The sequence below is a fragment of the Choloepus didactylus genome, chromosome 1 (assembly GCF_015220235.1).
Source record: "Choloepus didactylus isolate mChoDid1 chromosome 1, mChoDid1.pri, whole genome shotgun sequence".
Lineage (NCBI taxonomy): Eukaryota > Metazoa > Chordata > Mammalia > Pilosa > Megalonychidae > Choloepus > Choloepus didactylus.
In genome coordinates, this window is record NC_051307.1 from 154,519,839 (window position 1) to 155,017,582 (window position 497,744).

Genomic DNA, 497,744 nt, shown 5'->3' on the forward strand with positions numbered 1-497,744 from the left:
TAAAACCTAGTAGTTAGCTCTCTATGGACTGTAATCCCGTTTAGAAACCCTAACTTAACTCTGAAGGGAATACTGTCTCTTTTAACTCTTGCTATAATTCTTTGTATAGAAAGTAGATACTACCTATAACGTTGCCTGATTTCTCAGCATATTACTACATTTAACCCTTTGAGCCCTTGCTGCGTATAATTTCAGCTAGGCTGCTGCCCGGTCCCCCAAATTTAATCTCTAACACTGAAGCATCTTGATGTGCAGTCATTAAGATCATCTGGGTTTGTAAGCAGCAGGAGTTAATCTTCATTTGTCACATTCTCAAAGGGTTAGCAAGACTTCTAGAGCTACCTGTCTACCTGTAAAGTAGCTCTTCTTTGCCATTGAAAATCTTTGTACTTTAATCAACACCTTTTTTTTTTGCGGGGGTGGGGGGATGGGCTGCTTTCTGATGTCTTTTTTTCCATTTAGACATTTTCTGTGTGAATGTGCCTTTTCCAAACTTGCTTTAGTACATTCCTCTGCAAATAGTGATCTGCATGCTTATTCTGATGACTTCCTTTCCAGCTCTTCTGTACCACTCTCTTTTGTGATCTGTAAGTCCTGTGTTAATAAATAATTCTTTGGCAATTCTGAAAAAAAAAATTTTCTCTGCTACATTAGACTGCATGTCAATCCCTTCAGCTTATTTGAGTCCAAATAAAAATTGCTCTCACAAGTAGGTGCCAACTCTGCTGCTCTAAGGCTGTCTTTTGTCTGCACAACCTGGGTGCTCCTCCCACACCAGGCTGTGCCATTTGTAAGTCAGTTATTCCATGAATAACCAGGTTGTATTCTGTTAATTCCCCAAAGGAAGATGGCAGCACAATGATAACACAATCTATAGGGTCTGACAGTGTCGATGCTACTCGATTGGTCCATTTTTGGGAAGGGCTGGAAACATCCATTAGGAAGGGTCCCGTGGAGGAAGTGAACTATCTAGACAGATAGGTGGGAGTGGGGGTGAGGGGAGAGACCCCAGGGTTTTCCTGGACATTGAACTTGTAGAAAATCCTTAGATCACTATGATCCAGTCCCCAGCTTCACTGTGAGCAACTTGAGAAGGCAGCATCTTAGGGCCCTTGGTTTAGCAGGGTGCTTGGTGTACCCAGTACTCTTCTTTTGAAGATATAAGCTTTAAAATTTTACATGCGTAGGGAAGCCAAAACCCAAAGAGGTTATGTGACCGAGATCATAAAGAGAGTTCCTAACCGAGTCAGGATTTTCAACCAAGGCCCTTGCTGCAGTCATGACATTTATTTGTGGAGTATTTATCGGGCATTCCTCTCCTAAGGGCAAGGGGCTGTGGGGTACCAAAGAGCCTCCCTACCCTTGGAATCACTTACATTCTAGTAAGGAACATATGATAAATGATTATAAAACTAGGTAAAATACATGCTGGTTCTTAGTGATTTAAATGGGCTTGGCTTCCAGGAATCATTAGCATAGACATAAAACATACAAATGTGCTCCTCGTATAGTCTTTCCTCTCTCTGTGACGACTCCATTCTTCCAGTTGTTTAGGCTACTAGATGTTCTTAGGCTCCTTTCTTTCTCCAACATTCTGTTAATCAATCCTATTGGTTCTACTATCAAACATAACCAGAATCTGACCACTTCTCATTACATTATCATGCTCCCTGTGCTATTACCTGGGACCCGGTCACCACCATTTCTCCTGATTACTTTACTTGCCTCCTACCTGGTCTCTCTACTTCCTCCTATGCCCTTCTTGAGACTTTTCTCAATACCATAGAGATCCGAAAAAAGTTAAGTTGATCATGTTATTCCACTGCTCAAAACCCTCCAGTGGCTTCCATGTTGGAATAAAGCCAAAGCCCTTAAATGACCACTTAAGCCGTACGCAATCTGTTCCCGACCCAGTCTCCCCTTACTCATACTTCTTGGGTCATGCTAGTCTACTTGGTGTTCTTGAACACACCACACCTTCCATTCCTTCTGCCTGGGGGAATCTTTCTCTACATATCCAGGATTCCCTTCCTTACCTTATTCAGGCTTTTTTGCTCAAGTATCTCCTTCCTGGTGAGGCCCTTTCTGACCACCTAATTTTAAATTGCTGCCCAACCCTTCCGCTTCCCATGCATAGGACTCCCCATCTCCTTTCCCACTTTACTTTGCTTCATAATTGTTATGATCATTGATATATTTTACTTATTTTGTCGTCTTCCCCTCAGAATGTAAGCTCCAAGGAGGCAGTGATTCTTGCTGTATCCTTTTGCCTGCTGTTTTTTTTTTTTTTGATTTTTAAACATTTTTATTGAGAAATATAACATATATACAGAGCTGTGATAAATTTCAAAATACAGTTTAACAGGTGGTTATATCAAATATCAAAGTATAGTATGGGTTACAATTCCACAATTTCAGGTAATTCCTTCTGTTTGTTCTAATACACTAGAAACTGAAAAGAAATATCTATATGATGATTCAGTAGTCATAATCATTTAAATCCTAACTTCTTTGTTACAACTCCTCCCTCTCATTTGATCATTTTCTGTCTTCAGGGATATTTGGGCAATGACCATTACAATTTTTTCCTTCCTCTCATTTGATCATTTTCTCAGTCTTCAGGGATATTTGGGCAATGACTGTTCTTTTTCATGTTGAATAGGGGTATCAACATTAAAGGGGAGGGGAATGCAACTGTTTGATGTTCTGGGAGAGACTGATACGTCTAAGTTTCAGGGTTTATCTGCCATAAGAAGAATCTGGAGGTTTTAAATTTCTAGAATGCTATCGTTTTAATTTATATGTTCCTGATTACAATTGAGATTAAGCATCTTTTTCAGGTTTATTGACCATTCTTGTTTCCCTTTACTCTGAATGGTTTATATTCTCTATCCCTTTTTCTGTTGTATTTGTAGGTATTTATAAATTCAAGATGCTAATCATTTGTCGGTATGTGCTGCAAATATCTTCTCCAAGCTTGTTTTCAAATTTGACAATCTTTTTCTTTAGGTTCTGTTCTTTGTGTGTCTTAAGACATTCTTCCCTATTCCACTATCATAAAGATAGTTTCCTGTATTTTCTTTTAGATATGCAGTTTAAGACTGAGACTCAGAGTTTGTATTTACTTTAACCTATATTCCAGTGCTTCCCAAACTTTAAAATCAAACGTTACACATTAACACAAAAATCTCAGACTCTATACTGAGAAGTGCCTCCAGTTGAGAATCATGGTCTTGTGTGTATCTGCATTAGTCAAGATTTTGTCAAGCTTTGATTTCTGTAGTTTGCATTACAAAAATAGGTGAATATTTTGTTTTCTAAGTGTAAAATTATAATATTGACTACTATGTCTTTTCAAACTGTATGCCCTTCTCCACCTACCTCTTCCATTTTCTCAGGGAGATTCTGGTATGTTTCTCTAGGGACCATTTAATCCTCCCTGCAATGAAAATCCATCTAAAATGATGGATGCTTCTCTAACAGTGCAGGCAATGTGGTCTTCTCGGTTGGATGGGGTTGAGAAATTGTTCAATTTGGAAGACAATGTTGTCCACTTCAGGAAAAAATAATTCTTCCTTAATGAGCAAAAACATTATGTATCTAAAACTGAAATCCATTTCAAAAACAGATCACTGAAAAGCACAAGGATTTTGATAGTATGAAGAGATTTGAAATCCAAGGCAAAAAACCTCCTAAACAAATGCTAACAGGACCATAGATTAATTAAACAGGCCACAACTTCTCTGCTGGCAATATAAAATATAGGCATAAACTCATATACGGTGGCAAATGGTGTCCCCAAACTAAGAAATCAAATGGCGAAATCACTACCCAAAGAATGAATCTATTGGCCACAAAAGACCAAACCTCGGCTGAGAGATATGTATGAGGAATCAACACCAAAGGTCTCTGAACACTGGCCAGCTTATTCTGAAGTACACCATGTCTACCCAGGACAGGGCGTTCTCTGAAGCATCTGTGGAGTTCAGCAGCTTGCCATTTACTTCTAGTAGTAAAGAAACTTACACAAGTGGCTGGAACTCAGCAGTATTAACCTAGGCCTTGTTTTTTAATTCTTGTGTACATAAACCTTTACATGTCCCGTGGCTTTGCTTGGCTTCAGGTGTCTCTTGTTTTGGAATTGTGCAATTTGGATAGGGTAATCCAAATGAAGTATGGCTCCCTCTCCCTTAAATAACTAGCTTGTTTACATCATAGACTAGAAACTTAAGTCTTAGATGTTTCTTACGAGTTCTAGTCTATACATGGACTAATATGAGCGGGATTATGATGCTTCAATAAGAATAAGGTCCTTAGAGATTCAGAATCCTCTTCCTCTTTATTAACCTTAAACTCCTCCGGAGTTGCAGGACCTGTATTTCATGGAAGTTTTATTTAGGGATGCTAGGAGGGCTGCTGTAGCCGTAACAGGAGAAGGACCCTGCCTTCTCTTGCTGGGGGCACAAGTTACGCACTAATGTGATCTTTGGTGCTGTCATTTTGTTCTCCAGATAATTCATCAAAATGGCACAACATGGTCCAATTCTAACACCCAGAAGGGTGTACTGAGGATCAAGCTACAGGGTAGGCTAATCTGCAGGAGTGAATGTAGGACCTGAGTAACCAAAGGCTCTGATGTTGATTTTTTTTTTTTTTTTGGAGAAAAGTAGAAGGTGGGATTCTTCAAAAAGTCAAACATAGGTTGAAAACCTCAGCTCCAAATTGTTAACCCACATAAGAGAGGAATATACTTCTGCATATTAGACAGGAATGGCTTTAGGGAATGACGGGGAGTCTGCATGGTGCTTACACACCATAGACCTTCAGTACAAGTCCGTCGAATGAATGAATAAACAAATAAGGGCCACAGTCTGTCAAAAACTGTCCGAGTTAAGTGGAGGAGGAGAACACTGAGCCCCTTCCAGACAACTTCATTCTTCTTTGTTATTGGAGATGTCTTATTACCACTATTCCCTTACTAATGGGCAAGATATAATAATTTTAAACAGTTTTTTGAAGAAATTCCTCAATTGTTAAGAAAAAACAGACAAGGTTTTTGTAATTTATTTGAGTTATTCTCAAGCGACAGTTACAAAAGTTTTTAATTTTTATAATACTCTTGATAAGAAAATAAAATTTAAATAAAAATACATTCTCAACAATACAACATGGTTACACAAAATCACTACATTAAGTTTTGATAACTTACATTTTCAAACTGGACACTGTAAAAACCAATATTTACTAGCAACATATTAATTTCTAAGTTAGTCAGAATGGAAGCAGATAGTATCAATGTAGACTGGTAATTTAACTTTAGAAAGAGTCCTGTATTTTTCATATACTGTAAGAACGTCTAAAGGGCTTTGTAGCATTCTGTCTTTACAGGGATGTACTGTTAGAACTAATTATAGGTACTTTCACTTAAAAAAAATATTGATTTTCAAAACCTGGCATGAATGAGCCTTTCTGATAAATGAATGAAATTAGGCTTCAGAAACAGAAACAAATCCACTTCATTCGTCACCTCCTTTTGTATAATAAAATAAGTCTGATTTTGACACGTAACCATTACTTACGATATTAAAAACATATTTCTTTGGCAAATAAAAAAGTTCAATTTGATAAAATTTATTCCTGGGAGTAAAAATCTTTGCTATTGCCCATCATCTTATTAAAAGGATATTAAAAAACAAAGATAAACAACAACAAAAAAAAAAACCAGAACAAACAGCAGCAGCAAAACAAGTAATAGATTGCCACATTTTCAACTGATGGAAATAGCAAAACTAAGAACCAGAACTGGCATTTATGGCAAGAGTTTCCCTATATCATCCTTTTCTTTCCTTCTTGTGGTTTTTAGGGTTAAGTGAGCTGCCATGTATTTTTTCAAGTGAAGAAAAAGAGAAAAATCAGATCAGGTAGTAAAAATCAAAGTACCCATAAGTAACAGCAGAGGAACAAGGCCCCTGGAAAAAAGTACCTTGGTTATCATATTAGGATCCTACTAACGTAGTCTCTCATTTCAAAAGACTTTCAAAGAAAAATAATTTCACATTACTTCTTTTTAGGCTGTGCCATGCTGGTTAATTCCAGTCAAACTGGCTATTTCAACATGTCAAGTGAGGAAAGTAACTAGACTCCTGAACTCTTCCCTTCAAATCAAGAGTTATGTATACACACGGCCTAACTCCCTTTGATAATGCTGTGATCTTAAAAATCATAATTGAGGGTTAGATATTAGAAATATTAGAAGATTATTTATTTCACCTTAACAAAACAGCAGAGGACTAAAAGCCACTATAGAGCAATGAGTGGTACGTGGCAATGATCACATTTCCTTTTCAGACAGAACATATCAGAGACTATAGAAGGAAATATCAATCTGAATGAAATTTAAGAATTAGAAATTTATTATATAGTAAAATCTTTCACATTTTGTAACTCAGTAACGTTTATAGACTCTACAAGTTCATAAAATTTAAAGGACTTTTCCAAACTTATCTTTAACCAATTGATTTTTATGAGTCATTTAGAGAAATACATTGCTCAGCTGTCATCACTTACAGAAAAACTTTGTGTACCAAATTGTCTTTGAAAATAATTAGCTAATAACAATATAATTTAAAACAATTATCTACCAGTAACATAATTGCCAAAGTGTATCTTGAAAGATAGCTTATTTCAGGGAAATAAAAAAAAAGCACTACTAGCTAGACTTACATTATCAAGTCACAGTTTTAAACAAACGTGTAAATACTCCAGGATCAAAGTACCACATTTAGAAAATGTTTTGAGTTTTAAAAAAAGACAAAATAAGAGTACCATGGTTTTTAATACTGATGAAGCAAAGTGTATCCCTCTTAGCCCAAGGTGGCAACTTGCTTCAACTGCTTATTTACAGTTACGGTTTTTAGGACAGAAGTAAATTATTAGGGGGAAAAAGGATTCAAAACGGTTGCTTGCCCAAATCCCATTTGGCTAGCAGGCAATAAGGAAACAGCAATGAAATATAAACATTTTCAGGAAAGCATTGTTTTTAGACTTAAACATTGATCATTCAACTGATCATAAAGATTAGACACTACAGAGTATCTAAAGTATAATCTGGGCAGTCCAGATTATTAAAGTGCGCCGAGTGACTGTTCTTAAGTTAGATCACAACCTAACACTATGAGGAGGGCATCCTTACGGTGGCCCTTAACATGAAATAGCAGGTGAAGTCAAGTGATTTTCTCACCACCGTCTTTCACTGTTGACTCTCTTTTCTTTTTCAGAAGAGATGGCCTTAGAAGTCATGTTAATCTGAACTCTTAAATCAAGAAAATGAGTACCTGATATTGAAAACAATAAAAAAAAATTTAGTGGTCTCATTTTATTTCATCTGCCACTGCTCATCCCAAATGTAAACAAGATGCACGCAGTAGCACATATTCCCTGATTCTTCCTATCTGAGTTCTGCTTACACCTTTAAATAGGCCAAAGGTTCCAATGACTTTTGAGGATGCTCTGGCAGTTTTCTAAAGTTTCTTTCACTGTCCCTTATGTAAGTTGTAACGATTAATGGACCAAAGGAAAATTCATTTTTTTCTTTCTTTTTCTTTTTTAAAGAAGGAGGGGCTAGACGAACTAAATGGAAAGCTCTGAATTGTCATGGATTGGGATTTTCTAAAAAAAATGCAATGTTGGCAGTATAGAGCAGGCACTAATGGTAGTGAAGACAAGTCCACAACATGGAGTGTTACCAGAAGAGATGGTTTCTTGCTATGGAGGAGTTCTCCCTTTTTACAAAGCTTCTTTAGAAACTTCTTCTGGAAGATTCTTTCTATTAAAAAGAAGTTGCAGAAACATGGCTTTGGACACATAAGATATGAAGGGAATCTTGGGTTTCAAATTCTCTAGTAATACAACAATACCAAGACTCCCAAACAGTTAATTTCAATTATTAAATATTAAATACAGTGTGAACACAGGTGACCCTGAAGCCAATGTTCATTATTAAATACTATGGACAAAATATATGATGAATTAAAAAACTCCAACAAATATAGTACTTTCCAGTTCTTCTGGGTCAATTGGTCAAACTCTAAGAAGCTTTCCCAACAATTGGATTTTCCCTAGAAAACAAAAGAAAATAGTTCTAAGTAAGATTTTAAAATACAACAAATATCCATTAAGAATTTATATTTTCCCTTGATACTTTCTCATACCAAACCTTGCTTCATTATTTCAACAAGTATTTATTTACTGACTACCTATTAAATGCCAGGCACAGTTCTAGAACTAGGGACACAGTAGTGAACAAAATAGCCCTCAAGGAGCTTACATTCTAGTAAACGGAAAATAAAATAAGCAAATACATCAGAAGTTGGTATTTTTTTTTTTTTTATTAGAAAAAAATAAGGCTGGGAAGGGGTATAGTGTGTTTGTATGGGGGAGTAGTGTTACTATTTTATTAAGTATTGTCAAGCATTGGCTAGGACCTCATATGGAAATTTCCTGGGTCACCAAGAAAACTAGATTACTGTTGGAAGAGAACCAATTACAGTAACGCAGAGAAGACAGGATTATGATGCTTATGATAACTTTTGTATGGTACTAAGCCTTCTATCCAGGAAGGAGATTTTTGTATTTATTTGATTTTTATTGTTCATATGTCAATGATATAATCATTAATCCACAGAGCTGTCTAAGAATATTTAGTGTAGGGCCAGGATTCAGAGCCCTCACTAATCAGCTGTGACCTTGGACAAAGCATGAACTTTCCTGAGTCTCAGTTTCTCCAGTTGTGAAATGGGGATACAAACATGTTGGGCTGTTGTAGGGATTAATGACATAGCATGCTCACTGTGGTTGAACACTGTTATTTGCTGGCCCAAGAACCATACCCTCTCTATCCACTTCTTTGTTATCAGAACCCTGATTTTGTTCTAGTGGGCAGTCCTGTGTTTCAGGGAAAGCAGGGGAAAATTCTGGACAAGTTTCCTTTTTCTTAAGGAGGAAGCAACCTGTTCCTGTCTCTGGCTACTATTATATAAAAACATGAGGCTCTGGACTACTGTTGCCTATATGTGAACATGAAGGACAAGCCTGAGGATGACAGAAGTTATCTTGCTGAGGATGGCTGAGTGGAAGGATGGTCGCTAATGACCATGTTGAGCTGCTAAATTAACTAACCCTAGAAGTTTGAACTTGATTTGTGAGATTAAAAAAATTCCTATAGTTTAAGCTACTGCTGTTGGGTTTTCTGTTACTTGTTGCTAGAAGTGATCTAAGTGATACATATGTGAAGTACTATGCAAGTGCCCTGTGATGTACTAAGCTCCCAATACGTGTTGGCTGTTGCTACTGTTATCCACCATACTATCTCTCTATATCTGACATGGATCCAAAGAATCAACTAAAAAATATGTCTAGCACTTTCAAGCTGATTTTATATTAGTATTTATTATAAGGCACTGTAAAAGAAGGATGAAGGTCAGTAAAAAAAACAAAACCAAAAAGCTACCTAAGTACTAAGGAATGAATTACAATGGAATCCAACATGAGAAGTGGTGCAATGAAGTGATACCAGAACTATAAAAGATAGATCACCAAGAGCCTGAGTGGCCAGGAAAGTTCTTACATAAGAGGAGGTTCTGAGCTGGGTCTTGAAAGAAGAAGGTAAGCAAGAAGCAAGCAGTTCATGTGTGGGGACAGGAAAGCAGAGGCAATCCCAAAATAGGTTTTAGAATGTTTAAGGTGTCTTAAAAAAAATACTTACTTGCTCCCATATTTTGCACTACTTGATCTTTTCTTTCTATATTTTTCATGAGGCTCACCCAGCTTCTCTATGATGCTTTTTATTTGCTGAATTGTCTTAAAGGTTGTTACAGAATCCTCAATTATAAAGTTAGAATAATCATCAGGCTCTTTCTGTGGTCCTTGATAGACTGCTATAGTTCCACAAGCCTCTGCAAGTAGCAGTAAAATCTCTGATCAGACAACTAAATTCCACAAATGTAATTAGTATTATAAATAATAATTTTTCACGTATCTCTAGCTGGGAAGATTTCCTTTGGCAATGTACAGATAACCAAAATACATGAATTTTATTAATTAGGTTCAGCACATTTATGTAAAACAGTATTTTTACTTCATGAATATCTGAAAAATGCCCCCTATGGGGTTTTGTCAATTTTCACATAGGTAACATTTTGGTAAAAACATGAGTACTTTCAACTTTTTGATAAGGCAAAGCAATCCTTTAGGCATTGGTAATGGAGGAGCACTGTTATGTAAAAACAGATTAATTATATATTTACCTTCTATCTTCTGCAGCTTAAGTATACTGTGGGTAAAAAGGGAATACATTCTTTCTGTTTCTCTGTCTTCATCAATATCTATTTGGATGTCTGCAGGGACACCTCTATGAGAAAATGAAATTAAAGACAGTGGAAAATTTTTACTTTAACATGTCAAAGATTTTTGATGGTTTGAAGCTAAAAACAGAGTCATAGAATTTTACAGAAAGAGCCTCAGAAATCTAGTCTCATTTAAGAGTTAAATAAAAAAGTTTAAGGGAGGTTTGGTCATTATGTGACTAATCATGAGGGAAATTTTAACGTAAAATAATTTTCATAACCTATGCTTCATAACAAAAGCAATACATTATTGAATAAGTCTGTCGGACTACAATGGTTGTTTCACACAATTACAAAGAGAACGCTAAGCTTTTCTCCCTTGTTATCTTGCTCAGGTTGGCACATCTATCTAAACATTACCTTTTTTTTTTTAAACAACAGCTTTATTGAGATATAATTCAGATGCTGTAAAATTCAGTCTTGTACAGTGTACAATTCATTGGTTTAGCACATATAAATAATTGTGAAACCACTAATTTCAGAATATTTTCATCACCCCAAAAAGAAAATTCTGTACCCATTAGCATTCATTCACCATCTCTCTCTCGTCTCCCCAGTCCCTGACAACCACCAGTCTACTTTCTGTCTCTATGAATTTACTGATTCTGGACACTTTGTAAACTGTCATACAATATGTGACCTTTGTGTCTGGCTTCTTTTACTTAGCATATTGCTTTCAAGGTTCATTCATGTTGTAGTATGTATCAGTACTTTATTCCTTTTTCATTGTATAGAAATACCACATTTTGAAACACTGCTTTTATCAAAAAGATACTTACGCAGTACATGGCTTGCAGCCGAGAGTGCTTTCACTGGTCTCCTGACAGCAGAGCCAGTGTCCGTTCAGGTATGCAGAAGGATGATAAAAACTGAGCCTGTTTTGGTTGCATCGGCTCACCCTGCAGAGTACATCTATCCATTCATTAGCTTCTACACAATTATTTGCTTGGACATAGAGGGGTTTCTCCATATGAATTACTTGGAACATCTTCATAGGCAATTAAGATAAAAAGTTAGTGTCAGAGTCTAAAAACCAACACACAGAAAACAGAAAAAAGTACATAATAGAAATCTAGTTTATTTGGCTAAAGAACTGCTTCTAAGGTATCTTATGAATTGTTACTTTTCAAGCAAACTGGTCCCAAGGACAACAGTGAGTTCATATGGTACTAAACAGTACAATAGATTATAATTTTTAGAAGCCATACTTGTCCAGAGAAATGGACTATCATAAATAGAAATAAAAGGGAATTTCAGATGGAGGAAAAAGTATGAATAAAGGCAAAGCAGTGGGAAATCATCTTGGTTGATGATATACATAAGTGTATATGCTGAGTGGTAGCAGAAGATCAGGTTGGATAGATTGGCTATATTATTTAGAGACTTCAATGTCAAGCTGAGAAGTTTGGTAATGGACATATTAAGAAAAAGTACTTTTAATTTAATAGGCTAGGCCAGAGTACAAAGGCACTGACAGTAATGGGCGATTTTAAGACAGTGTTTTAGCCAGCAATTTATGAACTGTTCACAATTAATGGTAAATACTAAAATAACCTCTTGAAAATGTTCAATTGCTAAGTAACATATGCAGTTTAAAAAAACTTTATTTATTTATGTAACTTACATTTTTCTTGTTGAAAGAGCTCTCTTCCAGTTTTTCCACAGCAAGAATGTTTTTTACTGGAATTGTGTAAATTGCATCTTTTCCTAAGTAATAAAAGAAGGACAAAACTTAAATTTCTATCAGAAATATAAAGGTTATTTCTATAGGTTTTAAGCTCACCTTCTTGATAGTGGGAGTAGAAATAATCTACAGTAAATTTCCAAATATCTGTTTTATGGAAGAGGTGAATTTTGATTGTTTTCTATAAAGTGACTTCCTCTTTTCATTCTTTCAATATAGAATTGAAATTTTTCAAGCAAAAGTGTGGGAATAAATTTGATCTCTGTAGAAAATAAGAATGTCACAATATTTTGTGACATTAATTGGGGAGACTGAACAAATAATACACTTAGCATAGAAGCCTACTCAAAACTTGCTGAGACACAGAATTTTCTTTAATGGAGTTGTCACTATATGAACAGTAACTGACTGTGCGTAAGTGGATTTTTCTGTTTTCTTCCATCCTGATGTTTATTTAAGGGATTAACCCTCAAAACAGTGCCTTTAAATTCAAAAACTGTTCATCACTATCCCATATGAGCTGGTCAACAAATTTACTCTAAGAGATAGATGCAGAGGACAAAAGTGAGTATCTTATTCAGTAGAGTAAATCGTTGGCTTAATTTAAGAGTTTGAAATTTAGCTAAGGAAATGTGAGTTTGCTAAAAGAGCTCCATAACGTGATATTATATGATGCATTTCAACTTAATTTACCTGTGTATAGACTGTATCTCATATAGTCATAAATACTTGAAGCAAATACAACTCTGGCCTCATCTCATTTTGTAACATTGTTCTTAGAAAATCTAAGCTTTACACCTATTTTTTCCTGATCAAGCTTTGCATTAATAACACGTAGATTTAAGTGCTGGAGGTTAAGATCTTTATATTTTACATTAATCAATGGATTAATGTAAAGCCTTTTTGGCAAAGACATCTATTTGACTGACAAAGGTTTACTGTCCTGAACAGAGGTTAACATAGAATATTTGCTAAGCCTGTTTCTTGGTGTGAAATCTAAAATTTGTGAAATTCGAGTAGATGTGATATTCATTTTTAAAAAAAGTCATGTAATTCATCTTTCATACATTGAACATCTACTATAAAATAGGCTCTGTTCTAAGCACTTGGGATACAGCAATAAACAAAATAAGACTCCCTAGTGGAGTCTGCATTTAGGTCAGGAAAGACCAAGAAGAGACAAATAAATATTAGGTAACGATGAATGCTACAACAAAAATAAACTGGGGAGATACGATAGAAAGTAATTTGGAAGTTACTTTAAATTGGGTAGTTAGGGGAAACTTTTCTGAGGAAATGGCATTTAAGTTCAACAAATATAAATCATAAGAGACCATCAGCAGTCTCCTGAAAGTAGACAAGATCAAATTTATTGAAGGTGGGAAGAGCGTGAACTGAAGGAAGCCAGAACATAAGCCACACATAAGAAAAGACTTCTGCAGAAGTAGGAGTGGTTAGAGGACAGCTTAAGCCAGAGTCAGTGGACACAGACACCTTGGGAATGGGGGTGGGGTGGGTATTCAGACGTTTATCAGGATGATTAATCAGTGAGCTGCATCTGCAACAGCGGGCCAATGAGCCTCCACCACTCTGACTTGGGCTAAGCAGTGAGCAAAAAAGGTGTATGTGCACAGGCTAAAGCAGTAAGAATGTGCTGGGCTATAGAGCTGTGCAATACTACAGGCAGCTGCTGATCCCTGGGATGGAAGGAGGGTACCCAAAAGAGCAGCAACCTGCCACTCAGCAGCTTGTCCTGTACCTCCCCTCATAATCATTGGAGGTAAGCTACTGATCACTCAAGGAGCAAGTGAAAAGGGATTCTAAAACACACTGAAAAAGTCACCAGACGAGGAAAATCAGCACTCTGAAGGAGAGGCACACATGCAACAAAGAGAGTAACATATAAGGAAATCAGGGGCATAACAAATTGCCTTCTATTTCTTTTGCTCAGTATAATACTAAACAGAACCAATGAAAGTAGATAATCCCTGATTTCTTTCTAATCTTAGGTTATGATATTAGCTGCAGGCCTTTAAATATAGGCCTTTGATCAGACAGATTAAGGAAATTACCTAGACTTTATTTACCAGGAGCTTTTTTGAAAATTGAACAGGTGTTGAATTTTGTCAAACATTTCTAAATTGGATGAGATGATCACATGGTTTTCCTCCTTTATTTTGTTAATATGATGAACTATGTAGCTTGGTTTTCAAATATGAAACCAATTTTGATTTCTTGGGATAAATCCCTCTTGATCATTATGTAGTATCCTTATCACATATTGATGGATTTGATTCACTGTATGTGTTTTTCTCTTGTAAAATCCTTGTGTTTTCTTTTTCTTTGATTGATCTTGCTAGGGTTTTTGTTAAATTTTATTAAAGTGTTTACCTTTGTTATTTCCATTATTAATTTGTCTGGTATCTATTTCATTGATTCTGCTATTTTTATTTTTGCCTTCCTTCAATTTACTTTGCATTGAACTTGCTCTTTTTCTAGTTTCTTAAATTGAAAACTGATAATTGATTTATAACTTTATTTTCTTTTAAAAATACCTTTCTTATTTAGGTACATTTATATTTTACATATCAAAACATCCATCTATTTCAAGTGTAAAATTCAATGTTTTTTTTGTAATGTTACCAAGTGGTACAACCATCATAATTAATCAGCTTTGGACCACTTAAATTACTCGAATAGGACACCTTGTGCCCATTTGCAGTTGATCTTGGTTACCACCCCTAGCCTCAGGCAACTACTAATCTACTTTCTGTCTCTAGAACTTTTCCATTGCTGGACATTGCATATACATAGAATCCTAAAATATGTGGTTTCTGGGTCTGTTTTCTTTTACTTAGCATAATTCGAGGTTCATCCATGATACAGCATTTGTCAGTAGTTTGTTCCTTTTTATGGTTGATGGGATTCCTTTCTATGGTGATGCCACATTCTGTCTCCCCATTCACCAGCTGATGGATACTTAAGTTGATTCCAGTTTTTGGCTATTATGTACAATGCTACTATGAGCATTCACATCCAAGTCTTTGTGTGGGCATAAGTATCCATCTCTCTTGGAAGTGGAACAGCTGGGATGTATGGTAGTTTTACGTTTATCTCTCTGAGAAACTGCCAAACTGCTTTCCTAAGTGGCTATTTCATTTTACATTCCCACCGTCAATGTAGGAAAGTTCCTGTTTCTCCACATTCTCACCAATATTTGTTATTGTTTATCTTATTTATTATAAATATTCTAGGAGGTATGAAATATTGCACCGTGGTTTTAATTTACATTATCCTAATGATTAATGATTGAACATCTTTTCATGTGCTTATTAGTCATCCACTGATTTTCTTTGGTGAAATGTTTGTAAATGTCACATATTTATGGGTTGTTTTATTATTGAGTTGAAAGGGTTCTTGGTAAATTCTAGGTATAAATCTGTGATCAGATATGTTTTTTTTTTTTTTTAATCTTCATTTTATTGAGATATATTCACATACCACACAGTCATACAAAACAAATCGTACTTTCGATTGTTTACAGTACCATTACATAGTGGTACATTCATCACCCAAAACAATCCCTGACACCTTCATTAGCACACACACAAAAATAACAAGAATAATAATTAGAGTGAAAAAGAGCAATTGAAGTAAAAAAGAACACTGGGTACCTTTGTCTGTTTGTTTCCTTCCCCTATTTTTCTACTCATCCATCCATAAACTAGACAAAGTGGAGTGTGGTCCTTATGGCTTTCCCAATCCCATTGTCACCCCTCATAAGCTACATTTTTATACAACTGTCTTTGAGATTCATGGGTTCTGGGTTGTAGTTTGATAGTTTCAGGTATCCACCACCAGCTACCCCAATTCTTTAGAACCTAAAAAGGGTTGTCTAAAGTGTGCATAAGAGTGCCCACCAGAGTGACCTCTCGGCTCCTTTCAGAATCTCTCTGCCACTGAAGCTTATTTCATTTCCTTTCACATCCCCCTTTTGGTCAAGAAGATGTTCCCCGTCCCACGATACCAGGTCTACATTCCTCCCCGGGAGTCATATTCCACGTTGCCAGGGAGATTCACTCCCCTGGGTATCTCATTGTGGTCTTAATTTGCATCTCTCTAATAGCTAGTGAAGCTGAACATTTTTTCATGTGTTTCTTGGCCATTTGTATTTCCTCTTCAGAGAACTGTCTTTTCATATCTTTTGCCCATTTTATAATTGGGCTGTCTGTACTATTGTCATTGAGTTGTAGGATTTCTTTGTATATGCAAGATATCAGTCTTTTGTCAGATACATGGTTTCCAAAAATTTTTTCCCATTGAGTTGGCTGCCTCTTTACCTTTTTGAGAAATTCCTTTGAGGTGCAGAAACTTCTAAGCTTGGGGAGTTCCCATTTATCTATTTTCTCTTTTGTTGCTTGTGCTTTGGGTGTAAAGTCTAGGAAGTGGCCACCTAATACAAGGTCTTGAAGATGTTTTCCTACATTATCTTCTAGGAGTTTTATGGTACTTTCTTTTATATTGAGATCTTTGGTCCATTTTGAGTTAATTTTTGTGTAGGGGGTGAGGTAGGGGTCCTCTTTCATTCTTTTGATATGGATATCCAACTCTCCCAGCCCTATTTGTTGAAAAGACCATTATGACTCAGTTCAGTGACTTTGGGGGCCTTATCAAAGATCAGTCGGCCATAGATCTGAGGGTCTATCTCTGAATTCTCAATTCGATTCCATTGATCTATATGTCTATCTTTGTGCCAGTACCATGCTGTTTTGGCAACTGTGGCTTTATAATAAGCTTCAAAGTCAGGGAGTGTAAGTCCTCCCACTTCGTTTTTCTTTTTTAGAGTGTCTTTAGCAATTCGAGGCATCTTCCCTTTCCAAATAAATTTGATAACTAGCTTTTCCAAGTCTGCAAAGTAGGTTGTTGGAATTTTGATTGGGATTGCATTGAATCTGTAGATGAGTTTGGGTAGAATTGACATCTTAATGACATTTAGTCTTCCTATCCATGAACATGGAATATTTTTCCATCTTTTAAGGTCCCCTTCTATTTCTTTTAGTAGAGTTATGTAGTTTTCTTTGTATAGGTCTTTTACATCTTTGGTTAAGTTTATTCCTAGGTACTTGATTTTTTTAGTTGCTATTGAAAATGGTATCTTTTTCTTGAGTGTCTCTTCAGTTTGTTCATTTCTAGCATATAGAAACATTACTGACTTATGTGCATTAACCTTGTATCCCGCTACTTTGCTAAATTTGTTTATTAGCTCTAGTAGCTGTATCGTCGATTTCTCAGGGTTTCCTAGATATAAGATCATATCATCTGCAAACAATGACAGTTTTACTTCTTCTTTTCCAATTTGGATGCCTTTTATTTCTTTGTCTTGCTGGATTGCCCTGGCTAGCACTTCCAGCACAGTGTTGAATAACAGTGGTGACAGCGGGCATCCTTGTCTTGTTCCTGATCTTAGAGGGAAGGCTTTCAGTCTCTCACCATTGAGTACTATGCTGGCTGCGGGTTTTTCATATATGCTCTTTATCATGTTGAGGAAGTTTCCTTCAATTCCTACCTTTTGAAGTGTTTTTATCAAAAAGGGATGTTGGATTTTGTCAAATGCTTTTTCAGCATCTATTGAGATGATCAATTGATTTTTCCCTTTTGACTTGTTAATGTGTTGTAATACATTGATTGATTTTCTTATGTTGAACCATCCTTGCATGCCTGGAATAAACCCCACTTGGTCATGGTGTATGATTTTTTTAATGTGTCTTTGGATTCAATTTGCAAGTATTTTGTTGAGGATTTTTGCATCTATATTCATTAGGGAGATTGGCCGGTAGTTTTCCTTTTTTGTAGCATCTTTGCCTGGTTTTGGTATTAGGTTGATGTTAGCTTCATAAAATGAGTTAGGTAGTGTTCCACTTTTTTCAATGTTTTGAAAGAGTTTGAGTAAGATTGGTGTCAGTTCTTTCTGGAAAGTTTGGTAGAATTCCCCTGTGAAGCCATCTGGCCCTGGGCATTTATTTGTGGGAAGATTTTTGATGACTGATTGGATCTCTTTGCTTGTGATGGGTTGGTTGAGGTCTTCTATTTCTTCTCTGGTCAGTCTAGGTTGTTCATATGTTTCCAGGAAATTGTCCATTTCCTCTACATTATCCAGTTTGTTGCCATACAGTTGTTCATAGTATCCTCTTATAATTTTTTTAATTTCTTCAGGATCTGCAGTTATGTCACCTTTTTCATTCATTATTTTGTTTATATGGGTCTTCTCTCTTTTTGATTTTGTCAGTCTAGCTAGGGGCTTGTCAATCTTGTTGATCTTCTCAAAGAACCAACTTTTGGTGATATTTATCCTCTCTATTGTTTTTTTGTTCTCTATGTCATTTATTTCTGCTTTAAACCTTGTTATTTCTTTTCTTGTACTTGGTTTAGGATTGGTTTGCTGTTCATTTTCTAGCTTCTTCAGTTGATCCATTAGTTCTTTGATTTTGGCTCTTTCTTCCTTTTTAATATACGCGTTTAGTGCTATAAATTTCCCCCTTAGCACTGCTTTTGCTGCATCCCATAGGTTTTGGTATGTTGTGTTCTCATTTTCATTCGTCTCTATATATTTAGCAATTTCTCTTGCTATTTCTTCTTTAACCCACTGATTGTTTAGGAGTGTGTTGTTTAACCTCCAGGTATTTGTGAATTTTCTAAGTCTCTGATGGTTATTGACTTCTAATTGTATTCCATTGTGGTCAGAGAATGTGCTTTGAATAATTTCAATCTTTTTAAATTTATTGAGGCTTGTTTTATGTCCCAGCATATGATCTATTCTGGAGAAAGTTCCATGAGCACTAGAAAAGTATGTGTATCCTGGTGATTTGGGATGTAATGTCCTGTATATGTCTGTTAAATCTAATTCATTTATCAGATTGTTTAGGTTTTCAATTTCCTTATTGGTCTTCTGTCTGGTTGATCTATCTATAGGAGAGAGTGATGTGTTGAAGTCTCCCACAATTATTGTGGAAACATCAATTGCTTCCTTTAGTTTTGCCAGTGTTTCTCTCATGTATTTTGTGGCACCTTGATTGGGTGCATAGACATTTACGATTGTTATTTCTTCTTGCTGAATTGCCCCTTTTATTAGTACGTAGTGGCCTTCTTTGTCTCTCAAAACATCCCTGCATTTGAAGTCTATTTTATCTGAGATTAATATTGCTACACCTGCCTTCTTTTGGCTGTAGCTTGCATGAAATATTTTTTTCCATCCTTTCACTTTCAGTTTCTTTGTGTCCCTGTGTCTAAGATGAGTCTCTTGTATGCAACATATTGATGGTTCATTTTTTTTGATCCATTCTGCGAATCTATATCTTTTAATTGGGGAGTTCAATCCATTTACATTCAACGTTATAACCGTGAAGGCATTTCTTGAATCAGCCATCTTATCCTTTGGTTTATGTTTGTCATATTTTTCCCCTGTCTATTAAAATCCTTTATTGTACCCATACTGAATCTCTTTAGTACTGAAGCTTTCTCCAAGTCTCTCTGTCCTTTCTTTGTTTCTCTGTCTGTAGGGCTCCCTTTAGTATCTCCAGTAGGGCAGGTCTCTTGTTAGAAAATTCTCTCAGCATTTGTTTGTCTGTGAAAAATTTAAGCTCTCCCTCAAATTTGAAGGAGAGCTTTGCTGGATAAAGTATTCTTGGCTGGAAATTTTTCTCACTCAGAATTTTAAATATATCATGCCACTGCCTTCTCGTCTCCATGGTGGCTGCTGAGTAGTTCACCACTTAGTCTTATGCTGTTTCCTTTGTATGTGGTGAATTGCTTTTCTCTTGCTGCTTTCAGAACTTGCTCCTTCTCTTCTGTGTTTGACAGTGTGATCAGTATATGTCTTGGAGTGGGTTTATTTGGATTTATTCTATTTGGGGTTCGCTGAGCATTTATGATTTGTGTATTTATGTTGTTTAGAAGATTTGGGAAGTTTTCCCCAACAATTTCTTTGAATACTCTTCCTAGACCTTTACCCTTTTCTTCCCCTCTGGGACACCAATGAGTCTTATATTTGGACGTTTCATATTATCTATCATATCCCTGAGGTCCATTTCGATTTTTTCAATTTTTTTCCCCATTCTTTCTTTTATGCTTTCATTTTCCATTCTGTCATCTTCCAGGTCACTGATTTGTTGTTCAACTTCCTCTAGTCTTGTACTATGAGTGTCCAGAATCTTTTTAATTTGGTCAACAGTTTCTTTAATTTCCATAAGATCATCCATTTTTTTATTTAGTCTTGCAATGTCTTCTTTATGCTCTTCTAGGGTCTTCTTGATTTCCTTTGTCTCCCGTACTATGGTCTCATTGTTCATCTTTAGTTCTTTGAGTAGCTGCTCTAGGTGCTGTGTCTCTTCTGGTCTTTTGATTTGGGTGCTTGGGCTTGGGTTATCCATATCGTCTGGTTTTTTCATATGCTTTATAATTTTCTGTTGTTTTTGGCCTCGTGGCATTTGCTGAACTTGATAGGGTTCTTTTAGGATTTGTAGACCAATTGAAGTCCTTATCTCTAATTTATCAGATCTACAGCTTCGTGGAGTACACTTTCTCTAACTAACCAGCAGGTGGCGTCCACGAGCCACCTGTTCTCCACAAGCCAGTTCTCCCCTGCTTAGCCTTTTTGGTGAGTGGGGGAGTGAGTCTTGTGGGGTCCAACTGGTGTACCAAGCTTGCGTGTGTAGTTGGTGTTGCCTGCCCTGTATATGGGGCGTGTTTCTGGGCAGTCAGGGAGGGGGGGGTGGCTCTAACAATCAAATCTCCCTGGTGATCCTAGAGTTTTAAAGCTGCTGCAATAGTCTAATCCTTCAGTTCAGTCCTGCCACAGTTTATCTCTGCCACTGACCCACAAGTCCTTGGTATTGGCATATGGCTCCTGAGACTTGCAAGTGGGCCCCTCTTCCAGGCCATGCACCCCGGGTCCTCTGTTGAGGGATGACTGTGCTATGTCACAGGTGAGTGCCGTCCCCCCAGGGCAGTTCTGGGCTGCTGGGCTGTGTAGGGAGGCTCCCAGGCTGCTGAAATGATGGCTGAATGGGGCTTTGTTAATTCACACTGCTCTACCTTCCCAACTCTGGGACAATCAGCTGAGGTTGCAGGGAAGGCTAATGTCCACGCCCAGTTTTGTGGTGTGTGCCTGTTATTTGAAGCACTTCTGTCACACTGGGTTGTCTGGGGCAGTTCTGGGCTATGGGGCTGGCGATGGGCAGGAGTGTTTCCTGTCCACCAGGATGATGGCTGTGAGTGGACACCCCCTTTTTCTTGGGAAGTTGTGGTGTTTAGTGAATTTTCTCAGCCACTGGATTATTGCGTTTCGTCTCACAGCTCTCCTAGTTCTGCTCTTGACTTGACCTGCCCAAATTGCAAGTCTTTGAAGCTTTCTGTATTGGGCTTAGATTTCGCTGATCTCAGCAGTTCCACATTTTCATGAGTGTTGTATGAAGTATGCCCAAAGTCAGATTGCTCTGTGGTGTCCAGTCCACGCAGTTCCTGGCTTTCTACCTAGTTTCCTGGAGGAGTAACTGGGCTCCTGCAGGCGGGCTGGCTGAGGTGCGAAGATACACACATGAGGTGCAGCCGCCAGGGGGTTCTTAATTCCTGGAGGCCTTATAAAGAGAAAGCGATGGGAGGCACCAGAAACCGCCAGATATGTTTTGCAAATATTTTCTCCTGGACTGATCTTTACATTTTCTTAATGGTGTCATATACACCACACACACACACACACACACACACACACACACGTATGTAACTTTTTAAATTAGGGAAGTTGTAGGTTTACAAAAAATTATACAGAAAATACAGAGTTACTATATAATACCCCCCCACCCCCACAACACACAGTTTTCTCTGTTATTAACACTGCAATAGTATGGTAACTTTAACTGTACAATTAATTACAGTACATAGTTTACATTAGGCTTCACTGTTCCCTATAGTCCTATGTTGTTGTTTTTTTAATAATTCTTTTAACATATATACAATCCAAAATTTCCCCTTTTAAACACATTCAGATATATAATTTAGTGGTGTTATGTTCACAATGCTGTGCTACCATCATCACTATCCATTATCAAAATTTTTCCATTACCCCAAACAAATTCTGTACCAAATAAGCACTAACTCCCCATCCCTAACCCCATCATGGCCCCTTACAACCTGTGCTCTGGTTTTTGACTCTATAAATTTGCTTATTCTAATATTTCATATGAGAGAGATTATACAATATTTGTCCATTTGTATCTGGCGTATTTCACTCAACATGATGTCTTCAAAGTTCATTCATATTGTCACATCTATCAGATCTTCATTCCTTTTCATGGCCAAATAATATGCCACTGTAAGTATACACCACATTTTGTTTATTCATTCTGTTGATAGACACTTGGATTGCTTCCATTTTTTGCAAATGTAAATAATGCCACTTATGAATATTGGTCTGTAAATATCTGTTCGAGTTCCTTCTTTCAATTCTAGATATGTACTTAGAAGTGGGATTGCCAGGTCATAAAGTAGTTCTATACTTAACCTTCTGAGGAACAGCCAAACTATCTTCCACAGTGGCTGCACCATTTTACATTCCCACCAACAATGTAAGAGTACTCCTGTTTCTCTACATCCTCTCCAACACTCCTTTTGTTCTTTTTAATAGTAGCCATTCTAGTGGATGTGAAATGGTATGTCATTGTGGTTTTGATTTGTATGTCCCTAAGATGATGATAACCTTTTCATGAGCTTCTTGGCCATGTGAATATCTTCTGCAGAGAAATGTGTATTCAAATCTTTTGACTGGTTTTAAATGGGATTGTTTCGTCTTTTTGTTGTTGAATTTGTAGCATTTCTTTAAATATTCTGGGTATTAAACCATTATCAGATATGTGGTTTCCAAGTATTTTTTCCCATTTTGTAGGTTGTCTTCACTTTATGGATAAAGTCCTTTGATGCACAAAAGTTTTAAATTTTGAGGAAACCCATTTACCTGTTTTTTCTTTTGCTTGTACTTTTGGTGTAAAGTCTAAGATTGTGAAGACTTCGTAAGCTCAGGTCATGAAGATGCTTCCCTATGTTTACTTCTAGGCATTTTACAGTTTTGGTTCTTATATTTAGGTCTTTAAATTAATATTTTTTCCCTGTATAGTCATGTACTTATGTATTCAGCACCATCGCCACTATCTATATAAGGACATCTCCATTTCTTTCACAAAGAAGGAGGAAGAGTCAAAGAAGGCAGAGAGACAACAGAAAAAGAAAAGAGAGAGAGGGAAACAAACAAACAAAAAAACACGACAGCTAGAAAGCAACAAAAGGAAAGATAGCATTAACCTAAAGTAGAATAAAGAGTCAGACAACATTACCAATGCCAGAAGTCCCATACCCTTCCCCTATCTCCCCCCACACCCCCCGCCCCATATGCATTTAGCTTTGTGTATTGCCTTTGTTATATTAAAGGAAGCATAATACAATGTTTCCATTAATTATAGTCTCTAGTTTGCACTGATTGTATTTCCCCCCCATCCCACCCTATTTTTAACACCTTGCAATGTTGATATTCATTTGTTCTACCTCATGTAAAAACATATTTGTACCTTTTATTACAATCATTGAGCACCCTAGGTTTCCCTGAGTTATACAGTCCCAGTCTTTATCCTTCTTCTTTTGTTATGGTGTCCTACATGGTCCCAACCTTCCTCTTTCAACAATACTTACAGTCATCTTTGCTCAGTGTACTTACATTGCTGTGCTATCTCCCCAAATTGTTTTCCAAACCTCTCACTCCTGTCTTCCTTTCTGTCTGCAGTGCTTCCTTTAGTGTTTTCTGTAGAGCAGGTATCTTGTTCACAAACTCTGTCATTGTCAGTTTGTCAGAGAATATTTTAAGCTCTTCCTCATATCTGAAGGACAGTTTTGCTGGACATAGGATTCTTGGTTGGTGGTTTTTCTCTTTCAGTATCTTAAATATATCACCCCGCTTCCTTCTTGCCTCCATGGTTTCTATTGAGAAATCCACACAGTCTTTTCGAGCTTCCTTTGTATGTGATGGATCACTTTTCTCTTGCAGCTTTCAGGATTCTCTCTTTATCTTTGACGTTTGGTAATTTGATTATTAAGTGTCTTGGCATAGGCCTATTCAGATCTGTTCTGTTTGGGGTACGTTGTGCTTTGTGGATCCGTAATTTTCTGTCTTTCATAAGAGATGGGACATTTTCACTCTTTCCTCTGTTATTGCTTCTGTCCCTTTTCCTTTCTCTTCTCCCTCTAGGACACCAATGACATGTACATTCCTGCTTTTCATTTTGTCCTTAAGTTCCCAGAGACATTGCTCGTATTTTTTCGTTCTTTTCTCTAACTGTTCTTTTGTGTGTAGGCTTTTCAGGTGCCTTGTTCTCCAGTTCCTGAGTGTTTTCTTCTGCCTCTTGAGATCTGCTGTTGTATGTTTTCATTGTGTCTTTCATCTCTTGTGTTGTGCCTTTCATTTCCATAGATTCTGCCAGTTGGTTTTTTGAACTTTCAATTTCTACCTTATGTACACCCAGTGTTTTCATTATATGGTTCCTCTCTTTTGCCATATCTTCCCTAAACTTTTTGAATTGACTTAGTATTAGTTGTTTAAATTCCTGTATCTCAGTTGAAGTGTAAGTTTGTTCCTTTGACTGGGCCATAACTTCATTTTTCTTAGTGTAGGTTGTAGTTTGCTGTTATCTAGGCATGGTTCCTTGGTTACCCCAATCAGGTTTTCCCAGACTAAATCAGGCTCCAGTCCCAGAAGGAAGAACTATTCAGTATCCACTTTCCTGAGGGTGTGTCTTAGAAAATTGGTACACCCTGTGATGCCTCAGGTCACTGTGCTTTTCTGCCCAGCAGGTGGTGCCTGTCAGCCTGTAACTCCAGGCTGGTGTAAGGAGGTGTGGCCTGTGGCTGTTTTCCCCCAGCTCTGGCATCTGGTTCTGAATGGAATGCGGGTTGTAGAGCTGGGTCCCACCTCTTTCCTCTTAGGGAAGAGACCCCCTAGGGAGACATCATGAGCGTTTGAATACTCTGTGCTATCTCCACCCTTATCTGGGTCAGAGCGCTGGGATTTGAAAATGGCTGAGGCTTTCTCCACTGAGCCGAAACAGGGACAGAAAACCCCCTTCAGGGCCAGTCTGTGGTCACCCTCCAGCTCTCCAAGGTCAGTCTTCACCCAAAGCCTCTGTCTGCTTGTTGGGGATTCATAGCTTGTATCGAGCAGTCCATATTTGTTAATTAAAATCCCAGTAGTAACTCAGCTGAGCTGTATTCACTTGCTTTGAGAGTGCTGCTCTCTAGCACCATGAGGCTCTGTAGCTCGGGCGGTGGGGGAGGGGGCTCCCAGCTTGGGTCTGTAGTTTTTACTTACAGATTTTATGCTGTGATCTTGGGCATTCCTCCCAATTCAGGTTGGTGTATGATGAGTGGATGGTCACGTTTGACCCCCGCAGTTATTCTGGATTATTTACTAGTTGTTCCTGGGGGACTAACTAGCTTCCACTCCTCTCTATGCTGCCATCTTAGATGATCTCCTTTAAGTTGATTTTTGTATTTGGTGTGAGGTAGGGGTCCACCTTCATTGTTTTGCATAAGGATACCCAGTTTTCCCAGCACCATTTGCTGAAGAAACTGTTCTTCCCAACTGAATGAACTTGACTCCCATCAAAAATCATTTGGCTGTAGATATGATGATTTACTTCTAAACTCTCAATTTAATTCCTTTTGTGTCTGTCCTTGTGCCAGTAGCTATGTAAATAAGTTTTAAAGTGGGGAAGTGTAAGCCCCCAACTTTGTTCTTGTTCAAGATGTTTTTGGCTATTCAGGGCCCTTACCCTTCCATGTAAATTTGATTGGCTTTTCAGTTTCTGCAAAGAAGGCTGTTGTAGTTTTGATTGGGATCACAGTGAATCTGTAAAGCACTTTGGGTATAACTGACATCTTAGTATTTAGTTTTCCAATCCATGGACACAGAATGTCCTTCCATTTATTTAGGTCTTCTTAGATTTCTTTAACAACATTTTGTAGTTTTCCATGGATTTGTCCTTTACATACCTGATTAAATTTATTCCTAGACTTTTATTTTTTAGTTGCTATTTAAATTGATTTATTTTCTTGATTTCCTCTTTAAACTGTTCATTACTAATGTATAGAAGCACTATTGATTTTTGTGTTGATCTTGTTCCCTGACATTTTGCCAGATACCTTTAGTAGCTCTAGTAGCTTTGCTGTGGCTTTTTTCAGGATTTTCTATACACACACAAACACATTTCATATATATATCTATCTATATCATGCCACCTACAAATATAGAGAGTTTATTTCTTCCTTTCAATCTGGATGCCTTTTATTTCTTTTCCTTGCCTAACTGCCCTGGATAGAACTTCCTATACAATGTTTAAATAACAGAGGTGACAGTGGGCATCTTTGCCTTGTTCCTGATCTTAGAGGGAATGTTTTTAGTCTTTCACCATTGAGTATGATATTAGCTGTGGATGTTTCGTATGTGCCCTTTCTCATGTGGAGGAAGTTTCTGTCTATTCCTAGTTTTATAAGTGCTTTTATCAAGAAGGGAAGCTGGATTTTGCCAAATGCCTTTTCTGTATCAATTGAGATGATCATGTGGTTTTTGTCCTTTGTTCTATTAACTTTGCATATTATATTAATTGATTTTCTTATATTCAACCACCCATGCATGCCTAGGATAAATCCTACTTGATCATGGTGTATTATTATTTTAGAGTGCTGTTGGATTTGTTTTGCTAAAATTTTGTGGAGGATTTTCATAAGGGATATTGGCCTGTAATTTTCTTCTCATGTTACTATCTGGCTTTGGTTTTAGGGTGATGTTAGCTTCATAGAATGAGTTAGGGTTCCCTCCTATTCAATTTTTTGGAAGAGTTTAAGAAGAGTGGTGTTAATTCTTCTTGAAATGTTTGGTGAAATTCACAGTGAAGGTGTCTGGTCCTGAGATATTTTTTCTGTTGGGAGGTTACTGATTACTGATTCAATGTATTTACTTGTTATTGGTCTGCTGAGATCTATATTTCTTCTTGAGTCAGTGTAGGTAGTTTGTGTGTTTCTAGGAATTTGTGCGGTTCATGCAGGTTTTGTACAGTTGTTCAAAATGTCCTCTTATAATCCTCAAAATATTCCTGTATTTCCCTTGTGATTTCTTCTTTGACCCACTGTTTTTTTCAAGTGTGTTAATTTCCCCATACTTGTGAATTTTCCATTTCTCCCTGTTATTGATTTATAGCTTCATTTATTCCATTGTGGTTAGAGAACATTCATCATATGATATCAACATTTTTGGATTTATCGTGACTTTTTTGTGACATACAGTCTATCCTGGAGAATGACCCATGTGCACTAGAGAAGACTGTGTATTCTCTTATGGTTGGGCAAAGTGTCCTTCCTACCTACCTACCTATCATCTATCTATCTATCTATCTATCTATCTATCTATCTATCTATCGTCTATCATCTATCTATCTGATGTTACGTTTGGCTGGTTTATAGTATTGTTCAATTTCTCTATTGCCTTCCTGATCTTCTGTCTGATGTTCTATCCATTATTGAAAGTGGTGTATTGAAATCTCCCACTATTAATGTAGAACTATTTTCCTCTTCTAATCTATCAATATTTGCTTCATATATATTGGGGCTCTGCCATTAGGTGCATATATATTTATAATTATGTTTTCTTATTGAATTGACCACTTTGTCAGTACATAGTGACCTTCTTTTCCCTCTTAACAGTTTTTGATGTATAGTCCATTTTATCTGATACTCCAGCTCTCATTCAGTTACTATTTGTACAAAGTATTTTTTTCCATTCTTTCACTTGCAACCTATTTCTATCTTTGAATTTAAGGTTAAGTCTTTTGTAAATAGAATATGGTTGGATCATGATCTTTTATTCATTCATTCTGCCAATCCCTGCCTTTTGACTGGAGACTTCAATCCACTTACATTTAAAGTAACTACTGATAATGCAGGATTTTATTCTGCCATTTTACTATTTCATCTTTGATTCCTTCAGCTTTTTTTTTGTCCCTCAATTCCTCTGGTAGTGCTTACTTTCATATTCATTTGATTTTTGGTAGTGTACCATTCTGAGGCCCTTCTCATTTCTTTCTCTGTATGTTTCATGTATTCTCTTTGTGCTTACCATGGAGCTTAAATTTAACATCCTAAATGAGCAATAGTAACATTTTATTTGATACCTACGTAACTTCAATAATATACATATACCCCTCCACCCCCCCAACTTTTTCATTGTACTTGTTTCAAGTTATATCTTCATTCACTGCATGTCTAAAACCATAGGTTTATCATTACTATGTATTTGTGTTTTAGACCTGTAAGAAGTAAAACATTAGTTATATACCAAAAAAAAAAATACAATAAAACAATACCGGATAATAGTGTAATTATCCTCTGGTTACCTTTACCAGAGGTCTTTATTTCTTTATGCCACTGAGATATCCACCATCTAATATCTTTTCCTTTCAGTCTGAGAAACTACCTTTAGGCTTACTTGTAGGGCAGCTCTAGTGTGATGAACTCCCTCAGTTTTGTTTATCTGGGAATACCTAATCTCTTCCTCAGTTTTGATAAGACAGTCTTGCCAGAAGTAAAATTCTTAGTTGGCATTTGTTTTAGCACAGCACTTTTAAATATTCCATCCCACTGATTTCTTGCCTCCATGGTTTCTGCTGAGAAATCAGCCCTTAATCTTACTGGGATTCCCTTGTATATAACATGTTGATTCTCTCTTCCATCTTTCAGAACTCTCTTCTTTTCCTTAGCATTTGAGATTGACTACATGTCTGGGCATGGTTCTGAGTATATCCTGTTTGCAGTTTGGTGAATATCCATATTGATGTCTTTTCCTAATTTTGGGAAGTTTTTGCCATTATTTCTATGAATAGTCCTTCTTCTACTTTCTTTCCTTCTCCCTCTGGGACCCCCAATAATGCATTAACAGGTCTCTTTTGCTCTGTTCATTATTTTCATTCTTTTTTCTTTTTGTTCCTCATCCTGAATTATTTCAGTTGTTTTATCTTCAAGTTCACTGATACTTCTCCAAGCCTCCAATCTGCTGTTGAAACTCTCTACGGCATTTATTATTTCAGTTACTGTGGTCTTCAACTCCAGTATTTCTGTTTGGCTCCTTTTTCAAATTTCTACCTCTTCACCGACATTTTCATATCGCTCATTCATTGTTTTCCTGATATCCTTTAGTTCTTTCTCTGTATTTTCCTTTATCTCCTTTAGCATACTGAAGATCAGTTTTTTAAAAGTCTTTGCCCAGCATGTCCAAAGTCTGGTATTCTTCACTGATGGATTCTGGGTTTTTATCTTGTTCCTCGGATGTGCCATCCTTTTCTGTTTCTTTGTCATGTAATCTTTTGTTGCACAGTGTACATTTTAATGTTTTAAAGTGTTAGTTCTGGACTTTAGTCCCTGAGCTGTTTCTTGAGTTTGTACCCAGCCAGTGATAATGACAGAGATTTCCTTCAGTGCCAGGAGCTAATAAAAAGAAACAAACCAATGCATAAAACACTGTTCAGTCTTTGCAAACTGACCCTGTGTTGGCTGCTGCTCTCCTTCAGAGTAAGCTCTTCTATCAAGAAAATCAGCCTGAGGCATGTATGAGGTGTGGGGTTCTTTTGGTTTTCCTGAGACTTATCTTGTCCTGGGCTTGTGCTTGCTCATGACCTTAGGAATTCCCATCTATAGGAATTGAAATGCCCCTTCTATGACCTATGAAATAGAATCTCTCCCCCTCCGGGATCCTTTATTGAATGACTTAAAGAAGGTAATCCTTTGCCCCAGGCCACTCTGACTTTAATTATTCTTACACTGCTTTTGCTATGTAGAAGCTGCTTCTGCCTACAGGGCAATCTCTGGTAGTGCAAGCCAGAGATGGTTCCTGGGTTTAGTCTTTCAAGCTGCCACTGGATAGATTGGCATGGACATCTAGGCACCCGACTATATGCTTAGGTGTCATTCTGCTCTTTCTGGAACAGGGCCAGGAATCCACAATGGGAGCAAAGGCTGGCTCCACACCATGCTGGGGAGAGGGTGGGTGAGAGGCCAGTAAGGGTGCCAAAAGTTTCTTCTTTTTTAAAGCTATGTTTTCTTGATTTGGCACTTGCCCAGTTACTGCAACCCTTTAACTGTTTTTTTCAGAGTTTTGACAAAGCTGGCTCTGCTAGTTTTTGCTAGTTGTTCTAAGATTCTGTGGGGAAATGGCACCCTGGAGTGTCTTACTGCCATCTTGATTGACCAGAAGAGAGAGATCTAAATGGTGTCTTTTGAAATATAAATGTTTTGAATTTTGATGAGGTCCAATGTATCTTTTCTTCTATGGACCATGTTCATATCTAAGAAGTCTTTGAGTAACCCAAGGTCTTAAACATCTTCTTTATTTCCTAATATAAACATTTAAAGTGATTAATTTCCGTTTAAGTACTGCTGTAAGTATATCCACAGATTTTGTTACCTTTGTTGGATTTTCATTATTATTAGTTCAAAATAACTTTACTTTCCTTGTGAATTTTTCTTTAGACCATGGGTTATTTTTAAGTATGTTTTTAAATTTCCAAATTATTTGGGGTCTGTCTAGATATATTATTATTCTATTGTGACTAGTGAACATAGTCTGCACAATGTCAACCTTTTGATATTTACTAAGACTTATGGCCCAGTAATGGTCTACTTTGGTGAATATGCCATTTGCATGAAAAAAGAATATGTATTCCACAGCTGTTTGGTGTACGGTCCATAAATATAAATTGGATCAAGGTGATAGATAATATTGTTCTAAGCTTCTATACTATGATTTTTTGTCTAGTTCTGTCAATTACTAGTAGAAGAGTGTTAAGATACTCAACTATGAATGCGGATTTGTTTATTTTTCCTTTAATGCTTCTTGGTTTTTTGTCCTGTTATTAGGTATGTACACATTTAGGATTGTTGTCTCCTTCATGAATGCCCCTTTTATCATTGTGAAAAGTGACTCCCTGTATTTGGTAAAACTTGTTTTGAAGTCTGCCTTGGCTGGAATTGCTATTACTGTTTACATCATACCTTTCTGCCCACCTACTTCCAACCTATCTGTGTTTTGTAGAAAACACATAATTGGATCTTGATTTACATTTGGTCTGATTCTTAGATATAATGTTGTCCATTTACGTTTATTCTAATTATTCATATGGTGGGTTAAGCTATCACTAGAAATTTTCTATTTGTTTCCTATTTGCCCCATCTGTTTTTTTTTGTTCCTCTGTTCTTTCTTTTCTATCTTTATTTATTAAAAAAATTTTTTTTTTCTTTTTACAGGGCAAGAAGAGATGGGTTACCCATATTCCCCTCCCCCCCTTTATTTTTAGTTTTGTTGTCTAGATTAAAATATGTAGCCTTAACTCATAGGTCTATTTAGAATTATTCTCTTGTTACAGAATAAAATATAATACCGTTGCAATAATAGAACTGGATGTACTTCATCCCTTTCCTTTGTGATAACAACTGTCATATATTTCACATCTATATACATTAAAATCTCTACAATTCAGTGTTATGAATTCTGCATTAAACAGTCAACCACTTTTTAATGAAATTGAGAAGAGAGAAAAGATATTCTTACATTTATCCACATTTACCATTTCCAGTACTCTTCATTACTTCCTGTAGATCTGAATTTCCAAGTGAGGGTGTTATTTCCTTTTCAGCATGAAAATTTCGTTTACTGCTTCCTATAGTGCAGGTCTATTGGCAGCTTTCAGTTATCTGAAGGATATTTTCATGTTCAAAGGAAATTTTCACTGGAATTCAGGGTCAAGAGTTTTATAATTTTAAAGATGCTCCATTGTCCTGTTGGCTTTGGTTGTTTCTTATGAATTATCAACTGTACTGTTTTTCCTCTGTAATTTGTCTTTTGTTCCTCTGCTTTCAAGATTTTATCTTTGGAGGTGGGGCAAAATGGCAGCATAGGGAGGTGTGGAATTTAGTTAGTCTTCAAGAGCAACTTGTAAATAGTCAGGAACAATTAGTAAATAGTCTGGAACAAATTTTGGGGGACATCCATGAACAGACACACATCGTACACCAGTCTGGAATGGGTAGAATGGCTGAGATCACAGCACAGAACTGTAAGTAAAGCTCCCCAAACTGCGGCACTGGCACCCCTCCCACAGAGGCACAGCAGGTTGAGTTGGAACACTTCCCTGTGGAAAAAAGGAGCAGTCTACTAGGAGCAAGGGAAAGTAATGCAACCAAACTCCAAATGCGGTTTTAATTAACAAATCTGGACTACTGAATTCAAGCAACAAGCACAGATAAACCCAGAGCAAGGAGGAAAGGAACCCTGAGGTTTCTCTTGGCAGAGAGGAGGTGGCACTGACAGAAAAAAACAAAAAACAAACAAAAACAGATGCTTTTGGAGACAGCTGAGCTCACAATACTGGAAAATGTCTGTGTCCAAAGAAAAGGGGTGCATAGAACCAGGTACCTACTCTGGTCAACTCATGAAATTGGGGGGCTGGGAACTGGCTCTGAAAAGAGGATTTCTTTCTCTTTTCTTCCTCTCAATCTAAGTAGCTCATTATAGAAAGCTTCATGCATTTTCAATTGTCCGTGCTGACCCAGGCAAGGGTGGAGATAAGAGAGTCAGAGAGACAAAGGAAGAACTCGTGTAGGATATAATTCCCTAAAGGGCATATCTTCCCTAAGAAAAGAGGGGGCAGGACCCAGCTCAAGTGGCTGCCCTTCCTCAGAAAATTCGATCCCAGGGCCTGGGGAAAAAGAAAACTAGAAACAGCTTAAGCTTGGCTTTGGACACCCTCAGCCTCTGGCAGGGACAGGGTCTGCTGAGAACTGAAAGTACTGCACCTCGTTACATCAGTGGGGAGCTGTGGGCTGACAAGCGCCACCTGCTGGGCAGGATAGGAAAAGCACAGAGTCTGGAGGTCTCACAGGAAAGTCAACGATACTGATTACATCCTCCTCCTGAGACCTGGGCCTGTTCGCTCTGGGAAAATCTGATTAGGGTAATCAAGGAAACCAAATGCCTAGACAATAAAAAATCATGAGTCACCCTAGGAAAAATGAAGATATGGCCCAGTCAGAGGACCAAACTTACACTTCAAATGAGATACAGGAGTTGAAACAACTAATTAAAGATGTTCAAACAAATCTGAATCAAATCAAAAAGCTGAAGGAAAATGTGGCAAAAAAGATGAAGGATATAAAGAAAAGAAAACAATGGGTGAATTCGTAAGAATTCATAAGCTTAAAAAAACAAACAGCAGAACTTACAGGAATGAAAGGCACAATAGAAGAGATGAAAAACACAATGGAGACTACAACAGCAGATTTGAAGAGGCAGAAAAAAGGATTCATGAACAGAAGACAGGACATCTGAAATCCTACACACAAAACAACAGATAGGGAAAAGAATGGAAAAATATGAGCAGTGTCCCAAGGAATTGAATGACAACATGAAGCGCATGAATATATGTGTCACGGTGTCCTAGAAGGAAAAGAAGAGAAAAGGGGGCAGAAACAATAATGGAGGAAGTAATCACTGAAAATTTCCCATCTCTTATGAAAGACACAAAATTTCAGATCCAAGAAGTGCAGCATACCCCAAACAGAATAGATCTGAATAGAACTACTCCAAGACACTTACTAATCAGATTATCAAACGTCAAAGACAGACTTCTGAAAGCAGCAAGAGAAAAGTGGTCCATCACATACAAGGGAAGCTCGATAAGACTATGTATGGATTTCTCAGTAGAAACCATGGAGGCGAGAAGGCAGTGGTATGATATATATATATATATAAGATACTGAAAGAGAAAAACTGCCAATAAGAATTCTGTATCTGGCAAAACTGTCCTTAACAAATGAGGGAGAGTTTAAAGTATTTTCAGAAAGACACTGAGAGAGTTTGTGAACAAGATCCCTGCTCTACAAGAAATACTAAAGGGAGCACTACAGGCAGATAGGAAAAGACAGGAGAGAGAGGTTTGGAGAAGGGTGTAGAAATGAAGACTATCAGTAAGGGTAAAAAGAGAGAAAAAATAAAAATAAGATATGACGAATAAAATCCAAAAGACACAATGGTAGACAGTATACATTATGTTGAGTGAAATCAGCCAGAAACAAAAGGAGAAATACTGTATGGTCTCACTAGTATGAACTTACATTAATGAGCAAACCTTGAAAGTTAAAGTTGAGGATACAGGAGATAAGAGGGTAGAGATCCAGGATCTGATGCTGAAGGAATATAGAATGTAGCACAATATTGTAAGTACTCTGAACAAAGATGAGTGTGAGTACCGGTGAAAGAGGAAGGCTAGGGGCACGTATGATACCAGAAAGAAAGAGGATAAAGACTGGGACTGTATAATTGGTGAGGCCAAGAGTGGTCAATGATGGTGATTAAGTATACTAATATAAGAATGTTTTTCCATGAGGGAGGACAAATGAATGTCAACATTGCCAGGTATTGAAAACTGGATGGGATAGGGGAAAAAATACGATCAATGCAAACTAGAGTCTATAGTTAACAGTAACACTGTAATATGCTTCCATTAATTATAACAGAGAAAATATACCAAGGAATGCAAAACATGAGGCTGGATGAGCAGGAAGAGGCTGGAACATCAATAACTTGCTTGATTCCAGCACAAAACCAGGAGAACTTTTATTTGTAAAAAATTACAATATAGTTAATATAAAATCATAATCACAAACATAAAGATACATAAAAAAATCAAAGTGATCATGGCTGACAGCTGACTGAGTGCCCTATAATATTCATTTGCCACATGTTAACTTAGTTGTATTGAGGATTAGTTGCTTACCATTTCTTGTTTGCTCTTAGCTAAGCAGGCATCAAAAATTTAAGAACTTATTTGTGAAAATTTTTTAAAGCTGAGAAAATTCTATTCCTTTTGCTGTGAATCAGGAAAAGAGAACAGTATTTTAATCTACGTGGTAGAAATACTTGATTCAGAATACTAGTGTCTAGCAGGAGAACACTGTAACAGACTCAATGATTTATAGAGTCATGTTACAGAAAATCTGGGAGGCACTGCTTCAGACACCAAAGTTGCATACCAAGTGTAGCAAGAGACTAACTGGCAGTCTTGGCTATCCAGAAAATAGCAAGTAGAGAGAAGGTAAGCAAAACATTCGCCAAACAACAAAACAGAGAATGCAAAGCCAACGTATTTTATTCATAGGAGAGAGTCCCAAAGTCTTCACTCTAAGCCTTTTAATCTCATGCATAATTTACCTAACACAGCATCTGCATTCTCATTCATAGTATATTTGCAGTAAAAAATGGAGGTGGGTGATTGGGATGGAAGTGAGATGTTACATTATGGTTCACTGACCGCAGAAGAAATTTAAGATGACAGGCTGGGACCATAAACGGGATAGAGAAAAACTGTAAATAGCAAACACAGGAACACAACATACACAGCACTCCAAAGCTTTTAGCAGGGGAGTAAATAGGTGCACATACCTTTAAGCAGTCCTGAAAAATCACTAATCAGTACCATATGATAATTAGCTCTATCAATGACAGCCCCAAGTCATCTAGAAAATGTTAACTTACGTTCAATGAATTCTTTTTTTAGAAGGCAGGGAAGCATGTAATACATTTTAGAAAAATCCATCAAAATGGTTAAAATAAAAAGTATGGATGCTTAAAACTATAGGCTTTAGTAAATAATCTTGAAACTTCATTTAACAGAGCTTATTTATTTAACAGATTCCAACATGTTAAATTTCTAAAGGCCTGGAAACAACATATCTTCTATAGAATCTGTCTCTTTTATATGTAGACTAGCTTATCATTTTACAGAATTTTATTCTCAAGATTGCCAGATAAAACAGAGTTCTCTTAAACTTGAGAGTTGGGATGGACTTTGGGTCTCTGAACTCCCTGAGATTATATGCAAAATTGTGTGTCGAAAATAGGGAACAGATTCATCTATTCATGGAGAATTACTACTTTAAGTTTTATTTAGATGTACTGTTAATGTAAACATAACCAGCATATTACAACTGTTTTTTAAATCCTTGTAGACATAGGTGAGCTTATTTAATACTATTCAATGTAAGTTTTTTTTTTTTTTCCAATTTAAGTTTTAACTTCTGAAACATTCAAAATATGCTTAACTTAAAACTTGTCTGTAAGGGCAAGCACACAGCCTACTGATCTTTAGGCATTTGAACATTTATATGCCTTAACAAATTATCTGGACACCTAAAACTGCACTGCATTTAGTTACTTACGTCTTACTAATGTATTTAGACATACTAATTCTGGCTAAGCCATTCTAAGGAAGAATTGTAAAACAAAATTTTTTTATCACTCTACTCTTCAGGAATCTACACTGAAACACATTACAACTCAATTTACACATTCTTTTGAAAGTGCCCTATGTCTGATATTTGTCTTACCATTCCAAAATTTAGAGCAGAGACTCTCTTAACAGTTCTTCATTAACAGACCTGATGGATTAACTGATACTCCCATGGCACTCATGGGGTGGTGAATGCTTGTGGCTGTTGGACTATTCTCTATTATGCCTGTATTCTTCATTTGCGCTGTTTAGCTGTTTTGCTTACCAAGTCAGTTGGGTTTGTTCCCAAATCTATTTATGCCAGTTCTCTTTGTTGAATTTTTGTTTACTTAATTTAAGACAAGAGGTTTATTATTTAGGTTTATTAGTTATTTGAAAATCTGGTAAATGCTTTGAAAAGCTTTGAAAAAGGAGATGCACATCCACACAAAGCTGATTTATGTGCGGGTGAGGCAGCTGTAAAGATCAGGGTAACTGTAAGGAAAATCCAAAAAGATTCTGTACTTGGATTACTTTTCATTTATCTAAGTTCTAGCTTCACTTTAGAGAAATTATTCTGAAAACTGATACATTATGGGTATGTTTACACAAGAAAGACAAAGGGGAAATCTGATCTGTAGATCCTTATTCAAAGGAAATTCCTGGCTCCATCAAAAGACTGGTAAACAAATATACATAAAAGTTTAAGATATGCATGCATCTTTGGGTTTTGTTTGCTTCTCAATAATTCTTGCTTTAAGTGTCTTTTTTGGTTAAGTGAACATCTTTGGATCCTGATCACTTTGAATAAAAGGGATTCTATGTATATGAAACAATCTAGAAACTTAAGTTATTCTAGCCAAAACATCAGAAGCTAATGGCCTTATGTAGATAATGCTTTAACCCAAAGGAGTAAACTTAAACGGAATCTGATAAGTGCACAGGGACCGCAATCTATGGTATGACTGGGAATTTTGAATTAACATGTTCCAGCAAACCACTAAAATATTCTCATGTATTACGTATCAATTCTTACTAATTTGGCTCTGAGGGTTAAAGAAACCCCCAAGTTCTATAGGGTCTACCTGTTGCTCTTATATAACAGCAGCGATTTACCAGGGACATTTTAGAAAACAGCACACTGCAGGAACAGCATTATTAGCAATGTAAGAAATTTAATGTGTGAGAAAAATGTAATTACATGGTGTTACTTGTCAAATATTTATTACATTCTTACTGTGTATATCACTATGAGAAACTATAAACTATAATAATAGTTATAATATTAGTGAAAGGATTCACTAGATTCATATTAAGAAACAGAAAAGAAACCTTCACTGAAAACCATGAAAAAAAAACCCACAATAAAGCATAAACACAACTACCTGGTTGTTTGTGGTAGGTGAGCTCTCTGCTTGTTAAGCAGAACCACCGTTTCTTGAAATTCTTTTTTCCAATCCGAGTTCTTCCCTGAGCTCTTTTATACATCTCACTGCCAAAACAACAGATGTAAACATTTAGCTACAAAGGTTAAAATAGTTAATACAAAACAAAGTATTGCCCTTTAAAATTTTAAGTGACATGAACAGCTGTGTAAGATTTCTACAAAGTACATGAAAATGCCTTCACTATCTGTGATTCTTGAATTTATGGAACAATCTTTAATATTCAGAATTGTGCTATGCAGAATCGAAAAAAAAGGCCAAAGGAGTGAAGTTCTCCCTTCACTTCCGCTTTAACATTCTAAGACTGAATAGAGCTGTTACGTTTTCAAAGTACTCTAATACTCATAATCTCATGTATTTTCAAAACAACTCTGGGACTGTATGGACAGGGAGTCATGTCCATCTGACAAAATGTTTACCTTACAGATGAATTTTATAGCATAGTGAGGATGACTTACTTGACCAATGTTAGGCAGTTCTAGCACAGCACAAAAATCCAGACTTCCTCACTCTTGACCCATGCTCTTTGTACTTATTTAATGTCTGTACTGAAACATGACTTTAATGTCTAATTTCATTAAATTACCCTTCTTTCAGATGCACAGGTTCACTTGTACCACTGGAAACTTTAGTTTCAGTAGATGAAATTTCATCCAGGAACTAAATGAAGAAATGGGCATATATTATATTGTGAGAAGGTATATCATAAAAAATTCAGTTTATTTTAAATGCCACTGATTATACTGTAAAGTTCTTCCTTATTAAGGAACATACACAATAGCAATTGATAAAACAAAATATTTAATTGTAGATGAAGTCCCTAATTTATAAGTATTCTAAAAAGTTTATTCTCAAGTTACTTAAGATCCAGGATATATTACCCTGTAGAAATAATTCAAGTCCACAGTCCATTAACTGCAATTCTGAAATCCATAAAGCTCTGGATATAAAAGTTTTTTGTTTTTTTTTTTTGGTTTGTTTGGTTTTTGATTTGCAGTGAACTCATTTGGGGGTACAATGTGACTCAACTGATGCGAGGCTATTTATAGTCTGTATTTATCCTGCTTAGCGTGAATATTCACACATTGTGGTACAGAATCATTATGGTTTTGGTTATGTTATGTTACCCAACACCACACTCAGGTGTTACATAGTATTCTGTATATGCCAATTACCCTGTTAAACTCTGAGAAATTAAATTCTGAAACATTTCTAGTCCCAAAGATTTTAGATATAGATTATGAACATAAATTGTGGGTCAGAGATCAGCAAACTGGCCCTGTGGGCCAAATCTGACCTGCAGCTTGTTCTCGTAAGGCCCATAAGTTAGGAGTAGTTTTTACAATTTAAAGAGTTGTAAAAACAAAAACAAAGAATACGTGGCAGAGAACATATGTGGCCAGCAAAGCCTGAAATGTTTATTCTCTGGTCCTTTACGGAAAAAGAGTTTGCCAACTCCTATTACGTATAATTGACTTTGGCCCTGGTAGGTGGTATTTCATAGTTATGAATGAAGTGTAATTGGGTTCTCTGGGTTAACTTGGGAATCTAATCACAATTTATAAAACTTCCTATGGAGAAAAAGTGTTATGTAGAAAAAGAAAAGACTGAGATGGCTGAAGAAATTTAGAGTATTCATCTCTAACTATGGGAAGCCACTCAGTGAAGAGCATGAATTTGCTACACCTCGACTGTGCTTCCTGGCACGTGGCTGTCTTTTCATGGGAAAGGGATATAAGTAGTTCAAGGAACAATTCTTGTTCTTAGAGAGGAATCCTATTTTACCCCTTAAATAAACTATCCATTTGTTTAGTTCCAATGTTGAATATTAGAAACTCAGAGAAGGTCTGAATTTCCCTCTATGTTGCCCCATTTAAGGCTTAAAAAACACACATACACCTAGATTGCAATACAGATGATATTGAGGCATCAGTGCTTAATCTAAAGTAGAATCTATGGACACGGCCATTTTCTCTTAAGACTGGATGTAGACTGTCCACCAGAATCCACACTTGTGAAGTTTTCCAATGGAATGTTTACTTCTAGTTTGCAAGAAAGAAATCTTGGTAAGTGCAAAGTCAAGAACAGAGTTTCTTTTGCATTATATGTATGTGACACAGGTATAGGTCTCCAAGGGAACTGAAAGGTACTCCATCATATCTTTAGTCCTCCCACTGGGGACATCACTAATGGACTGTAACAGAGTTATTTGGAAATTTTATTTCTTAGTATTTGCCTGAAGTTACTGATTTATTTTTATTTAACTATTTATTTGATATAATTATATTTATTACTTATTATATTTATAAGGATAAATAATTATAATTTAATTATTATATACTATGAGGTAAATATAGACATATAAAGTGAGAGAAAACACAATAATTAAGACGAACTATAGGCAAGGTGACTATAGTTTCCAGGTTGCTCAGAATCATCTCAGTCTATACCTATCTGTCCTAGCATAAACATTATTAGTACCCCTTTTCACTCTTAAAATGGTCCTGGTTTGGATATTAAATTATATGGTCTCCCTGTTTATAGAACTATGCAGGCTACCCTTCCTAAACTCTGTGGGAAGAGACTAGGATTCAGAGTTACCATCTATTTTCATCTGGTGCAGTATCACAGTATGCAATGTGAAACTGGGCTTCACAAACTTTTGCAATTTCTATCACTGTACCTATCCAGGCTTAACTAGTAAAAAATAAATAAAACTAGTAATGTCAGGGCAAACCATCCTATGCCACTTTAGGAGGCTAGAACCAAATATGGGACAGGAGGAGTACAGAATGATAGTCCACAAGAATGTGAGTGGGCGTTTCAGTGCAGGGCAGGAATAGACTAACTCCTGGCACCCTTAAATCCTTTCTTCAGTGGCATTATCAACTCTACACACTCTGATTATATCAGGAAAAAAAATCAGATGATACCACAGCCTAGGTCATAAAACATGGAAAACCCCAAAACAAAAGACAGATTACAATCATGCCAACAGAAGTCTGCCTACAGTGTCCCAAGAATGTTTCAACAATGTCTTAAAAATCAAAGGGCAGCTTTTTCTTTGCCTTTTCTTTTGAAAGTTTTTCTCCTTAAAAGCCTTTCGTGGTTGTTTTAAAAAATTTGGTTGAACTTGCACTATTCTAAGTGAAAAAATTTCAAATGGCTTTAATTTTTAAAATCCTTATTTTCATTTACCAAGTCCCTGTAAGATTCTTAAAAGTACGAAAAAAAAAAAAGTCCAAACATACACTTTGACAAAATATACTCTTGATAATCAACTGCCATCTACAGAAATTGGATGAAGCCTTTAAAATTTGGTCTTGCTAATTTGGATTCACTACGTTAGAATCATGATAAATAAAGATACAATACTTCCTTCGAGCCAAATTTAGATGCACTTCAAGCTAACTTTACAAGTTTTTAGGGTTTGACAATAATGATACATTTTGTTTAAATGATTCAAGATTAAAGATTCAAGAAATTAAAGATCTTTTCAAAACATTCTCAACTTGTTGGTACAGCATTTTTGTATGTTATGGGCTTCATGTTAGGATATTAAATAATGCAGGCTTTAATAAATTTTAATTTATACTCATGCTCATCAGGTTACAACCATAAACCTGTATTATTTATAAAATCCTCAATAATTCATATATTTTTTATTAAGGCAATTAAGTGCCCACTATATGTCAGGTGCCATGTTAAGCCTTTACCCCTAGACCCATGATTTTCAACCAGAGGCAATTTTGCCCCTCAGAGAGCATTTGGCAATGTATGGAGAAATTTTTGGTCCTCTCAACTGGGGGCATGCTACTGGCATCTAATGGATAGAGGCCATGCATCTTGCTAAGCATCCTACAAATGCCAGGACAGCCTCTCACAACCAAGAATCATCTGGCCAAAAACGTCAATAGGTCTGCTGTTGAGCAACCCACCTAGACATTTGTTATTTGTAATACTCAGACACTGACAATAGTAGCTATTGCTAATACTCATTTTCTTTGCTGTAAAACCCATAGCTTTGCATGGGAGGAGAAAGAAAGAAAAAGAGAGCTTTTTTATATTTGATGGACAGTTTAAACATTTCTTTTTTAATTGAGGACTGACTTCTAGGAATAACATGAAATGTAAAGAGGCTGGGAAAAAATAATTCAATGAAAGATTTTTTTTGCATTCTGGGCATTCTAGACAGAATATTTATCTCCCCAAATGATACATGGAAAGAAATGTTTAATATTTCCAGAATAAAAAGATCATACCTTTTTAACTGCTAAAATATATCCTTCTTCTTGAAACATTTTGAAAAATTCACACATGAATGTCTCTTTGAAACTTGACTAAAAAGACAAAAAACAAAAAACCAGAATTTATATATTAAGTAAAGAACTAATAATATAGTTCTGTATTTTCAAACTGAGAATTAAGGCCTAAAAGGATTCCATAATATATTTCAAGGGTTATGGGGCTTGGAGCTGAAGACATCTTTCCACAGCTGTTAGATATTTACGGCATAGATAAATAGACTGCTCCTGCATAATCTTATTAAACTCTCTCTCCCTTTGAGATATATCAATTTAAATCAAACTATCCTCTTTAACAGGTGACTAAGATGCAACAGCTATTTGAAAGTTAGCTATAGAGTCTGTATATTTTGGGAGGGTTTATGTTTTGTTTTTAATTTGGAAGGGGGTAGGGAGAAAGGATCATAGGGTATAATCACATTTAGAAGTGTGAAAACAAAATAAAGTAAGTAAAAATGTACCTTGCTTTTGGACAGACTCCCCCAGCTTCCCAACGTTTGAATAGTTTTTGAGATGAGAGTTAATGTTCTAATTGTCTGCACATCCTAAAGAATATAAAAAAGACACAAAACTCCCATTAAGTTTTCAGGTAATATAATTTGTATAAAAAGTAGAAGAGTTAAGACCATAGTGCTCTACAACAGTTAATAAAAAATGTTAATTCAAACCACTGATACAGTTAAAATCATTAGGCATACCTCACCAGACTAAGGAAAAAGAAACTAAAAATGCTATGTATTATTGACAGTTCCTCCTATGGTAATTATATTTAACAATGTGTTACTTAGGAAGTCATAATGTAATCAATTATTATAAGTTGTTTTGTACAGTATGGCAGGTTGGATTAACTTACAAATTATATTCACTTTTAGAATGTTAATGGCATCTACTTTTTTCTACCTAATGACTTAAAATGTCAGTTTCCATATTTTCTGTGCTCAACCCATCTCTAAGCATATTCAAAAATCTTTGTGACTTCAGCAATCAAATCTTTTCTATGGAAACAAAGAACTAAATTCAGTTTAGGAAATGAACAGTTCATTGAGGATCTTACAAGAGGGTAACTAGTTGGGTCTATTCAAGGTGTTTTTCAGGCCTGACTACTTGAAAGAACTAAATGTGAATAAAATTGACTAAACAGTGTTCCCTTATTAATTCCTTGCTCCTTTTTTTTTTTTAAATTGAGGTATAATTAACATATGGTGAAATGAGCAGATCTTAAATATACAGCCTGATGAGTTTAAATCAATGCATATATTTGTGTAACTGACTCCCCTATTTTAGTATCTCCATATTGAAAATAGGCAGTGAATATAAATGGGAAGAGAAGACCAGTATGTAAGGGAATCTGGAAATGAAGCAATATCCTGGGATATGATCATCATGATATACTTACAGTAACACACCTAAATTAAGGTTATTCAGAAAATATTTTAGATGGAACATTCAAAATTCCATTGTGTGTGTATGTACGTGTGCGTGTATATATGGTCCCTACAATTCTTTGCCTCTGAAGAAACTAAAATTTTTAAAGATGTGCTGGTAAACTAAATTTGAAATGAATTTCACCAAGACTTCCCTATTTAAACCATTACTTCCTGAATTGGAAACAAGGAACAAAAGCATATTTTATACAATTTCTGCACATTACAGGTTTGTTCACATCAACACAGCCCTCACTACCATTGACAATCATGTCATTCAGCTACTGCTGATTCCCTGGTGTACTCTACATATAAGGTGTTCTACATATTTTCCCTACCACCATTTTTCATATATGACCTTGCCTTTCACAGATGCCCAGGAATTTAGTTATCTGACACCCAATACATGTAGTATATATTGTATAAATACTTATTAAATTCAACTGAAATGTTGAATTTCTCACCTCAAAACAACCTGGTGTACATTCACACATCCTATCCTCCTTTCCTTATATTAGGTTGAGCCATATGAGATTGCCACATTTGACTGTTTATGAACCACAAAAAAACTATTTCAAAGGAGGAATTGTTCTTTTTTTTCCCAATGTTAATCCCATCATTTTTTCTTTTAAAGACAACCTTTTTGTATCCTCCAGAATATTGATCTGATATTAGTAACCCCCTTCTCTCTTTAATTTCTCTCTTTCTGCTGTTTTCTTCCCCTTTGTTTAAACCATGCAGAAGTTTTCCCATTTGACCTGATCCCTCTCTAAGCTACCATCTTTCATTCATCCAACACTAGTGAGCATCTACTTGTCCTAGAAACTGTGTCCGTATTCTTGGGACACGCAAACTTTAAAAAGATCCAGCCTTTGTTCTTAAGTTATTTATAGTCCATATGGAGAGATTAGAAACAGATGATTATAAAACAGAATGAAAAATGCCATGACAGGGCTACAGAGTACTATAGACACACATAACTCAGACATAAGGGTTAGAAGAGTCTACCTTAGCCGAGTTGTGAAAGGAGATATCAATGGGAGGACAGGGGAATATGAGAAGGATGTTTTAATCCTATTTTTTGCTCGCCATGAAATTTCTCAAAAGAGTGGTATGTCAATGTTAACATACTCCCTACCCCCCCCCCCCGCCACACACACATATGCACATGTACATGCTTGACTTTGCCAATGTCTTTCAGCAGCGGGACAAGCTTACGTTTGGTATATTTCCCAGGTAAAACTGCATTCACCTACTTATTCTTTAATATTCTTCAATCTCAGTTTCTTCTCCACTACTCTACTAAAACTGGCTTCTCGAAATTCAAAGAACTTCTAAATGTAAAATCCAATGATTCATCCTTTCATCAGTTCTCTTCCTCAAGCACTCTAACTTTCAATACTGGTCTTGACAATGTCATCACTCCAAGTCACTGGGTCCATTTCCTGCTCTAAATATCAATAGTATGATAGGTCTTTACTCCTTACTTGGTACTAATCAGGTCCTAGTTGAAGATTATCTTATATATTTGTTCTACCTCCCCAATTAGACTGGAATGTTCTTTCAAGTCAGGGATAAAGTTACACTTGAAGGCAAACAATAAAATTATACAGCAGTTCTGAAGCAGTCCTTCTGGCAAAATGATAGGAAAACAGTGACCTAAACTACAAAGAGTTTGTGGTTAGAAGGATTTTATTGCAACATCTATTAGAAGAATATGTATATCCAAGTTTAACTACAAGGCAGAGCCACAAGTTCAGATATAAAATTCTGTTTATATCTAGAATGCTCCCACCTTGCTATTGCTGCCCCAGAATTCTCTGCAGCTGCAATAACATAGTCATAGACAGGACATCCCCGTGAACAAAAGGACACTGGCCCATGCTCTGCTGCAACTACTCACAGTTTGTTCTTTGGCAAGAGAAGGTTGTGTTGCTACCACTGCATCATGATTCTATTCAGTTCTCACAGTTAAGTGAGTAGCCAATGTCACACAGCTCTCAAGGGGAGGAATGGGCATTCACAGCCCACTTTAACTCCATACCTGTGTATCTCCTCTACACTATGTTATTCAATGTGCAACTTCTAAACTGAGGGCAGGGAGTTTCTTATTCATCACTGCATCTCCAGTGCTGAGCATAGGTTTCGTACATTATAGGTACTCAAATATCTGTCTGCGTAAGAGGCTATAGGAACAGAGCTAAGATCACAAACTGTGAAGACTCACTCAGAATGCTGGTTTAATCCAGTTCGAACTGAGTGAGATCAAATTGTAATTTATTAGTTGTGTGACCTTGGGGAAGTTACTGTATTTTGAGTTCATTATCTGTAAATGGGGATGATAACAGAATTTACCTTACAGGGTTACTGGAAGGATTAAATGAGTTAGAACATATAAAATATTAAGAACAAGGTTCAATACAAAGTAAGTACTAAGTGAATGTTGGTTATTATTATTTGCTATACAAATCTGCAACTAGAAGCAACTGGATAAGATTATAAAATATTTGGAACATGAAAAGTTTAAAGATTAAGCAAAAATACACTGTAAAAAAGGAAAAAGAGACAGCAAAAATAAAAAATTCAAAAATGTTAATAAACATGTTTAATTAAACAAGACTTCAGAACAAAAAGATTATATGCTTTAAACAGTATTTAAATCTCATATATTTACAGTGTTATTCCAGGTAAATAAAAAGAAAGTATGGAGATGCCAGATTATGTTCCAATAAGTTTATGTATCTTTCAGAAATGCCTCTCTTAAAATTTTTGTGAGATTTAAAAATATCTGCAAGATTAAACTATTTTAAAACAACCAGGAAAGTAGGTTCTTCTAAAAAACAAAACTAACTAAACCTGTAAATAAAAAAGGAATAAATAAATAATGCTTGTATTATGGAGATTTACATACATATTCAACAGCAGGGAGAAACTACAGTGAATTCCCTTTGTCCCCATCACCAAGCTTCAACAATTATCAACTCTTGTGCAATATTATCTTTGAACAACAAAATATAATAATAGAATTTTCAGCCTTCTCTGGTAAACTGAAACGGCCAAAAAAAATGCCCAGTAAATTTAAGTAACAGTTATAAGAAAACACAGCCAAGTGAAATTGGCTTGTTATTTTATCTTTTCTTCATTTTAATAAATAAAAATGGAATAAAACCTTGAAAAGAACAAACACTTACTGGATGATGAGGTCGCAAATGAAAAGTATGAGGTGATACTACGGCTACAGCAAAGAAACGAAGAAATACAAAGCTGCTCACTGCAGAATATTGAACATGAGGGTCATCTGCAGGAAAAAAAATGGTGAAATGTCATGCACAAAAACACATTAAAAAACAAAGATGACAAAGTAAAAAATACTGGAAAAACATGTAAACTAAATAGGAGATAAATATAATTTGTCTAGTAATGATTGAGTTGATGAAATGATAGTAATGATTATGACTAAAAGAAAAAAATCCTATGACTACAAAAAATCTAAAAGAAATAATAAGAAATAATAAAGAAAATGAAAGGCAAAGCTGCTAGATTTTCAGAAATATTTCAATTTGAAAAATACCTCTTTCCTCATCTGCAAGAAGAGACTCCTGGAATTACAATAACAAAAATAAAAGTAGTATCTAGCACTATCTAGTGGCAACAGTTTACCTCAAAGACTAGGACAGGACATTGTTTTCAGTTTTAGGACACTGTTTCAATTTGTCCCTCAAAAATCCTAGTAATATCAAAAGCTATGCAATAAAAACCATTAGCCAGAAATCCTTTCTTTAAAAAAAGCAATCAATATTCCATATAAAAATGCAGATGAACTGAAGACTACCTGTGGCTTTTATTATTTACCTAGTTTTCATCTTAGACTGGAGTCAATAACTTAACCCAACAAGCAGATGGTAGAGAAGCAGGTGGAGTAAGAAAAAGAATCTCTGGATTTGGTTTGAGTTTTAACTCCATAAGTTACTCACCAGATAACCACTGACAAGTTATTTAATCTGTAGGTCTTTAACAATACTGACTTCCTACTTACTGCCTGCCACCTCACCACGCATCCTCCCAGGAGAGTAAGAACAACAAATGAGAGAACATGAAAATATTTTATGGCAATGAAACTATCAATACTGTGGTTTGCTGAGGATATGAAGACATATTAATCTTTAAGCCAACAAAAAGAGAGTTAAGGAGATACATTTGCATCTATAAAAAATCAAAATGTTTTAAATCATTTATATAAAGAATTAAACAGTCCAAGCATATTTAAGGACAAGATCATCAGGTAGTGTAGAGGATAGTCATTAGTAGCATGTGCTGCAGAGTAGGCCAGGCCTAACTGAGACCTAGCTGGCCACACCAGGGACATGGGCAAACTACTTAACTTTTCTAAACCTCAGTTTCTTTATCTACCTAGTGGAAGTTTTACCTACCTTGTGCAGTGTCGTGAAGATGAGAATAGAAGATAAGCAAGCTAGCACTGTGCCTGTTCACTCAGTAAGTACTTAATGTGGTACTGATGATCTAACTCACTGTTTAAAAAACATAATTCCAATCAGCATTTCATCTATTCATATGTTAATGTCTCTGCTGCCCAGATTTTTGTTATCAAGACCATATTTTATATACTTATTTGATGTTAACTGTTTAGGTCTGAATTTATCTACTGTTTGACAAAAGTGTACTGAGTAAATTTAGCAGAGGAATAGGTAATTGTGCTTGTGTGTGTGTGCACACACTGACTTAAATGAATCCGATAAAACAGCGAAATCTATTCAGATGGTTACTAAAGTAACTATAGTTTCCCATAGCTGGGTAAGACTGATAATTTAAGTGCTACCTCTGCCCCACTCTCACTTTCATACACAGATCTGGAAGGAGAACTATAACAAGTTTATTTACTTATCAGAGATGTATAAAACTAGAATAATTCCAAGTACTGACAGTAGAAGACAACAATTCTTAACTTTACAAAATGTTTGTTTCCAAGCAAAGTCTTGAAACAGCTATTCTTGCAAAATTAAAGCATTACTGATATGTGTACCTCAAAATTCTATGTTTAGTGCAACAGAAATGTTTCTAATGTCTAAAGTCATTTCTGTAAGATACTCCTCACCACCAAAACCTTGGCATTCTCAATCTGTTTGAGAAAATCTAGTCATTCATATGGAACTAAAGAGTCCCACTACTTGAATGCATGCAGAATGAAAAAGCAATTGACACAGATAATGAAGGTTATTTTTGTTTATTCCATTTAACAATCTCATATGCACCTAGCATAAATGTTTACTTACATAATATGTTACAGTTCTAAATTTTTGCATTTCTTAAAAATAATGATTTTTGGATTTGCCTTTGGTATAAAGTTGCCACTGTACTGAAATAAAGAATATTTGTCTTGAGATTACAAGGAAAACAAATCAATTTGGTCCTTAAAAAAAAACTAGAACCATTTTGAAAAACTAAAGACTGTACCTTAAACACTTCACACAAATACACCATAACTAACTAGAAAAAAATCAAATATAGGAAAAGAAGGGCATGTTTTATGTTTTAGTAACGATGGAACTTACTAGGAAATCTCTGAGTAGCCATTTGCCTTAGTGAATAAAAGATATCGCACATAACAGTGGGGCAGCTCATACTTGATTTTACAATTGTACTGAATAACTTGTCAACATAGTAGCGTAGATTCTCCTGTAGGATTTAAAAAGGGTAAACATTAAAATTTTTGATTTTCACAAATCTTCGATAGACTTTATAGAAAAAAAATATGCAATGAAAATGAGATTTATTAGAAAGTCACTATCTAGTATTCCAAAGCCCTGCTTCCCTTCCCCAAACTCATTCCATTAAAGGACAATTTACCCTCTGACCTAACTTTAAAAATTAGATTTAGACTAATTAGACGTAAGAGGTGAATATATGGAATAAGAAGCAACAGAGAGTAAAATGATCTGAACGGAAGTCAGGGAAACTGTCTAATCCAATGAAAACTTGTGTCCCTAACACACTCATGGTTTTCTCACAGGCAGATAAGAGTATTAACAGATCAAGTCATGCTGCTATTTAGCCTAATCAGCTTGACTCCAAAGGAATGGTCAGAATGGAGGGTGCAACCAGATACAGCCTTAATCCACTACTGTTATTAGAGCCAAGAAAGAGAAAATTAAGAACAACAACAATAAAAAAGTAAAATCCAATGAGAAAATAACCATCTAAAAACTAGTCATGGAATAAGCTATTACTAATGGCCTTATTTAAATAATCAACATCATCACTCCCCTCCACACAGCAATAGTACAATATAAGTAGGAAACACGTACATCATTAAGACCAATTTTGTATGCAATCATAGATATAATAAGGACTTACCTTATTATTTTCTACATTATCTCCCTCTTTCAATTTAATAGGATCAATTTCACAGGATTTGGAGGATTCACATATCTGAAAACAGATTAATTTTTCAATTAATGTTTTTTTCCTAAATAACCTGGCAAAATGAAAATAACCATTATTTCTATAATACAAACTTATTATAAAAATTAAAACTATAGAAAATTTTAAAACTCCCACCCAGACATAATGTATACAATATTCCAGAAGAATTCTATCAAAACATATTTCTTAAGTATTTGGAACTCCAGCTAAAAGAAAATATCTAGCACAGAAATCCAATAAAAAAGAAATAATGATGTAGATTATAGTACAATGTGCTCTTTGAGTAAAACTCCATTGATAGAAAAGTAAATTATTTACTTCTCAAATGTTGACCTTATTCTTTCAGTAGTATACGAATGGATATATCATTCCCATCAATAGATCATTAGATGAAAGCCCAAAATTATCATTTTTGGAAGTGTATTATGTACCTCATCTAGAATAGGTTTTAATGTTACTTTCAGGTAGTGCCCTCCCACTATTTTCATCATCTCATCCAGACATCGGGTAGCCAAGGAATTTCCTCTAAAAATTGTGTTTGCATCTCTGAAATAAAAATATAAATAAGGTGAAGCCAAGTGTAATAAACAAAGGCTACAAAACTATTAACATGAGATATTTGACTTTGGCCAATATTCCATTTTAGTAGTTTTTTTTTCCACCCATTTAAAAGCTGGTAGCCATTAGGTTTTCCAAACTTATCAAAATTAGTTACCAAAAATGTATGAAAGTAAGTTAAAAAATAAAAAATAAATAAAACCAACTACGTTAGGTATTTGGGATGTTTATGAACCACGAAAGTATCATATAAGTATGTGTGTGTATATAAAATAACCGTGTTGAACTCTGGTAGAAATGAAGAGTTACCTGATTGCTTTTTATAATGTGTCGTGTGCTTATATAGGAGTGATATATAATGGATAAAGGGAAAAAAAACTGCCACCCTGATGTTTTACTTTTAAAGTGACACTGGAATCATTATAGAAAGAACAAAATTTAGTAACAATTGATTAATTATCTTTACTGTTGGCAGATTCTGTTTGATAAAGAACATCTTATTACTTGCTAAGAAATTCTTGTCAGTCTACTATGCGTAAGGCTGGTTAAATACCAAAGAACCTAGATTACAAAAACAATTTGGCAAATTAAGGTTTGATTTCAAAAACACATAATTAACATTTAATAAGATATAACTCTTACTGTGTATCCTTCAAGTCTAATTCAGCCACTGCAGTGGCAAAAGGAACAAGTTTATCATGGTGCAGCAGCAGTCGTACAAGGGGCAAAACAGCATCATTTTTATCTCGACATATTTCACCCAAAATGTAAGCAGCTGAGGCAGATATGGGCTAGAATACAGAAAGTAAGCACAAAATCAAGAAAACATGAATAAATTTGCAGTCACTAACCTGTAAAAATAATTAAAATAAGTTCATTAACTATATCTGTTGTAGAAAATAATACTTAATTTTCCAAATTTCTATTAGAGATGAAATTTGGAACACACTGATCGGAATCACAGTACTCTGGTTCAGATAAATTAAATATGTATATTTACTGCTTTGATAAGACTTGATTCTCTGAAATCTTTTCCTCATCATTTACAGAATTATTTTAGCTTTTTTGTATAAAAGTATACACAAGAGTTCTAAGTACCTTAACATCTGGTGATTTTAGCAGCAAAGTTTTCAAAGGACCATAGTACTCTGAAGGAAGTACATAGTCTTCTGTATAACATATATTTAATCGAAGAGATCCCAAGTCATCAGTTTTGGAAGGTTTATTGCCATTGTCTTTCGGTTGGAGCAAGTACCTAAAGTAAAAAAGAACACAATCAATGCCATGCAATGGTAAAGAGCAGCCAAGCCAGTAAGGTAAATAAACAACTAAGCCGTAAGAAAACCTAATCAAAAAAGTCACCCTGATCTTTAGGAAACTTCAGAGGCAGCAAGCTATTAATTTAAAGAGGCTTTATCTTTGGTTGTATGACAGACTAGAAAGCTGTAAACAGATTTTTAGCCAGGAAACAAAAAGTATAGATAATACAAAAATGAAGCTCTCAAAGGGATTACATAAATTTCATTGCTTGAAGGTTTAGAAAAAAATAATGCATTGGATTTTAAGTAAGTTTTATGTTTTATCAAAAGTAAATTTTACCAATTAAATTTAAGAAAGAAGCATTTAGTTGAAATAGATAAGATACACTACAAGAAAGCATAAGTTACCTTGTTTTAAAATAAATCCTATATGTAGAAATTTGAACTTATAAAAGTTAGTGATTGAAGAGTTATAGATTTATTATATTATTAAAGGAATAACAGTATAACTACACTGAAGATATTATTATTTGCAAAAATCAGATTTACATGAAATTTTTTCAGGTAAGTGAAAGGTAATATAATGCAAAAATAGAAGCAACTTTAAATATCCAAGAAATGAGAAATGTTTAGAAACGAGTAGGTTGTGGGACCAAAATCAGATCTCTTACAGTGTTTTTTTTTTTTAATTTAACATGGGAATTTTAAAATGCTTATAAAAGTAGAGAGTAGAATATTGAACTACCATGTATTCATCACCTGTTTTCAACAACTGGCCTTCAACTCAAGGCCAATTTTGTTTCACTATACCTCCATTCATTCTATTCATACCATCCCACTCCTGCATTATTTTGAAACAATTCCCATGATTTATAATTTCAACTATAAATAGTTCAGCAGGTCCATAGACTATAATAGACTGTAATTGGTTGACAGCTTTCTTAAGTCTCTCTTAATTTATAGATTCTCCCACCATGAAACCAGGTAGTTTGTCCTATAGAGTTTTGCAAATTTGGGAGTGTTAACTCTCTGTCTCCATGATGTCATTAACATGCTCCTCTGGCTCCTCTGTAATTCCTACATACTGGTGGTTAGATCTTGAGGATTCATCAGATTAAGATTTGATATTCTGGCAAGAATACTTCATTGATAAGGTTGTGCAGCTCCACCAGGAGGCACTAATGTCTGATTGTTTCTCTTTTTATATTAGCAGCCACTGATGATCATGGCGTAGAGCCATTAATCATCATGGATGGCAAACTGGTCATTTTATAATTCCTTCCTCACTTATTTGCTGGAATGTTTTTTATAAAGGAAATGATGTAGTTCTGACACTTAATTTTTAGATTTATTATCTATGGCCTCCTATAATAGACTAATTGTCTAAAAATAAAGGGGGGGTTAACAAAATATTTATTAGCTTTGAGAAAGATATGATAAACATAGAAAAGAGAGCCAGTGAATTAATCAGGCAAAATTATATCACTACCCCAAAAAAGAAATTCCTGTCTTTAAGAAATTCCTGTTCTATTCTCTTCTCTGATTTGACAATTAGTGATTTTTGCCCAATTAAATAACTGGGAACAAGCCTGTTAAGAAAGGTGACTCAGAAGTATCTCTAAGGAAAGTCTAGCTTGGTACTGATCACCAAGCACCCTGACAAGGGCATGTGACTTTGGTAATTTCCTAAAATATGTTCTGTAGTTTTGCAAATTCAGATAATTTTATCAGCACATCTAAGAGTAAAACTGAAATAAATTGCAATGACTAAGAACAGAGCTTGATTTATGTAAAGCAGAAGGCCCATTACTAAATTTATGCAAAGAAATACAACCATCAAGTGGTATAGGTATTTGCATTTTTGGGGGTGACTGATATATTTCATTATGAAAATGTTCATTCACAAAACTAGGGAGAATACTAATATTAGTAATAATGCCCCCAGGCATGCATTATTTGGTTTCAACAATTATCAACATTTACCATAGTATTTCATTTATATGCCCCCACTGTGACCAATACATGTTTTTTTTTTACCTGTTGGTAAATTATTTGGAAAGCCAGATTTTCAGAAGGTGCTGTGGTGAGTACAAAGGCAAAAAAAACAGAGATTTAAGTAGTCTTGAGAATCTCTAGCTGAGACAACACTCATACATTATGGGAGTCCCAGGCCCAGAGCCTTTCCTAAGGGCCTTGAAGACTATACACACAGCAGCCTGCGTGACCTATGTCAGTTAAGGTTTGACCTATTCTCTTTGTAAAATCAGGCCTCCAGCACTAAACGTAATCTATAGCTTACCTCCTCCCTGAAACTCCCTGAGATACTATTATCTATAAGATAACCTGTAATCCTGCCCTCTTCCCTGTTGACTACAGTCAATCCTTCCCTATGTCACAAGACCCCCATTCCCAAGCTTATGCTCTCAAACCCCACTGGAATGTCTTTGTCTCAAGCCCCTATAACCGGCTTGATCAGCCCCACCAAAGTGCAGAGTACCTACACACTGAGCTCTGAACTTGCTGCCATTCAGAGCAGCTCTTGACTTCATTCAGAGCAGCATGACTGACTTCCATTTCCTTGTAAGTAAGCCTTGAATAAAAGCTCATGTCTCAAACCTTGCCCAGTGCTGTCTTTAGTCCTTGAGCCACAAAAGCCCCCCTGGGCCGTGACATATATCATAATGAATATCATAATGATAATCTTGCCAAGAAAATAATAATAATGCTTCTTGACCAGAATTCCTTCCCCCCTCAACTGTGCTTGAATGGGCAGTACCAATGTCTGCCTCTTTGGGATCACTTTTTACTGTTCTAGACTAATCTTCTTTTTCCATTTTAACTAGCATTTTCCATACACAGTGGAGTAAGATTACTTGTATTATTGTGTACTCAATTACAGTCTCGTTCTGCTTCCCTGTGACAGCACCTACCCATTTTTAAAGTGTCCCCATCTTCCATATTCAGATTTACAGATCCTGTTTTGCTTTGTTTCACTGGAATTTTACTCAAATTTTACTCAGTGGGTAACTTAATTACCCTTATCTCCCAAATTCTTGGATGTTAAATAACATGTTCAAGGTCACAAAGTTAGCAACAGAGATGGGATCTGAACCAAGGCAATTTGGTTCCAGAGTCTATACTCTTTTAACTACCATCAATAGTTAACAAATATTTATTGAGATTCTATTATATTAAGTGAAAAAAAGCAAACTGCAAAGCAGGATACAGAATGTATCCACCTATGTAAAGAATACAAATTTGCCTGTAGATACAAAAAATATTTCCATAAACCCAAAGGAGTGGCTGCCTGAGAAGATGGAAACTGAGTAGCTGAGTGACAGGATAGGAGAGAGATTTTCACCTTTTGAACTATAAACCATGTATTCTACCCATTCCAAAAAAATCAAATAAAATTCTGTTATCTACAATTAAAGTAAAAATTAGCTAATATCAACAGTAACAACCAATCTTAGTATCTGACAGAAGTTGGAGAATAAAAAAACTGAGGAACTGAGTAGTTAAGAAAGAAATGGGAAAGTGACTGAATCATGGTATAATTTAAGAATAAATTGAAACAAAGTTATCAGTTTTTAGGAGAAGACTAACAGACAAAACGTAAGTGGAAAGTAGAAAGAAAAACAAATTGAGACGTTTTAACAAGCAAATTACATTATTGGTAACTATTCTCTTTCCTAATATGAAGATTAAGAATATGACTGAAATCCTGAAGGTAAATAAAGCTTTCCTTGAGTTTTCATGCAGTTACCATCAATCCCATAAGGAGATGCTACAGCATTGCAATTGGCAAAGGGTCTGTTTAATTTCTGACTTAAAAGGAAATGGCATTCACATTTTAATATTTCCTTATATCTATGGAAGTATAAACAAATTAGCAGATGTTTCTATTTAATACTGTATAAATATTTTACCATTTGTACTTTTGGAAGGTTGCTTTAAAGTGTTAATACTATTGACAAAAAAATTTATAGGAATAAAACTGATTTCTGTCTCTTATTGTTCTTACATCATGCCAACATAGTTGGCCAAAGTTTTATCAAATTTGGAGGGCATATATGGAAATAGTCTCACTTAAAATATAGGCTTTGTGGCACATTTCAGGTTCACCTTGGGAGCCCTTCATGGTACAATAAGAAGTCTCCCCCCATGTCCCCGCCACCCCGGTACTGAATAGTATGGCATATAATTTTAAACTTGATAAATTGGTCCAGAAAATTTCACTTTAAAATTTATATTTTATGGAAAGACGGCAGAGGAGGGGGCATGATGGATCCCAAAGGTTCATCAATTTTTCATAGTGACTAAATTTAAATTTTTTCCCTCTGTGGATACATTTTAGAAATTCCACAAAATAGCACTGTAAAGGCCAATAAACCTCTGATCTGCATTAGCAAGAGGTAAAAATAAAATTAAAATTTTGAGAGTCTAAAAATCAGTTTATAAAGAATAACTGCTTGAGAGCAAGAGAGCAACAGATGAATGTCTGACAGTCAAGGAGGAGAGGCAGGTTCTTTCAGGACAAATAAGACTAATGCCCACAGTAAGAAACATCTAAATACTCAGCTTCAATTCCTTTTTCAGGAAGTTGAAACAGAAATTTAACAAGTAGGCCTTAAAAGGCAAACGAGAAAGGCATGTTCTTTTATACTCAGTTGAGTCCCGAATCGAGGCTACCTATTGGAAGGGACAGGATATACATGTTTGTAAGTGCTATAGACAGAAAAAACAATAAGTGTCACATCAATTATGCTAAGGAAACTAACATCAATTTAATGTTTGAACATTAAGTTTTTTTTAAATCAGTTTAATGTCACTACTGCTGGGTCATGAAAAGATAAGATAAGATTGTAGCCATTACTGAGCCCCCCAAACTCCTGAAAAGTGTTATTAACTGAATCAGCTCAACAATATATAGACCCTAGACATGTAGAAAGAAATAACAGGGTCATCAAATAGTGTATTTCAGTGGGGTGTGGTGAAGGAAAACTCACAGGCTGGTTGACCCCATAAATGGTCCCTCAAATAAGCCCTTTGCTTTCAAATATCCACAGTTCCAATCATGACTAATAAAGCTTGTGAATTGCAGACGATGATTTGTGACCAAGCATCTTCTCATACAGGCAACTCTGAAGTGATGTTTTAAATGTTTCCCATTTTCCCCTTGGAGTTAAGATTTAGTTTAACAGAAAAATATTTCTAGGCAATTCAGTTCTTTCACCCTAGTACCACACAAGTCAAGCCACAAAACTACCAATCTGCTTCTATTTCTGCAACAGTGAATTAATAACTAAATCAAATATTAGTGACTTTTGGCTTATCCCACTGCAAATTTAAAATATGCATTTAATTGCATACACAGGGTATTACAGGGGTGACCTACTATGGAGTTTACCAGAACGTTTGTTTTCTTACCAAGCTTGATGAGAAGAGTCATTTCTTAATACATTCACAGGAACCTTAATCTCACCTAGGAAAACATCTTGCACCAGGTTTCCATTGTTCCACAAGTCAATCCTGAAAGTGAAAACTGGCTTTATTTTTTGCAAATAACGTTAAAGAACACACGCTACCCAAACAGCTTCAAATCACTTTGTATTATAGCATCAATTTTACATGCTCAAAAGTAAAGAGATGTTAGCATGTCATATACCTATCAGACTGGGAAAGCAAAATACTGTAATAGCTTTTATTTTAAAGCACAAAAAGTAACCATTTTAAAAAGTCTAAAAGAAAGCGCTTAAGTTTACTGGTTTCAAAGTGTAGGCTTTATTTTAATGTGCAGCAATAGACTAGAGTTACTTTGTTGAACTTGAGAAAAGAAACCAGCACCAAGATTACAGTGTCTCTCTCAATTATAACCAATTAATATGTAAACATGGTGATTTAGAAAAGTACATTACCTGATCATTCCAAACATGATTAATACACCCTTCAGATGAACACACTTGTTAACACCACACCTGCACATGCATTTACAAAATATTTCCCCTCCCAAAAAGCATAGATAAATTTAAGACCTAAGGTAGCACAGACTTCAAACACATGCACCTCTTGAATTATCTTATAAGACTTCTTACCTCACTGAAATTTCTGTTAGACAGCAGATATGTCAAGAAGAATAAAAAAATTATTTCTAAATTGTCTGAGATATAATTGCTTTTCTATATATTCTCTGCATCCATTATGCTATGATTCAGAAATTTAAGAAGCAACTAAATTTGGGGAAAATTATAAAAATAATATAAAAATAGGTGAATTAGGTCATATTTGTTTATAAAATAAATACACCTTGACTACTTCTGCATAGATATCGGATTTTGAAAAGATGAGTTGGATTTAAATTAGATACCAATTCTTCTAATTTTCATCAACCAACTTGCTAAAGAAAATTGTATTAAGCTTGGTTCACCTTTTTCAGTTAAATTTAGGCTTTTCTTTTGGCACAGAAAAAAGCAATTCTGTAAAAGCTCAAGGCACATACCTAATTTCTAGCTTTTCAATATCTTCCTCTTCTACCTGGAACTGGGACTTTCTGGTATAACTACTGGATCTGGTTACCTGTGAACAAAATATTTTAGTAACAATTTTTTAATATATTTTTTTCTATGAACTTAAAACATTATCATCCCCAAAATATTTAACTGTGGATGGAGGAAATGGAGGAAAATGCCTAGGTAATATTTTACCCAAAAAGTTAAATACAAAAACAGATATAGAAGTAGCAGCAAGGTGAAAATAAGATGGTATAAATAAGGAAAGAAATCTTGTCTCCATATCACTCCTTCGCATTCAACAGATGAAACACTAGGTTCTCTGGCTCATATGTAATTTGCTGGTGTCTCAAAAGGTAAAAATGTCCTATTCCAACAAAGCTGGGTGTGTTAGGAACTGTTTGAAGACTTTCCTGCTTTTCTCAAGATATTCATCCCATCTTCTCACATTTTTGCTAAAAATATCAAGGCCACTGCCAGGAACTTTCTCAACTACTGACCAGCTAAACACATACACTCCCACACAGGCCCCTCTACTTGTTGAGTTTTCTCATCCTCTTCTCTGAACAAGATGAGATGATCACCCTCTTTTCTAAGACTACCCTACCCATACATAGTATACAATAACTACGCAGTAAACAATCTATTTTAATTACAGCTTTCTTTACCAGCTTCTTCACCTCACTCAAGTCTAAGAAAAATTCTCCTCTTAAATTATGGTCTTTCTATCTCTTTCCTTTAACAGACAAATATCAAAACTGAAATCCATCCTTACGGCCTATACTTCCTCAACACCCACTCACTACAATAGTTCCTTATAATCTGGCTTCCGCACAGATCACTCTTCTATTTTACAACCACTCTTCTAAAACCCCTTAGTGATTCTTAGTTTTCACCTTCCTTGACCTCTCTGAATCATCTTTACTAACGATTATACAACAATAACTCCTTTCCCCGAAACATATTTTCTCTACAAGTTTACTGGGGCACTAACCTGGCAAACTTCTGCTTTCTTTGCTCTTTCCTCTGGCTCCTTTTCTTCTGAACCTATAAATATGGGTATTCTCCAAAGTTTATGTTATATTTTACTCAAAAAGTAACTTGGAATTGCAAAGTGCTATACAGTTTATAAAGTGCTTTCATATCCATTATCTCCTTTGTTCATCAGAATGTTGCTCTGAGGTGGCAAGGCTAGATTTATTATCCTCATGATAAAAATGAGCAAGCTGAAGTACAGAAAATAATTAACATACCAAAGCCAAATACACAATAAGTGGAAGAATTAAGTTTCTCCGCTTTCCTCCATTACTGTAAATCTCTACTCCCTTGGCTTTCTTGACAATTTGTGAGCAAATCTTGAGTCTTTATCTATAACCATCGCCACACTTAAGTTTCAGTTAAATTCTGCCTATTGAAGAATTTTACATGTCAGACCTCAAGCTCATTATGCTTATTGAATCACTTGTTTCCTTCCTCCTAACTCCCATTTTCTCACAATCGACGCCCATTCTCTTTTCTTTTATAACTAATTCACTATAACTAATTGCCCATTGTGCTTTTTCTCATCTGTCCCTTTCTGTCTATTTCCATCTTTACTCTCTTGCATCAGGCTTTTTTTTTTTTTAAACATTTAAACTACAATGGTCTCCCACTCTATTCTCTCTCCCTAAGCCACTTCGCCCACAGGTCATAGCTAATTCTTCCTAAAACACTGCTTTACTCTCACGACTCAGGGGCTCAAAAACATTCAATGGCTAAAATTTACGCACCTCAGCCTGGCACTCAAGGCTTTTCAATGGCTGGTCCTACTCTATCTTTTCTTGTCTGAATTCCCATTATTCCCTAAACAAACCTTTTAAACAAATCACTACTTGCTGTTCTGTGGAAGAAACTTGCTACGTGCCTCTCCTCAAAATGTTCCTTTTCTCTTTTCTCTCAGTTAAGAAAATCCTGTCTTTCTTCAAAGCCTGCTGTGATGACCTCAGCTAGAGCAGAGCTCACCTGACATCCCAATATCTAATTATGTTTTCCTGCTCTGTTTGTGTGCCTCTTGTTCTAGCTAGAGGATAGAGACTGAACCTTATCTATCTTTATAATCATTTATAAAGGGTTTTGCTGAATTATGTCTCAAATGGCCTAGTAGGGACCCTTGGATACAGCAAGCAGGCCTGGTCTTGACTTTCAACTTTTAAAAGCCACTTATTTGCTGCAAGGACCTGTGAGGCATGGCAGACTCCATAGCCTATCTGAAGTTTAAGGCACGTGGACTAATGGGGAGTGTGAACTTCTTTAGTCAACAGCTCTTTATATTTGCTTTCTTTGTCTTCTCCAGGTTAGATGTAATATCCATTAATAAATGCAGAACAACTGCACTAAGTCTTTAGCCAGGAAATGGAAAAGTCTCACACTGGTACATTTTCTTTTGTTTTTCTTTCTTCGTTGCCTCCACCCCCACATTTCTTCCTGCTTCACTTTTGGCATTTCCTTTAGCCTGTGTTCCTTTATTAAAGTACAGTAATCAGCCAAGATATGCCCTCACTCTCTCCCACCATGAAACAGTAAGGAAAAAATACACGCAAAAGGAGAAAAGCACAAAATATAACTTCTTTTCTCAAACCTTCCTTACATGTTAATTTCAATTGCAACATATTCCATTATTAGACCCCAATCTTCTAGAATATAGAGTTTGGTTTATTTTTTTTTTCTGTAGTTCTCCAATAGTATGAAAAAGGTTTAATAAATGCTCCAAGTAAAGAACTCCAAAGCACTATATTTGAGCAACTTCAAGGCTTCTGAAGAGTCCCATGAAAATCAGCATGTGTCCACAGAGCTAAATAGCCTAAAGTTGCAAAAATAATAATAAAGCCTTAATCATATTAGTCTCAAAGCAGTCTTGCATTTGGGCCTACAAAAACTCAATGAGTTAGACAGGACTCCTGTTATTCACTTACAAAATTATCCTTTTAGAAGTAGTGACTTGTTCAAAGTCAACTGGGACTAGAATTCAGATCTACCAGTGATATTATACTTACTTCAGTAGCGGTTGTCAGATAGCACTCTGCAAAAATGTCCTATGGCCACTGTGTGACTGGTGGAGGTGGCTGGATGGGGGGGGGGGGTGTGGACCTAGACCTACAGAACTCTGCCTTAATTTGTTTTATATATTGGGCCTCCACTGCATTACATGATGGGTCTTTTGCTACATAACTGCTAAAGTAACTCCTTATTAATGTATGCTATTAACAACAAATGTGTTGGGTCTATCTTCTCAAATGAAGAATATGGGTAAACATTTAATAGTTTTCTGGAATTAAATGTATTAATACCAAGTCTTTGATATTAGTATACTTTTATTTTTTAAATTATTATTTCCTTATCCTATTAAGACAATAGAGCTGGAACTCCAAATGAATATAAAACTTACTATTTTGTTCTAAAAAAATGACTGACTTAATAGATTATAATGTTAAATGATTAAACCATCATACTTTCTTTTTGATTTAGGATTTATAGATGTGGACTTGTCTCAACTCCTTTGTAAAATGATTACCATGGCCATGATGTGAAAAAGGAAATCAACCAGCACTCAATATGAAATAATCATTGTTAACATTTATATAAAACAAAAAGTTACCTCAAAATAAAAGATTTCATTAAACTGTGGATTGCTTGTTTTCTTCTTTACTTTTGTCTTCTTTTGGTCATTCCTGTTCCAATGTGGTAGAGTTTTACCTTGTAGAACTTAATAGTACACAATTATAAAACATGCTATTTCCAACCAGGGAGCTAACTGCTAAGATACTTAGGGAAGACTGTAGTTCTAACTAAAATAATAAATTGAGGTGTCCCTACAAGCTAAAATTAAAGAATACACAAACTTCATGTGTCCTATATATACCAAGACTATATATTATTCTCTCTATGGCTATACTAGACTGACTGCCAAGCTTTCTTCAGGAGTTTTTAATAACATATTGTATTAAATAAGCAACCTAAAATAAAAGTAAGAAGGAAGAAAATGAGATTTAGAGCACCTTCATCTATGCTGAAAATACCCAAGGAACACAAAAATCGTTTTTAACTCGCTTTACTCTGGTCTCAATGCTAGGCATTTTATGTACATACATACACAAATACATTTTTAAAGTGAATTAGTGATTTTCTAAAAAATAACAATAACTAGAGAGCTTGGGATTGGGGAAGAGGGGTTGCATGTATGTGTGTGTCTATGTGTAGAGGGAGTAGTCTGCTTTTTATTTCCTGATTCTAAACCTTCAAGTTATAGACAAATCTCAGACTAGTCAGGCCCTGAGAAAGAAACCATAATAAAATCATAAAATCCAAAATATTACAAAGTGCCAAAGGTTTCTTCGTAAATTACCATGAATCATTTAAATCAATGATATGGTGTATTTCAGCAGTTCATCTATAACTTGGAATTCTCTCTATACAAGACAGATCCCATGAATGGAAGATTCATTTCCAGACCTGAGCTGCTTTCCAGAAAAAACAGTATGGAAAAATCCCTTGTTATTCTGAATTTGCATTTATTAAACAGGATTTTACCTGTATAGAACCTCAGACGTTTCAACGTAGGAACAATGATGAATGAAAAAGGCAAGTTTGTGTTTTAAAGGACATTTTAGCTAGTACAAAACTGAGGTGGTTCCCCACAACTTAAGGATCTGGTAGCTTTGAAATGGCACCTATTTTCTTTCTGTAAAAAACAAGACTTGCTTGTTTTCAAATGTATGCATTCACCAAAGATTTTTCTTTCAAAGCATTCATTACTTTGTGTACTAAGTAACTATTTAGCATTTGCTCTTGAACCTTAGTTCTGTAATTCTTAAATCAAATTTTAGAACTTAAAAACCTAATAATAATTCAGTAAACATTACCTAGAAGGGCCCACCAGAGAAACTGTTGCATAAGGGTCACAGCTTTGTCCATTTATGAGAGGCAACCCATGGCACGCCTTGATGCTAAGGTAGAATAAAAGAGAATTAACAAATTCAAGTTAAAAAAAATATAAAACAGTATCTTTAAATACATATTAATATATTCAAAGGGTTTAAATTGTTTTACGTATGTCTGAAGCTGCCATATACCACTTATTCCAAATACATGTATGTATGCATTTATTTATTCATGCTGTGTTCCCAAATCAGTTGCCATAGGTTGGCACAATCAGTACCGAAACAGCCAGATAACATTTAACAAACTTTTGCCCCCCTAAATACCCAACCAGGTATGTTCCATGGTTTGATAATAGATCAAAACTGCTGTGGCTTCTAAAAAGTTAAAAAAAAAAAAAAAAAAAAATTTGCAAACTTTGAGTGAACTACAAACCAAGCAAGCTCTATGGCATCATATCCTCTGCTAAAGCAAGAATGAGAAACAAGGAAACTACTGTGGTTTCCACTTAAAATCTGATTCATAAATACCGGGCAAGCTTTCACGCAATTTTGTAATGTTTGATTCTGATTCCCAATAACAGCTCCCATATCATTCTGTATAGAAAATGTTTTAGACCATAAAAGTCAAGGTGTTTGCTAATCCACTCCATGAATTATAGTCATTGGCATTTACAGAGAACAGAGAATCTGACTTATGGACTTGGACCTCAAATTTTATTACTAAATATTACTGAGTTCACGAGTTTAGTTTAACATCTAAGGGTATACATTCTCTAATGCCTAGGATAAACTCATCAGTGTTGCTGAAAAGTATTCTTTGTTGAAAGATGGGGGCACAAATGTAGAACTGTTGGGCAACATCCTCATTTCTCTCCACAACCCACAGATCACATATGTGGGTGAAGTGCATACGGTGTGCTGCCGAGTAAAGAGAGAAATGATAATGTGACTCATTTCTATTAAACTGGGCATCAAAATCAAATTAACAAAATTTCTAAAACCAAAGAAAGCATGAGACAAGATAATATTTCTAGTTTTTAATGTTAGGCTCAAGTACAGTCAAATTTTCCCACTTACTTGAAATTTACACTTCTCAGGCTATGCCTAAATCTCAAAATGATACTTGATTTTTATATAGCATTTATAGTTTACTATGCACTTTCACAAAATTCATCTAATTCTTACAACTGCCTTTGAAATGAGTATCATCATGCCATTTTAAAGAAGTAAGTAAGGCTCAAAGAGGTTATGTGAGAAAGTAAAGCAAGGCTTGAAGAGGTAACACAACTTGTAAGAAGCAGGCCAAGACTTCTCTGCTTTTTTAACTCTGTTAATAAAAGTCCAACATCCATCCACATTCCCATTTGCTTGCATATATTGTATTACTCTCCTTGCAACACCAAATATGGCATATAAACTCTTATAGGAGAAATCTAAATTATAGAAACCCAATTCACCATAATTTTATGACAAGGAGAAACTGAAGAAAAATGCAATACAGTATACAAAGACTTCGATGAGCATACCCACATACCAAAACAATGATTCCCATAAAACCAAAATATGAGTCTATAAAAATCATCAGATATACTTTTAATTTTCAAATATAAGAAGGTATAAAAATTATGTTTTCTGCAAACCTGAGCAAAATTAATACAGGTCATTTTATATGCTGCATATATTCTGAAATATTAGGATACAGCTGTTCTTCTAATCTGTAAAACAACCACATTATAAACCATGGATGAGCAGAAAATAAATGCTGAAAATAACCTTAGTATACTAAATTATAAGATATTTTGCTGATTTATGAAATACAAAGCATTTGATATTAATACATCACCTACAAATTAAAAAGGAAAATGAATTTAATTCAAAATTGCTTGTATTACAGACTAATCTGAATATTTTCCTTGGATTTTTTAAAAACTAAGACACATTAACTTCTATGTTCAGCCAAGACAGAGTAATGGGGAATGGAATTACTCTCCCACCTGAAACAATGGGAAAAATGAACAAAATCAGCAGAGCAGGCCAGTGAACCCTGAGAGGGGTAATAAACAAGGTGAAACCTCCAATTGCCCCAGCTTACGGGCAGATAATCTCCCCGGAAAAGGAAATGAAGTTGTCAGTTGGGGGAGGTCCAAGTGGCAAAATTCCCAGAGCCGAGTATCAGAGGGAAGAGAGGTGCATAGAGAGGGACCTACAGAGAGCTACAAGAATCCCTCAGAAGTCTTCAGCTGAGTGCTAATAAGTGTAGAAATGTGAGGACACTATCCAAGGCTAAAGAAAGAACCATTCTATAAGATAAGATGGAATAATTCCTGAAGCCCACACATGACTGGCAATAGTTCCTTTTCCCAAAAGCCACAGTGGACAACTGCTAATTCATGGGTGCTGCCTCAGTAATGTGTAAATATAAGCCCTAGAATAAAAGCTGCTATCCTCCCACTTAACAAAAAGCTTAAAAACAAGCCACAAAAGGATCAAACTGTTTCCAAGTAATTAAACTGAGTCCTGAACAAAGTTCAAGAATATTTATAGAAATATAAAAATATCTAGCCATCCCACAATGTCTGGCATCTAATAAAGTAACTAGGAATGCAAAGAAGCAAGAAAATATGACCCATAATGAAAATAAAAGCAAATCAATAGAAAGAGAACCAGAAATGAGATAGATGATAAAATCAGTAGACAAGGGCATTAAAAAGTTATTAAAACTATATTTTATATGTTCCATAAGCACATAGAAGATAATAAAGGTGAAAATATCAAGACCTGACATGAAAAACACACTGAATGGAATTAATAAATTAAACACAGCAGAAAAAGTCTAGGAAACACTGTTGAAAATACAGAGAAAAACGGCTGAAAAAAATTGAGCATGAATTTTGGAATGACTTCAAGTGACCTAAAATACATGTACTTGGAGTATCCAAAGAAAGGGACCACAGAAAAAAGACATGAAGTAAAAAATGGATGTGAAGTTCCCAAATCTCAAAAGCAGTCAGAGAAAAAAAGAGAAGCAAAGATTAAAAATGACAGCAGACTCGTGTTGAAAACCATTGTAAGTTAGGGGACATCAGAACAGGACCTTTAAATTTTTGAAAGGAAAAATGTCACTCTAGAATTCTCTACCCAGGGATCTTTTAAAACTGTAAGTGAAATAGAAACTATTTCATATAGATAAAAGCTGAAAGTATTTATCACAAACAGAATGGTACAATAAGAAATATTAAAGGAAATCATTCAGGTAGAAGGAAAATGATACCAGATGCAAATCTGGATTGACAAAAAAAAAAAAAAAAAAAAAAAAGAAGAACACTGACAATGTCAGATAAGCTGATAAACGTAAAAGACTTTTTTCTTGTTTTAAAAATCTCCTTAAAATATATTTCACTGTTTAAAGCAAATATAATAATGTATTCCAGGTTTTCTTTGACACATGTAGAAGTAAAGTGTCTAAGAATATAGCACACACACACGAGGGGGAAGGAAATGGAAACATACTGTTGTAAGGTTCTAGTACTATATGTGAAGTGGTATAACATTACCTGAAGGTGGATTGGGATGAGTTAAGGATGCATTCTATAAATCCTAAAACAACCCCTTAAACAACAAAATAAAGAGGTATTCTAATAACTCAACAAAGGAGATAAACAGAACCATTAAAAAATTCCCCAAAAGAAGTCAGAAAAAAAGAGGAGAAAACAAACAGCAAGATAGTAGATTTACACTTAATCATATCAATAATCATATTAAATGTAAATGGTGTAAACAGTCCAATTAAAAGTAGAGATTTTCAGACTGGATAAAAGAGCAAAACCCAACTATATGTTGCAATACAAGAAACACATTTTAAACATAAAGTTACAGTGAGGTTAAAAATAAAAGGAGAAATATATACCATGCTAATACTAATCAAAAGAAAGCTGAAAAAGGCTATATTAACATCAGACAAAGTATATTTCAAAACAAAGAATATTCCAGGCATAAAGAGAATCATGCTATAATAATGAAGGGATCAGTACATCAACAGGACAGTAACACTCCTAAACGTTTATGCACCTAACATCTGAGCACCAAAATACATGAAGTGAAAACTGATAGAACTGCAGGGAGAAGCAGATACAGTCACAATTACAGTCAGATTTCAACACCCCTCTCTCAATAAATGACAGAGCAAGTAGACAGAAATCCAGTAAGAATAAAAGTTTAAACAATACTACCATCCAATCTGACTTCATTGATGCTTATAAAACAGTTCATCCACCAAAAGCATAATGCACATACTTTTCAAATGCACACAGAACATATACAAACATAAACTATACATTGGGCCAAAAAACAAGTGTCAGTAAATTTTAAAGGATTAAATCCATACCAAGTATGTTTTTGTTAACAGTGGAATCAAATAAAAAGAAATGATAAAATGCTATCTGGAAAATCCTCAAATATTTAGAAAAACAATAGCTCACTTCTAAATAACTCATGAATCAAAGAGTAAAATAAAAGAAAAATGAATGAAAATGAAAAGACAATACATCAAATTTGTGGGATGAAACTAAGGTAGTACTTAGAAGAAAACGGAAAGCACTAAACAGCTAATATTTAAAAAAAGAAGAAAGGTTTCCAATCAATGACCTCAGCTTCCATCACAAGAAATTAAGAGAAGGAAAAGCAAAGTAAACAGAAATAATAAATAGTGGAAACCAATAACACAGAAAAACAAACAAAAATATAGAAAAACCAATGAAAACAAAACCTCATTTTTTCAGGTCATTAAAATTTAGAAACCTGTAGCTAGACTGATCAGAAAAAAAAGAAGTTACAAATCATAAACATTAAGAATGAGCAAGGTGACATCCCTATAGAATCTACGGAGTTAAAAGAATTAAAGAGAAAACCACAAACATCTTCAAGCAAAGGAATTGAACAACTCAGATTAAACTGAAAAAGTCCTTGGGAGATACAAATAACCAGAGATTACTCAAGAAAAATAAGATAAGCTGAATAGCTCTACAGCTACTAAAGAAATTGAATTCAACACCTTTCCACATACATACATACATACATACATACTTCAGGGCCAGGTGGCTTCACTGATGAATTCTTGTATTAAAACATCTACAAATGGAATTATACCAAATCTATAAAAACTCTTTCAGAAAACTAAAAAGAGAACACTTCCTAATTCATTCAATGAGGTCACCATTACCCTGATTTCCAAACACAAAGTATTACAAGAAAACTACAGATTAAGAACCCTAATGAACATAGACACAAAAATCCTCAACAAAAATTTTAGCAAACTGAAGCCTACAATATATAACGATGATAGATCATGATTAAGTGGATGTTTACCCCAAGGATAAAAGATTGGTTTAAGATTCAAAAATCAGTCGGTGTAATTCATTATATTAATAGACTACAAAAGAAAAAGCATAAAATCACCTGAATATCCATTCTTGATAAAAATTCTCAGCAAAATAGGAACAAAAGGGAACTTTCTCAACCTAATAAAGAGCAGCTACCATCATACTTAATGGTAAAAGGTTGAATGTATTCCTCCAAGGATCAGGAACAAGAAAGGATATCCACTCTCACAACTTCTATTCAACATTGTAATGGAAGTTTTAGCCAGTGCAATAAGGCAAGAAACAGAGATAAAAATTATCCCGATTGGAAAGGAAAAAGTAAAACTGTCTTTATTCACAGATGACACAATTGTCTATGTAGAAACACCTATGAAAATCTACAAAAAAGTCAGAACTAATAAGTGAATGTAACAAGTTTCCAGAACACAAATCTAGGAACAATCAAAAATTGAAAAAAAAAAACAAAAAACAACCATTTAAAGTAGCATTAAAAATATAAAATACAGATAAAATTGCAAATTTTATTTTGACAAAATATGTAAAGATGTGTACACTAAAAACTGTAACACACTACTGAGAGAAATTAAAGATGTAAAAAATGGAGAAATATTTCATGATCATGTACTAGAAGATTCATCGTATTGTTAAAATGTCAATTCTCCACAAATTGACCTGTAGATGCTATGAAGTTCAAACCAAAGTCCTAGCAGATTTTTGGGGAGAATTTGACAGACTGATTCTAAAATTTATATGGAAATGCAAAGGACCTAGAAGAGCCAAAACATCATGAAAAGAGGAATAAAGTTAATGGACTTACACTACCTGATTTCAAGGATCTTTAAAAAGATAACAATAATCATGATAGTGAGGTACTATCATAATGATTGGCAAAGAGATCAATGCAAAAAAGTAGGGATTCCAGAAATAAACCAACAGACAGAAGGTCAAATGATTTTCAACAAAAATGCCCAGGCAATTCAATACAGAAAAGACAGACTTTTCAACAAATGGTGCTGGAACAACTGGATATACATATGCAAAATAAAAAAGTGAACCACAATATTTCTTCATAATATATTAAAAAATGAACTCAATAAGGATCATAGACAGCTAAAATATAAAATTTCTAGGAGAAAACTTTAGTGACCTTAGATTTGGCAATAATTTTTTAAATATAACACAAAATGAAAAACAATAAAAGAAAAAAATTTTAATTGGACTTCAACAAAATTAAAAACTAAACATTGGTAAGAAAATCAAAAGGCCGCGTAGAAGAACATATTTGCAAAGCATATATGGAATATATAATAACTCTTATTATTCAATAAAAGACCAAAAACTATTTTAAAAATAGGCAAAAGATTGGAAGAGGCACTTCACCAGGAACAATTTATGGATGGCAAAATTATCACATGAAAAGGTGCTCAATATCATTAGTTGTTAGGAAAATGTAAATTAAAACCATAATAAGATACAATTACATACCCACTAAAATGGCTGATATTAAAATGATTGACCCCACCACATTTTAACAAGGATCTGAAGCAAAGGGAACTCTTACATACACTGCTGATGAGAACTGCAAAATGATATAACCACTGTACAAAATAGTTTTGCAGCTTTTAAAGAAGCCATTCCACTCTTAGGTCTATAAGAGAAAAGAAAATACAGCCATAAAAAGATTTGAACAAGAATTTTTATAGTGAAAAACTAAAATCACCGAAATGTCCATCAACATGGGTATGGATAAAGAAATTGTTGTATGTCCATGAAAAGAAATACTACTCAGTAATAAAAAGGAATGAGCTACTGATACAGACAACAGCATGGCTGAATCTCAAAATAATTATGCTGTGTTAAAGAAGCCAGGAAAAAAAAATACTATGTACTGTATGAGTCCATTTATATAAAATTTTATAAAATGCAAAATAACCTATAATAACAGAAAGCAAACCAGCAGTTGCCTGGAAATGCAAGGGGGGGGGACAGATAGGGGCCGGCATGAGAAAATTCTGGGGGGAGATATATTTTTCATTATCTTGATTATACTGATGATTTCACACAGGTATATACATACACCATTTATCAAATTATACACTGTAAATAGGTCCCATTATTATGTCAATTATACCACAATAAAGCTACAAAAAGACAACTGTGTACTCAGAAAACCTAAACTCTAAACTTGAATTTCAACTGTTTAATCATTAAAAAAATTAGTTAAATTGTACATTTACAGAAAAATCATACAGAAAAGAGTTCCCATATATACTCCTCACACACACAGTTTTCCCTAGTATTAACACTTTGTATTAGTGTGTTACCTTCATTACAATTGACAAAACATTATTATAATTGTATTAACTGTAGTTTATAGTTTACATTAGGATTCACAGTTCGTGTTGTATAGTACCATGGTTTTTCTTCTAAAATTTTTATTCTAGTAACATTTATAAAACCCAAAATTTCCCCTTTAACCACATCAAATGTATAATTCAGTGGTGTTTAATTACATTCATAGTGTTGTGTTACCATGACCACCACACCATGCATTACCAAATTTTTTCCACACCCCCAAACAGAAACTCTTTATCAAGTAACCATTAACTCCTCTTTCACTATCCCCACCCTGGCTTCTGGTTTGACTCTATGAATTTGCTTATTCTAATTACTTCTTATCAATGACATCATACAATATTTGATCTATTCTGGCTGGATTATAACACTCAATGTCTTCAAGGTTCATCAGTGTTGTCACATCTATCAGAACTTCATTCTTTTTTAATTGCTGAATATATACCACATTTTATCTATTCATCTGTTGATGGACACGTGGGTTGCTTCTATCTTTTGTTCCATCATTGTTATGTCTTCCCACTGAATTGACTCCTAGTGACCTTCTTTGTTCCTGTAAGAGTTTTTTATTTAAAGTCCATTTTATCTGATATTAGTATAGCTATTCCAGCTGTCTTTTGGTTACTATTTGCATGGTATATATTTTTTTCCCATTCATTCACTTGTCACATACCTGAGACTTTGATTTCAAGGTGAGTCTCTTATAAACAGCATATAGGTAGATCATGCTTTTTTATCCATTCTGCCAAATTCTGCCTTTGGACTGGAGAGTTTAATCCATTTACGTTTAAAGTAACTACTGATAATACAGGACTTTCTTCTACCATTTTACTATTTGGTCTTTGATGTCTCATAGCTCTTTTTGACCCTCAATTCTTCCGTTAATGTCTACTTTCATATTTATCTGATTTTTCATAGTATACCATTTTGAGACGCTTCTCATTTCTTTATATATATCATATATTTTCTTCGTCAGTATCATGTGGCTTAAATTTAACATCCTAAATATATAACAATCATGTTTTGTTTGGTATGAACTTATCTTCAATAGCATATATATATGCTGTTCTATACTACTGCATTCCCCCATCTTTTTATTGTACTTTTTACAAATTATATTTTTATATCTTGTATCTCTAAAATCATAGATTTATCATTACTTTCTGCATATCTGCATTTTAGAACCTGTAAGAAGTAAAAAATGGAGTTATATGCAAAAAGTACAACAGTACAGTAAATTTTAACTATCCATATGGTTACTTTTATCTGAGGTCTTTATTTTTTTTATGCCACTTCTTTCCACTGTCTAGCATCTTTTCCTTTCAGTCTGAAAAATTTTCTTTAGCATTGCTTGTAGCACAGTTCAAAGTGGTGACGATCTCCCTCAGCTTTTATCTGGGAATATTTTAATCTCTTCTTCATTTTTGAGAGTCTTGCTGGATATAAAATTCTTGGTTGGCATAGGTTTTCTTTAAGTGCTTTAAACATTTTGTCCCACTCTCTTCTTGCTTCTACGGTTTTCTGATGAGAAATCAGTATTTAATCTTATTGAGACTCCCTGTATACAACATGCTGCTTTTCTGTTGCAGCTTTCAGAACTCTCCTTGTCCTTGGCATTCAACAGTTTGACTACTATTTTCTATGCATGGTTTTCTTTGAGTATATCTTGTTTGGGTTTCACTGGGCTTTTTGAATGTGCATATTCATTTCTTTCATTAAATTTGGGACGTTTTCTGCCATTATTTCTTTGACTAGTCCTTCTGCCCCTTTCTTTCTTCTCCTTCTCAGACTCCCAGATGGTCTATATTGGCACACAGGTCTCTTAGGTTCTGTTCACTTTTTTTCATTCTTTTTTCTTCCTGCTTCTTAGCTCAAAATCATTTCATTTGTCTTGTCTTTGAGTTCACTTATTCTTTCTTCAGCCAGCTCCACTCTGCTGCTGAAATCCTCTAAGAATCTTCCATTTCAGTTACTGTGGTTTGCAACTCCAGTATTTCTGTTTGGTTCCTTTTTAATAATTTATTTTTCTTTACTGAGATTCTCACAGTTTCATTGTTTTCCTGATACCCTTTATTTCTTTGTCTGTATTTTCCTTTATGTCCTTGACCATACTGAGGATCATTTTTTTTAAAGTCTCTGTCCAGTATATCTAAAGGCTGGTCTTCTTTGTTGACAGTTTCTGGTTTTTTATCTTGTTCCTCTGGATGGGCCTTCATTTCCTGTTCCTTTGTTTGTCTTGTAATCTGTTGTTGTACACTATAGATTTTAATATATTAAAGGCTTAGCTGTGGGATTAAGTCCCTGAGCTGACTGTTCCTTAAGTCTGTATCTAGCTGGTGATACGACAGAGATTTCCTTGAGTGCCAGGAGTTAACCAAAAAAAAAAAAAAATCCAACCTCAAAACACCCTTCAGAGTCTTTGCCAATTGGCTGTGTATCAGCTGGTGCTCTCCTTCAGAGTCTAGTCTTCTTATCAGGATCAGCCCTGGGCAAATGTGAAGTGCAGGATCCTCTCTGTCTTTTCGGCTCCTGTATCTTGTCCTGGGCTTGTGCTTGCTTGTGGCCTTAGGAATTCCATTTATAGGAATTCGAATGGCCCCTTTACTCCCTATGAAATAGACTTTCTTCCCTTCCTGGGTGCTTTAGTATATAACTTAAAGCAGGTAATCCTTGCCCCAGGCCGCTTTACCTTAATCATTTTCTACATTGCTTTAGGTGACCACAAGCTGCTTCTGCCTACAGGGCAAATTCTGGGAGGGCGAGCCAGAGACAAGTTTCCTGGTGTAGTCTTCAAGGCTACCACCCAATAGATAGGCAGTGCAGTATATTTATAGGGATTACTTGCTCCCTCTGGAACAGGACCAGAGACCTACATGGGAAAACAAGCTGTCTCCACATCATGCTTAGGAAGGGATGGAGGAGGGGCCAGCATGGGAGCCACAAGTGTCTCCTACTATTTGTCAAAGCTGCCTTTTCTAGATTCAGCCCTTACCCAGTTACAACCCTTTACCTCTTTTCCAGAGTTCTGAGGAACATGGCTCTGTGAGTTTTTGCTAGTTGTTCCAAGCATTTGCAGGGGAATGGCACCTTGGAGCATCGTACACTGCCATCTTGGCCAACAAGAAGCCCCTTAATACATTCTTTACAAATACAATGAACTATGACCCCGACTAGGTTCAAAACAATCTAATTAGCACAAGGATGTTGGAGATTGAATCATATCCCCCACAAAAGGCTCCCTGGTCCTTGAGTGTGAACCCATCTGTAAATAGGACCTTTGAAGATGTTATTAGTTAAGGTGTGCCCAAACTGAATGAGAATGGGCCTTAATCCAATATTGCTGAAGTCCTTATAAGCAAAGGAAACCAGACACGGAAAAAGAAACAGGCACAGGGAGTAACCAGAAGCTGGATGTCAATGGAACCCAGAAGAGAAAGAAGACACTGCCATGTACACTGCCATGTGACAGAAAAGCCAAGAACCAAGGGTTGCCAACAGCCAGCTCCAGAAAGTCACAGTCTTTGGGGTGTAAGTATCACCCTGAAGACCCCTCGTTTTGGACTTTTCCTAGTTTCAAAACTGTGATCCAATAAATTCTCATTTGTTAAGACAACACATTGTATGTAATTTCTTTTAGCAGCTAGGAAACAAAAAGAAAGGAAATAAAAGACTCTTTTTAAATAAAGCTGTGTTGTACTTAGAAGGCCCCATAGGCCCTGTATAAGTTGGCTCCTTATCTCTCCAATGTCTCCACAACAGTCCAGTTACACTGGTTCTCTGCCAGTTGCTTTAACATTCCAAGCTCTTTCCTCCCTCAGAACCTGTTGCTCTTGCTATTCCCACTGCTTGGAATGCTCTCTCCCAACCTAACTTCATGCCATTTGCATGGCTGGCTGGTTCTCATCTTTTAAGCCTGAGTTCAAATGTCACTTCTTCACTTTCTCTGATCATATAATCTAAAAATAACTTTCTTCCACCCCTTCCCGCTTATTTCCTTCATACTATTTATCAAAACTGTAAAGATATTTTAAAATAATGTTTGCTTTAGTATTTGCTACCATTAGCATAATAAGACAAATTATAAGAACAGAGACCATGGATCTTGTTCACTATTTTTTCACACTTCCATATTGTTGCTAGTACTATTTTTTTTGTTTGTTTTTTTGAAACACTACCCACCACCACCTGTATCACATTTTAATGCACCATTCTTCTTTTACCATAAGGAATATTCAGTAAGGTCATTCACTGTTTCATTCAAACTGAGTATCTAACAGGAGGACGGTAAACTAAATACTTCACTCTAGATACCTTTAGGAGTATCTTGCCCAACCCATAACCTCCTTGCCCAATAAGTGTAAATTAGATAAAAGTATTGTAACAATGTTAGGTTTCCTGGATTGGATAACAGCACTGGGGTTATTTAAGAGAATATTCTTAGTCTTAGGAAAAACAAGTATTAAAGAGCTAAAAGGTCAAAATGTATGTAACCTTCTCTCCAATGATTCAGAAAAAATTAACTATATATACATGATATGGGGGGGGGGGATGATGAAGTAAATGTGCCAAAATGGTAAAAACTGGTGAAGCTGGTTAAAGCTTACGTGAGGGTTCTCTGTATTATTCTTGCATGTTTTCTGTAAACTTGAAATTACTTCAAATTTAAAAAAATATTTTAAAAATGTTACAGTGGAAGTACAACTGAGCTGGAAGGAAAGAGAGAGGTCCTCAAGAGTGTGGGATTTTTGAAATCAAGAATTTTAAGGTGATAAAGTTTCTCATATGTAAGTAAGCTCTCATGCCATGAGACTTAATAGAAAGAAAATTTAGGGAAAGATAGGGTAGTCAAGAAGTTAGAGACCATAGTTTTGACTGGGTCATCCTTCCATGTGGAAACAGATATTAGTAAAAATGATAATGGGAATTAGGGTGGAGAAAAAAAATAACTGATTCAATAGTGAAAGTTTTCAATGAATGAGTGGAAAGGAAGAAGGTAAGTGATACAGTTATATTGCCTCAAAGAAGCTAGGGTTTCACAATTAGGAGAATAAATTTTAGTCTAGAGCAGCAATGGAGGAAATAAGGAGAATGTCTACCCTACTTCCTGACCTAAGGTATGTGGGTATGGTAGAAAAACAGCCTTTGCTTTAGAAAAGCTATAAAGGAAATAGTACCTCAGAGGATATTTACAGATCAGTTAAAGCAAAGATAGAGGAAACATTAACAAGTTAAGGATAGTGGTAGTTTGTTGATAACACAGAGGGAAGAGGCAGGGAAATGGGTTAGAACAGTTAAGATTAAAATCTGAGTGATAAAAAATGACCTGAGGATGGAAAAATTAAACAGGAATTCAAGGCAGGTGGGAATCAATACTGTAATCTTAAAGTAAGCATTTAGTTCTAATCCCCAAATCCCTAATGTTCTACTCTGTGGTATGACAGTTTCTAGAGAACCTCCGTTAGGAAGCCTTTCCTAATCTCCCCTGCCAGGCCGTTAGACACCCCTATCTGTGATCCTATAATACCCTATTGCCTATATCTGTCATTGAACTCACATTCAGTAAATATTGGCTGAAAGAATTAATACTGACTCACCATAACCTGAGTAGACTAGATGTAAAAAATAACTGGAAATCATCTTAATAGAAGAATGGCTTAGCAGAGTTTAATTTCTGAAAAAAAGTTTCTGAATTATTTAAAATAAGGAGTTGACTTAAGATTCAAAGAACACAAAACGGAGGATTATTTCTAGTTGATTCTGGTAAAAGAAATATGCTTACTGTACAACAAGCTGCTGGCACACAGTTCCATTGTCTGTTATCAGTTCATTCAGTTTTAATTCAAGGTGAACTTTACCCTATAATGACAAAAAATTATAAACTGAGTAGTCTATTTTACTGACAAAATATTAAAGGTATGTACTTTTTCAAATGGTACTCATAATATTCAGTTATCCACTGACCCCTTGCACACGACTTTGCCCACATTAAGTGCTTATTAAATGACTGATAACCAACAACATAGGTCAAAATGCTGAAAGATAAGCAGTCACATGCTCATATCAAACATGGTATTAAATCTAAGAATTTTATGCCCAGCTCAACAAATATTTATGTATTTCAATTATCATGGATTAAAAAAAAAAGACAGCACTTATATTTTAGGCAAATGTGAAATAAAATCAAATTATAAAATGCAGAATTTTTTCCAGAAAAGATAAACCAGCAATAAGGCAGAGCAGTATCATTAAAAGATAGAAAAATCACACAATTCTAATACAATAAAACTAAAACTAAGTTAAAGCCAGTAAGATTCCATTTATCAGTAATTTACTTTTATCAAACAATAAAGAGTTATGAATACCTATGTGTTAGGAGACACAATGTGAGTAGGTAGGAATCCATAGATATATAACACAAGTCACTGCTAAAAAGCTTACAATCTCATTGGGGAGACAATAAATAAAGATAACAATACATGGTCAAGAGCATTAACGGAAAGATGGAATACTAGAAATAAAGGAGTACTTTCTCAAAGAGCCACTACTAGATGGACTTTTTAAAATTCAGCAGTATAAGTTTAAAGGAATTCAAATTATCAACTTCTCAAGAAACAAAGGCTTAGGAACAATATAATTCAGAGCCTGATACTTCTACCCTCTGATGAACAACTCTAAACTGGTTATAAGCAATTCTAAACTGGTTAAGAATCAGTGCTAGATTACCTCCACCCAGATGACAAGGCAAATTTCCACAGTGCTAGTGGAGATTTTAGGGTGTGAAATCTAGAGACTTATGACATGAATGATTTCATCAGAGGTAGGCAAGTTCATTATCTAATTACCGTTCCTCTTTGAAACAACTCCTTTCAGACGTTCTTTCACAGAAACCCAATCTGAGTCAGCCCCACTATTTTATGGAGACTTATTATTGAAGAGTGAATCAGGTTCGCTAGCTATACAGCTCAGAGTTAGAGGTATGAAAAGTGAAGAACAGTAAATACTGACACATCTCAACACATAAGAAAGCTAAGTTCTAAAGCAAAAAAGGCATCAGTGGTAGTAAAGCCAGCAGTAAGTGGAGTTGGAACTATATTAAGCCAATCTTTCACTAAAAGTCTAGGCAAAAATATTTATAAAATCATTATAGATTATAAATTCATTACAGAATAGGTGTTTCATTATTCCTGTGTTTAATAGTCACAACCTTACTATTCATGAGTGACCCTGAAGGTCTATGATATGTAGTAATTTGTAATATTACTCAATTAGAATTCTGAATCAAGTTTCCTATTAGGCCAGCATGTGTCTGTCACCTGGCTAGTGAACGAGCCTAGCCAAATGCACCAGCATTTGCGTCCCAAGACTGTTTTATGGTTTAACATGTATGGTAGATACAGTATGCTAAAAAGTACTCCCCAATTGACTCTCAGGAAATGTCTATGATCTACTCTATTTCTAAAACCATAAAAACCATTAAAATAGAGTAGGAAAAAAGAATAATCATCTTATTCACAGCTAAAAATATAGTACTATATCTAGTCAACGCTAGGGAAAAAAAATATAATGGGGTTCTGCCAGGAATCATTCTCATTGAGTCAAAGCCTACCTCATATATTCATTACTCCCACTGACTATTAAACAGAGCATTCCTTTGCTATTAGTCAACAATAAACATTAATTGTACATTAACCTGGTCAAGAAAAAAGTGGAGATAGAACAGGTAGACACAAGACACATACTATTAGGGTATAACACTAAAATTAAAAGGCATTGAGTTAAATAAAGAAAATTTTAATTTCTAAACTGTAAAACACTACCTTATTGTATACTTTAACATGGAAATATACATATATTTAGTAAAGAAAAAAATTACAAAATAGGGTGCATAATAGTGTTAATTTTTAAAACACACACACTATATATGTATACACACATACACACACACACACACACACACACACACACCCCAAGAGGACCAACCACCAACACACTGACAGAAGTTAACTTTGGTTAATGGGATTTCAGATTTTCTTTTCTTTGTTTTTGCTCATCTAGATTTTTTTTTTGAAGTTTCTACTGATGTGTGTTGCTTTTTAGTAAAGAAACATGAACAAAAGTTGTTACAGCTACTTGACCTGCTTTTCAGTATCAGAAGCCCAAATCTAGATACATTTAAACAGCATTATTTAATATTCCTGACAATTTTTGCACAAAAATTCAGTTTTACTAACATCTGTCATCATTTTACAGATTTGGATTGTAGCTAAACAGTATTTTTTGGAGGAGGAAGTTATGAATCAAGCAAACCTTTAAATTCCCTAGCCTCCCTTGAGACCAGGGATGGGGGCTAGGGATATTCATATGATACAGATCTAGCCAATGAGATGTAAATAGAAGCTGCTCATGGGGTATTCTAAAAAGTTTACTGAAGAGACTCCTTAGCCTGCAGTGATCTGAGAGGCTGAGAAGTTTAATCAAACCTTTCCACAGTCTCATGGTACTGGGAAGACAAAAATTAGATTCTAGGGCTCACCAAGATAGAGGAGGGGTAGTAAACACCCAGACTTTCAGATGGGGAACCCCTGAAGGACAGCAATCAAGGAAAAAGAGTGAACTGGAAAAAATCAGCCTTTACAAAGATGGAAATCTAGCACTGAATCAGCCAAATCCCTAATGGGATTTAAGGTGCTCTATCTCCAGCCTGCCTGTCAGAAGCAGAAGTAAATCTCTGGAGGAAGAGAAAAATAGCATCTGGAGTCTCAAATTATCTCCATAATATTTCATACACAATGCCCACCATTTAATCAAAAATTACCGAGCATGCCAAAAGAAAAAATCAAATCACCAAAATCAAGAGAAAACAAAAACAGTAAGAAAAGCAGCAGATTTACATGAGACCCACATATTGGTGTTAACTGACACGTTAAAACAGCTGTTCTTTTTAAATTTTTAAATGAAGAACAAATGGCAAGTGGTGTTCGGCTTCCCCACCTCGATGGTTGCTGAATGCTCACAGACACAGGGGATTGATGGTTTGATGGGCTGAGCCCTCTACCATGGGACTTGACCTTGGCAAGACTGTGGTTGCAAAGGAGAGGCTAGGCCTGCCTATTAACTGTACCTAAGAGCCTCCTCCCGAATGCCTCTGTTGCTCAGATGTAGCCCTTTCTTTCTAGCTAAGCCAATTTGGCAGGTGAAATCACTGCCCTACCTGGCAACGTGGAATATGACTCCCAGGGAGGAATCTAGACCTGACAATGTGGGATGGAGAACATCTTCTTGACTAAAAGGGGGATGTGAAAGGAAATGAAATAAGCTTCAGTGGTGGAGAGATTCCAAAAGGAGCCGAGAGTCACTCTGGTGGGCACTCTTACACACAATATAGACAACCCTTTTTAGGTTCTAATGAATTGGAATAGCTAGAAGTAAATACCTGAAACTATTAAACTACAACCCAGAACCCATGAACCTTGAAGACAATTGTATAAAAATGTAGCTTATAAGGGGTGACAATGTGATTAGGAAAGCCGTATGGACCACATTCCCCTTCATCCAGTGTATGCATGGATGAGTAGAGAAATGGGGGGGAAAAAAAGGCACCCAGTGTTGGTTTTTTTACTTTAATTGTTCTTTTTCACTTTAATTTTTATTCTTACTATTTTTGTGTGTGTGTTAATGAAAATGTTCAAAAATTAATTTTGGTGATGAACGCACAGCTATATAATGGTACTGGGAACAAGCGAATGTACACATTGTATGAATGCATGGTATGTGAATATATCTCAATAAAAATGAATTAAAAAATATGTGATCAAAAAGATAAAAGGAACAAATGGCAAATCCAGCAGCAAACTAGAAATTATATAATGAATCAAATGAATGATTTAGAAATAAGTAATAAAATAACCAAAATGAAGACCTTAATAGATGAATTTCAACAGCAGATTAGATAAAGCTTAAAAGAAGGCTGGTGAAATGGGATAGGTCAGTAGAAAATATCCACAGTGAAGCACTGAGAAAGAGAAACAAAAGATGGAAAAGAATAGGGCAGAAAAAAAATTAGATAATGGCCTAGAATTTTCTAAAATTGATGAATGACATCAAGCTACAAATTCAAGAACCTCTAGAAACATCCTTGTAGGATAAATACAAAGAAAACCACACCTAGGCATATCAAAATAAAATTTCTGAAAATAGAAGATAAAGAGAAAATCCTAAAAGCAACTAGGAAAAAAAAAACAGTACCTATATAGAAGCAACAATAAAATTCTGACAAGGAGCTGTATCTGATGATAAATATGCAATGTGATTTGGTACACAGCTGTATTATTATTCAGTCCCCTAAGGGATGTTCAATAACAAACAGTATACTTTCATATATGTCAGAAAATGGCTGCCACTGTACCCTATACCTTTAATTAAAAACAAGCCAAATTATCGGCAGACATTATTCTATATGCATTTCACAGAACTGATTATGTTAGGTTGATTATGTGATTATATCACCTTAATTTGTATTAAGCTGCATATTTAGGAGCTTCCATTTCTCTGGTACTGTCTGAAGGTTTAATATTTTATATACTAACTTTATTCCAATTACTTTTACAAACATTTTACAAAAAATATCTGTGATTATTTCAATTTTACATTATGTTTATTTTTGGTACCATATAGCAGATACCATGTCTGCATACAATGTGGGAAACTCAGATGAATATAGTTATTTGCACAAAAAACAATGCATATACTTAAAAACCTTTCAAGTCCACTTTTTTTTTTTTTTTAAATAACAAAACACTAAAAGTTCCAACAATCATTTCCACTTAAAAGAACTCAGTGTGTTTCAACAACTGGTGAAAATATTTCTTCATATGACCAGGAAAAATACAAACTTCAGGATTTCTGACAGACTTTTTTATATATAGTAATTATACTATGTAAATCATTTTGGACACAATTGTCTCAGGTGAAAAACAAAACAAAAGTTTTATGAACATTTAGTCTTATATTAATGCCAATTATTTATGGATATATTTGTTTTTCTCCTTAGAGAATTATGTAATATGATCTAGAGTGGTGCATTCCTTTGTTATTTTAACTTCCAAATAATTTTCTTTTGTAATCAACCAGCTAAAATGAATTATGTCTTTACATTCATTATGTCATCAGGTATGTTTAAAAAAACCTGATGTATGTATTATTAGCTATAATCATTGCATTTCTTTTTAAATATGTATTTAAACAGGTAGGAAAGAGGACATATTACCAAAAATATTATAAAACAATAACTTATGGCATGATCCAGAAATTCAAGATAAGCTTGTTGGTAAGAACTTATTAACTAAGTAACTGCATCAAAAGCACATGATTGACAGTATATCTGGATTTACTGCTTGTACAAGTTGTATGAGAAAAACACCCTTAGTTAACGAGAGCACCCACTTCTCCATATAGGAGGTTTGGTTTATTCAGTCTCATGGCTCACTGTTAAAACACATTTTGTACTCAAGTTTTTTATTCTATAACTCAGAAAATTGTCACAGCCATGCTCTTTATCATAGTTCCAAAGAAAGAAAAAATATATACTTAAAAGTTTCTTGGGATCTAGGATCATCGGGGAGATTTGATTGTTAGGGCCACCCCCCCTCCCCGACTGCCCAGAAACACACCCCACATACAGGGCAGGCAACACCAACTACACACGCAAGCTTGGTACACCAATTGGGCCCCACAAGACTCACTCCCCCACTCACCAAAAAGGCTAAGCAGGGGAGAACTGGCTTGTGGAGAACAGGTGGCTCGTGGACGCCACCTGCTGGTTAGTTAGAGAAAGTGTACTCCATGAAGCTGTAGATCTGATAAATTAGAGATAAGGACTTCAATAGGTCTACAAACCCTAAAAGAACCCTATCAAGTTCAGCAAATGCCACGAGGCCAAAAACAACAGAAAATTATAAAGCATATGAAAAAACCAGACGATATGGATAACCCAAGCCCAAGCACCCAAATCAAAAGACCAGAAGAGACACAGCACCTAGAGCAGCTACTCAAAGAACTAAAGATGAACAATGAGACCATAGTACGGATATGAAGGAAATCAAGAAGACTCTAGAAGAGCATAAAGAAGACATTGCAAGACTAAATAAAAAAATGGATGCTCTTGTGGAAATTAAAGAAACTGTTGACCAAATTAAAAAGATTCTGGACACTCATAGTACAAGACTAGAGGAAGTTGAACAACGAATCAGTGACCTGGAAGATGACAGAATGGAAAATGAAAGCATAAAAGAAAGAATGGGGAAAAAAATTGAAAAAATCGAAATGGACCTCAGGGATATGATAGATAATATGAAACGTCCAAATATAAGACTCATTGGTGTCCCAGAAGGGGAAGAAAAGGGTAAAGGTCTAGGAAGAGTATTCAAAGAAATTGTTGGGGAAAACTTCCCAAATCTTCAAAACAACATAAATACACAAATCATAAATGCTCAGCGAACTCCAAATAGAATAAATCCAAATAAACCCACTCCGAGACATATACTGATCACACTGTCAAACACAGAAGAGAAGGAGCAAGTTCTGAAAGCAGCAAGAGAAAAGCAATTCACCACATACAAAGGAAACAGCATAAGACTAAGTAGTGACTACTCAGCAGCCACCATGGAGGCAAGAAGGCAGTGGCACGATATATTTAAAATTCTGAGTGAGAAAAATTTCCAGCCAAGAATACTTTATCCAGCAAAGCTCTCCTTCAAATTTGAGGGAGAGCTTAAATTTTTCACAGACAAACAAATGCTGAGAGAATTTGCTAACAAGAGACCTGCCCTACTAGAGATACTCAAGGGAGCCCTACAGACAGAGAAACAAAGACAGGACAGAGAGACTTGGAGAAAGGTTCAGTACTAAAGAGATTCGGTATGGGTACAATAAAGGATATTAATAGAGAGAGGGAAAAATATGGCAAACATAAACCAAAGGATAAGATGGCCGATTCAAGAAATGCCTTCATGGTTTTAACGTTGAATGTAAATGGATTAAACTCCCCAATTAAAAGATATAGATTCGCAGAATGGATCAAAAAAAATGAACCATCAATATGTTGCATACAAGAGACTCATCTTAGACACAGGGACACAAAGAAACTGAAAGTGAAAGGATGGAAAAAAATATTTCATGCAAGCTACAGCCAAAAGAAAGCAGGTGTAGCAATATTAATCTCAGATAAAATAGACTTCAAATGCAGGGATGTTTTGAGAGACAAAGAAGGCCACTACATACTAATAAAAGGGGCAATTCAGCAAGAAGAAATAACAATCGTAAATGTCTATGCACCCAATCAAGGTGCCACAAAATACATGAGAGAAACACTGGCAAAACTAAAGGAAGCAATTGATGTTTCCACAATAATTGTGGGAGACTTCAACACATCACTCTCTCCTATAGATAGATCAACCAGACAGAAGACCAATAAGGAAATTGAAAACCTAAACAATCTGATAAATGAATTAGATTTAACAGACATATACAGGACATTACATCCCAAATCACCAGGATACACATACTTTTCTAGTGCTCATGGAACTTTCTCCAGAATAGATCATATGCTGGGACATAAAACAAGCCTCAATAAATTTAAAAAGATTGAAATTATTCAAAGCACATTCTCTGACCACAATGGAATACAATTAGAAGTCAATAACCATCAGAGACTTAGAAAATTCACAAATACCTGGAGGTTAAACAACACACTCCTAAACAATCAGTGGGTTAAAGAAGAAATAGCAAGAGAAATTGCTAAATATATAGAGACGAATGAAAATGAGAACACAACATACCAAAACCTATGGGATGCAGCAAAAGCAGTGCTAAGGGGGAAATTTATAGCACTAAACGCGTATATTAAAAAGGAAGAAAGAGCCAAAATCAAAGAACTAATGGATCAACTGAAGAAGCTAGAAAATGAACAGCAAACCAATCCTAAACCAAGTAGAAGAAAAGAAATCACAAGGATTAAAGCAGAAATAAATGACATAGAGAACAAAAAAACAATAGAGAGGATAAATATCACCAAAAGTTGGTTCTTTGAGAAGATCAACAAGATTGACAAGCCCCTAGCTAGACTGACAAAATCAAAAAGAGAGAAGACCCATATAAACAAAATAATGAATGAAAAAGGTGACATAACTGCAGATCCTGAAGAAATTAAAAAAATTATAAGAGGATACTATGAACAACTGTATGGCAACAAACTGGATAATGTAGAGGAAATGGACAATTTCCTGGAAACATATGAACAACCTAGACTGACCAGAGAAGAAATAGAAGACCTCAACCAACCCATCACAAGCAAAGAGATCCAATCAGTCATCAAAAATCTTCCCACAAATAAATGCCCAGGGCCAGATGGCTTCACAGGGGAATTCTACCAAACTTTCCAGAAAGAACTGACACCAATCTTACTCAAACTCTTTCAAAACATTGAAAAAAGTGGAACACTACCTAACTCATTTTATGAAGCTAACATCAACCTAATACCAAAACCAGGCAAAGATGCTACAAAAAAGGAAAACTACCGGCCAATCTCCCTAATGAATATAGATGCAAAAATCCTCAACAAAATACTTGCAAATCGAATCCAAAGACACATTAAAAAAATCATACACCATGACCAAGTGGGGTTCATTCCAGGCATGCAAGGATGGTTCAACACAAGAAAAACAATCAATGTATTACAACACATTAAAAACTCGAAAGGGAAAAATCAATTGATCATCTCAATAGATGCTGAAAAAGCATTTGACAAAATCCAACATCCCTTTTTGATAAAAACACTTCAAAAGGTAGGAATTGAAGGAAACTTCCTCAACATGATAAAGAGCATATATGAAAAACCCACAGCCAGCATAGTACTCAATGGTGAGAGACTGAAAGCCTTCCCTCTAAGATCAGGAACAAAACAAGGATGCCCGCTGTCACCACTGTTATTCAACATTGTGCTGGAAGTGCTAGCCAGGGCAATCCGGCAAGACAAAGAAATAAAAGGCATCCAAATTGGAAAAGAAGAAGTAAAACTGTCATTGTTTGCAGATGATATGATCTTATATCTAGAAAACCCTGAGAAATCAACGATACACCTACTAGAGCTAATAAACAAATTTAGCAAAGCAGCGGGATACAAGATTAATGCACATAAGTCAGTAATGTTTCTGTATGCTAGAAATGAACAAACTGAAGAGACACTCAAGAAAAAGATACCATTTTCAATAGCAACTAAAAAAATCAAGTACCTAGGAATAAACTTAACCAAAGATGTAAAAGACCTATACAAAGAAAGCTACATAACTCTACTAAAAGAAATAGAAGGGGACCTTAAAAGATGGAAAAATATTCCATGTTCATGGATAGGAAGGCTAAATGTCATTAAGATGTCAATTCTACCCAAACTCATCTACAGATTCAATGCAATCCCAATCAAAATTCCAACAACCTACTTTGCAGACTTGGAAAAGCTAGTTATCAAATTTATTTGGAAAGGGAAGATGCCTCGAATTGCTAAAGACACTCTAAAAAAGAAAAACAAAGTGGGAGGACTTATACTCCCTGACTTTGAAGCTTATTATAAAGCCACAGTTGCCAAAACAGCATGGTACTGGCACAAAGATAGACATATAGATCAATGGAATCGAATTGAGAATTCAGAGATAGACCCTCAGATCTATGGCCGACTGATCTTTGATAAGGCCCCCAAAGTCACTGAACTGAGCCATAATGGTCTTTTCAACAAATGGGGCTGGGAGAGTTGGATATCCATATCCAAAAGAATGAAAGAGGACCCCTACCTCACCCCCTACACAAAAATTAACTCAAAATGGACCAAAGATCTCAATATAAAAGAAAGTACCATAAAACTCCTAGAAGATAATGTAGGAAAACATCTTCAAGACCTTGTATTAGGTGGCCACTTCCTAGACTTTACACCCAAAGCACAAGCAACAAAAGAGAAAATAGATAAATGGGAACTCCTCAAGCTTAGAAGTTTCTGCACCTCAAAGGAATTTCTCAAAAAGGTAAAGAGGCAGCCAACTCAATGGGAAAAAATGTTTGGAAACCATGTATCTGACAAAAGACTGATATCTTGCATATACAAAGAAATCCTACAACTCAATGACAATAGTACAGACAGCCCAATTATAAAATGGGCAAAAGATATGAAAAGACAGTTCTCTGAAGAGGAAATACAAATGGCCAAGAAACACATGAAAAAATGTTCAGCTTCACTAGGTATTAGAGAGATGCAAATTTAAACCACAATGAGATACCATCTAACACCGGTTAGAATGGCTGCCATTAAACAAACCGGAAACTACAAATGCTGGAGGGGATGTGGAGAAATTGGAACTCTTATTCATTGTTGGTGGGACTGTATAATGGTTCAGCCACTCTGGAAGTCAGTCTGGCAGTTCCTTAGAAAACTAGATATAGAGCTACCATTCGATCCAGCGATTGCACTTCTCGGTATATACCCGGAAGATCGGAAAGCAGTGACAGGAACAGATATCTGCACGCCAATGTTCATAACAGCATTATTCACAATTGCCAAGAGATGGAAACAACCCAAATGTCCTTCAACAGATGAGTGGATAAATAAAATGTGGTATATACACACGATGGAATACTACGCGGCAGTAAGAAGGAACGATCTCGTGAAACATATGACAACATGGATGAACCTTGAAGACATAATGCTGAGCGAAATAAGCCAGGCACAAAAAGAGAAATATTATATGCTACCACTAATGTGAACTTTGAAAAATGTAAAACAAATGGTTTATAATGTAGAATGTAGGGGAACTAGCAGTAGAGAGCAATTAAGGAAGGGGGAACAAGAATCCAAGAAGAACAGATAAGCTATTTAACGTTCTGGGGATGCCCAGAAATGACTATGGTCTGTTAATTTCTGATGGATATAGTAGGAACAAGTTCACAGAAATGTTGCTATATTGTGTAACTTTCTTGGGGTAAAGTAGGAACATGTTGGAAGTTAAGCAGTTATCTTACGTTAGTTGTCTTTTTCTTACTGCCTTGTTATGGTCTCTTTGAAATGTTCTTTTATTGTATGTTTGTTTTCTTTTTAACTTTTTTTTTCATACAGTTGATTTAAAAAAGAAGGGAAAGTTAAAAAAAAAAAAAAAGAAAAACAAGGAAAAAAAAAAAGATGTAGTGCCCCCTTGAGGAGCCTGTGGAGAATGCAGGGGTATTCGCCTACCCCACCTCCATGGTTGCTAACATGACCACAGACATAGGGGACTGGTGGTTTGATGGGTTGAGCCCTCTACCATAAGTTTTACCCTTGGGAAGACGGTTGCTGCAAAGGAGAGGCTAGGCCTCCCTATATTTGTGCCTAAGAGTCTCCTCCTGAATGCCTCTTTGTTGCTCAGATGTGGCCCTCTCTCTCTGGCTAAGCCAACTTGAAAGGTGAAATCACTGCCCTCCCCCCTACGTGGGATCAGACACCCAGGGGAGTGAATCTCCCTGGCAACGTGGAATATGACTCCCGGGGAGGAATGTAGACCCGGCATCGTGGGACGGAGAACATCTTCTTGACCAAAAGGGGGATGTGAAAGGAAATGAAATAAGGTTCACTGGCAGAGAGATTCCAAAAGGAGCCGAGAGATCACTCTGGTGGGCACTCTTATGCACACTTTAGACAACCCTTTTTAGGTTCTAAAGAATTGGGGTAGCTGGTGGTGGATACCTGAAACTATCAAACTACAACCCAGAACCCATGAATCTCGAAGACAGTTGTATAAAAATGTAGCTTATGAGGGGTGACAATGGGATTGGGAAAGCCATAAGGACCAAACTCCACTTTGTCTAGTTTATGGATGGATGTGTAGAAAAGTAGGGGAAGGAAACAAACAGACAAAGGTACCCAGTGTTCTTTTTTACTTCAATTGCTCTTTTTCACTCTAATTATTATTCTTGTTATTTTTGTGTGTGTGCTAATGAAGGTGTCAGGGATTGATTTAGGTGATGAATGTACAACTATGTAATGGTACTGTAAACAATCGAAAGTACAATTTGTTTTGTATGACTGCATGGTATGTGAATATATCTCAATAAAATGATGATTTAAAAAAAAAAAAAAAAAAAAGTTTCTTGGGAGTTGCAAGACCAAACAGCTAATAAAATGGACGCAGATCACTAAGGCCAAAGGAGGATTTATAGGAGAGTACTCGGCACTATCCATATTAATTTCATCAAGAATGGCACAAGATACGGAGAAATACCAAGTGAAACAGAATGATAGCCAGTGCTAGAACCAGAACAGAAGCAAAGAAAGAATAAGCTTAAAATCTAAGGAGTGGTCAACAGTATCACAAGCTACTAAAAGGTTTGTGAGCTAATATGAATAGGCTCAGATGTTCCCTAAGCGTTCTTTCTAATCTCTGTTGAAGCCTTTTTAAGGAATGACAGTACAAAATAACGAAAGGTAGAAAGCACTGTGGTGAGCAGCTTTAGAACCAGATAGATCTCTGTTGCAATCATGGCTTCACTACTTAGTTCTTGAATTGAGACAAATTATTTAACCTCTGTGAATATCCTTTTCCTTATTTGTAAAACGGAAGCAATACTACCTATTTCCTAACACTGTTCTGAAGATTAAATGAGATAATTACATTAAGCACTTAGTGCGGGGCTTGGTATATACTATTATAGTTACTAAGTTTAATCTTCCTGCTGAACTCAATCTGTCTCATAGCTTTCTCCTATCATTACACAAACTGGTCTTATTTTCCACAATATTTTTATAAAATTTTATAAAATGTATGCAGGTGAACAAACGTATTTTCAAAGTAGGGTTTTATGAATCATGAGGTGGCATGGGATGCTTTTCTACCTTTCCTTTTCTAGACTCATGAAGTTAGTTAGTATTCCTTGATTAGTTCTGGAGCCAGATAAAACATTCTTGATGGTACAATATTAACATGAAAAGTGTTACACGTACCCCTCACCCTTAAGTACTCTTCCTCCCCAAATTTATTTTAAACAGCAGATAGATCTTACTAATCAAGTATTGTTTAAGATAAAAGCGCTGTAAAAGTTAATAACCCATAGAGAAGAAAAGAACCTACAGCAAGTAAAAAATAATATTATAACAGGTAAATGCTGCTTCTGCAATTTTCAGGTTTTCAGAGATGAGTTTTTTATATACCATCAAATACAATCCTGTGACCAAGTACTAATCTCTAATATCATCTCCAAAAATAATAAAGAGTATTCTATATGTATTTCTACTTTTTGAGATTGGGAGCCCTTAAATCCTTTGTAAATTTACACTGGTCATCAGAAAAAAGGACTTAGTAAACTAAATCTTACACTAATCCTCAAATTGTATTTTAGACCTAATTTTCAAAGTCTTTTCTTATCTTGCCTTTTGTTAAAATAATTAAAAAGAAAAACTGGTAGTTTAATCTAAAATTTTTATATCTGCCTTCTGGTAAAGGCATTTTAAGGAAATGGCCAAGAGACAGAGCAGTGGTAATCTGATTATATTTTACATTAGGGTAGAATTAACAGCTTTCAAAGCTCTCTTAAAGATATTTCCCTTAATTCTCACAACGATATGAGTCAACATGGCAATTTTTATTACCACTTAATAGAAATGACACTGAAGGGCATAAAAATAACCACATAAGAAAATTAGGACCTAAATTTTCTGACTTCTAGTCTAAATCTCTTTCCACTTTATCACACTGCCTCTCATATGATCATTTACAGTACTGTGTAATTGGGATCTGAATAACAGTTATAGTCCAATGGAAAGAAAAGAATGCTAAAAGGTAAAACAGGAAAAATTTCAGTTGTATTTTATATTTGAGAAAAAGGGGTTTCAGTACACAAATATTTAATTTTTTGAGAATTTAATCAAAGAGAATGTTTGAGAGATTGGGAGGAAATGGAGACCCAGGCACTTTATATGCAAATTATCTATGACTATGTGTGTAGCACTTTTTTCTAGTCTTAAACTTCTGTTTGAGTCACAGTTGCAAATTATAACTTCTTTTACAGGGGAAGAATCCTGATTGTAGCTATGCCCTTGGGACACGGTTTCACAATGCTTACCATGTTTTCTAAATAAACAGGGTTACAAGAAAAAGATTCCCTTTAGATAGAAATGACAATTTCTAAAATGGAGCAACTCAGACTTTCTAGAAATAGAGAGTTCAGCTACATGGGTAAACATACTTCTTTACTCACATAGACAAGTTTGACAAGAGGAAAGAAGAGCCCTAAAAAGAGCAACGATATGCTTTCAAATAAAGAGAGATATGAGTAATAGCAAGGTGTGGACATGGGAATGAAGTCTCAGCAATGGTGGGCCCAGGTATGGTTTGAATGAGTAACATTTTCCCAAGTGTAGTTCATTAGAGCATCCTAATTGGAATGGATGAAACAGACTTCTAGGGATTTTCCTCAAAGTCAAAGTTAATAAAATGTATTTTTTCCCTTCAAACATTTTCTCCTCTAAAAAAAAATAATAATTTTCTATTGTGGCTCAAGCAGAAGAAGCAAAGAAGGGAAAAAATGAACCCCCCAACTCCCCAACATAACCTCCCCCAAACTCACACACGCACACACCAATATGAATTATTCTTGAATTCATACAGCAAAGCCATTTCCTTCCAGCATTATATTACAAAAGATCTATAATATCTGATGCCAGAATTAAAAATAAGGTATAATAAAGCTCTATCTACACGAACTAGTATAATCAGTCCGTTTTCCATTCATTTTCTGTGTATGACAACTTCTTGCATTATGTAAGTCAGTATTTACCTGAACCTCTGAATTGGAGTCAACAGGCTGTAGTGAAAACCAAGTTTCTTTACCACTATGGATACACAAGTCTTCTTTTTTGATGGCTACTTTTCCTGTAGAAAATAAGTAAAACAATGTGAAAAAAAGCATATTTTGTTTAATACTAAGACTCTTTTGCAGTTAAAGAGAATATTTTGTAGAAAATATTTAAAAATAATTTGTACCTAGGATATTCTTTAAATTGTCTCTTTAAAAGCATTTTCTATATTGTAAAAAATGAAAACTGCCTCATTTCCCCTTGCCCCTTGGCAGACCCTTCTCTGGGTCATTTTGAATCAGGGGATTAGGCAAAAACTTAGTTGTATTTACATGCAACTGCATTTTTAAGTACTTACTTAGATTCATGTTTTCACTCGATACAGTCAGTGTAAAAAGCAATGTACAACGGTAGTGCAAACTAATCCTCCCAACTCTTTAACACTATGAATAAACCATATGCCCTGATAAATTGTGAGCAGGCATATTTCCATTTAATAAGTGTTTATAAGTTTCAATTAAGAGAAAAGTAAAAACAATATCCTATGTCATTAACAACTTGAAAATTTACTGGAAAATTATGGGAGATTAAAATAATTTTATTAATACAATTTCATCTATTTCAAAACAATATGCACACTGATTAGTTACGCTGCTTCAACACATATAAAATTCAAGGCGATTCCCTTAAGAGTTTCTACCTCTCAGAAAGGTACAGTACAATGAACAAAGTAGTGTGAGAGGAAGAAACAAAAAAGTTCTTATCATGATGAAGTATTTGCCGTGCTGGCACAAAGCATTTCCTTCCTCAATTCAAGTTTTAAAGAAGTAGACACAGTTTTGTACTCATCTGACAATTTACTCCAAGATTCTACACAAAAGCTTCAATGAAAGATATATTCTAAAGTTAGTACAGTTCACTGCCTTTTATTTTATCAAATAAAAATTTTTGTTTTAAGTACCCTAATGATACTTCATATTTCTTATGACATATCTTGATCTTTGAGTTCAGTGTGTGAAAATTTTCAGAAAACTATAAAGAAAATTTTCAGTCAAGACATGTCAAATTTTGTGTATCAATTGGAAAGGAAAGGCATGACGGGAAAACAAACACAGAAAAGTTATATTTAAAATTTTATTTTGGATAGATAGTGGTGATGGTCATACAACTCTTTGAATATATCCAAAACTACTGTATTATAGATTTTAAAAGATGAATTTTATGGTATGTGAATTACATTTCAATAATGCTGCTTTTTTTACAATGCAGTTTTATTGAGATGTATTCACGTATCATACAATCATTCATGGTGTACAATCAACTGTTCACAGTACCATCATACACCCCAATCTATTTTTCTGAACATTTTCCTTATATACCAGAAAAACCAAAAATAAGAATAAAAAATAAAAGTAAAAAAGAACGCCCAAATCATCCCCCACTTCCACCCTATTTTTCATTTAGTTTTTGTCCCCATTTTTCTACTCATCCATCCATACACTGGATAAAGGGAGTGTGATCCACAAGGCTTTCACAATCACACTGTCACCCCTTGTGAGCTACACTGTTATACAATCATCTTCAAGAGTCCAGGCAATTGGGTTTCAGTTTGATAGTTTCAGGTATTTACTTCTAACTATTCCAGTACATTAAAACCTAAAAAGGGTTATCTATATAACGCATAAGAGTGCCCACCCAAGTGACCTCTCAACTCCATTTGAAATCTCTCAGCCACTGAAACTTTATTTTGTTTAATTTCACATCCCCCTTTTGGTCAAGAAGATGTTCTCAATCCCACGATGTTGGGTCCAGATTCATCCTTGGGAGTCGTATCTGCATTGCCAGGGAGATTTACATCCCTGGGAGTCAGGTCTCATGCAGGGGAGGGCAGTGAGTTCACCTGTGGAGTTGGGTTAGCTGGAGAGAGGGCCACATCTTAGCAACAAAGAGGTACTCAGGGGGAGACTCTTAGGCACAATTATAAGCAGGTTTACCCTCTCCTTTGCAGTAACAAGCTCTGTAAGGGCAAGCCCCAAGATAGAGGGCTTGGTACCAAACTGCCAGTCCTCAATGTTTGTGAGGACATCAGCAATAATCCAGGTGAGGAAGTCCAACACTTCCACATCACCCCACCCCACTCTGGTTCCTCGGGGGGGCCCTGCATATATATTTTTATTCTCTGCCCAAGTTACTTTGGGATGTGCCACTATTTCACACTAACCTGAAACCTATCAGGTCTCACTTCCTATTCAAAGTTTCATGTAATTATGGTATTTGAACAAAGTGTATGTGTTAAATTGTGTAGGAAATACAGGTCCTGAACCAAATAAACATCTCTTCCCTTGGTCTCACATGGAAGGTAAAGTTTTAAAACACGGTATCATCCTTTACCCTTTGTCCTGATTTGCCCTAGTCCTAACTAGATCTGCTTCATTCACATCTCTAATTGAAGTCTGGACTCTTTTTCAGCTTGTCTAACAGTTGCTATATTCGCTAATACTGACATTCGTATCTGCCAACCTCTAGCTCTGAGCATAATGCTGCTTTTTAAAATTTAATAAGAAATTTTTTATAAGCTTATCTTCCCACTCGACTTAGAACTCAAACTATAAAGACTACCTATATGTGTAATTTTAAAGAAAATATTAAAATACACAGCTATATTTTTATTATAGAGTAACAACTATATTAATATGCAATCCACAGGAGAACTAAAAATTCATCAACTATATCTATTAACACTTGATTGTAGAAAATGTAAAATTTTAAGATGACTAAATTGGTCCTCACAAAAAGCATGAACGTTTACATCTGTTATCTTAAATGAAACTTAATGTGAAGACCATTATCTTCATGTGAATATACAGCATTTATAATTCATTCAAATCTTGTAGGAAATGGCACTAAGGAAATTATATATTCAAGCTATTTTTTGGCTAAATTCAAGATAAAAATGGTGGGAAAACAAATTCTTACAATACAAAATATACAGATTAAAAATTAAGTACAGAACTCAGGCACTGACTAGAACACCCAAATATTCTTTATACTGCTGAAGGAGTTTAGGTTAAGAGCCAAATCATACAAATCTCTAGACATACTTTACTATGGATTGTATCAGATCCCTGCAAAAGCAACATACTAGGAATGACTTGGGATATCAAATTATGACACAGCTAGGTAGTGACAGAGTAATCATTAGAATTCAGGTCTCCTACATCATAGTGAGGTCCTCTTAATTCTGTATCATTCTGAACCCAGGGGAAAGACAAAAAGTTGCCAAAGTAACTAAAATAGGCATAGTTGAGCTCTGGGAGACCCAGCTTCCCCTGAAAACAAAGATAACCAGAAAATACACATTAGTACATACTTAATTTCAATATTATCAGAATCCTTATTGGAAACTAAAATGCATAATTAAAGTTTTCTCTTTCTCTTTTTAAAAGAAGACACTACACATTAGGACAATATGTCATACAGTAGGACTTTTCAAAGCCTGTATTTCACAATTCCTATCTTTTTGTAGCATGGATCCTAGGTTTCAAGTTTTAAAAGTTAAGCCATATATCCAGTTTTTGCAGTAACTGTTCCTGACATATAAAGATGCCTAATATGAAAAAAATATGTTCCCTACTGATAATAGTTAATAGTACTGGGAAGTCGTCTGAGATAGGTTCAGTGGTCAAAAGTAATTTAGATCACCTTCCCCCTGATGTGGGACAGGACCCCCAGATGAGTGAGTCTCCCTGGCAATGTGGGACAGGGAGTTTGGAAATGAGCCTGACCCCCTGGCACCGAGGGGTTGATAATGCCTTTTTGACCAAAGGAGGAGTGAGAGGGGAAGACAACAAAATAATGTTTCAGTAGCTAAGAGATTTCAAATAGAGCTGACAGGCTGTTCCAGGCATTACTCTATACAAGTTTCAGCTAGATATCCCAAATGGCCACAGTATGATATGCCCAAGTCAACAGTAGTCCCCAAAACCCTAAAGAATACCTGGGTCCCAATCTGACACTCTTTAAAAGTTTCACTCACTAAATTTATTCTTCAGAAACTTAAATCCTCCAGAGAGCTCCTATGCCAGCTAAGTCCCAAAACCCAGAGGCAGCCTCTTCAAGAAGATCAACCAGTTGTGTCCCTTTTCCCATAATGTCGACATCCCTTTTCAACATGAACAAGTTAGAGTGGTCACTGCCTAGACATCCCTGAAGATTGGGAAAGTGATTAAACTAGAGGAAGGGATAGCAACAGACAAGATAGAATTTAACAAAGGATTCTGAATACTGAATCTCTAGATAATTTTATTTTTCTTAGCTGCTAGGGCATTAGAATAGCTAGAAGGAAAGAAACGAAATGAAGGAACTGTAACCTGTAACATTCTTTGAAATTTGCTATATAGCTACTTGTTAAATTGCAATTTGAAAATTATCACCTTTTTGTATATGTTTTATTTCACAATAAGGAAATAACTGAAACTATGGTACTGTAACCTATAACATTCTTGGAAATTTCCTATATAACTACTAGTTACATCGTACTTTATCATCTTTTTGCATGTATTTTATATTTCACAATAAGGAAATAACTGAAACTCTGGAACTATAACCCATAATGTTCTTTGAAATTTGCACTCTACTTGTTAAATTGTACTTGGAAAGTTACCACTTCTATGTAAATATGTTATATTCCAAAATTTAAAAAAAAAAGTAATTTAGCAGTATCTGTAAGGCTATAATTTAAAATTTTTTTACAAAAAGAAAAATACTCATCTATCACTTATATAGTTAAAAAGGAAAAAAAAAGTTCTTAAAGCTATACTCAGCCAGTATACATTTTCAGATCTTTTTAAGCATCAAAGATGGTTTTCTCAACTCTAGCTCAAATTTTATTCCTAGAAAATGCTATGGCACTGTTTTATCTACAACTAAGCAACTCAATTTTCAATAGCTCAAAATTAAAAAAAAAAAAATTATGCATTAAAGACAAAAGAAAATACATTAGCCTACAAAAATGTTAAAAATTTGTAAGTGAAAACATCCAGAACATTTTCCAAGCTTACAACCTTAAATTAAAAGGTATGTACTATGCTCACTTCAATGATTTGGTTAAAAGGTATGTACTATGCTCACTTCAATGATTTCCATTTATGAAAGGAAGAAATTTCCCACTAGAAGTAGAAATTTTATTCCTTATTAAGAATAAACTTTTAAAAAAGAATTCTTCACACCAACAGTTATGGCTTTCTGACATCCCTCCATAAAGATGTGGTTTGTATTTTAAATGACTTTACTTAAAATAAAATTGATTTTTACTTTAAAAACAAAAATAAAACACAAAAGCAACTTTTAGAAATCATAAATATAAATCTCACGTAAAGGCCTTTTCAAGTAATACTATACGTAAACTATAATATGTGTAAAGGGACAAAAAAATTACTAAGCTCTTTCTTAAGAAGTCATGACCCAAATTATACACTTTCTCAAGGGTTACTAGTAATCACCAACAGCCTCCAACCAGTACTTATCCTCTCTAGTTTTTCACATTATAAGATCTCCTTGCCTTCTGTGATATTAATCTTTCCTATCTCTCTTCTTACCTTCCTGATACGTCTTATCAATCTCCTTCACTGAAGCCTCCTTTGTGTAACCCTTCTTATTTCCTCCCAGGGTAATTTCACTCATTCTAGCAGTGGCTTCAAATATTACTTAATGCTAATGGCTCTCAAATCCACGTCATTTCTCTAAGCTTCAGATCTGTACTTCCAACTGTCAACCAACATCTTCACCAAGATGCTCCCCAGATAATACAAGTTTAACTTGTTTTTAACCAAAGTCATCCCTTCTCCCTTCCATTCCCCACTCAAAACTGAACGTTCCTTCTGAGATCCTTACCTTAGTTAATGACAGCCATAGAAACAAGACCATTTTAAGTCTTCCTTTACCTTTACCTGCTTGGTCCTTAAGTCCTGTTTGATGCTACTTTTGAAGTACATTCCCACATCTGCATTTCCACTGCCACTGCCCTATTCATCTCACTTGATAACAGCCTCCTTGTTGGCCTCTCTGCCTCTAACTTCTCCCTATTCTACATTAACAATTTCCTATTGCCTGCCAACAGTAGTTTCCAAAGTAGAAACTCAATTACCTAACAGATTACATATTTAAAGTGTGTATACATATAAATATATCATATACCATATATTCATATATGGTTATATATAATTTTTAAAAGGTTCCTTATTCTTCAAAGGCTCAAAAACACTTTCTACAAGAAAAAGTCCAAATTCCTTAGCATGGCTTTTAAGGGCCATCACAACTCAACTTTTCCCTAATTTACACTCTCAGCTTCACATTCTAATACCCTCTTCCTAAGTAACTTATTACTCCAGCAGATACACCAACAGATTCCACAAAAAAAAGATTTACTCTTACTCCTCTGCTTCTGCCAATCCTTATTACCTTGAAACTGTTCTTTCTTTCCCTTATGTCAGTAGTCTTCATTAATCCTCCACCAAACAAAATAAACTGTTCTCACTTCTGTTGCTTCCCTAGTACTCTGTTCATACCTCCAGCACAGATGATAATATAAAATATTAGTATTAGGGTACATGAATGCCTCTCTGATAGCCTGGGAGCTACCTGAGTCTTAATCATCTTAATAGTCCCATCCTTTTCCTTTGTATGCCACCCAGAAGTTTTGGGTAAATGTTTAATTAAATTGAGAATGGGGCCTCAGGAATGATCTACAATTAATGGTTTGATAGAAAATAGAAAAGTCTGCATATAAATAAAGAAGGAAAAGTCAGAAGGAGAAAGACATCTAGGAAAATACAATGCCATGAAACTGTCTTTTCCTTTGGCTTTCAACAAGTTGAATAGGCAGTCAAAGGGCAAAATGTAATGCTGAGGTAGATGAGGACAAAAATTAAGAAAATGCTTTCTGTGACAGAGAAAAAGTATTATATATGTGGCTGACAAAAAGTAATGTATTTAACAAATAGGAACCCTAGGAATAAGTGATAAAACTCTAACCAGAAGAAAACCGAGCAAAAAACAAACCATACAATTCATAAAAGAAAAAATATAAATGGCCAATAAACATAGGAAAAAGTCCTCAAATTTACTGACAAAGAAACACAAATTAAAATAATATTATTTTTCACCTATCGAACTGGCAATTTTCTTTCAATGATAATATCCAAGAATGGCCAGAGAGAGGAGAAATGGTTATGCCCGTGTCATGACTGGGGAAATGTAAATTAGTACAATATTTCTGGAAGCCAATGTGAAAATATATGGAGGAAATGTTAAAAATATTTGATCTAGTATTTCTACTTCTAGGAATTTAAACTAAGAAAAATAGACACAAAATTTCATGAAGAAGGATATTCACAGCTACACCATTCAAAACTGCAAAGATCTAGAAAAAGAAATGTTCACCAACAAAGGAGTGGTTAAAATAATTCATTATTATACAAAGATTCCACAACAAAATTTTTGAAAAAGATGTAATCACACAGGAAAAGAATCATTAGATGATATTAAGTGAAAAAGGGAAAAAATTTGAATAAATAGTACAATGTGATAGCATAAATGCACAGAATAAAGAATGGGAAGAAGTATAATAAATTATTAACTGTAGTTATCCCTGTACAGAGTCACTACTGGTCACTCATAACTTGGAATATTTTTATTAAAAGTTAATTTGCTTCCAAGTTATTTTGGCAAATTTCAAAGAAGAATATTTGGCAGAAAAATATGGAAGCCAGGTAACAGAGATTTAAAAAGAAACAAGTAGTAAGGAGAGGAAGGATACAGACCATTTGTTAAGAAGTTCAATAGCACAAGCAAAGATACATTAAATGGTAGCTAAGAGGACAAAGTAAAATAAAACAATAACTTAAATTGTAGGAGACTTGAGCATTTCAAGTCACAAAGGAGAGACAGAGATGATGAAATTTGGGACACTAAATTTACTCTGCTGTTATTAAAATACAAAGATACTGGTGTAATGACCATGAATATGACACGTATGTAGGTCAGTTAGTTTCATTCTAGAATCCATGCTCACACCTCAATCTCAGACAATTAAGAAATACATTTATTGGTTACCAAGACAGCGAGGGAGAAAAGTATATCTAGATTAAAGCAAATTATTACTTCCATCAGAAAACCTTCCAAAACAGATGATCTTGGAGGATCAAAGTGTGACTGCTGTACAAAAACATTATTTGAATCATTCAACAAAAACTTACTGAACACTCTGTGAGGCATAGTCCCTGCCCTCCTAAATAGCATATTCAACTAGATATTAAACAACAAACTGATGAAAAAGTGTAATGAGAACAATGGAAAAGGAACACCAGGTACTATGAAAACATAACGCCTGGTGACTTGGGGATCAGCAAAGGCCTCCCTGGGGAAGTGTCAGCTAAGCCGGCTATAAAAATTAAAAATCAAATTGACAAATGAACATCAAGTCTAGAGAAATGATTAGAACTGGTGAGCACTTATTTTCCTGTAGTTTTCTATACTTCATATATAGAGAAAGAATGAATATAAACACCAATCTTGTGATTAAAGATAATTATGAATAGTACATACCTATACGAAGGTCTCTTTGTAAAACATTCTTGTCATAAACATAGAAAGACAAATACTGGAAAGTTCTTGGAATCTCAAAGTAAAATTCTTCACTGAAAAATGGGCTAGACAGAAGTGGGAAAAAAACTGATTAAATTCAACCATGTTCTCAAATAATACCACTTTCAGCAAAATTTATTAAATTAAATCTATTATTCAGTAAAATCAAACTAAATTGCTATAGAAGAAAGCTTCAAAAGCTTCAAAATAATTCTTAATGCTGAGTTTCAAATAAATCCTGAACAAACCAAGATGAACGCTGAGAGAACTCCAATTCTCAGGATTACATCTCAACAAACAACTCTTCAGGAGGCCTGTGGACAAAAGACCTGGTAATTGCCTGAGGTGATGGTCACCTAAAGTGAACAAATGCAAGCTGAGGATAGTGTTATTCACACATCATTGTCTTAGAAATACACAAAGCTACATCTATCACAGTAATATACAGCACCTAAAATGGGTAATGTTATGCAAAATGCTACTTTAAAATATATATATATTTTTACAAATAGATTTTAACAGCATGTTTACTTTCTGTATAACAAAGAAACTTTGTAAATAAAATCTTAACATTTAAAAAATACAGGCATACCTCGGTTTATTGTGCTTTGCTTTATTGTTCTTTTTACAAATTGAAGGTCTGTGGCAACCCTGCATTAAGCAAGTCTATCGTTGCCATTTTTCCAACAGCCATGTGCTCATTTTGTGAATCTGTGTCACATTTTAATTAGGGTATGTACACTGTATTTTTTTAAATATAATGCTAGTGCACACTTAATAGATTACAGTATAGACTAAACATAACTTTTATATGCACTGGGAAACCAAAAAATTTGTGTGACTCACTTTATTATGATATTTGCTTATTGTGGTGGTCTGGAACTGAACCAGAATATCTCTGAGGTATGCCTGCATGTATGTATGTATATATAAAAAAAACAAAACAGGTTATTTAAAAAAAAAAAACAAAAACTTTGGGAATTGGTTTATTTTCACTAATTCAGTTATAGTCATTTTTTTAATTAAATTCAGTTTTATTGAAATATATTCACAAACTATACAATTATCCGTGGTGTACAATGAACTGTTCACAGTATGATCATATAGTGTGCATTCATCACCACAATCTATTTCTGAACCTTTTTCTTACATGAGAAAGAATCAGAATAAGAATAAAAGTAAAAAAGAACACCCAAATCATCCTCCTCATCCCACCCTATTTTTCATTTAGTTTTTGTCCCCATTTTTCTACTAATCCATCTATACACTAGATAAAGGGAGTGTGATCTACAAGGTTTTCACAATCACCGTCACCCCTTGTAATCTACATTGTTATACAGTCGTCTACAGGAGTCCAGACTATTAGACTGGAGTTTGATAGTTTCAGGTATTTACTTCTAGCTATTCCAATACATTAAAGCCTAAGAGGTGTTATCTCTTAGATAAGAGAGAATGTCCACCAGAGTGACCTCTTGACTCCATTTGAAATCTCTCAGCCACTGAAACTTCATTTTGTTTCATTTTGCATCCCCTTTTCGGTCAAGAAGATATTCTCAATCCCACAATGCCGGGTCCAGATTCATCCCCAGGTATCATATCCTGCATTGCCAGGGAGATTTACACCCCTGGGAGTCAGGTCCCATGTACAGGGGAGGGCAGTGAGTTCACCTGCCGAGGTGGCTCAGTTAGAGAGAGGGCCACATCTGAGCAACAAAGAGGTACTCAGGGGGAGACTCTTAGGCACACTTATATGCAAGTTTAGCCTCTCCTTTGCAGTAACAAGCTTCATAAGGGCAAGTCCCATGATAGAGGGCTCGGCACATCAAACCACCAATCCTAACGTTTGTGACAACATCAGCATCAGTCCAGGTGAGGAAGTCCAACACTTTCAAACTTTTCCCCAGCTCCTCAGGGGGCCCTGTAAATAAATTCTTATTCTCTGCCCAAATTACTTTGAGATGTGTCACTATTTCACTCCAACCTATACAAACCTGCCATATCTCACTTCCTATTCAAAGTGCCATGTAACTGTGGTGTCATTTGAACAAACCGACTGTAGAGTTATACTGTTTAGAAAATATAGATCCTGCACGAGATAGACATCTCTTCCCCAAAACAGGTTATTTTTAAATAAACTTTATTGAGGTATAAATCACATACAGTAAAATTCAGTTTAAAGTATAGAGGTTAAGTCTCCATGTGTCCCTCTCAGTCACCCCCACTCATACCTGCCACAAGCAACCAGTAATCTGATTTCTATCACTATAGATCTGTTCTAGAATGTCATATAAATGAAATCATATGGTATGTATTCTTGCATTCAGCTTCTTTGACTCAGCTTAATGTCTGTGATATTTTTCCATATTGTATATAGTACTAGTTCATTCCTTATAATGGCTGTGTAGTATTTCATTGTATGAAAATTACACAATCTATTCTCTTACTCATGTCATTTGAGTTGTTTCCAGTTTGAGAATATAAAAAATAAAGCTGTTACAATCATTTTTATACAAGGGTTTTTCCAGACATACGCTTTAATTTCTCTTGGGTAAGCAACTAAGAGTGGAATTGCTGAGTTAAATGGGTAGGGGAAAGTTTAAACTGTCGAACTGTTTTCCAAATTGGTGATTCCATTTTATAACTTCAGCCAATTCTTGGTACTGACAGTCTTTTCAATTTTAGCCATTCCAAGTGAATGTGATATGATAAATTTATTTATATGTGTAACTTCCACCCCAATCAAGATACAGAACATTTCTATCTCTCCAGAAAGTTCTCTCGTGTCCTTCTGCAGTTACACCCATCAGAGCTGCCACAGGCAACCACTGATCTAATTTCCATCACTATATATTATATTTTAGACTCTAAAGTGATACAAAATAGTTTTAAATTTCATTTCTCCGATCATTAATGATGCTGAATATCGTTTCATGTGTTTCTTGGCCATTATAATAACTTGGATCTCCGGATCTTCTGTCATCCTATTTTAAATGGATTGTCTGTCTTATTGAGTTACAAGGGTTTGCTTTCTTATAAATTTGGAATAAAAGTCTTGTAGAATACTTTACCTTAGTCTGTAGCTTGCCTTTTCATTTTCTTTTGAAGAGCAGAAGGTTCTAATTTTGTTGAAACAGAATTTATCTACTTTCTTCTTTTATGATTAGTGCTTTTTGCATACTAAGAAATCTTTGCCAATTCCCAAGTTAAGATTTTCTCCTAAAGATAGCTTATTTTTAGAAATTCATTTTAAGAATGCTTTTGATCAGATTTAAATTCTTCTATGAAGACATGAATCTGTGAAATTCTAGGGAATATCTTTTGTCAAGAATATCCCTTTCCTGAGAATGTTAAAAGAACAAAAAGATACTTTTAAAATGTCACCATGAAGTAAATGTGACTTTTAAAATGTCACCAGGAAGTACAGTATCTTCAGGATGCCACGACTAAAAGAGAAACGGAAATGCAGAGTAAAATAAATACTCTTACAGAAGTCATTTCCGATCTTGTCCAGAAAATAGTTGTCTTAGTTTCCAAACTGCTAAAACAAATTCTATAACATGGGATGGTTTAAACAACAGGAGTTTATTGGCTCACAGTTCTGAGGCTAGGAGAAGTCCAAAATCAAGGCACCAGCAAGGCAATGCTTTCCCCCCAAAGACTGTGTAGTTCTGTGGCTGGTTGCAGTGATCTTTGGTCCTTGGCTTTTCTGTCATATGGCAATGTCTTCTCTTTTTCCTCTGGGTTCCACTGACTTGTGGATTCTTCCCATGAGTTTCTTTCTGCGGCTAACTCTATAAGGCCTCCAGTAATAGGATTAAGACCCATCTTGATTCAACTGGCCACAGCTTAACTAAAAGTAACCTTATCCAAAGGTCCTATTTAAAATGGGTTCACTTCCACAGGAATGGATTAAGAATACATTTTTCTGGAGTACACAATTGAATATGCTACCACAGTTGACTCAGCTTTTTATTTGTTAGTACAGTGCCTGATCAAACTTTGTCAATATATTTCTTACTGCAAATGGAACCAAAATTAAACTTTTTAAAAGTTGACCTATCAAAGTAACCAGAGTCTTCTAACCAATTAGTCTCAACATAGAAACTGATGTAAAAACAACTATTAGGCAAAGGCATGACATGTTTTGGTATTTTCTCCTTTGCATCATTTTATAAACAATTATAAAATGGAGAAATTCCTTTATGTATTGCTCATTCACATTCAAATATTACTTTAAAAATACATTCTACAGCCAAATAAGAATTATTCATTAAGTTATCTGTATCACTGTATCCTCACAAGCTCAACAACCTAATCCCCACATCTGAGAGCCTACATCTTTAAACTTAATTAATTGAGCCTTACAAGGAAGCCTTTTCAACAGGGTTGGTAAACAGCCATGAGAACACTCTATTGATACCACTGACCTGTGAGTATGCATACTACCAGGAATCATGAGGAGAGTCCTGGTGTAGAGAAGAGGCACCAGGTGTGAGCAATGTTGCTGTTAATCAGTTTGTTTACACACTACTTACTTCCTAAAAGGATATGAGGTAGATGTTTAGGAGCTATAAATACCAGAGTGACTCCTATTCCTCCGTAATAAAAAGTCTATCTCCAGCCTATATTTAAAAACTATAACATCCAGAACACATAAAAGATCTAAATGGTATCTAGTGAATTTTGCTTAACAGCTTATCACAATATCCACAAGCACTGGGGAAACTGAAATGAAAGCAAAGGGAACAGGAGTATATACTACAGATTTTTTTGCTCTGTCCCACAAGGAAAAATGCTAGAGGATATACAGAATCTAAGAAGCACCTCATCTAACTATATTGCAATTATCTAAAGCAACCACTGCTAGCATTAAAATATCTCCCAATTTGCTATGCATCTAGAAAAATAATTTAAGACAGACAAAAAAACTGGTTTCATCATATTCCCTAACACAAATTCCAGAAAGTCAAAGGTTAAAAATACAAAGTAGGTTAATTTTAGTTACTTATCTACAAGGCTACAAATCGTAAACCACCACAAGTATTCAATTTATGGACAGTCACTAGTTAGTTCTGTATCTCACTGATTATTGTATGATATGGAATCAGTGCACATTAAGTAACAAATTGAAATTTAAATAGCTTCAGGTCCAATCTCAGTTTTGTATCTAAATTCCTTTATTAAATGCACAAATTATTCAGCCTTTCTAAGTCTCAGTTTCATCATTTGTAATATATAAGTAACACCAGAATTCTAATACTATAGGTACAGGGGATTTGTAACTGTGCTGGTTGTCTATACTATGTCCCCCAGAAAAAGCCATATTCTTCAATGCAATCTTGTGGGGGCAGATGTACTAGACTTGATTAGACTGTAATTCTTTGATTGAGTGTTTCCATGGAGATGCGACCCACCCAACTGTAGGTGATAACTCTGATTAGATAATTTCCATGGAGGTGTGGCCCTGCCCATTCAGCGTTGAGCCTTGATTAGTTTACTAGAGCACTATATAAGTTCAGACAGAAGCAGCAAGCTGGTTACAGTCAAGAAGGACACTTTGAAGAATGCAGAGAAGCTGAGAGAGTAGCTGCAGATGAGACACAGTTTGAAGATGGCCGTTGAAAGCAGACTTTTGCTCCAGAGAAGCTAAGAGAGGACAAACACCCCAAGAGCAACTAAGAGTGACAGTTTTGAAGAGCTGCAGCCTAGAGAGGAACATCCTGGGAGAAAACCATTTTGAATCCAGAACTCAGGAGCAGATGCCAGCCACGTGCCTTCCCAGCTAATAGAGGTTTTCTGGATGCCATTGTCCATCCTCCAGTGAATGTACCTGATTGCTGATGCGTTACCTTAGACACTTTATGGCCTTATGACCAAATAAGGCTGTGTAACCAAATAAAGCCATTTTTATAACAGCCAATCCATTTCTGGTGTTTTGTGAAAAGGCAACATTAGCAAACCAGAACAGTAACTAAGGATTTAATGTGCATTAACTCTTTGGGTTACTAAGGTATTTTCAGTTGTGAACAATGCGTTTCCTATGAACAGCTCAATAGACATTTAAAATGGTTTAAGTACTGAAAATAAAGACATAAAATAGAAACTTTAGAGAACAAAAGGCAAGTGTAAAGAAAAACAGATAAGAAAAAGAACATCAAAAACAGACACCCAGTGGCCTGAAATACAATTTACATAGGTCATCTCTTTCCAAAAAGTTTCTGTTTCCTTGCTTTGCCTTTTTAATCCCTAAACAAGACTGTATCCCTCCAACCTAGCTATGCACCAGAATTACAGACACTGGTACAGGGCTGATGTGGGCAATTAAAATTTTACAAATCAGAATTTAGTATGATACTCTCAAAGTGCTATTACACCTTCAAAAGATGAGAAATTAACCTAAGAGTTTATTCCCTGATAATGCAGTGGTAGGTTAAGTGACTTGTATGAACTTTAAGAAGTAATTTATTCTTTAGAAAAAATAAAAATAATGACATACTTTGGGGAAAGTTCAAGAGAATGGAAAAACAATTAGCCTGGAGAACAGACTGAGGTATATGACAGTTGACTTGAAAGAACTACGAACAATGAAGAGAAAGATACATTTTGGGTCAATCAAAACCCACATGAAAAGGAAGCACTGCATCTCTCTTGTTTTCATGGCTGCATGAATAAAGAGCACCCAGCAAGTTCCTGGCACACAGTAGGTTCTCATTATAATAAACATTAATCAACTGAATGTAAGAAGTTCTTAAGAAATCACAATAGTTCAAAGACTAAACAATCTGCTTAGGAAGCTGTGAACTACTAAAGATGCCAAATGACAACCTGTCTAAGACATTGTTAGAAAGAACCAAGCAGAAGGTAATTAGTCCAGCTCAGCGAACACTGACATTCCTTCAAACTCTGAGATTCTGTGATTCTAAAAATAAACTCAAAATGTAAAAGAAAAGTGAAGGTTTCAGATGAAGAAAGTCTCCTTGATGATTACAATCCAGAAAACATAAAATTTATCAATCAATATATGATATATGCATACACATAAGATAATTTACTGATTTTTTTACCAACCTTAAAGATTTTTCAACAACTTGGGTACGATAAACTTCTTCCTGGTCCAAATTTATGGTGCAGAAACAATCTCTCATTTTGTTGGGTCCGAGATATGGCAATAAATTTTTTGCTTCACCTGTTGGCACAAAAATTGAAATCAGTGTTAAATACCACCAGCTACTTCATGTAAACCTTACAGAGGGTGAATTTAATCCAAATGAAAATATTAAGTGTGGCACACAAAAAATAAGTGATTAGAGAAAGAAGATCATCTGTTTGATCTCTTAAAGGAATCTGGAAAGACTGAAGGGAAGAGCTGCCTGTAAAAGGGCATGTGGAGTCACGTTTCATCATTGTATCCTCACTCTGATGAAAGGGCAAGACACCTACTTGTACTCTCCATCCCATTCGCCAACACCACCACAAAACTTTACTCCTGCAATAAATCCCTCTTCTCTGAATCATCAATTTTTCCTCTGTAATGGACTGTTCTCATCCGCATATAAACAAGCCTTGGTATTTTCCAATTTAAAAAAAGCAAACAAAAAGAAAAGACACTCACTTGACTCCACCTCCCCACACCTGGTATCACTCTATTTCTGTTCTTCCTTTCACAGCAAAACTTTTCAAAAGAATCATCTCTAGTTACTCCCTCTACTTTCTCACCATCCATATACTGTTCGACCCTCTTCAATCAGCTTCTGACTCCACCATGCAACTGAAATCACTCTAACCAAGGTTAAGAGGCTAGAGAGAGCCAATGGTCATTTCTCTGTCTTTATTGTACCTGATCTCGTAGCACCATTTAACACAGGTGAACACTGACATATCTCCTTACAATGCTCTCTTCTCTTGGCTTCCACAACACAACATTTCTGGTTTCCCTCCTAAATCACTGGCCCTCTGCTGACTTCTCCCTCTCCTCACCTCTAAATGTCTGAATGCCTAAGAGCTCGGTTCTTGAGCACCTTCTCTTCTTCCCCTGTGCAATTTCCTGCAGTATATAGTGTTCATGCTATGCCTCCCAGATCTGCATCTCCAGGCCTGGCCTGTTCTCAACACTACATGTGAAAATTCCACTGCATCCTTGGATATCTCGTAGGCATCTCAAATTTAACAACTCCCCACAAACTGATTTCCTCCCCAAATGCATCCCCTCCCCAAGATGTTCAATAAATGGTACCATCATCTTCCTCTCTTTCTCTCACCATCCTCCTATACTCCAAACCCAATCTGGCATCCAATCCATCAGCAAGTCCAGCAGACCACAAAAGTAAATCTCAAATCCAACCACTTCTCTTCACCTTCCCTGCTATCACCCAAGTCCAAGCCACTGTCATATCTCCTTGGACAATCATGACAGTTTCCAAACTGATGTACTTGCTCCCACTCTTATCCCTCTGTTCTCTATAAAGCATAGCAGTCTTCAGGTCAGTTACTCCCCTGCTCCAACACTATCCCATTTCACTTAGAATAAAATCCCATTTCCATACCATTATCTACATGGCCCTACTGAAGTGGCCCCTGACTACCTCTGACTTCTTCTTACTTCCTCACAGTGTTCACCTTCTTTCCATTCATCAAACATGCCAAACTTGTTCAAGCTTTAGGGCCTCTGCCTGGAATGTTCTATCTCTAGATCTTCCCATGGATGGCTCTTTCTTATCAGTCCAGTATCAGCATGAACAGCACTTCCTCTAAGAAACCCTCCTTGACTACCATATCTCAAGGAGATAATTCCACTATCACATTCTATTTGTTTTGTTTTCTTGATAGAATTTATCACTATCTGAAACTCTGTTAATTATTTACTTTAGTGTTTATTTTCTGGTTTCTCCATTCTAGAGACACAAGATATTGCTGATCTCCAAGATCTAAAATAGTGACTGTCATATAGTAGGCACTCAAGAATTATTTGCTAAATGAATTAACATTAAACAACTCAAGAAGTCTAGTTTTGAAGTACTTGTGAGATACTGGGCCAAAAGAATGGTAACTGTGTGTGTTCAGTCACCAGTGTACTAAATTAGGAAAGCAAGGTAAATGGCATAAGGGAAACACCACTGGCCTAAGAATAGTGAAAACCATGTTCCTGTCTTACCTCTGCTACTAAGTAGCTACATGACTTCAGACAAATCACTTAAGCATAGCTTTCCCAATGAAGGTTTGGACTACATAAACTCAAGCCTTTCTGCTTATCACCCAAGGCCAAGTCAGTCCATCAGAAATTTAAGAAACCTATGAAACACCCAGTAAATATGTAATTTTTAAAAATTAAAATAAGAAAAGCATCCATTGGAATGGTACCAGTATCTTACTCCTGGTTAAATTTCCCTTTGATAGATTAGGAAAAAAAAAAAAAACAAGTTACCACTTAAACAAAATAAACAAATTTAAATTCATCTCAAGTCAGTCAAGAACTCTAACCCTTTACATGACTCCCAAATTGCCTAGTATGGATTGGTCCTTACTAATAGATCAGTTTTCATACAGGAAAAACAATACGTAACAATGTGTATCTGTCCATTCTCCTATTCGTCAAATGACTAGGTGCCCCTCCTCTTATTTAAAGCTCTTCATCGACCTGTGCTCTTTCTACCCCCTTCCTTCTCCCTCCCTCCAGAATGCTGTCCAGCAATTCTATTTTCTTCATTTTCAACCTCCCTTTCTTTGACACATCATCTCTGCATAATACAGAGGAGGTTTTACCAAATGTTCAACCAGGATACCATATAGAGCCTGGAATGTAAAAGAATTTGGAATTAGATCATAATAAACATGCTCCATATCTAACAGGAAAAAAAATTTTTTTTTTGGCACTCACAATCCAGATTCATTGTCACACTGCACTTGATCAGGTTTTTTCACATTTAACATACCAAGGTCTTTACAATACAGCTTGCAAAAATTCTTTAGGACAGACTCTCCAACATGGAAGTTAGACCATACAAGTCAGCTGTGACTACCAGTATCAAAAGAAGTGAAGTACCTGATCAAACTTAAGAAAGAGTAGGCGGTCCTTTAGAATTCTAGGATTTATGAATTAGATATTTACAATAATAAATCCAATTAGTTTTATTTATTTTCTAACTTGAAGTCCAACTTTCTTTAACTTTTTATTTTGAAATAATTTCAAACTTACAGGACAACTGAAATGAAAAAAATGTTTTCCAAAAGCATATGCAACCAGAGAATTAAGATCCAGTTGTCTCCCCTTCCCAAGTTGAAATATTCAACCTTTCACCTTTTGAGTGTGCTATGCTATTCAACTCACTATCTGATGGAACAAAGTAGTTTTCAGCAAGAAACTGCTTCATGATTTCTGAGTCTATGTTTGATCTACTTAACCACATCTAGCTCACAGATCTACCAAACTCCGTTGACAAGTAATATGAGATAGGATTTTCTAATTTCTCAGAAATAAAGGGTAAGAAAAGAAAGTAATCAGGATTAGGTTACAGAATTAACTCTAGCTAGTTTAAGCAGAAAGAGATTTAATAAAGGATATTAAGTGGCTTACAGAATTTTGAGGAAGACTGAAGAAACTGACAAGAAGTTAAACTTTCAGAAATGGCATTCTCACATTTCAGAAATGACATTCTTGGTAGCTGAGATACCAAGAGAGTTAACACCTCTTTTAGGATCAGAAAGGCACTGGCATAGCTATACTAATATCAGACAAAATTGACTTTAAGCCAAAAGATGTTACAACAGACAATGAGGGACACTGCATATTAATAAAAGGGGCATTTCACCAAGAAGAAATAACCATCATAAAATTTTATGCACATAACCATGGGGCCACAAAATGCAGGAGGCAAACACTGGGAAAAACTGAGGGAAAGAACAGACAACTCTACAATAACAGTTGGAGACTTCAATACACTACTCTTGTCAATTGATAGAACATCTAGACAGAGGTTGAATAAGGGAACGAAAATTACAGACCAATTTCTCTAATGAATATACATGCAAAAATCCTCAAAAAATATTTGCATATCAAATCCAACAGCACATTAGAAGACTTATATACCACGACCAATAGGGTTTTATCCCCAGGTATGCAAGGGTGGTTCAACACAAGAAAATCAATTAATGTAGTACACCACGTTAATCAAAGGGAAAAAACACACAACATGATCTCTCAATTGATGCAGAAAAGGCATTTGACAAAAGCTGTCATCCTTTCCTGATAAAAACACTTCCAAATATAGGAATAGAAGGAAACTTCAACATGTTAAAGGGCATATATGAAAAACTCACAGCTAACATTGTACCCAATGGTGAAAGACTGAAAGCTTTCCCTCTAAGATCAGGAACAAGTTAAGGATGCCCGGTATCACCATTGTTATTCAACATCGTGCTAGAAGTTGTAGCTAGAGCCAACAGGCAAGAGAAGGAAACAAAAGGCACCCCATTGGAAGGGAAGAAGTAAAACTTCCACTATTTACATGATCCTATATAGAGAAAATGCTGAAAAATCCACAACTAAGCTACTAGAATAGGAAAGTGACAGGATACAAGATCGACATGCAAAAACTGGTAGTGTTTCTACAAACTAGTAATGAGCAATCTGAGGAGGAGATCAAGAAAAAAAATTCCATTTACAATAGCAACTAAAAGAATCAAATATTTAGGAGTAAATTTAAAGAAGGATGTAAAGGACCTGTACACAAAAAACTACCAAACATTGCTAAAATAAATCAAAGAAGACCTAAGTAAATGGAAGGATATTCCTTGTTCATGGGTTGGAAGACTAAATATTTTTAAGATGTCAATTCCATCCAAATTGATTTACAGATTTAATGCCATCCCCATCAAAATTCCAAGAGCCTAACTTTGCAGAAATGAAAACACTAATTATCAAATTTATTTGGACAAATAGACAAAAACATCTTGAAAAAGAAATTGGAGGACTCACACATCCTGACTTTAAAGTATACTACAAAGCTACAGTGGTCAAAACAGCATGATACTGACAAAAAGACAGAAATATTGACCAATGGAATCAAACTGAGAGTTCAGAAATAGACCCTCACATCTATGGTCAATTAATTTTTGACAAGGCTGCCAAGTCCCTAAACTGGACAGAACAGTCTTGTCAATAAATAGTGCTGTGAGAACTGGATGTGCATATGCAAAAGAATAAAACAGGACCCCTATTTCACACCTTATACAAAAATTGATTCAAAATGGATCAAATACCTAAATGTAAGAGCCAGGACCATAAAACCCTAGAAGAAAATGTAAGGACGCATCTTCAAGATCTTGTGGAAGGCAACAGTTTCTTAGACTTTACACCCAAAGCACAAGCAATGAGAGAAAAAATAGATAAATGGGACCTCCTAAAAATTAAAAACATATGTGTTTCAAAGGACTCTCAAGAAAGTGAAAAGGCAGCCTACTCAATGGAAGAAAACATTTGGAAACCACATATCCAATAAGGGGTTAATGTCCAGAATATATAAAGAAATCCTACAATTCAACAATAAAAAGATAAACAACCCAATTAAAAACTGGGCAAAAAGACATGAATAGATATTTTTCCAAAGAGGAAATACAAATGGCCAAAAAGCACATGAATAGACACTCAACATCAGTAGTTATTAGGGAAATGCAAATCAAAACCACAATGAGATTATCATTTCACACCTACTAGAATGGCCACTATTAAAAAAAAAGGATGTGAAGAAATAGAAACACTCATTCATTGTTGGTGGGCATGTAAAATGGTACAGGTGCTGTGGAAGGCAGTTTGGTGGTTCCTTAGGCAGTTAGGTATAAAACTGCCGTATGACCCGGCAATCCCACTACTTGGTACACACCCAGAACTGAAAGCAGAGATGAGAAAAGATATTTGCACCCCATTGTTCACTGCAGCATTATTCACAATTACTAAAAGATGGAAGCAAGCCAAGTGTCCATCAACACATGAATGAATGAACCAAATGTGGTATATACATACAATGGAATATTATTCAGCTGTAAGAAGGAATCAAGTCCTGATGCATGTGACAATATGGATGAACCCTGAAGACATTATCTTGAGTGAAATAAGCGAGACACAAAAGGACAAATATTATATGATCTCACTAATATGAATTAATTATAAGCAAATTCATAGAGTTAATATCTAGAATGTAGGTTACCAGGAGATAGAATGAGGGTAGAGAATGAGGAGCTGATGCTTAATTTGTGCAGAATTTTTAATAAGGTTGATTGTAAATGTTTGGACAGGGATAGTGGTGATGGTAGCACATTACTGTTAGTGTGATTAACAGCACTCAATTATGGGTGTGAATGCGGTAGAAAGAGGAAGTTGAAGGTTGTGTATATCACTAGAAGGAAAGTTACAGGATAAAACATGGGACTTTATAACACAGTGAACCCTACTGTGGACGATGACTGTAGTTAACAGTACAAATATAAGAATATTCTTTCATGAATTAGAACAAATGTACATCATTATTGCAAGGTGTTAATAATAGGGTGGTATATGAGGAAAAACACACCTAATGCAATTATGGACTATAGCTAACAATAATATTTTAATATTCCATCATCAATTGTGACAAAGGTACCACACCAATACTAAGTGTCAATAATAGGGGAATATATGGGGTATTGGATTTTTCTTTTAAGAATAATGCAAATGTTCTAAAATTGATTGTGGTGATGAATGCACAACTCTATGATTATACTGAGCCAAAGATTGTACACTTTGGATGAATTTCATGGGGTGTGAATATATCTTAGTAAAACTACTCATAAAAATAAAAAATATATAAAATAGTCTCTGGCATTGACAAGTTTACAGCAAAATTAAAACACTGCTGTGCCACCTAGTCATACATAAATAAGACAATCCTATAAAATTTTAACATATTAGGAGGACTTTCAAATTTTCTTATCAAGTTTAATTTCACTTTCTGTGATAAATAAAAGGTGCACATAATTCTGAAAACATTTACAGTACTAGTATAGTATAGCAAGTTAAATAAACGCATTTTGGAAACAGGTATCTGAGTTTCACTTGTCCTTAGCTGCAACCTCCTACATAAAAAGAGGTAACGATAATGCCTCGGGGTTGTTGTAAGCATTAATTCAGGTAATGTAAAGCATTTAGCACAATGTCTAGAACAAAGTACTCAGTAAACAGTAACAATTAGTACTCTTCCATGGCTAGAAATTCCTAACAATTAGCATCTATATACAACTTCCTTCACCCAAGCATTAGCCCTAAACAAAGATAATCTCTAATTTAAAATTGGATACACTGGAGGAGTTCATTTACTTTTTTTAAAAATGAGGCTTTTATTACAGAATACTACATTTCTATTACAGGAAAAACGCCTGGAATTCTAGACCTCAGGCTCCACAAATACAAAATAAGATTAGAGGACACAAATTGGGAGTTGGCTGGACAGAGATTTATTTTGTTTGGCCAGCACAGTATTTAAAAAAAAAAAAAAAAAAAAAAAAAGAATCTGTGGCCAACATCTAGAAACATGGAAAGCAAACAATAAATAAATCCAGATTTTTGGTTTCTCATTAACAATCAAAGATCTGGCAACACAGTTCTGAGTAGAAACTGTAGACAGGCATACCTCTATTAAATCACAACAGTCCCTAACTGGCTTACTTCACTATGCCTGGTTTCTGTAGATATTTGAGTCTGCAGCCCCTTAACTAGCTAATCTTCTAGGTTCCCCTTAGCTCTAAAATTTTTAGACAGTACTTAAAATGAAGAAGGCTCAGGGTAACAGTGATTTCTAATGTTTTTATATATTGCTATTTACTACCAGTTTAATCTGATGTACACTACAAGAGCTGGAAACACATGTAAATATGAACACATATTTAAATTTGTATTAAATAAAATTATATTAAATAAAATTATTCATCAAGAAAACTATGAAAATTACTGGGTATCACTTCTGCTTATGCTACAGCCAACAGTTAACTGAGTACAGTGTGCCAGGCAGTATACCAACTCATTTAATCTTTTCACAACTACAATGTATGACTGGAAAATCTACCATTCCAAATTTATATAAGAGGAACCAGAGAAGTTAAGTGATTACTAGAAAGTACCAGAAAACCATGTTTTCAATATATTAAATTATCCTTCCATTTATAAACCATATCTGTATACTTAATAAATATTTTGTATAGCATAAATTAAATCTTAGGACAAGATAAAGAGTTTCTCTTGTTCATTAATCTATAACAGTCGTTCTCAGTAGAAAAAGAAGAGGTGCCTCAGTCACACATGACCTTCCAAAGAGTCTGATATTCACCCCCTTCAGAGTTATGTCAGATGCCCGAGGTGTATGGCTCGCAGAAAAAAGAGTTAACAATTACTGAAGAGGAAAAAAAAGTTTCATAGATTCTCTTTTCTTCCTGAAACTTGAAAATACCACTGGAAAATTATACATTTGTAATATTATTCAGGCAGAGAGTTAAGAAATGGAACCAAGAGGCATATGGTGATTGCTGGTATATCTACTAGAAAGCATAAATTAGCATGATCAGATAGTCGGATTTTCAAGCAATTTCTCTCTCACTCCCAGTAAATGATAAATTATCATAAAAAAATATAATCTGAGATTCTATAATCTCACTCAGCTGGTAATCTTTAAAAAAATCAACACATTAAATAATTCCTATCAGAAATCTAGTTTTGCCTAAGAACAAGGCACTATGATAATAATCTGGGACCGGGAGGTTAAGGAAACAGGGACTAAGTAAGTTCCACTAACACTGCACTCCTACTCCACCATGAAATTAAGGTATTCTGCAATCACCAAGGTACCTAAAACAAGGTAGTACCCTTGAGTAAGCAATTGTGTGGGCACAGGACTCCAGGAATCCAGCATATTTAAGTGGTCAGCCTAGAATAAGTGAGCAAAGAACTATATTGCTATCACATTAATCACCTCTGACTGCAACTCAGTCTAAAATAAGAAGTTAGGAAATTACTGTACATGAAAAGGCAAGTTTCGCAAGGTATTGCCAGGAAGCATCCATGGGTTACAGAGATACGTCACCAAGCTGTGGGCAGAATCTTCCTGTGGTTTGCCTCACCCATTTCCGGTTTCAGTTTTGAATGTGTACTGGTCCCTAAGCTCCTTCCAACCCCTTTCTCAAGTCACAAACCAAACTCTGAAACACATATGGTAGGAATCTCTCCTGGGCTAGGCCAAGGGTTCCCACAAGCTATATGAAGCTTAGCAAGGCTCTTAAACTGACCATGAGAGCCTGGTGTGAGAAGCAAAGAAAAATTCCAGAGCCAGGTGTCTGAAAAACTTGGGCCAACATGGACTGGCCATAAAAGGGATATCGTTGCTATTTCTGGTAATGCAGAGCCAAAGTGGGACTGCTTTTCAAAAAAAAAAGTGACACCTAGATACAAAGGAGTCTCGGTCACCCACATGTGCATGTGTGTGTATGTGTGTGTGTGCATTTAAGAAGAAACACAAGCACAAATACACATGAGCAGAATCAAGTAGACAGAAAAGGAATATTTTGTGATCCCCAAAAACATACTAAAGGTAAATTTTTATAGCAACACTGTAATTTTATTGAATAGCCATTATATTAAGACCATGACCAATTTAGGGGTAATTGTCAACTGCTTTGCAATAGTAATGTATTCATTAATTCCTTCCAATAAGCCATTTGACAGGCAACTTGTTAGAGAAAAGGATGTAGACTTTGATAACATAAAGAACTTCTGGAAACCTGGCTAACCCCCTTAAAACTCTGCACAAATAACCTGTCTGCTGCTGCTTCTGTAAAATAGGAATAAGAACAATCTTCTTCATGAAGTTGTAGTAAATGAAATAATTTGCTAAGTTTCCTAACACGGCACCTGGAAAAGAATAATAATAAACATTAGTTCACTTCCTCCATCAACCAAGAAAGTTTTATGTAAAATAAAACTGTCCAAATTCAAAAATACAAGGTTCTGCACCACTCACACAAATATTACAATATTTGTAGATCAAAATTATTCAGAATCTTCTTACCACATTCCTCTGAAACAAAGCATTTATTATTTTTAAGTCAACTTTTCAAAAATAAATGATAATTGCTGAACCAGGCAAAGTACATGGGGGTTTACTGTATTACTTTTGCAAATTTTAAGTTTGAAATTACATCAAAATAAAAAGTTACCCAAAAACTTGACAGAAAAATGACTTTATGTCTACGTACACTCAGAATGTTACTAAACCTAACATTTGGCTACTCTTATTTTAGTAGATAGGATTGTATCCAAAAGTAGAACAAGATAGACACTCACAGCTTAAAACTAACCTTGCATCAAATTCATTTATACAATAGTCATTTTTGCTATCGTAACTAATACAAAAAAATATATTTCCTGTTAAAAAAAAAATAACCATTACATATTAGACTAATTCTCTTCGTCCACAATTGAAGTAACCACAAATATCAACTCTAACAACTTACTTTTTTACTCAACAATATGTCTTGGAATTCTTCCCTTTCTCAATACAGACCTTACTATTTTTAGCTGCTACGGAAAGTGTGTGTGAACATATTATTGAGCCATTGCCCTACTCATGGACATTTAAGTTGTCTTTAATTATCTTGTTTTACCAACAAGATAAAATTAAACATCTTTGTATTTGTCCTCTTCCGCAATTGTACAAGTGTTTTTGTTGAGCAGGTATACACATTTAAGTTTGCAATAGATACTACCAAAATGCTCTCCAACACTGCTTTACCAATTTAAACTCACATCAGCAGTGAGGAAAAGCACCTGTTTCCCCAAACCTTCCCCAAATAGTAAAATTGTCAAACTTTTCTTTTTTCACAAACTGATGACTTTTTATCTGTTTCCCTAATTTGTGCTCAACCTCACAAATTCATGTTTACTGGCCATCTGTGATTCCTTTTCTGTTAATGTCTATTTCATATTTTCTAGTTTTCTAATGGACTTTTTTTAATTTGTATGAATTCTTTATATATTCACAACTTTAATAAATAGAGACAGCATAGCATATAGTAGGTAAGAGTAACAGGATGGACTCCAGAGCTAGACTACAGTTAGTCTGCCTCAGTTTCGTCTGTAAAATGGGAATAATAACTGTACTTATCTCATAGAATTACTGTAAGGATTAAATTAATTATATATTAAAATGGTTTAAAGCTGCCTGGCACCAACTCAGCAAATGAACTCACTGCCCACCCCCCCTATGTGGGACCTGACTCCCAGGGGTGTAATCTCCTGGCAATGCAGGATATGACTCCCAAGGATGAATCTGGACCCGGCATCATGGGAATGAGAACATCTTCTTGACCAAAAGGGGGATGCGAAATTTAACAAATGAAAGTTTCAGTGGCTGAGAGATTTCAAATGGAGTTGAGAGGTCACTCTGGTGGGCATTCTTATGCACTATATACATAACCGTTTTTAGGTTTTAATGTATTGGAAAAGCTAGAAGTAAATACCTGCAACTATCAAACTGCAACCCAGTTGCCTCGACTCTTGAAGACAATTGTGTAACTATGTAGCTTACAAGGGGTGACAGTGTGATTGTGAAAACCTTGTGGATCGCACTCCCTTTATCCAGTGTATGGATGGATGAGTAGAAAAATGGGGACAAAAACTAAATGAAAAATAGGGTGGGATGGGGGGGATGATTTGGGTGTTCGTTTTTACTTTTATTTTTTATTCTTATTTTTATTGTTTCTGGTATAAGGAAAATGTTCAAAAAGTAGATTGGGGTGATGAATACACAACTATATGATGGCACTGTGATCAGTTGATTGTACATCACGAATGACTGTATGGTATGTGAATATACCTCAATAAAACTGAATTTTTAAAAAATGCCTGGCACAGAGTAAGTGTTATGTAAGTGTTTGCTTTGTCTCCAGGACAGGTTGCAAATATTTTCTCCCAACTACTGATGGTCTTTTAACTCTTGTTTGTAAGTCTTTACTTACCTTTCCTCATAAACAGTTCTTTTTCCACTTCTATTCTACCATCACGCATTACATCAGTAGATGAAACCAAAAACTGATTGCTCTCACTGGGTCTCACAATCAATTTCTCCTCAAGAACAAACATAGGCATCAGCCAAAACATCTAATTTTTTTAAATCTTCCCACTAAAAAAAAAAACAGCTAACTTCCTTACTATATAAAGCATTCCCACACACACACACACAAAACAAAAAAACTGATAACCCAGAAGAAAAAAGGATAAATTATCAAATCAAATTCACACCAAAAAAAAAAAACAAATAAAAATGGCTCTGAAAAATATGAAGACATCCTCCAGTTCATTTAAGAGAAGTGCAAATTAAAACTACAAATTGAATGTTCCATTTCATCTAATAGACTGATAAAGATCAAGGAGTTTTGAGTGATGTGATCAACATGGCGACGTAAATTTAGCTACTGAAAATCTCTCCCAGAAAATCCATGAAATAAAAAGGACAATTCTGAATTGTTCACAATTTTGGGAGAAGATATAGACTGGAGAAGGTCCCTACAAATGCCAAATTGAAAACAGAGAAAAATATCAGAAATGGAAATGTTCTCATATAGATTGTGGTGGTGAATGCATAACTATTTGATTATACTGGGAGCCACTGATATTCACCTAGGACAGATCGTATGGTGTGTGAATAAAACTGTTCAAAAAATAAACAGAAAGATACAAGCCCAAGAGAAGATGTGGAGAAAGAGATATGGCCATTCACTGTTGGTAGGTGTGCTGGTTTGGATGTATTATGTCCCCCAAAACGCCATTATCTTTGATGCAGTATTGTATGGGCAGGAAACATATTGGTGTTGATTGGGTTGCAGGCTTTTGATTGGATGTTTCCAAGGAGACGTGATCACTAAACTGTGGGTGAGATCTTTCATTGGATAACTTCCATGCAGGTGTGGCCCCACCCATTCAGCATGTGCCTTGATGAGTTTTCTGGAGCACTATATAAGTTCAGACAGAAGGAACAAGCTTACTACAGCCAAGAGGGATACTTTGAAGAATCCACAGAAACTGAGAGAGCAGCTGCAGATGAGAGGCAGTTTGAAGACGGCCGTTGAAAGCAGACTCTTGTTCCGGAGAAGCTAAGAGAGGACAAACACCCCAAGAGCAACTAAGAGTGACATTTTTGAGGAACTGCAGCCTAGAGAGGAACGTCCTGGGAGAAAGCCATTTTGAAACCAGAACTTTGGAGCAGATGCCCGCCAGGTGCCTTCCCAGCTAACAGAGATTTTCCAGACACCATTAGCCATCCTCCAGTGAAGGTACCCTTTGTTGATGGACACTTTATGGCCTTAAGACTGTAACTTTGTAACCATATAAACCCCCTTTTATAAAAGCCAATTCATTTCTGGTGTTATGCATTCTGGCAGCATTAGCAAACTAGAACAGTAGGGAAGCAGAATGGTGCAGCACCTCTGGAGAACAGTGTGGTGGTTCCACAGGAGGCTGGGTGTAAGGCTGCCACATGATCCTGCAACCCTGTTAACATGGTGTATACTTGGAAGAACCGAAAGCAGGGACACGAACAGACATCTGCACACTGACATTTATGGCAGGACTATTCACAATTTCTAACAGCTGGAGGTGGCCTAAGGTCACATCAATGAATGAACGGAGGGCCAACTGTGGTGTATACATACCATGGAATATTGAGCAGCTGCAAGAAGTACTGAAGTCATGATGCATGCAACTAGGTGAATAAATCTTGAGGACATTATGTTGAGTGAAATAACTAACGAAGAGACAAATACTGTAAGGTCTCACTAACACAAATTAACTATAATGAGCAAATGCTGAGAATTGAATTCAAGAGCATAGGTTATCCAGGGATAGAAAGTGCACAGAGATTGGGCAACTGATGATTTAGGAGAACAGAATGTTCAATAAGGCTTACTATAAAGGTACCCAGATTGTAAGCTCTTACAGCAGTCACATCTATTCCTGAGTTTTAACTGTTATTTCTAAATTCTGAGATGCTGTGCTCCTTCCTGGTAGTTCCCTGTAAATATGGGTATCTGTGTGACACCTGAGACTCAGAGTCAAAGAGTTCTGCAGCTATGTAAGTCAGCATTACTCCATATAGAACTATTAAAGAAAGTGAAAAAGAGATCAGACTACAATTACAGATATGAATGAAACGGACTTGGTTAGGACTAAGGTAAATCAGAATACAGAGTAAAGGAAGATATTAACTGTATTTTAAAATTCCAACTTCTGTGTGAGACCAAAAGAAAAGAGATTTATTTGGTACAAAATTTATATTTTTGTAGCACACTATCTACTTCAACCTGTCTGGTCAGTTTATTTAAACAACATAATTACATGGAACCCAGAATAGGGAATGAGTTCTTGTTATTCTTTACAGGCTAATGTAATACCCCAATATATCCCAGAATATTCTGAGCAGAAAATAAAAGAGTATTTGCAAAGTCCCCTTGAGGGACCGGGGGAAAATGTGGAACCATTAAACTTCCCCACCTTATGAAACACCAATGGCGAAGTAAGCCTACTTATAACTATGCCTAAAAGTAACCCCCAGAAAACCTCTTTTGTTGCTCAGCTGTGGCCTCTCTCTCTAAGCCAACTCTGCAAATTAACTCACTACCCTCCCCCCTATGTGGGACACAACTCCTAGGGGTGTAAGTCTCCCTGGCAATGTGGAACATGACTCCCAGGGACAAGCCTGGTCCTGGTATCATGGGATTGAGAATGCCTTCTTGACCAAAAAGGGGGAAAAGAAATACAACAAAATAAAAGTTTCAGTGGCTAAGAGATTTCAAATAGAGTCGATAAGTCATTCAAGAAGTTACTCTTATGTATTATATAGATACTCCTTTTTAGTTTCTGGTATACTAGAATAGCTAGAAGGAAATACTGGAAACTAATGAATTGTAATGCAGTAGCCTCGATTCTTGATGATGACTATATAACTATATAGCTTTTATTGCGTGACTGTGTGATTGTGAAAACCTTGTGACTGACACTCCCTGGATCCAGTGTATGGGCAGACAATTAATAAAATAAAGACAAAAAATATATAAATAATAGGGGGTGTAAGGGGTAAGGGAGGAAGTTTGGGATATTCCTTTTTATTTTTATTCTTTTTTTTTTTTTAAAGTTAAAAATTCCCTAATTTTTTATTCCTGGTACCATTACCACAATTTACAGGGCAATATACCTGATGTATGAAAAGAAAAAGAAAAAGGAAAAGCTACAACAGATAAAAGACCTCAGGAATGTACATCTGATTGACACACTGCATTAATCAATAGCTGCACTTTTTGCAAACTGTGACTATGACAGTCTGAACAAGAAGGGTTTCTTGTTTAAGCTGCAGTAACTTTTCTGACTATGGATCATCATTCCTTCTGTGGCAGATTTTTACAGTTCCTCTAATGCGTCTGGGACAACTGTCTCAAAGTAACCTGCAGCTTTCCTGACAACTCCTCGCTCTTTCTCCTGCTAAGAACTGTAGCCATTTTCCGTTGAGTTTTTAGAACCTTCTGCTACCATATCCATCACTTCTACCACTAGATCCATAACCACCACCATAGGGACTGCCCAAGCTTCTTCCACCAAAACTGCCTCCTTTCATGGGTCCATAATTTGATTGCTATTGTCCACTATAATTTCCAAAATCATTTTAGTTCCCACCACCACCATAGTTACTACTGCCAAAATTTCCTCCTTCATTGTAACCATCATATCCTCCACCACCACCACATCCACCACCTTGGTTCCCATATCCTGGTCCACCACCACCATAGCCCCCTCTACAACTATAACCAGGACCACCGCCATAGTTGCCACCATCACCTCCAAATCCATTATAACCACCATTACCTCCTCCCTAACTACCTCTGCTGCCCCCTCCACCACCATAGCCTCCTCTTCCACCAAAGTTTCCACCACGGCCAAAGTTCCCTCCACAGCCCATAAAGTTGCCACATCCATCTCCACGACCTCTCTGTGATCCAGCAGACTGCATCTCTTGTTTAGAAAGGGCCTTTTTCACTTCACAATTATGCCCATTAATAATGTGGCATTTCTAAACAACAATTTTATCAACTGTATCATGATCGTCAAAAGTTACAAAAGCAAATCCTCTCTTTTTTCCACTCTGCCTGTCTTCCATAACTTCTATGGTTTCAATCTTGCCATACTTTTCAAAGTAGTCTCTCAAATTATATTCTTCTGTATGTTCTTTAATACTACCAACAAAAATTTTCTTCACTGTTAGATGGGCACCAGGCTTTACAGAATCCTCTCTAGAAACAGCTCTCTTTGATTCCACTACATGCCCATCAACCTTGTGTGGTAGCACACATTGCTGCATCCACCTCTTCAACACAAGGGTAAGTCACAAAACCAAAGCCTCTGGAACATTTTGTTTGGGGGTCTCTCAACACCACACAATCTGTGAGTGTGCCCCATTTCTCAACATGTTCTCTTAAATTTTCATCCATAGTTCCAAGGCTCAAACGACCAATAAACAGTTTTCTCAACTGTTGTGGTTCCTTTGGATCATGGCCTTCCTCCTCCTGGCGGCGGCAGCAGCGGCCGCCAGAGTCGGGCTAGGGGCAACAGGGCAGTGGTTTTATCTCCATTTTGAGGCTGGACTCACCTCCTCCAACTCGGGTTCAATCTATTTTTATTCTTTTTATTATTTGGGGGGGGTGGTGAAAATGTTCAAATGTTCTAAAATTAATTGAGGTGATGAATACACAACTCTATGACACTATGAGCCACTAACTGTATACTTTGGATGGATTATATGGTATGAGAAATCTCAATAACACTGCATTTAAAAAAGAAGTTTTACAATACGTGGGATGTGGGTGTGAAGAAACAAGTATTCATGTACTGCTGGTGAGAGCATAAACTGGTACAGTTTCTATGAGGGCAATTTGCATTGTTTTTCCAAAATAAAAATGTACATCCCTTTCATTCATCAATTTAACATGTATTTAACATATATCCTACAGATAAAAATGCACTAACATTAAAAATGACATACATACATACTGCAGCAATTTTGTAATAGCAAAGACTGGAAACAACCTAAATGTCCATCAGTAGGGGAATGTTTTAAATAAACTGTGGCATATCCAGATGATGAAATGTAAGTAGCTGTCAAAAAAAAAAAAAAAATGAATGAGGCAGTGCTCTCAAATATATGGATATGAGAAATCTTCAAACTATATTGTTAAGTGAAAAAAGGAAGATATAGAAGAATAAATGTATTTTGCCATAGACTTTATGTCTGTAGGAGAGATATATTAATACATTTCTATTTGTAAATGTGTAAATAATCTCTGGAAGATTACACAAGAAACTAGTCATGCTTGCCTCTAGAAAGAGAACTACATGAATAGGAGATAGGGAAAGGAAGAAAACTTATTTTCAACGTATTCTCTTTTGGACCTTTTGAATTTTGTGCGGGGTTATCTGTTAATATCTAATCAAATGAATAAATGAATCTTAAAAACATAAGCAAACAAATGAAAACCTCCCTGTGATCACACCTAACTTTCTATCGCTTTCTTTAAACTATGCATAGCAGGATGCTACCACGCAGGTATAATTTGTGGCTAGATTGTTCAACTGGAAAAAGCAAAGGTTTACCATCCTAGCTGCCCAATATCACCACAGCACCACCTCTGGAACTTTTTAAACTTACAGATTGTCCCAAGAAAATATTTACTCAGTAGGCGTTGCGTAGAGCCTGGGCTTCAACATTTTTTTAGGTACACAAGTGATGCTAATGGGCAATCAGGACTGAAAACAGCTTAGTTAGAGCATGACACAAATAAGTAAACATCCAGATTCAATCTCTACCTAGGTCCATCAGTAGGGGAATGTTAAATAAACTGTGGCATATCCAGATGATGAAATATAAGTAGCTGTCAAAAAAAAAAAAAAAAAAAAAGAATGAGGCAGCGCTTTCAAATATATGGATATGAAAAATCTTCAAGCTAATCCCTAACCACTTCACAAAGTTCTTAAGAAGGAACAGATGAGAATGTTAGATTGCTCAATGAAAATCTATTACCACTTCTGTACAGATCACTTGATAGACAGTGTGATCTTCATATATTACATGTACTACATGTGTAACACTCATAGCAATGAATTAATCCCATGTAGTATTCTAGAAAGAACCTTGTTAGCACTGGACTAGTATCCAAGGGGCCATTTATGGCATGACATTTGGTGTCTGAGTCAATTTCTTCATTTGTAAAATTAGGGGACAGAACAAGATTATGTCCTCTTCCTTCCAACTCTAAACGTCTTTAATTCTCTAACAATACATGTGTCTGAAAGCAACTATTGCTTTTAAGGACCAAATAGTAAAGACCTTTTTTGTCCCATTCACAGCTTAGGCCCAATTCACAACTGGTGGACTAGTGACCCAGCAGACACTCAAAATATGCATTTATGTACTACTAAATAAATTAATGGTCACAGGAAAAAAAAAACAAAAAAACAAATATTTTTAGGATTCAAAAATCTTACCTAATAAATCTTAGATAATATTTTCAGAAGTGGATCTTATGCAGCATAGGTATACTAATACATTTAAGCGCTAAAATAAAAGCATCTGATACACTGTCTTAAAGCATATGGTTCAAGTTAAAAAGCATTAACGCAAAGACTTAGTGCTAAAAGGAACGTTGAAGACCAAATCCGAGGAAATAAGGGCTCAGGAAGGTTGAAGAATTCACCCAATGTTGTCCTATTGTTAATGGCATTGTTAGAACCATGTCCAAAGCAACAAATTTGTCAATTGTAGTTCATTGTTGTTTCTGTGCACACTGGTAAAACCTTATGTCTTTTTAACCAGGGATTTGTGATGACTTAAGTGACACACAAAACTAAAACAAAAGTTTCTTAATTTACATAAAAAAGCTTTGATTTCCATTAATCTATGGCTATACAACAAATCTTTGTTAGCAGCTTCCAAAAGAGCACAGAACTTCATTAGCAGATAGAACATGTAATCTAATATTATTGCCGAATAATTCTGTAAAGTACACTTAACAAAGAAATAGTATTAGCATCTACAATTAAAGAACAAAATGATATGGTTTTATTCCAACCACATTAGAGCCACAGTCACTTAATGTCTATTGAAAGAGTTCTAAGTTAAAACACACACACACAAACTCAATGAACTCAGTAAGGTTTACCTCTTGTCTTCTTTAGAGCAAATGATTAGCAGACTGCTTCATGAAATTCTACAAAGAACCCTTTTCTCTAGTTTCTATCCATCTGAAACATGGATTCTTCCTCCATCTTAAATCACTCATCATCTCATTTCAAATTTCTGATAATATTGGACTCTTAGCATGAATAAACCCTTTTTAATCACTCCCTCTCAACTCTGAGTGGTCAATGAAATGTTTTGATTTATACTTTATTACCAAAAATTCAAATTTGCCATCCCAAATAAAAAAATGGTATAATTATAAGATTTGCTTTTCCAGGCTCCAGGACCAATTAGTAATAATATTCATGGAACACAGTCAGGTAACAATATTCAAAAACCCTAATAATAAGCCATCAGAGCATTTATAAAAATTTAGTCCTTTTCCTTATGAGGCAATTTTGGCATCAGTTCAAACTCAAGGGGCTCCTAGCTCAGTAGGTGCTATGATTTTGAAACAGACGAATTTCCAGACACACACCCATGTAGTTTTCTTTTACTAATACTACCATCTTCTTGTTTGTTTAGCTGTATCATTTACAAAACACTTTCATATCTAGTCATACTTGAAATCATCCTCAGGATAACATTGTGAGGTAGGGCATTTTCTAAAGGCCTTCTCTGTTCTAGACATTGTGCTGGTTCTGGGACAGTTAAAAAAAAAATAAACAAGAACCTTGGTAGAGCTCACAGTCTAATGGGGGAAATAAACAAATGATTTCTATGAAATGTACTATAATAGGAAAATGGACAAGGAATTGTGATTCCCCAGCAGCAGGAAGTCTTAACCAGCACGTTCTGGCCACAGAAGGCTTTGGGCAGCAGATAACTTGAAGCAGGCTTTTGTAGGATGAGTAAGAGTCCCTGACACAAATACAGGGTGGGAGAAAGGAGAAAAACACTCCCAAGCAGAGGGAACAACATGTACAAAATGGCTAGTAATGAAGCATTATTCCCATTTTAAAGATGAGGAAGATAAGCTCAAAGGTAAGTGAGCTGTCTAAAGTAATATGACTATAATTAACAATGTATGAAGTAGAATACAGGTCTTCTGATTTTAATCAGTTTTGTAATCAGGAAATGCCCATACATGTCGGACAAGAAAATCAGATTAAGATTAGTTTTTATCTCCTTCTCTACACCTTCTTAAGACTTTGGAATCTGACCCATATTCTGGGTGAAGTGAAGGGGAAGGGGAACTTATTTAATCCTTATAGTAATCCTATGAAATGGGTGCTTTTACTCTCCCCATTTTACACATGAAAATACAGAAGCACACCGAGATTAAAAGAAGTTGTAAACTGGTGGAAAGTCAAACCTAGATGACTTACCTGACCAGGCCTCTCAAGCACTTAACCATACCCCATAAATCTTCCCTACTTGGTCAAACAGCCTAGGTCATCCTTGGTCTGAAGACATCAAGGAGACCAAGTGAGTTCTGGGACATATCATGGTCCCACAGATCTTACATTTCAAAATTCACACAAATCCTTAGATTGACCCTATATCAATCTTGTCTCCCATGAGTAGGTAAATCCATGGATAAAGTGCCATGGGCCCTCTGCTCCAGCAACATTTTTACAATTTGGTTTAACTGGACAACAAGGGCAAACTTAACAAAATGCAGTAACCAAAAAGGTGGTCACAAAACAACAGCATGAAGCCTGAAGGAATGTGAAGGAGAAGAGACTAGCCCCCATCTGTCACTTGTGTGTGGGCTGTGTGGTTGTTTTTTGTTTTGTTTTGTTTTGTTTGGGGGGGATATGCAAATATGCTTCAGGTGCACCAACATACCAGCTACTCACTGCACTGGAGTTCAAACCAAAGGATGGAGTCTAGAGTACGCCTCCAATTTCCTTAATCAGGGTCCATCTGACAACCCCAGGGGATCCTACACCCAAACCTGTCTCTTGAATACATTTAAGGAAGCAGACTAAGCAGACTACTTGGAACTGCCATGGTTTCCTGGGGTACTAAAATGACCTCATGGAATTAAGGATCAGCATATAAGACAAAATACTGTCAGCAATACTGGATTTCCTAATTCACTTGGCTGTTTGAAACTGGACACAAAATGTTATTTTCAATCTGTCAACCTGATATTTCATCTTGTGAAGTATGTGGGAAAATAAAATTAACACAGGAATGAAAACCCTAAAGAAGGTTACGAGCTATTATCTCTAAACTTTAGATATATATAAATCAATCCATCTTCACTTTTTGTTAAAATAAATTTGTAATTAAAGGGTCCTAGCCATGTCCAGAATAAAGGTTTCCTTCCAGGCTCACTTTCAGCCCTACGGACCTCAAATTTTCCAGATAAGGGACTTTTTATCAGCAGTTTGAAATCGGCCAGCACATCTCCAGGAGCTATCTGAGGTTTCTCAGTGGGAGAGGAGGAAAGCTGATATGGGTACCTCAACTCCCAAGCTGCTTAATAACCACCATCGTCGCATTTCTGTGACTTTAGCACCTGCTAATGACCCTTCCAGCCCCTCAACCCCCAGCCTGCAAAACCCACATGTCAGTTTCAGGGAAACAGAAAACTGCATCTCTTCACAAGGTTCTGAAGGTCAACCATCTCTGGGTTACGCAGCTAAAAGGAGGACAAAGAAATAGAGGGAGCAGGGGGAAGAACCTGAATATAAGTATCCTAATACACTTTTTTCTTTGAAGCATACACTTCATGACGTGAACAATAAACTGAGTAATTCAAAAAGCAAGGAGCTGATAGGGATAACAAATGTAATACTTTCAGTAAGATTACAGCAACAATATTTCCAGCAACTGGATGATCAATCTCTAAATCTGGTTGGTGAAGATGCTCTAAATCATGGAAACGAATTATTTGTTTGTTTCTTTACTTACAGAACCAAGTTTCACTCACAGTGATAACTCCTTATAAAACTGATCTCCTCAAGCAGGAGAAAGTGTGGAATACTTAAGTTCTCCTGGGAAATGCCCAACCCTAACCCTCAATTCCAAGATCTGTGTATACGTAGTTACCTGCTCCAATGGACAATACCTAGCATCAAGTGACACTAAAATGTAAAGTGGTGAAAATCTGAAAAATCAGATCAAAGGGAGAATTCTGACCCATATCTGGTTTTCTCAAATATTAGTATTGCAAACATGCAAATATTAAACAGGAGATTTAATCTGAATTCTGAGATGACTTTCGACCCTAGAAGGTAATTTCAATGTTGGGAACTTAGATTCAGGCAGACAAGAATCTATTATTTTTGGTACCATTTTCCAAGTTTTAAGAACTGTACTCTCTTAAGAGCCCAGGACCACTCCTGGGAATAAAAAGAAGAGAGAATTTGAAATGTTTGTTTCTGGGGTTTAATAAAATCCCAAATACTTCAAAGGGGAAGCAACCTGAACAGAAGAAAGTGGGAGAATCCAAGCTCGATAAATAATCACTATTAAAAGAAAGGAAAATTTAACATCCAGCATAAGAAAGAGGGCTATTAGTCATTTTAATGTGATATGATTTTCTTTATACAAAGTGAAAAGAATCCATCATTACTATGGGTTATTTACATGAAACACTGAGCAAGTTTACAATTTGAAGATAAAGAAAATAAAGCTAATTTTCGGCAAAAGGAAAAAGTTTTACTGATATATCTTACAAATAAGGAAAAAAAGTATTTCCTCTGAATCAACTTCTGTGGGGGGAGGGGAGCAATCTGACGCCAAAGGGTCAATTTTAAATGTCCAAATGACTGAACTTAAAAGGTCTGTCTATAGCAATGCTTCTGAGCAAAATTATGTATTAAGTCAACTAGTGTGGCTCACTCTCAAAAGTAACAATTAAATGCATGAGAAGGAAAAGAATTAAGTGGGTTAAGTGCGGGTTGGATGACTGTTTTGAGACCTGCTCACAGGAAGCCACTACATCCTGCCTGAAGTCCCTGTCAGTCACGCCGTCTCTCAATTCAAGTCCTCGCCGCAGCGAGGTGGGGCGGGTACAGGTGTCCGGCCCTGAGCTCCTCCCGGCGCGTTCACTCGTGCACACCCCGTGCGGCAGACACTAGTCCCAAGGCGGCCTGTTTCCTCCAGCTCCGGGCGCCTTTTTCAACCTCCCACTGCCTCATGAGTCCAGGAAACAGAGCGCCCCCTCCCCTCCGGCCAGCCCCACTTCCCCGCCCTCCTCCTCCTCCTCCAGCCGCGCTCGCCTTAATTACCACGGGGCTCCCACCTCGGGGCCGCTTCCCGGCGTCCGCAGCCGCCGGGAGGCCTGCGTCGGAGGACGGCCGGAAGCTCCCCGCGCCCCCGACCCGCGCCCCAGGCTCCGCCGCCCCCGCGTACAGGCCGCGCCCCACCGCCGAGCACCTCAGGCCGGCAGAGTCCTAGGCGCTTCCCCGGCAAATCTCCTGTCCTCCACTCCTCCCGAGACGGGCAGCCCCAGCCCACGCCGCCCAGTCGAGGCGACACCTCCCTCAACACACCCCCCTTCCTGCCTCACGCGTGCCCGGCCCTCCCTGCGCGCCTCGCCCAGCGCCTGCCCAGACCCTGGCCCCCGCCCAGGCCCCCTCTCGGGCCGGCTATCCCCGCGCGGCTTGGGGCGGCCACCCTGGCGCGCCCGCCGCCCCCTCAGCCCCGCAGCCGCCGCCACCGGACAGTCCCCTCAGCCCAGCCCCTGCTTACAGATCTTGCCCCGCAGGCTCTGCAGCACTCGGACCTCGCGACTGTCCTCGTCCCCAGTCTCGGGCTCTGCCGTCGCAGCCGCTGCCGGAGCCTCGGAAGAAGCCGCCGCAGCAGCAGGCGCCGCCGCCGCCATGGTGCCGCCCGGCTCGTGCCGCAGCCCCGCCGCCTGCGTAGCCCGGCGAGGCGGAGCCCAGCGGCGGCCTAGGCCTGGGCGAGCCGCGAGCCTGGCCCCGCCCCCTGGCCTCAGCCGGGCCTGCCCCGCCCCGCGCGTCCCTGCCCCCGTCCCCACCCGGGTCTCCGCTTTCGCCATCCGCGCCTCCCCCAAACCTGGACGGCCTGGGCGGCTACCTGAGCTCAAACCTTTCCTCCCCTTTGCCACGTAATAGCCCAGGCGCTTGCCAAATGTGACCCCAAGTCGTGGCTCTGAGCAGCCTTGAAAATCGACAGGAAGAAAACGCTGGCCCTCCAGAGATCACCAAATCCTACTGGAAATTGGGCTTCCCCACGAAGCCGACCTCCACATCTAATGCACAAGGAAATTCGGACTCTTCCCAATAGGAGGACCTCCTTGCGGAATAAAAATAGAATGGAATTTGTTAATTGGGTGGACCTTAGAACTACCTTATTCAAAAGGAGGGCAGTGGTGCTTTAAGAAATCCCCCAATAGTATCCATGCTCCCCTAAAGCCATACAACACACAAACACGGACAAACCCTTACTCTTAAGTAAGAACATTGTATTTGCTCTGCAAAAGCTGATTCAAGAAAAGGACCATAACCCCCAATTCCAATATGAGGGGGGGCTGAGACCCTCCCATAGAGAAATTCTGAAGCCTTTACCACTACTTGCATGTATTTTAGAAACAAAAGCAAATAAGGGTTTTTCTCGCTCGTAAGTGGGCTTGTTAAAAAGTTGATTGACACTAGAAAATTTGTAAATCTTCACCTAGATGTTAGCTTTATTTCAAGAGAACTTTTTACAATGAATAAACTGCATGAATAATACCTTGGTATGTGATGAGGAATATGATTTCCTGGTCTTGAGGTTTCTAACTGCGCTACCCTAAGAAGGAAGAAACTGTGACTTAATAGGGCAGGGTAGTTCCTTTCCAGGGCAACAATAGAAATCAGTTAGTTAACAAATATTTTTTGAGGGTCAGACATAGTGACAGCCTCAGAGACGACAAGGGTCAAAAAGAAGAGAACCCCAGCCTCCTAGCAACTCAGTCTGATGGGAGGCACACACAAAGACAGAAGCACTGGAAAATAAGACCTAAAATGGGAAAAACAGGGTACAAGGACACCAAGAGGGGCCCTAACCCAGGCTTGGGGAGTCATGGAAGGCCTTCTTGGCAAAATGCACTTGAGAGGTGATTTGAAAATAAGGGGAGGAGAAGCAGAAGTATCAAAGAGCAGAAACCTTCATGCAAGGTCTGGACAACCAAGAGGATGGCCTGAGTTTAGTATGTGTCTGGCATTAAGTCACAGATGCTTCCAGTTTTGCATGTGTTGGAGGGACCCCCATCTTATCCCCCTATATGATTTTTACACCTGTTGGAGAAAGTGAGCATACTTCCTCTTACATGGATGTCTTGTCATTTCAAACAATAAGTCCAAAACTTAATTCTCTGTCTTCCTTTCCAAATCTGAGTATGCACCCATATTCTGTCATCTGGGCTAAAGACTTGGACTCCTTATCCTTGCCTCAATACTGCTTTCAGTTGCCATGTCCTTCTGACTCTGATGAAAACTCTTATGTCTCTCATTCGTCTTAATACACACACACATACACACACACACACATATATTGTTTAAGATGAATGAGCTTTGGAGACAGACCTTGGTTGGAACCTGATTCTACACCTTTTCTTGTGTGTGACATTGGCCAAGGGTCTCGGCCTTTCTGAACCTCTTTCTTTAGCAGTAAAATAGGAATGCTGTACTTACCCTTCCTTCTTCAAAGGGTTATTATTAGGATGAACTGACTATGGAGCACATATGTGTGAAGCATCTAGTGCAATGTTGGGCATGCAGTAGGATTAAGTAGTAAATGTCACCTCATGCAGCCCTGATAACAAGTCTTCCATCCTGCTTATTCCTCCCACACACAACTTAAATTAATTTTCCTAAAGCAAACTTCAGAGCTTGTCACTTGCCTGCTCAAAGGGCATCCCTTCAAGCCAACAAGCAGGCAACACCACATGTCATAAACAGTGCAAGAAATGACTCAGGAATAAAGTTCAAATTCCTCAGTCAAACATTAAGGGTTGGGACTGGACCCAGCCTACCTGACTCCTCTTATCTCTGGCCACCCTGAACCACCTCTCCCGGCAGCCTGTCTCTGTTAGGAGTGGCTTTTTGGTGGCTTGGCAGACTGCTACCTCGACCATCAATCTCTTTCTCCCTTAGACAGAAGTTCTTATTTGTACCTTTTGTGGTATTGACCACTGTATCACATGTACCTATGTCCTTGTTTTATCTCTTCTCCTAAATTCATTTTTTAAACTCCCTCAATAAATATCTTCTATTGAATGAGTGGGTTGAATCATATTCGCTCACTTATTTCCTCCAATCTGCAGATTTGAAGTTTTCTTCCTTGAAAATTGCGATTTTTTAATTTATTAGTCATTATCATGCCTGTCCAAATCATTAAAATAGAAATGGCAAACTTTAATAACATCCTGTAATTTGAAATTAAAAGCTAGTTTTTAGAGGCTTGTTTTTTTCTTTAAAGAATCAGTACCTGCGGTAACCCATAACATTCTTGGAAATTTCCTGTATAACTACTTGTTAAATCGCACTTTGAAAGTTATCACCTTTTTGCATATATGTTATATTTCACAGTAAGGAAATAACTGAAACTGTGGAACTGTAATCCATAACATGGTTTGAAATTTTGGTCTCCAACTACTTGTTGAATTGCACTTGGAAAGTTATCACTTACAAGTAAATATGTTATATTCCACACAGACACACACAAAATATATATATATCAGTACCTGTACCAGATTCATCCAATCTCCCCTCTGTTTTTCACTGGCTTAACCTCAAGTACATAAGTCCAATACTAAATTGTTACTAAATGTATGAAAACAATTTTACATGAATCAACAGTACTTTTTTTTCTTTCCAGGCAGTCTTCTACAGTCTTCTGTCGATTTCAGAATTGTCATACTGTTTCACTAAAATCCAGAAACTCCATTTCTTCTTCATGTGAAGTCATTTCTAATTACTCTAATTCCAAATAAATATTTAAATACATTACTATTCTATTACTGATTCTGGCCTACTTTGCAGAAATCTTCTGGAAAGTCAATGCTTCATTAATGTCAAATATTTGGGAAATAAAGTTTTGTAAAGACAATTACAATTTACTCACGGGGCAATTACAAAAAGGCTATTACATCTCACTCCCTTTATTGCCCTTGCATTGTGTTTTAAATTTATCTAGAGTTCCTCTCATTTCTTCATGATATTTAGTAACTGGAACAATATTGCATCACACACAGGCTTGCACCCCACTTCCTTCCTCAAATCCTTAATGAATGTATTTAAAGGCCATTGCTCATATCACTGCCCCTCGCCATTCTCTAAGCAACCATTCACTACTACGCCTTTTTCCTATTTCTTCATCAGTTTTTAACCCATTCATTTAACCCATAAACTGACTTGCTTAATGGTGGATGATATAGGAAAACTGCCTTGCCTCTTAATAATGAGAATATATCCTGCATCTAGAAACTAATTCCAGCACTTGTCAGGTTAGATCACTGTTTTGAATCAGTGCCCAACAACCTATAACATGGTAATATATGGGGTATCTCCTAGCCCAGAGTTATTTATTACCTTCCTTCCGGTGAGTCAGGGGAAGAGAAATGTGCTTACTTTTTGGTATTTAAATGTAAGTCGCAATCATAGGGCTCTACGCTCATGAAGCAGAACTCTTTCCGGTGGACTGGTGGGGAGGCAAGTCCCTTCAGTCATTGATGACTTGATTTCCCCATTCATCTCATCTGAGAACCATTTGTATAGTCAGTATATACATTTAGTTACATTATAAAACAGCCTCTAAGTCCAATCAGAATTTTTCTTTTTTATAAAGTTGGAGTGGTAGAGGTGAGGGGAGAGAACTTACCTAGTCAAAAAAATTACTTTTAACATTTTACCTCAAGATCAAAGTGGGCCATGATAAGTTTTTATCCTCACGTTTCCAGTTCCTCTATTAAAAGTATTTTCGTTGCTTAATGGGTACAGAGTTTCTGTTTGGGGGGTTATGAAAAAGCCTTGGTAATGGATGGTGGTGATGGCAACACAACATTGTAAGTGTAATTAATGCCACTGAATTGTACATGTAAAAATGGTTAAAATGGAAAATTTTATGTTGAATGTTACCACAATAACATTTTTTAAAAATTCAAATGTGCTTATTTCCTGGATGGGGATGTTAAAGGCCTGAATGTTGGAGCATGGGGCAGTTTTGACCCTTAGGCCAGTCCAACTTCAGGTATTTCATGGCCCTTCCTTTTGAACTGAGATGGCATATCAACCCCCATTACCCCTGCTACCAGTGCACTTTTCTTGCCACTTTAGACTGGTAAAATAATGAGTCTGAAAAGAAAACTGGGAAAGTGGAGCAACCATGCACTTGTTGTTTCATCTTCTGTTCTACTGAGGAAAACTTTGTTTGTCTGGACAGATTTGTCCATTCACCATGAAACCTGGAGACAAGCTCCATCAGTTGGAGAGAGCCAGGCCACAAGACCTCAGCCCATGGCCCAGCTGATTTTATTTTCTGATATTCTGAAGACAGAGCTGAAGTCTCCTGAGGCCAAGAACTCTGTCACTTGGCCCAAGCTGACACACCAGCTCTCAGTGAAGGAAGGTGGAGCAGGAGACCCAACTGACTGTGCTTATGGCAGGTTAGGGATCAACAGGTCACCTCCCAGGACCCTCCCCATTGCCCGAGAGCACAATGGAATGGTGGAAGATGGGGTAGATGATGCCCTTGATTTCTTCCAAGCTCTTAGGAAGGAGAAAGAAGAAGACAAGGATGGAACTAGAAAAGAACAGGCTACAGAGCTTGCCCTAAAGCCCCCTTGTGCAGCAAAGCTCAGGGTGGGAGAAACACCAATAAGAGACTGAGGAAGGCAAGTCCAAGGGGTACTTCTCTGAAGAGTGCCTCTGTCCTCTGGCAAAAACACAAGAACTAATAGTGCCATGTATTAAATGTTTACTCTGTGTGAGACTCTTCATGTGAGCTTATGCAGGCTGATGACATTGTAATCATCATCATTATTATTATTCCCATTTTACATTTGATGTCTCTGTTAACAGAGAGTTTAAAGAACATCTGCAGTTTAGGCAGCTGGCAAATAGAATATCAGAGATTGGAACTCAGGCAGTCTGACTCCAGTGCACATTCCTAACCGCTCCACTCCACTGCCATCCTAGGAAGGCCTGTCTTCCAATGGGTGGTTTTCCCAGTGGCAAGAGGTTGGGAGAGCCCAGTTCTAAGAAATAGTCACTCTTGATAGTTAGAGCAGCTTCTGAACAGCTTCCAAGATAGTTTGGAGATAAAAGAGGTGGTTGGGGGTCTAGCCTCCCAGCAGCAGAAAGCCAGCTTCAGAAGAGAAACTTAGGAGAACCTTATTCTGCTCCTGGAGACCAAAAAGGATTCAAGGAAGAGGGGACCAGACAGGAGGGGCAGGACAGCTCCCTGGAGGAGGAGCCAGAAGTTCCTGGAATAGCTGTGTTACTGCACAAAACCATTTAATTTTTTTCTCATGCCCTTTTCTCCCTGCTCTGGGATTACTTCTTTCCCTGCCCTGAGTGAAGTCTCTTACAGGTTCCACAGCTTTTTCACTCTCTTTTAGTTACCAAAAAAAGTCTCATTTCAATAATTTACGTGTCCAATTCAGCCTAACAATCAAAACTACTTATTGCAAAGTTTAAGCTTCTCCTGTCCCCTGATTCAGAACAGCCCAGACTGGGAAGTTTGTAGGGGGAGTGAGAAGGGAGAATGAGTTGACTTCTCTGCTCTTCCTTGGCTCTTTCTGCTCCTCATTCCCACTTGCACTTCCTTAGGTTTCTGACTCCTCTGCTGTGAGCAGAGTTCAGGAGATGGCACAGTACGGATGGCAGGTCCTGGCATAGTCTAGCATTGCTGCTCTCGGGACCTGAGGATACTCGGAGAAGGCTCATTCTCTCATGGCCACTTCTGTGGGTTTCCCTGAGATTCCCAGCTCAACCCAACTCTGGCCATGTCTCCTTCAGCTAGCAGCTGACAACTTCAAACGCTCAGCTCTTTGCTTCCTTGGCCCATCCCTCCCTCTGCTAGGTCAGTCCATCTAACACCTCTCACTTTGGATGAAGTCCTTTTAATGATGTCTCCAAGTCAATCCCTTGTGGGCATCTGTGCCCTACCCTCAGTGGAAGGGAAGCTCCCTCCAAATGGATCTCTCTCTCTCCCCCTCCATTTTTTTCTTCCCCTCCCACCTTCTCTCTCTTGCTCTCCCTTTCTGCCACCTTAGGATAGTAGCTTTGGTCTCTCACCTTTAGATTTCTCAGGTCTATCACACTCCAGGACACCCACCAGGTCCCTGAGAGGTCCCTTGGAGATTGTTTTCACTTGGCTTGAGAAGAAAGGAAATCCCCCTCTTGATTTCCACCAGGAGAGGAGCAGGAAGGAGAAATGCCACAGCACGGTGACAACTCTTTCCAGAAAAATCCTCTCACTGGACTCCTCCACCCTCTCCCTGTTATAGGCCAGAGTGAGGCATTGGCCCACAGAATGGGACTCAGGGTCTTTTGCAAATCCTGCATAGGGGCTGGCATCTCACATTAGGATGTAAGACAGGGTACTGTCCTGTCACCCCAGGAAAGTGGGAAGGGGAAGGCCGACCTTGCTGCGCATCAGCCTCAGGCAGCAGCAGAAAGTAATGGCCCTTAAAGGAGCTGCTCCAGAGATCCAGAGATCCTCTCAGACCTCCTGCAAGGAGGGTAGTCCTACGGGGTTGAGGCACAAGGAATGATGGGGTTGAAGAGGCTAGAACCCTGAAGACCAACCAAGGAGGGAGGCTACTCATGCAGACCTGCAGACAGAAGAAGATGGATGCTCCCTGCAGGGAAGGCTCTGGAGCCTTAAGGATAGCAGATATGACAGCATGTTCTGGCTTGCTAATACTGCCAGAATGCAAAATACCAGAAATAGATTGGCTTTTATAAAGGGGGTTTGTTTGGTTACAAAGTTATAGTCCCAAGGCCATAAAAGTGTCCAAACGATGGTATCAACAATAGGGCACCTTCACTGAGGAACACTGATGACGTCCGGAAAACCTCTGTCAGCTGGGAAGGCACAGGCAGCTGGCTGCCGTCTGCTCCAGGGTTCTGGTTTCAAAATGGCTATCTCTCAGGACGTTTCTCTCTAGGCGTCTGAGGGTGTTCTCTTAGTTTCTCCCAGGCAAACTCTGGGCTAGCAAAAGTCTGCTTTCAACGGCCGTCCCCAAAATGTCACTCTCAGCTACTCTCAGCTCCTTCTGTTTGTGAGCTCTTTTGTAGGACTCCAGTGATTAAATCAAGACCTACCCTGAATGGGAGGGGGGGGTGTCTACATTTCCATGGAAATAATTCAATCGAACATTTCACTCACAGTTGATTGAGTCACATTTCTATGGAAACACTCAATCAAAGAATTCCAACCCAATCAACACTAATACAGCTGCCCCCACAAGATTGCATTAAAGAACATGGCATTTGGGGGGACATAACACATCCAAACCAGCACAGTCTGGTGAGGCCTGTTGTGATGCAAGTAAGCGAGAGTGAAGGTTTTAGATGGCCTGAACCCAGGAGGCAAATTCACCAAGGGATCAGTCTTTAGGAAGGGAGGACGAGTGCTAACTTCTCTTTGGAAGAAAAAAAATTCACTGATCCTCAATAACCATAGGCACCTGTGTCTATCTTGTCAGGTCCAAGAATGTGTTCTTTTTTTAAAAAATCACTTTTTTATCTTGATGTAATTTCAGGCATACACACACACACACACACACACACACACACACACACACACACACACACACACCCTTTACCCAAATTCTCCAAATGTTAACATTTAATAATATTTGCTTTGCCATTCTCTCTCTCTCTTCTCTCTCTCTTCTCCATTTCCCTCCACCTCTCTCTCTCTCTCTCTTTGGAACTATTTGAGAGTATGTGTCTCCTAAATACTCAGGTGTTTAGTTCCTAAAAATAATAGTTCTCTTACATGACCCAGTGCAATTATCAAAATCAAAGTCAGACAATTAACATTGATATGTTAGCTAATCTAAAGGTTTTATTCAAATTTCACCGATTGACCCAATAATGATCTTTGTAGAAAAAGAAAATTCTGGGTCATGAACTGCACTCAGTTGTTGTCTCTGATTTCCTTTTGTCTAGGACAGTTGCTTCTTGTGTTTCCTTGTCTTTCACAAGCTTCATATTTTTGATGAATACAGGCCAGTTATTTTGTAGAATATTCCTCAATTTGGATTATGTGGGGGTTTTTTTGTAGGGATACTACATAAGTGATGCCGAGTTCTTCTCAGTCCATCTAATGAGGAAGGACATGGGGAATGTTTATCTTTTTACTGGTTAACTTTAACCCTTGGTTAAGGTGGTGTCTACCAGATTTATCTTATGTAAAGTCACTATGTTTCCATTGTTCTGTAGTAAAGAAGAAAGGGTAGCAATAGCCATAGAGTAGGTAACCAACTCTGCCCACCATACTAACATATCTACTTATCTTTCAATAAAATTACCTAAGTTCAATTGAAAATATTTCAATACATTTAATATCCAAGGTTATTTAATATCCTGAGATCCCCCATAGAACCGGACTTTCCTTCCTTTGTTACTCTACAGTTACCTGTATATACACTCATTGTAGATTTGTAACATAGTTACCATTCCTAATTTTATACCTGTCTGTAAGTTTCCAGTATTTAGTCTTTGCCTCTTCAGTGCCTAGAAAACATAGAAGAACATGGCATTTAATAAATGTTTGATGAATGAATGAATGAATGAGCGAGCAAATGAATGAGATGGCTGTCCAGAGAAGCTTCTAATAAATGAGTCCAGAATTCTGAATGTAAAACCCACAAGGGAAACCAGAGCAGACCACATAACCATGCTGAGCTGAGCCTGAGCTTTGCAGAAAGCTTAGGTATCGAAAAAAAGGGCCATGTCTCGGAAGTCAGATGAGGAAGGAGGGAGGAGAGGAGGCAGAGTCTGGGGTTTGCAATCCTCACCGAGGTCTGGAGCCTTGTATGTCACAAGCTCATTTTTGACAGAGTCGGCCAAGGAAAGCGGAAGCTCACGGGTCTTGAACAGTTGTCTACTAGAGGGCTTGATCTAAACATCATCAAATTTTTGTGGGTTGTTGTAGAAGCTGAAAGAAATGATTTCAAAGTCGCAAGATATTTTTATGTTTGTTGTTATGATCAGATCTCCAGGCAGCAATATCAGCCTGTAGCTACAAATGAAGTCCTGTTAACATATCATTAACCCAAAGTTCTTGATCTTGTCTCCACCTCTCCCCAATTATTTATTTCCATCCAAGGGGTCAGACTCACTGTTGGCTGAGTGTGGGAGGAGACCCTGGTGGGGGATGCTGGGTTTGTTATGGTTTTCCTCTCCTGCTCTGGATGCTCCTAGACACTGTGTCTACTCGAGAAGCAGCTTGAGGGATGTTTTCCATGTCATGGTGCCTGCTGGGAGAATGCCAAGACCCAGGCCAAGATCATGTCTTCCACAAGGTTATAGATCCCATGGAGCTTCTAGGTGACAGCAAAGCTGAAGAGAACAGCCCTCTTCCCAATTCTAGGCCCCACAGCAGCAACGCTTGGGTCCAGAGTTGCACATAAAATCAACTCTTAGCTTCTGTTCCTTACTACTTTTTCCACTAGGTTTTCAAACTAGTCTTAAGATGCCAGGCTGGAAACAGAGGAAACTTTTTACATTATGATTAACTTAGATACTCCCACCCTCCTTCTCCCTCGCTGCCTCCACTAGAGAGGCCAGGAAAGCTAAATATTGCTTTCCCGGCCTCCCTGACAGCTGGGGTTAGCTATATGACCCAATGAGGTATGAGACGGACTCTGCTTTGGGCTTTCAGCAGGCATTTATTTTTCCTGGTAGCAGGGACAGATTAGGCTGCCACCACGCCTTCTCCCTGTGGTTCCTGCCTTCTTCATTCACTGAACATGAATGCAGTAACCATCTTCTAACCATGAAAATAAGGCCAATAGAACACTGACTCTGAAATCTTTGAGCCTTTCCTTCACCCTGGACTACATTCCTCCAGGCTTCTTGTTATGGGAGAAAAAAAAAATCCTATTTGTTTAAGCTGCCATTTGTCAGTTATTTGAAACCAAAAGCATACTCCTAACTGTTAAAAGTTTAATTTTTGCACATTGTGTGCTGGTGCTACAAAATTATCTCTATACTCCAAGTTGTTCATTCATAATGACCTGATGGACAGAGGGCTTGAGTCATCAACTGGTGGCACTGCCTGCCATTTACTGCTACTGGAGGAAAGAAGCAGGTTTCCACCAAAGTGGTGAGGTTGTCTGAAGGCAGTGATGTTTGGTGGCATTGATGTCAGGACCAGACCTGGTGGCAAACTCCCTCTGTACTGTACCCTATCTCCAAGTGCTTGTGTATCCCTACCGAGACATGTGGAGCTTAGGGACAGTGGTGAGACCAGCGGAAGGGGTGACGTCTGAATTGACCTTCTTGGACTAGGGCTGCTGGTGGCCCTCTCCTCGGCAGCTGCCTCCTGCCTTCAGTCTAAAGGAGGGAGGGTCAGGAATGTAATGAGGGGATGAAACCCGTAACAGGCATAAGGATAGTATTTGTGGGTCTGTGTTTCATTTTATCTAGTTCTAAAGACTGCTATTTCTTTCGTAAAACTATTTCTTCCACAGAACTGAGTTTCAGAGAAAAGACATCAACATATAGCCACGAAGAAATAGAGCATTTTGATAAGATGGGGCCTATTTGAAATAAATGAGTCAAAAAGGCCACCAAAGTGTAAACAACTCTGATTTGTTGTATTGTTGTTTTAAGCCATGAAAGGTGGACCTAAGGACTGAACTCTGGTGCTGTCTACGCAGAGAGATGGAGCTGGGAACTGAGGAAGGACCATGAAGGACCAAGGAAAAGGGGCCAGAGAGATTGGAATCAAAAGGCAGTTACTGCAGTATTTGGATGGAGGGTCGACGATACCACCTGCCGTCACCCGCCCTCAGCACTCTTACCCCAAATAATCCTTCTTAGTAAATGTCTTACCTGCAACAAAGCAGAACAAATTTATATATATCTCAGTGAAAAGTGCTGGGTGGTGGTGGGAGAAACAGAGTCTGAGGATTCTCTAACAGTGAGCAAAAGGTGGAGAGTAACCATGATTGCTTGTATTGATGACATCTTAAATGTGATAGCTATTTTATGTTTTATATTTTTTATGGAGAATAAAATTATTTACAAGAGCTTGTCCACAATTTTTTAGAAACCTCAATATTCAATTCTATTTTTCCATAGGGTCTAGAATTCTTCAACCAGGAATGCTCTTTAAGCTTTTTTAGGAATCCGATTTTTATGCTTTGGTTGAGCTTACTGTATGTATGTAGTGCAGTTTAAGAATTAATATTACAGACTCGAAGAACTGTTTAAAATGAACAAAGCAGATTTTTATTTTCACTGGAAAGGGAAGATGTACAGAAAGAACTGCCCTCCCCCCACCTCCACTTTTCTATATCAGGGTTTCTAAACTGTGGCACAATTGACATTTTGGCTGGGGTGAGTCTCTGTTGTGGACTGTAGAATGTTCAGCAGCATCCCTGGCCTCTACCCACTAGATGCCTATAGCATCTCCCAGTATAACCAAAGATGTCTCCAGACATTGCAGGTGTCTCTTCGGGGGCAAAATCATCTCCAGTTTTGAACCCCTGCTCTATATCAATGCATCTCTTACATACTGGTGGGGTTGTTGTGTTTGTAAACCTGTCAAGCTGAGATCTACCTGATTCAGTCCCTGATTGAGTGGGGTTGAAAGAAGCAAAGCCCTGGAAGGAAGTCTACTCTTAATCTCAAGGAATTCAAGGATGTACTCCATAGCAGCTCTCATCAAAATACCTTTTCTCTTATATTCTCCAATATCCAACAATACCAGAATCCCTTGATCTCTTTCCCCAGAAGAGCCAATTCTCTCACCTACCCATTCTCTCCTAACATCTCTCTGTCCCCCTCCCACTTCTTCTTGATGCTTCTGAACACACTCATCCCCTTGTCCTCCCTGGCTTCTTGCAAGAGGAGCTTGTTTTTAATTCTTTTCTCCTTAGACAATACCCATGTGGTTTCTACCCCTCTCCCTTTCCCCTGATTCTGCATTGAAATTTCCAAAAAATCCAATCTGGACCTTCCAAGCTTTGCTCCACAGTTGGGTGTGGGTGGATGGGAGGAACTGAGCATCCCAAGCAGCACCAAATTTAGCAGTGGGGAGGAGGACTGGAAAAGCTGGCAACACTCATATGTGTGAAGGGTTGCAGATTTTTTTCACCCTATTCACAGATGTGCAAAGATGTTGTTCCTTCATTTCTGTAGTGTTCTTATCTTCCTCACTGAACACAGGGGAAAATATTCTGGCACAATTTAAATAAACACTTTAGGTAAATGGTCAGTCTCTTTAGGTAAAAAACGGTTGGTCTCAGATATATGCATCCTCCCTTTCTTCTCTTCAAGACAGGGTCTGGAGTTTGGGTGGAGTTGTGGCTGAAGGACTCATGGAAACAGAGAAGAGACAGGGTCCTCAGGTCCATGCAGCACCTTCTGCGTCCTTGCTGATTTCTGCTGTGTGGCTGGGTGGTGTGGATATTCCCTGGATCAAGTCTTCTGAGGGTGAGACTGATCCCTTCCCTGAGGGTTCTGTGAGTGCCCGGCTGAGGCTGCATCTGGGGTACACATGGCCTGTTCCCTCCTGGTTTGGAAGGGCCTGTTTGTGCTCCCTGATGACTCAGCCTCTGCTCTGGCTGCTGCTCCAGACCCCACGTCCTCCATCTGGCCCCTGCCTAGAATGTCCACCCCCAGCCTTGCTGCTGACTCAACCTCTCCCTCCTGATGGCTTCATCTTGGTTACTTTTCAGGCTTCTTCTCTGGAGCAGGTCGGAACCCCTTGTTACCAAGCTATTCCATACCGCTCCTGGGGCAGCATAGGAAATTATATTGCTCCCCTCTTCCGGCATAACCACACTGTGCTGTTGAGTTAACCCTCATGTAGCCACACCCAGGTTGGTGCCAGGCAACCTGTAAGGTGAGCTCCTCCCTGAGTCCCAAAGGTGAAGGCTACAGAAGCACTTGGCATTTCCCTCCACCTATAGCCAAACCTCCTGGCTAAGGGCAGAATCAGAAAGCAGATTGGCTTCACTTTTGATGTCTGCCTCTCCTAATTCTCTCCCCCTTCCTTCCTAGATGATCCACTAGGACCCACAGGGTGGGCTTTCCTCTTTCTCTTTCCGTTGACTCCAGGGCTTCTCTGTGTAAAACTCAATGATCAAGTCCACAGAATTAGGTCTTGATGTGCCAACAAGGGAGATAAAGGAATCTAGAACAACTTTTCACTCTCTTGCAAAGCCTAGCTTTGAAGATTCTTATCTGGCTGAAAAACCATAAAATCCTATTCAGATGGCAGAAGCTGATAATTAACTTTTTCTTTTTTTTTTCTCTCTTTTTTCTTTGCATCCTTTGTGTACCAAGCCTAAACCTCCCTGAGGCATGGAAACCTCTGAAGGTAGGCATGGCAGAGGGGTGGGGGGAAAGAGAGCAGAATAAAGAAATATAAAAGGAAGCAGCATATTCGGATATGTCAAAACTATATTATTACCACCGTATACACTGATAATTTTCTTACCACACGTCATGTTCTAATGTGGTTGTTCCATAGAGGCCGGCAAGGCTGAGGCCACAGCCCTGTGGGTAGACCGCATCTGCTCAGTCAATGGCCAGAAGAAGATGTAGGTTCGCAGACAGGAAACCAGAACTCTGAGGGCGCATCTTCACAGTCAGGAGAAAGGGCTCTTTGCCATCCTTGACGTGTCTTGGCCTCAACTCCCAGGAGCCTCAGGACTAGGACAGCCTTCCCAGGTGTGGGCGAATGCTCTCTCCCACACGGGGTCAGCCAGGGTCTATGAAGGCAAGCTTCTTTGTAGGGTCTTCCTGAATTCAAAAGACCCGTGTAATAAAATATTTTTTAATGGGAGGATTAATGTGGGGTTCCCAACGTTTTATTTTGCCTGATAATTCAGTGATTGTATTTTATTAAGGAAGTCGTCACTTGCTGACGAGGGAAGGCAGCCACCCCAGAAGCTCAGAGTGGCATGGGACAAAGGCATGGGTGAGAGCCGCGGAGCCGGATAGTCTGTTACAGGGCTGCTAGCTGAACTTGTCTGCACACATTTGTACCAGGGCCTGTGGGAGGCAGGACTGAAAGGAAGTTGGAGCACATTGTGGAGATCCTTCAATAACAGAGTGAGAAACTAGAATGTCAGCTTTGAGGGAGACAGGGCTTATGGTCATTTCAGATGAAGGGAAGTGACGTAAAGAAAACCATGTTTGGGAAGTCTAAATCGTAGGTTATGTGCAGCCTTTGGTGGAATTATTGCATTCTGATGGAAGAGAGACTAGAGGAAGGAAGGCTATTTAGGAGAGTAAAGGCGGAAACCATACCAGATTTTGGCCAACGTGGAGTGTTTGGTGGTAGAAGAACATGCCATTTTTTCTGTGCCTGCCTGTTGGTTACCATGGAGGTGAGGTGATTTTAAAAAGTGCCACAGACACCCCCAATAACCAAATAGATATGCACAGGGTAGATTTTAGTATTTTAGACAATATCTCTCTTATTCTGTACTGAATTTATTCCTTCTTTATGCAGGTTTTAAACCTGGATTCACCTGGTCCTGAAAGCTGTACTGTTGTACGGCTTGTACTTTCCCCGTGGATACCTTACCACAGTTTGGGATGATTTCATTAATGTGAGCATTTCATCAATGTCAGTTTCCTCCACCAGACAGTCCATTAGAGCAGGGTCCGTGGATCCCTCTCACTATTGTGAGGAAATCTCCAGCACCTGGCGTAGGGCCTGGCACATAGTACACACTCAACCAATATCTGCCGCCTGAATAAATGAGTGAATGAAGAAATGAATTTACCTAGGAAGAGGGATTGGCATCCTCCTCATCAAGCAGACTTTACTAAGTTCCTTTCTATGGGAACGGGGGGTGGGTTTCCAATGCTATGTTGGTAACAGACAGAGGTGCTTGAAGGCTACACTCTAACCCAGACAAGCAATGGAACCCATGCTCGCTGCTACAGGAAACAGTGCGGGAAGGTCCCCTGAGGTAGAACTCCTTGGCATGGTGCTATTGTATTGCCACCTGTTGGATAAAAACAGAAAATCAAGCTCTTTGCATAACCACATTTTCCTTTTACAAATAAACACGTTTTAGGCCCATTTAAATTTTGCTGATCTAAGATACTCTCTGGCATTAAAAAAATTTTGTTTCAGCTTTGCTTCCTCTGATAAATTTACTGTCTTCTCACTCTTTTCCTATTGAATAGTTAAGTTTGTTTCATTCCATTGCCCACATTTCAGATAAAGGTATTTTATGGATTAAATTATAGTAAAATTTCTGTTACACAAAATGGTCTGCGAAGGGAAATATTAATAGAATTGCCTTATGGGCCATTCATGGATCCCTTGGAGACAAAGATACCTGTGATAGAAATATATTCTACAGTATGGCAACTTTTTCATTGATAAAAGATTATTGAGAAGAAGCTACAAAAACATGTAGCTCCTCAGTCATTATTGTAAACATCTGCTATTACACTGAAAAAGCATGAAAATAATAGCTAATTGAATCCTGGCTAAAGATGTTATTGATTCTAAAATATATTAAAAATTAATGGTAAGTACAAAAATTATGTAGAAATTATGAAACTATGTAATAGTATGTATAATTCACTACTGTGAATTATTTTATATTATTTACAGGGGCATGTATATTTTTTAACATTTGTCATATATGTATGTACATCTTGACCTATTTGTTTACTTCAGGGCAAAAGCTTATTGACTCAAATGCTGTTAAATTCCCACTGATTGTTGGTGGTTTTATCATGTCAATGTTAAAATGGAATTGCTTATCTCCACTTCTGGACAGATTTCCAAAAAATTTTTTAAAGTCTTACAACTGGTATTTGCTTTCCATCCCATATCAGCACTGAAATCTCCTTTTTTTTTTCTTTTTTGGAGCAATGAGAATATTCTCAAATTGATTGCTGTGGTGAATGCATAACTTTAGAGTCCCCTTTTGATCCTTTTGTTTGGAGGAGTGGGAGAAGAATGTTTTCTTCTTAATGATTTTTAGGAAAGCTTTGTATACAGTAGATATGAACCATTTGTATGTATGTGTGATGTGCTGATATTTTCCCCTAGTATCTTTTTTTATGTATCTTTATCTGTCATATTTTTCACCATTTATAAATTGCCAAATTTTATGCATCCACAGTCGATCTTTTCCTATGCAAGTTCTAGCCCCACTTTTGTGTTGACAATATCCTTAGCTGTCCCTAGATCAGATCTATATGCATTTAATTTTTATATTGTCTTTCTGTTTTTATTTTTTCCATTCCATTCATTAATTCATTTGAAATGTACATCGGTACATTATTTGAACTGCATTGTTTGAATGTTCAAACAACCAAACTTCACGTTTTTTTTTCCCAGAGAGACAATAATCTCAACACCATTTGTGTGATAGGCCATTTGGTTTGTGTTCCTCCCTTTACTGCAAACTAAATAATCTTATAAGGGAATATCATCTATACGGCTTTCATTTCTATCCCTTAAGCAGCTATCAATTACTGTGTAATAACACACATTTTTAACCATAATAACTATAGAACACCTTTTAATAATCCAAGTCTCCCTTATTATTATTCCCTTTGGAGTATTTTTTTATCTATTCTTGCTTATCTTTCTTTTCCCTTCTAGATGAACTATTAGAATCGTCTTTCCAGTTCATTGGAATTTCACTTTCCCCCTTTACAGCCTATTCAACAAGTGTTTATTGAGAATTGATATGAATGAGGTACTAAATGCTGAGCAAATAGTATTGGCAGCAACATTTATAAACATGCATTTCCTTATATTTGTAAGGTGCTTTAAATGTTTGAAAGTGTGTCTCCTTTCATATCGTCCATCAAGGGATTCATAAGTTGAACATTAGACAGGTGCGAAGACTAAAGCAGATGTGAAGAAGGGACAAAAGCCCCTTCAGTGTAAACCAGGAGGGGAACAGGCTGATTGAGTCCAGACAGGGGTATAGAATCTCTTTAATTCAAATCAGGAAATTAAAATTTGTATAAAAGGTTAAGAAAAATATGGGAAAGGGGACATATAATTTACTGGGTTTGAAAAAAGTCATGGGCTTAGAGAGACCCATACTCTAAAACGAAACTCAGGGTACTAGCGAGGTACATCCTGGGCCCTGGGTTCAAGTCTCCTGGTTGTCTCCGTGTCACCGGGATCCATGACTCAGCTGTGCTCTGGAGCCAGGGACCCAAGAAAGCAGGGCTGCCCCTGGGCTTGGACAAGTGCCCTTGCAGCTCTAGGAAGGCAGAGAGATAAGTCAGGGCATGACAAAGCAAATCACCCATACTATTAAAAACTGGAGTTAAATACAAATTTTATAATCATCATAAAAATCTGTGTTTATTATTTACATTATAGGAAAAACTAGATTTTCATTGAAAACTATTAAGGTAATTTAAGTTTGTAAATAGAGTTTGAATGTTAAGTGAACTTGATTTACTACATCCATAAGTTTTATTTAATATAGTTATGAGTTTTTAATGAGTTTACTAAGATTTTGTTTGTTAAATTTATAAATCTGTTATGTGAGGTAATTGAAATGCTTGAGAGGATCTGACATTAGACTTGTGAATGTTATTTAAAACGTTTAAGGAAATTTAGTCAAACAAGTTTGTATAAAGAGTTATTTATTTGAGGGAATATAATCTTTAAACTTACAAATTAATTGAACATTAGTGCAAGAATGAAAGAAAACGATTATTATTTTTAATACATAATATACTTCACAAATACCTTTAAACATATGTTAATAAAATAACCATATTTATAGGTTGGTTTTCAAGTTAAAAGTGTTTTAATTTAAAATATGAATCAAAGATTGATTCAGACACAAGTTATCGTGTGTATTTCTTTCCATGAACCCAGGTCCACCTTGGACATTAAAATCTCAACTGGAAGTAAGGTGAACATATTCCGGTTTTCTCAGGACTTTTTTCAGTTTTAGACATGAAAGCCTTGCATCCCGGGAATCTCCTTATCCCTTGGTAAACTGGGACAGCTGGTCACTCTATGCTGGTGGGAATGTTTTACAAAGTGGCTCCCTCTCCTTCCCAACAGTTCCATCACAACCCTGTGTGAGATCTGTGGGGACGGTTACCACATCATCAAGAGGCAGCAATTGGGCTCAGAGAAGTTAACAGAGAAGCTAACAAGATCATATATATAAACATAGTTTATAGTTACCCTCCTTCTGCTCATCCTCTTCCCACTTAATTTGATGGGATGATTTACTTCTGAGTTCTTTTTCCTCCCCTTTGCCCCACTTTGAGAGAGAAGTTAGTTTCCTCTTTTTATAATGAGATCTGTATTCACCTGGAGGGTCCTTGGCCTCTAGGATGACCCTCAGCAGTGATCCCTACAAGTTACGTTTGTAGAGACAGTCAGGTTGTCCCAGGCTTTGCAAGTCTGGTAGAACTAGAGGCTATGAAGATGTTTGTGGGCATGGATTCCTATGCATTTTTATCATTTTGCTAATCATTTAAAATATGTTACTACTTACAATTCCCTTTTCTATAGCAGATGTATTGAAATAAAATCTACATATACCACACAATTTGCCTATTTAATATGTACAATTCAGTAGATTTTTGTATATTCACAGTTGTGCAACTGTCACCACATTAAATTTTAGAACATTTCAGCACCCCCCCTCCCCAAATCCCAATACCCATCAGGAGTCACTCACCATTTCCCCCCCAGCCCTCCCAGGCCTTAGGCAAACACCAATCTACTCGATGTTCCTCTTCTGGGTGTTTCACATAAATGGAATCATGCACTATGTGGTCTTCTGTGACTAGCTACTTTTCCTAGGTGCATTTAGCACAATGTTTTCAAGGTTCGACCATGTTGTAGCATGCCTCGGTGTTTTGTTTGTTTTTATTGCCAGATGATATTCAATAATTTGTATATACCACATTTTATTTATCCTTTCATCAGTTGATGGACGTTTGGTTTGTTTCCATTTTTTGGCTACTATGAATAATGCTGCTATGAACATTTGTGCACATGTTTGTGTGTAGATGTATGCTTTCATTCCTCTTGGGTATTCCACCTAGGAATGGAATCGACAGGTCATATGGTAACTCTCTGTTTAAGCTTTTGAGAAACTGCTAAACTGTTTTACAAAGTGGCTGCATCATTTTACATTCCCACCAGCATATCCTACCCAGCACTTGTTATTTTCTGTCTTTTTGATTCTAGCCATTCTAGTGGATGTGAAATGGTATCTCATTGTGTTTTCTTTCCCCAGCAGGTGGTACTTGTCATTTTTTTTTTCACTTTGTATTTTGAGTAATTTCAAACTTACAGGAAAGTTGCAAAAGTAACACAAAATAATACAGAGAATTTCAATATACCTCCTACCCAAATAACCAGATTCACCAACTTTTAACATTTTGTCACATTTGTTATATTATTCCTATCTATCTATCTATCTTTTCTAAACATTTGAGATTAGACTGTATACATCATGCTCCTTTACCACTTAATACGTCTATACATATTTCCTAAGAACAAGGATATTCACTTATGTAACCACATTAAGTACAGTTATCAAGTTAAAGAAATTTAACATTAATCATTGATATAAAACATACAATCTATATTCTCATTTTTAAAAATTGTTCCAATAATATCCTTTGGGGCATGTACTCCTATATCTAGTCTATGATCATGTACTGCATTTAATTGTCAATGACAATTAGTCTTTCTTATTGTAGTAACATATACCAACACAAAATTTCCCATCTCAACCACTCCTGAGCATACAGTTGTTGGCCTTAATCACATTCACAGTGTTGTGATATGATCATCACCATACATTACCGACACTTTTCCATCATTCCAGAGACCCTGCATCCATTATGCATTAACTCCCCATTCTCCTTCCTCTTCCCCACACCCCACTCCCGGAACCTGTACTCTACTTTCTGTCCCAGTAAATTTGCATATTCTTGTCATTTCATGTAATTTTGGTGTCTGGTTTATTTCAAAGACTCAATATGATGCTTCAAAATTCATCCATGTTGTAGCATGTGTCAGAATGTCATTCCTTTTTATGGCTAATATTCAATTGTATGTATAAACCACATTTTGTTTAGCCATTCATCTGTTGATGGATAGTTGGGTTGCCTACACCTTTTGGCTATTGTGAATAATGCTGCAATGAATATTGATACACAAATATCTGTTAGAATCTTTGCTTTCAATTCTTTTGGGTATATGCCTACAAGTAGAATTGCCAGGTGTTCTGGTTTGCTAATGCTGCCATTATGCAAAATATGAGAAATGGATTGGCTTTCATAAAGGGGGTTAATTTGGTTACAAATTTACAGTCTTAAGGCATAAAAGTGTCCAAATTGAGACATCAACAAGAGGATACCTTCACTAAAGAAAGGACGATGGTGTCTGGAACACCTCTGTCATCTGGGAAGGCATGTGGCTGGCTTCTGCTGGTCCTTTGCTCCTGGGTTCTGGTTTCAAAATGACTCTCTCCAGAATGTCTCCAGGTTGTTTCTCTCAGCTTAGCATCTCCTGTGCATCTTAGCATCTGGGTTCCTCTCTTAGCTTATCTGGAGCAAACTCTGGGCTAGCATCTCCATATGTCTCCAATCATCTCTCAGCATCTCTGTCTGCTCCCAAGCATCTGGGGCATTTTGTCCTTTCTGCTCTCTGTGTGAGCTCTCTTTAAAGGCTCCAGTGATCTAATTAAGACCCACCCTGAATGGGCAGGTCCACACCTCCATGGAAATAATTCAATCATAGTTTCCACCCTAATCAACAGACTAAATCAATCTGCCCCCACAAGATTGCATTAAAAATATGGCTTTTGTGGAGGACATAATAGACTCAAACTGGCACACCAGGTCATATGGTAGTTCTGTGTTTAACTTTCTGAGGAATTGACACATTGTTTTCCACAGCAGCTGTACCGTTTTACATTCCTACCAACAATGTCCAAGGGTTCCAATTTCTGTCTGTCTTTGCCATCACTAGTTATTTTCCTTTTTTTAAAAAAAAGAATAGCCATTCTAGTGGGTATGCAGTGGTATCTCATTGTGGCTTTTATTTGCATTTCCCTGATAACTAAGTATGTTGAGCATGTTTTCATGTACCTATTGGTCATTTGTATGTCTTCTTTGGAAAAATGTCTACTGAGATCCTTTGCCCATTTTTAAATTGGGTCTTTTTACATATGATTTCCAAAATTTTCATCCATGCTATAGCCTGTCTTTTCATTTTCTTAATGGTGTCCTTTGATGCACCAAAGTTTTTAATTTTGGTGATGCCCAATTTATTTTTTTTTCCTTTTTTGCCTGTGCTTTTGGTGTCAAATTTAAGATAGAATTTGCTTTTAAAAATTATCCTGATATTAAACTATTGTTGCCTATGTAATAGAAATGAAAATATATCCTTGATGTATGTATTAAATAATTTAACCATCTTGAGTTTTTATGTACTTTCTTAGTGACTGAAAAATCCAGAAAATGAGGTGTGATCTCAGATTCAAACTTCATCAAAGAAAAGAGGCATTTGCTGTCAAGGACAACTGCTTTAAAAAGATGGAGAAGGGTGGGGTGGCGCTGAGGGATATATTTTATCCAAGTGAATGGCAACATTGTTATAACAAGAATGGTAAATGTGAGAAACATTTCATGAGCATCTGTGACATAATTTTTTTTTCTTGGGTAAGGGCTAAAGCCAGGAAGCACCAAGAATTCATAGCCTTAATCAGAGGTACCATGAAAGGGATTTGGTGAATTATTTAAACAGTGGAAATTTGTTTTTCTTCAGACTGGACACTAGATGTCTCAGTTACATTGAATCTGCAGTAAGAAATGCAGGAGTTTACCAAAAAAGATTGGCATAGAAATGTGAGCTATGGAATCTTGTATATGATGTAGGTTTTAAATTTTGGGTATTGGAATTTAATTTCCATTATAGTTCCTTTGAAACCAGGTTAAAGATATTACCTTTAAAGTTCTTAACTAAAAATTCATTGAAATGTCAGTATTGCCCTATAATTTCTGGGATGAAGAAATAGAAAGATGTTCAGAGATTTGTTAAAAGCCTTAGACAAAAGTGGCATTAGAAATCAGGCTAGAAACCAGAAATTTATAACTTCCTGTATGGTCCTCCAGAAAGCAGCCACTTCCACTAAGTAGTTCATAAAATTTTTGTTAATGTGAAAGCAGAACGTACAGATGAGATAGACATATTTAACAAGAGTGGTGTGGAGAGAGAGGCATCAGAACAGGAGCCAAAGGATGCCATTTTAAATCCTGAAATCACTGCTTGTATGCTCCTAATGCCATTTAAATCACCTCAATCTGGATCTTGTTTTCCCTCTGTCTCCAGGGGGCGTTCAACATTCTCCTGGAGGAAGAGCCCAAGAACCAAAGCATTCTCATGGCCACTGTATAACTTGTTTTTTTGTTTTTTTTTTCAGTGAAAATTAAAATAAATGCATATATATTGGACTATCAAATGCTTGGCTACGTACTTGCTGAAACCATCTTGGGTGCCTCTAGTGGTATCCATACCCTGCTCTTGGGAGACGCAGGCCCTTAACCACTGCAGCCATATGCAGGGATGAGGAGAAAGGATGGCAATGGAAGCAGAACAAGGAAGAAGGTGGAAAAGAGGCCAAGAGAGTACTTAACAATGATAACAATCCTGCGCACACCTGTCCTTTCACCCAGTTATTTCCCATGGGCTCCTCCCAACCCTGGAGGAAAACGTGGGACAGGACTTTCCTCCCTCCTTTTGGCCCAGGGTGATCCCTGGGGGTGGGTTAATCCCACCAGGTACAGCTTACTCTCTGGCTTTCTGGTCCTGCCCACTTCCCTCCATTCCTACAAGTATACAGACCCTGATCTCTCTCTCCCTCAAGCACACACACACACTCCCTGTATCCAGGGAAGCCTTGGTCCTGCCTCCATACTTGCAGGGAAAGGGTGGAAATAAAGGGCCACTTGTTGGTACATGAGCCTCTTAGATGACATTTTTTGCTACTTCCCGTGAAATCACCCTTGCCCTCGACCTCTGTCCTTTCCAGGGTCATGCTCACCCCACACTCCTCCTTCCCAGTGCCACTCATCCAGCTCCTGTGGGTGTGCTCTCGAGGTGGAGCTAGCAAGAGAAGTTGAAGGGTACTTAGTTCTGTTCCCAGAGTGCCGAATTTCACCGAGAAGGAACAAATGATGACTGTTCTGCAAAGCCACACAATGAGCTGCTTTCTCCCAGAGCTGTGACCTTTACCCAGGAAGAGGCCAAGCACACTTATCAAGCCTCTGCATTTGCTGGAGAGAGTCTGTGGTAAACAGAGCAAGAAGGCTCTTATTGTCACCAAAGCCCTTCAGAAGCCACCAGAGCTTTTACACAGAGCCCTTGGTTGCTTGGTCAATGGCTGTCATTCAATTTTACTCTAGAAATGGATCAGAGTTAAAAAATAATTTACTTAGTTGAATCTGAACTGGCCTGGAGATTGCCAACGACTGCCAATATGGCCATGCTATGGCAGGCATGTTGGTTGCCCACTCATAATTCATGGCTTCTCCTTCCCTCCTCACGGAAACAGAAACTCAATTTTGTACAGTTATCGGATGGCCCTGATACAATCCCAAGGGTTAACCCTTGTCATGACCATCACTTTCCTCACTTTGTGAGTTGCTGAGGGCCTCCCCTTTTGTCTTGCTTTTGGACTCATGTGACAGTCTGATGCTTGGAGTGGCTTTGGCCATCTTCTGATTGTGAGGGTAGATGGTTATGGACAGAGACAACAGATGTGAATACAGACCTGGGTCCTTGTTGATACAACTGACCTTCAGAATTACCTGCTTTGGGACTTCTTTTTAAGTTGTTTGTTTTTCTTTTGACTGCAGCCCAAAGCATCCTATGTGATATGCATATTTCTTATCTAGCTGATCTAATAGCACCAGGCATAAAGTAAACCCTTCAGCAAACAATTTGTAGCCACTCTTGTTTGGTTATGCCTTAAAGCAAGACCCTGAACTCCAGAGGTTTTCTGGAGTGTGAATTTGTATTACACTAAGGAGAAACTGGAAATTGATTTGAACAATAATCATCAGGGTGAATGGCCAGGAAATTCTCTTTCCTGTGGAGACAACAGCCTGCTTATCTTGGAACCAGCTTTTTTCTTTGTTTAGTCTGTTTTCTCTTCCTGAAAGATTTGGAACTGAGATCCGTCCATCCATTCATGTATCCATGCATCCAATAAAAATGATCAACTCCCTTCCATACGAGCATTTGCCAGTGGGGCAGTGATGGGGTTTTCTGTTCCCCTCACTGTGTGCTATGGGTGGTGAATAATTTAGTTAACAGCCTCCTGCTCCCAGAGCTCGGCTCTTCCAGAGGCAGTGTCAGAGGCAGCCCTTGGGGAAGTCAGCCCAACAAGGATTTATCCAATACCAGCTGTGCAAGGGCTACTGTGTTAGGTGTGGGATAAAAGACATCCTGCAATCATGACGTAGTTGCTATGGTATGCAAATGTGTATCAAAACCTGCAGAATGGGTGTTGTTTTCATTTGCCAGGGCTGTTATAAAAAATACACAGACTGGTTGACTTAAACAACAGGAATTTATTGGCTTACATTTTGGAGGCTAGAAGTTCAACATCAAGATATCAGCAGGCCATGCCTTCTCCATCATCTGTAGCCATCTGCAGGTGGCTTGCTGACAATTTCTGCTTGTGTCACATAGAAGCAGTCTCTTTCTGTCTCTTTCTGTGGCTTGTACTTCTGTGTCCAGATTTCCTTGCCTTATGAGAAGTTCACTCAGACTGGATTAAGACCCACCCTGATCCAGTTCGGAGATCCTATTTACAAACGAGTCCATATCCACAGGACTGGAGGTTAGGACTTGAATGAGTCTTTGTGGGGGACATGATTCAATCTACTACAGGAGTCAACAACTTGGAAGAAAGTCACTGAGAGGACAGTGGAGCTCTCTTTTAAGAAATGCTGCCTCATCAACACTAAATTGACACATGAGGACACTGATACCCAAAGAGTTTCTTCCTTGCTTTATATATGCTAAAATCCATCAGGATGTATATTTAAGATTTGCATGCTTTATGGTGGGTATGTTTTACTTCAATTAAAAAAGCAAAAAAGAACAACAAAAAAAATGACCCTAGATATTTTTTCACCATCACTGCAAGAATGGGATAAAGGAAGTACTTTCAATAAAGGGAATATCAATGATACTTTTTACATCTTAAATGAGTAATAATGGGAAAGGTTCAATTAATTTGTATTACACTCCCTCTCCTGCTAGAAGCTCTTTTAAATCTAAATTGAAGTTCCAACTTCAGTTTCAATGAGAAGCTTCTAAGTGTGTGTTGTTCTTTGCAGACATGCAATAGGAATGTTATCTCTATGTTGATCTTGGAGCTCAGATTCATGCCTTGAAGTTGTTGGTTCCCACCCTAGGGTCCAGCAGTGGTCCCAGAAATTCAGAATGGGCTGGATGTTTGTAAGGGACATGCTCTGAGCAGTTTGAGCCTAAGCAGTTTGCACGGACTGATCGCATTCATCTCAGATCAACTTCAATACAAGGAATCCTAAGGGCAGTAGATGCTAGAACTGGCCCAGAGAACCCTTACCTCAATTCCCCCAACTTGGGAAGCATAGGAAGGAGGTTCTCATCAGTAAAGGGGAAGTTCTTTGGCTCACATCACTGAAAATCCAGGAGAAGAATTAATTTCAGATATGGCTGGATTCAGTGCTCAAGCAATGTCATCAGGACTCAATTTCTTTCCACCTTGAGGCTGCTCTGCTTTGTTAATTATAATCTCAGGGACCTCAAACAGCCCACTCAGCTCCAGGCTCTTCCTCATGGTTGCAAGATGGAGGCAGCATCTCTGCACTCTACCTCTCCTCTGCTCCAAGTCCCTTGGGGAGAAAAACAGACCTACTCTCTCACAGCATTCCCAGCAAAATGTCATTAAGTCTTATTGGCTCTGAGTGGGATCACATGCACATTGCTGAGCCAATCACTGTGACCATGAAAATGCAATGTATTGATTGGCTGGGGCCTAGATCACATGCTTCTCCCTCAGCATTCCTCCTAGATAAATGGAAAGCTTCTCACCCTTCCCAGGGGTTTCCTGCTGCCACTGTGCCCGGCACTTCTTTCTAGTTTTGTAAGACCATCACACATGCATTACTCTGTGACTGCAGAGTGCAATTACTGGTTGCCCAATTACCAGGCTGCCTGTGGGGGTGGCAGGCCACACATTATGATGGCCCTGGAAGTTGTATTCTTACCTGGCCTCTGATGCTGGCGGCATCTTAGCCTATGAGTCAGGTGCTGTCATGTAGCAATTCATTGGTTGTTAGGCCCTACTGCTCCCTCCTCCATACTACAAATGCAGAGTTTCCTCCCTTCCACCCTTAACAGGTGGCCCACCCTGGTGGCATTGCTTCACTCTTTTAGTGGCCACTTCAGAGGGCTGGCAACTCGCTCCATTGTATCCAGCTACTGTCCATGTCTGCCTCTCGGCCCACAGATGGCTCTAGGATGCTTCTCATTCCGTGCAAGCTGTCCACAGACACTTTCCCTTTTTACCCCTTTCACTGGGCTGTGCCACTCCATGTCATAATGTGGCACCCATCTCTACTCTGGGGTTCTCTTCATGTTACCCTAGGTCCTTGTTCCAGTTTGCTAATGCTGCTGTTTTGCAAAACACCAGAAATGGATTGGCTTTTATAAAGGGGGTTTATTTGGTTACATAGTTACAGTCTTAAGGCCATACAAGTGTCCAAGGTAAGTATCAACAATAGGGTACCTTCACTGAAGGATGGCTGTTGGTGTCTGGAAAACCTCTGTTAGCTCGGAAGGCACGTGGCTGGTGTCCGCTTGCTCCCATGTTGCGTTTCAAAATGGCGTTCTCTAAAATGTTGCTCTTGGGGCATTTTGTCCTCTCTTAGCTGCAGTTCCTCTCCAAAATGTCACTCACAGCTGCTCTGAGGTCCTTCTGTCTGCAAACTCCTTTATATGACTCCAATGATCCAGTTAATAGCCACACTGAATGGGTGGGGTAACACCTCCATGGAAATTATCCAGTCAAACATTTCACTCACAGATGATTGAGTCACATCTCCATGGAAACACTCAATCAAAGAATTCCAATCTAATCAACACTAATACATCTGCCCCCACAAGACTGGAATAAAAAGATTATGGCTTTTTTCTGGGGGATATAATATATTCAAACTTGTACAGTTCCTTTGTGTATGTGTGTGTGTGTGTGTGTGTGTGTGTGTGTGTGTGTATGTGTTCTTCTCCCAGTAATCCAGACAAATTTATGGGGTGGGTGGAACTTGGTAAGGTACATTTCACGGATTGGTAGGGGCAGGAGGTCAAATGGGAAAAGGGTTCAGAACCTGATGTTGTGCCTCATGTTTTGGGCGGTTGTATTCTGAGTATTAACAGAATGTTAAAGCTCTGGGGTTTGAGATATTGAAAGGTAGGTACTTCTGAGAGAAATTGCTGATAGCATGCATAAACCTGGTTAGTGCAACATCGATGTTTATTTCCTTCAATAGGCTAAGCAGGAAGCAAGTTAACGGAGAAGGCCACGGCAGCAATGGCAACCGGCAGGCACAACTTTATAGTGAGGCCTGGGCTGCCGCTGACTCCAGCTGGTGCGTCAGTGCCCTCTGCTGGCGAGATTCTCTTCTCTGTTCCACACACAGGGGTGGGAGTCACCTCCAGGCCTTTGGGGAGATGCAGGAAGACTGATGCTCAGTGAGGGTTCAGCAGGCTGGGCTTCTGTGCTCAAACTTTCACCAGGGGATTAGGGTTATAGCTGTCAGGAGTTTTAGCATAGAGCCTTCTGCGTGCTTCCATAAGCTTTCTCTCAAACGCAGACAACTGACTTACATTTCTCACTTCTCAATTATAAACATGTTTACTTTCTTTTTTAAAAAATTACTTTGCTGAAAAAGAACATGTTCAAAACAAGTTTCATATAAGCACATTTATGACATTTTTTAAAAATAACAAGTTTACAGTTTCACAAAATGAGGCGAAAATGTTCTGTCAAAATAAATTCACTTTTGTGGTGCATGGGGTGGAGGGTGAGGAATCCTTTACACGTACTTACACAAATCACAAGCTTCTTATCACCATGTTGTATCGCACCACAAATGAAAGGGAATGGCTGTTGGGGGACAAGGCCATAGCCTACATGGAAGCCAGGCAGACCTTTTGGTTTAACTATCCAGGCACATCTGTAATGGGGGACTCTGGAATAGGAAGTTGTTAACAAAGTTGAAGCCGTTGTAACAGGCCTCGAGAGTCACACTGATGCAGTTGCTGATGAGGAAGCTCTTGTCCATAAAGTGGGCAGCCTTGTGGGTCATGTGGTGGACACGTGAGGGCATCTCCCAGGACTCCCTGCCTTCTCTGATAACTGCTGGTTTGCACTACTGGCTCTGCAGACAACTTCTACCATAGGTCTCTGACACTTTAACCAGTGCTAACTGGACCAGGAGTGAATTCCTAGCAAAGGGGGAACCAATCCCTTTGATGGGGAGAGGGGAGGGTGAGAATCAGATTCTTTTCTCCAGATATTGGCAATTAGGACACAGGACAACAGTAGGTCTCTCATAAACACTTGGACTGTGTGGTCTTGGAATCTTTAGAACAGAATGGGGTCTCTCAATTGGATTTTCTGGATAAATGGGAGTTAGGCAGAAAATGTTTATTTGTTTCTGTCTTTGTTATAAAAATCTGTCTAAAATGCATGAATTAAGCAAAAGATTGAAAATAACTTTAATGTCTATAAATAGATTATTTTACCATTCACACAATGGAATACTATGCAATCATTAAAAAGAATAAGAGAACTCAATCCACATGTTCCAGCGTAGGAGGTTTTCCATGATACATTGTTACGTAACCTAAATAAGGTATTGAGTGGTAGGTGTATTGTGCTCTCATTTGTGTAAAAAAGGAAAAAGGAGGAAAAAAATATTTAAGTTCATATACAAACATACATATATGTATGCTTGGATATGCAAAGAATATCTATGGAAGGATTCACAAGAATTTAATAACAGTCCATGCCTCTAAGGAAAGACCTGGGGGCAGAGTGGGAGGGAGACTTAGATTTCTCCATGTACCCTTTTGCACTATTTGAATTTTTTTTTTTAACTGTGTATAAGTATTAGCTTTTAAAATACATGCATAATATGTAAGCACATACAAATGTATTAGTCTGCTTTCCAGTTTTAATAAGCACAGAGTAGTCATTTTCCTTAACCATAAGAGTTATGGAAATTGGGATAGATAGATCTTCATAAATGTCCACCCTGCTGGGTTCATCTCTTCCAATGTGTTTGCTTTCATCAGCAAAAGCCGTAATAGTCAGGTAAAAGTGGTGAAAAATGAAGGCTTAGTGTTCCCTGAGCAGCACAAAGTGAGAGAAGTGAAACAGGAAGGGGTGTAGTCTGAGCACCGTAAGTCAGTATCTGGGTTTGAGGAACTAACAGCAAAAAGGCTCTCATTTCTTGCATGGATCCTCATCATGTGGGGTGGTGGAGTCCTTGGACTTGGACCTTTTGTTTCTGCATCTATAAAATGGTGAAAACAATACCCTCCTTCCAGGTTCTTCTGAGGAATAAACATTAAATCAACTGGCACAGGGCCTGGCCCAGGTAGTTTTAGCTGAATGCCATGTGGTTTGTGGTTATTCACCTGACTTTTTCCCAATGTGTCCTCAAAGGAGCAGCGGAGCCTATATTGGTAGAGACTGGGAACGTCAGTCATGGTACTGTGGTATCCTTCATTTGAATCTGGACCCTGCTGTTTAGAGGAGATTATTACCAGAAAAACCTCTGCTCTCTTTGAAGACTTTTTATCTTTTTTTTTTTTTGGGGGGGGTGAGTTTATTTTCCCCTTTGCTTGGAGAACTTTATTCCACTCTGTTGGCATGGACATCTTTGCCATCAATTGTGGAGAGACAGTTTGAGTCTGAAACTGATGCAGAGAAAAGGAGAGCAGAAGGGGGGAAAAAAGGGAAAAGGGAGAGAGAGGAAGAGGGAAAGAAAGGGAGGTGGGGTAAGAAAGAATATCACTTTGCTTGAGCCCTTGGATCCAGCTTTGCTTATAGGCAGCTATATCCCTGGACTTCTCTGTATCATGAACAATTGGGTTTCTGTCCCTGGCAGTTGAAAGGGTCCTGACTCGGTTTATTTGTTCTTGAATTGAGATGGAGAAGCAGAGTATACTAGAAACCAGGTCATGTGTTTCCCCCCATCCAGCTACCCCCCAACCTGGACCAGGGGTAGAGTCTGTCCCGCCCGATCCACAGGGTCTAAATAAAGGTCAGGGGCTGAGGAATGAGGTGATGAGAGTGGTTTACAAGAAAAAATGAGATGCCTTTACCACAGAAATAAGAAGGGACTCAGTAGGAAACCCCAGAGCTGTCCACCACACTGAGGAGGAGAAATGAGGGGAGGGCAGAGACTCGGCCAGGCCATCGCCTATCCTTCGAGTGAACTCTAAGCTCCTGAGGGGCACATGCCTTGTGTGGGGAGCTGAGAGCTGTATGATGGGCTGGGTGTCCCACAAGGAGAGCAGACGAATACTGTGAAATAATTAAAGGGGTTTAGTGGCCTTTGGAGATTAGGCCCCATCATTTTCTCCTCCATTTTCCCCATCTTAGACTAACATAGTTTGGCCAGATTCCTGTGTGTCTTAGGTGTTTCCTTGCTCCTCAGGAGTTGGTGGGAGAAAGTTGACAGTCCCATTAGTCATCTCAGACTTAAGTTGGCCAATTAGTTCTACTTCTATTGGGACTGCTGATGGCACCTCTCTTTCCAAGAGTCTCTTACCCATTAGGGTGACCAATCATCCCAGTTTGCCCAGAACAGTCTTGGTTTCAGCACTGGCAGTTGTTCTGTATCTTGAGAAAACTCTCGGTTCTGGGAAAACTGGGATGGTTGATCACCCTAGGATGGTAAATTGGCACACATAGTAGATGACACATTTGAGAACTTTTATGGATTGAATTGATCCTAGTCCCTGGTCACCTGAATGTGATCCTATTTAGAAATGGGATCATTGAAGGTGTTATTAGTTAAGATGAGGCCAAGCTGGATTAGGGTGGGCCCTAATCCAATATGACTGGTGTTCTTAAAGGAAATTTGGACACAGGCAGACAGAGAGAGAAGATGGCCATGTGATGGAGGCAGTGGTGAGTTATGCCACAGACCAAAGAGTGTCACGGAATGCCAGCAAGCCACCACCAGAACCCTACAGACCGCAACCAAACATGGCCCTGCCAATGCCTTATTTTTGGACTTCTACCCTTCAGAACTGTGAGACAATAAATTTTTGTTGTTATAAGCCACCCAATTTGTAGCTCTTTGTTACAGCAGCCATAGCAAACGAAGACAGGAGCACCAGGCTGATGCTGGGAACATAGAGATAACTAAATGTTTCTGAGACTGCTCATCTCAGAAAGCTGCCGTGAGGGTTGAGGCAAAGGCAAGCAGAGGTCTGGAAAGTCATCGCATACCTTTTGAAGAGGCTCTTGAACTAGGGACTGAGAAATGATGATGTTGGCAGATTGGGAATGGATTGGGGGCGGGTGAGAATAGACATTTTAATATATCCAGGAGCTTTTGCACAGACACAGTGTGATGAAAAGTCAGGGATTTGGAGTAGTGATAATTCCACTCCTGACATTTGCAGGGGTGTAGGGGAGAGAGTACAAATGGAAGCCTGTATATCATGTGCCTAAATATTTAAAAGTTATAAATCAGGCCAACAAACTATTAATTAAATATGTTCTATCCTCCTTCCTTGACCCATATACCTTCATAACAATCTGGAAGGTCAGGTTTAAATCCAGAATCCACAGACTCCTTGGTGTCCATGCTGGAGTGAGCTGGCCCTAGGTATCCCCTCTCATCTTCCCCCACCCCTCCTCCATCTCACAGTGCTAGAGGCCTTGTGAATCCTCATGTGCACACTGTAATATATCACACACTCTGTTCCAGTCCCAGGTCTTCCAATAAATACCTTAGCCAATGTGGAGTACATTGGTGTGGTGAAAACAGTGTCCTGGGAATGAAAAATCTTGATGTTGGTCCTGTCTTTCTGAACTTGGGTAAGTCCCCTAACTTCCGTATGCTTCAGCAGCCACATCTTTAAAAGCCAGACATTGATAACTACTATCCTTTCCTCCAAACGAGTAAAAAACACTTAGCTTGAGGCTCTAATACCCCTCAAGAGTTCTAGGTCATTCACTGTTTTATTCAGCACGTTCTTGTATAAAACTTAGTATTGTCAGGCATGGTTCAAAGCATCACCACAGCAGAACCGTGAGGAACAAATATGAAAGTAATTGTGTGAGAACTCTGAAGAACGTGGATTCTTCAGCCTCATGCAGACACCTCATTTCTGACCTTTCCATTTGTGTCAATCTATCAGATATTGAAATCTATACTTTTTCATACTAAGCCCAGGCTATGTAGTTCTTGGCTCCAACCAGTCTCTTGCTAATACCCTCAACTCCTTTGCCTCTTAATCTTTTGGTTCCACCCTGCATGATGTAACCTTGGTTTTCAACAATAGGTTCCATTTGTAGCTACTGTTCTTTCTTCTAGTGGTTTTCACTCAGTGCCTTTGCCTCTGCTCCTCCATTTGACCCTCAGTTTCACTTCCACCTGCACCACCACACCAAAAGTACTCTTGCCAAGGTTATCAGTTGAGTCACTGGAGCTGGTTCTCATAAATTGATTGTGTGCATCTCTTCCCAAGTTTATGCTCAGTGATGTCATGTTGGTAGCTTAAAATCATCCATGGTAGTAGTACTTACAGCACAAAAATTGGCAAAGACTGTAATTCAGGGCTTTTCCCCTTCCTGGAGAGCAAGTTGTTAAACATTTATCAGCACACTATTGCCAGTGGCCTTCTAGTTGCTGAATGCAAAGGGGATTTTCTGGACTTTCCTTATTTGGATTTAGCTGCACTTGACACAATTGATCATTCTTTTCTTTCTAAGAGTCTCTCCGTCTCTGGCTTCCTAGTCTCCACTCCCCCAGTTTTCCTCCAACTTTCCTGGCCTCTCTGCCTCAGCCTCTTATACAGGATAATTTTTCATTTTTCAAATATTTGTGTTTTGCAGGATACTGTCTTCTTACTTTATAAATCTTCATGAGGGACATCTTGCATTCCCATAGTTTCAACAACTCTGAAGCAAAAAGGTTGTCATCCTTGACCCTCCCTCACCCTCGCTTCCCGTATCTAATACAACATCAAGTCCTGCTGATTTTACTCCTAAATTGATCTTGAATCCTCCCCCTTCTCTCCGTCTTCATTGCTGCCATCTAATCCAAGCCACTATCATCTCCAGCCTGGTACACTGAAACAGCTTCGTACCTGCTCTACTTCTGGCCACTATTGTCCTCCAAGGCATTCACTGCATGTCCTCCAGTGACTTTTTCACAATGCAAAATTAGAATACCTCTTCTTGCCTGAACCTGCTTTAAAAATTCAATGGTTTTCTGTGGCTCTTAGGATAAAATCCAAATCCTTAGCATGACCTGGGAGACCCTGCATAGTATGGTTCCTATTCTTCAGTCTCATCTTAAATCTATTTCTTTTGTACTTTGGCCATCACTGGTCCCCAGTGCAGAGTGTTCTCTTCAGAGTCAGACCCTAGTACCTGAGGTTCCCTTTGCCTAGAAACCCTCTCCCTTCTCAACTCCTATTCATCTTTCAGATCGCAGCTCAAAAGTTACTTCCTCAAGGACGACTTTCCTCAAATTTCCAAACTAGGCTAGGCCCCATTAGATGTCTTCCTAGTATCCTGCAACTTTTCTTCACAGCACTTACCACAGTTGTAATTATATTTTTGTGCTCCCCAGGAGCTCATAACATCCAGGGACTAATTGTTTTGTCCACCCTTGTACTCCCAGAACCTAACTCAAAGATATTTTGTATGAATGAATCATGACTTTAAAATCCATATCACAAGTTAAGTTCTCTCTTCTAAGCTTCTGATCCATATAACCAGTTGTTTGTTGGTGATTCCATCCTTTCAATTACTCAAGCCCCAAACTTTGAAGTAGTCCTTCACTTCTCTCATTTTCTCATCCTATGGTACCTAAGCCACTAGTATATCATATTAGATCTACCTTCAAAATAAATCCAGGATCTCAAGCCAGACATTATGTGCCTTTTGATGGAAAAACAACCCAACCTAGGAAGTAGTCTTGCTACTTCCCAGACTGTGAGAACTCTGTAAGACAAGCAACCCAATTTCTTCAAAACTAAATTGTAAGGGGAAAGAAAAAGAGATAGAGGGGAACCTATAGATCAAAATACAATTAGATATATCAACCAATTGCAGAAAGGGACCTTATTTGGATTCTGAGTCAAACTTTTAAAAAATTATGAAAATTAGAAAATTGAATTGATGGTATTTGATAATATTAAGGAACTGTTCATTTTGATCATGGTATTATCCTTTCCTCCAAACAAGGTTAAATTTAAAATGTTTACTTTTAGAGATGCATCCTATTTTTATTTACAGATAAAATGGTGTGATGTCTGGGATCGGCTTCAAAATAAAACAGTAGAGAGGGAAAGGAGGTGAGGGTATAAACAAGATTGTCCGTGAATTGTCGGTTGTTGAAGATGAATGATGAGGACATTGGGGTTCACTATACTATTATGTCTACTTTTGGTTAGAAATTTCAATATTAAAAGGTTAAAAAATATGTACCTAGAATCTGACCTCATCTTCTACCACTCACCCTCTGCTATCAGGATGAAAGTCCAAACTCTCTGATAAGGCCCACAAGGTGATGTATCCTCTTCCTGCCTGGAACAATCCACATTCACTTGTGCTTCCGTTGTTTTAGTCACTCCTGCCTGGACCTGTCCCCACTGGTGAAGCCCAGGCTCTACTGGCCTCAGCTCACTACCACTTCACTCTGCTTTGGTTCTCAGCCCAGAAGAGGGACTGACAAGCTCAGGGCTTGTCATGTTGTTTTGTAATTATCTATTGGATTGTCAGTCTCCTTCACTAGACTAAGTTCTTTGAAGAAACAGTCTACTTTGCTTATCTGTATAGCCTTAGCCTTGATAAAATGCCTGATACTCAAAATTAAATGTACTTTGAATAAATCAATGAAAGTTCTATGTAAGTTAGCATCGTTACTTCTTTTAAATCACTGTATACCAACATTTCTTGTAATGGTAATGAAACACCCCTTTAATTACAATAGAAGTCATAAATTTAAAAATTATTGAAAATAGAACTTCTGATTTCCCAGCAAAACACCCTACATAAATAGCAATGTTTGATTTCTTAGAAGAATGAATAAATACAGTCACATTTCTGTTATAATAGGTTTTCTATCTGTTGCCTAAATTTGGAGTGTATCGTTTTAAAAATTGTACACCAAGCCAACTCGCCTGCTCACTAACCATCTTGCTTGAAAGATCGGGGTCAGGAGGTGCAAACTGGGGAGGGAGGGGCCAAAGGGGGCTTCTTTCTCCAGAAGAGGAATTAACAGATGGCTGGGATTTGTAAGGGGAAAGTGAAGAATTCTCAGATATGGAGGGAATTGAAGTGGAAGAACTGTTGCCTCTGCAAAGAAGAACTGATGAAGACAGTAAGAGTGGAACTGAATCAATCAATAGGTGATGAGAGAAGAGGAAGGTGTGCAGTAGGAATTAAAAGCTCCATAGTAATTAAAAAGAATATGTACAAACAGGATTACCTTGCATGATTTGTTTTATGCTTTTGTTACTTTCCCAATTGTTACAAATTCTCTCAACATTGTCTGTTGTTTTGCTAAAGATTTATTTATAGTATTATCAAATTTTATAATATGGTATTAATTTTATAATTAATGGTATTGTCATTGGTATACCAATTTTATAATATTATCATACTTTTCTTGAATTTGCCCTTTAAATAAAGAATTGATGCTACTGCCCTGCCACTAGGACTTGAAATGTTTTCTGTGTTGGTGATGGATTGTGCTGCCTGAGCCACTGGCACTCCCTTTTACAATACCCATTGCAACTAACATTTTCAATATGATTAGCCAAGGTTAGGAGTACAGTCTGTCATTAGGGAACAGATTTTTTTAATGTGAAAAATTACTAGTTTAGAATATTAAATTATAATTTTGCTCAATATCCTAAAAAAAATGTACGAACTCTTAAAAACTAATTTTATAGGGCAAGATCCCAAGATATAAGCGAAATCTAATGCCCAAAGTATTGAGACCTCAGTAAGTGATGTATCAGTGGTAAGTTAGGTGATGCTGAGCCCAACACAGCTTAATTTAAGTCATTATAACTACCATTCTAAAGCTGCATCACTTTGCCATGTCTTTTTTCTCACTCTCTGTTCAGTTTATATTAAGCATTTTACTCTTAACTGCAGAGAAGGAACAAAAACATGGGCTTCGGAGCCAGGCAGCCTTAGTGGTTGTGGGATGTTCTCAAAGTCACTATAAAATGCAAATAATGAGGTCTGCTTCCTCGGGTTGCCAGGGGAGGTCTAAATGAGACAGTCCATGTAATGAACTTTGCCAAAAGCCCAGTACTCACTTAACACAATTTGTTTCCTGTCATGAATGGGGCAGAACACTTCCAGAGAACTTTTCACTCTTTGATTTATCATGGGTTAGGCCTATCCAAAGCACTAAGTTATCAGAAGACCTCAATCTCTCTTATTCTATTTTTTTTTAATGTCATATTCCATTTGAGACCTAGGCAGGAAGTAGGTATCATGGAATGCAAACAAGTAAGGAAACACAAGTGCACTGAATGAATAATAACAAATAATAATAAAACAAAGCTGTGACTCACACAGATGAAATAGCTGCTTGGCTGCACAAAAGAATTAACATTGAAACATTTAAAAAGAGACTTATCGTAGGAATAAGCTATTTTAATCAAGCAAAAACAAATTTATATTCATTATTTCTAAAAATAAAATTAGACTTTTCCAACCCTTAACATCTGCATTTAATAATATCTTCTAACCAAAATACAGATGCTTAAACAGCAAATTACAATATATCTTGTACAGCATAAAGCATAGTCACTGCTTACACTTAATTCTAGTTGGTCATTATGTACTCAATGCATACTTAAACAGCACTCAGAATAAAATTTTCACAATTAACAAAAAATGTGACAAGGCTGTCTTAAAACGGCTCTGCTATAAATTGTATAGAATATACAGAATTACAAAGTCAAGTATTTTTTTATCAAAATATACACCCCTCCCTGAAACTAACACAGGCTATCAACATTTTAAATGAATAATACAATTATAGAAAATATTTGCAAAATTATTTTTTCATGTATAAATATTCTGCCATATTTACTTTGGTCTAGAATTATCAGCATACAAGTCCACTTAAAAAATATCCACATACAAGGGCTGGGAGACATCACTACATGTAATGATTTTATATTTCAAGTTACCTCAAATCAAAATGGCTAAGATACACAGTAATTTGCCTTGATTCATAATCCTAATTCTGATCAAATTAGTGGATCATAGGATTGCTTATGCAATATTCTAATTATCAATTCTAAATGATTTTCATAAGCCCTTTGTGAAAACTCAAACAAATAGTGCAGGTATACATATATACAATATATAAAATAAAGTTGAATTTGCTTGCATTTTCCCCTACTATATAATACTGTATGTAAGTGAAAGTAGATGAACAAAAGATAAATGCAGATACAATATTGGGGTTACTTAACAGTAAAGTACTACGGTACCAAAGGTCAGCTTTGATCATGTCCTTTTCTGGGTGTTTAAATATTTTCTTGCCCACCCAAATCCATACTATGTCTTCTTCATGGAGACATCATGACACTTGAAACGAGAAACCGGAGTTCTTTGAGCTACTTCTTCATAATGATAACCCTGCAACCTTGGATAACCTTGGGTTTCCATCTAACAAATCCAAGGAACATGAACGGCTGCCAGGCCACCTTTGAACTGGGTTCCAAATTCTGCGCATGGTGATCAAAGGGTAGGAATGTTTTCTCTTTCTCTCTTATTCTGGCAGTTTAAAAAGTTAAGAATCATCAGTTCCAGCTTCCTAGGAACCTAGTTCATATGATGGAATATCCTGAAGAGCAATCAGATTTTGAAAGTAAAATGCTGGTGTGGGTCAGCATAAAAGAACATTAAAAGACTTGTTTTCAGCAAGGGGGCTAGATGTCTGCAAATACAGAAGACAAAGCATCTAGTTTTGCAGATTTCTGAGTCATATAAGCAAGGGATAGAACCTTGTCACCCTACCTCCTCCTCCCTGCCCACCCTACCCTAAACATATTTGAGGTAAGAAGGTTGTCATTCCCGCTTGCACACTTGTTAATGGGTGTAGGTAGGGGGGTGGGAGGGCTTTTCCTGGTTTTGTAGCAATATGTACTTGTGGGCTGCATAATCTCCAAGAAGGCTAATAACTGTAGGACTTAGGCTTTCTGTCACTTTCTAGTGCCTGGTAATTTGCCACTATATGTATGCCTTATGCTAAATAAATATCCTGGACACTCCTTCAGTGGAATGGAATGTCAAATTTTATTTGAACCCTTGAGACTGGTTAAGTCTGTCTGGAATAGAACCCCACCATCCATTGTGATGACTGGAAGACTGCAGAAAGTTTCAGTGGAATTTGATCCTTCTTTATTCTCTGAGGCAAGGCCATTGCAAAGTGATACACGGCACAGGTAATCACAGGGAAATTCTGGGGAAGCTTCCCCCCTCATAGCTAAGGAATGTCCTGTGTACTTTCTATGATTTAAGTAGACCAGTTCTAATAACAGCTCAGCCATAACTTCAAGAGAACAGCATTTCATCCAAAAAGCATACACATGCTCTCAAGTCATTCAAAATGCTTTCTACTGATTTTTATTTCAGTCCTCATTGTTTGCAGATCTATAGCTCATCATCATAATTCTCTACAGGGGATATGGGCAGTTAAAAGTTATAGTGATTTATAAATGTATTTTACAAGATTTGTGTTGCAGAAAAGTAGTTCTAGAGAATGTATGAATGTCCTAGTTTAGGTTACTCATTTCACACGTTTTCAGCTATACTGTTAAGTATTTCATATGTATTCATTAATTTAAACAAATTTGAATAGTGCAGAAGCTGGATGGGAAGAAAGACTGTCATAGCTCATTTACCTTTGAACATATTTGTGAAAATGACATTTTCATGATATCTGACCGTTATTTTCTCCAGTGATTAAAGACAGTTCAGCAGCCAGTTCCTATTAGCACTTGCTAGAAAGAGTTTTAAATTAGGCTAAAATTAAACTCTTTTTTTTCACTGGTAGAAATACCACAGCTAAGCACTTCATTAACTTTCACAAGATACTTGGGATATTGGAGGCTTCAACTATTTCGTTTTTGTGCACTTTGCTTAAAGTTAATGCTAAAACCCAAAGTAGATAAAAAAGTATCCTTTTCCTGGAATTTTCACAAATGAGATTCTGTCTCTGTTTTGTTTTTTACATATCACTCCTTCATGACTGTTATGTGAACAAAACTAAACTAGAAAAAAAAAAAAACACCCAACTTTTATTTTTGAAAATTTTTCTAACTAACACCACTCAAAGGACAACATTTTCAACAACGGTTTGTACATTATCCTTTTGGTTATTGTCTTCTGAATCAATGAAATGTCGATTCTCCAAGGGATTTGAGTTTTCATGGCACATGTCACCTTCTATTTTCTCCTGCTGACTTGGACTTCGGAATAAGTGTTTCTTTTGGTGCATTCCAAGGGCAGCAGCTGTTTTGCAAATTTTGGGGCACTGGAAGCAGGCATAGCCCTTCCCATTATGCTCCAGAATATGCCTCTGCTCATGATTTCGTTTTGTAGAGAGATACAAAAAACTCTGAAAGCAGAACTGACAGTGATAACGCTTTTCGCCTGTGTGGATTCTTTCATGGATTTTGAGGGTTTCATTCAATGTGAACGCCTTACTGCAATACTGACAGACGAACTCCTTCACGCCCAGGTGGATGCGTTCGTGTTTCTGCAAGTTTCCTTGCACTGAGAAGCACCGTCCACAGGTCTTGCACTGGTATGGCTTCTCTCCTGTATGACATCTCATGTGCATTTTGAGTGTGGAAGGGCTCTGGAATTGTTTGGCGCAGAGCTCACAGACATAAGGCCTGGAAGTGAGGTGTCGGTGGGGCCTTCCTGGGTTTCCAGTGGCTGAAGCTTTATCGCCATCGCAGAGTTCACACTGTAGCTTGGGCATCTCTTTATTTTCATCTTCTTCAAAAGCCTTATCCTGAGGGGCCTTCCCCACGGCACAATCCAGTTCTGCTGGATATTTACACTTATTGCTTGGGCTCCTGTTTCCATGTTCTTTCCTCCAGTTGACTTTCCTCATTTTTCTCAACTGTCTGGATTTCTTTTTGGGTTTGTAGTTGTAGTAAGGGCGCCATGGCTTGTCAGTGGAATCCTGGTCGCTTGCATCATCAAACATTTCACTCATCTCCATGCACTCAGACTGGCAAAGCCCAAGTGGGCTGCCTGCACTGGTTTCCGGCTCACTGTCCTGTGGCAAACTTTCCTCCTGCGTTTGATATCTGGGCCTTCTTCCTCTTTTATAGAACAATTTGGATCCTAGGATATGCCTTTTCACAATGGCCTCATTCCCAATTTTCACTGTTATTTGGCAAAGAGGTGCAACGTTACTATTTGTGGAGGTTCCTGGCAAAGCAGGTTTTGCAATGTAGGTTTCAATTTTACTGGTTTCTTCAGTGGTATTTGTGGTTTTGCTCGGTGACCCTCCGGGATCAGCAACATATGTTGACTCCTCTGGTATTTCTCCTTTGTGGCATGGCATAATTTTTTTTTTCTCCTTAATGGTTTTAGGTCTGCTTGCAACTCTACCCACTTTGTCTGGCTCAGGTTTGCCATCATCTCTGAGGGACTGACTGATGCCTGGGTCTGAAGGGGCCCTGCTGTTATTGCTGGTCACGGCTGTAATGGCATTGCTGTGCATTATCACCGATGGAAACTGGCTACTGTGAACAATAACCGAAGGGGCTGAGCCACTGTAGCTGATCACAGAGGCTGAGTTCTCACTGCCCTTGCTCAAAGGGAAAACACGCATATCCTCTGCCTGGAGGTCAGAACCGACAGCATTTTCATTGGAGGAAACTGACACCTCAGTCGAATAAAAGTTACTCGCAAGATCAATTTTCAATGCCTCTGCTCCCCACTTGGTGCCCTCTGCGTTTTGTACATTAGTGGAAGGGGGTATGTCTTGACATGCAGGTGCTTCCAATGGGATGGCAGGGCTGTCTGTCAAGGTGTTTACACTGTCTTGGAAATTCAGTGCAGGTAACTGAGAGCTGTGTGGGTTCTGAATAACATAGGTGCCAGGTTCAGTCTCACTTTGACTGTTTTCTCGAGCATTTTCATAGGAAGCATTTCGGTAGCTCTTATAAGGAGCCCTCTTGCATTTCATAGGCAGTAGCCTATAAAGTTTATATGGATACACACTAGGCTTCAAGCCTCCATTGGCCGTTTCTTTACTGATGGAAAGTCTGTGATCTATGGCATGGAAAGACTTCTGATGGTTTTTGAGTATATAGTAAGTCATGAAAGTTTCAAGGCAGAAAATGCACTGATACCGTCTTTCTCCTGTATGCCAAATTTCATGTCTTGTCCTGTATTCAGCCAATGCAAATACTTTGTTGCAGTAATGGCAAGGGTATGTTCTTCTCCATGAGTGAACATTTGCATGTCTTCGGAGGCTGGATAAAGTCACATAACTACGTTTGCACACAACACAACTATAGAGCATTTGCCCATTAACAAATTTAACCATGTGGTCTGTTTCTGGCAAGGTATTTCCAGTACTGGGAAATTCACCAATCTTATTTTCAGATAATAAAGATTCTGGACCTGTGAATGAACCTCCATTTTGGCCAATGGTAGGGTAGTTTTCTAAAAAGCGTTGGTTTCCTCCAGGAATGGGTATGTGGTTTGACCTCATACAGATCTGTTCGTGCCGATCCAATCTGTTTAGGGTGGTGAACTGTTTATTGCAGTACTTGCACACTAAAGGCTCCTGGGTTGGCTTGTGAAGCTGCATGTGGGCACTGAGCAAAGCACTGCTGTCAAAGGATTTGGAACAACAGCTACAATTGTAAACAAGGGGTGGAACCTCTGCTGCTGGTGGCCCAGGAACATCGGAGGATTTATTTTCCTCTTCTCTGGGAAAATGGGCATCTCCTTCATGATTGGGAGATTTTGAATGAGAAAGAATTGCAGCTGGCTGTGGACTTCTTTCTTGATTAACCTCTAAGTTGGTAACTGGAGGGGGTGGTATATTTTCTGTAGTTGATTCAGAATCCTGGGGTATGGAGAGTGGCTTTGGCTTTCGGCATGTTTTTGACTTTGCTGAAGGAGCTTCACAATTTTCTTTACTCGTTTTACTAGGTGAGCTGCTATCAGGTTCACGTACAGGCTGACTTCTGTAAGTTTCTGCCACAGAAGAAACAGCATATGAGTGCTCCGCCAGGGTACGGACGGGCTCTGCCTCATGGCAGACATCAGTCCTCTCTAGGCAAAGGGTATTTGTTCTCATGGAGTCCGAGACCTTTTTGAAACTTGCCCTCAAGTCCAGTGGAGAAAACATGTTATTACTATTTTCCGTTTCAATGATGGAAAATGCATTTGTGATCCTTGGCCCATTAGTGATGGCTGATTCTTCATGCCTTTTATCATTTTTTTCTTCTTTAACCACTCCCTTCTCAGTGATGCAGAATACATAGGGGCCTGGGGAATTTGAGAAGCTGCGATTGGTAAGATCTTCCAAGAATGATATCCCCAGCTTTTTCCCTGCAGCTGCAAGATCAGTGACTGTTTCCTGTCTCTTGACGACAACTGTGGAGCTGTAGATATAATTGAGTATTTCTGTAAACACTTCAGCTTTGAGATCATCCAGCTCTAGGACATGGCTGGAAATACAGATTGTATGGCTCCAAAATATATTTTTGAAATAAAGGCTTGATGCAGCCAGGACATTGCTGTGGGCTTTAAATTTGGTGTCTTCCACAATGATGGTGACATCACATAAAATGCCCCGAATACGCTGCTCATTTAAGATGGAGAGCACTGTGTCACTGTGAAAGTCGTCCTTGAGGTCTCTGGAAAGGGACATGACTGTCATCTGAAACAAGAGGAGAGAAATGGTCAGAGGCCCTTCCACAGGTGGCTTCTTTATATCTAGGCCATTTTCAATAAAAACTCCTTTCAAAAACTTTTTCTTTGTATGAAAATCTAGGATTTTATCTCATTCTGTTGTTGCTCGCAAGACTTAGAGTCTCACTCCAGCCTGTTTCTCATACCACTGCTAATAGTTGTTATAGTTGGAAATCCTCCCAGAACTCTTTCCTCTTCTTTCTCCAAAGTTGTAGCTATATATACATGTCCAAATTTGGGGGAAGAATTTTTTTTTTTCCCCAAACGTCAAGAGTCTCATCAGCACTCAGGGCTATTGCACTGAACCCTTGGAGTTAGGAAATGCTAAGGCCCTGCCACAAGCCTCCTACCTATTTTCAAAGATAACCCCTGATGATCTGACCCAAATACAATTCCTGAAGCAAGAAAATTATTTTTTTTTTAAAATGAGTTTTCCCTAAGTACCTGTGGAGAGGTATTGCCTGCTCAGAGAAGAAGCAAAAAACTGGAGGAGCCACTCCAAATTTGCAGCTCTGAAGGGTCCCACTCTCTCCTGCTGGGCACCACTTCCCACCCCCCCCCCCCCCGCCCCATCTCTGCCCTTCTTCAGCAAAGACCATCTCTGTGTAATGGAGTCTAACCATCAGGGGCACCTGCCTCTCTGCACTGCTGGCCCATGCAGCACCCATCCTATTCCTTTTCCAGTTTCTCCTTCATTATAGTCCATGTAGACTAGGCTTTTAAAAAGAACTCTGTGAGGTACCAAAGGCAAACAAAAAGAAAACAAAATACGAAACCAGGAAAGTATGTTTCTGAGTCTGCAATCATGAGCCCAGTCACAGGTTCCTAAATTAACACAATTTAAAGGCACAGTGGCTCTTGTTCTGTTCTGAGGATCCTGTCTCTGTTCCTCCCAGAGCCTCGCTGCCGTTATTCTCCCTGAGTGAACAGTCCCATACCGTGAGCCTGGATGTTAACAGTTGGGCCACCCAACTGAGAGCCTAGTGAGAGGTAGTCAAAAGAAGTGGCTTTCGTACTTTCCCACACTAAGAAACACACGGTACATAGTGACCTAAGACATAAATGAAATTAACAATTACCCTTACTATGTGCAATCCATTCAATCCTGTTCAGTTCTATTTCATTAAAAAAAAAATGCTCATAGCAACTCGCTAAGTAATTTCACTATCTAGTAACAGATCACTCCTGCATGTAAAAACATAAAAACACTGGTCTAAGGGATATACTAACCAGCTATTTATCCAGTTTCTTTGTACTATCCCTTATCAAGTCAGGTCTGCATATAGCTTGATGATATTTCTTTAACCCTCAGCATCAATGTCTTCCTAGCACTAGAGTATAACATTTAGTTCCTGATATTTATTTAGGTTGGAGAGACCAGATGGCCTCATAAAGAACATTTCTTTTACCTTTTGTAAAGTTGCTATTATAAGCTGTGCCCACTATGTTGTTTAGCATCCATTATACAAGGATCCATTTGATAAATTCTTTCATTACATCAGCCACAGGAAAAAAGTACATTTCTACAAACAAATTCTTCAATTCAGATAATGAGAACAATATATTTGCCATCTTTCTCTTTTAATTCCTGAGACAGGGAAGCTTAGAACTAACTTTTATCAATTGTGGCAGCCATTCTTGGTCTGGGTTTCTGGTGTGACTACTGTCACACTTTATTTAGGGTCAGTTCTTCACTCTTGCTTACTGTATCTGTCTTTAAATGTAATCTTTCTAGATGTATGGAGGATTAAATCTATAATAAAGAATAGAATTAAATGAAATGTAATTCATATGGCTTCTTTCTACCCTTTAAGGGAGAAAGGTTCATCCCTGAATAGACCTCAGGAATCTGCCCTTCACTGGATTATATATCAATAACATACTTTGCTGATGTTTCTTTTGCCTTCCTTAGGGTCTCTTGCTCTGAGCCCCTGCAGGACCTACTTTCCCCCAGGCTCATATATTCTTATCCTGCTTAGCTTCTCTAAGGTCACTCATTATTCCAGTTCTGCATCCAGCCTGACTGGATAGTTCCAGATCTGGCAATACAGATGCTATGAAATTTCAAAAGGTGGCTTCTAGGTCAGCTTAGTTCTATGCTGACTTCATTTACTCTGTCCTTCCATCCCCAAACTTCTGCTTCTTCAAAAATCTCTACATTGTAGCACCTTGAATCTCCCACTAGGCTCTACTACCATTTGGGAAATACAATATTGCATGGCTTATTTTTGGAGTCAAGTCCAATACATGCTCTAGAGTGTTCTGGCTCAGATTATAAACCCACCCAATTCTGTGAGATTTTCTGATTCTTCCCGATTGTTCAGTTAGGATGGTTAATAAAAGGCCAATGTTAAAACTTAATATTATCTCAATCAAACTTATAGCTAGAATAATAGATAATACAGTTAAGACGTACCATTAGAAATGTCGTTAAAAGCCCTCGATCCTGAGGCTTGCTATTGTGAAACTTATGGCTTTAAAAGGGAGGCTAAGCCTTCCTATAATTATGCATAAGAGGCACCTCCAGAGAACCTCTTTTGTTGCTCAGATGTGGCCTTTTTCTCTCTAAGCCCAAATTCGCAAATAAATTCATTACCCTCCCCCTTATGTGGAACATTACTCCCAGGGGAGTGACTCTTCTGGTGACACGGGACTTGACTCCCAAGAATGAGCTTGGCCCTGTCATCAAGGGATTGAAAATGCCTTCTTGACCAAAAGGGGGAAAAGAAAGGTAACAAAACAAGATTACAGTGGCCAAAAGATTTCAAATAGAGTTGAGAGACTATCCTGGGGGTTACTCTCATGCAAGCTCTAGCCAGATATCCCAACTGGTCACAGTATGCCAAGCCCTAACCAACAGTAGTCCTGAAATACCTAGGACCCTATATGAGACTCTATAAAAGTTTTACTTACTAATTTTATTTTTCAGAAACACAAATCCTTCAGAGAACTTCTATGCCAGCTAAATCTCCAAACCCAGAGGCAGTAGTCTCTTCAAGAACATCAATGAGATGTGTCCCCTTTTCTCATAAAGTTGACACCCTTTATCAACATGAACAAGTTAGAGTGGTCACTGACTAGACATCCCTGAAGATTGGGAAAGTAATTAAACTAGAGGAAGAGGCAGAAATACAAGATGGAATTTAACAAAGGATGACGAATACTGAATCTCTCTACAATTTTCTTTCTCTTAGAATAGCTAGAAGAATTGAAACAATGGATCTGTAACCCATAGCATCCTTTAAAATTTGTCCTATAGCTATTTGCTAAAGCATACTTTGAAAGACATTATTTTTACAAAAGGTATCACCTTTTTGTATGTATGTTATATTTCACAATAAGGAAATAACTGAAACTGTGGACCTGTAACCCACAATATTCTTTGAAATTTGCTCTCTAACTACTTGTTAAAATGCATTTGGAAAGTTAAAAAGAAAAAAAAGTTTCACTCGCTAAGTTTATTTTTCAGAAACTTAAATCCACCAGAGTGTTCCTATGTCAGACAAGTCCTAAAACCCAGAGGTGGAGGTGGGGCAAGATGGTGGATTGGTGAGCTGTATGTTTTAGTTACTCCTCCAGGAAAGCCAGGAACTGCGTGGACTGGACACCGCAGAGCAATCTGACTTTGGGCATACTTCATACAACACTCATGAACACGTCAAACTGCTGAGATCAGCGAAATTTGTAAGTTTTTACAGCCAGGGGACTCGCGCCCCTCCCTGCCAGGCTCAGTCCCCTGGGAGGAGGGGCCATCAGCGCTGGGAAGGAGAAGGGAGAACTGCAGTGGCAGCTCTTATCGGAAACTCATTCTACTGATCCAAACTCCAACCACAGATAGACTGAGACCAGACACCAGAGAATCTGAGAGCAGCCAGCTCAGCAGAGAGGAGATAGGCATAGCAAAAAACAGCAAGAAAAACTCCAAAATAAAAGCGGATGCTTTTTGGAGTTCTGGTGAACATAGAAAGGGGAAGGGCAGAGCTCAGGTCCTGAGGCTCATATGCAAATCCTGAAGAAAAACTGATCTCTCTGCCCCCTGGATCTTTCCATAATGGCCCTAATTGCTTTGTCTCTTAGCATTTCAATAACCCATTAGATCTGCAAAGAGGGCTTTTCTTTTTTTTTTTTTTTACCTTTTTTTTTTTTCTGTTTCTAAAACAATTACTCTAAGAAGCCTAATACAGAAAGCCTCAAAGACTTGCAATTTGGGCAGGTCAAGACAAGAGCAGACCTAAAAGAGCTTTGAGACTAAGGCAATAATCCAGTGGCTGAGAAAATTCACTAAACACCACAACTTCCCAAGAAAAGGGGGGTGTCTGCTCACAGCCATCATCCTGGTGGACAGGAAACACTCCTGCCCATCACCAGCCCCATAGCCCAGAGCTTCCCCACACAACCCAGTGTGACGGAAGTGCTTCAAATAACACTCACACACCACAAAACTGGGCGTGGACATTAGCCTTCCCTGCACCCTCAGCTGGTTGTCCCACAGTTGGGAAGGTGGAGCAGTGTGAATTAACAAAGTACCATTCAGCCATCATTTCAGCAGACTAGGAGCGTCCCTACACAGCCCAGCAGCCCAGAACTGCCCTGGGGGGATGGCACTCACCTGTGACATAGCACAGTCATCCCTCAACAGAGGACCAGGGGGTGCACGGCCTGGAAGAGAGACCCACTCGCAAGTCTCAGGGGCCATACGCCAATACCAAGGACTTGTGGGTCAGTGGCAGAGACACACTGTGGCAGGACTGAACTGAAGAATTAGACTATTGCAGCAGCTTTAAAACTCCAGGAACACCAGGGAGGTTTGATTGTTAGAGCCATTCCCCCTCCCTGACAGCCCAGACACAGGCCCCATATACAGGGCGGGCAACACCAACTACACATGCAAGCTTGGTACACCAATTGGACCCCACAAGACTCACTCCCCCACTCACCACAAAGGCAAAACAGGGGAGAACTGGCTTGTGGAGAACAGGTGGCTCGTGGACGCCACCTGCTGGTTAGTTAGAGAAAGTGTACTCCACGAAGCTGTAGATCTGATAAATTAGAGATAAGGACTTCAATTGGTCTACAAATCCTAAAAGAACCCTAACAAGTTAAGCAAATGCCAAGAGGCCAAAAACAACAGAAAATTCTAAAGCGTATGAAAAAAACAGACGATATGGATAACCCAAGCCCAAACACCCAAATCAAAAGATCAGAAGAGACACAGTCCCTAGAGCAACTAATCAAAGAGCTAAAGATGAACAGAGACCATAGTACGGGATACAAAGAATATCAAGACCCTAGAAGAGCATAAAGAAGACACTGCAAGACTAAATAAAAAAATAGATGTTCTTATGGAAATTAAAGAAATTGTTGACCAAATTAAAAAGATTCTGGATACTGATAGTACAAGACTAGAGGAAGTTGAACAATGAATCAGTGACCTGGAAGATGACAGAATGGAAAATGAAAGCACAAAAGAAAGAATGTGGAAAAAAATCGAAAAAATCGAAATGGACCTCAGGGATATGATAGATAATACGAAACGTCCAAATATAAGACTCATTGGTGTTCCAGAAGGGGAAGAAAGGGGTAAAGGTCTAGGAAAAGTATTCAAAGAAATTGTTGGGGAAAACTTCCCAAATCTTCTAAACACCATAAATACACAAATCATAAATGCCCAGCAAACTCCAAATAGAATAAATCCAAATAAACCCACTCCAAGACATATTCTGATCAGACTGTCAAACACGGAAGAGAAGGAGCAAGTTCTGAGAGCAGCAAGAGAAAAGCAATTCACCACATACAAAGGAAACAGCATAAGACTAAGTAGTGACTACTCAGCAGCCACCATGGAGGCAAGAAGGCAGTGGCACGATATATTTAAAATCCTGAGTGAGAAAAATTTCCAACCAAGAATTCTTTATCCAGCAAAGCTCTCCTTCAAATTTGAGGGAGAGCTTAAATTTTTCACAGACAAACAAATGCTGAGAGAATTTGCTAACAAGAGACCTGCCCTACTAGAGATACTTAAGGGGAGCCCTACAGACAGAGAAACAAAGAAACGACAGAGAGACTTGGAGAAAGGTTCAGTACTAAAGAGATTCGCTATGGGTACATTAAAGGATATTAATAGAGAGAGGGGAAAAATATATATGACAAACATAAACCAAAGGATAAGATGGCTGATTCAAGAAATGCCTTCACACTTACAACGTTGACTGTAAATGGATTAAACTCCCCAATTAAAAGATATAGATTTGCAGAATGGATCAAAAAAAATGAACCATCAATATGTTGCATACAAGAGACTCATCTTAGACACAGGGACACAAAGAAATTGAAAGTGAAAGGATGGAAAAAAATACTTCACGCAAGCTACAGCCAAAAGAAAGCAGGTGTAGCAATATTAATCCCAGATAAAATAGACTTTAAATGCAGGGATGTTTTAAGAGACAAAGAAGGCCACTACATACTAATAAAAGGGGCAATTCAACAAGAAGAAACAACAATCATAAATGTTTATGCACCCAATCAAGGTGCCACAAAATACATGAGAGAAACACTGGCAAAACTAAAGGAAGCAACTGATGTTTCCATAATAATTGTGGGAGACTTCAACATATCACTCTCTCTTATAGATAGATCAACCAGACAGAAGACCAATAAGTAAACTGAAAACCTAAACAATCTGATAAATGAATTAGACTTAACAGACATATATAGAACATTACATCCCAAATCACCAGGATACACATACTTCTCTAGTGCTTACGGAACTTTCTCCAGAATAGATCATATGCTGGGACATAAAACAAGGCTCAATAAATTTAAAAAGATTGAAATTATTCAAAGCACATTCTCTGACCACAATGGAATACAATTAGAAGTCAATAACCATCAGAGACTTAGAAAATTCAAAAATACCATCTTAATCAAAGGATAAGATGGCTGATTCAAGAAATGCCTTCACACTTACAACGTTGAATGTAAATGGATTAAACTCCCCAATTAAAAGATACAGATTTGCAGGTTAAACAACACGCTCCTAAACAATCAGTGGGTTAAAGAAGAAATAGCAAGAGAAATTGCTAAATATATAGAGATGAATGAAAATGAGAACACAACATACCAAAACCTATGGGATGCAGCAAAAGCAGTACTGAGGGGGAAATTTATAGCACTAAACATATATATTAAAAAGGAAGAGCCAAAATCAAAGAACTAATGGATCAACTGAAGAAGCCAGAAAATGAACAGCAAACCAATCCTAAACCAAGTAGAAAAAAAAGAAATGACAAGGATTAAAGCAGAAATAAATGACATAGAGAACAAAAAAATAACAGAGAGGATAAATATCACCAAAAGTTGGTTCTTTGAGAAGATCAACAAGATTGACAAGCCCCTAGCTAGACTGACAAAATCAAAAAGAGAGAAGACCCATATAAACAAAATAATGAATGAAAAAGGTGACATAACTGCAGATCCTGAAGAAATTAAAAAAATTATAAGAGGATACTATGAACAACTGTATGGCAACAAACTGGATCATGTAGAGGAAATGGACAATTTCCTGGAAACATATGAACAACCTAGACTGACCAGAGAAGAAATAGAAGACCTCAATCAACCCATCACAAGCAAAGAGATCCAATCAGTCATCAAAAAGCTTCCCACAAATAAATGCCCAGGGCCAGATGGCTTCACAGGGGAATTCTACCAAACTTTCCAAAAAGAACTGATACCAATCTTACTTAAACTCTTTCAAAACATTGAAGAAAATGGAACACTACCTAACTCATTTTATGAAGCTAACATTAATCTAATACCAAAACCAGGCAAAGATGCTACAAGAAAGGAAAACTACCGGCCAATCTCCCTAATGAATGTAGATGCAAAAATCCTCAACAAAATACTTGCAAATCGAATCCAAAGACACATTAAAAAAATCATACACCATGACCAAGTGGGGTTCATTCCAGGCATGCAAGGATGGTTCAACATAAGAAAATCAATCAATGTATTACAACACATTAAAAACTCGAAAGGGAAAAATCAAATGATCATCTCAATAGATGCTGAAAAAGCATTCGACAAAATCCAGCATCCGTTTTTGATAAACACTTCAAAAGGTAGGAATTAAAGGAAACTTCCTCAATATGATAAAGAGCATATATGAAAAACCCACAGCCAGCATAGTACTCAATGGTGAGAGACTGAAAGCCTTCCCTCTAAGATCAAGAACAAGACAAAGATGCCCGCTATTACCACTGTTATTCAACATTGTGCTGGAGCTGCTAGTCAGGGCAATCCAGCAAGACAAAGAAATAAAAGGCATCCAAATTGGAAAAGAAGAAGTAAAACTGTCATTGTTTGCAGATGATATAATCTTATATCTGGAAAATCCTGAGAAATCAACAATATAGCTACTAGAGCTAATAAACAAATTTAGCAAAGTAGCGGGATACACGATTAATGCACATGAGTCAGTAATGTTTCTATATGCTAGAAATGAACAAACTGAAGAGACACTCAAGAAAAAGATACCATTTCCAATAGCAACTAAAAAAATCAAGTACCTAGGAATAAACTTAACCAAAGATGTAAAAGACCTATACAAAGAAAACTACATAACTCTACTAAAAGAAATAGAAGGGGACCTTAAAAGATGGAAAAATATTCCATGTTCATGGATAGGAAGGCTAAATGTCATTAAGATGTCAATTCTACCCCAACTCATCTACAGATTCAATGCAATCCCAATCAAAATTCCAACAACCTGCTTTGCAGACTTGGAAAAGCTAGTTATCAAATTTATTTGGAAAGGGAAGATGCCTCGAATTGCTAAAGACACCCTAAAAAAGAAAAATGAAGTGGGAGGACTTACACTCCCTGACTTCGAAGCTTATTATAAAGCCACAGTTGTCAAAACAGCATGGTACTGGCACAAAGACAGACATATAGATCAATGAAATCGAATTGAGAATTCAGAGATAGACCCCCAGATCTATGGCCGAATAATCTTTGATAAGGCCCCCAAAGTCACTGAACTGAGTCATAATGGTCTTTTCAACAAATGGGGCTGGGAGAGTTGGATATCCATATCCAAAAGAATGAAAGAGGACCCCTACGTCACACCCTACACAAAAATTAACTCAAAATGGACGAAAGATCTCAATATAAAAGAAAGTACCATAAAACTCCTAGAAGATAACGTAGGAAAACATCTTCAAGACCTTGTATTAGGTGGACACTTCCTAAACTTTACACCCAAAGCACAAGCAACAAAAGAAAAAATAGATAAATGGGAACTCCTCAAGCTTAGAAGTTTCTGTACCTCAAAGGAATTTGTCAAAAAGGTAAAGAGGCAGCCAACTCAATGGGAAAAAATTTCTGGAAACCATGTATCTGACAAAAGACTGATATCTTGCATATATAAAGAAATCCTACAACTCAATGACAATAGTACAGACAGCCCAATTATAAAATGGGCAAAAGATCTGAAAAGACAGTTCTCTGAAGAGGAAATATAAATGGCCAAGAAACACATGAAAAAATGTTCAGCTTCACTATTAGAGAGATGCAAATTAAGAGCATGATAAGATACCATCTCACACCGATTAGAATGGCTGCCATTAAACAAACAGGAAACTACAAATGCTGGAGGGGATGTGGAGAAATTGGAACTCTTATTCATTGTTGGTGGGACTTTATAATGGTTCAGCCACTCTGGAAATCAATCTGGCAGTTCCTTAGAAAACTAGATATAGAGTTACCGTTCGATCCAGTGATTGCACTTCTCGGTATATACCCGGAAGATCGGAAAGCAGTGACACGAACAGATACCTGCACGCCAATGTTCATAGCAGCATTATTCACAATTGCCAAGAGATGGAAACAACCCAAATGTCCTTCAACAGATGAGTGGATAAAGAAAATGTGGTATATACACACGATGGAATACTACGCGGCAGTAAGAAGGAACGATCTCGTGAAACATATGACAACATGGATGAACCTTGAAGACATAATGCTGAGCGAAATAAGCCAGGCACAAAAAGACCAATATTATATGCTACCACTAATGTGAGCTTTGAAAAATGTAAAACAAATGGTTTATAATGTAGAATGTAGGGGAACTATTAATAGAGAGCAATTAAGGAAGGGGGAACAATAATCCAAGAAGAACAGTTAAGCTATTGTGGGTAAATTTAACATTCTGGGGATGCCCAGGAATGACTATGGTCTGTTAATTTCTGATGGGTATAGTAGGAACAAGTTCACAGAAATGTTGCTATATTCGGTAACTTTCTTGGGGTAGAGTAGGAACATGTTGGAAGTAAAGTAGTTATCTTAGGTTAGTTGTCTTTTTCTTACTCCCTTGTTATGTATGGTCTCTTTGAAATGTTCTTTTACTGTATGTTTTTTTTAATTATTATTTTTTATTTTTTTATTTTTCATACAGTTGATTTTAAAAAAAGTAAGTTAAAAAAAAAAAAAAACAAGGAAAAAAACACGGAGACCCCCCCTTGAGGAGCCTGTGGAGAATGCAGGGGTATTGGTCTACCCCACCTCGATGAGTGCTAACATGCCCACAGACATAGGGGACTGGTGGTTTGATGGGTTGAGCCCTCTACCACAGGATTTACCCTTGGGAAGACTGCTGCTGCAAAGGAGAGGCTAGGCCTCCCTATAATTGTGCCTAAGAGCCTCCTCCTGAATGCCTCTTTGTTGTTCAGATGTGGCCCTCTCTCTCTAGCTAAGCCAACTTGAAAGGTGAAATCACTGCCTTCCCCACTACGTGGGATCAGACACCCAGAGGAGTGAATCTCCTTGGCAACGTGGAATATGACTCCTGGGGAGGAATGTAGACCCTACATAGTGGGATGGAGAACATCTTCTTGACCAAAAGGGGGATGTGAAAGGAAATGAAATAAGCTTCAGTGGCAGAGAGATTCCAAAAGGAGCTGAGAGGTCACTCTGGTGGACACTCTTATGCACAATTTAGACAACCCTTTTTAGGTTCTAATGAATTGGGGTAGCTGGTGGTGGATATCTGAAACTATCAAACTACAACCCAGAACCCATGAATCTTGAAGACGATTGTATAAAAATGTAGCTTATGAGGGGTGACAATGGGATTGGGAAGCCATAAGGACCACACTCCCCTTTTTCTAGTTTATAGATGGATGAACGGAAAAACAAGGGAAGGAAACAAACAAACAGACAAAGGCACCCAGTGTTCTTTTTTTACTTTAATTGTTCTTTTTCACTTTAATTATTATTCTTGTTATTTTTGTGTGTGTACTAATGAAGGTGTCAGGGATTGGTTTAGGTGATGAATGTACAACTATTTAATGGTACTGTGAACAAGCAAATGTACGATTTGTTTTGTATGACTGTGTGGTATGTGAATATATCTCAATAAAATGAAGACAAAAAAAGATGTTAATCTTATTTTATTTGTTCATTGGCCATTTGGACTTTCTCTTTTGTGAAATATCCAGTTAAGTCTTCAGCCTACTGTTTTTATTGATTTGCCTTTTTCTTATCAATTTATTGTTCTTTGTATATTCTGCATACAAATCCTTTGATAGTTATATGGTTAAAAATGTCTTCTCACATTTTGTGGCTTTTTAAAAAACTCTTTTTGATATGTTTTAATAAATAGAAGTTCTTGATTTAAAAAAAAAACAAAAAAAACAAAACCCAGAGGCGACAGCCTCTTTGAGAACAGCAACCAAATGCAGCCCCCTTCCCCATAATGTTGGCACCCCTTTTCAATATGAACAAGTTATGGTGGTCACTGCCTAGACATGCCTGAAGATTGAGAAGGTGATTAAATGAAAGGAAGGGGTAGCAACAGACAAGATAGGATTTAATAAAGGATTATGAATACTGAATCTTCATATAAATATACATATTATTTTAGATGCTAGGGTATTATAGTAACTAGAAGGAAAGAACTGAAATGGTGGAACTGTAACCCATAACATTCTTTGAAATTTGTTCTATAGCCACTCGCTAAACCGTACTGTGAAAGTTATCATCTTTCAACAACAACAGTAAAACCCTTCTAACTTTGGAAACACCACATATGACAACTTTCAGGGGACTACTGACTGTTGTGTGGCAGAAATCCTTTTAAAATCATGGTTGCTTTCTCGCTAAGTAGCACCTTGACTCGCCTTCTTACCACACACACACAAAAGTCATTCTTGTATTAATTTTACCCAACAAATATGTTAATGCCTTCCACAGAGATATGGAGGTGAGTAAGGGAGGTCTCTGTTCTCAAGGAGCTCAGAGTCTAGGGAATAAAGAGACCTGGGAACTAATAATTGGAACCCATGATGCTACGTAGGCTTTATAACAGAGGTATGTACCAAGCGTAAGAAGATGAAGTGACAGCAATTTATTATTTACAGGGGCCCTGGAATGCTTGGCATCAATGAATAAAAAAAAAATAGGGGGCTGGGAGGGGCACTCTAAGCAGAACAAAACAAAACAAAATGATAAAAAGGTATTCTGTCCTCAGGGACGAGTGGTTCTGTGTGATGGCAGGAGGGTGTGTGCACTGCTTACCCTTCCCAGTATGTACAGCCGTGCCAGGCACATTCAACAGGACATACCTTCTTGAATGAAATGGCTAGAAAGGAAGGGTAGGGCTAGATCACAGAGGACTCTCAAAAGTACTCCTCACAATAAATTTTATAATGCAGGTAATAGGGAACCACTGAAAGTCACAATCATATTTGAGTTACAAAAAAAATAATCATGCAGGCTACAGTGTGATGCAAGAATCCAAGTGATGATCTGAGTGTGATGCAGTGTAATTGAAAGGATCTGGATGAAAGGATCCAAGGGAGGCAAGCTTGCAGGAGACAAATTAGTAGGCCATCCTAGTAGTCCAGGACAGAGAGAGCCTGGAGAAGAGTGGACCACCCATAGCTAAGAAAGTAGGATGGGGGCAGGGATATCTGAACTCAAAATTTATTTTAATTCCCTTACCAAGTATGTATTGAACACCTGCCATGTGCAAGGCATCAGGCTAAGTGCTATAGGAAAACAAGAGCTCATTCCTCCATTAAACAAATACTTATGGAATACCTACTATGTGTTTTGGGACAGTGGTTCCCAAACCTGGCTATGCATCAGAATCAACCTGGGGAGCTTTAAAATAGTACAGATTTACAGATTCTTCAACAACCCACCCCCCAACCCCCGCTCCATTCTGGATTAGAATAGCTTGAGTGAGATCCTGGAATCCATGTGTATTTTTGTACTTTAACTTATTTTATGACTAAGTAATACATTCATATGATGCCAAATTCAAAGGGCATAAAGAGTATACATTGAAAAGTCCACCTCCCACCTTGCCAAAGGGCTCCACAGGTGGTTTTTATCAACCAGCAAAAAACAGGTCTGAAACTAAAATCCAGTGCTGTAAGAGAAATGAAAATTCTTCCTTAAGGACTTGCAGAGTAGTAGAGGAAAGAAGATGTGTTTGTGAAACAATGCAAAACAAGGATTCACAGTGAACATGCAGGACCAGGCATGCAGGGAAAAGGTTATGGGAATTCGGAGAAGAGAGGTTGTTTTCAGATTGGGTGGGAGGCTCAGGAACGGATGGGAGGGAAGGCTGAAGGGAGATAATTAGGAGATCCTTGGAGGGTAAAGTGACATTTACTGGATCCTGACGGGTAAAATTTAGCTCTGGAGATATGGTGAGGGGACAAAGGGAGAAAAGGGAATTTTAGGCAGAAAGAGGCATCGAGTTAAGAGTTTCATGCCCTCAAGAAGTTTATAATGTAGGAGTCAGTAAAGGAGGTTAAAACAAAGAATCCAAATCTGCAAATGCAAATTGCAAAAACAGGGAAAGTTATTGAAGATGCAATTTTAAGTCTTTAAGACTCTAGCACCTACTTCTCCAATCTTAATAGTGCTCTCTATCTAAACCATCAAGTTTTGTCATAAATAGCTTCAGAGCATAGTTATCCAGTTCTTTGGTTGATATCAGAAGGTGCTACAGCTAAAAGCCCAAGGGAAACAAAGAAACCATTTCTAAGTCTGCAGACCAGAGGGCACCCACTGTAGGCCGCTCAGTAAATCTGGCTCATCTACATGTTTCATATGACACAAGTGGTGTGTTTTGAAACACTGAGCTTATGTTGAAAAACTATTATTCACATAAAAATCCATTCACCTTTGCTTGAAAATTAGGAAGATGGGGCAACATTTGGGGTGGTATTCTTGCCTGGCAAGAAGGGCTGGCGCTGAATAGCTGTGTGCCCTGACTACAATCCCTACACGCACACAAACCTGCCACAGCACTTAGCAGCCAGTGGCATGACCTGCCTGGCCCCATTAGCCAGTTCAGTTTGTGTCACCAATAAGAACACGAAGTAAAATGGCACAGGACTCAGATCTTATCAGATACACTTGCTTTAAGAAAATACAAAAAATGAAAATTAAGACTTACAAAAGTGATCATTTGGGAGGGCAGTCATTCTCACTAAAAAAAGTATTCTTTGACTTAAAATAGTTAAAGTAATTCCTCCACTATATTTCTTCATAGAAAGTAACTTAAAACAGAAGGCTTAGGAGATCCTGTCAATGGAAAGTTGACAATATACTTTAGAAAAAGAAATTTAAATTGGAAAGAAGGTGAGATTTAATTTGCATGTGACTTTTTAAAATGTTTTCTGTAAAGCTAGTTTTGTGCCATAAATTCTCTATTCTTGGTAGTATTATTGAAATGGAGTAGATAAGCATGGAAAAGGCTAACAAAAATGTTGTAGGTGCAAAACTTTTGGTTAGTCAATATTTTAAAAAAATAAACTAATTTGTAATTAGACAGCCATGGCCATCAGGCTTATGCATAACAGCTTTCTAAATACACCTTTAAAACACAAAATCGATGTATGTGTATATCCCATGCATGTACAACTACATGTATGCACAAACATATGGGACATATGTAATGTGTAAATACACTTTATAAGCACATATATATAAAAAAGGTGAACAAATAATTCAGTATCCAAAATAGGATGCTTGAGAGAGAAAGCAAGTGTTACTAATAATTATGCCAGGGCAAGAAGCATACACTGGGACTGTCCCCAGGGAAATCAGGATGGTCATTCTGTGTGTGTGTGTGTGTGTGTGTGTGTACCTACAGATACACATGTATATAAACAAAGTATGAACAAATGTATGCACATTTATATAAAGTAAATATAAAACTCTACGGTATAGTTACAAGTATGTATATGTATATTTACATAAGGTTTCTTTGTAAGTATGTAAAGGCTTTTAAGAATTTTATAAATACAACCATACTTTATAATTATACTTTATATAATACCACCAGGAAATTCTAGTTAATTAGCATATTTGGAATCTTCTGCTGCTTTTGTCTCCATATTCCAGACTTACATAATAAATACCAATATATATATGTAATGTAAACATGGACACTTAAGCCACTTTTGATGATTAGAATGACTTTTCTTCATCTGCTTTTAAGAATTAACCAGCTTAAAAAAACAAACCCATGCTTATGGATTCAAACAGCACAGAAGCGTATTAAGGTAAAAAGCAGAAGTCCCCTTCTCCATCATAGCCTTCTCATTCCCAATAAATACACATACTCCCCAGTCATAGACTCCTTTTCCCATAACTTGGGAAGATTTCAATATTCATCTATATAAAGCTTTAGGAGAAAAACTGTATCTGCCACCATGAACTTGACACTTTGCAATACATAGACTTTTCTGATAAGGTTGGTTGGTGGTGATGAAAACAAATGTGATTTTTGAACATTGTGTAATGAATTTGGAAGATTGGCATAACTCAGTATATTTTCCAAACAACCAATGCGTGTTGTTAGAAAAAATTATGCATGAGTTAAAAGGTACAAGAGAGACCAGTGGATTTTAATGTAACAAAGCGAGAAAAGCCCATTGACAAGATTTCAGATTCCAGTTGTAATTAGCCTTTCAGAAAATACCACTTGTTGAGTTTTGGCACAGTATCAAAGAATATCCACAACTAAATGAAAAATCTATTTAAAAACTCTTCCCTTTTCAACTAACTACTTGTGTGAGGTTGGATTTTCTTTACATACTTCAATCAAAACAACAAATTGCAATTGAATGCAGAAGCAGATATGAAAATCCATCTGTCTTCTATTAAGCTAGGCATTAAAGATATTTACAAAAATGTAAAACAGTATCATTCTTCTCATTATTTTTTGTTTTAGAAAATAGTTATTTTTCATAACCTGTGTTATTTTATCATGTAAAGGGCTTATAATTTTTCACAATACTTTTTAAAATTCTCATTTTTAATTTTGAATATGGTAAATATCGATAGATCTAACTCAGATAAACAAAACAGTTCTTTGGGCCTCAATGATTTTTAAGAGTGTAACAGGCCCCTGGGACCAATAAGTTTGAGAACTGTTGTTCTAACCTATAAGAGAATGGCCAAAATAATTATTTAAAAATTATTTAAAAATCATTTTACTCGATAAAATAAATCACATAAATGCCAAAAAAGAACAAAAGAGAAAGTGAATGAAAGTATAGTAAGATACAAAGCAGAAATCCCCAAGAGATAGACAGAGAGAACAAGGAACAAAGAAAAACAGATAAACACCTAAAGTCACACAGATACATGCTCTCTACAGCTGCCCTTCATTTTCCAAGCTTGAGCTAATTCCTCTCGCATAGGAACATGGCTGAAAACCCAGGTGAAACAATAGTTTGGGCCATGCTATACCCAGGTGGAATTTGTTCCTTGATTTGCACAGCTGCTGCCTACCTTCTGTTTGCAGAATCTATCACTGCTTGCGTCCCTGCCTTCCAAGTCTCAAAGGTTAGCTTGGCACACAATATTCTGTTTGCCCAAAAGATTCTCTCTATTCAACCATTAAAAACCAGCCCCCTCCCCATCTTTTCCCTAACACTGTTTTAAGCATTGGTTCACACTGTGGGATTGAACTTGTAAAGAAAGGGAACAATTCTTGGCAAGGATATTGCCAACCAATCCCCAGTATTTCCAGCTTCATTAAATCTCCCTTCCTTCAAACAGTTAAGGCAACTTTACTGAAATACACAAAAATAAAATATTTAAAGTGAAAGTTTCCACATAAACTCTAACCCTCAGAGTACAAAAAACAAAACAAAAAATTTCAAAACCCTTTTAAAACTGTTACCCAACATATCTATTATGTAGACCTTTATAGGGCTTGTTAATAAAATTTTGTGTACTTTTATTTAAAATCTTTTAAGACTTTAGAGAAATGAAATGACCCTTCCCAGACTATGTTCTTAGCGACAACTAGGAGTTACTTACTCAAGGCCATTCTCCAGAGCCAGACTGAACCTCATTTTTCTAAATCTTCTGTTCGGAGGAAAAGGCCACGAGCCCTCTTGCCAGCACCCTTAGCCCATCAATTCCTAACGTACATAATAACAAACTGAATCAGCAAAGCTACTTTCTCCTTTCTCTACCGCAAGCGACTTTCTCCTTTCTCTACTGCAAGTCTTCTTCTATAAAAAGAAACTTAGATATAAAACCCAACTAAAAAAAGAACGTACCGTATTAGGATGCTGACCTGAAATCCTGCAAAAGTCGAACTCAAAATCCATTTTGGGCCAATGCAGAACCCATATCAAGGCGGACCCTACTGCATGGGTTTGCTACTCCCTGTGGAAAATTTTCTGACAAAGAACACTTTGCTTCAGTGATCTGGCTCCACCATCCCACACACATCTTTGCAGTACATTTTCTCATAGTCATGTTGGGTGACTACGTCAGAACTCCTCACGTGACAGGGTATTAGAAACACACTCATCAGATCTCGAAAACAGATTACAGAACAGGAGCCCTTTATAGCGTTGAGCTGTGTCTAGGAAAGGAAAATCCTCTTGATTTTGCCTCCTAAATGCAGCTCCGAAGGGGCATAGAAGAGCTATATTTATCAGACTTTAATGCATTAAGCTATCAGATTCAAAAAAGGCATTGTATGACAAGGGAAGATGCATTTTTCTTTTTTTTAACTGAAATTCAGGTCGTTCTAAAGACCAATGTCAGGAAGCTGCTAGAATGCATTCAACAGAGAGGGAGGCTAGCTTGGACAACCGTACCTGCATATACTATCTTGAAAAGGTAAACTTTCCGTCTCCAGACTTGTACTTGTGTGCACACAGACTGTGAGAATGAGTATTGTCAGATTCATGAATGATTCAATGTGCCCAGTTAAATATTTTAGGTTGCTTGTTTGGAAAGATAAAAGGGGGGAAAGGTCCTTTGTATCTCTTTTCCTTTTTGAAATGCAGCAGTGTTTCAGGGTAGCTCATGTACCTGAGGGTTCATCTTGGGATCAAGCTTGCCCACACACCTGCTTGCTCAAGAAACCTGGCAAACAGGCTTAGATTGTCTATCTCTGAGGCTCATGAGTGCTGCGTCTGTTTCTTGTTTCAACCAAATTCCACTAACACTCAGAGTTGCTAATGTGGAAGGCATTTTTAATCTAAATGCCATGGGGGTCAAGTTACCAAAATGACGAGGACTAAGTCCCTATCTGCTGGAACTTCACATTTTTGGGATGAGCTTATCATCAAGAGTCAGTATCAAAAGCCAAATACCATTTACTTGTGACCCTAAAGAGCCAACTTACTTAATGGAAGCAGACGAGTTCCTTTCAGATGACTGCCACCTCTGGGGGTGGGGAGCAGAAGAACTGGTGTACATTCTGGCTTCTGAACAAGAATGAACCTGCAGCTAGTAACAAGGTTATTCTAAATGGATGGAGCACCAGTGGCTGCTTTTGTGTTAAACGATCTAAATCCACTCTGCTCACCCCACCCCCCATTCTCTACTCCCAAGTCCCTCCGCACCCCTGCTTTCTGCGGACTCTCCTGCAAGACAATGAATCACAATTCACATTGGTTCTTTCTGGGTGAACCAGAAAATGGACAGAGAGGAACAAGCGAGGGTTCAATGAACATCAGCTGGAAATAGTTTGAGAATTTACTGTGTCCTGCTCTTTTAGTCTCCACAGAGAGACCACTTACATAGCCCACTCTTCACATCGCACACAGTGTGATCTTTTAAAAACAGAAATCAGATCATGTCAAGTCCTGCTTGAAACTCTTCAGTGGTCTTTGCTGGTCTTACAATAAAAAAATCCAGACCCTTCACAGTGGCCTACAAGCCCTTGTAACATCAGAGGTTCCATTCATACACCCAGACTTACTTGCTCTCCCTCCGTGGCTCTCTGTGCTCAGTCGCATTCTCCTTTGCTCACTCCCCCTGCCACGCCTCTTCCAGCCTTGGGGCCTTTGAAATACACTTGTTCCTGCACTGCCCAAGGCAAGCTGGCTGGCTCTCATCTTTCAGGCTGAGCTCACATGTCACCTCTGAGGGGCCATCCCACCATGCCATCTGCTCCCCCTCCTTTATTTGCTCTCATATTTCCTTCACACCACTTCATTATCACCTGTACTTGCCTGCTGGTTTGTTGTCCATTTTGCCCACCAGAAAGTAAGCTTCAGAAGGAAAGGGACCTTGTGCATCCTGATCACTGCTGTATCTCCAGGCCCCAGGGCTTGGCAGGCACTCAGTAAGTATTTGGGGATAAGAGGAGTGGCTATGCACCTAAAACACGAATGAGGCTCACTCTGAATAAAAAGGCAACCTCCCCTCTCTCGCACAGTCCAGATCTCTCTGACCCTGTTCTGCTGCTTCTTTCTTTCCTCAGCATTCAAAACTTTCCAATATTCTACATGGTTTACTAAGTTATTTATTGCCCCTCTGCCCTACTAGAATTTAAGCCCCACAAGGGCAGCAGTCTTTGATTTTTCTTCACTGATGCATCTTAAGCACCCAGAACAGTGCGTGGAACATAGTAGGCCCTCAATAAATATTCATTTAACAAATGTTCTGTACTATAAATAGATACATGTTTGTAAATAGGGATTATATAAGGACAGTCACCATAAATATTGCTGATTACAATTTTCAACTGTCTTCCCCAATCAAGTTTGAATATAATTACTTTTATCTGATACATTTCAGGTAATGAAGCATTTCATACATTAATTCATTTAATTGTTTCCATAATCCTGTGAGACAGGCACAAAAAAAGAAGATAGTACTATATACCTCATAGGATTAAATTAATTAACAGAGTCAATGCACAATATATGGAAGCTGTTATTAGCATCATGCCCATGGCATAGATGTGGAACCCGAGGCCCAGAGAAGCGACTTGCTCATGGCAGGGCCTATAATTTCTAATGGGGGACCAACGTTCAGTCCACTGCACTCTGCTTCCAGACCCGTGGGCATGCATGCCCAGTCCTAAAGATGTCACAGCAGGGTGACTTGCTCTATCTGACTTGCTCTATCCAGCAAAAAATGGCCAGCACTGAGTCTAAACCATAGGCATACAAGATTACTGCTAGAGAACAGACCCAGGTGGAAATCAAGAGGTAGGGCCAGTGGGGGACAGTCAGTCCAGGTTACATGCCAAAAAATCACTGAAAGATACTGCCAGTCATGAAAGGAAGTGTGCCATGGAAGTCCCCAAGAACCAGGACAAGCCGATCATGCTGGATGATGGACCTCATGGCTGGCCAGTGTGCAACAGCTATGTGGTACTTTCAAGGTGCCAACTGACACATACTCAGTCATAGCATTTGTCCCACAGCCCAGAAAACATTCTTAAAGCTAGGACTTGCTAATCTGAAGTGAATGTATCAGGAGAATGAGTTTCCAACTGTTGTGTCTCCCTCTACCACATAAGGATTTAGATTTACCCCTCTCATTACAGGCCTGGTGGTGATGCTGTCTCAGTGATCATGAGGCTGATGCTAGAAACCCATCGGTCAGGGTGTGAAGCCCTAAAGGAGCCCTGGGGAAGAGAAGCTTCAGGGTGGGGCTGGCTTCTATTGTGAGCCTTCTTCCTGATTGTAGGAAGAGTCTCCTGGCCAACACAGAGTTGAGGCATGGTTAACAAGGCTTGTCCAAATCCTAAATCCAAATTCCAGTATCCTTACCAAGTCTTATAAGACCCTCTTTGATTTGGCCTCATTTCCCGCCACTTTAATGTACACCAGCCTTCCTTCTGTTCCTCAGAAGTGCCAGGTCCTTCCCAGTTCAGGAGGGCTGTTGCACAATGCTGCTTCTGCAGCCTGGAATGGCCTTCTAGCCCAGGCAGCAGCTTACCCTGATCTCCATCCAAAAACCCCTCCTACAATCAGGCTCATCTGTGTTATGTACTCTCATGCACTTTTCCTTTCTTAGTATTTATTACTATTGTAATTCAAATTCACTTGACAAACGTGTGTTTACCACCAGAATGTAAATTCTATGAAGGCTGAGACTGTTCACCACAGTTTCTCTAGCATCCAGCACTGCACATGGCACATGACAAGTTTTAATAAATCTTTATTAAATTAATGAAAAAACAAAAAGCTCCCCAACACTAAGCTTTATAGAGGCCACCATACCTGGCACTGTTACTAAGCTTTCTGGATCCAGTGTTAGGTCAACATGAACTGCCCTGAATTTCTCACCTATGCTAATGGAGGTCAATACATTCGTAGAGCATGAAAAAAAAAGTCAAGAAGGCGGTTCTGATATGGGGGAAAAACAACAACGCAAAACACAAACCAACATTACTGGTTAAAGCTGAGTTGCTTTAAGACAAGCCGGGGCTGTCCACTGCCCACAAAGGTGTTACTGCTCAAACAAGTAAAAACATTGAAACACAGCTTTGAGATGCTGAAAAATCGCTTATTATGGTCTTGGCTGAAAGGAAGGAGAACAATCCTCCAGGCTCCACCACATGCTTTGATCAAACTCTAGGGATTTGGCCTTTGTCTCCTGAGTGCTTGAACTGAATTGGCAAAACTTCTTACAATTAACTTAAAAAATGCTAAATCACTTTTTCTTAAAAAGTTGGCAACACGTGGTTATGGAGTAAGACTTGGTGTTGGGTGTTTGGAAAGGTCTTAATTTATGCATGATGCTCTCCCTTCAGCCACACCCATGGGACACCAATCAATCTTTCCAAGCGTTTTTAGGTTCCTACCAACATCCCTCACTTGGCCTCCTCTCATGAGATGCTAACCTGAAGACAGAGCTGGGATGGGCAGAGCACAGCTGGGCCTGTAGCTTGTTTCTGGGTCAGGAACTGCGGACACTCATGCTTCCCTGTGCACCAATCTATGACCCCCTCCAAAACTATGCATAAGCCTCCTTCACCCATTAAGCCGCCATTAGTAAGACTGGAAAAGACACTGTAATGTGAGCTTATAATGGTGTTCTTATCAGAGCATGAACATCAGACTCCCTGTGGAACCTTTACAAGTATTTAAAATAGGTATCACCACCAACATGGAATCAGTCATGGGAGACAGGGTCTGGGCAGGTGTGCTTTCTGACAGGTGACCCTAATGTGCATCCTTCTGACAATTACTGAGCACACCAGGTATGGTGCACTTTATCTGGCATGTGATTTCTGACTACACCAAGGAAAAAACAGTGAATAGTGGCTCCTGTTTGTTTGTGGAGCAAACTTTCTTCAGGGGTACTTTAGAGTGACATCGACATCCCACCACAAATGTGTCTATGTCTCCATTTTGATTTGCTCATTTGGCAAGGGAAAGTTCACCTAAATATGCCAGCCCAGTACTTTGCCCTGGACACCTAACAAGCACAGACATGCACCTGGCACCATTTGACGCTCTGCACATCCATAATCCCTTTTGAGCTTTGTAGCAAATTTATTTTGCAAATAAGAAAACTGAGGCTTAGGGAGGTTGTGTAACTTGACCAAGATCATTCAGCCAGGGAGCCACAGACTGGAATTCAAACCCAGGTAGTATGACTCCAAAACCCACATCCTATGCTCATCATTTCAGGTTCAGGAGCACTAAGAAATAAAAAACTTATCTTTTTCCTTGACTACATTTCATGAAGTGCACAAGTACTAGAAACAAACTATTGATGGCTTATGGGAAATCACCCCAGACTCCTCACCAGTGTGTGTGTTTGGTGAACTGTAGCCTGCCTGTGAACAGGCAACCTGTACCAGGGTACAGCACGGTTATGTCTGTGGAAGCCGAGGGGGTGAGGACAGGCTGAGAGCCAGCCCATGCTCTGCTTGTTCAGGCATGTAACTTGGTGCAGGGCTCCATCCTCCTGCCTGTAGGAACCATTTCTCTAATTTGCACAAAGATGCCATACGGACCACCAGGTGGCCCTGGCCCTATGGGATTCTGCTTCCTGAAATGGTGAACATTTAAGGGAAATTCAGAATTTTCTGTAAAAAATCTACTTAAAATTTATTTTCTTAAAAAAAAAACAAAACCCGTAAACTCCAAAGTAATATATGACAGTCACAAAATTAAACATTTTGGGTTTTAAATTGTTGTTAACTTCCACTTCAGGAGAGTATTTATCAAATGCCTACCATGTACCGGGTATCAAGCATAAAAGTACCACAAGGAATAGCATGGAAAACGAATAGTGGGGAAGACTGAAGCTACGGAGCTAGGAGCCCTGAGAGACCCATGGCACTGAATTAGTTCATTCACGAACTCGGGCTCCTCCAAGGATAATTTAGGCCAAGGTAGACCATAACCAGTCTGGCACAGGGGCTGAGAGACTGAATTTTGGTGTCAGGTGGACCTAGCTCTACCACTTTCTGGCTATGACCACAGGGCAAGTTTCTTATACATTCTGTACCTCAGTTTCTTCATCTGTAAAATGGAGGTGATAATAGAATCTGCCCTAAAGGACCAACATGCGGATTAAGTAATACTGCTTGTAAAGTGCCTGGCCTACTTTCTGGCACAAAAATCAAGCTTAGTAAACATTAGTAGTTATTAACATTACTATTAACTATTAATTATTAATAGTAAAAAATGTCAGGAGGAGCAAATGCTAGCTAAGCCTTGACTCCAGGTCAAAAATCTAGGGAATGTGAAATTCCTCAAGGGCAGGAACCACTTCCTATTTTCCCTCACCCCATGCTCCCTCACAGTGCTTGATACCCCAGAAGGGCTCACGACCTAATCATTCTTCCTTGATGAGAGAGTAGTTATTACGCCTGAGCCCCAGCCACAACACCTATGTGGGCATTTAGTTATAAATATCATCTGAAGTATATCCTTTTCTCTTTCAGTGCACTGTTTAACATTTCTTTTAGCTACATGGAGAAAGGCAATAACTATTTAAATAAAAATCATTCAAGGTAACTATTTGTTAGCAAATCTGGTAAAAAAACAAACAAAAACAACAACAAAAAACTTGGTAGGAAGCAGGCCAAAATAACCTGTTTAAGACAAACACTTAGATAAGTTTCTTATGTATACTTAACCTCTTAAGTCAGAGGCCACTAAAATTTGGCTATAATTCTACAAATAAAAGTAATGCTGGGGCTATTATATGTCTATTGGGTTATATGTTTTGTTTAGATAGTGACATGCTTTTACCCCTGCTCTGCCTCCTCACCTCTCTTCTGTTTACAAACTCTTGGCAGGCCCATGCTTGCTCCTTTCCCTTCAAGCAGAGGGGATTTGGGGAGTGCAATGTCTCGGGACCCTCTCTCTTACTTTAAACCAGGAACCTAATAACATATCAGTTTGGTTATACTTTATTTTCAAGATAATTTGGGGTATTAGATTTTGATTTTAGAAATTTTTTAGTATAGGTCCCAGTAATGGACTCATTAGTTTGTGGTTTGTTCAGGAAAAAAAAAAAAAAAAAAAAAATTTGTTTGGTATTTGTTACATTCATGTGCTTTTTTTCTGAATTTTGGTTAAAGCTTCTATTGAAGTCCTTGATTAAAATTATTTACAACTATCAGATGTACTGTAGCTTTCCTTTTCCTGTTCCTCTGGAACATCCTTTCTCCTTCTGATGCTTATCTTGAGCCTCAGAGGGTAGAGGAGGGCCTCTGTTCACACACTTTTGGGTTCAGATTCCAATTGTGTCACTTACTAGCGGTATGAACTTGGAAAAGTTAATTAACATTTCCAGACTTATTTTCTTATCTATAAAAAAGAGAGAATAGTGCAACTGTGTTCTTACAAGGATTAAATAATATAGAGAAAATGCAGTATCTCATTCTAGTTGTTATTATTGTTCTTTTTCACTCTGATAATTTTCCATGACTTATACAATTCCAGAAGACAAAACAAAACAGAACAAATCTTACAACTCTCTTCTCTGGTCCATCTCTAAAGAAGATTATAATGGTCTTCATTATGATAATATCAATCATTGTAAAGCCTAATGGTTGAAAGGGTGTTAGAAGAAGGGGTCAGTTTATAACGGGATTTTCCTGGAGCTGAAGTGGGGAAGTGAGTGACCTGGAGAGTCTTGGGCTCCAAGGGCTTCCAGTGAGTACAGGTAAGATTAGATCTGCATTAGTGGGATGCCCTGATACATCCCAAAGTAATTTAGGGTAGAGAATAAAAAAAGTATTTGCAAAGCACCCTTGAGGGACTGGGGGAAAATGTGGAAATATTAAAATTCCCCACGTGGGGAATTAACGATATTCTCACAAGCACTGGGGACTACCAACCTAGAAGGCTAAGCCCTCCATCTTGGGGCTTGCCCTTATGAAGTTTGTTACTGCAAAGGAGAGGCTAAGCCTACTTATAATCATGCCTAAGAGTCACCCCAGAGAACCTCTTTTGTTACTCAGATATAACCTCCCTCTCTAAGCCAACTCTGCAGGCAAACTTCACTGCTCTCCCCACTACATGAGACATGACTCCCGGGGTGTAAATCTCCCTGGCAACGAGGGACATGACTCCCAGAGGTGAGCCTGGACCTGGCATCGTGGGATTGAGAAAGCCTTCTTGGAGCAAAAGGGGGAAGAGAAATGAACAAAATAAAGTTTCAGTGGCTGAGAGATTTAAAATAGTCAAGAGGTCATCTGGAGGTTATTCTTATGCATTATATGATACCCCTTTTTAGTTTTTAGTGTATTGGAATAGCCTGAAACTGTTGAACTGTAATCCAGTAGCCTTGATTCTTGAAGATGATTGTATAACTATATAGCTCTCATGGTGTGACTGTATAATTGTGAAAACCTTGTGACTGACTCCCTTTATCCAGTGTATGAATGGATAAGTAAGAAAATAAAGAGAAAAAATAAATAAATAATGGGGGACGATAAGGGGTATGACATGTTTTGGGTATTCTTTTTTATTTTTATTCTCATTTTAATTTTTTTCAGAGCAATGAAAATGTTCAAAAATTGTGGTGACGAATGCACAACTATATGATAACATGAACTATAGATTGTACACTTTGGATGATAATCTGGTATGTGAATATATCTCAATAAAATTGCATTTAAAAAAAAGATTAAATTCCAAAAGAAAGAAAGAAAAAAGATTAGACGTACAAGCTGTGCAATCCGGAGCTATAGGACACAGGCTACGCTGACCTCATAAGAGGGGAAATTAACTAAAAAATACTCCTTGGAAGGTAAGTGCAAAAACAAATACAAAATAAGGGACTGGATAATGCAGTAAGAGCTATATTAAGGGCTTGGGAGGATATGTTAATATTTAGTAAATATTTACAGGTATTTACTCTCAAAGAATAGGTGTGTCTACCACAATGTAGCATTTTGAAAAACAACCAGCAAATGGGTATCAAAGGATACAATATTAGCAACTATTGTTTTGGGGAGCCCTGCATGCCCACTAAAGACATCACCCCCCAAAGCTGTACTGCAAAGTATAACTAGAGAAGGGACTGGGGTCCTGAATAACCAGAGGGTAGCGGCTACCCTTTGAGCAGCTTCTATAGGCCCACATATTGCTCTTGCCAGTCCGGGCAAAAAAGTCCTCATGTGGCTTCTCCTAGACCTCCACCTTAGCCCTAGATTAGATTATTATCCAGTTTCTTCACACACACAAAAAACAGCAAAGACATGGAGGTGGTCAGCGTTACCAGAGTGTTAGGAGATGGGTGGGGGAAGCTAAAGAATTTCACGAGTGCTCTGTCCCTCTCAGACCTTCACTCCTTTCTATCCTCACCTTGATAGAGAGGGGGCCTTTAAGCACATTAATTCAAGTTATGCTCTGAGTGGCAATCAGTACAGGAAAGAAAGAGAGGAAGTAGGACAGAGGTGTTGCAGTGTCCTGGATCAGGAGTGGTGGGGTCGGATGCAGGATACAGAGGGTGGGAGTCTAGAGAGGAAGCGTTTTGGGGGTCTCTTCCCAAGAGGCCCCTGTGCAGACATCCTTCTGGGAAACAGCACCCACATGTGCTGTTCCATGACACCTGCTGCACCTGCCTGCTCTGCTCTTCCAGGTGTCACTGGGCCCAATGATAGGATTAAAGTCATTAAAGTAAATTCTCCAAGGCATCTAAGAACAGGCAGTCTCTCTTAAAACCATGATCCCTTTGGCAGAGCCCTTCTCTGGCAGCAGCTTTCTCACTCTTGTGCTTTTGGAGTTCCTTTACACTTGATGACTACAGCCCATGCCCAGTTCACGGACAACCCTGTGTCCACAAAGTGGTGCTGAATCTACATAAAGAAACACTCTTGGGTCCCAAGTAGCTGGTAATTCTGTTCCCCAAACCTTTCCGAAAATGGGTAGATGAGTAAGCATCACCTCAATATAAACAGAGGATGGGGTGTTCTAGATAATGAAAAGCAAAAAGAGCTTGCTTCTTAGTGGAGCATGCATTCTAACTCATTCTTCATTGACCACAAATGGATTTCATAGGTTCCTCAGATCGGGGTGGTGGTGGTGGGGGACTGCTCCATACAGTGAGGGAATCTCCTCAGAGAAGTCCTCAATGGAGAGTAATCAAGGGGCCGTCAACAGTAGACTCAACCATACAGCCCTTTGAAGGTTTACCCTCCATATCCCTCTCATGGGCTAAACATCTCCAATTCCTTCAGCTTTCTGCTGAAAAGAGAATTTTATAGACAGAAGAAACTTTTGATTATCTAGTCCAACCCTCTCCTTTATAAATGAGAAATAAGCACAGAGAAGTCAAATGACTTGCTTAATAGCTCATGTATGGCTAAAACAGGCTTCTAGATTTTTGGTTCCACACTCCTTTCTATATCATACTCCTCAAATGGCAGATGTTCAGTCCTCACTTACTAACAGTATGATCTCAGAAAGTACTAAACCTCCCCAAGTCTCAGTCGTATCTACAAAATGGAGAGGATAAAACACACTTATGTGTTGGAGGGTTAAATGAGCATACATAAGCACCTAGCAGGTGCAGAGCTAATGGTAAATGTTCAGTAATTGACTGAATTTAAAAATACATAACATATACCAACTACAATGTGCAATCTTTTTTTTGGGGGGGGGACATGGAATTCTCCTTTCTCCCCTTTGTTTCCTTCCCTTGGCTTCCAAACTTCCTGGGCTAAATTTTTTAACTGAAGTCCAAAAACTTATTTACTCTGGTTAAATTTAATTGTATTCATTTGGGCTATCATTTCCAGCCGGCTGAGATATTTTAGAATGTCAATTCTCTCTTAAAATGCATGTATTGATCCCTCAAAATTACACTGATTCCTGCTCCAGTAATGTTCAGGTAAGTTTAGGATGGTGATGTCTGTGGCCAAAAGGAATGACTGTATTCTGTGCTCACCTCCAGAGAGGAGCAGAATGTGATAATTCTCCTCAGTCATTCAAATCATTTTGAGATCAGTACTATCATGCTGATGACTACTTGGAAAACATTTTTCAATCTACTAGAATAAAAAGATAAAGCCTTGGTTTCAAGGAAGTTGAATCCACACTACCAGCAACTGATCCTATGAGGAGCAGCTCTGGCCATGTTAATATTTTAATACATTAATAAGTTCAGAATCAAGACACTGAGCCTATAGGGTAAGTGAGCTCTTCACTTCAGATCCAAAAAACTTCAGAGCTGCTGGGAGTGAAATTGTCGGGAATAATCTGAGAGTGAGAAAAAAAGATGTCAAGATCCCTGGAGCTGATCTGTGGTCCTTGACCCAATGCAAACCCTGACTGCATTCCCTCAGCATCACTGTTTCAAAAAGCACAGCAAAATTCTAATTTCTAACCTCCTCTCATCCTCCCTCACTAGCTCATTCCATTTGATTTTCTTGGGCTCACATCCCAGCATCCTCCTACCCCATCCTCCCTGGGATTCAGACAGCCTATGATTGTTTCTGCGCTGCATCTCTACTTACACAGCAGAACACTACCTTCCCCATCCAGACTCCTCCCACGAAGGCCAACTTTCTGGGCCAAATGCAGAACAAAGTCTAGAACACTCAGCCTTACTCTGTTTAGCCTGGTACCATTTACAAATCACTTTCATACACAACTTCATTTTCTTTCTTGCAACACCTTGGTGAACCATGAAATAATATTTCCACTTCAAAGATGAGTATACTGAGGCTCAGAAAAATTAAGCCAAAATCTCAGCACTATATGGCTTGTAACTGGCAGGGTTGAGTTTTGAACCCTGATCTTGTGAGTCTGGGTTTAAAATTCTTTCTGCCATACTAAGAAAAGAAGACCATATTTTTGTGACTCCAAATGTTTTGGAGTCACCACCTCATCTTTTGATTGGTATGTTTAATGGTTGTGTTTGTTTTATGCTAAATTCAGTGTCAAACATATAGTTGCCACTCAAAAAACTGTATCATTAGTTATTTTTACCAATGCAACCAGCTTTTCTTAATCAGTCTATATACCACTAACACATCGCCGACCAGGTGATCACCCATGCATTGTACTTCACATTCTCTGCTAGCCTGCATTACCTGATCATGGCATTTTGTTAAATTGCTTCTGTATAATGGGAATAGTAACACCTGAGAGGATTACTGCGCTAGTTAAATGAAGAAATGAATGTAGAGAGCTTAGCTAGCAAGTGTTCAATTAATGACATTATATACTGCTACTACTAATAATAATAAATTTTCAATATGTTCATCAAAACAATGTAGAGTTTTGCTCTCTTAACAAGCATCAGATGAAGTATAAGGCAATACTGGTACAACAGTCAGAGAAACAGAAAAAAAGATTTCATCCCCTCAGCCTTGTTTAATCTTTTACTGCCTCCCCGGCTCAGCAATCTCCTGGAGCCTGCAGTCCAATAAATCAAAGTATTTTTAAAAAATTGTAATACCCTCCAGTTTGCCAGAATCTGATCACTCTATTTATACACAGTGGCACTTCAAACATTCATATTACCTCTCTTCCCCTTTATGTATTTGAGTTTTAGATTCTTGATCCATAACATAAGCATAAAACACATATAGGTTTTCGTCTGCATGGAAATTTTCAATCTTTGTACAGTGACTCATTGTCCTAAAATTTAAATGGCAAGTTGTCAGTGTTCAAGCTCTCAAAACCACTGAAGTGCTCCATCTTAATGAAGCCTTAACAGGGGATACACTTGGATCTTGTAATATTTCTTCAGGATCTCTCAGGTTCACCTGAGGAAGACTTCTCAATATATCAATCTTGGGGGGCAGAGTTGCAGATATTAAACGCTTCACTTTGTTCTGGTCACTTTAACTACAGTCTGCCCCTTATCAGCACTTCATGAAATCAGATTTACACTGCCAGAAGCACCCAGACCACCTTTTTGAAAAGGGTCCCCTATTCATTATTAACAAGTGTAATGGGAAAGCAATTACTTGCTGAACAACGCACAGGTCTTAATTGGTAGTTTCTTACTGGATCGAAAAAGTATTCTGAGTTGATATCATGCTCTATCTCTGTGTCACACAAATATAATAATTCTAAAAAATAGAGCACCAAAATGGAGCCTGGACTACCTGGTAGTTAGGGCTGCAAAGCAATGGAATCAATGCAATAAAACAAATTCACCAAGATCACAGTGCCTTTAGGGAATCTGCGAAAAAGGCTCAATGGGACAATGGTGTCAACCCAAGGAAGCAAACCTTGGTCTGGAGTGCCGTCTAAATCTTCCCTGGTGCTAGTGGGGACCTCCAGGAGCAAGGCTGTGGATGCCCTTGCCCTGCTCTGTCAGGCCTCCTTCCTGGTGTGAACACGCAGCCTCATATTGGCAGTAGTTTCCCACCTGGTTCCAGACACCAAATACCAACACGCGGCAGTCATTTTTATGGAGTTTTGGCCCTCAGATATTTATCTGGAGCCACTTACATACTTGCCCATAAATTTCCTTCTCCCCTAGTTTCCACAAGCCCTCCTCCCATGTTTTCCATCATATCTCCTCCACCTCCCATTTTTCCAGTTGAAGCCACTGCTGGCAACAATGGAATCTCTGGAGGAGGCCAGACACAGCAGCACAGATCTCTGAGGCAGCATGGGATTGTGAAACACAGTCACCTCTTCCTAGGGGTCAGGAGATGAGGGTTACTGACAAAGTTGTCGAGCAAGCCCACCAGTAGGTATCTGGGTACAGTCAGATGCAGAAGAGCTTTCCTACTGTGAAAATGCTACAGAAACTCTGGTCAGTCACACAAATGGATGCACGGTGGGACAAAAGATTTCAACCAGGAAAAATATTTGGGAGTTTCAGGGGAAGTATTAAAAGAATTAAGTTCCAGTTAGCTTTTGTCAATTCTTCCCAAAGAAAAACTTAACTAAAGTGAATGAAGGCTTCTGGCATTACTCAGGTATCCAAGGAGTTCCCCTGCTCACCTGTTTTAGAGTGAAATTATCTGGGGTAAAAGAGGTGGCAATTACAACAATAAATAAGCTATATACATTTTTTAAAAAGTAAAACTCCCCAAATAAATCCCAAATCCACTACAGATAAAAACCTACAATATGCTGTTTAGGAAAACTATGCTTTAAATATACTGATTTTAAAAAATTTAAAGAACAGGCTGTTCTTCAGAACAGCTCGAGTTTCTGCTTGTGCTTTCATTTTAGAAAACAAATGTTCATAGACTCCACAGTGGGAGGAGTTTCACACAGGGATTCAAACCCACAGAAATGGCTACCGGGTTTTAGAAACCTTAACACAACAAACAGGGTACCCAAGAGACCTTCTGAAAATACAGGGCACTTACCTTTCACAAGGGTATAGTCTAGAGACACACATCACATTTTTTTTTTTTCAACCAGAAAACATAAATCATGGCCTCCAAAGTATTTGCTGAACGCCACAATGACTAATCACCAGAACTTTTATTATTCTCCCTAAGCAAGGGAACCTCAAGGGGGAAAAATAGGTCATGTTTAATGTAAGGTGGTTGCTAGGATTGGAAGTAAGACTTACTATTTAAACTTCATAAAATAATTTAAAAGATCTGGAAAACTTTTAAAATAGAAGTATAAATGTCATAAACTCTTAACTTTAAATAGAAAAGAAAATCTTAAAATAGATAATTCAAACAAGACAAAAACTTCTTGATTGATTTCCTAAAAATGTCACAAAGGAAACAAAATATTGAAAATAGTAAGTACACAACAAAACAGGGTAAGAAACAGTAGCGTATATTCACCGTAGGAAAAAGGTTTTTCTTAGTAACTTATCATGTTTCTATGCAAAACGTCAGCTTAGAACACGCTGACACGACTAAAAGAAACTACAGAATTGCCAGACCTGGAAAGGAACATTTTAAAAGGCCAGTTATTTGGGTGGTTTTTTAAAAACCCTATTCAGCACGGCACTAAGGATAGGCCCGTTCTCTAAAGTCCAAGTAAAATCCCACTCAGGACTTCACTTTATTTCCAGGTCATTGCTTTTCCAGTCTATCCTAGTGCTTCCTCAAAGTGGTCCTCCTGTACCCTTTGTTAAAGCAAAGGTGGACCTCACATTAGTTCAATGACACAGAAGGTGTGGTTCAGCAACAGGCACCAAGGAACTGTGTTCAACTGCAGTTACTCTAAATGCCTTCCCAGGGGAGTACTAACCTTGAGAAACCTGCTTTTTGAGCTCATGTCCGGTTTAAGATGCAACAGACCAAAATGATGAGTATATTTTTTAAAAAAGGAAATCCTCACTGTGGTCTAGGAGGGAATCTATGCTCTATCAGAGCTCATCAGAATCTCCATGCTTACCCCAAAATGCATATTTGGGGAGACTGTGGTCTGAATGCAGATTTTTCTTGCCTGGCAAGATAATAAATTTCAGCTTTGTTTTCACTGAATTGGTGGTCTGATTATCTAATTGTAATCAACTCTACAAATAATCATAAGTTGTTCTGACACATGAACAGGAAAAATAACAAACAAAATGGGGCCCAGAACAAATATCCAACTCACAAAGCAGGAAGTGACAGCTCTTGTCTCTCTCACCTTGCAAGAATAACCCAGAAATAACTGAAATAACCCAGGATGCCCCTCCGGGACTTACAGTCATGGGATTTCTCATGGAATGCACCCTGCAATGAACACAGAGTAGTGGCCAGCAAAATGGGCATGTGCAAGCTGGGTCTTCCTCTTCATATTCTGTGAGAAAATGTTTAATTCCTCTCAAAATTTAATCGCTGTATAACTTAGTAATTTTCATTTACATAAGAGAAAATGTCTTAAGAAAAATGGGAAATAATTAGCCTTCTGCATCTCCCAGTTTAAAAAAAAAACTGATTACCTATTCACAGAATGTATATTTTGAAAGTGTCAAGAAAGAGTCGAAAGAAACAGAAAAGAGTACAACTGCCTATTTGAAACTGCGAACAAGCCATAAAAACTAGGACTGATCCAGGTCTTTTTGTTTTTGAAACTGATAACAATTTGGGGAGACTCTCTATAAAGTAATACAAAAATGCAAAGACAAAATGGGCAAGAATCCAAGTGTTTCATTTGGACCGGAAGCTGTTTGTCTGCTGTTTGTCTGCTGGAAGCCCAGCAGACATTATGGTCAACTGTCTTCCACAAAATAGTTCTCCCCCTCTTTAGGCTTCACTTCCTGCCGCCATCTCCCAGCTCTCCTGATAACCTGCTTTAGGAGACTGGGCACACAGGACCCTGGGTTCTGTTACCAGTTTACTACTAACTGTATGACCTTAAACAAGTCCTATGGCCTCACCTGACTCCCATTTCCTTATCTAGCATGTGAAGACTTCAGGTTAGTTTATTCATAAGATTCTTTCTAGCCATAAAATTGAAAAACCATATGGTTCCTGATGCCGTATTTGGTCATCTTTTGATTGATTCCCACCCAGTTCCAATCTTTCTGCAAGAATCTTCCTTTTCTCCACACTGGACATTCTCTTACTCTTAAATTCATGCACTTTACTCAAAAGTATATAGGTTAAAGGCAGAATCTCAAGTCTAGCCAGTTCTAGTATATTTATGAGGATAGTGGGAGGGAGTTTTGAAATTGAGACCCCTCCCTGGAAGATCTCAGACATGTTGTTAAGCTCTGTCCCCTCCTTGACCCAGCACCTCTACTTCTTTTTCTGGAGGGGAAACAGAATTACTGCATGTTAGAGCTGGAAGGAAGCTTAGCCATCATCACCGGGCCAAACCATCTCTTGGTACAGGTGAGGAAACCAAACCATCAAAGTTACATGACTTGCTATTCCAAGGTCGCACAGCTGGTCACTGGTAACAAGTTCCAGGCCTCCAGCCTCTCAAGCCCTCATCTGGGCTCTTTTCCTAGGCCCCTGTAGAGTTCCTCTGGGCCTCAGAGGGTAATCAACAAACATTTAGTGAGCACCTCTGGTCAATTCCCCAAGAGGCCGTTTTAAACTTTCAACTGGCACAGCCATACTGGGAACATTTAGCTCAGCACAGCAACAGGGCCAGCTATAGCAAGACACAAACTGATTGAACTTATCAGTGCAGAAATCCATTGGTGTTTTCATAGTAAAAGAAAAGCTTGGAGCAGCATACTGACAGTAGCTAAGGAGAGGCTGGGGAGATAGGGAGGCCCCACAACCACAGGGTCCAGATCTGGTACCTGGCACATAGTTAATAATCACCAAGTATTTATTGAACAAGTTGAAGTTTGCATATTATTTCTGCCCCACTTGCTTCTTGTCAAAAATGCTGAGGTTACAATAATAATCAGAGAAAGGGTCTTAGTCTCAATACGCAGCTGGGAGGCAGCATGGGGCATGGTGAGAAAGAGCTGGGCTTTGGAGTCAAACAGGCTCCAGGGCTTGAAACACTCCTTGCTACAACTTTGGTCAAGTCACCGAGCCTCTCTGTACCTCAGTTTCTACCACATCAGGTTGTTCTGAGATTCTAATAAGATTGTTGAGTTAAGGTATAGAACTACCTCCACATAGGGGCTATAGGCATAGGCAGAGAAACTCTGTTCCCAGGCAAGGCTGCAGGCCATTGGCATCCTCTTCCAAAAGAAGCAAGCCATCAACAGGATGCTGGTATTTAAAAATGACTCAACATAGTTTTGATAAATATATTCACATTAAGTCATCTGGCTTATGTTCAATTCAATAAACATCAGTCAAATATGTTTTATATTCTCTATATACATAGCTTCAACACCAAACATATATATATACATACATATTTTTAAATACATATGTATATCTTGATCCTTTTTGTGAATAGGTAAGAAGAGAGCTAGGACTAGGAAACAAAGATAAATTATTTTCTCATCTATAAAATGAGGTTGGGATAGATGAGCAACATGATCTTGAGCCTAAGAATTATATGGTTCTAAGATGCAGAGAATGAGGTAAAGGACATAATGACAGAGATGTTGTCAATCAGAAGACAGAGTCAGACAGATAAATGCATCAAAATAATTTAATGGCATGACTGGCAATGTCACCACCATTAAATATGTCACTGCTAAAAACATTTAAAGTTGCAGTGGGTTTTGCCAACTCTGGGTATAGGGATAGGGTGTCACCACTTACTCCATAGGAAAAGAAGCTGGTCTGGGGGCTGCATACCACCCAGAGTTGCTGTGGATGTAGAGTAGACGGCAATGGAGGGCTTCAATAATACCACCAGTCCTTGACTATCTGGGATCCATTTGTTTTTATCTTTTTACAAAATATAATCCATAAACATTATTGATGAAAACATAAAACTTTTGAATATAGATATTCAGCTCTATCAGAAACAGGATTTGAAATCAGCGTTACCAGTCTTGGTTTATCCCTTTATTTGCTTCCCAGAAATTGACATTTGTTAATCTTGATCACCTGCAGGGCTTGTTTAAAATGCAGATTCCTAGGCCACTCCCCAAATCTACTGAATCAGAATCTCTGGGCTGCGAGCCTGGAAACCTACATTTTAATAATCTCCCCAGGTGGTCTCTTATCCATACTAACTCATAAGTAGCTTGAATTATCACTGAAGAGAGCAGCTACAGGAGCAGGGATCCTCCTTCCATGATAAAATTAACACATTAAAATGAGTCCAAAAGATAAAGCTCTTTGTGCAGATGCACAGCACATACAAATCCACACGTGATATCTATACAAGGTTGTGAGGTAAAGGGAAGCAGCATTTATTAAATGCCTATTATGGTATAGATTCTGATCAAATATATTATTCACTCTTCAAAACAATACCAAATGAGTTATGGATGGGAAAAGTTATGCTTAGAGGGAAAATAACTTTTCTAAAGTCACAAGCTTGGAAAATGGCCCAACTAGGTTGTGAAACTAGATTTATCTGACCCCAGTCTTCTCATTCCATTGTACTAAGCTCATATCTGCATGAAAACACATGCACACACACATCAAAAAACAGCCATAAGGTAAAAAGTAATGGAATTTAATTACTTTTAGAAACTTTTTGCATCAACAGACATGTAATTTTTAAATGTCTTATTTGATCAACGAATAGTCTTTGGTCTGTCTGCTGACAATGGAATAAATTATCTGACTACTATCAAATCCACATTTAGTAGCCTGAATTTTAGTAATCAAAAGTGTGTTTGGGGGCTTGTTAGGGTCAACTTTAACAGTGATTCCTGATTTGTGCAAGTTACAAATTTACGCAAATGAAATAACTTAATATTGATTCTGCATATTCATTCCTTACAAAGGAATATTCATTCCTTAATATTCATTCCTTCAAATGCAAACAAATGTGTAATCTAGCACTTGTTGATACAATGGGCTTCCTGGGCTTCACACACCCCATTCCCACCTCCAACCCCTCTGCAGGGTCTGACACTCCTGGGGAAACCCCCTTTTGCTGGCTTCTGGAGTCGTGTTCCTCTGCGGTTCTTCCTTGCCCTGTTGCCAGACTTCTCCCTGCTTCTCTGGGTCCTTTTCTCTTTCTTCAAAAGGCTCTGCCCTCAACCTTTTTGTTTCTATATTCTCTCTCTGGAAAATCTGTTTTCCCACCCCTTGACTTTTTCTTACATACCAGTAACTCCCTAAATAGCCCTGGCTTCCTCTGGAGAGCAAAGACCCCATTTGTCTGGGGGACATCATACTTGAACACTTCGAACTCAGCACCTCTAAAATACATCTCCTCAGTTCCTCCAGGTTTCCTCCACAGTAATTACCACTCTGGAAACCTGTGTCAGCTTTAGCCGACATCAGATTCTTCAATTTTCCCCTTTGCATCCATTCCTTTCCCATTTCAATGCTATCACCCATCCAGGCCTTTTATTTCCCACAGTGGGTTGTAAGAGCCTTCTAACTGGTCCCCTGCCTCTGGTTTCAGCCCTGCCTCTCCTCTCTATGTCCTTTTGAGTTACCCACAAAAGCATGCTCCTAAAGCACAGTTGTGACAGTCCCCTGTTCAAATATCTTTAATGACTGCTATTGGATAATACATTTAAAACCCCTAACTTTACCAGCAGGAATCTTAATATTTGTGGCTTAAATCTCCAGAGAGTAAATCTCAATTCCATAGTTATGTAAGCTTTAATAGCTGAGGACCTTAGATAAAAAAGTACTTGTTGGTGAAGTGTCTTTAAAACTGCTATGTAACAAGCAAAACTTTTTGTTGCTATAATGCTTATTTTTCTGTATCTGTTTACAACTTAAAAAACAAAAAACCCTAACTTGAGATTCAAGAGCATTGACACTCGGCACCAACCTGCTTCTCCAGCTTTATTTCCCACTCAATGACTTTACTGACCAGTTTTAATTCAAATGGACTCACCACCAATCCCAGAATATGCTCCATGCTTTCTCACTCTCCCACTATTCCTCCTATCTCAGATGCATCCTCCCCATCTTTTTTACTAAAACTCCATGTCCTTCAAGGACTTACATAAATCCTTTTACTTAAGGAAAAGTCTCTTGGCCCCTGAGTGGAAAAGGGACCTCTTCCTCCTCCAAATACAAAAACATCTTTTTATGTGGGCACCTGCAACATGGTTATTTTTGTATATTTTATTTCCTCAACTACAAAACAGGATGTGAGTGAAGGGAACAGGTCTTTTTGCTGCTGAATCCTTCATTCCCTCTACCACAGCGTCATACTTGTAGGAGGAACTCAATAAATATCTGTTGTATAACCTTTATAGAATTCCCTGAGGAATCTGATTTGTTGCTTAATGCAAATATCAGAGCGATCACTATCTTTCTATCTTACAAATTAAACAAAAGTCTCTCTTAAATTGCTTTACTTTTGAATACTCGGAGCCCTGTGTCACCTACAAAGCTAAAAAGAGGGGAACATTTTTGAGTCAATAGAAGCCCCCTTTCCAAACTGCTTTTTTCCTCTGCCTAAGGGTTAAGAGAATAAATAAAAAGGCCTCTACAAGCAGGTAACAGTAATGGCAAAGTCGAATTAAAAGAGAAGTGAGACGCTCCTTTCTAAAGGAGTTTCCAGTTGAAATTCCATTTATGGGTCAAATTTCAAACATACTGGGAGGTGATATTCCAGCATATTAACAAAAGAAAATGGCTTAAACAGTTAAACAATAATTCTTCGCTAAGAGACCAAACATGACTAATATCCTGATTGTAACAACATAATAATCTGTTTGGCCTTGAATATCCAAGTGACTTGTAGGAGCTCAATAAACATTTGTTGAATGAACAAATAAATGAATGAATTCAGATAAGGCTCTACTATTGTTTATAAATTGAAAGCATACGTTTTAATAGATGGATGGAAGTATATGTTAAAGCGGAAAACAAAGAAAAAGTGAACTGAAAGGCAAGAACTTGGATATGTCAGTTTCTTGGGCTCTTTCTGCAATGGATCCCACTCTATGACTGCTGGAGAAGCAAGTAAATAAGGAGGGTGAAAGTCTAACAGTGCCTACTCGACTACATCTCTTTGTAGTTCAGGTTGCAAGCTCCTCCAGGGCAAGTACTTTACCTTGAACCTTGTGGTCATAGCATAGTGTCTTGCTCAGACTAAATGTAGGATGAGATGCAAAGCCCTTCATGAGCTGCTTCCATTTTCATATCTCAAGTCATTACATCTATTCTTTCTTACCTCATAGGAGTATTGTGAAGCATAAATTAAAATACTGCATTTAAAGCTCTTAACAACCTGTGTGGCATGTATAAGTACTTAATGAATGGCAATTGTTACTACCACCATACAGGACTTTGTAGATAGTGTGTGGGACAGTAAATACTTGTCTGCATGAACTGCAAGTGTCCTGGGGCCCTTCACGCTCATATCCTCAGTGCCTAGCACAGTGCTTGCCCCACAGCAGGCCCTGGAGCTGGTGCATGACTGAGCAACAGAGACCCAAGTTCTAGTTGTACTTCTGCTTCTTCCCATGGGGATACCCTGAAGAATCACTTAAACTCTCTGGTCTGCAGTGATGTTTCTGGGTCCTTCTAGCCTGGGGAAGCCAGAGATCTATGAAGAAACTTCCTGAAGTTCCCACAACAATCCCTGCCAGAAATGAAACAAGAAACCAATTTTCCTGAAGCCCTGTTCACCTAGTTCCCTCTTCATCACAGGGACCTCACACATCATGTCTCCTTAACAGCTACTTAAATATTTTGTCATTTTGTAGTCCCAAAGCCTGGTAGATCACTATCATGAATCATACACCCTTCAGGAGTCCCTCAGTAAAAACACACAAGAAAAACCATTTCCTAGTTTCAGTGGCTGAGAGATTCCAAATGGAGTCGAGAGGTCACTCTGGTGGACATTCTTATGCACTATATAGATAACACCTCTTAGGCTTTAATGTATTGGAATAGCTAGAAGTAAATACCTGAAACTACCAAACTCCAACCCAGCAGTCTGGACTCCTGAAGACAATTATATAATAATGTAGATTACAAGGGGTGACAGTGTGATTGTGAAGACCTTGTGGATCACACCCCCTTTATCTAGTGTATGGATGAGTGGAGGAATGGGGATAAAAACTAAAGGACAAATGGGGTGGGATGGGGGGATGATTTGGGTGTTTTTTTTCACTTTTATTTTTTATTCTTGTTCTGGTTCTTTCTGACGTAAGGAAAATGTTCAGAGATAGACTGTGGTGATGAACGCATAACTATGTTATCATACTGTGGACAGTGGATTGTATATCATGGATGATTGTATGGTGTGTGAATGTATTTCAATAAAACTGAATTTAATAAAAAAAAAAAAAGAAAGAAAAACCATTTCCTACTTCATATAAACTAAAGAGAAACACAAACTTACTCACCTCAGTTAGAACAGACCAGCTTTAACAGAGTCAGTTTCCTGTGCTTTGCAAGAAATCACTTGAAAATCCTCCGTTCTAAGTCTTCCATCTCCTCCACATCAAGATCTTAAAAAAAGAAAAGAAAAAATTAAATCAGTGTCCCATGATGAGATTGACATTTTCAGCAATAAAAGTAATTGTAATTAGCATGTCTTACACACCTACTATAAACCAAGCACTGCACAAAATGATTGACATATGTTACCTCATTTACTCTTCACAACACTCCTCAGATGTAGGGAACGTTATTTCCCCATTTTTCAGCTAAGGAAATGGAGGCTCTGAGAGGTTACAGAACCTGTTCAAGGTCACATGGTTATGTTATAGCTGGAACTCAAACCCAGGTTCAAATGATTTCAAAGCCAGGCTATCAACCACTAAGTCAGGGTTTTAAAAACTTTTTTTGACAGTGACCCACAGTTAAAAAAAATTAAAAGTACATTATAAAATCTGAAAACCAAAAGTCTCATAAAACAATGTTTACCCTTACTATGTGTAATGTATTCTGACATATTCAATTTTGTTTTATTCCTTTCTATACTGCTCTACATATATCTACATCTTTTTTAAAAATTCCAGTAGCAGTCCACTAAATTGATTTCACAATCCACTAATGGGTCCCTACTCTTCTCAGTAAAACACTAACTACACTTAGATACAGTACCTCAATTAGAAGTTTCTCTGAAGCCATCAAAACCCTCCTATGCTTACTAAACATGAGAACCTGACTATGTCGTTGAACTTCACAATTAGGAGAACAGTCTTTAACCTTTAAAATATGTGTAAGTCTCCATAAAGAATATCATCTATAATGGATCCTTAAAGCGGATATTCGATTAGGGCCAAAGTCCAGAATGGAATTAGTCACTTACCTATAGCAGAGCAGGAGTTATAAAGAGGAGCCACGTACAGAATAAAATCTAAGGTGATTTATTATACACCCTGCAAAGAAGTGGCTAACACCGGACGATTGTGTTGTATCAACAGAGCAGACCTAACTACTTCAGAAGTATAAGGCCGAGATTGCAAACCCCTGGGGGCAGGGCCCGCCTTTGCACGCCGAGGTCAATTTCAGGGGCTTGGTGTTGAACCAAGGAAATCATCAGGTTCCTGTAGGATCAGGACTGCGGTCCCATTCACAATCCTGGGTTGGAGAAGGGCGACTGTAAGCGCAGTTCCCGAACCTGCAAGATTTGAGCCCACAAAGTCCCCAGCCTTCGCGGGCACATTGCTTCCCCGGCCCCCCCGACTCTGCCACCGCCGCGCATCTGGGCCCTCGGGATGCGGCCGCAAACCTGCCCTCCCCCTACTGTCCCTGTGGACGACACCGCCCCCCACTTCGGGGCGCAGGACCGCAGTCCCGGCACCTGTGGCGCCTTCCCTCCGCAGGCAGCTTCGCTTTCCAGCTCCTGCGACGCTGGAAAGCCCTGCAAGAGTCTCTTCCCCAGGCAGGTTCGGAGGCTTCCTCCTGGGAAGATGAGGGGCCAGAAGGACGCTCCCCGGGCTCCCACGCCGCGGGCCGCGCCTCGCCCACCCTGATTCCGTTACAGACCTTTGCAAAAGGCACTTACAGGGCTCGGCTCCTCCACAGCGGAGCGCGTTTTCCCCGTGGGGTGGCGTCCATGGCGCTTCCGGACCTGCGAGTCAGCCGCAGCGCCGCACAGCACCCGCCCCAGAAAAATGGACGCCGGCGGCTCAGCTCTGCCGGCCCGGCCCGCCCCCGACGCGGGGCACAGGACGCGGCCCGTCCGGGAAAATGTCGGCCCGACCCCCAGTCCCGCGCGTGTTGGCAACCTGGGGGACACGCCGCACTTAGGACGAGACCTCGGGAGGGCTTCGGTGGCCTAGGGGTCCGGGGCCCACAATGGATCCGCAAGTCCCCAAACCTCACCCAGAGGCGGCGAGGGGACCCACGACGGTCCACGAGTCCCCGGGTCCAACGGAGGAGCGGCGGCAACGGGCTGTGGGAGAAAGAAGGTGTGGCGCATGGGAGGCCCGCGAGCCCCCAAGGCCAACCAGAGGGCCACAGCCTCGGATTCCTCCGGGGAGGACAGCGGAGGACACAATCAGAACCTGACAGAAGGACAACCCAGTTAGCCAGTTAGGGGGCCATGGCCACAAAGCCTGGTCACTGTCAGAGTAAGGCCCGGTCCGAGCAAGAATCCAGCACAAGGGTCACTGGGCACCCCCATCTAGACCCCAAGACAGCATCCAAACCCTGCACAGTTGGGAGCAGCAGGATTTGAATAAAGTCATTTGCATTAAATTAAAACTTTAATCAAATTCTCAGGAATAGGGTGTCACCTATACTTTCCCATGGCTGTCAGGAAAAGCCTAAATTGATTTTTCCAACATGGTATAAAATCTATTCCACTCAAAAGACCCATTCCTCTTCCTAAAGAAAGTGCACTGACTGCCTGTTGGAATCTTGCTTCAAAGATCCAGAAACTGCTCATTGAAAAAGTCTTTATGGAGGGCCTGCCACAAACTCTCCTTTTGGAGCTAATAGCCTAGTGCACAAATGTACGCGTTTTTGTTTGCTTGTTTTTTTAAAAAAGCATCCATATTCTCTGTGTCCTGATAGTACTGAATCTCATTTTAAATTTTGCTTTAGAAAAAATCGTTCCCAGGCTTTAACTTAAAAGGATAAAAATATCTGTTCTTTGCTTGATTTGTCTGCAATCCTGCTTCCTAGTTGCTGACCATGTTTTAAGAATGTGATCATTTTGACCAATAAGGTAGATTCCATTATTAAATACATTTATAGTTAATAAATAAATATTTAAACATTTACATTTATTAAATGTAAAGCATTTAAAAATAATCAAAGGAAAATATATTGACTCCAGGTCCAATTAAAGAATCATATAATTAAAAAAATAAAGGCAGGGTTTTAAAGGCTGCAGGTTGGGCAACATGCATACACATGTACACTAGCAGCTCCCAACCTCCTCAATGTCAAACACCCTTTATTCTCTCTCCATAGGCCACATGTTTAGAAAGATCTACTATACTAGGTTGCATTTATTAAGTAATGATTCATCTTCCCACTTAAAATTTGAAAAAAAACCTGCAATATTTTTGCATATTCAACTGCCAATCAAAGCTTCTACAAAACCTGAGCTAACCTGTTGTAAACAGTGGATTCCAACCTACAGAAACTTGTGGTCTAATTGCATGTTTACATGTTTCCATTGAGTCTTTTGGAAACTCTGAAAATCCTTCAAAGACCTCCATGAAAACTAAAGTGCCAGGATTAGGAACCACAGGTTGGTAAGTGCCAGAATGAGGCACTGTTCTCTGTGTTTCCCTGCAGTTGGAAGATGAAAGGTGGTAGAACAAGGCAATTTGGCCTCTGGATTCAGCCTGCCTGAGTTTAAAACCCAGCTTTATCATTTACACGGTCACTAACTGTGTAACTTTAGGCAAATTACTTAATCGCCTTAGGCCTCGGCTGATTCATCTGTAAAATGGGGCTAATTTAATAAGTATCCACCTGACAGTGTTGGTTGTTTTTTTTTTTTTTTAGAATTAAATGAGGTAATGCACGTAAAGCATTTACAAAAGGTCCTGACACAATGAATGTTCTGTAAGAATAAGTTGTGGCTGTTGTTCGTGCTAGAGGTCAGGTACACTAAGCTCTAAGTTCCCACCATCTAGGAGTTAGGATTTGCAAAGCAACCTTTATATAGAAACTTTCTGTGGGTAACCTGCCCAGAGTCCCATGGTGAGTGACATGAAGGGATTTAAACACAGGACTGACTCCACAGCCCACCTTCTTGAACCACTAATGTGTTCCAGGTGGTACCTTGATCAGATGCTGTCAATAACTTGTTAAGGTCAAGTCAGTTCTGGCTTTCCTAAGAGACTTAGCAAGTGAATGGCTCCTTACATTCACTTGGGAATTCACAAACAGTGGCATTTATTTCTCATTAGAGCCAAATGTTTCCCCAGAAGCAAGTAGATTTCCCCAAATTGTTATTAGTAACTAAAATATCATGGCAACAGTTTCAAACACCACAGCCTAAAACTTACATAATTGGCCCGTCCTTCAAAATTTTCCACCCTTCCTCATAACTGGTCACAAATTCTCTCTCTTAATCATTCTTCTGAGTATGGGGAACTATCGGAAATTTCCAGGAACATCCCAGCTTGTCATAATTTTATTCTTTTCTGTAAAGGTTTATTCTTTTCAAAACAACAAAATGTGATGTATTTTCTATATCTTTATAATACTTTTCATTTCAATACATGTACAAATCAGAAAAAAAATCCCAAGACTTTCAAGATTCTCTCTGCTCTTAAACCAGTTCAACATCTCCGCAGCATGGCTCTTGGCCCTTTCTCAGTGGCCTTCTCTAGGAGGCTTTCCTTGTTTTCTATCTTATGTTGTTTAATTCCCACACAATTTCTGTTATGCTACAATTGTCTGCTTGTGCTTTCTGAATGGGACCATTGGCTAATTTAATGCTTGCTGCCCCCTTTCTTTTTAAGGTTTCAATATTATCATAATATCATATAAAAAGACTAAAATTTTATCCCTTTTAAACCCACATGCTCCCTTTATTTCCCATCAGGGTTAGGAATCCATAACTCATATATCTCCCATATTTGCAGCACCCTAATTTACTTATTTTCTTATTTACTTTTTTTTCTCTCCTTCTTGGGCTTGCTTACTTTACCTTCCCTTATATTGCTGCTTATCTCTTTCCCTTCAAACATTTTAAGGAAGCCTCTGTTCAAATCATCTTCCACCACACTCCTGAAAGGTCTCTCGTGATTATTTTAACATCTTTCAAAGCTCCTGAAGAGGCAATGTTTAGACCAGGGGTGCCGACTGTGGATGACTGTGGGAACCAGGCAGATAAATATGTGAAGCTGCCTGTTGGAAGTCCTATAGAGATTCCTATTTCACCTAAATGGGTAAGTGGGGGCATAGGAGTCAGGTTGGGGATGAAGAGGGGTCACTACCCAGGCCCGGATGATTATTGCCAGTTGGGAATGCCAGATCTGTGAAAATTTCTGACAACACCAAATTCTGGATTTCTATATAAAATCTATGCTTTTATATTTTCAAAAAAATGGAAGCTGAATCTGATCAAGCCTCTAGAAGTAACTACCATTTTAAGGAGAATCTATGAGACAAAGGAACATGTTAAACAATTCCAAGAGATGTAATCATCAATTCTCAGACTGTGGAAAACTTGATGAGTAAAACAAACTGTTTCTTCAACAATTTTGTTTTAAGGATAAAAGAAAGAGGAGGAAAGCCTATAGAGTAAAGGAGACTGCACTATATTGACCTTATTTGGAACTATGATTATGAACAAACAAATTGCTTTTTTTAAAAAAAATGACCTAATTGAGGAAATTTTAATACAGACTATGATATTTGATGTTATTAAAGAATTATTGTTATTTGTTAGCATGATAATGGTACTGTGGTTATCTTTCTTTCTTAGTAATGCATATGTAAAATAATTATTATCTACATTTTAAAAACTTTTTATTTTGAAATATTTCAAACTTATATGAGTTGCAAGAATAGTACAAAGAACTCCTGTATACTCCACTCCCAGATAGAATTATTTACTTACATACTTATTTACATAGTTATGTATTTTCCTGAACCATTTGAGTTGCAGACATCATTCTCCTTTACCCCTTAGTACGTCAGCATTTATTTCCTAAGAAAAAAGATGTTCTTTTAGAATCTTTTAGAGAATCACACTAACATATTTAGAGATAAAATATGGTAATATGGAGGGGGATTTAAATGAAACAAGACTGCCAGCAGTTGAGAAATTGTTGAAGCTGAGTGATGGCTACACAGGGGGCTCATTAAGGTAGTTTCTCTGCTTTTACATGTTTATGATTTCCATAATAACGTTGTAAGGGTCATGTTAACGAAGGTTTTTAAAATAATGTGATAAAATGCGTATGCTATGATTTTAAGTGAAAAGAAAGATACACAACTGTCAACAAAAAATATTATCTTCGGTAAGAAAAAATTCACTATGTATAGATAAAAGACTTAAAGGATATATGCCAAAATGTTGACATTCAAGATTATTTCACAATGGGTATATTACTTGTACAATTATTTAAAAAAGGTAATTAAATTTAAAAATTAGGAAACAAGAACACTGGCAACTGATTCAATAAAAAATCTTATTAGACGTCAAAACACACATATGGGCTGGATCTGGCCAAGGGGTCCCCAGTTTACAGACTTTGGTTTAGCAAAGAGGTGGACAAACTATGGTCTGCAGGTCAATCCAGCCCCTTACCTGGTTTTATATGGTCAACAAGCAAAGACTGGTATTATGCTTTTAAGTGACTGGGGAGAAAAATCAAAAGAAGCAAAATATTTTGTAATGTAAAAATTATATGAAATTCACATTTAAGTGTCCATAAATGAAGTTTATTGGAACATGGACACAGTTATGCATGTATGTATCTATGGTGGTAAATGTATTATTATATGTAATATGTTTTTCATTTGATAATTATAAAATAATTAAAAATATATGTGTGTAATAATATATATTATTTTAGTTTGAATTTCATCAATAAATTTTTTTTTGAAATTTGTTTTGTCCCTTGCTATATAAGTACCTACACACCATCCTCAATTTTGCAGTTATTTTGGATATATCACCAATCTGAGCCTTATAGAAGATCAAAGACACTTGGCCACAGTATGTGTAAAAGTTCTCATTTAATTTAAAGTTTAATCCAGAACTAGAAGAGTGATGGGAGAGTGGCGGGCCTTCTATCATTCTCAGCATGTAGAATAGGATCCTTGGGATAGAAACTTCATAAGACTCTGGGATAAACCACCTTGAACGACATCAATCTGTAGGCTCTTCAGAATCGCCAACATAGGACGATTAAGCAACAAGGCCAACATTATGACAGAAGCCAGGCTGAACATCATGGCACCCAGTCCCTATGCAGCAGGCCTGCAGCCTGCATTTAGGGGCTCTCTTGAGCCTTCTTTTTCTGGTTGCAACCCCTCCCCATTCATTCTTCCCGTGCCCTGCACTCCCAGGTCTAGGACATACCCAGCAGCCTCTCCTTTTGTTCTGCCTGGGCCTGCCTCCTGACTGCTCCTTTTGTCCTGCTTTCTTTTTTCTACTCTGGTCCCACCCCACCCTTTGCCGTCTCAGTCTGCAGCATCTCCCCATTTTGCCTCCCAGATGACCACCCTGTTCTCTTCCACATCTTTTCCCCCAAAACCCTGTGCATTTTAGACAATGTTTCAATAATGTAGCTCCTCCATTTGCCTACTAAAGGTTCTCTTCTTCCCTTCCTCAGCTAAAGAAAGAAAAGAAAAGGCAAAAATAACAAAAACAACAACAAAATCACAAGGGCACTGCCCTTCTGGGATTTAACCACATTCTCAGCTGGTGGCTTTTGTTTTGTCGTCTCACTGGCTGGTAAGGCCCTCAGGGCAGGGACTCCATTTCATGCTCAGCACTGGGGAAGGTGGGCAGGACTGTTAGGTTCTAATTAGAGCAAGGCCTCAGATAGGGGAGGAGATTTTCTCAGGCAAAAGGAAATGGGATTTCAAAATATCCATTTGGCAGCAAAAGATGAGGTCTATCTTATTATTTAAAGCAAATCATGGAAGCTCCAGTGCTTTTCATGAATGCAGAACAAATGTACACTGGCATTTAAAAAACAAAACAGTACCAGAAAACAAACACCTTTTCCAATCCAAAGCCACTTGTTATATAGTGAGTGTAGACCCATGGGACCAGTCTCAAACCCTGAGCAGGAATAGTTGCAGAAGCAAGAAGGCCATTAAAGAAAATGACACAAAATGAGTTACAAAATCCAAAGACCAATATTCTGGTCAATGAGATGTTTAGGCCACGGCAGTGCCATGCTGGGATTACCTAACAAAGACAGGTGCTTTGGCAACTGGTCTTCGGTTTACCTGTTACCCAGAAAGCCTTCTGCAGAGCAGCCAACAGGGGGACCCCCGTTGTCAACTAGGGAAGGTAAAAAAGCAGAAGCACCTTGCCTGCATCAGATTCAAATTTTTGCATTCAAGGGCTTCTGTACTTAACATCTGCTCATGAATGTGAAAGAGTGGCAGCTGTTATCAAGGTCACCTGGCAATGCAGGCAGGCCAGCTTGGAGCAGAGCAGCCAAACATACGGTGGCTTATTAGGAGCCAAGACATCTTGGAAAGGTGGTGAGGTGGAGACAGAGTCCCAGTGAGGAAGCATCCTTGTCATAGACATGATGATCCCCCCAAGCTACAGGCTGGCCTTTAAGAAACAGTGTAAAAATCACCAAGAGTACGCCATTCATTTCGTTCTCAAACAGGGAGGGTAAATGATGATGCTCGTCCATATGATGTCCTAGCCTTGAGTGGGAACCTGGACCAGAGTTTCATAGGGACTGCATCATAGTCCATTTTGCCTGGATTCTAACAGTATCGGTCTCACAGTACATATTCAATAAATGCTCACAGAAGTTTACTGAGTTATTGAAGTCCCCTCCCCACTAATGGGCAATACTCTCTTAAAAAGGACCAGAGCAAGCTCTTCTTCATGCAGGGGAATGAGTCAGGGCTACTTAAAACCAAAGGAAGGGTAAGGAAGCAATAATATAAGGTCCAGCTAAGCCACTTCTACCTTGTGATAAGCAGCCTACTATACTTCAAATCAATTTTAGAAAGGACTTATGTTTCTAACTTGTATAGCAAACCCATTCCTTTTTTCTCCAACCTTTATCAGCATACTAACTTGAAAGGCATAAAAGAGTTCTGGTTCTTAAGAAGAATCTTCTTAGTCCAATTTGCTCTAATAGAGATAAATCACTCCAAGTGAGATTTTTAGGAAGCCACCAATAGGCAAAGATGGTTGCAGAGCTGAAGCACTTCAGCTAAACCTAAACAAACTTCACTCTGTTGGGAGGCATTAGAGGACAAAGACAATCTATTGGCAAATGGGGAAGACTCTTCCTCCATTTGCCTGTGAACAAAATGAAAGTAAATGGCTATCTTGATGTTTTGCTATGAGTTTAAATTCTGGAGTGCTTATGACAAATAAAGCAAGAGGCTTCCTAGAAATTTCCTTGTGCCGAGCAGCCTTTCTTCTGTGGATTTCTTGGGTTTGTGCTAAATCTGTGCCAGAATTTCACCACCACCAAGGACTGCAATGCCTGAGTCGCCCTGCACCTTCTCAGGAAGTTTCAGGGTGGCAAATGGATCTAAGGCATTGACCCCACAGGCACCAAGTCCTAGGAGTTTGGCTAAAACCAGTCACCGGGGCCTGGCCTACACTTTTCCTATGGGTGAAGCTTATCTAGGTAAGGCTCATCCCACGAAGTTGTCAGCCCTGGCTCTGAGATAGTGACAGTTAAACAAAGAAAGGAAAGTTTGTATTCTTAGCACAAGTGCTGTCTCTGCCTGGTAATCTTCCCATTAGATCTTCACCTGGCTGGATCCTTCTCATCATGCACATCTCCACTTAAAAGCCACCTCCTCAGGAAGGCTTTCCCTGACCAGTCATTCTAAAGTGCCTCCCACCTACCCCCTCCCCCAGACTGCCACCCTCACTTTTTTTTTTTTTTTTTTGGTTTTATTTTTCTTCAGAACACTTGTCTTATTTAGATATTTATTTACATATTTATTTTTGTCTACTACCTGCCCCCACTCCTTACACCCACTAGAGGAGGGTTCATGAGAAGAAGGCCCGGGTCTGTCTTGTTTATTACATTCCCAGCCTCTGGTATAACAGTGTCTAGCATATAGTAGGTACTTAATGTGTTGAATATTTAATTATCAAGAGTTAAGAACAGCATTTCCCTTGGAAAGAGCTGTTGGAATGAACCACATGGTACCAGGAACTCAAAGTTTAGTATTGTTTAGTACTAAAGAGAAAGGTGCTGGATCTTTTTCTAGATCCTTCTCTCCATATCAACTAGTGAAGAAGCTCTAAGTCATGGTCTGTCTAGCAGTCAGTCTACAGGCAATCTGTAGAAATGGTTAAGGTAGGTAAACATCACTCCAGTAGCAGGAGATGCAATCTTGGTATTGCTATTGAGTTATAGCTTGGAAAAAAATTTCCTATTCTCCAGAGAAACAAGGAGTTGAGAATTTTATACTATAAATCATTCAGGCAGAAAACTACAAATTTGCCCATTTTGTTTTGATGAGAACAAAGCAGTTGTTTGCAAATCTTCCTGTCACACTTGCTCTGGCCTGCCCAATAGAAACACCTTGGCCAAAAAGTGTAAATGGGTTCAGCACAGTCTTTTATACAATGAGAGGGAGTAAGTGCCATCCTCTACAATTGGCAGGAAGCATTTCCAGCTAATGTAGGACTTTCACTAATAATTATAAATGGGTAGGTTTAGGAAGGCTTTGTGTCTGGTAAACATTTCTGTGAAATACGAAGGCAAAGCATTAAGACAAAACACAACAAAGTAATAAATGATAATTATTCTTCTATTCACTAGTCCATTTATTACAATGACAATGGTGCAATATATTCCCCAACAGTCTTATTTGGCTTTCTAGCTTCTTGAATTGTGTTTAAAATCCTTTTCGGCAAGACCAAGAGCCACAGAAATGAATAATGCCACAAAAATCATTAGGTATGAAAATCCACAACAAGGTGATGCAACTACACTTAAGGTAAAAATGAAAGGATCGACATTTTATAAAGAAATACACTGTTGACTCTATCAGGCATTCATTTTTATGGTGAAACAATTCCACTGCATCCATCTAATCTTGTAATTAAGATTCAAATGGGTTCAAAATGATTAATTTATACTGGCCTATCAAAATAGAAGACATTGTAGTCGTAATCTTTCTGAATAGCAATAGTGTTTTAATTACAAATGCCTGGCTCATTATTTGCTAAAGAGCGAATGACAATTAGCTTGATCCTGCTGCAACTGTTAATGGTACTGGCACTAAATAGGCAATACCAAATCAGGTTTCTGACATTTCCCTTCAGTTTACGATCTTCTGATAGATGCTATATTCAAAATGCACTCAGTCATTTTAAGTCACAGGCAAGAAGGAAAATGGCTCCTGAAGAACCAAAAAAAAAAAAATAAAAAGGTGTTGCAGGAAGGATATTTCACAACAAGCCCAGAGAACGAAATCACTATGAGATGAATCATGTTCTAATATAATTGAGCCAGAAAGACTCCAAGGAAATATTTGTTGGCCTCAAAAAACAAAACAAAACAAACAAAAAACCTCAAAACAAAACAACAACAAAAAACTATTAGCCCACAAGAGGTTTGATTATACAGATAATGCCGTGGAATATTAGACAAACTGCTAGGATAAAGCAACTATTTATGCAGACGGTGCTGAATCTCAATGTTCTTCGCATCGGAGCTAACCTTGGGGAGGTTTCAGGTTTGGCATCTTCCTCCTCTTAACACACCTACAAAGACGTTTCTACAAAGGCTCAATGTGCACTAATCATTGTGGGGTGGGCTTGGGTTTGGGTCCCCTCTAATGAAAGCTCTGAGGTTACCAATAGAGGGGTCAGGGAAAATGAGAGCATAAACATTTTCTGGTTTTCAGAATTTCTGAAATACTTTTTTGTTTCAGTGGCGCTGGTGGACTCGTGATAATGAAACTACACTTTTGTACCAAAACCTTGACCAGCATTTTGGAGCATGTTACAAAGAAAACCTTAATTTTGAAAGTAATGAGCACAAAGAAGGAAGAAAAAAACTCTCATTGTGCAAGCTTTCTTTATATGTATAGAAATATGGCTTAATTTTTAAGGCATGAAGACCGCATTTAAAAACATCTAAAACCAGTTCAGGCTCTATATGAGAGGGCAAAGAACTGTAAAATTTTCATTAAACATATCTTTTTTTAAAAAAAGACCTTCTTTTGCATATCTGTTATTGCATTTTTAAATAGATTTGGTTACCAAGGAAACAGGTTCTGGCCCAGTGTTAACTTGAAACTAAAATATATTTGAGAAGTTATGCTCAAAGGAAAAAGCTCATGAAATTATTTTCTGAAAAGTACTTATAGAACTACAGCTGTTTGGTCTGCAATGAACCATACTAGGGGCTCAATGAAGCTCTGTTTCTTCTAACAAGGCTATCTATATTTAATATTTCCCCCTTCAAAAATTGTAACTCCTCATGCCCCAAATAATAGATGTACAAATAGTGTATTTATTCTTATATGTTACTTAAATTTGATTTGGGAAGCATATAAGTCTTTATTTTCATCTTTCATAAAACACGTTTAAAGACCGCTTCTTAAAATTTAAATATTTTTATTATTTCTTATTAAGCTTGTTTGCGCTCTTTGAAATTATCCCCAGAAACCCATTTATTTTTAGTTTCAAGCTAAAATGGAACTGAATCAACAGACTTTTCAAAAAATTCCTTTGTTGTCTAATGGCGCCACACCTATCATATATTTGATTTTTTTAAAAAAGAATCATCTCACATTTATAACAGAAATATTTTATAAATTTATAGAAGCTATATATTTTTGTACTACATCAATAGGAGAGGCTATCTAATTTAATACCCTCCCCCCCAAAAGATCACAACTATCTTATTTAATTTTTATTTTAAAAGTCATATTTTAATCCATCTAATGTTCTTGCTGCATGGCTCAAAAAAAAAAATCTATAAAACATGCAAATTTGAACCTACCTGTATGTATCACTTAATGCAGTGCTAGCATGACAAGACACTCAGCCATTTTATGTAAAGCGATGGAGACCAACCAACTGATTTCTCCGTCTTCTTGCTCACAAGTTTTAGATGCAATTGTAACCAAAAAAAAAAAAAAAAAAAAAAAATCATACGCAGAACAGCTTGAACATAAAGTGATCAAGAGAACTGAATTTATCAACAGGAAAACAGGATTGAAAAAAGAAGTTTCTCATCCAGGGTTTCTCTGAGGCTGCAAACCAAGGAGGTGGTGTGTTGAATTTTTTCCCCTTTCTCCTCTGAGAGTTCAAAGCCGGGAGCTGACCACTGCAAAGGCCACTGTCACATTTGCTGAAAATCAAGCCACTGATACGAGCGCTGAAAATACAAATTTGAGAACCCAAGTTGTTTGCACACCATGGAGTGCAAAAGAGTTAAAAATAGATTCCACCTTGCCTCCTACCTGCATAATAAATATGTAAGTTTCAAGTGCTTTAATTTGATATTCACATTAATTAACAATACAACATACATTATTTAAAAGACAGCAAATGCAAGAAGAAAGGGAAACACCATCTGGTAGCAGAGTTTTGTTGTTTTTTGTTGTTGTTTTTAGGATTTTTTTTCCCTTTGGCTTTGTTTTTGTTTTTTTTTTTTTTAAAGGTAAAATCCTTTTTTGAATGTGATGAAAAGCAAACATCCAGAAGCAAGTGAATCGGAACTGAAAGGTGATGTTGAGATATTTATCTAAGGCTGTAATGAGGCAAAAACAAGTCTTTGCTACCAGATGATGTGGCATACAGAGCATTTACATACTCACATCTGAAATACTAGGCAACATGTAATGAATTCTATACACAGCATGCACACACAGCACAAGCACGGCTAATCCCGCCTGCCATCTTAGGCTCGCAGAAGCACGATACGCACTGCATGCAGCAAACGAGCACTGGGGAAGGAGGAGGCAAGGGACAGCTCACCTTAAATGCAGTATCTGATTAATGTTGTAAGTGACATTGCATATCAGCCTCAGAGTCTTGGTTCAACTGGGTAGGAGGGAACAAAGAAAAATGTCATCAACTGGTGATGCAAGATGAGCCCAATCACTAAACACTGTTTAGCAAACTCCAAATTCTGCAACCAGACATAGAAGGCATTTCATACACTTAAGCAGAGCTGCTGCACAATGAATATGTCCTGCTTCTGAGAATCAAACCGTCCTTTTGCTAAGGAAGAAAATAAGCTGGGATGAATACTGTCATATCCTCTTCTTGAAGAAAGCTCTCAATACAGTATGTATTGGTCCGGAATGCATTTTATAGATTGTTAATTTCAGAATTGCTAACAACAACAACAAAAAAGAACTTCTAAGCTATTGCAAAGTAAACAATAATTCTGATGAAGGGTATAGCATTTCTAGATTGTTTTTCAAAATCCTAGAGGGTGCTGGCAGGCTTGTAGAAGAATGCATGATCAGCTGTCTGTATTTGTGCTATAACCTTTAACCACAAGCAGTGTAAATGTATCCTGCTAAATGTATCTGCAGTACAGAACAGCAGATACCTCTCCAGACAGAGTTTTATTAAAATGTGAATGAATTTTCTTAAATTTAGAAGCAGAACAAAATCAGTACAGAAAAATAAATTGGTGCTGAGTTTGGATGTATAGCTTAATGTCATGAGCAACAAAAGATATCCTTAGGAAATTGACCTAAATAATACTAAGACTACCAGCAGCATAACATACTTGCTTACAGTATAGAAAATGCAAAATGATTTTTTCCTCCTCCCTCCTCTTCAAAAGCTAAATTAACAAGCGATTAATAGGAATACCAAAAGGCTATAAATGGTACATACTGTAAGAAAAGAAACCGCATTGTGCTGAGAAGCAATGTTTCTTTGTTTTACTTTGAGGCTTATCTTAGCTACGCTTGGCACAATGACATTGACATCATGGAGGTCAGAGCTGACACTGGGGTGCTATCTGTTTTATAAGTGAAATGTTTTCTGAAAATTAAATCTCATCTACTCAAACACCAAATTTTCATGTCTTCTTCAACACCATCTCCCTACCCCCACTGCTCAAGATTGATGGGATCTGGTTTGGCTTTATGTAATAAATTCAACTTGCCTTCTGTAGACTCTAATACATAATTGTGAAGGATTAATTTTTTTAATAAAAACCTTCAAGAATTCTTTTTCACTCCCTTTTCATTCCTTTCTATCAACATGCACATATGCACACACAGAGACACACACAATTGAAGCCAAATTGCAATGAAATGTTTAACATGTGGAATACAAAATGTGGAAAGAGCTGCTTATTCAGGATTTTGAAGAAATGCCTAATAAGCGAATACTGTTTCGCTGCAAAACCAGTGTCACCATGTTCCCAAAGAGAGGAAAACAGCATCGCTTGCTAGACAAATTTCCTCCAGACCCTGCTGGCAGGTAAAGTACAGAAAAGCATTTCATTTACAATGCTGTATGAAACAAGAAGTCTTTTATTTTTAAGGAAATAGAAAAGATTCTTTTCCACTCTATTTCTTTAGTTACAAAGAAACCAGACTCACTCCCACCCTCAGATTCTGGACATAAGCCAACATTTTTATAAAATGCCACGATACTGATTTTGAATATATAATATTTACCTTTTCTTCTTCTTCTCTCTCTAGAAGTCCTTAATTACCTCGTGCTTCACAGAATATGCTAATATTAATTAATTTTAACATATGTACTAAAAACGAATTAATATTTTCTGGGGCTTCTAGTTTTCTAACACCTCTATCTTCTGTAAGGACAAGCTAAAAATAATCAGGTTTGCCAGACATTCAAGTTCCCCAGAAATTTTTTAAAGGAGAATATTTATTCGACTTTTAACTTCGGTACTTGATTTCACAACTGGATCTTTTGTTTCTAGCTCTTATTCTATCTTCTTCCCTAAAACCCAAGTGATTTTTAGCTTAATTGTATGGAAAGTACCCTGCACGCCTCTATCCCCCACACTTTAAAGTCTGAGTTCAGTTGGGTTGTCCAGATGCTCGATCATACCTGAACTACACCCAGGCCTCTTCTCTCTGGAGCACCTCTCTCCTCCACAACTACTCCAGAAATAAACGGGGCTCTAACAAAAACAGTAGCTACTTCTAACATCAATGGTGGAACCATCTTGCCCACCCCCACAACACTGCTCTGTGATCTCTGGTTGGCATTGACAGTGACAGAAAATTAGAATGGAATGTCCTTAGACCAATTCTTCCTTTACCATGGGACCGAGAATTAGAGAGACTATCATGCTGAGTTACAAGACACTGATTTAATATATGGTCATCTATCTATAAAACAGAGTCCTCAGACTGGGGTCGGAGGAGTTTGAAGGCAACACCCAAGCATGTGACACTGTTAGTGTCCGTTCAGATATTCCCCATTAACGACATCTGAAACCTAGAAATTCACGTTAGAATACTAACAAATTATTACCATGTAGGCTAAATCTATACGATATGGAATCAACTCTGGCCACCTAGAACTAAGTCTCTGTCTCCTCTCTCTGGGATAATAAATGACAATGACAACAACTGAAATCTATACCAGACTCCCCTGAGATGTGTGAATAGCATTATGGCTTCTTTACAGGGACAGGGTGGTGCCTGTGGTCACATCTCCTACTGGTACTTATAGGCCGGATGTCAGGATGTACGCACAGTACCAGGGCGGGTGAAGGTCATACCTCTCTGTGGGGTTCTCTGTCTACCCTGAGTCAAAATGAGCCTAAAAGCCACATATTGGTTTATTTTGCAATGTTCTACAACACTTAGTGCACAAATCTGGCACTTTGACCAAACCTGCTTGTGTTAAACAAACTTGATCAGTAGTAGCAAGTATTCAAATGGATGAACTTGTTTAGACAGACATTCTCAACTAGTAAATCCTGTTTCGTATTTTTTAAAATCCATACTCATGCCTGAATTATTTAAGCTTTGTCATGATTACAAGTGGCAAGGGTATGCATTCATTTATGATTTTTAAAAATTGCATGCCCTTCATCAATCTCCTGAGGGCATACGCGTAAACATTAATTTAAAAGACAAATCCCTTTCCACCATGAAAATTTTAACCTGTTTCTGCCACTTAGATGAGTCAAGCACGAGGAACCTGAAATAATCTGGCAGAAGCAGGCTGGAGAAGGACAGAGCCAGCAGTGAGGGGGGCACTTTTCACTTTGATTAACGTTCTTACTTGCTCACGGTCTTTTTGTTCTGCAGTTTGAGCTAATGTTTTTGTGACTGTGTGCGTTTCTTTTTCAGTGCTGTGGGTTAAAGTTAAATTCCATAGCTTATGTAAAGTATATAATTCAAGTATGAACAAAGCTTGACTCTATATATTTTGTTTTGTTTTTTAAACAAACAAAGTCAGGGCTCTGAGTCCCAGAAGAATCCTTGGTTTGTAAACATTTGGATTGGTTTGTGCATTTTCTGGAGTGTTTACCCCATTCGCTGTATTAAAAATTACAGCTGGTTCCCTTTTATACCTAACATAGATATTCAACATGAGGGTAAATTTGTTATCTGGTAAGACTGTCCTAATCTAAATTAAAAAAAATAAAATGTTTACCAAATATAACATTTTTGTTTACTCTTAGAATTTAAAAATATTTAAAAATTTGAGAGGTTGGTAATTACATCTGTCTATAGGGTATTCAGCCCTAGAAACAACATGGTGACTTAATTTATCAATGACTAAAAATGTCTTTACATGATATTTTAGCCTGAAATTTGGGGAAAGTCCAAAGCTACTTTGAACATCTACATCTTGCCTAGATAGCTGGGCTGGAAATTCTGTTTTCTACCCTGAACAGAGCTAAAAGTCTATAATAGCCACCATTTTTAGGATCAATATTTTAGCTATATTGTATTATTTAATCCTAACTCAATAATCTTGCAAGGTAAGTATTAATTTTCATCATTTTTTCAGGAGAGGAACTAATAGAGATTACTAGTCCATACAGTTAGGAAATGTCAGAGCCAAAATTCAAACCTAAATCGGACTGATTCCAAAGTCTGGGTCTTTCCACCAATCCTAAGAAGATAAAACCCCCATGTCCACACTCCAACCCTGATGTCAGGAATCTTCTTACTATTTATCCAGCCTCTAACACCCAGGCCCTGAGAACTGTGGGTACCAGCTGGGATCAGCTGGTGGAAATGACAGAAACTAACCAGACCATGCTGGGAAGTTAATGATAGAAAGTAGAGTAATAATTTTTGTGGGACATTTGTCATAATTTGGAAATGTCTTATGAGACAAAATAAGTGGAAAAAGCTTATATTTCCATTTGAGCAAACTACTTACAGAGCACACCTAGTGAAGTCCAGTCTTTTCCTGTTACAGATAAGGAAACTGAGGCAAGGAGACGTCTGGTAATTTGCCCATGATCACACACTCAATAAGTGAGTTTATCCTTTCACTGTATTAAAAACTACAGCTGGTTCACTTTACATCTTACTTATTTGACATTTGTGAGTTAATTTGTTATCAGGTTGTTAGACTATTCTAATCCAAATGATCAATTAAAGAAAAATCAGAGTAACAATCAAAACCAACCCAGTTTCAACTCATGAATATATGTTTTTGTCCTGAACAGATAACCTAAGTATGTATTACGAGTTATTTCTCCAACATACATTAAAAGTGATTTTTTTAAAACCCAACTTGTATTTGCCTTTTCAAAGTTTAATATTATAAATGCATCATTTAAATAAATGACTCTATATGTTAACATCTGTACATTTTGCCCGTCTCAAGTCCTTTCTAGCTCTGAAAAATTCTAAAAATATTCTAAAAATATGCAAACTGGCTGCCTTCTAGGTCAGTTAATTAAGGCTTCTTCAGAGCAGAACTGGGGAGCTCCTGGAAAAGGGCTTAATGGCCTGAGATTTCTGTAGCCACACCTTCTCTACCACTGCTATCAAATGAGTTGGTTAGAAACTGTAAATCTACTTGTAAAACCTTCATTTGGGGGTACTAATTACCATATTTCATCAATTCTAGGATGCTATTTTTCACATTTTAACATCTGAAATTGGAATGCCTCTTACTATCTTATTTTAACTGACAATGCTTTTTTTTTTTTTTTTTTTTTTTTTTTTTAGTGGTCATAAAATAATGGTGCTCTTAAATTTATGGTATCTTGGATTTGATGAAATATTTTAAAAGCATCATTTTTCTAAGTGGATCAGGACACATGACTTGATATTTAGGCCTGTCCAGCTTTAAAATACCTTGTTTCCATGCAAGAGGCAGAAGAGGGGTTTTGTCTTCTATGTGTCTCTGGTGGGGAGGGGGGGGTGCCATTTGTGCATGGAATTAGAGGAACACTTGATGAGGAGTGAAAACACCCTAGTGCTGCTGACCAGCTGCATGACCTCTGCACGGTCACGTCACTGGTCCAGGCCTTGGTCTCCTGGTCTGTAAAGGAGATGGGTTGAGCCAAGTGATCTCTAAGTTTCCTTCCTGATTTAAAAGCACACAATTCTAAGATTTGGCTTGAGGATGAGGGGTGGGAGGATAATTCAGCTGTTGGTCTCCATAATCTAAGTCCCCTTATAAGAGCAGAAGTTATTTTTAATAACTTTTAAAAGTTTACAACAAAGGTTTGCTGCTACAATTTTGGAAAATAAGGAAAAACTCAAGAAAATGAAAGCAATATATATTCATCTCACTTGCAGCCAACCAATGCTAACATTTTGGTGAGTCTTGCTTTCACTTATTTTTCTATTGATAAAGAGAACTTAAATACATTATACTTATGTACATAAATATACACACTTTATTATCGTTTTATGAAAAATAGGATAATACTGTAAATAATGAACTGTGACCTGCATCTTTCATTTAGCAATATATTGTGGACATTGTCCCATGTCTAAATATTCTACTGTGGTTTTTCCAGTTTGAACTCCAGGAAGGACCAGATCTACGAGATGATCTTAAAATTGGCCCCAAATGACTGAACAATAGCCCATTATATATATATACCACTTTTAAAAACTCATCTATTTTTGTGGGACATTGATGTTATTTTTCATTTTTGATAATATAAACAATGTAATGATTATGGCCTTGGAAATAAATCTGTATGCAGCCGTGACACTTTTCTTAAAAGTTTTTAACTTAATTTTTAACTACATAAGTGTTCAGTAAATTCTCTTTGTAAAAAAACATAACATAAAGATGAGGCTAAAGTCCTTTTTGACAATACACCTTTGCCCCTTCCTAATACTCTTCCCACAGGCATCTGTAGAAAATGGTTTTTTATGTGTGCATATTTACATAAATGGTGTCTTACTGTATATATTGTTCTAAAACTTTGTTTTGGCATTCAACAATAAATTTCTGCAAGTAGATTGTTGAGACAAATATTATCTATATATTTCAAAATTTAGTGATACAGCCAAATTGCCATCCAGAAAGATCATAAAAATTCAACCTCTCACCTGCAATGAGTGAGAAAGTCTGTAATCCCTATAGTCTTGTTAATGCAAGTATTATAATTTAATTTATATATGCTTATTTAACGGATAAGGTTATTTCTTATTGTTGTTTAAAATATGCATTTCTTTGATTTTGGAGGAGGTTTTAAATTACTTTTTTTTACCTGCTTGGTGGCCGTTTTGTGTTTGTTTTATGGATGAGACCAGTTTTTATTAACTCCACCTTATAGATGAGGAGAATGAATAAAGAAATCAAAGTACCCAGGGTTAGGTCAAGAGCTGGACTCCAAGTCTCCTGCCTCCTGGTGAATGAGGCCAGCCAACTGTCTCACTTCATTGGCAGTAATTTTATATGCCAACCAGATGGCTCTCAAAGGGGGCTTTCTAATCAATTCTATCAGCACCACCCTGCTGAGGAATAGGAGAGGAGGATTATCTTGCTTAGTGCTCACCAGCAGTAGAACAAAGGATTGGGTGAATGGACATGCCTGAGGAGTTTGAACTCCAGAAAGCCTTCTCCAATGCTACGACCTGAGCTTTCTCACTTGCATCTGCTAGCATCTGTGTAAGGTATGGGAAAGGATTGTTTATACCTGATGGCAAGAACTATGTAGCAAGCCCTGGGGACCAAGCCCAGGTTAGCCTCCAGGAAAAAAGTGGAAGGAGAAAGAAATGTGAATCATGTGATTTTCAACAGAGAAAAAGTGCTAAAATGACTTAGGGCCACAAGGGAGGCTGTGTGGTCACCATTCCACCCCATGGTAATCCAACTAAGACCCTCCTGTGGGAATAATCCTATACATCTTACCACCATGATCGATATCATTAGCCCAGCTTTAGCAACAAAATTGTCCTTGCTTTCATTTCACAGTGCATTTGAAACATGACCATAATAATGACCATGAATCCCCACAGAGATCAAGAACATTGCTAATTCCTAATCACATGTCCATTTGCTTCCATGACTGCTTGCCACTCACCAAACCAAGAGCAAGTAAAACAATAGGGTCTTCTAGAACACAAAATAGCAAAATACGTATTCAGCAAGAAGGTTTTATCTCTTCTTTCTAGAGGGACTGGCCACCATGTTGGAAAGGGAGAATAAGGATGTAAATGAAGGTGGAAAAGGAAGAATCGTTACAGGTAGATCTCTCCATAAGATCCACCTCGTCTGAGAGCAGAGAATCTCCTCATATCTTTCTTCACTGAGGGTAATAAATATTCCAAGACTCCACCTAGTAACAAACTCACTTGCTCTTTCTTCTCTTAGATAAATGACCATGCACTCTTCTTACCCAGAGCAGCCTACCAAACCTCAGTGGGTCTTCACTTCCTTTGGACTAAAGAGAAAAGCATAATAATTTTTAATTGTATTGAATTATCTACATTCACTCATGTCTTGCAAGATCTTTGCATGTCCCTTGGCACCTAGAGCATTGCCTGGTGCAATGAAAGGGTGTATTATGGATATGCTCTTGACCCCCTAACACCAATATTGGGGGTCCTTTTTCCCTATTCCTACCATTACCAATTGAATCCTTGGCTTTGTAACATGAAGCCACCTCTTAAAATTGGAAAACTTGCTCCATGAGTTAAAGAACAGACCTGGGAACCATAACACCTACAGAAGTCTTTGAAGTACATAATTGCTTGTTCGCCAAGGGGAGCAACAAGTTGTCTGGCAAGCAGACAACAGTGCTTTGTTTAAATCTGTCCCTCCTAGAACAGGAAAAGAGGGAGGCAGAAATAAGAGTGGCCTGATAACAACACCACTGCCTTCGAAAAGTGCCTCAACAATTTCCTTGGGCCTGCAGTGGCAGAGTATGTTTCACAGAATTATAGGAGGGGACAGGCACTTTAGAAATTATGTCATTTAAACCCTTTCTTTCAGGGAGGAGGAAATCAGATTCAAAGAGAGTAAATGTTGTATCTGTGGACATCAGCAACCAGAATAGAAGCCAAATTTCTTAATTTCTAGTATTCTGCTATTTTCAATTCAACACACCTACTCAATATTTTTAAATTCCAAGCTGTCATTTAAGTAGATACTTAATAAATGGTTATGGAATAAGTGAATTAAGGAATAGACGCTAGTATAGAAGGTTTATAATTTATTTCCCAATTCCTCTCCGGAGTAAATGTTACAGTATACTTGTTTAATAAAATAAATGCTCAATTAAACATAATTTTAAGCAAAATAGTAAATGGTGGCCAAAATATCACCTGGGACAAAGCATCACTTGAGAAGTATCAGTGGATCAGGCTCAATTGCTATATTTTTAGCCAGCTGAAGTAGCATTTATCCTATTTGGTTTGCAAAGAAAAACTCATGAGTTAGCATGAGCGGCTAAAAATAAGTTGTAGGTTTCATTTTCCGTTGCTCATTATGGTTTTTGAAACCAAAAGGTGCAAAACTAGGAGATCCACCAACACCTACTGAAAGTCAACAACACAAATTCTCACCTCTTTTAGCACACTATCTTCATCTCCAAAATGCACAGCCAGGCCCAAGAAATGCACACTTCTATCTCTCTCACTATGGTGTCCTGAGACGTATCCCCCAAATAAATGAGACATGACAGGAAAATAGGGGCTGAGGCCAGTCCTAGGGGGGCAGCAGCTTGTGAGTGAATATATTGTCATATCCGGACAGGATGCCACATAGACTGCAGCACCAGATGCTCAGACTAAGTCTTAGGTAGTGCTGGGGACCCCTCCGCATTGCAGGGGAGTAACTAAAGCTTGAATTTCACCAAGATAGGGCCCTGAAGTTAGTGAGTGCAGCGAGTTGCCCTTAACCTAGATACCCTTGGCCTTGTGCAATGCCACACTGCAAATCTAAGCAGCTCATGATAAATTTCATTTCGAAACTGTCTTTCCACGGCCAAGTCTGGCAAAAAGGTGTTTGACAGAGAGGCATAAATGCCTCGAAAGGAAGGCAGCTATCTCACACGGTGGCATTTAGCTGTGGCACAAGGCCTGGAGAGAGCACTACTGTTGAATGAAGGCCCTTAGCTGAATAAGCCTGAAAGGGGGCAAAGAGGAGTTAAACTCTTTCCATTAAAGGAGGGACCACTTGGTGAAGGTGAAGAAAATAATCCGTATGAAGAGCAGAGCAAAGAGCCATTCCAGAAAAGAAACTGTGCCTGGGAGAGAAGGATGATTTGTCCTAGAATCTCCCTGTAAGACCATTCCTAAGATCTCTGAGTCTACCTGCCTTTGAAGTAACAATCTCAGGAGGGGAAAAGAGGGGGTAGCCACACCCAGTGCTGGAATACTGAGCTATGATTCGAAAAGAGACAGGCTCTATTTGAGAAGCAGAAGGTGAGGCCAGAACTTCTGGGGACCCTGCAGAGGCCTAACCACAAATAAAAAGGCAGCAAAATATACAGGAGTTGCTCAAAAAACAGAAGTCAGTGGCTGAATCCCCCTCTTCTGGGGTGGGTACTCCCTTTTTTAAAAACTAAAAAAACAAACTTTGAAAAAGTTACTTTTAATAACTATGTATTTTGAAATAGTTTGAGTCACAAGAAGTTTCCAAAATAGTACTGTAAGTTCCTTTGCACCCACCCTTCACCCAGCTCCCCTCGATAATATCTTACATAACTCCAGTGCATGGTCAAAACTAAGAAACTGACATTGGTACCATCTATTAACTCAGGTACAGACCCTATTTGGATTTCGTCAAGCTTTGCATGCACTCTTTGTGTGTGTATAGTTCTGTGAAACTTTCTCAAGTGTAAATTGGAGTAACCATCATCATAGTCATGATGCAGAACTGTTCCATCACCTCCCCTACATAGTCATGCCCTCCCCCATCCTAACCCCTGGCAACCACTACTCTGTTCTCTATCACTGTAATTTTGTCATTTTGAGAATGATATATAAATGGAGTCATACAGTATGTAAATCTTTTGAGGTTGGCATTCTTTCACCCAGCATAATTCCCTTGAAATCCATTCAATTTGTATATGAAAAGTGAGTGCCCCTTTTTGCTAAATGGCATTCCATGATGTGGATGTAACACAGTTTGTTATCCAGTCACCCACTGAAGGGCATTTGGCTAGTTTCCTGTTTTCAGCTAATACAAATAAAGCTGCTATGAACACTTGTGTACAGGTTTTATGCAAACACATTTTCATTTTTCTATGATAAATACCTGGGAGTAGGATCACTGGGTCATATGTGTATGTTTAACTTAATAAGAACCTACAAACTGTTTTCCAGAGTGGCTGTATCATTTTATATTCCCACAAGCAATGTAAAAGAGATCAGTTTGTCCACATCTGCACCAGTATTTATAATCAGTATTTTTAATTGTAGCCATTCTAATAGACATATAGGGGCTTCTCTTGATGGTCCACAGTCAAGATGACAGTAAAGTTTTGGGTCTTGGGAGCTTGGGTGAGGTTGGCCTCAGATATCTCTCACTGTTCCAGCTTGCCTGGTAACAGAAGTTTGGGCTGTCTGACATTTAGATGATGGAACATCAAAACATTTGAAAATGTGGTGGTCTCTCAGTGTGGGGCGAGCCTTCAGGTTTGTCCATTTGCTCCTGACTTCAGTGGTGGGACATCACCATCTTGGGATGCAAGGCCTCTCCGAGGCAGTGCCTCTTGGCCCAGCAGGCAGACTTGTTACCACCACCGCTCACTCCCATGGAGTGGTAGAGGTGGTCAGGTAGCAGGTGGGCAGGGCAGAGTTTGCTGGGCCAGGGTTCTCAGGTCCATCCTGCCCCTGACTGACACCCTTATTGCCTTACTGGAAGTGCAGGATTCCAGGGAAGTATAGGTTCAAGAGAGTCCAGGACCAGAGAAGAAGTGAGAAAAGTTTTCTCTGTTGGCATGCTGCAGCTTTGACCAGAGATTGGGTGAATGACTTTTATTCCTAAGGTTAGTTTCTTATTGGCAGGGGACAGGACGTGGTGTCAACACAGACAGGTGAGGGTGGGAACATCAGTAGCACTTGTCAACTTTTAGGACCCACAGAACACTTTTTATTGCCCTTGTACTTTGTACTCCATGACCAACCAAGACTCTCCAGTAGCATGTGGACACCTTGTCTGAATGCCACAGAATTCTGATTTCTACCTCCAGGGGTTAGATATGAAGACACTGCTGTTACCACAAAGTAGACCTTCTACTTGGCCCAGGGATCTGGGTCCCGTGAGCAATCAGAACTTCATCTGAGTCTCAGAAAATGCCTCGGCCAAGGACGTTGTGCAGAATGTCAATGAGATGAGTTTGCATAGGGCAAACATTATAGTGATGACTTCAACTGCCCCAGCCATGCCTGAAAAGTCAACTCCATCTGTGGTACCCTTGATTCAAGGGAGGTTGTGGATATTCCCAGAATCCATTTTCATCATGACTCTCCTTGATCCACAAGTTCAGACTAGGAGGCTAAGAATCAGGAAAGCAGTGATCCTGAAGAGGGGCAGCCATGAGATATTGAATACCAGGCAGAGAAACAGTCAAGTTTGGAGACCATAGGCAAATTCTCTGGTGCCTATGATTGTAGAATGGATACAGCTGAGATGCTCCTTTGGGTTCTGGCTGTTGTGCTTCACCTGGTGCTGTCTTCAGGGGATGGACATGAACTTGGGCATGAAGAGATCTAAGGGATTCTATAGAATCTGAAAATGAACTGGAAACTGAAGGGAGTCGAGCAGTCTGTGAAGGCAGAACTTGGAAGTCCAGTGATGTGATGGTAGCCCTCCAGAAGTTCACATAGCAAAATGAGAGGAAGCATAGGCAGTTGGTGTCCGGCGCTGCCCCACTCGGTCCCCGGTTCCCGGCCGGCGAGGGGAAACAGGGAAGGAGAGAGAGAGATGCAGACTGCGCGAACTAACCTGGTCATGAATCACGACTCGAACCACACGGCAGTTGTGAAAGCAAGCCCTTTACTACAGCTAGATGAACATTCTGTGTTACTGGTTCCCACACGGGGCACGGCGCCTCGTGGGAGAGCAGCCTCGATGTGGCCGTCAGGCACGGCTCCTTGTGGGCTGTCTCACCCTACCCCGTCCGGGTAAGACCTTTTATACACAATTAACAACCAATAAGCTTCTAGGCTAGTATCGCGTATACAGGATTTCGATTGGTAGGAGCGGGTGGCGGATACATGCGTCACTATGCGGAAACAGGATGCAGGCGCCATCTTGGCTCACTCGATGGGCGGGGGTAACTCTAGAGCAGGCTGCAGCGCATACGCTAGGCCCGATTCGGGAGGCGGCTTTCCACATCTCCCCCTTTCTTATTTATTTTTGACCCAGTGTCTCCAGTGATGAGCGTGCTCCCGTGAACCCAAATGGTTCACAACCTCTTTGGTGCTTTGGGGAGTCTGGACTAGGCCTCAGCCATCCAGCGGCGGAGCCTCTAGCACCAACCAGAATGCTCACGTCATATGGAGACCGGAGAGTCCGTAAGCTGGAAACAACGTGACTCTCCCTGCAGTGCTTTGCCTGGCAACTGGGGAACAACGACGGGGGCAGGAACAGCAGTAACCAGAGTCGGGGGTGTCACTAGGTGTCTCTGTGCAATGGCTAGGGTCCAGTCTGGCCACAACTAGGACTCTGCCCTAGAGACCCACCTGAGACAAAATTATGACTACTGGTGTCGCCTTTTACACCCGAGAAACAGCCATGCGATTCGCTACAAATTTTGCTCCAAAGCGCCCCACCTGAGGCGACCAGGAAGGGGTATGGTTAATAAATCGGTCACTATCGGGGGTAACAGAGGTGGGAGTCATAGCCATCATAGTGGTAACACGCAATTGCTGCTGCGCTTGAAACAGGCGTTCTAGCAAACATTTAACAACGACTAATCCCACCAATAATCCCACTGCAATGAGGATCCAATTAGTTAAATTGGGCCAAGAGAACCAGGAAGAAACACTGTGCAATAGTTTCTGTAGAACCTCGCCTAACCCGGAGAGATCGACTTTAACGGGTTTTAACTTGATCCCCCCAATTGTGTCTAAACTAGATTCCACCTGTTGGGAGAGATTAACAAATTCAGGAAAATATGACCTTTTCAGCCAATCAGAGACTCTGGAAATGCTTCCGGTCACGTTGGCCCTGACAGGAGTGACACAGAGTTTAACCGTAAGCCACCGGGTGTCACATGTTTGCTGAAGCACTCTCCAGAGTCCATCTATTTCCAGTCCAAGTTCATCTATCTCCGCTTGGAGTTTCTGAATGGCCTGGAAATTTAAGTTCAGCATCTGATTGTGGCGGCGTAGCACGTCTCGGGTAAGGTTGACCAAGCCATTTACCGTTTCCATCGTTATGGCGAGCTGCCGATCTGACCATGCTTGTAGCACAGCCTGCCCGATCGTTGGGACAAACAAAGAGGAAGCTACACTGGCAGCATTCGATAGCCATTCTTTTATGCCTCTTGGACGCCTAGACTTAGAGAAGGGGATATTGTTAAGTGAAACAACTTGAGAAACAGGGCCAACCCAGTCGGTTGCCTTGACGGGGAGCCGTTAATTAAAGTAACGTCCATTTGGGTCAGAATGTCTCTTCCCCACAAAGACACAGGCAGGGCTAATACATAAGGCTGGAAACTGCCTTGGTGTCCTTCTTCATCGGCCCAATGAAGGGCAGCTGCACTGAGCATGGGCGCTGAAATTTGGCCTATTCCTCTAATGGGCTCTTCCGCCCTGCTCGTTGGCCAGGTGGGGGGCCATTCTTGTTGTCTTATGATAGACCGATCGGCCCCTGTATCGAGCAGGCCCAAGAAAGATCTGCCTTGCACCTTAATGGTTAGCATAGGTCGAGACTCCAGGGACATATGGAGTCCCTCAAAAATCGCTCCACTGGATCCGAACCCTTTTTCCCCTCTCTGTCTGATTCTGCTTGGAAAGACTGCATGTAAGCTGGGTAAGAGCAGGAGCTGCGCCAGCTTATCACCTTCTGCAATGACTAAGGTGCCCCGCTGAGATTGAACCATAACTTGGGCACGGCCTGTGAAATCTGAATCTACAAGTCCTGGTATAACTGTTAATCCTTTCAGGGCCGTGGATGCTCTTCCCAATATGAGCCCTACAGTACCAGCCGGTAAGGGCCCCTTGAAGGAGGTCCCTACTAACTGGACACCCATGGAGGGGGTTAGTACGAGTCTGGAGGTGGCACAGAGGTCCAGTCCTGCTGAGCCGGGGGACGCACGAATTTGATCGGATCCTGTGTTGTCGAATGGCATGCAAGGGGGTCCGTCGAAAGGGCGGACCCCCTCTTCCCGTTTTTTGGAATCTGCTCGGGGCGGCCAGAGAGGCGTCTACCCTGCGCATCGAAAACCGATTTACAGTCTTCTGCGCGGTGGGGGCCTTTGTGGCAACGGCCACACGGCCTGGTTGCTGCACCTGGTTCGCCAAACCGTTGAGTGGCAGGGGGTTGACGTCTATTGGGACAATCTCTCTTAAAGTGCCCTGATTGGCCACAGCCATAGCACCCGTTAGACTTTGCCCCTAAGGTTCTCGGGCTTTTTGTAGCCACCTGTAGGGAGCTGGCTAGCATGGCAGCTAGACCTGCATTAGTTAAAGGGCTGCCAGCATCTCTACAGAGCCTGACCCACTCTGTCAAATTTTTTGCTCTGTTTTGTGCCAGGATAACTTTGCACTCCTTGTTGCACTGCTCAAAAATCATTTGCTTAACCACAGTCTCTGCTACTCCTGGATCTGAGAAGATTCTCTCAGCTGCGGTTTGCATCCTGGCTACAAAATCCGCAAATGGTTCTGTGGGGCCTTGGTGTATATTGCTGAGTGAGGCCTGAGCCTCTCCCTCACCTGTTAGCTTTTTCCAGGCACCCACAAAACAGCGGAAGATCTGGGCATAGACCTCTTGTGGGAAACCCGTTTGGTTCTGGGCATGGGCGCCTCTCCCCAACAGCATGTCAGCATTCCACCCGCCACGTCTCCCCGCCGCATTCCTTGCGGCCTGCTCTTCAGCTAACTCCTCAAACCATGCTTTCCAATCTATGAATCGGCCTGACGGCAAGCAAGCACGGGCTAGCTGAAAAATATCTGCGGGTGTATGATTTAGAGCAGAGAGGTTCTCGATCATGTTCAAGGTATAAGGGGCATTGGGGCCATACTGATGGACGGCCTGCCTCAATTCCCTCAATAGTTTGTAATCATATGATTCGTGCCGATTGCCACCTTGGGGATTGATAATAACCGGGTACATTTCTGAGACTGGCTGCGGCTCAAGTGGCTGGTAGCCACCCAGCATGCCAAAAGGTCTAAATGTTGTGAAAGGGTTCCATCTCCAGAAATGTCTCCCACCACTACCTAATGGCAAAGGGTCCTGAGGGCCTGTATACTCGGGCGGGGGGTACGGCAAAGGTTGCCCCTCCCCTGACCGACCCATCGGGGTTTCCGGGTCTGGCAGCAAAGGATAATTACATTTACTGGGCATGGCCACTAGAGGGAGCTCTCGGCAAGGTCCTTTGGTGGGACCGCCCAAGGCGTCAGTTGGGAGCTGGGGTGTCCCTGGGGGTGCAGCGGTAGACATTGGCGGGGCGGAAGGCCGCACGGGTGTGGCGGGAGGCTCCTCCCACTCAATTAGCGGGGATGCTTCCGCCTTCTCGTCAGTATCGCTATCTGACTCTGAGTCAGAGTCACTGGACTCCGGCGGTTTGCCCTTACAGGAGCCGTCCGCTGACGAAACTGACTGGGTTTCTTGGAGCGCGCACCGTGCTTCTTGCAAGACAGAGGACGGGCTTAGGCCGGTAGCCGATTCTAGTTCAAGGACCGCACGGACGGTCTGCCATATGGGTACTAGAATCGGGTCCATACACACGCCCGTCTGGCGCGCTCGGTCTATGTCGCGACCGAGCTTCATCCAAGAGGGTAGGCTAAGGCTGCCGGTGCAGGCAAACCAAGGGGCAAAAGTATCAACATCATCAAGAAAACGCTGAAGGGAGCTTTTCCTGACCGAGATACCCCGTTGTTTCAAAAGGTTCTTTAAGGGAGCTAAGAGAGGTGAACTTCCGGACTGCCCCATGATTGCAGTCGGCACTATACTTCAGTCACTCGGAGAGCTCTTCCGAGTCCCCCGGGGTCACCTGAAAACCCACGGGCCCTAACTATCATGTAATAAGACGCACTCACCTTCTCGCGTTGATCAGGCGCGGGAAGTCCGCCGTAAGCTCGACGCGCAGCGCTGCTCTCCTCACAGAGGGACCGTCGAGAGCGAGGCAGGAGGAGGAGCTTCCCCGTACGGGCCACCACTTGTCCGGCGCTGCCCCGCTCGGTCCCCGGTTCCCGGCTGGCGAGGGGAAACAGGGAAGGAGAGAGAGAGATGCAGACTGCGCGAACTAACCTGGTCATGAATCACGACTCGAACCACACGGCAGTTGTGAAAGCAAGCCCTTTACTACAGCTAGATGAACATTCTGTGTTACTGGTTCCCACACGGGGCACGGCGCCTCGTGGGAGAGCAGCCTCGATGTGGCCGTCAGGCACGGCTCCTTGTGGGCTGTCTCACCCTACCCCGTCCGGGTAAGACCTTTTATACACAATTAACAACCAATAAGCTTCTAGGCTAGTATCGCGTATACAGGATTTCGATTGGTAGGAGCGGGTGGCGGATACATGCGTCACTATGCGGAAACAGGATGCAGGCGCCATCTTGGCTCACTCGATGGGCGGGGGTAACTCTAGAGCAGGCTGCAGCGCATACGCTAGGCCCGATTCGGGAGGCGGCTTTCCACAAGTTGGATACCATCAGGTGATCAGTGGGACCCACGCCCCTCAATTCACGGGGTGTAGTCTGATGGATCGCAGCAGGGTTATGCAGACTGAATGTGCAATCATGCTTCCTCTTAGAAAGGGGAGAGAATTTTAAAAGTTTGGTTGTTTTTTATTCCCTAAGCTCCCTGCCAGTATTTGTTTGCATTATTTTCTAAATTTTCATTTTTCAGATGCTTTTTCTCTGGCTCATTACTCCCCTTTCCAGCCAGGTATTCTTACTTACCTGCTGTCAGAAGCCAGTCTATTACATGGTACCCTTTAGATTTAAAGAGGCAGACACAGATTGGAGCAGGTAACTTCCCTGACTGTGAAGTTATGCAGAGGGTTTCCATTTTTGAGGTTGAATCCACTGCATCTCTCCTCTAGCTTTGGCTCTAATTGTAACTCATGCCTGCCTTGACCTAAAATTTGCCCACTAATCAGGGTCTCACACTTGCCCTGCTCCTGCTGTGCTTTCTTGGTTTCTGACCTTGGGCCTTCCCTCCTACTCGTCTCTTGTGGCATGATCTTGTGAATGCTCTTTCTGTGGCTGCTCCATGCTCTCTTGGGTTTAGTTTCAGTGCTACTACATCAGGGCTCAGGATGCACAGTGGTATGGCCTCCTTAAAGTGACCATAGCTAGGTCTGGGATACCCACAGATCCCAAGAGATGGCCCTGTCTATCAGAAGACAGATAAATGTTCCATGGCTGAGGCAGGGTGTCATTTCAGGAGTTAATCTCCTTGCTGGTGCTATTGTTTGCTACCCAGAGGCTGTTTGGGTGAATCTGGCCCTTTGCCTACAAAAGTTCTAGTTCTACCTTTACCACTAAATCTCTGGTCGACCATAAAAAAGAAAGAGCCATCATGGCCTTCAGTTATCTTATATTTACAATAAGGTTTTCTGTCCCCTACCCCCATCTCCCGAGGCTGCTAATAATTCTACCATACCATACCATGATTAAGGGAAAATGCACAATTCAGAGACCAGAAAGAGTCTTGAAGCTAAATTCTGGTTTATATATACCAGCCCAGGGTTTCCTAACCTTTCTGTGTCTAATAATTGTTTGCTGAATTGGATATTTATTGAATTGAATCCAATATATCAATAGTTTTCAAGCCTTAATGTGCATAAGAATTGAGAGGTATATTAAAATTAAAACGCAGAGCTTCTGATGCCACTGGGGCCAACTAACATGCATTTTATAGGAGAAATTACAGGGGACTGGAGTTTTGAGGTGGACAATGGTACCTTTCTGGAGTCTAATTGGCTAATATTCATAAGGAATTTAAAAAATATTCATATCATTTAACTAAGTGGTCCCATTTCTAAGAATTTCCCCTAGGATGCCCAAAAAGATTTATCTACCAGAATGTTTGTCCTATTTGTAATAGCAGAAGACAAAAGCAATCAAAATATCCATCAAAAAAATGAATGGATAAATTAAGATATATCCATGCAATGAAAATGCGGCCATTAAAAATAATGTAGTTAAAGACCATTTAGTGTCTTAGAAAAATATTTATGACATAATTTTAAGTGGGGAAAAAGCATAGATAGTCCAATCTCAATAATTTTTTAAAGAAGAATATACACAGGAAAAATTGGAAAGAAATGTATCAGAATATCAATACTGCCTTGTTGCTCAGTTGTTGGATTACTGGTGATTTTTGTTTTCTTCTTCATGTTTTTCTGTAGTTTCCAGATTTTGTACTGCAAGTCATTATGGCTCTTTTTATTTGAAAAACAGTTACAAATTTTTAAAAGGCAAGAAAAGGAATTTGCCTCATATACAGTGAAAATGGAAGAGAGGCTCTCTCGACAGTCCAGCCCAGCCATGGCTTGGCTGCTGCCACAGCCTCAAGACAGAGCTGTGCCCAGAGTGAATTTTGTTATACTCCCTTTTGTGAAGTGCCTTGGTTATACTTGGTGCCAAGAAATGCACGTCAACCAGAAAGTCCTTTTCACTAGATACTACTTCCCTTGCTACATTTGAGGATAAGAATTAGGCTGTAGGATCCCAGGCATGGATGAAGGTTCACATTTGAAATGCCTTCTTCTCTTTTGCTCTTGGGTTGAGCTCGTTTGTTGCCTCTGTGTATAATTCTCCCCTCCCCCCAGCCCCTGTTACACTAAACAGATTCCACTCATAATTAGGGGCTTTTGGAGAAAGATGATGGGCCCCACTCTGGTTTGGGAGGCACCACCCAAAGTCAACGCATCCATGGGAGACCCAGGCCAAAGTACTGGGACCCCACAGAATGCCAGGAAGCATCTTTTTTTTTTTTTTTTTTGGCAGAGAGGTGGCTCAACTCCATCCTCCTTCACAAAGTTCAGTGAATCCAGGGTCAAACCTCTCTCTGAATAAAACTAGAAGCCTGTCAGTTAGATCTCTGGCCTAGACTCAAACCTTTCCAAATGTTCTTAAAATTCATATACCACACGCTTCAGCCAGTTAGGGAGTGATGCTAAGGAATCCCAGAGGATTTTAGAAAGACAAAATGTTTTAAAAATAATTATAACCACAATATTAAAAAACAAAACACCAGTGCCAACAATTAGGGTAATTATTTTCATTGTCACCTTGACTTGACATTACTTTTCTAAGTTGTCTAAACCATTTCACACATACTACCTTATTCAGTCTGACAGAGTGTCAGCTTTATATTCTTAAAAAATGCCATTTAGGAGGTGGGAGGAAGTTTTAAAATCCTGATGAAAAACAAAACCTTGAAGTCTTCAGTGTGGTGTTTTCCAAGCTGGTTCTTGATAAGAAATTAGGGGATTTCAGTGTGAGAAATTACAAAGCCCTGTTACCATGTTACCATGAATTGTCAGCTTTTGGTGAATATGATGTGGCCTTATTGCAAAACCATCTAAAGGGAGTAACAGAATATTCATAATGCTTAACCAGGGTGAGAAGGGGGCTTGCAGTTCTGTGCTATGAAAACTATAAAATCTCTGGGTTTTCATATATATATATAGGTTCTGCCTATGTCAGACTTCTAGGTTCGGTCCACATCTGCTCATTGTCAATCAACTGGGTGAGACACAGATCTTTTGATGCCCTAAGCTCTGAAAAGACTGCAGGGTCCTGAGTGTGATTCATTCCTCTTAGGTGTAATTAATTATACTTGCTTTTAGCTGAAAGGCTAAAAAGTGATTCATGTGTAATCAAAATTCAAAAACAAAACAAAATAAAATTAAGGTTAAGGAAGCCCAAGAAAGTCTGACTTTTCCCATGATGTCAACTATGATGCTTTTGTTGAAACTGTAGAAGATCAAAATATTTATAAAATGTCTGTTTGTTACCCCCGCCTTGCTGGTGCACCTGTGGGTGCCAATCCCCTCCCCACCCCCCCAACTCCCCAACTCCCACAAACATGCTGTTCCAACACTGCAGAGTGGTCATGGGGAGCTGTGACTTTCTTTCAAACACCCACTGTTGACTACCGTGAAATTCTGGTTACCTGATTTGGTGGTCACACACCCCTCTCACCATGGGAGGTCAACTCCTCCACTATGACAACTCCAACACAGTCCTTTGAGGAGTCATCAGATGGCAGTTGAAATTAACAAGCTGTGACTAGCAAGTTTCCCAACTGAATGAACCTTGACTCCTCTTCTTGACTGTGGCCTTTGGCCTTGCCCTTCCTGACCAACTCCGTTAGGCTGGGACTTCCAGCAATAAATCATCCTCACCTGGCTCCAGCTTTGGAAACCATCTTCTTGCTCCCAACTTACTCCTTTGGCTGCACCTTCCAGTAGGCACTGTATTCCCCCGACAGCCTGGTCTCATCTTTAGCTTACTCCTGGCTCCCAGCTCAGTAGACACTTTCAGTCCCCACCAACCCAGGAAAATGGATTTTCAGAGGTTGAAGCATTTTTGTAACAAATCAACTTGTCATCCTATTCCATTCCTCCTCTCCCCACTTGTGATGGGAGAGGAGAGTGGGCAGGGGCCAAGCAGCAGTGACAGCGAGTAGGCCAGGCCCTATCAAACTGACCGGCAACAGGCCTTCCCAAACAATGGACAATGCATGCTCTTCAGGGTGTGGGTGTGGGTGCCAGAAATGTCAAGTCCAGGGGCAAAATTAAATCAGAAACCAGAGTGTTTAGACAGATACTGACAACCTAGAGAACTATGCACCAGGCAGCTCAGCAAAGACTGCAGTCCTTTCTTATTGGAGGCTTTCACATTAGGACCATCATTTGGCACCCATAATATGGTCACTGATGTTTACCCACAAGGGGAATATTCTACCAAGATCAACAATGATGAAAAGTCTTCATAAAATATAAAATTAGTTAAGGATTCTCCAAACTGCACTAATAAACTTATTGCTTATTATGTCAGTAAATGTTTAGAAATCTTTCCTGAAAAGAAAGAGCTAGAATTATATATCAACTCCTTTGGGTAGCATTAATTTTCCTAGGCTGAGCCTTTTTAGTTTACTTTTAAATGCTTCTCTAATAACTTGGTTTGAAGAGCCCACCTTAGGGATTTTTTTCCCCAGCTGCAAAAGTATACCAAGACTTGGAACAGATCAGGCAGGGTAGCTTCCTTAAGTGCCCAGGAGCAGATAGAACCATGAGCTAAGTTAAACTTTCCTGTGGACCACCAGGGTTCAAAGTTGGGAGAGCAGAATTCTGTTAAACAATTTTAACTAGCATGACTAGGTCCAGGAACAGGAGTCAAAGTCTTTATACCAACAGGACACTGGAGGGAAAAGCAAGGGAAAGAATGTCCATCTGGTTTCACTGGTCACTGGTGGCATGGTGGACCTTATGTAAAGGCTCAGTATTGGAATGGATGGAAAGTGTCTCAAGAAATCTTACCTACTGCTCTTTGCCAACATAGCTAGATGTCACCTAAGAGAGTCAGTTAGGGGATTCTAAATCTCTGATAATTTTTTACTTCTCCCTCATTCTGCTACCTTATCCTTGAGGATCTCTAAGTTCCTTAATATGCTGTGCTAGAGAGGGTTACCTGTTCTCCAGAAGCTCTCCAGAACTGTACTGAGCAGCGGCCTACCAGGCATGGAATTAATTTCCCAGATCCCTTTGCAGTTAGGAATAGTCATGTGACTTAGTGTTAGCCAGTGGAATGTGAATAGAAGTAAATGTGCACCAGTTCTAGGTCTGGCCCATAAAAACCTCCCATGTGCACTTCATATTCTTTTCCTTTTCCACTGAGGATTGGAGACAACTCCAGGTAACCCTGAAAACCACATGCTGCAGAAGGCAAAGTCTCTCTCAACTGGTGTCCTTGACCAAATGCCTAAAAGAGAGTTATCCCACACTTTTGTACTATTATATGAGCAAGAAATAAACTTCTCTTGTTTTTGAGCCATTATCCATCTTTTGGGAGGTTGATTTATTACAGTAATTAACCTATCCTCACTCATACATATCCTCTTTGATACAGCTGTCATCATTGTATTCAGAAGTCCTTTTGCCCTTCCCCCCTTTCCTTAAATCTTACCACAGCCAAAAGGGTAGAATTAGTAGTCTAAAATTTAAGCAACCATGGTTGACAAATGACACTCACCAAATTATTCGTCATAACATTCAGATCTTGCAGCCCGAAGAAGAGTAGTACAGCAGAGCTTCACTTTTAGACAGCCTAATATATTAAAATACAACAAAAAGTAAAAAGTAAGGCCTACAAAACAGACACATTAGTATGTGATGGCTAATTTCCAAAGAGTGTTGTTAGTTTACAAAGGAATTAACCACTGTTTTCCAGTAAATTATAAACTTCCTTATTTTCTTTAAAATAAGATTCATTTTTACTGCACTCTCCCAATAATTTTAACACAGAATTTATAAAGAACAAATCTACTCTGCTACATAAGCCATATACACACTAGAACCTGGCTCAGGGGATGACCTTGGAAGCCAGAAAAATTAAAGGATGATTTCTGTGCCTATGTGCCTTATCCTTCCCCTACGCATATGTTAAAACTTTTCTCTTGGACGTTAAACTTTCTTGGGTAGGAACTTCCAGAGCTTGAAAATTATAGGCTATGCAAAGACCTAGGATTTTTTAGACCAAGTTAAAACAGTCATCAGAGACACATTATAATCTGTCTGTGTTTAATATCATCCCAGATGCCATGGCATAAGTAGGAATGAAAATAAGCCCTCTGTAAACAGGGTGACTAAGACAATGGAAGTAAGCACACCAAAACAACCAGAACCAAGTTCTTTTATACACTCTGTAAAGGCAGCATGGTTGTGGACATTTTCTTACCAGAGCTGCCATTTTTTCCCAGGATAAATATGAAAATACCAATTGTTGACAAAGGGTACTTATTTGACTAGAACAGGGCTTATTTTTATGTCTGATCACTCAGTATAAGACTCAGGAAGTAAACAGTCCAGAACTTTGAACAAACATTCTAGCAGCCCAAGACAGACTACTTGGGCGGGAGCGGAAGAGAGCTTTAGTAACTTCGTTTGGAGAGGAAATGCGGTCTTCTCTGGTCCTATAGAAAGCAGAGAGATCAGATTCCTTTGGGGCCGTATTTGGAAGGTAGTGCAGTCCCCACTACCCTCCTGTGGGGTCAGCCATGTCCAGGCTGAAGTCTGCCAGGCCTGAGGTGTCAGGGAACAAGATGGCGCCCCACAGTGAAGGGTGCTGAGTGAGGGGGCCGGGGGTGGGCCTTCACTTACTCAGACGTGCTGGATGCTCTGAAGCCCAGGCCGCTGCCAGCTCCCTGGGCTCAGGAGTTATAACGGCTTTCTTGCTCTGGTTTCTTCACTTCTTGTTAAGATCAGCTCCACATAGTTTTCTGATGATGTCATCCATTCTGCCTTCCTACATTTTGAAAGTTGATCTACAAGTAAAACCTTCCACGAGGCTTTAAAAAAAAAAAAGAAGAAGAAGAAAAAATGAAAAGAAAGGCGCGTTATGGGGAGGTGGACAGGAGGACGGAGGCAGTTGCCTCCTTATTTTGAGATTTGCTGCAGCTGCGAGTGCCACGCCCCAGCTAGTTTCCTGGCTGCAGAGGGAGGCCAGTGGCCGGGTGCGGGTGACGTCAGGGCCAGACCTGAGTCATTGCCAGCAGCTGAGCTGTCCTGCCACTCGGAGGGGGACAAAGGAGCCTTTGATGTCCGGAGGTCCTCCTCTTGGTACACTTGCTGGCACGGAACAGCAGGCCAGGGGAACATTCCTGCCGCCTCCCCGCCCCCGGCCTCCCTTCCTACTTCCGGAACAGTCCCAGGCAGATTCAACAAGGCCTCCCCAAGGGACGAACTCCCTTTTGCATGGCAGAGGCGTGGCCTCTCTCTGTCAAAGACAAGCAGGCAAGGGTGTTTCTTTGGGGAATTCCCACCTCCCACTCTGTAACATCCCCCTTCTTCCTTGTGGTGCTCGCCTTACCCAGGGAGATGCAGAGATATTAACAGACAAGTGAAAAGGTGGAAAGTGCTCTTGTCACCCTCCCATGTGTCCGTGGTCAGCGTCCATTCTCCCTTGTCTGTGTGCTATGGCCATGAACCGCAGCTCACCGCTCACTGGGTGCCAATGTGATCTCGCTCTTCCTGGATTTAAGATGGCACTGCTATTTAAGAAGGATGTTTATATTTCAGTGCCTGGCTCAGAGCTCAGTAAATATATGATGAATGATAATAGTAGAGAACTTACATTGAATACTTACAGTAAGGTTCTAGCCTCTGTGCCAAGTGCTTTATGAACATTATTTCATTTATTGTTATCATAACAAATCTATGGGTAGGTATTATTATTTGCAGTTTTATAGACAAGGCAATGGATGCTCAGAGAGGTTAAGACACTTCTCTAAGGTCTCCAGAGCTGGTTAGTGTCAGAGCCTGGATCATCTAGTCTCAAATCCTGTGTTCTTAATCACTAGGCAGAGTGGCCAGCATGAATGAATGAACATTGACCAAGCATGGTGTGTCCAGAAGAGGAGATAAGGATACTGATGGAATTTGAAACCAAATCCTACAAGGACATACTGGAACAATTAGGGATATTCCATCTAGGGTAGATAGGCTTCATGCCCTCTTGATGGGTCACCCCAGCTCTGAGGTTTGGGCAAGTGGGAGGGTTACCAAAAGTGGCCAGAAGAATGGGTCTGTTGTCAGATCCAGGTAATGGAGGGCTAGGCCTGGAAGTCAAAGCTAGGGAAGTCTGGTAGATGCAGGCATGTGGCAGGGTCAGAGAGCCAGGGACGACAGAACACTTCAGCGGGAACAAAGGCACAGGCTCATCTATGTTGCCCCCTGGCCTCACGGGCATGGGTCAGTGCAGTTAAAGGCTGGAACAGGTAAGATCACTAAAGGGGAGAGAAGCATGATAGCACTCTAGAAGACTCCAAGACACAGTAAAGGAGTTGGAACTAAAGTGTGTTTCAGGGTATGGGAATGGGCTGGATGTGACAGGAAGCAATTCTGGACCTCAAAACAGTGGTCACTTTCTACTCTTAGCGTTGCCCTGCCAGGAATCAGCTGCTTTCCCGGGACTGAGCGAGGGTCCTGACAGTGGTTGTTTTCAGACAATGGTAAGGAAAGATGGCAAGAGGAGAACATGTGCTTATGGAGATGTCTGGGCCCAGGAAAATGATGGCCTCAGAGCACCTCTTCCCTCTGTGGTTTTTGATTCTGTGGTTTGAACTTCACTGGAATTCTCCTAGGGTAAATGTCTCATTCCAAGGAGAAGACAAAAGCCAGGCAGTTCCAGCTCCTTATGGAACGGGGAAGTACATGTTGGCGGCCTCCTTATCAGTGCCAGCTCACAGCTTTCCCTTCCTCTGTGGATGTCCAGTTACTGGGACACTTCTGCTTGGATCAGAAAACCTGTGCCTCTAATGGCTGGGGACATTGTGTAGTTATCTTGTTTCTGGGAGCTCTGCCAGTTGTCACTCATGAATTACACTTCTTCTGCAGGGCCCAAATCCCTAGGCAAGTGGAATTAGCAGAATTGAATTTTAGGAGAAAACCACATGCTCTTAATCAAGGGACCAGGAACTGATCAGATTCGCTGTCAACGTCCACAAAGAACCTGACCCTGGGTTGAGGAAAGCGTTTTAAGTTCCAGGCATTTTTTGGCAGCTGGCTTGTTTATTCTTTTTCTTCCCTCTCAGCAGAAAATGCCTCTAGGCACCTCCCTATTCTGTCTCCCCAAAGGCTCAGTAGCCTTGCTTGTTTCACATAAACAGGTATTTATTTCTCTAATAAGATGAGTAGAGGCTGATTATTTCTTCAGTCTACTTTGTGGGATTAGGAAAATGTGAACAGAAAAAGAGAAGAAGCAGAAATGAATAACCTTAAGTGAGATGCAAATCTTTGCACTGTATGTTCTTGGATTGAGGTTTCTAAGTCTGGGGTTCTAACAAGTAAGGATACAATCAAGGAATTGGGTGAAACATCTACTTGGGAATACAGAGAAGTAATTAAAATGACAACTGTTAGCCTCTACCCCATCTGGAGAAAGCAATGAAAACTTTATGGGTTCAAGGAATTCCCTGAAAGACTCCTCTATTCTTGCTGCCTCCAAATTCCTCTCATTCATTTACTCTTTAAAAAAAAAAACAAAAGTGTTACTGAAATATAAATGACATACCACAAAGTTCACCCACGTAAAGTATACAATTCAATGGATTCTACTATATTTACAGAGTTGTGCAACAATTACCATAATCTAATTTTAGAACATTATCATCACCCCCAAAAGAAGCCTTGTACCCATTGGCAGGTACTTAACCCTGCTTCCCATCACCTCCCCAGCCCTAGGCAACCACTAACCAACTTTCCATCTCTACAGATTTGCCTATTCTGGATGTTTCATAGAAATGGAATCATACCATATGTGGTCTTCTGTGACTGGCTTTTAACCCTTAGCATAATGTTTGAGGGATTCGTCTATGTTGTAGAATGGATCAGTACTTCATATATTTTTGTGGCTAAATAATATTCCATAGTATGGATTTACCACATTTTCTTTACATCAGCTAATGAACATTTGAGTTGTTTCTACCTTTTCACTATTCATTATGCTATGAACAATTGTGTGCAATTTTTTTGCATAGACGTGTTTTCATTCCTCTTGGGTAGATACCTAGGTGTGGAACTGCCATGTCAACTCTATATTTAACCTTTTAGGGACTGCTAGAATGCTTTTCAATGACAATATCAGCAATGTACAAGGGTTCCAATTTCTCTACACATTTGCCAACACATGTTATTGTCTGTCTTTGTGTTTCTAACCATTCTAGTAGGTGTGAAGTGCTCTCTCATTGTAGTTTTGATTTGTATTCTGATGGCTGATGTGGTCGAGCATCTTTTCATATGCTTATTAGCCATTTGTATGTATCTTCTTTGGAGAAATGTCCATTCAAATTTTTTGTTCATTTTTAAATTGGGCTGTCTTTTTATTTTTTGATTATTCTTTACATATTCTGGACAGAAGTATCTTATCAGATATATGATTTGCAAATATTTTCTCTCATTCTGTGAGTAGTCTTTCTACTTTCTTGATGGTGTCTTCAAAGCCCAACATTTTTTCATTTTGATGAAGTCCAACTTATTAATCTTCTCTTTTAACTGGTGTATAATTGCCTAACTCAACGCCATTAAGATTTACTATGGTGTCTTCTTCAAAGAATTTTATGGTTTTAACTCTTGCCTTTAAGTCTATGGTCCACTTTGAATTCATTTTTGTATACTGTATGAGGTGGGGATCCAAATTCATTCTTTTCATATGGATATACAGTTGTCCCAGAACCATCTATTGAAAAGACTATTCTTTCCCCATTTTTTTGGTCCCTTTGTCAAAAATTGATTGACCATAAATGTTAGAATTTATTTCTGGACTCTTAATTCTATTCCATTGATCTATGTGACAAGTGTGTCTTATGTATCTTACATACAGTCTTGATCACTGTAGCTCTGAAGTAAGTTTTGAAATTAAGAAGTATGAGTCCACTGACTTATCTCTTTTCAAGATTCTTTTGGCTATTCTGGATCCTTTGCATTTCCATACAAATTTTAAGATCAGCTTGCCAATTTCTGAAAAAAAAAAAAAAAAAAATTCCTGACAGAATTTTGTTAGGGACGGCATTGTATTTTAGATCAATTTGGGGAGTACATCTTTCCATTTATTTAGATCTTCAATTTCCTTCAACGATGTTTTGTGGTTTTCAGTGGGCAAGTCTTGCACTATTTTAGTTCAATTTTTTCCTACATATTTTACTCTTAACTGGTATTATTTACATTGGAAATCTTTTTTTTTTTTCTTTTTCTTTTCTTTTTTTTTTGCTCAGGGACTTCTTAAGAGCTAATGCTTCACAGCCCGAAGCTGGAAGCAATGAAACCTGGGAAAGAAGGGAGAGACCAGCAGACGTTACCATGTGCCTGGCCGTGTGACAGGGGAGCTGAGGATAGCCAGTAGCTGGTCTTCAAGGAGAAAGCATTACCTCTTTATGCCTTGAGTTGGACATTTTCATGGTCTAAGAACTGTAAACTTGTAAATTAATAAATCCCTATTGTAAAAGCCAAAAAAAAAAAAAAAAAAAGAGCTAATGCTTCAGAGACTGAAAGACAAGTTTCAGTCCTGGATCCATCAATTACAAGCTCTACGACCTTACAGACATTGCTTAGCCTGTCTCACTTTCTTTTCTTCATCTGAAAAAACGGCAATAATAATATCACCTCATGGGTTTGTTATGAAGAAGAAATAAAACAATACATATGGAACCCTACTGAAACCATGATCCATGTGTTCCAGTCTCAGGGTGGTGTTGCCATCTAAGAAACTTAGTTCAGTCACCAAAAAGTAATTTCAAATTAATTCATATATCAATACTTGTCTTTGTTAAACATCCTATATAATCCACTGGAATATTTCTTAACATCCCTTGTTTTCTTCCTATCCAAGCCCCTTATATCCTACAGCTGTTGCCTCCACTCGTTTCTCCCAAACTCTCTGCAAAGCTTTTTCTCCAGCTGTAACCAATATTCCTCTGTTCCTTCTACTCCTGTTCAGATCTTCTGGTAGAGAAGGGCAAGAAACTAGACAGGCAAAGTCAGAATCCTTCTTAGTGGGCGTGAAGAAAAGAAAATTGGAATACACTAACTTTGTACCCATGTAAAGTGCTGAGTGCATTGTCTGATTTATTGTAAAGCCCAGTAAATGTTGGATTTTTAATTTTTTTTTATTATGGTGGTTACATTATACTTAGCTATCCTTTATGTTAATGGTGTAGAGTTTCAATCATGACCTCTGAGAAACCCCACTCTGCCTCCCTTATTAGAATAAGGAACTAGATACATCCAGCCTGGAGGTTACCACCAAGTGGCACTTCCTCAGTCATTGAAGCGAACTTGGGGAATTTGAAATTGGAATTGTTGTTCATCTTTCTTCCTCCTGAATTGTTTCCCAGAGAATCAGCCCCTGGCCGAAAAAAAAAAAAAAAAAAAAAAAAAAAATTCTCGGAAGCTCCCTGGGTAATGTTTGGGAGCCATATCCCTGGTTTCCTCCTTTCTCCCCCAAGCAGGGCCCTATGTGTCACCCCACCCCCCCCTCCCCCAAAACCCTTCTATTACAGTATTATTAAAACTGCAGGTCAGGATCCACTATTTAGTTGGCAGGACCAGCATTGCTTTCAAGTGACAGAATAGAAAATATCCCAGTGCAGTATACAAAAGACTTATATTTCAGTTTTTTGTGAAAAAAAACTGAAATATATGTGAGCTGGGTCTCTGTGAAATATATTTCTTACTGTGGTTCAGATTTTTAAAAATGTTTTAAAAAACAGTACTGAGAGTAGGTCCTTCACTTTTGTTAAAGTGCTTACAATTCATAAGAGCATAAAGTAATGCCCTTCTATACGGTCTGAGCATTTTGATGGGGATAAAGGTGTTAAACCTCAGGAATGAAGTTCTGTCAGAAGCGGAGGATTAGGAGCATTGAGGCCTTTTCCTGTAATTTATACCACTTGGAGGGGGAATCCCTTCCATAATCTGTGTGGACCAACCTCCCCAACACCACCTGTCAGACAGCACCTTCTCCCACTTCCTTATCGCCCACTCCCACAATAACTATAAAGCCACACCCTGCAATTGTGTGGGGTTTTCTATTTTTCAAGACTCTTTCACATACTCTATCTCATTTGATTCTCACAACTATCCCATGAAATCAGTGGGTCAGATTCAAATCCTTGCTTGATCACTTCACTCAAGCAAGTTACTTCGCTTCTCTGAACCTCAGTCTCCTCAGCTCTATTAACGGCATCCAGAGAGTTTAAAAAACCTGGCCAAGAATGCACAGCCTTCAAGTGGCAGGACCAGGAGGAGAACCAGATCTTTCACTTCCCAGCCTGGATGTTCTACTACCTCTGCTCAAAGGAGATGCATAACTTTTTAAAGCAGTATGATTCATTTGACTGCCTTACAAAGCATGTTTAAAAAGCATAGAACATTTTGCTCTCCTCCATACCTAAAAACACCAAAACTTGCCTTTATGGCACAAAGCACAAGGCAAATAGCTCTTCATGCCTTATGGTTAAATGTTATCACTCTTAACATCAAAGATTATTTATTAAGGGCCTAGGCTGTGAGAAACAGAAACAAGTCTACAGGAGAGGACATTTCCCAAGTGCTCTGTTTCTGTCCTTTGTGTAGCAGAGTGTTCCCTCTAGTGGCTCAGGAGGAAAACAGCTTCAGGCAAACTACAGTATTTATAGATTGAATATTGATGCAATCAGTGAATGTTGGTGCTTCTAGGGAGCTTAGAGAGCATTTGTCTCACTGTCTCCCATTGTTGATGAGCAATTAAGGACTAGAGCAGTGGTTCTCAACTGAGGCAATCCTGCCCCCCCCCCCAATCCCACCGGGAGACATTGGCAATGTCTGGAGACATTTTTGGTTGTCACAGGTCAGGGATTGTTATTGGCATCAGTGTAGAGGCCAGGGATGTTGCTGAACATCTTACAATACACAGGACAGCTCCCTATCACAAAGAATTGTCCAGCCCCAAATGTCAATAGTGCCATGCCATGGTTGAGAAACCCTGGACTAGAAAAAGATGTGCCCTACCCAAGGTCTTGGAACTTAATCACAGAAAAATCAGAGCTAGGTAAAGAGAAGCTGAGCCTATTTATAATTATGCCTGAGAATCACCCCAGAGAACCTCTTTTGTTGCTCAGACATGGCCTCTCTCTACAAGCCAACTCTGCAAGTAAACTCATTACACTCCCCGCTATGTGGGACATGATTCCCAGGGGAGTAAGTCTCCCTGGAACATGGTACATGACTCCCAGGAATGAGCCTGGCCCTGGCAGCAAGGGATTGAGAATGCCTTCTTGACCAAGGGGGAAAAGAAATGAAACAAAACAAAGTTTCAGTGCTAAGAAATATCAAATAAAGTTGAGAGGTCATTCTAGAGGTTATTCTAATGCATTATGTAAATATTCCTGTTTAGTTTCTAGTGTATCAGAATAGCTAGAAGGTAATACCTGAATCTGTTGAACTGTAATCCAGTAGACTTGATTCTTGATGATGATTGTATACATATATATCTTTTATTGTGGAACTATGTGATTGTGAAAATCTTGTGACTGACACTCCCTTTATCCAGTGTATGGGAAGATGAGTAAGAAAATAAAGACAAAAAATATATAAATAATAGAGGGGATAAAGAGTATGGGTTCTTTTATATTTAAATTTTAACTTTTTCTTTATTTTGGAGTAATGAAAATGTTCTAAAATTGATTGTGGTGTTGAATGCACAACTATATGATGATACTGTGAGTCAATAATTGTATACTTTGGATGGATTATATGGTGTGTGAATATATCTCAATAAAATTGCCTTAAAAAAAAAAATCAGAGCTAGGCCCAGATTTCCCACAGTTCAGGGAATTCTCTCTCTCTCTCTTTTTGAAATTCTCTTTTAAGTTTCTTCATTAGAATTGTCAAAATTTCAAAAGAAATACATGCTCATGATTAAAAGCAATGTAATAAAAGATTTAAAAGACTTCTATTCCCTCACCCCTTACAATAATCAATGTTAACATCCTGGATGGTTTATTAAGTTGAATTATATTTAAGTGCCAATATTAAACCAATTTTGACTCACAAAAATGGCAAATTTGTAGGGCTCGACTTAAGATGTCTAGCCCCTTTCTCCATGTCCACTCAGAGACAAGCATCTGTCCACATACAGAGGATTCTTTTGGCTTTGCTTTATTGTACAAAAGTTGAATTCAACAGCACACACTACTCTGCAACTTGCTTTTGTTTTAATTTAATAAACTCTGAGTATCTCTTTAGCTCAAAGATATGGATCTCCTGTGTGTTTCTATTGTGGGATGCCCAGCCCTGTGGGATCCAAGGAGCTAAGATGGTCCATTTCAGTGTATTCAATGGTACTGAATCAGGTGGTATGTTAATACCTCTCTGACATGTGAGATTCTCCCTTTGAGAGAAAGGTTGACTCAGGATTAGAATCTTCTATAGGCCATGCAATCTAACTAGAAATTAATAACATTACTTTGTTGTCATTGTAATTATTATTATAGATACTTTCTATCTATGGCAAGTAATATTGTTTTTCTATTGACTGTAGTAATGTAAGGCTTCATTTGGTAACAAATTTAGGTAGAAAATGAGCCAACTCCAAGAAAACTGTCTTAATGGTGTAAGATTGATTAAAGTTTGGGAATGAATGATCTAACTCATTCTTGGAAGGGCTGCCCATATGTTCAATCATTCCCTACTGGTGGACAAATAGGTATTTTCCAGATATTTTGTTTGTTTGTTTTGCCTTTAGAGAAATGCTACAATAAATATCCTTATACTTACATACTTACATTCTTGTAGTTCTATAGAACAGATTCTCCAAAATGGGATTATTGGCTCAATTTTTTTTTTAATTTAATAGATATTTCCAGACGGTTTTCAAAAAAGCTGAAGCAAGTCATACTCCAGCTAGCAATAAATGAGACTGTGCATTTTCCCACATCTTTGCCATCAATGGATATTATCAGTGCTTTTAAGCTTTACCAATCTGATTGGTAAGAAGGGTGTGCTGGTTTGTATATATTATGTCCCCCAGAAAAAGCCATATTCTTTAATGCAATCTTGTGGGGGCAGATGTATTAGTGTTGATTAAGTTGGAATCCTTTGATTGAGTGTTTCCATGGAGATGTGACTCAATCAACTGTGGGCAAGACTTCTGATTGGATAATTTTCATGAAGGCATTACCCTTCCCCCCATTCAGGGTGGGTCTGAATTAAATCACTGGAGCCATATAAAACAGCTGACAAACAGAAAGAGCAGAGAGCTGCAACTTACAGAGACATTTTGAAGGTGGCCATTGAAAGCAAAGTTTTACTGATGCTTTGGAGGTACTAACCCAGAGTTTGCCCTGAGAAGCTGACACAGAGACATTTTGGAGAATGCCATTTTGAAACACAACACGGGAGCAAGCAGACGCCAGCCACATGCCTTCCCAGCTAACAGAGGTTTTCCGGATGCCAATGGCCTTAGCTTGGGCACTTCATAGCCTTAAGACTGTAAACTTGTAACCAAATAAACCCTTTTTATAAGAGCCAATCCATTTCTGATGTTTTGCAAAACGGCAGCATTGGCAAACTGGAATAAAGGATATCTCACTTTTGCTTTAATTTGCCTTTCCCTGGCTCTAAATATAGTAATTAAGAGCCAGAATGCTTGGATTTGATTCCAAGTCTGATATTTGAGGACTTGATCAAGATTTTTAAGATAATTAGCACATCTGTCAAATGGAGATAATAAAAGTACTCACCTCATAGGGTTCCTGTGAGGATTTAACAAGTTAATATATATAAACCTCTAAGAAAAATGCCTGGATTATAGTGAGCACTATATAAGCCTAAGTATCATCAGTGAGTCTGAACAACAAGTTTATTGACCATTTGTATTTCTCCACTCTGAATTGCTTCTCCATATTCTCGGTCTATTTTTCTATTAATTTGTCTTTTTCTTAGTTTGTAGATGTTCTTTTTTATTAGGCATAATTAGGAACATATGACATATGTGTTGCAAATACACATATTTTTCCACTTTAACACTGGTCTTTTGGCTTTGTGTATGGTACATGTCATCATGCAACATATTTAAATTTAAAGGTAGCCAAACACATTCCTTTGTGGTTTCTAGGTTACCTGTCTTGCCTAAGATCTCTTTTACCTTTAATGCTAAACAAATATACTACAAATTTTAAAATATATTTTTTATTCTTTTATTTGTTTTACTCCACTATTTAAATCTCCACTATTATGACCTATCATAGTATGAACAAAAACCACAATTTAGTCTCTCAGTAAGTTATCTTGCCACTTGGAGTCGTCCCATCTTAAAAAAAAACACCTTTCATTTAATCCCATTGCCCTATTTCTTCCCTGCTTTCTATTCTAAAACCTCCTGTACTTTTGCCATCGTCCACTACCTCTCTCCTCAAAGCTCTGTAATCTGCTACCTTCTTTTCCATTAATGGAATGTAGCCATTAATTAGTAACCTCCCTCATCCTTGCCGTCGCTGTGCCATTTGGCCCTGCTGTCCACTCCCATCTTCATGAAAGACTGTCCTTAGTTGGACTAAGGAGACTACTATCTAGATCTTCTTTGGTCCTTGCAGCAAGCACCTTGTTTGCCTACCTAGGTGCCAGCCCTCTTTGCCGGCAGAGCCCACTTTCCACCATAAAGCCTAATAATGGTAGATATGCACATTTTCAGCCTACTGTGCATGACTCATGGCCCCTCAGGGTAAGCCTGTTGGGTGGGCTTCTGGGAAATGGTTTGTTCTCTCAAAACACAGAGACTCATGGGAGAAATTGTTCTTTCTTGCCTGTTTCTATAAGCAGTTGTTTGAAAAAGTGATGCCTTGAGGAGCAGCAGCATCTCGCAACCACAAGGGAAAAGTCATAGTATAAAAGCCAGTACACTAAGATGGTAGCAAGATGCAAAGAGCCTGGGTCCATAGCAACCTTGATAAGCCATGGGCCAACTGGAGAACCCCCTGCCTCCAGATTTCCTGTTAGTAAGATATTATGTCCCTGTTATTTAAGTCATCTATAGTTATTTTGTTATTTGTAGCCAAAGGCTCTTTACTGAGTGCTCATATGACACAATGACAGCTACTCATTAGTCTCCCAAAGCCTCTCTTTGGCTTCCTAACACCTTTCCACCATTCGGCATCCAGACCAATCTTTCTATAGAGGCATTTTGATTAGAGAATTCTGTTGTTCAAAAGCCTTTAGAAGTGACCTAGGAAAAAAAAAAAACACAAATTGGCATGGAAGGCCTTCTACCCTCCAGTCTCAAGCTACCATCCAACTTAATCTCTCATTAGTTCCCTATGTGACAGACAATTGGGTCCAGAAACACAATGTGGGCTTTTCTGCTTCTCTGCCTTTGCTCCTGTGTTCCCTCAGCCTGGAACGACTTTTTGCACCATCTTGGTGTATCAAAATTTAACTTGCTGTGCATCTATTTGACAGACCTGGAGCAGTTAAGATCTGCTTCTAAGGTTTCCACAACAGATGCAAGAGAAAAGATCCTTGTGCTTTCTGTCTTTCTGATCATTGTAGAAGACTGAATGGGGCATTTCAGGAAGTACTAAAAATATGGGAAGAGAAAGATAATTTTTGCAACTCAGAAATAACCTTATATTGTATATGTGTCACTAGGATAAAAATTTGAAAAAGTAACACAGAGAACCCTAATATAAACCATGGATTACAGTTAATAGTACAATTATAATAATATTCTTTCATCAACTGTAACAAATGTACCACACTAATACAAGGTGTTAATAATAGGGGGATATGTGGGAACTGTGTATTTTCTGCATGACTTTCCTATAAACCTACAACTTCTTGAATTAAAAAGAAGAAATAACCTTGTACAAGGTGAAGAGCCTGTTTTACTCCACAAACAGAATCTTAAAATCTGAATTAAAAAAAAAGTAACTTGACGTCAAGAAAAAATTAAAATGCTATCCCTAATTGTCCCAAGTAGAAATGCCCCTTCTTCCTCTGAATTCATAGAATTCAATATACTTCACATGGTGCTTACCTTGTTCTCTTCTATAGTCTTATATATAGACATTTTTAGGTGTATTCGCACCACAAATAGTGACCACAGTTTCTGAAACAAAAGTTGTGTGGTAACTATGTGTCAATTGGAAAGAATACTGCAAATCAGGTCCATTTTAGAAAATGTGGATTATGTGGTTGCCATAATAGTCTTCCCGCTAGAGCGTGTGCTCCTGGTGGGGCACAGGCTTGAGTTAAACATCTTTTTCTCTCTTGCAGAGTTCTCACCATTGTCTTTCAGATGGATGAAAGAACTTGGCTTCCTTCTCTCTCAAGGATTAATGAAAAATGCAGTTAGATGGTTTTAATGAATGGTATTACCCCATATTATATGCCAAATAAATAAAAACTAGATTGCTGATAAACAATTAAAAAGACTATAAAAGTACCAGAAGAAAATAAAAGAGGATATGAGACCTTTCTAAATAAGTCACAAAATCTCAGATGCCATAAAGAAAATCATTGATTTGTTTACATAAAAATGCAAACCTTTTGTATGGAAAAAGATACCATAAACAAAGCTAAAGGACAAATGACAGACTTTTAGAAAATATTTCAAGAGGCATAATAGTTAAAGGGTTAGTATCAGTCCTAAACGGACAAATAATGAATTAGAAAAAAAGGCACAGAATGTGAACAACAAAACATAGAAAAAAATACAAATGACAAATATCATACGGAAGATGTTCAATATTATTAGCATCATGGGAATGGAAAACAATACAACAATGAGGGTCACTTACTTAGCAGATTTGCAAATGTGGAAAAGAGCGAAAATATTCATAATTGTCAAGTGTGTGGGGAAAGCTGTAGTGGTGGGAATCATCTGAGGAACAAGGGAATGAACTGCGAGACCCTAGACAGATCTAATTCTTTTGACTCAATCAAAGTTTTAAAGTATCATCCATTCAGACTCCCGGGGAAGATGGTGGTGTAGGGAGCTCATGGACTCAGTCCTCCCAACCAAAACAGCTATAAAACAGTAGGAACTGTCTGAAACCCCAACTATTTTGAAACTCCAGAGGTCAGAAGAACATGGTATAGCATCCATGGAAGAGAGGGAGGAAGAGGCTGATAAATTATGGTAAAGAACTATAAATTGCTCTCGCCATATGACAGATACCAGCACCCATCCCCCACTCTCATGGCAGACCAGTGTGGGGTTCAGCCCGTGGCTAGCTGTTACTAACAGAAAGGGACATAAAAATCCTCTTCCCTCAAAACAGGGGTGTACATGGCTGATAACTGATTACAGCTTTTGTTTAGTGAATTCAGATCACTGGGTCCTGGCTCTGAGGGCAGCTGTTTCAACCCACCTCAGAAAAGGGGGTGGCAGTCATTGTTTCAGCTTGCCCTGGACAAAGGCTGCAGCAGCCACTGTTTCACAAGGGGCAGAGGTGGTAGAGATTTAAAGACACAGGGCTTCCTCAGGGCTGTGGGAGAAAGTTAGCTGAAGGGCTGTAATTGCTGAGTAGGCCAGGAAAGCTCAGCTTTGAGGAGCCATCAGAGAAGTTTTTGATGCCCTTCCTGACACACTCTACAGGATGAGTCTGCACCCTTTTTTATGGGTATTTGGCCCTGTTTTGTCTGGGAAAGACCAAATTGGGAAAGTCCTCTCAGGGTGACCCACCTCCCAGATTTTTTCCTCCAGGCAAAAGCAGCATGAGACACTGAAAGAAGAATAAAAAACTACAGAGGTGAACAGTATTGGGACAAAGGCCTGCTGGTCTGGAGGGAGATTTGTCCCCTGGGAAACAGAGAGGGCAAAAAACTCCTGTAAATAGGGTAACTCCAAAACAACTGAAAAGCAAAAGCTTAGGACAAGTTAGAGGCCCAGTAAGACAGGGAAAACCCTGCAAAGTCACTCACCTTGGGCAGACCTTCCTGATAGGATGACTGAAGCTCAAGAAAATATCTGCCTTATTACCAGCTGGATACAAAACCAGAAAACAAACATCCCAAAGATGCAGTATGCAACAAAAGACTTCAAGACAAACAAAGATATATTAAATGATGGCCCATTCAAAGGAAGAGGATAAAAATACAGAAAGTACCAACGAAGAAGATGAGAATGTGGACCATACAGAACAAAGATTTTAAAAAAAATAATATTAAAAATGCTTAAGGAGGTGAAGGAAAGAACAGAGATAGAACTACAGGATATCAGAAAAACAATGAATGAACAATATGAGAGTCTAAATAAAGAGACAGAAATTTTTGAAAAGAACCAAACAGAACTATAGGAGTTGCAGACCACAATCACTGTAATGAAAAATTCCTGGGAGGGTTTCAAGAGCAGAATGGAGTTGGCAGAATAAAGAATCAGTGAACTTGAAGACAAAGCACTCAAAATGAGTCAGGCTGAGGAGCAGAAAAAAAACAACAACATTAAAAGTGAAAATAGCCTAACACAACTAGGGGACGTCACCAAACACACCAATATAATGTGCTATTGGAGTCCCAGAAGGAGGAGTAAGAGAGAAAGGGGCAGAATAAATAGTCAAAAAATAATAATGACAGAGAACTTCCCCAACTTAGCAAAAGACATGAATATACACATCCAAGAAACTCAGAGAACACCAAACAGGATAAATACGAAGAAAAATATACACCGTCATAAAGGTCAAGAAGAGAGTTTTGAAAGCTGCAAGAGAAAAGCACCCAGTTACGTACAAGGGAATCTCAATTAGATTGAGTGTCAGTTTCCCATCAGAAACCTTGGAGACAAGAAGGCAGCGGGTTGAAATCCTTCAAGTGCTGAAGGAAAACAACTGCTGGCCAAGAATTTTGTATCTGGCAAGATGGTCTTTCAAAAATGAGGGAGACAGGGGTGTAAATCTCCCTGCCAACTTGGGATATGACTCCCAGGGATGAGCCTGGACCCAGCATCATGGGATTGAGAAAGCCTTCTTGACCAAAAGTGGGAAGAGAAATGAAACAAAACAAAGTTTCTGTGGTTGAGAGATTTCAAATGGAGTCTAGAGGTCATTCTGGAGGTTATTCCTATGCGTTATACAGATATCGCTTTTTAGTTTTTTGTGTATTAGAATAGATAGATGGAAATACCTGAAACTGTTGAATTGCAACCCAGTAGCCTTGGTTCTTGAAGACGATTGTATAACTATACAGCTTACATACTGTGACTGTGTGATTGTGAAAACCTTGTGGCTCCCATTCCCTTTACCCAGTGTATGGACAGATGAGTAAAAAGTGGGGACAAAAATTAAATTAATAATAGGTGGGATAAGGGGAATGGGACGTTTGGGGTGTTCTTTTTAACTTTTTTACTCTTATTTTTATTTTGTTTTTTAGAGCAATGAAAACATTCAAAAATTGATCGTGTTGATGAATGTACAACTCTGAACAACTGTTTGTACATTTTGGATGATTGCATGGTATGTGAATATATCTCAATAAAATTGAATTTTAAAAAATGAGGGAGAGATTAAGACATTCCCAGATGAAGACAGGCTGAGAGAGTCCATCACCACTAGACTGGACCTGTAAGCAATGCTAAAGGGAGTTCTTGAGAATGAAAGAAAAGGACAATAGACAGTGGTTCAAGGAAGCATAAAGAAATAAAGACCTGCAGTAAAGGTAACCATTTGGGTAATTATAAATGCCAGTATTACTGTATTGTATTGTTTGGTATGCAACACTACTTCTTACTTCCTACAAGTACTAATATGCAAATGCATAAAAAGTGATGAAAAATACCACTTATACAAAGACATAAGTGGTAACAAGTACAAAAAATGGTGGGGGTACAGAGGGGCACAGGAAGTGTATATATGCATACTACTGAAGTTAAGTGGGTATCAAAACAAATATGATTGTTATATATTTAGGATGTTAAATTTTAACCCCATGGTAAACCACAACAAAAATAGATGAAAAATATATTCAGAGAGAAGTGAGAAGTCACTCAATATGGTACAACACACACACATACAAAACAAATAAATATAAAACCAGGCATTAACAAAAGTGAAGGACAAAAAAGGTATAAAACTTACAAAGGCTATGTAACAAAATGGCAGAAGAAAGTCCTGTATTATCAATAGTGACTTTAAATATAAATAGATAAAACTCTCCAGTCAAAAGGCAGATATTGGCAGAATGGATAAAAAAGCTTGACTCAATTACATACTGTCTGCAAGAGACTCACCTTTAAGTCAAAGATACAAGTAGGTTGAGGCTGAAAGGATGGAAAAAAATATAGCATTAAAATAGTAATCAAAGAGAGCTAAAGTGGTTATACTATTATCAGATAAAATAGACTTTAAGTAAAAATCAGTTACAAGGGACAGAGATGGTTATTACATACTGATGAAAGAGAACAATTCAACAGGAAGATGTAACAATTATAAATATATATGCATCTAAGAGCACAGCCCCAAAATATATGAAGCAAATACTGAGAGATTTGAAGGGAGAAATAATAGGAGACTTTAACACACCACTCTCAATAATGGATAGAACATCTAGTCAGAAGATCAGTAAGGAAATACAGGACTTGAATGATACACTAAACCAACTAGACCTAACAGACGTATATGGAACACTGCACCCAATGAAAACCAGAACACATGTTCTTTTCGAGTGTACATGGATCATTCTCCAGGATAAATCCTATCTTGGGTACAAAACAAGTCAAATTAATTCAAAAATATTAAAATCATATAATATATATTCTTGAGCCACAATGGAATGAAGCTAGAAATCAAAAACAGAGGGAGAAAGGGATAATTCCCAAATTGTGGAAATAAAATAATGTACTCTTAAATAACAAATGGGTTAAAGAGAAAATCAGAAGCAAAGTTAGGAAATATTGAGGTGAATGAAAATGAAAATACAACATACTAAAACTTATGGGAAGGCTGAGAGAGAAATTTATAACTCTAAATGCTTACATTAAAAAAGAAGAAAGACTTCAAATCAGAGACCTAACCTGAAAACTGGAAGAACTAGAAAAAGAAGAGCAAACTAAACCCAAAGCAAGCAGAAGGAAGGAAATAACAAAGATTTGTGTGGAGATAAATGAAATAGAAAACAAAACAAAACAAAAAACAATAAAGAGAATCAACAAACCAAAAGTTTATTCTTTAAAAAGATCAAACAAAATCAACAATCCTTTAATAAGACTGACAAAGAAAAAAAGAGAGAGAACCCAAATAACAAAAATTGGAAATGAAAAGGGGGATATTGCTACCAACCCTGCTAAAATTAAAAGGAACATAGGAGGATATTATGAACAACTGTATGCCAATAAATTAGCTAACCAAGATGAAATGGACAAATTCTTAGAAACACACAAACTACCTACATTGACTCAAGAAGAAATAGAAGATCTCAACAAACCAATTACTAGTAAAGAGATTGAATCAGTAATCAAAACCCCCCCAAGAAAGAAAAGCCAGGACCAGATGGTTTCACAGAGGAATTCTACCAAACATTCCAAGAAGACAACTCCAATTCTGCTCAAACTCTTCCAAAAATTTGAAGAGGAAGGAACACTCCCTAAGTCATTCTATGAGGCCAACATCAACCTCATACCAAAGCCAGATAAAGATACCACAAGAAGAGAGAACTACAGACTAATATTTCTTATGAACATAGATGCAAAAATCCTCATCAAAATACTAGCAAACTGAATCCAACAGCATATTAAAAGAATTATACACCATGATCAAGTGGGTATTACTGAACCCTGCCTCACCTGCCCAACCTTCACCCCATGTCCTGTCATTGACCGCTGCTCTCCATGGGTGTGGGGGTTCTGGTTGTGGGTGCGGGGAAGGCAGGGGTGTGTGTGGCCGCATGTGAGCAGTGGGGGTCCATGGCAACAAGGGACATGACTCCCAGGGATGAGCCTGACCCTTGCATTGTGGTATTTAGAATGCCGTCTTGACCAAATGGAGGAAAGGAAATGAAACAAAATAAAGTTTCAGTGGCTAAGAGATTTCAAGTAGAGCTGAGAGGTCATTCTAGAGGTTATTCTTATAAATTACACAGATATTCCTTTTTAGTTTCTAGTGTATTAGAATAGCTAGAAGGAAATACCTGAATCTGTTGAACTGTAATCCAGTAGACTTGATTCTTGATAATAATTGTATAACTATATAGCTTTTATCATGTGACCACGTGATTGTGAAAATCTTGTGACTGACACTCCCTTTACCCAGTGTATAAGCAGATGAGTAACAAAATAATGACAAAAATATATAAATAATATTATGGGATGGTTTTGGTATTCTTTTAATTTTCATTTTTTTTCTTTATTTTGGAGTAATGAAAATGTTCTAAAATTGATTATGGTGATGAATGCACAACTATATGATGATACTGTGAGTCACTGTATACGTTGGATGCATTAAAAAAACAGCATGGTACTCGCACAAGAACAGACATATAGAACAATGAAATAGAACTGAGAGTTCAGAAATCAACCCTTTACATTTATGGCCAACTGATCTTTGACAAGGTGGCAAAGACCACTCAATTGGGAAAGAATAGTCTCTTCAACAAATAGTGATGGGAAAACTGGATCTCCATTTGAAGAAAAAAAAAAGAGGGAGGACTCCTACCTCACACCACACACAGAAATCAACTCAAAATGGATCAAAGATCTTAATCAAAGAGCTAGAACCATCAAACTCCTAGAGGAAAAAAACAAAGGGAAGCATCTTCAGGACCTTATGTTAGACAATGGTCTCTTAGACTCTACACCCAAAGCGCAAGCAACAAAAGAAAAAATAGATAAACAGGACTTCATCAAAATTAAAAACTTTTATTCCTCAAAGGACTTTATCATGAACGTAAACAACCACCTACACAATGGGAGAAAATATATGGAAAACACAAATCCAAGAAAGGATTAACATCCAGAATATATAAAGAAATTCTTCAACTTAACAACAGAAAGACAAACAACCCAATTAAAAATTGCACAAAAGACTTGAACAGATATCTCTCCAAAGAAGACACACAATTGGTCCAAAAGCACATTAAAAGATGCTCAACATCATTAGCCATTAGGGAAATGCAAATCAAGACTACACTGAAATACCATTTCATACCTATTAGAATGGTTCATATTAAAAATAGAAAATATCAACTTTTGGAGAGAATGCAAAGAAATAGGAACACTCGTTCATTGCTGGTGGCAATGAAAAATGGTGCAGCCACTGTGGAAAACAGTTTGGTGGTTCCTCAGAAAGGTAAGTATAGAACTACCATATGACCCAGCAATCCCACTACTAGTTATATACCCAAAAGAATTGAAAGCAGGGACTCGAACAAATATTTGCACACTGATGTTCATACTGGCATTATTCACAATTTCCAAAAGATGTAAGCAATCCAAGTGTCCATCAACGGATGAATGGAGAAACAAAATGTAGGATACATACACAATGGAATATTGTTCAGCCACAAAAGGAATGAAGTCTTGATACATGTGACAACATGGATGAATCCTGAAGATATCACATTGAGTGAAATAAGCCAGACTGTTTTGAAACAATTAGAATAAGCAACCTCATAGAGTCAGAATCTAGAATACAGGTTACCAGGGGATGAGTTGGGGATAGGAAATGGGAATTCAAGGCTTAAAATGTACAGGGTTCCTATATAGAATGATGTAAATGTTTTGGTAATGGATGGTGGGGGTGGTAGCACAACATTGTGAATGCAGTTAACAGCAATGAAATATATATCTGAATATGATTAAATGGGGAAATATTAGACTGTATATATGGTAACAATAAATATGTTTTAAAAATCCATGGAAATACACTACACAAACAGTGAACCCTAAGTTAGACCATGGAATTTAATTCATAATAAAATTATAAAAATGTGCTATCATCAATTGTAACAAATGTCCCACACCAATGCAAATTGTTGTATAGGAATCCTGTATTTTATGCATGATTTTTCTGTAAACCCACAATGTCTCTAATAAAGGAGGGAAAAAAAAATATCACACACTGTGTGAAAAAGCAATGCGTCAGGCCCTCTGAGAGAAACAGAGCAGTAAGAGATACGCGCCCTTCCAGGAAGAAGGCAACTTGCTGGAGAGACAAGCAATTGGGCTGGACTGGCTGTGAGCAAGTTAGGACATGGGGAACCCAGAGACCTGCAGGACTGGACAAGGCAGGGAAGTCTCGCTGGAGGAAGGGTTCTAGCAGGAAACCTTGCCCATCCAATTTCCTGATTTTGGTTGACTGGAAGCAAGTGGTAGAGAGGAAACAGAAGGCGCCAGGGAAGGGGAAGCTACATGAGCTAAGGAGAGGTGAGGATAGTCACCATCTAATTATGAGGCAGTGTGTGTATGTTAGGCATAAAAGGGAATACATGGAGTTAGACCTGGAGTGTGGGACCAGCTTGTGGAGGGCTTTCAGTGCTGGGCAGAGGAATTCAGACATGACATAGCTGGGTTTCCAATACAGGAATTACATGACAGCAGAGTTTAAGGAGGATTGGCAGGGCAGCTCTGATGGGAGATACCAAGTGTTAGGGGTTCTGTGGGTTAGTAATGATTTCTTTGGAATAATGCTTACGGTATTAAAAACTGCTGACTTTGAAATGCAAGCAATGTGTTGTACATAAAACTTTTAAAGAGGCTTGTAACTTAACATGACTTAATCCACACTATTAGTAAGAGAGAGTGAAAGGATTATTGACTTACAAAATCAACAAGTCCAATCAGGAGGGTTTGGGTTGAAGAAATTTGGGAGCTAGCACAAGTCCAGATGCCCAAGCGGTGACTTCATAAAGTGGTTATGAGAAGCTGCAGAAATTGGCAAACAACAATGTTGTTCAGCTAGACCACACTTGCAAGAGGAGCTGCTCAAGTGTCCCTAGAGACAATTGCTGGAGTCCCAGATAGCTTCTAAGAAACCAGCCAGGAAATAGATAGCCAATACCATCATGTGACACCTGGGAGCAACCTCACTGCACTTAATACTGATTTTGACATATTCATTTGTTCATTCACTCATTCATTCATGAATTTATATCTGCTAAGGAACTATGGAAGGTGTGGGCTTCAGCAGTGGATAACATGGTCTCTACAATCCAGTGGGACAGAAGCACACACAAATCATGGCAGTACAGAGCCATTTTTCTCTCTTGTTCCTTCTTCCCCCTCTCCTCTTCCCTTGGGAAATGAATTCCCTTGTATTGGTAGGTGATTTTTTCTCAGTTTTATCCATGAATTCCTATGTCAACTTTTGCTTTTTGTTTGGTGACAGGAGCGAAAACATTCAATGAGAATTCTAGAATGCCTTACTTTTTCCTGCCTTCTAAGGAGCATGAATTGGAAGAAGTTCTCTAATTTGACTGAGATGAGGTAAGGGATGCACAATTGAACAGTCTGGACCAGAGAGAGCACCCTCAGAGAAGAGCTTGGAGCTCCTAGAAGAAGAAAGATTAGGGTTGGGTTGAGGGTGAGGGCTTGGTTTGGAGAGAAAGAAAGAGGGGGAAGGAGAGAGGGATGAGTGATGGAAAGAAAGTGAAATTGAGGGAGACACAGAACTTGGTGGTGAGAGAGAGTCTGAGTAGCCCTGGTGAAAAGAAGGAATTAGGGGAAAGGGACTGTTGTCTATTTGGAGGAAGTTTTGCTATGTTGTGCTGTGAACGCCCCCTTATCATCATGCTCACTATGCTACTTTTCAAAGCTTTCCACTGGGGGTTGGGAGATTTGGAATTTTGGGTTTTTTTTTTTTTTTAATGTAAACTGGTACTACGACTGAAGGCAGCTCTTGCATTACCTCCAATTTTCCAGTCAAATTTCCTTACACTTCCCGGTCTAAGCATGTGTGGTGTCTGAGCGCTTTGGCATATGAGCATCTATGATCAGGGATATGACTTTTGTGGTTGCAGCATGGAGTGGCCCAGCTCAGCACCGCCTGCTCCTTTATCAGGGAAAACACAGGTCTCACGCTCTACTCTGCTTAGAGACCTGGTTTGTGGTAAAGATTGTCCTCATCCACCCTCTGGCCTACCCCATTTTTCACATCCCCTTCACCTCTGTATCATGTCCAGAATTCATTTAGGCTTTAAGTTCTTCCCCAGTTTCCCTCACCAAGGTATATTGTCATTTCCCCTCTTTTCTTATCCAATCCATTAGCTCAGTGAAGCTAGTTCTCCCTTGAGAGAATGTTTCTTCCATACATTCCTTCTACATCTTTCTTTAAACTTGAACTCTCTCATTGACCTCCTCATCTGTATATCTTCACTCAAAACATACTCTGTATCCTACTCCTTCAACAAAATTTTTATTCTGAGAATTCAAAATATCATAGTGTATATATGCCTTGAAGACAGAGACATTCCCAGAAGGAGGCCTGGTGTGGGGAATACACTTTCTCCAGAAAACCACGTGGCTTCGTTGAGGTCACTGCATGAAATGGGAACCCCCTCTAGCCCTTTCTTGCTCCTTTTTCTGTTTTGTTTTTCTTTATTACCTGACATACTATACATTCATTTATTAAATTACTTAATATCTGTCTCTCCTTCTCCCCTGGAATGTAAGCTCTATGAAGGCAAGCGCCTTGTCTGTATCTCCAGACCTAGAACATGCCTGGCATGAAGTAGATACTCAAAAAATACTAATCAGTATTCCTGGTAGACCTTAGGTACTCAGACAGTTTGGTACTAAATTAAATAATCAGTTAGAAGTGCACTTCTAGAAGCATAAGCTAATAAAAACAAGACTATCTTTGTTCATATTGAAATCTTGTGAAACCAGAGGTTCAGCTAGTATCTTTTCTTTCCTCTCTCATGGGGATTAAAAAAAAAAAAGCCCAACAAGCTTAACTCAGATATAAGTAACAAAATTTTAAATAAAGATTGCATTTAATACTTAATATTTTCAACTTATAATATTGAATCTGAGAAAAATAAAAAGGGAAAACTGATGATATCCATGTTTGTACCCCTAAGTGAAAATCACTGATAATTTTCTCTTTGTAAGACAATTTTTCTTGCTATGGTGGACTTGGACAACATATTTAAATTTGCATTTGGATTGAATGTAGGTCACATGCCTCTTTTTAAAAAATTATGAATCAGAATTCATAATACATGTATGTACCATTAAAAGGATAGCTATACAAGAGCTACTGATTGTACACTTCGGATGGATTGTATGGTCTGTGAATAAAACTGTCAAATAAACAAAAAAAAAGGATAGGTATAAAGCAACTGCTAATCGCCTCCCAAGCCAAATAACAGAGCAGGGCCAGCTCTTTAGGAGCCACCAGTGTGCCCCTCCCTGAGTCCTAAGCACTTCTAACTCCCTGCCCCAAAGCGAACCCAAACCTGATTTCTGTGATAATCTTTCCCCTGCTTTTCTGCACATTTTTCCCCCCTGCATAATTTTACAACCCTTGTTTTATAATTTTGAAGATTTTATCAAAAAAAAAATCATGTGCATTGTTAAGAAAAACAATAAAAGCAATGGTTTTCTGTCTTCCCATTTCTTCTCTGCTGAGGCAACCATTTCTCATCTTTTTAGATATTTCTTCTGGTAGATATCTCTGTATCTTTAAGCAATACATTGCAATTGCATGAACTATCTGCTTTAAGAAGGTGGGTGTAGGGGAGAGAAATGAGCTTACCACCTGTTCCAGTTTGCTGAAGTTGCTATTACGCAAAATACTAGAAATGGATTGGCTTTTATAAAGTGGATTTATTAGGTTACAAATTTACAGTTCTAAGGCCATAAAAGTGTCCAAACTAAGGATCAACAAGAGGATACCTTCACTGAAGGAAGGTCAATGGCGTCCAGAACACCTCTGTCAGCTGGGAAGGCCCATGGCTGGCATCTGCTGGTCCTTTGCTCCCAGGTTGTGTTTCAAAATGGCTTTCTTCAAAATGTCTCTGGGCTTCTGTCTTTCATAGCTTCTTTTAGCTCTTTGCTTAGTTCTCCTGGGGCCTTTCTCTCTAAGCATCTGGGAGTTCTCTCTTAGCTTCTCTGCGTCAAATTCTGGGCTTTGTCTTTTAGCTTAGTGTCTCCAAATGTCCCTCTGTCTGCATCTCCCAGCGTCTCCAAGCATCTGGGTCTGTGTCAGCTCTTGCTTCTCTCAGGGGCAAACTCTGAATTACATATCTTAGCTTCTCTCTAAAATCTCTCTCTCTGAGCTCCTAATCTCTGTGAGCTCTCTTAAAGGACTCCAATAAATGAGCCAAGACTCACCCTGAATGGGTAGGTTCACATCATGGAAATGATCTAATCAAAAGGTCTCATCTACAGTTGGGTGAGTCACATCTCCATGGAAATAACTTAATTCAAAAGACTAATAAGTATGCCCCCATAAAATTGCATTAAAGAACATGGCTTTTGTGGGAGACATAATACATTCAAACCAGCACACCAACAGTAAAATAAAAATTTCAATGGGATCGGACCTGTCATCAGCCAACACTGGAGGCCAGAAAGCATTTTTCAATATTCCAAGAAAAAACAATATTCCAAGAAAAAAACTATTTTCAACCTAAAAATCTATTTCTAGCTGAGGTAGCAATTAAATGTAAGAATTGAAAACAAGGTCAAAAAAAATTATCACCTATACATTCTTTCTAAAGAAGTTACCTGAGGATCCCCTTCAGCAAACCAAAGAAGTAAGACCAAAAAGAACAAAATGTGGGATCCAGAAAACAGTTTAAGCCAATTAAGATACCGGGCAATCCTTGTACAGAAGCCTAGAGAGGAAGTTGTCCAAATTGGAGCAGAGAAGACTAAGGAAAAAGGAAGGGGATTTGATAGAATACCCAAGTAGATAAGAGATTAGATAAATTTGAAAACAAAATAATGGCAAAGAATCTCAGGCAAATAAAAACTCCTGGAAAAAAAAAGCAAAAAAGCTATACAAGAAAAGAAATGTAATCAAAATGATTACTAGCCCTATAGCAAACAATATTTTATGGTCACAATAATGTAAACTCTTACTCATTTTTTCAACTCCTAGACTCAGCCTATAGAAAGAGAACAAAAGACTTAGTTGTGGTCCCCAAACAGATTCTAAATGTCATGGAAGATCTTTCTGTATCCCTAATGTATTAATTTAATGATGGCATGTCCAGGAAACTCATATCCTTCAACTCTGGAAAATGTCTTGTATTTCCCAATGTCTCCTTTCTCTTTCAGTAACTTCTATTAGTCCAATGAGGAACTGTGCCCGTTTGGATGTATTATGTCCCCCAAAACACCATGTTCTTCAAAGAAATCTTGTGGGGGCAGACATATTAGTGTTGATTAAGTTGGAACCTTTTGATTGAGTGTTTCCATGGAGATGTGACTCAATCAACTGTGGGCAAGATCTCTGATTGGATAATTTCCATGGAGTTGTTACCCTACCCATTCATGGTTGGTCTTAATTAAATCACTGGAGCCATATGAAAGAGCTGAAAAACAGAAGGAACTCAGTGTTGCAGCTTAGAGAGACATTTTGAAGACCGTCATTGAAAGCTGACACTGACATTTTGGAGAAAGCCATTTTGAAATGCAACCTGGGAGCAAGCAGACACCAGCCACATGCCTTCCCAGCTAACAGAGGTTTTCCAGATGCCAATGGCCTTTCATCAGTGAAGGTACCCTATTGCTGATGCCTTACCTTGGACATTTTATGTCCTTAAGACTCTAACTTTGTAACCAAATAAATCCCCTTTATAAAAGCCAATCCATTACTGTATTTTGCATAATGGCAGCATTAGCAAACTGGAACAGGAACATTCTGGATTAGCTTGCTATGATTCCTTTCTCTTCTCTATGATTTCTATCTCTTTGTTTTTTCTCTGAGATATTTCTTTGAATTTATATTCTTTGAATTCATATTCCAAAGTTTCTATTGATTTCTTTTGACAAATGTATTTTTAATTTCCAGTACCTCTTTACAGTTTTCTGATTATCCCTTTTTATTTGCTTCACATTCTTTCATGATACAATATCTTTTCAAATTTCTCTGAGGATACTAACTGGGGTATCTTTTTCTCCTTTTTGGTTTCTGTCTTTACTTTTCTCTGTGGGATCATTCTTATGCTTATTTTTTTATATATATCTTTACTGCTGTAGCTTTTCCTCAAATATCTGGTCACCTTTGGTTGTCTTTACTCAGAATGAGGCAATAAGATGCTATTTAACTTTATTTATTGTACTTGCATGAGGCTCATTAATTGAGTGCTTAGCATGAGCTAGCTCTGCCAGTTGCTTGCTGTGTGAGCTTAGGTAAGTCACCTAACTACTCTGTGCTTCAGGTTCTTCCTAGCGTTGTTGTGAGCATTAAGTGAATTAATATACAATGTGCTCGTTACAGTGCTATATAACTATTTGCCTTTTCTACTACTATCATTATAACTACTTGTCAGGAACCCAGCTATTTGGCCAAGGAACTCCTAAATGCCAGGATATCAGGGGTGTTATCTTTGGTCCATTACATTTTTTTTTTTTTTTTTTTTTTTAATCATCATTTTATTGAGATATATTCACATACCACGCAGTCATACAAAACAAATTGTACTTTCGATTGTTTACAGTACCATTACATAGTTGTACATTCATCACCTAAATCAATCCCTGACACCTTCATTAGCACACACACAAAAATAACAAGAATAATAATTAGAGTGAAAAAGAGCAATTGAAGTAAAAAAGAACACTGGGTACCTTTGTCTGTTTGTTTCCTTCCCCTACTTTTCTACACATCCATCCATAAACTAGACAAAGTGGTGTTTGGTCCTTATGGCTTTCCCAATCCTATTGTCACCCCTCATAAGCTACATTTTCATACAACTGTCTTCGAGATTCATGGGTTCTGGGTTGTAGTTTGATAGTTTCAGGTATCCACCACCAGCTACCCCAATTCTTTAGAACCTAAAAGGGTTGTCTAAAGTGTGCATAAGAGTGCCCACCAGAGTGACCTCTCGGCTCCTTTTGGAATCTCTCTGCCACTGAAGCTTATTTCATTTCCTTTCACATCCCCCTTTTGGTCAAGAAGATGTTCTCCGTCCCACGGTGCCAGGTCTACATTCCTCCCTGGGAGTCATATTCCACGTTGCCAGGGAGATTCACTTCCCTGGGTGTCTGATCCCACGTAGGGGGGAGGGCAGTGATTTCACCTTTCAAGTTGGCTTAGCCAGAGAGAGAGGGCCACATCTGAGCAACAAAGAGGCATTCAGGAGGAGACTCTTAGGCACAAATACAGGGAGGCCTAGCCTCTCCTTTGCAGCAACCGTCTTCCCAAGGGTAAAACTTATGGTAGAGGGCTCAACCCATCAAACCACCAGTCCCCTATGTCTGTGGTCATGTTAGCAACCATGGAGGTGGGGTAGGCGAATACCCCTGCATTCTCCACAGGCTCCTCAAGGGGGCACTACATCTTTTTTTTTTTTTTTTTCCCCTTGTTTGTCTTTTTTCTTTTTTTTTTTTTTTTTTTTTTTTAACTTTCCCTTCTTTTTTCAAATCACCTGTATGAAAAAAAAAGTTAAAAAGAAAACAAACATACAATAAAAGGGCATTTCAAAGAGACCATAGCAAGGGAGTAAGAAAAAGACAACTAACCTAAGATAACTGCTTAACTTCCAACATGTTCCTACTTTACCCCAAGAAAGTTACATAATATAGCAACATTTCAGTGAACTTGTTCCTACTACAACCATCAGAAATTAACAGACCATAGTCATTTCTGGGCATCCCCAGAACGTTAAATAGCTTATCTGTTCTTCCTGGATTATTGTTCCCCCTTCCTTAATTGCTCTCTACTGCTAGTTCCCCTACATTCTACATTATAAACCATTTGTTTTACATTTTTCAAAGTTCACATTAGTGGTAGCATATAATATTTCTCTTTTTGTGCCTGGCTTATTTCACTCAGCATTATGTCTTCAAGGTTCATCCATGTTGTCATATGTTTCACCAGATCGTTCCTTCTTACTGCCGCGTAGTATTCCATCGTGTGTATATACCACATTTTATTTATCCACTCATCTGTTGAAGGACATTTGGGTTGTTTCCATCTCTTGGCAATTGTGAATAATGCTGCTATGAACATTGGCGTGCAGATATCTGTTCGTGTCACTGCTTTCCGATCTTCCGGGTATATACCGAGGAGTGCAATCGCTGGATCGAATGGTAGCTCTATATCTAGTTTTCTAAGGAACTGCCAGACTGACTTCCAGAGTGGCTGAACCATTATACAGTCCCACCAACAATGAATAAGAGTTCCAATTTCTCCACATCCCCTCCAGCATTTGTAGTTTCCTGTTTGTTTAATGGCAGCCATTCTAACCGGTGTTAGATGGTATCTCATTGTGGTCTTAATTTGCATCTCTCTAATAGCTAGTGAAGCTGAACATTTTTTCATGTGTTTCTTGGTCATTTGTATTTCCTCTTCAGAGAACTGTCTTTTCATATCTTTTGCCCATTTTATAATTGGGCTGTCTGTACTATTGTCATTGAGTTGTAGGATTTCTTTGTATATGCAAGATATCAGTCTTTTGTCAGATACATGGTTTCCAAAAATTTTTTCCCATTGAGTTGGCTGCCTCTTTACCTTTTTGAGAAATTCCTTTGAGGTGCAGAAACTTCTAAGCTTGAGGAGTTCCCATTTATCTATTTTCTCTTTTGTTGCTTGTGCTTTGGGTGTAAAGTCTAGGAAGTGGCCTCCTAATACAAGGTCTTGAAGATGTTTTCCTACATTATCTTCTAGGAGTTTTATGGTACTTTCTTTTATATTGAGATCTTTGGTCCATTTTGAGTTAATTTTTGTGTAGGGGGTGAGGTGGGGGTCCTCTTTCATTCTTTTGGATATGGATATCCAACTCTCCCAGCCCCATTTGTTGAAAAGACCATTATGGCTCAGTTCGGTGACTTTGGGGGCCTTATCAAAGATCAGTCGGCCATAGATCTGAGGGTCTATCTCTGAATTCTCAATTCGATTCCATTGATCTATATGTCTATCTTTGTGCCAGTACCATGCTGTCTTGGCAACTGTGGCTTTATAATAAGCTTCAAAGTCAGGGAGTGTAAGTCCTCCCACTTCGTTTTTCTTTTTTAGAGTGTCTTTAGCAATTCGAGGCATCTTCCCTTTCCAAATAAATTTGATAACTAGCTTTTCCAAGTCTGCAAAGTAGGTTGTTGGAATTTTGATTGGGATTGCATTGAATCTGTAGATGAGTTTGGGTAGAATTGACATCTTAATGACATTTAGCCTTCCTATCCATGAACATGGAATATTTTTCCATCTTTTAAGGTCCCCTTCTATTTCTTTTAGTAGAGTTATGTAGTTTTCTTTGTATAGGTCTTTTACATCTTTGGTTAAGTTGATTCCTAGGTAGTTGATTTTTTTAGTTGCTATTGAAAATGGTATCTTTTTCTTGAGTGTCTCTTCAGTTTGTTCATTTCTAGCATATAGAAACATTACTGACTTATGTGCATTAATCTTGTATCCCGCTACTTTGCTAAATTTGTTTATTAGCTCTAGTAGGTGTATCGTTGATTTCTCAGGGTTTTCTAGATATAAGATCATATCATCTGCAAACAATGACAGTTTTACTTCTTCTTTTCCAATTTGGATGCCTTTTATTTCTTTGTCTTGCCGGATTGCCCTGGCTAGCACTTCCAGCACAATGTTGAATAACAGTGGTGACAGCGGGCATCCTTGTCTTGTTCCTGATCTTAGAGGGAAGGCTTTCAGTCTCTCACCATTGAGTACTATGCTGGCTGTGGGTTTTTCATATATGCTCTTTATCATGTTGAGGAAGTTTCCTTCAATTCCTACCTTTTGAAGTGTTTTTATCAAAAAGGGATGTTGGATTTTGTCAAATGCTTTTTCAGCATCTATTGAGATGATCAATTGATTTTTCCCTTTCGAGTTTTTAATGTGTTGTAATACATTGATTGTTTTTCTGATGTTGAACCATCCTTGCATGCCTGGAATGAACCCCACTTGGTCATGGTGTATGATTTTTTTAATGTGTCTTTGGATTCGATTTGCAAGTATTTTGTTGAGGATTTTTGCATCTATATTCATTAGGGAGATTGGCCGGTAGTTTTCCTTTTTTGTAGCATCTTTGCCTGGTTTTGGTATTAGATTGATGTTAGCTTCATAAAATGAGTTAGGTAGTGTTCCATTTTTTTCAATGTTTTGAAAGAGTTTGAGTAAGATTGGTGTCAGTTCTTTCTGGAAAGTTTGGTAGAATTCCCCTGTGAAGCCATCTGGCCCTGGGCATTTATTTGTGGGAAGATTTTTGATGACTGATTGGATCTCTTTGCTTGTGATGGGTTGGTTGAGGTCTTCTATTTCTTCTCTGGTCAGTCTAGGTTGTTCATATGTTTCCAGGAAATTGTCCATTTCTTCTACATTATCCAGTTTGTTGCCATACAGTTGTTCATAATATCCTCTTATAATTTTTTTAATTTCTTCAGGATCTGCAGTTATGTCACCTTTTTCATTCATTATTTTGTTTATATGGGTCTTCTCTCTTTTTGATTTTGTCAGTCTAGCTAGGGGCTTGTCAATCTTGTTGATCTTCTCAAAGAACCAACTTTTGGTGATATTTATCCTTTCTATTGTTTTTTTGTTCTCTATGTCATTTATTTCTGCTTTAATCCTTGTTATTTCTTTTCTTCTACTTGGTTTAGGATTGGTTTGCTGTTCATTTTCTAGCTTCTTCAGTTGATCCATTAGTTCTTTGATTTTGGCTCTTTCTTCCTTTTTAATATATGCGTTTAGTGCTATAAATTTCCCCCTTAGCACTGCTTTTGCTGCATCCCATAGGTTTTGGTATGTTGTGTTCTCATTTTCATTCGTCTCTATATATTTAGCAATTTCTCTTGCTGTTTCTTCTTTAACCCACTGATTGTTTAGGAGTGTGTTGGTTAACCTCCAGGTATTTGTGAATTTTCTAAGTCTCTGATGGTTATTGACTTCTAATTGTATTCCATTGTGGTCAGAGAATGTGCTTTGAATGATTTCAATCTTTTTAAATTTATTGAGGCTTGTTTTATGTCCCAGCATATGATCTATTCTGGAGAAAGTTCCGTGAGCACTAGAAAAGTATGTGTATCCTGGTGATTTGGGATGTAATGTCCTGTAGATGTCTGTTAAATCTAATTCATTTATCAGATTGTTTAGGTTTTCAATTTCCTTATTGGTCTTCTGTCTGGTTGATCTATCTATAGGAGAGAGTGATGTGTTGAAGTCTCCCACAATTATTGTGGAAACATCAATTGCTTCCTTTAGTTTTGCCAATGTTTCTCTCATGTATTTTGTGGCACCTTGATTGGGTGCATAGACATTTACGATTGTTATTTCTTCTTGCTGAATTGCCCCTTTTATTAGTATGTAGTGGCCTTCTTTGTCTCTCAAAACATCCCTGCATTTGAAGTCTATTTTATCTGAGATTAATATTGCTACACCTGCTTTCTTTTGGCTGTAGCTTGCATGAAATATTTTTTTCCATCCTTTCACTTTCAATTTCTTTGTGTCCCTGTGTCTAAGATGAGTCTCTTGTATGCAACATATTGATGGTTCATTTTTTTTGATCCATTCTGCGAATCTATATCTTTTAATTGGGGAGTTTAATCCATTTACATTCAACGTTAAAACCGTGAAGGCATTTCTTGAATCGGCCATCTTATCCTTTGGATTATGTTTGCCATATTTTTCCCTCTCTCTATTAATATCCTTTATTGTACCCATACCGAATCTCTTTAGTACTGAACCTTTCTCCAAGTCTCTCTGTCCTGTCTTTGTTTCTCTGTCTGTAGGGCTCCCTTTAGTATCTCCAGTAGGGCAGGTCTCTTGTTAGCAAATTCTCTCAGCATTTCTTTGTCTGTGAAAAATTTAAGCTCTCCCTCAAATTTGAAGGAGAGCTTTGCTGGATAAAGTATTCTTGGCTGGAAATTCCTCTCTCTCAGAATTTTAAATATATCGTGCCATTGCCTTCTCGCCTCCATGGTGGCTGCTGAGTAGTCACTACTTAGTCTTATGCTGTTTCCTTTGTATGTGGTGAATTGCTTTTCTCTTGCTGCTTTCAGAACTTGCTCCTTCTCTTCTATGTTTGACAGTGTGATCAGTATATGTCTCGGAGTGGGTTTTTTTGGATTTATTCTATTTGGAGTTCGCTGAGCATTTATGATTTGTGTATTTATGTTGTTTAGAAGATTTGGGAAGTTTTCCCCAACAATTTCTTTGAATACTCTTCCTAGACCTTTACCCTTTTCTTCCCCTTCTGGGACACCAATGAGTCTTATATTCGGACGCTTCATATTATCTATCATATCCCTGAGGTCCATTTCGAGTTTTTCAATTTTTTTCCCCATTCTTTGTTTTATGCTTTCATTTTCCATTCTGTCATCTTCCAGGTCACTGATTCGTTGTTCAACTTCCTCTAGTCTTGTACTATGAGTGTCCAGAATCTTTTTAATTTGGTCAACAGTTTCTTTAATTTCCATAAGATCATCCATTTTTTTATTTAGTCTTGCAATGTCTTCTTTATGCTCTTCTAGGGTCTTCTTGATTTCCTTCATATCCCGTACTAGGGTCTCATTGTTCATATTTAGTTCTTTGAGTAGCTGCTCTAGGTGTGTCTCTTCTGGTCTTTTGATTTGGGTGCTTGGGCTTGGGTTATCCATATCGTCTGGTTTTTTCATATGCTTTATAATTTTCTGTTGTTTTTGGCCTCGTGGCATTTGCTGTCCTTGATAGGGTTCTTTTAGGGTTTGTAGACCAGTTGAAGTCCTTATCTCTAATTTATCAGATCTACAGCTTCGTGGAGTACACTTTCTCTAACTAACCAGCAGGTGGCGTCCACGAGCCACCTGTTCTCCACAAGCCAGATCTCCCCCGCTTAGCCTTTTTGGTGAGTGGGGGAGTGAGTCTTGTGGGGCCCAATTGGTGTCCCAAGCTTGCGTGTGTAGTTGGTGTTGCCTGCCCTGTATGTGGGGCGTGTTTCTGGGCAGTCGGGGAGGGGGGGTGGCCCTAACAATCAAATCTCCCTGATGATCCTAGAGTTTTAAAGCTACTGCAATAGTCTAATCCTTCAGTTCAGTCCTGCCACAGTTTGTCTCTGCCACTGACCCACAAGTCTTTGGTATTGGCGTATGGCTCCTGAGACTTGCAAGTGGGCCCCTCTTCCAGGCTGTGCACCCCGGGTCCTCTGTTGAGGGATGACTGTGCTATGTCACAGGTGAGTGCCGTCCCCCCAGGGCAGTTCTGGGCTGCTGGGCTGTGTTGGGAGGCTCCCAGTCTGCTCAAATGATGGCTGAATGGGGCTCTGTTAATTCACACTGCTCCCCCTTCCCAGCTCTGGGACATTCAGCTGAGGTTGCAGGGAAGGCTAATGTCCACGCCCAGTTTTGTGGTGTGTGCCTGTTATTTGAAGCACTTCCGTCACACTGGGTTGTCTGGGGCAGCTCTGGGCTATGGGGCTGGTGATGGGCAGGAGTGTTTCCTGTCCACCAGGATGGTGGCTGTGAGCGGACACCCCCCCTTTTCTTGGGAAGTTGTGTTGTTTAGTGAATTTTCTCAGCCACTGGATTATTGCCTTTTGTCTCAGAGCTCTCTTATTTCTGCTCTTGACTTGACGTGCCCAAATTTCAATTCTTTGAAGCTTTCTGTATTGAGCTTCTTAGAGTAATTGTTTTAGAAAAAGCAAAAAGGATTTAAAAAAAAAAAAAAAAACGGCCCTCCTCAGAGATCTAATGGGTTATTGAAATGCTAATAGACAAAGCAACCAGGGCCATTAAGGAAAGGTGCCCTGGGCAGAGAGATCAGCCTTGCTTCGGGATTTGCATATGCGCCTCAAGGCCTGATCTCCGCCCTTCCCCTTTCTGTGTTCACCAGAACTCCAAAAATCCTCTGCTTTTACTTTGGAGCTTCTCGTGTTGTTTTCCTTCTATGCCCGTCTCCTCTCTGCTGGGCTGGCTGCTCTCAGAGTCTCTGGTGTCTGGCCTCAGTCTATCTATGGTTGGAGTTTGAATCAGTAGAATGAGTTTCCGATGAGAGCAGCCACTGCAATTCTCCCTTCTCCTTCCTGGAGCTGACAGCCCCTCCTCCCCCGGGACTGAGCCTGGCAGGGAGGGGCGCGGGTCCCCTGGCCGCAAAAACTTACAGATTTCGCTGATCTCAGCAGTTCCACGTTTTCATGAGTGTTGTATGAAGTATGCCCAAAGACAGATTGCTCTGTGGTGTCCAGTCCACGCAGTTCCTGGCTTTTTACCTACTTTCCTGGAGGAGTAACTAAAACATACAGCTCACCAGTCTGCCATCTTGCCCCGCCTCTCGGTCCATTACATTTTATAGAGAGGAGAACAAGGTGGTTGTTGGTTTTTCTGGAGGGCGAAGGGCCAATCTGGTTGCCAAGTGGGCTGATAGGTCAACTGCTCCTTTGTGGTTGTTTAGCATTTCCCATGTTTCAGCCCCATCACTCAACTGATGTTTCTGAATTGCCTAAACTCCCAAATTCTGCATTGCAAAAGATTTTCTTCTGGGCTTTATTCCCCTCCACCACCCCACACCCCCCACCTTGTGTAATCTAGGTTTGGCTTCTTCTGTCCTCTTTCTTCTGCCACCAGTCCTCCATCCACTGTCCACCTCCACTCATCTACCAAGAGTCCCTCCACCATTACTAGCTGTTTATCACTTTTGAAATGCCTTTGCTACCATTTTAGTGGGGTCTTAGTGAGGACAAAATCAAACATGTTTAATCTGCTATTTTTACTCAGATGCTTATATACCATCTTGACAGATAAAGTAGCAGGCTACATGTTTGAAATTCTAGTTCTCTTATGTGACTTTTTTTTTTTTTAACACTTGTGGGGTCCTTTAAGCTTGGACAAAATGAAGGAGGGAGGAAAGAAAGAAAGTGTTACCCTAAGTGACTTACTTTTAGTTGAGGGCTCTAAGAAGATAGTTTACAAATCCATTCTCCTCCTGGAATAATATGGTTGGCGGGAATTTGCAGTTGGCAGGAGAGACGATTTTGGGCAAAGGTTCAGGAAAGATATTGTAAGTAATGATAAAAATAAACCACTTAGAGAGAGAGATGTAAATTACTTCCAAGTTTCAGAAGTTATTATGAGCATTGTACTGTAACTACTACTAGATCATTGTTCCATGATTCTATTGCTGGAAGTTGGTATGTATATTAGCTCAGGAATGAATGTGAGCTATTTCGGCAAAATATAGCAGTAGTTCTACTAGGAACAACAATCATTTGTTGACTTATGAGTCACTGTTTCCATTACATTTATCATATAAATGTACTGAGTAAAATTAGACCACTGTTTTGAAGCTTAAAGTGGTGAAATTCTTAAGCATTTATGAAATTTAAGCATTTAAAAAATTTTTATTGAAACATAATAACTTCAATAGATTAAGAAACTACCCTTCAAACAAATTATTACAGATAATAATAGATTGCTAAGCACAACTCTAATTAAAGAATCTGCTATGTTAAAGGAAAATGTGTTTAACCATGACATATGTATCAGTCAGTGTCTAACTGAGTATTATAACAGAAGGAATTTAATACAGGGACTTGGTTATACAGGTGATGAGAATCTGAGCAGCTTAGATTAGCACAGTGAGAAGCCACTTCTGATCCTGAGCTGGAGGTACAAACAGACAGTGTTATCAGAGCCTAGGGGCTGGCATCAAGGATGGAAACTGGCACCATAGACAGCCTTTCTGGTAAGAGCTGGAGCCATGCTATGGTCACTATAAGAGACACCATCCAAGATAGAGAGGCTTAGGGAGAAAAACCCCAGCTTTTCTTCCTCCCACCCTCTACTGCCTCTCAATGGATGAGCCCAGCTGGAATCCAGGCAACCTGGGGGTGTGGGAAAACCTGTCTGCAGGGGTAAGCTCTGCTGAGATTCAAAGCAGAACAGGGCAAGAGTGAAGAATGGAACTGAAAACAAACAGGCCCAGGGCCTGTACAACATGCACATCATATTATTCACAGTATGGGCATCCCTTAGGTTAAACATATGCTGTGTCTATTAATATATGTGTATAGCTCTGCAGCTCTCTGTGTACTGAGAACAAATTAGAGCCACAGTCTTAGCCAATTCAGCCAGGACTATCTTAATGAATAAAGATCAAGTTCAAATGAGCCATAAACTTTTGCTATTATATTTAAAATTATATGACATATTTTAGCTTTGAAATCAGGAAAACATTTCAGCCTTTGGACATGGAAACTATTTCCCTGTACTCTCAGTTTATAGCCAATCATAACACTAGGAGCTCATAGTCTAAGATGCAGAACTATAATTCCCATGACTGCATAAGACTGTGCAACCTATTGACAACTCATAAATAGTATGGCTTTTAAATTGCTAACATCTAATTTTAATAAATTTCATGAGACTATGAAAGACTAATATTCCGAAACCTAGGCTTTACAAATAATGAAGAACAGTTCTTTAGGTTTTCCCTTATAAAAGTTAGTAGTGGAAGTGCTGAGCTGACTGTTTTCCCTCACTAATTTCTGCCTGGCCAATGGCAGAATAAAACATTTGTAGTAGATGGGTAGACGGTGCTTTTTTTTTTTTTTTTTTACAGAGAGTGAGTCTGAGAGTCTGAAAGCTACAGGTATGTGGAGAAGGCTTGAGTCTTGGCCTCCTTCAGATATCAACTTTAGGCCATAAAGGAAACCCAGAATGTCTGAAAGGGGGCAGAAATGCCTTCAGACTGTGCTTTCTAGAAAGAGCTGATGGCTGGCTATGTGGAGTGGGCCAGGCTAAGTCTGGTTGGGCAGGGCATTTACTCATTTTCTGTTTATCTTGAGTCTAAGCATCTACCCATAAGTCTCCCCCTGTTGAGTAAGACTTTAAGCCAAGAGGAAACAAAAACTTTAAGAGGCTGTAGAGTGTGCTGACTTTTTTCATCCTCACCTTTTGTTGCAAAAGAATAATAGCTTGGGTGAATGAAAGGGAATGATACAACTAATTCCAAATAATTATAATAAAATGGGTAGAAGGAAAAAAAGGAGAGAGAGTAAAATAATTAAAAGGAAGGGGCCAATGAGGACACCTCTCCTATCAATGGGAAATATTTATTTTAATACTGCTACACCCTCCACAACCCCAACTACAAGAAAATCTCCAGCTAATTACCCTGGAACTGTTCAAATAATCTAGATGCATAGACCAATAAAATCTCTGGGATAAGACCCAGACATCAGTATTTTCTAAAGGTCCCCTGTGATTGCAATGTACAATCAGGATGGAGAACCTCTGAGGTCAGCCCCATCTTGGTCTTAACAGGGCCAAAAGTCGAACAGGACTTGTGTAGAGATGTGATGGCTTGACTGTTTCATTTGGTAAGAAATTAGACACTTCTTAGGGCAGTAGTTCCCAGTGAAATTTTCCAGGAAATTTCTTGCGACATTGTGGCCTCAATAAGCCAGAAACTGCTTCCCCAGCCTGAGCTGGTGACAGGTATTGCTTTCCACACACAAACCTCTGAGAGAAAGGTTTCAGTGGGGGTCCTGTCCCCCGGGAGGCCTTGGACATCTTTAAGAGTGTTTCAAGTTTCCGTAATGATTTGGTGGTTCAGGACCTGGGGGAAATTCAGCTGTTAGATATGGGCATAGGAGGGATGGTAAAGGAAACCTATTGTGTATTAGGCACTCACATGGGCACCTGAAACGTGATGAGCTCCCACCCTCCAGCTTCCCTATCCCCAACACATACCCACACATACTTACCCACACAACACACTTTTTGAGCTCAGGGAGAAGTAATGTGTCAGTGCAGGGAAACTAAGAGAGTGGAACCTTGAGAAGGGGTAGGAGAACACTCTCCTTACATAACAAGGCCAGGATTATTAGTTCACACAAAGTCGAGTTAACAGATGGTCTGTATTCTCAAATACAATAAACAAATGGAGTTTAGAAAAGAGAAATCTATCCTCACAGCATGAGTTATGTTTGGTTTTAGATACTGTAGGAAAAAATGAGCTGTAGCCTGGAGCAGAACCTCACCATTCTTTAATGCTCGCATCCCTGCATCCCCCCCAAGGCCACAATTCACCTTTTCCCAGCACAGGTAGCACCCTGGGGTCCAAGCAGAGTCAACAGGAATCAGGCAGAGGAGAAAAGCCTTTGACATAAGGCACTGTTACAAGTGCCTTACATGTATTGATGCATTTCATTCTTACAGTGGCCCTGTGGGACTGGCACAATCATCCTTATTTTCTTGAAGAGAATCTGAGGCACAGAGAAGTTAAGTAAGATACCTAAGGTCACACAGCCAGCATATGGCAAAGTCAGGATTCCAATCCAGGTTGTCTAGCTCCAGAGTCTGCACCCCAAGACTCAGGGAAAGGTGAGAGACTATGTGAATGTTGTGTTGGTAGATGATATAGAGAAAAGGAGGCCTTACACTCTGTTCCCCAGTGGAGACTTGTGGAGGTAGCAAGCTTCTGGCATGAAGAAATGGAAAGTGCTACCATATTTAAAGGAGCCAGAGAAGGAGGAGAGGATCAGGAGGCAGCTGAGTGGTAAACTGGGTGTGGGTAGTGGCTGTCCCAGTGGGCATCTGTACAGATGGATGACCCTGGACCTTAGAGACCATGTTGTCAAGGACCACATGGGCCCAACCTGCCCTTCCACCTTGGTGGCCTGTAATCCCTGCAGGGGATAGGCAGAACCAGGGGAATTCTAAATACACATTGAGTTGAATTTTAAAACAATTAACAAATTCTATTTCTTGAACCCTTGAGTTTGAAAATTTAGATTGGTATCAGCTACTTATCTCTCCAGCCAGATCTCTCTTCTGAACTTCAGATCTATATATCTACACACACAGGGGCCTCAGACTCAACATGTCCCTCCCTGGTTCCCACCAGATCTTCTTTCTTCACTGGTTTTTTAGTCTGATTGAATGTCAAGAGTAAGAGAAGCAGATATATCAAAGGTGACTCTGAAGCTTAGTTTCTACCACAAGGAGTTACTAAATAAATAGGAGTGTCAGTTTTATGTGAGGAATTTTTGTTGTTGGTTGGGATGGGGGAATTCTGCCTTTTAATATTACAGCATATACTGGTATATTGTGAAGTGCATCACAAGTAAGAATTGCTCCATAGGATCTGAGATCCAAGTATTGTCACATGTCTTTATTTTTCAAATTAAATTAGAACCAGCTTGGGCACCCAGGAGCCAAGATTGGCAGGAAGTCTGATATTGGTCAGCTGGCGTGCTTCCTTTGTCTTTCTTCACAGAAGTGCTACTCAGAGGTGATCAATTGAGAGATGTTGGCCACCTCACATAGACAGGAATCTAATCATGTTATCAGAAAATGGAAGATTTCACTAGGGCATGAAGATCTGAAAACAATTAACAGGAAACTGTTCCATGCCCCCCAAAGGGGGTCACCCTCCTCCAGACTCCCACCCATCAGGAAGAGCCAATCTTCTCAGTCTGAGATTGTCTCCACCTTCGTTGCTCCTGGGAACTAAAAGTAATAGGCAAAAGTTGACATTTAATATGGTGTAGACACCATCCAATCAGAATGGACATAAGCCACAAAGCAGGGTCTGGGAGTCCCTATGCGGGCCTGGTGTTACCTTTTAGTTGATGGGAGGAGAGGCTGAGGTGGCTGGGGTGGTATGTGTGTGAAGAACTCAGGAGTCTTGGGGCAACAGCAGGAAACTGTTTTAATATTTATATTATTTATAGCTACACAGTGACTACTGGACTAATATCAGCTGCCCAGGCCCATTGATACTTCCACAGGGACAGCCCTGTGCTCCCCACATCTGTGACTCCAGGACCAGTGTCTACCAGCCCTCCTAAAGCCATTATCTTTGATATTCTGTCATACCAGGAGCACTGAATCTCCCTTTCCCACTGAACTTCTTCCCACAACAGACATCCATCCAGAGTGGGTGTCTCACCTTTTTAACTCCGCCAAACACAGGTTTATCTGACTTCTTTTTTTGGCAAAAGTTCTTAGTAGCACATCTAGAGGAGGTTGATAACTCTTGGAAATATATAGTAAAGCTTAGATCCTTTGATGACAGAGAACAGCTAGAAATACAAGCCTACCTACTCCCTTGAGAAGACGGAAAATGCTTTTATTTTTTCCCTAGGATCACACAGGGCTCCTTGCCACAGTAGGTGTGGTAGGCAGAATAATCCCCCACTCCCCTCCCTGCCCCACCGCCAAGTAAAGGTGTTCACGCCCTAATCCCCAGAACCTGTGACTATGTTAACTTGCATGGCAAAAGGGACTTTACAGAAGTGATTAAGGTTATGGACCTTGAGATGGGGAGATTATCCTGGTGGGCCCAATCTAAGCACAAGGGCCCTTAAAAGCAGAGGACCTATCCAGCCTATAGTCAGTGAGAGAGTGATGTGACAGAAAAAGGGTCAAAGAGATGAAATCTTGCTGGCTTTGAACAAGGAGGAAGGGGGCCATAAGCCAAGGAATTTGGGCAACCTCTAGAAATTGGGAATGGCAGGGAAACAGATTCTTTCTCAGAGCCTCTAGAAGGAGCACAGCCTAGCAGACACCTTGATTTTTGACCCAGGGAGATCCACTTTGGACTCCTTGACCTCCAAAACTGTAAGATAATCTGTGTTGTTTTAAGCCACCAAGTTTGTGGTAATTTATTAGAGCAGCCCTAGGAAACTAATACACAGCCAACTGAAACATAGCCAAAGCTGACTATGTCTACTCCTGTCTACCATTACTAGAATAAAAAGTACACTTGGCTTTCTAAGGTAAATAGGAGACATGGAATACGTTTTCTGCTTTTATACACACTGTTTAGAGCCATATCCCTCAGAGTTCGCAGGATTCCAAGTTTTCTTGGTCCTCTTTGCTCAGAGAGCTTCTTCCCCATCTCCTACCTCACCCCATTCCTGGAAAAAGTCTAGCCCTGTAGCCTAACTGACTGCATGCTTAGGCCTCATGTCATCCACCTAATCTCCTACGGCTGCCCCTTGTCTCCTCCTCAGTGCCCTCCACTGCACTGCTTTTATGACCTAACACCACGCCCAGAACTCCCCATATGATGATGCTGTTCTGTTCCCTTAGATGGAAACTAGCTATGATTCTGTGGCAGATCACAAAATTAAACAAGGGTTTGGCCCCACTCTTGGAGCCTTGGTTGCTGTGAATTCCCCATCTTTTCCCTGAGTGGGGAAGAATTATCACTTTTACCCCTGATGTTCCCCTATTGCTGCCTGCTTACTTCCCTGTCTTAAATTTCCTCCAACCCAGCAAGCTCTACTCCTGGTGTTCTCTTCAAGCCAACCCCAATAACAGTGTTTAAGTGCCATTCCCAAAACACAAAAAGTCGATGGGAAATATTTTGTAGTTTTGTTTCTGATGGTATATTCAATACCATAACTACATATAATTGCATGCAGCTCCATGTATTAATATTTGCAGATCTGTTCACTCATTGTCACTCAACTTTTTTCAGACCAAATAATTTCCTCCATGCACAGCTTAAAAGAACAGCCTCCTTCTCTTCCTGTGCCGAACCTCTTACCTGAGTACTTGTTTACATTCTTTCTTCTCTTGCTCCCTGAATTAGTGTTTCTTTTGTCAACACCTTCAGTCTTTAGCTTCTCACTCGCTTCTTCCCCTCTGCCATTTCATTTGATTTTGTTGCCCTCTCTAGATAACATCCTATTTCCTTCTTTTCTTTCAAAGCAAAACCTTATAAGTGTCCTATATCCACTCCTGTGCCTCACCTCAAGTATCCCACAATCTGGGTATTCCATTCAGTTCTCAGCCACAGCTATTTTCCAAGAGCCACCAAGGTTCTCTTCACTACCAGATCCCATGGCCTCTTTTCAGATTTTGTGTGCTCATTTGTTTACTTTAGATTTTCTGAAGTTTTCAAACAGACAGAAAAATGGAGAAACTAGTATAATGAACACATACACCCATTATTTGACCTAACCATTGCTAAGACTTCGCCAAAATCCTTCCATCCATTTGATTTTGCTGAAGTATTATACAATAAATTATAGACATTAACATTTCACCCTACAATACTTCAGTATGCATTTTTAAAAAATTAAAGATATCTTTCTATACACCTGAAGTATCATCACAGAAAATTAACAATAATTTTGTATTAGCATCTGCTACATGTCTCACATTCCAATTTCTTCAGTGGATCTAGAAATGTCTTTTAGCTGGTGTGTTCAGACCAGGGTGCAATCATGGTCATTGTTATGTTTGGTGGTCCTCTCTGCTTGTTTTTTATCGATGACCTCACTGTGGTATTTACCTCCTTGAAAGTAAGACCTCTTAAAAGATCCTTTCTGAAAATCGTCTCTTGATTTCCACTATATTAATCCTCTCTCATGGCTTTTCATCCTCACCATCTGTTTCCTTCACAGACTTTTCTATTTGTCTTTTCAGTATTGTTGCTCCACAGGTTTCTGTCCGTGGCTCTCCATTCTCATCTTAAGCTTGCTTCCCAGGCAATTCCATAGAATAATATTCCATTGTATGGATATTCCATACTTGTTTATCCATTCATTAATTGTTGGACATTTGTGTTGTTTCCACTCTTTGGCTAATAATACTACTATGAATATTTATGTACAAGTTTTTTGTGTAGACATATGTTTCCAATTCTCTTAGCTATATCTCTAGGAGTAGAATTGCTGGATCATGAGGTAACTCTGACATTTGCGGAACTTCTAATCTGTTTTGTAAAGTGGCTGCACCATTTTACAATCCTGCCAGCAATGTATGAGAATTCCAATTTCTCCACATCCTCACCAACACTTGTTATTGTCTGTCTTTTCTATTACAGCCATAATAGTGGGTATGAAGTGGTATCTCGTGGTTCTGATTCTCATTTCCCTAATGGCTAATGATGTTGAGTGTCTTTTCATGTGCTTATTGGCCATTTGTATATCTTCTTTGGTGAAATGTCTATTTGGATACTTTGCCCATTTTTAAATTGGGCTATTTGTCTTTTTATTATTGATTTGTAAGAATTCTTTATATAAGTCCCTTATCAGATGTATGATTTTCAAATATTTTTCCCTTTCTGTGAGTTTGTTAGAATACTTCTTAATCATCCCTATACCATAGTTTCTAGCACAGTAGGCACATGATAAATATTTGTTGAATTAAATTGGATTGATTCCTCATCAGTATTTACGTAAAGTCTTTAATCATCTTTTTTACTCTCCACCCACTCCAACTTTCTGTCTTAGAGTATAAGAAAAATAAAAATACCCTGCAACTCATTGGCCCCTTTACCCTTCTTTATGTTTATTCACAGTACTTAATGTTCCTTAAATGATAAGAGTGTATTTGTTTGTTCACTTCTTAATTGTCTTTCCCATTAGAATGTAAGTCCTGTGGGGGGCAGAGATCTCATCTGCCTTGTTCACTGCTGTATTCCTAGTGCTGAGTACATTTCCAGCACACAGCAGGTGCTCAATATATGTTGTTGAATAAATAAATAAGTTGAAGGTAGTAATTTTTCATCTGAGAGCAAGCCTTGGGTTTGTGTCTGGGCCCTGTACTTAACTATCCCATTTTACCCCTCTAGGTCTCAGTTTTCTCATCTATATAATTAAGCTAGTGGTATCTATTGTGAAGGGCTATTGTGAGGATTACAGAAAAGGAAGGAAAGTACCTAGTGCTAGGTGCTCAATTCATAGACCCATAATTACCCATAAAAGTAAACATCCTTCTTCATGCGTTATTTGGTTGAAAGACAAAGGGGATCATCCAACTTACTCCATTAGAACCAGAACATATTGACTGAAAATGTCACACTAGAGGTTAAGGAAGGAAATGAATCTGTTTCAGTGCAGTAAACCCAGTGAACTGTGCTTCTAAACCAGCCAGGATACCCAGGCTTAGAGATACTACTTTCAAATTCCAGTCAAGGCACCACTTTGTTCTGTGGCCAGTGCAGGGTTGGAGGGAATGACTCAAAATGACCTCAGCTTTTGTCTAATCTGGTCCTGTGACTAGACCACAAATGACGCCTTATGTAGAGTAATAATTTCCTTTGCAGCTCTCTGTAAAAGGTCCATCAAGATTGTAAAATACTGTGTAGCTGTTACAAAGGATGAGGTATCTTTATGTGTTCTGACATGGAAAGATCTCCAAAAAAAATATTGTGGAGTAAAAAATTCAAGTTGCAGATGAAATATAAAGTATAAACATGGCAACAAAACTCTACTACATTCATATGTAAGTTTCTATATATGTATGAAAACATATAGAGAAAGGTCTGGAAGGATAGAAACCACATTGGTTATACGGGTTTCCTCAGAAAAGTGGGGAAGTGACTAAAACTGGAAGTAGAGGTCAAAGGAGACAGCCTTATTTGAATATTGTGTTACAAGACAATGTATTACTTATTTAATTACAAGTTAATTTTTAAAACTGCCAGTGGTAGGCTGAAAAATGGTCCCATCATCTATGACTATTGCTAATCCCCATAGTCTATGACTATTACCTTATATGGCAAAAGATGTGATTAAGGATGTCAAGAGGTAGAGCTCATCTTGTATTATCTGTGTAGGTCCTAAATGCCATCACATCTATCCTTATAATAAGAAGGCAGAGGGAGTTTTGAGAAAGAAGAGGAGGAGACCATGGGACCATGGAGGCAGAGATTGGAGGCATGAAGCCATAAGCCAAGAAACAGCTGCAACCACCAGAAGCTGGAAGAAGCACAGAGTGAATTCTCTCCTAGAGTCTTTGGAGGATGAGGAGCCCTGAAAACATCTTGATTTCTGACTTCTCTAAAACTGTAAAAGAATAAATTTCTGTTGTTTCAGGCTACCCAGTTTGTGGTAATTTGTATGGCAGCCATAGGAAACTAAGACACTGCCCAAATAAGATGATGCTGAAACTGACATTTAAGGTAAAAGGAAGCAGTTTACTTCCCTGTAATTAGTGGTACTCAAATAGGGCAGTATCACCCCTAGGGGTATTTGGAAATGCCTGGGGACATTTTTTGGTTGTCACAAGGACTCCAGGTACTGGCATTTATTTCCCCAGGGACCAGGTATGATAAATGTCTTAGTATGTGAGAAAGTAGTCCCACCTCCAATGCTATCATTGGGCCTAGTGAAAAACACTGCATAAAAGCTTGGGTTGCTTGTACTTCTAAATTCACCTATGACCCATGATTAAGAATTGTTTTTCTGTCTTTGATGGCCTGTAGTCTGGATATATGAAACAGCAAATTTTATAATTTATGGTCAAGAGAAGTAAATTGAAAACCATGCCAATTACTCAGGCCAAGAAGTCCTGGACCAAAGGCCTAGGTTTTAATAGAGCTATTGGCTTGGGTTGAGTCCACCCATCTAGACTATGTGACTATTCCCATGCATAAGGGTTTTCCAGTCACCAGCCAGAGTCTTTATATTTAACCGAGACTTTAAGACACATGTCCCATTTTCTAGCAGTCAGGCAAGGGCTGAGACTTCAAGAGAAAGTTGGGAGGGTCCTTCTCCCATGGTTCTTGATTCCCACACAGGACAGTCTGTCTTCAGAACCCCATCTTTGGGAAGCAGCTCCCAGCTCCCAGTAGCAGGATATTGAAAGATGATGATAAGAAAAAAAGAAAGAATGCAGCATTTTTTTCCTCTTCACTTCCATACTCTATGACACTATTTTGGTTCATGCATTCAACAGATATTTACTGAGTATCCAGCATTGTGCATGGTGCTGGGATATAGCAAAGAATGAAACAGCTGCGTTTGCATTCTAGTGGGAAAGACAAAAATAAACAGATAAATACATAAATAAGATCACTATAAATAGTAATAATTGTTATGATGAAGCAAGATGGGATAATGTGATTGATGGAGACTAGAGACAGGATCAATATACTATAGGTCAGCAGAGACCTCTCTGGGGAGGCAACCTGAGAAGGTGAGCCGGGTCCTTTCAAGGAGACTGATAATCATGCTAGTAGTGGCCATAGCCATGGTGGAAAGCCTGGGCCTGTGGGAGCTTTTCCTGTCTCTTCAGGCCAGATGAGGGTTATGCTGTCTGGAGCAGCAGATGTGGTCCTGATCTTGTGGGTTATCTGTGCTCCTAAGCAGAGAAAATTATCACACGTAACATTCACACTAAAGCTTTGTATTTGTTTTCCATCTGTCTCAGCCCAGGCTTTCAGCTGCATCCCAGTCTAGTTTTTCACCTGCATCTGAGGAAGTCAATTTCATTTGTTTCAGAGGGAGATATTAGAGTTTACCTGCATGAAAATTTAAAAATGATTGTTACTGAGAAATATTCGTATAGCATTTGCTTTGTGCCAGGTGCTGTTCTAAATACTTGATAGACATTAAGTCACTTAGTCCCCTCACAGCAAACCTGCATAACATGAGCTGAGACTATTATTCTCAGCTCTTGGAATAGTTCACAACTAACCCTTAGGTTGTTCCTACAATCAAGGCCCTCAAAAAAGCACCGTTGCCAGTGATATGCAAACACTGGTTCTGGCCCATGGGCAGCAGTGGCACTGGGGGGAGGACTTTGTAATGGTTATGGCAGTGTCAGAAATACAGTCTTGGCTTGCCCCAGAGCTACTGAATCAGAATTTGTACTCTCCAGGTGTTTCTTATGAATGGCCAAGTTTGAGGACCACTGATCTAGTCCATTATTTCATTTCTAGGGAGACACATGCTCATATCATCCCAAAAGACGGTCTGAAACATTAGCCTTCCGTATTGAGCGAGTTGTTCAAAATCAGATAAGTGTTATATTTTTATGCATTCTTTTCCCTCTTTAATTAAGGTTCACTTCTTAGGTAGGGGAACCAAGCACAGCAGAGTTAGAATCAGACAGTTAACCAAGGAACATTTAAGAAGGAGGTAATACAAGCAAATGGCTGGGATGTGAGGTGAGAGGGCTGGGGGAAGTTCAAGGGAGAGACTGCAAGCTGCAAGACATTTTCCCTGCCCCAGAAGCACCTTATCCCTGTATGAAGAAAAGACAGGTAAGTGCCAAATGAGGGAGACAGAGAGAGGTAGTGTCCTTTCATTGTAAAATCTCATCCCACATGCAATTAAGTCATTTTAACCATATACCCTTGGCATAAAGAAAGAAAGAAAAATGATTTAATGTTGTGGGGTACTGCTTCCCACATTCCAATGAGGAGATGCCTCAGAAAGAACGTGCATTTCTCCAGAACACTTGGTCCCCTTGGGCCTCCCTAGGGTATGGCTTTCTTTACTCTAGCTGAGAATGGATCTAACTTTTAAAGATTTTCTAAAAACATGCCCCCTGAATGCAAACCAACCACATGACCTGGTTTTCAACCAAAAAACCTGGTCTGTTCTGGTGCTACAGGAAACCTGGTGTTGGACCTCCTGAGAGACATATGTGTCCTATATTTTATGGGAGATTTAAAGGATTCTCAAGAGACATTTTGATTATATGTGATTTTCACCTTAGGCCCCATATTTTCTGACTTCCTCTGTTGCCAAGGCTGAAAAACTAGCCAACCAGCCTCCATCCTATGCTGCAAAGTCCATGGTGTGAGAGGGAAAATGAGGTTGTGGCCCTAGAAGAAAGCAAGAACCTTATATTCATTGTTGGAATTTGATGGTGAAAATATCCACTGCACTATCACTGTACCTGCACAGGAGACGCAAATCCTCAAAATCCCTGCAAATGGCAGTGTTGTCTCCACATCCATGTGGGTGCCAAGCAAAAGGTCACTGCAATACCAGACACCTTCCGTGTCCAGAATGGCTGGGCCCCCAACCCTCCACCCTTAGCAGCCGACCTGTACTGCTAGTGCTTTATAACCCTGTGGCAACCCCTCTCTCTCCCCTGATTAGGCGGAGAGTGGACAACTCAGCATGGACTGTGCCCAGTCAACCACAGGTTCTCCCTCTTTCAAATCTGATGTGAGGGTCAGGCATTCTCTAGTCAGATGGCAGCAGGTTCTGAGTCATAATATCCTGTGGAACCTGTCCTGGTGGCCATGGTGAGCACAGGGAGGGAGCTGGTAGACAGTCAGGCAGAGAGAAGCAGGGATGAGGAGGGGCCTGGAGTGAGTCACCAACCATGACAGCAGCTTTCCTGTGCTGTTCTGGTTTCCTGGGCCTGGCTGTACCTGGCTTGCTGTCTAGTTCTCCTTTACTTAGGTCTTTACACTAATCACCACTACCTTTGTATTGAGCTGGTTGCAATAGGATTCTGTCTCTTCCATCCAAACCAGCCTTTACTGGAGCAAACGGTGAGGCCCAGCTATACACTGTCCTTGGGAGTCCTCAAAGGCCTGCAATCACCCCTACCAAGGTCTTCTAACCACTTGCAGACCTCACTGTGGAGCTTCAATCACTGGTGACTTCTTGTGACCCAAAATATAAGTTTTTAGAATTTAGATAAGTCTTGGCAAGTCCATTTGTCTAGGAAATCCCTTTCTATAGGACAGATAGAGTTTCTAGGAACTGCCTAAAATGCCCATTCTTTATGCTGAATCCTTTTTTCTAATGGGTTCTCTGTGCTACAGACCTGCTTTTCAACAGTGGGAATGAATTTACTCCACTGTTTATCACATTGGATAAACAGACATGGAAATAATAACACTGGTGTCCAATGGTTTTCTAATTTTCAGCAATGATTTTTTTTTTTTTAATGAATGTTACTCAAAACCTCAATACAAAAATGATACAAGCTAAGATGACCTCTGGGTTTCTTCTTACTGCACCACACCCCCACTCTCATCTGCAGGCTCCTCTGTAGAACTCAAGAGCTCCAGGAACAAACATTCAGTGCGGCAGATCGTTTCATCATTATCAGGAGCAAACATCATGGAACACCTATTATATATTATAGACTGCCCCAACAATAAAGGATAAGACAGGGTCCCTTCCACAGAGGAGAGGTGGGGCAGATAAGAAGCAAACAACAATCAACCAGAGCCTATGCCAAGTACAAAAAGGTCCTAAGTACACTTAGGGCTATGGGGCTCAGAGGTGGGAGTACTGCCCACGGGCTAGAGCAGTCAGGGAGGGCTCCCTGGAAGAGGTGGGACTTGAGCAGGACTTTGATAGACTTACATAAAAAAAGAACATAAAATCTGAGGGGTGGGAATGGTGGGGTGTATCTATGCAAAAAGAGAAATGTAATTAAGAGTTTTGTCTGTGGTATATTCAGGGAATGATTAGCTGATGAATTTGGTTGGAGTAATGGGATGTTCTGAATGAAAGACTGGGAAGGGGCCAGATTTTGAAAGATAAGCTAAGAAAATTCAACTCATAGGAGGCCATCAAGAGCCTGAATGATTTGACTTAGGGGAAAAAACTATTAGGAGGAAAAGGAGAATAAAATAAGAGCAAAAATGAGATAAACTGCTCAGTATGGTGTTTGATATGAGATTGCAGGAAAGGTGAAGGGTCAGCAAAGGGAAAGGTTGATAACACATTTCCATTTTGCTGAGCCTATATTCAAAAACACTGGTGAAAGCCAGTGGTATTAGCTTCCATTTAAGCAGGGTGACTCATTTGAATTCTCCCAGCCAGGAGGCCTCCCTGGGGTCCTGACTCACAGGCCTTCCCAGAAGAATCTTCTCTCATCAAACAGATAATCACCAGACACTTGTCCAGCAGCCCCATGGGAGCAGTCTCCTGGCTAGATTGGTGCTTCTCAGACTTCTCTCCTTCTGCCCAAATGCACGAAAGGGAAATACCCAAACTCTACCCTAGCCTCAGCTTCAGCTTAGTATGACACCCTTACAGCCAAGGGAATCCAGAGAACTGCCAAATATTGAGACCTCTCCCAAAATCATCAAAATGAAAACACATGCACATATGCACAGTCATTCAAGACATGGAATGAGTATCATTGCTGAAGTGGGTCCTGAAAAGGTCAGGGCTGCACTCAGGCCTACGCTGAAGGAAGGATATGCTGATGCAGCAAACTTCCACAGGGAGGATGTTAGAAGATATTCCCCTACCCGACACAGTTTAATGTTCACACACATTTGGACTGGCCTGCACTCTCTCTCCCTACACAATCAGCAACCTGAGTTTTTTAACGGTTGCCTGTAGTGAAATGGATTCTCCATGTGGGAATCTATTCAAGGTATCTGTCCAATTGCCAGTGGCTGAGGCATAACCCATCTCACTCCACAAGGCACGTGCTTGCCTCTGTGGCCGTTGAATGCATGCACGCACCAATAAAAATAAGTCAGACAGATTTGATGCCATGCCTAATGTAATGGAATTGAAATAGGAGATTTTATAAGTGAAAGTTCAAAGAGATATGGCTACTAATAAAGAATATTTTAGCTGACAGCAAACTCCACATACATTCTCTCTCGATTCTCCTAAGAATCCAGTGACATGGCGGGGGAGGGGCATGTTACGGAAGGGGAAATAGAGATATAAAGAGTCTGAGTGTCCTGCACAAGGTCCCTGGACAAGGTGGTGCAGAGCCACCCTCTCCTTCCAGTCCTCCATTTCCAGAGGCCTTGCTCGCTCAGTAATCCAAGGGGCCGATGAGAATGACATCATCAAAAAGGGGGACAAAGAAGGGAGAAGATGGCCACCAGCGCACTTCCCCATCAGCAGAGGAAGGCTTCCAGTGTGTTGGGCTGGACTTCCCAGCATCTGCCTTAGAATTCCCAGAAGCTGATTCCTGAGGCTCTGGGGGCCAAGGGCAGGGGGCAAGGTGCTCTCCCAGTCAGGAGAAAGTGTCAGCTGCAGTGGCAGTCGGTGACTCAGTACTTATGGGAAGGCCATCAGCTGCAGCTGAGGCCAGACCTCCTCCCCAAGGTCACTGGCTGCAGTGAAAGTGGATTGGTCCTCCTTCCAGCGTAGTCACGAGGAGAAAGGTGGGGGTCTTTTAACTCCTGATGACTAGGCTGCCCCTCTTCCACAAGAAACATTCCATTTCCCATCATTATTGTTTCTATTCCAACTAGTATTCTGAAAGGTATATATATAATAATGTTCATCTGTTTAAAAATTCAAGCAGTATAAAAGGCTGTACAATGAAAACAAAAGCAATAGAGGTTTGGTATATTTTTCTGTTTCATGATGCCGCAATATAAGGCAGTATCTTGTGATTTCGGTTTATGTGAATGGAAGAAATTAACTCACTTTGTGTGACTTTCCCCTTCTACTTTCCTCCACTCTATTCTACCCTCTGATTTCCTTGCTGTCACTGTTACACGGTGTTTTAGAAATATATTTGTTTGTGCTTCATCTATAGCTTAAAAATGGATGAACAACATTAATAATATTCTGAGTGTGTATTACTCACTCCAGAGGCAAATGGAAACCCTAGAGAGTGACATGCAGTCAAATGCCACTAAACTTGGGCTGAAGAAGAAATATAATTAACTAAATTGAGAGGAGGATTGGGGGAGGGATGAGAGCCAGGTATCAAAGTGATTTTTCCTCAGCACACTGAAGGCATTTCTCTAACTCCCATCATTGAGTGCATGAAGGATGAAAGGAAAAAAAGCATGTAATCATCCATCTGTATCTTTTGAGCACCCACTATGTGCTCGGTACTACGCTAAGTGCTTAAGATGCACACAAGAACAGTTCTTACCTTCAAAGACCTTCCTTCCAAGGGAGAGACAGGAGGCCCAAAGACTGTGGGCAAAGAGTAAAAACTCCATGAAGGTAGCAATGATTTTTTTTTAAATTCACTGTTGTATTTTTAGCATCCAGACTGAATGAGTACAATGCCAGAATTACCCACAGGGTGCACAAGAACACTGAGGAGCAGCCTTGAAAAGGCCTCCTGCCTCAGGCTTGAAGGCTCAGAGAACATTGCCAAAAGAGGATGAGTTGAATATCAAAGACCAAGAAGGACTAGGATATGGGAATAAATTGGGAAAGGGATTTCCCAATAGTTTGGTATGACCAAAGCAGAAGGTGTGTTTGGGAACATGGCAGGAGGAAAAGAAGGAATGACACAAGGGGCGATTCATGAAGGGGCTTGTGTGCCAGGCTGAGAAGCCTGGACTTTATTCCAGGGAATCTTGGAGGGTTGTCTGCCAGGGAGTAGCACCATCAGTTCTGTGTTTTAGAACTGGTAAGATGGGTGATCTTCCGTTGTTTCTTGGGTAACTGATTAACTGTTGTTTCCCTGTGAGGGCAGTGTGAGGAATGGAAGGGGGTTGAGGTTATCTTTGTGATGAGACACAAGAACCTGAACTAAGGCACTGAGGTTGGCGAGAAGAGCCCAGATCCAAGGAACATTTAGGAGGTAGAATCTGGTAGCTGATAGGCTCTGTGGGATGGACGAGAAGTCCAAGACGAGTTGCTGATCTGACAGTTGCTGAGGGGGTGGTAACATCACTCACAAAGAGGGATTCAAATAAGAGCAGCAGGGACAGCAAGTTTCGAGGAATGCCAAGTGCCACTGCAGAGCTGTTGTGTGTATGGGATATCCAAGTGGTGGTGTTCATTGGACAGGTGGGTGTGTACAGATCAGCAAGTAAGTGGTAGATGAAGCCAAGGACAGAAAATATATTTATGTATAGGAAAATTGTATGAGAAACACCACCTTTAAGGATAGACAAAGAGAAGTCCATGAAGGAGACTGAGAGGAGTTGAACTGGGAGGGTGTCACTTTTTTTGGTGCAGAGGTGTGTGTGAATGAGTGAGTATATGTGTGTATGAAATGATTTATCCCTTCTGGCTTTTTCCTCTGAAGTAACTTCAAGCACTACATTGTAGAACTAGAATCATGCCCATTAATCTTGGGGCAACAGCCACCCAGAGGCATGACCTAGTTCTTGCATTTGGTTATAAAGTCACTATAGGATTTTCAGGAAATAGTGGAACTCACAAGAGGGTCTCAGTAGTTTTCCAACCAGTAATTTCCCTTGCTGATAGCTTTCTTTAAAATAAAATTTTAATTTAAGAATAGTTTTAGATTTATAGAAAAGTTGCATATCATATATCCCACATTCCAGTTTCCCCTATCATTAACATCTTACATTGGTATGGCACATTTGTCACAACTAATGAACAAATATTGATACATTATTACTAACTCAAGTTTGTGCTTTATTTAAATTTCTTTAGTTTTTAACTAATGTCCTTTTTCTGTTCCAGGAAAGCATCCAGGACACCACATTTCATTTAGTTGTTATGCCTTCTTAGGCTCCTCTGGGCTCTGACAGTTACTTGAACTTTATTGGTTGAAGACCTTAACAGTTTTGAGGAGTACTGGACAAGTATTCTATAGAATTTCCTTCAATTTGGGCTTGTCTGATGTTTTTATCATGGCTAGACAGGGGTTATAGGTTTGGAGGAGGAAGACCACAGAGGTAAAGAACCCTTCTCATCACTCTTATTAAGGGTCCATGCTGTCCACATGACTTACCACTGTTGATTGTCACCTTGTTCACCTGGCTGAGGTAATGTGTCAAGCTTCTCCACTATAAAGTTACTCTTTTCCCCCCTTTTCATACTATACACTTTGGATGAAGTCACTACGGCAGCCCATGCTTAAGGAGTTGGGAGGCACTTAGCTTTTAAAATCTTACCCTGCCTTTTCATTTGAAGGAAATTTCTCTCCAACTTCCTTTCCTGTCTTTCAGACAATCTTTTAAGAACATACAGGCCTGCCAACTATGGAACTTTACTTTAAAGGGAACTTTTAAGGAACTTGTGTCTTCTGAACATATCTAAATACACTCACATGTCAAAATTATATATTACAAGTTTTTAAAGTGCAGGTAAAAGTGAGTTCTTTCTAAGTAGGCACTGATTAGCCACTGCTTCAGGCCTGGTTGTCCCCTTTGAGGCAAGCATAGGAGCAGTTCTTGTCCAGAGGCCCATCTGGAAAGCTCTAACCCCTTGTCAATCTGACTGGTGTTGTGTGTGAGGCTGATCTAACTGCAAAGTCAGGGAGAAGTGAAAACCCCCTAAAAAAGAGAATCAGAAAGGAAGTACTTGAAAAGAATAACGATGTTGATGAACTGAGATAAAGTCCTACTGTGTTACAATAATTGCTCTCACTTCTATAACCAAAGAATATCCTCGTTAAGATACACAACATAATCAGAGATTTTATCACTATAAATAGAAGGTAAAAACCTTCACACCAAGATTGTAGAAAAGAAGATTATTATTTGAAAATATGAAACTCCAACAGGAATTATTGCCATGTGAGTTGGGAAACAAAGCACTTGTATCTTAGCATACTAATTTTTAAATTTGTAATAAAAAATTATTGCTTCCTGATAAAATAAGATCCTACTCCCCTGTCCCATGCTTTGGTTCCCTCTGTGGTTGTGTCCTGCTGCCCTCTTGGGGCTTCTCCACAAGGTAAGAAAGAGCAAGTAGGCAAAAAACATAAACTGTTTTTCTCTTTCACTCTCTTTTCCTCTTGAGTACCTGAACTTTGAAATTTAATGTCATTTAAACATTAACTTGCTTTTTAAATAAAGCCACAAAGAGAAAACTGTAATCTGAGCATACAGTTGACCCAACATTTTCCCATGAGCTTTAAGGATTCTGATTTCTTCTCTACCACTATATATCTATCTCATAGCATTAGTTTTGTGTGTTTGTTTGTTAAATTAATTAATTTTTTATTAGAGAAGCTGTAGGTTTATAAAAAATAACACAGAAACTAGAGTTCCTATAAACCCCACCACCACAGTTTTCCCTATAAACACATTGCATTAATGTGGTAACTTTGTTATAATTGCTGAAAAAATATTATTATAATTATATTCTTAACTATAGTCCATAGTTTACATCAGGATTCACAGTTTGTGTTGTACAGTCCCATGGTTTGTTTGTTTTTTAAAGTTTTATTCTAGTAACATATATAAAACCTAAAATTTCCCATTTTAACCAAATTCATATATATAATTCAGAAGTCTAACAGTGGCTAAAGTCCAAAATTTACAGTTTACTGAGGAAGTCATGAGATGTGCCATAACATTCATAACATTGTACTACCATAATCACCATCCATTACAAACCTTTTACATCACCCCAAACAGAAACACTGTACCAATTAAGCAACAACTCTCTATTTCCTATGTGCACCCTGGGCACTGGTAACCTGTATTCTAGTTCCCAACCCTATGAATTTGCTTATTCAAATTATTTTCTATCAGTGAGATCATACAATATTTGTCCTTTTGTTTCTGGCTTCTTTGACTCAACATGATGTCTTCTAGGTTCACCCAGATTGTTGCATGTATCAGAACTTCATTCCTTTTTACAGCTAAATAATATGCCATTGTATGTATCTATCACATTTTGTTTATCCATTCACCTATTGATGGACACTTGGCAATCCATCTTTTGGGAACTGTGACTAATGCTTCTATGAACATCTATATGCAAATACCTGTTCAAGTACCTGCTTTCAATTCTTGTGGTAAATCTACACAACTTTCTGAGGAATTGCCACACTTTTTTCCCACAACAGTTGCACCATTCCCACCAATAATGAACAAGTATTCCTATTTCTCCATATCCTCTCTATCACTGGCTATTTTCTGTGTATTTAATAGAAACCATTCTAGTGAGAGTGAAATGGTATCTCACTGTGGTTTTGATTTGCATTTCTCTAACGGCTAATGATGTTGAGCATTTTCTCATGGTCATTTACACATCTTCTTTGAGGAAATGTCTATTCAAGTCTTTTGCCCATTTTAAAACTGGGTTGTCTTTTTGTTGTTGAGTTGTAGGATTTCTTTATATATTCTGGATATATTATACGTATTATTGGATATGTGGTTTCTAAATATTTTCTCCGATCTGTAGGCTGTCTTTTTACTTTCATGATGAAGTCTTTTGATAGACAAGTTTTTAATTTTGGTGAAGTCACATTTATCTCTTTTTTGTTACTTGTGCTTTTGCTGTAAAGCCTAAGAAACCATTGCCTAACACATGGTCCTAAAGAGGCTTCCCTATGTTTTCTTCTATTGTAGTTTTGGTTCTTATATTTAGGTCTTTCATCCACTTTGAGTTGATATTTGTACATGGTGTGACATAGGACACTCCAACTTCATTCTTTTGCATATGAGTATCTTGTTTCCCTCAGCACCATTTGTTGAAAAGACTATTCTTTCCCAGTTGAGTGGCTTTGGCACCCTTGTCAAAAATCAATTTCCATAGTTGTGAAGGCTTACTTCTGAACTTGTTGTTTGATTCCATTGTCACAGTACTATGCTGCTTTGATTACTATAGCGTTGTAATAAGTTTTAATATCGGGAAGTGTGTTCAACTCATTTTTCTTTTTCAAGATGGCTTTGGATATTTGGGGACTCTTTGCCCTTCCATATAAATTTAATGATTGACCTTTCCATTTATGCAAAGAAGGCTGTTGGAATTTTGATTGTGATTGCACTGAATCTGTAAATCACTTTGGCTAGAACTGACATCTTAACAATATTTAGTCTTCCAATCCATGAATACAGCATGCCCTTCCATTTATTCAGGTCTTCTTTGACTTCTTTTAGCAATGTTTTACAGTTTTCCATGTATAAGATCCTTTAATTCCTCAGTTAAATTTATTCCTAAATATTTTAATCTTTTAGTTGCTATTGTAAATGGAATTTTTTTCTTGATTTCTCTTCAGATTGTACATTACAAGTACATAGAAACACTACTGATTTTTGAATGTCAATTTTGTACCCTACTACTTTGCTGAATTCATTTGTTAGCTCTAGTAGCTTTGTTGTGGATTTTTCAGGATTTTCTCTATATAGGATCATGTCATATGCAAATAGTGAAAGATTTACTTCCTTTCTAATTTGGACATCTTTTATTTATTTTTCTTGCCTAATTGCTCTGGCAACAACTTACAGTACAATGTTGATTAATAGCGGTGACTGGACATCCTTGTCTTTTTTGCTGATCTCAGAGGGAACATTTTTAGCCTTTCATTATTGGGTATGATGTTAGCTGTGGGATTTTCACATATGCCTTTTATCATGTTGAGGAAGTTTTCTTCTGTTCCTAGTTTTTAAAGTGTTTTTATGAAGAAAGGGTATTGGATTTTGTCAAATGTCATTTCTGTATCAATTGAGATGATCATGTGGGGTTTTCCCCCTTCATTCCATTAAGATGGTTTATTACATTAACTGATTTTCTTATGTTGACCTCTCTTGGATACCTGGGACAAATTCCACTTGATCATGGTACATAATTCTTTGAATGTGCTTTTGGATTTGGTTTGTTTGTATTTTATTGATGATTTTTGCATCTATATTCATAAGGGATATTGGTCTGTAATTTTCTTTTCTTCTAAGGTCTTTACCTGGATTTGGTATTAGGGTGATGCTGGCCTTATAGAATGAGTTAGGGAGTGTTCCCTCTTCTTCAATTTCTTGGAAAAGTTTAAGCAGTATTGAGGCTAATTCTTCTTGGAACGTCTGATGAAATTTACCAGTAAAGCCATCTGATCCTGGGCTTTCTGTTGTTGGGAGGTTTTTGATTATTGATTCAATCTCTTTTCAATTATTGTTCTGTTGAGATCTTTCATTTCTTCTTGAGTCAGTGTAGGTAGTTTGTGTGTTTCTAGGAATTTATCCATTTATCTAGGTTATCTAATTTGTTGGCATACAATTTTTTCATAGTATTCTCTTCTAATCCTTTTTATTTCTATGGGATTGGTAAGAATGTCCCCCTCTCATTTCTGACTAGCTATTTGCATCCCCCAGCTCTCTTTCTCTTTGTCAGTCTTGCAATTATGTTGATCTTTTCAAAGAACAAACTTTTAGTTTGTTGATTTTCTCTATTGTTTATTCTCTTTTTCATTTATCTCTGCTCTAATCTTAGTTATTTCCTTTGTTCTGTTAACTTTGTTTTTTGTTTGCTCTTCTTTATGTAGATTTTCCAGGTGTGAGGTTAGGTCTCTGATTTGAGATCTTCTTTTTTAAAGTAAGTTGTTGGAGCTATAAATTTTGCTTTTAGTACTTCCTTTGGTTTATTCCAAAAGTTGTGGTATGTTTCATTTTCATTACCTCATGATTTTCCTAATTTCCCTTGTTGTTTCTTCTTTGACCCATTGGTTGTTTAAGAGGGCATTGTTTAATTTCCACACATTTGTGAATTTTCTAGTTGTCCCTCTGTTATTTATTTCTACCTTCATTCCATTGTGGCAAGAGAAGATACATTGTATAATTTCAATATTTTTCAATTTGTTGAGACTTGTTTTATGACAGAACATATGGTCTGACCTGGAGAAAGACCCATGTGCACTAGAGTGGAATGTGTATTCTGCTGCTGTTGGGAGAAGTGTTCTATACATGTCTGTTACATCTAGTTGGTTTAAAGTATCATTCAAGTCTTCTGTTTCTTTATTGATCCTGTCTAGATGTTCCATTTATTACTGAAAGTAGTATATTGAAGTCTTCTACTATTAGTGTAGAACTATCTATTTCTCCTTTCAAATCTGTCAATGTTTGCTTCATATATTTTTATTCTGCCATTAGGTGCATGTGCTTATAATTATTATGTCTTCTTGTTGAATTGAACCCTTTATCAGTATACAGTGACCTTCTTTGTCCTTTGTAACCATTGTTAACTTAAAGTCCATTTTATCTGATTACTATAACTACTGCAGCTCTCTTTTGGTTTGGTTACTATTTGCATGGTATATATTTTTCCTATCCTTTCACTTTCAGCCTACTTATGTCTTTGAATTTAACATGAGTCTCTTGTAAAATAGTTCAGTCATGTTTGTTTATCCATTCTGCCAGTCTCTGACTTTTGACTGGAGAGTTTATACCACTTATATTTAAAGGAAATATGGATAATACATGATTTTCTTCTGCCATTTTTCTATTTGGTCTTTGCCTTATACCTTTTTTGACCCTCAATATCTGCTTTAATATTAATTTGATCTTTTGTACTGTATCATTTTGAGCTCCTTCTCATTTCTTTCTGTATATATTTTTCAGATATTTTCTTTGTAGTTACCATTAAGTCTAGTGGTGACAGACTCCCTCAGCTTTTTTTTTTAATCTTGGAATGTCTTAATTTCTGCTTCATTTTTGAAATAGCTCACTGGATATAAAATTATTGGTTGGCAATAGTTTCCTTTCAGCACTTCAAACATTTCATCCCACTGCCTTCTTGCCTCCATGGTTTCTGTTGAGAAATTGGAGCTTAATCTTATTGGAATTCCTTTTTACATAATACATTGTTTTTTCTCTTGCAAGTTTCAGAACTCCCTCCTTGTCCTTGATGTTTGAAAATTTGACTATTATGAATCTGGGCATGGTTCCCCTCAAGTTTTTCCTGGTTAGGGTTCTTTGGACTTTTTAGATGTGCTTATTCATGTCTTTCATTAAATTTAGAAAGTTTTCTGCTATTATTTCTTTGAATAGTCCTTCTGCCCTTTTCTCACTTTCTTCTCTTTCTGGGACTCCCATAATGCATATATTGTTATGCTTCATGGTCCCAGAGGTCTCTCAGGCTCTGTTCACTTTTTTTTTCCATTCTGCTTCTTAGCCTGAATCATTTCATTTGTCTTATCTTTGAGTTTACTGATTCTTTCTTATGCAAGCTCCAATATGATGTTGAAACCTTCTAGGGAATTTTAAATTTCAGTTGTTGTGGTCTTCAACCCCCACATTTTCTGTTTGGTTCCTTTTTAAAAAAAATTCTCTCTCTTATTGAGAGTCTTATATTGTTCCTTCATCGTTTTCCTGATATACTTTAGTTCTTTGTGATTTCCTTTATCTCCTTGAGCATACTGAAGATCTTTTTTTTAAAGAAGTATTTGGTATGTCTAAAAGCTTGTCTTCTTCACTGATGGTTTCTGAATTTTTATCTTGTTCATTTGTATGGAACATCATTTCCTGTTTCTTTGTATTGTAATATTTTATTGCACACTGTACATTTCAATATTTTAAAGTGTTTACTCTGGGATTTAGTCCCTGAGCTATCTGTTCCTTAATTTTGCAGCCATCAAGTGATACGACAGAAATTTCCTTGAGTGCCAGGACTAACAAAACCCAAGAAACCAATTTAAAAATACTTCTTACAGTCTTTGGCTCTGCACTGGCTTGTGTTCTTCAGATTTTAGCTCTCCTAGAAGAAGATCAGCCTGAGGTGAAAGTGAGGTGTAGGGTCTACTCTATCTTTTGAGTCTGTGTCTTGTCCTGGGCTTGTGCTTGCTTGTGACCTTAGGAATTTCCCTGTTTAGAGGAAACTGAATGTCCCCTCTACTCCCTATGAAATAATTACCTACCCTCCCATATGGATAATGTTCCTGCTATATATCTTAAGGCTGGTAATCCTTTGCTCCAGGCTGCTTTGCCTTAATTAGTTCTTAAACTGCTTTAGCTCTCTGCAAGCTGCTTCTGCCTGCAGATCAAGTTCTGGGAGGGTGAGCTAGAGATGAATTTCCTGATTCAGTCTTTCATGCCACAACTGATAGATTGGTACTGACATACAGGCACCCCAGTGTAAGCATAGGGGTTACTCTACTCCCTCCAGAACAGAGTCAGGGACCCACAGTGGCTCCATACCACTGAGGAAGTTGCTGTGGGGAGGGACCAGAAATGGCATCACAAGTTTCTCCTACTGTTTTTAAAGCTTCATTTTCTTGATTTGGCATTTGCCCGGCTACTGCAACCCACTAACTGTTTTTCAGAGTTTTGAGGAAGATGTTTATGCCAGTTTTTGCTGTTTTTTGTAAGATTCTGTGGGGGAAGATCACCCTGGAGCATCTTACTCCACCATTTTGGTCAACCAGAAGTCTCTCATGGCTAACTAAGAAGTCTGTTAGTTTTTAAATAATCTTAACATCATCATCATCATCATCATTACTTTGCTATTGAAGTGTTTTCCAAACAATGTCTATTAGGGATGATTTTAGGTGGCAATATCTACTGTTTCCTCTTACAATATATTTTAGTTAAAAAGAAAGTAATTTGATTTAAAGATAAGTACATGTGAAATAGCAGTACTAGTGGTAAAAGGGAAAAAATTACCATAAGCTGAATTTCAGTCATCAGTCTCAAAGGTAAAATTTATTGCACATCAGAGCCTTAGTCATCTTACTCTAATTTTGGAAACAATCTGCAGAAGCTAAGATGATGCATTTATAAGTTCTGCTAGGTAACCAGTCATTGTCTAGAAACAGTATCTACAGTTCTCTTTTATCATACACTTGCGTTGATCATGATAAATTACTCTAGCAAACTCTTCAACTCACCATATCATACTACTCACTGACACAATATTTGCAAAGCTAGTGTCAAAAGGGAAGGTGCAAGAGGTGGCAAGATGGCAGCATAGAGAGGAGTGGAAGTTAGTTAGTCCCCCTGCAACAACTAATAAACAACCAGAAACAACTAATAAATAATCAAGAATAACTGCTAGGGGACAACCTTGACTGTCCACACATTGTACATCAATCTGGAATGGGTGGAATGGCTAAGATTGCAGCATAAAATCTGTAGGTAAAAACTGTGGACCCAAGCTGGGAGCCCCCTACCCCCATGGCAGGCTGAATGGCAAAACCTCACTGTGGTAGAAAGCAGCACTCTCTGAACAACTGAATATACCTCAGTCCAGCTCCAACTGGGGTTTAATTAACAAATGTGGACTGCTCAATACAAGCTACAAATCCCCAATAAGCAGACAGAGGCTTTTAGTGATGACTGACCTTAAAGAACCAGAGACTCATTTGTCCCAGGAGGGGGAAGCCAGAAGACCAGGTGTTACCTCTAGCCAGTGAGTGAAATTGGGGGCCCATGGATTGGCTCTGAAAGGGGGCTTTCTGTCCCTTTTTCTCTCTCTCAACCTGAGTGGCTCAGTGGAGAAAACCTCAGCCATTTTCAGCTTGCAGTGCTCTGACTCAGACAAAGGTAGAGATAGCAGAGTCATAGAGACAAAGAACCTATTTAAATGCTGATGATAACTGCCTAGGGAGTGTATCTTCCCTAAGAGGAAGAGGTGGTGCCCAGCTCTACTACTGGCCTTCCACTCAGAACCAGACCCCAGAGCCTGGAGGAAAACAGCCAAAACAGGAACTAAGGGAGTCACACCTCCTTACACCAGTCAGGAGAGACAGGCTGACAGGCACCACCTGCTGGCCGGATTAGGAAAAGCACAGTGGCTAGAGGTCACACAGGTGTGTCAATCTTCTAAGACACACCCTCAGGGAAACCTGATACTGAATATTGCCCCCTTCTGAGACCTGAGCCTGTTCTGGTCTGGGAAAACCTGATTGGGGTAACCAAGGAAACCAGATGCCTAGACAATAGAAAACTACAACCAATACTAAGAAAAATGAAGATATGGCCCAGTCAAAGGAACAAACTTACACTTCAACTGAGATACAGGAATTGAAACAACTAATGCTAAATCAATTCAAGAAATTTAAGGAAGATAAGGCAAAAGAGATGAGGAATACAATGAAAACAATGGTGAACACGAAGTAGAAATCAAAAGTTTGAAAAAACAACTGGCAGAATCTATGGAAATGAAAGGCACAACACAAGAGATGAAAGACACACAATGGAGATATACAACAGCAGATCTCAAGAGGCAGAAGAAAATACTCAGGAATTGGAGAACAAGATACCTGAAATCCTACACACAAACAGACAATGAGAAAGTTTGTGAACAAGATACCTGCTCTACAGGAAATTCTAAAGGAAGTACTACAGACAGATAGGAAAAGACAGGAGTGAGAGGTTTGGAACATAATTTTTGGTGTTTGTAGCACAGCAATGTAAGTACACTGAACAAAGATGACTGTGAGTATGGGTGAAAGAGGAAGGTTAGGAGCATGTGGGACACCAGAAGGAAAGAGGAAAGATAAAGACTGGGACTATATAACTCAGTGAAACCTAGAGTGCTCAACAATTGTGATAAAATGTACAAACATGATTTTACATGAGGGAGAACAAATGAACATCAACCCTGCAAGATGTTAAAAATAGGGTGGTATTGTGGAAAAAAATACAATCAATGCAAACTAGAGGCTATAGTTAACATAAACATTGCATTACACTTCCTTTAATGTAACAAAGGCAATACACCAAAGCTAAATGCATATAAGAGGGGGACATAAGGGAGGGGTATGGGACTCTTGGCATTGGTGATGTTGTCTAACTCTTTATTCTACTTTAGTTTAATTTTATCTTTCCTTTTGTTGCTTCCTAGCTGTCAGTTTTTTTTCTCTTACTTTTTTCTTTTTCTTTTGTCTCTCTACCTCCTTTGACTCTTCCTCCTTCTTTGTGGAAGTAATGGAGATGTCCTTATATAGATAGTGGTGATGGTGGTGAATGGATAAATACGTGATTATACAGGGAACTGTCGATTGTTTACTTAGGACAGAATGTATGGTGTGTGAACAAAACTGTTTTAAAAAAACGGGTTGATGAAGAAACCTTGAGGCACTATATTGAGTGAAATAAGCAGACACGTAAGGACAAATATTACAGGGTCTTACTGATATGAACTAATCATAATATGAAACTTATATACATGAAATACAAGTTACCAGGATATAGAATGAGGCTAAAGAATGGGGAGCAGTTGCTTATTATGAGCAGAATGTTCAACTAGGTTGAACTTAAATGTTTGGAAATGGACAGAGGCGACGGTAGCACGTTGTGAGAATAACTAACAGTGCTGAATGTGGTGGAAAGGGGAAACTCAGAGTCATGTATGTCACCAGAAGGAAAGTTGGAGGTTAAAAGATGGGAATGTATAAAACAGTGAATCTTGTGGTGGGCAATGTCCATGATTAACTGTACAAACATTAGAAATCTCTTTCATGAATTAGAACAAATGTATGACACTATAACCAGAAGTCAACAATAGAGGGGCATATAGGAAAAAAATATACCTATTGCAAACTATATACTACAGTTAGTAGTATTTTAACATTCTTTCATCAACAGTAACAAATGTATTATACCAAGACTATGAGTCAATAACGGGCAGGGGGTGGTTAGGGGTGTGGGAGGATTTGAGTTTCCTTTTTTGTCTTTATTTCTTTTCTGGTGTAATGAAAATGTTCTAAAAATAGAAAAAAAATAATTGTGGTGATGGATGCACAGCTGTGTGATGGTACCGTGGACAACTGATTGTACACTTTGGATCTTTGGATAATTGTATGGTATGTGAAAAATCTCAAGAAAATTATATTTTTAAAAAAAGGGAAGGTGCTCTGAATTTGGTTTAGAGATGTTTTTAGATTTTTCTCCTAGGCTATATTTTATTTCTCTCCAATTAAAATAACATGGAAAATTGTAGTGACTCTCACTAACATTAACATAATTCTTTAATATAAATTACTATCTCAACTGCTGAAGAAGATCTTGATTTAATAAACATTCTATGTGTTAACTACTCTCCTTCTTCCTCCACTGTGGTGGTGTATTCTTTTGCAAAATACGTGTCATTTAAAGTTGGTTCTCTAGATCTGTATTGTGTAGCTGCATGATCTCAAATAAATGAAAGACTGATACCAAAAACATGCTAATTCTTTAATCTTTTTCTTTTCTTGCACTGAAATGTTTTTTTCCTTGACATACAAGTAGTTTTGAGCTTTTGCTGAATTACTGTGTGGCTAATCTCTCTCAACGGCAGGAAGCCTAGATATTTGCAAATTTCCTTTGCACATCATTTCTGATAGTTGATGTTTTCTGAATGCCAAACTGATCAGTTGCAGTCAATTCAATCACCTCTGCAATCAACTTGCATTTATCCATAAAACATCTGTTTGTAGATGAGAAATAAAGTTCTTGGACATTTTAGTTTTCTTTTTAAAAGAGACAGAAAAAATGGCTGTTGTATTACAGCATTTTAAATCTATCTTAAAATATTATTGCTGCTGTTTATGCTTAAATTCCAAAGATTACATTTGTTATTATGGTTTTCTACTATAATTTCATCCTTATAAATAGACTTCATTTTTCAAAGTGACTTATTTTGTTTAATTGATTCTATGTGTCAGTGATAATACACATAATTAACTTTGAAAACACATCTATAGTATCATCAGGTTATTTCTGAATAATATATTAACATTTTTTTCATTCATACCCATTCTTTAATCCTTTTCTCTTTTTCACCTCCCTCCTTTTCTCCATCTCTCCCTCCTTCCCTCCTTTCTTTTTCTTCTTCCTTCATCAAATATTTACTGAGCATATTATTGAACACCATGTTAGATGCTGGAGAATCAAAGGATAAACTCTCTGCCCCAGTGAAGCTTATTCTATCAATTTAAAATCTTTCTTTTCTATTTATTCCAAAGGTCATTTGGAGAGAATACACCAATGGAATTCATGGAAAGAAAGCAAACATGTACAGCTTTCACTGAATTGGAGAAAAATTATGTCACCAACCTTTAGCAACTGTAGAGTAATCTTTCTTCTTTTTAGGACTTTGCTATATCAGCAGTTCTTCATTTCACCAAGAACTGGCTGTGGGGAAGGCATTCTTCCTTCTCTAGCATATAACCTTGGGTGGGAATGTTTGGTTGGGCACCAGTTGGTGGAGACCCAGCACAGCAGGAGAGGCCTCATAGAAAACTCAAGCGCCCACAATCATCTGGTGTGGCTGCTGGAGGTCTTGGGTAGAGAGCTCCTGTAGAAAACCACAAATGCACAGGAAATTGGGGAAATTCTGATAAAAGCAAACCATTAAATGACACACGTACAGAAGGGAAACAGTTAAGAATTAACCCAAATTAATTTAAGGCTACAAGAGTGAGTGGTGCAACGGTCTAGTTAATAAGTAGCCAGTCTTCAACATTAGGGCATTTGAAACAAATGACTAAGAACTTGCAGAGTTAAGAGGGGGAAGGTGTATAGAGAAAGGGACCTGTCACAGAGAGAATCAGAAATTGGTGCAGGAACTAAGAGCATGCACTGTAAACTGGACCAATACAAATTCTTTCATACATCCATCTACCCATACATAACAATCTATTGATCCTTTCAGCAAGTACTTGTTGAGAGCCACTATTCCAGGTGATGGTATTGAGGATAAAGGAATGAGCATGACCTTACAGAGCTTGCAATTCAGCAGCATGCAGAAGGCATGCTGAATAATCAACTGGAATTCAGGTAGGAATTACACACAAAAAAAGGCAATGTTGAAACATTTGAGTCTACTGAGTTCTGCTACATTCTTGAAATACCAGGGCCCAAAGAATCTTCCAATCAATCAAGCTGTGACTCACCCTCTCATTTTTTCCCTATTCTGGAGTTGTCTCCCCCTTTTATGTTCCTCTCAGCTCAGCAAGGCCATGTAAGCATACACATTTATAGGCTCAGACCCATCCATACTCAGGCTTCCAACCTTGCTCTAACATGGAACATGAGATATTAGTTATTCTGTGTTTGCCTAAGAATCAGCTTCTAGAGTTTCTTATTTCTTCACTGTTTTTGACCTTTAAAAATTGATTTCCACTCCCTGGCTTTCCCAGGCTCAATATATACCCATTGTCCTCAGCTTAATTGATATCCAAACATCTACATGACCCCATTCAAATCCCTATCCTAGGCCTGAAGAATTGGAGTGTGGTAACATGGTCAGAATGCCTAGGGAATGCAGTTGGTGGACAGAAGTAAACAGATCCAAAGGTGAGATGGGCTAAATGTCTGGAGACTAGGTCAGAGGTGTAGTCTGCAGGGAACACAGCCTATAGAGAACATGTTTCTTCTCAAAGACTCTCCGAGAAATAATTCATCCTATATTGTGGTTTGGAGATAGCTAAGTGGTGAGACTAAGTGGCCTCTATGTAAATAAAATCAGGAAAAAATCCATTTGTAAATTCAAACAAAACAGAAGAGTATAGGATAAACAACTACTAGTGGAAGGGGTGATTGTCCTTGAGGAGTCTGGAAAAAAAGAAGCTGAGGAGGAAGGATTTATCAGTGTGCCTCCAGCCATGGCAGGCTGAGAGATGCCTGACTTCTAGTCCATTTGCAGGCATATCCTATAAAATAGACATCTGATACCATCATTTCATTCATTTATTTATTCTCCTGTTCAACAAATATTTATTGAGCACCTACTATGTTCCAGATACTGTTGAAGATAAATGAGTAGGTAAGGCACATTCCCTTTCCTCTTAGAGTTCATAGTCTAATAGGAAATAGAGACTTGTAAACAACTAATTAAAATACTATGTGTTGGGATTTCCCATACAAGTTTCCCTGGGACCTTGGAGCAGGGACAATCCAATGCCTCCCAGGAATGTCAGGGAAAGCATTCCAGAGAAAGTGACATTTCAGTTGAGTTCTGAAGAAGAGTTTCCAGGTAGAATTTTTTTTTCTTTTTCTTTTTTCCCTTTTTCTTTTTTTTTGGTCTCCAGTTAGCCCTGCTTAATGAGAAAAGATTGTTCATGACTAGTCTATAATGAATATTTCAGTCTTCTTAGCAAATATAGTTCTCTTTGTTAAACTAAAATTATTTAGAACCAGTGTTGAAACCACACACTTGGGCCAGACCTGGAAAGGTTTTTGAATCTACAAAACTGAGCACTAAAACCTTGAGCAGAGACTTAGAAGACATGGTAACTGAGAGATCCAGCCTGATAGGTGATACATCTCTATTTTACTTTACCAACATATAATCGGTGACAGGGTCAGTCAGAGTCCTTTTGGAACAGTGTAAGAGCAAGCTTCACATTTCTTGAACAATAAGTAAAAATGTATAATTGAATGCAGTAGTGGGTCTCTTCCATACTGAATGGGAAATATTTCCAAATATTTAGTTCCCAATAAAAGTTAGCTAGAGGATTTGAATTAATTTTTATTTTCCCAGTATATCTGAGAACCCTCCCTCTTCCCTTGTAGATCCTTGCTCTCTAGGTTGCCCTGATTCACTGGGCAGAAAACTGCATGAACCACAAAGAAAGCTAGTGACAAAGGGCCCTCTACTTCCTAAAAGAATACCTTCCTTAAACCAAGAGGGAAGTGGAATGCCTGCAGTCCACTACATAGAAAGTGTCCACTCATGCTTACCCAGGATTTGGGACAGTTTCCTGAATTTTAAGAGTGACAAAGGAAGGTTCTACTAAAGGCCGCTGAAATGTCTATTTTGCACCTTAAGGTCACATGGCCTCTGATGACCAAGATATAAACCACTGGACTTTAGATTAAGGTGTCTCCAAAGATCTCAGGTTGCATTTTAGAAACAAACTACAATGCAATAACAAAGCCAAGATGAGAGGAAGTAAAAGAACTCTGCAAGGCACAGTTTGTACCTCTTTGAAAATTATTGTTTCCTGTTGGCGAACAAACCTCATTCTTTCGCAGGGGACTTGCTCTGTGTTACAGGCCTTACTTGCCAGTGGCTCTCAGTCAGTTAACTGATGGGCAATTGTCTCCATTTCCCCTTCAAAATCCCTGCCAGCCCCTCTCTTTCCCTTCAAGTCCTTCTTATCAAGTTTCTTCAGTCCTTCCCACTCATTTCAAATTCCTCTCAGTCCTTTCACTGTCATTTATACTCATTTCCCCCAATCTCTTCAAGGTACCCTTGGTTCCTCCAGGTCCTTGTCCCTTTCTAGCCCAGTCAATTCCACTCCCTTCTAATCACTCCCAGTCCCACAGATTTCTCCCTGTATGTCCATCTCCCTAGTCCCTTACAGTCCTCCCCACTTCCCCGCTACCTCAAAGGGTATACATGCATTTGAACCTTGATCAATACAGCCAAATTGCGTATCCAAAATCTGTACCAATTTACATTCACACCAACATTGTACTCTATGAAAGCTTTGACTGCAGAAACACCGTCACAAGTGCTGTCGTTATTTTTAACTATCTGGTAATAAATTTTGTGAATATAAACATCTTACTGCTGTTATATTTTGTATTTTCTTGATTATTAGTAATGTTGAAAATGTTTCATTATGTTTGCTGGTCAATGGTATTTCTGATTCTATGAATTCCCTGTTCATGTTCTTTGCCTATTTTTCATTTGGGTTGTGTTTTTCTTATTGATTCATATATTCTGACTGTTAGCCTTTTATCTTTCATCTATCTTGTGGATATTTTTCCTCAAGATGTCCCTTGTCTTCTCACAAACTGGGGTGAGACAGACTGAACATTCCTTAAACTTCTGTTATGAAGCCATAAAGGACTGCTAGCCAACAAAAATTTTGCCGAAATGCATGAAAGTTGTTAAAATAGTTAATAGTTGTTAAAAGAGTTGAAAATTTTAAGAGTTGCTGTAAAATTTATAAATAGGTAAAAGAAACAAGTAAATGTGATGGATTGGTCAATCAGTGAATTGGGTTTCGGCAAATGGGCCTGCTTCTTTTCTACCATATCCAAATATCCAAAGTGACTGCATTTTAGTTTTATATGTCCATTTTCCCCTCCTATTCATTACCTTTCTTTTCTTTTTTAATTGCACAGCAATATATTTAATTGTGAAAAAATTTTAAATATATATATGTGTGTGTATGTATATATATATACACACACACTTTTTGTAACAGACATTTTTGTGCCTATCCAATAGCCATTTCCACTTCTTCCATGCTAGGAAAGTCCAGATTTTGTTCAGTGTCCACTCAAGCTTGTCAATTGGATTTTTTAATTCTCTAAATTTACTACTTGATTTATGAATTTCTAAGAAAGTTACGTTAAGAGGAGGGGCAGGAGAAGCCCAGCAACCTTGATTTGATAGCCCTGGTCCCCCCTGCCCATGGTAACCTGTAGTCTACTTTCTGTTGCTATGAATATGCATATTCTAGCTATTCCATATAAGTGGAATTGTACCAAACCTGTCTCTTCGTGTCTGACTTATTTCTCTCAATGTGATGTCTTCAAGGTTCACCCATGTAGTAGTAGCATGTGTCAGAACTTCATTCCTTTTTAAGGCTCAATAATATTCTATTACAGGCATATACCACATTTTATTTTATCCACTTTGATGGACATTTGGGTTGCTTCCACTTTATGGTTCTTGTGAATAATGCTGCCATGAACACTGGTGTTGGTAGCTTCTTAAAGATTAGTAGCAATATGGAATTGTTCAATGAACTTTTTGTACTATTACATTAAAAATCCACTGGTTTATCTTGAGATTTGCATACATCTTTTACCCATGCATCATGGTTTTTAACATCATGCATTGGTCATTTGGAAAATATTGTTTCATTGAGTGTAGTGATATTAAAATATGTTCACATATTCTTTAGTATGCCTCCCTTTCAGAAATGGAACTTTACTCCCCTCTCCGTGAGTGTGGGCTGTAATAGGGACTTGCTCTACTGGAAAAAATGTGGTGGAAATTACAGAGTGTGACTTCTGAGGATAGGTCATAAGAGACATTGAGGTGTCTATCTTCTCTCTTTTTCTTAGATTGCTTGCTCTGGGGAAGCCAGCTGCAATGCTGTGAGACATCTCAAGTAAAGCCCAATTGAGAGGTGGTGAGTAACTGAGGCCTTCTGCCAATAGCCATGTGAGTGAGCCATCATGCAAGCAGATCCTCCAGTTCCAGTTAAGCCTTCAGATGACTGCAGTCTCAGAAGTTATCTTGAGCACAACCTCAGGAGAGACCATAAGTGAGACCACCTGGATAAACTGCTCCCAAATTCTTGACCCAGAGAAACCGTGAGATAATAAAGGTTTGTTGTTTTAAGCTACTACGTTGTGGGGCAATTTATTATGCAATAATAGATATCAAATGCACTGAGTTATGCATGTCTTCCAAATGTTGACATTTCATTCTTCAATACAAGGAAATGACACTTGCTAATATCACCACTGAGCCCATCAGAAAAATCTTTTAAGTATTGGGAAGCTGTTTTGGTCATGGTGCCATATACAAGTTTTCCAAAATTCTAATTTTTGCTTGAAAGCCCAAATACTATCACTAGAATAAATGATATAAGTTGTTTTTCTTGAAGTGACAAGTTCACTTTGTTCATTTTTGAGAAAATGTTTGCCAAATACCCAAGTCCAAATAACCAGACTTTGTCAGTTGTTCATGAAAAGCAGTGTTTGGGGGAAAAAATAGTCTAGTTCGCTAGCAACACAACCACAGAATTGTTTCTTCTCAAGACAAACACCGAACCTTGGTATGAAATAGACATGCATTATGCATACTTCCCATTTTGCCACACAGAATATTAAAAGGACATGTAATCAAGGTGCAAAATTGAACAAAATTAATAATCTTACTGCTTCATTAACAACATTCTTAAGTGAAACTGGCTTCCCTCACCCCCTCCCACCCCATAAGTAAATTTGTAAAGAATACGATGATGACTAATATAGTTTGGTGCCGCTGCTGTGATTCATGCCAATGTGCCAGTAGACTTAAATGGGACTTTTTTTTTTTTTTTTTGGTTCCATTCCTGTAAATGTCAATACAGTGAAAAAGTCAAGTAACATATTAGTATTATTATGAAAATAGTTTTGAACTTGTAGAATTCCTGAGGGATGCACTTCACTTTGAAAAAGCTGCACTGGGAAATATGGCAAGATGGAGTAACATAGAATTAGAAGTAGTATTATTGGGAGGCAAAAGTGCCGGCTACCTCTAGGATGTCTGTACTTCAGGTATCCATCTTCATGTATCCATCTTGTAGAACAATGTGAGATATCAGTAGTTGTAGCTTCCTAGGAGCAGTTGGAGAAATGTGCACTTCACTTAAAAGGTTTAGAACAAAACTAAATTATTATTTATGTCTCTCATTGAGAAAGAAACTTAGATATGGAAAATGTGTTCTTCATCTGCCTAATTATAGATACATTATTTCTTCCTTTTGAAAAATACTTACTCCCTCACCCCTGCATCCCACTCCTCCCATTTTGTCCCAGTAACTTTCTGTCCCTCACATGTCCTGCAGTTCCCATACTTTACTCCTTCCCTTCCATTATCCTCTTTCCCTCTAAATGTTCAGATTTTCTATCTCAATCCCGTAAATTACTCCCATTTCCTGCCAGGTGCTTTGAGTGGCAGGCAGTGGGGGACAAGCAGGCATTGCTGGGGCTTGATGGAGGAGACTGGGAATGTAAGGTCGGAGGAAAGAGGTTGCTGTCCTCCTGAAGATAGATAGGCATTTGAGGGCATGAGCTAGAAGGGCCAGATATAACCATGGTGCTGGGGCCATAGGCAGGAAATCTTGGGACAGGAGGCGGCAGGGCAGGAATCACAGATCTCCCCGTACCCGCTACTGTCCACAGCTTCGCTTCCTGCAGCAGCCCCTGAAGTAACAGATGGGCTGTGGGACCCACATGTGGGGGCCCTGCGTGTTAGGCCTTCCCTTGGCGCCAATGTATTCACTTCTTCCCAGCAGAAGACAGGCAGCACAGGGTTGGGAATAAGGGGCAGCCTGGAGCCATCCGGCCACAGGCCTCTACTCCCCTAAAGACGTCCGGGGATGGGCAGAGAGGATGTACTAGCGCGCGGGCCGACAAAGCCGAGAGCAGGAGAGGAGGTGGAAGGCTGAGGTAGGCTGGGTCGTACGCGGGCAGAGTGAACAGAAAAACAGCAAAGCGAAGCGCTGAAGGGCTGTGGCCAGGCTTCCTTCCCTTCAAAGTCCCAGATATTCTGACTCACGAACGACCCCTGGAGGTAGACACTCCACGAAACCTCATACCGTTCTAAACCTTCAGAAATCTTGCCTGCCAAGTTTGCCCGATCTTCCTCTTTCGAAAAAAGAGCGCAGATCCGGGGAGGGGACCCACTCCGCGGAGCTTTCTGGGAAATGTAGTCCTAGAAAGGTCGTAGTGACTATTGTCTTTGCGCACTCACTTTTCCGTTCCTGTTCCCACAGTCTCGGCTTCTATTGCTCCGCGGCGCGCGAAGGAGATGTGGGCACCTGTGGATAGCCCGCCTCTGAGCTTGCGGTAGCTTCTGCTCCACGTCCCGTAGGGTGGAGTCCCGGGATGGAATATGACAGACGAGCTTAGGTTCTCTCGCGGTCTGGCATATACGGCAGCGTGTGATAATCACCGAGATGGGGGACGTAGGGACGGCGCAGTAGGGGATGGGAGGACGAAGCTTTGGGACAGGGGAGAGGACCAGGTTGACGGCGAGAATCCAAAGCCATCAAGGGTCCAGAGTCTTCAGTTAGCAGGGCCACGAACTTCAAAGGGCACTCGAGTCAGGCTGAGGAGATGGGGCTGTTGGTTTCAGGCGAAAGTGCGCTAAGACCCTAACTTCATTTTTATGTATGTATGTATTTAGAGCAGTTGCTAACTTCATTTTATTAAGGTTACTGTGGCTGCAGTTAGGAGGGGTCATGATGGGAAAGCATTGGGGATCTAGCAGTAGTCCAGGGAGAGGTGATGGGAGTGGACGTTGGGGCTGGCACTGGGTATTGAGTGGATGAGGGTTCAGGAAGAGGGAGGAGTTGTCAATTCCCAGATATCTGATTGGGCCACAATGGTGTTTGCAGATACTCACCTGGTGACACTCTTATTCTGTCTCAATTCAAAAAAGACTTGAGAGGTCCATCTCTGTGATACATTTACAAATCCATTCACAAAACCATTCAGATGCAGACACTGACCCAAAAGACAATCATGCACATGCACATATAACTCTCAGTTATACCTTGTGCATATACTGGTGTGTAAATACACACAGCCACACAGCTATTTATGATCACATTATTTGCACATGGCACTTCAAAAATAGTGGGTTCTCAAAAAACAAAAACAAACAAACAAACAAAAAGAAAACACATAAAACCTATCTCACATATACACTTAGCCCAGTACCCGGCATTTAACAAGGGCCTAGTAAATGCTGGCTCTCAGCTCTTTTTATTAAATAAGGAAGCAGTTTATCATGGCAGTTAAGAGTACAAGCTTTGGATTCACATGGACCTATGTTCAAAAATGAACCATCGCCACTTATGAGCTCTGTGACCTTGGACAAATGACTCAGCCTTCTGAGCCTCAGTTTCCTAAAAAAAAAAAAGAAAAAGAAAGAAAGAAAGAAAAAGTGGTGAGTTCTCTGCCCTATGTGCTCAAATGACCAATTCCTGAGACAGAGGGGTTTCAAAGAGAGAAAAAGTTTATTGCTAACTGTGACGCAGATCAGATGGCCTATGGGCCTAAAATCTGTGTCCTTAAACTTCAGTAACTCTGATAGTTTCGTAGTATCAAAAGAAGGGCAGGTTTTAGGATAATGAGCACAATGGCTCAGATGATTTAATTAGAGGTGACCTAATTATTGAGCATGCATAGATTGGTTAAATGCTTAATAAGAAAATGGTCTTAATACAATGTTGGGCTTGATTTTACTGCATGTGTCAAAATTGGCAGGCCAATTTTGGTTAGATCCAGCTTCATCTAGCAAGATAGTTTAGGAATTGCGGTGGGTTAGTCCTGGGCTGACTCAAGTTCCTTCATTAATAAACATTAGGGGCTGTCTTTTGTGATCATAAGACTCTAAAGTTGAAAAACAGGATTGGGGGTACAAATGAGGGCCAGTCACAAGGTTTTTACAATTGCAAGATAAAGGCTTTATAGTTATACAATCATTATCAAAGATCAAGGCAGCTGGGCCACAGTTCAGCAATCTCAGGCATTTCCCTTTGGTCATTTTGCAATATATGAGAAAGTAAGAAAAGCATCTATATAATGACTCAGGAATCATAGTTATTTGTTAATTCTTGGTTATACACACACTCCCTGCCCCAAACAACAAAAGCTCTGATCAATGTATCCTTCATCTCATCTCAAAGAGCCTCTGCCCAGAGTTCCTCTGCCATCTTGGGCTACGTATGGCCTCCAGGCAGGGAGGAGGTAGGTTAATTTCCTTGGGCCTCTCTCTGGAAACCTCACCGCTAGCTCAGCCCCAGTCCTTTCTCCATACTACCTCCACCTCCACTGTGGCTCTCACTCTTCATCGTCACCTTCCTGCCACCCTGGCCTGATGGGAGAGAGAGAGAAATGGGGCTTGAATTCAGGTAAGGGCTTTGCTGAGGGTCTTCCCAGAGCAGCAGTTCTAAACATATTTGGTGTGTGTTGGACCCTTGAGAATCCATTGAAAGCTCTGAACCCTCTTCCCAGATAAACACATAACTTGACCTATACTATTTTGAAAACAAAATTGAAACCATCTTTGGACCGCTGGGTTAAGAACCCCCTAGAGGTGGATCACAAGGTTAGTTTGCTGGTTGTCCTCTCTGCAGCCTGCAAGTGGGCTCCAGAGGGGAGAAGAGTAGGGCCCTGAACCCCTAGAAGAGTCAGGACATGAGGAAGGGACAGCCTCCCCTCTCATCCATCTGTCACCCTTCTCATGGAGCCAGCCTGTCAGGCATGGCAGGCCCTCTGCTGGGTGGTCAGGCATTCAGCTGGGTAATTGCAAAGTCAGCCGGGAAGTCACTTGTTTAGTTATTAAGCGTTAGTCTGTCAGTTAGCAAGCCAGTAGGTCAATGAAATGATACGTGTATAGAAATGTAATCAGCCAACCAGCCAGTTACTCAGGATTAATTTTCCAATTAGACAGCAGTCCATCAGGGTCTGTCAGTCAGGTCAGTTTAATGCCCAGTCTGTCAAGCAGGGAGCCAGTTGTTGAGAATGCTAAATAGCTGGTACATCAGTGGGACAAACAGGCCCTTCTGGATACAACGGATCTCAATGTGTCTCTACTTGCTACAGCTTGAAGACAGTGTTTGCTTGTGAAGTGAAGAGCTGACGACTCCTGGGCCACCAGAGGGAGCTTCAGTAGCTAGGAAGTCTGGTGACCAGGGAAAGATGAAGAGGCACCTTGGAGGATGTTCTGGTTTGCTAATGCTGCCGTTATGCAAAATACCAGAAATGGATTGGCTTTTATAAAGGGGATTTATTTGGTTACAAATTTACAGTCCTAAGTGTCCAAACTAAGGCATCAACAAAATGATACCTTCACTGAAGAACAGCTGATAGTGTCCGGAACACCACTGTCAGCTGGGGAGGCACGTGGCTGGTGTCTGCTGGTCCTTTGCTCCCAGGTTGTGTTTCAAAGTGGCTTTCTTCAAAATGCCTCTGGGTGTCTATCTTAGCTCCTCTCTCTCAGCTCCTCTGTGCCCTTGCTTTTTTCACCCAGGACATTTCTCTCTAAGCGTCTGGGGATCCTCTCTTAGCTTCTGTGGGGCAAACTCTGGGCTTCATCTCTTAGCTTAGCATCTCCAAACGTCCTTCTGTCGGCATCTCCAAGCATCTCTAAGCATCATTAAGCATCTGGGTCTGTGTCGGATCTTAGCTTCTCTCTTAAATACTCCAGTGAACTAATCAAGACCCACCCTGAGTGGGCGGGATCTATACCTCCATGGAAATATGTAATCAAAATGTCTCACCTACAGTTGGGTGAGTCACATCTCCATGGAAACAACCTAATCAAAAGATTAATAAATTGGCCCCCACAAGATTGCATTAAGGAACATGGTTTTTGTGGGGGATATAATATATCTAAACTGGCACAGAGGATGTCTTACCGTGGGGGTGCCTAACTGACTGAGACATGCTTGGCAAGCTGGGAGGAAACCAGCCAGCTAGCTGTCCAACAGAAGGACTTGCCCTCCCTGGGCAATGTTGCCAGGGGCTTATCAGCCACGGCACTGGGCAGTGGTGGGGGACGGAGGGAGGACTGCCTCACCTGTCTGCCCCAGGAGCAAGAAGGGGAGCAGCTCTTTGAAACTGGGGCACAGAGGACAGGGTGTCTTTTCAGCTGGGGTGCATGGCATGCTCTGGCCTGCTTTTCCTTCACCTTCTCTAGGGGCCAAGGAAGAGCCAAACCAGTGGCATAATGCCTCCAAACTCCTATTCCTCTGCTGAACTCAATGGTTGGCAGATTCTCCTCAGATGAACAGCAGCTCTAACTAAAGCAGGAAGGATTGAGGTTAGACTGAAAGATAATGAAGGAAACGTAGGGAAAGGGACAAGAAATGAGCTTCCTTTCCTTTGGGGAATAATTGAGATATTTATATGAGGTATTAAACAGGGTGTTGGCCACAAAAAGTGGGATCAGTAAATTTGAATTCTTTTCGACCCCAAAGAGAAGTGCACAGGCCCAGTCATGTCTAGAGATGGTCGTCTGCCTCCAGGTGTGCTTCCTGACATAAAAAAGTGGGAAGGGGCATATTCTGTATACAACTGTTTTTTAGTGACTCAGAGTAATAATGATAAAGAGTACTGAGGTGGAGGGCAAAAATGACTGCTGCCATTTAGAGATGCCCCATGTACCTGGAGCTTTATGTCCACTCTCACATGTGAGATATCATCCCTGTTTAACACATGAGAAGTTGAAGTCTTAGAGGTTAGATATCTTGCCCAAGTTCCCACAGTGAAGAAGTGGAATAGAACCCTGATTTGAACTCAGTCTGTACGGTTCCAAAGCTCCTTTCCTATCTGAGATATCACACTCCAGACCATAGTGGCGAGATGAGGGAGAGAAGGGTGAAGGATGGGAGATGCTAAGTTCTGAGGTTTGCTGGGGGCTCTGGACAGGACTGCCCCCTCGAGACCCTGCAAACCTGACATCCCATGTGGTGACACTAAGACCCCCTTTTCTCTTTCGCAGGCATGCAGGAAATGCGTCGATGACTGCAATCCATCTGCAGCTCCTTCAACCTTGTACTTATTCTAAGTAATAAAGCTGGAGAGGTAAGTGGGGGTCAGACCACGAAAGACCTCATGGGGCACCTCAGAGAGTTTGGGTTTTATCTAGAAGGCATTGGAGGGCCAAGGTTGGGTTTTTAACGAGGGACATGATGTGATTGGCCCTGCCATAAAGGTACAAGCTATATGTAGTAGGAGAGATTTAGCATGTGTTTTTTATTCCAAGCCATCATACACACCCTATGTGTGAGACACTGTGAGAAATATTCAATATAAAAGTATAGTGATTGTGAGCAAGGGCTTAGGAGTGAGGCTGGTTTGATTTCCACTTCTGCCACTGCCCAGCTGTGAGGCCGTGACAAGGGACCTCACAACTTCTTTCCCCATCTGTAAAATGGGGATAATAATAATGATGATGATGACAATAATTTCTAAATAAAAGGGTTGCTGTGAGGATGCTGTGAAAATTATGCATATAAAGCACAGAGTACAGCCTGGCATATTAAAGTGCTCAATGAGTGTGGGCTCTTATTAAAATTCCTGCTACCAGGAGTGTGACAATTCTGCATATCAAATGCATTTGTGCACCACTTCCAGTCCTCTTTAGCCTCATGTCTTTTCCTGGTTGTGGCAACCAGGTCTGTGCAGGCTTTAATCTGAAGCATCTTCCTTCTCTTGCTTCCTGCCCAAGGGCTTTTCTGATGCCAAGGTGCCAGGGTAACCCACCAGCACTCATGCATGTGCAACCCAGAAGGGCAAAGAAGATAGCTGTGGATGGGAGCCAATGAATAAGTGATTCCTCCTTGCATCCCCCAGGTGAACAGTTCTGAAATGCATTTAATAAGGCTCCTAGGGAGGTGCTGCAGGATGAGGCAACTAGTTGCCCACAGCAAAAGTCAACTCAATATGCATCCTCACATTGGCTTTCCCTCCTGCTCTTTTTGACCACCACCCCCATCCCTCACTCCTGCGTGCTGGGACCACATTCCCTAGCAAACTACCCACACTTTTGTTGCAGTCTCTGCTTTTAGGGGAACCCAGGCTAATACAACCTGTTACAAGACAATCCACTTTCTTGGAAATATTGCATTAGAAAAAAAAATGGGAAAAGAGAAATAAAAGAGCTAGAAACCTGAATGTCCATACCAGAGACGGAAGAGGGGGATCATTCCCTTGAACTAAATAAACTCTTAGCTCCAGCCCAACTTTCAAGTTTTATGTATTCACTTACCCGGGGGTAATGGAGTAATGGGGTAGAGGAAGTGGTATGTCAGAGGGACCTGGAAAAGCTTTGTAGTCTTGGATGATACACATTCCAGTCGTGGCTCCCCAACTTACTACTCATTTTGTGATCTTGGGCAGATTTCTACCTCTGAGCCTCAGTTTCCTTACCTGTAAATTTGTATAATGAATGCCTCTTTTAAATGGCTACTTATAATGCGAGATATAGAGACCATGTCGGTGAGTGCTTAGCCAGGTGTTGAGACCATGGTATGTGCTTAACAAATGCTAGCTCTTGGTTTAACAGCACTCTGTAATTAGCTTCAGACTGTCTAGAATCCAATTTCTCCCATTGATTCAGGTTAGCATACTTAGTTACCACAATAAAATAGAAAGTATTTTGAAGGCAGTGATAGAATGAGAAATTTTTTGTCAACATATACATTATCCTTTTCAAACAAATGTCTCCAGCTTTTCTGCCCTGTCTTGCAGAGACCTCTCTGTCCCTAGGATTTGCTTGTCTTCTGTTTATCTTCAGTTTGCAGGAAGCGGACTCAGATCTGTATGTGGGAGGTTTATTGGGAAGTGCTCTCAGGGGCAATACTGGAGGAAAGGAAGGAAGAAGGATGGGTCAGAGGGAGCAGATGGGCTGTGGTGCCATCACAAGGCCTTGGCTGAGCCCAAGGAGAGCACTGAAGCTGGGGTGGTCCTTCAGAGTTGCTCCCAGGCCTTTTAAATACCTGCCCTGACCAGTGACTAGATGTGACTATCCTGGGAAGCAGGCATGTCCTTGGGCAAATGCTCTTCATTAGGGCAACTCCCTGAAAAGGCTGACTGCTGAGCACTGCTACCAGCACACTCCCAGCAAGTGGGGAAAGAAGTCCTGAAGCCAGGAGATATGGGTGGTGCAGCATCCCTGCACCTTCCAACTCTAATGGGGTGGCTTAGCAGGTCACTGCTAGTTTCTCTTCTTCCTTATTAAGAGGAACCTGATTTTGTTTGGGAAAGCAGTGTGACCGATGAAAATATTCCTTCCCTAGACTGCTTGGCAATGGAGTTTGGTCAAGCAACCCCATTCTGGCCAGTGCGATGTAAATAGGATCCTGAGTTTCTGATGACATCGTGGAGCCACTGCCTATCTCCATAAGCTCCTGGAGTAAATGATAGGTTTTATTTGCCTAAGACTCTGTAATCAGGTTTCTGCTGCATGTAGCCAAATGCTGTCCTAAAGGATTTGGAGATGATTATGGTATCCTGCTTGAGAATATGGTCTTTGGAGTTAGACAGACACAGCTTTCAGTCCTGGCTCTCCTGTATACCTGCCAGCTGTGTGAAACCTCAGACAAGTTACTCCATCATGCTTTATCTTTTCTGTAAAGTGGGATGATGGTAGTACTTCATGCATCTCTCAACTTGTCCTAATTTGCCTGAGACTTACCCAGTTTTAGCACTGAGAGCCCTATGTCCTGGGAAGTTCTTCAGTCCCAAGGGAACTGGATAACTGGTCACCCTATTAAAACACATCCCCAAACTACCCTACCTCCTCTACACAGGAAGATTGGTTCCAGAAGACTGAAAAGTGTACTTATGCTGCTCCCTAGTGGCTGAGGATGATATATCATGATTGCAAAAATTAGTGTTACTTGATTTAAGTAGTTTTCTTAACAAAGATAGCAAGCCACAACTGGTCAGAAGCAGAGTTCGAATATTCCCCTAACCACTTACGTTTAAATTTATAATTGCTGTTACTCCACTATCTTTTAGCACTCAGTGATACAATACATATCTTTTGGCTCTGTGAATATACATATATTTTTTCAGGGTCAGTGGAATATATTTAGTTCATATTCAAAACTCATGATTTTCTTTGGATTCTGTATCTAGTATATTGTGTTTCCATGAAAAAATTCTAAGATTTTCCCCTATAATGCCTTTTTTAGAATCACTTTCAATTTATGATGAAAAGCCCTTAACTTTTTCCCCCACTTTCTTTGTAAAATTGGGATGTGTTGTAAACAATAGGCTGTATTAGTCACCATATGGTAATCTTGTAGGGCTACTGTGAAGATTAAAGAAATAGTGCAGGCAAAGACTTTTCCATGGTATCTCACACTGTACACACTCTCAAAAAGTTCACTGTTGTTACACAAACTTGGGTTAGACTCTGAGCTCTGACTCTTCTCTTAGAAAAGTCAATCCCAACCCCCCCTTCCCTGAGCCTGTCTCCTCATTTGTATTAGGGGTAATAGCACCTTCCTCAGAGGGTTGTGAAGATTAATAGAGAAATGCTTGTGGAACCCCTGGAAAGAAGCAGTACTTTTGACTACTGACAAGAATTTCCCGGAAGCAGGCCTCAGGCCATCCCTTTGCTGAGGGGCTCAGCAGCTCTGGGAGGAGCCTTGCTGGCCTCTGAGGGGTACCTTCTCCTCCAAGGTCAGTGTCAGCTGGCAGTCCTGCTTCAGTGTCCAGGGAGCCCTGACCAGCCACTCTGGTGAATCAGCTGGCTCCTCTTAAGCAGAAACCTTTAATTATTACTTTTCTGAGCTGACCACTGGAATTAGGCCATTAGGATTATACCTAACACAGGGGTACAGTCCAAACATTGAGGACGGTGGCCTTGGGCTAACCACATCTGGGCCACAGCTCCGTGCTAGCCACTTTTAAAGCCAGAGCGGCAAAGCAAATCTCATGTGTTTTCTGCTTTTTACCTGTGGCTGTGTTTGAACGCACTATGGTACACACACCTGCAAAGGCTGCTCAATCCATTCAGAAGACTTTCTGACAATCCAGGGAGAAACAGCAAGATACATCCCTGTCGCTCCTGCATCAGTCTTTATGAGTTCAAGAAAAGGGAATCACTCGAATCTTTCAGAAAGTCTACTTCTGCTGTAGTTACAAAGATCCTCAATTAGGGCTTAAGAGCAATGTGAGATTAAATTTTTTTAATTCTGTTCAAAAGTAAATTCAGAATGAATACTCCACTCAAATAAATACCTGCAGCTACACTGAAAAAGGGTCAACTGCTCAGTTGGGCTAGAAAAGCAACACACACGATTGCTGATTTGCCTGCATTGTTCAATGTAACCCCAAAGCCTTGCAGTCCTGTTTTAGTATCTTGGCTTCAAGTTTCAATTTCATGTATTTTAAATGAGAATTTAAAAATATATCACATCCATACCATGAAATATTATACAGTGGCTAAAAAAAAAGAGACCTCTATTTATCAACATGGAAATATCTCCAAGACATAACTGTAAAGGGAAGCAAGTTAATGGGAAATACTTCCAAGACATATTGTTAAAGGAAAGAAGTTAATAAAATATATTGTTAAGGGAAGCAAATCACAGGACAATATACATAAAATGATTCTGAGCCTATTAAAATTATATCTATTTTAGGATGTGCATGGAAAATTTCTGGAAGAGCTTCTGTCAAACGGCAACCAGTGCTCTCTCTGGAGGTGGGGTTAGAGAACTTCCCTTTTGACATTTGTCAGTATTATTTATTTTCCAGTGTGCAAGTCTTAATTTTAATCAGAAAAACAGGAAAGCTAAATATAAACACATATATACCCACACCTGTCATGAATTAGGCCATTAGCATTGCCCGGAAACCAAGGACTATGCATATTAATCTCAGCCCAGTGTTCAGTGTTCGTTTACTGAATGAAACATCTCAGTAACTTGATAAATATCAAGAAAGATAACTTAATGTTGTGCATATCCAGTGTCTGGGGAGGCACAACCTATATCTATACTTCAGTGTTGGCTCTTATCCAAAAGATTTGCTTTTACCAAAATACATGATAGTTGCTTTTTTTAAAAACTCTTCTGACTCACTTTTATTTTTATAACTTCACACTGGGCTTAGCAGTTCTAATTAGGATATGCTATGAGTGGGTGGGGAAAAAATCATTAGGCTTAAAATATAACAGAGATAACCCATGATTTTTGGCAATAAAAGAATAAAAGTTAAGATAAATTTCAAAAATCTTGAATTTCATTTGAAAAGAAGTAGAGTGACTTACAGGTACAAATCATCAGTTGTACAGCACAGTATTCTTCAAAAATTTATTTATAGAAACAGACATATTCAAATGCAACACTGAACAAAAACAAAGTGAAGAGGCTGGAATGCTAGTGACACTGGAGAATCTCACTTGCACTTTACATTTCTTCGCCTAGAACTAGCACCATTAGTTCAGAAATCACAGACTGAATTATAATTGCTTCTAATATATAAAATACCTTATAAAGATTATTTAACCATCTAGTAACAAAGCTCTTTCAAAAACTTATTTAAAAATCAATCAGAATTTACTGTTTGAAACTGATGAGAATGGTTTAAAAATTGATCCAATTCTATGGTTTGTCAAAGGAAATGAGCCATAATTAGTTTTATAGGGAAAAAGCGCCTGAATTCAGCTTCTGTCCCACTTCTGACCACCAAGCAGATCTGGTAAATCGAATATTACTATACAAGTAAGAGTATGTCTAAAACTGGTCTTAGAAAATATTTTCCTAGACTATAAAAATACTAAATGGAATACAAAAAACTCAGCATGTACAGCAAATAGACTACAGCAGACAAATATTTAAAACATACTTAAAACTACCTTGTACCACAATCATTATGAACATCAAGTATTATTCTAATAGCTTTTTCTATGATTCATTCTGATTCAATGTTTATCCCCATCCCCGCCCCCCAAGTTTTGTGAAAATGTCAGATGCAGACCAAATTCTGTGTTTCTAGCAGAAGTTACCAGAGGCACCACTGAATAACTCTTGGTATTCAATCAGTTCTCAAAGTGCTGAAAGTGCAACTATATTAGAGACTGGTTTTTAGACCAGGGGTGGGCAAATCACAGCCCATGGACCAAATCTGCCTGCCACCTGTTTAGTACTGCCTGCAGACACAGCCATGCTCACTTATTTAAGTACTGTCTATGGTTGCATTTGCACTACAACAGCAGAGTTGGGTAGTTATAAGACTGGAGGTGGTCTCTTGGCCTGGAAAATCTATTAAAATATCTACTATCTGGCCCTTTACAGAAGAAGTTTCATGACCCCTGTTTTAGATAAATCACTTGAGGAAATTTTTCACTGATCATGGCCAAGGCAAGACTGTGCAGGACTAAGAAAATTTTGGCTGAGATTTGCTGGTTCCATCATACAGTACCCTGATAGGCCAAAAGAATGCACATTTGGATGGCAACTTTGGCATTCTAAGTCAAGTCTGCTTATGATAAAGTACCTTCCTTTCTCTGTGAACTGGCTAATGTGTACCAAGTAACTCACGTACCAAATTGCAACGTACTTATTCTTCAACCCAAACCATCCATCTGACTCCCAAACAGGATTTCTAGCCTTTAAAAATCAATAGTCATGTACCCTTCAATGGAAAGAACTAGAAGGGGACTTTTTCCATCCCTTCTGGACTGGCGTAGATTTTATAAGCACTGTACTGTGTGCCTTTTAGAGTCCTTCCCTGTGACATGCATCATAATAATTAGTACTACTGCTACCCAGGGCCGTAAACATGTCCCTTTTGACAAAGCGAGTAAAGTTTTCAAGGGGGCACATGGGTTTGGGAAAACGTTTGTGGTACTCCTGACAAAAAGAGGTATGGAATGTGACATCCACACCATTATAAAGAATCCGGACAGAATGCTCACTGGGTTTTTCTCTGTCTTGCCAGAGCTCAAAGATCAACCTGGCTGCAAACCTTGGGAACCTGGCTTCTGTCAGGCCCAAGGCACTGAGAACTGGTGACAGAGTGACATCGTGGGCAGAGTACAGGGCGAAAATCTCTTCTTTCCTGCCTTCCGCGGTACGCTGCATCCGGTCAACGGTTTGATTCAGGATGGGGTGGGAGCCCAGTAGCGCATACCCAAGATACAGTTTCTTCTCCCGCCTCTCTCTCTCATCCTCTATCTGATGTGTCTTGATCACTTTGAAGTGCTCCATGTCAATACAGCCGTTTCTGGTGCACGGGAAGCTGATGTTGTGGCAGAAGTGGCAGAGCATGGAGTCGATGGGGTTCGCAGCCCGGAGCTGTTTGGTGGGGATGTCCACAATCCTGGCCATTTCCCCATAAGTCCTCTCCAGCTGGCTGTTTTTTAAACGTAGGAGGTATTGACGACGCTGCTCTTTTTCCAGATACTGATTTCTTGCGGGGCAATAGCAGTTTCCAGAGCAGAATAGAGCACTCGGCTGGTGCCTGAAATAAATATTCTTCCAGTCAAAATCTGGAAGAAAGCCGTAAAGCAGGGCCAGCCCACTTTGTAGAGTCCGGCTTTTCCCAGTGGTCTCTAAGTAAAGGTGGTCTGTGGACCAGTCACTCGGCAGGAGTTTATGCTTCTTTAGATAGATGTCCCTCAGCAGGTGACCATTCTGCAAATGCTGCACGACTCCTGAAACACAGGGTGACACACAGCTTTCCTTACTACTAACTTAGGAAAAGGAATCACAAAGCGGGGTTGAGTCAGTATCCAACTCTGGGAGGTTGTAGAGGAGTGTGTGGAAGCTACAGAACTGGGTTTCATGACAACTGGTGAAGAAAGCCTCTCCAGGATATCCATAAAGGGGAGAGCAGAGTGGGGTCCTATCTTCTGGAGCCACGGCCTCTCTAGGGAACACAAGGACCATCTGCCTTGCTCCCTCCCTCCTTCTCTCTTGACTGGCCCCTTGCCTGGAGAAGGCGTTGTGACTGGCCAGACTCCGAGGGTAGGAATCACCCAGCCGGTGAATGTCCAGGCTGTCACTGGCATGGGCTTAAGGAAAGCTTTCTCCCTCCTGGCTCAGGGACACAACATGCCCTCTGTACAGGAAGAGCAGACTCAGTGAGATCAGTCATGCAGAGAGAAGTGACCTTGCTTGTCTGCTGCTTCCCTCACTGCTGGGAAGTTGCTGTCTTGACCCCATCTTTCCTACTCTGCCCAACACAGGGCTCTCTGCTAAACTGCTGGGTACTTTCTGTCTACTCCTGCCGGACTTTAGAGGATCTCATCAACAAGGATGCCCTCTCTGTGCTGATGTGGAACAATCTCCCAGATATATTACTTTAAAAAAATAAGATGTAGAGCAGCATGTTTCATATGTTCCATTTAAATAGGAAAGAGGGAAAAAAACAAGAATCTGTATTTGCAGTTGCTTATAAAGAAACTCGGGAAGGATTCCCAAGAAATCAACCTCAATAGTTACCTGGGGATAACAGGGGCACAGAAATGGGGTGGATAGAACAAGGGTGGGAGCAAGAATTTTCAGTTTACCTTTCAATATTGTTTTAGTTTTTAACTACCACAGTATAATATATGATCTTTTTTTAAAAAAAAAATTTAAAAGCTTATCTCCATGCAGGAGAAGCCAATTCAAGATAAAATCAACTTCACCCCCCAGCCAGCAGGATGTAAGGGGGCAGGCACAATCTCAGTACCTATCTGAATTCTCTGAGAACATGAACCACACAGGCCCTATGATCAATAATATCATTTTTTCAGATGTCCCCAAAAGGTTTGAAAAGTTCCACTGCAAAGATGAGACAACTTAAGACAGAAATGCATGAGACAGAGGGAAAGGTATTGGCCCAGGAAGGGAAAAAACACAAAAGATGTCTGGGTGGGTCTTACTCTGAAGGAAGGGTATTGAGAGCAGAACCCTCTCAGGGATCTGGGCTGGGACAGGTCTTAGCATTTCCAAAATGATTTGCAAAAAAGAGACAAATCATGAAAGATAACTATTGGCCCTGTTTTACAGGTCAGTCTGACTCCAAGGCATGTGTTCCTTCTGTAAGACCCTGCAGCTTCCAGCATTACAGTTAGCTGTCTCCATGTGTGCTACCCCACTGCAGCTGCGGGCTTCTTTAGGACAGGCAGAAGGTCTCATTCATCTGGCCATGCCACCCACCCAGACGCTCAGCAGCCACCAAAGCATTTCGCACTGAGTAAGTACAAATTATCAGTCTTACGTAGTTATGGTGGGGGGCCATAAGGGTGTCAATTACAAATAAGTGTTATAACAGTTATGCATCTCTAATGACATTTAAAATAGAAGACAAAAGTGACCATTAAAAGAGAACGAGGGAACAGAGGCACACAGTTCTGCAAAATTATTTCTAGAGTAATACTCATTTAGAGAATGATTTGATATCAATAGATCAGTTGAGAAGAAAGGTCCAAATAAATGATTGCCTCTAAGTGCGTGAGAACCACCCCCCACCGCCTTCTCAGGGAGCAAACCCTGGATCTGGAAGCTGGGCCCCTATTGCCCTCGGCACAGTCATGCTCCCTTAGCTAGCACCGATGGACGCTGACCCTAGACGACCCTATCAGATCCTCTCTCCTAGGAATTTGGACTTGCATGTTCACCTCTGGATGTGACTAGGACCATCGCTTTACTGACAAGCACAAGGCAAATCCACTGAGAGAGGCAGGGACAAGACAGCTTTTTTTTATTCCGGGTTCTAGTCTCTGGGGTCCTGGGCACATTATTGTCTGTCATACCTTATAACAATTTTCCCCTTTTTGTTTAAGTTGATTTCTATTACTTGCAACCAGAGACTACCAGTGGTTCTTGGCAAGCATGATAACTGCCCTGGGAGTAGAAGGTGGTGGTGGTGGGGCGGTTGGGGGTTGGGTGGTCATAATGTGGGGAGGGGTTTTCCTGGCACCTAGTGGGTAAGGAGCAGGAGGCTAGACATTCCACAAGGAACAACACATCTCTGTTCCACATGACTTTTGAATGTACCATGAGACATTCCTACAGGTGAAAATCCTGTTTGAAACCTCTGTTGAAAAACTGTTTTACATAAAACACAAAACTTTTTTGCATGATATTAACATCCACTGAATTTTCCAGAAATGCAGGGTAAATTAAGGGAAGTCTGTACTTTGTTTTGTTCAGGATTTGCCAGAAAAATCATGTCCTGATGTGTAGTATTAGGGTCATCAATACATTATCTCTCAGTCAGTCTGCCACAGATTGTAGCTGCCACAGTCACAGTGATTCTACATTTAGGTGCATGCATTTGATTACTTCATTATACTTTCTAATGTGTTGTGATCAAACATTTATATTGAAATGCATAGAATTATATAATAGATTAGCTTCTTTTTGTTTCTCCTCTATGTGTACTATAGTTAGGGCTCCTGATACAAATGATTTAAAAATTATGTAGATAGGAAGGTTATATTATATTTTAACTTCTGGATAGTTATGGGAGCATCACAAAATACTTGTTATAAAAAGGGGGTGCTGGATCTGGTAGGACGAGAACCCCTGGTCTAAACAAATGCAGAGCTTGTGCATGTGGAACCAGTTACCAAAGGATTTTAATAAAATCGGTTCCCCAGAACGTTCTGCTTGTCCCCCGTCAAGTCTGTCACCCAATGACAGTAGTTTTCAACATATGGTGAAACCCAACAGGGCCAACTATGGGGCAGAGATCTTCCTTCCACCAACATTGAGGACGTGAGATGCTGGTGGTACACGTAAACAGAACAAGGCCCATAGGTCTTCCTGATTCCGCCAACGAAGGCTGCGCTAGCCAAACAAAGGTCCTTTGGGGTCCCAGTCCACAGATCTGGGAAAGTGGAACCTCTTGGGGACCAGTGTTCTTCCCTCCCCAGTAAAGGTGACTCTAGAGTGAACTCACCAACCTACCTTGACTATGAACGGATAACGCAAGGCTGCCTGGGGAAAGATGGGCCTTTGTGAGGAATAAACTCAGCAAAGCAAACTCAGTGGGGATGTGCTCAACATTTTTTCTCCCTGAAATCTTGTACAGCAAAATCTATTTGGTGTTTTGTTTGAAGTATCTAAGAACAAAGGGGTTGGTTAAATAAATTATGGCCCATCTATAGGGGAATAATATACAGTCATCAGAAATAATGTTGTAGATAATGTTTATCGATAGGGAAAGATTATTATGATATATTTTTAATTAAAAAGTGGTTACAAAATATTATGTTTTGTAAGATACCCCTGTGTGTGTGTGTGTGTTTGTGTGCATACACACAGGAAAAAAAAAGATTACCAAGGGTCTAATTTTATGGGTGTTTTAAATGTTTCTTCTTTTCCTTAGCTGTGTTCCCTAATTTCTCTTCCGTGAATATGTACTGCTTTTATAATAAGAAACAAAGTTATTTTTAAATTTTAGAAATCATCTGTTTAATTAGCTACCCAGGTGCACCCTGAGGCCCTTTAGGTGGGAGCCAGTCCTTATGCACCCCTCTGAGTCCCTCAGCACCTGACGGCCTTACACAGGAGGGTTTGGTCCCACGGTGCACCAAATCTAGGAGTGGAGGGAGAGTGAACGAGCGAATGGCTGCCACACGTACCTGTCTGCGTGAGCTCTCCCATCTCACACAGTGGGTGGTTGGGGTAAAGAGGCAGGGAGTATAAGGGACTTTCGAAAGAGGTTCCAGCTCCTTTTGACATGTGACTTACGAAAGCTTCCAGTTTAGGATGATATGGTTTCCTAAAGAGACAACACAGAGAATTAGTGGTCAGAGTGCTCCGAAAAAGTCTACCTTTCCTGTAAAAGTATAACAGTTTCCAACCTCAGCAAGAAAAACCTCAAGTGTGTGTCACTTGTTTTGCCCACGGTTACAGATATTGGCCCAATCACTTTTAAATTCCAATTTCATTAACACTTGACCACTAACACCCACACATAAAATTGCCACTCAGTAAGAACTTTGAGCTTGGGTCCCTAACTCTGCTGAACCGACATCACTCTTGGCACTGTGGGATTCCTCTCTGTCCCCTACCATCTTGTTCCTAAACTGTGCCATGGCCTGTGCTCCCCTCTTCAGGAGGGCCACCAACACACGTCCAGCAGTCACACACTCCCCTGCCCACCACATGCCATCTGCCTCCCAGTCCTACGGATATTTCCCTCTGATGTATCCCTTTCCCTTTCTTCTTCATCTTTGTAGCCACTACCTGGGCTCTGGCCTTAGGCAGCTTTTATCTGGATGCCAACGGGCTCCTAATGGGCCTTCCTGCATTTTAATCTTGCCCCTGGATCTTTCATTCTCTACAGCCAGAGGGATCAACTTAAAGGGCAACTTGGATACTGTTACTACCCTTCCAGTGACTCCTGTGAAGGATCCCTCACCCTGCCCACTCCACTTGAATACATACTCTGGCCACACAGAGAAAGCTTTGCAGAGAGTTTTAGAAATGGAATTGCATCCCCTTGCTCGTTGACACCACCATGCCTTTCCACATGCTGTCCCTTCCTCTTGGAAAATCCTACCCCAGCCTTCACCTGGCTAACTCTTAATCCTTAACTTATCTGACCTCTGGTAAATCTCGCTTCAAGAAAAAATTTTAAGGTTGTTTAAGATAACTGGGATCTCTATAGCCCTCTACAGTTTACCATGCATTATGCACATATAAAATCTCATTTACTGTGGGCATGGCAATGAATATCTAAAAATGATTATCAAGTCTAGACTGAAACATTCTTTGTATTGCTGCCTCGAAGTACCTGTGGTAAGTCAAGATGTCATCCATCTTTCTAATTACTAATACATAATTTCCCTAAATAATGAAATGACCTATGCATATACAATTTTTTTTCCTGAATAGTGAAATGACCTATGAATATATATACATTTTCTCTGAATAATGAAATGATCAATAAATACACATGCATTTTCCAGCTGAACAGAAGTGTCATTCACAACTAAACTGCATAAAAATCAGCATTAAAAGAAGCCAAGATAAATTGTCCTAATGCAGACCCCTGCTGTCTAAAAGCCCAATTAACTGTGGCCATGCTTTTTAAATGGATGCCAAAATGGTTTTATTATCTTTCAAAAACATGAAGCTAAAAAAAAAGGGGCCATCTTTTAAAAAATGTTATAAATTTAGAGAATGCTAATCCTGACATGCAGTATAGTCTAATAAATCACCTTGGATTGCTGCAGGGAATTGTCTTTCTATAAAAGCAGAGGGTATGTGATTTTGCCTGAGGCTACAACACATAAATGTTTGCAAACTGGGAAATAAAATTTCCAGTCTGACAATGAGGCCACCAATATGAATCCACATATACAACAGGCTGTCTGTCAACAAGAGTCAAATGTTCTGTTCCAGGCCTTTATTTAGGGTTGGTGATTTCTGAAGATCCGAGAAAGCTTTGCAGACAGTTTTAGAAATGGAATTGCACCCTTGAAAGTGTTTGCTGAGATGTCCTGAGGCCTCAGGGCACCTGAGTACTTAATAATTCTTTGATATCTAACTGTATTCATTAAAACTTTTCTTTATGGAAAGATGAAGATTCATGGAAGAAAAACTTCACATGGAGAACAGATGACAGTTGGCTGGCCCCTTGTGATGGGAAGAGGACCAGGTAACCTGAGTCCCTGGACCTGTCCTGGATGTGACTGACCAGGCCCTGCCTGCCCAGTCCACTGCTCCGTCCACAGAGCCTAGAGTGTACCCAGCACATGGTAGATACTGCAAAAATACAAGTTAATGAATGCAACTGTGAGGTGTCTATCCTTAGATGTTCTGTGAGAAGATCAATCTCCCCAAAATCTGTAGCAATGAATGTGGCATGTTTATCATAGTGTTTATTAAAATATTCAGATTCTTGTGGAAATATGAAACATAAATGCTGTTGAGGTTGAGACTTCTAGTTGTATGCTAAAATCTATTCTCTTCTTCCTGGGAACTTGGTTAGATCCCATTTCCAAGGTCCTGGCAGTTAGGTAGAGCCACATGACTAAGTATTCACCAGAGGAGTGGAAGGATGCTTGCTACTTCTGGGTTTAGGCTTTAAGGCCATTGTCATTTCCCCTTCACATCCTATTCCTTCAGGCATGGCAGCAACCCATGAAGATATCCCTGGGGGATGTGGGGCAACCTGGAAGGAACTGTGGCCCTGAATGAACTTGTGGAGCCGAGACTCACAACCTGGAATACTCACCTCCTACCTTCACACAAGGAAGAGATATACTGCTTTGTTATTAAGGATAATGGATTCTTGGATCTCTTTGTTATAACAACCTAGTCTTACCCTGACCGATATAGCAATTATTATATCTGTGAGGATAAATTTTTCTTCAGCAAAAACTCATTATTGTGGCCTCATTGGAAATCTGCTTTCACGCTGAAAAGTGAAAGAATCAAAAGTGTTACTAAAGCCTCCAAATCATTCACCTTGGAGTTCTTATTGGCATTTTTATATGCAGTGCTCACACCTATTTATACCGTGAAGCTCACAGCAGAACCCTGAGGTTAATTTACATACACATGAGAAAATTTATTGTGCGTTGGCTATAATTTGAGCAATTACTGAGTTCTGCAAAGAATGTTAAGACAAGCAGAGAACCAGTAAAGAGACCAGTAAAACTGTTACCAGAAAACACAATTCAAAAGAGCTTACATGGCTGGGAACTTGGAATGAACTGATGCCATACATTTTAAAATGTATGCCAATTAAAGACATTATTCTTTCATATTATTAATAAAATGAAATTCTGAAAAGACAAGCCCAATGTACTTTTCTTGGTCATTAGTTTTCCAGACCTTTTTGCTTTACTTAACATGTTTAAATGCCTCTTGCTCCTTGAAACCCTCTCCTTCCTTGGCTTACATGACACTTACTGTCTTGCCTTCTCTCAGTCTGTTCCTTCAACATCTCCTCCTGGGATCCTCTTTTCTCTCTGTGCCTATTAAATGTTAGTGTCTTCTGGGACTCTTTTTCCGGCCCTTTCCTCATTCTATGGGATGTACTCTAAACCCATAGCTTCAACTGCCATCTACATGCAGAAGACTCTCCATTAAACCTCTACTTCCCAGCAAGACAATGCTCCTTGGCCCAAAACTATACAGCCTGCTACCTGCTAGAAATTGTCACTTGAATGTGTGATAACAGCTCAAACTTAGCACTGAAATTCATAACTCCTTTCTGGTACTTCCTTCTTCTGTGTTCCCTAATCCAGGGAGGGCACCCAATCAGGAACCTGGACACAATCCCACTCTCCCTCTCATTCCCTGTCTAACATGTCACCAACTCCTACTGATCCCATCTCATAACTGTCATATATACCCCTCTCTGCTTATTGTATCTCTGCTGCCACTCCCTGAGTTCCGGCCTCCAACATTTATTCATTCAACAAATACTAATTGAGCTCTAACCACGTGCCAGGTACTGGGATACAGCAGTAAACAAAACAAACAAAAGTCACTGCCTTCCAGAAGCTTACATTCTAGCATGGGGAAACAGACAATATATGCTGAACACCATAAGTGTGTGTATGTAAGTTTAGAAGGTACCATATGCTATAAGAATGAAGAGCAGGGTAATGGGGATCCGGGATACTAGGGTGGAGGGAGGAGGACACTGTAATTTTAACTGGAGTGTTCTGAGGAGGCCTCACTGAGAAGGTCACATTTGAAGTAAGTGAAAAAACTGTCCATAAATCTATCTGGGGGAATAGCCTTCTAGAGATGAACGTGAGTCACAAGCCCTGAGGCAGCCACAGTCTGCATGGTGTGTCTGAAAAACAGCAAGGAGCAGAGGGGCTTGCAGCACGGTGAGTGAGGGGGAAGACAGATGAGTTCAGACAGTAAAAGGTGGAGTAAGACCCTGCAAGGCTCTGTCGGCCGTTATAAAGACTTGGGCTTTGTGCTACATGACATCTTTCTCCTGAATCACTATCACTGTAATAATGGAATCACCACCACTAGCTTCCCATACAACCTCCATGTTATGGCTGCCAGAGTCTTCATAGTTTCATCACTTCACTACATGGCTTGAAGTTCTTCGCAGCTCCCTCACTGCTGGCCTTCCAGGCCTGGAGTCCACACTGCTTAGCTTGGCAGATGACCTAGTTTCCACTCACCTCCACCCCTCATGCACCAGATGATCCAGGTCCCATCCACATCTCCACTCCATGCTCAAGCCCTGTAAAACCAACTTCAAGGGCCCCTATGAGCCTAGCCATCCACAACCCCACACCTTTGCACAAGCAGTTCTCACTGCCCAAGTGTCTGTTTACCATCACTTTCTACTGACTTGCTCCTGCACACCTTTTGGGTCCCTTTCTCTGGATGGTCTTCCCTGATCTGCCATCCCACCTCCCTCCTCCCTGCCCCAGGTTGAGTCAGACTGCCTCTCTTCTGATTCATGTCCTACAAGAGGGGTTCCCAAACTGCTTCCACTTCTGCTTTGTCTTCCTCTTCTTCCTCTTCTTCCTGCTATCACAGCTGTTCTGTTGGCTAGCATTCCCTGAGTGCTTATCACACACCAGGCATCAGGCCTGTCTTTGTAGAGGTTAGGGGGCTCCCTGAGGGCAGGGACAGCCTTTCTCCCAGAATCTCCAGAAGCCTGACAGTACCCGGCACATGATTGGAGCTTAAAAATAAAGCGTGTTGAATAAATACAGGCTGAAGTGAATATTTTTTTCTTCTTTGGATCTAGAAAAGGTGACTCAACTCACAGTAAAAGGTGTTTACTAAGCATGGCATATCCATAGCTAACAGCCTTATTCCTGGCTGAATGAAGTGCTGCAAGGGTGCCAAGTGCACACTTCTCGTGAGGCACGTGGCATTCAAGGAGAGGCAGCTTCCACCACAAAAACCTGGAAAGCTGTGGAATGCCTCATTGTTGATGGAAACACTGAAGCAACCGACTCGTAGAGACAACTGGCTCCTGCTTGATTAAGTTCACTCCACCTGCTGGCCCAAATATTCCCTTCCACTGGACTAGAGGAACGGGCACTCCAGGGCTCACCACTATTGTTTTTTGTGGTGTACACTGAGTAGGAACTCATAAGATTAATAATTTATGAAGTTGAAATAGCACCTGGGAAGGCAGCAGACACTGCCAATGACCCAGATCCCACAGTCCCAAGGGATTCAGCCATCCAAAGTGGATCTACTTCACTGGGATTCCTGCTGGCTCTTATTCTTTAAGTCCATGTTTCTCATAAACATTTTTTTTAAAAGACGGAATTAATTATATGACATTCATTAATAAAACATACATATACCACCTTTTCCCATGAAGAACTTTACGGTAGCTCATAAAAATACAGAACGTTCAATAAAATAAAACCAGGCCATAAGATTGAGGCAAAGGAAAATGAGGGCAGAAGAAGCCAGTACCACTATTCCCCAGGGACTGAGCCTCTCAAATATGAGGTCCAGGAATGGCCCCATCAGAGGACGTGCCACTGCTATGGCAGGATAAGGGGTCTGGGACCTGTCCTGGTCTTGTGACCACATCCCCTACAGAAAGAGGAAAGAGGTCGGGCCTCACAAGGCCTCCAGGCTGCTGCAGTAAGTGATACTTTACCAGTTAAGGAGCTTTCAATCTGGACAGGCTAAGTGCTTTCTTTACTCCCTCATCTTACTTAGCCTTCACAAGGCTGCCAACAGAGAGGTACTATTATCCCATGTTCCAGAATGGAGTACAGAGGCCCAGAGAGGCTAAGTGACCTGCCCATCATCAAATAGGTCACAAGGACTGACTGTCAAGGCCTCAGGGATTCTGTGGCCAAGGTACATGATAAGAGAACCTGATAGGTAGTCAGGACCTGTGATTCTCACTGAGGTCCTGAATTCAGTCTGCAGCAAACCCAGTCCAACAACTATTAAATGCCAGGCACAGGGAGGAGGAAGGCCCAGCGCCCTCGAGGATCTCATGGTCTGGGGAGGGCAGAAACCTCCATGCTGGGGGCAGCAAGCTACAAAGTGCCAGGAAGCACAATGGGCCTTCCTTGTGGGAAGAGCCAGAAGCTGGGGTGGACCTAGAGGCCTTGTGGTGTCCAGGGACTTTCTGGCCATAGCTGACTAGTCTGAGGCCAGATCCCTGGTCTGAGCCAAGCTAATAATGTTCTTACTCCTAGAAATTTGAGACCTGACTGGAGAAAAAGGAGCAGAAATTGGGAGGTGCTGAGGCTGTAGTGTGTTACTGTTCACAAAGTCCTTGAGGCTGCCCTGGGTCCAGCCAGGTTAAGGGCCTTGCAGTCCAGAGGGCTGACATCCAACCAGGGCAGGGCTGGGCTGCAATGGCAGGGCTGTACCATTTGCTAACAGATTGAAACACTGCTCTACCCAATGGTGAAAAGGCAGTCGCACAAGGTGCCCTCCTTGCATCCCATCCTGTTCCTTCCCGCCACCCCAGATGCCCTTGCCCTTCCCCATCATCCAGAAACTAAAGGGTTAATTCCCAGCCCAGCAAATAGCCCCCACCCCTGCCCCAGCCCTTAGGCCAATTGAGGCCAATTATTGAATATTTTGGATCTTACCCCTGCTTGTTCTGGGACCCCTCCCAGATATCCCCCTTTTCAGTTTGAGATTTACCAGGGGAGATTTCCTAGAGAAGGGAGCGTCTCAGGGGAGCTCAAAGGAGTTACAGGAGTGAGCCCAGCAGGGATGATGGGGACAGCAATCCAACAGCAGGTGTGAAGGCATGAAGGGCAAAGGACTAGCAACGGGCAGGGTATAGCAGGGGCAGAGGGCCCTGGTGGAAAGACTAGGACAAAAACGTGGAATGTCAGCCTGCAGGAAGAAAGCAAGTGTCTGGCTTGGCTCCTCTGACATGGGGTGGACTCAGCCCAGTGTTTTCCCAAGCCATGGAACACTAAGATATGCATCCATGTTTGCTGAATATAGGAAAGAAGACACGAATCCCCAGGCTGCAATCACCACGACCTCCAGTATTAAATCAATGAGTGTGTAAAAGCCTGTGGTCATGCAGTAGTCCATGATGTTTTTATATAAAAAGGTTCATTTGCTCTTCACTTAATACTGGATGTGAGAAGGCTTGAGATGCAAAGAGTTAACCTAAAACTCCAGGTTCGCGTTGCCATCAGCTTTTAAAGAACAGCCTTGCCTGCCACGAGGTAATCCATAGTTCCACCAGGTCCGCCCTGCCTGGGAGAGGAGGCTGGCACCCCAAAAGCATTCCATCAAAATAACGTCTTCTCCACTGAGCACTTCTCTCCGTCTCCTGACCTCATTTAGTAAACTCTGCTAGGGATGTTATGTGCTCCCAGACACATTTGCTGAGATCTGGTCCATCATTTTATTGTTAACGGTGCCTCTAATTTTAGGGCCATGCAATTTCCATATGCACAATTTCCACTCTGTTCAATTATTTTTCATCCTAAGAGCTCTCAACCAAGAACAGGCCCTGCGAAAAATTAAAAGGTGGAAGTAATATCTTATATTTACATGGCTTTGCAACTGAGAATACATCTCACTCACTCCTCATACCACCCTGCATGGTAAGCATCCTCTTGCCTGTTGGAGAGACAGCAGGCTGAGGCTTGGTGAGACTAAGGGACATGCCTACTGTCCTGGATGGCAGAAGAGCTGGGCCAGGCTCCAAAAGACTCCTAATGCAGTGCTCCCCAGACCATGTCCCAGCTGTTTCTCAAACTGAGGAACAGCAGAGTGGGAGAGTGGGCCTCTCACTGACCTTGGCTCAAATCCCAGCTTCTCTGCTGTGTGGCCTCACCGCTCTGGGCCTCAGTCTCCTTAACTGTAAAATATATTAACATGCAGTACTGTTCGGAATATCAGGCACCCGGCAAACAGTAAGTGGTCACTCCCCATCCCGTAATTATCCACAGTCATCATTTTGATTAGTACAGGAAACAACAGAGCCATGAAAACAACTTTTAGAAGAAGTGCAATTTACCTGTTAGCCACCAGAGTGCAGTCAATTTCTGGTCGCTTCGTTTTGGGAATGGCGTAAAGCGGATACCTGTCCCCATGGCGAATGAACACGTGCACTGAGACCAGCTTAAAATGATGTGGGGCGTGGCCTGCGAGAGGGAGGCAAACCGTGCGGTCATCACTCAGGAAGCAGCAGCCCTTTGGGCCTCACAGCACACAGTTCACTCCTGGCGATGAGGGTGGGGTGTGGGGTGGGGAGCAGACCCTGGTCATGCCCAGGCTGGGATGTGGAGGAGGTCGGATGGAGCCCTTGTGCTGAGTGGGGGCCGCTGAAGCCGCCTGAGGCTGGGCAGAGCAACATGAGAAGGCTGGTTATATCCCAGACCCCTGGGGATCTATTTGCTGGAGGTCAGTGAAATGTGGCTGTGACTATTCACATGCCCTCGCTTGCATCCACGGACCATAGGAGGCCCACAGAAATACTGCATGCACTTCTGCTTTAAATCTTTCAGGCAGGGCACAAATAGATAAAATAAATATTCAGCATCCTTTGGTACATTTTCAAAAAATCACAACTCGACATAGAAGTCGTATTTTTTTACCCCTTTCCCTCAAGACACAAGGAGGGCTTCCCATGGTCATCCTGAGTACTGAGAGTGCCTGTCTGGAAAGCCAAGTAACTGCAGGTGACGCCCCAAGGCCCCAACAAGACCACCCTTCCATTGTGCCGATGCCTCACTAAAAATCATAACAACGGCGAACATCTGCAGAAGCTTGTCATGATCCATGCCCTGTGCTGAGTGTTTATTTAATTCTCCCAGCAGTTCTTTGGAAAGGCATTGCTGGTGACCCCCATTTTCAGCTGAGAAAGCTGAGACCTAGCAACTCATTCAAGGGTCCAGCCTGGTAGGAACTGCAGGATTTGAACCCAGGCCATCTGGCTCCTCACTACTGTTCTCTGTTGTTTGAAGAAGTAGCCCCCAAAAGGGTGTCCGCCCAGGCACTGAGTCCTGGGCTGCCAAGTGCCAAGTCGGCCAGGCCTACCTTCCATGCTGTGCTCAGCCACACTTGGAATGTTGCAGTACAAAAGAGCCTCATAAACAGGGTCCATCCCAGGGGGCTCCGTCACCGGGTCCGGCATGATTCTCTTTCGACTCCTGCTACTCACTCCATTCTTAGCTGTCGACACTGGAATCAGGTGGACTGCAAGGAAAGCAAAGCAGGTCAGGACACACGAAGTCACTGGAGGCACCCAGCCAACTGGAGTGGCCCAAAGTGGGGCTGAATTTCACTTTTAGTTACTCTTCGCTCCCTCAGAATTAGGATGGACTTCAGTGGAGGAGGAAGCAGCTTCCCAGGCATGAACTGTTTCTCAAGCCCCCACTGTGCCCTGCTCCTGTCTTGATGTCATCAACCTTTCCTCACCAGTAATTATCTCTGCAACACTGGGTGGGGTGTCCCAGAGAAAGGGGCCGCATTCAAGGTGGTTAAAGAAAGAACTTACACACTAACTACTCATGAACCGATTGCTTCACTCCTAACACCCTTTGAATTCTGTTATCAGTAAAACAAAGGAGGAAAACCATCATGTATTGAGCACCTACTAAATGCCAGATATAGGTATCTGACGTATCTCATTTAATACCATCTGCTTTGCACTTTGCAGCCCCCAGAGCCCATTCACAGGCATTGGTTCATTAATCCTCACGAGGCCACTTTACAGAGAAGAGAACCAAGGACCAGGGAGAGGTTAAGGTGGCTGCCCAAGGAGGATGTGGTGAATGGAGCCCTGTCTCACACTCACTCCTCTGACTCCAGGCTAGGATTTCCCCCCTGCACTCTTCTGGGTGTCCTATGTGGGTCCTGTGATCTGTTACATTTGTCCATCTGGAACCTCTTTCTTTCGGTGAACAGCCCCTCCCCCTCCCCATGAGGTTCTGGTACAACCGTCAATCACAGTGTCCTCCCCCCTGGCTGGGGTGGTCACGTGACCAGCACAAATGAGGAATGGGGTCTCATTCCCAGGCCCCATGGTGAGGGGGCAGCTAGACTCCTTTTCCTTGAAAGACACTAGAAGAGGGCCTCTTTTTTCCTCTGAATGCTGATCCATAAGAATGGAGACCTGGAACTGCCCCAGGCGTCTGTTCTTCCATGGACAGTCTCTGTTTACAGTGGAAGAGAATGGTGCTAAGTGGGAACAAACCAGGCCAACAAATGGAGAGAGACAGACAGACACAGACAGACCCGAGGACATCCTTTGAGCCCCTGGGTCCAGGTGTGGCCAAAGCCACAACTTCTCTTAGATTTCCCAGTTGTGTAAGTAGAAAAAGTCCTCCTCTTGCTTAAGCTAGTTTGAGTTGGGTTTCAGTTACTTTCAACCAAGAGTCCTGATTAACACATCTTATCAGTAATTTATAAGCAGATATAAGCCCTTCCTCTGGGTCAGTAGTCCCCAGTCAGGGAAACTCTTTTTAGCATCACTGTGAATTTTCTAGAATTTCCTGCATGATAGTACTTGTACTTTTATCATCCACTGATTAAGGAAACATATGGAAAAAAAGCATGCCCACTGAACTATTTAACTTCTAAAAGGTTTATTAATCATTTGAACGATAGCGAAAATGGGACCAAACTTCAGTCTAAATCAACTGAAATTCACTAATAACTGCATAATTGATAAATTCTACAGTATAAATATTTAAAACTTCCCTTCAGCAAAAAGATGTCATAAACAAGGTAGTAGATAAGCAATACACTAAAAGGAAAAAATTGGCAACATACCTAACAGACAAATGATTAATATCATATAAAGAGCTCCTACAACTGGAAAATCAGTAAGGGATTTGAGCAGGCTGATTACAGAAAAATAATATCAATGGCCAACAAATAGATGAAGAGATGCTCAACCTTATTCATATTTAAAGAAATACAAAATAAAACAGTAATGGCTTATGATTTTGTCCCATCAGACTGGAAAAACGAGTTTTAATGATAATATCCATTATTGGCAAAGATGTAACCTGATACTTCCATACACTGTAGGTGAGAACAGAAACTGGAGTGACCTTTGAGAAGCAGTGTTTGGCAGTAGCCATCAAAATGTTACATGTGCATTATCTCTTGATCCCATTATTCTGTCTTGGAATCTATCCTATAAAGATACAAATTCCCATGCACAAATAGGTACGTTCAAATAGATTCACTGCAGTGCTGTTTATAGTTACAAAAGAGAATAACCTAAATATCCATCATTACCAGAACAGTGTTACAACCATACTGTGGAATTATTGTCACAGTTAAAAAGAATGGAAAAGAATCAAAGATAAATGAAGTGAAGTGAATCAAGACACTGGATATTTATGTAATTCTCTTTGTTGAAAGAAAAAACAAACTGTGAATGTATGAATACATAGGCATTTGTTCACAATGTAAATGCACAGAAAAATGTCTAGAGGGAAACCTATAACAATGTAGCAGTGGTTTCCTCTGGGGAATAAATAGAATGGGGTGTGAAGAAGTAAGTACTTTTACTTGTTTTTTTATAAATGTCTGTTGTTTTATACACACACATACATTAACAATATGCATATATTACATATATTCTATAAGTATAGAAATATGTTTCCAATTGTCTAAACATACATTTTTTTTTACAGTAAGCATATTTTCATTCATTACTTGTATTACTAACACAATAATCAGAGAGCCACCGAGGTGATCCTTCGCCAACTCAAGTCTAGTTCTTTGGTTGCTCCTAGAGCCACTTTTCCCCCAGCAGCTGGAAGGAGCCACAACTGCTAATACACAGCTGGGGTACCTAGATGTTGTTTACCACTGAGGAGCTAGGGCCTGAGGCAAGGAATAAGGAAGAGCAGGTGTCCTAAGGCAGCGTCTTACTGACTCGGCCCTTCTGGCTGTGTGGCATCCCTCAGTCCTTGACTCTGCACTTTCATGAAACCTTACCTAAATCTGGCCCCTTGGCCATCAATGTGGGGCTTCCTTTGAGTCTGGGCCAGGGAGAGAAGCTAAGGAGCCACAACAATAGGAGTAACACAGGAGGGGCTTTTGTCCCTGGGCATCCCAGAGAACCCAGAGTTGGCTGGTTTATTTGTAAGCAGCAGAGGGTAAGGCCTAGTGGGGTTGCCACTTGGGAACCACGGGAGTTGGGTCCAAATGATCCGCCCATGACCCCAGGAAGCTGGGTTTGAAAGCCACAGATAAAGAGCTGGATGTTAACCAGAAGGAGACCTTCAGTCCAGCAAGATTCTTATCTGCTGCTTCCTCTGCCACCTGGACCTGTTGGTTGCTTCCACTAATTCAGGCTATTGAAATCACCTTGTGCTATCTGTGCCTCCTTTTGTCACCGGGAGGCAGCGTCAGGCCACATGGGGCCTTCAAGGGGTCCTCCAGATATCACACATTCAGGGGCAGTTCTGATGCAAAGAAGTTGAGAGGCAAGGAGTCTCCTCAGCTCCATCTCCACAGCACTCCCCAGCCCTCTCCACTTGGCTCTTACAGCTCTAAAACGATGCTGAGATCCTCTTCCCTAGGATGTTTCTCATCCACGCTCTCCCTTTGCTTGCAACTCCACTCTCATCCCACCTCTGCTCCCCAAATCTGGTCAACTCCTTCATGGGGAATTACCTCCTCCAGGAAGCCTATCCTGAGCCTCTGGACAGTTTCGATGGCCCTCTTCTATATGTTTACCCAGTTCCTGCTGTTGTCATGGCTCATGCCTCAGTGCATATGAGCAGGGGTAAGCAGTTTGTCACTTCCTACCCAACATCCAGAGGGCTGAGGCTATGCCTCTTTCATGTTTATGTCCACCACCCCCTCCTTACCTCAGAGAGCAGCACAGAGCAGACCTTCCATAAATCCTTACTGAACCTAAGGGCTGCTCTGAGCCAGGCACTGTGCTCCATGCTTTTGTCGAAATATCTCATTTAATCCTCAAATGGGAGCACTGAGAAAGTAGGATTACCTAACCAGCCTGGGGGTGGGGATCATCCAAGACAGGCTCCCTAGAGAAGACACCCAAGCTGAGCCTGAAAGGCTTAAAATGAAGCTGGCAACATGGAGGAGAAGAGGAGAAGGAAAGAGGGGAGGGTTGGGGACGGGGAGCCAGCATGGGCAAGCACAGCAGACAGAAGCCTACAAACTGGCAGAGATACACTTTAGATCCCCTTTGAGGTCGGGTCCAGTCTCTCCACTAGCGCTGATGTGCAAGGGGGCCCGCTGAGAGGTCAGTATGAAGAGTCTGAAGGAGGCACACCCAGGCTGGAGGCTGCTTCTACCAGGGCTGCTGTGTGACTTGCCACATCAGCTCTGCTGGGCATGGCCTGCTCATCTGTACCGAGGGGAATGGGAAACAGATGTTGGGGCCTGGGGCCCCAGGATCCTGCTTCTCCCAGCAGGCCTGGCCTGGGGAAAACCATTCCTGGCTCCTCCAGCTGCCCCATGGGACAATTAGGAACTCTGCTGACATGAAGCAGGTGACAAGCCAGCTCGGATGCCTTTCAGGCAAGACAAGGGACTGTGGAGGTGGGCAGAAAGAACAGCAAGTGGGCAAATAGAAGGATAAAGAGTTTCATTCTGTAGGTGGGAAGCACCCATGCATCTAGATGAGTGCCTGAAGGCTACTGCACCACCACGGCCAACCTGAGCAAGGAATAAGAGATATCCTTCACTGATAATTAACGCTGTAGCCATGGGTATGCAATTTCTCCATGACAGCCTCTCAGTCATGGGAGTACCAAGTAGAAGGGAAGATTTCTAGAAATCGCCTGGGGAAACGAGTCTCTTTTATTTATGGCTGCTTAACCTGTTCATTTCATCTACCATCACTTTCATCCTGGGGGTATATATACAAGCCACTAATATGAAGATGCTAATTTCAGAGAAATGGCAGAGAACATTAACACATCTCCTTAGGCCTCTTTTCTCAGAATTCTGAGTAAACAACCAGATGTTGCTCCCTGCAGGCCCCCTCCCTGCCACCTCTCCCCACCCCTCCCATGCACAGAGGGTGAATCCACATGCATTATTAGTTAACATCCCATAGCTATGACTATGATACAAGCCAAACTGAGCCCCTCTGCTTTTTCTAGCTTTGGAGTTCGCCACTGTAGTGTAACCATTGGCCAGGCATTGGACCTTAGCCAGAAGCAGGTTAAGGGACTTGCCTAAGGTCCCACAACCTGTAAGCCCAGACCTGCTTATCTCCCAAGCCTGGAATGTTCACATCTATCTGTCCAGCCATCCAACATTTATTGAGTCTCTGTTGGGGATTCATTGGAGAATAAGGCCAACAGTTCAGTTGGGGCAGGCAGTCAGATATTAAATAAGAAAGAGGGAATACAAAGCATATGGACCTTAAGGGAGAAATGGCCTTATCAGTCAGGGCTCAGGGCACCTCCTGCACTCCTCAGTCTTTGATTTGGGGGAGCGGGAGCAGGAATGGTGGAGTGAAGACTTAGGCATAAAGGAAATACTAGGAAATCACCATAAGAGTGGTCAGTAATAGCCTTGGGCAAAATATGACCTTATTAACTGGTCTTGGGATATGAAAGCCTCAGTAGTCAACATGTGAACATGGCTGGAGGGAGATGTTTCATCTATTGATGATTTGCTTATTTCAACTTTGTTTATTCTACTGATGGTCTCCAAGGAATAGAGGAAAGGAGGGAAGGTCCAGGATCAGGCTCAGATCATAACTTTGGAGCACAGGCTCCCAGGCCACAAGCCCCTGTCTGACCTCAGGCCTCAGGCCACCTCAGTTATTTCCACAAACTCAGCAATCCACAGGGTCAGCAGGTAATGTTACAACCAAGTGTCTGCTGCCAGTTCATTACCTGGAAGTCACCTTGACTTGCACAAAGACAAGTCAGTGTCCTTCCTCCAAGGTGCTCAAGTCAACACCTATGGTCTCTAGCTTATCTCCCATATTGAGGCCCTGGCTGAGCAGAGGACTCAAATCTGCCTGCATGCCTGGCTTTCTTCCACCAGGTCTAGTTTTAAGAACCTTTTTCTGTAAACCCCTCACATCATGTCTCAAAACCAACTTTGACGGAGCACTGTGGTGGGCCAACTTCTCTGGGTCAGCTCATAGGCCGCCCCCACTTTCTTCTGTGGAGTCAGCCTCATCTTAGGGGGCAGCTCCTTCCCCAGTGCCAATCCTGTGGTTTTGGTGGGAGTTAACATGCTGCTCCTATAGGACCCTGTCCTTGCTACACAGACTGGCCCAGGGATGGGGATCTGACTTTTGCTTGCTGTGCCAAGAAGGGACTTTCCCAAGAGAGAAAGGAAGGTTTCCTCACATTGAAGATGCCCTTTGGCAGTGGAAGTCAAGCAACCTGCGAACCCCTGCTTCCCATCATGACTGTGTTTCTGTGGTTTGGTTGTCAGTATTTCCTCTGATTGTATAGACACCCCGACAGATTAAAGCTGGGTATCAGGCACCTACTGGTGTCCCAGTGAATGTTAGCCCGATGAGGGATAAAGTGTTGGCTCAACTGTATCTACTGCTCCGGGCTCAGCTGCCCAACAAGTCACACCAGTGAATGCATTAGCATGGAACCTCCTGAGACCAAGGTCCAGAGCCACCATGATGTGCTTCCAGCTCCAGAGCCTGCTTTGCTCCTGTGGGGACTTCAGCCCTGGGCTGGCCACTTCCTTGGGAGACTTTATTTACCTCTTCCTTGGGACTCCTCTCGTAGTCACTCCTACTTTCTGGTTGTCTGTGGTTCTGAACGCAGGGAGGTGGTTAGGGACTGGGGACTGGGCATGAGCCAGAGTCACAAAGACCTGGGTTCAAGTCCTGGCTCTTTTACTTCCTAGCAGTGACCCTGGGCAAGTATCTTTGCCTCTCTAAGCTTCATTTCCTTTATCTATAAAGTGAGGATGGTGATACCTACTGTCAGGGTTGTGATGAGAATGACCTGAGAAGTCACTGTACTGTACAGTGCCTGGGATGTGGTAAGGGATCAAGAAATGCTATTTCTATGCCCATCCCCTTCATGTAATTATTTCTGTTCCCTACAGGCCCTTAAAAGATGCTCCCTTAAATAGGGATTAGGAAAGGATGCTGACTCTCTGTGTCCACACTTTTCACAGAAACACAATGAGCCAGTCCCCCTTCCCCTCTCAATCACCCCAATTTTAGCAGTTTTTCTGACTTTCTTAAATACATTCAGCTTACCCAAAATGAAGCCCTCTCATAAGCTAAAACACCTCCAGCCCTGCCACCTAATTTCTCTAACTTCTTCCTCCCAATAATCCAAAAGGCTCTTGAATCTCCTTCACTGATCTGCCAAGGAATAATGATTTGTTCTAAGAGGTAATTCCCACAATTCCCTTAGTGCTCCTCAACCCACTAAATTATCTTAAATGCACTACTCTATCTCTATGTTGTACTGGAAAATGTATGAATGTAATTGTTCAAAGGTAAGCCAGAACCACACCACCAGAGCCCACAGTTCTGTTATTTGTTTCTGATCATTTGCTTTTAAAAGCAGGGGTGAAAATCATATTTAGAAACTTAGAAAACAACCAGGTGAAATGTGAAAATCCAGGTCCACATTTGCACACCTTCAGGTCATTGATTTTATATAGGCAAGATGGCTCAAATCATTGAATTTACTTTTCCCATTTTAATCTACTTATATTGGGCAATACCATGAAACCAGCCTTTCTTATTTTCCTTATTTTGCTTATTTTTAATATTTATTTTGCCTCATGGTGAATCACATTAGGTAAGGATCCAGTAAGTGCTTCTGGTGCCAGTAGCAAGCTTGGCTACATTCAGGGAGCCAGTGGACCACAGCAGGGGAAGCTCATGGGGCGCAGGGCTCGGCACATTTCTTCATGCTGGTGCTCTCCTTCCTAGGCTGCTCACAAGCTCTTATCTCCTCCTCGTCCTAGCCCCTGACCTCTCCCAAGGTGACTGACGTCCACATATTGCCAGGGTGTGGGGATTCCCCCTGGAGCTGCAGCCTTGCAGAGGGGTCGGGAACCCCTCACTTCCCCGGGGACCAGTGGGAACTGGCCTCGCCTAACAGGGTGCTTTGGATTAGATGAGGCGAGCACCAAGGATTCCAAATCATGAGAGAAACTAGAAATAATAGAGATCAGGTTTAGGCCAGGTCCTGAGAAAGAACTATTATAACCAATAAACCACCACAGATATTCCTGATGGTTTAGGGTCAGAAACTACTCCCATTCTCCTATTTCCCCTCACCCCTGCTGCATATGAAATTCTGACAGACTGTTGATACTCACCACATACACAATCTTTTGAATTTTATTTCTGGGAATTCATAGGACCCTTGAAACACACAGGAACAATGCAGAAGTCCATGGACTCAGATTAAGAATTCAACTTACCTGGAAACATATTTATGGTTTTACCACCCTCAGGAAAAGATTTTTTTACAAATTTTATTTTTTCAAAACAAAAGAGAATTTTAAAATTCATATAAATATGAGGAGTTAAGGGTTGACCAAGATGGCGTTGTAAGACACTCCGGGGTGCTATTCCCACCACAGAATCTTTGAATAATTAGCAAAGCCTGGCAGAGCCATCTTCCTCAAAACCCCAGAAAATGTTAAAGGGTTGCAAAAACCAAGACATGCCAAATCAAGAAAACACAGCTTTAAAAATGGTAGGAGAAGCTCTGGAACCCTTGCTAGCCCCTCCTCCAACACAGTGTGGAGCCAACCTGGGTGCTCATTGGGGTTCCCTGGCCCTGTCTGGAGGGCGCAGAGTAACACCTATGTGCTTACTGGGGCTCCTGTATGTAGTGCCAATCTTTTGGGTGGCAGCCTGAAAGTCTGAACTAGGAAACTTCTTTTGGGCTCACCCTCCCAGGACATGCCTGCAGGCAGAAACAACTTGCAGACAGTTAAAGCAGTACAAGAAACAATGAAGTCAAAGTGGGCTGGGGTAAATGATTACCTGCATTAAGTCATACACTAGAGCATACAAAAGGTGGAGAAAGTCTATTTCATAGGGAGTAGAGGGTGCATTCAAATGACTGTAAATGGGGGAATTCCTAAGGCCATGAGCAAGCACAACCTGTGGACAAGTCTCAGGCCAGACAGACAGGAAGTGCCCTTAACATTTACCTCCTCTGATCTTCTTGATAGGAAGGCTAAACCCTGAAGTAGACAACCAGCCAACACAGGACCAGTTTGCAAATTCTGTGAAAGGTGCTTTTTGCATTGGTTTGTATTAGGTAGCTCCTGGCACACAGGGAAATCTCTGACACATCACTAACTGGAAATAAACTGAAGGAACAGACAGTTCAAGGACTAAATCCCAGAATTAACACTTTAAAGTATTAAAATTTACAGTGTGTAACAAAATATTACAAGACAAAGAAACAGAAAATGATGGCCCATCCAAAGGAAAAAGATATAAATAGAGAAACCAGTAATGAACAAGACCAGACCTTGGACATTCCAGTAAAACATTTAAAAAAATCCTCGGTATTAAGGAGATAAAGGAAAACATGGAGAAAGAGCTAAAGAATACCAGAAAAACAATGAATGAACAATATGAGAATCTCAATGAGGAGAGAGAAATTTTTAAAAGTAACCAAATAAAAATTCTGGAATTTAAGACCACAGTAACTGAAATGAAAAAGTCCCTAGAGGGTTTCAAAAGAAGATTGCAAGGGGGCAAGGTGGCAGCACAGAGAGGCATGGAATTTAGTTAGTCCCCTGGAGCAACTAATAAACAACCAGGAACAACAAGTAAATAATCTGGAACAACTTCTGGGGGACAACCGTAACTGTCCACATATCATATACCAACCTGGATGGGTGGAATGGCTGAGATCACAACATAAAAACTGTAAGTAAGAACTGAGGAACCATGCCAGGAGCCCCTTTCCCCCATGGCAGACTGAGCTGTAAGACCTCGCTGTGGGAGAAAGCAGCAAGTGACTATAGCTCAGCCTAGCTCCAACTGGGTTTTAATTAACAAATGTGGACTGCTGAATACAAGCTACAAACATAGACAAACCTCTAACAAGCAGAAAAGTACCCTGAGGTTGCTCCCAGTGGAGAGGAGGTGGGGCTGACAGAAAAAAAAATTAATAAAAAAAAAATAATAACACAGAGGCTTTTAGAGACAACTGACTTTAGAGAGCCAGACAACTGTGCCCCAGGAATGGGAGCCCAGAAGACCAGGTGCTCTCTCTGACCAATGGGTGAAACTAGGGGCCTGTGGACTGGCTCTGAAAAGGGGCTTTCTTTTCTTTTTTCTCTCTCTCAACCTGAGTAGCTCAGTGGAGAAAGCCTCAGCCATTTTCAGATCTCAATGCTCTGAGCCAGACGGGGTGGAGTTAACAGAGTCATAGAGACAAAGGAGTAATTCAAATACAGAGGATAACTCCCTCGAGGGTGTATCTTCCCTAAGAGGAAGGAGGTGGGGTCCAGCTCTAGTGCCTAGCCTCCCTTCAGAACTCAGACCCCAGGGTCTGGGAGAAAACAGTCAAAACAGAAACAACATAAGCTGAGAACTAAAGGGACCACACCTCTTTACACCAGTTGGGAGCGATAGGCTGACAGGCACCACCTGCTGGGTGCGTTAGGAAAAGCATGGTGGCTAAAGGCCTCACAGGAAAGTCTGCCAATCTTCTAAGACACATCCTCAGGGAAACCTGACACTGAATATAGCCCTATTCTGAGTCCTGAACCCGTTCCAGTCTGGGAAAACCTGACTGGGATAACCAAGGAAACCAGATGCCTAGACAACAGAAAGCTACAAATTATACTAGGAAAAACAAATATATGGCCCAGTCAAAGGAATAAACTTATACCTCAAGTGAGATACAGTTGAGATATTCTTCTACTTTAATGAAACAATCAATTAAAGATTTTCAAATAAGTATGATAAATCAATTCAAAAACCAAGTCAATGAGTTCAGGGAAGATATGGCAAAAGAGATGAAGGATATAAAGAAAACACTGGGTGAACATAAGGTAGAAAAAGTTTGAAAAAACAACTGGCAGAATCTATGGAAATGAAAGGTACAACAAAGGAGATGAAAAACACAATGGAGACATACAGATTTCAAGAGGCAAAAGAAAACATTCAGGAACTGGAGAACAAGACACCTGAAATCCTACGCACAAAAGAACAGATAGGGAAAAGAATGGAAAAATATGAGCAATGTCTAAGGGAATTGAATGACAACATGAAGTACATGAATGTACACGTCTTGGGTGTCCCAGAAGGAGAAGAGAAGGGAAAAGGGGCAGAAGCAATATTAGAGGAAATAATCAATGAAAATTTCCCATCTCTTATGGAAGACTTCAAATTACAGATCCAAGAAGTGTAGTGTACCCCAAACAGAATAGATCTGAATAGACCTATGCCAAGACACTTAATAATCAGATTATCAAATGTCAAAGACAAAGAGAGAATCCTGAAAGCAGCAAGAGAAAAATGATCCATCACATAAAAACGAAGTTTGATAAGAGTATGTGCAGATTTTTCAGAAGAAACCATGGAGGCAAGAAGGAAGTGGGGTTATATATTTAAGATACTGAAAGAGAAAAACCACCAACCAAGAAACCTATATCCAGCAAAACTGTTCTTCAAATATGGCGGAGAGTTTAAAATATTCTCTGACAAACAGACAATAACAGAGTTTGTGAACAAGATACCTGCTTTACAGGAAATACTAAAGGGAGCACTACAGACAGATAGAAAAAGACAGGAGTGAGAGGTTTGGAACACAACTTTGGGTTATAGTAGCACAACAATGTAAGTATACTGAACAAAGATGACTGTGAGTATGGTTGAAAGAGGAAGTTTAGGGGCATGTGGGACACCAGAAGGAAAGAGGAAAGATAAAGACTGGGACTGTATAACTCAGTGAAACATACAGTGCTCAACAATTGTGAAGAAATGTACAAATCTGTTTTTACATGAGGGAGAACAAATGAAAGTCAACCTTGCTAGGTGTTAAAAATGGGGTGATATTGGGGAAAAAATACAATCAATGCAAACAAGAGACTATAGTTAACAGAAACATTGTATTAGGCTTCCTTTAATGTAACAAAGGCAATATACCAAAGCTAAATGCCTATAAGACAGGGACATAAGGGAGGGGTATGGGACTATTGGCATTGGTGATGTAGTCTGACTCTTTTATTGTACTTTAGTTTAATTCTATCTTTCCTTTAGTTGTTTTTTAGCTGTCATTTTTTCTTTCTTTTTCTTTTTCTCTTATCTCTCTACCTTCTTTGACTCTTCCTCCTCCTTTGTGGAAGAAACGGAGATGTCCTTATATAGATAGCGGTGATGGTGGTGAATGCATAAATATGTGATTATAAAGGGAACCATCAATTGTTTACTTAGGATGAAATATATGGTGTGTGAACAAAACTGTCTTAAAAAAAAAAAACAGGTTGATGAAGAAACCTTGAGGGCAATATATTGAGTGAAATAAGTCAGACACAGAGGGACAAATATTGTATGGTCTCACTGATATCAACTATTTATTATGTAAACTCATAGACATGAAATATAGGTTACCAGGATATAGAATGAGGCTAAAGAATGGGGAGCAGTTGCATATTATGAGCAGAATGTTTAACTAAGTTGAACGTAAGTGTTTAAATGGACAGAGCTGATGGTAGCATGTTATTGTGAGAATAACTAACAGTACTGAATGGTATGTGAATGTGGTGGAAACGAGAAACTCAGAGTCATGTATGTCACCAGAAGTAAAGTTGGAGTTTAAAAGATGGGAATGCATAAAACAGTGAATCATGTCGACAATGTCTGTGTTTAACTGCACAAATATTAGAAATCTGCTTCATCAACTAGAACAAATGTATGACACTATAACCAGAAGTTAATAACAGAGGGGTATATAGGGAAAAAATATACCTATTGCAAACTATGTACTACAGTTAGTAGTATTTTAACATTCTTTCAGCAACAGTAACAAATGTACTATACCAATATTATGAATCAATAATGGAGGGGGGTGGGTTAGGGGTATGGGAGGATTTGAGTTTTCCTTTTTGTTTTTATTTATTTTCTGGAGTAATGAAAATGTTCTAAAAATTGAAAAAAAAATTAATTGTGGTGATGGATGCACAGCTGTGTGATGGTACAGTGAGCAACTGATTGTGCACTTTGGATGATTGGATGGTATGTGAACAATATCAATAAAATTGAATTAAAAAAAAAAAAGAGTAGTTCTGCCACCTGTGCCAGTTTGGATGTATTATGTCTCCCAAAATGCCATGTTCTTTAATGCAATCTTGTGGGCGCCAATGTATTAGTGCTGATTAGTTTGGAATCTTTGGATTAGGCTGTTTCCATGGAGATGTGACCCATCCAACTTTGGGTAATTCCCATTCATGTGGGTCTTGATTAATTTTCTGGAGCCCTATAAAAGCTCACAGGCAGATGGACCTCAGAGCAGCTGCAGCTTAGAGGACATTTTGGAGAATGCCATTTTGAAACGCAACCTAGGAAAAAGCAGACACCAGCCACATGCCTTCCCAGCTAACAGAGGTTCTCCAGATGCCATCAGTGTTCTTCAGTGAAGGTACGCTACTGCTGATGCCTTTGCTTGGACATTTGCATGGCCATAAGATTGTAACTTTATAACCAAATAAACTCCCTTTATTAAAAAAAAAAAAAGGCAGATTGGAGTGACAGAAGAAAGAATCAGTGAACCTGAAGACAAGACAATTGAAATGATTCAGGCTGATGAGCAGAAAGAAAAAAGAATTTAAAAAAGCAAACAAAACCTAACAGACCCATGGGACACCATCAAGTGTACCAGTATACACATTATGGGAGTCCCAGAAGGAGAAGAAAGAGAGTAGGTGGCACAAGGAATATTCAAATAAATAATGGCAAAAAAAACAAAAACAAAACGAAACGAAAAAAAAAAAAAACAAATTTAATGAAAGACATGGATATGCACATTCAAGAAGCACAAAACACACCAAACAGGATAAAATCAAAGAGAACTATACCCATATACATAATAGTCAAACTGCTTAATGCCAAGGACAGTGAGAGTTCCAAAAGCTGTAAGCAAAAGACAAAAAAAAAAGAACAAAACAAATGTGTTATGTAGAAGGAAGTCCTGAGAAGATTAAATGCTGATTTCTCATCAGATACCATGGAGACAAGAAGGCAGTGGGATGAAATATTTGAAGTGCTGAAATAAAATATCAACCAAGAATTCTGTATCTGCCAAGTCTGTCAAAATGAGGGAGAGATTAAGACATTCCCAGATAAACAAAAGCTGGAAGGAGTTCATCACCACTAGAACTGCCCTGTAAGTAATGCTAAAGGGAGTTATTCAGACTGAAAGGAAAGGACACTAGGACAGTAGGTCAAAACAGCATAAAGAAAGACCTCTGGTAAAAGTAATCATATGGGTAATTATAAATCCAGTACTATTGTTATTGTAACTTTTAGTAGATAACTCCACTTTTTACTTCTTACAGATTCTAAAATGCAAATGCATAAAAAGTAATGATAAATCTATAGTTTTAGACATACAATGTAGAAAGATACAATTATTAACAACCACAACAAAAAAAATGGGGGATTGGGGAATAGGAATAGTATATGTATAGGCTATTGAAGTTATGTTGGTATGAGATAAAACATGACTGTTATAGATTTAGGATATTAAATGTAAGTCTCATGATAAGAACAAAGAAAAGACAGGAAAAAATATACAGAAAGAAATAAGAAGGGACTCAAAATGATACAATACAAAAATGAAATAAATATGAAAGTAGGCATTAATGGAAGAAATGAAGGATAAAAACCTATTAAGATTTACAAAGACCAGTAGCCAAATGGCAGAAGAATCTGGTACATTATCAGTAGTTACTTTAAATGTAAATGGATTAAACTCGAGTCAAAAAGCAGAGATTGGCAGATTGGATAAAAAACATGCCTCAACTATATGCTGTTTACAAGAGACCCACCTTAAATTCAAAGACAATAGTAGGTTAAAAGTGAAAGGATGGAAAAATATGTCCCATACAAATAGTAACTGAAAGAGAACTGGGGTAGCTATATTAATCAGATAAAGTAGGCTATAAGAAAAAAACTGTTAAAAGGGACAAAGAAGTTCACTATATACTGATAAAGTGGTCAATTCAACAAGAAGAAATAACAATTTTAAATAGATGCACCTAACAACAAAGCCCCAAAATATATGAAGCAAATATGTAGATTTGGAGGGATAAAGAGATGGTTCTACCTTAATAGTAGGAGACTTCAACATACCACATTCAATAATAGATAGAACATATAGACAGAAGCTTAATAAGGAAATAGAATACTTGAATGATACTCTAAATTAACTAGATCTAACAGGCATCCGTAGAACACTTTACCCAACAGTAGCAGAATACACATTCATCTCTATTGCACATGCATCATTCTCCAGGATAGACTATATGTTAGGTCTCAAAACAAGTTACAATAAATTAAAAAGTATTGAAATCATATAATGTATCCTTTCTAACCACAATGGAATGGTACTACAAATCAATAACAGAAGGAGAATTGTAAAATGCACATACTTGGAAATTAAACAACACACTCTTAAACAATGAATGGGTCAAAGATGAAATCAAAACTAGGAAAAATCCCGAGGTGAATGAAAATAAAAACAAAACATACCAAAACTTACGGGATGCAGCAAAGGCAATGCTAAGAGTGAAATTTATAGCTCTAAATGCTTACATTAGAAAAGAATTAAGATCTAAAATCTGAGACGTAACCTCACAACTGGAGGATCTAGAAATAGAAGAGCAAACTAAACTCAATGTGATCAGAAGGAAGGATATAACAAAGACTAGAGTGGAGATAAATGAAATAGAGAACAAAAGATAATCGAAAGAATCAACAAAACCAAAAATTGGTTCTTTGAAAAGATCAATAACATCAACAACTCTCTAACTAGACTGACAAAGAAAGAAAGGGAGGATGCAAATTACTGAAATAAAAAATGAAAGGGGGCATTACTACTGACCCCACTAAAATAAAAAGGTTTATAAAAGGATACTGTGAACAACTATATGCCAACTAAGTAGATAACCTAGACGAAATGCACAAAGTCCTAGAAATCTGGAAACTACCTACACTGACTCAAGAAGAAATAGAAGATCTCAACAGACCAATATCTAGGAAAGAGATTGAATCAGTAATCAAAGACCGCCAGTAAAGAAAAGCCCAGGGCTAGCTGGATCCAAAGGTGAATTTTACCAAACATTCCAAGAATTAACTCCAATCCTGCTAAAACTCTTCCAAAAAATTCAAGTGGAGGGAACACGCCCTAATACATTCTACTAGGCCAACATCTTCATACCAAAGCCAGATAAAGATACCACAAGAAAAGAAAATAACATACCAGTACTTCTTATGACTATAGACGCAAAAGCCTAAACAAAATACTAGTAAACTGAACCTAAAAGTACATTAAAAGAATTACATACCATGATCAAGTGGGATTTATCCCAGGTATGCAAGAGTTGTTCCACATAAGACAATTAATTAATGTGATACACCACAATAACAGAATGAAGGGGGAAAAAACCCACATGATCATCTCAATTGATGCAGAAAAGGCATTTGACAAAATATAGCACCTCTTCTTGATAAAAACACTTAGAAAAATAGGAACAGAAGGAATCTTTCTCAACATGATAAAGGGCATATATGAAAAACCCACAGCTAACATCTTACTCAATGGTGAAAGACTGAAAGCTTTCCCTCTAAGATCTGGAACAAGACAAGGATACCCACTGTCACCACTATTATTCAACATTGTACTGGAAGTTCTTACCAGAGTGATTAGGTAGAAAAAGAAATAAAGATCATCCAAATTGGAAAAGAAGAAGTAAAATTTCACTATGTGTGGACAACATGAAAATACTGAAAAATTCACAACAAAGCTATTAAGACTAATAAATGAATCCAGCAAATTGGCAGGATAAAAGATCAACATGCAAAAGTAGGTAGTGTTTCTATACACTAGTAATGAACATTCTGAAGAGGAAAGCAAGAAAAATACAATAGCAACTAAAAGAAGAGCAACTAAAAGAATCAAATTTATAATAGCAACTAAAAGAATCAAATATCTAGGAATAATTCAACCAAGGGTGTAAAAAACTTATATATAGAAAACTACAAAGCATTGCTAAAAGAACTCAAAGAAGAACTAAATAAATGGAAGACTATTCCACATTCATGGACTGGAAGATTATAGTTAAGACGTCAATTCTACCCAAAGCGATTTACAGATTCAACACAATCCCAATCAAAACTCCAACAAACTTCTCTGCAAAAATCATCAAATTGGAAAAGCCAATCATCAAAGTATATGGAAGAATAAGTGGCCCCAAAGAGCCAAAGCCATCTCAAAAAAGAAGAACAAAGTTGGTGGACTCACACTTCTGATTTTAAACCTTATTATAATCCTGTTGTACACAGCAAACAAAACAGCATGGTACTGTCACAAGGACAGATATATAGACCAATGGAATCAAATTGAGAGTTCAGAAATAAACCCTCACATCTATGGTAACTGATTTTTGACAAGGGTGCCAAGGCCACTCAATTGGGAAAGAATAGTTTCTTCAACAAATGGTGCTGGGTAAACTAGATATCCATATGCAAAAGAATGAAGGTGTCCCCTACCTCATACCAAATATAAAAATCAACTCAAAGTAGACTAAAGACCCAAATATAAGAACCCAAACATAAAATTGCTAAAAGAAAACACAGGGAAGCATCTTGCAGAATCTTATGCTAAGCAGTAGTTTCTTACAACAACTGCACAAGCAACAAAAGAAAAAACAGGTAAATGGAATTTCATCAAAATTAAAACCTGTTGTGTATCAAAGACTTCATCATATATTCTCACAAGCATTGGGCACCACCAGCTTGGTAGGCTGAGCCCTTGATCTTGGGGCTTGCCCTTACAAAGCTTGATACTGCAAAAGAGAAGCTAATCCTACTCATAATTATCCCTAGGAGTCACCCCCAGAGGACCTCTTTTGTTGCTCAGATGTAGCCTCTCTCTCTAAGCCAACTTGGCAGATGAACTCACAGCCCTCCTCCCTACATGACTCCCAAGGGGTATAAATCTCACTGGCAATGTGACTTCCAGGAATGAGTCTGGACCCTGCATCGTGTGACTGAGAAAAGCCTTTGGGACCATAAGGGGGAGGAGAATTGAAACAAAATAAAGTTTCAATGACTGAAAGATTTCAAATGGAGTTGAGAGGTCATTCTGGAGGTAACTCTTATGCGTTCTATAGATGTCGCTTTTTAGTTTTTAGTTTATTAGAATAGTTAGAAGGAAATATCTGAAATTGTTGAATTGCAATCCAATATCCTTGATTCTTGAAGGCAATCATATAAGTATATAGCTTATATGGTGTAACCCTGTGATTGTGAAAACCTTATGGCTTACACTCCCTTTACCCAGTGTATGGACAAATGAGTAGAAAAAATAGGTACAAAAAAGTAAATGAATAGTATGGAGGAGGGGGATATGGGAAGTTTTGAGTGTTCTTTTACTTTTATTTTTATTCTTATTTTTATTTTTTGGAGTAATGAAAATGTTCAAAAATTGACTGTGGTGATGAATGACCAACTATATGATGATACTGTGAACAACTGTTTTATACTTTGGATGATTGTATGGTATGTGAATATATTTCAATAAAATTACATTTAAAAAAAAGAATTCATCATGAAAGGAAAAAGACAACCTACAAAATGAGAGAAAATATTTAGAAATCAGAGGATACAGGGCTAATATCCAGAATATATGGTTGTAACAGAGCTAACACCCTCTTGTAAATATTCTGAGGTTGCAAAGATGGAGAGATGTGGTTGCGTTCTGGGTTCCACAAGAGGCAGACCCCTGGGCAGTGGAGTGTCAGCCCCTCAGATAATACAGGAGGCAGGGAGAGGCAAGAGGTGATGCTGGAGCCCAAACCAGAAAAATCAAGGCTGACTCCCTGTTCTCCCCACCCCTGAGCAGCCCAGCTTTCCAGGGCCACAGTAAGGCAGAGCAAACAGCCCGGGGGAGGAGAGTGAGACAGTCCCAGAGCCCTCTCTGGTGTGCAGGCTTAACTTCACCCTCTCATACAGAACTCAAATTCTGCCCTCCTGGCCTCATTCCCAGTCAGCGTCACAACCACCCCCCGGGGTGGAGCTGCTATCAAGATCGCAGGGCAGCGCCTCTCATTACCAATTACTTCACGTGAAGGTGGACTTTCTCATTTCCATGTCATCAGCATGGGGCCAGTGCCCTGTTGCCAAGACAACCGGGAAGGAGGCCTGGGCTGGTCGGCTCAGCTGGTCCCAACTCCATCTGGTCAAACTCCATCTGTGTCCTTGGCTCACCTCCCTTCAGTGGTTATGCCAATGTAAACATCCCTGCAGTTTTCCTCTCCTATTTTGTCTCTTCTCCATACGGTCTTGGCAACCTACAAATATTCCCCTGAATTCACTGACTATTTTACTAACATTTTCTATTTTTACTAACTAGCCCTGATAGTTTCCTCTACTCTAAAATGACAGAGTTCCCTTCTTATCAATACTGCTGGCTCAAAATACACACAAATATATTCCTATATAAAAGCAGTAATATATCATATGTACATTAATTTAATATATTATGTACAACCATCCGAATCAAGAAACATGGATCTGTGTAACGTCTGCGGGAGTATTCATCATTGGACACTTTGGTTGCCTCCCCGAATGCTGTAATGAACACCTTTGAACATCCAACTCTATCCCCTTGTTTACTTAGTCTTATGGAAAATTTTCTAAGATGAGAAATGAGAGAGAGCAAGAGAAAGGGAGAGAGGGAGGGAGAGGGAGAGAGAGAGAGAGAGGGAGAGAAAGAGAGAGGGAGAGGGAGAGAGAAAGGGAAACCATGCAATTATCCCACTCTGGAAGAAAGCTAGAAATGACCCATCTTCATAAATGTATCCATCTTCAGCTCACAGAAGGATGTGCTACTTAATACTCTCACCTCCCTCCAATGCAATTTTAAACCACAGTGACAGTGATAAAAATGGGGGTATTAGGACATAACCTTCATTTTCAGTTCCTCATTCTTTTTGACTCCAACTTACCAAAGTAAAACCCAAGAGGAACCTCACTGTGGCTTTTTAAATGAGTATAGAGTACATCAGACCCTTGACATTCCAAGGGTTGCACCCCCAAAGCTTTGCCAGCAAAGCATATCAAGATCTTCATGAATCCCCAAATTTGCACATATCACGATGGCACATGATTTTCTTCATAAAATGAACATAGGACCAAGAGTAGAGGATTACACAAGTCCCCTGGCAGGGCTGCAGGACCAGGCTTGCTCAGCAGCTGAGCTCACTCCCAGCTGGTACTATGCAAATTTCCACCAGCAAAATCCCTACTTCTATATACCATGGATCTTCAGGTTTCCCCACAAAACACTGAAACTGCAAATGCTAATAGCCTACTACAAGGACAAGCCAAGGCTGGGCAAGCAAAGGTCTCTGAACAACCAAGTCGAATGTCATAACACCCAGTCACTTTTCAAGGGCTCCACACTTTCCTACTCAGAAAATCTTCTTTAATTTCTGCTATCATGTTAAGTCCCTTTCCCAGCAAACCTCTTGTAAAAAGGGAACAAGTACGAGAGCTTCATCCCAACACACACACACACATAGATGGTTAAGACGGGGATCCTAGCTGCCCACTTGGGAATCTCAGGCAGGTTACCAGCCTCCGTCGGCTTCCGGAACACTCCTCTCCACTGGGCCCCACCTCTCTGGCTGGTCCTGTTCTGTCTCCCTCATGGCCTCTCTTCCTCTGTCTGCCCAGGATTTCATCTTGGGCCCTTTCCTTTTTCCCTCTATCTACACCACAGGGCACAAACTCAGGAGATGACAGGAACAAGTCAGGGAACAGGGCCAGACATAGGGAGTGGTGGGGACTGTGGCAAAGGAGAGAGCAAGCACGCTCCTCACAAGGGGCAGCCCCTACCCAGCTGCTTGGCTCAGCAACTGTTACTGCAAGGGACTGTGGGCCTCAGGTTGCTGGGGAGTCTGAGTTTTTAAAAAGTGTCTGGGAATTTATGTGAAATTGCCTCATTTTAAAAAACATGGGTAAATAAACTAAAAAATTTAAAAACATTTCCTGGGCCAAACAAAACAAGTACAGAAGTTGTCAATCTGGAGCTGCTTCCACAGCTCCTGGGAGACCTGGTCCTTCCCAAGCCATGTGTTCACTCCTGGAAGGCACTGCCAAGTCCCAAACAGTGGCTCCTGACAGGGTCTCTCCTAGTCATCAAACCCTGAAAACCCACATTCAGGCAGGATGTGGCACCCATTTGGTCTCGGACCCCACCCCTCTGACACAACCCCAATGCACCTCATCCATCATCTCTCCAACCTGCTCTTCCTCCCACTCTGCTCCCCAGCTCACCCATCACCTGGGCCTTGTCCTGCTTCTCTCCTTGCTCGACTGCTTCCCTTGGACTTCTCAGCCAGGCACAGGCAGCTACCAGCCCTACGTGGTTCACCTCCCAGTCTATGTTCCTGGCATTTACCTCAGCCCTCCAAGCTCTTATCCCAGATGGAGATGAGACATTTGTGTGAAGGAATGCCTGCAGAAATGAGTGAATGAAGCACTCACTGAACCACCCAATTCTAGGTGGCCTGGTAGAGTTCCCCTCCCATCAGCCTGGCCCCCTACACTCACCCAATTAGCTATACAGACCAGAGAGCATTCACCATAACCTGTCTCAGTTTTGCTTCCTTCTTTCCAGGTTCAACACCAACACCTGCATCCAAGTCACTCCCAGCCTTTTACTAGATCAGCAAAGCAGCCCCTGAGTTGCCTGCCAGCATCACCCTTCCGCCAGCCTCTGGATGAGTGGTTTTCAGGTTTTCTGTACAGTAGACTCATCCAGGGAGCTTGTTAAAAATGCAAATTTCTGAGTTCCCCTCCTGCCAAGATTCTGATTCAGTAGGGCTGGGGATGGGCCCAGGGATATACTTTTTATCTGGAGTTTTATTTAAAATTTTCCAACATTTACAAATACTTAGACTCCCTGTGGTGGTCTGAAGCTGCATGCACCCCAGAAAAACATGTTCTGAAACTTCATCCATTCCTAGAACCATGTTAAGTAGGACCTTTTGATGAGGTTTCTTCAGTTAAGGTGTGACCCACCTCAATCAAGATGGGTCTTAATCCTAATACTGGAGTCCTTTATAAACAGAATGAAATGCAGACACACAGAGAGAAAGCTGCAGAAGCAAGAAGCTGAAATCAAGGAAAACTGGAAGAGAAGGGAGAGACCAGCAGATGCCAATATGTGCTTGCCATGTGGTAGAGGAGCCAAGGGTCACCAGCAGCTGATCTTTGGGAAGAAAGCATCCCCTTGTTGACGCCGTGATTTGGACATTTTCCCGGCCTCAAAACTGTGAGCGAATAAATTCCCATTGTTTAACTCAACCCATTTCATGGTATTTGCTTAAGCAGCCTAGGAAACTAAAACACTCCCTAAGCAACACTCCTCCTTCCCTCCTCCCCACCCTGTAGTCTATGTTCTATTTCTACCAATTTTCTATTTCTAGAGAATTTCATATAAGTGAAATCATACAATATTTGTCCTTATGTGCCTTGCTTATTTTACTCAGCATAATGCTTTCAAGGTTCATCTGTGTTGCAGCATGTCTCAGAACATATTCTTTCTTACAGCTGAATAATTGGAATATGCATTTTTAACAAGGTCCCCAGGTGACTCTGATCAAGGTGCCCAGGAGACTGGCATTAGGCAAATACTGTTCTGGATGGTGATCTTCCCGAGACACAAATGTGATGTTGCTGTCCCCTGCTTCAGCAGCTCTCCATAGCCTTCAGGATACAACACAGTGATGTGATGTGGGCCCCTGGCCTTTTGTCCCACCTCACAGCTACATGCAGGTGACTGACCTAGGCCTGCTCTCTCTCACCTCTGCCTTTTACTGCCCATTCCATGTGACAGGAGCTCTGCCCCAGCTTCCTCCTTAGCCGACTCCTCCTCATCCTTCAAGGATGAAGCTCAGATGTCACTTCTAGGGATTTTTCCTTGATCCTCAAGACTGGATTAGATTCTTGTCCTCTATCCTCCCATGCCACTCTGCCAAAAATTATATCTATTTTTTTTAATTTAACAAACACACATATAGATAGTGATTACTATGTGCCAGGCACTGTTCTAGGTGTTTTATAAATACTAACTCATTTAACCCTTTAACAATCTTATGAAATGGGACTATCATTATCCCCATTGTATAGATGAGGAAACCAAGGCACAGAGAGGGAAGGTAACTTGCCCACGGTCACAGAACTGCTAAGTGGCCGTACAGGAGTTCAATCCAGGCAGTCTGCCTCCAGAGTCCATGTTCTTTCCCACCTCACTGTGCTGCCAACTCTTGCTCATCCTAGCCTATCACACACCGTGTATTCCAGATGTCTGCTTGTGATTCTTGCTCACCAGACAGTGAGCCCCTTGCCACTCTTTAGGGATGGAACTACCAGTCCAGGGCCTGACACACAGTGGGAGCTCAAGGAACATTTGCTAAAGAACAAAGTTACCCATACTCATGGCACTGATCAGTGAGGAAAGATAAAATTCATTAAACCTTGGAGTTTGAAGAGACACTAAATGGGGTCTGGTCCAATGACTCGCCACAACTGGCACACTCCATGGATGGAGAACACACCATTGCCAGGACACACCTCTGTGTGGTGCTGACAGGAAGTTCCACCTTAGCTTTGGCTGAAATGTGTCTCCAGGATCACCTCAGGCCACACAGAACAGGCTCAACCCCTCTTCAAGAGGGCTCTTCAGATATTGAAAGTTCTCACTTCTGCTGGTTAACCTACGCCCCCTTCCACCTGGGGCTCTGCATCTCCAGGCCACCTTTGACATCTCCCTCAGAACCTGCTCTGTTCAATCAGGGGCCTGCCAAGGAGGGCAACCCCTACATCTGGGTGCCATGTATCCAGCGTAGACCGTCTTTTATCATAGCTAGTGCACTCTGATTAAAAAACAAACAAACAAACAAACAAAAAACCAAGTAGATGCAAAGTAGCATAAGACTTGGCAGCTTTTGGAATGTCAAGAGACCTGTTTTCTAATGTTGAAGCATGCACGATGGGAGTACTTGTCTGCTTGAAAAGGTTTACAATGGCCATATGCTTCCATGAGCCAAGGGTTTTCCATAAGGAAATCCCCAGTCTACAAAGCAGCAAAAATTAACCCCATTTTATAGAAGAGGAAACCGAGGTTCCAGGAGGTTAAACCTGTCCAAGCCCACATGGCCGCTAAGCAGCAGAGGTGGTGTTCAACCCCAAGGCCATTGGATTCCGGAACCTGTGTGCTCTTTTCATACTGCCATTTTGAGAATACTGGTTGGAATACTGGTGGGAAAAATGAATGCGAAATAAGAATTAAGAGAGGGCTGGGTCGAAGCAGGAAAGTGGATGGTTACAGACAAGCACAAAAAGCAGAAACATAACTAATCATTCATAACTCTTCACATCCCAACAGTCTTTCCCTGCTGCACTAAAGGAACCCCTCAATTTGAGAAGTTATTGTTCCACCAGTGAGTTACTCAGTATCATTTTTTTAAGTAGAACAGCTCGAGAGATGTTTATGTCTTACTTGTTCTCCTTCTACAATTCTAACATCAGGAATCTTAGAACATCACTGTTTCTGAATTCAAAAACATCAAGGACTTGAGAATTCAAATGAATGATTTTTCCTAAGGACTATCAACAATTAGCAAGTTAGTAATATCATTTTAAATGAACATTTTTTGAGAAACGAAGAACTGTATCTTAATCTCTTTTGTTTTGTTTCCCTTCCCTACCACCTCCACCCCCACAGTGTAGAAAAATATCACAAGCACATAAGAACTTAATAAATCTATGTGGGTTTACGTAGGCACTTTCTGTACCAGGAGGAAGAAATGCCTATTATTTAAACAACCTGATTTCTGAATCATAACCTGGGTCATAACTTTTTCATGTTCAAAAAGCAGAAAAAGAAACCTAACAAAACAAAATGTATAATTGCAAAAAACAACACTATAGTGCTTACTTAAAGCATGCGAAAACCAAATTATATTTGATTGCCTCAACTATAATATGTGAAATAAGGATAGGTGCTAATTTGGTATTCAAAAATTAGCCAAAAGAAATAGTGAAGAAAAAGTCCGTATATTTTAGGGTAAGGATGAAAACATAAGCATTACTTAAATGTAAACATTTGTATTACGAATTAGTACAGTTTCCTCTACCGTAATAATTAGCAGTACACAAAACAACTACATAAATAAAGCAATGAAACCTCATTTCTACAGAAACGGGCAAATTCCAAAGTTACAGTTTACCTAGAAGTAGTAAAGCAGCAAGAACGTCCATCTCTCAATATCTTCCCGAGCTCCAAAGTATCCAAGAATGAGGAGCCCAGACCCAGCAAGGCTAATTTACCCTGCAAAATTTTCCTTAAAAAATATGGCTGAAAATTGGCTCTCCTAAAACAGAAGGTACTTTCAGAAGAGTTATATAAGCAAAACACACAGGCCCATTCAGTGACGTGGAAACCAGCTCATGCAAGAGAAAAGCAGCAAACACAAGTAACCCACAATCATGTCTCAGGACCTGTCAGCCTCTGAGAATAAAAATCAGGTTGATGGTAACATACTATGTCTCCAACCAAAAGACGGAAAAATTTAATTAGAAGTTATAAACAATTTGACCACTCTCGTCCTAACCCACTTTCTGGAGAGGATTCCTATTTTAAAGTTCATTAACTATCTGCAGTGTCTTATCTTTTCATGACCACCTTTCCTTGACCTCTTTTCCTATTCTGAAAGGATAAAGTGAGTGTATTTTTATGCTCTTTACTATTAGAAATAGCCTGTCATAGGCACCAATGTATGCTGGGGATATGTTAGAAACTGGCAGTGAAAATCAGGGAAAATTCCTTAAAGCCACCTCTCTCCAAACCACCTACTCCGAATGCCATGTCTTTTCCTACGTTCCTCGGCACTCTCAGAACATCCCACTCACTAAGCCACCTGCTCTTCTTTCTATCACTCAAACTGTGACAGAAACACCACCTCCTCACAGAGCCATCCTGGGCTGTGATTGTTGCCAACCCCTCGTCTCCCAACCAGCAGGGTGAGGTGGTAAAATGGAGGGGAGACCAGGTAACAGTAAAAACATGATTCCCACCATCGTACAGAAGTTCTCTGAGCTTCAAGTTACCAGCTCCAGAAGGAAAGGGTATTAGGGTCATCCTGCCTTTTAGAGCAGGCATAGATTCATTCATCTACTTAACATTTACAAAACACATACTATGTGCTTTGCAGTGCTGGTTCCTGGAGTATAGGGGGAAAGAGCACGTGGTCCTTGTCCTCAAAGAGCAGAAAGTCTTGAGGGGAAAGACGCAGAAACTGAAAATTACATGTTTGGTCAGCCTCAGGAGGCCAACAGATCCAGGGCATCCTGGGGGCACACCAAAGAAGCACCAAACCCAGGAAGGGGGTTGTGGAAGGTTTCCTAGAGGAGAAAAGGCAAGGGCTAGAGGACAGGAGGGAGGTGAGAAGTGCTCCAGGCAGAGGATCTGGCACAGAGTAAGAACAGGCCCACAGGGATGGGGAAATCCAAGCAGCTTGGCAAGGCGATGGCACAGAGTTCAAGGTGAGCCAGAGGCCCAAGAGAAGGCAAAGGGTCTGCCCCAGTACTGTGGGCCAGTGCGGAGGGGGGTACTGGAATTGAATCTGTGTTTCAGGATAGCTGCTTAGGGGACAGCTATGGGGTGCATGGATTTTGGACACAGCCTGAGTCCAGGGAACCAGGGAAGGGCAAAGTGCTGCATGATGGGATCTGGGAACTGGCTTCCTTACTTATGGCTCTTGTCTTGCCACACCCCACCTGAGGGGGACTTACCCCACCCACAGCCCCTGTGACCCAGATGGCTGAGTTTGGTACCAGGTGACCTAATCCCCCACCTTACTGACAACTCCAGCCTCACAGCTGACTGCATGTAAAATGGACATCCAACCCTCAAGCAACCGAGCAGCCAGCTGAACACCTCCAGCCCTCTGAGGCTTGGCACGAGAAGACAAGCTGGGTCACCTGGCCACTCAGTGTCACCTCATTGGGAATCTGAATGAAGAATCCTAGGAAGAGCAAAGTAGTTTGGGACTCTTTGCATAAGCCAAAAATGTGGTGTGAGGCCTAATGGGTGCTCTTATTCGTTGTGGCCAAAAGAGCACCCCCAGGACAATGCTTAGGATTCCTACTTGCAGCCATTCACCATTTGCACAAATAAAGAGAAGACTCAGTTGTTTTAAACCTCATCATCATTAAAAAGACAAAGGCTTTGGTACCTGCTTGTTTCCTATCCATTAGAGCTTCTATTTCAGAATGAAACTCTCTCCCCTCCCAAGACCCCCCTGCTTCCTGCAACACTCAGTTATACTCACAGAACTGCAGGCTGAGGCTCACGAAGGCCAGCAGGGCAGCCAGGGCCAGCAGTAGCAAGAAGCGATTGCGGAAAAGCATTATTATTTGTTCTATTTGCTCTTCATGGTTTCAAATCACGAACATGCCCTGTGAATAAAGCAAAAGCAATAAACATGTGTTCAGAGGTGGAAAACCAAGTTTGTCAACTCCAAATAATCCAATTAGCACAGTGCCCTGCCAGGGAAGCATGAATCCCCAGCCAGGGAACAAAAGCATTCTCTGATTTGTCTTTGCCCCCCAAAAAAGCTCAATTGAGAATGCTTCCTTCAAACAACTAAATGCAAACCAGTTCCTGAATGCTCCGTCTGTCTGACATCAAGTGCGAATGAGATATTTTGCAGAAGTGGACTTGCCCAAGAAAAAAAGAGGAAAGGAAGTTTATTGAGCACTTACAGTGTGCCAGAGAAGGAGGTCTTTATATTATGAGTCAGCTTGTACTCACCCTGTTATGACCCCGAACTCTTAAATCTTCAAAGTTTTTTGATAAAAACTATTGCCAAGATGATCTTGGTTTCCTTTAATTTTCACTGTGAACCTGAACATCAGTTCCTCCAGGAATGCTGTCAGGGCCAGCCAGGGGTGCGAGAGGATTCGCTTCTGAACTAACGAGGCCCAGCTGCTTCCTGGAGCATCCTCTCATCCTGGGCCACAGGGCCTATTTCAGCTGCACCCAGGGGTCTTCCTGCAGTCCCACCCACCCATTCTGATCCCCACTAACCACATGACAACGGTGCAAAAGGCCTTTTTAGAGTGCTGAATGAGGGCCTCCATGTCCTTCTGTGAAAAGGGAATGGCCGCTGGAGGTTTGACTCCGTCTGTCTTGGATACCAAGTTTATTTCCTGGTTCTCATTAGGGTTTTTTTAATAGGACTTGAAAACCACAGTCTCTTCAGAGAAGGAGCTTAAACTATAGTAAGATTATAAGAGTCATTTCAAACCTGTTTTTAGCAGCAGAATCTTTTCCCCCTCCAAATATAATCTCCTTCCGAGCTCCAGTAGACAAAATAAGATAAAAGTACAGGTGCTGGGGAGAGCATTGCACAATTCTGTGAATATATTAAAAGCCACTGAATGGTATACTCGGGGTGAATTGTATGGTCTGTGAATTATATATCGATAAAGCTATTAAAAAACACAAAAGGACATCTGCTGGGAATGAAGCAGGAGCCAGAACCCTGGAGTCCCCTGCGTCCTACCCCCTCCCCAAAGAAGGAACCCGTCAGACTTTCTACCAAGAGGGACATTTGCTAAAAGACTGATGACAGTACACTTGCACCTCTCAGCTGAGCCTAGCCCCTCACCAGAGCCCCAAGCTGATCTGCAACTCCTCCTGGGGACACCCTGCCCTGCCCATGGTGGGGACCCAAAGCCTCACAAGCTCTCTTGCATTTCTGGCTAAAAAAGACACCATCCTGACTGATCCCCCCATGATTTAACATATTTTGGGACTCCAAATATATGCTCTCTCAATGTGAAATTCAAACTCCACTCAGCTGCCATCTGAGGGTGTTTAAAAGAACATGCACAGCCTCTGAAGGCAGCTCCCCAGAATCTGTACTTGGTGAGGGGGTGGAGGCCAGGGCTTCTGCACTGAACCGTCGAGGAGGCTGAGGATTCAGTAAGAAACAGAATGGGGCCTGCCTGACCAGGCACTGCCAGTGTTTCCTTCAAAGGTAATGAAGAGGGAGAACTCCTGATGCTGATGAATCCCCAACCCCAGGTATAAAGCATTAAGGCCAGTGGTCTGGGCCCCTCATCCTGGGAGTGACCACTGTCCACTCCCTCATACCCTTGACCTGAGTGGGTAGTGGTGGTGGTGGGGTGGTGTTCTCGGCTCATCTGAAGGTTCAATAGTGAACCAAAGGTAAACAACCTAAGACAAATTTAAGTCGCAGTCTCTTTGCCCTCCAGCCTGGAATAGCTCTGTGACTGACCAACCTCCCCAGGGGATGAGTGGGAAGGCAACAACATTCACAGGAACAAAAAAAAGCCCCACTGGGGTGGAATAGCAGCATTCCTTCTGGGCCACCCTCCTGCCCAAGCCGGAAACCCCCGATAGCCTCCTGCCAGACAGACATCCAGCTATTGCTCTGCCCCTCCATGAATCAGGAAGAAGGATCAGTCAGGGTGGTGTCTTCTTCAGCCAGAAATGCCAGAGAGCTTGTAAGGCATGGTGTCCCCAGGAGGAGCTGCAGATCAGCTTGGGGCACTGGCCCTTGACAAAAGATACAGGGGCAGTACCCATTTGAACTTTTAATGGCTCAAAACCATCCCTTTCCTTTGGTTTTCACTTACTGAGCAGTGTGAGCCAGCTGCTATGCGGAGCCCTGGATATCATCTCATTTAGCTCTGCAGGGTAGGTGTGCACATTTCTGAAACATGGACGAGAAAACTGAAACTCGATGGCACAAGGAACCAGGATACAAAATGAGAACTCTGTGCTCCTAAGGTTTTTTTTTAAGTTTTACAGTATTGTCATTACACACACACACACACACACACACACACAGGAGCTGATTCCAGTTGCAAAACGGAATAAGTTAACTCTTGACATGTGACAACTTTTCAGATCCTAGAAGACAGCTGGCAGCCCCCGGATAAACAGCAGCTCCCTTAAATGACATGGGTTTCAGAGGCCTCTTTTCATCTCAGTCATTCCTGATCAGATTTACTCTACTTTATCACTGACCTTCTTATAAGGTGATGCTTTTAATTTGGGAGAGTAAGTGGGAGGTGTGGGTGGAAAGATCATGAAAGGGGAGGACGGGGGTTCAGAGCAAATCTCTCTTTTTTGGGTATTTATTTAACAATAAATACACTGGAGCTTTTCTTAATGTCTTCCTCACCTACTGATTCGCCACCACCTTCTTTTGAGACTAATGCTGTATTTGGAAGGTCTCCTTCTCCTAAATATGAACACCTTCTAGTGCTCCTGACTTGGAGACAGCCTTCAGGATCAATCAGAGTTCTGTTTGTCAGCGGGCTCTGCAGTCCTTGCTGCCTAAAGATGCTCTATCTTGCGGGATCACATCAGCAGATGGTGCAGAAAAAGGGGCAAGGAATTTTGGAGGCAAACTTGAACCTGAACCCCTTAGGAGTTCAGTGATTTTGGCCAAGCTACTTAACTTCTCTGAGGCTCAGTGTCTTCATCTGTAAATTGACAAATGAATCAGGATGTATCAGGACTAAGTTAAATGAGATGGCATATGCATCCCTAGCAAACAGTAGGTATTCAAAGGATAAATGGTTGTTACTAGCTTTATTATCTACTCATCTCTTATCAGTTTATCCTGCTGCTTCTTCCCTTCTCCTGGGAAATGGAGTTTAGAATGGAATTTGTTAACCTGTTTGTTCATTCCTTGGGGTATATGAGTACTGAAATTTCTTGTCCATACCCTTCCTTTAGCAGCTCCAGTTTGAATCCTGTCTCAGGCCATTCCAAGACTTTCTTGGCCTTACACTCCAGGTCTGGGAAGTCACCATGCTGCCCCTGGAAAATCACCCACCCCTGATATCTGAGCCTGAGTGGTTTCTCTTGCTTCATCACCAAAGGAAGGCTCAGACCTGCCTCTGTGTTGCTTGGCATCAACATGTAGAGAAGTGGATCTTTCTGCTGCTGCTGGATCAAGTCTGGCTGTGGGGAAGTGCCCTAGCTCTTGAACCACTTCCTGCTTCCAGCTTCTTGGGAGATTTTCCACCATAGTGGCTGGCGGGTGAGGCCTCTAGATCTGCCAAGTATGTTTCCTATGGTTTTACTTGACATTACTTTATCATACAGAGATGAACCACAGTATGTTTTAGAGTTGGCCTCAGGTAGGCCTTACATGGAAACAATTGATACTTGCTGAGTTAAACCTCAGGGTTTATAGCATAGTAGTCTCCTTGGCTCTGTAGCTTAGTTGATCTAAGCACCTGTCTAGTATAGCATGGTAGATTTGTTGTTAGCACTGTTCCCCAATTTGCTCACGCCCTTTTGTATCTGTGGCCTTGTATAGTTTCCTACCACATGGACTCTGGGCTTAGCCGAGGGGTATTCTTGGGTCAATGGGACAAAAGCAAATGTTTTGTAAGAAGAGGCTTGAAAAATTCTTATGCATTGGGGCCTCTTGGAACTCTGATTCCACCATGTGAAGAAGCCTGAACTAGCCTGCTGGAAGATGAGCGACCTGTGGACCTGCAACAAGCAGTCCCCACTGAGGCTCTCTTCAAACAACCAGCCTGCCAATCACCACCCATGTTAGTGAGGCCATCCCAGACCATCTGGCCCCAGCTGTGGCACCAGCAGACAGACATCATTAAAGTCAACCCAGACCAAAAGACCCACACAGACTATCCACAGAATCACAGCAAATTTAATGGTTGCTGTTGTAAGCGATGAAATTTTGGGTGCTTGATACAAAGCAAAAGTGAATTGATGAAATAGAGAGGAAATGCCTTGCATCTGTACCAGGAAATTCTAAGCCAGGGTCAAGATCTCCATATCCACCTCTACGGGCACCAAAAGAAAGCTCCATCTTGTCAACGTTCTTCTGAGTACTGAGTGCTTTTTGGGAAAGGGGCTGTGCTGGTTTGGAGCTATTACGTACCCCAGAAAAGCCATGTTCTTTTAATCCATTCTTGTGGGGGCAGACCTACTGTGGGTGGGACCTTTTGATTAGGTTGTTTCCATGGAGACGTGACCCAACCCATTGAAGGTGGGTCTTAATCCCCTTGCTGGAGTCTTCTATGAGAGGATAAAAGGCAGATGAAACTCAGAGAGCACAGAGACATTTTGGAGAGACATTTGGAAGCAGCTATTGAAACCAGAACAGGAGAGAAGGACCAGGAGATGTCACCATGTGCCTTCCCATGGAACCCAGATGCCAGCAGCCAGGCTGCAGAGAAGGTATCTTCCTCTTGATGCCTTAATTTGGACATTTTCATGGCCTTAGAACTGTAAATTTGTAACCTAATAAATTCCCATTGAAAAAGCCAATCCATTTTTGGTATATTGCATTCTGGCAGCTTTAGCAAACTGAAACAAGGGCTATATTTAGTTCCAGATTTAAAATACTGAGGATGTGTTAGGTTTAACCAGATGGCTGAGATCGTGTGATGGCCTCACTGCTTTTAGTTTTCAGGCTCCTGACATCTCTGCTTATCTTTGACTTTCCATGTGACACAGAAGCCTCAGTTTGGGAATATACACTGTTTCCCCTTGACACTCTCTGGGTTTCTAAACCTCCCTCCTTCTGACATTCCTTTGGCAGCCACAGCATGTTGGAGTCGATTGCTTCCCCTTGCACGTGGTGTGACATGCACACAGCCTGGGGCAAGGGGGACACGGAGCCCCAGGATAAACATGTCTTCTTCTGGAGCCTATTTCTCTGGAGAAATTTGGAGATGAAGGTCATGCTTTATTTTTAGTTTAAAAAACATGGTGAAATAATGACAGTAGAATTCCCAAATGCACATGGATTGAAGAAGTTTGTGCTTGCAGTTAGAGGCAGGGCCCCAAGGGGTGTGTGTGTGTGTGTGTGTGTGTGTGTGTGTGTGTGTGTGTCCAATGTGGGACCTGGAGTGCCTGGTTCTGCCGCTGGGGGTATTTCTTTACTTGGGATATTCTGTCAGTAGAAGAGACGGAGAAGAAACCTGTTGTGGAAAGGATGGGGCTCTAGGAACCTGAAATCTCTGTCCAATTCCCTGTGCTCCCTCCAGACAACTGACTGACTTTGCCTCTCTGAGGGACTGGGGATAAGAATATGAAAGTGCAGAGTGGCCACGAGGAATAAATATCCCAACAGGCAGAGCCCCTGGCACAGAGTAGGGACGCACATGCTCGGCTCCCCGGGCCTGGAGGAATCACACAGAAGCCCCAGCGCCATCATCTCAACACAAGCCTTGCCCTTTCCCCTGTGCTGCTGCATCTGCCTCTTGCTGTGATTCCTTTTCCAAATCCTGGCCGCCGGCCCCCTCCCTTCTCACTGGCCCCATCCCTGTAAGTCAGGGCGGGCGGCCGCATTTACAGCCATGTCCGCGGCTTCTCCACCACAGTGAGCCCTCCTTGGGGCTGACTCAGCAGCTGTGTTCCTGCCTTCGCCCCAGGTTTGCCAGCCTGGAACATCTGCCTCAGCTTCTACTGGGCCCCACCCCGGAAAGACCAGGATCACCAGCCAACAGGCTCTCTCGGACTCTGTGGCCCAAACTCCAGCCCTGGTTTTTCAGAAACTCTTCAGGTAGGAGATTCATATAGCTACCGGGGAAGTCACACGATCCTTGGGCTCCCTTTCTCATCACCCTCCCACCCCACATTCCCTCCACAGGGCCTCTGCTCACACACCCTGGGGCCTACTGCAGCACCTCCAAATACCCAGTCAGACTCATCCAAGTCGCACGAAGTGACGGCCGGACACTCTGGCCCAGAGCAGAAACTCTGCAGCCCACCCACTCACAGCTCAGAAAATAAAGTCCATGGGAAGATTCACTGCTCCACTAGTAGCGGGGTGGGCTCTGGGTTAACGGCCTACTTAGCATGGCCCCCATACCAATACTCAAACGTCTCATGTCCCGTCACAGTCCATGGAAAAGATGCTCTTGGCTTAATACAGCATCATGACCATATTCAGTTCCTTTAAATACTTCTGTGGAAACAACTGTTATATGTTCCAGACTGAACATATAACAGCCACCAATCATCAGATGTCTACTGGGCACGGCCTTAGACCCACAGTGCTAAACCCACAAGGCAAAAATATCTTAAACTCAGAACTGGAATTATTATTCTGAATTCCTTATGAAACCAGCAAGGAACAAAACAAAACAAATCCCTGCTAACTTAATTCAGTCTTAGAACTGATCTGAGCAGTGAAAAAAACATTTTAGAATATAATTTTGGAAAAAAGTACTATTTAAGAGGCATTTCCCATTATATTAAATACCATTTCTTAATTAAGAGGAAAAAGGAAAACGTCGAAGGCATTTTTACAAGCTATCCTTCTACCACCAGAGACTTCCAAATCTCAAGCCCTGGCCTGTTGTTACCTTGTGAAGAGCTGGAAATGCCACATCTAGTGACAGATTCTGGTCTCAGGGCCCCCTTCAAAGTGTACAGAATTCAGGGTTTTAAACACGACCACGACTGCTTGAACAAAAACATGCATTCAATTATCTTTCATTTGTGCAGTAAAATACCATTACCAGGAATAGAAAGATGGTATTAAAGAAAATATTTTAAATGTATTCTATACTTGGACATTTTTGGTCTGGATCATTTTGGCCTAAGTAAATATAACATTATAATTAAAAAAAACAACCCTCAAGTCCATAATTGTGAGCTAAATATGAACCAAGCAAAGGTAAAAGCTACCTCGTAGCAGTCCTCCCTTTCCAAGGTCACCTCAAAGTGGAGTTTAATTGCAAAATCAAAGATGCTTGGCTAAGAACAAGCCAACCTTGAAGTCTGATGTATGACGGACAGATTCCAGAACCTCCTGGAAACCTCAGGCAGCAGAATAGGCACCAAGGAGGCTGTGGGCTCACAGCAGATACTCCCATCCCAGGGTCTCCGGCTAGTTTGCTGACCCAGTTCTAAAGGGCTGAATCCAAGTCATTCATTCATTCAGTCAGTTCATTCAAAATGATGTGTTTTCTGGGGACTAATGTGTCAGGCACCTTCTAAGTAATAAAGACACAGGATGAGTGACCCTCAGTCTCTGCCATCTTGAAGCCTGTGGCTGAAATGTACTCAGGAAAAATGATATGAGATCTAGGACTGGCTTTAAGACATTCCAGGGGAAAAAGAAGGTTGAGAAGGAATTAATGAAACAAGATTGGCAAGATGTTGGTGATTGTTGAAGCTGGGTGGTGTCTCCTTAAGGGTTCATTATATGACCCTTTCCTTGTATGTCTGAAGTTAAAGGGTCTGTAAAAAGTTTTACAAGGCTGAAAAAGTTTGGAAGAAAAAAAAGGGAAGCTCACGGTCTGGTGAGTGAAGTTGTGAGCCAGCAGACCGTTAGCTCATAGGAGACCAGGGCTGTCAGAGGGAAAGGGGGGAGGCTGCCCAGTCTGGGAGAGGGCTGGGCAGGTTTCCTGGAGGAGGTAATGCTCGAGCTCAATCTTGAAGAGCAGACTGGAGTTGCTGCATTTGTGATTGCATCTTAGGAAACCAGAAGGAACCAGAGCAACTGTACCCATTAAGACTGCACTGACTGTTAACTGTGAGGGGGAGTGGGGTGTCACTGTGGAGCCCTAGAAGGGAGGTTAAGTTAGTCCAGGCACCATCCAACAGCTACACATGTGGTAAGTCTGCCATGCCTGGGGATAGCCAGCTGCTCAGAGACCCCACAGGGGCTCAGCTGGGAGCCTTTACCTGGTCTGGGTCTGCTCCTCCACTGGGTGGGTTTGCCTGAACCCTGGCACCCAAAGGCAGGTGGGCTGCAAAGGTCTCACTGCCTCTACCCAGCTTACCCACTGATCCCAAGGAGTCCCACCCTCAAGGGGCCCAGACAAAGCCGACTGATGTCTGGATTGGAGCATGAGGAGCGTTTGATCCTGGGCTCCATGCCCTCGAGCAGAACCAACTTGAGGGAGAGACCTACTTCATAGGCTGACTCACATTTTGCAGAGCCCGAGTTCTATCACTTCCCAGTACTAGGCCTCCTTTGGGAATACTGGACAGGAAGTAGGCCCACAGGCCACCTGCCCCTCTCAGCAGGCAGCAGCACCTTAAAGGATGTTTAATTCCCATGGGATGTACCTCCCCTTGAACACTTGGCACTTGTCCCATGACCAGCATTCCCAGGGCACTCACCCACCCAGGTGCTCTCTTCCTGAAGAACAGCCTGTCTTCTGGAGTTGTGAGGGGTGGTATAACCCACGGTGTCATCATGCCTAGATCTGACTTGGAGCGGTAGCAGCACCTCTTGAGTAACGGGGAAGCAGCAGGGGGGCTGAGCCAACACTGACATCGCTGCAGAACCCAAAGCAGGCCCTGGACAAAGGGTAGCACCAGGCCCAATGCTCTTCTGCCTTCTGCCCTGCTTTCAGGGCCCATGGTGATCTGGCCACTCCCTGCAAATCCCACCTCATTTCCCAGGCCTCCCCACAACAGGCAGTTAAGACCCTGGGCTCAGGGGTCAGCTGCCTCAGGTCTGGAATCCTCCTCACACCTTACTGAGCCACACTTAACTCATCTGTGAGTGAGAACAATCATGGGGTCCACCTTGTAGGTAGTGAGGGGCTAACTGAGTTGATATGTGCAAAGCACACAGCATAGTAGCTGACTCCTCGTAAGCTCTCAATACATGTTAGCGGCACTTTCTCTTATGGTTTAGTACCCACCATATGTGAGGTGCTTTCCCAGCTTCCTCCATGTCTCTGCTCTCTCTCTTCCCAACTCTGGAAATAGGATGCCCATTCAACCATCCCAGAGAAAGTCAGCATTTGAAGAGGTTTTAACCATCACCTGGTTTAAGTCCCTGGACTGACTTGAAGAGAGGCCAGGCCAGGGACCCTGGCCCCCATGGCTCAAATACCTTCTTCATAATCACAGACGTGGAACTCAGCACTCTACCATTGTTGCATTCTCCCTCTTCGCTGCAGCAGACACACTATGTGGCAGACACTTCAAAGTGCCCCCTGGTATCTATCCTCTCCTTCCTCTCACCAACAGAAACCTCTGGGTTTTAGCTGCCCATCTAGGGGCAATATTTCCCAGATTCCCCTGCAACTAGCCATGGCCATGTGATCAAGTTCTGGCCAAGGACTTGTGATTGGAAGTAATAAGTGCAATTTTGGGTCAAAAGGAGGCTGTCTGCCCTACCCCATTCTGACCTTCCTTCTCCCCCTTCCTATGCTCTGAAACATGGACATGGTGGTAAGTCAGCATTCATGATGCAGGTGGAGAAAACATCCTAGGAGATGACAGAGAAGGACCCTGAGTGGCCCCATGGAGCAAAGCTGTCCATCTCCTTGACCACCTACCAGCTAAGATTTTTGAGGGAGAGAAAAATCAATCTCAAACTTTTTAAAGCCATTGTTACTTAGCTTCTGTTAAAGCAGCGAAACTGATATCCTACCTAGAACTCACCATGTAGCACCAAAGAACATTGATCCTTTTCATGGGAGCTCACTTCTGTGGGGTGTGATGAATCTGCACACACCCCTTCATGATGAACTGCATTAGGCAGAAAGCCTCATCACTGACCCAGCTGAGTGTCCCTGAATGGCTGAACATCACACTCTGATAGGATACAAATGACTCACAGTCATGGTAGCCTTTGTTCTTTTTGAACTTTATTTTTTGTTTTATCTTAGATAATGCATGTATCCATAAAGATGCCCTGGCTGCAGGTGACAGAAAACCCTAACTCATGCAAAGAGTCTCACCAATATTATCACATAACAAGTCACAGGGGTAGGACAGCAGCTCCAGGGTTGGTTAATTTACTGACTCAAAGGCATCACCAAGAAGGCAGGCTCTTTCCCTCTCTGTGCTCGGCCATCCTCTTTGTCCTGCCCCTAGGCTGGCTTCCCTCTGGGTCACAAGAGGGTCGTCACACTCCCAGAATCACACCTACACTTGACAGTGCTCAGAGGCAGAAGGGACAAGACTGCAGATCTCTACTGGAAGCAAGGAAGCCTTTCCCAGAGACATTTCTAGCTAGATGTCCCCTCACATCTCACCAGCAGACTGCGTCAAATGCCCATACCAAACTGATCGCTGGTGCCGAGAATCGATCACAACTATTGGATAAAACCAACTGAGATTCACCTCCTGATGGAGGCCCATGGCAGGGAGGGATGGGGAGAGGTCCAAACAATGTCAGGGTTCTGCTAAGAATGAGGGAGCAAGAGGGTGTCTGCAACAACCAGCAGTTGGAGAAGGTTTGACAACATACACAATTGTTCTAAAAATTTATTCTCAAACTCTGCCATCTGATGACACTCCCAGCATTTTTCAGATCTAGCAATCAAAGCACATACAATCATAATTATATGTTTAAAAAACATCAGTCCTGGTTTGCTCAGGTATAATTCAGCAGTGACAAACGACAGCGCAGCATCCTTCATCCTACTCGCAGTACGTGTTCCGCTAACGAGACCTTTAGTCCACTTTTTATATGTTTTTCAAACAGACATCATGAATTGTTTAGCCATTTTTTCTTTCCAACAAGAATTTGAGGCAGATAATCTACAGATTTAGTATTTTTAAATCCCTGAAATATTAAAGTGTTTTTTTGGCCTCATCTGTGAACTACGCATTTCTACCACGCTCTCCTGTGAGGTTTTCTTCCAGCTCTACAAAGGATAAACTTGTCAAGGAGGCTGATCTTTTCTCAGGGCCAGAACAGACTGAAATAACTAATTCAACAAGGCAGGATTTTCACATTTAGGTACTCTTCAGTTATTTTTTCTGACATTTTGGAAGAAGTCTGTGCTTTATCCAACTTCGCTGCTTTGGTTTTTCCTAAGGTTTTGAAGTCACTACATCTGAAATTGGCATTCTGATTTTAGAATGTCGAGAGCAACTATAAGTACCCCAACAAAAAAAAGGAGAGGAAGCAGTTGGCATGATTTATTCCCCACAAAGCCAGTTTAAAAATATAGCTGATTCTTTTTATTTTATTTTGCAAGCAAACTGTGTCAATTAAAAGTTTCTTAAAATGTCAAGGAAAGCACAAGAGAATTAAACAGGCAGGGCCGTAAAACTGGAAATGCAAGTGGCGCACAATGAAGGCTCCAGTGATAAAAAGTCAAATTTGTAAAGGCAAAAAAACTTTACAGGGTCCTGAGAATCACAGACTGCCAAGGCCACTTAAGTGTTTTGACACCTGCATTTCTGTGTTAACAACACTATGCAAAAATGGGACTTTGTTCTGGATGGATGCATGGATGGCAGCACCCATACACGCATGTCACTGAAAAGGTGTTTTGCCCTTTGAGACTTCATTCCAGCTGGGAGCTCAGCCACCCACAGAGCTTTGGCAAACCCTGTGCTCACCTGTACCGTCCTGAGGCTCGATCATGATGGGGCGTGGGGTGCAGGAGGGACTCTGTTAGATCATTATCGCTGCCGGGACTGGTGGGCAGGAACTCCATGCCCTTAAAATATATTTTAGAAAACAGCTGTACCTTAGTGGGAGGTTGGCAGCATTGGGACAGAGAGAGCCCTCCTGCTGAGGAAGTGGTCAAGCATAAGTAGCCACTTTCCAGGGAAGTGGTGGAGCCCTCCATTGCTGGGCTCTGGATTCTCTGATCCAGATCCAAAATGAGCCCTCGAAACTATTGTTTTTTTTTTGTTTTTTTTTTTTTTGGCCCCTTTGAACTTAAAAGTGACAGGTAGAGCAAAAACCACAGAGCTAAGAACGCTGTCACAAACATCACAGACATTTAGCTTGGGAAGGAATCTGAATTGTTATCTAGTCCCAGCTCCTTTGCATTAGCGGAATACAACTGATACGACCCCCTGCCTGGAGCATCTGGCAACCCCAGACCTGCCCATGGGGGTTGCAGGCTCCCCTTCCTGCCAGACCGGAGGGACTGGGGGGATCCCAGCAGGGGAAGGGCAATTCCTTCACCCCAGTTGTCAAACAGCCCCACCCCCACCCCCTGGACTGTCCTTCTCCCTCCATCCCTGATGGTTCTGGCCTCCCCAAACTGCTTTTGATGTTCTGATTCCTCTTGTTGAAGCAGAACAAGTCTCCACCAGGCACCGCAGTTTTGGAGGGGGGCTGTATTTTTTTTTAACGACACCCCCTACTTCCCATCTGTTCCCCCCCACTTCCCATGCTGCCAACATCTAACCACAATACTGACTCTGTGTTTGTCTGTTTATTCCTGTGTATAAATGGAATGTTGTGGAGATGAACCCTCCCTGTGCCCACCAGTCCCCTTCCCCCTTTCCCCTCGTCCTGGCCACTCAGGTGGAAGCAGGACTAGTAAGGAACCCTCAATTAAAAACAAACAAAGTCAACAATAAGAAAAAAAAAAAAAAAAAAACTGATACGAGCTCCAAAATTTTGATTTGGTTTAGGGTGAGATTGTAATGAAACCACAGGCCTCAAGTTCAACGGTATCTAATGAGAACCTTGGGGGAAGAAACTATTGACACAAGTGCTTTTGAGAATGCAAAGCACCGGGATAGCTATGACACCTGTTAACACACCAGTTTCCACAAATGTAAGTGAAATAAGCAAGTACTTCTGTTGTATTAACATTGTAAAATTGTTTCTACGCTGAGTTTCTAAGCATGTCCACTAAAAAGGGCAAAGAGCTACCCTGTAATATTTAGACATTTGTATTAATAGTCATCTTCCAAGGTCTGTTGAGTTATTACTTGGGCGCTATTGTGTATATTACAGGAAATCACGGTGGTTAGACTGTGTTGTCATAGACTGTGATAGTTAAGTTATGGTGGTGAACTCTGTTGGTTACGGAAGGTTGACTCTGCTCATGAACCTTGTGATAATTAACCACAGACTTCCATCTCACTGATCTTGTTATGACTGATTCAATCAGGATATCAATCTATGCTTCCTCTCCTTAAGCTAGCAATATCTCACAAAGCGTTCTTTTGTAAGAAAAATTAAAATCATTCTAATAGTCTAATTTTAAGTAATTTTATAGTTTAATTTTAAGTTTTAATTTTAAAATATAATGAAAGTGTATTTGCTCTTATTAAAGATCATTCTGTATTTCTTAAAAAAAAAAAAAAAGTAAAGCATACTTGTACTTATTAAAAAAAATACATAATGTAAAATCTTACTCCTCCAAGAAGGACCATCCTCTATAATATTCCTGGCAGGTGACTCTTGGGATGGAGACCAAACCTGCCCATGGCCTATAAGGCCCCACCTGCCAGTCCAGTTGCAAGCCCTCACACTATGGTCCCCCAGCCACCTGGCCATCTATCAGCCCACAGAAGAGCTCTTCTTTGGAGGGACTTGGAATCTGGGTCCATGCTCATCCCTCTGCACAACCCAGCTGGGCAGGTGCCTGGGATGCCAGCCCACCAGGGGCACCAACCCACCTCAAGAAATAACCTGAGAGAAAGAAGACTGTGCCTCTCTGGAGCTACTTTGGGCAGGGGAGGGAAGAGAGATCCCAAGGCGCATGCTGGATCAACCCCATAAGACCATGAGACTGTCTTCTCAGGAGGACTCTGGTGAGCTGAGGTGAGTAGGTAACTCTGAAGTCAAGGATGAAGTGCTCAGGAGAGCATAGGGCAAGAGGGCAGTAGTTTTAAAGCGCATCCACAAATTCTGTTGTATCTCCCACCAAGAGTAGGTTCCAGGTCCCCTGAGCAGGCCTCTGGGGACCACCTTGATGAATGGAATGAAATGGAAGTGACACTGCATGGCCTGTGAGGTCAGGTCAGAAAAGTCTACACACAGATTCCACCTGGGTCACTCTCTCTTGGGACACCTGCTTTGGAGCCCAGAGCCTCCATGCAAGAAGTCAGGCTACCCTGAAGCCACCATGTGGGAGAAACCAAGTAAGAAGCAACAAGGAGGCAGAGGTGCCCATAAGCCCCTCTGTTCTAGTCTGCAGCCCAGGCACCAGATATGTGAGTGAGGGAGCCTTTGGATGATGCCAGGCCAGCCACTGCCTGACTTAACCATGTGAGAGACTTGAGTGAGAAACTCCCAGCTGAGCTCTTTCAACCTCCAGACCATGACAGACAATGGTAAAATGATGGTTGTTTTAAGCCACCAAGTTTGGGGATGATTTGTTATAAAGCAATAGTGAAGTCCATGAGGCTTGGAACCTATCAGTCTTGCTCACTACTGGGTATCCCCAGTGCCAAGAATAGTATCTGACCCAGAGCAGGCACCCAATCAACTTGTGTTGAACAAATGAATGAATGAATGAACAAAGAGATGAATGAAAAGAGAAGAGGCTAGCTACAGCCACCAGCAATTCGCCCTCTCTGCCCTCCCCCAACGAGCACCACCGACCCCAACTTGCTGACTCCTGATGATCCCTCTGATCTCAGCTCAATAGGCACTTTCTCAGGGAAGCTGTCTATGAACTCCCCTGATTGGATCAGCATCCTCTCTGACACCATCAAGTCACCCTGTAGTTCTCCTTCAGGACATTTCTCAGGAATACTCTTAAATATATCATTTATCAGTGTTGAAATTCCCGGCTGGCTGTTACTTTAGCAATATTCGATAAGCCACATGACAGTAGGGATGGAGCCTGTCTATTCACAAGTGTGCCTCCAGTGCTGGACACAGCCTGGCACAGGGCTGGCTGACTGCCTGCCAGAACACTTCTGAAAACTGGCAGCATACAGCCCACCCCATCATTAGAAGGTGCTCACTCTTAGAGAGTTCTCCCTGGGAATCGGCCCCCCGCTGCTAACCTAACCCCTCCACCAGGCTTTCCTGACCCCTCACACTCTGGTCATCCTCACCACACAGACCCCAGGAAACCCAAGAGGCTGAGTGTCTTCCCAGGTTTACACAGTCAGCCAGGGAAGAGCTAAAGCCAGCTCTTGCAACCTGCCAGTTCAGTGCCATTTCTGTTACACCACACTGCCTCCTAGACATTTCCGCAGATATTAAATGCTCTGAAACTTCAACCAAACAACAAACAAAGCCATGCACTTTCCATGGTGGGGCATATGAAACAGGTCAAGTCTCTGAACATTTGACGTATATTACACATACATATGCAACTGATGTTGTATACAATACAATGCCCATATATGACATGAGCTCATGGTAATATTTTGGGCAACTCCTTGCCAAATACCCAACAGATAAGCCCCTGAGCAAACACCTAATTCAGATTTTAATTTGGTTCTTGTTCACTGGATAGTCCCTGTGTCAACTCTCGGCCTGAGGACTCTGCTCTCCTTTCTTTTCTATTACTCATCATTCCCAGGGCCTTTGGAGATTAAGGACGTAAATAAACTGAGATAAAGATCATGTGAAGTGATTGGAAATAATTCAGGACAGCAACCCAGAACAATTGAGCTTTTGAAGAAAATGCAATGGCTAGGGAAAACACCCCTGACCTAATGTGAAAGGGAAAAAAGGCTACAGAACCATACACTGTATGGATCTGCATTTTAAAAATGAATGTATGTATATGCTTGGAAAAGTAGGATGGAGAGAAATGCAAATTTAAAAATGAGATGCCATTTGCCAAGCTTCAAACTGGAAAAAATTTAAAAAGATTATTCATCTCCAGTGAGTGTTAATGTTTAGGGGGATAAATTCTTTCATACACTGTTGGTGAAAGGGTTAACTGGAACAGAATTTGTGAGGCACGACTGGTGGTCACCACTGAAACAATAAACATATACACCCTTTGCCCCAAGAATTCTTATTCTGGGAATATAGTCTAGAAAAATGTTCACTCATGTACAAAGTAGTATTAGGAGTAATTATAAAAATTTGAAAGCAACCCAAATGCCCACCCATAGAAAAATGGTTGGAAAATTACATTTGTCTATGCAATGGGCCATGATTCAGCCTTGAAAAAGAAGAGGCGGAGATCCTGCCCAGTCAAGATGGACAAGAGAGATACTCCAGGGTTCTGTCCTCCCACAGAAGCTTTGAACAACCAGCAAGAACTGGCAGAAGTATCTTTCTCAAAGCTTCAGAGAACAGTTAAAGGACTACAGTAACAGGATGAGTGCCAAATCAAGAAAAAGGCTACTCAAAAGCGGTAGATCTCTTGAAGCCCTGGCTGGCCCTCTCTCACCCTTCATTGGCTCAGCACGGTGCCAGCCCATGCTCCCAGAGTGCATTCCTGGGCTCGGTTCTGGAGGTAGCAGAGTAAACCTCGAGCACACACTGAGAACGTGAATGTCGGGCCCAGTCTGTCTGGTGGTGGCCTGAGGGGCTCGCTGTCCCAGAACTTGCCCTGTGTGTAGAAAGTGGATGAGAGAGCTCACCTACAGAACGCTATGGGCAGCAGCCAAGTGACTGGCAGAGGCAAGGGACTGCTGGGTGTAGGAATGTGCAGTGCAGTGCCCAGGACCACATGAAAACTGATCCCTAGGAAGAGGGGGCATTCAGAACTGTGTAAATGGAGGAATTCCTAGGGCCACGCATGCGTGCACAAGACAAGACGCATGCGCAGAAGAACCAGGGAGGCCCCCATGAGCACTCTCACTGGTCAGAGTTCCTGGGAACTCTGGGAAAGGTGTTTTCTTTTTTTCCCTCCCCTTCTTCTTTTCCTTTTTTTTTTTTTTTTTTTTTTTGGTGAGCTCCTGGCATTTAAGGAAGGTTCTGTCATAACACTAGCTGAATATAAGCTTAAAAACAGAAGCCTTTGAGCCTAAATTCCAGCAACAACAAATCATTAAAATATCAAAATGCCCAGGTTTCAATAAAGGATTACAAAACATACAAAGACACAAAAATGATGTGACAGGCAAAGGAGAAAATTAAAGCATTAGAAACCATCAAGGAGGAGGATGGACCAGACCTAGGATATTCCAGATGAAGAGTTTTAAAAAATGATCCTAACTATGCTAAAAGAGCTAAAGGAAAACATGGAAAAATAACTAAAGGAAGTAGAGAAAACAAGAGATGAACATAAAGAGAATATCAATTGATACGGAAATTGTGAAAAGGAGCCAAATAGAGTAAAAGACCACGGTGTTGCCAGGCCAGTCTCGCTGCCTGATGCATTTAACAGCCAATCTATGACACCGGCGTTTCAAAGAGAGAAAGTTTTTATTGCAAAGTGTGATGCAAGGAGAACAGGAGACTTGCAGACCTCAGATCTGTCTCCCTGAACTGGAGAGCTTCTGAGAATTTTATAGCATATTGGCAGAGGTGAGCTTATGATAACAAGCACAGTGGTTTGAGATGACAAGGTTAGACAGTCTAATTATGGAACATGTTCAGACAGCTTACATACTTGGCCATAGGATGTATGTAAGGAAAATGGCACCTTAATATGATTGTGGGCAGGATTTTTAGTATTACAATGAGGTATAGGTTACCACTTACCGTAGGTTCAGGTTTTGTGCTACTGTGCATGTCAGGCAGGCCAACTTTGGCTAGTACTAGCATGATAAGGTAGGAATTGGGATGGGTTGGCTCAGTTTTCTTCATTAATGAACATTAAGGGGGCTGTAAACGGAATCATGGGGACTTTTAAGTTACAAAACAACATAAGTACAAGGTCACTAGATTATTATAAGGCTGTTCAGTTACAGTTACAAAGCCAAGCATCAAGGCATCTGGGCTACAGTTCAGTTAGTTGTAACAGTTACAAGCATTTGCCTTTTGGCTACATTACAGTATATTAGAAGTCAATAAACATCTAAGTAATGTTCAGTAAGCTGTAGTTATATTTGTTAATTCTCAGTTACAGCAGTAACAGAAATTAAAATTTCCCTAGAGGAGTCCAACAGCAGATTGGAGCTTGCAGAAGATAAGACAATTGAAATCATTCAGTCTCAGGAGCAGAAGGAAGAAAGAATAGTGTGGATAAGCACTAAAGAAAAGTGAACAGAGCTGAGGAACCTGTGGTACACTATCAGGCATACCAATATATGCATTGTGGAAGGCCCAGAAGGGGAAAGAGAGAAGGGGGCAGAGAGAATATTTAAAGAAATAATGGCTGAAAACTTCCCAAATTTAACAAAAGACATGAATATGCATATCCAAGATGGTCAATGAATTTCAAAGAGGATAAACCCAAATAGACCCATTCTTTGGCATATTATAATCAAACTGTTGAATGCCAGTGATAGAGAATTCTGAAAGCCACAAGAGAGAAGCAACATGTCATGTACAAGGGAGCCTCAATCAGATTAATTGCCAATTTCTCACCAGAAACTATGGAGGTGAGAATGCAGTGGGATGACATATTTCAAGTGCTGAAAGCAAAAAACTGCCAACCAAGAACTCTAATCTGGCAAAACTGTCTTTCAAAAATGAGAGAGAGATTAAGACATTCCTAGATAATCAAACCCTGAGATAGTTTGTCACCACTAGATCAGCCCTACAAGAGATGCTAGAGAGTTCATCAGGTTGAAAGGAAAGGATACTAGACAATAGATTGAAGCCACATGATGAAATAAAGATCTCTAGTAAGGGTAATGACAGGGGTAAATATAAATGCCAGTACAAATGTATTTTTGGTTTGTTACTCCACTTTTTACTTCCTACAGGACCTAAAAGACAAACACATTAAATATAATGATAACTCAGTGGTTTTATACTCATAATGTATAAACATATAATTGTGTATACTAATGAAGTTAAGTTGGTATCAAAGCCAATGAGATTGGTATAGATTTAGAACGTTAAATTTAAGTTCCATGGCAACTACAAAGAAAATAACAGAGAATGTGCAAACTCATAGAGGCAGAATTTAGAGTACTGGATGCCAGTGGTGGAGGTCAGGGGCAATGGGGAGTTAATGTAAAACTGGTATAGGGTTTCTGTTTGGCGAGATGGGAAAGTTTTAGTAAGAAGGTAGCAAGGGTCCTGCAACATAGTGCATGTGATTAATCCCACTGACTAGTATGCTTAGGAGGTGTTGAGATGGGAGAGTTTATGTTGTTTATATGTTCCCACAATAAAAAAAAACTAAAAGAAAGAGCAACTAAAGAGACCATGACAATTAGATGTAACACGTGATTCTGAATAGGATCTAATAAGGGAGGAAAAAGGCCCAAAAGGACATTATTGGGACTTAACAAAAAACTGGAATATAGACTGTAAGTTTCTATCAATGTTAAATTTCTTGAACTTGGTAACTGCACTTAATGTGGTTACACAAGTGAATATCTTTGTTTTTAAGAAATGTACATAGCAGTATTCAGTGTTCAAGGAACATGATATATACAACCTATACTCAGGTATTTAAAAAATGGATTTATAAATAAATAGACAGATGGCTAGATAAGTGAGTAGATAGAATGATACAGCAAATGTGGCAAAATGTTAAAATTGGTGGATCCGGGTATCTCAGGGGATAGGTGTATGTTGGAGTTCTCTACGTGGGGTTTGTATTATTTTTGTAACTTCCCTGTAAGTTTGAGAGTATTTCCAAATAAAAAGTTTAAAATGAAAAAAAAAAAAAAGAGAGAAGTAGAAAACATGAACTTAGCAGTGTGTGGACATGCACAAACCTCTGAGAAATACTTTCAAGTTGAAAATAAAGGGGAGAGAGCAATTAGTGGCATAATAAATACAGTATAATCTCATTTAGGTAAAACATACATTGCATATCTCAAAATACATATGTAAACTTTCAGAACACATGTAAACTTACAGAAAAAGATACAGAAGGAGACAGCCCCAAAATTAATAGTGGTTGTCTCCTGGGTGGTGAGAGAAGGACTTTTCGATATGTCTTCAAATATTTCATTAATACTTTGTTTTTAGAATGTGTTGTATACAAATCAAGAAACATTAGTAATGACACAGAAAAATGTTATATCATTAAATCAAGAAAGCAAGCTACCATACAGCATGTACTGTTTGATCTCAATTATGGAGAAGATCTGTTCTGAAGACTGGGCTGAGCAGTTTGGGACTGGGGTGGGGTGGGACTTATTACTGTATACTCTTTAGAAATTTGCACCTACTGATATTTTTTAATGAATAAAATTAGCAAAAAAGGGAAAACATTGGAAAGAAAATATACCCTAAATCTTATAAGTGGTCATAGCTAGGACTTCAAGTAATCTTTATTTTCTTTAAAACAAACAAGAAGGACAATTGGCTTATAACTCTAAAAGGTAGTGGAATCTTGGAAGACTTACTTTCTCATTTATACTTTGATGCATTTTCTAAAATTTCTAAAACACACTGTATTCCTTTTAAAATCAGAAAAGATTTCACACTTTTAGAATCAGAAAAGATTTCACTCCATGATAAAGTATAATCAGCATGGCTGACCAGGAGTTCCGAAACAGTATCAGAACTCAATGCAACAAGGAGTCTGATGTATAAGATAGCTAGAAGCAGAGCTGTTTGGGTTTGCTAGGAGGGGCGCCATGCCCCACTTCACACTGACACACCTTCAGGAACACCATTAGAAAATGCACTCTACAGTTGGCTGCAGGGACTCTGAGAATGGGAGAATCCTTGGTACTGGGGTGTTCAGAAAGGGCAAAAATTATAAAACTTGAAGGTCAGGGAGGACCTCCGTAGGTATGCCTGATGGGGGCAGATATTTCAAGGAGGATAAACGATGTGTGCAGCAGTACAGAGGCAGGGGCACGGAGACCACCTCCCTGCACACAGCCATGGCTCAGAGGTGTTGACTGATGACAGGCCTTATGCAGCAATTCATCAGTGAACAGAATAGAGGGAGGCTGGGGCCAGACTTGGTTCCTGTAAGAGTAGGGAGTCGCCAAAGGTATCTGAGAAGAGGCAGGGCAGGATGAAGGTGGTACTATAGAAATGTCACTTGCGAGCAGCTGATGGATATGCTCTGGTATATTCATCCCACCTCTGACTTATAGTGAGACACCAGGAAGAAGGAGACCCCTCCAATCTTCTAAGCCATTATAGCTCATTGTCAGACAACTGATAGGTTCTGCCAAGGCTGTGCTATGTTTGGGTAAACCATCAGGCCAGGCAAGCTGGGACCCTTCACTAGTGCTATCCTACACATAGCCCACATTCCAGGGCAACGGAGCTCATGGTGCCTTCCCAGGACTGAGGTCCAGGGCTCTTACTCCTCCACTTACCAGCTGTGTGAGCTACTTTCCTCACCTATAAAAGATGATTCATTCATTCATTCAATAGATACTTACTGAGCTCTACTGTATGCCATGTACTGTTCTAAGAGCTGGGGATTAGTTGTTACCAAATCAGTAAAAACTTCCTGCCCTTATGGAGATTACATTCTAATGGGATGTAACATTTCTTACCTCTTGGGGTTGTTGAGGGGATTAGCTATTTCATGGAAAGCAGTTGGGGTAATAATGAATAAAACTATAGTAACATTGTGCACCTCCTCATTTATTATGTGTATTCCCTACAGCACATTGCACAAAGAAGGTACTTGATAAACCCTGGCAGACTATCAGAGCTTCAGATTCAGTGAGGATTTGGACTCCCCTACCTGGAAGCAAAGTGCTGGTTGCAAGCAAAGGTCTGTTCCTCTCTCCACATGGCCTCCCCAGTACAGTCAATTCCACCTGCTGTCCTAAAGAGGGCTCAGAGGGAGAATGAAGGAAACCAGCCTTGGGCCATTCATCACAATGAAGGCAGCCGACAGCTCTGCTGGACTCTGGGCTCAGCCCTCATTTCCTCAGGCAGAGGGAGTACAAAGCTCAGGGTGCAGGCAGTGCACTCTCCTGGTCTGCCACCATAAGTGGGTCCTGGGCCCCTGGTTTGAGATTGCACACAGCATCTAAAGGCCTCACGGAGGCACCATGGTCTCTGAAGTCAAGGCCCCCACCCTGACCTCCCGGGGCACGGTGCATCCTCACAGTGCATTTCAGCATTAAATGTTCTGTTCAATGTGCCCCACCCCGAGCACTTTGATGACAGGGGTGGGTAATCGGCATAACCAGGATGTATTCTGAGCTGAGTGGCTAGAAGTATTGGTGTGAGTCCAAGAAAGAACACTGTAAGCCAACAGAACAGAACCTCATCCTGAGAGCTCTAAGAAAGTGCTCCATCAAAAATCTAGCTGGCATGTATGTGGATATGTAATGACAGTTTCAGCTTTCCTCACCAATGACATGTTGGTGTTCTAGTGCCAGTCTCTATTTTTATAGACTGAGCAATGCCCGGGAAAAGGATCAGATGGGAATTGGAGACAGAAGGATGGGGCATGAGAGGTGACGGCACAAGTTGATGGTGCCCAGCTACGACCAGCAGAGTTTGGCATAGCAGCCGAGCCCTCCTCAGATTCTGGCCCCACCTCCTCTGTAGCCTCATGGTCTCCACAGCTGAGCTACTTTAGGACGGGGTGGGTGGGGGCTTATCTGCCTTGTTCACTGTAGTAACCCCAGGGCTGTAACCCCACAGCCATGCTGAAAGAGTGAGGGATCATACTGTCCCACCCCAACTCCAGCACACTGGACTATATGCTGTTGCCCCAGGCCCACAAACCCCTTCTCCTAACTCAGTATCTGTGCCCATTTCACTGCTTTGGCCGGGATGCCCTTCTTGACCTGGTTAACTTTTACTCATCCTTAAACTCAGTTCAAAAGCCACCTCCTCCTGGAAACTTTCCCTGATCCCAAAGCTGGGTGAGATCCCCCAATATTGAGCAACCACAGCCCCAAGGCCTACCCCTCCCCCAATATTCATCAATCAGTATTACAATTTCATGTTGGCTTCTTTGCCTGCCTCCCCCAGAGCCAAGTGAGCAGCAGGTGCTCTGCAGTTGTGTGTGGGAAGGAAAGGAAAGGGGAGGGGGGAGAAGCACCTGTCACAGAAACCCACAACAAACTGAACAAGCACCAAAGCCCAATAGATTAATAAATTGGAATGAGAAAAAGTTTAGCAGGAAGTGGTGGGAAAACACTTCTCCCTGGATTTGCATGGGAAGCAAGGTCACTCTTTGCTGTGTCCTCTCCTCCCCTCCAGCTGTGGGTTGGAGTAGGAGCTGGAGAGGAGGAGGAAGATGAAGGAAGCTTTGGAAGGCTGGGTCAGTGGGGCCACCTGAAAGGCTCATGGGCAAGGAGCTCTTGGGCACTGTAGGGCCTTGAGGGGCTGAAGGCTATTTCATCTGAAGGGACCTTCAATTGCTGAGGTGAATCACCTAGGACCTACAAAGCTGCTAAGAACGTGCTCTAGGACAAGAAAGAAGGAAAATGGGGATCTTCCACTGTCCTGCTGAGTTATGGGATCCAGTTCCCAAAGGTAGGAATAGAGGCAGAGATTTAGGACAGATGATATCTTGGGAATAGAGACTACTTTTGGCTGGAGCCTTCTTAGCCCTGTATTTCCTTCTAAGGCAGAAACCCCCAGTTGCCCCCTCAATATCCATTCCTTCTTCCTTGCTAGGAGAATCCTGATTTGCGGGTGGTGGGTGGGGGCGCTGTGGAAGAGACTGCTAGCTAATCATGCAGCCAGCCTCCTCTTCCTCCTAGGCACGCGCTGGACCACACTTCCCAGCCTCCCTTGCAGGAGATGTGTCCGTGTGCCTGAGCTCTGGCAAGGGAATGCCAGAAGAAGTGATTCTTCACCTCCAAGACTGGTCCATAAGATCCTCCCACACACCATCCTCCATGTTCCTTTGTCTTCCACTGCTTGAAGCAAGTGAGCCTGGCAACCTAAAGAGCCTGGGTGCCTGAAGCAGCTCTTGGAGGAGAGTCCCCCACCAATCAGGAACAGCCACTTTGAACTTTGGGTGAGCAGAAATTAAATGTCCATCATATATGAGCCATTAAACACACATGGTTTGTTTGTTTCAGCCTCAATTCTATCCTGTTACAGGCAGCAACGTGCCCTGCTAACTACTTACATTGCCCTTTCAACTGGGGGTGACCAGTTCTGGGTGTTTGGGGTAAATGCCTGCTGTCCTGAGAAAAGGTGCCGATGGAGCTGGTATCTCTTCCTTCCCACAGCAGCCATTTTGTAGTCATGAAGGAAAGGCCAAGAGAATAACAAAAGTGTCAGTCAAGCAGACATCAGCTGCTAAAACCAGGGCCAGCAGATACCAGACATACTGTTATGGGGGAGACATAAATCCCTATTTGCCTAAACCACTGAGGTAGGGCTTTCTTTTACCTGCAGACAAACACAATCATAACTGATAAACTTGGCAACCACTCATTTATTCCTTCACCCCACTTGGACTGAGGCCTATTTCGTGCCAGCAGACTTTGGGGTAAGGGCTGAAGACTCAGAGATGAGCTGGGCATGGTCCCTGCCCTCCAGGGGCTCCCAGATAAGCTGCGGAGACAGGCCCATGAGCTGACAACCAGAATGCAGTGGGATGGATGCCGTGATGACATATGAGGTCCCAGGGGAGTGTGCACATTGGGTGTTGAGCAGGGACTGAGGGACGGAGATCCCAATTCTCTTTCTGGCATTTGGCAGAAAGGCAACACTTCTCAAGTGAAAAAGCAAATAAAAAGCATGCATTATTCTCAGCCAAGCCGAGTGCAATTACTTACTGTAAGTAGAGTTGCTAAACACCATCAATTAATGCAGCTGCTTCAAGATAATCAGCAGTCATTAAAGCAGGATGCACAAGAGGAGAAAATGAAATATCTTATGTTGCTAACTTAGAAATGCTGGAAATTATGTGCACTGAGGATGACAAGACATGCTTAGATTTTCCTGCCTGCTGACGTTAGCCATCTCCTGAAATATACTCTTTCTCAAAGAACACGGTAATTTTTCATCTTGAAGACAGAGCCAAAACAGCAACCATCCATGCCATGACCTTCGACCATAAATGTCCACGCTTTGATTTTTCAAGTCTGCATTTCCATTAGGAACTGTGATGGAGAGAGACAGACAATGTGGCGACGAGAGAGGGCCCAGGCTGGGAAACCAAGGGACAACCAAGAGAAGGAACAGCACCTGGGAACCATTTATACAATAGAAAAAAGATCTTCCCTCTTTTAAGTCCATTTTCCCAACATATAAGCAAATGATTTTTAAAAAGGAAAGGCATAATTTGCCATGTCTTTATTTTCCAAATATGGGCAAGTATTAAGCAAAAACAGACAAAATCTCATTCACTTCAAATTCTAGTAGCCTCAAAATGAATTAAAACAAGCAGTCTCCCCATTAAGAGAATCAGTTGTCTGGTTTCCAGTCTGACTGCCGGTGTATTGGTCTGAAGTATCCCATGTGCAGCTGCTCCAATAAGGAAGCTATCCACGCAAGTTCCTGAGGCGGTAATCACAGGTTACTCTAGCCCACAGCCCATGGTTAGGGGCTCCACGCCAGCTCCCAAATGGTGGGTGCTAGCCACTCAGGGTGCCACGCTGGAGCCTCTCTGTAGAACACACGGAGCAAGCAGGGCAAGGTCTGAGCACAAGACCTCCCTTTCCAGGACCAGTTTTTAAACCCAAGCCTATCACCACAGTTTCCCCGAGGTCTTCAGGTCAAGAAGGTTCTGACTATTGTGGCCACAGGAAACTCAGGGCGGTCTGGCTCCCTGCTGTTGGCTAGTCCCTTACATGCCCTCGGGAGCTGCTGTGCCATTCCTTGCCCAGAGAACTGGGTCTTTGATGAACTGAGGGCTCCCGGGGCTGTTGAAGAGGCAGTCTGAAAATGTGGCCAGGACAGCATTCTGTCAACCGGGACCAAGAATACAGCTGCAAGCCAGGTGAGTAAATATTGAGTCTATGGTCTCTTGTCACACTTCCCACTAACAACCTACAGTCAAAGGTGATAGTTAAAACATTAACAACCAGCTTGTGAAAGACAAAGACCAATCCAAACGAGAGTCTGTCTTAAACAGCCAGAAAGTCATGCCATACCAGTGTATACCTGCTGAATATCATCACACACCCTCCTCCAAGCTCAGCCCCTTCCAGGCCACACCCCAGCCTCTCATAAGCATAACAGGTGGCCAAGAGCCAGGGGAGTGCCTGGGAAATATGTCTACACTGCCATTCATGTCCTTGGCTGTGAACTTAAAGTAAATTCCATGAAGACAGAAAACATGTGTGTTTTATCCATTATCCTCTACCCATCGTCTCAGCACAGTCAGTTGGCACCTAAAACGTATTTTTAAAGAACGAATGAACAGCAATAACAACTAATGATTTTTAAGCATGTACCATGTGCTAGGCACTGTTCTAAGCCTTTGCCATGTATTCTCTCACTTCAGCCTCATGACAATCCTATGAGGTAATCATTATTATCATCTATTTTACAAATGAGGAAACTGAGGCACAAAGGGTTGAGTAACTTGCCCAAGGGCACAAGCAAGTGATGGTAGATCAGAGATTCACAGCCAGGCTGGCTTCAGTTCTACACGCTTAACCAGGCACTGTGCTGAATACACACCCGAACTCAGGACTCTAATGTTTGGAAGTCATCAACAGAGACCTCACGGGTCCACAGACCCTGAGAAATTCTAGGTTTCTGATGGTACTGAACATATGGTATGTTTGTTTGTTTGACCTGAATAACATTTTAAAGAAAAACAATTCCTACAGGAGACCACATGCAAAGTTCACATAACTACATAACGACATTTGGTTATCAAGCATTGTTTAAATAGCATTTAAGTAGGTTTAAACGGTTATTTCTCTGCCAAGAGATTTGAATTTGAGGCTTTGTCAGTGGCCTTGTGGATCGTGGGAAGCCCTTAACTACCCTGAGGTCCCATTTCCCCATCTCTACGTGGACCCTGGATTTGCTGAAAGACCACTGAGATCAGGGTCATCTATTTATATGGGAAAGTACTGTATAAGCGTAATTGCAAACATAATAATTAATATAGTTCAATAAAATGATGGATCAAAATTTTTATTCTTAATCTTGACTTGTCAAGATTTCTATACTTGTCTATACTTCTGTAAAAGTTTATATTTATCTTCCCACATTTTAGTAACAAATGTTTAAAACTTAAAATATAAGACTGCCCCTCTCCACCTTATTATTTGAGTTTCCAAAAGTTTCTGCTCTAACTTCTCAACCTATAATCCAACTGTCTCTTTCATTTTAGAAGCATAAAGAATTAATGAGCCAGTACATTTTTTACCCTTACTGCAGATTCTCCTATATTAACAGATCACAAAGTTAGCAAGCAAGGGTTTCATTTTATTTTATAATTAAAAAGTTCAAAACAATAATTTCTATGCCTCTGAAGCCCTGAAGGTTGGTTTTGGGTGCAAGAATGTAGCCAGCTGTGGTTTTATTGGGTGGAAAGACACATGTCTCCATGAAATTGAGGGGTGGGACAAATAGTATTCAAACTACTTGTAAATTTTATGTAAATGATGACTCGAACCTCAAACAGGAGTGGAGAGGATGGTAAGGAGAGGGGTTATCAGACCCGTGCAGTGATTTTCATCTCAGTCTGTTTTTTAAAGCTCCGGTTTCTACACTATTGATTAGACCTCTCCCTAAGGAAGTGGGTCATACACAGGCACAAAGGGCAGCAAGCAAATGACAGACAGATGCCTCATAATACAGAAATACCAATGTGTAAGTTGGAAAAGAAACTGCAAATACAAACAGAATTTTCAAGGGTCTACACTTGCTACTGCAAGATGTTTGAAGTCCCTGAACTCTCCTCACCCCAGAGTACCTGGCAGAGAAGTGGCTCCACACGGGCATGCAGTGAGATGGATGGATGGGATGGAGGGATGGATGGACAGATAGACGACCCAGCCAAGAGGTCCTGATGAAGGCTGCCTCCCAGCTGCAGGAACCATTCAATAATGCTCCTCCAAGTTCTTTTATTGACGCCTTTTAATCATTAATTTCATCTGTGCTCCTGGGTCTCTTCCTCCCTTCATTGAAGACTGAGTTTTTTCCTTTCCAAAAGCCATCAGCTCCCCCAACCAAGCCCAAGAGGGGTCAGGGAAGCTGAAGGTTCTGGGGGATCAGTGGCTTGGTTAAACTACCCTGGCTCTCTTGCCTTTGTCCTCCGAGCAGACCCTGCAATTCATCCTGATTTGCAGGTGCCTGCTCATGGATGCCTTGTGGTACCTCCAGGTTGAGCAGCAGCAGCAGACGCTAAACCCACCTGTGAGGCTCCGCAGCAGATTCAAGAAGAGTCCCTAGGAGGCTGCTTCTGTCAGAAGGCCTACCATCCTACCAGAGGCAGCTCTTAGTGCAGGTGCATGGACTCTCCCAGCTGCTTCTTCCTTTGACACATCCTGCATTCTCCCCCTCACCACGTCAGATGTGAGATGGCTCCCCCAGGCCAGATCCCAGACCTTCAAGCCACCATTTCCAAAGTGACTGAAGCCTCATTCAAAAATTTAAAACAATCCAGTGTTCCCCCACCTTGCTAAGCCCAACTCTCAGCTGGCTTTGAAGGCCTTCTAGAAACCAGAACGGTGGGCCCAGCAACCCTTATTTCTGATTGCTGTGGAGCCATTTTTCCTATCTCAGTGACTTTGCCCTTAACAGTGGCCCCCACACCAGAATGTGAAAGCATGTCCAGTGTCCACCAACCAAGAACAGGGCAGGTCTTGGAGCCTCTGAACTTCCGGGACCTCAGATATTCCCCCATCCTTTCCGCTACCCCTCTCCAGAGAGCAGTATCTCTTTCTCTCTCACCCTCCCTTTCTCTTTCACTTACAAGTGAAAGTGCATTAATTAAACCTCTTCTGGAAAACAGATTTGCACCAGCTGCAGGAATTCTGGGTAAGAGACAGTCTGGGTAAGAAAGATAAGCCTGCAACAGCGGGGGCACTGCAGGTTCACACAGCCAACTCTGAATTCCAGCCCTTCCTAGATTGCTGACAAAAGTAGTGAAGCACACACTTAAAAATGGTTAAAATGGCAAATTTTATGTCATATATGTATCACCACAATAAAATGGGGGGGCAGGCAAGGGTGCTCCCACTCTCTTAGCCTCTGGTTGTACTCCCCAAGGATGGCCTTCAACAGAGGCAAAAGAGCTGGACTTTGCTCCATCTGCCATTGCGTCACAGTCACCCCTGATAGACAGCAACACCATCCCAAAACACCAGCCTTCCTCTCCCCCAGCAGAACTGCAAACCATATTGCAAGGAAACAAGAGAGATGGAGCACTCCTAGCACCCTGTGGGAAGCAGCTATCTGAGATGGGCAGCACCCCCTGGAATGAGGATGGTGGGATCTGCAGTGGGTCAGTGAGGCTCTGCAGGTGGTACCCCGTTCCCCTGAGAGCTTCCCCAGTTAGTGGGCAGTGATGGGAGACGCAGAAGGGGATTGGAGCTACAGCTCATGACCCCATTGGTTAAGCTGGTTGATTCATCCATCACTTGATGGCCTTAGCTCTCCAGGGGCCTGTCCTCACCCCCACCCAATTCTTGGATAAGAACAACTGATTTCCTTCATGGAAATTCTGGAGTCTCCACTAAGAATACAGACTCACCTGTCAGAGCTTGACCCATATATTGCACTGTCAGCAATCACACACAAAAATGAGTTTGCCTCTAGAGTGATCCCATATATAATTACTTGAATTTAAGGATAATATTTTGACAACAGTGTAATACAGTGGAAAAAAAAAAACACATGAATTGTGAACTCAGACAGACTGGATTTAAGAGAGGGATTCATTTCTCTACTCAACAAACACTGAGTACTTACCACGTAGGGGGTACCAGTCTGGGGGCTGGTGCCACAGAGATGATTCCCACCCCACCCTGCAGTAGGTGGGGTCATCACAGAGCAGTGTGATAAGGGCTCAGAAGAAGCAGCTCATGGGAATTTGTGGGCACTCAAGGGAACCCTACTGAGCCCCCGTGTGACCTTGGGCTAATTACTTATTAATTCACTATTCAATGGTGAAAGAAAAATGAGCTAATTACCATTCAAGTAAAAAAATAGAAAAAAGGGTTACAGACAACACAGTTTCCAAATGTTCCAAAGGCCAGATATCCAATGACCTGCCCGGTCCCTGGTGTCCAGAACCCCACCCCCACTCCAATGCTTTTCTGAGGGTGATCTGGCCAGGAGCCAATCCCAAAAAGAGAACTATCCCCTACATGTCCCTTCTCTTTCTAAGAGAAATAGGCAATTAATTTAAGTCAAGTCAATGAAAGCCAAGAGAAGAGAGAGGATGGAATCATCCACTGATTTTCAGGCTGTCACTGTGCATCTCCACCTCTCCCCAGGGAAGGGAGGCTTTTTCAAACCATCTGCTTTAAATCCTCCTCCCACAGATGTCCCGACTGGGCACCAACACCTCTGAGAAGGAGTTGTTACCAAACCCGACCACAGTCACATCACGTTGTAAGGGCCGGCTCAGACACTGTCTGCAACACACTAGGGTTCACGAGTGGGCCTTCTGCAAATAGCAACAAATGTCCCCAAGTTGTGGAGCTGCTCCCCGAGGCCCTCACCCCACACTTCCCCATTCGCACCCTGATCTGAGTCCACAGCTCTCCTGATTTTACTTGTTGCATGCTTACAAAGCATCCTTCCTTTCTCACGCAGACACTGACCACCCAGGCAGTGATAACCTCACTCCCCACAGAACCCCTTAGCTACCGCTGAACGCACGTCCTCCTGCACCTTAACCACAGGTACAACTTGAAAGAACGCTGCAGCCGCAAAAAAAGCAACCAGCTCTGAGCACACCCAATTTTTGTGTGACAAAGCCGGTTTCTTTAAACGATCTTGACATATACAAGTCACGGGCAAAAGCAATCCCGTGGGCGCTAAACCACGCGGTCCTAACCTGAGCATCCAGCAATGTTAAACCCGCGCACCGAGCGGCCCCTGCGCCCCGCCCCGCGACTCCGGGAGGCACTCGGCAGCAGGTAGCTTGCCAAGGGGAGCCAACCCCACCCCGGAGAAAGCCCGCGGAGAAGTTACCGCCGCCTTCTTACCTGCAGACCGACGGGTTCGGGATTGCAGGGGAAGGAGGACACTCGGGACTCGAGTTCGGGCTGGATTCTGCCCACAGGAGTGCGCGGGCCGAGCGGGTGCGGGTTGGAGGGACCGGGACAGGGGTGGAGCTAGGCCAGGCGGGAGAGGAGCAGAAGCTGGGGTGGAGAAGCAGGAGGCAGGGGACGGATGGGGGGGCGGGGGCTTGGAGAGATGAGGGTGGGTTCGCCGGCAAGGTTAGAGTGCACGGGAGCTAGCAAAGACGGCGGCTAGTGGGAGGGTACGGAATGGGGCAGAAGATTTGCGGGGAGTGGCTTGGGGAAGGAGCGCGAGCCAACAGGGCAGGGGTTTGGGGAGTGCACGGGAATGAAGGAGGGGGGCTGAGTCGCGGCTTCAGACCCGATGTTGGGAAGCCCGCACCAGTCCCCCCAACCCCTCTCCACTGGGGACACTGCCTCGTTGCCCCGGCCTCGGCGCGTCCGGGGATCTCCCTCCGTCTCCCAACCCCGGACCCTGCCTCCCCCTGCCCCTCCCCCCCCCCTCCGCCCCGAACCTCCAAGCCGCTCAGTCCCAACGGCGACTGCCCTCGTCCGGGCCCGAGCCGCACTCACCGCCTATGGCCCCCGCCCGGCCCCGGCTCCGCTGCTGCGCGCCCGGCTCGGCGCCCGCCGCCTGATCCGCCCGCGCGGGGGGAGACGAGGGCGCCGGGCTCGCGGGGTCCCGCAACGCCCCCTGCCGGCTCCACCGCGTTCCGGGCTGGGTCAGCCTCGAGCCCAGCACCCTAGAGCTCCGCCCCGAAGGCGGCGATGCGGGCTGGCGGGGTAGAGGCTATCGGCGTGGAGGGGTAGCGGACAGGAGACTCGGGGAGGCCAAACGTAGTCCCCTTAGAGACGGGCTAATCCGCAGAGTTCCCGGCGTGCGAAAGCCGCGCTCTCCGGCACCCGGAGCAGTCGAGGGCCGGGGCCACTGAAGCACTGGGACTCTGCGCGCCCCACAAAGCCGGACTTGGGATCGGGGACTGCGCGGACGCGCGCCAAGGCCAGGGGACAGACTCGGCCCCGATCCTGGGCCCGATGTGGGCGTCTCGGGGCGGTGTGCCTGGGCCGGCGCCGCCTAGCTCCCGGGGCCGGATGGGGTCGCCTGATTGGGGTTTGATTCTAGCGGGTGACCGGGGTCCGGCTGCTGCATGGACCCAAACTGTCACTGTTCTCGCCATTTTCTCCCCGCCCCGCTGCAGACTACCCCCTGCCTTTCTTCCGGCGCCGACCACATCCGGTCCTGTGTGTCAGCTCTAGAACTCGCTGCCACTCTGTCCAGGATGGCCTATAGGCACCCTCGGGAGATCGAGACCCGCGCAGCCGCCTCTCGCGGCTCCACCACTCCTAAATCTACATTCTAAACCGAGATGTTTCACCCATATTTCTACCTACTTCCTGGTTTTCTGCTCAGAATTTTCCACCTCAAACCTGCGTTTCCCGCACTAAATTTACTTCTTCCCAGCTCCTACCTCCATCTACCCATGTGGTTTCACCATTCTCCAAGCTGCTCCTGAAACCTCTATGTGCAGGCAGTAACCTGCCCTTCTCACCCCTTTCCCGGTGGCAACGCTGTCCTGGCTACTGGTACAACCTCTCCCAATCCCTCCGTGTATCTCTGGGCACAAGACCTTTGCACTGCTCCTTATGGCTTCACTGAAGAATCTCCCACCTGCCCCTCAAGGCCCTCTACAGTCCACCCCATCCCACTCAACACTTGCTCTCCTTTCCTCTAAAGTCTCCTCCAAGTCAGCTGGTTATCCTCTCACTAATTCTGAAAATTACACCTCTGTTCATGCCCTTCCCAACACTTTCTGCCATAAGGGACAGAAAACCCAACTGGCACCGGCTTAAACAAAGAAAGAATTTATTGGCTTCTGTAAAAGAAAAGCCCAGGGCATGTCTGTTTTAGGCCCAGCTGGGTCCCTCCTTCTCTCTGCCTTGATTACCTCCATGTTGGCTAAAGTCTCAGGCACCATAGGAAACCCCAGCTCCTCCAGGCTCAGCCTCACAGCTCTCAGTCCGGCAGAACAGCTTCTCTCTGCTAACCCTTGCAAGAAGTTCTGAGTCTTTGTTGGCAGAACTGAGTTACCTTTCTAGCCTGATCTCCCAGCCTCAGCAACCCCATGGCTGGTCAGCTCCCTCTCTCTCAGCTTCCTTCTCACCCCCACAGGGAACGTGTGGCACTTCTGGATCCCTTCACTATCACATGGGAGCTAAAGTGACTTGGGGCACTTCCCCACAAAATATGCTACACTAACATTTCACATTGTTGCAGCCTTCCTATGTTGACACAGGGTATCCTGTGGGGCAGAGTTCCAAGGAGGAAGTGGGACACAGGCTGCTGCTTTCAGCTTCCTCCTCTATCTATCTGGCATTATGGTCTTCGTACCATATCTCTCCATATGGTGGAGACTTGGCAAGGGTGGTCTCCAGCCCCTCAGTGAACCCAGCATCATACTCTATCTAGACTCATCCCCTTCCGTTTCTTTCCCTGACATCCCCTATTCCCTGAGGGCTTCTATGTCCCCTTCCATTCTGGTGAAGGCCTCTTCTTGCTCCCTGTGGATTTCTTGGTTCTGAGTGGTACCCACCTATTCCAGTATTGCTAATGCTGCTGGGATGAAAAATACCAGAAATGGATTGGCTTTTATAAAGGGGGTTTATTTGGTTACACAGTTACAGTCTTAAGGCCATAAAGTGTCCAGAGTAATGCATCAACAATTGGGTACCTTCACTGGAGGATGACCAATGGCATCCAGAAAACCTCTGTTAGCTGGGAAGGCACGTGGCTGGTGTCTGCTCCAGAGTTTTGGTTTCAAAATGGCTTTCTCCCAGGACGTTCCTCTCCAGACAGAATCTCCTCTTCAAAATGTCACTCTCAGTTGCTCTTGGGGCATTTGTCCTCTCTTAGCTTCTTAGGAGCAAAAGACTGCTTTCAAAGGGCATCTCCAAAATGTGTCTGTAAGCTGCAGCTCCTCTCTCAGCTCTTGTGCAGCCTTCAAAGTGTCCCTCTTGGCTGTAGCAAGCTCACTCCTTCAGTCTGAGCTTAAATAGTGTTCCGGTAAACTATTCAAGGCCCATGCTGAATGGGTGGCGCCACATGTCCATGGAAATTATCTAGTGAAAGATCTCGCCCACAGTTGAGTGATCACATCTCCACGGAAACATCCTATCAAAAGTCTCCAACCCAATCAACACCAATGTTTCCTGCCCACACAAGATTGCATCAAAGATAATGGCGTTTTGGGGGACATAATACATTCAAACCGGCACACAACCCTTCCCTGCCTCTGGGGTGATAACCCCTCATTGCATGAACTTTCAAGGAGGAAGAGGCTACAAGGAAAGAAATAAGAAAAAGTTCCTACAAGGAAAATACATATTGGAGAAACATCTCCAGACCAATGTCCCCATTAAATCTCTTTCCTCTGTGGTTGCTAAGGAGGTAAGGTGTTGGCCTGAAGCAGCTAGTGGCCATCTGGCCAGCGCCAGGGGAGAATGTGCCCAAGATTGTAGATGACACAGAGGAAAGCACAGTGGAGAGACAGAGAGGCAGCTTTCTGTCATGCCTGAAACCTAATACCAGTGGATTTTTCAAATGCACATTCCAGTAAATAAACATTCCCCACTTTTCCTCAAGCAAATTAGAATTGGATTTTTCTGTCATTTGTAACCAAAAGAGTCCTGACTAGTACAAGCCCTGAGCACAGTGCCTGGAATAGGTTCCTGCAAAATAGTAACTGTGATCATTATTCACCTGATAGAGGGACAAGCTATGCCCGTCAAGGACTGTAACCCAGAGTGGAAACAAAGAAGTGCAATGCCTAGATCAAAACCTTCCTCTCCCCTCCCATACCCAGTCTGCTCCTTTGTCAGGCTCACCCAGGTCATGAATATTCTGCTAGGCAGCATGTGCTGCCATTTTACACAAGCAATTCTAGCCTTGACCATGAGCACAGCTGGGAGCAGGTGCCCATCTTCAATTCAGTTTCAATCCATTGAACAAAAATCGAGCAAATATTTGCACAGCCTCCTTTGTCCTATGCTGCAGACAGAGAAAGGAAAAAAAAAAAAAAAAAAAAAGAGCTACTGCCCCCACCCTTAAACGGACTTGGCTATCAGAAGACAAACAGACTAGGAGAGAGAGAGTACAAAGTCCTCTAGGGAAGGGGTGGGGTGGTTTGTTTGCACCAGCTTTTAAGTTCCAACCCTCTTTGCTGCCTGCAATCCTTCCCTATGACTGAATTATACATCCACAGAAAACCGTGTTTTTGTATCCACCACAATATATGGATTACAAGTATACATATATTTTAATTCCATTTACTTTTGGTTTTGTTTCTCTGAATATAAAAGAAGTGCCCATTTATTGAAGAAACTTTGGAAAATATAAAATACACAAAAATAAAGATGAAAATAAAATAATCCATAATGGAGTCATACCAATTAACGTGGTAGAGAAGATAAAAGGAGAGAAGATTGTTCCATCCTCTCTTCAACCCCACTACTGGGAGCCCCAGGGTCTTGGAAGAGGTAATATCTTGTTAGGCTAAAGGGTATTTCTTGGGTTCTTACAGAAATGCTGCACTCTCCCTAACACACGGATATTTGTATAAAATAAATCCTTCGACTTAACAACAAAAAGACAATAACCCAATTTAAAAATGGGCAAAAGACTTGAATAGATAGCTCTCCAAAAAGCACATGAAAAGATGTTCAACATCAGTAGCCATCAGGGAAATACAAATCAAAACCACAATGAGAAACCATTTCACACCCATTAGAATGGCTGCTATTAAAAAAACAAACAAACAATATAACAAGTGTTAGAGAGGATGTGGAGAAATAGGAACACTCATTCATTGCTGGTGGCAATGTAACATGGTGCAGCCACTATGGAAGACGGTTTGGTGCTTCCTCAGAAAGTTAAGTATAGAACTGCCATATGACTCAGGAATCCCACTATTAGTTATATTCCCAAAAGAATCAAAAGCAGGGACTCGAACAGATATTTGCACACCGATGTTCATAGCGGCATTATTCACAATCGTCAAAAGATGGAAGCAACCCAAGTGACCATCAACCAATGGATAAACAAAAATGTTCTATACACATTCAATGGAGTATTATTCAGCCACAAAAGGAATGGGATCCAGATACATGCGACAACATGGATGAATCCTGAAGTCATCATGTTAAGTGAAATAAGCCAGACACAGAAGAACTAGTATTATATGATCTCACTGATCTGAAACAATCAAAATAAGCAAACTCGTAAAGTCAGAATCTAGAATATACGTTACTAGGGGACGGAATGGGATAGAAAATGGGAAATTAAAGCTTAAAATATACAGGGTTCCTATTTGGAATGATGGAAATATTTTGGTAATGGCTGGTGGTGATGGTGGCACAACATTGTGAACATAATTAACAGCACTGAAATGTATATCTGGATGTGATTAAAAGGGGAAATGTTAGATTGTATATAAGGTAACAGAATAAAAACCCTAATTAAACCGTGGACTATAGTTAATAGTACACATATAACAATGTGCTATCATCAATTATAACAAATGTTCCACCCCAATGCAAGGTGTTAATGAGTGTGGTATATGAGCATACTGTATTTTATGCCTGATTGTTCTGTAAATCCACTTCTCTAATAAAAAACAGAAAACAAAAAACAGTCTGGGCCTCCCAGCTCGAAGGTGGTCTGTTCTCCATTATTTACATATGCATGATTCATTTTACTTACTATTGGAGGCAATCCCATCTCCCCTCCCCCAGAAGGCTTATTATGCAAGTCCCTGCCCTTGCCTGAGAGCAACTAGGGAGGGCAAACTCATTTGATCATCTATCTGGGCGAAATTTAATTAGAAAGGCAAATCTGCAAGGGCAAAACACAAAATAACCACATTAAGTAAAAATAAGAGAGAGGCTCCAAACTTGACCTTGAGTCAAAAATCACAACTGCAGTAATTTGCTGAATCATAGATCTAAATATTCATTTTTGTCCTCTAAACTCTGAGCCCAACGAAAAGATGTTTCTAAGGAAAAAAGAAACAAGCCCTAGATGAACTCACTCAAATCACATTTAGAAATCCTAAGAAGACAGCAAGGACTCTGGCTGTCTATCTCATCCCAAACAGGGCCCGGCACTTAGTAGGTACTACATAAAAATTGAATGAATAGATAAAAAGCCATGAGTTTACGCCTCTCTCTTTGCAATGAGAAGCCCATTGGAAAGAAGACAGAGGAGAATGAGAACTTGACCCAGCTTTCTGCAGTCTCACGTCCACTTGGGAGGCAAAAATTGGAGTGCAGTGAGGGTCCATGAGGAAGGAGGGCCCTAACTCACCCCCCCAGTTAGGACCCCCAAACATAAAAGTTGGAAGCTAGAAAAGAGCCTTAATGTGCTGAAAGACAGTCATTGCAACCCAGAATTCTATGCCCAGAGAAAACAAGGATCAGGAGTAATCAACTTCCCCAAAATCAGTCACAGTAACACAGTGGGATGGCTGGGACTAGAAGCCAGGCCTTCTGAACATTATTTCAGGGCACTTTTCACTCAGCTAAGGTGTTTTCTTTACCTCATATATTTTTTAAAAACCACTGAATGAAAAGAAAATGAAACTTCTCAGTATTCTCCAAAGAGAAGAGGACTCAATTTATCTTATATTCAGTTTGAATTCTTTCTGAATTGCATACCAAATCCACCTGGGGTCACCCAGTATCTCAGTATATCCAGATCACTTATATTTCTGAAACTGGCTGACTTGACTTGGGCCTTGCCTCCAGCCTGGGCCTCTTATTAAGTAACATACTAGAATATCTAATTGCTTACTCAGTGATTCCACCTGAACTTCTCACAGTAGCTCAACTCCAGCATGTCCAACTCTGAACACAATCTGATCCTCAGAACTGGTGTTCCCTATCTTAGGGAAAACATCTCCCCCCACCTTTCCTAGTCTGCAAGCTAGAAACCTGGGTGTCATCCAAGGCACCCCTCTCTTCCTCATCCCCTGTATCGGATCCTTTCCCAAGTCCTGTCAATCATTCACTCTTTATTCCTCCAATTTTACCACTTCTGAACTCTCCACCATACCGTAGTAGTCCAAACCACTGATCTGTTTTGTGGTATTGTAGATTAGTTTGCATTTTTTAGAATTCTATTTAAATAAAACCGTATAGTACATAAGCTTTTCTGCTTTCTTTCATTTAGCATAATTGTTTTGAGATTCATCCAAGTTATGCATGTATTGATAATTTGTTTCTTTTCATTGCTGAATGTTATTCTATTGCATGAATATATGACATTTTGTTTACCCATTTTACCTATTGATGGAGTGTGTTGTTTCCAGTTCAGGCTATTACAAATAAAGCTGCATTTATGTTCAAGTATTGGTGTAGATGCCTGCTTTCTTTTGGGTAACTATCTAGGGGTGGCATAGCCAGGTCATATGGTACAAACATGTTTAATTTTTTAAGAAACTGCCAAACTGTTTTCCAGAGAGCTTTGTATCATTTTACATTCTCACCAGCAATTCCAGTTGCTCCATATCCCCACCAACAGTTGGTATGATCAGTCCTTAATTTTAGCCATTTGCGTGGGTGTGAAGTGGTATCTCATTATGGTCTTAATTTGCATTTCACCATTGTTTAATGATGCTGAGCATCTTTCCATGTGCTTATTTGCCATCGGTATATCTTTCTTGGTGAAGTATCTGCTCAAATATTTTAACCATTTAATTGGATTATTTGTCTTATTATTATTGAATTATGGGTGTTCTTTATATATTCTAGGCATAATCTTTGTCAGATACACAATTTGCAAATATATTTTTCCAACCTCTGACTTGCCCTTTCATTTTTGTAACAGTGCATTTTAAAGAGCAAACATTTTAAGTTTTAATGAAGCCTAATCTATCAATTTTTTTTAACAATTCTTGCTTTTTGTGTCCTGTTTAAGAAATATTTGCCAAACCCAATGCCACTGATATTTTTTCCCATTTTCTTTTAGAACGTTTACAGTTTTAGCTCTTACATCTATGATCCATTTCAAGTTAATTCTTATATAAGCTGTGAGGTAAGGGTCAAGGTTCTTTTTTTTTGTAAGTGATATCCAGTTATTCCAGCAGTATTGTATAAACATTATCCTTTCTCCATTGATTTGTCTTGACATCTTTGTAGAAAATTAATTAATCTGTGTTTATGGATCTACTTCTGTTCCATTGATCTATATGTCTTTCTTTACACTAATACCATGCTTTCTTAATTACTATAGCTTTACAATAAGCCTTGAAATCACATAGCATAAATCCTCCAATTTTGTTCTTTTTCAGAATTGATTATTCTAGATCCTTTGCTTTCCTTATCAATTTTAGCATCAGCCTGTGATTTTCCACAAAAAATCTTGCTGGGAATTTGATTGGGATTGCATTTAATCTATAGATCTCTTTGGGTAGGATTGACATCTTAACAATATTGAGTCTTCTGAAACATGTATCCCATATGCTTCTATTTGTTTAGGTCTTTACTTTCTTTCAGCAATGTTTTATAGTTTTCATTGTACAGGTCTTGCACATCTTTTGTTAAATTTATCCCTAAGTATTCCATATTTTTGATGCCATTGTAAGTGGTGTTTTAAAATTTCAATTTCTGATTGTTTATTGTTGGTAGATAGAAATACAATTGATTTTTGTATATTAACTTTGTATCCTTCAGCCTTGCTAAATTTACTTAGTTCTAGTAGCTTTTTTGTAGATCCCTTAAGTTTTTCTACAGAAATAATTACATCATATGTGAGTAAAGATCGTGTTGCTCCTTCCTTTCAAATCTGGGTGTCATTTATTTCTTTTTCTTGGCCTTACTGCTCTGGCTAGAACTTCTAGGAAATTGCTGAACTTTAGTTGTGAGAATGGACATCCTTGCTTTGTTTCAAATATTAGAAGAAAAGCATGCTGCTTTTCATCAAGTATGACGTTAGCTGTGGACTTTTTCATAGATCCCTTTTAGCAGGTTGAGGAAGTTGCCTTCTATTCCTAATTTGCTGAGTGTTTTTACCAGTAACTGATGTTGAAGTATGTCAAATGCTCTTTATTGAGACAATCAAACAATTTTTTTCCTTTTTATCTAACATGGTGAATTACACTGATTTTTTTAAGGGAGAATATTTTATACTTTATTTTTTGTTTTGTTTTGTTTTGATTTTTAATGCATTTTTTATTGTGAACTTTAGTATATATACATAGCAGTGATAACTTTCAAAGTATGATTTAACAAGTGATTAAGAGCAAGCTTCAAAGAATGTCATGGGTCACAGTTCTACAACTTCAGTTATTTCCATTATTGTAAAATATAACATACATACAGAAAGGTGTTAACTTTCGATGGTCAGCTCAACAAGCAGTTATATAGGTGATTTCAAAAATTGTTATGGGTTACAGTTCCACAGTTTCAGTTCTTTCCTTATTATACAATATAGGGTATATATAGAAAGGTGAAGGCTTTCAAAGCTATAGAGCAAATTTCAAAGGATATTATAGGTTACAGTTCCACCATTCATTTACCTCCTTCCAGCTATTCCAACACCCCAGCATCTAAAAATATACATATATATTTATATAAAGTTTCAGTATTCATAGACCTTTATTAAATCAGTAATTGCTTTTAACAAATACCTATTTTTGATTTTTTTAAATTCCTTACAGAACTGATTCAATAAAAGGAACAATAATAATACAGACATTGTACTTTGGGGGGCTATACATTATTACATGAATAAAAATTTTTTAAATATATTCATCCTTTTTCAAATACTACTAAGACTTAAAAAATTATAAAAGTAATATTTTCTATTTATATGGAGGTAAAAATAATATGGTATAGGAGGCATAAAATGAAATGTGAAAAACAATCTTTTGGTACTTTCTCCTGATTCTTATTCCTTAGAGATCACTGATTGATTTTTGAATGTGAAACTAATCTTGGATTCCAGGAATTAACTCCACCTGGTCATGATACATTGTCCTTTTAATATATTGCTGAATTTTATTTGCTAAAATTTTGTTAAGAATGTTTGCAACTGTGTCCATGAGTGATAGTGATCTACAGTTTTCTTTCCTTGTAAAGTCATTTTCCGGTTCTGGTATCAGGGTAATGCTGGCCTCATAGAATGAGTTGGGAAGTATTCACGAAGGCCCACCCTGGTTCAGCTCACCACACCTTAACTAAAACTAACATCTTAAAAAAAAAAAAAAAAAACAGAAAAAAAAAATTAAAAAAAACCTTCCTATTTACAATGGGCTCACACTCACAGGGAGGTACATAATTCAACCTTCCACACTTGATGTATAGATTTCTTCACACTTCTTGAGCTTCTTGGATCTGTATAGTTTTCACCAAATTTGGAAAAATTTCATTATTTCTTGAAATATTTTTTTCTGTCCACCCCCCCCCCCTCTTTTTGAGGATTCCAGCTACATGCGTATTAGGCAGTTTGAAATAGTACCATTATTATTCTACTTAAATGTCTCAGTCTACTTATTTCATTATTTGTATAATTTCAGAGTCAAACTTGATTGCTTTATTTTTTTTCTCTCTTCATTATGGGATATAGTTCCTTGCTTCTTTACCTGCCCAGTAATTTTTTCCCCCACAAGCTCTAGTCATTGACAATCCTTGTATAATTTCAGCAGATTTACATGGTAAAGTTTTACCAACTATCAAGCTGAAGTGAAAAAACCCTCACTGACAACATCTCATGCTTTGTCTAACAGCATGGAATCTCACTCCCTGGAGGGCTTTTAGGAAGTCTGTAAGAGAGAAATACTGATGGACTTCGGGGTTCTGTAGTCTTTGGGATATTTCACATGTTGAGATAATTTAGTGACTTGTGAAACTGAGAAGGCAAGAGATGGAGAAGCAGCAGGGAACGAAGACAGAGAGTGGAGAAGGCTGGAGCCTCCGGAAGGGGTTCAATGCCGTCTGCTTCTGTCTCGGATCTATTCCGAGAGCAAAATCTGCAGCATGAGGGTGTGGGCTCTGGTGCAGGGACCTGGCTTGAGGCCTGGAGGAAAATAAGGGCATATTTCCATTGCCTTTGATGGCTCCTGCTAAATGAGCACAGCCTACATGGACTCCTCGTATGGATCTTATATTCATGGCTCAGAATTCCAAATTCCTGCTGTGGCTTGCCCCAAGGTGGGAGAACAGGGTAATACACACACTTCCTGGGTAACGGCTACTTCTTCAGCTTGGGTCTTTGTTTTACCACCAAAGTATTCTTTCACACTCCAGAGTCCTTCTTGGGCATCAATGCCCAGGTTATTCTGACTGGATCCAGATATGGATGCCTCTCCACACTCTTAGGAAAGACTTTCTTTCTTTATCACGTTACCATCAGCATGAATCAGGCAATCTATAGGTGTTCCAGCTGCACTTTTCTTTTTCTTGCCCTGCCATCTCCCCGGGAAAAAGGTGGCATGTATCTACACATCTCACAAATCTTCTCCAACCTGCTTCTCTGAAGGTCAGACAGCTCTGAAAAGACACAGCTATATCAGAGCACACCCAGTCTCTTACATGTTCCAGGCCTGGTAATTTTTATTGAATTCCAGATATTGTGAATCAGGATGCCTTGTTGGGTGCTAGATATTCTGTTATTTCTACAAATATTTCTGAACTTTGTTTTGGAAAACATAAGTTACTTAGAAACTGTTTGATCCTTTCAAAGCAGGCTTTTAAGCTTCTGGGACCAGAACAGCCTTTGGTCTGTAGTTGGTTTTGCCCCATTACTGAGATAATACCCTTTTGAGTTCTCTGCTGAATTCACCATGTATTACAAGGTTTTCCATCCTGGCTGTTGAGAATACCAGCTATTCCCAGCCCTGTGTGAGTGCTGTGGATCGTTCCATCTGCTCCTTAAAGGCGATTCTTTCCCTGGGCTCAGGTGATATCCTCCCATGCATGCCCTGATTGGTGCTCACCTGAAGATTTGAGGCTGTCCTGCAGATCTTCAGCACTTTCTGTGTGCAACCCTCTCTTCTCCTACTCTGCCTTGTGAATTCTATCTGCCTTAGCCTCCCAACTTTGTGTCCTCATCTCAGAGACATGCTGGGCTCTGCCTGGGTTCCCCTCCTTTTGCTGTGGCCTGGAAACTTTCTCTAGGCAGTAAACTGAGGCATCATGGGGCTCACCTCTTTTGTCTCCTCTCTCTCTAAGAGTTACTGTCCTGCATTGCCTGTTGTCCAACGAATGAAAACTACTGTTCCATATATTCTATCAGTTGTAGTTGTTTAAGTTGGGCATGTAAATTTGGTCCCTTTTATAAACCACCTTGGCTGGAAGCTGAAGCACTGATTATTTTATTAATGTCTGTCACTTCCACAGCAACATAAGCCCTGTCAGGCTGTGTCTATTTCATCTTTGCGTCTGTACCTGGCACACAGTCTGCTGTGGGTGTCAGGGGTCTGCTGGTGGCTGGAGTCAACCGTTATTCCCGAGGGAGCACAGCACTCCCATGTGAAGTAGGACCCCATCCTAGTAACACACAGCTTGAACCAAGGGAGGCCAAAGCTGGAGCAGGGCAGCCATGGGCTGTGGATCTTCCAGATGGCATAAGTCACACAGAAGCAACATGCTCACCAGGGTGGAGGGCATCCTAGCAATCACAGGCCTGGGCCAGGACATGGTATAAGCCTCCCTAGAACTCCTCGGTAATCCATCTGGCTGCAATATAACTGTAACTCCACTCCCTCCCTTCTGATACTGCTGCCAGTTGTGAGGTGGGGCAGTGGGGTGTGTCTGGATTGTAGAATGTGATAACTACTAGTCTTAGACCTGAAGGAAATCCAACAGTTTACAGGCTTTTTTTTTTTTTTTTTTTTTTGAGACACGCAATCTTTTCTCACCACATGCATTTTTTTTTCCCAAGTGAAATCTTATCAAGGCTCCCAATATGTGAAGTCAATCCTGCATGTTTAGTCAGGCTCCCAGAGCTTCTTCCCAAGGCTGGCATCTTGCTAGGGCACTTTCTTTGTCCTGGAGGGCCATTTAGACATTGTCACTTAAATGCCATTGCTTCCTGGACTATACTGTAAGTAAACCTCTTACTTGGAGGGACTGGTGTTCTCCTCCATTTTTTCCACCTCTTATTTCTTCTTGTTTCTGTGCTAATCGGTTCTCTGTGGTTTACAGATAACCAAAACCCCCGAAAATAATTGCCTTTAGCACAAAATGGAATTTATTGGATCAGAATGAAGCCAGGTTTAGCTTTGCTTTCAGGGGTGGCTGTACCAAATGACGTTATCAGTAATAGGTACTTTCCATAAATTGTTTGTTCTTTCTTGTGGGTTGGCTTTATTCCTGGGCAGGCTTTGTGCTGTGGTGACAAAGATCACTACCAGCAGCTCAAAGCTTCCATGCAACAGCTTGTTAATCCCAAAGGAGAGCAGTTCTTTGTCTGTCGTTCCAGTGAAGTCCCAAAATTGGCTCTCATTGGACTGTCTTGGGATATGTATCCATTCCTGAATTAATCACCATGGCTGGGAAAAGAGATACTTTGGAGAGCTAGTCGCTCGCAACCCACAATGACTGAGAGTGGGGGACCAATGTTCTCTCCAGAAAAAAAAAGGCGGGGGGTGGGGGTGTCCACTAAGCAGAAGGAAGAGGAAACTGCACGTTGGCCAAGCAAAACCATTAGATTTTCACTGTATACTCTTATTTTCATTTCATGTCTTGCTACTTCCAAATTCATACCTTGCTACTTCCGAAATTAACCTCTACTTCTAATTCACACATTTCTACTTCCAAAAAGTCCACATAATGACTCTCTTCTTCTCCCTCCCTGCTTGGGACCCAGCGTACACTGGACCCACTGAAAGTGCTCAGTGGTGCTGGGTGCTGTCCGGTGGTGGTGGGCCAGCCAGACCCGTGCAAAAGCCTAAATGCCAGAGACCTGTTCACCTGCCTTCAGGGTTCAGATGGTCACTTTCACCCAAGAAATGGAAGCAGCATTAGAGGTAGCTGCTCCTTTACTGCCTAGACCACGAGCATAGCCTCACACACCTTACAGGAAGGGAGAAGCTAAGCACTAGCCACTCCCTCCTCTGCCCTTCTCCCTACTTCTCAGACTCAACTTCAACACCCCATCTCACTCCTTTGGACCCTCCCCAGGTTGCAGAATGGCCCAAAACAGAGAGGCTGAGTTGAGCCAAGACTGGAGTGGGATGGGCAGCAGGCCCATGACTGCTGGGGGATTCCTTGCCATCCTGGAAGACCAGGGGTGGGGTCAGCCCATGTCCCTTTGGGAGAGTGAGAAGCCAGCATGATGGCAGTGTGGAGGGGTTGGCACAGCATGAGTGTGTTTGCAAGAGGTCTCCAATCCCCATTCATTCATTTATTGAGTGCCTGGGACACACCCAGCACCATGCTGGGTACCTTGAAGGCAGCAGTGAAAAAGACAGATGTGGCCACTGCCTCAGCAGCCCCCAAGGCCTGTCTGGGTACACATATGATTAAACAAGCAGCAGACTATGGTGTGACAGCCCAGTGACAGGAGCAGTACTGGGGGCTGAGGAAGTGACTCCAAACCCCGCCTGAAAAGGAGGGAAGTCTTCCTAGAGGAATATTCTGTGAGCTGAGGGCCATTGGGTGAGCAGAAACCAGTCTGGCTCTGCCCGCCCTCCATGGTCCTGGCAGGGGACAGATGGGGCAAAGCTATGTCCCAGGCCCCTAGGGGTTCTTTGTACAACCTGGCCTCTTAGGGAGGAAACAGCTTGTAGATGGGACGTGAGCATCTCAGTTCTGAAGGCTGTGACTGTTAACTGAAGCTTGAAAACAAAGCATAATCTTATGTGCACCTCTCTCTTGGGAGAAAAGCTTCCTTGAGCTGGAATTCAAAATGATCATCGTGTCATCCCCTTTACCAAGCACCTACCATGTACTGGGCTGTGTGCTAAACAATTTCACGTGCACCATCTTATTCACTCTCTGATGGTCATTGGGAGTATCTGCTCCATTTTACTGGTGAGGAGACTAGGCTCAGAGGGTTCAGCAGCCTGCCCTGCCAGCGTCACCACATCCTGGGCAGAGCTGGGTTTGGACCTCGTGTCTCCCTGGCTCTTGCCTTCTCTTCTCTGACCGAGCTCTCTATTCCCGCCCCTGCTATATTTGGGCTCCTCCATCAAGCCCTGCTCCTCGTTCTAGCCTCGCTGCCTTCTGGACAGAAGCCTCCGTTGGGCCTGGGAGAGGTGGGAAGGACTGAAGAGGACCTCAGCATAGGCCAAGGCCAGCTCCTGGCCTGGTCGAGGGGTCCCAGGCATGTCTGGACTAGGGGATATTTCTAGGCTCTTCTTTAGGCTCCCAGCTCCTTGTAAATTATCATCCAGACCCCATCCCATCAAAGCCCACTTTTGACTTCAAAGGATCCAGATGACCTGTCCTTTTGAGTGGATGTAGGCACTGTGCTTACCCTCCCAGGCCATGTGGGGTGTGCCAGCCTAGGCCTTGCCCTCCCTCTCAGTGGAAAGGAGGCTTGACCTTCTGAGGAAGGGACCCTGGGGAGAGATTTGGGGTACAGAGGCCCTTGGCATTAACTCCCATTTCTTTCATTAATGGTTTACAGGCCAAGTTCTCTAGGCTCCTTGCTGGGTGCAAAAGGGGGATTCCCAGCACCTGGGACCCCCTTGGGTCTCCTTCTCCCCCTCCCCAGCCTGGTTGGGGGCAGGGAGGTGGGGACTACAGCTTGACCTTGGGCAGGCAGCCCTGGGGTGGGGGAACTCCTGGATGGCCTTCAGGCCCCAAAGTTTCTCATACAGGTTTGCAGACAAGAGGTGAAACCCCACCCTTACAGAGGTACCCCTTTTGACTCTTACCCTAGGTTTAAAGCATAAACATTCCAGAAAGAGGACAGGGAGTTGACAGCCCTTTGTCCAAGCTGGAGGGAGATTGGAAGGAGCCACTGGACAGGCTGGGTGAGGGCTGCAGCATCTGGGCTTCTATACTGCTGGGACATGGTGGCCCTAGGACAGGAGGGCCTCTTCTCCAGAGAGAGAGAGACAGGGGGAGAGAGAGAACTCTGAGCTCACGCTGTCAGCTGCTGCAGCTCTCCCACACCCACTAAACCACAGCTTCTTCCCACAGACCAGGGCCTCATGTGCAGGTTGGAGGAGGCAGAGGATGTACCTCCCCACCATGTGGGGCCCTGAGAAGGGGAATTATTTCTGGGATCCATGATTAGAAAAGCCATAACATAAGGAAGCTCTCTTAATGCTCGTGCCTCTCCAACAGGCGGCCTGCCTCCTGGCCCTTCCCGCTCCCTGCCGCTCCTCTCTCCTGGTTCTGAATCCTGGGGGAGTCAGGATGGCCCCACCAGTGCTCACATCCGGCAGTGGGGCCCAAATGCTGGTCTGTGCTCCCAGCTAGGCAGGTTCCGCCATGGCCTGCTGGGGAACTAGTTGAAATACAGCTCCCCAACCCACTCTTAGTGATTTGGTGGAACTGGGCTGAGACAAAGGTGAGGCAGGAGAGGCTCCTAGGGTGCAAACTGAAGGAGGTGCTCCTGCTCAGGGGCAGACCTGAGGTCTTGCAAGGGCAGGGTCTGTCCCCAAGAGCGAGTTCCTCCTTCAGAGTTGCGCCCTAGGTGGCTGTTGCCTCACTCTAGCCCTGGCCCTCTTCTGGGGGTCTAGGGGCAGTTCTGATGGGCAGCCAGGTTTGGGGACCACTGTCCTCCATGAAATGTGCACCATGAGCAGGATGACGGGTGATACCCACAGGGCTGCATTTATCCTTAGCAATAGCAAAGGAGGTGCTGGGGATAGTTGGGATGGAGGCAGAGGAAGACAAGGGATCTGGGGCAGGATGGAGAGAAGGGGAGGGCAGGGAGGACGACAGATGGGAATGAGGGTGAGAGAGGGAATGGGCCTGCCCGCTCCAGTAACTTGCAATCCCCTCCCCACCTCCTGACTTGTCCTTTCAGTGTAACAGACACCACCCCACCTCCTGCCCCCGTGCTCCAGGGGGTGCAGCACAATCAAGGCAACGGTGCCCCCACGTGGTGGATGACACGTGGGCTGGGAGAATCATGACTGAGCCGGTGGAGAGCCACTCTCCTGATGGACCTGTGCTGTGCTGATGCACATGTCTGGCAGCTGAGCAGGAAAGCAGGGCTCTTTTCCAGCATGGCTGGGTTTCTTCCCAAAGTCTCCTTTGCTTCTTGCTGACAATGTCCCTTCAGGCCAGGAAGGCCCTTCTGCCCCCTCCTCTGCCCAGCCCAGTGGGCCCAACCCTGAGGCCCACTGAGGCCCACTTCACTCACACTTTTAACAGAGCACTGCCCCCACCCAGCCAGCTCCTTCATTTTCTTCTGTTTGATGCTCACTATGATCCTAAGGGTTCAGCAGGGAAAAATTTGATACTGTTTCATGTAAGGGATAAAAGCAAAGACCAGAAAGGTTAAGTGGCATGCCCAAGGTGACCCAGCAATTTGATGGTTGGGTTTGCATCAGATTAAAGCTCAGAGAAGTTTTTCCCCCCACCCTGTGCGGGCCTCTCAGCAGCCTGGCTCTTCCCACCAGACCAAGAGCCTCTTTTGCAGGTCAGAACCACTGAGCCTGCGTGTCTGGTGCTTCACCAGGGTCTGGGTCCCTGAGCAGGGTCTGCAGCCACCAGGGGCCTTCCCTACGTGGCTTCTGCTGCCACGAGGGATGGTGACTTATCACCGCAGTGGGCTTAGCTTCTCAGATGGAGACTCCCCTGCATCCCCCAGAGCACCTTGTACATGCCTGATGATCAATAAGTGTCTGTTGGTCGAGTCCCTGTTAATGAATGGCGACAGCTTCTCCAGTGATATTGATGCATTGGGACGCCAGCTCGCTCTGGACAAGAAGCCAGGGCTTCTGCCAGGGGAGGCAAAGAAGAATTCTCAGTGAGCCTCATGCATTGCAATCCCCAACGTGAGCAAACCTGTAATCGATTTTTGCCCAGTGGGTGGGAGGGAATCTCTGTTGTCATGGTGACCCTTCAAAAAAAAAACAAAAGGATTCTTCCTTAACAGCATCCCAGACATCAGGACTCTGAAGTAATAGCCCTTTTAAAATTGACTCATATTAATAAGATCTACCCTCCTGAACAATGTGTCTTTTTTTTTTTTTTTTCATTAGATGCATTATTAACTCACTAGCAGAAAGACCTTTTAAATGCAAAGTATCCATTCAGGAAGAACACCACTTCCAGCATGGTAAAAGTAAGGATATATCTCATCAACTCCAGAGATCCTGGTGGGTAAGGAATATTCCCTGTGAACGGCAGTCTTTAGGTTGTAGATTCTTGAAGGGGCTGGGCTGTGTAGGGTCACTTTGCTCAGGTGTCCCTCAAAACCTGGGGCAGCCTGCACAGGCAAGCAGACCAGGCTGGCCACAAAGCCACAGAGCAAAGCTGGGAAAAGAAAAAGAGTAAATCTCACAGAAATCCTACATTCTGCAAGAGATGAATTGCAAGAATCTTGAATCTCACAGCTCTCCTACCCCAGTGGTAGCTTTTGACATTGGATTTAATAATGTTTGATAAATATTTGTTGAGAACTATGGCACAAAGACTCTAAAATGGTCCCTAGTGGTGCCCACATCCTGGTGCTCACTCCCTTGTGTAAACCCCTCCCCTTGAGTGTGAGCTGGACCTACCTCACTTCTACCCATAGATTATGGCAAAAGTGATGGGATGTCTTGGGGGATTACATTACATAAGATTATAACTTATGTCTTGTTAGAAGACTCTCTCCCTGGCTGGCTTTCATGAAGCCAGCTGCCATGTTCTGTGCTGCCCTTTGGAGAGGCCCATGTGGCAAGGAACTGAGGGCAGGCCCCGGCCGACTCAGCAAGGTACTGAGGCCTTGAATCCAACGACCCACAAGGAACCAGGCCCTTCCAACAACCACATGAGCTTGGAAGTGGATCCTTCCCCAGTCAGGCCTGCAGATGAGACTCCAGTTCTTGCCAACATTTTGATTGCAGCCTCATGAGAAATCGTGAAGCCAAGGATTCAGCCAAGTCATGCCTGATTTCTGATGCACTGAAATTGTGAGATAATAAATGTGGCTTGTGTTTAGCCACTACATTTGTGGTAATTTATTATACAACAATAAATAACTAATGCAAACCCCTGCTATGGTTCAGCGGACACACCAATGAACAAGGAACAAGACAGACATGTCCTTGCCTTCATGAGCCTTCCTTCAAGTTGAGATAGACATTAAATAAATGAATAAATTATTGCTATGAAAAAAAATAAATTAGGGTGAGGGGATAGAGCAGGAGGTGAGTAGTATTTTAGATAGGGTTGGTGAAGAAGGTTCTCTGTGAGAAGGAAGCATTTGAGCACAGAGTTGAAGAAGTGAAAATATTTGGGGGAAGAGCATTCTAAGCAGAGAAATAAGCAAGTCCAAAGGTCCTGGGGTGAGAGCAAGCTTGGCAAGTTGAATTCGAGTTAGTAGAGGGAGGATTGGCAGAGCTGGCTCAGAGGGTTAGTGTGGAAATCATACATGGCCTTGACAGCCATGGGGACAGCTTTGTTTATACTCTCCATGTAAGAGTAGGCCTCAGAGCCTCCTGAATGGCTGAGTGACATGATCTGACCTGTGCAAAAAAGAGTCTCTAAGGATGATCTTCACCTAATACCTACAATACAAATTGAACAGAAGCTACACAGGGCCTGGAAAGTGACAAAGGGCCTCTCAACCCCCTGGGATAGATGGGACAGGTACAAAGATCCACCCCTGACTTTGCATTCCCCAAGTTCAAAATTCAGGGTGATGTGACTGGACTTCTGTGTCCTTTTTCCATACTCAGGAGCCATTTGAGTGGAGGCAGGACAGAGAATGAGTCACTCCAGTATTACTTGGGGACTCTCAGTTGTAATGTCAGGAAGACTTGAATATTTGTGTTGGGGATGAAGCAGATGAAAAACAGTGCTTCTCAGATGCACATTATTTACAGTAAAGGCAAGCAGATGTACAGGAATCTTTTTTTTTTTTTACAGGCATCTTTTTTAAATTTCAGAGAAGGAAGATCCTAAAAATAATTCTCATAAATTAATTATACAAGGCCCATTATTGCTAACCTAAAATCCTTCAAATGCCATTAACATGGTGTTTTGTTTTGTATGAGTGGTGCTGTCTTTACTGTGTTCTCTTAAAGACCATATAAATATATATTAGAAGTTATACATATTCACATACATTATTCATTTCTCAACCTTATTTTTTTCCTGTAAGTCTTGAGTTCCACACCTACAATATTTTTGCTACATAAACATAAGGGGTGGGGAGAGAAATCTGTATTATTATCCCTGATGGGCAAGAGGTTAAGTGAAGGGTCCCGGTGCTTTCTTAGAGAGTCCTGCTGGCCTGGGCCCCAGGAGAGGGGAAGAGCAGCAACACCAATCATATTGAAGACAGTGACTGGAACCTCACCCTACCCTACATCCACCCCCCTCATCCACCCATCCATCCATCCACTCACCCATCCATCTCTTCATCCACCCATCTCTTCATCCACCCATTTATTCATCTAACATCTACCCATCCATCCACTGATTTACATATTCTTCCATCAATTCATCCATCTACTCATACATTCATCCACCCACCCAAGCACTCATTAATTCATTTGTTCATTCAATGACCCATACATTCAATAAATATTTCCTGAACACCAAACATGGTCATGTGTTGCAATAGGAAGCAAAGACAAGGCAGGCATGGCCTCTGTCCTTCCAGAGCTTACAGTCTAATCTTTGTTCTCTAGACAAAATCGAGTCCCTTTTCTAAAGCACCATCTCCATCACTACTCTTGAGCACTCATTTATGCAATCACATATCTGAGTCTTGCTGGGGAACATCCAGGTAACCCTTGTAGAATCGAAGACTCCCTCAAAGTACCCCCATGACAGGGAGACTGCCTTTAAACTCTTAGATGGATGTGGTAAGGACTGACAATGAGAGACAAGAATCTGGTCCAAATTCCTTTCAGCACATAATTTAGAGGGAAACTCTTCTAAGTACCAATACTGATAGCACAAAGCCTTCTGAAACAAATATCCAAATGTGTTGAACAATTATTACTCACTGACAGGATTGATGGGTGTGTTTTTATTTTCAAAAAGTACCTGGTTCTTTCTTAATCCTGTTCCTCTACCTCTCCTGCCCTAAAATTTTGGTGTTTCTTGAGATTAACTTCTTAGCCCTCTGCTTTATACCATTTTACCTTATCTGAATCCTGGTCCAACTAATCTCCTAAACTCTTTACTTGTGCATCTCTTTTCCTGCTGGACTCAGATGTCTCACAGGACTGGAAACTCAGCCTGTCCCAAACTGAGCTGTTATAGCAATTACAGTAGCAAGATCTCCTGAACTGTGAGATCTGATGAATAAGATTGTCTACTGGGCTGACTGGAGAAGCACAAGAAGACCACAGGTAATTCCAAGATGTGAACCCATCTCAGGAAGTCTATAGCAGAGAGAAAACCTGGGGTTCAAAGAGACAATGATATAATTATCCAAGAAGGAAAACTGTTCGGTAATATTTACTAAAGATAAACCAACACCTACTCCATGATCCAGAAATCCACCTAGGAATATATTGTGCCAGTTTGGATATATCATGTTTCCCCCTGTGCCAGTTTGGATGTGTTATGTCTCCCCAAATGTCATGTTCTTTGATGCAATCTTGTGGGGACAGAAGTTTTAGTTTTGATTAGGTTGGAACCTATTGGTTCAGTGTTTCCATGGAGATGTGACTCAATCAACTGTGAGTGAAACATGCAGGTAGCCCTGAGCAGGGTTTACTCTAATCCGTGGAGAGCAAGTATATTTAAGTTAATCCCTCATATAGACTCTTGTCCAGCAAACTTTTTTTTAAGGGGCCAGATAGTAAATATTTTGTACTTTCTGATCATGCGTCTCTGTCACAACTACTTCAACTCTGCCCTGGTAGCATGAAAGCAGCCATGGGCAATATGCAAATGAATGGGCATGGCTGTGTTCCAATAAAACTTTATTTGTTTACAAAAACAGGCAGCAGGCCAGAATTGGCCTATGGATTGTAATTCGCTGACCCCTGCTCTGGAGCACTGTGTTGAAGATTGAAAGGACCCACCCACTCTGATTGGATGATTTCCATGGAGGTGTGGCCCCACCCATTCAGCATGGACCTTGATTAGTTTACTAGAGCACTATATAAGCTCAGACAGAAGGAGCAAGCTTGCTACAGCCAAGAGGGACACTTAGAAGAGTGCACAGGAGCTGAGAGAGTAGCTGCAGATTACAGAGACATTTTGAAGATGGTCGTTGGAAGCTGATGCAGACATTTTGGAGAATGCCATTTTGAAATGCAACCTGGGAGCAAGCAGACACCAGCCACGTGCCTTCCCAGCTAACAGAGGTTTTCCGGACGCCATTGGCCATCCTCCAGTGAAGGTACCCAATTATTGATGCATTACCTTGGACACTTTATGGCCTTGAAACTGTTAACTGTGTAACTAAATAAACCCCCTTTTATAAAAGTCAGTCCATTTCTGGTGTTTTGCATTTGGCAGCATTAGCAAACTGGAGCAGGAGGGTAGGGGTGGGGGAGAAGCCACACTCGGTTTTGATTTCAAAATTTTTTTCCTGGTTACGCCAGTCTCCTGTGTTTCCCCTCCATGCCCCAGACAGCTTCTTCAATGGAAGATGTGCCTTCTCCCACCTGAGTCTGGAATTCTCTCCACTCCCGCCAGCTTGGGTCCTCACTCTTCTACACTTCTTCTCTTTCTCTGGATTTTAACTACTGTCTCCAGTGGCTTCTTTATGACTCCATTTAAGTACTCTCACTCTTTCTCAACCCTTGGGGAAGAAAATTTTTAAAACCTCTGTTTCCATCTCTAGCTACTGCCCCACCTTTCTTCTCTTGCTCATAGCCAAGATCCAGAAAGTGTCTTTACTCACAGTCTAAATGTCTCACCTCCAACTCTTCCACCTGGCTGCTTCTATCTCCACTCCCCTTAAAACTGCTTCATTCACGTCAACGGTGACCTCGGTGAACTCACTGTGGTGAAATCCAATAGCCACTCCACAGCTCCTGCTTCTTGACCTCTCTGCTGCATGCAAGGCTGTGGCCATGCCCTTCTTCTCAAGACCCAGTTCTTCTGGCTTCTGGAGCTCCACACTCTCCTGACTTTCCACCTGCTACTCTAGCTGTGCCTCCTCAGCTGCTCAGGCCCCTCTCTCCACCCATCCCTGAAATGCTAGCATTCCGCAGGGCTTGGTCTTCTGGGCTCTTCTCACTCTGTGCCCCTCTTTCTGACCAAGACTGGTGTCAACAACCATTTATTTCTCAAGCCAGACCTCCTCCTGGAGGGTACTGAGCATCTTTGGGGCGATGTCTACAGCTGGGCTGCTGGTTGCCTCCTCCCATCTATTCTTCCCTTTTTGCAGCTGGGCACATGGCTTTCCACAGTAAAAGGGAACATTTCCCAGCCTCCCTTGCAAGTAGTTGTGGCCACGTGACTTGGTTCTGGCCAGTGAGATGTATGTGCGAGTTTTTGAGACGGCTCCTAAAAGGAAGCTCACTTAACTTGGGTTCCCATCCCTATTATCTTTCTCCCTTCTTTCTTTTGACTGCCTGAGATGAGAAGTAATGCCTGAGTCCAACTGGCATCTTGGATCATGAGGTGGCAGCTCCACATATGGTTAGGCAAAAAGATGGGAGCAGTCTGGGTCTCTGATGACTTAGTAGAGCCCCCACCCCTTTCCTGGACTGCCTATCTGGACTTCTTTTATGGGAGAAGAGAAACCAACCAACCAGAATATCTCTGTGTGTGTTTAAGCCACTGTTGAGTCTGTTAACTGGGAGCTGAAACCAGTCCTGATGGCTCCTCCATCTGCCCATTAATAAACTGATGATTTCCCCTACCCCAACTCCGTTTCTCCTGGATGTCCTCCCAAGTAAAAGGCACCACTCTTCAACCTCTTCCCACCTTTCCTGGCTCAGAAAACCAGGGAGTCACCTTCAATTCCCTCTTACCTCCTTATACCCAACTGATGACCAAACCCTTTGACTCCTACCTCCTAATGGCACCTCAAGAGCCACACTCTGCTTCTAGGACCCTGGTTCAGGCCATCATGATCTGTCACCCCACAACCATTGAAGGACCTCATTCTCTGCATACCTGTTGCTCTCCTCAGAACCAGGCCGGGCTTGACTGAGACTAAAGAGGAGAGGGACAGGTGAGTGTGCCTGGAGACTGGAGAGCCCCTGAAGGGATGCGATGTCCCAGGGACAAGCCCTGTCTGCCCTAATAATTCTTACAGGGCCAACCAGCTGGGATGGTGTCATGGGCAAGGGAAGATCCAAGCCAAATCTCAACATTTATTTTTTGGGTCTGCTACATCAGTCCCTTCCTATCCCTCTCTTTTCCCCAAGGACACTTCCAGCCACTCCTTCTTGGGGACACTTAATTGGCAATTCTCAGGCTGTATGTGGAGCATAGGTAAGTGTAATCAAAGCCCCAGGTATCCCCTGGTTTAATCTTCCATCTATGAGCACCTACTATGTGCTAGGCACTGTAGTGGGAGCCTCTCAACATCCCTCTGGGGAGAGTACATCATGCCCACTTTATCGGTGGCAACACTGGGACTCAGAGAGGTGAAATGCCTTGCCAAGGGCAGTCCAGCTCAAAAGGAATGGGTATCAGATTGGCCCCAGCGCTGTCTGACTCCAAATCCTTCCTCTTTCCCACCTCACCTATTATACTAAACCTGGCTGAGCATCTCCATACCTGGAAAGCTATTGAACATTCTGATTCCAGGGCTAAACCCCAGAGATTCTACTTAGGTTGTTCGGGGCTGGAGCTGGAAAGTTAGTATTATTTTTTTACAAGTGTTCCAAGTCTCCTGGGTAATTCTGCTCAGTGGGTCTAGGACTGGCCCTGAGTCACACCTTGCTCACTCTCAGTGATAGAAGCTGCTGCCTCCCCTGGCTCAGCAAGCAGGAGGAGCCAGCTTGGTTGGTCCTGGTGGGACAGCTGCAGCCCCACACAGGGGTCGGGCTGAGGAGGAAAGAACAGTACCCATCAGGAGGCCCTGCTCAACCTGCCCAAAGTGCCAGTGCCAAAAGCTGTGGTCCTTTGCCATTCCTACCCAATACCACTTTCTGGGATTGTTGCCTTAAATTCTTTGTGCATTTGACCAAATCTAGTTATTCTTCCCATCAACCTGCACAATGATGCCAAGTTCAGCTGTTCCATGCAGCATCTGCATCATGTCAGTATTCTGAATCATTTTCACAGACTGTTCCCCATCCATAGGGTCTAGATGAAGCTCCCAGCCTGGGAGTGGTCTGGTGCGACCTCTCATTCTTGCCTCCTCTCTGGCTGGTCTCCTACACAAAGCCCCTTGACCTTTTGCCCATGATTCCCCCTTCTTCCCCCTCCCCAGTCTGGACCACCCTCTTTAGTCCCTCCTTAGTCTCCAGATCCTACCCCAGCTGAAATATCCCCTCCTCCAGGGAGCCCTCCTTGACTGGCCCAGCCTGCAGGCCCTCCTGCCCTGCTAGAATACTTGCTATTGATCATGTCTCCCACCCTGCTGCGTTCTGCAACCTTCCACACGTCTTTGCCCTAACACAAGCAGTTTGTCACTTCTCGAGGTCATGGACTGGGGCTTGAATGTCTTCTTGACACCTCCTCAGCTGTGCCCCAAGCACTGGATTTTCTTAACAGTCCCCTTTGCCCTTCTCCCCTACCCTCAAAACTAACTTGTCTTGAGATCCATTCCATCAAGGCCTTTTATTCTGCTATAAAATCAATAAACTAGAGCGTAGTGATTTAATCATGTGCTTCTTAAGGTTTTGTTTTGTTTTGTTTTGTTTTATAGGAGGGGAGAGGAGCTAAATTTTATGGAGCATTGACCGTTTGCTTAGGTGTTTTACTTCTGTTATCTTTATTCACCACAAAACTTCTCTGAGTTAGGAGTGTTACCCATTTTACCAAATGAGGAAACTGGGATTCAGAAAAGTTAAGCCATTTGCCCAAGTTCACACAGCTGGTAAGTGACAGAGCAGAGTGAGGTCCAGCCAGGGTGTTTAAAAATCATTCTCTAAGCCTCCTTCGTTTTTCTGCAGTGTTTAAAAACTGTCACCAGATGGCAGCAGTGAGATGGCCACAATCCTGGCTCCCCATATGAAATTTTGGTGGGATGCTGAGCCTGTGGTCCCCATATTCACCACCAGAGGGCAGGCAGGGGGAAGAAATGACACATGGCCACACAAGGTAGCTGTAACAGCAAATGACTAGGGAAGCTTGTCCTTGGGGCTGGGGAGGCCACAGCAGCCCACTGATATTTTAGTTACTGTAAACATTACAGGTTCCTGAAATCTTCCTAATATGTACTGAAGCATCAGATCCCAAGCAGAACTTTAATCTTTTGAATTAAACTTAATGGGATCCGCATGGTTGGTACAAAGAACAGATTCCCAGCTCCACAACTTCCTGGCTTGGGTAACAAAGAGAACCACCATTTATTAATGACCGTCTGTGTACCAGGTGCTTTACGCATTACCTCATTTGATCTTTACACCTTTGAGAGGTTCAGAGAGGTAGAGTGATTTAAGTTTGTACAGTAGAGCCAGGATTTCAACCCCAATCTGTCCAAGCCTCTCTGAGTTTCAATAGCCTCATCTGTGAAATGCAAATAACCATAGTACTACTTATCCCAGGGTTGAATAAGATAGTGCACCTGAAGTGTGTCAGAGAGGACACAGAAGTAGGTGCTAAAGCAAGTGAAGTAAATGAAGATAGTTACCTGAGGTTTTCTGCCCAAGAGTAGCATTTTAACATTTTACATCAGTGTGTTACATAGTGAATTCTTGTGTGTGTGTGTGTGTGAGACAGAGAGAGAATGAGAGAGAGAGAGAGAGAGAGAGAGAGAGATTTTCTGGGAGAAACTTTCATAGCTTTCATCAAATTCTCAAAGACTCAGTATGGTGGTTAGGTTCATGTGTCAACTTGGCCAGGTGATGATACCCAGCTGTCTGGTCAAGCAAGCACTGACCTAACCATTGCTGCGAGGACGTTTGTGGCTGGTTAATAAACCAACAGGCTGGTTTATTAAATTATCAGTCAACTGGCTGCAGCTGTGACTTATGAAGTCAACGAAGAGTGTGTCTTCCACAGTGAGAGAATGCAGTTGGCTGGATTTAATCCAATCAGTTGAAGACCTTTAAGTCCATATAGAGGACCGTCACTTCCTGGCAGCTGGATTTAATCAATCAATAAGTTGAAGACTTTTAAGCGAGACACACAGAGGACCTTCACTTCTTCTTTGGCTGACCAGCAAAGCATTTTCTGAGGAGTTTGTCAAAGTTGCCAGTTCGTTTCCTGAGGAGTTCATCGAACACGTTCATCAAAGATCCCAGTTCGTTTCCTGAGGAGTTCATCGAACATCTTTGTTGGAGTTGCCAGTTTGCTGCCTGCGCTATGGAATTTGGACTTGTGCATACCCACAGCTGCGTGAGACACTTTTATAAACTTTATATTCATAGATATCTCTCATTGATTCTGTTTCCCTAGAGAACCCTCAAGAATATACTCAGTATAAAATTTTTTAAAAACTTTTTTTCAAAATCTTCTATCTCTGCAAATTTGCTATTTCTAGTCATCTCTTGTAAGTGATTTCATATAATAATTGTCCTTATGTGCCCTGCTCATTTCACTGAGCATAATGTTTTCAAGTATCTTCCATGTTGCATGTCTTGTAATGTCATTCTTTTTTGTGGCTGAATGATATTCCATTGTGTTTACAAACCACATTTGTTTGTCCTCTCATTCGTTGATAGACACGAGCTATTTTCACCTTTTGGCTACTGTGTACAATACTTTTAGAAACATTGCTCTGTTTGAGACCCCGTTTTCGCTTTCTTAGAATATATGCCTAGGAGTGGAATTGCCTGGTCATATGGTAATTTTATGTTTAACTCATTGAGAAATCATGGTATTGCTTTCCACAGTGACTACATGATTTTCCATTCTTACCAACAATGCACTAGAGTTCCTGTTTCTCCCCATCCTCTCCAATGTTTGTTATTTTTGCTTTATATGTGTGTGTGTGTGTGTGTGTGTGTGTGTGTGTGTGTGTATAATAGCCATCCTTGTGGGTGTGAAGTGGTATCTCATCGTGGTTTTGAGTTGCATTTTCCTAATGGCTAATGATGTAGAGCATTGTTTCACATGCTTATTGGCCATTTGTATATATTCTTTGGAGAAATATGTATTCAAGTCCTTCATCCATTTTTAAATTGTTTTTTTTGTCTTTTTGCTGTTGCATCGTAAAAGTTCTTTATAGATTCATATAGTGAATTCTAAAGATGTTCCCAAACAAATCTCCCCTTTGCAGTGCCAATAGCATTATAAACCCCATGGCAGCAGTTTTCCTATCAAATTTACAGAAAGAGAGAACGAAAGGGGAAGAGACTTGGCTGCACTCACTGAACTGGATGGTCTTCATTAATTCGCATTCGTTCAGATCCCTGACAAGCACTGAGGGAGTGCTGACTGTGCATCAGGGCTGTGCTGGGCACTGGGATACAGGGACCACTCAGATCCTGTCTCCCCTGTTCCGGCGTTCATGGTCCAGGCAGCACTTGCCTTCATGCCCACTGCCTCCTCTGGTGTTGCCACATTGCACAGAGCCTGTAGGGCAAGCAACCTCGAGAAATCACAAGATGCTGGGTATTTTCATTTGCTACGGGCTCACTCATCTACTCCTCTGCTTGAGCTTCCTTAGACTCTGAGAGGGATGCTGGGCAAGGGATGTTTTTATGCCCATCCTTCCAACGAGGGAACTGAAGCTTATAGAGGCCAACTGACTGGCCCAGGGCTCCTTTGCCACCTGAAATGCTTCCATCCCCTGTAATCATTCCCCAGAGTCATGAAACCTGGAAGCCGGTCAGTGCCCCCACCCCTCCTTATCGGTTCCCCCTTTATTCTTCACTAACAGAAGACAGAAGCCTGGTTTTGTTTGGGGTAGCAATATGCCCAGTGGCAGAGTAATACTTCCCAGTCTTTGCTGTAGTTTGCAGTGGCCATGTGACACAGTTTTGGTTATTGAGACATAAATACAAGTCTGCAAAGATTTCTGAGTAAGTTTTACCTTCCTGATCACCTGTCTCCTTGCTTCTTATTGCCACTCTTCTCCTCTTCTTTCTTTCCCCCACCTCTCTCCTCCCTCTACCTCCCCCTCCTCTTCCTTCTTCTTTCTTCTGCCTGGAACACAGATGGGAGAGCAGCCATCTTGCAGCCCTCAGGTGACCATAAGGCTGAACATCATACACTGAGGAAGGGGTGGCAGAAATCTAGAAGGGGTCTGAGGCACTAATGACATCATTGAGCTATGGCTCCAGCCCTGGACTGCCTAACTCCAGGAGAAAAACAAAACCCTGTTTGGTTAAGTGTGCTCAGGTTTTTGGTACTCAGCCGAGTGCACACCAAGAGGAGGCTAGAGGGGTCAGAGAAGAGAAATGGTCTCACAAAGTGTAACAAGGGGTTGGAGGCTCAATCTCTTTTTTTATAAGAAGTGCCTAGGAGATACTGGATCTTTTTTTTTTTTTTTTTCCAAATACAAAAATGCATATATTCAAAGTGAATGTGGTCTCCTCTAAGAAGCCATCCTGGGAGGTTAATCTTCTACTTATCCACTCATCTGTCTGTCCTTCTACCTACAAATGTACCTGCCTGCCTACCAATCCATTCTTTGTTCCACCCACCAATTCACCTACCCATCAATCTATCCACCCATCCACTCACCCATCCACCTACCTATCCATCCATCCATCCATCCATCATCCATCCATCTGTCCATCCAACCATCCACTTTCCTGTCTACCCACTTATCTGTACATCTATCTAGACAATTGTTTAGACATTCCTTCCTCTAGGCAAAATCCCAAATGACTTACTGCTCCCATAGTCATTTGTGATTCCATCTGTCATAGCATCAATCTCTTGTTGTAAAGCTCTGTTCCCTTATTTGTAATGTCTAGAAATATTAAGCTACCCAAGGGCAGAAGGCTCTGGTACATAAGAGACACTCAGTAAATGCTTGTTGAATAAAGCAGTGATTCCCAAAGTGGGAGCTGAACACCGCAGGGCTTGTGGAAGACAATCCAGTGGGTGCAGGAGGACAATTTTAAAACTTCCGTTTAATTTTAAACTAAATAATAAGAAGATAATCATCACTTATATTTAATATCCCAATTGATAATGGTGCAGCTGGTGTCCTGGATGATCCCACGTCACCCTGGTACACGAGGCATCCTGAAAGGAGGATGGGATTTCCACACTGTAGATGGACTGGCTGGCTGTCTTATTTGTTGAATTTCATGCAACTGCAAAATGCAGTACTTCAACTATAGGATGCCACTGAGACTTTCAAGTATCAGAATCTTTGTGTAACTCTGTAACAAGAATTCAAGTGGCTATAAAAATGTGAATTAGCTGGTGGTTAAATATTAACTATCATACCTTGAATTGAATATCAGATGGCAAAACTGAGTCTTATATTTAGCAAAACGAGAGAGTAAACCAAGAAAGAAAGCATGGAATCTAGGAGATAGGGAGGTGAGCTCCTCACAGCAGGGAAGGGCAGGGGAGGGCCAGGATGGCTGCTGGGCAGCAGGCCCAGAGAGCAGTGAGGTCAGACGTAGCTGGGAGAGGGGAACTCAGGGGAAAACAGCTTGTTAGCAGGCCTGGTGTTTAGCCAGGAGACATCTGTCGAGGAACTTCTGAATTGGTTGACAAATAGCAGTGAACACGAGCCACGACCTTTCTCCACTTTCCCAGTGCCTTCCTGAGGCCCTCTCGACCTCTCGATGATCCTGACCCTGAGGAGTTCACGCCCAGCATAGTAGGGGGTTTTCAGCACCCTGACCCTGTGCTTCAGTGACTAGAGCCCTGTCCCTTCTGAGTGACCTCTGCTCTAATCAGAACTTATCTACTGAATTAAATTAGATTGGTTGGTGACTAAATATTTTTAGTATAATTCCCTGCATGCTAGAATGTCTGATAGGATGGAACGTTTGAGATAAAAAATGAAGATATTTTTTAGGGAAATAGGACAAGAGAAAAGAAAGGCAAATAAAAACTCTGGATAAACAAAAGGTTTATTAAGAAAGGTGGTGTGCTCATAGCACATTACAATTCCTGTCTGAGCCACCATCAATATTTGTCTAGTCATAAACATGTAAACGTGGCTCCCTGATTATTAACTTTTAGACTTAGCCTGTAAATGAAGAACAGAAACCTTAGTTGTAGTGGTGGAAAAGAATATCAATCTTGAAAACATACGGTAAAACTGACCGGGACTGGAAGTTGCAGGAAGAGAAATTAATGTCTTTGTCTTTGCAAATATTCAGTCAGGAGACACTGTGGAAGGATGCTGGGCCCAGGAGTAGAAAGCGCTATTTACATTACAAAGGCAGCCAAATGAGGAATTTAAAATAGCGCATGAGATGATTTAAAATCAGTTTATGCAAACTGGTAATTGATATCACCTAAAATTGACAAATCCAAAAAGTAAGTTAAAGTCATATGGCATCAAGAGATAGAGTGACCCACCAGCAGAAGCAACTGGAAGAATTAAGAGTGGGGAGCTGGTGGGGAGGGGTAGTGGCAGCGATCTTCTCTTAAAAGATCGTCATGTTCCTTGACTTTTTAATGAACCCTGCATGTACGCTAAAAACTCAAAACAAAACCAGCAACACAGAGCTTTTCATGTGATTAAAGTAGATGAGGCCGGGACTATTGGTCGATGTTCCATTCACAGGCAGTTCCTGGGATCTAGAAGTTGCTGACTGCTCTGCTCCTCTTGGAAAACTTGTGATTCAGACTCCTGCAAAGGGCCCTGGCCTCTCTCCCCAATTAGGACTCATGGAGTGAGGGCTGAGGGAGGTGGGCAGATGGGTCCCGGGGCTGGAAGGCTGCTGCTGAGGTTAGAAGGAGATGGAAGGCTCAGCCCTGGCAGGGTGTGTGTGCTTCTGTGGGGGCAGGTAGGGCAGGGACCAGGTCAGACCCCAGATAGCAGGGGTGCAGCAACCCAGAGCACCTCCTGCAGACCCCTAGCTGGGATGGAGGGTGAGGGAGCATGCCCACCCAGTGAACAGGGACCCAGGGCCATTTGCCTGAAGGACCAATTGCCACCAGCACCTGGGGCTGTTCTGCAGCCCCAGCATTCCTCCCTGGGACAGATGGAACCAGCAGCTGGTAACCAAGAACTTGCACATGTGGAGCACAAAAATGTCCATCTGTAGATGGGAGGGCAGCTCCCAGGAAGGGATGCTTTCTCCCCTCCCCTTCTGCCTTCAGCCCCAACCTGAAAAGCAGAGGACACCAGTCTACAAGGCATGCACTGGTCCCTCCTATCATTTCCCTTTCTGCCACCCCAGACCTCCTCACCACCCCCAGTTTCCTGTTCATGTCTGACAGGGCTCCTGATCCCCAAATCCTATCATCAAATGCATAACTATGTGATGGTACTGTGAACAGTTGATTGTACACCATGGATGATTGTATGGGATGTGACTAGATCTCAAGAAAACTAAATTTAATTTAAAAAAAATCCTATCATCAATCCCCTACCCCCAACTCTCATGTTCCTGCTCCTAATTGACCTAGAGCTTTGTTCCTCAAAGGGTAGTTCTCAGACCAGCAGTGCTGGCATCACTTGTGAGCTTATTGAAAATGCAGAATCTAGGGCCCCACCCCAGACCAACTGCATCAGAATTTGCATTTTAAGAAAACCTCTAAGTGATTCATATGCAGGTTAAAGCTTGAGAAGCAATAAGCTGCAGCACCCAATCCACTAAATCCCTTTACCATATGTTTTAGTTTGCTAATGCTGCTGGGATGCAAAATACCAGAAATGAATTGGCTTTTATAAAAGGGGGTTTATTTGGTTGTACAATTACAGTCTTAAGCCACAAAGTGTCCACAATTGGGTACCTTCACTGGAGGATGGCCAATTGTGTCCAGAAAACCTCTGTTTAGCTGGGAAGGCATGTAGCTGGCGTCTGCTCCAGAGTTCTGGTTTCAAAATGGCTTTCTCCAGGATGTTCCTCTCCAGGCCACAGCTCCTCTTCAAAATGTCACTCTCAGTTGCTCTTGGGGCATTTGTCCTCTCTCAGCTTCTCTGGAGCAAAAGTCTGCTTTCAAAAGCCATCTCCAAAATGTCTCTGTAAGTTGCAGCTTCTCTCTCAGCTCCTGTGCATTCTTCAAAGTGTCCCTCTGGGCTGTAACAAGCTTGCTCCTTCTGTCTGAGCTTATATAGTGTTCCAGTAAACTGATCAAGGCCCATGCTGAATGGGCAGGGCCACACCTCCATGGAAATCATCCAATCAGTTATCACCTACAGTTGGTGGGTCACATCTTCATGGAAACACTCAAAGAATTACAATCTAATCAACACTAATACATCTGCTCACACAAGATTACATCAAAGATAATGGCATTTTAGGGGACACAATACATTCAAACTAGCACATTCCACCCCCTGGACTCCAAAAGGACATGATCTTTGCATATACAAAATACATCCATCCCGTCGCAATAGCACAAAAACTTAAATCATTTCAGTAACAATAGTTAAGTACAAGATTCCATCAGAATCAGTTACAGATGTGGTTGGTCCTAAGGCATAATTCCCTGCTAGCTGTGGACCTGTGAAACTTAAAACAAGTTAAGTACTGCCAATATACAAAGGAGGGACAGTCATAGGGTAAACATTCCCATTGCCATAAGGAGAAACTGAAAGGAAAACGGGGTTTAAAGGACCAAAACAATTCCTAAAACCCACAGGGCAAACTCCATTAGATTTCAAAGTCTGAGAGTCATAGAATGATGTTGTATACTTGGGGCTTGAGAGAGCAGGAGTCCAACTCTTTCCAAAGGCTTTTGTGGCAGCCCTTTTCTCTCCAAATCCTGGGGTGAATGCTCCAACATATCCACACTCTGGGGAGACCGCCTTCTTCTTGGCACCACCCTCCTCAAACATTGGGGTGCCACCTGGACTCTGCCTCTCTGGGGCAAAGGCTTTCCCCACTCCAAACAGTGTGGTGGCAGCCAGGCTTTCCCCAAACCCCTGGGAATGTGCTCCACCCTCTCTGAGGCCTGGGGTGGCAGCACTCTTCCTGAACATCGAAGTGGAAGGCCCACCCTCCACCTCTGGGGCAAACTCACCCTTTCCATGCGTGTGGGCCACTCCGCTCTCCCAGTCTGAGACCTCTTGACTCCAGACCTCAACCTCCATGGCTCTGTCTTTGAAGAAATTTTTCCTTCAAGTTGTTCCTTGTCTGTCCCCTCCAGTCCAGACCCGCAGCAGCTCTGTCTATAAAGATCTTGCAAAAATTCTGTTGGCTTCTCATGAAGCACACAGGGGTCAAAGCCATCAGACAATAGGACTTTCCACAAATCCTTTCTGCTTAACTCCATCTCCAATCCTGGCTTGTACTGAAATGGCGGCTGGGTTCCATGTTTGGTTAAATCCTCATGTTGGGCTGTAGCTTCTGGGGTTCCACCCCCTGGAAGCCCAGAATTTTCCAAACCATCAGTTTCTGGTTTCTTTGAACCCAAGAGTTCAGTTCTAAGTTTATCTCTCTCTGCTTGCATTTTACTATAAGCTGCAAGGAGAAGTTTCGAAAGTCTGCTTTCAAAGGCCATCTCCAAAATGTCTCGAACTTCTAGTTTCAAAATCTCATTAGCCAAGTATCCTGGCTCGTTGCTCTCAAATTCTTCCTTCCATCTGACACCAGGACTAAATTTTGCCAAATTCTCTGCCACTTTAAAACAAGGATCGCCTTCCTTCCAGTTTACAACAACACATTCATCATTTGTGCTCAAGGCCTCATCAGAAATGTCTTTAGAGTCCATATTTCCACAAACAGTCTCTTCAAAGCAGTTTAGGCCTTTTCTATCAAGTTCCTCACAATTCTTCCAGAATCTTCTCCCTATCCATTTAAAAAGTGGTTCCAACATGTTTAGTATTTGCAAACACAGCAGCACCAGTACCCCACTTCTTTGGTACCAAAATCTGTTCTACTTTGCTGATTCTGCCGGGATGCAAAATACCAGAAATGGATTATAAAAGGGGGTTTATTTGGTTGCACAGTTACAGTCTTAAGGCCATAAAGTGTCTAAGGTAATGCATCAACAATCAGGTACCTTCAGTGGGAGATGGCCAATAGCATCCGGAAAACCTCTGTTAGCTGGGAAGGCACATGGCTGGTGTCTGCTCCAGAGTTCTGGTTGTCTTTCTCCCAGGACATTCCTTTGTAGGCTGCAGCTTCTCTTCAAAATGTCACTCTCAGTTGCTCTTGGGGCATTTGTCCTCTCTTAGCTTCTCTAGAGCAAAAGTCTGCTTTCAAAGGCCATCTCCAAAATGTCTCTGTAGGTTGCAGCTCCTCTCTCAGCTCTTGTGCATTCTGCAAATTGTCCCTCTGGGCTGTAGCAAGCTTGCTCCTTCTATCTGAGCTTACGCAGGGCTCCAGTGAACTAATCAAGGCCCATACTGAATGGGTGGGGCCTCATCTCCATGGAAATCATCCAATCAGAGTTATCACCTGCAGTTGGGTAGGTTGCATCTCCATGGAAACACTCAAAGAATTACAATCTAATCAACACTAATACATCTGCCCACACAAGATTACATCAAAGATAATGGCATTTTGGGGGACACAATACATTCAAACTGGCACACCCTATTACAACCAGCCAACATTTAGAACATCCTTTCCTGTGATTCAGGCCATAGGCTAAGGCTTTGCATGTCTTGCCTCATTTAAGTTTAGCACAATTTTGTAAGGTAAGGACTCTACTGAACCCATTTTACAGGTGAAGAAACTCAAGTTTGGAGAGGTCAAGCAACTTGCCTAGTGTCACACAACAAATAGCAGACCTGGGATTCGAACACAGGAGATCTGACTCCAGAAACCTCATGCCCAACCACTGAACAGACTGTATCTCTATAGGTTTGAGACTGAAGTTAGCTGAAATGTTATCCATCTTGGAAAGGGTTATATTTATTTTAAAAGAATCTTAGAGAGATATTCAAGTAGGAGAAGCTGTCCAGGAGCTGGGAACAGCTGAGGATGAGAGATGTAGAGGCTTGGGATTGAGAACCCCAACTTCCTAAGGGAAGGACTTTGGGTAAGTCATTTAGCCTCATCTGCAGGATGGGTATGCTAATGAGAATTTCTCCCACACAGGATTATTATTTGATTATTCAAAGAGAAAACGTGTGAATCCCTTTGTAAGCAGTAAGCATTCAGCCAACATTCTCTGGGCCTCTCCTCTGGGCTAGACTTGTGCCAGGTGTTGGAAATGTAGAGATGGGAGACAGACACCCTGCCTTCTGGGTGAACTCCTCTGGGACTTCAGATCCCAGGGGGGTAAACAGATGTATCAATAGATTTAAAAAAACAAAACAAAACCCAGTGTGGTCTGTGCAGACAGGGAAGCACTGGAGGCTGTAGGAGCAGAGGAGAGATGTAGAGCCCAGTGTGAGCAGGTGGAAATGCTTTCCTAGAGAAGGTGACACCTGAGTTGGGTTCTGAAAAACTTAGGCTGGTGGAGAAGGCTATTCTAGATGAAAGGAACAGCATGTAGGCAGGGCTGGAATGGCAGTGAGGGAGCTTGCACACAGCACTACTGGGACCCTCCATATCTGAGCTTCAGCACCACCCTTCTCTCCCCACATGAATGCATATGTGTACATGCATGCACACACAAATAGACCATGTGTGCATGCTCATAGAGTCAGCCAGCTTAGCTCCAGGATATGGCAATGGGCCCATATTATCTGCTTTGCATTGTATTGGTTAGGAGAGCAGAAACCACCTAGGTGTTTCAAAGAGAGGGCGTTTTTTTTCCCAGGGTGGAGGTTATACACATGATGGTGGAGCCAAGAAGCCAAATGGGGATGGTGAGATAATCCAGAGATTATCCCAGCAGGAAGCCACTATGACAGCTAGGGCTAGAGGGCGAAAGGGAGGAGGTAATGTACTGGAGACGAGAATCTGGGTGCACCCGAGCTTGATGCATGCTAAGTAGAGTAATATGGAAGGAGCTAGAGTCAAGGAGATGCAGAGGCTGATTGAGTACAGTTTGGAAAATCCCCAAGACCTCCCTCATTTCTGACACCAACTACAAGTTCAGGGGTTTCCAAGACCAGTTTTGATAATTTTTGCTAATTCACTAGGACTCTTGGAACTCACTGAAAGCTGTTAAACTCATGATTACAGCTTATTAAAGTGAAAGGATACAGATTAAAATCAGCCAAGGAAAGAGGCACATGAGGCAGAGTCCAGAAGAGTTTCAAGAGCAAAGCTTCCAGTTGTTCTCTCCCAGTGGGGCTGTGGAAAGCACTAACTTCCCCCAACAACCCTATGTGAGGATATACATGGAGCACTGCCAACCAGAGAAGTTCACCCGAGCCTTGGTGTCCAGAGATTTTCTTGGGGCCCAAGGATGTAGGCATGGCTGCCTGCCCTTGCAGCTGACCTTGGCTTCCAGCCCCACTGGACGTCAAGCTGATACGTGTGGCCCAGAGCCCTCCTCCTACGTTGCTGTTAGCAGAGATGATCTGTGCAGCCCAAGATCCTCAGTTAACAAAGAGATCTTATCAGACAGGACATTCCAAGGGTTTAGAGATTACCTCCCAGGAGGGCAAAGGCCAGACCTCTCTCCAAGCAAGGTTAATTCTTTACTTCACCTCCAGAAGAAGAAGGAGAGGGATAGAAGAGGGGAAATGCCCTAGATTCTCACTTCCTCCTACCTGTTCACTTGTCAGCTAATGCTGCCCATTGGCTGAACCTACGCAGACAGCAAGGGGCCTGGGGAAGGTAGTTCCCAGCACTGGAGAGCAGGGCAGGGGCAGGGCAGAGAATGGGCCAGATAGCAAAGGGGCAGTGATCCCCCTGGAGCGATTGCTCTGGGCCCAACCCCCACCCCCTGCTTCCTCTGACTTCATCATCTCTCTTGGCTCCTGAACCAGGTTTCTGCTTTTTTTTTCACTGACACAAAAATGCTCCCCTGTCTCCTCACTGCTGGGTTTGGTGTCCCACGTTTTGGGATGGCTCCTCAGACCTCCATGGTTCTGCTCCCCAGCTTTCTCCTCAGATCTGAGCTGCCACTATCACGCAGCGTGGCTCTGTGCCCCTTTCTGTGTGCCTGGGATCACCGCTAAGCAAGCAGCATTGACTGGACTGTGGCTTTTGTGCCGTGCTCAACCTGTACAATCACACATGGTGGCCCTGGTGCTTACCCACCCCCCACCCCCACCCCCACCTATGCTGCCTCTCAGACAAGGGCACATTGAGGCAAAGTCACTGTCATACTTATCTCTGATTCCCCAGTGCCTAGGAGCAGGGCTTGACATTCAGTGGGATGAGTGGGTGGTCTCACCCCATGTCCTCCTGCCCAACTGCCAAAGTGAAGGAGAGGGAATCCATGGGCTACAGTGCACAGCCAGCCTGGCAGTGCCAAGGCTAAAACTGTTGCAGTCTCATATCTCAATTTCTTTCTACTTGAAAGAACTCAAGTACTCCTTTTATGCCCTTTGGCCCAAGCAAAGGCCTGAGGCTGGGGGCAGGGGTAGGGTGGAGAAGGGCTTTCCAAGTCCTTTTACTCAAAGGAAGATCTCCCCATAACACAAGGAAGGATCAGGGGACAGACACTGCCATGGGGGAGTTATAATCAGGGTGGGGAGATACTGGTTTTATCAAGAGAACAAATAATGACTAATGCAAACACAGATCATTTCTGGAGCACAGCCTGCAGTTCAGGCTTTGCAGACTATCAGCAAATGTGTTCACCCAACTCCTGCCTAAGAGCCCATGGGAGTCTGGAGCGAGCCTTAACTGTAGGCTACAAGCTCAAGGGTTTTTTGAAGTTCCTGTTTCATCTTAAAAATTCATGAGGGTTTTACACCCCATTTGGAGGCTTATTTTAACATAACATCGATGTGTTAAATTCCTTTTTAAGGTAAAATGAAAGCTGCAGAAAGATGCCTGAGTTTACCTGTGACTTTGCCTACCTGTTGGCACACTCCTCGAGAAGGGACAGCTATTGTTTTTCCCACCCTGCCTCTATTCCCTGTCTGGTCCCAGAGGCTGTTTCTCTGGGAGCCACTGGCCTCCACGTGCTGACCACAAAATCTGTCCACCCCCCACCCCACACCCTGCACCCCACAAAACATCTCACCCCGCCCCCCCCACCACCCATCCTGGGGCGGACATAATTCAGGTTACTACCGTTGGAACACTGTGATTGGTTCAGGAATGGGCATGTGGCCCCAGTTGGACCAATGAGCATCAACCCTGCCTAGGACTTCAGTTGCTACTATCAGGACAGGAAAGTCTAGTTCCACTGGGATGACTAAACTGCTAGGATGTAGCCTAGAGCTTCAGGGCCACCAACTAGAGAAAAGCTGCCTGAGAATGAACCAAGCCAAAGGGAAGCAAAGCTGAAAGATGGAAAGAGGAAAGGCCCCATGATATCACTGAAATGACTGGATCTAGCTACACCTGAAACCATGTAATTTTTTGGTGAAGTTGTTGGCATTATGTTTCATTCATCTGTAATCAAAAGATTTCTGACTAATACGATGATTGCCATCCCTAAGAGGGCACATACCACAGTTTGGAGGCACAGTTTTAATGGACTGAATTTTGGAGCTTTGGCCTGGGAGTCAGAAGACTGAATTTGGGTTCTAGCTTTTGCACAAACTTAGATTTCCAAGGTTTTCTCCAATTCTTAAGATGCTCTGCTTAAGGTCTTGAAGAAATGGAAGGAAAAACAAATTTCCCATCAGCTGTGGGTAGGATTTCTGCGCCTCTGGAGAGTCTGACTCTGTGTCTGGCTGAACTTGGAAATCTTATTTTTACTCCAGGTGATTCTAGTACATGGCCAGGTTTGGGAGCCACTCAAATTTCTAGGTTCTTCTTTCCAAGGCAGACATTTAAAGGGCCATCCAACAAGCATTTAATGGGCATCTACTATGTGCTGGTGCTACCTTTCATTGACAATGGCTTCCTTGTTGGGTGGGGAAGGTGACCTCCATCCTCATGCCAGACTCTCTGTAAAATCCCAAAACTCACTCTGAGAGAGAACGTACATTTCTGGCAACACACTTCCTCCAGTCATTGAATTGCTTCATAAATGGCACTTAAAAACTTTTATTGATGAACAAGCCACTCACTGTCCAGTTAGTTCATTTATAAACAGCAAGTGGATGAACGTGTGCATTTGTGTCACTGTTGCTGCTGACGTCTCATTTAAATCCTTAACAAGACCGCACCATAGCAACCATAACTCACACGTAGCTAGAATTCAAATGGCTTATTATCAAGATAAACATTTATTATATTAAGGTATGTAATATTAGTGTCATATTTTACACATGGTTTCTTGTAGCATAGTTCAGCTCGGGGCCAACACCTATTGAATTATTTAAAGCCATTTCTCCCCGGGTTATTAAAAAGTTCAGTAAAATATATATTAATGTATAAAATTTTAATGCATAGTTCACATTGCAGTGTTTTTAAGCTCTTGGCCTTTAGAAGAGGAAAGCTAGGGAAACAGGGCTCCAAACAGACTGTACCTTTGAGAGGGTGTTAGCGTTGCTACCAAGCATAACCTTGGCTTTGTCTTGGCAGTGAGTTCAAACCCTGCAAGGCCTCTTTACACAAGGTACAGCTGAGGAGACCAGGATAAGGTGAAAGCTACCACTCAGGGCTATGAGGGGCCTTTGTGTCCCCATCCTCAGTGACTTTGACTCCTGCTGACTTGGATAAAGGGAGGGTATTCACCACTTCCCTCTGCTTTCTGTGAACCTGTATGGATGGGGTCACTCAGGTGGGTGGTGAATCAGGTGTTTCCCTGGACTGTCATTTACCCATTTTGTGTGTGTTCATCTTCTCTCCCCTGAACCATTACTTCCCTAGAAGGGCCAGGTGGGGTTGGTGTATATGATTTTACAAAGCTCAGTCAAGGTGGACAAACCCTGCTCCATCTTGTCAAATTTGGGGGGGCCTGCAACCAACAATGCCCCCTTGTAGCTGCCCAGAGCCCCCATATCAGGGTAACTGCCCCTGCTGGCCAAGGTTTGATTACATCAGGACTGAGTCACCTTCAGTTGGAGCAAATTACTGAATCCCTGTGAGCCCCAATTTCCCCAAAAAAGATGTGAGGTCATGACATGTGTGCTCCTCAATTGTTCAGCACACTCTATGAATGCTGACTTTCTTCCCTGGAGATCCAGGTCATCACCTCCTTCTCATTTTTCTCCTTTCCCAACTCTTCCTCCTGATGGCCATGGGTTAGGCTGGATGCTGGTAGGTGTCCGATAAGTGATTGATCTGTAGGAGGAAAATGCGTTGCACCATTCATTTTTCTCATTCTTATTGCAGAAGGAGACTCTCGGAAGGAGGAAATAGTCATTTTTCTCTCTTCTCTTGCCTCCCTTAACAGCTAAGGACAGACTGGGTCTGGACTCCTTTGCTTCTGGGGATGTTGATAGCTTTTCGGTTTCAGAACCTAGAATAGAAGCTACCAGGATTGTCAGGTTGGTGTCCCCAGAAAAAGACCCCAAGACAAGGATCTGGATGTAATCTGGGAGGTGATCCCAGGAGGCATGGTTAGGAGAGTAGAGAAAGGAGACCAGAGGGAAAGGAGGACAATGCAGGGCCAGTTAGCAGCAGGTTACCACTGTGGGCAATGGGGTTCCACTCCACAGGACCTCTGGGAGACTGCATGGTATGCACCTCTGCATTGTCCCACCCAGGGGGACATCAGGTGGCCTATTTATCTATCAGCTACTATTGTCATTGCCTGAGGTTTCTCTCAGGGTGTTAATTTCTGTCCCCACTTCTGACCTGCGCTGTGAGGAGCCCTGAAACTAGAAAAGCCCCCTGTGCAGAACGCCAGGGGCTTATAGAAGATGCTACTGGCTTCCCTAGGAAGGTGAGTTCCTGGGATTACAGGCAGAGCACCTACAGCAACTTCTGTGCCACACCCCCAGAGGACAGCTTCTCCCCATTGAGGGCATTAAGTTTGTTTCTCCCTGCAGAAAAGGAATAGAGGCTGGTGCTTGGTGCTTTGGGTGACTTCTGGGGATTGAGAGAGAAGATGACGGTGGTGGTGAGGTCGGTCCGAGGTGAGTATGGCCCCTCGCTTTCATATCAGGGCCTGTGGCATTATGTGCTCCAAAAACACATGTTCTTAATCTTAATTCAGGTCCCCATGGGTGTGAACCCATTGTAAATATGAACTTTTGTGGATGCAATTTTAGTTAAGGTGTGGTGAGCTGAAACAGTTGGGTTTTCATCCTGATTACTGGAGGCCTTATAAGGAGAAGGCCACAGGGAGAAGCAGGAAGTCAGTAGGAACCCAGAAGAGAAAGGAGAGGACATTGTCAAGTGAAGCGAAAGCCAAGGAACCCCAAGAATTGCCTGCAGCCAGCACCAAATGCTACAGTCTTTAGGGAGAAAGCTTCACCTAGCTGGTATCTAGATTTTGGACTTCTCCTAGCCTCAAAACAATTGAGGGACTCTGAGGGATGGTGCATAGATGCTGGGGACTGGGCGCTGAGGGATATGGCCTTGGGGAAGAGGAGCAAAGAAACAAACAGTGCACCCAACCTAGGCAGGGGCAGGTGGCACCACTCATTTTGAGCAGACAACACGAGGAATATCTCAGCAGTAGCCATGATGGACTGAAGAGCAGAGACAATGCCCCAAGTTTTCCAGACTCAGTCCCACTGGCTATGTGGGAAAGTGAAGTGTCCCCAAGATTGAGTTATGTTGGGCATTTCACTATCCTGGTATGTGGAGGCTGAGAGCCAGATTTAACCTGAGTTAGGAATAAAGTAATGTACCATTTCTTGCTCTTGAGTGTCATGGAGCAAACGCAACCCTATTTCAGTGGTTGGAATGAATAAATTCTTGAAATCAAATGTGAGGGAAGTCTGAAATGTGGGGCCATGACCCCAAGGGTGGCTACTTGTATTTAAATCCTGAATGCCCAGCACAGGCACACAAAAAGAAGGGTCTCCTCTGCAACAAGTGAAAATATCATCAAGATACTAGAACACATAGAGTGATTTTCAAGTAACACAGATACCACCCCCCAGACTCCCCCATAAGAATGCCTCTTTCTCCTTAAAGACTCACAAAGTCTGTGAAACCATGGAGAAGATGAAGAAAAGGACTTGGATCTTGTGACAAAAGTCTAGAAACTCAGGAGAACTTTAAAACACAGAGCAGGAAATCCTATTTCCTCAAGGGCAACTTGTCACTTTGAGTGATATCATAGGCTAGAAATGGAGACAGGTTCAAGAAAAGCTAGGAGGAATTCACAAATGACCAAGGCAGGGGTGTTACTAGGGGAATTTAAAGTCTGTAGCACCTGTCCCTGATTGAAGGACACTGCTGATGGTGGCCAAGGGACCCGAATGGAAGGGCAAGCCAGCAGGCAGTTGTCTCAGGGCCAATCTGTAAAGGCTACTAAGATATCAGTAGAATAAATTGAAAACATGGTGCCAGTTAACTCAGATGTTCACACTTGATTCCTCACAGACTTGGCAAAATGTACCCTGGTCCCACTTCTGTTGAGATGCCCATATTGCTGCAGGGCAAATTAAAAATACTCAACAAGGGCACCCACCTAATAAATATGGAACAAATTTATTGAAAGGGCCTCTTCAGTCTGCTAATGCTGCTGTTATGCAAAATACCAGAAATGGATTGGCTTTTAGAAAGGGGCTTTATTTGGTTACAAAGTTACAGTCTTAAGGCTTTAAAGTATCCAAGGTAAGGCATCAACAACAGGTACCTTCACTGGAGAAAGGCCACTGGCCCCAGGAAAACCTCTGTTAACTGGGAAAGCTCATGACTGGCATCCGCTTGCTCCCAGGTTGTTTCAAAATGGTGTTCTCCAAATTTTGCTCTTGGGGCATTTTGTCCTCTCTTAGCTGCAGCTCTTCCAAAATGTCACTCTCAGTTGCTCTGAGATCCCTTTGTTTGTGAGCTCTTTATATAAGACTCCACTGAACTAATCAAGACCCACACTGAATGGATGGGGCCACACTTCCATGGAAACATTCGATCAAGATGTCCCACCCTAATCAAAGGTGCCACTCACAGTTGGGTGGATCACATCTCCAGGGAAATAACTTATCCAGTATTCCAACCTAATCAACACTAAATACATCTGCCCTTACAAGATCGCATCAAAGAGCATGGCTTTTTCTGGGGGAAATAATATATACAAACCGGCACAGGGCCTTACATGATTAACCTAAGACATGTCTCAGTCCAAACCTGAGGTGATAATCCTGACTCCAGGCTGATGGCAGTGGGCAGACCTGTCTTTATGAAAGCAGGGTCTTTGTAAGAATGAGGCTCTGAAAGCAGCCATACTTCCACCAGAGTGGGGGGCTTTGTGGGATGCAGTGTGCATACAGAGAAAATATATGCAGTTTCCCATCAGAGACCTGGGCTAAAAGCTCAGCTTCACCATCAGCCTTGCTTGGCCATTTCTGCGTGAGCCCACATCTCATCCATTCCCTTCCTACTGTCACCAGGCCTGGAGCTTCCCAAGGCGGATTTGTTAGCTGTCCCATCTGGTGGAGCAGATCCTTCCCTCTGCTCACTTATCGTAGAAGGCTAGTCTGGATAGTTCATTTCTTTTAGAGGAGATAATGAATGTTAAGTACTTAGCATAGTGTCCAATACATAGTAAGCATTCAATTAATGCCAGATATTATTTTTAATTTCATTATTATTGAGGCTTTTCATTTCCTATTGTTCTGTTCTCCTCTTCCCACCCCCATTGCTAGCCATTCTTACCAGCCCCTCTTCATCTCTGCTCACTACCACATCTGCAGGTGGAGGTGAGCATGGAGTGGTCTTGGATATCACCAAGTTGGGAGCAGCTGTGCCTTCCTGGGATGCAGGGGGCACACAGAGGAAAAACAGGCATTTCTAGTTGAAGATACCTGGGTTAGAAGCTCAACTCCTTGGCCTTCTGACTCTGAGCACTGGCCAAATTTCTAAGCCTCCATTTTGTTACCGGAACATGGAGAGACCGAATAAGCCTCCATGTGGGGATATTGTGAAGAATAAATGAGGTGACTGCGTATCAGGTGGCTGGTCCTGGGTTGGTGTTAAACAAATAGAGACCCTTACACTGGAACTACTGAGGAACTATGAAAGCAGTGACCCAGGTTTGTTGATCTCCTACCCTGAACACTTGCAGGGAAGGGCAGTGGCAACACTGGGCAGAAGAAGGCCTCGGGGCCAACCTGCCTGAACCACTCCCTCCTTGGGGCATTTGTATTGTCTGAGACTTGGGGCATTTGTACGGATTCCCTTCCCGTCAGTACTGACAGTCCAGGACCCTGGTGGCTGCACCCCTGCCTCATTTTGCAGCTGCTCAAAAGGCAGGTGGTGTGGCATGAAGACAAAATCTCTGCTTCACCACTTATTAGTTGTGTGACCTTGGGCAAGTTATTTAACCTCGCAGGAGCTCTACCTCTTCAACTTTATCAAGGGCTACTTAACAGGGTTATTGTGAGGATTAAATGAGATAATGCACACGAAGCATTTAGAATCATGTTTGGAGCATAGTAAGTGCTCATCAAATATTAGACGTTGTAGTTACCCTTGCCATCATCACCATCATCATTTACCCCTATCTCTTGGCCTGCCACATACTTGACCTGAGCTAGTAGACAATTGAAGGTGACTGCTCAGGGTGGCTCCAAATGTGGTTTGCCTGAACTGGAAACATGTGGGGTCTAATGCCGTGGATGAAGGCCACACCCTCCCACACCTGTCCCGCCCTGAATGACTGGAATGGGGGCATTTCAGTCATTCTAATATATGTTCCCCAAGAATCTTTGTCAATGTAATCTGTGCCAGTTTGAATGTATTATGTCCCCCCAAACGCCATTATCTTTGATGTAATCTTGTGTGGGCAGACCTATCAGTGTTAATTAGATTGTAATTCTTTGAGTGTTTCCAGGGAGATGTGCCCCACCCAACTGTGGGTGATGACTCTGGATAATTTCCATGGAGGTGTTACCTCAACTATTCAGGGTGGGTCTAAATTAAATCACTGGAGCCATATAAATGAGTTGACAAACAGAAGGAACTCAGTGCAGCTGAGAGTGATATTTTGAAGAGGAGCTACAGCCAAGAGGGACAGTTTGAAGAATGCACAGAAGCTGAGAGAGTAGCTGCAGATGAGAGACAGTTTGAAGATGGCTGTTGAAAGCAGACTCTTACTCCAGAGAAGCTAAGTGAGGACAAACACCCCAAGAGCAACTAAGAGTGACATTTTTGAGGAACTGCAGCCTAGAGAGGAATGTCCTGGAAGAAAGCCATTTTGAACCCAGAACTTTGGAGCAGACGACAGCCACATGCCTTCCCAGCTAACAGAGGTTTTCCAGACACCATTGGCCATCCTCTTGTGAAGGTACCTAATTGTTGATGACTTAACTTGGATACTTTACGGCTTTAAGACTGTAACTTTGTAACCAAATAAACCCCCTTTATAAAAGCCGATCCTTTTCTGGTATTTTGCATTCCAGCAGCATTAGCAAACTAGAACATAATCCTTTGCACATTTGGCTCTATTTGATCTGGGGTGGGTGGGTGGAATGAAGCTTTTCCAAGAAAGAGAAGAAATTGGGGGAGATTCTGCATTTTTCATTATCCTGAAGTTCAAAGTATGGATTAGACATTTGTTGTTTCTTAGTCATGTAGCATCAGAACCCTTTCCTGCTTGTGGGGACTACTCTGTTGGGTGATACTTGTGGGAGGCAAAGGCTCTGCCTCCAACCTCTGAATGTGTAAGGATTTTACACCCTCTTCCATTGCTTCTAGAAACTAGGGCTGGGCCTAGGACCTAGGCTCAGTCAACTGGATAGTCCTGCACAGAAGTTTGACTCTTGAGGAAGTGAAACCAAGTGGCAGGGACAGGTTAGGCAGGGAAGTTGAGTCTAGAGGTGGCAGTGTCCAGTGGTAGTGACATCGTGTTGCTGGTGGTGGTGATGGCAGCATCAGGGCCAGTGGTGTTAGTGGTCCCAGCGTCAGTGGGAGTGGTGATTGTAGCAGTGTAACTGAGGGGGTGGTATTAGGGGAGGCAGTCCTAGGGGAGGTGGTGCAATTGATGTTGTTAATGGTGGCAATAGTGCTAGTGGCGGCATATTAACGTAGTATTAATGCATTAGGTTGACTTATGTGCCCCAGAGGAAAAAAAAAAACATGTTCTTAATCTTAATCCATTCTTGTGAGGGTGGATCCATGGTAAATAGGATCTTTAGAAGATGTGTTTGTAGTTAAGGTGTGACCTACCTTAATGAGGTTAGGCCTTAATCCTATTACTGGAGGTGTTCTAAAGAGACAGCCTCCTGCTGTCATTCTGCTTTAAGCTCACATGAAAATCATGATTCTAGGTCTGGAATGCAAAATTAATTGCTTCACCCTCAAGCTGGGAATATTTTTTAAAACAAATACTATAACATAGGTATCAAATTATTACCTCCAAACTTTATGTTGAAAATTTTTTATTAAATTGATAGAACTTTATTTCCATTATATTTTAGATATAATATTAAAATGTTATACATAATATTAAAATGTTCATTAAAATTTAATTAAAAAGAGAGACAGAGAGAGACAGCTGCATGGAGGGGCAGGAGCTGGAAGTCACTAGAACCCAGAATAGAAAAGAGGAATTTTTTGTGTGACTGGGAAAAGCCAGGGAACCCCAAGGATTGAAAGCCAGCCAGAAATTCCTCCTGAAAGAAACCAATCCTTCTAGCCTCTGAAACCTGGAGCCAATAAGTTCCTGTTAAGCCAACCTGCTGCATGGTGTTTGTTTTAGCAGACGGAAAAGCGAGACAATTTGTATCACTGATGTTGGTATTAGGCAGCAGTATTCTGTGGGGTCAGCTTGCTGTGCTTCCTATTGTCTAGCATCCTTTCAATCTCACCCATTGTTTAAACCTTTTTCTCCAGCTTTTGCATCAGTCCTGTGATCTACCTCATGTCCTTCCAACAATTTCCTTTTCTATTTAACATAGCTAGAATTGGTTTCTGTTGCTTGCAACCAAGAATTTTAAAATAATCTTACTTTCTAGACCTTGGTCTTATTTCCATCTTGCAAATGAATCTGAGAAATGTGCCAGAGTCCTTTGCCATAACCTACTGCACTGAGCTACCTCATCCTCTCTCAATGCCAAGAAGCCTAATTAGCAAGCATTTCTCTAAAGCCCCATTTTGTAAAAACCTGGCCAGAGCAAATGTCTCCTCTTGTCTGTTTACCAGTGTCCTAGTGACTAAGGGAAACATGCCAAATTGGGCTCCTTGAGGCTGAACCACTTGTGCCTGTTTGAATGTATTATGTTCCCCAAAACACCATTATCTTTGATGTAATCTTGTGTGGGCAGATGTATTGGTGTTGATTAGATTGGAATCCTTTGAGTGTTTCCATGGAGATGTGCCCCACTCAACTGTGGGTGATGACTCTGATTGGATAATTTCCATGGAGGTGTTACCCCATCCATTCAGGGTGAGTATAAATTAAATCACTGGAGCTATACAAATGAGCTGACAAACAGAAGGAACTCAGTGCAGCTGAAAGTGATGTTCTGAAGAGGAGCTACAGCCAAAATGAAGAACGCACTGGAACTGAGAGAGGAGCTTCAGCTTACAAAGACATTTTGGAGACGGCCTTTGAAAGCAGACTTTTGCTCCGGAGAAGCTAAGAGAGGACAAATGCCCCAAGAGCAATTAAGAGTGACATTTTTGAGGAGCTGATGCCTAGGGAAGAATGCCCTGGGAGAAAGCCATTTTGAAACCAGAACTTGGAGCAGACACCAGTCACGTGCCTTCCCAGCTAACAGAGGTTTTCCGAACACCGTTGGCCATCCTCCAGTGAAGGTACCCAATTGTTGACGACTTACCTTGGACACTTTATGGCTTTAAGACTATAACTGTGTAACCAAATAAACCCCCTTTTATAAAAGCGAATCCATTTCTGGTGTTTTGCATTCCAGCAGCATTAGCAAACTAGACCACCACCCAACAGGAGAAAAGGATGTGTTAGGGACTTCAAAAAAGTGAGAAAGAATTTTGGGGAAAAAAGTTGATATTTGATCTTTTAAAATGGAAGCATTACAGGAAAAGTTAGAATTTTATGGGACTTTTTTATCTTGTGTAACAATTTAGCGTTTTAATTTTAATTACATGTATTCCTTTTCAGTATCAGGAGGTGCCTTTCCAAATAATGCAGATAGAGCTAGACTTTTAAAAAAAGACTAATATAATTTCTTAAATCCTTGACTTCTTATAATAAAGGAAAGTTATTTTCCCTTGAAAAGTTACTCTAGTTTTGCCGGCAGATACTTGGTTCCTTGCCTTGGTTAGTGCCAAGCATGGGGTTGGAGCTTGAGAAAAGATGCTATTTCCTACCTGAGACTGTTGAACTGTAATCCAGTAGCCTTGATCCTTGATGATGATTGTATAACTATATAGCTTTTCTTCTGTGACCATGTGATTGACAAAATCTTGTGTCTGACACTCTGTTCTAGTTTGCTAATGCTGCCAGAATGCAAAACACCAGAAATGGATTGGCTTTTAGAAAAGGGGGTTTATTTGGTTGCACAGTTACAGTCTTAAGCCCATAAAGTGTCCAAGGTAATGCATCAACAATCGGGTACCTTCACTGGAGGATGGCCAATGGTATCTGGAAAACCTCTGTTAACTGGGAAGGCATGTGGCTGGTGTCTGCTCTGGAGTTCTGGGTTCAAAATGGCTTTCTCCCAGGATATTCCTCTCTAGGCTGCAGCTTCTCTCCAAAATGTCACTCTCAGTTGCTCTTGGGGCATTTGTCCTCTCTTAGCTTTTCTGGAGCAAAAGTCTGCTTTCAAAGGCCATCTCCAAAATGTCTCTGTAAACTGCAGTTCCTCTCTCAGTTCCTGTGCATTCTTCAAAGTGTCCCTCTTGGCTGTAGCAAGCTTGCTCCTTCTGTCTGAGCTTATATAGTGCTCTAGTAAACTAATCAAGGCCCATGCTGAATGCATGGGGCCACATCTCCATGGAAATTAGCCAATGAAAGATATCGCCCACAGTTGAGTGATCACATCTCCATGGAAACGTCCAATCAAAAGTCTCCAACCCAATCAACACCAATATGTTTCCTGCCCACACAAGACTGCATCAAAGATAATGGTGTTTGGAGAGTCATAATACATTCAAACCAGCGCACACTCCCTTTATCCAGTGTATGGGCAGAAATGAGTAATAAAATAAAGACAAAAAAATAATAGGAGGGTATAATGGGTATCAGATATTCTGGGTGTTCTTTCTTATTTGATTTTATTTTTTGTAGTAATGAAAGTGTTCTAAAATTGATTGTGGTGATGAATGCACAACTATACGGTGATTCTGTGAGCCATTGATCATATACTTTGGATGTATTATATGGTATGCGAATATATCTCAATAAAATTGCATTTAAAAAAAAGAAAGGATAAAGACAATATACCTAATGGGAGAAAATACTTGCAAATCATATTTATTTTAAGGGTATAGTTTTCAGAATGTAAAAAGAACACTTTCATCCCAACAAGAAAAAAGATAAACATCCCCATTGAAAAAAATGGTCAAAGGACCAAAAAAGATATAAAATGACCATCAAGCACATGTGAAAGTGGTAAATTTTGTTAGTCTTAAGAGATATTAAAATGAAAATCACAAAGAGATATTTTTACCAAATAAAATTTAAAATAAGCATAGAACTGTACATCACAGTGAACCCCAATATAATCTATGGGCTATAAATTAATAGTATAATTATAATAATATTTTTTTCATGTTATAACAAAGGTACCACACTAACGCACACTGTTGGTAATAGGAAAACTGTGTGTGGGAGGGGTGTATGGGAACTCTGTGCTTTCTGCATGATTTTTCTAGAAACCTAAAAATTCTCTAATAAAAAAAAAAGAAAAAAATTAGCCATAATAAAAATAGATGCTATTTCTCCTCACTCCCCACTCCACTGCCTAAAAAAATCTCCTGCCCCCTGTGCTGGTTGATTTCAGCTCCACAAGCATTTTTTCTGCAGCTACTGAGGGACTGAGGTGAAGGCATTGCAGTTTCTGCTTCAAAGTGCTCCTAGCCCAGATGAGAGGACTCGTGGGCTGGGAGGACATGCAGGCAAGCAGGAAATTGTGAGACTATGCTCTGCAGTGAGAGGTGCACAAAGGATGCCGGGGAGCACGGGTGGGGGTAGAGGTAGAGGAGGCCTCCGGGAGCAGGGCAGGCCTCGGCTGTGGAGGTGAGAGTCAGCAGAGATGGCCAGGCAGCTTGGGGACCATGAGCAGCTCTGTGTGGCTGAAGTGCAAGTTGGGGGTTTCAGGGCATGAAGCTGGAGACATAAGCAGAGGCCAGGACTGGTGGGTCCTACATGTAGGATGACCCATATAATTCATCATCCAAATCAGGACACTTTTTCTTAAGTTAAACTTTTTATTTTGGGACAATTGTGGATTCATGTGTAGTTGTGAGAAATAATACGGAGAGATCTCATGGCCCGTTCTGGTTTGCTAATGCTGCCACAATGCAAAACACCAGAAATGGATTTGCTTTTATAAAAGGGGGTTTATTTGGTTGCACAGTTATAGTCTTAAGGCCATAAAGTGTCCAAGGTAAGTCATCAACAATTGGGTACCTTCACTGGAGGATGGCCAGTGGCATCCGGAAAACCTCTGTTAGCTAGGAAGGCACATGGCTGGCATCTGCTCCAGAGTTCTGGTTTCAAAAGGGCTTTCTCTTGGGACATTCCTCTCTAAGCTGCAGCTCCTCTTCAAAATGTCACTCTTAGTTGCTCTTGGGGCATTTGTCCTCTCTTAGCTTCTCAGAAGCAAAAGTCTGCTTTCAAAGGCCATCTCCAAAACGTCTCTGTAAGCTGCAGCTCCTCTCTCAGGTCCTGTGCGTTCTTCAAAGTGTCCCTCTTGGCTGTAGCAAGCTTGTTCCTTCTGTCTGAGCTTATATAGTGCTCCAGTAAACTAATCAAGGCCCATGCTGAATGGATGGGGCCACACCTCCATGGAAATTATCCAATCAGAGTTATGACCTACAGTTGGGTGGGTCACATTTCCATGGAAACACTCAAAGAATTACAATCTAATCAACACTAATACATCTGCCTGCACAAGATTGCATCAAAGATAATAGCGTTTTGGGGGGACATAATACATTCAAACTGGCACAGCCCCCATAACTGTTTCCCCCAAAGGGAATATTCTGCAACACTATAGCACAATATCACAACCAGATATTGACAGAGATATATAACGCTGCCATCACCACGAGGATCCCTCAAGTTGCACTTTTAGTCATACCCACTTCCCTCCCACCTACCCCATTCTAGCCCCCAGCAACTATTAATCTGTTCTCTACTTCTATAATTTTATCATTCCAAGAATGTTATATAAATGGCATCTGTGTTGGTTTGGAGCTATTATGCACCCCAGAAAAGGCCATGCTCTTTTAATCCATTCCCGTGGGTGCAGACCTGTTGTGGGTGAGACCTTTTGATTAGATTGTTTCAATTGAGATTCCCAGAGTCCTTTATGAGAGGATAAAAAAGTTAAATCCCAGAGAGCTTAGAGAAGCCCCAGAGAAGCTGAGAGACAAGGATACACCCACAGAAGCTGAGAGTCACTGATGGCAGAAGCTGAAAGCAATGAAACCCAGGAGAGAAAGACCAGCAGACTCCAGCCATGTGCATTCCTGTGTGACAGAGGTGTCCTGCATGCCAGCAGCCTTTCTTCAGAGAAGGTATCCTCCTGTTGATGCCTTAATTTGGACATTTTCATGGCCTTAGAACTGTAACTTGTAAGCTAATAAATCCCCATTTCTGGTATATTGCATTTTGGCAGCTTTAGCAAACCGAAATAGCGTCATACAGTAAGTAGCTTTTTGGAATTGGCTCTCTCACTTAACATAATTCTCTGGAGAGTCATCCAGGCTGTTGCATGTATTAGTAGTTTGTTCCTTTTTGTTACTGGGTAGTAGTCCATGGTATGGATGTACCACAGTTTGTTTAACCACTCAGGACATCTGGGTTACATCTAATTTGGGGATATTATGAGTAAAGCTGCTATAAATATTCAAGTTTTTGTGTGAATGTCAGTCTTCATTTCTCTGAGATAAATGTCTAGGAGTACAATTACTAGGTCCTATTATAGTTAAACTCCGTTATGCATTCCAGCAGACTGCCACCTTCTCCTCCAATAGAGGGGAGAATGGACTGTCCTTTTGTGAACACTCTAAAGCATCTTTGATCAGAATGGCAATCTTGTAACTATCAGAGAGGGATATAAGACAAACCCCAGGAAAATGCCTCAAGATGTTCGATGCTTGCAAAATAATAAACATCAGAAAGGAAGGTAGAAATGTTATTTGCCAACAGGTGGTCAGTAGGAAATTTTGCAATCCCAAGTCAGACACACAAATATGTACTTTTATTTCTTCATAACTGAACTCAGTTGGCTCAACTCAGTCAGGGCTGATTTTATATATGCCAATTGAAGATAAACTCAGTTGACTCAAGGTTACTCCACCTCCCCTTCTGCTCCTTTCCTTCTCTCACCAAGAGTGACTTAGTAGAGGAAAGGGTGTGCTTCCTCTTGCATCAGGGGAGGGTGAATGGTCCCCTGCCTTTGCTGACTTTTCTGCAGTGTGCTGCTCCCTCCCCCTCCTTGTGTTGAAGTCGGCTGGAGGGCCATGACCCATGCATCCTCCTGGGTCTCTCCCCAGGCCTCCTCTGGGACCCCAACGCTCTCAATGCTCACACACCTCAGGTTCTCAGGGAGTCTTGGTTATTTGCAGCTCACATCAAGGCTCTGTGAGACTGCCCTAGATTTCCCACAGCCACTGTTCACCCCTCGCTCAGTCAAAGCTGGCATGGACAGAGAATGTACACTACATGAGCTCTGCATCTATTGTGATGACCTTACAGGTTTTCAACATTTCTTCTGTTAACCTGGTGAGTTTCATCGATTGATTTCTTTTCACAAACATATGAATGAACACAAACTACAGTCTGTTAATAATAAACTCTAGTTCAGGTTCTGATGGTCCAAAATGTAGATTAAAGAAAATAATTATGTTTCTCATTTAATTCATTTATTTGTGTCATTCTTCCCTATGTAGGATATATTTCAGCTTTACTGATCACAGCTGGTTATCACCACTCAGCTTTGTTGATTCAAATCCTGCTTTTTAACATCAATTGATTTTTATAGACTTTTATTTTGAAATAATTTCAAATGTTAGGTCAAGTGCAAAAATAATACAAAAGCATACAGAGAATTCCTACATGTCTTCACCCGGATACCCACATCCATCAACTTTTAACATTTTGCTACATTTGCTGCATCATTCTATCATTCTATCTATTCACTGTTTTCTTAAAAAAATTATTTTTTATTAGAGCAGTCATAGGTTTATAGAAAAATGATGCAGCAAATACAGAGTTCCCATATACCCCTCTACTCAGTTTTCCCTATTATTAACACTTTGCATTTCACTGATTGATTTTTGAATGTTAAATCAAGCTTGCATTTTAAATTCAATATTATTGAGATATATTACAAACCATACAGTCATCCGCAGTGTGCAATCAATTGTTCACCATACCATTATATAGTTGTGCATTCATCACCACAATCAATTTTTGAACATTTTCATTACCACAAAAAAAGAATAAGAATACAAATTAAAGTAAAAAGAACACCCAAAATATCCCATACTCTCCATTGCTCCCTATTATTCATTTACTTTTTGTCCTCATTTTTCCACTCATCTGTCCATATATTGGATAAAGGGAATGGGAGCCACAAGATTTTCACAACCACATGGTCACAAAGTGTAAGCTATATAGTTATACAATCATCTTCAAGAATCAAGCTTCTGGGTTGCAGTTCAGCAGTTTCAGGTATTTTATTCCAGCTATTCCAATACACTAAAAACTAAAAAAGGGACATCTATATAATGCATAAGAATAATCTCCAGAATGACTTCTTGACTGTATTTGAGATCTCTCAGCCACTGAAACTTTATTTTGTTTCATTTCTCTTCCCCCTTTTGGTCCAAGAAGGCTTTCTCATTCCCATATTGCCAGGGCCAAACTCATCCCATGAGTTATGTCCCATGTTACCAGGGATATTTATACCCTTCAGAGTCATGTCCCACCTAGGGAGGAGGGTAGTGAATTTACCTGCAAAGTTGGCTTAGCTAGAGAGAGAGGGCCATATCTGAGCAACAAAAGAGGTCCATAGGCACAGTTTTAAGTGGGCTTAGCCTCTCCTTTGCAGTAACAAGCTTCATAAGGGGAAGCCCCAAGATTGAGGGCTTGGCCTTCTAAATTGATAGCCCCCAATGCTTGCAAGAATATCAGGAATTCCCCAGGTGGGGAAGTTTAATATTTCCACATTTTTCCCCAGTCCCTAAAGTTTTGCATTCTGGCAGCATTAGCAAACTAGAACAAGCAAACTGAAGGGGGTTTTGCAAATACATTTTTATTCTCTGCCCAAATTACTCAAGGATGTATCAGGTTTTCATGCTAACCTGTAAAAACCAATCAGATTTCAGTCTATTCAAAGTTCCATGTAATTGTTGTGTTTGAATAAACAGACAATACATGTTAAATTACACAGTTACAAAAAATTTAGATTTTGCACCTAATAAACATCTTATGCTTTGGTCTCACACAGAAGTTAAAGTTTTAAAACACCATCGGTATCATTCTTTTCCCTTTAGTCTGATTTACCTTAGTCCTAACTGAGTCCATTTTGTTCATATCTCTAATTAAAGTCTGATACATTTTCCAGACTTGTTCTAGTTTGCTAATGCTGCCAGAATGCAAAACACCAGAAATGGATTGGCTTTTATAAAAGGGGGTTTATTTGGTTACACAGTTACAGTTTTAAAGCCATAAAGTGTCCATCAACAAAGGGTAGCTTCACTGGCATCCAGAAAACCCCTGTTAGCTGGGAAGGCATGTGGCTGGTGTCTGCTCGTCTTTCTCTCCCAGTTTCTGGTTTCAAAATGGCTTTCTCCAAAATGTCTCTTGGCTTGTGCCTCTCTTAGCTTCTGTCTCTCAGCTCCTGTGCATCTTTGCTTGTTCTCATGGGCCATGTCTCTCTAAGCATCTGGGAGTCTTCTCTTAGCTTCTCTGGGACAAATTCTGGGCTTTGTCTCTTAGCTTAGCATCTCCAAACATCAACATCTTTCTGTCTGCATCTCCAAGTGTCTGGATCTGTGTCAGCCCCTGAGCTTTCTTAAGGACTCCAGTAAACTAAACAAGACCCACCTTGAATCAGCAGGGTCACAGCTCCATGGAAATAATCTAATCAAAAGTTTTCATCTACAATTGGCTGGGTCACATCTCTATGGAAACAACCTAATCAAAATATCCCACCCATAAATCTGCACCCACAACACTGGAATAACAGAACATGGCTTTTGTGGGGGACATATAGATTCAAACCAGCATGTGGTTATTCATATTATTATCTTACAATCCTTTTAACATCTATAGAATCTGTAGTGAGGTCACCTCTTTCATTCCCTCTTTCATTCGCAACATTGACAATTTGTGTTTTCTCATTAGTCTTAATAAAGTTTTAGTAATTTTATTAATCTTTTCAAAGAAACAAATTTTGCTTTGTTAATCATCTCTGTTGTTTTCTTTTTTATTGATTTTTAATGTTAATTTGTATTATTTCCTTCCTTCTACTTTCTTTGGGTTTAATTTGTTCTTTTTCTGGCTTCCAAAGGTGGGAATTTAGATCACTGATTTTTAACTTTTCTTTCTTATGTAAACATTTAAAGCTTTAGATTTCCCTCTAAGCATTGTTTTAATTCTATGCCTCAGCTTTTAATATGTTGTATTTTCTTCACTGTTCAGTTCAAAATGTTTTCTTATATCCCTTTTGAGCTCTTTTTTGACCTATGTTTAATTGTTTGAATGTTTAATTTGAAAACATTTGGTGATTATGTCTTATTGTCACTAATTTATAATTTAATCACACTGTGGACAGAGAACACAAATAATTTGAATTCCTTTCAATTATGGAGATGTATTTGATGGCCTGGTATATGGCCGATTTTCACGAACATTCCTTATGCATTTGAAAGGAATGTATATTCTGTCCTTGTTAGTATCATGCCCTATAAACACCAACTGTATCAAGATTTTTGATAATGTTATTTAAATTGATGTCCTTACTGATTGTTTTATGTACTTGCTCTGTCAGTTAAGAGAGGAGTGTTAGCAACTCTCTAAGAATGATTGTGGATTTACTTATTCCTCCTGTTAATTCTATCAGTTTTTCCTTCATGTATTTTGAAAGGTCTGTTATTAGGTCTATACACATTTACAATTGTTATGTCTTTCTCATGAATTGGTATTTTATCCTATGGAATGTTCATTTTTATCTCTGGCAATACTCTTTGATTAGAAATTTATTTTGTCTAATATGAACATATCCATATCAGCTTTCCTATGCCTTCTGTTTGCTAAATCGTCATTAATTTTTTTTTAAACTTTCAACCTATTTCTTTAAAGTGTGAATTTTGTTGTGGAAGGTAGTTAAATTTCTGCCAGACACCTTTTTTTTTTTTTTTTTTTTTTTTTTTAATTTTCAAAGGCTGTTTGCTTTATTTTATGTGTTTCCTGTGCTTTTCACTTTTTTTCTTTTTCTTTTCTTTTCTTTTTTTAACCTTCTGACAGATCCTTTTGATCTTGGTTTGGTTGGTTTTATTCTTTGTACAAAACTTTGTATGCTCTTTTGGTTATATTCTTGGTATGTTTTAGTGGTTTTATGTTTATGTTTGTGCTTCTTTTTGAGTTTTGCCCACAGTATTACATCTTGTTTTTATGGTTAGAGAAATTGTGTCTTGCAACTTTCTATGTCCTAGCTAAAGGCAGAAATCACCAAAATATTAGTTTCTTTATATATTATCACTTGTTCATTTCTTTTTATTGCTGAGTAGTATTTCATTGTATAGATACACCATATTTTGCTTATGTATTCACTTACTGATGCACATTTGAGTTTATTTTCAGTTTTAGGAATTGTTAAATCTATGAATATTTGGGCCATGTCTTTATGTGGACATGTTTTCATTTCTTGGGAAAATATCTAGGAGTTGAAAGGCTGATAAGTGAATGTTCACTTGTTTAAAACATTCATAAAGAGTTTTCTAAAGTGGTTGCACCATTTGGCAAATAATCAGCAGAGTAAGAGTTTCAAATGCTTCCACATACTTGCCAACAGTTTGTATTATAAGCATTTAAAATTTTCTTTTTAACATTTTAGCAATTCTAATAGCTGTGTGCATGTCTCATTATAGTTTTAATTTTCATTTTCCTGAAGACTGATGTTGAGCATTTTTTCATGTGTTTATTGCTTATTTTTATATTATTGTTGGTGAAGTATCTTTTAAAATACTTTGCTTTGACTTCACATTAAATCATAAATGTGCTTTATATATTCTGGACACAAGTTCTTTTTCAAATATATGTATAAAAGATATTTTTCCCATTTTGTGACTTGCCTTATTTTTTTACAGCCAACAAAAGAGATAAAGTGAAGCATATAAACAATTCTCAATGTATCCAAAAGAAGTCAGAAAAAGAGGGAAAATGGAAAAAGAACAGATGGGGCAAATAGCAAACAAATAGCAAGATGATAGACTTAAATCTAAGCATTTCAATAATTATACTGAATATAAATGGTATTAAGCTCCCATGAAAAATCAGAGATTCTTAGGTTGGATAAAAATTCAAGACCAATCTTATATTGCCTACAAGAAATACACTTTAAATATAAAGACATGTATAGATTTTGTAAAAGATGGAAAAAGTTAAACCACGATGTTACTAATAAAAAGGAATCTGGAGTGACTATATAAATATCACACAAAGCAAATTTGAGAGCAATGACTATCACCAGGGATAAAAAGAATTATTTTATAATGGGACATAACAATTTTAAGACTTATGTACCTAATATCAGAGCTTCAAAATATGTGAAGAAAAAAACTGATAAAACCACAAGAAGAAATAGACAAATCCATAAAGTGCATAGAGGTAGGTAGAAAATCAGTAAGGATGTACAAGACAAGAACAACACTATCAACCAACTTGACCTAATTGACATTTATAGCATATTCCTTTCAAAAATAGCAGAATAAACATTCTTCTAAAATGCACATGGAACACTGTATCAGGGTTCTCTAGCGAAACAGAATCAGTGGGAGATATCTATAAACATGAGATTTTATAAAACTATCTCACGCAACTATGGGGATGCATGAGCCCAAATTCCATAGGGCAGGCTGCAAACTGGCAACTGATGAAGGTCTTTGACAAACTCTTCAGGAGAGGCTGGCTGGCTGAAGAAGAAGAAGTGAAGTTCTGTCTTCTCCCTTAAAAGTCTTCAACTGATTGGATTAAATCCAAATGATTGGATTCTGTCAATGAGGAAGAGATTCCCTTAGTTGATCATAGATGTAATCAGCCACAGATGCAATCAGTTGACTGATGATTTAATAAACCAGCCTTCTGGTTTATTAACCAGCCACAAAATGTCCTTGCAGTAACAGGCCAGTGCTTGCTTGACCAGACAACTGGGTACCATCACCTGGCCAAGCTGACACATGAACCTAACCATCACAAACATTTAGCAAGATTGAACATATTTTGGACTTCAGAAGTCTACATTAATTTGAAAAGATTTTAGTTATTCAATATGTGTCCTCTGACTGCAGTGAATAGCACACTTCTAAATAACTGGAGTCAAAGAAGGAATCAAAAAAGAAAGCAGAAAGTATTTTTTAACTGAATAAAAATGAAAACACAACATATCAAAATTTGTGGATACTGCAAAAGCTGTATGTAGGGGGTATTTATATCATTAAATGCCGGTATTAGAAAAGAAGAAAGGTCTCAAACCAATGACTCCAGCTCATCTTAAGGCAGCATAAAAAAAAAGGCAAATGAAATCAAACATAAGCAGAGTAAAGGAAATAACAAAGATCAGAGCAAAAGGCAATGAAATAAAAAACAGGAAAACAATAGCGAAAATAGTTTAAATAAAAACTTGTTCTTTAAACAAATTGATAATAGTGGCAAACCTCTAGCCAGGCTGATCAAAATAAGAAAGGAAAACACAAGTTAATAATATCAAGACAGAAAGAGGTAACATCTTTGTGGCATATACAGATATTAAAAGGACAATAAGGAAGTATTTTGAACAACTTTATGCCAATGTATTTCACAACTAAGATGAAATGGACTAATTCCTTGAAAGACTCAAACTACCAAAGCTAACTCAAAAAGCAAGAGATAATTTTTCCTTTTGCTGCTTCCTAGCTGTCATTTTTTTTTCCTCTTTCTTTTGCCTCTCTACCTTCTTTGACTCTCCCTCCTGCCTTATGGAAGAAATGTAGATGCTCTTATATAGATAGTGGTGAAGGTGGTGAACACATAAATGTATGACCATGCAGAAAACCATCGATTATTTACTTGGGATGGAATGTATGGTGAGTGAACAAAACCATATTAAAAAAAAATGGGTTGATGACAAAACCTCGAGGGCAATATACTGAGTGAAATAAGCCAGACATGTAAGGACAATTATTGCAGGGTCTCACTGATAGGAACTAATTATAATATGTAAACTCATAGACATGAAATATAAGGTACCAAGATATAAGACGAGGCTTAAGAATGGGGAGTGGTTGCTTAGTATGAGCAGAATGTTCAATTAGGATGAACTTAAACGTTTGGAAATGAACAGGGGTGTTGGTAGCAAGATGTGAGAATAACTAACAGCGCTGAATGGTGTGTGAATGAGGTTGAAAGGGGAAGCTTGGAGTCATATATGTCACCAGAAGGAAAGTTGGAGGTCAAAAGATGGGAATGTATAAAACTGAATCATATGGTGGGCAATGTCCATGATCAACTGTACAAATACTAGAAATCGCTTCCATGAACCAGAACAAATGTATGACAATACAATTAGAAGTTAATAATAGAGGGGCATATAGGGAAGAACTATATAACTGTTACAAACTATATACTACAGTTAGTAGTATTTCAACATTTTTTCATAAACAGTAACAAATGTACTATATCAATGCTACGAGTCAACAATTGAGGGGGGTTGGTTAGGGATAGGGGAGGATTAGCATTTCCTTTTTTTTTTTTTTTTTTTTTTTTTTTATTTGTGTTTATTTCATTTCCAGCAAGGTTGAAAATTTTTGCAAGTGTTGATTTACGGTTTTTTGTGTGTGCATTTTGTGTCTTTTTTTTTTTTTTAATCTTCATTTTATTGAGATATATTCACATACCACGCAGTCATACAAAACAAATCGTACTTTCGATTGTTCACAGTACCATTACATAGTTGTACATTCATCACCTAAATCAATCCCTGACACCTTCATTAGCACACACACAAAAATAACAAGAATAATAATTAGAGTGAAAAAGAGCAATTGAAGTAAAAAAGAACACTGGGTTCCTTTGTTTGTTTCCTTCCCCTATTTTTCTACTCATCCATCCATAAACTAGACAAAGTGGAGTGTGGTCCTTATGGCTTTCCCAATCCCATTGTCACCCTTCATAAGCTACATTTTTATACAACTGTCTTCGAGATTCATGGGTTCTGGATTGTAGTTTGATAGTTTCAGGTATCCACCACCAGCTACCCCAATTCTTTAGAATCTAAAAAGGGTTGTCTAAAGTGTGCGTAAGAGTGCCCACCAGAGTGACCTCTCGGCTCCTTTTGGAATCTCTCTGCTACTGAAGCTTATTTCATTTCCTTTCACATCCCCCTTTTGGTCAAGAAGATGTTCTCCGTCCCACGATGCCGGGTCTACATTCCTTCCCGGGAGTCATATTCCACGTTGCCAGGGAGATTCACTCCCCTGGGTGTCTGATCCCACGTAGCGGGGAGGGCAGTGATTTCACCTTTCAAGTTGGCTTAGCTAGAGAGACAGGGCCACATCTGAGCAACAAAGAGGCATTCGGGAGGAGGCTCTTAGGCACAACCATAGGGAGGCCTAGCCTCTCCTTTGCAGCAACCGTCTTCCCGAGAGTAAAACCTATGGTAGTGGGCTCAACCCATCAAACCACCAGTCCCCTGTGTCTGTGGTCATGCCAGCAACCATCGAGGTGAGGTAGGCCAATACCTTTGCATTCTCCACAGGCTCCTCAAGGGGGCACCACATCTTTTTTTCCTGTTTTTCTTTTTTTTTTTTTTAACCTTCCCTTCTTTTTTAAATCAACTGTATGAAAAAAAAGTTAAAAAGAAAACAAACATACAATAAAAGAACATTTCAAAGAGACCATAACAAGGGAGTAAGAAAAAGACAACTAACCTAAGATAACTGCTTAACTTCCAACATGTTCCTACTTTACCCCAAGAAAGTTACATAATATAGCAACATTTCTGTGAACTTGTTCCTACTATATCCATCAGAAATTAACAGACCATAGTCATTCCTGGGCATCCCCAGAACGTTAAATAGCTTATCTGTTCTTCTTGGATTATTGTTCCCCCTTCTTTAATTGCTCTCTATTGCTAGTTCCCTTACATTCTACATTATAAACCATTTGTTTTACGTTTTTCAAAGTTTGCATTAGTGGTAGCATATAATATTTCTCTTTTTGTGCCTGGCTTATTTCACTCAGCATTATGTCTTCAAGGTTCATCCATGTTGTCATATGCTTCACCAGATCGTTCCTTCTTACTGCCGCGTAGTATTCCATCGTGTGTATATACCACATTTTATTTATCCACTCATCTGTTGAAGGACATTTGGGTTGTTTCCATCTCTTGGCAATTGTGAAACATTGGCATGCAGATATCTGTTCGTGTCACTGCTTTCCGATCTTCCAGGTATATACCAAGAAGTGCAATCACTGGATCGAATGGTAGCTCTATATCTAGTTTTCTAAGGAACTGCCAGACTGACTTCCAGAGTGGCTGAACCATTATACAGTCCCACCAACAATGAATAAGAGTTCCAATTTCTCCACATCCCCTCCAGCATTTGTAGTTTCCTGTTTGGTTAATGGCAGCCATTCTAATCGGTGTTAGATGGTATCTCATTGTGGTCTTAATTTGCATCTCTCTAATAGCTAGTGAAGCTGAACATTTTTTCATGTGTTTCTTGGCCATTTGTATTTCCTCTTCAGAGAACTGTCTTTTCATATCTTTTGCCCATTTTATAATTGGGCTGTCTGTACTATTGCCATTGAGTTGTAGGATTTCTTTATATATGCAAGATATCAGTCTTTTGTCAGATACATGGTTTCCAAAAATTTTTTCCCATTGAGTTGGCTGCTCTTTACCTTTTTGAGAAATTCCTTTGAGGTGCAGAAACTTCTAAGCTTGAGGAGTTCCCATTTATCTATTTTCTCTTTTGTTGCTTGTGCTTTGGGTGTAAAGTCTAGGAAGTGGCCGCCTAATACAAGTTCTTGAAGGTGTTTTCCTACATTATCTTCTAGGAGTTTTATGGTACTTTCATTTATATTGAGATCTTTGGTCCATTTTGAGTTAATTTTTGTGTAGGGGGTGAGGTAGGGGTCCTCTTTCATTCTTTTGGATATGGATATCCAACTCTCCCAGCCCCATTTGTTGAAAAGACCATTATGACTCAGTTCATTGACTTTGGGGGCCTTATCAAAGATCAGTCGGCCATAGATCTGAGGGTCTATCTCCGAATTCTCAATTCGATTCCATTGATCTATATGTCTATCTTTGTGCCAGTACCATGCTGTTTTGGCAACTGTGGCTTTATAATAAGCTTCAAAGTCAGGGAGTGTAAGTCCTCCCACTTCGTTTTTCTTTTTAGAGTGTCTTTAGCAATTCGAGGCATCTTCCCTTTCCAAATAAATTTGATAACTAGCTTTTCCAAGTCTGCCAAGTAGGTTGTTGGAATTTTGATTGGGATTGCATTGAATCTGTAGATGAGTTTGGGTAGAATTGACATGTTAATGACATTTAGTCTTCCTATCCATCAACATGGAATATTTTTCCATCTTTTAAGGTCCTCTTCTCTTTCTTTTAGTAGAGTTATGTAGTTTTCTTTGTATACGTCTTTTACATCTTTGGTTAAGTTTATTCCTAGGTACCTGATTTTTTTATTTGCTATTGAAAATGGTATCTTTTTCTTGAGTGTCTCTTCAGTTTGTTCATTTCTAGCATACAGAAACATTACTGACTTAAGTGCATTAATCTTGTATCCCGCTACTTTGCTAAATTTGTTTATTAGCTCTAGTAGCTGTATCGTCGATTTCTCAGGGTTTTCTAGATATAAGATCATATCATCTGCAAACAATGACAGTTTTACTTCTTCTTTTCCAATTTGGATGCCTTTTATTTCTTTGTCTTGCCGGATTGCCCTGGCTAGCACTTCCAGCACAATGTTGAATAACAGTGGTGACAGCGGGCATCCTTGTCTTGTTCCTGATCTTAGAGGGAAGGCTTTCAGTCTCTCACCATTGAGTACTATGCTGGCTGTGGGTTTTTCATATATGCTCTTTATCATGTTGAGGAAGTTTCCTTCAATTCCTACCTTTTGAAGTGTTTTTATCAAAAATGGATGTTGGATTTTGTCAAATGCTTTTTCAGCATCTATTGAGATGATCAATTGATTTTTCCCTTTCGAGTTTTTAATGTGTTGTAATACATAGATTGATTTTCTTATGTTGAACCATCCTTGCATGCCTGGAATGAACCCCACTTGGTCATGGTGTATGATTTTTTTAATGTGTCTTTGGATTCGATTTGCAAGTATTTTATTGAGGATTTTTGCATCTATATTCATTAGGGAGATTGGCCGGTAGTTTTCCTTTTTTGTAGCATCTTTGCCTGGTTTTGGTATTAGATTGATGTTAGCTTCATAAAATGAGTTAGGTAGTGTTCCATTTTCTTCAATGTTCTGAAAGAGTTTGAGTAAGATTGGTGTCAGTTCTTTCTGGAAAGTTTGGTAGAATTCCCCTGTGAAGCCATCTGGCCCTGGGCATTTATTTGTGGGAAGATTTTTGATGACTGATTGGATCTCTTTGCTTGTGATGGGTTGATTGAGGTCTTCTATTTCTTCTCTGGTCAGTCTAGGCTGTTCATATGTTTCCAGGAAATTGTCCATTTCTTCTATATTGTCCAGTTTGTTGCCATACAGTTGTTCATAATATCCTCTTATAATTTTTTTAATTTCTTCAGGATCTGCAGTTATGTCACCTTTTTCATTCATTATTTTGTTTATATGGGTCTTCTCTCTTTTTGATTTTGTCAGTCTAGCTAGGGGCTTGTCAATCTTGTTGATCTTCTCAAAGAACCAACTTTTGGTGACATTTATCCTCTCTATTGTTTTTTTGTTCTCTATTTCATTTATTTCTGCTTTAATCCTTGTTATTTCTTTTCTTGTACTTGGTTTAGGATTGGTTTGCTGTTCATTTTCTAGTTTCTTCAGTTGATCCATTAGTTCTTTGATTTTGTCTCTTTCTTCCTTTTTAATATATGCGTTTAGTGCTGTAAATTTCCCTCTTAGCACTGCTTTTGCTGCATCCCATAGGTTTTGGTATGTTGTGTTCTCATTTTCATTCGTCTCTATATATTTAGCAATTTCTCTTGCTATTTCTTCGTTAACCCACTGATTTTTTAGGAGTGTGTTGTTTAACCTCCAGGTATTTGTGAATTTTCTAAGTCTCTGATGGTTATTGACTTCTAATTGTATTCCATTGTGGTCAGAGAATGTGCTTTGAATAATTTCAATCTTTTTAAATTTATTGAGGCTTGCTTTATGTCCCAGCATATGATCTATTCTGGAGAAAGTTCCGTGAGCACTAGAAAAGTATGTGTATCCTGGTGATTTGGGATGTAACGTTCTGTATATGTCTGTTAAATCTAATTCATTTATCAGATTGTTTAGGTTTTCAATTTCCTTATTGGTCTTCTGTCTGGTTGATCTATCTATAGGAGAGAGTGATGTGTTGAAGTCTCCACAATTATTGTGGAAACATCAATTGCTTCCTTTAGTTTTGCCAGTGTTTCTCTCATGTATTTTGTGGCACCTTGATTGGGTGCATAGACATTTACGATTGTTATTTCTTCTTGTTGAATTGCCCCTTTTATTAGTATGTAGTGGCCTTCTTTGTCTCTCAAAACATCCCTGCATTTAAAGTCTATTTTATCTCAGATTAATATTGCTACACCTGCTTTCTTTTGGCTGTAGCTTGCATGAAATATTTTTTTCCATCCTTTCACTTTCAGTTTCTTTGTGTCCCTGTGTCTAAGATGAGTCTCTTGTATGCAACATATTGATGGTTCATTTATTTTTTGATCCATTCTGTGAATCTATATCTTTTAATTGGGGAGTTTAATCCATTTACATTCAACGTTATAACCGTGAAGGCATTTCTTGAATCAGCCATCCTATCCTTTTGTTTATGTTTGTCATATTTTTCCCCTCTCTCTATTAATATCCTTTATTGTACCCATACCGAATCTCTTTAGTACTGAACCTTTCTCCAAGTCTCTCTGTCCTTTCTTTGTTTCTCTGTCTGTAGGGCTCCCTTTAGTATCTCCAGCAGGGCAGGTCTCTTGTTAGCAAATTCTCTCAGCATTTGTTTGTCTGTGAAAAATTTAAGCTCTCCCTCAAATTTGAAGGAGAGCTTTGCTGGATAAAGTATTCTTGGCTGGAAATTTTTCTCACTCAGAATTTTAAATATATCATGCCACTGCCTTCTCGCCTCCATGGTGGCTGCTGAGTAGTCACTACTTAGTCTTATGCTGTTTCCTTTGTATGTGGTGAATTGCTTTTCTCTTGCTGCTTTCAGAACTTGCTCCTTCTCTTCTGTGTTTGACAGTGTGATCAGAATATGTCTTGGAGTGGGTTTATTTGGATTTATTCTGTTTGGAGTTCGCTGAGCATTTATGATTTGTGTATTTATGTTGTTTAGAAGATTTGGGAATTTTTCCCCAACAATTTCTTTGAATACTCTTCCTAGACCTTTACCCTTTTCTTCTCCTTCTGGAACACCAATGAGTCTTATATTTGGATGTTTCATATTATCTATCATATCCCTGAGGTCCATTTCAATTTTTTCAATTTTTTTCCCCATTCTTTCTTTTATGCTTTCATTTTCCATTCTGTCATCTTCCAGGTCACTGATTCGTTGTTCAACTTCCTCTAGTCTTGTACTATGAGTGTCCAGAATCTTTTTAATTTGGTCAACAGTTTCTTTAATTTCCATAAGATCATCCATTTTTTTATTTAGTCTTGCAATGTCTTCTTTATGCTCTTCTAGGGTCTTCTTGATATCCTTTGTATCCCATACTATGGTCTCATTGTTCATCTTTAGTTCTTTGAGTAGCTGCTCTAGGTGCTGTGTCTCTTCTGGTCTTTTGATTTGGGTGCTTGGGCTTGGGTTATCTATATCATCTGGTTTTTTCATATGCTTTATAATTTTCTGTTGTTTTTGGCCTCTTGGCATTTGCTGAACTTGATAGGGTTCTTTTAGGATTTGTAGACCAATTGAAGTCCTTATCTCTAATTTATCAGATCTACAGCTTCGTGGAGTACACTTTCTCTAACTAACCAGCAGGTGGTGTCCACGAGCCACCTGTTCTCCACAAGCCAGTTCTCCCCTGCTTAACCTTTTTGGTGAGTGGGGGAGTGAGTCTTGTGGGGTCCAATTGGTGTACCAAGCTTGCGTTTGTAGTTGGTGTTGCCTGCCCTGTATATGGGGCGTGTTTCTGGGCAGTCAGGGAGGGGGGTGTGGCTCTAACAATCACATCTCCCTGGTGATCCTTGAGTTTTAAAGCTGCTGCAATAGTCTAATCCTTCAGTTCAGTGTCTCTGCCACTGACCCACAAGTCCTTGGTATTGGCGTATGGCTCCTGAGACTTGTAAGTGGGCCCCTCTTCCAGGCTGTGCACCCCGGGTCCTCTGTTGAGGGATGACTGTGGTATGTCACAGGTGAGTGCCGTCCCCCCAGGGCAGTTCTGGGCTGCTGGGCTGTGTAGGGAGGCTCCCAGTCTGCTGAAATGATGTCTGAATGGGGCTTTGTTAATTCACACTGCTCCACCTTCCCACCTCTGGGACAATCAGCTGAGGTTGCAGGGAAGGCTAATGTCCACGCCCAGTTTTGTGGTGTGTTCCTGTTATTTGAAGCACTTCCGTCACACTGGGTTGTCTGGGGCAGCTCTGGGCTATGGGGCTGGCGATGGGCAGGAGTGTTTCCTGTCTACCAGGATGATGGCTGTGAGCGGACACCCCCCTTTTCTTGGGAAGTTGTGGTGTTTAGTGAATTTTCTCAGCCACTGGATTATTGCCGTTTGTCTCAGAGCTGTCTTAGTTCTGCTCTTGTCTTGACCTGCCCAAACTGCAAGTCTTTGAAGCTTTCTGTATTGGGCTTCTTAGAGTAATTGTTTTAGAAAAAGAAAAAAGGATTAAAAAAAAAGGGCCCTCCTCAGAGATCTAATGGGCTATTGAAATGGTAAGAGACAAAGCAATTAGGGCCATTAAGGAAAGGTCCACAGGGCAGAGAGATCAGCTTTTCTTCGGGATTTGCATATGAGCCTCAGGGCCTGAGCTCTGCCCTTGCCCTTTCTATGTTCACCAGAACTCCAAAAATCCTCCGCTTTTATTTTGGAGTTTTTCGTGCTGTTTTTTTCTATGCATGTCTCCTCTCTGCTGGGCTGGCTGCTCTCAGATTCTCTGGTGTCTGGTCTCAGTCTATCTATGGTTGGAGTTTGGATCAATAGAATTTGTTTCTGATAAGGGCTGCCACCGCAGTTCTCCCTTCTCCTTCCTGGAGCTGACAGCCCCTCCTCCCACGGGACTGAGCCTGGCAGGGAGGGGCGCGGGTCCCCTGGCCACAAAAACTTACAGATTTCGCTGATCTCAGCAGTTCCACGTTTTCATGAGTGTTGTATGAAGTATGCCCAAAGCCAGATTGCTCTGTGGTGTCCAGTCCACGCAGTTCCTGGCTTTCTACCTACTTTCCTGGAGGAGTAACTAAAACATACAGCTCACCAGTCCGCCATCTTGCCCCGCCTCCTCTCTTTTTCTTTTTTTCTTTTTTCATCTTTCATTTTATTTCTTGTCTGGAGTAATGAAAAGTTTCTAAAAATTGAACAAAAATTAAGTGTCATGGATGCACAGCTATATGAGGGTACCCAGGGGCAAGTTATTGTACACTTTGGATCTTTGGATAATTGTATGGTATCTGAAAAATCTCAATAAAAATGAGAAAAAAAAAAAAAAAGCAAGAGATAACCAGAATAGCCTAAAATACGTCAAAGAAATTGAATTTATAGTTGAAAACTTTCCTGCAAAGGAAAATCCAGGCACAGATGGCATCACTGGCAAATTTTATGAAACATTTAAGGAAGAAATAATACCAATTCTACACAAACTCATAGAAAATTGAAATCGAAAGGATCCTTTCCAGCTCATTCTATGAGGCCAGTATTACCCTGACTCCGAAACCAGACAAAAGACATTACAAGAAAAAAAAACAACAAAAAAACTACAGGCAAATATTTCTCATGAACATAAATGCAAAAATTCAAAACAAAATGTTATCAAGTCAAATTCAAAATGAATAAAAAGGGATAACATACCATGGGCAAGTAGGGCTTGTTCTAGGAATGCAATGTTGATTTAACATGCAACTATTAATCAATGCAATTTGCCATATTAATCAACTAAAAAAAGAAAAATCATGTAATCATCTCAATACATGCAGAAAAATATTTGACAATATCCAACAACCACTACAGATCAAAAGTCTCAGCAAACTAGCAGTTATTCTAATGAGAACGTCTCCAACTTGATAAAGGATATTGATAAAATAGTTAATGGTGAAAGACTGAATGTTTCCTCCTCCCCCCCAAGATTAGAAACAAAACAGGAATGTCCACTCCCGCCACTTCTATTCAGCATTTTACTGGAGGGTCTAGCTAGTGCAATAAGGCAAGGAAAAGAAATAAAAGACACCTAAATTGGTAAGAAAAAGGTAAAACTCCTTATTTGAAGACAGCATGGTCAATTATGTAGAAAATCCAATGGAATCTATAAAAAGACATTGGAACTAATAAGCGAGTGTAGCACTATTGCAGGATGCATGATCAATGCACAAAAATCAATTGTATTTCTATATACTAGCAACCAATAATCCAAAGTAAAAGTTTTAAAAAAATTACAACAAATATTAAATTCTTAGGGGTGAATCTGACAAAAAAATATGCAAGACTTGCCCACTAAACTACAAAACATTGCTGAGGGAAATTTAAAAAGACCAAAATAAATGGAGATAGAAACATTTTTCATTTTTACATTGTTAAAAATCAGTTCTTCCCAAACTGATCTATAAATTCAATGTAATCCTTATTGAAATCCAAGCAGGTTGTCCTTTTTGGAGAAACTGACAAGATGGTTCTGAAATTAATAAGGAACTGTAAAGGACCTAGAATAGCCAAAATGACTTTCATAAAGAAGAACAAAGTTGGAGGACTAATACTACCTGACTTCAAGACTGATTATGAAATAACAGCAGTCAAGGCAGTATCGAACTGACATCAATCTAGATATGTATATAAATGGAAAGGAATAAAGTGTCCAGAAACGACCCACACTTATATTTTTGGGCAAAGGCAATTCAGTGGGGAAAGGATAGTCTTTCAACATATAGTGCTGGAAAATTTGGATATGCCTATGCGACAAAATGACTTTGACCAATATCTTACACAATATAAAAAAAATTAACTCAAAGTGCATCAAAGTGCATCAAAGTCCTAAATGTAAAACCCGAAACTATAAAAGTTCCAGAAGAAAATTTTGTGACCTTGGGTCAGGCAAATATTTCTTAAATAAGACACCAAAACATAGTCCATAAAAGAACAAATTAATAAATTGAACTTCAACAAATTTTAGAACTTCTGCTCTTAAAAGACACTGTTAAGAGAATGAAAAGACAAGCCATAGATTGGGAAAATATATTTACAAAGCATGTAACAGATAAAGGACATGCATCCCAAACATACAAAAATTCTCAAAACTTAACAATAAAAAACAAGCCAACAAAAAATGGGCAAAATATTTGAACAGATATTTCACCAAAGAAAATACATGGGTAGTAAATAAGCACATGAAGATTTTCAATATCATTAGTCATTAGAGAACTGCAAATTAAAACCTCGATGAGATATGATGTCACACCTAAAATTATAAAGGTTGATCGTGTCAAATGTTGAAAAGGATGTGAAGGAACTGGAATTCTCATACACTGCTGGTGAGAATGTAAAAGGATACAACGTTGGAACACAGTTTGGCAGTTTCCTAAAAAGTTAAACATACACCTGCCATATGACGAGCCATTCCACTCCTAGGTATTTACCCGAGAGAAAAGGAAGCCCTTACACAAATGTTCATAGTTGTGTTATTTGTAATAACTTCAACCAGAAGCAACCCAAAGATCCATAAACTATGAATAGATAAACAAATTGGGGTATATCCATCCAATGGAATGCTACTTAACAATAAAAAGGATGAACTGTTATTATGCTTTAAAAACGTGGATGAATCTTTAAATAATTATGGTGAGTGAAAGAACCCAGATTAAAAAAAGAGTACATAAAAAACAAATATGTTCATTTGTCCTCAAAAATGAAAATAGTAAGCTATTAAACTCCAAGCTTCAGTCAGTGAAGAACATATTAATGGTAGAAAATAATTAGTGATCTGGAGATCAAATCAAGGAATTTTATTTTCATTTTCAAAGCTTGACTTTTTATTATAGAAAATTTCAAATTACAAAAGTAGTCAACAGTTTTCAACTCATTGCCAATCTTGTTCCATCTATATAACCCCATCTACTCCTTGTACCCCCCCCACCATGAAATCATGCCATTTCGTCTGAAAATATTTCAGTTTGTGTCTCTACAAGATAAGGATTCTTTTCAGACCCTGTTTTAAATTTCTAATAGTTCAAAGCCAGTCCTGGCAGCTCCATCTGGCAATCTTAGAGGGGCTTTGATAGGAATGTGAGACTGCCCACACATTGTGAAAGGAGAAAAAGACAAATATTATCTTCCCTGATTACCACCCCCCCCCAAAAAAAAGAAGGGTGTGTGTGTGTGTGTGTGTGTGTGTGAGAGAGAGAGAGAGAGAGAGAGAGAGAGAGAGAGAGAGAGAGAGAGAGATTTTTCTGTAGCTAGTGGCCAGTGATATCCTATTTAGCTCTGTGTGAAAATCCCAGAGGATGCTATGTAACATGACTATTATTCAGGAAAGGAATGTGCATTTTTAGATGGAATGTTGAAATTCTAGAATTTATCCCATGTGTGCATTTGGGCTTATGTGGGCACCCACACTTGCTTTATAGGAGGCCACTTGATATGGGAAATCCCTGAACAAATGTTGCCCTCCTGTGTGTCGACATTAGCTCTCTGGAGATGTTTTCACTGGACAATGTGATTCTTTGTTCCTCAAAACCATCAAATTTCTCAGCCTACCCCCCCACCCCCCGCCATCCCCTTATGTGGAATGTCTCCCTTCTTTGGTGCAGTAACTGTACTGCCAAGGGAAATACTCCATTGACTCCAAAGCATTTCCAGTGAGAAGGAAGTAATCTTAAAAACAGAAGTTTGAGATCTTCCTCCCTCCATTCCCCACTCTAAGAACAAATTATGTATAATACATATACCACAAAGCACACCAATCCCAAGGATAGAGCTCGTTGGATTTTTACGGATGTAAGTATCGATGTAACCAACACTCAAATCAAAATGTGGAACATTTCTAGGACCCCAGAAGTCTCCCTCATGTTCATTCCCAATCAATTACACCCCCACCCCCAAAGTACAGTAGTCTGACTTCTCTAATCATAGATAATGTTTGCTGGTTCTTGAACTCATATAAATGAAATCATGTACTCTTTTTTGTCTCGTTCTTTCACTCAACATTGCCTTGAAATTCATACAAGTTGCATGTAGCAGTAATCCATTCCTCGTTAAAAAACATGTATTATATAGTATTCCGTCATGAATATGATAGAGTTTACTTTTCCCTTTTATTGTTGATGGACATTTGGGTTGTTTTGAATTTGGAATAGTTAGGAATAGTGATACTATCCTTGGTCAGTTATGTTTATTGCAAATAACTTCTTCCAGATTGTGTCTTGCATTTTCACTTTCTTAATGTGCTCTTTGCTGACCAGACATTACTGATTTTAATGATGTTCAGTATATTTATCGTTTCCTTTATGAATAACTGCATTTTAAAAGAAATCCTTACTTACCCCAAGGACATGATTTTCTTCTATGTTTTCTTCCAAAAGCTTTTTTGTTATTGTTTTACTTTTTGTGTTAGGTCTATAATCTCTTTCAAATTAATTTTTGTCTCTGATGTGAGGTAGGGGAGACAATTCTTGTTTTTCCACATAGCCAACTGATCCAGCAACAATTGTTGAAAAGATCATCTTTTCAATAATTTGTCTCATGATATAAGCGTGAGTTTGTTTCTAGACTCCATTCTGTACTTTGGACTATTTGTTTATCCTTGCACCAATATCAAACTGTCTTAATAACTGTAGCTTTATATTAAGTCTCAGTATCTAGGATTCTAAGTCCTCCTATGGTTTTTTTTTTTTTTTTCCAAGATTGTTGTGACTATTTTAGGTCCTTTGCATTTCCAAATGAATTTAAAGTTAACTTGCCAATTTCCACAACAAAACTTAGAAAAATTTTATTGTGATTGCTATTGATTATATAGGTCATTTTGAGGAGAACTGATATCTTAGCAATATTGAATCTTCCAGTCAACATGGTGTATCCATTTATTCAGGTCTCTTTCAATTTCTCTTGGCAACATTTTAGTTTTCAGTGTAGAGTTCCTACATGTCTTTCAGTAGATTTTCATGTTTTGGGCATTATAAATGGCATTGTTTTAAATTTTATTTTCTAACTGTTTGCTGCTGATGTTTATAGAAATACAATTCTTTATTTTATATTGACTTTGTAACCAGTCACCCTTTTAATTCCCTTATTAATTCTCATTGTTTGTTTATAAATTCTTTTCTATATACACAAAGATGTTATCTGAAAACAATGATAGTTTCATTTCTTCACTTTTAATTTTTATGTCTTTTCATTCCTATTTTTGGTCTTATTGAACTGCCTAGAACTTCCAGTTCAATGTGCATAGAAGTGGTGGTAGTGGACAAACTTTTTTGTTCCTCATTTAATGATTTACCATTAAATATGATATTTAATCCTTTTTATTTAATCATTTGATACCCTTTATTAGATTAAGGAACTTCCCCTCTTCCTAGTTCTCCAAAAATTTTCTTCTAGAATTATAAATAGGTAATGAATTTTATCAAATGCTTTTTCTTTATCTATTGAGATGATCATATTTTTTTCTCCTTCTTCAATATGTGAATTGTATCACTTTCTGATTGTTAAACCAAACTGTTGCTTATGAAAAAGTCTCATGTTGAGTCTTTTTATAAATCTCTGAATTTTATTTGCTAAGATTTTGTTTAAGATTTTTGCATCTCTATTTTGAGTAATACTGGTCTGTGATTCTCCTAACTTGTAAAGACCTTGTTAGGTTTTGGTATCATCAAATATATTAAGAAATGTTCTTTTACCATTTTCTGAAAAATTTTGTGTAAGATTTGGTTTCATTTCTTACTTAAAACCTTGGAAAATTTTAATAGTGGAGCCACATGGGCTAGGAGTTTTCTTTGTGGAAAGATTTAGGTTTTGTTTTTGTTTTTATTACTCATTCAATTTCTTTAATGGATCTAAATAATATTTACATTTTGTATTTCTACTTGGTCTGTTTTGGTAAGTTGGTTTAGCAAAAAATTTGCCCATTTCATTTAAATTTTCAAATGTATTGGCATGAAATTGTTCATAATATTTGTTTTAGTTTGCTAATGCTGCCAGGATGCAAAACACCAGAAATAGATTGGCTTTTATAAAAGAGGGTTTATTTGGTTACACAGTTACAATCTTAAGGCCGTAAAGTGTCCAAGGTAATGCATCAACAATCGGGTACCTTCACTGGAGGATGGCCAATGGCGTCCGGAAAACCTCTGTTTAGCTGGGAAGGCACATCTGCTCTGTAGTTCTGGTTTCAGATTGGCTTTCTCTCAGGATGTTCCTCTCTAGGCTGTAGTTCTTCAAAAATATCAGTCTTAGTTGCTCTTGGGGCATTTGTCCTCTCTCAGCTTCTCCGGAGCAAAAGTCTGCTTTCAAAGGCCGTCTCCAGCTTCTCTCTCAGCTCCTGTGCATTCTTCAAAGTGTCCCTCTTGGCTGTAGCAAGCTCGCTCCTTCTGTCTGAGCTTATATAGTGTTCTAGTAAACTAATCAAGGCCCAAGCTAAATGGGCAGGGCCACACCTCCATGGAAATTATCCAATGAAAGATCTCATCCACAGTTGTGTGATCACATCTCTACAGAAACATCCAATCAAAAGTCTCCAACCCTGTCAACATGGATACTGTTTCCTGCCCACACAAGACTGCATCAAACATAATGGCATTTTGGGGGACATAATACATCCAAACCAGCACAATATTCTCTTGACTTTTTAATGTCTGTAAGATCTATACTGATGCCCATTTTTTCATTCATAATACTAATAATTTGTGGGTTTTTTTTTAATTTTCAGTCAGTCTTGAGAGAGGTTTATTACTTTTAAGAAGTCTTTTTCAAGCACCAACTTTTGGCTTTGTTGATTTTCTCTTTTTTCTATTGTATGTCTTTTTCTAGCTTCTTGAGTTGTACGCTTATATTGGTTAGTTTTCAGTCTATCTTCTTTTCTAATATGTTTTTGTGAAACTATAAATTTCCCTCTGAGTATGGCTTTACATGTATCCCACGAGTTTTGGTATATTGTGTTTTCATTTTCATTAGTTTAAATTACTTTTTTTTAATTTCCTTTGATTTCTTCTTTGATCCATGGTTATTTAGAAGTTTTCTTAATTTGCAAACATCTGCAGATTTTCTATCAGTTTTTAAGAAAAGTGTTTTTAAAATCTCCCATTATGATTGCGGAGTTTTATATTTCTCCCTTTATTTCTGTCAACTTTTGCTTTATATATTTTCGAGATATGTTACTTGGTGCATACTAATCTGAGATAGCTATATCAATCTGTTGATTTGACTTTTTTATTATTGTGAAATGTACCCCTTATCTCAAATAATACTTCTTGCCTTTTTGTCTACTTTCTTTTGGTGTTTCCATGTTATAGTATTTCTATTCTTTTTCTTTCAATCTATCTATTCTTTATATATTTTTAAAATTCAGTTTTATTGAGATATATTCACATATCACACAGTCATCCATGGTGTACAGTCAGCTGTTCACAGTACCATCATATAGTTGTGCATTCATCACCCCAATCTATTTTTTGAACATTTTCCTTATACCAGAAAAAGTAAAAATAAGAATAAAAATAAAAGTAAAAAAGAACACACAAATCATCACCCCCACCCTATTTTTCATTTAGGTTTTGTCCCTATTTTTCTACTCATCCATCCATAAACTGGAAAAAGGGAGTGAGATCCAAAAGGCTTTCACAATCACACTGTTACCACTTGTAAGCTACATTGTTATATAGTCATCTTCAAGAGTCAAGGCTACTGGGTTGCAGTTTGATAGTTTCAGGTACTTAGTTTGAGCTATGCCAATACCTTAAAACCTAAAAAGGTTATCTATATAGTGCATAAGAATGCCCACCAGAGTGACCTCTCAACTTTTGGAATCTCTCAGCCACTGAAACTTTATTTTGCTCCATTTTGCATTGCCCTTTTGGTCAAGAAGATGTTCTCAATCCCATGACGTCTGGTCCAGATTCATCCTTGGGAGACATATCCTGTGTTGCCAGGGAGATTTACACCCCTGGGAGTCAGGTCCCATGTAGGGGGGAGGGCAGTGAGATCACCTGCCAAGGTGGCTTAGTTAGAGAGAGAGATAGGGCCACATCTGAGCAACAAAGAGGTACTCAGGGGGAGACTCCTAGGCACAATTATAAGCAGTTTCAGCCTCTCTTTTGCACTAACAAGTTCCATAAGGGCAAGTGCCAAGATAGAGGACTCAGTATACCAAACCAGTCCTCAATGTTTGTGTGAACATCAGCAACAATCCAGGTGAGTCCAACATGTCTGCATGTCCTCAGGGGGGCCCTGCATATATATTTTTATTCTCTGCCCAAATTACTTTGGGATGTGTTACTATTTTACACTAACCTGCACAGACCTACCAGGTCTCACTTCTTATTCAACGTTCCACGTAATTATGGTATTTTAACATATTGTATGCGTTAAATTGTTTAGGAAATATAGATCCTGCAACAAATAAACATCTCTTCCCTTTTTCACATGGAAATTGAAGTTTTAAAACAGTTGGTATCGTCCTTTACCCTTTGGCCTGATTTGCCCTAGTCCTAACCAGATCAGCTTCATTCATATCTCTAATTGAAGTCTGGACTCTTTTTCAGCTTTTTAAACAATTGCTGTATGCACTAATACTGACATTCATACCTGCCAAGCTCTAGCTCTGAGTTTCAGGTGTCACACAGATACCCAAAGTTCCAGGGATCAATCAGGTTATACACAAAGGGATCAGCATCTTGGAATCTGGAGATAGCCATTACAATTCAGGAATAGATGTGACTGCTGTAAGAGCTTACAATCTAGGGACCACTGCAATAAGCAGTCCCCTGATAAGCTGTGCTCTAAGATTCAATTATGAGTTTACACATTGTAGTTAGTCCACATTGGTGAGACATTATAGTGTTTGCCTTTGTTTCTGGCATAGTTCACTCAAAATGCTGTCCACAGATTCATCTATCTCGTTACCATTGCCGGTCTCACAGCTTCACTCCTCCTTGCAGTTGATCAGTATTCCATTGTATGCACTCACAACATTTCAGCATTCTGTTCCTCAATCGATGTACCCTTAGGCCACCTCCACCCATTGCAAATCATGCATACTGCCTCCATAAACACCAGTGTGCAAACGTCCATTCATGGCCCTGCTCTCAGATCCTCCAAGTATATGCCCCCTAATGAAGTTGCAGGACCTTAGGGCCCCCACATACTTAGCTTTTGTGGAACTACCACATTTTCCTCCAGAAAGACTACACTATTCTGCCTCCTAACCAACAGTAAATATGTACATCCCTCTCTCCATGTTTTCTCCAGCACTTTTATCCATATCTATATTTTTCCTACAATTTTATAGAACTATATTCACATACCATACAATTATCCACAGTGTACAATCAGTTGTTCATGATATCATCATATACTTGTACATTTATCACCACAGTCAGCACTTGAACATATTGATTACTATGAAAAAAAGGTGTTTTTTTTTATCGACTAATAAAAAAGATAATAAAAAGAAAGATAAAGTATCATACAATACAGCATAATAGTAGGGTCAGGCAACACCACCACTACCAAGGATCCCATATCCCTCCCTTCTATCCCCTTCTCATAAACATTTACCTTCGGTATATTGCCTTTGTTACATTTAATGGAAGCATATTACAATGTTACTGGTGACCACAGACTCCAGTTTGCTTTGATTGTATTTTATTCCCCATACCTTCCCCTTTTCAACACTCTGCATGGTTGACATTCATTTGTTCTCCCACATGCAAGAATATTTTTATATTTGCACATTTAGTCACAATCATTGACCACTCCAGTTTTTGCTAAGTTAAACAGTCCCAGTCTTGATCTTCTATCTTTACCTCAGGTGTCATACATTCCCCTATCCCACCTCTTTCAGTTTTACTCACAGACATCTTTGTTCAGTTTACTTACAATATTGTGCTACCGTCATACATTGTTATGCTATTTCTGGATCTATACAGTCAATCCTGCTGAACATTCTGTAGTCCTTCAGCATCAAATGCCTGATCTCTACCCTCTTTCTATTTCCTGGTAGCCTGTGTTATCAGCTTTTAACTCTCAAAGTTTGTTCATTAATGTTAGTTCATATTAGTGAGACCATACAGTATTTGTCCTTTTGTTTCTGGCTAACTTCACTCAACATAATGTCCTCAGTGTTCATTCAAATTATTATATGTTCTGTGTCTTTGTTTTGTCTTACAGCTGCATAATATTCTATCATATGTATGTACCACAGTTTGTTTATCCACTTGTCCATTGATGGACATTTGGGCTGTTTCCATCTCTTGGCTATTGTGAACAATGCCGCAACAAACATCGGTTTACAAATGTCCGTTCATGTCTTAACTTTCAGTTCCTCTGAGTATATACCTAGTAATGGAATAGCTGGGTCATACGGCACATCTCAACTTAGCTTCTTGAGAAACTGCCACACTGTCTTCCAGAGTGGTTGCACCATTCTACATTCCCACCAACAGTGAATAAGTGTGCTTCTTTCTCCACATCCTCTCCAGCACTTGTCATTTTCTGTTTTTTGAATAATGGCCATTCTGGTAGGTGTGAGATGATATATCATTGTGGTTTTGATTTGCATTTCCCTAATAGCCAGTGAAGTTGAGCATTTTTTCATATGTTTTTGAGCCCTATGTATTTCCTCTTCAGAAAAGTGTCTGTCCATGTCTTTTGCCCATTTTTTAATTAGGTTGTTTGTCTTTCTGCTGTTGAGTTATAGGATCGCTTTATATATTCGGGATATTAAACCCTTATCTGATACTTGGTTTCCAAATATTTTCTCCCATTGTGTAGGCTGCCTTTTTATTTTTCTAAGAAAGTCCTTTGATGTACAAAAGTGTTTGATTTTGAGGAGATCCCAGTTGTCTTTTGTTCTTTGGTTGCTCGCGCTTTGGGTGTAAGGTATAGGAAACCACCTCCTATCACAATATCTTTAAGATATTGCCCTACATTTTCTTCTAAGAGTCTTATGGTCTTAGCACTTATGTTCATGTCTTTGATCCAACTGGAGTTAATTTTTGTATAAGGTGTGAGGTAGGAGTTCTCTTTCATTCTTTGGAAATGGATATCCAGTTCTCCAAACACCATTTATTGAAGAGGCTGCTCTGTCCCAACTGCGTTGGCTTGACTGCCTTATCAAAGATCCATTGTTCATAGATGACAGGGTCTATTTCTCAACACTCAATTGGAGTCCATTGGTCGGTGTCTCTGTCCTTATGCCAGCACTGTTCTGTTTTGAGCCCTGTAGCTTTGTAATATGCTTCAAAGTCAGGTAGTGTGATACCTCCCACTTCATTCCTCTTTCTCAAGATATTTTTGGCTATCGGGGCACCTTGCCCTTCCAAATAAATTTGGTTATTGGTTTTTCTACTTCTGCAAGTAAGTTGTTGGGATTTTAATTGGTATTGCATTGAATCTATAAATCAGTTGAGGTAGAACTGATATCTTAATTATATTTAGTCTTCCAATCCATGAACATGGTATGTTCTTCCATTTTTTTTAGGTCCTGTTCAATTTCTTTCAGCAGTTTCTTGAGTTTTTTATGTATAGGTCTTTTGTTGCCTTTGTTAAGTTTATTCCCACATACTTGATTCTTTTGGTTGCTACTGTAAATGGAATTTTTGTCTTGATTTCTTCCTCTTGTTGCACATTACTTGTGTATAAGAACACTACAGATTTTTCCGTGTTGATCTTGTAGCCTGCCACTTTGCTTTATTCATGGATTAGTTCTAGTAGCTTTGCTGTAGATTTTTCTGGATTTTTGAGATATAGAATCATGTCATCTGCAAACAGTGAAAATTTTACTTCTTCCTCTCCAATTTGGATGCCTTTTATTTCTTTTTCTTGCCTAATTGCTCTAGCAGAACTTCCATGTTGAATAACAATGGTGACAGTGGGCATCCCTGTCTTGTTCCTGATCTTAGAGGGAAAGCTTTCCATCTTTCCCCATTGAGTATGATGTTAGCTGTGGGTTTTTCATATATTGCCTTTATCATATCAAGAAAGTTCCCTTCTATTCCTATCCTTCGAAGTGTTTTCATCAAGAAAGGATGCTGCATTTTGTCAAATGCCTTTTCTGCCACAATCAAGATGATTGATAGTTCTGCTTTGATATATTGATGTGGTGTATTACATTAATTGATTTTCTTGCGTTGAACCAGTCTTGCAGACCTGGAATAAACCCCACCTGGTCATGGTATATACTTCTTTTGATGTGTTGCTGGATTCGATTTGTGAGTATTTTGTGGTGGATTTTTGCTTCTGTATTCATTAAAGAGATTGGTCTATAATTTTCCTCTTTTGTAGTATCTTTGTCTGATTTCATATTAGGGTGATGTATTCTTTATATTTTAAATGTGACTTATAAATGGTATAGAGTTATCTTTAGAAAAATTTTAGTCTTGTGATCTTTGTCTATCTTCTTTCTATTTGTTTCATATTCATCCCATCTGTTTCCTATATTTCTCATTTCTTCCCTTCAGTAAATTTTTATTATTCTTTTTCCCCCTACTAACATTTTAATTATATTCTTTTACATTTTAATGGTTATCCTAAAGATCACAATATGCATATTTGACTTATTAGATCTACCTTGTTGTTACTTTTACCATGACACAGCATTTTGTGCTATTTTTGTCATATATTGTATTTCTACAGATGTTTGAAACTGCACATTATATTATTTTTTGCTTTATGCAGTCAATATTCATTTGTATTTTTTTTCCACATTTTTGTCTTTGCAGGTGCTTTGCGTTTTTTTCCTTTAGGTCTGTGCTTCCATCTAAGATCATTTTCCTTCAACTAAAAAAATTCCCTTTAATTTTTCTTGTAGTGTAGATCTGCTGTCTACTAATTATTTCAGCTTTTGTTGGTCTTTTAAAAAAGTCTTTATTTTCCATAATTTTTTTAATTAAGTATAGATGTCTAGGTTGACATTTTTTTCAGATCTTGTTCCTTTATTTCCTATCTTCCAAAGTGCCCATTGAGACATTCTTAATATTCCCTGAAGATACTGTGTACATCTTCCAATTGTTTTATTTTTCTGACTGCTTTTTAGGATGCTTCCTTATTCTTTTATTTTCAGAAGTTTTACTATGTTGTACCTATGTGGTGGGTTGAAGCTGTTACGTACCCCAGAAAAGCCATGTTTTTTTAAATCTATTCCTGTGGGTGCAGACCTGTTGTGGGTGGGAACTTTTGCTTAGGTTATTTCTATTGAGATGTGACCCTGCCCATTCAAGGTGAGTCTTAATCCCCTTACTTGAATCCTTTATCAGAGGATAAAATACATACAGAAGCTAAGAGATGAAATTAAGAGAAGCTCATAGAGAAAAGCCCTGGAGAATCTAAGAAGGGACCCACAGAAGCTCAGAGAGGAAGCCACTCGAACCAGAGGCTGAAAGCAATGAGACCCAGGAGAGAAGGACCAGCAGATACCAGCCATGTGCTTTCCCATGTGACAGAGGTATCCTGGATGCCTGCAGCCTGTCTTCAGAGTCCAGATATCATCCTGTTGATGTCTTAGTTGGACATTTTCACTTCCTAAGAACTGTAATTGTAAGCTAATAAATCCCCATTGGAAAAGCCAACCCATTTCTGGTATATTGCATTCCAGCAGATTTAGCAAACCAAAGCAACCTATAAGTAGTTTTCTATTTATTCTGATTGGGTTTATAGAACTTCTTGAATATGTGGTCTGCGAAAATTTTTGTTGAATGTTTCTTCAAATATTCCTCTGATTACGTATATCATAGACTTAGTTTCACAAGTCTGATATCTTTTTCTGTATTTGCCATCCTTTTCTATTCTCTGTGCATCAATCTGGACACTTTCCACTAACCTGTCTTCCAATTTACCAATTCTCATTTTTGTTATTTTTAATATGCAATTAAATCCATCTATTGGATTTTCAAATTTAGTCATATGTATCAGTTATAGAATTTTCATTTAATTCATTTGTATACAGGATCTAGGTTTCTACTGAATTTCTCCATCCTTTCATTTATCTTTTGAACACATTAATCATAGTTCTAAAAATACTTTTTTAAGTTTTTATTTTGAAATAGTTACAGGTTTATAGGAACTTGCAAAGAAATGTGCAAGGAGGTCCCATTAATCCTTCACCCTGCCTCCCCCAATGTAATCAAAGTTATTTTAAAGTCCCTGTGTTTAACTCCAATATCTGAATTACTTCTGAACCTGTTCCTATTGTCTGTTGTTTCTCTCAATTTCTGGTCAGTTGGTTCTTGTATACATTTTTTTAGCCAGTTTTGAAATTTTGGAATGAATGCAATATTTTGTCCATAAAATTGTGGATGTCATTTTCTTCCAGATGAAATTAAGTATTATTTTAGCAGGCAGACAGAGTGTCAGCAGATCATATCCTGCTGTGAGTGGCTTTATCTTTGCTAGATCTGACTTATTTCAGTTTTGCCCTTACTCCTAGGGCAGGCTCTTTGGGCCTTCAAGGGGAAGCTTGAAGTGTTTTTCAAGTCTTTCTACCTTGGTAGACCTTGAACTCCAATTCCATGGCCTCAACACCAGACAGCTGCTGAAATGTCTGCCCAATTCCCAACTGCCACCTCCCGATCTATTTCCTGGAGTCTTGCCCTGCACTCGTGTAGCTTAAGAGTGAGACCATGAATTGCAGTGAAATTTTAACCAGATTTGGGACTTCCCCTCTATGGCTCTCTTGTCCAGGATTTTTCCCTCTCAATTTATAGCTGCTCTGGCAGCCCCAAACTCTGAGCTCCATCTTCTCAGCCCAGTAAGAAGGACACTTTCAGCTTGGCTGTATTCCCCTGGGTTTCTATGAATTGAGAATTTCCACTGGGGGACAGTTTGGTAAATATGAAGCTCCCCATCTTCCAAGGATTGTAGACATGCCTGTTTTAGATACTCTCCAGTGTCTTCAAACAGCTGATTTTAGATCTTCTCCAACCTTTGTAGCTCACAGACAGGAAATGGCTATATCCCTGTCTAAGCAAGCAAAGGATCTAGCATGTAGAACATAGTGGAAGCTCAGGAAATGGAGGCTCTTGAGATTTGTGGGGTATGGCAGAGCCTGAAGGTGGGGGAGTAGGAGAATGAAAATCAGAAGATGATGTGGGTGATTTCAATCTTGTATTCCTAGTTATCCCTTGGGCTGGTCCTTTCTCCAGAGGGGGCTCTTAGCTCCTGAGGGCTGGATTGTAGCTAGTTTGAGGCCCAGCAGTGCATGGTGGGTGCTTAGAATAGTTAGATGAGTAGACTCCTGATTGTCTGAACATGGGTCAGGCTTTGTGTGGGTCATTGCCATGAGGGTATCATCAAAGACTGATTTCCCTCCTGCCCAACTACTCTAAACCAGCTTCTCCTCATCCCTCTTCAAGGGGCACTTCAGTTCAAAGACCATTTTAACGTTAGGCAAAGCAAAATGTGCTCAAACCTTTGCTGATAGAGCCCAAGATAAAACAAGAACAGAATCACACAGGGGTAAATCCAGTCCCAGCAACCCAGTGGTGTCCTGGAGCTGACTCATACTAGCTTGCAAGAGCTGGTCAGCAACATTTCAGGAATTTTGCAAGCTGGTTATTAATGCCAGCCACATTTTTAATATAAAATTAAATTATATAAACTTGCAATTAAAGTATATTAAAAACAAAGGTAATTATTCAAAACTCATCTCTTTTTAACTATCTTACTACGTTTCAATATTATCTTTGCTATTGTATCTGTATGGTGGAAATATTGTATAATGGTTTACTACTGATCATCTCTTCTCAACTCTGCATTCAGTGACTTGTTGGCACTTGAAATCAGCCATAGAGGGAGTATTTACACCACAGAAATCAGCATACACTATAAATCAGGGCTTTTTCTTTTTTCCCAGAGAGCAAGTTGTTAAAACATTTACAAGCACACGACTGTGGCAACCCCACCATCTGCTCTCTTCTCTTCTTCCCTGCTTAGTTCCATCTGGCATACCTTATATGTACTAGTTTATTTGTGTACCTTTACTAAAATATCCTTTCCATGAGAGGGGAGATTTTTGCTTGTTGCTGTATCCTGAGCACGAACAACAGTGCCTAGCACGTAGTAGGCCCTTAACAAATATTTTTTGAATGAATGAGTGAATGAAATGAATGAGTTGTGGGTGTCCTTCCATCTTCCTTTGCCTGGCTCTTGCATGCACGAAGTCACTAAACTCCATGGACTTAGCACATTTGCATTGGTTCCCTCTTTTTTAATTTTTAATGAATAACACAGTTAATTAGCATGTTTTCTTTTGTAAACTCATGCAACTAACTTGTGCTTTTTAAACACAAATGGCATTTTCACAATAACTGAAAATGTATTCGATGCAGAGAAAACCTCAACAATTTCTAGAAAGCAAAAGTCATACTACATCATTTCCCCACAATTGAATCAAATTAAAAATTAACAGCAAAGAATATTACAGTTCACCAACTCTAAGATGCACCATTATTTTCACCTCTGACATTAGAATATGTCTTGTATGGGCCATTTATCCAGGCGTCAGTTAGAATATAGTTGCCATTGCCTGTGTCAAAGCAAACATGTCTGTTACTCTGCTGACATGACTGTCTAACAAACAACTTAATGACCATCTGAGGAAATACGCAAAGATGAGCCCTAATTGACATCTGGAAACCATTTATTGAAATTTGCAGGTAAGATTTTTAAAAAGTGCCAGAATTAAAATCTACAGGATTCAATAAGCATATAACAGGAAATTTTACATAAGAAAGCACCCGATCATGGTTTAATTGGAAGCATTTTCCCTTTCTTACTAGTACATAAAATAATGTTTCTTCCAAGTAATGGTGTCTTAAGTTCACTGGTAGCAGGAAGGAAAATAAGAAAGACAGAAGAAAGGAGGAGGGAGGGAAAAAAAGAAGAGAGGAAGAAAGATGGAAAATCTCTTTTCTTGGAAATTAAAAAAATATTTTAAAAGTCTTCACATATATTTTAAATTATTTAAAAATGGGTGATAATAGGGGCACTACATTTCAAAGCAATGAAAAGTGGTGAGAACAATGAAATGAATAGCTAAAAAGAAATTTGAAAAAACAATAAACTCAAGCTAAAGAATAGCACACAAGACCAAAAGAAAACAGAGGGATTAATTCCATTAATGCATAAATTAATTACATAGAAAAACTAGAAAACAAAAGGCTTGATTAATAAAACAAAACCCACTTCTTTTTAAAGTCCAATAAAACATACACATCTATAGCAAGTGTGAGTCTTTAAAAAGTGAAGGGTTTGGTCAAGATGTAATCAAAATTAAGAATGAGAGGAAAATAGCATTATTAAAAATGTGTGTATTAAAAAATACGAGGAGGGCAGGGAAAGATGGCGGACTGGTGAGCTGCATGTTTTAGTTACTCCTCCAGGAAAGTAGGTAGAAAGCCAGGAACTGCGTGGACTGGACACCACAGAGCAATCTGGCTTTGGGCATACT

At 40.1% G+C, this 497,744-nt stretch overlaps 3 protein-coding genes, 1 long non-coding RNA gene, 1 other non-coding gene and 1 pseudogene across 23 annotated transcripts; 2 read left to right on the forward strand and 4 right to left on the reverse strand.

Moving 5' to 3' along the window:
* Positions 1-5,038: 5,038 nt before the first annotated feature.
* Positions 5,039-131,692, reverse strand: RASA2 (RAS p21 protein activator 2). 5 transcript variants are annotated; one of them, XM_037843689.1, is made up of 24 exons: positions 131,522-131,686; positions 107,649-107,766; positions 100,542-100,645; positions 91,919-92,013; positions 76,857-76,933; positions 63,327-63,410; positions 62,063-62,135; positions 58,419-58,495; positions 57,350-57,451; positions 51,759-51,915; positions 51,303-51,451; positions 50,534-50,648; positions 50,034-50,108; positions 49,232-49,355; positions 46,853-46,959; positions 42,699-42,782; positions 42,196-42,273; positions 38,520-38,593; positions 37,874-37,980; positions 12,028-12,110; positions 11,183-11,391; positions 10,305-10,408; positions 9,764-9,953; positions 5,039-8,117 (listed from the first exon to the last, which is right to left on the reverse strand). In XM_037843689.1, exons 1-24 carry the CDS (start codon positions 131,652-131,654, stop codon positions 8,087-8,089), a joined length of 2,550 nt encoding a protein of 849 aa, XP_037699617.1. In that variant the 5' UTR covers positions 131,655-131,686; the 3' UTR covers positions 5,039-8,086. The 5 variants fall into 5 exon arrangements, with proteins under 5 accessions (XP_037699617.1, XP_037699611.1, XP_037699633.1 ...); XM_037843683.1 differs by having other exon boundaries at positions 37,871-37,980; XM_037843698.1 differs by lacking the exon at positions 131,522-131,686 and adding an exon at positions 117,409-118,957 and having other exon boundaries at positions 5,040-8,117; positions 37,871-37,980.
* On the reverse strand, positions 122,596-125,559 carry LOC119539877 (annotated as a pseudogene).
* Positions 131,693-171,593: 39,901 nt separating the features above from the next.
* Positions 171,594-325,319, reverse strand: ZBTB38 (zinc finger and BTB domain containing 38). 7 transcript variants are annotated; one of them, XM_037843729.1, is made up of 8 exons: positions 325,238-325,319; positions 319,083-319,323; positions 253,366-253,553; positions 252,239-252,313; positions 229,442-229,507; positions 228,462-228,839; positions 215,751-215,855; positions 171,594-175,218 (listed from the first exon to the last, which is right to left on the reverse strand). In XM_037843729.1, the coding sequence occupies exon 8, from the start codon at positions 175,216-175,218 to the stop codon at positions 171,631-171,633; it is 3,588 nt and encodes a 1,195-aa protein (XP_037699657.1). In that variant the 5' UTR covers positions 215,751-215,855; positions 228,462-228,839; positions 229,442-229,507; positions 252,239-252,313; positions 253,366-253,553; positions 319,083-319,323; positions 325,238-325,319; the 3' UTR covers positions 171,594-171,630. The 7 variants fall into 7 exon arrangements, with proteins under 7 accessions (XP_037699657.1, XP_037699672.1, XP_037699662.1 ...); XM_037843744.1 differs by lacking the exon at positions 228,462-228,839; XM_037843734.1 differs by lacking the exons at positions 319,083-319,323; positions 325,238-325,319 and adding an exon at positions 254,075-254,094.
* On the forward strand, positions 229,569-298,591 carry LOC119539940. 3 transcript variants are annotated; one of them, XR_005217977.1, is made up of 4 exons: positions 229,569-229,753; positions 237,025-237,164; positions 275,049-275,146; positions 298,329-298,591. It is a non-coding gene; the product is annotated as an uncharacterized LOC119539940 (long non-coding RNA). The 3 variants fall into 3 exon arrangements; XR_005217980.1 differs by lacking the exon at positions 237,025-237,164 and having other exon boundaries at positions 229,576-229,753; XR_005217979.1 differs by lacking the exons at positions 229,569-229,753; positions 237,025-237,164 and adding an exon at positions 269,038-269,186.
* On the forward strand, positions 265,178-265,303 carry LOC119510633. The gene has a single exon (XR_005211988.1). It is a non-coding gene; the product is annotated as a small nucleolar RNA SNORA31 (small nucleolar RNA).
* Positions 325,320-336,533: 11,214 nt separating the features above from the next.
* Positions 336,534-412,328, reverse strand: PXYLP1 (2-phosphoxylose phosphatase 1). Of its 7 annotated transcripts, XM_037843800.1 has the most exons (8): positions 411,115-411,586; positions 382,017-382,093; positions 380,660-380,767; positions 379,682-379,808; positions 352,169-352,327; positions 351,147-351,273; positions 342,817-342,956; positions 336,534-338,892 (listed from the first exon to the last, which is right to left on the reverse strand). In XM_037843800.1, exons 4-8 carry the CDS (start codon positions 379,758-379,760, stop codon positions 337,955-337,957), a joined length of 1,443 nt encoding a protein of 480 aa, XP_037699728.1. In that variant the 5' UTR covers positions 379,761-379,808; positions 380,660-380,767; positions 382,017-382,093; positions 411,115-411,586; the 3' UTR covers positions 336,534-337,954. The 7 variants fall into 7 exon arrangements, with proteins under 7 accessions (XP_037699728.1, XP_037699754.1, XP_037699745.1 ...); XM_037843826.1 differs by lacking the exon at positions 380,660-380,767; XM_037843817.1 differs by lacking the exons at positions 380,660-380,767; positions 382,017-382,093 and adding an exon at positions 409,653-410,570.
* Between the last annotated feature and the right edge of the window lie 85,416 nt (positions 412,329-497,744).

Excerpts from the sequence above, each read along its gene's own strand:
- RASA2 (XM_037843683.1), bottom strand. The coding sequence starts at position 131,654 with ATGGCGGCGGCGGCGCCTGCTGCTGCGGCGGCTTCTTCCGAGGCTCCG. Across the intron at positions 51,916-57,349 it reads GACTCTTCTCATCAAGCTTG|GTACTTGCTCCAACCGAAAG; the intron begins GTAAGAAAACAA and ends TTTTTACTTTAG. Across the intron at positions 38,594-42,195 it reads ATATTTTAGCAGTTAAAAAG|TTCCTGGATGAAATTTCATC; the intron begins GTATGATCTTTT and ends TTCTTCATTTAG.
- ZBTB38 (XM_037843744.1), bottom strand. The coding sequence starts at position 175,218 with ATGACAGTCATGTCCCTTTCCAGAGACCTCAAGGACGACTTTCACAGT.
- PXYLP1 (XM_037843810.1), bottom strand. The coding sequence starts at position 379,760 with ATGCTTTTCCGCAATCGCTTCTTGCTACTGCTGGCCCTGGCTGCCCTG. Across the intron at positions 351,274-352,168 it reads GGCTGAGCACAGCATGGAAG|GCCACGCCCCACATCATTTT; the intron begins GTAGGCCTGGCC and ends TCCCTCTCGCAG. Across the intron at positions 338,893-342,816 it reads GGGAGAGCTCACGCAGACAG|GAGTCGTGCAGCATTTGCAG; the intron begins GTACGTGTGGCA and ends CCTGTGTTTCAG.